At 42.0% G+C, this 502,495-nt stretch overlaps 15 protein-coding genes and 1 pseudogene across 25 annotated transcripts; 11 read left to right on the forward strand and 5 right to left on the reverse strand.

Moving 5' to 3' along the window:
- The first annotated feature begins 89,411 nt into the window (after positions 1-89,411).
- Positions 89,412-268,236, forward strand: nav3 (neuron navigator 3). Of its 3 annotated transcripts, none has more exons than XM_030719892.1 (40): positions 89,412-89,855; positions 141,590-141,707; positions 146,038-146,090; positions 162,047-162,119; positions 169,480-169,654; positions 176,347-176,415; positions 182,693-182,835; positions 187,417-188,527; positions 193,325-193,440; positions 201,134-201,242; positions 211,498-211,731; positions 213,736-213,855; positions 231,313-231,436; positions 233,629-233,938; positions 234,621-235,347; positions 236,526-236,951; positions 237,690-237,731; positions 240,247-240,404; positions 240,554-240,751; positions 240,838-240,890; positions 242,013-242,036; positions 243,220-243,243; positions 243,473-243,550; positions 249,352-249,435; positions 250,481-250,592; positions 250,881-251,005; positions 253,464-253,487; positions 253,948-254,114; positions 255,192-255,345; positions 257,197-257,383; positions 258,933-259,030; positions 259,126-259,221; positions 259,317-259,485; positions 259,617-259,852; positions 261,244-261,398; positions 261,816-261,887; positions 262,422-262,618; positions 262,852-262,970; positions 263,615-263,818; positions 264,978-268,236. In XM_030719892.1, the coding sequence occupies exons 1-40, from the start codon at positions 89,598-89,600 to the stop codon at positions 265,095-265,097; spliced, it is 7,062 nt and encodes a 2,353-aa protein (XP_030575752.1). In that variant the 5' UTR covers positions 89,412-89,597; the 3' UTR covers positions 265,098-268,236. The 3 variants fall into 3 exon arrangements, with proteins under 3 accessions (XP_030575752.1, XP_030575753.1, XP_030575754.1); XM_030719894.1 differs by lacking the exon at positions 89,412-89,855 and adding an exon at positions 140,019-140,152; XM_030719893.1 differs by lacking the exon at positions 253,464-253,487.
- A 591-nt stretch (positions 268,237-268,827) lies between these two features.
- LOC115773653 (zinc finger protein 260-like) lies at positions 268,828-276,877 on the forward strand. 2 transcript variants are annotated; one of them, XM_030720507.1, is made up of 8 exons: positions 268,828-269,030; positions 270,323-271,364; positions 272,257-272,459; positions 272,557-272,649; positions 273,334-273,429; positions 273,629-273,739; positions 274,924-275,047; positions 275,345-276,877. In XM_030720507.1, the coding sequence occupies exons 2-8, from the start codon at positions 271,337-271,339 to the stop codon at positions 276,817-276,819; spliced, it is 2,130 nt and encodes a 709-aa protein (XP_030576367.1). In that variant the 5' UTR covers positions 268,828-269,030; positions 270,323-271,336; the 3' UTR covers positions 276,820-276,877. The 2 variants fall into 2 exon arrangements, with proteins under 2 accessions (XP_030576367.1, XP_030576368.1); XM_030720508.1 differs by having other exon boundaries at positions 272,285-272,459.
- Positions 276,878-278,660: 1,783 nt separating this feature from the next.
- Positions 278,661-281,718, forward strand: LOC115773549 (uncharacterized). The gene is made up of 4 exons (XM_030720352.1): positions 278,661-278,814; positions 280,365-281,150; positions 281,255-281,287; positions 281,624-281,718. The coding sequence occupies exons 1-4, from the start codon at positions 278,799-278,801 to the stop codon at positions 281,671-281,673; spliced, it is 885 nt and encodes a 294-aa protein (XP_030576212.1). The 5' UTR covers positions 278,661-278,798; the 3' UTR covers positions 281,674-281,718.
- A 733-nt stretch (positions 281,719-282,451) lies between these two features.
- osgep (O-sialoglycoprotein endopeptidase) lies at positions 282,452-288,913 on the reverse strand. Its single transcript, XM_030720351.1, has 12 exons — positions 288,774-288,913; positions 287,813-287,940; positions 287,598-287,717; positions 286,151-286,326; positions 285,946-286,041; positions 285,808-285,857; positions 285,638-285,716; positions 285,478-285,543; positions 284,868-284,958; positions 284,379-284,454; positions 283,986-284,084; positions 282,452-283,380 (listed from the first exon to the last, which is right to left on the reverse strand). The coding sequence occupies exons 2-12, from the start codon at positions 287,925-287,927 to the stop codon at positions 283,341-283,343; spliced, it is 1,008 nt and encodes a 335-aa protein (XP_030576211.1). The 5' UTR covers positions 287,928-287,940; positions 288,774-288,913; the 3' UTR covers positions 282,452-283,340.
- A 187-nt stretch (positions 288,914-289,100) lies between these two features.
- apex1 (APEX nuclease (multifunctional DNA repair enzyme) 1) lies at positions 289,101-294,363 on the forward strand. Its single transcript, XM_030719927.1, has 5 exons — positions 289,101-289,234; positions 291,679-291,810; positions 291,921-292,084; positions 292,168-292,360; positions 293,368-294,363. Exons 2-5 carry the CDS (start codon positions 291,750-291,752, stop codon positions 293,880-293,882), a joined length of 933 nt encoding a protein of 310 aa, XP_030575787.1. The 5' UTR covers positions 289,101-289,234; positions 291,679-291,749; the 3' UTR covers positions 293,883-294,363.
- LOC115773295 (zinc finger protein 184-like) lies at positions 294,357-305,464 on the reverse strand. Of its 3 annotated transcripts, none has more exons than XM_030719925.1 (9): positions 305,333-305,464; positions 300,494-300,696; positions 300,258-300,356; positions 300,075-300,170; positions 299,643-299,753; positions 298,712-298,835; positions 297,498-298,617; positions 297,241-297,293; positions 294,357-295,769 (listed from the first exon to the last, which is right to left on the reverse strand). In XM_030719925.1, exons 2-9 carry the CDS (start codon positions 300,641-300,643, stop codon positions 294,502-294,504), a joined length of 3,021 nt encoding a protein of 1,006 aa, XP_030575785.1. In that variant the 5' UTR covers positions 300,644-300,696; positions 305,333-305,464; the 3' UTR covers positions 294,357-294,501. The 3 variants fall into 3 exon arrangements, with proteins under 3 accessions (XP_030575785.1, XP_030575783.1, XP_030575784.1); XM_030719923.1 differs by lacking the exon at positions 305,333-305,464 and adding an exon at positions 301,441-301,705; XM_030719924.1 differs by lacking the exon at positions 305,333-305,464 and adding an exon at positions 301,648-301,675.
- LOC115773296 (protein adenylyltransferase SelO-1, mitochondrial) lies at positions 305,274-310,646 on the forward strand. The gene is made up of 10 exons (XM_075074347.1): positions 305,274-305,723; positions 306,621-306,824; positions 306,929-307,106; positions 307,209-307,339; positions 307,437-307,714; positions 307,831-307,993; positions 308,588-308,773; positions 309,473-309,629; positions 309,901-310,095; positions 310,184-310,646. The coding sequence occupies exons 1-9, from the start codon at positions 305,290-305,292 to the stop codon at positions 310,066-310,068; spliced, it is 1,899 nt and encodes a 632-aa protein (XP_074930448.1). The 5' UTR covers positions 305,274-305,289; the 3' UTR covers positions 310,069-310,095; positions 310,184-310,646.
- A 12,325-nt stretch (positions 310,647-322,971) lies between these two features.
- Positions 322,972-332,399, forward strand: LOC115773629 (NACHT, LRR and PYD domains-containing protein 3-like). Its single transcript, XM_030720473.1, has 11 exons — positions 322,972-323,239; positions 323,345-323,368; positions 323,703-325,455; positions 325,636-325,809; positions 326,018-326,191; positions 326,274-326,447; positions 328,396-328,569; positions 328,727-328,897; positions 329,046-329,207; positions 329,613-329,659; positions 331,094-332,399. Exons 1-11 carry the CDS (start codon positions 322,972-322,974, stop codon positions 331,624-331,626), a joined length of 3,654 nt encoding a protein of 1,217 aa, XP_030576333.1. The 3' UTR covers positions 331,627-332,399.
- Positions 332,400-334,271: 1,872 nt separating this feature from the next.
- On the forward strand, positions 334,272-337,755 carry LOC115773646 (angiopoietin-related protein 5-like). Its single transcript, XM_030720496.1, has 7 exons — positions 334,272-334,419; positions 335,579-335,659; positions 335,759-335,786; positions 335,880-335,971; positions 336,428-336,545; positions 336,688-336,873; positions 337,229-337,755. The coding sequence occupies exons 1-7, from the start codon at positions 334,414-334,416 to the stop codon at positions 337,525-337,527; spliced, it is 810 nt and encodes a 269-aa protein (XP_030576356.1). The 5' UTR covers positions 334,272-334,413; the 3' UTR covers positions 337,528-337,755.
- Positions 337,756-341,784: 4,029 nt separating this feature from the next.
- Positions 341,785-353,584, reverse strand: LOC115773673 (NXPE family member 3-like). Its single transcript, XM_030720530.1, has 7 exons — positions 353,269-353,584; positions 350,946-351,119; positions 349,148-349,573; positions 345,771-346,063; positions 345,550-345,620; positions 343,903-344,109; positions 341,785-343,819 (listed from the first exon to the last, which is right to left on the reverse strand). The coding sequence occupies exons 2-7, from the start codon at positions 351,063-351,065 to the stop codon at positions 343,269-343,271; spliced, it is 1,668 nt and encodes a 555-aa protein (XP_030576390.1). The 5' UTR covers positions 351,066-351,119; positions 353,269-353,584; the 3' UTR covers positions 341,785-343,268.
- Positions 353,585-357,746: 4,162 nt separating this feature from the next.
- Positions 357,747-369,026, forward strand: LOC115773672 (plexin-C1). The gene is made up of 16 exons (XM_030720529.1): positions 357,747-358,788; positions 360,784-360,906; positions 361,527-361,661; positions 361,748-361,848; positions 363,754-363,859; positions 363,939-364,101; positions 364,334-364,436; positions 365,396-365,471; positions 365,607-365,648; positions 365,773-365,906; positions 366,173-366,352; positions 367,134-367,242; positions 367,471-367,650; positions 367,731-367,898; positions 368,194-368,293; positions 368,422-369,026. Exons 1-16 carry the CDS (start codon positions 357,784-357,786, stop codon positions 368,478-368,480), a joined length of 2,784 nt encoding a protein of 927 aa, XP_030576389.1. The 5' UTR covers positions 357,747-357,783; the 3' UTR covers positions 368,481-369,026.
- A 16,869-nt stretch (positions 369,027-385,895) lies between these two features.
- On the forward strand, positions 385,896-409,360 carry LOC115773813 (myosin-9-like). Of its 5 annotated transcripts, XR_004019123.1 has the most exons (5): positions 404,965-405,158; positions 406,174-406,353; positions 407,148-407,555; positions 408,030-408,123; positions 408,479-409,360. XR_004019123.1 is itself a non-coding variant. In XM_030720728.1 (4 exons), exon 1 carries the CDS (start codon positions 385,974-385,976, stop codon positions 387,237-387,239), a length of 1,266 nt encoding a protein of 421 aa, XP_030576588.1. In that variant the 5' UTR covers positions 385,896-385,973; the 3' UTR covers positions 387,240-387,507; positions 388,559-388,817; positions 406,174-406,353; positions 407,148-407,318. The 5 variants fall into 5 exon arrangements, 4 of the variants coding, with proteins under 4 accessions (XP_030576588.1, XP_030576589.1, XP_030576591.1 ...); XM_030720728.1 differs by lacking the exons at positions 404,965-405,158; positions 408,030-408,123; positions 408,479-409,360 and adding exons at positions 385,896-387,507; positions 388,559-388,817 and having other exon boundaries at positions 407,148-407,318; XM_030720729.1 differs by lacking the exons at positions 404,965-405,158; positions 408,030-408,123; positions 408,479-409,360 and adding an exon at positions 395,739-397,341 and having other exon boundaries at positions 407,148-407,318.
- A 1,482-nt stretch (positions 409,361-410,842) lies between these two features.
- LOC115773824 (NXPE family member 3-like) lies at positions 410,843-420,717 on the reverse strand (annotated as a pseudogene).
- A 3,619-nt stretch (positions 420,718-424,336) lies between these two features.
- Positions 424,337-472,895, forward strand: cdk17 (cyclin dependent kinase 17). The gene is made up of 17 exons (XM_030720027.1): positions 424,337-424,637; positions 452,890-453,034; positions 453,788-453,952; positions 458,440-458,573; positions 461,496-461,621; positions 465,292-465,348; positions 465,453-465,567; positions 465,935-466,029; positions 466,149-466,211; positions 466,520-466,643; positions 466,850-466,970; positions 468,256-468,353; positions 468,461-468,566; positions 468,901-468,943; positions 470,892-470,982; positions 471,084-471,161; positions 471,653-472,895. The coding sequence occupies exons 2-17, from the start codon at positions 452,908-452,910 to the stop codon at positions 471,691-471,693; spliced, it is 1,584 nt and encodes a 527-aa protein (XP_030575887.1). The 5' UTR covers positions 424,337-424,637; positions 452,890-452,907; the 3' UTR covers positions 471,694-472,895.
- A 2,023-nt stretch (positions 472,896-474,918) lies between these two features.
- On the reverse strand, positions 474,919-484,325 carry elk3 (ETS transcription factor ELK3). Its single transcript, XM_030720322.1, has 5 exons — positions 483,996-484,325; positions 480,570-480,824; positions 479,748-480,473; positions 478,494-478,616; positions 474,919-476,683 (listed from the first exon to the last, which is right to left on the reverse strand). The coding sequence occupies exons 2-5, from the start codon at positions 480,774-480,776 to the stop codon at positions 476,588-476,590; spliced, it is 1,152 nt and encodes a 383-aa protein (XP_030576182.1). The 5' UTR covers positions 480,777-480,824; positions 483,996-484,325; the 3' UTR covers positions 474,919-476,587.
- A 2,564-nt stretch (positions 484,326-486,889) lies between these two features.
- On the forward strand, positions 486,890-498,319 carry hcfc2 (host cell factor C2). 2 transcript variants are annotated; one of them, XM_030720768.1, is made up of 17 exons: positions 486,890-487,113; positions 490,387-490,535; positions 490,640-490,800; positions 490,988-491,190; positions 491,745-491,829; positions 492,739-492,842; positions 493,005-493,238; positions 493,341-493,550; positions 493,784-493,815; positions 494,868-494,988; positions 495,654-495,710; positions 495,795-495,850; positions 495,932-496,075; positions 496,182-496,367; positions 496,465-496,762; positions 496,841-496,913; positions 496,995-498,319. In XM_030720768.1, the coding sequence occupies exons 1-17, from the start codon at positions 486,948-486,950 to the stop codon at positions 497,002-497,004; spliced, it is 2,289 nt and encodes a 762-aa protein (XP_030576628.1). In that variant the 5' UTR covers positions 486,890-486,947; the 3' UTR covers positions 497,005-498,319. The 2 variants fall into 2 exon arrangements, with proteins under 2 accessions (XP_030576628.1, XP_030576629.1); XM_030720769.1 differs by having other exon boundaries at positions 494,886-494,988.
- Positions 498,320-502,495: the final 4,176 nt, after the last annotated feature.

The raw sequence follows: 502,495 nt of genomic DNA on the forward strand, positions 1-502,495 counted from the left end.
GTGTGCCATTTGCTGATGTAACTGGGCAGTGACCTTTTCAGTGTTATTTTCTGTCTGTTTGGACTTTATCTCCTGACACATGAAAGTTGGTCTTACACTCAAGCAACAATGAATTGTTTTGCTTTTTTAAAGAACTGTTTTTTTGTTAAAGCACCCATGAGATGTATGAACATTGGCAGTTAGGAAGAATGTGCAAAGATGTCAGAATTTTAATTTAAATTTAAATTTAACAAATTTTTAATTGAACTATGAGTAGAGATCCAAATATGGCCCACTCAAACTAACGCCAACAGAAAAGACCAAAATCCAAAATGGATATCAATTAGCTATCTGTTGATTAATAAGGGGCCACAGTCAGTTAGAGCAGCCATATATCCTAAGTTTGAAATGTTTTTACAAACACTTAATATAAATGGTGGACATGACCACAATATCATCCATTGGTTATTTAGATCCGTCAACCAAGCCACATGGGTGCCACAAGCCAGTGTACTCCTAGTGCTGGTCCCAAGCCCAGGTAAATGGGGAGGGGTGTATCAGGAAGGACATCCAGTGTAAAATATTAGCCAAACCAAACATGTGAATCATAAAGAATGAGACTTCCATACCAGGTCTGTGGGGCCCAGTTAATGCCTCCGGTGCTGTTGGCCAACCGGGTGCTAGTGGAAAACTGCTACTGTTGTCTGAAAACAAAGAAAAAGGAGAGACACTGAATGTGGAGTTGAGAGTAGGGACTCTAAATGTAGGAACTATGACTGGTTTGGGGTGGCTGTAGCTCAGTAGGTAGAGCAGGTCACCTACTGATCGGGAGGTCAGTGGTTCAATTCCTGGCTACTGCAGGCTGCATGCCAATGTGTCCTTGGGCAAGATACTTAACCCCAAGTTGCTCTCCGACTGTTCCGTCAGAGTGTGAATGTGAGTGAATGTTAAATAATTAAAGCACTTAGCTTAATTAATCATGGAAGTGCTTGTATGAATGGGTGTGCATGGGTAAATGTAAAACATGTTGTGTAAGCGCTTTGAGTGCTCATATCTGAGTAGAAAAGCGCTATATAAGAACTAGTCCATTTACTGTACCATTTAGATATGTTTTGTGTCCATGAGACCAGGTAGAAGGGAAGCAAGACCAGGAGTATTGGAGGTGGATTTAAGCTGTTCTACCGTGGTGCAGATAGGGAGAGTAATGGAGTTAGGGTTCATGAAATAAGAGCATGTGAATATTGTTGTGGAGGTGAAAAGGGTGTCAGACAGAATCATGAGTTTGAAGCTGGAAATCAAAGCAGTGGTGTTGAATGCTGTCGGTGTGTATGCCCCACAAGTTTGAGGTCAGTTAGAAGAGAAAAAGGAATTCTGGAATAAGTTGGATGAAGTGGTAAAGTGTGTCCCCAGGGGGGAGAGAGTGGTGACTGGAGCAGACTTTAATGGACATGTAGGTGAAGGAAGCAGAGGTGATGAGGAGCTGTTGGGTAGGTAAATTAAGGAGAGGAATGCAGAAGGGCAGTAGCAGGTAGTAGATTTTACAATAAAGATGGAAATGGCTGTGGTGAAAATGTACTTTAAGAAGAGGAAGGAACAGACTGCAAGGTGGTGTCAGGGGAGAATGTAGCTAGGCAGCATCAGATGGTAGTCTGTAGGGTGACTTTGGAAAGAAGAGAAAGCAAGTGAAGGCAGAGCCAAGGATTCAGTGGTAAAAGTTGAAGAAGGAAGAATGTTGCACAGAGTTCAGGGATAAGTTGAGACAGACTCTGGGTGGTAGAGAAGAGTTACCAGCTGACTGGAAAAGTACAGCTTGAGTGCTGAAGGAAACTACCAAGAAGGTGTTTGGTGTTTCCTTTAGACAGAGGAAAGAGGACAAGGAGACTTGGTGGTGGAATGAGGAAGTACAGGAAAGTATTCAAAGGAAGAGGCTAGCAAAGAAAAAGTGGCATAGACAGGGAGATGGAGAAAGTAGACAGGAGTACTGGGAGGCTAGGCATACAGCAAAGAGAGAGAGGTGGCAAAGGAAAAGGCTTATAGTGAGCTGTGTGTGAGGCTGGACACTAAGGAAAGAAAAAATGACTTGTATCGATCAGCTAGGCAGAGAGACTGAGCTGGAAAGGATTTGCCGCAGGTTAGAGTGGTTAAGGATAGAGATGGAAATGCGTTAACAAGTGAAGAGTGTGTTGAGAAGATGAAAGGAGTACTTTGAGGAGCTGATAAATATAGAAAGAGAGAGGAGGATGGATGGAGGCCAGTGAATCAGGAAGTGCAGAGGATTAGTAAGGACGAAGTGAGGGCAGCTATGAAGCCACACCGTACTATGGAGCAATGAGGAAGAGTTGTTAAAGCTAGGTTAAGAAGAGAGGTAACAGTCAGTGAGCAGCAGAATGGCTTCATGCTGAGAGAAAGCACTACAAATGCAACGTTTGCTTTGAGAGTGTAGACAGAAGTATAGAGAAGGTCAGGAGGAGTTTCACTGTCTTTGTGAGTCTAGAGCAGGGCTCTTCAACTCCAGGCCTCAAGAGCCCCTGTCCTGCAGGTTTTAGATGTGTCCCAACACACCCGAATCAAAATGGCTGAATTACCTCCTCAGTATGTAGTCAAGTTCTCCAGAGTCCTGCTAATGATTTCTCTATTTGCCTCAGGTGTGTTGACGCAGAGACACATCTAAAAAGAAGTGCATGGGGGTGATGCGGGACATGTGTGAGGACAGCGAGACAGTGGTGAGGTGTGCGGTAGTAGTTACAGATGGGTTCAAAGTGGGGGTGGGATCACATCAGGGATTGCTTCTGAGCACCTTCCTGTTTGCAGTGGTGATGAACAGGCTGACAGATGAGGTCAGGCAGGAGTCTCTGTGGACTATGATGTTCTCAGATGACATTGCGATCTGTAGTGAGAGTAGGGAGGCGATGGGACAGAGCCAGGAGAGGTGGAGGTATGCTGTGGAGACAAGAGGAATGAAAGTCATTAGATGTAAGACAGAATATGTGTGTGTGAATGAGAGGTAGACAGGTGGAAAGGTGAATCTGCAAGGAGTAGAGGTAGTAAAGGTAGATGAGTTTAACCATCAACCATCCAAAAACAATGGACAGTGCACAAGAGAGGTGAAGAAGAGGGTGCAGGCAGGGTGGAGTGGGTGGAGATGAGTGTCAGGACTGATGTGTGACAGGATAGCAGCAAGAGTGAAAGGGAAGGCTTACAAGACGATAGTGAGACCTACTATGATGCATGGTTTGGAGATGGTGGCACTAACAAAAAGACAGGTGGTGGAGCTGGAGGTGGCAGAGCTAAACATTTTCAGTGGGAGTAACCAGGATGGATGGGATTAAACATGAGCATATCAGAGGAACAGCTCAGCAGTTTGGAGACAAAGTTAGACAGGCAAGGTTGAGCTGTTTGTGCACGTGCAGAGGAGGGATAGTGGATTTTGAACAAGGATGTTGAAAATGGAGCTGCCTCAGAGGAGGTTCATGGATGAAGTAAAGGACAACATACATTCCTAGGAATAGGGATGTTGTGGAGACCGCTAAAGGAAGAAGCTGAAAGAAGAAGCTGAAAGAAGAAAAAGTTTATTTAGGTCCTGTCGTGAAACCTCACAACAGTATTGTTGCTGTTGCCATCTTTACAATTTGAAACTAGCTTTACAAGCGTGGGGTGGATCTAAGGAACACTGCCTGCTAGTCAGCCATGACAAGTGACTAGTTAATTATAATGTAGGCCCTGTTTTATCCTCCATTGTGACTCTAATGGGGACCATAATGTACAATATAAATGTCATGTTGTATTGAAGCATTATGTTGCTAACAGCGGAATGGGAAGCAGAAATGATCATAATTTTTGACAACTGAGAATTAAAAAAAAAAATTAATTAAGTGCTATTATTGATTCTGCTCATAGGTCAGAGCCAGACCTAAGTTTTTTTTTTTTTTTATTTTTTCGTCTGAAGAAAAAGGCCCACCTATCTTATCCTAACAATGTAGCAGCAATGAAACCAGTGATGTATTGACTTGCAGGCCTACAGTACAACTCCAGCAGATTAGGCAATCTTTAACCAGTTCTTCTTCCAGTTTACTACATATCTGTATGCAATTACTCAAAACAATGATGACCTTAAAGTTTTGATGGTGGATGTCTTTCACAGTATAAGAAAATAGCCTGAACGTAGAATGCAGTGGGGACAGAAGATTACTGAGTTGTATCTGGACTTGTTTTAGGCCTGGGTTTTAGTGGCTTGATCACTGTGAGAGCTGCATGAGTTAGGCACAGTGTGCACTCAGGTTTAAAGTCTTTTCCTTTCCTTTTTTTTTGCCTTGAAGCAAAAAGAGCCAGTCATCACATACCCCCATTCCACTGCTAACATCTTTCAGCTGCTTTGGGATAAAGGACAAAATTCTTTGTCCACACTACAATCCCTTACCTGTAGCTATACCCCATTGATGTTCTCCAAACATGAATCCATTCACAATGGATCACTCTGGATGGTTTCCATCTGCATTACACATTCTTTGAAGGAGAGATCAAGACCAGCATGAACCGAATTTCACATTTCAAAGAGTTTGAGCCGGTTTTTGTTACTCTGGGACTTCACTCGGGCTTCCAAGTGATGTGTGTTTAGATCACACATATTCTCTCCTGCTAATGCTCACATCCTGTGAAGCCAGTGTTGCCATGCCAATCCTTGAGATAAAGAGAGATGAGGAAGTACCACCCTCAGTAAATGTTGGACAAGGGAACTTATAAAGTTTAAAAGACATCTATGGTTTAAAAATGCATGATGATGCCTACTTATGCATTTTCAGGCAACTGCAACAAATGATTCATGTGCCATGCTACCAGTAGGTACAGAGTGAAAACGGTGATGTTTGCTCCCTGCTTGAGGATATAACAAGCCTCATTTGTATCTTATAAAATGCTTCAGTGATACGATAGCCAGTGATATATTGCAGCTATTTCTTTTCCTTTCTGCTGACATTAATACTTAAACTTTGCCACTTTATCAAGTCATTGAATTATATTTGCATGGTCTGTACAAATAATTGCAGTATGTTCATGCATCAACCTTGAAAAGGATAATCTTGTCATGATACAACCATTCGAGGAAAAACTTTCATTTAGACTGTAGATTATGGACTTTTATCTCTAAAGATTATCTTAGCAAGAAGCCAACGTGCTAGGAACATGTCTAACAACATGCCAGTGGCAGTGCAGGTCTCAGTCACTCCATTTTATACACATTCTTATTGTGAGCATGATAGTATGCTGGAATTTAGTTGGCACCACAGAGTCTCAGCATCATTGCTGTATGCTGTTGATTTATTTGGCAGTATTTTGGAAGCTTTATGTCTCTAATGTAATAAATTGCAAATCGGTTTGTTTGCTGTATACCCCGTCAAATACAAAAGTGTTAGATCTGCACTATTTTCAGTCTCACCTGCTTCAGTCGTAACATTTGTTCACATCGATAGAATGGGGGTAAACTACAGAAGAGAACGCGGCTCTCATGACTGCATTGACATGGTGATTGTTTTCATTTTTGCTGGTAACAAGTTTTGTGTATCTCACCACTTTATTCTGTTCATTAACATTGTTGATCTGAATATGACAGAAGCTGCTGTGGCCCTCACAGCCCGCTCTGAAAACTAGTGACTTGTGAATATTAGAAAGCTCAGTAGAAAAAAAAAAGACATCAAGTTAAAACAAAAAGTGCATGCCAATTATCAGAGACATATTAAATCTCTTTGGTTTTAAAATTATGCTGTTTTATTTATGCTTTTTTACCTCAAGGCTCTGAACACAGTGCAGATGCATCACACTGGGATTTCTGATTATCTTCTCCCTACATGTCATCTTTTCAGTCAGATGGCAGCCTGAAGAATAGGCGGGTAATGGACTTTCCCAAGGAGGAGATTTATAAATTGATGATTGGCTAACTGGTTGGGTCTTATACATTCTGCACGCACCAGATGGTCACTACTTGCTCAGTTTGCAGTAGATATTCAAATTTGGACCATAGTGAAACTCGAAAACCACCATCCATATAGGAATCTTAAATATGTATATGTAAAAAAAAAAAATAAATCAGCATTTGACATTTCAAGAAATCTGAAAAACCCAAATCAATTATTGTATCTGACTCCATACTACACTCTTGCATCAGTGCCACTGATTCAGACTCCTGTTCATTTATTACAAGCACTGGCAAATGCAGTTATTATTCGGATAAACTAGGATGGCATAGCAGTTCCCATAGAGTTCATTATCACCTGCAAAGCCTTCAGCTTTCACCTTTTAGTTATTTATCCACCCTGCTACAGCATAATTATTGTAATCTGCATTCAGTGGGGCCATCACCCACCAGTCAGTGTCCGTATCTTGTGGACTTTCTGCGTGACCTCTGCCACAGAGGAAGAGAAGTTTAGATACATTTTTATACAGAGGCAATAGATAGGCTCCACAGCTTTGATCCCTCTGGGTATTTGATTGGTTATACACTGAAGGGCATGACCTTGTCCTCCACTCTGAGGTACTCATTAAAAACTGAAGAAGTAGCTTATTTGATCACAGCTGGATTGCTGTCCTATATGTTGACTTTCACATGCACAGTTTTGCTTACAAGGCTTCGCTCTCATGTAATCCTGTCTCCATCTGATGAGTGTTGAGCATTATAAATGTAAACCTTTGTGCAACTGTAATATTGGAGTGGTGTCGCTCAGGATAAGGTCCTTTGAGCTTGCTCAGTTAATCCATGTGGCTGTGCCAGAGTAAACTGCGATGGCCTTTGGCATGCTACCTGTCATGCAGTCCATTTCACAGAGATATCAGGAGGGTAGCAGAAGTCATGCATGATATTTCATACATGTCAGGTTTAACGTTCTATTTTTTTACTGCAGCGTTTAATCTCCAGGTGTGTACAAAAAGACCTGCTTAGTTGTTCCTCCCCTCCTCTCAGCAGGGAACCACTGCCAACCCAAATTAACCACTTGCAGGATAGATCACAGGTCACACATGAGGGGACGTGACAGCTGGTTGCTGTATGAAAAAGTTAATGTCATGCTAGCAAGGTAATTAAAATTCACGATGAGGGATAAAATGGGTGAGCTGGCGTGTTGTTGAGGAATGGGATTTCTGTGAAATGTGGGGGTCAGAGCCATGTGTTTGGCCAATCTGCTAATACTCAAGTGCTTTGATTCTTTCCTTCCACTGCAGAACAACCAAAATCAAAACTGCAGCAGCAACAGGCAGATTCTGGTTGACTTGTGAAGTATGCTGAATGAAAGGTGAAGGGGTCACATGTAGCACAGAAGGGTGCTGGAGGGAGAGAGTTAGCCATGTGAGTAATCTGAAGACCTTTCATCTTGTGCAGAGGTGCTCACCTGGAAAATAGGCCTGCTTTGGCACTTAAAGGAAAATTACATTCCTATTGCTGTGCAGTCAGTGCTGTGGCAAGTTTAATGACTGTTTGAGTTCATGTGTATCAGCGGTTGACACAATAATAACAGAACAGCAGCCTGGCAATATAAAGTATATCAGATTTATGAAGGTTATTACATTCAATACTTGAGATTTCTTTCAGACAAGTGATAAAAGGTTGTTCCATTTATTTATTTCACTAGAAAAGGGAAATGTTAAAGCTGAGGGAACTGACAAACATGAACATAAATTGTACAAATTATTACAGGTTTGTTTCAGTGCTTTTATTTGTCTCTGGTATGTTTCTGAAATATATGAATTTCATTTCAGTTCTTGTGTTTCACTGATTTGCATTTAGTAAATGCACACTTAGAATGTGATAATAAATAGATGAATTCTGTTCCCACCACTGAAATTGAAAAAGAAGTAAGGCTAAACTGCTTAATTGAGCTTTTATTCAGTGTGGACAGTCCAATTAGCATTCCTAGAATTTTGTGCATTAATCTAGTTTTGTATGTAAGTGTAGTAGTAGTGGTAACCACTAAGATGCTTAGCCTAAAGCAGTATGCATAAACTCTGCATAGCTTCTCAGTTATCCAGGTCACGATAGTCTCAAGAGCTTGAAAAAACAAAACAAGGCAACTGGACTTCTTTAAATTTTTTTGGTGGCGAGTCCCAGGTATTTAAACCCCAGTGGGCGTTGTCCCCTTTGGAAGTGATTGTTCATCAGGTTTCTCAGAGAAACTCAGGAGAATTTTCTCAAGGCATGACATCCCAGTGTGCTTCAGACCCAGCCACACTCTTAAGACTACATTAGAGAAACCAAACAGCCACTCCACAAACACATGGCATGACACACAAGAGCCAGCGCAACAGGGCAAGACTCAGCTGTACTTCTGCACCTAAAGGATAACGAAGGCTCTTTCGAGGATGCCAGTGTTCACATTTTAGATCAGGAAGACAAATGGTTTGAAAGAGGAGTAAAAGAGGCCATCTGTGTCCACTGTGAACAACCACCATTGAACAACCGCAGCTATCAGCCACCTACAATGCAGTCTTGAGATCCCTTCCCAGGTGCCTCAAACCCCACTCACACCTTACTGCAGGTGACCTTAATAGGTCACTTGATAGGGTGGGGCAAGGTCTTACAATGGTTTCACCCAAAACCCCTGATGGTAATGACCCACGCCTTTTTCACACCTTGGCTCATGTGATGATGCACATGATTAATGTACATCATGAATGACCGCCTCCAAAAGGGACAACCCCCACTAGGGGTTTAAATACCGGGGACTCTCCATCCTTTGGGTCTTAAAGCAGAAGAAGCCTCTTGGATAAGAGGTGAAACGTCTATTAAAGAATTCAAAATTTAAATTTAAACAAGTCCTGTCACATTTTTTCAACCTCCTGAGGCCAGTATGCATAAAATTCTTTATAGCTGTTACTTGTACACAGCACAACCATTTATCTTTATTCTAAAGTTACAATAATGAAACCACTCTGCTATTTTGCAGTTCATATCTGTATAGTTTCAAGTCAATCGGGGGGCCTCACAGGGCCATGTAGTTATATCCTGCCTTCCCTTTATCAGATTTTCCCCAGGTGCCAAAAGCTAACCTGTAGCTGAACCTTGTACCAATCAATACACATAAATCCCTCTGCTGGCTTGACTATCTATCCCATCTTCACAAACCCTGAAATCATCTCATGCATGTTAAATCTCATTAATTTCCTGGGACAGTCCTTGGTACAACTTGCCCTCTTAAGAATTCCTCTCCTTTCTTTTTTTTTACTCTCAGTTCCAACTGTTTGAAAAACCCAGTGTCAGATTCTGCCAGATTAGATACCGGACTCTTGGTAAGTGTAATTTTTGGAGTGAGTTTAACACTGGCAGTAAGAAGTAATTAGTCTTATCCTCAGTGAATTTCATCAGGAGCAGAGCCTGTCAAGATTGAAGCTGTCCTGTCCTTACCTTAATCTATTGGAGTGGGTACTTCTTTGAGACATCGGATTAGTATCATAGAAGTCAGTCAACAAGTAATTGACTCCTGCATTTGTGCACATCTCTGCTTGTCAGTGCTTTTGTCATTCAAATGGATCAATAAGAAAAATTAAAGGAATATTATAAATCATGAAAATGTGGTTAGATGTTAAATGTTAGCCGAGTTTATGGAGCAAATCGAATCCCTCTAAGTAATTTGGCCTGTATTGTGAATCAGTTGTTGTAACTAGAGTAACACCAAACCAGTACAGTGCATGTGAATTGGTATTGGTGCCGTGATGTGACTGAATCATTTTTTTTTCAGTGTTTCTTAAACAGTTATTCATTTACACAGTGAACCGGTGGCTTTGTTTCTGGTCTCGTGCAATCTTCTATCATAATTGTTCTAATTGTATTTTATATTCTTATCTTCCAAGAATCAGTGCTATCATAAAGGCAGAATTGAACAGTCTGAATTGTCTGGGACAGTAGTGTGTGTGAGAGAAACTATTGATAACCTGCAATCAAATCACAAAACATTGTCCCTGTGGATCAACCCTTTTGATTCCTAATAGTCCTTACTCTATTACCACCTTAACAACTATTTTTTTTCCTTTCTAGCTTTGTAGCTTGTAAGGATTTAAACTCTGTGGAATTGTTGGCTCCATGTGTGCAATGGGAAGAAGTCCACATTGTAGCGTCCAGGCTCAAGACTTGGTTTCTTAGCAGATGGTTAGGTTTGCTCTCAAGGTAAAGTAAATATGTATTTGTAGCTATTTGGGTTGCAGCTTGTACTTACAGTGGCTCGATACATTAAGCAAAGAAAAGGCAATTTTAAACCCTAGTGTTACAAAGTCATCAAGAAAATTGCAAAGAAAGAGCTCTCTCAGCAGACCAGCTGCAACGTTTCATATTAGAATAAAAGTAAACGCTTGGCAGTGATGATGATTGCATGTCCCTGTGAGTAACATGTTTCCAGACAACATCCATACTGTACATAAACCTGCATGATTTGCCAATAATGCAGGCAACATGTCAGCTGACAGCCAGCACTTTCAGTCTTTGCTGCAATCATAGCAGAGTGCTGGCCTGACTGACACGAGTAGAAAAAGCTGCAGAGTGATTCGGCCTAGTGTATCGAATAGTGAGCCAGGGGACTGGCTGCCTCTGTCAGAAAGAGTTTATGATGGCTTTCTTCAACTGTCATTTTTACAAAATGCCTCGCGCCCATCACCTGTGAAGGTGAGCCGACTTGGCATTTATTTTTGTGAATGCCTGTAGTTGTGTGCATGCAAAGGATGTGTGTTGAAGTGGGAGAAAAGACACATGCAGACAGAAGACAGAAAAGTGAGCTGCAAAGATAGATGGATGGATGGGATTAGACACAGAGGCGAGCAGGTAGATTTAAAAGGAGCATTCTTATCTTCCTGTCTGCCAGCCAAGCCTAAAAACTTTTCAGTGCAATGAAGGTGCATAAAGCCACTTCATTCCTTACTCTATTGCTCAGCTCAGACAGTCCTGTAGAAAAGAGTCTTTTACAGGACTCTGTGCAGTCCTGTGATGTACACTCCATGATTCAGTAGCTTGTATAACCACATTTAGCAGCAGTAACTTACAGTAATCTGTGATATAGTTTTCTGTGTGACGTTATCATTGTGGAAGAATTAAGGTCTACTCTTTTTTTTTTTTACAATGTGGCTCCAATTCATTGAGGTTTGTGGGCATTTGGTTCATGTTGTTGTTTTTAGAGAGAAGAGGCTTTCTGTACTGTTCAGTCTTTTTCTAATTTTGCTGTCATGAGCTTTAACATTTAACATGCTAATTAGGGCCTGTAGGGTCTGAGATGTAGCCCCTGAGGTTTTTGCAGTTTCTCTGAGAGTTGCACAGTTTGACCTTGGGATGAATTTGCTCAGATGTCCACTCCTGGGATTGTGTTAACACACACCTGAATGCTTCAGACCACAAACTGCCAAAACTGACTACTTTTATAGAAAAGATCACACTCGCTGATAATAAATTGGTAAAGATATAGAGTGTATTTGAGTGGCAGCACCTGGCTGCTTCTTACCCTTCTAAGTCCTGTGGAAGCAGTAAGGGTGTACTTAGGTTTGAACATGTTTATTAGAACACATACCATTAAATGAGAGAGAGAAAATAGTTTCCACAGGACTCTGTCATCCTGTGGAAGATTTTCTTTTTCTCTCACTTGTATGGTTTCCCTGAGAGGAAAACACAGCAGAAGTGTTTTTGGGGAGACAATAAGGTGATGGACCAGCTGCAGAAGTGACAGAAACCAAACCACGATAAGGACTGTGTGGAGACGCTTAAATGAAGCGGAGGATTCTTCAGTGTTGTGAGGGAGGAAATGATGGAGGGTAATATGTCCGTGGAAGATGTTTTTTTTTCCATCTTCAGTTTTGATTTTTTTTTCAACTTTTGTTTTGTATTCTGTGCGTTTGCAGCGTTTTTCTATTTGCTGCTGTTTTCTTTAGCTGCAGTGCATTTGGCCTCTCAGGGCCACCGTACACTTGACTGTACATGTGATCTAATAAACATGTTCAGCCAGCATTTCCAAGATTAATTAAATAGTTGTGATTGTTAAACTGGCCTTAACTACTTTAGCTTTGCCATCGAGGCTCTGAAACAAAGACTGTCACAGCAGATTTCAGTTTCCCAAATACATTTTTTTCCCTCTTTCTTCACTCTTAGATCAGATGACAGTTAGTGATTCTGACAGGGTTATTGCTTCCTCTGGTTGCCCTCCTGTCAGCATTTCTTGATCTGCAGAGACAGGGCCAAAGTGAGACAAGCTTCCCACTTCATCCTCCAACCTAACTTGCTTCAACTCTTCCTACTTTCTTACTTTCTTTTTGTCTCTCCAGCCTTGACTGTCACATCGCACCTAATCTGCCTTGTACTGTATCTCACAGAATACATTTACATGATAGATTTATGAGTAGCTGTAGACTTCTGCGTGCATGTGATGATGTGTGCTTTTATTAATGCTTGTGGATCTAAGACACGGTGGTGGGAGCACTTTTTTATCTTGGTCTGTATATGCTTTAGTGCTGTTTTCAGTCAGAGTGTCACAGTCACAGTAGAAGGATACATTCATCTGCCCTGTTGATGTCAAGCTAATCATTTATATAAATCCTTAAATTTAATGGGAAATACTTTTTTATGGTTATGATTGGGTTATGTTAGAATGCATCAGTCTGATACTGAGATTTAACATACACATACATATAAAGCTTAGCCACCAGTTATGTGCATATGCATGCATGCAAATTTTCAGGCCTTTACAACTGCCCAGCATTGTCTCATTATCAAAATTTAGGCTCATCTTCCATTTCCTCTCCTCCCTCCATTCTTCCTTTTTATCTCCTCCTCTCTCGCTATTTAATGAGTATCAACAATCCCTACTGACTCGTTGTTCTTTGATCTGATATGAGCCCTCTAAAGCCTCTCTCATTGCTGCTGTGATTGCCAGATCTGCTAGTTGTGACACACAGTTATATTTTTTTTCCTTCCACCAACCTTTTAAAAGTTGGTTGGATTTTTTCTTTTCCTTTAGAAAACCCACTGAGTGGTGCTTTCTCTGCCAGGGTTAGAGGTTTGATTCACAGTGGGACCACACATTTTTCTAATATGCATTCTTATGGCATTTTACAGCAACTGTCAATGCAGGACTTTATTTTTGTATTTTGAAACATTCAGATATCATGTCAAACCAGATGACCACTATGTAATATCACATATATTTCTATGAGTTCAAATGTTATTCCTCTTGTCTCACAAGGCAAACTCTTTGTGGTCCTGAGTGAGACATGTAAGTCAGTGGGTCTGCCAAAGGTCTACATGGTATCTAAGGTGTAGTATCATGTTTAAAAACAATGTCACAATTTGTTTTTGTGAGGATTTGATCACTTTAGCAATAGATGCCATAAGAATATCTAAATAATCACCATCTGTCTGTCTTATTTTTTGATGCAGCTTTGTTACACAGGTTAGACTTTCCACAACCATCATCCAAACATCAAATGAGGGAGCATTTTTGAAAGATATTTTATGCTTTCCTTCCATTTAAAATACACTGCTTAAAAATTAACACTCATAAATATTCATTGAGATCTGATGTACTTTCAATTGATGTGGACTAGGTAATGTGTTGGGAATGAAAGGATGTCATATTGTTTGATGGAAATGAAAATTATCAACCTAGAGAGCTGAATTTAAAAACTCAAAAATCTAAGTGAAAAAATGAAAATTATTATTATTATTATTTTTTTATTGCCAAAATGCCATTGCAGCCACTCAAAATAGTACTCAGTAGTTTGTATGGCCCCCACATGCTTGTATGCATGCCTGACAATGTTGGGGCTCCTAATGAGATAACTGATGGTGTCCTGGGGGATCTCCACCCAGATCCCCCAGGGTATCACTGAGCTTCTGGACAGTCTGATGTGCAACCTGGTGGCGTTGGATGGACCAAAACATAATATCCCAGAGGTGTTCTATTTGATATTAGATTTAGATCAGGTGAGCGTGGGGGTCACTAAATGGTATCAATTCCTTCATCCTCCAAGAATTGCCTGCGTCCTCTCGCCACATGAGGCTGCACCAGGAGGAACCCAGGACTCACTGTGCCAGGTTAGGGTCTGACAGTGGGTCCAAGGATTTCATCCTGATACCTAATGGCAGTCAGGGTGCCATTGCCTAGCATCTAGAGCAGGGGTGGGCAATTCCAGGCCTCGAGGGCCGGTGTCCTGCAGGTTTTAGATGTGTCCTTGATCCAACACACCTGAATCAAATGGCTGAATTACCTCCTCAGTATGTAGTCAAGTTCTCTAGAGTCCTGCTAATGACTTCTATATTTGACTCAGGTGTGTTGAAGCAGAGAGACATCTAAAACCTGCAGGACACTGGCCCTCGAGGCCTGGAGTTGCCCACCCCTGATCTAGAGGTCTATGCGTCCCTCCATGGATATGCCTCCACAGACCATCACTGACCCACCACCAAACCGGTCATGCTGAACAATGCTACAAGCCGCATAACATTTTCCACAGCTTCTCCAGACCCTTTCTGTCACATGTGCTCAGGGTGAACCTGCTCTCATCTGTGAAAAGCACAGGGTGTCAGTGGTGGACCTGCTAATTCTGGTATTCTATGACAAATGCCAATCAGGCTCCACAGTTCTGGGCAGTGTGCACGGGGCCCTCAGGCCACCCACATGAAGTCTGTTTCTGATTGCTTGGTCAGAGACATTCAAACCAGTGACCTGCTGGAGGTCATTTTGTAGCTCTGGCAGTGCTCATCCTGTTCTTCCTTGCACAAAGGAGAAGATACTGGTCCTGCTGAGTTAAGGATCTTCTACGGCCCTGTCCAGCTCTCCTAGAGTAACTGCTGAAATCTCCTCCATGCTCTTGAGACTGTGATGGGAGACACAGCAAACCTTCTGGCAATGACACGTATAGATGTGCCATCCTGGAGGAGTTGGACTACCTGTGCAACCTCTGTCGGGTCCAGCTATCTCCTCATGCTACCAGTAGTGACACTGACCCTAGCCAAATGCTAAACTAGTGAAAAAACAGTCAGAAAAGTTGAGGAGGGAAAAGGTAAGTGTCGTCTACCTGTAAAAGCATTCCTGTTTTGGGGGTTGTCTCATTGTTGTTTTCTTTACTAATTCTATCCTGTCTAGAGGTTTCTCATTTCATGTGGAAAATCATATTTCTAAAACTAAATAAATGATTAAAAAACATTGTGTGTGCTTATGTGACTCTCCAGAGTCAGCATGAGACATAAGAAGTGTATGATTCAAGCCGACACACCTGATTGATGCTCAGACATGCAGGGAACCATTGGCACCCTGTATGGTTTGCAGTGGTTAGAACCATCTAAACAAAGCTGGTTTTGGCAGCATCAAACCACAGACGAGTTTAGTGGTTAATTTACACACATGCGCACATGAGGGCCACATGAGCACAAGCAACATCATAGTTAACTAGTGGAATAAGACGTGCATTGATACAAATGGGTGCAGTGAAAGTAAAATACACAGCGCACTAATGCAAGCAAGATAAATGCAATTCTTAGCTTTGCATTATCGTATAACACTCTCACAGTGTTGTGCAGTGTCCCTCTGTGCTGGAGGGAGGGAGGGCCACTCTGACAGCTCCATATTTCATCTAATAGAGCTTCAATGGACCTCTTCAGTCCAGTCAAGGGCTATGCAACCTGGTGCTGCACGGTATTCTATAGCTGTCTGGGGAGACACCAATAAATAAAGCCAGATAATATTTAATAAAACAATATGAAAATAGTGCCTTATCCCTAATAGCCTTGCAGCGAGGAGAGGAGTAGATAAATCAGGTGGTGGATATAACTGTGGTCAGGCCATTCCTACAGCTCACTCTTTTTAATCTCCCACCTCTTTTTGCCCCTTTTTCTCCCCCAGGAACACAGTGTAAAATGAACAGTTGCTCCCCATTGTCTGTCGTGCCATACATAACACAAAGTTAAAATACTTCAGTGGTGACCAGCTGATTACTGCACATTTTTTCTGCACGCACAGCATCGGAAAGGTCTTGGTTCCCACCATAATCACTGAATTAGTGCCTGTTTAGCTTAAGTGAGATGAACTTCAGTCTTCATCTAGGTAGTAACATTACATAGAAACCATAAAGAAGACGACATTAGAATAGATTAGAATTGGGTCTAAAAAGCCATTGTTAGGGTAATATTTAAAAGGCTAATTTTCACCTCCTCCTCCTCGTGTCCCACTTTTCTGGGGGGGATTTCAGGCTAAGTCTATGCCTGATTTATAGAGCTGACCTCTGTAGCTGTCAGAATGCATGCCCTATATCGCTCCTGTCATCTGTTTAGTTTTTGGCATCTGTTTTGTGGAAAAAGAGAAGCTTCATCCTGTTTTGGCTCCCAGCAGCTTTGTGTAATATGAACTCAGGCACCTTGTGCGTGAATTGTCTGTGTCCCAAAAATAACTGTTTTGGAGTGGAATAAACAACCTCCATCCTGTACGGGACGTAACACTGTTTGGAATTGATCCTCCCTACAGTGATGATAAACTGCAGCACAGTAGTTTCTTTAAATGTATCCGTGTCTAAGTGACACAGCATCCATTCTGCCTGAGTTTCACATCAGAAGCAGTTGTGATTCATAGCAGTCTCCACAGGCCATTATTTCTCACCTCTGGCTGATAAGAGCTGCAGTTTTCTGTACTGTATGAGTACGAGACATTTCTTATGAATGAATTGTAGTTTAATTCCCCTTATGTTGTAAAATTATCATGAGGTCAACATGAATCAATGAACTAAAGGAGTTTGCCAACTTGATGGCATCCCATCTGTGCCACACTGCGGGTGATTTCTTTCTCAAGGTGGGTCCGGTGACGGATCCCAGATTGGCAGTGCCAGCCACCAAATGTTGCTGTGCATCACGTGGGGCGGCAGTCTGTCGCTTTCCCCTAAGGCAGTCTTTATCCAAGAAAACGGAAGCAAGCAAGTTGGTAAACAGGGATAAAAACTGAAAACAAAGTGTTTGCTTCCTGTTGAATTTATACCAATCAGTTAAAGTAAACTTACTTCTGATATCAGACTGTCCTTTATGTTCTTGTAGCAATTAGCTCCTCTTTCCTATGAAATTATATTTAATGAAATAGACTATCACCATTTCTCTCCATAGATCTTTCCTTTGTGTCAGTTTGCTGTGTGGCAGGCAGGTCTCAGCCCCAAACTCAGGACACAGGAATGGAACAAAAAACGTACAAAATAACAGAGTTCAAAATGATTCAACAGGAAACTCTACCAGGAAACGCTCATCTAGGGAAACGGGAATCTCGGGAAACACGGAGCAGGGGAGCACACAGCTTAGAGGGATGAAGGGCAACGTGACAATGAGCAGCTGGAGACAGAGACAATATAAAACACTCACAGGATAACAAGAGGAGAGACGACGGGTGAGAGACACAGTTGGAAACTATAAACAATCAGGCAAGGGAAGAAAACACAACACAAGCCACAAAAACTAAGTTACCACAATAAAGGAAGACACAACTGAACGGGAAACGGGTCAACTTGACATTGAACAGAAGGACTAAACAGGAGAACATGGAAAGACAAAGGACAAATGCAGACGAAGGGAACTAACTAGAAACAACTCGCAGATCAACAGTAACTAAAACCAACAAGAAGTGAAACACAGAGGAATGCACCAAATCCACAGTCACAAACAATAGATAGGATTTCCAAACTTCAAAACACAGAATAAACTAAAGCAACACTCAAATAGTAAAACACAAAATGATGAACTACATAAATACCCGGCCACAAAGAGGTAACAATGAATAAGTAAAAGAGCAAAGTTATTAAAGAAGGTAAAGTCAAACACAGGACATTCACAGACTGCTAAAGAGGCATTAAGTCAAGTCAAGTCAAGTCTATTTATAAAGCACGTTTAAAAACAACAGCAGTTGACCAAAGTGCTGTACATTTAAGATAAATAAAATAACTTAAAAAAAAACGTAAAGGAGACAGTTAAAACAGGAAGCATAAAATAATAAAAACAAAAAGAAAAGAAAACAACATCAGTAATGTATCCAGGACTCATTTTGATTTAAAAGCCAAAGAACAAAAATGGGTTTTCAAATGAGTTTTAAAGATGTCAACTGTAGGGGAGGTCCTGATGTGAAGGGGCAGCTTGTTCCATAATTTCGGAGCAACGACTGCAAAAGCCCGATCACCTCTATGTTTTAATCTTGACCTCGGTACAGTTAAGAGCATTTGCTCAGCAGACCTCAGTGATCTGATAGGAGTGTGCAGGCTTATAAGATCAGAGAGGTAGGAAGGTGCTAACCCATGCAACGCCTTAAAAACAAATAATAAAACCTGAAAATCAATTCTAAAACTGACTGGTAACCAGTGTAAGGATGCAAGTATGGGGGATATATGGTCTCGTTTACGAGTGCCGGTTAGTAATCGTGCTTCTGCGTTTTGAATCAGTTGCAGACGACGAAGTAGCGGCATTAACATCACAAAGACTCCAAAAATCCCAGGACCACGACACTGTGCAGCCTTTTCACATTCTATTTGTAGTTCAGATTAATAGCCACGTCTTTATGGCAGTGATCTACAGTAAACAGAAATCAGTAAAATGTGAGCTGTGATTTTTGTTAAACATTGTTGATGAGCCTTTGATTTTCTCGGGGTACCATTTGGATGCATTTCATAACACCTGGTTTCTCTAGATGTGTCAGGTACAAAGGCAGAAACTGTCAGCGCAAATAACTGATTGCCATTTGTTGCAAAGCCATTTCTGTGCACATCAGCACTTTGCACACGCTCACTAGAAGATACACATACAGACTATATATTACACACACACACACACCCAGAAACGCAAACAAACAGAAGGTAAAACTAGTCCTAAAATGAGCAATGCAGGAAGTGAGGCAGCTCTACTGAATGTAACCCTAGATGTCAGTGGTCACAAGGACCAAAAGAGAGGATCCCCATACCTCAGGCGTGATGTGAGCCAAACCCAAAAAGGCCTCCCTGCACCTCCTCTATCCCAAATAATCACCAGTCCTCCAAAAACCAGAGAAAATAACTTAATTGGTATGCCATTTGAGTTTTTCCCCCAATGGCATGGAGCTACTATAAATTATACATACTGAGTTTCTCCTCTCTCTTACCAGGCAGCTCTCTGCAATCTTAATCAAACTACACTTTTCACAATTTTCAGGCTTTTTTTTTTCTTGATGGAAGCTGCGAAAGCCTCATAATCGTGACAAGTTAAGTATATGTTTTGTCGGTTCTCTGTTGTAATAGTACTACTGAAATAACAACCAAAAGAAAAGCTCCAAGCTCAACCAGAGACCAATGGGGGGAAAACTAGGCCTGTCAAATTAGAGGCAACACAAGGACCCGCTTTGAGAAGGGAGGGAGGTCATGAACTAGGGAACCAGCATAAATTCTAGCCATGTAACCCCCTCCTCCACACCACCACCACTGCATCTCCCACCACCACCTTCCTAAACACCAAGACGTCAAAGAAACCCAGATAAATATGCTTGGGTCTTTCTTCAGCCTGTCAGCAGCAATCCGTCTCTCTTATGGGTCCTTAATAGCATTTGACCACAGCAGCCAGAGGAGGAGCAGCAGTGGTGCAGCCGCAGGCTCACATCTGACCAGACTGGAAAACTCCATTTCTTCTAAGTCTATCTGTCCTTTTCTTTTTCTCTCCTGCTCTTTGAGACCTTCAAGTACGTAGAATACGAGGATATAGCAGTCAGTTTTGATACAGTTCCTTTGCTGTTATATGCTGTGACCTCTGACCCAGCCCGATGATGTGTACTTCCCCGCAGGAGGGGAGTGGAAGTGTGTCATCGCCATTTGTAAGACTGTGTATCTGATAGCAGTTTAAAGCTTAGTTTAAAGCATTTATTCATTATTTTTAGCATTTCCTTGACAGAGAAGTCAGTCGATCACAACCTTGTTGTTACAGACCTGCTAAAACTCCACACACACCCACAGCCACTCCACTACACCAGCTCACCTTTTAGGGCTAATTACATAAAAGCTTCACGTTTAACCCTTTTCCTCTCCTCTTCATCAGCAGTCTGTATGTATTTATTGTATTCCTGATGCCCTTTGGCTCTGTGTTTGTGTGTGTGTAGCTGCTGGAGTCTGAAATGAAACTTGCAGCAATGCTTTGAGTTTATTTAAGTAAGGGAGGAACCGTTTAGACAAGGTGACATCTTAAACTGTCTTAAAGTTGATATTTTGAATTCAATTATTTTCTAAAACACTGTTGGCAGCAGTTTTGATAAATTGTCCTGCATTGTTCTTTTAGTTTGTTTGCTGTTTTAACGTTTAAAGTTGAATTCTGAGCCACTGTTTGTCTTCACATTTGTTTGCAGCAGTGATGAAAGTGGACAGAAATCTTTATTTACTGAACTTTGTCCCACATGAACCTTTGTCAGTTTGAGTAACAACATTCACATGCAGATGGACCGGTTCCTGCTCGACTGGTGTTTTTATTGTGTTTTGATTGATGATGTTATTTGCTGACTAAATTATCTCATGTCCTTATTAACACGCAGTGGCAGCAGAGATGTGTCGTGTCTCCCTCTCAGGCTTTTTTTCACCTTTTATGACAGTTGATACTTGAAAGTCAGCAGAAAAGCTCTTTGAAAGCTTAGTGTAAGCTAGTTTTTTGTGCCAAGGTTGGAGTATGTGGTTTTGGCACTGGCTGGTTGAGCCACTGGGAGACCCTATCATAAATATTTTTCAGCATTATGTTATCTTACAGGAGGGGATTGGACTGTGGTTACTGCTGGAATAACTTGAATATTTACTATGGGCTTTCAGTATGTGGTGAGTGGATGCTGTTCTGAGTGGGAGGTAATGTTAGTTTGAGCTGCAGGAGCTGAGTTAGTGACTTGTGAAGGAGCAGGGAGCTGATGTCCGGGCAGTAATTATTTCAAATGAGCTTCTGTGCTGCAAAAGAACCGACGTGAAGAACATAAGCTGGTGCAGATTTGTTCTTAAAAAGTAATTTCATATTACCAAGTGAAACTTTGCTGTGGTAAACAGTAGTAATTCTCAATCTATGAAAAGTAATATTTTGTCACTATATATCGATATGCATTTTGCAGATTTACGTTATGACTTTTGGTGACTGTTAAAATGAAAGAAAAAAGTCCGATTTCATCCTCAGTTTGTTTTCTGACTCCTGCAGATGACCACTTAGTTTTTGGAGCTGAGAACAGTGCTGTTAGGAGAAAGCCCAGCTCCCTGCACACTTGTGAGCATCAAGTCTCTGCTGAGTTTCTACAATTCAAGCTGACTGCTTCTGCCTCACATAGAGATGCCATGTTCAGCATCTCAGGAAACAAAGAGAAAGGAGGATTTATCCAGGCCACTGTTTTTCTCATTTTATCAAAAGAAGTGCTGAAGAGGCAGCTGACCTTTTCCCTGTTTGCAGCATCCTCCTTCTCACTCCCTTTCTCTGTATCCTCCTCCTGTTCCCATTTCCTCCCTGTGTGTCCTCTTTTCCCCCTGACCTCTACCTCTTTATCCTCACACCTCTTTTCTCAAACCCCCTTTTCACCTTTTTCTGTTATTTATGCTTCTTCTCCCACTAGCAGCATGCAGAGATGTTTACCGGGTAATTTTTTTTATGTGTTTGAAAATATTAAATATGAAAAACTGACAACCCATTATGCAATCTGCAATCTACTCATCAGCCAGATGTTTACTATAGCCTTGATCTTTTCTGCTAGTTGGTTAACTTGCAGCTTAAAGCTTATCCTGCTACACTCGTCACAGAGGATGGAAGATGCTGCTAAATGCCTGTAATATAAACATAAAAGGATGTTAATCTTTAATTCTGAGGGGAGAAGGCTCAGCTCTGCCTGGTCTCTGTCTCCTGCCATCACTGGTGGCTCATTTACAGACTAAAAAAATCATCTCCCAAGGTTAGATCCATCATTACAGAAGCCTCTCCCTATGCTTTGGTCTGCTCTGCTCCTCCTGCCTCCTTCCCCTTACGATCACAGACAGAACACTGCCATCTGTTGATGGGTGGGGTGATTACACATAAGGGGCTCTTTGCAGGTAAGTTTAGTCTGATGTAGACCAATCTTCTTTTATTCTGGAAGAGCCATAAACTGTTCATGAAATGCCATTTTTCTCAAATTACAAATTGCATTACTACTAGGTGCTAATGTGAGCTGTGAATATTCAGCCACTCCTGCTATATGTTGTGTTTTTATTCCCTCTGAAATAGCTGCAAGAAGGGGGGGGGGGGGGGGGGGGGTCAAGGCTCTGATTGCAGTATCATAGATTCTGTTTCTTCCGTTTCAGCCTCTGTCGAATCTCTGAAAAACTCCATCCAACTTAACAGGATGGAAATATTCCATCAAATGTTCTGTATGCATTTTACATCCACAAATTTCAACCTCAGCATCACAAGATCTGCTGTGCAGTTTTTTTGCCTGTTGCATCTCCGGAGGCAGTCTGTCTTTAAGAAGATGCTCTCAGCAATAGTGTATTGCATATGTGTTTAGGAAGTGTGACTCATGACTATCACTCTTTACTAAGCATGTCAGCAAAATCTTTTTATGTAAATCACAGACTGTTGATATTAAGACTCCGGTAGGAGACAAGTGTACTAATTCCAGCCCGATAATGAGCTGTGATCAGCTTTGGCAGGACTGCTTCCTTTGTTTGAAAGTCCTCGGTGGTTTTTCCTGGGTGCTGCTCAGGCCACACCAGTGTTGGACGGGTGGTTGTATCAGTTTGGTCGGTGCCAAACTGATCAGTTTGACACCTCGTTAAAGTCCGGGCTTCTAAACCCACACATTGTCCCCCGCCGAGCTGCTGTTTCAGCTCATGATCCAGTTTCACTGGGCCTCCACCGCAGCAGAAGCACTCAGGCTATTTTTCATGCCACAGCTAGGGGAATAACGCTCCAGACTGCTTAACTCACAAGTTTTATTATTCTACTCAAGTTTTTGAAACTCCTAGGTCTACAGCAGTGCCAACAGTGGCATAGATTCCAGTATGTTTATTTAATATCCCTGACCTCCCTGCTTGTGGGTTTGTGTGTATATTTTAGCCCTCCGACTGACTGGAGTTCACTCAGTAAAGTGCTGTATTTCCAGGATTTGCTTTCCTGTATGGATGTGACCTACACTTGTTCTGCTCTGGTTCACTTCACTTTTGCTGGATGTGGCTGTGAATTCTCCCTCTTACTCCTGCTCTCTCTGTCTCCGTCTCCCTTGTCCTTCCATTCAGCACTCCCAGCATTTCTTTTCCTTCATGTGAGAAACAGACTCTGGTCTCTTGTGGTCTCCCCTGGGTTACTTCTCTTCCCATTCTGCCCTCTCGGCCCTAACTGTGGCCCCATGCTGCCCCTGGTATGTTCAGGGTTTGGTTTAGGTCTCTCAGTCAGTACCTCTGAAGGCCTTTGAAAGAGTCATTTTTTCATGGCCATCCTTAGATTTTCTCTCTGAGTAGTTTGGGAAGTTTTGGATTTTATTTTCTGTGACACATGAAAAGTCTCTGTGAATTTCTCTGACATAATATTGCCTCTAAGTTTCACACAGTAAAAACAGGCACCGTAATGCTTTTTCTTTCCATTTTGTGTCACACTGGCTTTTACTAGCAAGCTTTTATTTAATCGCACAGAGGTTTTTGTAATCTTTGGTCATCAGAGGACCGACACGAGTGTGATGTTTGAGCTCAGCTTTAGCCTTGATGTAATTACTGCTGATAATCTAATTTTCATAAATATTTTCACTGTGGTGATACCATCCTCCGCTATGTTGACAACTTCTAGAAGATGTGTCCTTCATTACAGATATATTGATGAAGTTGTCCAAAAGTAAAAACAAATATTTTCTATTTTTCTATTTTCTATATTATTCTATTATTCTTCTCTGAGCCAGAGAAACACACTGGTGTAAGAGCTTTTATGGCATGTCAGGTCATGTGATCACAGTTTGCAGTTAAGTCAGAAACTTTTGTAAACATACATGCAGCAAATGAAAAATACCTTCCGATTCCTGTTGCTTTGTGGTTAGCTTCTCGCTTGCTATGTTAGCTTTCCTGGGCTGAATAAATCGAATCTGTGGATTAGCGCATCATCACCATTCGCACATCTAGCTTTCTGAGTCAGGATCAGACCGATAGCTAATCCAAATAGCGGATTGGTGCATCTCTAATTGAAAGTGCTAATAGCTAACATTGGTGAGAATCAGGCCTTTTATTATTACCTGTCAAAGCTAGGCTTCATTTATTTTGAAATAAATGGGTGAAGTGATTAACCATGAGTTGCATGGGTATGGCACCATGCTGGAGGATTGACAATCTCAGATTTAACAGTGGTTATATCACAGATGTGCCTGAGCTCTCTCCACACTGGCAACATAATTTGAAAAATCTACCAGGACACATGAGCAAAAAGGAGAAAATGTCCCAAAGTGCCCAATTCTGGTTACCCATTCAAGGATTGGAATGTTGTAACCACTGGTAACCCCTCTACAAACAGCTGTAGATTGGCCCAAATTGTCTGGTTGGAGAGAGAGAAGTCCCGGAGGACCAGAACCTGTCGGAAACAGTCTGTCTGCTGCTTGCAACAAAATAAAAAACAGCTCTCCTTGAAACATATCCTGACAGGTAGTCCCCGAATGGGGAATATGTCCAAGAAAGCTGCATTCATAAAGTTGTAGCAGTTTTACAAGTCCCGTTTCAGGAATTTCTCTTGCTTATACTTCACTTTGTCATTTAATGGTTTACATTAGCATCAGATTATGAACCATAGTGTTTGTCTGTCATCTGTTGTGGTTTAAATCTGGCACTTAACCCTGCCAGGAAGAGAAACTTTCACACTTGTGTCAATCATGAAGCTGTACTGATAAGAGAGCTTAGGTCATCGTTACACATTACTTTGAGCCTGAAGCTTAATTTTGTCCATCTTTTGAGCTGTGATTCAGATAAGAAATAGAAACTCCCTAAAAATAAGAAAGAAACCGCAGAACAACTGTTCAGTCTCCCAGGACACGTGCATTGGATTTTGTGCATACAGAAAAGTGACACATCTATTTGCACAAAGGACACATTAGTTGCATCAACCATAATTGGCATCCAAGCTTGTGTTTGGAAGAACTGACCTTTCTTAGTGTCCATTAGTGGTGCCCATGGTGGGAGACTGCAATGATAAGGAGAACTGAAGAATTCATTTACACGAAAACAACCAAGAACATGACCTGACAGGGGGAAAAGGCAAACCATGACCCCCATAACATCAAGATATCACTATAACTCAGACAACAAGGTCATGACCTAATGCATTAGATAAGATCTGTGCAAATCCATTCAATTTTTTTCCACCTGTGTGCTGTGTGTCCACACAAGTTTACCCAGCATGCTGTTTTCAGTAGGCATTAACTAAACCCTGAAGGCAACCCCCCCACCACCACCACCACCTTCCTCTTTTTTTTTCCCTTCATTCACTTCTTCAGCCCCTATAAGACCCTCTTCCCCTCGCCCCAACCCCTTGCCCGTCAGTTCTCACCTATGTTCCTATCTATTCTCTATCTACAAATTTATGATCTCATCTCAACCCAACATACACATCCAGGTGTGTGAAAGACTCTTTGTTCCCACTCTGTGGAGTCATTGTACTCCATTAAACACACTCAATTCACTCTTCTCTCACTCAGCTCAGTCTTCAATCTGTATTCTGATCTCTGAGGAAGGAGGACCTGAGCTTCACCTCTCACAAATCTCCACAAATCTCCTGCTCATTTTACCAGCAGATGGTTTGGCTCTTACTCTGTACGACTTCTCTCTCTCCTCACACACTAGGAATCTTCACGCTTGCAGCTTGGAAGGAAATCCTGTCTTGACGTTTGTCTCACAGTAGGAGTTCACCCATCAATTACACTGTTGTAAATCCAATCACCACTGAACTATGCCAGACACAGACGCTATTAATCAAAGGGACTTGGAAGGAAGGTCTTTGCTGTTTTTTTTTTTGTTTTTTCTTGTATAATTACTACTTTTTTTGAATTGTGAATTAAGGTCAGTCTGTTGTATTGCTAAACACATGTATTAGTCGAGTGAAACATAGAATTAGGAGGCAGGTGCTACTGTCACGACACTTTCCTGCATTAACACGAATAAGAGACGGTCTTACTTTGACTTGTTTGTCTTTCTTTTTGGACAGTGACTCATTCTGTTCAAGGTGCCTGCCGTCAAACGCTGCTGCCTCAGGATGTGTATGCTTGTGGTTCATGAGTGCACGTTTTGGAATAAGTGTGTGTGGTTAGACTGGGGGGGAGAAGCGGCATGCCACCGCTGTGTTGATTTTTATCAGTGTCATGTTGAAATGAAACGCTGGTTGTGTTCATCCAGTTTGAGCTGATGAGATGACATGATCTCCACCGCAAACACATTCCTCTGAGTCGTCTTCCCCGCTGAGGTTTGTGAGCATTGAACTGCGATCTGATATGGTTGGAATGAAGAGTGGAAAAACAGTGCTCGTGTTTGTTTTTGATCAAAATCATATTAGTCTTTTAGTGCCATTCATCAGCATTCACTGCCTGAACTTTGGGGTAGCTAATTGAAGGAAGGAAGGAAGGAAGGAAGGAAGGAGACACGGAGGACAACAGAACACAAATCAAAGCTAGGTGGGAAATTAAACTTGAAATTTGGACTTTATTATCTCCAGTGGGATGGGATGAGCCTGGAATTGCAAGTTTATTCACTGAGGTGTGGCAGACTGAAGTCACTAGGAGATAAACCCTCAACAGCTATTTACTGTGTGTGTGTGTGTGTGTGTGTGTGTGTGTGTGTGTGTGTGTGTGTGTGTGTGTGTGTGTGTAAGCCTGTCATGGGTCACAGTGCTCGCCCTATGAGATTAACTCTCTCTCACCACATACATGTCAGTCAGTGAGTGGCGGTCCATGTCCCCAGTGGTGTCGGCATGCCCGGGACCCTGGAGAACGAAGGATTATCTCCCCCCAGCTTACACTGCAAGTGTGCTTAACAATTGTGGGTGAGAAGTTAAGGATCTGATTTGGATTTAAAATAGATTTTTAAAGGCCAATCCAGATCATCCTGGATTTAGCCTATTGAGAAAATGAGGAAAGTGGAGTTTAATTTTGAACAAAGCTTTGTGGTGCCGGCTTTTCATATTGACTTTAACATAATCCAATACTGAATCGTTTCCAGAAGTTTCTCTCCATGCTTTTTTATTTTCCACATATATTGTTTTTTCTTTAACATACAGTTAAAGAAAAACCAATATAGATTTCAGTTTAATTTCCAGCATTTTATGCTTAGAAATGTCTGTTGAAATCTGAGTCCGGGTGATCTGCAGCTCCCTGCGCCTTCTGAGTGCCTTTTTTCTTGCTCATGGAGCAGTGAAGCTGCCTACTCTCTGTAGGCATTGTGTAAGTATTAGATTTTATTCCAGCTGCCAAAATGACACACATTGGATGCCATGGTTGCCAGCATTGGTAGCCCTTGTATAACTTAATGCCAGTGAGCCTAACTTGTTTCCTGTTGACCCTTCAATTATGTGTTAGTCTCTCAGCTTGAGCCAGATGTGTTTTTGTTTTTTCCTGTACTCTGCTTTGGACCTCCTAATATCTCTCCTTTAAGCTTCAGGGTGCAATGTTAATTTTGTTTTGGCACTTAATCTTTACCAGGCTTGAGTTAATTTCTTTGACTAATCATCTCTGTCAGCTGGGGTGGAGCAGACAGCCACCTAGAAGTTACTTCATCAGGGGCAGAGCTCACTAAGGCCTGTAATTTATTTAGAATGGTGTAACCTACATATAGGGTTTATTTCCCCCTCTTTGCTTTTATCCTTTTGTTAATGATGAAATTGAATTTTTTTTCCATTCAAATGTTATAATATTCCAAATTCTTGAAAATTTTGGTAATTAAATCAAAAACAGAATTTCTGGAGGAAAATTGCTAACTAGCTTCAAAAACACTACAAAACAGTTGGAGTTGCAGCATGGCACAGTCACACTTACAGGGCAAGTCCCACCAGGGGATGCGAATCAGAGAGCTTTGGCTAATGCAGGAGGCCCCCCAGCACCCAAACAACAAAAGCTGGACTTCAGTACAAACCAGTAAGTGGGGGAGAGCTGAAGAAGTTGGTCGGACAGTATGTAGTAGAGGAAATGCTGCCCTTAAACACGCTGACTCGCCCTCATTTCATGGTTGTCATTTTTCTGTTGAGGCAGTGGGGGGGTGCTGCCAGTGTTGTGCCAAAAAGTGATCGTCTGTCATAAAGTGATTCCGATGTTTCTATGTGCTTTTATGTGTAATGGCTTTGCTTATATTGGTAAACACAGTGCAGTCGACATGATTTATGAAGGGCTTACATTTAAAATGAAGAAATAACCTGTTTTGCAAGAATCTTTAGGAGTCTGTTATTGTATCTACTTTATAATCAATCCAGAGCTTTTTGGCCACTTAAAATAGAACTGTGATGTTATATTTGTTGTGATTTCTGCAGCCTGCAGCAAAATGAATATATAAAAGTAACTTTGCCAAAAACTGATTGCAGCTTCTACCTTGTGATAGAAATGTTGTTTCTCTCTCTCAAAATGACCTGATATCATTCATGAGGGATATGTTTGACACATGTTTCACAGAGTATAGGTCAACAAGTCATTTACAGCCATTTAAATACAGGCAGTCATTTTTTGGCACAACACCGGCAGCTGATAAATGTAACTAATAAAGTAACTTGTAATCTAACTTAGTTACTTCTAAAATTAAGTAATCAGTAAAGTAACAAAGTTACTTTTTAAAGGAGTAATCAGTAATCAGATTACTTTTCAAGGTAACTATGCCATCACTGTGCATGTGTGTGTGTGTGTGTGTGTGAGACTCCAGTGAGGCTTAAACCTACAACCCTGACAGCTACAAGATGAGGTGAAATGGAGTAGCTCTTATATATCACCTTTCTACTCTAGCTGAGCACTCGAAGCGCTTTATATAGCACATTTGCATTCACCCATTCATACAAGCACTTCCTTCTACAGCTAAGTGCTTACTATCATTCAGAAACAGTTGCATCAGAGAGCAACTTGGGGTTCAGTATCTTGCCCAAGGATACTTTAGCATGCAGACTGGAGCAGCCAGGTTTCGAACCAGCAACCTTCTGATTAGTAGATTGCCTGCTCTACCTCCTGAGCCACAGCCTCCCTGTGAAACGAGTTCATGGTTCAGTTTAATAATTTAGTTTATTCTGTGGAAGAAAGGTTATCACTAACCAGCCCACACTGACAGTCTGACCTCAAATGTCATGTAACCACAAGAGGGAGATGTAGAGAGGGGCAGGGGTCAGTGTGGGAGGGAGACAGCTGTCTAAAGATCAGAAGGATCAGAATGTTGTTTGACATATGCTGTGATTTGATCTAAACTTGTTGCACAAAGATGTTAGCAATACCAAACTAGAACAACGTATATAAATATTCTTTGCCTTATATTTTTTCTTCTCTTAATGAATTTTAAAAGCCCTGCAACAGGCTGGCCACCTGTCCACAGCGTAACCTGCCTAAATGACTGTCGTGAACCACTGTGGCAGGCAAGGCAGAGGACCCCCAAAGCAGGACTCAAAAAGGCAAGAGTAAATTAAACTTGGTTTTATTCATGAGTGCAAAGCACAGGGAGCCAATGGTACAAACTACCAAAATAACTTGACTCAAACTAAAGCAAAAACATGAGCACACAGCAGGGACAGATGGCACCAACAAAGCCTGAGACAATGACGAGGACACAACAACAGGCAGTGAAAACACGGGACTTAAATACACAAGAGGAAAATGAGGGAAGTGGGAACAGGTGAGGAGCACAGCTGAACACAATTACACTGACGAGACAAGGAGAAGCAAAACTAAACACAAGCACACAGAACAAAGGACTGTCAAAATAAAACAGGAAGAAAGGCAAGGAAACAAAGACACAGACTAGACACTGAACACTGGGGAACACCAGGAACTAGAGATCACAACAAAAGAAACCCAGAACAAACAAAATAAAGCAAAAACAAAACACACTGGGTCAAAAGGACACCGGACCATAACAATGACAGCTGATTTTCCCAGCTGTCAGAGAGGAAATGGGTTAATGCTGAGGTTGAGGGTACTGTTAACCTTCCTGAGTATAAAATTCACTTGCATATTTGGACTTTTGACAATCAGTTTCATTGTCTACATAAATGATTGTTTGTACCTATTAAAAGTTCTATATCTGAGGCAGTCAGTGGAAAAAAAATATGCCAACAAATGAAAGCCTTGTTAAAATGTGGTTCAAGATATAAATTGTTGCAGGTTTCCTCCATTTAATTCACACAGATGTTTTTTTTTTTTGGTGAATGAGAAACTAGACTGCTGCAGTCAGAGTTAATTTGGTCACTTTGCTGCTGGTCATAAAGAACTAGTGGCCAGTGCAGTACAGGTTGAATCGAGTGTACGTTAGGTGCATGGCTGCAGTGTCATGGAGAGAAATTTTTTAATGCAATCAAAGAATACCAAAAAAAAAACTAAAAACAAAGGGTTGGACAAAAATAGCTTTATGGACAGGTGGGCTTCATTTCTTCAGAAGTTAAGCAGGGGAAAGGTCTGGAGGTGAATCCAAGAGTGACATTTAGAATCAGAATCAGAATCAGAAGGTTTTTATTGCCATATGGGTGAACAGGTTCACAGCATTAGGAAATTGCTGCGGTACTTCGTGCTTACAGAAAAAACAAATAAGTATAAAAACTATAAGACAATATACAAGTATACAAATTGCAAATATACAGAGATATTAGAGCTATAACTATAACAGAATATTACAAAATTACAAAATATACAGTGCAGAGACTAATTAAAAGATAAAAGAATGTAAACTATATTCCACTAATATGTACATCAGTGCAATCAGACAGGTGCATAGACATAGGGTCATCAGCGTTTGTGGAGGGTGGTGGTAACAGTCTTAGGGTTATTGTTCATGAGTCCAACAGCAGAGGGGAAGAAACTGTTCTTATGGCGGGAGGTTCTGGTCCGTATGGACCGTAGCCTCCTGCCTGAGGGGAGAGGGTCAAAAAGTCTGTGCCCAGGGTGAGAGTGGTCGGCTGTGATCCGACCTGCACGCCCCAGTGTCCTGGAGGTGTACAGGTCCTGGAGAGATGGGAGGTTACAGCCAATCACCTTCTCAGCAGAGTGCACAACGCGCTGTAGTCTCTGTTTGTCCCTAGTGGTGGCTCCAGCATACCACACAGTGATGGAGGAGGTAAGGATGGACTCGATGATGGCAGTATAGAACTGCACCATGGTCCTTGCTGGCAAGTTGAATTTCTTCAACTGCCGCAGGAAGTACATCCTCTGCTGGGCCTTTCTGACGACAGAGGTGATGGTGGGCTCCCACTTGAGGTCCTGGGTGATGGTAGTTCCCAGGAAGCGAAAAGAGTCCACTGTGGTGATGGGGGTGTCAGTCAGGATGATGGAGGGTAGAGGGGCTGTGTGCTTCCTAAAGTCCACTATAATCTCCACTGTCTTCTGGGCGTTCAGTACCAGGTTATTGTGGCTGCACCAGGACACCAGACGTTTGACCTCCATCCTGTAGGCCGACTCGTCCCCGTCTGAGATGAGTCCGATGAGAGTCATGTCGTCTGCAAACTTAATAAGCTTGACAGACTGGTGGTCAGAGGTGCAGCAGTTGGTGTACAGGGAGAAGAGCAGAGGAGAGAGGACACAGCCATGAGGAGTGCCAGTGCTGATGGTCCGGGAGTCCGAGACATTCTTCCCCAGCCTCACGTGCTGCTTCCTGTTCATCAGGAAGTCAGTGATCCACCTGCTGATGGGATCTGGCACGTTCATCTGGGACAGCTTTTCTTGGAGGAGATCAGGGATGATGGTGTTGAAGGCAGAGCTGAAGTCCACAAACAGGATCCTGGCGTAGGTTCCCTGGGAGTCCAGATGCTGTAGGATTCTGAACCTGTTGCTGTAAACCAAACAAAACAGTCTGATATACTCTGAGGAGCATAAACGTCCATAGAAGATAACAGTAGTGAATAAACATGGGATACTTTCCAACATAAAGAAAAATCCCATCACAACATCCAGACGAGTCAGGAACAGTCTCCAAGACAAAGGAATATCATTAAGTCCACCATAGAAAGATGACTTCAGGAATCACCAGAAGGTATAAACCATTCAGCAGCATCAAGAATAGCAAGGCCAAATTTCAGATCCCCACCACCATCTAACCAATTGCCACTCTTACCGTAGGTGAAGCAAACTGGACTGTTTCCCTGATTCTCTCTTTCTCAACCACACTTGAATCATTTCCCATGCTTACTGAGTTCACATACTGTGAATAGCCAAACCCTTTTACAGCCTTTTCTGTCAGCATTGTTAAAGAGCCATTGAGAAAATGTTAGTCTGACAATGGGACAAGCTCTCCTTTTGTGCAATAAACCTCAGGACACAGTGCCGCATACAGCATGTTATTCTCACAGTCATTTCTCTGTCAACACAATTTTAGGTTCTGCGAGGGTCTTTGCTATCAGTGCATGGACATGTGCACCTTCATGCCAGTTTATTACATAATGACAGATGCTCTTAGGCCAGCCCCAGGCTGTAAAGGGGGTCCCCCCTGCAACCACCCAGGCTGACAGCCATTGTTATACTGCATGCATGTGGCAGCCTGGCTCTGGCTCACTTACAGCAGGCTCAGTGCAAACAACTGGTTCAACCCTGGATGTTAAACAGTGAGGTGTATCCTGGTGTTTGTGAAAGAAAAACACAGGCAGGGATGAAAAGTGTTGCATGCCTTTATTTACCTGTCTTCTGTGGCAAGTTAATTTTACAAGTTTTGTATGTGTTTATCATCTGCCTGTTTGAATATGTCAGACGTGGAGGGTTTTGTGTGTGTCAGGTATCTGTTAATGTGCATTCACCTCTGTATCTCTGCCCAAGTGTTTGTGGCCTCTAAACAAACGCCTTGTTAGTCTGATTTGTTTTCCTTTAAGACAAAAGGGCAACAGCCTTTTGCCCCAAGTGGAGCTACACCAGTTTAATGTCTAGATATATAGACCAACAAAAAAAGCACTGATACCTTTGTATTTATTATTTCAATCTGTGGTCATCTACTTCCAGATCTTCTTCCAAACAATTTAAGTTCCAGCCGAGGCTGCCGCCTCTTGGTTCTCCTTCCTCTCCCTGACTCCATTACAGTTTTCTCCCTGAGCTTAGGATCCCAGGCTTGGACCATGTTGGACTGAGCACTCTTGCTGCCTTATAGTAACACCACAGGGAACATCAAATGTAATGACACCAATGCAGATCAGAGTGCAAACAGGCTAACCACAGTGTATGAGAGTTGCCTTTTCAAGTACATATAACGTTTGTAGTGGCACTCATCTACAAATCCGCTCCTTTCCTCTGTGCTGTCCTTCATGTGGTCGGAGACTTGCTGGACACCATCAGTAAACTGCCAACAGCGCATTCATATTAATGAACCCTATTTTTATTTACCATACCTGGTACCATAACATAGTGTATAGGTAAATGCTTAAAGTGACTGTTTGGCCAGTTTGTTTGACCTCATTTACATTTTTTTGCTTTGCCGGGTCCCTCTGTGCCCAGACTGGGCTCATTTAAATACACACAGGGTCCTGCAGGTCTCTCAGTACAAACTTGTTTAACCTTTTTATGCCTCTTTACCTGCATGTTTGCAAAAATAATTGTTTTTATTATTCCTTATCGTACCCTTTATGTTCAGTACATTCCAAAAAGGCCATAGTTGATAGGAAGGTATATAAAAATGAGCTTTTCCTTCCCCATTCACAGGGATTTAAACTACTTTGTAAGATATTCCACTGCCAGCTAAAATGATTACTTTGACTTGAACATATGCAATCAGTTTGACTGAGGAGAGAAAAAAAGAAAAGGCTGTTGATAAAATATAAGAATGAATATGTTCCATTTTTTTCTCACTAATATCTCTATCCACTCCTTTAAATCTCTTTTATTTTTTTCTAATCATGGTGCTTGTGCTGGCAAATAGGACTTTGGTAATTGGTTTAATTATAAGGTGTGGGCTCCTTTTTCTTGTTACTCCAGATACACTATTTAACGTTTAAGCATAATTACTCAGAAACATTGTTACATAACTGTGCGAAAATTGCAGCAGACATGCAGTGACATGTTTTAGAAAATGAGCAATTCGCACACTTTTTTTTTTCAAAGTGAAATAAATAGTTTTAAATTGTGAACTGTTGCTTACAGTAGTTCAATTTAGTGCATGTTTTTTTGTTTGTTTTCTGAATAAGTCAGTGCAGATACCAAGAAAGCAACGTTCTTGAATTCAGAGAAAATTGAAAAGGAAGGTTTTTTTTTTCTGCTTCATTACTTAGATGGCAACTGTTTTCTTCTGGCCAGCTTCTTCCTCCAACAGGAAGGACTCTGGTCAGTGTTTTGTTGATCTTTTCACAGCCCTTCATTAAGACTGTAGTCAGCTGGGTCCAAACAGCTGATTAGCAAAGCAGCCCACTGACCTGCAGCCACAAAATGAGCTAGTGACAAACCACAGATAACAACTGCAAGGCTTCTCCTCTGGGAAGCTCTGACGAAAGACGCAGCAGAAGCCAGAGGGGAAGCAGGCAGATGTAAATTGTTCTTCAGCGGACGGAGGCCTCTCGCCTTGTGTCAGACCGCCAGCAGCCAAAAGAGAACTGTAAACATTTAGGCTCCCAGATGGCTTTTCCATCTTTGTTTGTGTGTTGCTGAGGTACTGTTTGGGTGTGGAGGATAAGTATTTTTGAGGGAAGGCGCGTGTGTGTGTGTGTGTGTGTGTGTGTGTGTGTGTGTGTGTGTGTGTGTGTGTGTGTGTGTGTGTGTGTGTGTGTGTGTGTGTGTGTGAGTCTGTGTGAGACACAGAGAGAGATTTCTGGTATGAAGGAAGTCCACATGGCTTATTTTGAAGCTACCTTGGAGTCAGCATCCTCTATTCTTCTCTTCCAGTCTTAATAAGTAACTGTGTGGATGTTGAAACCTGTGGGCAGCTGGGTGGTACAAACTGCAGAAGGTAATACAAACCAAAAAGCAAACACCGGGCAATAGCAAATTCTAAAGGCCCGCTCAGATGGGTTAGTACTACAAAGGGTGGTGGGGAGATATTCACTGTAGACACATCTGAACACACAGACACAGATGCTCTCAGTTTTTAGATATTTTTTCTTTTTAATCTACCCATTTTTCCTTTGACAGGGGAACAGAAGAAGAAGAAGGAAGTGAAAAGAATAAAAAAAAAACATTTAAAACACAATAAACAAACAGGGGCACTTCTATAGTCTAAAATGTTTTTATATGTTTTAATGTTTTTTTTTGTTTGTTTTTTTATAGAAATTAAAGCTTTGGCCCATGTTTTGCCTTACAGGCAGATCATTTGGTCCATAGTTTTCCATGGATGCCTACTTTAGTCCTAAAGGAATGAGCCCATTTTTCCATGCAGTGTATTTCTTCTACTACATCCAGCCATAGATCTGTCCTGGGATGATCACAGTTTAGCCAGCTCCTCATTTGGCCTTTTTATATGCAACGTCAAAACTTTGAAGACCTTATATCCTTGCTATATATGATATTATATGGTCCTCCTTAGCTGTTTTAATTCCTTTCAGTTCTTTAGTTTATTTTATCTAATGGTTCTAATCTAATGGTTCGAGCCCAGGACTCCATGAAGTAGCTCTGGCGAGCACCTCTAAACAACCTGAATCTGTCCGCCAGGTGGCCATTGATCTTTATTCTAGCAGTTGGGTTGTGGTTTAAAGACTGAATGCATCTGACAAATTGGTTGTTGAATCCCAGGTCACAGGTCAAATGCCTTCTCTGCATCAAGGCGGTTCAGGGCCATGTGTAGGTGTTTTTTATTAGCCTGTTCTATATGTAGAGTATACCTAATGTCTTATTTGCCATCCTTTTGGAAACCCTGTCTGATCTTTATTTGTCATTTCAGGAAGAACATGTTCCATGTTTCTTTTTGATATTTTAGATGTAAATAATTTGTAATCAACATATAGAATAGATATAGATTGATATGATTCACAGTTTTAACTGCTTTCAGGAGAGCGGATATCTTGGCCTCTCTCCATGGCGGTGGTATAACAGCTTTGCACATAATCCAATTAAAGGATTCCAACATCTTGTTTAAAATTTTATACCACTAGCTAGGACAGCCATCACTCCCAGGATATTTGTTTGTCTTCAGATTGCCAATTACAGTCTCCAGTTCTTTTTTTGTAATGGGGACATTCAGTTCTTTGTTCTACATTTTTCCGATTGTTTAATAGCTAGCATCAACGTGACGTTTTTGCCTAGAGAACCGCTGCTCACTGGACATTTTGTCTTTTTCAGACAATTCACTTTGTAAATCCTCAATCTGCATATTCACAGATGTAAGCATACAGAGATTTAGAGTTACACTTCAGCCCTTTCAGGCAGACAGGAAGTACAGTATATCCACAGTATTCCTGACTTCGCGCCACTACCCATAATTCATAGCGGAAACCGGTTGTTTACTTCCGTTTGCGGGCTTACACACTTGCCGTTCAGTTTAACATTTTAACACTGCAGAGTCCAAAGCTAATACTGAAAATGTCTTTGGCTTAAATTGGGAACTTCTAAAGTTTGAAATTGGAAAATACTTAAGAAAATGTAGTAAAGACATATCAAGAAAAAAAAGAGTGGCAGAAGATACCATAATCTCCAACTTAACTACCCTTTCTATGAAATCTGTGGATCAAATGTCTGATGAAGAAAAACATCATTTGTCAGAGTTACAAAACAGTTTGGATGAAATGTATAGAGTTAGAGCAGAAGGGGCTTTCATTAGATCTAGAAAAAGATGGTTGGAGGAAGGTGAACAAAATTCTGCCTACTTCTTCAGATTAGAAAAGAGTCGCTCTAACTCTAATACCATACACAAACTAAAAATTAATGGAAATGTTAGCAACGACCCGCGTGAAATTGCCTCCTTCTGTGCTAACTTTTATGGTTCATTATACAGCTCCTCATATGATAATGATTATGCTGCACAATTTTTTGATGCTCTTCCAAACCTTAAAAAATTGGATGAAAGTGACAGGCTTTACTGTGATCAAGCGATCTCATTACCTGACATTTTAGATGCTATTAAACAGCTAAAGCTTAACAAATCTCCAGGGGTTGATGGCTTAAGCTCTGAGTTTTATAAATTATTTTCCAAACAGCTGGCTCCTTTTCTTCTACAAATGTATTTGGAAAGCTTTAACAAAGGAACACTCCCTGCTACTCTTACTCACGGTCTTACCACTAATTCCTAAGCCAAAAAAGATGCTCTTCTGTTAGATAACTGGCGCCCCATTTGCCTACTAAATGTTGACTATAAAATACTTGCACTGGTGTTGGCCAAACGTTTTAAAAATGTATTAGATAATATTATTGATGAAACTCAGTCAGGATTTATGAAAAGACGTCATATTACTAACAATATTAGGTTGGTTTTAGATATAATAGATTATTCTGACTTAATTGAAGATGATAGTTTTATCTTATTTCTTGATTTTAAAAAAGCTTTTGATTCTATCGAACACAACTTCTTATATTTAGCCTTAAAAAATTTTGGTTTTGGTCCCTTCTTCATTAAGGCCATTCAAACTCTTTATGCTAATGGAAACAGTGCTATCAAATTAAAATCAGGAGCTTCCCCTAGATTTCAGTTACATCGTGGCATCAGACAAGGGTGTCCTATTTCTCCATATCTCTTCCTATTAGCTGGCCAACTTCTTTTCACCCATCTTGGGGCGAGGCCTATACAAGGTATAAATATAGCAAACAGGAACATTCTAATAAGTCAACTAGCAGATGATACGACACTATTTTTACGTAACTCAGATCAAATCCCTCTAGCTCTTGATATCATCCAAACCTTTTCTAGAGCCTCCGGCTTATACCTAAATGTTAATAAATGTGAACTTTTTGCTATAAAGGACTGTGCTTTATCATCTATAAATAACATACCTATTAAACAAAACGTTGCATGCTTAGGAATCACAATCACTAAAAATGATAAAAGAAGATGCATCGAAAACCTTTCTCCCGCTATCGATAAAACCAGGAAAAAACTAAACCAGTGGCTGCACAGAGACTTAACTCTGAGGGGCAGAACACTCCTCTCTAAAGCAGAAGGCCTCTCTAGGTTCATCTATTTGGCCTCTCCTCTGTTCGTAGACAACTGCACCTGTAAAAGTATCGACCAGATGTTATTCAATTTTCTTTGGAAGAACAAAATTCATTATATTAGAAAGTCTGTGGTCACGAATCCAAACGATAATGGGGGGCTAAATTTTCTGGACTTTTCCACTATAAATAATACTATAAAAATCAAATGGATACAACACCACCTGTCCCGTCCTACTTCATTATAGCACTTCATTCCTAATTATGTCATGGCAGGCCGCCGTGCAGGCAGGAAGGAGGACCCCAAATAGCAGACTCGGGACAGGTGTAATTCATTCACTCGCTTTATTTACCCCAATCTGACAGACATTAACATGAGCTCTCCCTGGCATACACTTAACGGAGAGACGTGAAACTAACTAGACTTGACTTGAGCAAACAGACGTACATGCAGGACAGCAGAGAACAACCATCAATGACGCGACAAAGAACAAAGCAAACCCAGGGGCTTAAATACATACAGAAGGCAATGGTGGGTAACAAGAAACAGCTGGGGAACACAGGGCACAGGTGAACAGAATCTACCTAATCAACAAGGGAAGACAACTAGACAGGACACACAGGGAGTACTAAACTATCAAACTAAAACAGGAAGTAAACAAAGACATAATGCAGACTAAGCACAAACCCATAACCAACTGAAGACCCACATGAGAGAAACCAAACATACATAATCAGAGATAACCAAACATAACCAAAAGAACACAAAGCACTGGGCCACCGGCCCAGGATCATGACAGTACCCCCCCCTCAAGGGCCGGCTCCCGACGGCCGCAACGAAAAACAAAACCCCAACCAGGGTGGGAGGCGGGGGACCAGGACGGAGGGCTCGAGACAATAAGGCCAAAAGGGCAGCAAAGTCCAAAAAACGAACTAGTACAGAAACAAAAGCGGCAGCACAAGGCTGGAAAAAGAGTCCAAAAACAAAACATGAGTGACCAAACACCCCAAAGACACCATTCAGGGGGCCTGCCAAGGAAACCACAAAAGTGGCAACTCAGTCTTGGGGGCCGCCCGCGCCTCCAGCGGCGGCGGCGTGGACGTGGCGTGGCTTGAGGCCGACCGCGCTCCCAGCGGCGGCGGCAGCAACGAAGAGGAGTCACTGGAGGCCGACCGCGCTCCCAGCGGCGGCGGCAGCAACGAAGAGGAGTCACTGGAGGCCGACCGCGCTCCCAGCGGCGGCGGCGAAGAGACGAGACTGGAGGCCGACCGCGCTCCCAGCGGCGGCGGCGAAGAGACGAGACTGGAGGCCGACCGCGCTCCCAGCGGCGGCGGCGAAGAGACGAGACTGGAGGCCGACCGCGCTCCCAGCGGCGGCGGCGAAGAGACGAGACTGGAGGCCGACCGCGCTCCCAGCGGCGGCGGCGACGACGACGACGAAGAGACGAGACTGGAGGCCGACCGCGCGGCATGCGGCGCCGACGAGGAGGGGTCACTGGAGGCCGACCGCGCTCCCAGCGGCGGCGGCGACGAGGAGGGGTCACTGGAGGCCGACCGCGGGGCATGCGGCGGCGGCGACGGGGAGCAGACACTGGAGGCCGACCGCGGGGCATGCGGCGGCGGAGAAGGGCGACCCCGGGCTCTGGTGGGGAACCCTCGGGTGACGTGGAGCGCTCGGACTGAGCAGAGACCCCCACCGGCTCGGACTGAGCGGGACCCCCTGGCTCAGAGCGCTCGGACTGAGCGGAGACCCCCATCGGCTCGGACTGAGCGGGACCCTCGTGCGCGGAGCGCTCGGACTGAGCGGGACCCTCTGGCGCGGAGCGCTCGGACTGAGCGGAGACCCCCATCGGCTCGGACTGAGCGGGACCCTCTGGCGCGGAGCGCTCGGACTGAGCGGAGACCCCCATCGGCTCGGACTGAGCGGGACCCTCTGGCGCGGAGCGCTCGGACTGAGCGGGACCCCCTGGCTCGGACTGAGCGGAGACCCCCATCGGCTCGGACTGAGCGGGACCCTCTGGCGCGGAGCGCTCGGACTGAGCGGGACCCTCTGGCGCGGAGCGCTCGGACTGAGCGGGACCCCCTGGCTCGGACTGAGCGGAACTCCCTGGCTGCATTGCAGGGCGCGCAGCCGTCTCCTCCGACGACTGGGGCTGCTTTGCAGATAGATCGGGTGAGTCAGATGGTGAGGATGAGGGTGACAGGAGAGCTGACTGAGGGCGAGCTAGTGCTACAGGAGCGAACTGCGTGGAAGCAGACTGAGACTGGGAGGTGGCTGGAGCTACAGCAGACTGAGGCTGAGGGAGAGCGGCTGGCTGAGAGCTAGGGAAATCAGGCTGCGTGGAAACTGACCGAGAGCTAGGGAAATCAGGCTGCGTGGAAACTGACCGAGAGCTAGGGAAATCAGGCTGCGTGGAAACTGACCGAGAGCTAGGGAAATCAGGCTGCGTGGAAACTGACCGAGAGCTAGGGAAATCAGGCTGCGTGGAAACTGACCGAGAGCTAGGGAAATCAGGCTGCGTGGAAACTGACCGAGAGCTAGGGAAATCAGGCTGCGTGGAAACTGACCGAGAGCTAGGGAAATCAGGCTGCGTGGAAACTGACCGAGAGCTAGGGAAATCTGGCTGCGTGGAAACTGACCGAGAGCTAGGGAAATCTGGCTGCGTGGAAACTGACCGAGAGCTAGGGAAATCTGGCTGCGTGGAAACTGACCGAGAGTGAGGGAGAGCTGACTGAGATGGCTGGGAGTGAGCTGAGGCTGAGGCTGACTGAGACCCTGCTGCTGCAGTTAACGCTGAAAACCGATGCGAAGGCTTGGACCTGGCTGCCCCCACCCGCGGAACAGGAACGGGTGCAGAGGTCAGCCCGTCCGTGGCTGCCCCCACCCGCGGAACAGGAACGGGTGCAGAGGTCAGCCCGTCCGTGGCTGCCCCCACCCGCGGAACAGGAACGGGTGCAGAGGTCAGCCCGTCCGTGGCTGCCCCCACCCGCGGAACAGGAACGGGTGCAGAGGTCAGCCCGTCCGTGGCTGCCCCCACCCGCGGAACAGGAACGGGTGCAGAGGTCAGCCCGTCCGTGGCTGCCCCCACCCGCGGAACAGGAACGGGTGCAGAGGTCAGCCCGTCCGTGGCTGCCCCCACCCGCGGAACAGGAACGGGTGCAGAGGTCAGCCCGTCCGTGGCTGCCCCCACCCGCGGAACAGGAACGGGTGCAGAGGTCAGCCCGTCCGTGGCTGCCCCCACCCGCGGAACAGGAACGGGTGCAGAGGTCAGCCCGTCCGTGGCTGCCCCCACCCGCGGAACAGGAACGGGTGCAGAGGTCAGCCCGTCCGTGGCTGCCCCCACCCGCGGAACAGGAACGGGTGCAGAGGTCAGCCCGTCCGTGGCTGCCCCCACCCGCGGAACAGGAACGGGTGCAGAGGTCAGCCCGTCCGTGGCTGCCCCCACCCGCGGAACAGGAACGGGTGCAGAGGACAGCCCGTCCGTGGCTGCCTCCCCCCGCGAAACAGGTACGGGTGCAGAGGACAGCCCGTCCGTGGCTGCCTCCACCCGCGAAACAGGTACGGGTGCAGAGGACAGCCCGTCCGTGGCTGCCTCCACCCGCGGAACATCTCTTGCATGGAAATGGGTGTCTGCAGTCTTTTCTGTGGCCAAAGTATCAGAAGTAGTTTTATGGGTCTTTGAAGGAAAAGGGAGTTCAGTCCAACTCAGTATTCGCTCTACATAACTATGAGTTAATGGTGGTAATGAGTCCGTAAGCCAGGGGTGTTCTATTATTAGTCCATGAAGTCTGTGTGCTATGGCTTTCCCCTGCTTGTCACAGGGTTGCCGAAACCACTGAATGCACAATTCCAAAACATGTTTACAGGAGTCCTGCTTAAATCCCTCACTGGGCTGTTTACACAGTGGTTTACAACAATCTGGTTCCATTATTTTCTTTTTGGGGTGCAAAGAAACAGGCATAGACAAAGAGTCACTCACGGACATGATTAATGGTGTATGAAGCGGTGACGGCTGTGTGGAAACCTGAAGCTGTGGTGACTGACTCCGCGGCGATTCTCTCCGACGCTGCCGGGAGCTTGGCCTTCCTCCCTCAGCGGCAGGCAGCGGCGAAGCGGAAGCGCTGGGAGGCCAGGGACCCCTGTGTCCCAGGAACCGGAAAAACGACTCCTCCGGAGTCATTCCGGGCGGCGGCTCCGGCGAAAAGTCTCTTTGCTTCCTCCGGGTTCTCGTCCTCCGTGGCTGCGGCGTGGAAAACCGCGGCGTCATACCGCACGGCTCCGGGGACGAATCATGCAGCTGCTGCCAGGAATTCCCCTTCCGCCATGGCTGCGGCGCCCGCTGAGGAGGGGAGGGACCAGTGAGCGGAGTGACAGGTGAGCGAGCGGCAGGAGACAAAAAAATTCCGCCAGTGCGGATAACTCGTGGCTTAGGAGGAGGAGGTGAGTGGCGTCGCCGGGGACCGTTCCAAAAAGCAGGTCCCCCCAGCGCCAGGCGAGTGCCACTGTAGGGGTCGGAGTCTGCGGGGTCCATTCGTGGTCGCGTCATTCTGTCATGGCAGGCCGCCGTGCAGGCAGGAAGGAGGACCCCAAATAGCAGACTCGGGACAGGTGTAATTCATTCACTCGCTTTATTTACCCCAATCTGACAGACATTAACATGAGCTCTCCCTGGCATACACTTAACGGAGAGACGTGAAACTAACTAGACTTGACTTGAGCAAACAGACGTACATGCAGGACAGCAGAGAACAACCATCAATGACGCGACAAAGAACAAAGCAAACCCAGGGGCTTAAATACATACAGAAGGCAATGGTGGGTAACAAGAAACAGCTGGGGAACACAGGGCACAGGTGAACAGAATCTACCTAATCAACAAGGGAAGACAACTAGACAGGACACACAGGGAGTACTAAACTATCAAACTAAAACAGGAAGTAAACAAAGACATAATGCAGACTAAGCACAAACCCATAACCAACTGAAGACCCACATGAGAGAAACCAAACATACATAATCAGAGATAACCAAACATAACCAAAAGAACACAAAGCACTGGGCCACCGGCCCAGGATCATGACAAATTATGTATTTTCTCAGCTGGGTGGTCTGGATTTTCTATTACTCTGTAACTTTAATCCTGAAAAAATCCCAGTCAAACTGTCGGCTTTCCACAAACAATGTCTGCTATCCTGGCTTTTGATCTATAAGCACAACTATTCTCCTCACAAATATATAATTTGGCATAATAGAGATATATTGTATAAGAACAAGTCCCTCTACTTTGACAACTGGAAAAAAAAATTATATATTGTACGTGAAACAGCTATTTAACATTCAAGGGTTGTTGTTTAGTTACACTGAATTTCTGTCCCATTTTAAATTTCCAGTTACTGCTAAAGAATTTGCAATTTTTTTAAGCCATTCCCTCAGGCCTCATTATGATCATGAAAGGCCTCACTAGTCAAAAACCTGATCCCATCTCACGCAACTTAATGGATACATCTGTTGCTAGGATTTGTCTCTTGTCAACTTCCAAAAACAAGAATATCCGCTCTCTCTTTCAACAGCAAATAGTCTCTCAGCCCTGTGCCGTTGCTTATTGGAATAGGTATATATGCATAGAATTAACTGGAAGAAGGTTTGGTCTCTACCTCACAAATTCTTTGTCACAAACAAAGTTAAAGAGGTGACTTATAAACTTATTCACAGATGCTACCCTACCAAACAGTATATGTGTAGATTTAATAAAGATATTGATACAATGTGCTCTTTCTGTGCCACACAGGCTGAAGAAGTGACTCACTTGTTTTGGAGCTGTGACTATACCAAAAAACTCTGGAATGATATTTTGAACCTTATATCTGTCATTTCCCCACAAACTCCTCTCAGTTATGAAATGGCTATCCTTGGCTTTACGGCTTATGAAAAAAAGAACTGTGACTCCTTTGTTATCAACCTCATTATACTTCTTACTAAGTACTATATACATAAATGCAAGTTCAATAACAACATACCTTTATTTTCTATCTTTATGAAAGAACTGAAGTGGTACTATCATCTTATTGCCTCATCCATCAATGCAAAAGCTATAAAACCGTAAATTTGTTACACAGATTTAATATCCTGTAACTTATTTAATTTCTCATCACTGTATGCTTAAAATCCCCCCTGGCATGTTCTGTTTTTTGTTTGTTTTTATTATGTTATGTTAATGCTCTGAGAATGATTAATAAAGACTTAAAAAAAAAAAAAAAAACACTGCAGTTTCTTTTACCTGGCCTAAATGGTACCGCATCGGAGGTGGAGACATTGCAAGCCAGCGCATCGGCCAAGCTAAGCGCTTAGCATGGGTCATGCTAAGGGAAAGTGGAGCGGTGGAGACAGTCAGCTGTACTTGTATCGCGGATTAGGGAAATCATGTAGTGATGCTGCAGCTATTCTGTGGAAGGTATATCACTGATCTGGATATCAGAGTGTTCAGATCACTGAAACAAACACTGGACTGGCCGAAAGCTGTGATCGAGGAGACACGCAGCTGTCATCTTGCTAACTGCAACGTGTTTACATGAAGGCAGGCATTGTTTAAGCTTTGTGTAGGCTGTATACTGTAGTGTCACACTATAAATAAAATAAAGTAAAAAAATAAGAGGCTGTACATTAAAGGAAAACTTAAAACATAAGGAGAAAATACAGTAATAGGATGTGCAACTGGGTAGTTTAATTTGGGGGAAAAAGAACAAATTTACAGAATAAAATAATTTGAAAAAATGTACAGACTGATGTAGTGACAACCAACAACAGCACAAGTTGAATCCGAGCTCATGTCCCAACTAATAAAGCCGCCTGTTACAGCACAAAGTAACCGAATTTTGTCATTAACTCTGGCTGTAACTTTGGGTAACCGGAAGTATAAAACCGAACAGCGGAAGTAGCAGTCTGTCATGGCAGCCTACGTGTGCTCTAAAACAATTTATCATAAGTCAATTAGCTGACGATACCACTATTTTCATGAAGAATATAATTGAGACCCCTAAAATATTTCAAATAATTAACATTTTTTCAAAAGCTTCTGGTCTTATGTTGAACTTAAACAAATGTGAACTGCTGTCCATTCACCCCACTCATCTGACTGAATTTTTCAACATCCCAATAAAAACTTCTATCAAATATTTGGGTATATTTTTTTCTAAAAATTTGATCGAAAACGAACAGCAGAATATATGGAAGGTGATTGAGAAATGTCAATCTAGACTCAATTTATGGTTATTAAGGGACATTAGCTTGTTTGGTAGAATTTATTTGACCAAAATGGAATCCTTATCTAGATGTATTTATCCAGCATACTCCCTCTCAATCCCTAATAAAGCCATCAAAAAAATAAACCAGATTAACTATGACTACATTTGGAAGAAAAAGATACACTACATTAAGAAAACAGATATGACCAAATGCTATGAGGATGGAGGACTTCAAACTATCGACTTTGATTTCATGAATGGTACCCTTAAAATAAATTGGTTAAAATCCTGTCTTAATTCTAACAGCCTATGGTTTCATATTCCCAGGTCTGTATTTGATAAAATGGGTGGTATTGAATTTATCCTGAAGTGTGATTTTATGATTCAGCGTCTCCCTGTCAAACTCTCGCAGTTTCACCAGCAAGTTTTGTTGTACTGGAAAATTTTGTACAATCATAAATTTACACCACACAACTCACCCATATGGAACAACCGTTATATCACTGTAAAATACAAATCGTTGTTTAATAAGGACTGGATGGAAAAAGGTGTTTGGTCAGTACTACATTTAGTCGACAGAAATGGCCACCTTTTGTCTTATAATATTTTTGTCTTAAATATAATGTACAAACAAACCAAAAGACTTTTAAACTTATTACTAATGCCATTCCTAAAGCTGTGTTATGTCTGGTTGAGGGTGTTTTAGTTCAGTCAAATATTGTTCCTTGTTTACCACAATGTCGGATTGGAAATTGTTCCTTTAAGGATTCTAGCTTAACTAATAAAATCATTAGGCATACACTGGATTATATTTTGTATCCAAATACTCCATTTAGAAATTGCATTCGTCAGTTCTTCCAAGTCCAAGCAATTCATAAACTGCGCACCAAATACCTCAAATATCCAATTGCTCCTAAAGCTAAAGAGATTCATTTTAAAACCTTAAATGGAATTTATCCATTCAGTGACTTTATTCAAAAACGATTTGGTATTGAAACAAAAAATTGTGTTTTTTGTGATGCAACTGAAACAACTGAGCATCTCTTTTTCCAGTGCATTTATGTTGAGGCTTTCTGGGCTGATGTTTTTGACTGGTTGTTCCCTAAAATTCCCTCCCTCAACATGTTCTCTGACAGAGACATAATATACGGCCTTATATTGGACAATCTAAATAATGACTTTCTCATAAACACTGTTATCATCATTGGGAAATTTTTCATTCATAAGGCCAAATTCTATAAAACCCAGCCTAAGTTTCACGCTTTTCACAATGACTTTTTGTAATTTCTCAAAGCTCTTAGTACAATGCACAATAAAAATGCCCTTAAACTATTCTCTTTAACTGAAGAATTCGATTTAAAAGCTAAACCCTAGCCCTTTTATTTATTTATTTTATTTTATTTATTGTTTTTTAATTTTACATGTATTATCCTTTATTGTAGCATACAAATCGTATTGATTTATTTTATTGCATCCTTTCGCACTTGTACTCTGTTTTACTTGTATTATGCCTTGTTGTTTGTAAATGTACAAATTGTTTATTATTTTTCTTAATTTAAAAAAAAAAAAAGCCTACGTGTGCTCTTCCAGAAACCCGTGGATAAATAACCGTATAAAGTTATTCTATTTATTCTTTATTTTATTTATTTTTTATTTTACTTCTTCTACACTTTTCTTGTTTTAATTGTAAGTTGCTGTATAATACATGTAAGTTCGTGTTTATAACTGTATCGTTGCTATTGTTCAATAAAAAAGTTTATATACTGTATAATACATAAAACCGAAAAGCGGAAGTAGCAGTCTGTCATGGCAGCCTACGTGTGCTCTTCCAGAAACCCGTGGTTAATTTTAGATTGCAGGTGTGGCGAGAGAAAAGTTGTCAGAGGCCTCATTTTTTTCTTTTTTTTCTATTGTATCGTGAATACATGCAGAATATAAAGATGACACAGTACTCCCACAATACTGAAACACTGAGTTGGATATTAGAAAAGCTCTTGTCCTTCAAAAGTCCAGCTCAGGTGATTCCTGCAAATATCACAGCATCAGTAATTTACTTATTTCCTGCTGCACAACCCAGCAAGAATATTTGCTTCCTGGGATAGCAGCTATAACTACTGAATTATTAAACTTGTTTACTGTACTTATTAGAAAGAGTTTGAGAGGAGGATGGTTAGGTAAGCTCTCAGGTACAGTACAGGCAGAAGCTGCTTTCCAGAATGGGGTGTAGATATTTTTTTAGACTAAATATGAGAATCAAGGCATTTATGAATAGCAGGCGGTCTTTGTCCTCCAACCTTGTACGCACACCTAATCTTATTTAAGCCCACTTTTTTACCCTGCTTAAATTTGTCAGATTTTTATTGATCCTTTCGTGTCAATAATGGGACTTTTTCTAGCATTACAGAAGAGCACCTATCAGAAAATTCACAGGAACCCAAATAGTTGGCATAGGATTTTCAAATGATATCACTTTTGTTTGAACAGACCTTCAGAGCATTCATGTCTCCTTTAAACACATCTGGAGTCTAAGTTAGCAAAAGTGAAAGTGAACCACTACCCATGCTCTCCACTACGACTTTCCAGTCACATTAATACAATGTTTATCAGTGTTAAACATTTTATAAAACTGTTTTTTATTTTCCATCATTCCATTTATTCAATTCAGGGTCATGGAGCCTATCCTAGCTGTCATGGGGCGAGAGGCAGGGTACACCTTGGACAGGTTACCAGTCTGTTACAGAGCTAACATAGAGAGACAGACAGCCATTCACATTCACAGTCAGACCTATGGCCAATTTAATGAATTAACCTAATGCCATGCATGTCTTTGCATTGTGGGAGGAAGCCACAGTTACCTGAAGAGAACCCACCCATACATGGGAAGAACATGCTAACTCCACACAGGAAGGCGCCAGCCTCGATTCAAACCCAGGACCTTCTTGTAGTGAGACGATAGTGAGACACCCTATTTTTTTTTTTCAAGAAATTATGTCTTGACTGTTATTGTGGAATATTTTGAAAATTAATTGTTTAAAAACCTCCACAACCCTCACAGATTCTGAAGCTTTTGAAGAAGCATATAACCTGGTGGTAGTGACACCAATAACACAAACAGCTCAGATATGCAGCATTACTGTACCAAGGACTGGACTCTGCCATTTTAAGCAGGGAAGACGGGAGGCATGTCACTGCTTGGGGATAGGATTTGCTGCTGCAGGCCTGTTGTTCTCTTAATGCAGCATGAGGATGGAGGCAGCAGTGTGTCGCGATTCATTTCTGCTCTGCAGCTCTCTGTTTTGCCTCAGCCAAACCAAAGCCCTTCACCTCGCGCCCTGTATTAACAAGACGAGCTGTTTGGGTGGTGGTAGCTTTCCCAGTGAGGTTGTGTGTGTCTTTCAGCTGCCAAACATTGTTGTTTGGCAAATTCCTAAAACCTAATTTTAATATGATGCAACTTATTCTTCGGTCACACATAACTGTTTAAACTTATTGGCTGTGGCATCCACTAACAATTTTATGCACTAGTTATTCTGAACCCAACGTTCTGGTCACAGATCGGTTCCATCTGTGTTGATAATTCCCACATTGCACAATAATGATGCACAATTTTTATAGAACTCAAAAATCAAGTGAGTAATAGGCAAAATGGGCTTACGTACTTTTAGTAACCAGAGGAGTAGCCCCCTGCTGGCAGGGGGACTTTCCCATTCACTTGGGTTTCTTTCGACTCAGAGGCTGAATGCATATTTATGTACAGTGTATGATGCTCTGTGGCATGTCCTGATTTAACGAAGCAGGTAACAGCTTGTGTAACCCCATCTTAGAGCAGAATAAGGACAGTTGAAGGAGTCTGTTATATTGTGTGACAAATGCAGATTGGCCACGTGTTTCCTCTGAATGTCTTCATCGGGTTGTGATGGATGGAGCTTATCTGTTTCCCAGACGTGGCCGTGCAAATTGTGCTTTAATCATGTTCCAATCAGCAGCCCTAAACTACAGCGTTGAGCTGATGGCTCCAGCCCACAGTTGGGAGGCTTCCACACCAGTGCTCAGAAACCAGAAATCAGAGTTTGACCTCAGTGCTGCACTCTGCATCGAACATTCGACACAGTGTCACTCCAATAAAACACCAAGTAAAAACACCAAATAATGTTGCAAAAAAGATGCACACACATTTGGACCGGTTTTTGCAATGTTAGTGTTTTTGAGAGAAGTTGTGCATCCCTGTTGAACTTGTGGCTACACTTTGTCAGTCGTTTCACTCTGATCGCTTTAGTTTCTGAAGAAGTTTGTGCTCTAATTCAGTCTTTTTCTCCCTTCCTAACCTAACTGCTAAACATTTTTATACTGTAGCAACCTGTCTTTTGTAAGAGTAATAATCTTCCAGTTTCACTATTCCAGTACAGTTAGCCTTCCAGCTCTTCTTAAAGCCCAAACCCACATCTCCAACAAAATATCTCCAGTGTTTGTAATTCTTTGGACTGATCCATCTTTTGATATCTGTTTGAAATGTTGGAGCTTTTAAAGGCCAAAACTTTTGTCTAGTTTGCGTGTTTTCCTCCTTTCCAGAACTGTTGCTATAATGACAGTGTCCGGTTTCCTCAGCGGGAAGTTACGAGTTCTAGGTTACGTGAATTAGTCCTATTGATAGCTGTCCTCAAGCTGCCTCGGAGCACAGTCGACTTTCCATGGGAGCACGTTTCTGTACAGCCAGCAGATTTTGTTTACCCAGATTATTATTATGATTTTATTTCATCTTGTTTTTTATCCCAGCACTGAGTTCACTCTTTTTATGGTCACTATAAAAGGTTGGAGTTTGCTTTGAGGCCGACTTGGTGCTCTCCTGCCAAAGCCACAGCAGATGTGCTGCTTTTGTTCTTCATTACCGATTGGCAGCTACCCGGCACTCAAAGCTGCCTGAACGTTTCAGAGACACGATGCGTGAGTGTAGGCTCACCCCTCTAATTAAGTGGTGAGGATTTTGTTCCTCATGTCAGCAGTGGAAACAGAAATTATGTTTTGAATAAGAATAATATAACTCTGATGTTGTGGTGATATCAACAGTAGAAAAATTCAGTGACAGATCCAGGAACGATGACTTGATTAAATCTTTGTTTCACAAAGAAAAAAATATGTGCACATATATGCATGACAAAGTGCATTTGGTGACTCAGTAACTGTCCTGTTCTCTCTTAAAATTCCTGCCATGTGTGAAGCTTAAAGGGAGGGTTTATGTGCTGGCATTTGTCCGTGTCACTCTTTCTTTACCTTGAAGTAAACTTGCAACTAGGGCTGCATAAAACGATTATTTTAGTAATCGAGTATTCTATCGATTATTCCAGCGATTAATCGAGTAATCGGATAAGAAATACTTTTTTTTATTAACAGTTTATCTGCATATTTTGACTTCCGTAATGCAGTTTCTCGCCATGTGAACAAACAGCGGTGAATGGAGCAGCTACAAAGTTCTCTTTTCTTCACCTTAACACTTGCTGATCAGGTGCTTGATGAAGGACCTCCAGCTGTTTCACAGATTTAATGGTGGTTACTAAAAGAAAAAGCTGCTGTTTTGGACGCTGGAAAAACGTTTCATTTTCACTACTTGAGCTCACCGTCACAGCTTCGCCTCTTTGCGCTTGCGCAGTTCAAACCGCTGCCTGCTATGAGTGTTTTGAAAAACTAGTGGCTGCGGGAGCCATGGCGCATGTGTGAGTAATGGTGTAATGCTTTGTATTCACAAGCATTCTCGAAAATACGTTTCTACTGCAGGTCTATATTTAGTCACTAATAAGGGATTAAAGTATAAAAAATATTTTGAAGGAGCCCCTCGGTCCTGGGGGGCGGGCCTTCCGGTACCAAACCATCGCTAGTGCTAATGGCCCGCGCTCGCTAGCAAACCAGTTCTGGTAGCTACAGCTGAAGTAAAGACAAAAATAGCAGCTGAAATTCTCAGCGAGCACAACACACAGAGACACACAGAGAGCAGTGGAGGCGTGGAAATGCATGTCAGCGACAGTTGCCACCCGTCCCGTAAAGTACGGAACACGGCATGTTACGGAGCCGTATTCCACGGAGTCCCGTAACATACGGGGTTCTGTATTTTACGAGACAGGTGGCAACTCTAGTGATGATCCACTCTGTGTTAAATGAAATCCATCGCAGCGACGGAGAGCTTTTTAGAATGTGTGCTTGTGTATACGTGAGTGATTTACATTCCAGTCCAGTAGGTGGCGGTAATGCAGTTCTATGTTGGTTTGCCAGCCCCCAATAAACCCACAAAAAAACGTCAGCACTAATGCTGCTAATGCTAGTGAGGAGCGCCGCTTACACCGAGACAGCTGAGCGCTGCAGAGTTTAAACGAAGCATCGACACAGTAAATTTGTGTCGATAAATTTTTAGAATCGAGTTAATCGATGAATCGTTGCAGCCCTACTTGCAACACACAGAGAAAGTCAACTAAGGGGCACACGTGGTTGTGTACGAGGCTGCACTGGTGTCTCTCTGCATCCGTGCACCTGCAAAACCGGTTTGCTTACCAGCATGAGACTGTGTGCATTTGTGGTATGATGTTACTGAAGATAGCATAAGTGATAAGACATCACTGGGTCATGTCATCTCAAAATCATCACATTTGTAGAATATTTTCTGCTCAACTTTCTCCAGTTTCCAGTTTAGACATATATAATGATTGCTGTGAGATTTTAGCTTCATATATCATTTAATAAAAAAAAGGCCCATCCACAATTTTAGGCCTTATTTTTCACTCATTGAAATCTGAGATAATGTTCTAACATGAATATCTTGTAGGTCTCAAAATAGTATATAGAGTAGGTCTTGAAAATGAGAAGTTTGCATATATTTAACAGAATTATTTCTCAGTTGTAATTCGAGTAACATCTGGAAACGCCAGAATTTAGAGTTTGAATTAAAGTTTGAATGAAACCATCCGTGTTTTTCATGTTTGAACATTGCCTCAGAGTTTGGAAAACATGCTAGAAGTGGATCGACAGACCATTTTTCCAAAAATTATATCTTGAAAAGCATTTGATATACAAAGTTAAAATTTTACAGCAGTCATTATATACATCCAAACTTTGGACCGTAAAATTTATAAGCAAATCTGAGATGGTTGCGCAGAAGGCCCACGGTGATTTTAGATGAAATGACCCTACTGCTAAACCGGAACACTGACTGGAAGGAAAAAGTCAAAGTGAATATGTCCATATTCAGATTTTCAAATAAAAGCTTAGTAGTTTAGATGTTTGGGTACCGGAGCACCTTAAATGTTTCTGGGTTGCAAAGGAAAATTGTTTGGAAAGTGCCTTTAATCAAATCATTTAATTAGCAGACATTAAAGGTGGAGTTCTAGAGGTGGAAAGCACCAGAGATAAATCAACATCAATTACAAATCTGTTGATGTCTCCATGCACAGAAATTCACATTAACTACCGCCATGCAGAGTGCATCCAGGATACGACCAGTTAACCACCAGGAGTGGTGTCCTCTATTTCAAAGAGATGCATTGTGGATGATTTGCACTTTTCAGTGCAGACTGACTCGGCTTCATTGGGACATGTTGGGAATCCCTCTGCATTTAGAAATTACTCAGTGAGTATTTGCCAACTTTCACCAATCTGATGGTTGCAGCCAGTCCGAGTCGGACTGCGATTTTGTAACAGGTTGCCTTTCACCAGGTGACCTTGTGATTGAAAGTGGTCGAGGATTTTGCATAGTCAACCCCTGGATGAGCAGTCCGTCACTTAAAGGGAAAAAAAAATCAATGCAGTCTCCAGACAAGTACCAATTTTTACTAGTCACAAAGAGGTTGCCACCCTAGTTTTACTCTAATGTGACTGAGCCATTATATTGGTCGATTATAAATGTATTGAGAGGTGCTTCAAAATAGTTCATACCATCAAGATCAAGGTTAGCAAAATCACCTAGCTGAATTAGATAAGTGCATGCAGGTGATAGACTGTGAACTTTTAAACCTTAGGTTTCCCACTCTTATCACATTCCTGTCACAGAGGAAGCAGTTTCACGTTTGTACGTAGTATGAGATTCCACATGAATTTCCGCAATGCAGCAACAAGTCAGACTTGTTTGACAAGAAATTGCCTTCACAATCAGTCAGGATTTACTGTCAAAGCATTATGAGTGTTAGAAAGACACGTGGCTCTGCTCCATTTGGCAAGGAAACAATGTAGTAGTGTTGTACATCTTATGGTTTGGCACGTCATTGCTTTCTGTTGGTACTCACTGAGTTTCTGCATCTCCACTTGCGAGTTTATGTGGTTTTGTAGGTTGGCACACATAGCTGACAGTATCCTCTGCGTGCCTTTTGTACATGCAGATGATTCTGGCCTTTTCCTCTTTGAATAATTTGAAGCCTCTTCCAGTGTCGGGCCATTTCAGAAGCACACTTGAAATGCCTGCTGTCCACCAATGTACCTTGTGACCTCCTTCCTTGCCTCTTTGCTGCTCACTTTCGTGCCATAAACTAGACATTAGGCTGCCAAAATGCCAGGCAACATTTCTACCCTGTAATGGTCTCTTATTCTCTTTTTTTAAACACACACATATGAAAGAGCTCATGTTTACTAGAGATTTTATTTTTGGCAGAAACTTCCCAGCCTGATACTAAGGCAAGCAGAGATGAATTATTCAGGCAGCGTGGGGAGTCGTTACCCAAAATCTATTCTGGGCGTGCGTTGCGCTCGACAACCACTTAAGGAGATGAAAGAAATCAGTGTTTTTTTGTATTTTTACAACTTCTGTCTATTCAGGGAATGTTGACCAAGTGTATAAAAAACTCTTTATTTTTACAACAACAGTGAGCTCGTCTGTACAACCACACTGTTTTGCTGGTTTAACTGGCAACCTGCTGCCAACAGGCCTGTTTATCTAACGTTCAGGTCTGCACTGATCCCAAAGGTGTAACACTGAATGAAGATTATGAATAACAGCTGCGATTTACTTTGATATCCAGATTTATGGATATTTCAAGGCTATTTAAAATACGCACACACACAGAAGGTCACAGTTCTACTCAAAATGTTTCTCTTTCTCCCGTCCGCCCTTTTCAGTTTGTCTCATCAAATATTGAATGGCATCAGCAGACCTGTCCTTGGAGTCCTGTATTTTTCTGTAAATTCGAATTTTTCCATCCGTGATATTCTCACTGAAGTTCTCGGTTCTTTGACACAATCCCCCAGGTGAAGAGAAACCACTGATTCTGTCTGTTCTGCTCTGACTGAGCCACATCCTGTGGTCTTCAGCACTGGAGAGAGAATATGAAGTCAGTTTTTTTTCCGTCTCACTTAAAAGAAAAACAAAAAACAAAAACAGAGCCTTTGCCTGTGTGTCAAATAATACCAAAACTGGGGATGAAACTCAGCTAATCCCTCATCTGTTTCCTTCCCATCATGAGCGTTTTGCTCAGTAATTGTTTACATCTGCCTCATTCCAAAAAAGCTGTTGGTAGGGGGGGAAAAAACCCTCCGAAAACGTCTCAAGTCCCCTCTGGCCTCTGGATCCGCTGGCAGAGGATAAGAGAGGCCTTCCAAAACTCCAGCCAAGCTGTACTGCACTGCAGCTACGCCAGTCCTCTCACTATAAATGAAGTTGTCTCAGTAAGGTCATTTTTTTCTTTTTTAAAGTTAGAGCCTTAGATTTCACCATATCAATATTTATGTGCAGCAAAGCAGTGTCCTCCCCTGACCCTGCTGTAAGTCATCCTCGAATTAATCCCACCTGCGCTGCTTTACTGTCAGTCTGCCACGCTGCTTGGTAAGTTGAGGGTTGTTTATCACCACATTTTAGCTCTAAATATACACTAGGCGAGCTTGTTGAAACATGTGGAAGATGGGACCGTTTGCATTTTAATTGAGGTGGCATGCTTGATTTACTCGTCATAGATGTAACAGGGTGGGAGTCTGATTGTTGAGCTAAAAAGTCAGCTGCAAAGAGACATGATTCACAAGTGTCTAACTTTGCTTTGTTTCTGTTTATTTCTGCGCAGCCTCAATCGAGCCGGTTCAGTTTGCTTCAAAGTTTATTATGTCATAGCATAGTTTTAAGTTATGTTTCATACTAACACGGCCAGTGTGACCATACCGCAGTACATTAACAGCAAAAACAGCCACAACAAAGGAAACAACAGAGACCTCACAAGAAGAGAAACTGTGCATGGATGCAGAGTCACAGCTCTCGACGCTGTAGAGAGGACGCTGTGATGTACTGTAGACTCTACAGTACATCACAGCGTCCTCTGGGATTTAGTAACTTTGCTACACTGACAATCAAAAAGAAGAAAAAGTGTGCTGCGTTTAGATACGTGTGCTTTTTGATCCCTGTTGGAAGAAACATCCAGATCTCCGGTGTAAATGCAGCACAATCAGTGTCAGTGTTTTGGTAACTTTTGGTACTGCTTCAGATTCACTTCTGAGTATAAAAGTTTTGGATCAGACATGGGATTTTGAATCATCTGTTACCCCGTGCAGTGATCCTAAAGTGGAGGTTGGATGCTCTTGTCCACTTTGGAAAAGCCCTTTTCCATCTTCAGGGTTTTAATGCCATTCTCACGCTGAGACATTTACAGCCCTTTTGATTTTCTCCTGGGCCGCTTGGAGCTGGATGAAAGCAGTCATATCCACTGGGGCATTTCAGCAAGTACTGAGTGCTAAAAATGTGGGAGGGACGTAGGAGCAGGAAGGAATGTGGAAGACTTCCAACGCTTGCTGTTTAAATGTTTGTAACGCTACCTTTCATCCCTCCCACCTCTCTCTGCATTTTTCTCTCTCAAGTCAATTAAAATTTGCTTCATTGGCAAGACATTAAAGGCCACTATAACCAAAACAGTAAGAGTACAGTTATTTTTTTGTTGTTTGTGTATGGTCTTACCATAGTATCATTTCCTCTTCCATCGTCCTCCTCACCCCCTGTTGTGGCAGGGAGTGTGGTTTACACTGAAGTTTGATGTTTAGAAGTTTGGACCAAAGTTGTGGCTTTCTGTTGTATAGTCCAACTTTGTGGTGGTTGATAATGTGTTTTTGTACAGGATGAAATGTGGCTTTGGGTTTGTTATAGACAGAATTTAGCTGTAGGCTGTGCAATTTTTAAGAACCAAAGCTTCTTTGATTTGGGAAACATAGACTTATCTAAAGAGGTGATTGTATAAGTAGAACTTTGGTTTAACTTCTGAGTTGCAGCATGTCTCCTGATCTACTCTTATAATATCAACTGTGAGCAGGAGGAACATGCCTTCATTGCTTTTCCTGGATGGATGGATGTTTAACTTCATCCATTTAAAATGTGCTCAGTTTTAAATGTTATCTATCTTTTCGGTTAGTTGAGTAATCTAATTTCTTTCCTACTTTTCAGTGCTTTAAATTTATAAACGTGGTGTCATGGAACGGGCTGTGTGACAGGCAAAGTGTGAGCCCCAATGCAGACTCAGGAAGCTTGCGTAGACTTGGGTTGACTTCATTACTTGGTTCATGAGCAAAACAATACAAAAGGCCTCCAAGGGGAACGTAATCCATAAACAGAAGAAATTTCAGGCAGTCAGGAAAAAGTAAAACACACAACCATCTGACAACACTGCAACAAGGAACAGGAGGAAACAAGGACAATAAATACATAGGGGTTAACGAGGAGGGAGTGGAAGGAGTGGGAACGCAGGTGAACAGCATAAGACTAATGAGACAAAGGAAGCAAAAAAAAAAACATAATGCACAGGAAACAGGAGACTAGGAAAATAAAACAGGAAGTAAATAACAGAAACACAGACTTGACCCCCGAGGAGGCAGGCACACTGAGGGAATCAAACTAAATCAAACTTTTTTTTTTTTTTTTCTTTTTTTTCTCTCAGCTCTCAGCGGAGACGGTTGCACTTTTCTTCTCTCCCCAGCCCTTCCTTTTTCCCCTGCTTTGCTGCTTGCTGCTTTAGAGCCTCTCTTCACACAACTTCCGAACTGGAATTTATAATTATGGATCTGGTCAGCTGGTCTCTCCATGCCATTATTTTTGATCAATTTTTCACCATGAGGAGATTGGGGGAAGGAGAACCCTATTCCCTCTTATCAATTGACATTCCAGCTGGCTACGTTATGGATTCCTGTGTGGGGTGGAAGATGACGTGCCTGGCCGTATTGTTAATGGAATACACACACATTTGGCTTATTGACACTGGGGCTTCTCCGAATTGGACCGGGAGATACCTGGTTTGTCGTTGCAATTCAGGAAGTCTAGGCAGCTGTCTGGCCTTGGTAAGGCTGCTTATGACGGGAACGCGGGAAGGGTACAGACTCAAACTCAGACTGTATATCTGGAGCTGATTCTGAGGGGTAAGATCTTGGAGATGTATGTATCTGTTTCTGAACGAACCAAGAAGATTCGGATGAATTGGATTTTTCACCACAGAGAGGTGCCAGTAAGACTGAAGGCTGTCAAAAATTTAATCAGTACAGTCTGTACCAAAACAAGTCATAGAATCAGGAATTTGGCTCCCTGGCAGCCTTGGACTGCCGCCTATCAAATTGTCTCCGGGATGTTTGTAAACAGATGCTCTACGCCCCCACCGTCCTGTCTTCTTCTGACCTGTGTTGGACTGATCTCCCTGACCTAGCTGCTGATGAAATCTACATCTTATCAGAACTGTTAGCTGAGGAGGGAGTTTGAGTCAGCCCCACAGTAGCCCGACCCCGCCCCCCCCCACTCGCCTCCGCTGGCTCCCCTGTCCATCCCTCCCCACCCTAGTGCTCCCATGCTATATGTTTCTGCCCTGTCGCAGAGGTTTTTGTAACCTTATACTGTGTATGTGTGAATGTATACAAAGTATGAGATGATTTTTTTCCTCACTCATCCCTATATGTTTTCACTATTGTTTCTGTCTTTTTAATGGCAGCGCCTCCAGAAGGGGGGCAGCATGGCCACAGTTCACCTATCTCCCCATGTTTGTTCTGTTTGTCTTCTTGGATGGGTGTTCTGTTAACTGTAATTTCCCCATTGTGGGATCAAAAAAGTATCATCATCATCATCATCATCTAAACCAGGAACAAGACTCGGGTAACTAAACTAAGAAGTCCTGAAGACACAAATAAACAAAACTGAGAACATGACTCATGTCACATGACAACCCTAACAAATAAAGGATGTCAAAAGGAAAACGCAACGCAAACTTGCAGTTTCCAAAAAAGTCCAACCTAAAGCGCTGGGTCACACACCCAGGATCATGACACATGGATTGACTCCCTTCTGGAGTCAGCCTCAAGTGGCAGCCAGAGGAACTGCACTTTCTGCCAGTTCTACACTGGTTTCATTTTAAGCTCTGGAGGTTGGCCCTTAGTTCAAACATATAATCAAGAATGTATTGTTTGCTGTAATTACTGGAGTGCCATAATCTTATGAATGTGCAACATGTGTTATTTCTCTCTGGTCTCCTTTCATTATTATAATACTTCATTCACAAAACTGACACTGACACTATTTTATTCCCCATTCTGCCTCCCACCAAATCAGACACACCGCTTGTCATGTCACTCTGCCTCCAGCTGTGCTCATGTCAGAGCCGTTGTTGGATTTAGCTTTATTTGAGGTTTAATTATAACCTTTCCAGTATAATGTTGAACTCATTAGTGAGTGACAGGGAAGTTTCATTATGCATTAAAGCATGAAAGCAGAACGCGTCGCAGATGAGCCTGTGCTCTGGCTCAGTGACATGTTTTGCATGATTCAGTGTTTGTTACTGAAAATGTCTCATAGTCTGAGATTAGACAGAGCTCTCTCCCCAAAGGCAGTTCCTTGTTTGGAGATAGACACATAAACACACAAATGCACACACATACTTAGGCGCGCACACACAAAGATGCATGTACACACATATATAGTCATGACACGGCACCCTTCAGAAGCAGGCTATGCTTGTCACTTCAGATCTCTCCATTTGTTTCAATGTATTAATTCTCCTTCCTCTTTCACATTCCTCGCTTTTGTGCAAATGACAGTTTAGACAGAAGGTGCGGTCAGTTGTGGTGCTTCTGTCACACCCCAGCAACACTGTGCCATATGCAATGCCACGCTGAGACGGAGGATTAAGAGATGAATTAAGTCAAAGCTTTGGCCATATCCTCATCAGGATCACACAGACACCAGCAGAGACGGGTGCCTGGACTCCACATATGGCCATGTTTCTCCCAGCCAGGCCATGAGGCTGAGCAGGACACACACTAATACACATCTACAGTTGGTTACAAACAATCGCACACTTTCTCCTCAGTGTTTGTCTGCTGGAAGTTTTCGAACTAGCAATACTACTATCCTTTCTAAAGTCCTCTGAGGGATTATCTTCTTCTTAAATGTAGAATGTTGTGCCATTTGTTACAATTCACTTTCACTGCTCTTCTGATTCATAGGACTGTCACTTAAAAAAACAAAAAGTTTGACTCATGGGATCTTGTGGTTGTTTTGATATAAGCCCAGTCATATGGACTTAGATGAGTCCACAGTTAATTCAGAGCATGTTGGTTAAACATGTATTCCATTTGTACTGCCACCTCAACTAATACTTATGGAAACCAGAGAGCTGTTCTTCTTGTTTCTTTAGGTTTCCCTTCCTTGCCACAGGCTCTTACTGTATCCCTGTGAGTTTGCGTACACAATAAGATGTTGCTTGATTTTGTGAAGTGCTGTATTACAGCAGAGTGGCTCAGCAGAAGCGTGCTGGGCCCATAATCCAGAGGTCGATGGATTGAAACCATCCTCTGCTATGTTTATGAGGAGTGGTGGCCTAGAGGAGGAGAAGAAGAGGGTTTATCACTGAGAGGATTCTGGTTTGGGTTGCTTTTTCACTCATTTTCAGTCAAGTATCTATTTTCAGAGGAATATGTTTTTTTTTTTTTTTTTTAAGCCACTTAACACACTGACCTGTGAATCAAAAGGCGCCTAACTCAAAGAGCCACATCTTTAAATCTTTAGGCACTTTTTTACTAGCAGCCTGTCACAAAAACACATAAGTTGTTCCCATTTCTTGAGTTGAATCTCTGAAAAGATTCCAATGATAACACAGTTTGACAGGCATAAATTCATATTTTGGCACCAACAAGGTGATTTCCAAATTGCTATAGGTTAAAACTTGGCATATTTCTGCATGGTGTGCAGTAAACTGGACAGAAAAGGATGAAAGAAGTGGTAGGCCCACTAACTGAAAACATATAGGGAAACAACAATCCAGCAAAGACCTGACACAGGACCTGAGAGATACATTTGGTCCTTCAGTTGATCCATCTACTTTTCACCAAAGTCTCATCAGAAAAGGTCTCAGTGGAAGGGTGAGTGTCAACAAGCCATTTTTAAGGGAGGGAAACAGAAAAGGCTATGGTACTGTATGCCAAATGGTTCAAACTGTCATCAGTATGTACAGAGGGATGTCAATCAAGAGATACAGCAGTGAGTGTCTCCAGTACACCCTTCTGTAAAACACAGTGGGGGGTCTGCCATGGTTTGGAGCTGCAGTTCAGCCATTGGTGTTGGGTATCTTGTCAACATTGATGGAATTATAAACACAGAAAAGTACTGTCAGGTTTTGATCCACCATCTGACAAGCATCTGATTGGCAACAACTTCATTTTTGAGCATGATAATGATCCCAAACACGCTGCTAATAGAGTAAAATCTTACCTGAGTACAAAAACACAATGCAGCACAATCAGTTATAGACTGGTCTCCCCGGACGAAGACAACCAGGGGTCACATGCTACAATCCCTTTAGCCAGTCTTCCTAGTGATGTATCAATTACTGTATACACATATAAACCTGTATGTGCACAAGCAAACATTTAAATCCCTCCATCCAACCATAAATTGATCGGCAGTAAATTTTTGTCATGGAATGAGGGATGGGCAGATGGAGAGAATGATGGATGAATGCAGAAGTATGTTTCCCCCTGCCTCTAAAGCACTAATGAAGAACTAATCCCAGGCATTGGTATATCCATTTCTGGTGTGTATCTGATAGTCAGGGATCCCAGCGGGAGATGCTTGGATATGTGTACATGTGTGCATGTGTTTATGTGCTGTAGGGCAGTATGAAGCTAAGCTAAAGTAATGTGCCTGGAGGACAGGGGGAAATGGAGAAAGTGACAGATGGCAACAGAGTAATGGGGGAAGGATTGTGTGGCACTCCAGCATAGTGGGGGGTAGGGATGTGTGAGCATGTATCCATGTGTGTGTATACATGTTGGATTAGTGTGTGTGTGTGTGTGTGTGTGTGTGTTGTTGTATGTACTGTAAGAGTGTACTTGTCCTGTTGGATCTGTGTCAGTGTGTAATTGTGTGTGTGTGTGTGTGTGTGTGTGTTGTTGTATGTACTGTAAGAGTGTACTTGTCCTGTTGGATCTGTGTCAGTGTGTAATTGTGTGTGTGTGTGTGTGTGTGTGTGTGTGTGTGTGTGTGTGTGTGTGTGTGTGTGTGTGTGTGTGTGTGTGCGCATGTGCATGTGTGTGTGTTTAAGGGATCAGTAATACTGAATGGGTTGAGTGTGAGGCAGCGGTCACACCCCTCGTCAAAGTCTCTGATGCCCACTGGTGAAATTAAAGCACAGTGGTTGTGCATCTCTCTGCTCGGTACTCTCCGTGCACCTCCAGGCTTTCTTTGAACACCGTATTACCTGCTGGACCGTTTTCTAGTGCACATTTGAGCGAAACCTCCCTGCCTCACTATCATGAGGTGGCTGGCATCTGTGCATGCGATGTTGGTTGGGGGTAGCCGTAGTGCCCCCGTGACCCCTACTACCAGCCCTAGCTTGGCCTCCAAGGCAGACCTGCATGCCAAACAGGTAAGCTACAAAAAGGAATCAAGGCATGATGTTCATTCTGAAAAGCAGAATGTGGTGGTGTCTAAATTTGGAGTAGCTTTTACTTATCAGTCTGCTTGCTTGAGGTTTTCCCAGCCAGTTTTGTCAACTGAATGCTGTTCTGATGAGTCTCACAAGGCTTTTAACTCTGTTTCTCTTTGTGTTTAAGCAAGTTTTTTGTTATAATCCACCTAATTGCACTAGGAATTAGAGCTGTGCTGTAGTCGAGACAGTGCACTTTTGTATGTGTGTGTGTGTGCTGTCTGCAGAAAATCACTGTCCAGGAATGCATGCAAGATCACTACGAATGAGAATGAGTGTATTTTGCTTGGATCTTCTGATTGCCTTTGCTTACAGTGAGAATGATCCTTTGCTACACTTTGCTATTCTAGGGAAATGGCTTTGCACTCCTTCCTGTACCAAATTTCCCATTGTGATCTATGTCCAAAAATAATAATACAATTACATAAACTCCGTGTTCTCAAGGTCTGCCCATAAATGTGTGGATATATTGTTGGAGAGGAAGTGCACTGCTGTTTCAGAGAATAATGGGTCATATTTGTTTGTGTGTAAAACCACAGTCGTATTAATCCCTCATCTTGACTCCATGCTTCACTGATCCTACAACTATCCTCTACATCAATACAAACCCCTGCTCCTGATCCTTTTTCAAACTAAGTCCAAAACTGAGAGCTCTGGGTGAATGTTCTACACAGCCGTTTGGAAAAAGCTGTACAGTGACTGAGCAGAAGTGCAGCAAGAAATAAATATATGGGTGTGTTTAACCTTCTTTCTGCAGCATTCACATATACAGTGGGTGTAGAAGCGCTCACAATTTGTCATGAATATTGATGAGTGAGGAACACTCCATTCAGAAAGCAACAGGGAGCAGCAAACTCATTACAGAGCAACGAATGACCCCCCCCCCCCCAAAAGATGTCCCCTGTGTGTGTGTGTGTGTGTGTGTTGACTGCAGGATAGGTAATGTTGCAGAAGTCTAAAATTTTCTTCTAAGTTCTTCCTGCTGCTCACCCAACCAGGTACAAGTCTGCAGTTTATCTTTATAGCTATTTCTGCTGTTTCTTAACTCCTTGTGCCCCAGTTCAGATCATGTGATCTGAAAAATTTGACTAATCTGATCTTTGCTGAACGCTGTTTTGAGTTGCTTCAAAGGGTTTACCATATAACTGACCTCTACAGCATTTTCACCTCTAATTTGCTTCATAGTGCACAGTGTGCACAGTCTCACTAGAATGACACACTGAAAGAAGTGAAACACGTATCTCAGGCAATTCTGTGATACGTGTTTGGGTTCTTTTTAAAGATGCCTGTGACTTTTTGTGGGGGTGATGGAAAAACAGCAACAGAAATAGACTTCAGGCTGTTTACTGCTGTTTGCAGCTCACAGATCCAAACAAAATTAAGGGCAAGCCTCCGTCTAAATCAATGATCCTTCAAATGTAGATTTTTCATACGTATGTGTTACGTCTATAATAGTTCTGCACCAAGGATGGTGCAGTGGTGCAGGAACAGCTGAAAACAACTAGCGAACTTTAATGACTTTACCCACTATTTGTTTCTTTTTATTATGGTGCATGTTCAGCGGTTAGCTGCCCTCACTTGTAGTGAAAATGTTCAGACGATGTATTGGAGCGATTATTTCCTCATCTCAGACTAAGACAGGATTTGGAGGCCACAGAGTCAAGATCTCCATGTTCTCTCCTAGCCTAATAGCAGATAATGAGGGCATGGTAATATTGACTCACTTAATATTTACAGCTGGAATGTCTCAGACTGAGGCTTGGTGATTGATGAGCTGGTTGTACCCCAATCATCCAGTTTTAGGAAATCACTGAGAGCCAGCGAGTCCGGTTGTTTCCTTTCTCAAACAACCACAGACAGTGACAGAGCTAGCAACGAGCTAAAGAGCGAGCACCAAGTAGAAAGCTTAGCAACTTCAGACTAACATAAGATGAGTGCAGCGGGGCAGTGTCGCTGTTTTAAAGGTAAGGAAAAACACATGAATAATTGTGAAGAGGAAAGAGAAAACAAAAATCATTAGTGAAACCTGCAGAATTCAAAGTGCAAAACTCTAATTGGCTCGAAGACAGGAATGTGATTTCTGAGGGCTCTTTGTAATGTCAATAAAAACCACATCAGTTTGGTGGAAACAAATGAAAAACACCCACCAGGCAAAAGGGCAAAACTATCTTGCAGTTAAAAATTAAACCCAAGTGAAACGCTAATCTCACATAAAGACTGATGAGAGAAACAGGTTTTGGTTGACGTGAAGGAGGGAAAAGAGGAAACAACGGTCCGACCTTGAGTCGCCCCTTTGATTTCTTTATCAGGTCTCTGTCACATAAAGAAACATCTGTGTGCTGCTTTTATTTTTAGCAGTGGATAAAACTGTCATGAGTCACATGAGCATTTTCAGTCATAGTTCTACCTTAGCTCAATCCTCTCGTCAACCTCACAGATCAATAAGTAACACCTCACTGTGTGTTTGCTATGTGTCAGAAGCCAGCTCACAGGAAGTGACAGAAAGGGGAGACAAGATGGGCTGTGATGCCAATTATTAGTTTATTTACAAATATGAGTATTTTTGGTGCAAGATCTGGAATATATATATATGCATATGGTATGTATGAGGAGCAATAAGCTGAAGTGAAATGGAAATAGATCATTTAGGCTCTTACTTATATCTTCTAGTAGTAGTTAAAGCAAATCATATTTTTTATTTCTCTCTAATGTAACTCCTGCTCTCACCCGCTTATTGTCTTTCTTAAGCACTATAAAGCTAACAGCTCACTGCCTGCCGCTCTCTGTATCTCAGCTAGTTTTTCTCACTCTCCCTCAAGTGTTACACCGATGAAGCTCCACCGGCAGTCTCTCTCTCCCTCTGTGCTGGCACTATAAAGCCTCATTGACTTATTCACTAACCTTTTTCTTTCTCTCTCTATTTCTGTCATCACTTTCTTCTGGATTGTCTTTTTTTTTTTTTTTTTGGTCAGTGCATCCCTTTCATTGCAGCCATGTATTGATGATCGCTGTTTTAGCCTCCTCGCTCTGCATATCAGTCTGACTTCCTCTACGCTAATCAGTACTGTTGGTGTGACTATGCCACACGCACACACTTAAAATCCACATGAATTTACTAACTACAGCAAGCATGGCCGTCTGTTTGCTTGAATTAATACAGACACACAAACACATACACCTTCCAGTTTCATTTCACTTTATCCCTGGAAATAGTGTGAAATCATTTCTAAGTGCAAAATCATATTGGTGTAATACTTTAATCCTCTCCTCCTTTGTGCAACAGTGCAACCTAACCTTTACAGCTTCTCTTCCCAAACACAGTGTGTCTGATTTAATAGGTGACATCATGAAAGCCCAGCAGCTCAGATAAAGTGCCAGTTGATAAAGTCTATTCAGTGCTGGGTAATATTGAGTTTTTATAGACTCAAGTAGATATTCAGTGTTTTCTATTTCTATTTGTTCCAGTTTTTTAGGAATCACACCTACAGTGTCTGCTTCAGAGAGAACTGCATAAAGAGACAGGAAGAGGGGGATGTGGAGGAAAGGAGAGGAAGAGAGAAAAATCTGTTATTCTGAGGATTTCAGACCAAAATTGCCTCACTTACATGCTAATACATTGCTGGTAGCCTGTGAAGCAGCCGTACTGTATGTGTGCTGTGTATCCCAGTCTTTGACTGCTCCACCAACAATGATGTGTGGGTGTTTGTAAGAGAATGGCAGATCCCTCTTTCCCTGCTCCCCTCCCGTGCTTGCTTTAATTTGCTCCTTACCTTCAAAAACTTTCTACTGTTATGATTTTTTTTCCACAGCGGTTTTCAAAGGTTGAAGTGAATCTTTTTTTTTTTTTTTTACTCCTTTACATGCTGCTGTGAAACCTGCTAGCAATTGACTTTATATATTCAAAGTAGCTCTGATTCTTAAAGCTGAACCGAGTTCAGTGGCATCCCTGCCTGGAATAGTAATCCCAGGAAAATATGGCCTTAAATCTCTAGTTTATTAGCACATAATAAGTATTACAAGGCCCACTGAGGAACCTTTTAGCTGAGCACTGAAAATGTAAATGGAAAAGGGGATAAAAAGACACACATCAGTCATTCTGAGCCTGAACTGCTGGACTTTCTCATGCTGAGTTATTCAACCAGAGTGGACATTATTTGAGCTGGCACACAAGTTTGGCTGGGATAAACAGCAAAACACAGAGCTGTGTCCAAGCACCATAATCACAATCATATACAAGTTAGCCAGCCTGTCATTATAAGATACTTAGAGCTGTGCATCCTGAGTAAAGCCAAAGAACAAGAAAAAGTTTTCTTTTGTGCTAACAGATTGCTGAAGAGCAGACGTGTAATTTTGTTTGTGTGAAATATAAACCCTTATGATTTTTTTTAATAGGTGGTGGTAGCACTTTTGAGGATTGTGAGGATGATTTTGTTAAAAGAAAAAAGTCCACTTTGATCCATTAATTTATGCTCATTTAAGTGTGTCTGTGTGACTTTTTTGATTTGGAACCTATCTATCCAGACTCAGCATGTTTATATTTCCATGTAAATTCAGAATCTGCTCACTTTTTTTTTTTTTGCACAATGTATATTAGGATTTGGAAATTATTTCCATAATTTAACTGTGGTCACCAGGCTGCTTATTTCCCTGTCAAAAGACATATTCCAGTCTTTGAAGGAATCCAAACCACTACAGCTCACACTAACAGTACGCTCACACTCACACACACTCTGTCCTCATGCATGCAGTAATGAGTTTTATGGCTGAGTGATTTATTCATTTAAAATGTGGCCCTGCTGTCCTTTAACTGTCCACAATGACATAACAGAGAGCACATCAGCTGCCTGACAGAAGGACACAGTGAAATGCAGCCCTATTTTGTGCCACTAAAGGAAGGTCATTTATCTCGTCTCCTCCCGGCAGTTTGTAATTACGCTGCTTGGAAAACAAGAAGAAAAGACACTTTTAGTATGTGATAGAAATGTAAATGAAGGGATATGCAGAAAAGCATCAGAATTACTCCCTAATTTGTTTATGATTCGTGATCGTCGATCCGCCTCAGCACACGTTCTGCACCGCAACAACATTACAGATGAGTTTTGTAACCGGTGAACTACTATAATCTATAATCACTGTTAGACATGCTGCAGGATAAATGACAAATATGACATCATTGCCTTCATTAGTATCACTTCCACGATAATGAATTCTTCACTAATCTTGAAGTGTTATCAGGGCTGAGGAGGAAAAACCAAAGTACATATTCAACAAGTAATATACTGACCACTTCAGGTTCATTTGTTCAGTTTTTCATTAACACAAAGCACAAATATCTATTAGCCAATTAGAAAGGCTGCAACTCAGTGCATTTAGGCATGTAGACATGGTCATGGCAATCTGCTAGAGTTCAAACCGAGCATCCGAATGGGGGAGAAAGAAAATTTAAGTGACTGTGAGCATGTCATGGTTGTTGATGCCAGATGAGCTGGTTTTGAGTACTTCAGAAGCTGCTGCTGATTTTCCCACACAACCATCTCTAGGGTTTACACAGAATGGTCCGAAAAGCGAAACTAGCAGCAGCAGTTCTTTGGGTGAAAATGCCATGGTGATGCCAGAGGTCAAAGGAGAATGGCCAGACTGATTCAAGCTGATAGGAAGGCAACAGCAACTCAAATAACCACTCATTACAACCGAGGTACACAGAAGAGCATCTCTGAACACAGCATGTCAAACCTTCAAGCAGGGACTTCAAGGTTCCTCTGTTATGAAAGCAACTACTCAAGGAAATCTATCCTTTTTGTTAATTTGAATCATACTTAAAAATAATTGTTAATATGACAGAAAAATTCAGTGAGAAATGCTGAACTCTTTTCTGTTGTGGTAACATGGAGAACGGACGCTGAGAAAACTAATCATGGACATGCAGAGATTTACAGTATTTACTGTTTTGTTACTGATTCTTCTTCTTCTTTTTCTCCTTTTCTTTATCTCTGGGCCAAATGTAAAGTGAACTAAAATACGTGAGAAGAAGAGAGGCAGCAGTAGAGAGCAAAACCACAGAGCCCAGGGACCAGGACAGTGTACACACACGGTGACCTGGAAAAAGACAAAGAGGCTTACAGCAGCACTACTTTGATTTGCAGACTTCATTGTTGGACCCACCAGACAGCTCGTGGCTTTGAGCCCCCGGGCAACAGCTCTCATTTTTCTGGCAAGTCACAGAAAGAAACTAACATGGACCCAAGAGGCTTTTCATGCAGTCTTGTCATGCAGTCTGCACCTTTTGCCCAGAGTGTTGCAGCACTGATGTCAGCTGAGCCTAAGTTGTACCTTTTGGGTTTTGGAAGAATCCCACATGGAGCAGATTCTCAGCTTCTGCTGTAGCTCCAAGTTGTCACAGTCGTTGGTTTAAGGTGGTTTGTTTTTTAATGCCTACGCTACAACATTTTCTTTGCTTTGGTTTTGTTAAACATATTGTAAAGATGATTGATAGTTAGAACGAGCCTTCCTTGAACTTCAAATTTGCCTTTATTTTTTTCTTTTTTTTTACTTGATTTTTTCTCTGATGCATACTTTAGAACACATTCTTAGAGAACAACAGTTTTGACAGTTGATCTTTAAGTAACAGGAGCAGGTCTTCAAATGTAAAGTTTGCTATTTTTCTTGGCCTTACAATAAATTGGATTTTGAACTGCAGGTCAAAGAAAGCAGGACGTTTGAATTCATCTTAGAGACTAGAACATATTAACTGGCATTTTGCTGTTCACCACCTCAGTCAGTTAAGTACATGAGCGCCATTGTCGTTGTTACATGCACTATTTGGTTCCAGTTTCCCAAATGTGACTTCTTGCTTCTGTTCTCAACAGTCTGCTGTTATTACAGAATATTTGGGGGATTTAGACCATTTGGAGTTTCTCTGAGAACTGGCAATCAGCTGTGCTTTGGATTAAGCCATGTCAACATTTATTATTATCAGTTTCTTGGCATTACAAAGAAAGAGAGAAGACATGGACTTATTTTTCACCTAAGACATTTCGCCAGGTTCAGCCCACCGAGGTAAATGAAATTAGATATAATGTAATCCATGTGAACTCAGTGATTTATAAAATTGTTATATTGGACAAATGAAATCAGACGGATCAGAGGGAAACCAAAAGATTGCTTCAGAATAAATAGGTCATGTCAGGACACAGAGAATTCTTTGATACTGCTGATGTACTCCGTGACCTTCACCCATCCCGGCTCGGTTGCACCACAGCCATTTGTCCATACGTCAGCTTTTAAGAGCTGCCTATTACCATAATGAGTAGGTGTGCTCCAGAGCCATTTTTGCAAATATTCAACAGCCTATCGCATGATGCTTCGGGCCAATAGCATCCGTTGTTCTTATTCACATGCCCCCACCTCCACCCTCAATCAGGGCTATTAGGTCCATTTTATAGTGGCTGTGCACAGTGGCTCCACTGGGTATTAGCCATGAGGAAAGACATGATTCCCCCACTGTGAACGCTCAGCCAAACCTGGCCTCTTTCACCGCCTGACCTCATGCTCAAGTGGGCGTGCAAAGAATATGTCTTGGAGCAAGAAGAAAAACTAACAGCGTTAAAAAAGCCCAAAAGGGGAACTGCAAATCCTTATGTGCATTTACAGCTGGATTGTCAGGGTTTTTTTTTTTTTGTTTTTTTTTAGCCTGGCTGAATGATAAATTGCGTTATCTAGTTTGTGTTAGCTACAGTATTTTTGATTCTGACTCTTAACCCTTTTAGATATCCCCCCAGACCTTACTGCTCTGCCACCTGCATCAAGCTTGAGCTGTTTTAATTAATCTTTTTAGCTCCTTTGCCCCCCTAAGGGCAGTCAGTTTATTTGTTTTCTACCCCTGTACAGTAGCCACAGTATAAGCTAATGCCCCAATCTCTCCACTACAGTATCTGTGGGAAGTTTGTTTGTGAAATTAACATTCCTGGCTCTCTGCATTGAGGCAGTGATGATGTGTTTCATTTTTTTCCTCTCTTGTCGTGTTTGTGGTAATTTCACAGTCCAGTAGTGGTGGGAGCGTTTTCCAGCTGGGTGGGTGGGACATTTCAGACTTAGCGTACTTTCCATAATGGGATGTTACCCTATCCTCTGGAAGTTTTTGGGCCAATCACACAACTTGTCAAAAGACTAATTAAAGTGCTTCTATCTGATGAGAGAAAATGCAGATTTACCTCAGTTTCCTGTGTTGCCCTGCTCTCTCAGCACCTGTTCCTCTAAAATTATTTGCTGAGGTAAACCTCCAATATGCTCTTCATTCGTTAGACGTAACAAATTCTTGGCCAGGAATACTTACCCTGGGTCTCAAAATGGGAAATACGACAAATGTTTCTTTTATGAACTATGGTAGGATGTGACTCTCTCCTTCCACTGCTGCTTGGATTTAGCTCCAGTTTTCCTGTCCATGGCAGTATACAGTCATTACAAGGCTAATAAAGGTTGTGAACTGGTAAGGGCCCACACACAACACAAAATCATTATGCTTACAGAATACATGTTAATGAACAAAATCTCTCCTCAGAAGTCCTCACATTCACTCTCACACATTCTTTACAAGTCATTGAACAGCCTCGAGTAGGTTCAGTTTCATAAACCGCCATGAGAAGCACTTTATTTCACTCCAGAATGCTCAAAAATCTACATATCTTCCATTTGTTGTATATTCATGATCAAATTATCCTCTTACAGTGTGGCTGCCTCAATGGCTATTTTCCACCTGACTTCGATAGCACATATGTTAAGGTGTTGTCATTGGTCTGGCTCCTTCCTCTGTTCTCCACCTGCATTGGGAATATCAACACTGCTCAGGTACACGTAGTGGTACTGAATCCTCTCAACGGGGAGGGAAGGCAATTTGAAGCAAGGCACATGTTGAAACACATACTGCAAGGAAATGGGATTCAATATCTGTAATGGTGTGATTTTTGACATGTACAGTCTGCACATGACAGATAAATTCCTTGTCTGTAAAATGTGTGCAAAGACTGATGATTGAGGGACCAAACCGTTATTCTGTTAAAGAGTCCTGATTATTCTCTATTTTTTTTTTTGCCTTTCTGAAGAAACTGAACTATTTAACCAGTGTTTTTCCATTATTAAGCGAGCTGAGTAGAATTGTAAAGTGTCTGTACTTTAGGCCTCTCTGCTCTCTCTCAGCTTGGTGCTATTTGTTCTGACAGGTGCTGTGACGTTATTTGTTTGGGTGGAAAAATGGAACTCGGCACTGGAGCAGTGAAGCACTGAGCTCGACCACCAGTTAGTTCCACTGCTGCTCGTCGTAACAAAGTTACCTACAAACAGCCTAAACTTTCACAGGCCTCTTTTTAACATTACATTTAGAAGAAAATCTGGAATAAGAACCATTTCCAGTTTTCCTGAATACACAAAGATAAAATCACCAGGCTTTGATAAGATTCAGCTGGCAGTCTAATAATGACTTTGTGAGGCCATGTGGACTCCAGGCCTGTAGTTTGGCTTTGTGCATTATTGTTTTTAAGGGAAGACTTTCTAATACTAATATCTGTATATGCATCCACATGTGAATACTTGCAATCCCTGTTATTATATCAACTGTAGTAAACCCAGTTGTGACTTACCAGAAACTGCTGTCAGTTGTAGAAAGCAGTTTCTTGCAGTGCACTGCCTTTCCCTTGCTAGATACAAAAGTAAATCAACTTGTTCTTATATAGCGCTTTTCTACTCGAGCTGAACACTCAAAGTGCTTTGGCATTTATCCATTCATACTCTAGATGGTTGCATCAGAGAGCAACTTGGGGTTCAGTATCTTGCCCAAGGATACTTTGGAATGCAGACTGGAGCAGCCAGGGATCGAACCACCAACCTTCTGATTAGTAGATGACCTGCTCTACCTCCTGAGCCACAGCCGGATAATGGATAATGGAGTGTGATGTGTGTTTGTCAGGATTCTTTGAGTGGTCAAACCAAACCGGAAAAAAATAGCTTCTCGTAGTTCATTTTGTAGAAGTTTGCATCCACTCATCAGGTGCATGAACATCATGATAATTTGGGGCTTTTAATAATTTCTTTGAACTGTTATTTTTCAAGGGTGGAATGATTGTACAGCATACATCTTTAATGACTTTAACAAACACCCAAACAAGAATTGGGTGCACAAGTATGAATTCATTTTGGATTCTCTAACCCACACAGGGGCAAAATATACATACAGTACAGTACAGGCTCACTGAAGTGAGTGTCTGTATACAAGTGGTGCTGAAGGTTCTGTTTTTAAATTTGACAGGGCAAAGGATTGTTAACTTCTCATGATTAACTACAGCTGGTAGTTTAATGGGAAAGTCCAAAGTGAAGATCTAAGAAGGAGAATTGTAGATTTACACAAGTTGGGAAGGTCTCAGCTCTCAGTTCAAACAGTTGTATGCAAATGCAAGTCATTAGGATGTGTCACCAATTTGCCAAGGTCTGAAAAAAGGAGCCTGGTTTGAAAACTATTGGAACACCAGTGTTACTGTCCACACCGAAGTGAGTTTTACATTTCCACAGACTGAGAGGGTGCTGACCAAGAAAGAAGTCACTTCTCCAGAATCTGACTGAAATTTGCAGCTGTCCACGTGGACAAGCCGAATGCCTTCTGGAGAAAATTGTTATGGTCAGACGAGACAAAGATTGAGTTATTTGGCCACAATAATACGAGGTATGTTTGGAGGAGTAAAGGTGAGGCTTTCAAACCTAAGAACCGTTCCAGCTGTCAAGCATGGTAGCGTGGTGGTAGCATCATGCTCTGTGGCTGGTGGTGGCACTGGTACATTGCACGTGGATGGAATGATGAAGTACTACCTCCAAATTCTTCAACTTAACCTCAAATCAGCAGCTAGAAATTTGGACACAGTTGGGTGTTCCAACAGGACAGCAATCTCAAACACTCATCAAAACTGGTTTAAAAATAAATAAAATAGGCTAACATTAACTTCTGGAATGGCCTTCCCAAAAACCAACCTCAAGCCTATTGAAAAAGTTGTGGACTATGCTTAAAAGCAAGGTCTGTGCCAGGAAACCAACCAATTTAAATCAACTCTACCAATTCTGCCAAGAAGAGCAGTCAAATATCCATCCAACATTATGCCAGAAGCTTGCTGATGGGTATCAAAAGCATCTGGTCGAGGTGCAACTTTCTAAGGGACATTTGATCAAGTATTAGTGGGGGTGTATGTATATATGTGAGCCTGTATGTATACTTTTTGACCTGCTGTGGATTATAGAAAGTCCAAAATAAATTCACCTAATTGTTGTCTGTTAAAGTCGGTATGCTGTATAATCATTCCACCCTTGAAAAAGAGCAGTTCAAAGAAATCATTAGAAGCCTAAAATTACCATGACCACAGCTGTATGTGTGCTGGCAGGCAGGCTGATGTATATTCTCATTAAGACATTCAATCATCATCAAACAGCTTTTTAGACAGCATGGTTTTCTGTATGGTTGCAAAGTGATCTGCTAATTGTGCTTTTTGTCTGGGTCCTCAGTCACTGATGTTTGGATGGCATGCGACTCTGTTTGAAACAGATTCTGATGAAGGCATGGGAAAACTATGCATGAAAACATTTTTAACATTCATCATTGTCCACTATTAATTTTTAGATGGCTTGATCTAAGCTCAGAATTATGTAAGGACAGATTTTGTATTAGTAATGAAAAAGATGTCTGTCGACTGGTTATTTCTTTTCTTTTTTTCCTTTTTTTTTTCCTTCTTAACCTGCACTTTGATACTGGTGTGCTAAATATCTTCTTACGGGACCTCTGGTACTTTCCTTACTTGTAACTGAACTACATTTATACACCACTTTAAGTCTCACAAACCACCCAGATCTCTAGAAGCCACATTCACCCACAAATTCATACAACACCTTTAACTGTGACATACACATTTGCCATCTGGAGACACCGTTTGGTGTCATTTTGACATTTTGAAAAAGTGTCCAGTTGAGTTGACTTACCTGGGCTGTCTCGTGGTTCTTCCTGTAAAATTTCTTGGTGCGCCTAAAAGCTCAGCAGCAATCTCATCCCTGTTAAAATATGCAGCAATGCTTTTACCAGCCTGTTAGCCGTAACACAGCCATTTTCACTGCAGGGTGACATTTTATTTAAAGTGAAGTTGTGGGTCAGAGTTATGGGTCAATGGCAGGAGTCTGCTATATGTTACAACACCACTCACAATTCTGCAGCAAGTGCAAAGTCTGGCCACTTTTCTCCAGGGCACACAAACATATCCACTCTGTCAACACACTGGCAGTTGGTCCAAATGCAGTGGGGGAGGGCATAGATGGATTGGACTCCTCCAGGCCTTTTATAGCCTTGTGCCCACGCGCCAGTGCCCACCCACTGATGAAGTGTCAGAGCAGGCAGCATCACGCACCATGGCCTGTCAGAGAGTGAGATTAAGTCCCCTGACCAGACTGTTCGTGCTTTGGCAGTCAGTGGCAGTCTGCCTGGGCACAAAGCAGGGAGTTGAAGACCTTAATTGGACAATGTGTATGTGGTGGTGAGAGGGGTTGTGCTAACTGGCTGGCTATCCTGCAGTTGGCCTCCTTTAGCCCCCATTTGGTTTTCATCAGAGCACTTTAAGCAAGAGAAATGGGCTTCATTCTAGAGGTCCTCAGCACTTAGCCACATGTTTAGCTTTTAAACAAAGCCTGAATGAAACCGTCAAGACTCATCCTCAATTCAGTGAACAGGTACAGTGACCAGTCACAATCATTTGTGTGTGAGCTGGTGTGTGTATGCTTCTTCTACTAAAAACTTCTAAAAGCAAAGATTTAAAAAGTCTGTTCCCACATTCACCAGGGCCTGTTGTAGAGGTGAATTAAAGCTTCTTACAGAATAAGATTACATTGTTACAAAGAAATAACTGAATAAATGTCGTTATTGTTATAAAGCTAGTGATCTGGCAACCATATCCAAATTGCATTATGAAGCAAAAGTCTTATCAGTCGTAGCATAGCCATGAGCTCCTGTTAGTTTGATAATCTAGACTGTGGAGATTGGTACATATGGCTGTGGTCCAACCATTATCACATTATTATTCCCCTACTCTGTGACTGCAGCAAAAAAGTGGAGTTTTCAAAGTGTATTTTTTTGTGATTAAAAACTGACGAAAGTCTGTTTGTGTTCATTTAGATGCACTGGTAAGTTTTGCTAATAAGAATCTCACAATGGATTTGAGCCAGCTGACTGCACACACTGATATGTTCTCCCTGAAAAACTCTGCGTCCCCTGCCAGAGACAAACTGACAGATCTACGCACGGCAATTTCTGTTTCGACTGTTTGTCTGGAGGCAAAGAGCCAGTAAAGGGGTGTAGGAAGGAATTGCAGCACTGCAAATCACTATTTCCTCCTCAGTTTGATTTACTTCCACTGCTTCTAAAAAAAAAAATAAATAAAGCCTATGTTGCTCTGTATAGCATTTTAAAGTTAATTAAGTCTGATAGTCACATCTTGATACCACTAACTGGACTGCACAATACTTTTACACACAAGTGACTGCCGGATCTGTGTAAAGGAAATGTGTCATTAGGGATTTTTAACAATAGTTATCCACAGTAGTGTTTGGGATATTATAGCTGCTACTCTGCAGCTAAATCACAATTCCCCACTGCAAGATTACTTTGACTAAATTGCTTCTCCATCGCTTCTGTTCCAGTGCTACCCCAGTCGAGGGTTCAGGCAACAATTTCATGATGTCCAAAATTGTTTTCTTATGACTAATTACTGGCCTCCACAGGCCAGTTTAAGGGATTTATTGTCATTTTTGGGTACATAAGAAAGTAAATTGCTTCTGTGAGACTGGATGGACCAATGGACACAGATAAGGAAAATCAAATATTTTGCTTTATGTAAGCTTAAATACACTTCACCAGTAGTACCTGGGCCTCACTCAAATTAAAATGCATTCACATGTGGGAGCGTGTTAAAGATACTCTGCAGCAGCTCTGTTCCTGTGCTTGGTGAGGTTCCTTGTGGTGGTTCATATGGGAAATCAAAGCACTGCATTAATTTCCCTGTTTTATCCTAACTTTCTGCTGCTTTAACCTTGAAGAACCCAAATGCCTCATGGTTGGCTACAATACAAAGGCTTATGCCGTGTTGCTATCAGGTGATGATTGGTCCTTGCATGTGCCTGGTTTTGTAGTAGTAATTATGCACCCAGAAAGAACCTGACTAATCTTCAGAGATGGAGACTGATGAGTGAAAAGCATTTTCCGCCAGTTGCCGGTGCAACAGAAATCTGATAGCTGACAGTAAGTCTTAGACTGTCAACAGCTGCATATTAACAAATCAGTCAACACTCACAAAGAAAGATTAAGCATCCAGATGGTTGACTGAAACAATGGATGTAACAGTACGTTAATTTGGCACCACTTCACGACATACTGTACAATAAAAACATCCATCTATCCATTTTCTTCCAATTATCCAATTCAGGGTCGGGTACACCCCGGACAGGGCGGCAGTCTGTCGCAGGGCTAACACAGAGAGATAGACAGCCATTCACACCTGTGCCAATTGAGAATCGCTGATTAATCTACCCTCACTAACTGCATGGCTTTGGACTGTGGGAGGAAGATCCCACGCACACAGTGGGATAACTTGCAAACTCCACACAGAAATGCCCCAGCCAGATGGTGGATTTGAACCCAGGACCTTCTTGCTGTGCGACAGCAGTGCTAACTACTGCTGCCCCACATTAAAAATAATACTGAATTAAAGAAGTAACATAACAGGTGTAGGACATAAGACTCCAATCTGAATCGTTACAATCAAAAGTTTTAGCTGTTCTTTGCACAGGACTAGAACACAAGAACATTTAACCATGCTCCACTCCAAAGCTGCTCCAAATGGCCCGATTACAGAAGCTTCCAATCAAATCGACACCTCTTCCACCTTTCTGCACAACAGCAAAAGCTGTTGAGTATTTAGTCCACGCTGATCTCCAGTCACTGAATACTGCCAAATATAACAGCTCAGTGATCAAATATAATCTGAAAGTTTGGCTGAAAACGTTTGTACTATTTTACAGAAACGATCCTGTGAAAGTGAAAAAGTTGTTTCAGTTTCAAGGAGCTTATTTGTTTGTTCCAATTCTTTCTCATACACATCATTGTTATGTTGTGTTCACTGTATTCATTTGTCTATTGTTGTAGCTCCATCTATTTAGGCAACCTTATTCATTCCTCAATCTGCTTCGATTTCTCTGCTGTTTATACTTGTTAGACTGTGGCACAGTATTCTAAACTATTGATCGATTTTATTGTTTTTATTGTATCTGATCTCTGTAAGATGATCCTGAGAGTTTTGAGGGGTGTCTATAAATAAAATGTATTATTATTATTGCTGTCTCATATTGTCCTTTGTTGTTGTTTAGTTTAAGAGGTTTTGGCATCTTTTATGCAGTTTTACACTGCCGGCTCTTAGGGATGGGTATCAGAGAAGCCTGATGTTAGAGGCGGAAACACAAACCACCTGTCAGTCCATACCAGCCTAGCTTGTAGTTCATCTGTCATTGCTCTAAGTATGTCATGCTAGCAGCTAAAAATAGCAAATGATTAGCTAAATTATCGGTTACCTTATCTAAAATATGATGGTAGGTTAATGATTAAAAATAACTGTTTTGGGTGCGTGCATTCAGTCCGAGATGGTCAAAACGTCATCTGACCTGTCGCTCCAAATTCACAAATTCAGCTTGAGATCACTCAGTGATTTGGAGTCTGTAATCTCATCTGAACTCAATGTAAGGTAGACTTAAGTGGCACGAGGAAGACTGTTGATATTAATGGACTGGTTCTTATATATCCTTAAACAACACGTTTGCGTTCTCCATCTAAGTGCTTTCTATCTAACATTCGCACACACATTCACACTCCGATGAATGCATCGGGAGCAACTCGGGGTTCATATCTTGCCCAAGGATATTTTGTCATGCACATTGGAGCATCCAGGAATCGAACCAACCACCAACTTTCAGATTAGTATGTGACCCGCTCTACCTCTCGAGCCACAGCCACCCCAACACGGCCTATTAATAATAAGAGTTTTTAGTACTGGCCAGTCACATCATTTGTGAATCTTCAGAAACTGAGACGCAGTGTGTGCTGTTTCACTCTGAGAAAATCCTATAATCACCAGGAGAGCACGCTTAAGCTTTCAGCAGCAACATCAAACACAGTGGAAACACTGAGAAGAGCTGAAGTGTAAACACACTTGCTGGACCACCCCATGCTGCCATCACCCTCCACCCCCCCTCACTCTCTTTCATATACACACACAAAGACAAACCCACAAAATGCCTGTCACTCTGTCAGACAAGCACACATACACTGCACACTGTATTATCTCTAAGGCTGTTTTAGCATCTCACTGATTGATTGAGACAGCAGGGGAAGAACCATGATGCAGGAAAGAGGAACAGCAGAGATCCAGGGAATTTGTAGATGCAGTGATTGCAGGCATCAGTAATGATTCCTCTCTGTTACACATACACATATGAGACTGACACTGTTATGGTTATTTCACATCTACAGTAGAAAACTATTGAGGTTTTGAGTCACAAATGTTTCACCATTGGGCCAGATAGGAATTCTATAATCATCATCAATAAAATGTGGATTTCATTTAAATCTGTTGTCCCAGAGGTTTAATCTCTGAAACAGTATTTAATATTTAGAACAAACATGTTCTTGCTGAACTCAATGAAACCAGCAGGCATCCTTTTGCCTTTACAAATCCTGTGGAACAAGGCTACAGTATGGCAGGCATGGCGTGGAGGCTCACTGGCTGCTTTGACTTGCTGCGAGTCAACAGGATGTATAGCCGACACGTGTGTCAGAGGAGAGGAACTTCCATAACCAACACTGTCTTGTCACGCACATACAGAGTCATAGGTACACCCTTCCTGCTCATTCTGATTTCATGGTAGACTTAAATCTCTGTCAGTCAGTGTACCAATTAGATGACTGTCCTCACTTACTTCTCCCCCTCCTCAGCACATCATAAATCAAAACGGAGCAGACGCCTGCCAGCTGTTTTTCTCAGAAACTTATGTAAGGACTGTATGTAGTTTACAAGACAGTGAGCATGTATAGTGTCATGCTACGGGCTGTTTAAAGGTATCTTTAACAAGCTACTGCCGTTGAACAGACATCAAACATGCTGGCATATTGTACAGTGAATACATTTCTGGTGCTGTGTACTTTTTTGGTGTGCGCTTTTGTAACCTTTCACGACACATTTCTGTCCATTATACATAGGCACACTTGCACAATATCATGTTCACATCTGGGTCTGCTGGATGCCACGCTGGTTTCCAGGGGCACATCTGAAGCTTTTTACTCTCCCTTAATCAGACAGCGCTCTCAGTCATCATAAAAACAGCCGTTGCGAGCCTCAGTGCTAATGAGGCCGAGTCAAAGCAACCCCAGGCCAGCTACAGACGACACCAATATGTGTTTATCAGATGAGCAAACAACAAGCTTTTCCTATTTACAGCCCAGGGGGTGGAGGTCAAAAGCTTTGTGTGTGCTTTAGAAAAATGTTGAAAGTAATGAGGCTTCAGCTAGTTACTAAGGGATTCAGAACACTTGTCTGTTGTTTGGAAAGCACTTATCAGGTTCAAACAAGCTTCCTTTAGTGATAGTTTAAAGGTGTTGACTGAGATATGTTAATGAACATTTATACTAGGATCATGAAACCAGGCTTTTCAGAAGAAAGGTATTAGGTGTGCACAGGGAATTTATCTGCACTTTACCCAATTTAATGTAATACAAAGGGTTAAACAGGATACTAAAGAGCCTGAGAGCTGCTGAAGTGGGCTCCCTGCTGCTAATTCACACTGTTGTCTATCTCCTGGGGAGCAGAATACCCATAATTTCAGACTTGAGTTTGTCTTTATCTTTTCTCCTTAAAATGCCTCTGTTGTACAGAAACCTGGGGGCTGGCTTAAATGAAAGGTTTTCTATGCTGGTATGGAGAGCGTGATGGCTGGAAATCTGGCATAACCACAGACAATTTAAAAGGACATAAGCAATGTGATGTCACTGATGTGACGTCACCGATGTGACTGATGGTTTAGGCTCAGCATTGTGAAGCCTTAAAGTAAACATTTTGCCCACTGCCATGTTGAGTTTTTTGAGCCAAAGATGCACGAGCATGTACTTTATCAGCCAGCTGAATAAGATTAGAAGCTGTGAACGAGAGTGAGGAGTCAAGTTTTTCCACATTCCATTTAATTTGTGATCATAATAAGACATGAAGTATTCATACTGTTGTCAGTGTTCTGTAAATATGCTGAGAGATACATTGAGGTGAAGCATTATTACGCTGGATATCTCAGATTTATTGCTAACATGGTGATGATTCCTCTTAAAAAGTGACTGAGGACAAACACTCCCTCGTGGAACATGATCCTTTTGTCATGAACTGCGCTGTGTGCGGCAGGTTAAGGACCCCAATGCAGGACAGTCTTAACTTTAACCTCAGCTTTATTTGCTGGAAAAGACAAAATAACTGGAGCTGGATGGGGCCAGCAGACCAAACTAGAAGATTCGCTTAACAGGAATACAGACTGACGGAAGGACACACAGCAGGCAGGAAGCCAGTGACGAGGATGTGACAATGAACAGAGGAAAACTCAGGGCTTAAATACAAGCATGAGATAATGAGAGGATCGGGAACAGGTAGAGACACAACTGGAAGTAATTAACCAAGACAAGACAAGAAGAAGCAAAACTGGAAATGAAGCACACGAGATGAAGTGCTAGCAAAGTAAAACAGGAAACAGGTAAACACGAAGACAAGGATGCAGATGTGACACAGGAGGCAGGCATACAGAGGGAACCCCTTTATGCAAAATGGAAATGTAACCATCAGCTAAAAAGTGTTCCATTATCCTGCTCGTATCACTTTGGTGTTGTATTTGGCTCTGTGTTACACTAAAGCAATGGAGGACGGTGCCACATTGTCTCTGTGTGAGCTGACTTTCCTCTGGCCTTTTGATTGCACATGCACACAGCAGTCAGCAGCTTGATTAGTTGTTAACATCTGTTGCCATTTCTCGTTATATTTAGGGAAAAAAATTATTTTGTTAGTAGCCACCTATTCTAATTCTGGTTAATGCAGCTTTAATGTAACATGGCTGAAGATGGTTAGCATGTTAATAAAAAAAAAACTATTTGGTCACGTTGTTCATAAATCTGTGTGTTGGTGCCATCTGTCAGGCAGCACCTTTCTCCATCACTCCAGCATAATCCAGAGTTTAGAGCAAGTCTCCATCCCCGTAGCTGCCTTTTTGTCTTAGAGGGAAGAGCTCCATTCAGCACTTTATCATCTCCAGCTGTGAAATCCAAGATTCATAGAGGACACAAGTCTTTCACAAGAGGGGAAACATCAAAATGCGGGGTGGATGTGGGGAAGACCATAATGAATCTGAAGGGAAAGGAATGTGATAGTCATCAGTGGGATTGATTTACATCAACCTGGCCACAAGGTCTGAAATTTTTACTAAAGGGAAGTGAGGAGTGCTTTCTACAATAGGGACAACAAAGTGGATGAGTTTGATAAAAGGGGGTTGGAGGTGGAGGTCGAGGAGGGGGGGGGGGGGGGGGGGGGCGAGTTAGTGTTTGACAGGAGAAAGAGCACTTGTCATAATGTGAAAGTGCTGACAAAATGAAAAAAAAAATGACAAAAAATCTTTATTTATGGTAAATTTTCTCTTCATAGTATAAGCTTGTCTTTGAAAAGTTGTATAGCAGTTATGGGCCACTGTAAACATCCCACTACGTAGAAGAAACCACATTGAAGTGATGAATTATTATTGCCTCCTCCCTCAGTTTCTCTGTGTGTCATAGCATAAGAATGATGTTTTGCTTTCGCTCCTACAAGACAATGAGGAGGAAATCAAAACTCTATTGGCATTCCTGAACATTCTTGCCATAAATCTGAATCCAAACTCTGACCTCAGAGTGTGTGTGTGTGTGTTACAGGACCAGTGCAGTCCACTCAGTAACATTAGCAAGGGGACTTTGATATCACTGCATCAGAGGAAGATGAAGCAACAGAGGGAAGTACCCAACAGAGCGAGAGAGTGCCTGTGAATGAATCTGCTGAAAGTCAAGTTGAGTATTAAATGAGAAAGGAGGCAGATAGAGGAGAGATAAATGTGACTAAATATGATGGAATTTAAAAAGGAAATAAGTGAATAACCAAGTGAGACATGAACCAAAACAAAAAAAAAAGTAGAAGCCGTGCTGGACCTTGAACTGGAGGACTGGAGGAACAGGAAGAACCAGAATTGTGTCGACCGGAGCGCTGGGGAAGTCCGGCTGCTCCACATGCCTCCTTTCACTGTAGTATTCATTGTTGCAGAGCAGTTAGTTCACCACATGGCAACAGCATGACTGAGAGAGGAATTTGGGAAGCCTTAATTACTTTTAATTAATCAAACCTACACTTAATGTCTTGTTTATAACTGCAGTCCTGGAACAGGACATTTTTCAAATTCCACCATCCCTCAAACGTGCCTCAGTCCCTGCCCCAAAGCTAAAGGCTGAAAAGGCTTTACGTTTTACACATGAGCTGCTGAGGATGCACACAAAGAACTGAGCAATGCTGCGGAACAAGCAGCAACATTTGAAATATTTCTAATAATGTAATGTTTTTATTGTCCTTGTATTTTGTTCCTATACTTTTTATGCTTTATTTTTGTGCCTCCAATTGGTTAACACATTTGCTTGCCAAGCAAAAGGTCGCTGGTTTGAGTCCAGCTGGAGATGCACCTTTGGGGTTGCGGCGGGAAGGGCGTCATGTGTTGTTTGAGTGGAGCTGCTTTTGTATGTGGTGTAATGCTAGTGTTATATCTTCAAAGAGAATTTCATTAAAAAATAAACGGTCTGAGCAAAGTGAGCTTGTTCACTAAATCATTTGTGAGTTTAATTTGTGCTTTTCTCTGCTTGAAGAAACTATAGAGGGGATAAAATGCAAAGGTCTTTGCTATCCAGTGGCCAAAAGGGTGCTTTTCCAATCTAAAGTACAATAAGTACATTTTTAAGATACTTAATTACATTCCAAGAGCAAGAAAGTTGATAAATGTATCTTACAGCTGTAGCTGCAGATCACTCTTTTTCACTCAGTGAAATTAGAGGCATTATCAATCAAAGTGCTGCTAATAATAAGTGTTTTGAGTACTTAGATTCAGTGTGGATAACTCTAGTAAAATTTTTAAAAAATGCTTATGATAATGGAAGGTCATAAATTCAGATTCATGGTGTAGTTGACATTTGTTTGGCACACAGTCCCAAAGCCACTTTATGTTACTCTGTTTACATCTGGATTTCATATTAAAACCTGATTGAAACCATTTGATCCAGGCAGCAATTCACAACAGAATTTGAAAACTTGTGGGAAATGAGTTTTCCAATGACGCTCGATTGTTTGTAGTTGAATGCGTGCTGTTTGCTCGGATGGTTGACTGCGGAGAAGCCAAAGGTTGACTGAGGAGCCGGAATCTATCTGTGGATGTTGAAGCAGTGAGAGTGAGTGGGAGTGAAAGCGAATGTGTGTTTATCTCTGCCCGGCTCACACTTGATGTATGTTAATGGCACATGCTGTTCACTGGGCCACTGTGCATGCCACCATATGTTCAGCGACTACTTTGTTTTATGTGTGTGTGTGTGTGTGTGTGTGTGTGTGTGTGTGTGCGCCAGCATGTGTTTGTGTTTGTTTTATTTTCCATGTTGTCTTATGTGCGGTTGACTGATAGCATTGAGTGCTGACAGGGCCAGGTGCGTGACTATCTATCTAGCCTCCCTGGGGGGGATGTATTTAAACTGTGTGTGTGTGTGTGTGTGTGTGTGTGTGTGTGTGTGTGTGTGTGTGTGTGTGTGTGTGTGTGTGTGTGTGTGTGTGTGTGTGAGAGATGGGCTGGTTGGAAGGTGTTTGACCCCTCTTATCTCTAGCACCCCGGTGTGTTTGTTTTCACAGCTATAGTGCGACCTCAGTGCTGACGCCATGTGACTATGGGTGGTATCTTTCATATAAACCAACATACAACAACCAGTGCAGGTTAGTCATCCACCCATTGCCTGGAAGAGATAATAAACACATTAATTATTCCATAACCCAGAACTATGTGTTATTTTTACTGACAGAAATGCTGCCGTACTTGTTTTGTTTTCTAGCAGCAATGCACTGAAATATTGACATGAACATTGCCAAGAGTGGCATCAATCTCCAGGTGGAAGTTTTGACCTAACTAAGGATCCATGGTTTCATGTTGTTTACACCAAATTCTGATCCTGCTTCTTGACTTCTTGAAGAAGTCTTCTGACCTCTGGCATCAACAAGACATTTTCACCCACAGAACTGCTGCTCACTGGATATTTTTTCTTTTTCAGACCATTATCTGTAAACCATAGAGGAAACTGTGCTGGAAGAGAGCAGCAGTTTCTGAAATACTGTGAAATACTCGCATCAGCTCATCTGGCATCAACAACCATGCCACATTCAAAGTCACTTACACCTTTTATTCCCCATTCTGATGCTCAGTTTGAACTTCAGCAGGTCCAATGCTTAAATGCCTTGACTTGCTGCCATGTGATTGGCTGATTAGATATTTGCCTTAATGAGCAGCTAAACCGGTGTACCTATAAATGTTTATGTCACTATGTAGTTCTAGGTGTTAAGAAAGGCTAGTTTGAAGGATTAAGAAAGACCCTAGTGGAGACTGTTTGAGAATTGTGTTTAACTTACAACAAATGAGGGTGGGGTGGGGTACAGGAGGTACCCCGCCTCTCGCCCTATGGCAGTTGAGATAGGCTCCAGCCCCCCCGATCCTGAATTGGATACATGGATGAAAATGGATGGATGTAACTTTAGACAAATGCAGCCACAGGCAGGGATCCTCCTTAGGAGAACAAGACTGGTGTTAATTGCAGTGCTCAAGAAGTGATACTAGACTCTTTGTCATCAATCACAAGTTGCTTTTTGTTTTTACCTTAGTTATCATTTCAGAAACAAGGTCAAAGGTGAAGTTTAGGTACCTCTGGTGGGAAAGAAGATCTGACTGAACACCTAAAGCAGTTTAAACACGGTGTATTAAGTCTTCTCTGAAACCAAATGGAATATGTAATTGGCTGTAATTGCATCTTGCTTCCTCATAATGCTAACGCTAATGTTGCAGCCAGTAATCAGCCTGTGCACCCAGCTACCTTTTTCCTCTTTTAACCGCTCTGCCTATCCAAGTTTAAGCTTTTCAGAAGCTGTTTCTCTTTTTTACATTTCAGTAAAAATAACTGTTGTTCTACATTTTTACGATCTGTGTTGTTTACACACAGTTCACGAAGAGGTTGAGCACAGCACATTGATCACCAGTTAGTGTTTTGTGGGTGGTATTTATATAATATATACTCAATGTTAATACAAATGTCAACATAACGTGAATTATACTCTTCATTTTTATGAGACTTATCAGAGAAGTTGTGGAGACTATGTAAAAGTTTTTAAGTGGACAGTGTTTAATTATAAACATAGAAAGTTTCATTAAAGACAGATTTGACAGAACAACTGGGATCTGTTAAATCCAGAATCAGCAGGTCTGACTCTGAGGAAACTGGAATTAGAACCAGCCAAAGGAATTGTAATCTGTGCATCTAGCTGCCATAAATTTGTTCTTTGCCAGAAAAAAGAAAAAAAATCTCATTTATACTCCAGTCTTAAAAGTTACTCTTATGTTTTATATAGAAAGCCACACTCTGTATTTACTTAGAAATGCCAATTTTATGTTAATTTTTTATGTTTGACTAATTTTCTGGTAGTTATTACAAATTAAGGGGGTCTCCTCAGAAAAGTCAGTGGAGGTTAAATATTGAGGAACATATGTGGTCATAATCCTACATGTGGAAAAGCTGAATGCTGAGATATCAGTGCTGCTTGCCTAAATACGTAGTTGCAACTTTCTTTGACACCATTATTCTGACCTAATTTTGGAGAGATAATTATCTACTATGTTGTTACTTCCTATTTTATTTTGGTCCTAAATGGTTAATGTGATGTGGCTTCTCTGAGTTTGAACTTGGCATTCATTTTTATTAAAGTTCCTGTGGATGTGATCTTCAGATGGACTCTAACGGTAAAAAATTATAGTCATCTAATGTTTAGCAAATAAATTATACCATAATAAGTCTCAATAACATTAATTCCATTTCATTCATCTTCACCTTGCTCTCTTCCCCTTTCAACCTTGACACAGTTGGCCATTATACTATTTTTAGAGAGGTGGTTGACGCTGGTACCCAAGCATAAGGATGCTGATCTTCCTGGCTTGCTTTGTGTTAACCTGAGATCTGCTTTGCTGAAGTTGACTTTGGGACATTTCATTTTTGTTAAACAGGAACCTTCAGCAGTGCAGCAGCAGCTCTTTTACCTGTAGGAATCTGAATCGCTTGTCTCACTGGGAAATTATTTTGCAGTGTAAAGACACCAACAAAAACAGAGAGAAGTGAGAGGTTTTCTTAAGACCTGACCGAGGTTTCATTTGGTCTTGTTTCAGCACTCCTGTGAAGGTGCTTGGTCAGAGTCGGGTTCCCTGACAGTTCCAGGCTGTCCTGGGGAGTTGAATGCCCGCCAGCTGCGCTTCAGTTCGTGCAACCCGGCAGGCAACAGCAGTTGAAGTCTAGACTTGGACGTATGCCACTCATTCACGTGCTATCCTGTTGTTTCAGGCTTGTCATGACAGCTCCTGGTGCATGATTGAAAACATGTTGGAGTAGCTGGTGCTATTCTGAGCTGGGGAAAGCAGAGTCCCTATTTGGCAAAGCCAATGACTGTCAAAAGCACTGAAGCTATTCAAAGCCTGGTGAAAGAGGAAAAAGGGGTGTGTAAAAATAATCTGGCCATTCTTAGGAGTTTTTCTTTTTGCCCTAACATTTTGTATTGTTGGACAGGTTAATGTTCAGGGCCGCTACAAAGCAAAAGGAGTGTGTGGAGTCTGCAAGTCTGCTGGTGAGAGGTACTTTTTCACATGTTGCAATTATAGTGACAAGGTCAAATTTGTGGCCTGTGTTTGCATTTCCTCACTTTCCCTCCTTTTTTTATTGGACAGTGCCGTGTTAAAAAGTTCCGGTTGGCCGTGACACCACACTGCGCCCCTTTGCAGCACATCTCCTCGCCTCTCTAAACCGAACCAGACGCAACCTTTCCACATAAAACTTTCACTCCCTTTTATGCGTCTCTCAGAGCAGAGATCCTTTAGAAAAAAAGGGGAGATAAAAAAAAAAAAAAAACATGTCACATTGTGTCACGCAGTCCAAATGCAGCCTGGCTCACATATGTCTCACTGACCAAAATCACATACTGCAAAGCTGCATGCATTTGTAGCCTTTGAAGAATTTCTCTCACACAGATTTATATCTGTCCTGCATTAATCCTGCTCTTAGTCATTTCTGTAACGTTAGAGACTACATCAAGTTATAACTGTGACACTTAAGTCTTTTTGAAATCCCTTTGGCAATAGGACACTTTAACTATTGCAAGATTTCAATGGTCATAGAGAAACACACATTGAATACAGTGAAAACATTAGTTTTTCTAAATGGTGGAGTCATGTGTTCAAAGGAATAACACCACTGATGTACATTGGTTGCTGATGGAGCCTGTTTCTTGTTTCACGGAGCCTGAAACCAGCTGTGTGGCATCTGTAGCAGTGCTGTGCTGAACTTCACGACTCCAGTTTTATTTCCTTTCTTTACAAAATAAGAATTTCTATTATACCGTGCCTTCAAACTATTTTCTCCCCTCCTGATTTCTTCGTTTTTTTGCATATTTCTCACACTTGAATGTTTCAGATTATCAAATAAATTTGATACAAAATGCAGTTTTTGATTTCTCTTATGGGAAAAAACTACCCAAACCTACCTGGCCCTATGTGAAAAAGGAAATTTCCCCTAACCCTAATAACTGGTTGTGCCAGTTGCAGCTAGAACTGCAATCAAGCATTTGTGATAAGTGGCAATGAGTCTTTCACATCACTGTGGAGGAATTTTAGCCCACTCGTCTTTGCAGAATTCTTTTAATTCAGCCACATTGGAGTGTTTTCCAGCATGAACGGCCTGTTTAAGGTCGTGCCAAAACATCTCGACCAGATTTTATTCCTGACTTTTAAAGGTGGACTTGCTGGTGTTTGCTTCAGGGCACAGGACCGTAAAGCTCCCAGGCCTCTGGTAGAGGACCCGAGCTTGGAGGACAAAGACCACCAACAGGGCGAGTGGGGAATTTTATTTTTTATATATAACTTTAGGCCTGTTTCTGAAGAAATGTCATTAATTAATTTTTGTCAGTTTTGTTTCATGTAGTTGACTTGTACATGTTTTACATTCTGGCAAATAATATCTGATAATCAGTGACTGAAAGAAGAGGCAGAAGTAACCAAGTTCTTGAAGATGTTTGTAGCATCCAGACTGCTAGGTGCTCAAGAGGAGGAGAATTTGTGCTATTTTTTAAAGGCAAGGATTGACATACTATTAATTTGCACTATTTTTGAGGTTATATAAGCACCATCCCTCTATTTTAAGTGCCTGAAACATTTACCCAGTACTTAATACTGTTTAGTGCAGAGCTTGTGTCAGTGTCTGTTTCTACTTGTAACCAAAGGTTTCTTGCTACTGCTGACAAACTTCTGGCACCTCGTAAAATGAGTACACTCGGGAAGTCAGTGAATATGGCTGAGCAACTGTGCGAGAAACAGAGGACCCTTCTGAGGACGTTTATTTCTAGCCTTCAGAAAGTGAGACGGGGGGACAGAAAGAGGGCTGTCTCGACAGTTCTCTCCGGGAGCACACATGCACGCTCAGCCAGGTCTCTGTAATCACGGTTTTGCTGAGTGCTGGTTATATCTTCCAGAGGAGTTCACGCCCCCTTGAACAGTTTTGGCTGACTTTGTGGTACACTTCTGACAGAGAGAGCGAGAGAGAGAGTTAGAGTGAGAGAGGAGGGGAAGAGGAGGGAGTGTAGTTGCATGTGGGAGGAGAAGGAGGAGGGAGTGAACGAGAGGAAGGAGAAGCCTTCTCAGTTTCTGTGAGTCCTGCTGGCTGTAGGCTACAGAATGAGTGCAGTTGCTTTCCTCTCAGTCTGAGAGGAAACTGCTGTTTTTTTATTTTTCTTTTCTTTTTTTGTTTTGTTTTTCCTTCCCTTCGTGTGCCAGGCATCAGTAGGAGACACTGCAGATTTGCTTCCCTCTCATCATTTTTTTTAACCTCTCTTCTACTTCTCTTATTATTTTTGTTGCCATGCCGGTAGTTGGTGTAGCTTCCAAGCTCAGGCAACCCTCTGCAGTGGGCACGAAGCCAGTGCACACCGCTCTCCCCATCCCAAGTACGGTCAGAGCGGCCACCTCACAGGGCTACATGGCCCGACAGCAGGAACTCAGGACAAGTGAAGGTGTCCCAGGGCTGTCCTGTCAGCTGTCAGTCAAGTCTGAATACAAGCAGGAGAGGACCCCAGAAGGGAAGTCCAAAGCCGAGACGGAGGAGAGCAAGATCTGCAAGGTTAGTGGAGATGGACAGATTGTTTCTGTTAGCATTTGAGCACTGCAGTGACAGGGACACAGGTGTCAGAGATGAGAGAGCCACCACTGAGAGACTCTCTCTGTGTCTGTCTTGCTCTCTTTCCCCCTCTCGATTTGAGCAGGTGTCTTTCAAGCTCTGAAACAGAGCTCCAGCACACAGCCATGAGTCACGTGTGCTCCGGTGGGATGATACTGCCGGTTTTGGGTCATCAACTAAGAAGGGAAACTGGATGAGTAATATGTTGCTGGCAGTGTATTACCTCATTCTGCTGCCCATTTAGTTTCCATACACTTTACTAATCTGTGTGTGTGTGTGTGTGTGTGTGTGTGTGTGTGTGTGTGTGTGTGTGTGTGTGTGTGTGTGTGTGTGTGTGTGTGTTAGTAGCAGAACAGGTGGTGTTGTAGGTATTTGTATGTGTAGAGTATTTTCTCAAGAGTTTTTTTAATTCCTACCTGGGAAGTAAACCTGATCTGCTCCTCTATGGAAACATGAACTACTTTAATAGCCCAGAAGATTAGAGGAACATGTTTTGTGTGTACACTCTCATCCTGGATAGTATTTTAGATAGATTACAGGTGCCCCCCCCCCACTCTTAGAGCATGTTCCTAATGCCTCCAACTGCATCAAAGTGTTGTAGATGATTGAATAGATTCAGATATTATTGTTAAGTGCTTCACCATGCAAAGTCCAGGCTGTTCCAAGTTCTTTCCTTTTTGCAAAAATGTCTGGCTCAGGCTGTACCAGAGAAGGTGGGGCTGGTGTATCCTGAGAAGGAAGCAGTTTTCAAAACTCCCCGCCAAATAGATTCAGCAGTGCCTCGGCCCATCCCACATCCAGAGCTGTGTGAGCACTAAGTGAAACTTTCCTGTTTGACTGGTTGATTTCTCCCCCTCCTTACACCAGCCATTTTTTTTCTTTTTTTTTTAATCATTACAAGACTCTCTAACCCAATTCTTTTATTATTTATTTCTCTTATACTGAACAAAACTGCTTATGTTCCTCGTGAGCTGGAACAATTGTGGGTAAAAGGCATCAAAGCGAGGGTCAGTGTTTCCCTGCCTTTAAATCCTCTCAGTGTGTCTGTCATTGAGTTGAAGTCGCCTGCAGGGTGACTGTGAGAGGGGGGGGTCATCATTAACCTGCTGCTGAATTGGCAGCTTCAGCTTGACTTTCAGCTTGTTAACAACTAAATTCTGAAAAACTCCTGCTTGTTCTATTAAGTGATTTTTTTTTTTGACTGGATTTTGAAGAAAATGAAGTTGACAGCTGACTTGACTTGTGCCAACATCCATTTCTTTTTATACTATGAAATTTCCCCAGGCATCCCACATCTTCCTATTTTCCTATTTATATTTTCATGTGTCCTTTTGAGGCAAGTGGGGCCTTACGCCATAAACAAGAAGCTCTGTGACAGATGTGTTGCCAGTGCATTGCAGTTCTGACCCTCATCCTTCATAACACTGGAGGTTTGTGGGACTAATGTAGAGAGCATCAGCTAAATTGCCTGAAATGAAGCGCAATCAATGCACGATACTATAGTTCCTGTCTTGGGAAGCCTGTAGGCAGGCAGAAATCGCTTGCCTGCCCCAGCCTGTCAGTGTGTGTAAGGAATGGGTGGTATGGAGGGGGTAATTAGTCTGTCTAATTGTGTTGTGTAGTCACTAAAGAGCTTTACTTTCAAGGCTTTCAGAGGGGAAAAAATGGAGAGAAGGTGGAGTAAATGCTGTCATTAGTCCCTCACATTAACTAACACTTGTTTCATTTGGAGTCTTCTTATCAAGCAGGATCAAGTGTAGGTCTATGTGTACAGTGCATGGCAGCATGCTTGTTTGTGCACATGCAGCCCCCACCTCCGTATATACAATGGTGCCAGCATGTGTTAGCTTGTTTGCCTGGGATTAAGCACATCCTAACACGGGTGGCGTTTCCCAAAGACAAAAGTATGTTTTGATATTTTTTAAGATTTCAGCTGCTTGTGGTGGAAACTTCTACTTGTCTGCTTAATAAACAGGCTATAAAAAAATACATCACATTAATAATAACCTGCATGTCTTTGTGGCTGAGATGCAGAACAAAGTGAAAGCACGAAAGCATTAATGACATAAGAGTGAAGTTCTTTGCTCCCTTAAACGATAGGTGCAAGACTCAGCATCCCAGTGCATCCCCTCAGTGTTATTATTCCTGCAGACACAAAACAAATAAAAAATATATTTAAGTATTAAGCACACAGCAATGACTTTTTCTTTGCTTGCAGAGGACAACAGGTCCAATGCTGGTTTTGACAAAGCCAAAAAGGAAGTGACTCTTAAGACAAACTTCTCTAAAAACAAATCCAGTCTGAGTCCAGAGCTGAAGGTGCTTTATAGCCATGGTAGAAGAAAGCTGCTGTAGTCACGCTCCATCTGTGATAAGCAGTGCAGAGACTGTTGCAGGCTGCTACTGGGCTGTCTAATGGCGTATAAAGGGCACAATTAAACTCCCAGACAAGGTTAATTTTAGATCCCATCCAGTTTCAGTTGTGGCTTTTGTCAGCTGTATTAATTCAGTCTGCATTTATTGTGCGACGGATAATCCCTCATGGATCTACTGCACAAGAGACACCTAATTTTAATAGGAGTGTCCACAAGTCTGTGTCTCCAAGTCTGTTCAAAAGTGTTTGTTACTTTCCACTTTGTTTCAGAATATATGCTTTTGCCACTAAAATGAATCTAGTGGCATGTTATCTTTATTTAATTGGACTGAAGTTTAATATAACAACCAGTATAACAGATTGAACTAGTTGTACATATATTACAGATCCCAAATGGTTATGAATTGAAAGTTATTGTTACTGTAGATCAGAGGTCCCCAACCCCCGGGCCGTGGACCGGTACCGGGCCGTGGGACATTTGGTACCGGGCCGCACATAAAGAATAAATAACTTAAATTATTTCCGTTTTACTTATCTGCGCCTAAACTATATTTTATTTTGAAAAATGGGCGGATTCGCTCCGTTACTTCCCTCCATGACTTCCTCTTGACGTGTCAAGACGTTTCTGCTCACATGATACGTCACCGCTAAAATTAAACCCAGAAGCTTCAGGCCTGTCTAACGAAATCGGTTGGTTGACCTACATAACGCTTCTTTAAATTTTTGAGTGCTCAACAAGAGTAGAAAAGCGCTATGTAAGAACTAGTCCATTTACCATTTTTATTTATCAACACCGGGGATAGCAGTGAGGTAGACCCAGCCATCAAACTGACTCTCCAGCGCTTGACACCGCGGCTCTGCAGCCACGCTCCATGTGAAATCGGCCGAACCCAGTCAAACCAGAAGCCAGCAAAAATGAGTATCAGAGAAACAAGCTCAGGGGGCTTACACTGATTCAGTGTTATGGTGAGTTGTATTTTTCATGCGCTTTATACAGTAAAAATCACCTAAGTCGAAGTCGCACAAATCGGGTTTTCGCTCTAGTTGGATGGCATCTGCAGGTCCTGATTTTTCCTAACATTAATTCCAATAAAATCATCACATAAATCCGTCGGATATTCACCTACCTCGGATGAAAAATCTGGTCCCATTGTAATAAATTTCCAGTTAAATGTGATCGCATAAACTGGATGAGTTTAGCGCTAAAACCCTCCTCAGCTCCTGTCCGCCCACTTCCATGCATCGGCTCGTTCGTGCACAACTACACACACACTAACAACGCCTGGAAATTGTTTTAGTGTTTATATCAGTTCATTTCACCGGGGACAATCGTGGCAAGTGTAAGCTACAAACTTGCACTTACGAGTAAAATTTCAGATTATAAAATTTGCAGAAGCAAATTCATAGATGAAGCAGAAGCCATTGCAGCGAAATTCGATAATAGACCCCAAACTGGGCCATTTGAATCCGACTGAGGTGATTTCTACTGTATTTGTTTTTGCGGTGTATCTTATTTTGAAGGCATGTTTTACCATGGCTCTAACAGCTGACCAGGGAGCGCTGTGGGCAGAGAGCCTGTTATTCATGTTGAGGCGGGATGTTACGAGAACGCTGCTGATAGAGTTGCATACGAATACAAAGTGGATTCCCGTTTTTTATTATTATACGTAGAAAATATCACACTTGGTTATGGTCATATCATTTATTTTGACGTATTTATTCGCCACACTTTAAAAGCCGGTCCGTGGAAATATTTTCTAACACTAAACCGGTCCGCGGCTCAAAAAAGGTTGGGGACCACTGCTGTAGATGATCCTGCTGGTGGGCTTTTTACAGCTAACATGACAAAAGTGGGAACCTGAAAGACATTTGCTTTGAAAGTTCCTGCTACATAGCAGAAAGTACTGTCTCCTGAAAGAGATCCTAAATGCGTAAAGCAGCCAAAATGAATGAACTGGGCCGCTCATCACCTTGCTTTCTGAATTCTATGAATTCCCAAGCTGCCTTATAGAGCTAAAGTTAGTTTCAGATCTTACAAATGCTACAGGTGACAGTGCAATCCGTGTGTGCAACACCTGACCTCTTCCTGTATCTCCCATCTAAATCGCTGATTTTGAGCTGTCAAGGACTTCCATAGGACCCTCCACAATGAAGATTAGAACAAGGCAAGGCATTTGCTCTTCCTCTTGTACACTTTAACAATTCACATCAATCATTGCCTATGGCACTGCTGGATAGCAGGGTGAGATGAAGAGTTTATCTGAGTCGACTGAGCTTTAATGAAGTGTCAGCGTTGGCACTACTGATAGGAAATTATCTTGTGCATCTAGAGTTTTGGCCGCTGTCCAAATCACACAGCCCAGGGACGTATTTAGCTGGTATTTTGCAGTTCTTTTTTGAGGTAGTACTGTAAATTGCATCTCACCTTGTTATTGATTCTGTGGTTGACTGAAAGATAAATGATGTTGATGGGATTTATCTTTATTCATCCTTTGAAGGATTACGTGGGTGCTAAAGCTATGTCTGTTCACGCCTTTATACGTTGCAGGAAATGCTGTCTTACGCCTTCATTTCAATTTGTTTGTTAGCAGACGTCCTTAAGTACCAGCTCAGGAAATTACCTGTTAGAAACCCTTAACACTGATTTGAAACTTTTCGACTCTACCACGCCCTCTCTTAATGAACAGTCACAGTGAATAAGGTGAGTGTGTCTTTATCTCAGAAATGCAGCTCATTGTACACACGAGCAGTGACCGATGCAAGCTGCTATTTCTGCTGGCCTCTTGTGTTAGTTATGTTATCCTGGGAAGTGAGTGTTTGTCGGAAGTGCAAAAGAGTACCAGACACACTCACCCACTTAAAGAGCAGAAAAACATCCTGTTGATTGTCGGTGTGTGTGCTCTGTATAAGTAGCAGAATAATCAGGTTCTGTTGTATATTTTTCTGCTGTGGTGCATCTTCCCTGACCTGATAAACCTCTATGCAATAATATGGGTGGATTCCAAGTGAGAAAGTTAGATGGAATGCTTCAGGGAATGATGTCGGAGTCCGGTAAGTTTGAGTGAGTAGAATGTAAACAAGCCTTTCTTTCTCTGGGTGGCCCGGTTGCTGTCGCTTTCTCTTGCCTTCTTTGTCAGCTTTGTGCCATTCCCTCGCTCTGTTCTGCAGTTTTTTTTTTGCTCATGTCTGTGTGCAAGGATTCCAGTAGCATATATACAAAATGTAATTACTGCCCATAATCTGTAAAGCAATCAAGCCACTGATATGTTTTTTTAAGTTGATGTCTCATTCCACACTCAAACCAATTTGTGGTATGCAGCTTATATAGCACCTGTAGGACATCAGATCATTCGTCTTTACATCATTAGATTTAAAAAAAATTTTTTTTTATCATTTTAAAGATTTAGTAGCTGTGCACTGGCCTTCTTAACCCTGACAAACCCTGGCAGGTTCTGCATGTATGTCAGTGTTCGATGCATGCTCTTTTTGGCTTTCCGGCTTTCACTCAGCTCTCACTCAACCCTTCAAGTGGCTCTGACGCTGCTGAAACAACAGAGAAAACAGAGGGAGTGAGGGGGAGGCCAACTTGTTTCAGGGGAAGGAGGGAAGCTGGCTAAGATCGGTTCGATGGGGGTGTCTGAATGTGTTCTAGTATATGGGTGGTCTGACTCGTTGTGTGCCGAAATCCATATCTGGAAGAGAGGTTCTCAGAGGGGGGGGGGTGCGAATGCTAACAAACAGGATGAGCACTTCTTCCAGTAACAAAGACCAAAGGGGGCGATTCTTTAAAACTCTGTGACAAGTCTAAAATGGCTTTTTTAGGTTCATTTTCAAAAAAAACCCAGGAATGATTCCACTTCTGAGTAAACTGACACGAGAGATGGCATGAAGATTATCTTGGTGATGACTTACATGTGTAACAAAAGGCTGCAGCCGTTTTTGTCACAGCGTTTCAGCTGCAGCCCTGCAGTAGATTGTCCCTGCAGTTGTGGCAGCATTGCAGTTTAAGGTCAACGAGTCTGTGGTCTGTTCAGCCAATCTGAAATAATGTGTTAACAGGGGAGTCCACCCCAGCTCACAAGGTCCCAAGTTGGAAACATGGCAGTGATTTTTTTTTTGGTCAAACAAATGATTTTGAACCATAAGATTATCAAATTAAACCATGAAATGTGAAAAAAAAAAAAAAAATCAGATTACCCTAACATATGCTGACGCTGAATAACTACCACTGATATGATTCACTCAGTTTTTTACATTTGTCCACTTTTGTAACATTCCCCCACGCTGCTGAGATTTCTTATGACCCTTGGGTTGAAATTGGGAAAATATTTGAAACAATATTATGCTTTCCAGTGCTCTCCTTCCCTCCCTCTTTCTGTGCTTTTTTGTCTTGCACACTGTATTTCATTGCCTTCTGTGCTGCTGGGAGCCTGCTGTCGGCCGTGGTGTTTAAATCTTGGAGTGAGAACACACAGAGAGGCTGGTGTTTACAGTGCAGCTACACCGGTTAAAAATACCTTCCCCTGGAAGTACAGCCATGGCGCTCACTCCAAAACACCAAGAAAACCAAGAATCGCTGCACAACAAGTTCAAAAACATGAATGTAGCAGCGAAACGTTTTTAAAGGAAATTGATGGAGAATTGTGCGGCGGTTGAAGCTGCAGTCTTGTTTACTGAAGCCATGAATAAGCAAGTAATTCTGCTTTTTAATGTGAGTCTTTTGCAGTTTAGAAAAAAAATGTGTTAGAGCTGTTGGTTATTCAGAGAAACAGGCTTGACATTGTGCATTGCACCTGCCTGAGGCTCCATGATGATGTGCATTGCCTCATAATTCAATAAATAACTTAGATTATCAAACAAAGCCCCGTTGTTGTTTCCCCACATTTTGAGGTTTATCCGGGCACTAATTGTATGCACGCAAAAGTGCACGCATGTCCATGTGCACTGCAGCAGAGAGTAATACCCGGCTCTCGTGTGTGTGTGTGTGTGTGCGTGTGTGTGTGTGTGTGTGTGTGTGTGTGTGTACATTTATGTACATACACACATGCATGCACACACTTGCTCCAGGCCTTCTACTAGTTCAAAGGTAGGCTTAAATGTTCCAAGAGAGTGACAGACGAGTTCTTCATCTCTTCGTTGTTCGAAGAAAAACAAAAACAAAGCTGTGTCTCGCATAAGTGGCTTTCACTAAAAAGACTTACTGCATGCTTCTGTTCTGCTCTTACTGTAAAGGTTCTGCAGTCAGAGTAATGCAGGGTCACGCATTTCCACCACTTTAAAGGAACTCACATGTTCCTAGTGTTGTCCTTGTGTTGATCACTGGCTAGTTGTATTGTTATTCTAATCCTGGCTGATGACTGACAAATCTAAGGTTTATCCCAGAGTATTTATGCATATATGTATATATGCAACATACAAGGTTGAACCGGATAATGTGACATTGTCATGATCACTGAAATGATGGACCCTGAATGCAGACCAAGACTTTATTTACAATGAGAAACTAAGCACAGAAACAAGAAGAGGCCCAAAGTGCCAATCTGGCAACCAGGGAGAGTCTGTGGAAAGGGAACAGGGAGAATTGGTGAAGGTGGGAATACCGGTTGGCTATATGGAAATGAAAAGCTGAAATATCCTTACTCGCATACAGAAGTGCATTTCCAGTGGACTGTTTGCTGGAGGGCTTGCTGAGAGAGTTTACTGGTCAGAGCTTTGGAGAGTAGCAAGCAGGCAACTATCTGTGGAGAAAGGCTGGCAGAAAGAGATCGAAGAGGCTGGTTGAAGAACACAAGTGTGACAGCTTCTGTGAGGCGAGGTGAGGAAACTGTAAAATTCACAGGCGAGAGGCTAGTCAGTAGGATGCAGTCAAATTTTGACAAGAGCCAAAATTACCGACAGGCTACGAACTAAGGACGGGGAATTTCTAGAGAGCCATGTTACTATCATATGAGTTGGAACAATCTGTCAGTGAGCCACAGTCACAGTCGGTCATAAGTACATGGCCAGCAATCCAGCCAATAAGTCACAGGTGTGAAATGCAGCCCGCGGAGAGAAAATGCAGTCTGCCCATCAGTCCACCTACAAGATAAAACATAACCAACCCACCCAGCCCATACCATGACAGATATAGCAGATACTGTAATAACCCAAATAAAAGTTGGTTCAGGGGATTATAACAAAGTGGAAGTGATTGGGAACGACAGCAACTCAGCCACAGAGTGGTAGGCCACGTAAAATCACAGAGCGGGATCAGCGGATGCTGAGGCACATAGTGCACAGAGGTCACCAACTTTCTGCAAAGTCAGTCACTACAGACCTCCAAACTTCATGTGGCCTTCAGATGAGCTCAAGAACAGTGAGTAGAGAGCTTCATGGAATGAGTTTCCATGACTGAGCAGCTGCATCCAAGCCTTACATCACCAAGCACAATGCAAAGCTTCAGATGCAGTGGTGTAAAGCACGCCACCACTGGACTCTAGAGCAGTGGAGACGTGTTCTCTGAATAGACGAATCATGCTTCTTCTTCTGCCAATCCGAGTCTGGGTTTGGTGGTTACCAGGAGAACGGTACCTGTCTGTCTGACTGCATTGTGCCAAGTGTAAAGTTTGGTGGAGGGGGGGATTATGGTGTGGGGGTTTTTTCAGGAGTTGGGTTCGGCCCCTTAGTTCCAGTGAAAGGAACTCTTAATGCTTCAGCATAACAAGACATTTCGGACAATTTCATGCTCCCAACACCAGCGCACAAATCAGGTCCATAAAGACATGGATGAGGGAGTTTGGTGTGGAAGAACTTGACTGGCCTGCACAGAGTCCTGACCTCAACCTGACAGAACACCGTTGGGATGAATTAGAGTGGGGACTGTAAGCCAGGCCTTCTCATCCAACATCAGGGTCTGACTTCACAAATGTCCTTCTGGAAGAATGGTCAAAAATTCCCATAAACACTCCTAAACCTTGTGGAAAGCCTTCCCAGAAGAGCTATGGAACCCTGTGGATTAAGAATGGGATGTCCCAAAGTTCAAATGCATGTGAAGGCAGACAAGTGAATACTTCTGGCACTATAGTGTGTGTGATTGCAATGTTAAATTAGTGGGGTGCTCTTTTGATATTGTTTTTTTAATCTTTGGGTGCAGTCAAGCTTGCTGTTTCCTTGTTGTTTGCAACCTTTGAGCATGGATTAGCATAGCTAACCATAAGCTGCAGTGTCACAACTGCTGCACATAAATGTGAGTAGCATCAGTCATCTCAGCAAACCTTCTGAGATTGTTCTTTAAAGGCATACGTTATATTTGAGGGCTTCTTGAAAAATAATTCACAAATTCGGTTTCACCTGACAAGTGTGTCTGAAGCATCAGTAGTTCAAGGTTACTATGAGTCAGAGATTTTCACGCTCACAGAAACAGGAAGTTTTGATCATGTGGTGGAGGTAGATCATCTTTACCTCCACCTCAGATTTCCACCAGTTCTCTCTCTTCAGCTGTCTGTCAGCAGTCTCTCTGTCTGCTCTATTTTCTTTAGCATGATCTTTTCTCCTCCCTTTATTGTTCCTCAATCACTTCTTTTTACATCTTCCCAGCAATTCTGTTTTCCACTCCGTCTGCTTCCACCGTCTTTCTGCTCTTTCCCATTCCCAGCATTCCTCTCTTAGTCCTTTTTTCTGTCTCTCCTGGGTGGAGCCTTTCTGTAATCCCAACCTTGCAACTCACTTACTGGTATTTTCCTTTGACCTTTACACCCATCCCTTCTCTCTTTGTCATATCTCTTTATTTTTTTAATCCTTTCCCCAACTTTTCCTTCACCTTTCCCTCTTTCTTTCCCCTTTCTCTGTCCATCATTTCCTCCTTGATATTTTAAAGAGAAAAGCAGCAAGAGAAAGTTAAAATGCACCTGGACCAGTTGTCTGTCCAGCTGTCACAGATGGCATTTCTTCTGTTGAATAGGTCACCTTCTCTTTTCTCTTCTCTTCTCTTCTCTCTCTCTTCTCTTCTCTTCTTCTCTCTCTTCTCTTCTCTTCTCTTCTCTTCTCTTCTCTTCTCTTCTCTTCTCTTCTCTTCTCTTCTCTTCTCTATTTCTTGAGTAATTTTTTTTAATCTGTACTCTATCCCTGCAGCTTGTCAAACATTGACTCAGGCAGCTGCTAGGAAACACCTGGGAAAGCCACAACAACCGGCATCAGAAGCATCCAACCAAGTGTGGACAGGGAATAAACATGCTAACATCCCATAACACATGCTAATAAGGGCCAAAAAGGGTGCACATTTAGACGTCCGGGGAAAATGATTGGTGATGAGGTGTTGACTCATGGCTTACACAGTAGCAGCACTAGCTGTGAACAGAATTAAAAGGATTCTTGGCACCTAAAAGTGATGCAAGGGTGGTTGTACATATAAAGCCAAAGATACAGGCTAATGGCGTGTTTATGGGCTAAATAAATCAAATTTTTAGTCCTATTCTACCATTTTATCTAGATTTTCAATAGTTCTGAAAAAAAATTATATAGTTTTTTGGAAAGTTTTCATACGGAAACTAATAAAGCCTAAGTATTGCTGTAGGGCACAAGCACTCAGCCATAAATATTAAAACGTTCCAGTTCTAAAGTTTATATCAGACAGTTTCATTTTTGCACATGTTGCTTTAGACATTATATAGTTTGGAAACAATACTACATACTGTTTTACAGTGTGTGCTTTATTTTAATGTTAAATTTCACCGGGTCCTCCTGTGTGGAGACAGTTGGAAGGTAGCAGTGTTTTTATGGGTATGGCAGCACCAGATTAAAAGCTTAGCGCCATGCTGGAAAAACCAGACAAGCCCAATTTCATGGGTACATTTGGAAGACTAGATTTCCAGTTGCTCCATTGATATTTCAAACTCTGTTTGCAGTTAGCACCTCACAAGTGTGAATGTTGAACAATATGAAATGAAATGGAGTGCTGCAGAAAAAAAGGGCATCAATCATTCATCCTTGGGTTACATTTAAGGGCTTACTGTTCTCTGTTTTTGATAAACAGAAAACACAAACCAACCCTCAGATGCAGCCGGCTGGATGAGAAGCTTGTTCTGGTGGGATACTGGGTGGTGGTTTGGTGCAGTACCCTCCCTTGGCTCGAGCTTTTACGGGGCGTTTAACAGAGCGAGCACACATGTTTTCATGGAGCGGTTAGCCCTCACATTTAGATTCATCATTACCCACAATCAGCATCTGTGTTCTCATTATTTTTTTCCTTTTTTTCAGTCCAGACATGTCGGTTTTTCTTATTTTGTGTATTTGTGTCTGTAGAAGCCTTATGTAAAAGCCAGTAAAATGCCAAATGGAAATCATTACTGTTTCTCATATTTCTGTAGTGTCCTGTGAGGGAGCATTTCTTGCACCTTCATTCATATGGCCTTACAGTACCACGTGTGCCTGCGTGTTTAAGATGGGTGGCCTCACAGTTGAATGAAAAGCCTGATCACGTGCTTCATTTGTATCCTGAATGTCATGTTGTCATTATGTAATTTATACAGGGTGTAATTCTGAACACAAGACAAACAGTTGGTTGGGCTTCCTAGTTCATCCTGACATTGTTTGTTTGATCTGGACACACACAGCCTCAACTTCTAAAGATTTACAGTTGTGGAAGGATAATGCAGGTTAAGGCAGCCTCATGAATCATAATGCAGTGATGAGGTCACTGGCTGGCTCAGTGGTGCGTGACCCCTCTAACCTCTGGCCAGTTCGTAGAGCACTGTGGCAGCATTTGATGTGTCCATGGCCTTTTGGTAAAACTAAATGGTCTGTAAAACTGCATGCTGCAAAGCTGCAATGGAGCCTTGTGGGTGCGTGTCTCTGTCTGTGCGTCTCTGTCAATAAAAATGAAATGAAATTTCACGGTAATATAAATTATAAAGTAGTTTTTTGGTAGTGAGAGAGTTGGCATTTCAGTTTCTACCGTTGCTTTCTCAAAAACAGTTTGAATTTGATCTCTTTCTGTATGCGGTTTTGTACCGACACCATGTTCATCTGTGTGGTCTCTAATCTACACACATCCAAGTTACACAGTTGAAAGATAATAACAGATATGATTACACATCACTGTATACAATCTGCTGTTTGATGCACAGACCAGTCACAATGTGGAGAGCATATATGCATATGTTGTTTTTCATTGCAACCCACTTATATGTTTGGTTCATGTTTGGAGAGCCAAGCCTAAATGCACCACATCTATCCCGCAGTGGCCTACAATACTTCACTGTCTGATTGTTGTATTGCAAGTCTTTTGTCTGGGCTTACAGGTGGGCCTTTCCATTAAAACACCTCTCCAGTATAAAATAATTTCCACCTCAACATCACAACCTTGCTTCCTTTATCCGCTGTATTATATTTGCCCATAAAGTGTTAATACTGCCATTAATGAGTGTTAAACATGAACTACATGCCCTGACGGTGTCATGGGAAGCTGAAGTCTAATTCCTCCCCTTTCACTTTCTTTCCTCTCTGCTGGCCTCCCCACATGGTCAGCAGAGCTCTGCTGTTTGGATCAGAGTGCATTTTCTCACAGGATAAGTCTCCTGACACACACAGCAGTTTGGTTTTATTTACTGGCTGCTGTTGTTGTTACTCCCATGTGAAAGCTCATACTAGTTTTTAACAACCTTGGGGTTTTTTTTTTTTTGGTGATGCATCCTCTGATAGTTTTTTTAGAACTCTACTCATTTCCTCTCCCAACCCAGCAGCCTTGGGTGGTGTTGTCACTTAAATAAGCAATGGCTTTGTTAAGTTGCATCTGCCGAGGGGGACAGCAGCATTACTAAAACTTACAGCCCAGGGAAGTCTGCTTTATCCCCACCTCTAAAACAGAGAATCTTATTTTTTCTCACTGATTAATAGCACTCATTTTGTAAGTTTTTTTTTTTTTCTTTATGGGTATTTGCTGTCATCACATTACAGAGGTAAATTACAGTGAGTCTGTCTGTGTTGACACTGGAAGGTCATTACCTCAGTGATTCATCAGCTGGTATGGGGAAAAAAGCAAACATATTCTTTTAAAATCCTGTTATGATGAAGAGCCAGAGAGACTCGTTTTCTGCTGCATTCCTGCTTTTAAAACTGAAAAGACTCGTTACTGAAGTGGTAATGAAAGGACAGGAGGTTCCTTGTAGCAGCTATCAGAGGTAGCATGCTGACTGTTATTGCCAGTAGGTTGTCCAACCAAAGTCAGCTGCTCGTTTGGCGATGAGACAAGCGCCTTTTGCATTGCTACTTTCCTATACAGATGCCTATATGTTATGCCAGAATTTTGGTTTGAAACCTTTCTAGCCAAAGTGCAGTGAAGCCAGATGAATGAAAGAAAGAAAGGAAGAAAGAAAGGAGTATACAGCCAGGGAAAAGGATAGAAAAGATTATTTCAGTGCAGTTAGAGTGAGTGGAGAGGATATGATTCATGTGGAAAGGCTGATACAAGGTACTTCACAAAAAGATGAGTTGTTCAGAGTACTAGAGGGTGACTCTGCTATCTTTACCGGAGACTGAAAGTCATTCCACCCTTGAGGAACCAAGGAGCACAAAGGTTAAAATCACTTGGGCAGAGAGACAACCTCCTAGAAGATGCAGAGCAAAGCTGCTGATAGTGACAGTACTGTTTCTTTTAGTAAGTAGTACACATACGGTGGATGGCAGGAGTTGAGCTGCTGGATTGGAAGCAGATGCAGGAACCTCATTCAGGTTTAAAACCTTAATCTCTCCCCATCTGGCTCAGTCTTTGGCCTTGTGGAGGGAGCCGCTGAAGGTAAGGTAACTAGAGGGTGGAGGCTGAGGATCTGGGAGGAAAAAGTCATGAGGGTGGGAAGGAAATGTGAGCCTGAAGGGAGAGGGGAAATGTTAGTACTGTAGTTGTGTCAGGGACACTGCTTTGCACCAATATTACTCTGTAGGTTCAAGCCAAGTTTTGAAACACTATGAGAACACAAGAGAGGAAGTGAAATGAGGGCGGAGGTCTAAAACTATATGTCAGGCTGAACCTATGGGATTGGGAGGTGGGTACTATATCCACCAGGTGCTTCACTTTAAGGATACCCAAGATAGATGAAGTCTGAGCCAAAAAATCAAACCTAATTGAAGTTTTAAATATCATGTTAAAACATATTAAATCTTCCACTGGCTAAGGTGCCACTGACTTGGAGCATGTATTTTTTTTGAGTTACACCTCACCCTCACCCTCACCCTCTCCTTCCTCACCCCCAACTCAGTTGCAGCATTTAGAGAATAAAGAGCTACAGTATGTACAATACACTGTTCTATAGTAGCCCAGACCACAGAGAGGTGGAGGTGCTGTTGGACAGACGGTATTTGAAGTGTAGAAAAGATGGGATGTCTTTGTGAGCCAGTCCGCCCTGCAGACAGTCAGATGCTGTAAGATCATGACCTGCTTCAGTATTCATTCAGTGTGTTGTGATGGTTTTACACAAAATATTTTAGAATCACTATCAAATGCTTTAAGTAAAACAGTGTGAATATTTGGTGGAACTTGATATAGTATATTATACATTATATTATATTTGTGACTAGGAAGAAAAACTTTATGCATTCTACTGTTTGCTCCTTGCCATCACTGTGCTCCTCCTGAGATGTGTTGAATAGGCAGGAGAAGGAAGAGCTGATCTCAAGGGCCCTCTGGGTGTGTGCTGGTCAATGTGCAGCAAGAGTAAGAGTAAGATTATTTAGCTGAATTTATCTAGACTGTATGTCAAATACTTCCGCTTCTGATCATACGTCTATAAATTCCTACTTGCGCCACACACCCTCCCTCCCCTTTTCTGACCGTCAACCTCTCTCAAAGGTATCAGGGAGTCTGTCAGGACTGGGAACTGCTGCCGATTCTCCAAACCGTACCCTCTGGCCTAACTTTTTGCTTCATTGTCAATAAACATTTGCCATTTGTATTTGGGGTGGGGTCCTTGCTAGTAAAATGATGCTTGGATTAGATAATGTCTTCTCCCACAATCTGCAAACCTCCACTGGATGACTGATCTCTTGGTCAGCAGTTCCACTCCCTCCCAACAGTCAGCCCCTTCCTTTCAAAATAAAAGTTGCTGGAATACACCACACTCCTCAGCCTCCCCAGGAAAGCCTACACCAGGGCACTGGAGAAGAAAATTTGTCCATTATTTGAACCTCGTATTCAGGAGGAACAATACGGTTTTCGTCCTGGCTGTGGAACGCTGGATCAGCTCTTTATTCTCTCAAGTGTATTTGAGTATGTGTGGGAGTTTGCCCGTCCAGTCTACATTTGATTTGTGGACTTGGAGAAGGCATTTGACCGCGTCCCTGTGAGAGGTGCTCTAGAAGTATGGAGTATCTGGCCTGTTGTTTTGAGCCATTCGGTCCCCCCTCAACGAGAGCTTGGTCCGCATTGCCCACAATAAATCTGACTTGTTCCCAGTGGGTGGCCGCCCTCACCAATTCTATTCATAATTTTTACAGACAGAATTTCTAGGTGAAGCCAAGTGGTTGAAAGCTTCCACTAAGGTGGCTTCAAGATCTCCTCTCTGCTTTTTCTGTATGGTCCTGTTGGCTTCATCAGGTGGTGGCCTCCAGCTCACACTGGAGTGGTTCACAGCCGAGTATGAAGCAACGGGTATGAGAATTAGCACCTCCAAGTCCAAGGCTACGGTTCTCAGGAAGAAAAGGGTGGAGTGCCCACACCAGATCAGGGATGAGTGACTGCCCCAAGTGGAGGAGTTTAAGTATCTCAGGGTCTTGTTCACAAGTGAGGGGAGCAGGACAGCGTCTGCAGTGATGTGGACACTGTACTGGTCTGTTGTGGTGAAGAGAGAGCTGAGAGTAAAAGCAAAGCTGTTGATTTGCTGGTCACTCTATATTCCTACCCTCACCTATGGTCGCAAGGTCTGGGTAGTGACCGAAGGATTAAGATCATGGACACAACTGGTGGAATTGAGTTTTCTCCAAAGGGTGGCTGAGCTCAGTGTTAGAGATAGTGTGAGAAGTTCAATCATTTCGGAGGGACTCAGAGTAGAGCAATTACTCGAAAGGGGCCAGTTGAGGTGGTTCGAGCATCAGACTAGGAGCAAGGCTCCGGGGTAGAACCTGGACATTACTTCTCTCGGCTGGCCTGGGAATGTGTTACCCCGGATGAAGTGGAGGAAGTGGTTGGGGAGAGGGAGCTCTGGGCTTCTCTGCTGAGGTTGCTGCCCCTGCACCCCAGCTCTGGATAAGTGGTAGAAAATGAATGGATCGATGGAACTCACCATCCCCAGTGGATGCTCTGCAGGATCGACTTGCTCCAGGTTCTTCAGAAACTGCAGGCTTAACATAAGTTCATAGTTGTGTTCTACAGTCTGCAGTCTACTCTGAACTGATCCCAAAAACAAAAAAATGTTGAGGAGAAATAGAAAACAAACATGTTACGGCAAAGCTGTAACTTAACACTGCACCATAACATCAATCAAATCAAATCAAATAAAGTTTATTGTCCCGTAATGGGAAATTTGTCTTGGACAAACAGTGTTCATGCTTACTATCCCTTTAGACCGACCAGAACAAGTGTCCATTCAGCTCTTCCTTCTTGTCAAGCAAAAGGTTATTTAGAAGACTACATACAGCATCTTAATAGCATGCAGATGAATGCTAAAGGATAGTTGATGTTACAACAAAAGCAACATTAATCATAAAAGAATCCAGTGGCTTCTAATAACTAGATCTTGTCACAGATGAGTATGTGTTTGTTGAGCAAGAGTACAGAGACAAAGTCAAAATGACTGTTTTGTCCATCACTTCAGAAAGTTTTTTTTCATCTTGTAAAGCTGTAAAACTTCACAATTGTCTTATTACTTTTTCAGTGAGGCCTTATTATGCTTGAAGCAAATGTACTACATTTGTTTCAGAACAGACATGGATGTTTCTGCACATTATCTTCCTTGTTAGAAGGAACTTGGCATGCAGCTGTTCTCTTTATATACTCTATCATACCAGTTATCATGAATATATACAGTACATGTTTGCAAGTGTGTGAAATTTAAAAAAAGTCTCTTTTTCTCTTTTGTATTCATTAGAGTGAGTGCATGTGCCCAAACCTTTTGTAGATTGGGAATGTGTGTGTGCCTTTATGTGTGTGCGAGCCTTATTTTCCCAGATCTCAGTTCCAGAGAAGAACTTGGCACTGAAAACTTGGGCTGTAACACTTAACAGCAGAGTTGTTTACTCTTTATACTGGCCCACTTCACCCTCATTTTGGGAGGGTTTCTCTGCCTTTGGCATAGCAGCATGTAGATATTTTTACAGCTTACTATGCTCAACACCATCTTGCTAAGAGCTTTAATGGTCTAATGGTTCATGTGTGTTTTTTGTAATAACTCCAGGTTATGGATCAAACCTTGAGAAAGCCAGTAAAGGCAAATGCTTGATCTTATTACTTAGATTCTTCTGTGCTGCTGAAAATGTTTACAGTGTTGACTATAGATGGTGGCAAGTTATATAAGAAACACAAAAAATTCTAAATCTCAGTTAAAGGTGGGGGGAAAATGAAGCCTCCCCACTGAAATCATCTGTTGTCTCAGCAGTATCTTTAATAAGTGGTTATGCACCAACCCTCTAATGTCCAGTAAGCCAGTCATTATTACAAAATAAGCTGTGACTGAGCAAGTCAAAACCCCAATCATCATGATATAATGACCAGCTTGCTGCGTATTAGCCCACATATATACAGTAACTGCTGCAAACAACCCCACAAAATCTTAACTGGAACCACAGCCACCCTTCAAACGACTAAGTGCAAACATTCCAGGGTATTTTGAGATTATCCCCTTTAAGATCTGACATTTTTACAGATGTTGCAGTGAAAATGTCAAAGCAGCACCTTGCACCACTCTAGGAGCATAGTAGTAAGCATGGGTGGCCTCAGTATGGATGGGACCCCAAACCTTGGCTTCTGCATGGAATTTGGGAGTTATCTAGACAGCAACACAGGACGCGTTTCCTGGGAGGCCATTACTGGATACATTGTATCAGTATCAATCCTTTAAGGCCCAACCAGGCCTACAATTAGTCCGCACTAGTCTTTGGGGAAAAGTGTCATTACAATTTGATGAATAAAAGTGATTACTACTTGCCAAGAAGTTGACACATTCAAAATTTGGCCGAAGCAGCTGGCTACAGATCGCACGCACACTTTGTCTTTTCATCTTGTGAAGGGGTAACTGTTCCAAATGGAGCAGTGGGAGTATGACTCAAGCCTGTGATGGGAGGAAAAAAATTATGATTTTAATAATGTGTGTGTGGTGAAGCATGGTGTTTACAACTGCACTATTCTTGAAGTAAAACCATAGTCGTGCTCTTTGGTCCTTGTAAAGAAAAGTACATTACCGGGTAGCAATCATTACCTGGTTTGCACAGAAGCAAAATTTTATTATCCTTGCAGTTCTGATTGTATCCATTTTTAAATGAGGAATGTAAAATGAAAGATTTCGCTGAGTGTCTCCATCTGAATGAATCTGCACATCCATACTGAGTTTTTGCCCATTTGTCATTGCTTCAAAAAAGCTTCATTTTTTCTAATATCAATATTTCCTGGCTATAATAAGTGTAGAAGTAATGGTTAATCTTATTGAGCATTACAATTTGTGTTCACCATCAGGAGACAAGGTGGTAAGATTAAAGAGAGCCACTTTAGCCTAAATGAGTCATTGTGTCAGCAGACATTTGGTGTAAAAGGAGGTGTGGGGGAATGTTAGGAGGGAATTACGGGTACATTTTCCACCACTGTCCTCAAACCTGCCAAGCCTAAACACCAAGCTTAGACAGCAGCCAGCTTACTTAGTGGCTGCACTCTGTCTGTCCTCAGCATTAGACACTTCAGCTAATGCTTTGGGCTGGAGCATTAGCCGCACTGGGAAGAAGTATGTTTGCCTTGGAAGTGGTAGCCTGGCCAATGAGTGCTGCCATCCATGTCAAGTAGTACACAGTATTATACCATCTCAGGCAAACTTGGACGCCTAACGTGAGGAATTAATTTGCGGTTGTTTCAACACGAGCCTGAAGTGGTCGGCCCAGAGGCAGTATCGCATCCAGGGGTCAGTAGGGGTGTAATTATAGGGAAATCTGTTTAAATATTTTAACATATTTATTGATGCTGCATGACATGTGGAATTATGCCCCTCTTGCGTCAGGACTGCACAGGCTTCCCAGTGAGTGTTTTTTTTCCTTCTTCTTTTTTTTTTTTTAAGCGGCGACCCTCCATCTGTCCTCACTGGAAAAACTGCATGAAGGCCTCTCAGCAAAGCGGACTGTTTGCACATTTTCCTGTATCAATAATCTTTGCAGGCTTTGATAAGTCACGCTCACCCTAAGGCAGTAAGGAGTTTTTTTCTGTATTATTTTTTTTTACTGGTCTCCAATCAACACACTACCATTTTGCTTTAAACTTGCAAATTTTAGTGTGAAAAAGCAGATTCTTCCTTTCTTCACTCTTTGTGACTCTGCTTGTCCTCCCCTCCACCTTCAGTTTCCACCACAAAACTATCCTCACACATATGCACACACACTTTCCACAGCTAGTCCCTTCACTGAGTGACTGACACTTTGAGGAGAAGGCAGTCCAGGGGTCACACAGTTACTGTGGTTAATTCCGGGATAGAGAATTTGAATAAAAACGCTCTTCCTAAGTCTTCATAAAGTGCCCTTAAGCAAGGCACTGGGCCTCTAAGTCCTTCGCTGGAGCAGCTTGGCAGCCAACAGATGAAGACTTCCAGACGTGAAAGTGTGGAAAGTGTATGAGTATGAAGTAAAGCACCACTGCAAATGCATGCATGCTACAGTAAGTCAGTCTTCCCTGGATGAATAAAAAACTTTCTAAAAATCCAGATTTTGGTCCAATCTTCCTCACGACCCACTGCAAACACATTAAGGCCCAAGAGGCGCTTTTTATGGTGCAACATACGGCTGTTATAAATCACCAAAAATTCAAAAGGCCTGTCTTTTTCACCAATGTTTTTCGAATTTATCTCTCACGCCAGAGACACAAACACAAAACACTAAGCTTTTCCAAATGTCTAGAACTTGGGAAGCTCAGAGGATCGTTAAAAAAACTCTCTGAGGTGGTCGCCAGATCTGCACACTTGATGGAGTTGTTTGCATTGATCAGCTGCTGGTTGCCTCTGACCCCTGTGTGCAACCTTGTAAAAAGACTGCACATGTCATGAATGTTATCTCTCAGTGTGCGTTAGTTATTAGAGAAGCCTCTGTTTTGTGTCTTTCACATTGAGATAGAAGCTGGGAAAGGTGCATAATTGGGATCTCTGTATATCCTGTTGGACCAGCTGGGGACATGGAGACACCTCTAAGGATTTCTTTAATCAACACCACCACTAGGACCACTGGCCAGCTTCAGTAAAGTGTACAGTATGGTATACATTTGTTTTCACTATGTAGACATAGAATAAATAATAGTGCTGTTTTGCCTTGGTGTGAGAGGAAAGTTAGGCTCAAGAAAGTTTCCTTCTTCAGCAGATGCACTGAAATGCTAAAAGAATGAGTGAGAGATGATCAGAGGGAGATGCAGGGGTGGTCCGCCCAGGATTGGCTTCATGTCGTCCCATTGAACACATGCTGTAAACACTCAAGCTCAATACGTCGTTGAAATCCTTGCTTTCTTTTATTTAAGCACATGCTGTTTTTTTTTTCTAGTGGATGGCAAATATGTGGGCATGTCAGGAGGAAAGATCTGAAAATAATGGGGTTCAAAGAGTAATAGAAGTCGATCATATGCAAGAGTTTGGCAAAATGGCTGCTTTGGATGCAAAAGTCCGAACCTACAGTGGCTAAGAAGTAACTCAGCAAACACAGGGTGGAGAATATGTGCACACTGTGCAATAAAACCCAGAGATTCAAAGTAACTTCTAGTTGCTTGAAAATGTAAAAAATAAATAAATAAATGAATTCCCACTTTGTTTTTTTTTGTTTGTTTTTTTTGATGACTCGCTCTCACTGAAGTCACTTGTTAAAAGTGACAAAAGTGAACACCATACTTCACGATTGTGGACGGCTACAAAATGTGACCTGGCCCATTTAGAACAGAAGCCGTATGTCCCCATCCTGCAGATTTGAACATTAATCTCATTTATGCACTTTCTACCATTGGCAACATTTGCATTGACTTTAGTGGGTGGTATTTGCACCACTTTGTAGAGATGCAGTATTTCACACCAAGACCAACTGGATAGTTTTGATGTGCAAACGTAACTTTGTTTTATGCAAGCAAGCACTGTGCCTGCTTGCATGGCTGTATTGTATCAGTTGTCCATCCTGGGCAGTGATATGTGCTGTGTATAAATACATGGATCACAGTGAGGTCTTTTGCAGCTTCCATGGGCCTTATACTGTACTGCTGTTAGTTTCAAGGACACTCATGGAGGATGGACACTTCTTTTGAGGTTAGAAGGTTTTGCACCCTAAATGCACCTCAGACAACATCAGTGATAGCTAACTTTGGAGCCCCTATCATAAAGCTGATAAGCTTACACATATTTACACATCTACTGACTGAGCAAGAAGGCAGAGAGGGTTTTTCCACAGGCTGCCTGTAAAATAAGATGGAGACAAGGGCATTGATTTGTGAAGTTTTAATTGAAATATTTGGGGAAAGCATTTTGGCATCTGTGAAGAAACGTCACTAATGTGGAGAGATTGCATAAAGCAAAGTGACCTCAGTTTGATAGCCTTTTCTGGTTTTTCCTTGAGTAGCTGGAGCCGTTTGACTGTATCCAGGCATTTCATTAAGCAGTGAGGAAACACAGACCGCAGCTCTCCCTCACATTTCTTGATGGATTGTGTTTTTAGGGAGGGTGCAGTGGGGCCAATTTAGATGCGGTCATAATTGTTTCAGTGGTCAGTTTTTATAGTGGGAATGTAGAGAGGACTTTGATTTCCAGTTAGCAGTTATTTTGCATGGATAGAGATCAAGTTTTCACTTGGCTCTCTGATTAGAACTGATCCGCTTCACAGCTCAGTTCAGTTCTCAATAAGAGATGTTAGATTGCAGAGATTTAAAAAAAAATAAAAGCTTAAAGTGAAGATAACAAAACCAAACAGAGAACAAATAGCTATAATACAGTAAGATTACTCATTCATTATAACAACAGATTAATATTTGTACTGGACACAAGTACAAAAAAAGTTTAGTTTGCATTTCTGTAAAAGTGGAGTGGCCTTATCTGACATTAAATGAGATCTTTCTGCTGTAATAGAATATGGATTTTAAATAATTGCAGCCTTTATGCCGATTAATAGTTATATTGCACTCACAGGCCACAGCAAAAGATTGAGCAAGAAACTCAAGCAGTCAGACGATGACACTAGGAGCCATCTGCATCTGCAAAAATATGATCCAGGTTGTAAGAAATTGCCCAAATCCTTAAGGGAAAGAAGACATTCATCAGCCATGATGCTGAGCCTGATGGCGATGGAGGAAAAAAGGTGGAAAAATGAACAGTAGCACTTTTTCCCGTTACTGGAAAATAAGATTGTTAATGGGCCGATTAAAATGCAGGTCACTGATGATCGCTTTTAAGGCCTTCTCTCACTCCTCTGTTCATTTTCAGGTGATGTAATGAAACTAGAGGCATTGTGTGTAGATATTTTATTGCTTTCAGTTGATATCACTGAACAAATACTGAGCAGGCGTGTAAGATGCAGCAGCTAATACCCAGGCTTTACTCTGGCCTGCAACACTGCGGCAACAAAACACTCCCTAAAACTGTCTCAGTGAGGGATAAAATGTATAATTAAGCTCATTTTTCCCCCTTCTCAATATCTGTGCTGTTTGGTGGTTTGATATTTGCACATGCTTATGGGATTCACAAGCTCAGCATTTCATCATGATAATAGCAGCCTATTTTGTTCTAAGTTACTGCATGGCTGGGGGAGTCTGCTGTTTAATGTAGCGCTTTCATGTTTTTCTTTCTGTTGAAATTGCACTCTCGTCTCTTAGACCCTCTTCTGCTGGTTGCGCTAATGAAAAAAAAAAGCTATTTTTTGCTTCTCTCCCTCCTTTTCTTTTATTACCTCGTGTGCTTTTCTGTGTTACTTTACGGAGCAGTTAGATTTCGGTGATTACAGAGGGATGTGTCTTACTTTTAGTTGATTGTATAGCAACTTAGTATTTTAGGTTGACTCATTATAAGACAAACAAAATTCATGAGGTATTTGTCCCTGGCTTGTGGAGGAACTGCTAGCATAAGCCTCTTTTCTTTGTAATTTTCCCCACGATTTTCCCATATCTGGGCTAATCAGTACTTGTTGTAACACAACATGTCTTAAGGGCTTATTTCAAGTAAGAAAGAAAAAAAAAAAACTTGTTTTTTTTACAGATAAACAAAAAAGCTTTCCCAAAACCAACTTCTGTAAAACTTTTTTGGGTCGCTGCTGCTGATTGTGCTGCTCCATCACCCTGTAAAAAGAAGCACGACTCCTGCTATCTTCATCTGCTACCAGCACCGCTGAACAATAAAGATATGCTGGCAACTCGAAAGTGGTTGTGTGTGTCTCTCAGTATCAGTCTGTATCTAAATTTTATCACGTGTGTGTCTGGAAGCTGGTGGATTAGCTTCAGTGGCTTTCCCAAGGCGATGCAGGAGCTTTGCTCTGCTTTGATGTTGCGAGGTGGAGGCCCTTCCCAGCAGGAAACGACAGGAATAACTCCTCTGTCAGGAGGAGCACCTCGTCTGCGTAGCTGAGGTCTGTCTGGACTCACACATAACAGAGAGTGAGCAACGCTCACGTTAGATCTGGCTGAAAGATAACCTCCTAATCACTCTGTTATCAGCGAAGAAAGAAAGAAAGAGAGAAAAGTAAACTGTTGCTCTGCAGTCAACGCATTAATGCAGAAGGCAAATTCACTTTATGGTCTGTGTTTGGATTTAGAGTGTTTAGGAGATTTGGGAGACACACTTTGTGGTTGGGTCTATTTTAACTCTTTTTGCAACGTTCAGAAAATCTGAATATATTTGGGAAAGGTAAAGCTTAAAAACCTAAAAGGAAACTGGGGCAGCGTTCCCAGTAACTTCTTCATAGTTAGTGTGTATCAGGCTGTATGTACTGTAGGTGCATTTGCAGTATAGTGCTGCTGAATGGCTTTCCTCTGGAGTTTCAGTCTGAGCACTGCTTGTTCTAACAGACTTGTGTCGGTCTGAAGTGACTGTGATGCTAGCTGAGATTACAGGCTGCCCCCCCCCCCCCCCCCCCCCCCCCCCCCAACCCCAAAAACACTTCGTTTTTTTCTTCTTTTGGTTGCTTTGAGGTGGATCTCAAAGACAACCAAAGCTTCTGAACTACATGCGTGTGCTTGGGCATGTATGGTTGCAGATGAAACACTACCATACGCCTCTAAGACATTTCTTAGTGTGTGTGTGTGTGTGTGTCTGTATGTGCTAGCAGATGAAATAAGATATGCCATAAAGGCAAACATAACAGTTGAAGCCGTGTGTGTGTGCTAACAGGTGAAATAAGATATTCCATCAAGACAACCATGTCACTTGGCTTTATCGTGTGTGTGTGTGTGTGTGTGTGTGTGTGTGTGTGTGTGTGTGTGTGTGTGTGTGTGTGTGTGTGTGTGTTCGTTCTAGCAGACAAAATAACATGCACCACAAAGACAATCTCAGGCCTTAGAGTTATTGTTAGTGTTTGACTGTCACAGCAGCAGAAGAACTCTGTTAAACCTCAAAGGCAAGCGTAACATTTGTGTTTATTATGTGTGTGTGTGTGTGTGTGTGTGTGTGTGTGTGTGTGTGTGTGTGTGTGTGTGTGTGTGTGTGTGTTACTGGGAAGCTGTCGATGTTGACATTCTTCTTGCAGACTTCTCCTCTGAAGTCTCCTTCACTGGCTAGCTCGGGCTCCTCAGAATCACACCTGCACCATTGATACAGCCGCCATCCATACCTGTCAGTGTGCTTCAGACACCCAGAACTACCTGCGTGACCTCCCTCCTAGCTTTGAAGTGTCAGAAGTGTGTGTTATTCTGAGTGTGTGTGTTTCCTGACCAGATTATTGCTTCTGCCAATACACACGGTGGCAGATTGCCTTATTTTTTGGCGCACTGCATTCTCATCCTTCGTTTTAATTTCAGATTCAAATTGTGCATAAAAAAAACCCAAAGTAAATTCACCAGAAAATTAAATAACAAACCAAATATTGTGAAAAGTTTTTACTTACTTGGAGAAAAACTTGGCATGCATAAATGGAAAAGACACAGAAACCCTGAGGGGATGAAACTTAAGCTAAACGCTCGTAGCATCGGTATGTCAGTCCATCTGGCACTTCGGTCCAGCTTCATATTCAGGATGTATTTCAATGAAGTTCTGTATGGACATTAATGGTCCCCAGAGCATGTGTCCTCTGGATTTGGTTCCTTAACTCTTTCTAGATTTCCAACAGGAGGTTATATTTTGTGGTTTTGAGTAAAATCTTTAAGCATGTATTCACCCTGTGCCATCAGTGGGTGAAAATGCTAACCCAGCACTTTGGTAGCACGCTAAACTACGATGCTGAACATTGTAAGCATTTCATCTGCTGAACAGTAGCACTGAGACTGTCACTGTAAGCTGGTAACATTATAACTTTATATTCTGACTGAAGCACTACTGTTAAGTGGCTGTAGACATTTAGTGTTTTTCAGATGCTGTGCATTTTGGTGTACCAACATATGCAGCCGAGCTGCTCCGGTGCTTGTGTTCAAGTAAAAAACAACAGAAGTGTCAGGTGTGTGTGTGTGTGTGTGTGTGTGTGTGTGTGTGTATAGCTGCAGAAACCCACTATGACTCCAGATGGGAATTCTTGTTGCATGTCATTGCCCCCCCTCTTTCACAGTAACAGCTGATAAAGCATGTGTAGACCACATGAAATGAAGAAAATGAAGGGGGAAAAAAATCTGCCATACTGAAGAGCTATTTTCTTGCTCATCTACATGCACAAAAGAACACACAGTCATTTTGGCTAGACAACATTATCTCTCCAATTCTGGCCCATCTCTTCCCCCAAAGCAGGAAGCAGTAGATCAGGACCAGTTCCCAGGCGGATAAGATAATACAATAACCATAAAATCCTCCTTCCAGCGCCCACCACACTCACACGCACGCACACGCACATAAACACACACAATGTCTGCCTCGCCTACAGCCTCCTGTTAGGAAGACAGCCCAGCTGCACCTGTTTGGAAGTGCTCCAGCTCTGCCCGGCTCATTTCAAAATTTTAAATCACCTCCGCAGACTTTTCATCTGTTTTTCTTAAATCCAGTTCAGTGGTGAGAAAATTATTGCCTACTTGTTCTCGCACCTGGTTGCTCAACATGTCAGCTGATGCTAGATAGTATTTAAGGAGGAATCACTGAAGGCACTTAGTTGTTATGGCTGAGTATTAAATCCAACTTTAAAAAAAAAAAAAAATAAAAATTCAGTTCTTCTTGTACGTTTGAAGAGAGAAGAACAATTTTAAACATATAAATCTACAAATCTCCCTTATCTTGCACACCCCCCTCTAGAAGTCTAGATTCCAAAGATGCACTTTCACTTTCTCCTGCTCGCTAGCACTTAGATGAAATCCAGGAGGGATTTCCTCATCCAGCATGTGTTCCTGTGTTGCAACCCTCTCTGAGCATGCAAAATCCTATTTTTCACAAGACAAAGTAGGAACAGGAAGAAGCGGAAGATGCTCCAGGGAAAAGCAGCAGTTGACACTGTTAGAGTTCATGAGAAAGGAAATGCTGGGAAAAGAGAGACTGGCAGAGATCGGAGCATTACTGATCAATGCTGTTGCTTTTGTGATTTGTGGCTGTGTCAGGACTAAAGAATCAAATTGCAATGAATAGAAAACACAATCTATTCACAATATATATCAACACAAATTTCCCTTGAAATTGTTATATGTACATATTCATTGCTACATGCTTCACTGCACCATGTCTTTACTGTTCCTTATGCCAGCTAAATCTTCAGTTTCTGACGAGGAGCTGACGTGATGCCCTTCACATTTCCAGGGTGCGTTTGATCTCTCTGAAATAGAGACGGGTTGTTTTAGGGCAGTTGCTGAATGAATAAGAGCCACAAATAGAAACAGGAAGAAAAATCCTTCAATCACTAAATAAGAATAAGGACACGGATACAGCACTTCGCTTCATGGCACAGTTTGGTGACGGTCTCTTACTGACTATCCGTTGGTGTTGAGGTCAAGACCAACGCCCCAGACAAAACTCCTTTTTCTCCTGGGCCAGGAGTGTGGTCATGTTGCGTCTCACCACAGCATGCCAATTTGTCAATGTCCTGATCTCAGCAGGTCACATGACTTTGTGTCAGAGTTACCCTGCCCACATTTCAAGGCTGAGGAAGCTGAGCGTTCCAGAAATCAGTGCCGAGAGGCGGATGCTTTGCTTTCACATCATCTGATCCGTATTGGATAGTGAATAAATGGAAAGAAGAAACAAATAGGAAGGGGAGGCTGGTTTGCACTATCAGCGGAGAAACCAGAATAAAGGGGATATGAAAGCTGAAAGCTTCACAAAGAAATCGAGGAACCCGTGGATAGCCCCCTTCTTTTTTTCCAATTAAAAGTTTTTGCTTTAATCAGATATGCCAGCTGACAATGCCCTGGAAACAAGGAGGTCTCAAGTCAGCGAACAGTCGTGTTTTACATCTGCTCTCATTTCCTGCTCGACACAGATTGAGAGAGATGAACGATCGCAGCGCAGATTCGCTCGCTTCAGGAAGGACACGTTATCAGCCGGATATTGAGCGGGAATGCTCTGCAGTGTCATTTGCAAGCAACAAACGCCGACAAGCAACTTGAGGCCTTCTTCTTCTCATGGGTTACCGTGGTGACAGGCTCTACTAATCCACTGACACACTTACTAGATTTCTATCTAGCTCTGGATTCAATTAGCTGGGTCTGGTTAGGAAGAGATAAGTGTCCTTTGTTAAGACTTTGATATCCTAATGAGCGGGGATTGAAGGCATACAGTACATTTGATTTTACTCAGGAGTCAAGAGATAGAGGGAGCTTATCAGTGACATTGGAGGGAACGAGATTAGTCTCAGAGTATTAGTGTCAATGTGACATGATATAGTGGTTAATGATGTGTAACAAACATACTTATCCATCTCTCTGCTTTGTTCAATATGCATAGAAGGGAGAAAAACAGGATGAGTATTGTTGAAGCGTAATTTGTTCGACAGCGTTGCTTCTGCAAAGATGAAATTTCTCCAGCTTGTTCTCAGCACATAATTCCTTTTGACAATTACACAGACACGCCATTCGTCTTTCATGCCATGCTAATTGAGTTTACAGACAGTCACGGAGGCTTGTTTGCCGACAGACATGTTTGGCTTTCTCTGAGGAGGCGCCGTCCTCCTGTCGCTGTACTCCCAGAAGGCCAGCTGGTGGTTTGATCCTCTGGCAAAAAACTGAAAAAGAGCTACCTGCTGTGGGGAGTGTTTTTACAGCTGGAAAGCTTTTCATCAAATGACATTATCAGATACCAGTACAGGATTGAAAACCCCGAAAAGTTTGGGAGGACTCTAGTGCGTTACAAGTCTCCAGTGGTGCATTCTGTGCAGAGATCTGTTGCGGATGGATGATACAAATCAAAGGATTTATAGGTATGTGTTTGTGGAAAAAGAGACGCCTTGTTTTGGCAAAAAAGTGATCTTCTATTACATTTTTGTACCAATGCAAACAAGAAAAATTCACTTTGAAAGCTTTATTTGGTCATTAATACACAACACCCAGGAATGGGATCTGTCTAAATTAAAGTTGCTTACAGGCAGGGAGAGACTGCTGCACCTTCTGCATCATTTTTCTAAATCATTGAGCCAGTGGGTATCGATCAACAGTCTCTTGAGCTCCCTGCAGATATATTATGGTGGTTTTGTGCTCCTGGAAGTAAATTGCCCCTCAAATATGTCAAAAACACAACAAGAGAGCAAAACAAATGAACAGCAAGAACTTGAAGTCAACCAGTAAATACAGAAAATTCAGCACCTGCATCATGCATTATGTTCCTGTTCTTATGACTAATATTAGCACCAGGATACTGGTTGTTATGGCAGCCTCTTAAACACCACTGTGCCCCTGTTTCAGTCACCAGCTCTCTTTTCACCTTGCTCTTTAGGGTTTTCAGAAGTAATTGACCATATCAGCTTTTGATGCGCTCCACTGTTGCGCAACTGACTGTGCTCCGAAATCAGGTTGAAGCACCTTTCCGGTACTAGATTTGGATTACTACTTGTTTGACAAACAGTTTGGGGTGAAGGTCGACCTCTGAGGAGGGCCTACTACAGGGCCCACTGACAAAGCTCTGACTGACAGCTTGACTGCATTGGAATGATGAGCAGGAAGCTCAAATCATCAGATCTGCTCACATCGCAGTAACAGCAGGTTTCCTTGTAGAGATGTAAATGTTTTGCCACCAAAGATTTGACAGAGTAATTCACCAGGACAACACTGGACTAGAAATAATGGTTTGTGCCAATTTCTGGTAAAACGGATATCCCACATATATGCAATAAAGTGGCTTTATACAGTTGAATTTTTATTTTAGGTGGCTGAGTGGGTATATTTTTCAATCTATATATAAAATGCACTTTTTTATTTAGCTTTCTCTTCTCCATGCAATTTGTTTGGGAGCTGCATTTCTTTGCAGTGAGATGGGATCTCTTAAAGGATGGTTACTAACTGGCCTTGTGTTCACAGAATAACTGGCCGTGTTTGCTGAAGGTCAGTCAGTGTTTACCTGAGCAATCTGAGGTCATCAGGCTATGGGAACTACATTCACCTTTAGTTAGGTATTGTTGAAACCGGAGGTGACGCACATTCCCGACAGTGCGAACGTGTGGAGGCATGCTGGGATATGTGGCACAGTGTGAGTGGAGATACAGACTTATTCCAGAATATGTTAAGATGGGCTGAATGGGTTTTCGCACACCGGTGTAACATACCTGATGTCTCTGAGGCTGATGCTGACATAAATCGACAGTGACGCTCATGGCGCTGACTCTTTCATGTGAACTATTTGTGCAGAATTCCCGAGTAAATGTGATGTATGAGCTGCTTTGGCTGTTTCAAAATAACTGGGTAACTCTGGCATTTATTTATCCACTTAACACTCAATGATTTACAGATGTGATGCTTTCAGCCTGCACACAGTGTTCAGTACATTGTTCAAAGCTGCTTAGAATGGCAGCTGTATAATTAGCATTATCTTTCCCTGCCTGCTTTATTCTACTGTACTGTATATACTGCTATATACTTTATATGTACTTCCTCTGCACAGGGAGAGAGAGCGAAGAAAGTATTGCAGTCGTATTGGTAATTAGTTGTATTTGGACCATAGCAGCTCAGTAGAAAAAAGATGGGATTAAGGGTGTGGACAGTAGTGGTATCTGTACTAAGAGGGTGGCAGCTGAAGGAGAAGAAGCAGTGAAAATGTTAATATCATCTCTGGAAGTCGTGATTCCACAAGTATTGTTTCACAGTATGAATAGACTGGGAGCAAAGAGCATCTAAGGTTAAAATCAGTCCTACCAGATGTTGCCTTCAGTGTAGATCCAGTTCCACTTTAGGGCCACTGACCCTACTGGAAAAGAACAACTTGGATGTAGATCAGAATTAGAGCCCCACGCTCTAAAGTGCATGTCCACGTGCACCAGCTGTCTTTATAAACTGATCTGTGAGCTGGCTTTTGGGAAAAAAAAGAGACTTTCTTCATTCAATATAACTCAGTCATTGTCTTTTCTCCCCCATCACCCCCTTCTTGGAAAAATCCTCTGTATATTAGGGTAGTAAGATGAGGTTTGCGGTGATGGGGCAATTCCCCTGCGGCTGCAAAATATCACTTTCTCCCTGTTGGGCAGAGGAATTACTGACACGCACCACAAAAACCAAGTGGCCTGGGGTCTAGGGTTTCAGGGACCTGCACATTCAAAACCCTCCATTTGAAAGGATGGTATCGTTTACAAAGCCTGCCCTGGGATGGCAGTTTTTATTGGCGAAAATGACTCACTGTTTTTTGATGATTTGGTCTCATTGTGAGGAGAGTCATCCCATCATCACGTGGCCTCAAAGCCATGTGGAATTTTCTGGGTTTTAGTGATAATTAGGGGGTTGCCCATTTTCTTCAAAAAAAAAAACATTTTTTCCCTCATGTATATCTCCACTGAAGCCAATTGAATTTTTTGCCCTAATGATTACTTTTAACAATGCCAAGAATATTTTAGTTTAAAGGTCGCAGTGACCTCAGCGGATGATGGATGGCATGGAAAAGCTGCAGAGAGGAATTGAAGGGTGAGGACAGTAAAGTACCTTTAAAAAGGCTGCAGACTTGGTTCATAGTTTGCACTACTGCAGAATAAAGATTTGAAAAATACATATCTTCTACTATAAATGTGCCTAAATCACTGGTTTGATTTTCTAAAAAGCTTTGGCATGATTATTTATGAAAAAAAAAAGGCTTTGGTATCTGTTACTGTGCATGAAGCCACTGACTGCTAATTGCAAGTGACCAGCATGCACGCCTCGGCTGTCAAACCAAATGCTGTCGTTGGTTTCACGCACGCTCTCATTTCCACGCACATTTGTGAATCCACTGATATGTTGTGTTGCTGTCCACTGCCGCAGCAGGTAGTGAGGTGCCCGAGGAGACACAGGGACGCACTCGTCCAGCAGGAGTGAAACCTGTGACCTTATCACTTGCAGAATAACCACAAAGTGTCGAAACGCAGAACTAAGAGGGAGGTGCGGGAATGTGGAAAGAGCACGTTTCTTTGATGATCGAGCAACAAAAGCCCAGGTACACAAATTCTTTCAAGGAATTGTTGAACAGTTTATCACAGTTATATCTACATATAATGAATCAACTTCCAATTAAATTAGTTTAGCTTAGCCCAGAGAGAAATGAGGAAACAGCTGGTGTTACTCTGTCGAAGGGGAAGTCTTCCTGCACTAAAGATCATTCATTAAGATAGATCCTGCTAGTTTAGTAACAAGTAGTAATACAGTCACGTAGTTCTTTGGAGAAGCAAGCTAAGCAGCTCCAGAGCTGCTAGAATTGCAGTGAGCTGTAGTTAAAGTTGCCATTTCCTTTACAAAATCTGCCACACAAAGTTCATCAGCCTCAATCAGAAATCAATCACTGATCTTTGCTTTTGCCTTTCCAAATACGGACGTGCTGACCTCACCACACTGACCCCAGTCAGCACTTGTGTTTCTTAAAACAAACAGAGCAAGCCTAGGGGGTTGTGAGAGAGGTGGTTTTGATTTTGAGAAATCCAAACTGCTCGCTGTTTTAGAGGGTCAGGGGTTTGATTCCCACAGGATCCCCACCCACCCTTGACACAGAAAAGCACTTTAGATTATGGCCTTCGAGAAATGGCATAAGTTATACTATATATTGTTTTTTGCCAAATCTACAGCTGCATCAGGGGGAGCTCAGGGTCTCGGTTGACAATCCATCCGTGAATGCAATAAATTTCTATCTCTTCCTAGAAACGCTGCTTTGCTGGCCTCTGGGGCAGCCGCATTATATCAAGGAGGTAAATCAGAAACACACCCTGGGATCTCCACTAGTGCTCTTATTCTTTAAGCTGAAACCAAACGTGAAACCAAACCCAACTATGAGTTTGTTTTTTCATTCACATTAGCCATAACTTTTTTTAATGTTTTAATACCGCAGCTTTGCTTATTCATTAGGTCATCCAGACACCTGATTCTCTCATCATCTCTCTCTGTCTCATTGACAAGACTAGACTTCTCTTCCTCCCTCCTACTATGTCCCAGGGTGCACGCCTGGTTTTGTGATCCCTTGTCTATGGAAAGATGAGGAGGAGGAGTAAAAGGAGGTGATAAAAGAGAGGATGTAATAGTAAGGAAAGATGAATGGGTGAGAAAATATGACGATTAAGGTGAAAATGGTGGAGAAATGGGAGGATGGATAGAGGCAGAAGAATGAGTGGGAGAGGGGTGAGATAAGGGAGGAGAGGCTGAGAATATTAACAGGCAGCAGTGGATGTTGGGAGCTTAGAGGAGGGAAGATGGAGTTGCTCTTGTAATGGTGCAAGATCAAAGCTCGCTCTTGCAGCATTTTGCAGTAGCATGGATATAAAGCTTTGTTAGTGCCTTTTGTTAGTGTTTTTAATATGCTTAAGTGGATTTCTCTGCCTTTTTTGTTTTTCAGTGCACTTTGCCATGGTCTGCACCGCATATTTCATAAATCACTTGTCAGTCACACTACCTGACGATGGCTTAATCTTTCCTTTGGCGCTGCTCTGCAGCCACCACTTACAGTGTTATACTGTATTAAGATCAACTGCAGCTGGGTTAACCCACTACTGGACTCTGAGGGAAAGGTTCTCAGAGTGGGTAATTACTTTTTGGGTGAAGGGGTTTCACACACACACTTTGATAAAGATAAATATAAATATATTTTTTTTAGAGTTTTTAAGATTCATTTTCATCTTGGTTCTTTCTATAACCCAACCACCACCTTTGACAGCAGCTCTCTGCACCACGGCAAATTTGCACCCAGTATATTAACTACCAGTCTGCTGACACATGATGAACCTGGCCCTTTCAGTTTTCATAAAAGTATGTGAACTATTACATACAAAGTGACATTAAAATCCTGATCTGTAAAAGAAAAAAGTGATATAAAGCATTTCCATAAACCATCTCTGGCACAGACCTTTTGAGCTCCCAGTCATCCACAGCACATCCCAGTTTGAAAATGAACCTCTGAGAAGTGTTGAAAGGCTAAACCAGTCACCTGCTATCCATTTTGGTCTCTGCCCATCACCCAGGCCTGTGATCCAGGAAAAGTGCCACTTAAGAGTTTTTTAGCTGTCAGCAGAACATGGTGATTAGCTATTCTGTTGAGACTGCAGTGAAAAGGTCAGTTCTCAAATCAAAGCAGCCATCCAATCCATGCTGTTATCAGAAAGAGATTATGTTCCTACTTGGCAGGTTCACTTGATAAACTAATTCACTCTTGGATTTGTAGTCCTCCCTTTCATTTGGAGCCTTCTGCAATATTCAAGCAACTCTGAAGCAACTTTTCTTCAGACTAGACAAAATCATATCACATGCACCAGCTGGATATATCTAATATAATAACTATTAACTCATGTTTCTGAGTAGCACACTTTATGCACTAAACTGCAGGCTACTTAAAGAGACAGGTTATTATTTTAGACCAGATGCTTATTTGTTACCTTGGTGTTCTTTTTCCTCCTGTGGGCTGCAGATGTGGCTGGATCACCTGCTTGTTATTCCTAACAGGTAGCAGCACTTGTCTACATACTCAACACTCACTATCCCCACTTCTCCCCTCCACTGGCCAGAAGATAAGAGCTTTGATAAAAGATTAGCTGCTTCCTTGTGTCCTTCTGCCTATTGCTTTCTGCTGCCCTCCATTCTTATTCCATGTTCAATTTTTTTTCATATTACTTCACTTGTGTGGGCTGCTTTGAAATTTAGGTTCATAAATTTTTAATATTGGTAGTGAAAAAGAGCAAAACTACTTTCAAATCAAGTGTGTATATCCTGCCTTTTATTAACTGAGCTGTTAAGTCCAAGTCGAGTCTCAAGTCACCAGCAAGTTGAAATTTAAGTGAAGTCCTAATTTGTCTTAGGCAAGTGGGAAGTAATTTGGAAGTCCTTTATGTTTCTAAATGCTAACACATTAAATTAATTTGAGGCCACTCTAGCAAAAAACACTGTAATATTTCATGCTTCAAAAGTGGGCTCAGTCGAACTTTTATCGATCCAGACACACTGACATACGGTTCCCCATTAGCTTCCACAATGTGGCTGCTAGTGTCCTTGTTGTCCACCATCAAAAAGTGCCATAAAACAGAATAAAACAAAACTAGATCAATGGTTGAAAAAGAAATTAACATAAAACATACAAAGCATAACAATAAAAAAAACATCTTTCCCCAATATTTTCCAAATTCAGCTCCATTAACAATGTGTTTCTTTAACAGTCTAGTTTTAATCAGCCAAAAACAAATAAGAAATACTAACACAAATATACATTATATCAAATCAAATCATTCCATTTTTATATGTTGCAAACTACTGCAAAGGCAGTGTTTTTTTTTTGCCTCCTCCCAGAGCCATGCATGAATTCCCTCCCATAAACTTCTATTTACAATATGATATATAGGTCTACACATCAACCTGCTGTAGCTGCAATCTTGATTATTCTATACCGGGGGAGTGTTTCTTTCTAGGTCAGAAGACATTTTCTCTACAGTCTCCAGAGTGATCTGATTAAATGCAAAATAACACGTTTTACCTCTTATTATATTTACAATGAGAAGTTGACATACTACATTACTGTACACAGTTGATGTCTGTCACCCAGGCTAAAAATGATTTGCGCTGTTGCAGCATTTCAGATTATCAAGATACCAGTATGAATATTTCTCACAGCAGGCCACTGTGCGCGTTCATAAACTGACAGATCAAATCAATCAAGCGGCAAAAGTACAGCAGAGAAAGTTTATAAGCCTTTGCTTTCTACACCCTCCACCTCCACGCTGCCCACATTCTCACACACAATAATTTAATCTGTGTGGCTCTACATAATGTCTGATGAGCAAAAAAAGCTGCTTTTCAGTGGAAACGTGTTGGACAGAATACTCTAATAATGGTTTTGCTAACAGCACACTCATACATTCTGTTGGAAAAGCTGACCTTATCCGCACGCTTTTCAAGGTCTCATCTTTTCTGAGATGGATTTTGATTCTCCCCCCAAGGTCTTATGTTTGTTAATGCTTCAGAGTGCCAGCTGATGTTGAAAAACCTCTCCACAGTAGCTTTGGAGGAATTCCTGGGTTTGAGTGCGTACAAGTTGCGGTGGCAGCACATTGTCAATTTTGCACTCTTCTTAAAATGTTTTTCAATGTTAGTCTGCAGAGAAAAACCTTCTAAAAAAGCAATCAAAAGTAGTACACACATTCTGATATATTCATAAGCCTTTTTTTTTTAAATATATGTTTCTTTTTAAATAATTTGCTCCCTTTGTAAGGCAAGCAATTCAAGTACTTCATGGCCAAACCCCTTTCCTCTGCAGAACGTGTTTGCTGATGTGTGTAACAGTGTACCGTGGGAGCATTAAGCAAGCTTTCTTTGCAGGTATCTGGTTAGAGCTTTGCAGCTCTTGGGGATTTTTTTTCCCAGCTAAGTAAGGGCAAACAAATCAGTGTTGAATACAGGGACTGTGTCCAACTGTGCTGACTCTGAGCCAGAGAAATGGTGACCTGGCAGATGTGTGCTTGTAATTTTCCTCTTCATCACGTTGGTTGCCTTTGAGAACCTTGATGCCGTTTTAGGTTTAAACACTGAAAGCTCAAAATCAAGAGAGAGTGATTTCTGAACCATGAAACATAATCTCTCTTTGGACATGACCCAAGGTGGTTCTTTTTTATTATGTGGTGAATGCATATATTCCTCAATAGCCCCAGTGGGACTTGAACCCTGGAACCTCCCTCAGCTTCATGACCTCTGAGAGGAAGAGGAGTGAACGAGACGCACGTGGTCATGCTCTTCATCAGTGCAGAAAGCTACAGTTCAGTTCAGTTGTCTCTTTGATCACTGGACTGTGATTATCAAACTCCTGGCCAAAATACACAGACTATATTTCCTCTTAAACATGCACATTTCAGTCCATGCTCACATCAAACACTCTTCGGGTATACTTTGATCCTGAATTCCCAGAATTGTTTTAGTTATGATTCTGTTTATCCCTTGGAAAGGATTTCAGAAACTGCTGTTTAAGACTTCTAATTGCACTGTTTAATGGAAGCTAATGGAAGACTTGGTTGTTTACTTGTATATTGCTAGTTTTTCTTAATACCACCTCCAGTGCAGGAAAAGGTGCTTGTTGTCTCAGCTGAAGTCCCTTGTTTGCTACAGAACTCTTGCTCGCTATTCTGTTGTGAAAAGATACCCAAATGGTGTCCTAATAGGCCTATTCAGCTTTGTTTGGAGCATAATTGGTCTCTTCAGAGACGATTCTGCTAGAAAGTCTTTGCAAGATAGATTGAGGACGTGGGAGTTTTCTTGATGGCTATCACTGGAGTTCAGTGTCCTCAGCTAGTCTACAGTACTGCCTTTCATCAGTATTTTTAGACTCTGTCTAACCCAGTGTCTGTGCTGCAATATCCAGTCTTTTTATTGGGCCTGCCCCTTTGACTCTGGGTCTAGACGCAGGGCAAATAGACTGGAAAAACGCTCACTGTCTCGCCCCAGACACATCTCTCTCCATCACTCTCACTCCTCTGAGAGAAGAAGAGTTACCCCGCTCTGTTTCCTCTGAACCTTCTTTTCTTCTAGTTGAATTCTCAGAGTCCCTAATCTACCACCCACCCCTACCCCAAGAGAGGTCACTTACAAATCTGTCTGTCACTCTCATTGGCATTAGTGCTCTGTTGTCTCTGACTTTGACCCTTCCAGTGAACTGAAACTACTGTCACTCTAAATCCATTAGGAATGGGTCATAAATAATGTTGTCAGCCGCTGGGTCTGTGTAACTTGATCACACCATCTCTTGCTTCCTCAGTCCCATCTGCAGAACCCCCCCCAAACTAATAGGCGACCAGCTTAAACAGTGCAGCAGCAGAGGGGATGGTTGCTGTTAACACTCACTTTAAAAGGAGCTTTTAAAACATGCTGCGATGAAGGCCCCCGTGATTTTCAAGCATGATATGATCTTTAAAAAAAAGTTCCTCCAGCTCCCCCTTCAACACATTGCCCCTCATAAATGTCCTTCTTGACAAGAAAGGCTGATGGAGAGGGAGATCAAACAAGGCTTCGTCCCTTCACTGATCTTGACAAGTCTCTCTTCTGACAGCTAGTGTGCAACGCCAGGTCTCGCATACGAGCGCCTTTGAATGCACTTAAAGTTGCATGCTAACTAATTGGCTGGGCTTGCCTCGACCTCACTGCTACTGGTGAGCCCACATGTCCTGAGGCTTTTGTTTTTTTCGGGGGGTGGGGGGGGTGGCCCATGTTACTGCCAAACAATAGTACTCAGGACTGCAAGGAACAAGATCACAGGGAATTGGAAAGTAAGGGCCATTTGTCAACTTGAGTCAAAATAGCCATTCGTGTTTTCTTTCCCCAGCTGGAAGTCCTGCAGGTCCGCTCATAAAAAGCATACGTCCCTCTGTTTCCTTTTGTTTTCTTTCATTGGGTTTTTTTTTTTCCAGTCAGCAGGTGTTTGTCCCGAGTCCTGTTCCTACAGATGTTGCTTCCTCCACTCTTAAATATACTTGAAGGACCTTTTTTATAATTCACTGTATAACACACAATATAAGTTTGAGTTCAGGGCTAACTGAACTTCATTTAAACATTTTGTTGCCAGCTGTTACTGCATTTACCACACGTTCACTCACACAGGCATCACAATTTTCACAATATCCACTGTCTGCTCTCTTGTTACCTCTTGCCTCATTTTCTTTTTTTCTTGAGCACAGATTTACACACAAATCCGCGCACACCCTCTTTCCTTTGTCTGGACTTTATTATTGTAGCTGTGTGGGATGACAGAGTGTGGAAAGATGTGTGTGCGTGATGGTGACACAGGAGAGGCGCATGCAGAACGGGACCCCTCTTGTTGCTTCATGTCAGCAGCTATTAATAGATAAAAATTGTCAGGGAAGCCAGTGAGGAAACACTAAAAGTGACACTGGTGGAAGTGTGTTTTGTGGCTGTGTCCAGCAAAACGAGGAAATCAGATGGGCTGCACTTTAACCTCTAAAAAAAAGAAAGCAAAAAAGGACAAAGTTGATCTCTTTTTCATCAATTTCTCACATTTTATTGACCAAAAGATGCATTAATAAAAAAAAAAACTAAATACTGTGAGCAGTTGACAGTTGCAGCCCTGGTAGCAGTAGGGCTTGATTGATGGCCTCAGTTGTAAATCAAAACACCAAAAACAATCAGCACAAATGGAGACGCAATCAATCAACAACATGTGGCGAAAGAAACGATGGGGGGAAAAAAAAAATTCTGCGCACAAATGCCAACAGTGACACACGAACCAAGAATGAGCAACTCTGAGTGAAAGGAGAAGGCACTTCCAGCAGGGCCGAGTGAAAAAAAGCTCTGCGTGACTCAGCAGCAGTCACCTGTGATTCAGGGTCCAGTCATGGACCACCAGCCCCAGATGTTTAGTACATCGACACTACGCTTACAGTAAATGTCAGGGCTGGTGGGTGCAAAGAGCCAAGCTAACCACAGCCGTTATTTAAGCGGTGTTTTTACTCGGTGTCGGTGGAGCTCTTTGATGGCTGCAGGTTGCATAAGCTGACTGTTACTGGAACTCTCCTGTGGGTATTGAGGTTCTGTCTGGGTTGTATATTTGTCATGTTTTTTTTTTTTCAGGAGATGAGGACCACTCTAAAAAGTGTGGTTACATTTTTTGTTACACTAATGGACTGTTGCGTTTGGTGTCGTTTTTTTTTTTCTTCTGTTGAAACAAATGTTTATCAAATAAAATATATTAGATAAAGTTGATTGATTCCCATCACAGATGTTGGTGACTGCAACAATAAATCATAACTTATAGATAAGAATAGCCCAGATTGGACATAAATCATTCATCCCGCGCATACCTCTGTTGGAAGCTCATCAAACTCATTAACTGCTAATTCTGCTGCTTTAATGATCAGTGATTTATGAATGATGACAGTGTTGAACATAGATGGCTGAGGTTTGACTGAACTGGTGGAGCCATTGTAAAAACCATGGGGGACTAATGGCATGAGCCAGTTAATGATCAAGGCCATTTTCCTCTGGTCTGTAGGTCCCTCTACTGGTGCCAGCACAGAATTGGCACACTGATAACCACTTGGCCCTGGCAGGTGACTAAATATTTGCTGCTGAATGAAAGCGCTGGTTTGTGAAATGGGTTTGTGTTTGACGCGAGCATCAGCTCAGTGACTGTGAATATTAATCAGCATTAAATCTGCTGAATATTTGCAGACCTGTCATTGTCTCTTCATCCTGAGCTTTTTGAAGCATTGTGATGGGATCTGTTAATGCAAACAAAGAGACTCCTGTGCATGTCACATTAAAGGAAGGGAACTGAAGTCAGTGACCCTTTTTCAACCCTGTTGAAAGCACAGTTAGGTTCATTCAGGCCCTCATCCTTGAAGGGTATGACTGCACACATTCCTTTTGTTGGCACTAGCATGTTCAGCAGTGAAAGTATGTGGGTGTGAGGAAGCTGTGGAGGTCTGTGATGTGCAGACAGCCTCAGAAGAGAGGGGAGTCGACTTTAGGGGAGTCAGAGGTATAATGTGAAAGAACTTGGCAGACCTTGATATAAAGGCATATTCCTTCATTTACCCCATCTGTGATGGAAGAGAGCAAGTGGAAGAAACATAGTGGCTGCAAATGGTAAAAGTGAGCTATTTTTAAGGGCTTTGTGTACCAGGTGTAGCCATAAACTCTGTCAGCTTGCACTGATTTAGAGAACTTCCAATATGCCATATTATTTTTAAACAAGTTCCTAATGCAATTTACTTCCATGGATTACCAACATCATTAAGTATGCATAAAAACTGTTGCTTGAAATGAATGCCACATGTCTTTCCATGATGGAGCTAACATGACTAACTTCTTTTCTGCTCTGTGCTCTCATTGTCCATATGGCAGTTGAAATGCATTAAGTAGGGTAATAACCTAACAGAAATTAAGTTAAGCCATTCCAGCATCCTGAGAGGCTCGTTAATAAAAACACTAAAGTTGGGAGACACAGACTGAGACATAAAAAGAAAGATATGGTCAAAATAAATCCATTTGGGATGTCCTTAATTTCCCGCTATCACCTCTCATTTCACTGACAGACCCTCAGTGTATTCTAATTCATCTTCAATTTCATTTTCAGACTTGATAACATTTTAAATCTAAGCTACAGCACTGGTTAGCACTGTTGCCTCACAGCAAGAAGGTCCTGGGTTTGATTCCCCATCTGACCGACACCTTTCTGTGTGGAGTTTGTGTGTTCTCCCCATGTCTGTGTGGGTTCTCTCCGGGTACTTCAGCTTCCTCCCACAATCCAAAGACATGCAGTCAGCGGGGTTAGGTTAATTGGTGATTCTTGATTGCCCATAGGTGTGAATGGTTGTCTATCTCTCTGTGTTGGCCCTGTGACAGGCTGGCGACCTGTCACAGGGCTGGATGGAAATTTCAAACTTAAAGTGACAAAATTACACAGTTATGTGTAAAATTAATGGAGGTGCCCTTAAATTAGAATTTCTTTAATTCTGTTGTGCTGTATTGTATGTATTTTGAGTTAGAGCTATTGCATCTACTGAGAACATAGACTTAAGTGCTAAGTGGGAAGAATAAACCTCAGTCTGGAATAATAATCAAACTGCTACACTGTACATTGATACTGTAAGTTACACCTTCTGAAAGGACATTGTATCTTGTGGATCTATTCCTTTAAGGGCTGGGCAGGGGGAATCTGGTTTGTAGGTTATGGCTGCAGAGAACACAGGGAAATATGCCTCATTACTAACCAAAGAGCCAAAGCCACTCAGGCTTTGAAGTGGCCAGCCATTCTGGCTTTCACTCTCAAACAGTGATTCACAGGCGATCCATGAATGACTCATTAAGTTCATTCGTAAGACCCTCTGAGTGCTTTAAGGCAGCCAGCAGCTCCACAAAAGGCAAATCCTGGTGTTTCTGCTATGGAGCCCTCTACTGTTGGCTCTGTGAATGATAAAGATAGATTATTCAGAGTGGTGGAATATGAAGTGATGTTGAGTGAAACAAGCGTCTGTTATGTCAAGACTGGAAACAGCCCATCCTTTTTCATTAACATGATATTAACGCTATATTTAAATTTTTTTTTTTCTTTTCATGATTAAAAGAGCAGTCTGAAAATATTTTTTGCTGTAATCAGTGTTTGCATGCATTTGTTAATTTGCAAAGATCCTTTTCTTGCTGCTTCTTGATGGAGCAAAAAGAAAATGCCTACAATGAGAAACAAAGGAGACAGTGATTTATGTCACGTTGCCTTTAAGAAACAATTTCAGTTTGAAGTAAAACCAGCCACTTGAAACAAATGGCTCTCGCTCATATTCAGCCAGCATCTTGTTTATCATGGAAGACTTATATTGCAGTCTCAGAGTCAATAGTGTACAAAACAATCAGCAGTTTCGCAGTCTGACCCACTCACTAAGTGGCCGAGCGCAGTGCCGCCATCCCGTCCTCGTCCTCTGAGAGGCTTGTTAATAAAAACAGGCTCAGGCTCTCGGCAGTCTGGCTGCCACCCAATCAAAAACCCATTAATCTAGCGATCTACATTAATTTGTTTCTCAACAAGCAGCTGGCAGCCCCGACTGAAACCAAACAGACGTGTGTTGTATACAGCATGTAAATTGGCTTATAAATGGTCTTTGTACGCAAACTACAAAGGCGTGATACGTCCAATGGGGCTGTTACCTGATTGCAATTTTAGCAGTTGGTAACCATTTTTGCCATATGCTGGTAAAGGCCCGCAGAGGTCAGCAACCCATTTGCACAAGCCAGAGAACAAACCTTCTGTTCTCGTATCTGTGTTTCTTTCCTCATGTGCATTTCATAAAAAGTTTAATTGCAAATAAATCTGATTTCTTCACAAACAGTTTACGATGGCAAAAGCAACAGTTGCTGTCAGTGAAAGTAGATCTGACCCATGCCTAACTGGAGCCCATTTGATGCTGTCAACCAACCACAACTAGTCAACCTCAACAGCTGACTCATCTTGATTTGATGAACATTAAGGAAGTGTGACTAATCTGAGCAGGCCAGCGATGAGTCACACAGATCGTGTCCTCATGATTTGGTTTTTGTTGGAATTGGTTTGCGGAATAATTCGACCCCTCTGGGGGAATGATTTGATGGGATTGTGGCGGCTGTTATCATGATAAGAAGCTGTTTGTGCGCATGAGTAACCATGTATTTCTAGCAGAGCTTCATGCTGCAACAGGAATAGCTAATAACACGGTAGACTGTTTGTTTCTTCTGATTTATTTGTGTGTTTTTGAGTGGGCGGAGCTTGCAGAGGTCTGAACAAATGATTACAGAGCCCTGTGGCGTCCTGGAATAGTTGGGTGACAGCCGGAAGGCCCCAGGCCACTTGTTAAGGCCTCCTCACAGCCTCTAAACAGGAACGTCATTCCCGTCGTTTGACACAAGCCCCAAATTAGGGTTGTTACCACTATGGTGAGGTGTACAGCCATCTAGGCCTGTAGAAGGAGCTAGCATCTAATTAACACAGAGTTCTCCACATGCTGTTTACATATCACACAAATACCTGCTGACTGGAGGCGCTGGCTCAAGCTGCAAGCTGCAGTTGTCTGGAACCTGGATTTGAAATAAACATTTACTTTTTGGGGGGGTGGGGGTGGATTCTTTTGTGAAACATAGGATATGGACAAGAGCTCAGATACCTGTGAAATTGTGTGCAGCTGACAGCATGCGTGTCTTTTACAGTAGTAGCATGATGGTGGCAGTGTCTGGATCACAGGCCACAGAGCCAGCAGGCCAGACGTTGCCTCATTTGCTGCGGTTACCATGGCAAAAGTACCGTACTGTTTGCGCCCGTGTGCGTGTGTGTGCGTGCGTGTGTGCAACGGTCTCATAAACCTCCATGTGAGGATGCATTGTGTGCGCGTGACTACTCTAGCATCTGTTGCAGTCGACGTGTACTTTAGAAGAAGAGATGATTCTTTGAGCACACGGCTGTGATTTAGTGTGCTTGTAGGATTTGTAGTAATTTTCTTTTAATCTCAGTAATAAAACACAGTGTAGAGGGAAGGGCATTAAATAACAGGGATAAAATAAAATGATTCAAAAATCCTAAAATATATGACTGAAGTTTATGCATATAATAAAATACATGAAGTGCCTTTATTTAGAGAGAAAGAAAGGTTACATGTTTATTCGTGCTCGGATCTGAACTTTACATTGTAAATATCCCTTTAATTTAATATTTAATTTGGATGCTGTTACAATGTTTCTATTATAGTAACATAATGAGAACTTTTTTCTTGTTGCTCTTTTTTCTTTCTTTCTGCTCGAACTGTGTTTTCACCGCCTCACCTCTGCGCAGTTTAAACCTGAGGATGATGTAAATCTGCTCCTCTGGCTCCTCGCTCGGGGTCACGGCTTCTGGCTGAGAGACGTAGTGTGTTTGGAGGTCGGATAAAAATGACTTTCTCAAATGGTGGTCACGCAGTTCTGTCATATAAACATAATTCAGCCGCTGAGTTCATCCAGTGATAGTGTGTGTTTTCTGTAGAATCTCTCCTCTAGCAATCTATTCATTTCATAGTGAAGGTTAAAGTTGAGCAGAAAATGGATTCTTAAGTGCTGATGCTCATAGTCACGGCCCCGGGGTTATATTATACTTTGTGTTTTATAGTTCGCATAACATTTAGTTGTGTCATTTTTGTGCCAGGCTGGCTTTGTGAAACAGAATGATAAGAGATATTTGAGCATTTTTCCTGGCACGAAATGATGGAAAGCTAAATGTAATAGTTCCCCTATGTGCTACCTTAAAATTTTGCTGCTTTGGCAAATGATTGTCTGTAATTGGTGCTTATAACCACAGGCAGTTTATCAAATTGGCCAAAAAACTCATCTCTGTCTGAATCCTGTCTGCCTGCTGCTGTCTGTCTCTAAATTGTGTTTGTGCTCATTTGTCTTGAAGCTGTTTTGGAGCTGTCACTTCTTTTCCTATTTGTCTGACCGGCGGCACTCTCTCTCCGTCTTCCTCTCTCGGCTCTTTGGCCTTCAGTCCTGCTGAACTACAGGAGATCAGCACTGACTGACGCGTGCGAGCGCATCCAACATGGATTGTGTGTCCAAACTTCTCCCAAGCCATGCAATTATGCTCAGGGTTTCCTCTGAAATGACAAAGTGGTTTGGCAGATTGTGGCGTAAGAAAGCGATGACTGAATGGTTCAGTTTTTAGCAGCATGTGCTTCTTTTGTGTTATCTGCTGATTGTAGTGAAGTCATTTGGTCAATCCCGGCATGGAAGTTAGAAGTTACTGCTTTGAATCTTTTATAATAGCTTAGAAAATGTATAAAAATGTTGCTACTTTAGCGCTATCAGCGAGTATGTTTAGTGTTTGGCATGGAGCTGTTTAATAAATATTAGTGGGTGAATATGCAGCAAAACCTTGAAGCAGACAAACATGCCTAATCAGATTTCCTTGGAAAAAATAAAGCAAATGTTGGGAGCACCTTGGCTCACAAGTCCGAAGAGGAGAAAATTAGAGAGAATTGACTTTAAGAAGCCACTTTTTTGTTGTTGTTGCTGTTTTTTAGATTTGCATAAAACAGCTGTTCATGTTCATGCTTTATTTTTTTTGTCCCTGTGTGTAAAACTGGTCGTTGTAAATCGAACTGGACCGTTCTCTCGGCCCCAAATCCCCGAACCAAACATACCCAGGCTTGGCTGTGATTGACAGCTGGCATAGCAACAAAGCTGCTTCCCGCTCATCTCATTCATGGCCTCCAGATTTTAGGTCCAACCCTGTCTTTTTCTGGAGAATTATACGTAACGTAAATAAAGTTCTTATTTTTGATCCCTCATCTCTAGCGCCAGCCCGCAAGGAGACTTTTGAGTCTACGATTTGTATATTGTCCGTGTAAACTCCCCATTTGGGTGTTTGGAAGATTGGATTGCCGCCTGGTGCTATTACCCCTGGATTAGGTGGGCTTGCAGGAGGCTTCTCTCTCTCTGCAATGCCAGGACAAGATAATGAAGATTTCTGGGAATAGAGATGAGTGAGATTCATCCCAAAGAACACCAGGAAGGTTTTCATGATAGAAATGGCTTGCAGCTGCTTGGACAATGCAGCTGGACTTTGCCAGTTCCTCCTGTCCCAAAAACACCCTGAAATGTCCTGGTACTCTTTCATTTGGAAGTCTTCTTCAGCAGAAAGCAGATGCCGTCATCAGAATGTCAAGCATTACGCAAGTCATTGTTTTTTACCGCGCCTACAGAAACAGAGTCACACTTTTGCTTCCTCCAGAATTTGCTATTTAAAGAACAGCTGCTCAGATGCACTTTTAAAGTTCAACCTATTCAAACCTCAGCAGTCAGAAACGAGGACCTCTTTAGAACTCCTTTCCTTAGCTGGCTCTCTGTAGCACACGGCATTCACTGATTTACTGAACTTTCTTCAGCATTGCTTAAAATTTATGATACCTCACTCCACTCAAATATGCTTACTGTTACGTTACTGGAATATCTGACATTCACTGTGAAGAGAGACGTCTGTGCAGCTTTTGATACTTGAGGTTTGGAATGCCATTCATGTGCTGAAGGGGGAAACCTCTGTGTTCACCTTTGTAGGAAATTTGCAGCCAGGTATTACAGGTGCAGCTCCAACCTGTTAACTCTTCTACTGAAATTGTTCTTTCGCACATTCAGGAGAAATTAGCAGATTGTACTTCAGCTGTCAGCTGAACGCTGAAACCAGCACTGATTTCCTGTTCAGTTAGAGCTTCTGTGGATCTCTTTTTCTCCTTTCAACCACAGTGTTGCTGCAGTCTGATCCGAGCTGTTTTCGTCCCTCCTGAGTGGTTGTCAACCAGACATGGAGATGAAGCCGAGAAACGCGGAGGATGCTCCATCATATCGCAGTGCCATTGATTCCATTGGCTCACCGCTCGTTTACTTAATGCAGCTTCATGTTGTGCTTAATTACATTTAGGACCAATGTGGGAGCGGCGCTGGTGCCAAGTCGGTTTCTGAGCCAGTGCAGCCACAGAAGAGACGTCTCTCCTGGCTTGCCTGCTTCAAACAGCACTGCACAGCTAAATGTCCTGTGTGTCTCTGCTCAAACTCCTAGAATGCAATTAAGCTCTTAATTTATTAGACAGCATTGGAAAGATGCCCTGATTAAAGAGCCCATACATTAACAGGACATTAATGAATACAGTGAGTACTTCATAGTTTAACTTCCTCTCTTCCCCAGCATCTCATCTTTCTCCTTTTACCTGGCTCCCCCCGGAGGCTGAGCAGTGCCACTGCAGACTCTGCCAATAATACCTGCGTAGCTGTAGTCACTGCATTGTGATCAGGACTGTTGAAGGCAGTTTATCTGCTCCGGGGGTAAGAGCTGCTTGTTAGTAGTATTTGGGATGCCTGGCGCTTAGGGGACAGGATAGGTCTGCAGAGCAGGTGGAGAAAAAGGAGAGAGAGCTACTTCATGTGGTATCAATAAGGATAACATCACCAGAGACACTGGACTTCTCCTGATTGATGCTGGCTGCCGGAGGAGAGAAAGAGGAAGGAGGGTGGCCAAGAAGAGGGGGATTCAGTGTGTGTGTGTGTGTGTGTGTGTGTGTGTGTGTGTGTGTGTGTGTGTGTGTGTGTGTGTGTATGTGTGTGTGTTTATTTGTGTATGAGAAGCTGGGGCATTTGTAGATTGTATGTGTGTGTGTGCGTGCGTGCCTGTGTGTGTGTGTGTTGTCTCATCCAGCATTTGTGTCTGTATGATGTCAGTAGTCTCAGTCAGCACCACTGAAGGTGGCGTTATTGCTGATGTTTCGCCTCTGTCGTAGTGCCAGCTGCTGCTTCCCAAAGCAATCGGGACTCAGCGAGGAGAGGTTAACGAGTACAGGAGGCTGACAGACTCAACTCTGAGTGCCGCTTAGGAGTCCTGAAGTGAGTGGATCAGTGAGCTGGTGCTCACGCAGAGACAGGAGGCAAGCTTCCTGAGAAATGTTTCTTTGATGTATGTGCTTTGTCAGAAAGCTCAGAGAGCAGAGGAGAGGGGACCAGACAGTACAGTAAGAGGGGGTGACAGGTTAAATCTGAAAGTCAGGACTAGAATTAGATTTTCAAATATCAGCTTGTTTCTGTCTTATCTTTTTCTAACCGAGCTTGAAGTTGGAGTGAAGAAACGGAGAGTCTTCGTTTCTTTTTGTCTGAGCTCTACTGAAGTTTATTTTTTCCCTCTTTGAAGCCCGTCTGCTCGCTGCAGAGATCCCAAAATGCCCAGGCATAGATTTGGAACAGCATTTATTTTAACTCCTTCTGCTGTAGGCAGACTGACCGTTCCTGCAGCCGTGTCACAGGGCGTTCGCTTCCCCAACATATTTAAAAGTGAATTTTAAGGCAGACACTTTTCCAAAATGGTCTGATTAGGACAAAGTGAACATCCAAGGTGACTCAGCATTTTTCGAGCGAGCTGTCACAAACTGCTTACGTAGTACAACTCACTTTTTCTTCACAGGAAAAGGGAATGACTTAGTCCACCTACACAATAAAAGCAGACTGTTTGCCAGAGAGAGCCTGGAAGTAAAGTTTGTGATGCCTGTGATGCCTAGTCAAACTGTCACACAAGTCGATCCGCAAGCAAATGTTTCTGTGAAATTCAGTTTTAGTCAAATTTCCCTCCACCCCCACAAACTGTCGAAACTAACCTGTTTGTTTCATGTTTGTAAACCATTTCAGTGAAGTCACAAATGCTCATTTGAGTTACTGTAACAGCTTTGTCGTGGCTCCTGATTCGATGGTTCGTTTTCCTCATCTGATCCATATTCAATAAAATAATGCAGTTCCCAGCCTGTGTGAAGCTGAGTTGTCCCGTCACTGTGAATAAAGTTTAAAATTCAGAAACAAATAACGTTTGATTGGTAATGCACAGCTCTGAAAATGTTTAGATTGGAGTCGTACCCCTCGAGGAGCTGCAGCAGATGCAGAAGCAGCTGCTATTTTAGCCTTAATTTCACCCAAATGATTGAATCTGTTGAGGATCACGCCTTCGTCTGGGGACTGCTCCCTCCTTTGATCCACCTGTTTTTTATTTCAGTATGCCAAAAGAGAAGTTCTTTTTGGCTTTCCTGAGGTTTTGAAAGCAGACTAATTTGGACTCAAATCAAACTTTTAACCTGAGCACCCACTCAGGCTTCTGCTCCACTGAAGAGAGACTCTGACCTTCCTCAGGTTAATACATGAAACATACAGAAAGGTCATATTTTCATCATGTTTAATGTTTAAATGCCTCTCAGGCTGTGCCATGTCCTTCAGCACCAATTTAATGGCGTCTAACTGGAGAATTAGTGCCACCAACTGTTTAATATGACACACTAATTCTTAATCTCTCCAGTGGACAGCTTTTTTTTTTGTTGTTTCTGGAAATGCCTATCCAAGTTTGTGTTATGGAAACTTGACTGCTGCTGATAGTAGAGTGTCTCTCTTTGTGTTTCTCTGCAGAGGCATTAAACATCTGTTCCTGCTGCCTTTTAAGGATAAGCAGAGAGAGGACGGCGGCTGCTAAATATGACACAGATCCTTCATCTTCGGTCTCCAGTTTTGAGCTTGTAGAGACAAAATGTTGTGAACTTAGCAGATCAGCAGATTTTGTTAAAGTTTTATTGAAATTTCCTGCAGCCTGCTGTAATTGTCAGCAGGAGCAGCACACACACTCTGTTCCTTTTTGTCACACACTTTCTCCCTCTCCTGTTTGTTTACTTGCCCCCCGATGGGACGTGGTTTGCATTTACAGTGTGTTTTTCGGCGTGTCTGCGTAAGTCTGCTCATTTGTGAGCGTGCACCTCTTTTTGCAAGCAGGTCTGAACAGATGTCTGTTTGCCTGCATTTGTAGTGAAACGGGTGTTTCCCCCAATGACGGCTCTCATTTTTTTGGGGTTGCGCTTTACGACTTCTCATCATGGACAAAGTCGCTGAAGGAAACCGCAACAGATACAAACGTATGAGAGGCGGCAACTTTAAAGGAGCAAACTTCCCACTTCCAAGAAAAAGAAAAGAGCGGGAGAGAAATGCTTTTAATTGGGAGCGGCGTGTGAGGTAAATGAGGGCAACTAAGGATTATTTCGACATGGGAAATGGTTGGGTTTTTATGGAAATTTCTAAGGGAATGTCTCCTATTTGAGTTGCTGTGAAGCTTCATCTAGTAAGAAAAACCTGAACTTCATCCTGTTTTAAGTTGTAGATTTCTACTGTAATGAATGATCTTACATTTTTGAGGGGATTTTCACTTCACAAAGCCCTTCATGTTGTTTAGATCTGTATTGCTTTTTTTTCATCTGGGATTACAAGAACAGTTTCAACAAGGAGCAGTGTAGCAGTCAGTGTCTTTATATGCGCTGCTACTGAAACTCCATTCAAGCCTGTTAGGAAGAGAGGCTTCATCTATGGCTGTCTGTTGAAATCTGTATCAAATGCACCCACAGCGCGGTGGGAAGAGCTCTTGCTGCCTGACTCTTGGTCAGAAGAGTCTGGAAGGAAGTCTTGAAGATTGAAGGGCATGGGTAAAGTTTGGGAGCTGGAGGGCAGTCCTTGACCCTTCATAGCCTCTGATCCCTCTGTATGTTTCACGGGGTCGAGCACTTGGAGACCAAATGTGATTCACATCTTTCGTCTGTGGAGCTTGGTGAAACTGCAACAGCTGCTAAGATTTATCCTCCTCCTGACAGACAGAGCGTCACTTATCAGTCAGCTCATGGGCTTTAACGAAAGATGGAGTTGCTGTTAAGAGCTTTAGATGACAATACAAATGATTATTTGACATGTTGCCCTTCTGGGTTTGAAGTTATTCAGGAAGTGAATTCACCTCTTCCTGCAAACATCTTTAGTCATTTAATCAGTTATTTAAAATCTCTCAGTGTTGTTCTCACTTTTCTCAAATCAGTTTTGTAGTTTTTTGGGGTGTTCTTTAAGGGGATTTGTAAATGCTCTGCATAAAAAGAGAGTAGTTGTGCATCTAACATCTAATGTGAGCGTCAAATAGAGAAATATCATGAATCACGGAGTTGTGTGTATCCGTGTGTGTGTGTGTGTATGGGTGTTTTTGTGCGGGCCCGAATGTCAAAGCTTGATGAAATATTTGTGCCTGAGTAGCAAAGATGTGTGAGGAGCCCGAGTGTTTGAACATTGCTCCCTGGCAGGCATTTACCACTCTTCCTGCAGTGTGTGAGGAGCAGAGCAGGATGCTGTTAGGGTAGATGGCATGGAGCAGATCTCAGCACTGGTTTGGTGATTGAAGGTTATCGATGTCAATATGGCTCAAGTAGCAAAGATCCTTTATGCCATTCAGTGTACAGTCTGTGTTCTTAACTTTCCAGCATTCCACCTCTACTAGTGTTATGATCAGCTGTGTTTATAAAGGGATAAAGTTGGCATCTTTATGGGCTAACTAATGGTCTAACTAAAAGTTGTAAATCCTCAGTGCTTGTCACACACTCACACACTCACTCTGACAGAGTGTTTGCTCTAATCTTACAGATCTACACAGACTGGGCCAATCACTACCTGGCCAAGTCTGGCTGTCCGCGCCTCATCAAGGACCTGAGCCAGGATGTCACCGATGGAGTCCTGCTGGCACAGATCATCCAGATCATAGGTGGGCACCGGTATACACACACTCACATCTGTGCGCGTTGTTACAGAAATATAATGCTTTCTGATTCTTTTCCAGGGTTTTAACTTAATCCACTTTTATGCAGATTACAGTTAAAAAGTTTATTACAGTCATGACAAGACAGAAACACTTGTGTTATCCAAACAGTGTGCAGTCTTGCTTTAGGCCCGACTTTCAATATTTGAAAAAGAATATTAATGAAGTACAGATGGATAAAACCATGTATTATCAACAGAGTGCGTGTCTATAATTCATTCTGTTGCGTAGATGAATCGACCACCCACTCTCTCACACAAACACACAGACATAGTATTTGGTCTTTGTTGTGGTGAGTTGGAGCGAAGCTGTTTTTCAGTCTGAAATTTGGGCCAAATCACAGCAGCTCTCCCTTGTTTTGGGTGCTGGGCAAACTGCAGCAGCAGAGATCTGTAACCCGCCCAAGGGGGCCGAGGCATCTGTCTCCCACTGGAGCACAGAGAGTCTTTACTTCTCTCTCCCTTTTTGTCTCTATTCTTTATCCCTCATGTCGCTCTTCCTTTTTTGCACCCTGCTTCTCTCCATCTTTCTTTCCCTCACTCTTTCACAGCCAAACTTTTGTTTAGGTGTCTCTCACTTTGTTCCCCTCTCTCCATGTGTCATTTATGTCTCTTTTTGATCTTGCTTTCTCTCTTTTTTCTTTGCTCTTTCTGTTTCTTCACCTGCTCTTGCAGCATTTGGAAACACCTTAGTATGTAATAAGTGTGAGGAATTAGGATTGAAAAGCTGTCTTGGTGATAATTTTTGCTGTCTCACCAGAAATCACACAGAAAAGGACTGATTGAAGCCTGGCCACTGATGTTCGCTTGGTGCAGCAGTGGGAGTGGGAGGCACAAATGAACAGATCTAGTTATGAATTTTGGGATGCATACGGAAGGGCTGCGCATATTATAAGTTATAAGAGAGCATAAGGAAGTAGAGAGGGTAGATTGGGGTGGATGACTGGATGAACTGGGTGGATGGCACATCCATCCATCCATCCATCCATCCAGCTGATTTTTTTAAACCATCATCTTTAACAAGACTCAGAGAGAACATCATCCACCAACACCGATACCCTGTAGTACTGCTGATTTGAATAAAAGTGATCCCAATCTAATATTTAAGGGGTTCTTCCTTTGCCCATACTCTACCTTTGCACCAGATTTCCTTTTTTTTTTTTAATAATTCTGAATTTTTATTGAATTAAGTGCAACAACAGAGGCAAAACAAAGGAAAAGGTTGCTTAAAGACAAGGACATTGAGTGAAGTATGTGAGGCAGTTTGTACACTGGGTTACTGGGTAATATTCACTTGCCAAACATCTAGTACACACTATCAGACTCACATCAAGTTATGCATTTCCTTTGTCTTTAAATAAGAACTGTCCCATTGTTTCTTGACCATCTAATTTTTAAAATTAAGCCTTCCCAACATTGTCCATCATTTGTTCAGTCCACATTTTCAGTGTTGGAGTTTGAGATTCTTTCCAGAAGGATTAGTCTGGGACAACTAGACCCTCTATAAATACTCTTTGCAAACCTCTTCAGCTGTGGGAAGGCACCCCTGTCCCTGACACATTTTTGGTGACCTGGCCATTTCATATTTCATCCACTGGGCTATATAATCCAAACCATTGCTCCAAAAATGGAATACTTTGAAGCATGGAGTGCAGGCACATAAGTTCCTCTTTCTATCCAACATTTCCAGCATAGAGCATCTTTAATCAAACCCATTTTATGTAACCTGGTAGGAGTGTAGTAATACTGAGTAATTATTTTATCTTGAATAAATTTTCCCCTGGCATCCTTGGCAAATTTTCCGGTTTTGGAAATAATGTTTTCCCATGGTGCCTTGATGCAGCTGGATGTTTCTTCTGATACAATTTGCATAAGACAGTTTGTAGGTATTTCTACCCTACCAAATAAATGAAATAAAATCACCTCCTTTGAATAAATCATCCAGCGTTCTGACACCATTTCTCAAACACTGAGCCCATAAAAAGTCTGTTTACCCATTTTTATTTTGGTATTAAATCATATAGAGGAGTACTTCTGATTTTTATTGGATATATTATATTTTTGTGTACTCCGTATCAAACAGTCTTGGAATGTATTAAAACTGGGCTTTTTATTTGTCCTCTTTCTTCATAGCTTGTATCAGTACTTCTGTGGGTGTGAAGGGAGAAGTTCCAATGTTTAGCCAGCTTAGCCATTTTGAATGAGATACTGTATTCTATATTTGGCAGAGCTAGACCTCTGAATTTCTTGGATTAGATATAATAATCATAATATTATTATATCTAATTTCAATTCAATTTTTTTATTTATATAGCACCAAATCACAACAAACAGTCACCTCATGTCACTTTATATTGTAAGGTAAAGATCCTACAGTAATTGGAGAGAAAACCCAACAGTCAAAACGACCCCCTATGAGCAGCACTTGGAGACAGTGGGAAGGAAAAACTCCCTTTTAACAGGAAGAAACCTCCAGCTGAACTCAGGGAGGGGCAGTGACCTGCTGCGGGCTGAGGGGAGAGACAAAAAGACATGCTGTGGAAGAGAGCCAGAGATTAATAATAACTGATGATTAAATGCAGAGTGGGGTATAAACAGAGTGAAAAGAGGTGAATAAAAAAGAAATATGAAATCTGCTCTCTCTTTCTAGTTCCTGTCAGTACTCTAGCTGCAGCATTTAGGATCTGCTGAAGGCTTTTCAGGGAGCTTTTAGGACAGCCTGATAATAATGAATTACAATAGTCCAGCCTGGAAGTAATAAATATATGAAATAGCTTTTCAGCATCACTCTGAGACAGCATGTTTCTGATTTATAATAAAACAATAACTGCTGCTGAATACACTGTAATATATTTTATCCGTAGGGCTATGATCTTCTTTATTGTGTTTTACCTTCACCCACAGTGTAAGTTATAACCATCTCCGATTATCCAGATTAACCTTGATTTTATCCAGTAAAATTTCCAAAGTTAGTGGTAATGAATATTGGGATTTAATTCAATTCCCAAGTATTTCATTTGTTTAGACAGCCATTTGACATTAAATGAGGACAGTAAATTATTGAAGATACTGCCATAGCTTCTGACTCATGCCAGTCTTTGCTTAGTACTTAGTGTTGCACCAGGTTTCTTGACATTTGACTTTGTGCTGTTTGCATACTGTTGCTGACAGACAGACACAGAGTCCTAAAAACATACGACCGCCTCAGCTTTGACTTGGCGGAGAGAGAAGCAACCAAAGTAACTGAACTGTTTTCACCCACGTCAGGACTTTTTAAAGGCGTAATCTATCTGAAGACACAGACAAACAGCGTCATCCTGGCACTGTACAACACATGCATCATTTTGGAACGCAGTAACACATTTAGTTTGAACAGGCTGCTATAGGCCTGTGTTCAGCCTGTGCAGCAGGGCAGCACTCCTGGTGCCATGCTAGCTGCTGATAGTAAATTCCTCCAAACCGACAACTGGCTAAACTGCCTAAAACCACACAGTGATAATTCATTAAAATTTTCAAGCAACTTGCCCAGCAGTGACTCTTATATAATAAAGCGTGAGCATCTTTCAGACACGTTTCTCTCACACATTCTTTTTCTTCTTCTTGTATCTGTTGTTGCTCTCTCTCTCTCTCTCTCTCTCTCTCTCTCTCTCTCTCTCTCTCTCTCTCTCTCTCTCTCTCTCTCTCATTCTCCTCAATTTTGGAAAACTTTGTGGGACTCCCTCTCCTTTCCTTTCCTCTTTCAAACACGGACACACAAACTCAGACACATGCACACACATGCAAGCACATTTTCTTGTCTACATGCTTCCTTTCTTCCTTTCTGCAGTCCGTCTCACTAAATCTTCTCCTGTCTCATTTCCTTACTCTTACGTTCACTCCAGCTTCTCTCTCTCTCTCTCTCTCTCTCTCAGTCACACACACACACACACACAGAGACACACAAACACACACATACAGATTGAAACATTACCCTCCCTGCAGACAATGAGGCCAAGCTGGCCTGTCAGTAACTCTCTGGCGGCAGCTGACGAATTAGGTAGCTTTGCTTCCCAGACCTCTCCGGAGTTGATCTGCACCTTAACTCAGGCACACACACACAGAGACACACACACACACACAAACTCAGTTGTGCACCCACACATGTACTCTCCAGTGCTAATCTCAGAGGGTTCCTGCTGGATTTTTTACCCTGAACTCAGTCCCTGGATGTCAGGATGTTAAATTTCAGCATGAGTCCACTGTAAAAATCTCATATCTTCATTTCCTTTCTCATGCAGCGAATGAGAAGGTGGAGGATATCAATGGCAGCCCCAGGAGCCAGTCGCAAATGGTGAGTGCATTTTAGCCTAACTTTCATATTCTTTAAAGGCACTGTTGCGTGAGAGAGGCTTGTTAATGAAAAATATTTGTCTGAACTACTTACTTTTCAGTACTTGGCTTCTAAGCTTCAATGGAGTATTTTACTTTATTGCTGAATATTGCAGCATATAAAATAAATTAGCATTCCTCTATTATGGGATAAGAGGCAGCCAGTTTGGTAATACACAGATTTTGCAGCATTTAGAAGATGCTCTCACACAGCAGCAGAGCCTTCACTGTCAGCATTACAAATCTGTGATTATAAATATATTAGCAGAGACAGTATTTTCCTGAGGAGCTCTCACTTCTGTTTTGATTCAGTACAGTAATGGTGTCATGGATTATTTAGGTGAGAGAAAGAATCGAATAGCATGCATACATTTTAAAGTATTTGCTCTTTATTTGAGTTTGTCACCTCTGTCAGTGTTGTGCTGATTTTCATGGAAATCCTACAGCTGTTTCTCCACTGCATTAAATTAAAAGAGTGACTAGTTAGTAGTAATAGCACTAAAACCGATTTAACCAGTTGCTTTTATAAACTACTCCTTGGCATCGTTAGTCTTGGCACTTGGTAATTCTTTCACCACCTACAGTGTGTTTTAAGTGGTTTGCAGATCAAAGGCTTGATATCAGGAACTGCAGGGACAAAATCCAGAATTGGGAAAGACTTAAATTTTTTAGTCTCACATCTCCTGAGCCAAGATAGATTTCTAGCAGTTGAATAAGATTAATATCTGATCACAGCCCATTACTGTCTTTACTGCTCAGAAAGGGCGGGGTGATGACTGCTTTAACCACAGGTGACCAATTGTCCAAAAAAGTTCGAGCCTTACATCTTGGACTTACTTTGCCATTTTGAATCATTTGAATTTCTGGCTGCCCCGCAGCTGAGCGATGTTGGCAGTGTCGTGTTTTCCCCTCTGTTAATGAGATGACGGGCTGTATAACCGCTGATTGTCGTCACTGTGAGATAATTACCCCTCACTTTAACTAGAGTTGACTAAGTGTTTATGCAGTGTTGGTTTTGCCCTTGGCATCTGCCCTCCTGCCATTAAAAGTGACTAAAGCTGTTGTAGCTGCTCTGGGTTGCTTTCTTAGTGCGACTCTGGGGGGGTGACGAGTGTGTTTGTTCCCGATGGTGCGTGTCTTCTATGTGTCAGCCTTTGCCAGAGGTGTTGTACCACAGAGTCTCTCGTCACTGTGATATATCCAGTTTTAACAGATAACTTCCTCACAAGGCAAGAACATTAATGTGATGAAATCAGGGCAAAAGCAAGCAAATGTATTTTTACAGCTGTTTCACACAGCAGTTTTCAGCTGGTGAGTCCAGCTGTGGTGAAAGCCGAAAAACAACATTAAAGAACCAGGAAGAAGAAAATGTTAAGGTCATTGAGACCGTGCTAACCCCTAATGTGTGTGAGGGTTCAGTGTGTCAGACCCCCGCAAAACTAAAGTCCCCGGTCACATAAAGTGATTCTAGTCCTGCCTTGAAACAGCTGAATCCAGACTCTCGCATGGTCCACTAAGGGCAAACTCCTGCAACAATGCAAGTATGTGGCTTGATATGCCAGCGTTCTGTGTGTGTGTGTGTGTGTGGTGTGTGTGTGTGTGTGGTGTGTGTGTGTGTGTGTGTGTGTGTGTGTGTGTGTGTGTGTGTGTGTGTGTGTGTGTGTGTGTTTGTGCAGTTTGCTCTTTGTCTCAGTCACTTACTAAGCCCATTGATCCACCACCTGCTCTGACCGCAGAGGGTCCGGCCAGCTTGGGAAAATGAAGTTGAGGAAGCACAGTTGCTTACAGTGTTGGTGCAAAGGGAAGGAAATCTGTCACGCACATACAAACAATTCTCTGCAGCCAGCTAGCAGGACCAGTGTTTGGAGGTTTTTGCTGTGGCAGGTAAAAGGAGCAGCTTGCTATGTGAAATCGTGCTAGTTCTGATTTTACATCAGGGTATTTGAGACAAAAGTACTGATTGGCATAAAGCTGATGTGTCGTGAAACAATTTTCATAATTAGTTCTTTCTTCATTAAACCTTCATGAAAAGTTAAACAGAGGAGTCACAGTAAAATGCAGGATCACCTGAGCTGCCAGTCTGATCGGCCGGTGTGTGTCCATGCGTCAGTGATGATGCCAGAACTTCCCATTGGCTAACGGATACCCGATGCTTACAGCTTGTGTTTTGTATGAACACGACCCCAGTCTGCTAAAGTTTTCTTGCCTTGGCTGTACCAAATGAACTGTACTACCCTAAGAGATAAACGTGATGACACTTGAACATATGGTGGCTTTCTAAGTGCAAAACTATTTTGTTTGGCTTGTTTATCCCATGAGCTTGACCACTAGCATCAATCTGAAACTTTAGGGTATTTACTGACAACCTTCCCTGTCTCCAGAAAAAAGCATAGCTGTTTTTTTTAAGCACTTGGCTGTGTATTGATGACATGAGCTGTGAATTTTGGAAACCTGCCACTGGCCACCTAACACCTGGAGCTTAAATGCCTTGGCCAGAGACATGACAGTAGCAGCAGCTGTCAGTGGAGGGACAGATGAGTCTGATTTACTTCCTCTCCACAGTTTTTTTCCCTCATCTGGGACTTTAGACGATGATCCCGGAGTCACAAGCCTGTTTCTCTAACTGGTAGGTCTCTGGCACTCTGTCGAGTGGAGTGAGGCCAACTTAGCAGCTGCTGGAAGATGAGGAGCAGAAACCAGCACGGCATCAGCATCTGCAAGCTCCTCTGCTAATCTACATACATAATGCACTCTGTTTTTTTCCTCTAAATCCTTCTTCAGTGAGCCACAAGTCAGTTGAAACCCAGTCACTTCCTGCAGCACTGGTCCAAAAAACAAAACACTTTGACGTGCATTTGGTCTGTGAGTAATTGACAACTAAAGTGTGCGTTTCATAGTCAACTGCTGCATTTATCATATTACATTTTAAAGTATATTCCACTGATTACAAATAACAGCAGCTTAATCTTTGCATTTCCTGTTAACCTTTCACACTCAGCTAGCCAACGCTCCATGGAAGTCCCTTCGCTTTGCTCCTGAGTGCTTGGCCCTTATAATTACAGGACTAAAGGGTATTACCTTTGACCGCCCAGTGGGCCCATGGGATAGTATGCTGAAGAACAGTGGAAGTATGAATTATTAGAACCTCTTTTCAAATTCTCTTCACCTACTTGGTCTAATTTGCTCCCATTAAGAACAATATGTTAAAGAGTCTGACCTTTGATCTCCGTACTAATACAGTGCATAACAAAAGCCTGCATTTATATTGTGCACCTTTCTCGATTAATAATGAAAGGTCATATTTTCTCCACATCAGTGCTAATGTCAAATGGAGATGGAAATAGCACAGCTGAAACACAACATAGCTTAACTTCCAAAGCAATGAAGTTGAAGTTATAGTTACCTTCAGTCTGATGTCTTTTTGATCGTCTCTTAGAGAGGGAAGTTTGGGCCTAAAACATTTGAGTTTTTCCGCTGTCAGTTTGCCTGTTTAGTTTTTCAGTTTTCTTTCCCACTACAGTCCTTATTCCTGTACACTTGTAGTGAATTTCATGCTCTTTTCATTTTTGAGTTTTGGATAAATCTATCTGCTAAATGCCTGCGATGTGTAGGCATTTACTCACACAGAGTTTTTGTGTATCTGGTTCACCTTGCAGTGTGCTCTGCACTCCCTCTGCCATGTAAAACCTCATGCCCTCTGACAGTGCACTTTCTCATAATTGTACAGACATCTAAAGAAATTAGATGCACACCCAGGTTTTTGAATTGAGTGAAGGAGTCTTTTTTTTTTCTTCCATTTCTCAGAAGAATCATGCTCAAAACACAAGAACGGCAGACGGGGGGGCAGAAGAGGCTCATTCAGCAGAAAATATTAAAGCCTTGCAACACTAATCCACCTCATTATAGACAGACATCATTAGCAAACCACAGAGTGCTTCCCTGCAATACAGATGACTGTGCAGTTTGACTTTCTGAGTGAGTGTGTGTGTGTGTGTGTGTGTGTGTGTGTGTGTGTGTGTGTGTGTGTGTGCGTGCGTGCCCGCGTGTGTGTGTGTGTTTAGCTTCCAGCGACCTCAGCAAAGGATGTCGGGCGAAACAAACATTTGTCAGAATGAACACAAAGATGCTGAGCTGCAGCATCAGTCACAGGAAGGCTGTGCAGGACTTGGTAGGAGAGATTCCATCAAACAGCTCGCCACGTTTGTCAACGCTTTCTTATTGCTTTTCATTTAAGCTACTGAATTTTAAAGTGTGTCATTGATCATGTTTAGACTAGGGGTGGGACTCGATTAAAAAAATTAATCGAATTAATTACAAGCTTTGTAATTAATTAATCTAAATTAATCGCATTTTAATCGCATTCAATATTTGACATGAGAAATATTAATTTAAGTTTAGTTGATGAATGAATCAATATACATAAGCTTAAACTTCAAAATGTTGTTTATTTTCCCACCAGTCTACTACACAGACCAATGAAGGGTGGAAGTGCTCCTGTGATAAGCAAACTCCTGAAATTAAAGTTAAGCATCATAACTGGATAGTTTTATTCAACATTAATGTCTCACTTGTTATAGTTGGAAATTAATCATTCTCTCAGCTGTATTCCTTGATGTTGAAATGTGTTATGCTTGTTTTAACAGCTTATTTTGAATTAAAGACTTAAAATTAACCACCAAACGGAGAAAAAGTTCGTTCTCCGTTTAACAGCTGTTTTTACACAGCTGTGCTTCGCACTCACGGTTGCTAGGCGACATGAGCTACGCAGAGGTGACGGCAGCTGATATGAAGGCTAGCTGCTCACTTCCGGCCTTTGTGGTGTTCGTGGGCTGCGAAAGACGTGGGCCGGCCCCTAATTTGGACATTGTGCGTCGATATAATCTGTATGCCGGGAACTCGCGCACTGAGAAACGTTCCACGGTGCAAAGTGCGATTAAAATGCGTTAAAATTTTTAACGCGTTAATTTCCCCATAATTAATTAATCGAAATTAACGCGTTAAAGTCCCACCCCTAGTTTAGACTGGCTATTGGCAGCCTTGGACCTCACTCAATATTTTTCGTTTTTGACAAAGCAATTTTTGTCTCTGTTGATTAATTTGAGCACAGTTTGTCTGCCTATATTTCAAGGAGACGTTTTTTTCATTGCATTTCACTCTTCAGGAAACAGACTGTGGCGCTGCCATGATACCAGACATTTAGCACATGAAAAAAATTAATTGTGAAGGTTTTAGTAACGAGCCAGGGGAAAGAAATGTGAAATAAGTGCTATGATATGAATATAAGGAACGACTGTGTTTCACTGTTTCTTTGCTTGTCGTTTCTTATGGCACAACAATGTATTGATAGGGAGTCCAAGCTCCCCTCGCTGGTAACTAAAGTACCATTTCAGTTTAGCTGTATGCATCAGTCATATGCAGTTTGTTACTTGCGAGTTGAAACTGACTGGCAATGAAGCTGTAAGAGCAATCCTAACATATCTCAGTTGCGGCTAGGCGCTTTCTGCTGTTGTCCTTTAAATGGTGCTTATTTTGTACAGTGTAGTTAGTAGTGGTGGAGCAGGCGACCACATGCATACTGTATGCCGCGTTGTGGTGCGGGCGGTGCAGACAGCGCAGGTTCAAGTCCCGGCCTGTCGCTGATTTGCCCCTGTGTCTTCCCCTGCATCTTTCCCCCCATTTCCTGTCTATCTCCACTTTATAGAAAAGCCATTGTGGCCAAAAATGAGAAGAAAAGCTGTTGGTCGGCAGGCTAACATACTAATGCCAGGTTTACCATGTTTACCATATTAGTTTAGGAAAGTAACATACTTACCTTTGTTCATAAATACACAGTAGAGCCGAAGCTGGTGGGCTTGAAGGCTTAATATATGATCATAAACCAAAGTATTAGAAAAACAACATTTTTGCTAGATGGGGCAGTTACAGGATCACTGTTAGGATTAATCCTGATACTATTAATCCTGATATTAATCCATGATACTTTGTAACAAATTATCCACCAACCACTGATGTTATATTTTAGTGTGGACCAAAGTGGACTGACTGACAGAGCAGCATTTCAACCTCTAGAGTAAGACTGCTAGCTGGTTCACATCAATGTAGTCAGTGACAAAAACTCTTAAAAATGAAGCAGATATAAACTTATTTGATCAGCAAAGTTATTCGTTGTGCTATTTTAAAATTTATACTGTTCAGTCTTTTAGCCTTTGTATCATGATTAGACTGGGTGTGTTGCCTTTGAGGGCTAATTGCGTCTAGGGTTTCTTGGAGACTAAAGTCCACCAGTTTCATCTGGGCTCCATCTGTTGGCAGCTTGCACAGCAGCCAGACGCGAGGGACAAACGGCACGAGTTGCTCAGTAGTATCATCTTCACTGGCCTGACGCGTCGTCATCAGCACAGCTCGCTATTAATCTCTGCTTCTAATTGATTGTGTTCCTAATTTGAGTTCCTGGCCGGGGTTCCTGTTAGGCAAAACCAACTGGCATTTGTGTGACACTATTTCTCCGGTCTTTGATTTGATTACACCAGCCCTGGCTGTCAGATGACTAGCCTATTATGAGAGTCATTTGGTCTGGAAATACACTGACAAACGGATGATGGGAACTCAGGGCTTCTGAAACACCCCTTATGTCATTTTGCATGCCCAGTGACTGGCAGCGAGTAAAGAGGGAGGAGGCAGATGGCCTGTTTAGGCTGCTGAAGCTACAACTGTACAGGGGATATATTTCATTCTTATTGTTCAGCCTGTATGCCCTAATGGCAGACAGGGTAGTTTGTGTTATACTCACGTCTTTGCCCACTGGAAAAAACCTCTAAAAGACATCAAGCAATACCTTCTACGTCAAAGGCTGCAGTAATAAAAAAATAAAAAATAAAACAGGTGCAAGGGTGTGCCACTGAGTGCTTTGCACCCTACTACCAGCGACTCATTGTCTAAAAGCACCTCAGAGGTGTGGCTTCTGAACAGGGTGCACACTCTACCAGGCGTACTGTAAAAAACACGTATTGATCAGAGGAAAAAAAAATCACTGCTGTAATTTTGATTGGCAGCAGGGAATTAATCATCTGTCCAACAGCTGTGCCAGACTTTTACTGTAACGGCCCACCAAAGCTGAAAAACCAGAAACAAACATGAATTAGAGTTTATATAGAACACTCTGGGCATTTTAGGCACTTTTGATTTTAGAGGCAACTTGCGGGGTTTCTTAATCTTTCTAATTAATTAATAGATTAGAGAGCAGAATTCACTGTGTTTGTCTGTAGGTCTGAGGAATTGCTTTGCTTTCAGCAAAATATACATTCAAAGAACAAGAAATCTGGTGTTACTATATGACTTTATAAGAGGAATAGTTAAATAGTGAAAACAGTGTGTTATTATTCTGAGGTCCATTTCAGGATGCCTGAATCAAACCCAAAACTAAACCCAAGACATAAGTTTGATCTACTTTGTACTACTTTGAATCTGGTGCTTCAGAATCTTGGTCTTTACATCTAATGAAGCTTCTTTGCGGCCCATCTCTTCTTTCTTTGTTCTTCTGCAAATGCCTTTTTAATTATTTTTTTTATTACAAGAGGTGTGCGTTCTGGGTATAGATGGGGTGACTTGGGGCTCGTTACAGGCTCACTTGTCTCAATTGGAAGCTTTTAATCACTCATTATAGCTGAACGACATCGGCAGATGTTCTGTTCAGGGAGCAAAGAGCTTGTTAAATGAGCACAGTGAAGGACTGCTAACCTTTGATCTGCCTCAGTTTGTTTCACTGTGAAATACCAGCTGCAGCCTTTCTCAGCAGACCTGTTATTCCCTGTGATTGTTTCAGTTTGGGAATAATAAAATATAAATCAGTCAGTCTTTAACCTACTTTTTTGCTTGCATAGGTTTTGTCCTGTGTCACTCTTCCTTCTATGATACCAAAAGATTCACTGCCAAGTCGCTCACAGCTCGGCTTGTGCTGCCCTTAGTGAACCCAGCCACCCTCCTCAGCCATGGGCTGCATGACATTGGATGTGTCACGGCTCCAAATGATCCCTAAGCATCATTCTCATTTGCAGCTGCCTGAACAAAAAAAGGCTTGTAGTGTGTTCAGGCCTGCAAAGGAAAAAAGGAAAAGCAGTGTTTGATGTGTTTAAAAAGTCAGAGGTCATTATTGTAGAGGCATTTTATTCTTATTCTTGTAGCTCCTGTCTTAGGGCATTAAGCTTTTTATTCCACCAATTTTATACAATTTAAAATCGTGACAGTGGTTGGTAAAACATGTCCTGCTTCTAGCTGATTCTGGTTATAGGGCTCGTTTGCTGCTTGTATAAGGGAATGTTTAAATGTTTTGACAGTTCCTTGTGTCACTGATTATACCTGATGCCCAACGTTTGGTTCCTAAACAGCCAAATTGTGCTTGTCCTTATTAACTAATGGAAGGAAAGAACGCTCAGCTGTAACTGGTGTTATAGCTCAGAGGCACAGAATTTGGGAGGATGGAATATAAAAGTAAAGTAGGTGCTGCACCTGATTTATTACCACATTCTGACCACTGCAGCAGATTAAATCATCTCTGACATTCGACATCTGTGGAAGGCAGCTGTAAAATCTGCAGCTCTGTTTTATCTCCCGTGGTGGGTGAGAAGAGAGGAGATGCTCCACAGTGACTTCTGCAGCCTTGACGCTATAACCAGGATTTCTGGTTCAGAAGCAGAATAGCGCTGCCTTACAGTTTGTGTTCTATTTTTAGACTTTTGCTATATGTGTGAAAACAGTCCTGGTATCACAGCTTAGTAAGCTGGACTAATTTACATCTCTTTATGAATAATTTTTCCTGTATAAGCAGTTTTTTGTGTTCTTTAGTATTATGAGTCATAAAGTATCAGTAGCAGATAGCCTTCAATGATATCCAAAATTACTGTTTTTTAAATGAGGACAGAATTCAACGAGAGAAATAATAAGACAAAGTGACTTTTTATCTAACACGGTGCGCATGAGAGAGAGAGCGAGAACGACACACTGAATGTGACGAGCTGAAAAGAGCAGTTACAGCAAAACGATTGTCTTGCAGACGGAGCTCTGACGCATTTTCCTGAAGGACCGAACTCTCTGTCAGCTGATCGTGTGAATTCTGACTCTGCATCATTGCTGCTCAGCAGGTTATACAAACACATGTTTAATACGTCAGAAGCTTAACCTCACTGACCCTTGCAGGAGAACCACCCTCAGACATGACTGGCAGGCAAATCTGTCACCTGTCAGCAGTAATTCGGTCCATCGTGTTGGTGGTGTTTACCTTCTGAAAACAGCACTGCAACAGCTCTACGTCTTCTGTCGGCTGTTTGTGGAGTTATTCACAAAGCATCAGCTGAGAGGAATTCAAGTGAGACTGAGCATCTAGATGCCTGTTTTTAAAGGAGGTGCTCCATTAACCATTAATAAACTACATTTTTTAACTGTTATTTTAGCTTCATTTTTGGAGGTGACTTCTGAGGCTTGGATATTTGTATTCACAATAAAAGAGCTCTTTTGTTGTTTTCTGATGTTGCTGATGTAAGATTACAGTTCAGCTGTAGTTCAGACTAAATTGTGCCTAAAATATAATAAATAAAATAAAAGTGAGAACAGACAGATAAAGGGGGACAGATGAAATGACAGTAGGAGCAATCTTTGCGTGGTGCATTGCATCATGTTTTAATTTTTTTTTATTGCTCCATCATTGACTGAAGTGATAATGAGTTTTGACTCAAACAGTGATAACAGATTTAAAGAGATTAGGCCAGAGATTGATGAAGAGACTTTTTCATCTATAAAACATCTTTGCCTGCCTCGCTCGCTCTCTCTCTCTCTCTCGCTCTCTCCTCTCTCCTCTTCTCTCCTCTCCTCACCCTCCTCTCCTCTCTCTCTCTCTCTCTCCTCGCTCTCTCTCCTCTCTCCTCTCTCTCTCTCTCTCGCAATCTCACACAGTCCACACACATGCAGGCTAACACACACACAAACACACATGCAGGCGTACACTCTGTCTGTGCAGCAGATGCAAAAAGCCACATGGAAGGGCTCCAAGTTATTTGATGCTGCAAACACAGGAAAATGTGCCACCATATTTAATTGAGACATTTGCAGATATAGGTTTGTGTTGCCATGCACATCATGTTGATTATACATCATGTGTGTTTATGTGCTGACTGAGCCGGCGCTGCAGTTTCTTTAAAGGATTTCGGGCGTCACAGCTCCAAAGAAAATTACAGTTTTATTTACAGGAATATGAGGTACGACGTGATAAAAATCAGCTTGGAACTACTTGAACTAAATGATACAGTTTCATAACATTTAGGCTGCTGTGAATGCAAACATTCCTTCTGTAAGCCTGAGTGAGCCGGATAGATCTGGGTGTGTGAGATCCTTAGCTACCATTCATGAAGGATTTCAGACGGGGTAAGGGATTATGGGGACCGCCATTGTGATCAATATTGCATAAAATGGTTCTTCAGCCGGTGCCAGATGAGGGGAAAACAGCTTCTTTGCCGTGGACTTTGGGATGATGAGCAACAATTCCTGGATTATGAGACTGGATCCTTTAACCCACTAAGTTCCATTTCAATTTGTCTGTTTTCAGACAAATTGCAGCCATCTATCAGCAGCCGCCTGCTTTGGATGCACTGACAGGGACAAGACCAGTGGAGGAATCTGTGTCAGAGCCTCAGTTGGATGAGGGGAGTTGATGGAGAGGTCATGGACAATGCGAGAACTGGTTTGTTTGAAAGAAAGGCTGAGCGGCTGTAAATCCTGAGCGTGTGGTGAACCACTCTAACCCGCAGTGTCCTTCAGGTCTTGGCTATCCGTGGAGGAAAAACACAAATAATTCTTGTGTTCAGTGATCTAGACGTTTGGACTAGATATTTGGCTTCATATCCATGTAAACCTTTGGCTTTCAGAGCAGCAATGATTAATAAAGTATATTCTGGCTGTAAAAAACATCCCAGTTATGTGTTGTCTCCACACGAGTGCTGCCTCATTAGTTTTCATGTGCCAAGAAGAATTAATAGGTACAAAAACTGTTTTCATCTTTGCAAAATCCTGCCATGTGGGGTGATTGGAAGAACAAAGACAAACTTTGATAAAGGGATTTCTGAGGCAGAGCTGATTTTGTTTAGTTTTAGTTGGTATTGATTTTGATCTGCTAGGGAAAAGGCTTATAAAGATGACACAGCGGTTTGCATCTGCAGGATTTATTTGGATTCACCGCACTCATCTCGAAACTTTGATTACTGTCGTATACCAAAGAAGAGTCTACTGTACGTGCTAATAAGCTCTTTGTTGTTGTCGCCCATTGGTGTTTCAAGTCGGAATGCCCAGGGTTAAAGTTACGTTTCCATGTGGGTGTATAATAAATGAATATATTCATATAATGATCAGTGGGTTTGAAATAAAATGCATTGAAAAGAAAACATTGAAGTCTACTGAGTCACTGCGAGACTTGACAGAATAGCTCTGTTTGTGAAGCTTGAGTCATCCGTGTTTTTGAAACACTGACTGAAGGATTTATGGTGGCATTTATTTTCCAGTGGATATGTAGCATTTTAAGTAAAACCCTTCAATTATTCAGTAGTGCTCATGCGCTACAAACTGCTAACGCCTGGTTTTCCAGTCTTGTCTTGAAGAAGGTTGTTTTCTGTCCCGTAGGAAGTGGTAATTGAGGTGTTTGGCTCATTTGTATTTGACAGTTGCATATAAGGGATAACACTTTCCAGTTCCAACCATCATACATCAGTCACTTGATACCTTTAGAGAGGCCCAGTGTGCCCCAGTGCACTTTTCATAGATGAGATGGGACTTGAGGGGATTAAACTGAAAACATGTACAGTAGATGTAGCCAGTATCTAATTTTTGTCTTACTGTAGTGGAAAGAACGAGTGAATGTACGCGTTCTGTTGAAATTCTACAACTTTGCTGTTTAAAAATAATTAATTTTTTTAACCAGGAGCACTATTAACTGTAATCTTTTCTTGTGTTTAGAAAAATACAAAAGGTCACAGTTTGGTGTTTTAATGGAAGGAAGAAAACCGTAAGACATACGGCCTCTCAGCCTCTTGTGCAGTTTTCATTTACATAAAAACCATTAGCCAAAAAGTCCTCAAGGGAACAATTATTTAGTTTGTTTTCTGTATTTTTTTTAACAATACTATTAAAGATGAGGCGGTCATGTGATACAAGAGTGCAACAGCTTTTATTACCAACATGATGGCTCATTTCAGCCTGGTATATTTAACACTATTATGGCTAGTGCAGCAGAAAGTCTCATTCTAACTGCACTCTTTAGCTGTGTCATAGAGCTTTGTGGAAATAAGGAAGGAAAGGAGGAGAAAATAAGGTAACTGGAATTATTGATCTGCAAGTTTCCAATTGATTTTAATCTGCACTCACTGCAGACTGTCTTTAATGAGGGATTGAATAGTATGTTAGTAGTAGTTTTCTCTACTTTCACTGTGTCTGGCATATGTTATAATTTGTGAATTGGCCACTGTCAGTCTAACTACCACTTATACTGTATATGGTAGTTATATATTGGCAGGGGAGAGATATACAATACAATTATTTTGCATTTACCAAGTTGATTTTTTTATGGAGGTAAACCACTGAATTGGCCAAATCAAACCAATGAAAAAGAGGTGTCCCTTTTTTTTTCCCCCATTTTTGGCCACAGTGTCTTTTATCTGTAGGGGAGAGAGACGGGAAACAGGGGAAAGACACAGAGGCAAGCTGGCGACAGGCCGGGACTCGAACCTGTGCCGCCCACACTGCAATACAGTGTATGTATGCGGTCGCCGGCTTCACCACTAAGCCACCCGGTCCCTTTTTATGGAAGTAACCTTTGTGTCTGTCAGAGGCATTTAGTGGACATCTGCAAATTTTGGTAACAGAAAATAACCGTGGCTACAATGGACACTCTCTAGTTTAATAAAATGCGAGAAAATACGGTCACAATGTATCCATCTACTGTGTGAAGGTCATTCACACTTTCAGCACACACTACACTGAGCAGCACAGTGCTGCAGTGCAGTGCGCTGTTGCTTCACAGCAGTAAGATTCTGGGTTTAAATTCACCAATCTGTGTTTTGAAATCGGTTATAGGTGTGAGTCATTTTGGGAACTGTTTTTATATTTTTATTTAGTACTCCTTTTATGGTTTATCCTTTTAAATTATTATTATTTTGTGTTATGTGTTTATTTGTTGTGTTGTATTGTATTGCTGTCTGGGAAGTGCTTTGTTCAACTTTGTTGTCTTTTAAAGCGCTCTATAGATAAAGTTGGATTGGATTGGATTGGCTGCCAGTGTTACTATGAATCTGTTATTTTGATTTGCACTGTGGCTCTGCAAATGAAACTTAGCTTAATTGAAAGTTATTCATCACAGAAACTTAACAGCAGCCCTGATTCTTTCTTCTCCTCATGTGTGTGTCTGTGTGTGTTGTACATGTGCACTCCTGTCACTCCTCAATATGTGCTTTTTCCTGCTTAAAGTACTTCATGATTTGGTGAAGTGTGCCTCATCTTATGCACCCTTTCCAGATTGCTTTTAATGGCTTATTTGGATCTGTGTGTTGCCAGCTTGTGTAGGAAAAATAAATGATGTCGGCTTCTCAAGAGGCTGTTACAGGATGCCACAAAACCAGTCCACCCACCAAACTAGCAGTTAAACATCGCCAGAACCCTGTGGAACATTAATGCCCCAGCCGTCATCAACGCCTTCAATCTTTATTCCCCTTGTTTACGTCATTTTACAGTTAATGCCTACTAATCACAAACAGCAGTTATGTCTAAAAGTCTCAGAATTCATAGTTGGAGTATCATTTGAAGGCACAGGTTTTTCTGTGATGCTTGTCCTCCTTTAAAAGCTGACAGATCTGTCTCCAACTAAAGAGATTTACTGTGTGTTTATGGGTTTGGTCCTTTTTGACTTTATCAGCTATTAAATCAGACTTCAAACGCACACGCTGCCTGTGGAAACGATGCTGAGTGGTACAGCACTCCTTTGTGTTGTAAATATTTGCAACTGAATGAGCTGATTTGAATTGTTGATATAAAAAAAAAATAGCTGTTATCATGCAAATGTTTTTGATTGCTTATTTTTCGTACCTATAGACGGTTTGTTTTGGCAGGCGTTACACTGCACAACTCCAACACCCAACACATCTTCAAACCTAATTAAGACTGAAGTAATGAGACGAATGCTGCTCTGCACATGTCGCACAACATGCAAACTTCTGAGAGTGTGGGTGGGAGAATCAAACAAGCTCACGCCAGAGCACACGTCAGTCTGTGTGCGCAGCATGTGCGGAAAGAATATGGAAACCAAAACGTGAGTGCGGGTGGTTATGAATTGTGTCAGGCAGATGAGGAAGCTGTGTGTGTGAATTTGTGTCCCACTCGGCCTCCCTTTGGTGCCACCAGTAGAAACATCTCAGTGTGGAGAGGAAGTGACTGCTAAAGAGTTGCTGTTCTTCAGGTGCTTCAGAGTCTGAGGCGTGTAGTTGAGGATGCACTTGTATGTTACTTCTTCTTTTCCTCCTATCATGATGATTCCAGGACCCACTTGCTGCTGCTGCCATTGCTCATATTGTAAAAGCACCATCTTCACAGACGCATTCATTTGTAGGATCTGAATCAATCATTCCCTGTGGGAGAAATTAAGATTTCCACACTCCTGCATATACTGCGCCATATAGGGAGTAACACAGTTAAAAATTTTAAAAAGCTGCTAGCAGTAAATCTGTGGACACTACTGCTTCACATCAGAGCTCCTGTTCTCCCAGCACAGGCAAAGCTCTCAGCGAGGAGAGCAGCAAGCAGCACTCAGACGAGGGCTCTGCACCTGTGAGAGGAGAAAAATAGAAAAAAATAGAGCTGTTGCTTCCAACTATCTTGAGTTTTTTTTTTCTTTAGCTTCACCGCATACAACCCCCCGCCCCCAAAAATTAGAAGATCAAGTTCTTTGTCTTTTTGTATGTTTGAACCAAGGCTGATTCTTCACTAACAGATGCATAACATATTGAAGACAATGCAGTTCCACTCAGAGGAGTATCCAAACAGCCTGTGCACAGATATGACTCATTATCCTGGGTCTGCAAAGTCTCCCTCTCTCTAATAAAGAGAGAAAAGGACAGAGAGTAAGCATTAGAAAAGAGAGCTAGCAGGCTGAGGAGGGCCGAGAAGGAGTTACAGCTCATGAATCATCATTGCCCGCTGGACGTCTAGCTGAGTTGCCCAGCCTGCCCTTTGTATGGCCCTGACACACTGCACTGCGTAGAGCGCTTTGACCTTTGACCTAATCATAAAAGGCCTCCTGAGGGGGATTGGCAGTTGGCCACCATGTTAATGAAGCGACCCGTTAGCTGCTGTCAAGGATGGCAAAAATCCCCCTCATAACTGCAGGCTCAGTGCGCCTTTGTACAGCTGAAACATAGGTGGCAGTTGTTGCCTACGCTGTGAACGTGGGCCCCTCTGTCCTACAGTCCCTGTGTTTATGTGCAAATTATGAGAAACCTTTTGCCTCTGTTTGCCTCTGTCTGTGGGTTTGTGTGTGTCAAAGTACCACATATGTTTGGGTCTTTTGTGTATTTGTTACGACTCTGGGGATGCATTTCTAACACTTACCAGCATACTGTGTACATATGGACATGTGCCTCCCCTTGAATCCATGAACATGACATGCAGTGGATTGTGTAGGTGGCGTCACACTGCAGTCAGTATGTCGTGCAGCCTGATCCCAGGGTCATGCGGGGGTCGGGTAATAACCACACAATGATGTGCTTTATGGGTAATAATGCTGATAAGCTCCATCCTCTGAGCCCTCTGCCCCAAGACATTTAGGCTCATTGAATGTTAAGTGTCATTGCATCCTTTGTGCTTTGTGCTGACTGTCTGCCATCTTCTCAACAGATCGAGAATGTGGATGCCTGCCTCAGTTTCCTGGACGCCAGAGGAGTGAATGTACAAGGGCTCTCAGCAGAAGGTAAGAATAATACACAATCCAAGGCCTGATTAAACTCTTAATTAAGTCAATGGAGCAGCAGAAGAGTGATGTCTGCTGTATTTTTCTAATTTTTAGACCTGGAAAATTCATTTGGCTTCAATATCATCCATCCTCTGTGGGTAGCTTTCCGTTTCTTCACAGCACCAAACGTCTTCAAAAATTCTGGTTAAAGCCTGTTTCCCAGACACGCGAGTGTACTTCACAGTAATGGAATTTACCATGCTGGTATCATGACAGCTTTCACCATGGCAGTGTAGGCAATCATTAGGGCATCAAAGTGGATTGTGGGAGGATAAAAACTGCAGGGCAGGATTCACTTCTTGACCATCAGCGTACACAGTACACGCTTTATAAGACACACCAGTGCTCTGCAGTCACAAGCGTCTCACGAGGCTAGGGCTAGAAGTTCTAAACAATATGTTAAGATCACACTTTCCATTTGATTTTGACTCTACAGGTTTATCAGTAAATACAGCAACAGTCAATTACACATGCAACATATACAGTGCTGTGAAAAAGTATTTGCCCCCTTTCTGCTTTCTCCTTTTTTGGCATATTTGTAACACTTGTTGATGTTTCAGATCATCACACAAATTCTAATATTAGACAGTAAATACAAGATCCAGTTTTTAGCTTGGCTGTTTTGAGGAGAAAGTAGAGGTACTGTCATGGCCTTGGGGTCGGCATCGGCGGCGTCTGTTCCACAAAAACTTTGTGGACCACTGGCCAAATCCCGGGAACAATTTGACGTAGGATATTCAAATTCATACCACAGATGCATCTGCTAAAAATTTCAAACAAGTTTGAATCTCTGCAAACTTGACCTTAAGGTAGAGGTCAGAGGTCAAGTTTTCTGAAAGTCTTGTGAATGCAGTAACTCGTGAGCGATCTCATCTAGGATGTTCACACCTACTCTGTGGTGCTCTTGTTAATGATGCTGTCTTTTATTAAGGGACAAAGCTAGTAATTAATTACCCCCCCCCCCCCCCCCCCCCTTGAAAGCTGAGTTCAGTTTCACTAGTCACACCCAGGCCTGATTACTGCCAGACCGGCTGGATCAAGAAATCTCCTAAAAATAGAACCTCTGACAAAGTAAAGCAGACTAAAAGATCTCAAAGGGCGACACATAGTGCCACGATCTAAAGAAAGTCAAGAACAGGTGAGAAGCAAGATCCCAGAACAGCATCTGATGAACTGCAGACCTCACTTGCCTCAGTTAAGGTCAGAGTTCATGTTTCAGGCATCCATGGGAGAGCTCCGAGGAGAAAACCACTGCTGAGCAAAAAGAACTGAAAGGCTCGTCTCACATTTGCTAAAAAAAAAAAAAAAAAGCATCTTCCAAGATTTTTGGGAAATATTCTGTGGACTGATGAGAGAACATTTGATCTTTTTGGAAGGTTTGAGTCCCGATACATCTGGGATAAAATTAACACAGCATTTAATAATGCATTACACCAACAGTTAAATATGGTGGTGGTAGTGTAATGGTCTGGGGCTGCTTTGCCTCTTCAGGACCTGTGCAAATTGCTGTACTTGATGAATTTGTGTCCTGAAGCTCAAGCTGGGGTTATGCTGCAGGACAATGATCCAAAACACAGCAGCAAGTTCACCTCTGAATGGCTTTTTAAGAAATGAGGGTTTTGGAGTGGCCTAGTCAAAGTCTGGACTTGTGTGATTGAAGTACTTTGAAATACTTTATGCATATATTTACAAGCACTTCTCACTTGTTCTAGAAGAACGTGTTTCCAGCTGGCCTGTGCTCGCTCTGACCCACGCTGTTTCTTTAAACATTAAAGGGCCGAGTTTGCCCTTGACCTCTCCAGCAGCAGAAATAGTCTAACAGCCTGACACACTGACCGGCAGCTCTAAATTCTCTGCGCTCAGCTACAGCACTAAAAACAGCAAAGTGACTTGCTAGGCCTGGAATTTCAAAGTGGGTCTGTGAATATATGGGCTATTGGGTTACCCTGTTTGTTGCTGCTGCTGATGCATTTCATTTGCCGGCTTCTCTCGGTCTGTTTTGCTCCTATTGAGCATGTGTTGTGTGTGTCTGTGACTTGAGTGAGCCATGGGTGCCCTCTCATGTCTAATTGAATCTGCCCAGGGCTTTCCTAGCATATGCAGTCTTTATTATGGTTTTACAAGATGTGGGAATAAAATAAAGTGGGAGGCTTGATGTGCATACAGGAACCTAGAACCTACTCATGGCAATAACTGCTCCAGAAGTTTCCTTGCATCTCACTGGTGGGAGGCTGTAAACCAAAGTTCCGGAAAAACTCAACTAATTGAAGAGTGTTTTATTTCCACTACGAGAAGTTATAGGCCTTAATGAAATCAAGTCCATCTCTCTTTTTTTAAGAAAATAAAATTACAGTACAGACGAGCATGATGGTGGCATTTGTACCAAAGGTTTGGGACTAAGGAGGACTTCAGCTCAAAACTCAATATCTTAATATCTGCTGCATGCACTGACACAGTGCATGCATGCCAACTGATCCCAGATGTGAATTCTCATGATTAATTGAAGCTGACATTTTTGTCAGGATGAATTTGAATCATCTTTCTCATCCTTTAACTCAACTTTCGCCATCATCAGGTCACTTTCTAAGTGTCTAAAACTTTGGCATGTGACCAGATACTTCAGAGAATAACAACATTTCCAAAGCCTCTAATAATACTAATATTATGAATATGTTAAACATTATACCTTCCAAACATCAGCATGTTAGCGTTGTTACGGGGAGCATGTGCTGCTGCTGCAGACGCCACTCTGCTTGAGTGCTAACATGTTAAACATGTTATGAAGACAAACTGCACACACTGAAACACGTGGGCATGCTTGACCCCTTTGGACACAAAATATCTCTACGCACCGACATGAAGTTTTACCACTTGAAATGTGATAATTATCTACAGGAAGTTCAGTGTGCCGTTTCCACCCTTAAAAGCAGGTGTAAAGCCCCAAAACACACGTTTCCTGCACTTGATAATTGGTTACATTGAGGGGTCCTTACAACAGGTCATTAAACACTCTTTCCACTGCAGGGTCTCACCAACTGAGGCTATTAAAAACAGGATCTATTTGGTTCTAGTTCTAGCAGGTGACCTACTCACCACAATAAAGTCCCTTTCATTAGTGGCCTTAGACACTCATCTGTGTTAGATCAACCATGGGTGCACGTTTGTTCTCTGATCAGAAGGTAGGGCCTGAGGCTTTAAAGTAAAGGTAGGTAATCTCTGGAGCTTGAAAAAGGCGACTGGACTTCTTTTTGTTTCTTGAAGATGTTTCACCTCTCATCCGAAAGGCTTCTTCAGTTCTCAACCAAATGGTGGAGAGACCCAGGTATTTAAACCCCTGTGGGCGTAGTCCCCTGGAGGTGGTTATCGAGGAAGATGGAAGCCTCAACATTGAAGTTTACCGGAAGCCCACACACACAGACCAGTATCTCCTCTTTGACTCCCACCACCTCCCACCACCCTCTGGAACACAAACTTGGGGTGATCAGGACCCTACAACACCGTGCGGAAAGTGTTCCCTCTAAGGCAGAAGGGAAGCATAAGGAACACACACACATTAAGAAAGCCCTCAAAACATGCGGTTACCCCAACTGGGCCTTCATCAAATCAGCTAAGATGCACAGGAATGAAGGCCAAACACAAACTACAGAGAATAGGAAGGACAAGAGGAACAACATTGTCATCCCATATGTGTCAGGCTTGTCAGAGAAACTCAGAAGAATTTTCTCCAAGCATGACATCTCAGTATACTTCAAACCAAGTCACACCCTAAGACAAAAACTGGTTCATCCCAAGGACAAACCCGCCAAACACAAGATCAGCGATGTAGTGTATGCTGTTCAGTGCAGTGAAGAGTGCTCGGACCTCTACATTGGTGAAACCAAACAGCCTCTTCACAAACGAATGGCACAACATAGAAGAGCCACCTCGACAGGACAAGATTCAGCAGTACATCTGCATCTGAAGGAAAAAGGGCACTCTTTTGAGGATGCCAATGTTCACATTTTGGACAGGGAAAACAGATGGTTTGAAAGAGGAGTGAAAGAAGCCATCTATGTCCACTGTGAACAACCATCATTGAACAGAGGAGGTGGATTACGTCACCAACTTTCCCCCGCTTACAGTGCTGTCCTGAGCTCCCTTCCCAGACGTCTCAACCCCCATTCACACCTTTGTTCCAGTGACCTCAATAGGCCACAGGAAACAATGGAGCGGAGTCCTAAATTGGTTTCAACTGAAACCACTGATTAAATATGACCCACGCCCTCTTCACACCTGGGCACATGTGTTCACGCACATGATCAATAGAGGGTCATAACCACCTCCAGGGGACTACGCCCACAGGGGTTTAAATACCTGGGTCTCTCCACCATTTGGTTGAGAACTGAAGAAGCCTTTCGGATGAGAGGTGAAACGTCTTCAAGAAACAAAAAGAAGTCCAGTCGCCTTTTTCAAGCTCCAGAGACTACTATGACCTGGATAACTGAGAATCTACACAGACATAAAGGTAGGTAAGGTAGTAAGAAATAGCACTGCAGTGATGGATTATAAATTATAAAACAAAGTTATGTAGAATAAGTTGAAGGAAATAAATGTCAGCATCAGACGAGAAGACAGAAGCTGTGAGATGAGAAAAGATAAGCAGGTAAAGATGGAATATCCACGGGTTTCTGGAAGAGCACACGTAGGCTGCCATGACAGACTGCTACTTCCGCTGTTCGGTTTTATACTTCCGGTTACCCAAAGTTACAGCCAGAGTTAATGACAAAATTCGGTTACTTTGTGCTGTAACAGGCGGCTTTATTAGTTGGGACATGAGCTCGGATTCAACTTGTGCTGTTGTCGGTTGTCACTACATCAGTCTGTACATTTTTTCAAATGATTTTATTCTGTAAATTTGTTCTTTTTCCCCCCAAATTATACTACCCAGTTGCACATCCTATTACTGTATTTTCTCCTTATGTTTTAAGTTTTCCTTTAATGTACAGCCTCTTATTTTTTTACGTTATTTTATTTATAGTGTGACACTACAGTATACAGCCTACACAAAGCTTAAACAATGCCTGCCTTCATGTAAACACGTTGCAGTTAGCAAGATGACAGCTGCGTGTCTCCCCGATCACAGCTTTCGGCCAGTCCAGTGTTTGTTTCAGTGATCTGAACACTCTGATATCCACTCTGATATACCTTCCACAGAATAGCTGCAGCATCACTACATGATTTCCCTAATCCGCGATACAAGTACAGCTGACTGTCTCCACCGCTCCACTTCCCCTTAGCAGGACCCATGCTAAGCGCTTAGCTTGGCCGATGCGCTGGCTCGGCTCTACAGCTGCTTTAAGGAAAACAACGTTGCCCTGTTTGTTAAGCATTACTTTATTGATTTTATTGCGTTGAAGGTAATCTGGTACGTGATTTCCCCGCCATCAACACCTTCGAAAAAAAAAAAGGTAACTGATAATGTCGATGTAGCTGACTTTGGGCCATAATTTCATGTCATTTACACAAGTGATGGGTGAGGCACCGTTACCTCGCTGCTTTTTAAAACATCCTTGCAATGTCTCCACCTCCGTTGCGGTACCATTTAGGCCAGGTAAAAGAAACTGCAGTGTTAATAAATGATTTTTATTTTTTGAGTACAAAAGTTATAAAATTACACAAAGCAGTAAAGTTGCTGAATTGCCTGCTTGGTAATGTCACCAGGTTTCTCTGACTGCTGATGTGATCCACAAAAGCAGCTTTTCTGTTAAGGCTGATAAAGAATTATTCTCCTTCTCGTCCCCAACAGTATAATTTCAGTTCTTTTTACCAGTTGCCAAAAGTTTCAGTCCTAGAGCAGCAGGTTCTGCAATATTGTCTCTCTTCTGTTCTGATTTTCTCAAAGGCCTAGTGTAAATTGCCGCCTTTGGGTGTTAGAAAATGGGAAACATCCCCGTGAGATTAATCTTCTCTAACTTCCACGGCCTCTGCAGCATAGCCGTGGATGGCTGGGGGAATGTTTGTGCCTCACCGGATTGAAAAATGCAGTAAAAACCCCTGTGTCAGACGCTGCCACTCTGCCCATCCCTCTGTGTGCCAGCCCTCACTGAGGGTTTGATATGAAAAGCCCATTTCACAAATGGGTGCGTTAGCCAGTGATCAATTCCTTCTCCTCTGCGCCTGCTGAATCCTGCTTCAGCTGTGTGTGTTTGTGTGTGTGCGCGCGTACGTGCGTGTGTGTGCAGGAGTCTGCAAGGGAAGCATTTGTTTGAGTTTTGTCTGAGATTAACTCAGAAGTGTTAAGCGTAAGATTTACACTATAGACTTATTGATTAGAGGATTCTTTCTGTTGCCTGCTCAGCATTTCTAAGCAGTTACTTTGTCTGCAGGTCTGCACTTTGTTGGAGGTCTGATATCCAAAACAAGGACCCCATCCCGTTATTGTTATACATTACTCTCTCCTGCTTTTTGAATTCATTTTTCAGCATGAATACGTTTGTGGATTATTGCATTTTATCTTTCATACGTGGTTATCTGTGCTGCTGTTTCGTAGCTTATTTCATTTTAGTTATCGTTCAGATAGTGAAATCCATGCTGTATTCATTTCCGTTTTATCTCATCCATTTGAATGATTTCATCGTTATCAGGACACAGAAATGTGTCACTTCTAGTCTCAACCAACAGCACATGCAGTCAGTTCCTTATTTCATGGCGAGAGCAGAACTGTAAATGAAGCAGCTGATTTATATTTGTGGCTGTTTGGCCGGTAATGCATCAGTGCAGCAGTTCCCCGACTGAGCGTCACTCCTAAATTATCCAGCTGTGCGTGGGCTCATGTTATGAGATGCTTTATTTGGATCTATAACAACTCGACCTTCTTGGGAGCAGTGGCCTTAATTATTCCTGCTAAATACAGTTAAGTGACTGAACTACATAGTCTATAACTCTGTATGTCTTTGCTTTATGTTTGCCTCCCAACAGCTGCTCTTGAGCTCTATCTATCTCCAAAGTCCACATATGCTCACTTTATAGTCACAATATATGGTCTCTAAAATCTTTAACTCATAATTTTCACTTCCACAAAATATTTTAGTCCTCTAACATATGGATGCAGGAGGAACTCACATGTGTACTCTGTGTGTGCTTGCATTCATGTAGCAGTTTTCTAGTCTTTCTGACCACTCACAGCGCCTTAGATTGCAAGTCACATTTTCAACCATACATTCATACAATGCTTTATTCTGTACATTTAAAAGCACTTTATCTACCTCATGGCCATATGATGGAGGACTTGCCAAATACCAAATGCATCAAACACTTACGTTCCGTTTTTACCTTCCAGAGATCAGGAATGGCAACTTAAAGAGCATCCTGGGTCTCTTCTTCATCCTGTCACGCTACAAGCAGCAGCAACAGCAACAGCAGCAGTACTACCAGTCCCTGGTGGAGCTCAGCCAGCAGACCAGCAGCACCGCACCGCCTGCCAGCAGCCACAAATCACAAGAGATGCAGTCCAGGTATGTTGCACTAAGCATAGACTGTATCAAAGTGTAGAGGATGCAGATTGTGAAGCAGATGAGTGCTTGTTTTGGTTCCCTTTGGCTGTCTGCTGTTTGGGATGCATGCTTGATGCTGGAATGTATATTGATTTATCATTTTCAGATGCTCACTTCTGTAAACAGAAGAATGAAGGGTATGACCTCCTCTGTGTGGTGCTGGAAATGAATAACAGGATACAAAGAAGATTTTTGCTACATCAGCTTTATATGAAAGTTCTGAGAAGCTGCATTAGTCAGTTTTATTTATGTAGTACATTTGAAAACAACAGAAGCTGACCCAAAGTGCTTTACAGACACACTTACTGTAGATTAACAGTTTTAATTTAATCCCAGTCACTTATCCTACGATAATACACAAACCTCAACATCTGCCTGTGAACTCCTCATACAGTTGAGAAACCAAACATGGCCCACAGGTACATTTTAGGCCCCTATTTCTAACATTTATGGACACAGAGTACCATAAAATGCTTATATAAGCATTGTATTATTTTCATTTCATGGCCTTATGTAATTTATATCCATAAAACAAAATCCTTAGCTTAGTCTGTGTTTAACAAACAGATGTGTTATTGATCTTTTCATGAGCCTGACAGGAAATAAGTGTAAAATCATTTGCTTTGAAACCAACCAGGTGGTTGTGATTATCAAATAAACAATCGCAGTCAAGAAAAGACATTTTAGTACAAAAGCTGACAGCATTTACTGTAGTACTGTAATTACTGCCTAATGAATCGAATTATGAAACTGTGGTACAATAGAACAGTTTCATGAATGATGACTTTTCCTCAGGTAAGTACCCTGCAGGTGTTTTAATATGATGATGGCATGGCTTATACAGCAGAAGTGTTGGCCTTCAGAGGGCTGAGAAGTAAAAGGCCCTAAAAGCAAAGGCGGCCTGCACTTGTGTGATGTAAATAGACGCAGCAGGTTTCAGAGCAGCATTTAAAAGAAGGCCTGAGATGCCACACATGAGCAGCATTCCCCCTGACCGGATCAAGTTGCAGCACAGCCACACTGTTTGGCTGTGCTGTTTTCTGCTGGTGTGTGATTGCAGAGAGAGGATATATGCATTAAATAAGTGCAATAACATCATTTAGTCTCAGTATTTGAGGAGCGGGTATGTGAGTAAGATGATATTGTTCAGAGCTTTGTCTTGGCTCTGTTTGGCTGAGTTAGGAGGTGGTGGCAGTGTGGTCAGTGTATCGTGTGTTTAGGGGGGTCATTAGGGGCACAGCTGCCTCCCATTCCCACCCTCCGTACTCACCCCCACAACAGGTGGAGAATGCTCTCTCTCTCTCACACACACACACACACACACACTGAATTGTTCGAAGTACATGGCTGTATCAGCCTAGTTTCCAGACTTGACAAATCAGTGCATACACACTTAATGAGCTGTTACAGAAGCTCATTACAGAAGCACGTTTCACTAGTGTCCTTTTTTAGCTGTTGTAAAAAATGTGGATATGTGTGAGAGATGTTTAGAGATCAAGAAAGAAAGTTCTCTGTGATTTCCACGTAGGTCCTCTGCCCTCACTGCCTCTCGCCTGCGCTCATGAGTTATTAATGTCTTAATGTTGAAGGCTGCGGTGGAGGTGAGAGGATCGGTCCATGTCTCTGTGATAAAGTAAGCCATTAAAATGCGAGTCAGTCAACGTCCTTTGCTAAAGGAAGAAAGTGTGTAAAGGTCAGATGGTAGGACAGAAATGAGGGAACTGATGAAAATGTTATTGAGTTGAAAACAGTTTAGAGATGCAAAGTAATTTGGCCTGTCATGTGTTTTTGGTGGTTTGTAAGGTGGTGTTTTATAAAGGTCCCACAGTGTGTGTGTGTGTGTGTGTGTGTGTGTGTGTGTGTGTGTGTGTGTGTGTGTGTGTGTGTGTGTGTGTGTGTGTGTGTGTGTGTGTGTGTGTGATGGAGCCAGAATGAGCCAGATGATCGTGAATGCACGACTCAAACCTCACACACAGATGATTTGATACCACATGTTCCACCAGAGTATTGCATTCCATAATTTGATGGATGTCACTGGCAACGTGTGGGAATTTTTCTTAAATCGTAACAACATCATGTTTTGTTATGTTTTTATGTTGTGTTATTGTACGTTTTTCATATTTTGACTGCTGTAACACAGTAATTTTACAACTTTTGGGATACAGAAATTATTTCTTATGTTATCTTCACAGGAAAACCTTCAGAGTACAATGATTGCAGTATAACTGCTGTGGGTTACAAGTTGGACCGGGTTCCGTTTTTCTCTCTCAGATAGTTACTCGGCCTTCTCCTCCTACAACACTACACACTTATGTACCAACAAATCACCTAAAAGATTTCAGTCAGGGTGTCCAAAGGATTTGATCCTTTGAATCTGAACTTAGCATAATTCATTAATTGGGAGATGATGAGTCTCCACATTAACCATTTGGCTTGGTCTTTGCTTTTGTGTATATAGCCATTCCAGGCATACTGTACAACAGATGAGACTTTGGATACATGTATTTAAACTGTGATATTTAAACTCAACATATTATTGTAACATAAGTCTAATCTGTTGTAAGTTATAAAGGTAGATTTTATTTTATGCCAAGACACATAGTTGTTGCACGGATAGGAACACTGCACCATATAGCGATGCTTGTGTCTTTCTTGTTGAGTGATTGTTTCATGGAAAGACACACAGACTGCAGGAAGTTGAGTTAATTAGCATTTAACCAGCGCACAAGTGAATATTTACTTTTCATATTGTCTCCTTCAGATGACATTAAAGTTTCTTTTGTGTGAGGTTTCATGCCTGACTGGTGCAGGCTCCACTTCCTTTTCACTCTCAAAACACAGAAATGTAATTAAATCTATTCATGGAAATCTACTTTAATTCTAATTTTCCACACGCTTCTGTAAGCTCCAACCGACCCTGAAGATTTAGCCTGTCAGAATGAGTTTTAAAAAAGTTAGCAAATTATCTCTTCTGTAGATTTACACACACACACACACACACACACACACACACACACACACACACACACACACACACACACACACAGATTCATTTGGGTTACTGTGCAGTTGTGGTATGGGTTCTTTCTATAGACAGCACCTGCTGGCCTCGCTGGTGTCTCCAGGGCAGGAGATGAGATGAGTGTGAGTGTGTATGTACTGAGGGGAACTCCCCACTGGACACAGCACGACAGCCCGGAGCCGCAGGAGTCTTTCAGTGCTCTAGAAGGCAGGGGGGCCCAGGCCTTGCAGGGCACAGCAAACCCTCCCTCTTTAATTCACCATGTCCCGGGGTGACCAAGTTGACCCCCTGGTATGGCGCTCCTCACGCCTGCCCACCGCTGTGTCTCGCGACAGGAAGAGCCGCTTGCCATATGGGAGAGCTAACACCCAGGCCAAGAGTGACTCATCTCATAGGTACAGTTGTAGCTTGTACAGTGTGTGTGTGCGTGGTAGCTTCCAGGCAGTGGAGTTTGGATATTTGGAAATTACACGGAGACATGAGGAGGATGGATTAGACTCAGTGGCATCATGAATTGGTAAATGGTTCAGTTCTACTTGTTTGTTGGTTTAGCTTTTTGTATCACATGATCCATCTTTAACTTTTCATTACAGGCTGTTAATGTGGATATGATGTCTGTCAATGAGAAGCTGAAATGAAGTGTGTTGAAGTCGTTAGTCTGTCAGCAGCTTATTTAGTAAATGGGGTGCTACACCATAAAAGCTCAGTTTTGTACTGCATGCGTTCTAAACTAATTATGCTCCAACTCCAGGAGTAACATTGTGCTCCTGGTTGGAAATTTTGCTCTTGATTTTATAGCAATATTTAATTTTCTACTGTGTCCTGCAGAATTTTCCAATCCAAAACCAATAAAATAACCAGTTTTCATGGTTATTCTGAACATGGCACCACATGGCCATAACTGAGCAGCACAGTGCTGATATACAAGTGTGAAATATCGTTGTGCTTGCTGTTTGCATCTTGTCTCTTACTGAGAGTTGGTTGGTTTCCTTTACCCATAATGGCAACACTAGCGGTGTCAGGTCAGAAATCATTAGTACAACAAATTACCTATTTTTATGTTTCCCTGTCTGGGTTTAAACAGACGTGGCAGTGCCTCCAAACCTCCAGTTCAATTTTTTTTTTACTTTATTGGTTCTATAACATTCAAGTTCCTCAGCATGTGCGGCTTTGTGTGTGTTTGTGCCCAAGCTTTATATTGCTTTGAAATCTTTGTTGGATGAGCCGTCAACTGATGCCAAGGTCAGATGGCATCTTATTACCTGCTGTCATCACAGTAATTCAAGTGCACCAGCGGCTGCCATTTTGGCTCTAAAACCCTTCAGTTTGTGTCTGACCTCAGTGCTGCGGCTACGATTAAGCTGCAACTGAAACGATCCTGTTTAATAGCACAGCAGTGGGATCCAATATGGCTTGCATATGCACTGCAGTGTTGTGGACTATTAAGTAGAGGCCACGTTGATGCATGTTGTATACAATGAAAAGTGACAGACAGAAATCCCCCAGCCCCTCTCATCTTCACCACCACTATCCCATCCCCATTTCTTGATCCTGCCCTCGTGTGTTCTGGTGTTTCTTTTTTCCACCCTGGAATGATCTTAAATATTGTGGGTTGGATAAGCATTCCAGGCTGGAGACTATACCATTTAATATAGTTGGAAGTGAGGTAAGGATGGGTCTTGCAATGGAAAAACCACAACACTCTTTTTTTTACTGTTTATACTGTATACTGTAGCCTAATCCTGCATGATCTACTCTTTTATTTTTTAATCTTATACTCCTGCGGGTTCTGCTGCCTTTAGAGATAACCTCATCCATGCCTTTTACAACCTTTTACTGCTCCCACTCTGAATACGAGTAAACCGAGAGAAAGTACAGAAAGCAGATGGACAAAAGCTTTCCTTAAAGAGGAAAGTGATGCACAAATTTAGGCTTTTCCATCAAAATGCTGATAAAGCATAAAGTGTGTGACGGGCTCCACTGAGCTGTCACACCTCGGGTTTTTTTGTACGCTAAGACCTCTCGTAACAGTTCTAAGAATAACTACATACTTCTAGGAGATGACATTGCTGGTGTCTTGTTGCAGATATTCACCGATGTATCATTTATTATATAGTTCATTATTAACATGATGCAAAAGGGCTCGTCACTATAATTGCGTTCTGCTCTCTGCTCTGGAGCTTGTTAGAATAACAAGGTGTCATGAAAACCTGCAAGGGCAATTAGAGATGTACAGTGACTCTGCATTCATCACAGGTGCTGTAAAAGGAATTTAATTGTCTGGAGCAAGAGGTGTAAATGGAGAAAGACGAGAGAGAAGTGTGTGTGTGTGTGTGTGTGAGCGTAAAGTTTGACTTCTGAACACAATGATTCTGCTGCTGTTATTGAGTCTAAAAAATGATAAAGTGTCTTCAGTATATTTACTGAAATCGCCTCAGAAAGGCCTTAAGCTTCTACACCAGCCTATTATTGTTCTAGAACATTAAAGCTTTTGTAGGCATTTCTTCTTTAAACCTGTTTTTTAATTAACTTTTGGTCAGTGTCACCTGGGCCTGAAATATCATAATTACCTGTTGGCATTTGCTCATATTCAGTTTTCTGCAGAGTTGAGAGCTGCAGTCTTTAAGAAGAAAGAGCAGAAAATGGGAGCTGATTGCTGTGCCTCATTCACTCACCCAGTATAGGTAGTTTATTGTCTGTCTTGTCCACTTTCAGTCAACAGTGCCAAACCAGCAGCCCACAATCACACAACAGAGAACGAGTTGTTCTCCATGTAAACAGACTGCTGGTGTTTGCAGCTTCCTCTGTCCTTCAGCTGAAGCTCAGCCTGAGCAGCTCTGCAGACTCACAGCAGAGGACCGCTTGACGTTTTTCCAGTTGAATTTCTGCTTGTGCTGTTTCTCTGTGGCTCAGTCACAGGTGGAAACCTGAGCTTTCCACCTGTGTTCAGCCCGTGAGCGGTAATGTTAGCCAGAAGGGTTTCTTCTGTAAACTAACCTGGCTTTGTCTAATGCGCGGCATCATTTTGGTGAGTTTGCAGCTTTCATTTTGTTAGAAACCACATTTGCTGTGGTCATTTTAAGTTTTGTCATTGCTTTTTTGTTTTATTGTCATTAATAACATTTGAGATAGCAGCTGACTTAAAAAGCAGGAAGTAGAAATACTCCTTCTACAAGTTTCTTAACTTCTTTCTGTCCAACATGGATATTGCTGCCTTCCCATCTCTGCCGGTGACTAACTGTGACTGGTGCTGTGGGCATTTCCTTCAAACCATACCATCACAAACTTGTTTGTGAAAGTTTTTTGGGGCTTGTTTTATGTCAACAGCCCTATAAATGGATTAAGAGATGTTATTGGCTTGGTCATAAGTGTGTGGTAACAAACATGTGTGAGCCATCATGTGAAAAATCAAAGAAATGTGCACTGGCATACTACAGTCATCACCATGTGCTTCTTCTCTTCTCTCCTCGGTCCATCTCTCTCTATTTCTTCCTACGCTTATATCTGAATGGCTCCTCTCTCACACATTATTACATTAAGTCATGGATTAAGAAAATTCCAGCCAGTCGCTGGTCTTGTTCCTTATTTAACTGTGGTAACAGTGTGTCCATCTTCTCTGCTCTTTCCTCAGTCTCACAGCACGATATGCAAGTCCTCCGGGCCACAGTGGAATAGGTTCCCCACAGAAGAAAAACACCAGGTAATTATGGCAGATACTTTTAAATACCCTTATTTTATGGGTTAAGCTAATACTTACATGTTACTTAGTTTTTTCAGAGAGGGCTTTGATGACCTGCTCCACAGTCAGGTCAGAGGTCAGTAGGCAAGGTGAGATAGAGAACACCTGATGGGAACTTAGTGTTTTGATGAAGGATTGCACTAATGAATGACAGTGAAGAACAGTCTCCTAAATGTTCTCACATGAATTACAGCCTGCTTAAATGTTACGATTGTGTCATGGAAGGCCTGCACTCACTGTCAGTAGGGATGGTGTGTTTTGTGTCATCTGTGTTGAAAACTGGGTGCTTGATCCAAAATGCTGCCAGTCTCACAAAAATAAGAAAGTGTATTTGCACTGAAAGTATGTGGATTTCTTTTGTCCAGTGCAGTGCAGTTACTCCTCTTTATTGTTCTCAGTGGAGAAGTGGTCAGTTTCACACTGAAGAATTAACCCAGCATGTTTTGGATGGCACGAGGAACCATGTGGCACACACACAGATTCCACACACGCCTGAATTTAAGAAATTTAGACAGAGACTGGATTCTTATATAAAGATTTATAGACTGTTTTGTCTTCACTTTATTATGGTGATATTGCTTATAAGCATATTTCTCCATCCACCTTGAAGCCTGTTGTTTCTGTGTAACACAGTGCATTGCAGTTTATCACAGGTGATTCTTTTCTTACTCGCCATCCTACGTGATACAGTAGGATGGTCCTCCCTAGCAAATCAAAGAGAGCAGCATTGTATGATGTTTCTTCACAAGGCTCTGCTGCAACGATAGCCTGCCTACATCTGCTCCTTGAATGAAGTTAAACACAGTTCTTACAATGTCAGGTTACAGGACACTTTAACATGAGCTGTACCTCTTATTCAAAAACATAGGTGCTAGCCTCTGACCGCCTGTGCTGTCTAAGACATGCTTCTCAGTGTATTGTGTCCCTTAGCATTTTTAAACATCTTAGCAAAGAAGCTGAATAAGTAACTTATTCCCAGATATGGGCAGACCAGAACAGCACAGATAAAATAGATTGTTTACATACATGTAAGACATGCACTTAAAAATCCAGCCACACAGACTGCATGCACACAGCCCCGTCCAGCTGCCTGGTGCTTGCAGCATTTGTTCCAGCTCAGAGACAGTGGGGACCAGCATGTTGGCAATTAATTCCTCTCCAGCCACCACTGAGCAATGGCAAAAATGCTGCAGCCAGCAGCTTCAGCCCTATGGGTGATAATCTACCCTCTCACATCACTGCTGCTCTGCAGAAATAGCTCTTTAATTCTCCACAAACAGAAAGATACGCGCGCGCGCGCACACACGCTCACACGCACACAACATAAACAAATCACTTGTATTAGTGAGCGACGACAGTGCAAAGCACTCTTGCCATCTGATTTTCATTCAAGCCTGATTACCACAGTTAATTATTTTCTTGCCATCTGAGAAGCTATTTTTAATCACCACGAGTTGTCTGCTCTGTTATCCCCGCAGCAAGAAAGTTTTAGCAATTCTAAAATAGAAATAGATTGTTGCCTCTCTTTCATACTGCGCTGTGCTGAATGTGGTGAGGAATGTTTCCCTCGAGGTACTTGGAGGGTTAGTGTGTTTCTTACTGCCCGAGACATTCTGCTTGTTAGCCAGAGGTCAGGGAGGTATCCTGCTTACAAAGGCAGCACCTGCCCTTTTCACCTGCACAGGTTCTTTTCCCACTTTTAGCAGTGCTGGAAATGTGTTAAATATTTTTGTGTTTGCGGTATGGACAGTAGTGAGTCCTTTGCTATAACATGTTCAAACAGTGAACTAAACATAAGCACAGTTTTGATTGCTTTTGTTACGTTTTGGATTTCTGTGCATAATAAATGGTGTCAGCAGATTTTCATGCATTTCGCAGAATGCTCTTCATAACGGGTTGTGGATTCATAATCTAGTTCTTTGATGTGGACATCTGACCTGAACTGCAACAAAGGAGATTTACCTTCTGAATAAACTGATCCAGGCACCTCTGGCTCTAATACCTGACACTGCCGGGGTTTGGTGCTCTGATTTCTCCTTGGATCACCGCTCAGCACTTATGTTCCCTCTCCAGTCCCAAATGCACAGCTACCGTCTGTGTGCTGTCAGACGACACTTTATCTGTGTCAGGTTTTGTGTTCTTAACTCCAACTGTACTTTGTTTTACTTATTTAGATTCCACTGCATGTTTTTGAAGATGTATTTCACTTCAGACTACTGTTGCCTGCTTCTGCTCTTAGTTAGCAGACAGACAGTTCTCATCCTTCACCTCCCTCTTACAGTATGTGGTATTCCCCAGGGGGTCAGTTCTTGGGTTTTTTTTTTTATTCTCTGTCCATTTGTATTCTTCCATTCAGTCAGATGATCTGTAAATATACTGTTAATTTCCACCATTGTGTGGATGATACGCAGCTATAAGTTCCACTGATGGGTAGGAATATAACTTACTTTTCAGTAGAACCTGAGACAGTAAATGATGGATATCACAAGCTTCAGCTCAAACCTCTGAATTGGAGGTACTTTTATTCGACCTCCAAAACCTCACATGGAACTGGTTTTATGGGGGTTTGTTTTGTTTTTTCAGGTGGACTTTGAGATATAAAAAAATAGAAGGTCATCCATGCATTCGTCTTGCTCCGTTTGGACTATCATATGCCGTCTCTTCAACCTGTTCGCCTGTTCATAGTTGTTACACAATCTATGTTAGCGCACTCGTGACTCTTGAGTTACTTGAGTTATTCTGCTTTCATTGTTTTAAATAAGTTCAGAAATGATTGCAGATGTTGACGTATCAAAATACTGAACGTTATAAAACCATCAACATGTCAAATACATTAATGTTTTGTATTAAATGCTGGCGTGGTGTGGTATGGCCTTCATCTTAGCAGCGGGGAGTGATGTTTGGCAGTTTGTTGGCCACCCGCTTTCTTGTGGTATCTTTCTACCATTTTAATAAGCCTGATGTGGCTTTGAGTGGCAGTGTGGAGGCCAGATGTGTCGGACCAGATGCCGTACACTCTTGCAAATACAGGGTTATGAGAGATGTTATAAGAACATGCTGGTTTGCATACGCAGACTCAGGGGCAGAACATCGTGAAGGGCAGAGCACAGCAGTAACCTCCCTACCTCACCTCAGATCTGTCCACTCTGAAACAAATTCACTGTCGAAGAATTGCATCACATTTTCTCCTCTCCCATTCCATTTTGCCTGATGTATTTTCAAACGTGTATTTTGGAAGATGAAAGAATCTTATGATAAAAGGAGCTACTTCTGATTACCATCTGAATTGCCTCAATCTCCCTCTCATTTCTTACTGTTTATCTCTCATTTTCTCTTGTCCGGGTTTGCAACTGCAGCGCCTTCCTTTTCTGATTTGCACCCCTGTCTGTGTGCTGTATTTATTCCTCCCATTTCTTGTTTTTGTTCCTCTTAGATCTGTTTACTCTTTATTTTCTTTTTTCTATCAATCTGTTCTGTTCCTCTCCTTGGTGACTAAATGTATAAAAGCTTCCAGATATGTCCCATTAACACTATTATGCTTCTGTATGCATCTGTGGGCATTACTGAAATGTTTTTAGTTGCACTTTGTTTTATTTCATTTGACCACCAGCATTCCTAAACTCCTTGCAATTTCTCTGCACTCACCCCCCCACCCCCACGCCCTCCTCTCTCTGAGTCTGCATTATGTGCATGCTGCTATACAGCTCCATCTGTTTTAGCTCAGTGAATGGCAGACTCAGCTCTGACCCGAGAACCACCTCCTGCTGCAGCTCGCTGAGTTCTCTCAGGCAGAGCACCAGTGTTGTTCTCAGGCCTGGATCAGCATCTCTGAGCAGTGAGCTAGTCTGATGAACAGTAGGATGCAAAAGCAGGATGGTAGTTCAAAGAAGGACACTATGCATAAGGGACATGTTGATACTCTTGATGAAGTTTTTCTGCACTGGAGCATATTTTGTTTTTGTCTTTGTAAAATAATCTTTTCATTGCTCAGCACTTGGGCTGACAGTTTTTGCTCTGACTTCCTGCTGTGCCTTGTTCCACTTTTCTGAGGGAGACACCCAAGTTGCCTTGAATTTTTGCAGTTAGATACTATTAATTTGCTTCCTGCTGCTATAATAGAATTGCTAAATGTTAATAGAGTGCTTTTCTTGTTTCTTGTTGCATCAGAAACTGCAGCAGATACTTGGTTAGTTTGAAAAGCCCTGGGACTCAAAGTCTAGCTTCATTTGCTCAATCAGTAGGTGGAGCTGCTTTCCCAGGCAAATCAAAAACAGTCCGACTCCAGTGATATTAAATGATGATAGTGGGAGGAATAACATTCAAAAAAAAAAAAGAAAGTCCTTCATCCAGGATTTTGGGCTTCATGCTGCTTCTTGAGGTTAGGCAACCAAACTACTTGGCTAGGTTTAGAAATAAATGGCAAACCTCTCCCATCCACATCTTTTTTTTATTTATTTCCAGGGTCATATTTGAAGTTGAGATGCAGTTAAGTGATTATAATTAACAAAATATTCTGGAGGAGGAATCTTCCCGTTTCTGCAGATGACGGATCTTTGCAAGATCAATTTGAACATGTGTGCAGAAAAGTTTCTAACATATTTCAGTCAGAATTAAACAGATATTTTTGTTTGTCACAGGATAGGACAGATTTTTTCATTTTAGTAATTCAGACTGTCAGCTCTTGTCTGCTTGTTCTTAGTATAAAAGATGTTGCAGATCCATGTGTGTCCAGAGGGCAGTCAGCAGCTTTTAATTTGGCATAATTTGGCATTTTAATGTCTTAAAGTGATAAATTAGGGAAATAAAACACCAACAACGTGTTGTTCCCTGATCAAACACTGCTGATACTGATTTGGTCACTGAGTGTTTTTTGTTGGTGGTGGCGTGCTTTGCAGTTAACTGAAGCTTTTACATCCTCTCACATTCAGCGTTACAAATCAAAAACAATGCAGTTTCTCAACTAAAGCACAACGAGTGAGAGAAAACTGCACTTTGTGTTTTCTCGATGAAGTTAATCATGGCGGGCCCAAAGAAATGCAAGAGTAGGAAGATGTTTCTCAGTAGTCAAGAGGTTTGTTATCCAGATATCAATCTGTCCTTCCATTTGTTTATTTTCATAAAAGCCTCAAACACAAAATGGGATCTATGAAATATGTTTTCCCCTCGAGGGCTTTTTACCACTGTACAATTCTGAACCTAAAAAAACTTTTCCCTCCGACATCTCGGCTCCATCTGCGATACAGACAAGTGACATATTCAGCATAGCAAATCGATTCTCTGTAGGGGACGTCACGGCGGTGCTCAGGCAGAGACACCAAGCTTTTACAGTCCAGTATTTTCTCTTTCTTTCTGAATATTGCTGGGAGTGGAAACACGCGAGGTCTTATCGTGTACATTTTCTTGAATATTACATATTTTAGCAGAAGTTGGATTTTTTTTCTTACAGTCTGTAAGTTCCATAAACTTTTTGAGGTTTTGTGCTATCTTGTTGTTTTTGATTGTTTTGTTTTGTGTTTTTTAGTGTGGATGCAATCAAGTTTCAACATGAAAACAATGTGAAGTGTCTGTGTGGGAGAAAACAAGGCACAGAGTTTGAATAAAATATTTAATTACCGCTGACAGCAGAAATAAATCCAGGTTGTCGTGGATCCTGTTTGGATCTTTGAACCAGCTGCCAAATTGATTTTTGAAGAGACTTGCTACCAAACAGATGTATGAATACATCTGGCAGACTACATGAAGAATGCAGTCTAAAGTTACTGTACAAAGGGGTTCTGATGAGATTCTTCTTTTTAACGCTCTTCTGGGAGTTGTGAAAATCGTCCAGCTGCAGCATGGCAAATCACCGTTTGACACTGGCAGCTTTGACTGTAACGCACACTTCCTGTCACACAACACTCCTGATCTCTGTGCGTCTTACACACTGACACACACTGAATCCAGCGCTCTGTATTCATGAGACAATAAAACAAAACTTGACTTAAAGTGAACCAAATCCTCTGCAATGTGTAGACTTTTAAATCTCAAATTATATCTCAATGGTCTTTTTGATTCCATAGTGAAACAGTTTTTTCATACTCAAAATAATAGGAACTATAACTGAACTCCAAAATTAATCAATTGATTACTTATTTAATGCGTGTATTTATTTATTTATTACTGACAAAGTCCTTCCTATGACATTTATCTTGACTTGAGCGTTAATATGCAGTCCTCTGTTGTACTTCCTCTCCCGCAGGTTACCAGGGCCCTCCAGAGTACCTGCTGCTGGCAGCGGGGCCTCCAGGAGCCCAGGCTCATCCAACCTCAACCGTCGGAGCCAGAGCTTCAACAGCATCGACAAGAGCAAGCCTCTTCAGTATGCCAGTGGCAACGATAGAGGTAAAGAGTGTTTATTTACATCTACATGTACACCACACACACACACACACACACACACACACACACACACACACACACACACACACACACACACACACACAGAGAGAGAAAAGATGCTGACAGAAGCTTTTGTTTTAAAGTTAGTGGAGTTTGACTGCAGGTAGATGTGGTGATTTTTACATTCCTCATCCCAGCCACTTGATGGCGCCACTCACACAAGTCAGACAGGCATGCTGAGGGCTGCAGGGAAGGCCCAGTCCCTCGTGTCACTAGTCTTAACCAGTCTGCTGAATCATCCCCAGCTCTTCATTCTGAGTGAGTTACAATAGATGCCATTAAAGTGGAGGTGGTGAAATTTTTTTCACAGCATGGGTGGAGCTAGTGGAGAAATGACCAGAGGGGTGAATTCAGGCAGCTGCTCTGTCAAGTATGATCAAGATAATGAGAGTGATTATGTTTTTGAGAGAAGGGTCTTACAGAGGCTGAGAGGGAATACGTGGCATTTTATTTAACACAAAAGCGATTATTGAAAACCCCTCGTTGGTTTAACGGCCACATACTGTTGTGAGGAGTAAATACACCCATTTGCAATGTTTTAATTACACACAATTTTTCTATTGGCTAATTCAATCACTTTATAATAGCTTTAAGATTTTTGCATGGCTCATTCAGAAGAACTCTCCTGACCTGTTGGCTCACAATAGTGCTAGTAGATAAAACCTGTTCTCATGCCTCAGCATTATCATAATAATAAAACCACTCCTGAAGGTACATTAACAAAGCTTTCACTTCAGCACCAATGTGTTCTAACTAACTCGCAAAGCATTGCACAGTCGCTCCAGTTTAGTCTGTGAACAGGATCGGTATGTGGTGCTGGCAGTGGAGGAGAGACACAGTGAGTGGCATCCAACAGAGATAGCAGTGAAATGCCGCCAGCGAACACTTTCTGAATTTCTCTCTGTCTTCCTTTTCATCCTGAAAGTTCACGTGTGCACTCACCCTTCCAATTTCTGTCCGAAACTTCAAATTCTTCAGTGGGAGAAGGAGGGGGTGCGTGGTGAAAGATGACAAGCAGAAGGATGGAGAGAGAGTATGTGATGAAATATGAGTGAAAGTTGAGCAAGGGGGGAGAGAAGGGGTCATTGAGGAACTGACATTTCACATTAGTCTTAATTTAGTTTGGTCATAATTTGGTTTAAATGTCAGTCCTTTGTTTAGGTTTATTATGGTTATTAGTGACATCACTGTCTCAAAGGTTTCAGTCAATCACATTTTCTCTGCTTTTTTTTTTTCTTTTTTCCTGAAAATGATACGGGGGAGTATTAAAGGGCAAATGTGTCTTTTTCCAGCTGAGTCTTGCCAAGAGACAAAGCCTCAGTTTGGAGAGATAAGACAGCAGGACTGGTGCTTCACTGCGGGGGAGATGGAAGAAGTATTTTGGTCTGAAATAAAATAGACAAAAAAGAAAAAAAAAAATCGATTGTTGAGGAAATGTCAGCTGTGCAGTCAGAACCTTCTGGGCAAAAACAGGTAGCAGAGGGAAAAGGCAGACAAACAGATGCAGGAAATGTCTGCCACAAGCCATTTTCTACATCATCACATGTTTTGTTTTGGTTTTTTTCCTGCTTTGTGCTTTAAGTAATATTTTACTACATTGGTGAGTAGCTCGTTAGGTGTTTACAAAGCGGATGAGGAGGCGGGCTGATTTCTTTAAGCCAATAATTGATGTGCCTGATAGCGATGAGAAGTTTTTAACTGTCCAGTAAACAGAAGGATTCATGAGTTCATGCATCAGTCAGAGGCATTTGTGCTCCAGAGTTTGTGTGTGTAATTTGGCATGTAGTTGTCTGTGTGTGTGTGTTTGCATTTGTTAACAGAAGGTCCACCACCACCCAGAAGAAGTGGCATTTAATTCCTTGGTCGCTGAGGCAAAAAAGGAAAATAAGAGTCTGTTGCTACGGCAACGGCAAGTCACGGCACAGCGAAAAGTGCGGCGGTGCTGCGAAAGTGCCTCGGGTGGGGAAGGGGCGAGCGGGGAGGAGGGAAGGGGGGGAAATCTCTAAAGACGGGGTTAATTGACTGGACACACAAGCAGACACACACACAGCAGGCAGAATCACACAAACGCCTGTTTTCTCTTTCATTCGCAGTCACATTTATCAAACATCTTAAAGTCACTCACTCATCTCAAAAGATGAGGGGTAACATAGGACACACACACACACAATGGTATGCTCTCATCAACAGTTATGCCAGTGCCACATGACTGCCTGGACAATAAATGACCATTTTGAGACGGACGTACTGATATTCACATTTTTTCGACTTGGTTTTTATTTTCTTCCCATCCAATCACCTGGAAGATTCTACGACTGCACACTTGAGAGGCTATCATGCTGACAAGATATTCTCACAGACAGCCATATTTAATACCTAACATAGTCAAAGCCTTTGTGTTGTTGCTGCAGCAGTAGGTGACTCCAGGACCACACTTTGCATGATGCTACTGCAGCTGAAAGCATTACTTCTTTGCACCAGTGTTTCACTGATGAGACTCTAATCCATATTTAGGTCTTCTGGTCTCATCTGCTCATCTGAGATTTGAAACTTCTCTCGTGACTCATCTCGGCTTTTTAAACCTACTCATGCTAGAAAAAGAGGGTGGCAGCCAGTTCATTACCCTTTGAATTAATTAGAAACTAATTTTGTTGTTGTGCAGATATCCTTTCACACAGCCCACCAGGACATTCGGAGCAGCTCCGTATGGTTAAAAAAAACTGAATGCTTAAATGCATACGTATCATTCATGCCCCATCACATGTGGTGATGACCAATCCTGAGCCACGGCTTGGCTCTTTTGGATCTTAACTAATGTGAAAACAAAAGATTTCTGCCTTAGAAATATTCTGTAATATTCTGTCTGCTTTTGAAGCCTTCAGAGTGGGCAGAGGTTCTCAGCACCTGGCCATTATCAGGTATTTTACTTAGATTACACTTTAATAGCCTGACACATTGTGCCAAATGCACTGAGGTGTTTTCAGGCATGTTTAAAGGTTTTATAGGATGTTGTCAGAAGCGTAAGCTGGTTAAAGTGTTTTGGTCCCAGCCGCAGCTCAATCTGAGCCCCCCCCCACCTGTCTGAAGAGGCTTTAAACTGCAGAGTGGGGGTGACTCACAGCCAGCTGAACCCTGCTCACAGTGCTGACTGACAGCCACACAGACACTCAGTCTAATGGAGCATAACTTCATGCTGTCGCTCTCTCTCTACTTACCCGATCATAATTCTGCTGTTACTTCTTCCCCGCTATTTGTCTCTTTCTGTTAGAAAGTAGCTCAAATTTGTATTCACAGGGAGATGAAGTCATGTTTGTACGAATGATTAAAGCAAATGCTGTACTTGTGAGCTTCTGGATAATGTTTATACGTAACAGAGGGACAGGGGTACAGTAAAGGGGCGCTGATGATCTGTGGAATATGTGTAAAGGTCAGATGTAGTGGCCAGTGCTAGAACATGTTTTGTGGGTTTTTGTGTAGCTTTGTGTAATTTCTAATGTGTAGAGGTAACCACTTTTTTTAATTGCAGTTTTTATTCCAGTATTCAGGCCCGTGTGTGAGCTAGAAATTCTTTCTGCAGCACTCCTTAAGTACACGGACAATATACCTGCATGCAGTATCCCAGCCGTGTGGATGAAAGTAGGAGGAGGAAAAACGGAAGGTCAGAATATTTCAGAATAAAAAGGTTCAGGAAATGAAGCTGCAGAGTAAATAAAAAAATCATTGTTTTATTCATTGGGGTTGCACAGTAAATCTAAGCTGGGTCTTTTCCAGAAGAAGCCAAAACTGAATGGTTTCCATTCAGGAAATTCTCCTTTATTGTTACTGTGGCTGCTGTGAATTTGTTTGTCACTGCCACAACATGAGCCTGTCCTATATAAGTCTGTTCTATACCTGTAAAAATGCTGTGACGGGCTATAAAGAACTGTGAATGAGAACATGAAGGTGCAGCACTACTGAGTGCAAACTCCTTCGAGACACCAGTGTTGTAATAAATATGAAGTCTTTTCTTTAAAGCTGACTTGCTGTTGATATTCTGTCACCTGAGAATAAGCTCTGACTTTTTTCCTCAAATAACGTAAAAGTTGCCTATTTTTGCTTGACTTTTGAGCTGAATGTGTGTAAAACCACAAAGGAAGCCAGCAGGGAGTCAGATGAGGATTCTGAACTAGTTTTTCTTGTCAAATAAATCCAGGAAGCCTGGGGAAGTGTGGAATTTTAGCTACTAACTTGCTTGGAAAATCCATACCTGTCAATCACTACAGTGACTACTACTACAGTAAAAAAAAAAAAAAAAAAAAAAAACTGCCTATAATTAAAGATCAATTAATAGAATTGGATCAAACTGCAGTAAACACCTGAGAAAACCAGCTCCTTACAGACAACATGACTAATCCTCCTTTATCTGAATCTCATCACAAAGAGAATAGTATTAAATCATTCCAGTTGATGACTTGGTCATTTGAAACTGGAAATTTGATTTGTAATTTCACTGTTTCTTTGTTTCTCTCTTCTCTCTTTATTCAGAGGCAGTGAGGGGCATCCCAGTACCTAGTGGGATGAATGGAAGCGGGATTGGTGGCATGGTTCCCACCAGCCTCAGTGGGCAGCAGCTGGCCTCTGCCATCCCTTCACCCACAGCTGGCAAGTCCTGGCGCAGCAAGTCCATGAATCTCAAACACAGCGCAACTTCATCCATGCTGGCAAGCCCTACACACTCACCTTCCACCACCCCTTCACCGCAGGCCCTGGAAGGGGATGGGTCAAAAGTAGGGTCAAGTGTTGCACCACCTCAGAGGTCAATGCTGGAGAAATTTCGGCTAATTAACCCCCGATCAGCTTCAAGAGCATCGCCATCTGTGGCTGAGATGGCTTTGCAGGAGGAAGATGACCTGTCAGAGTATGGTGAAGATGGATTGACACCTACGGGGTCAGCGTGCAGCAGTGTTAGTAGCAGTGCTACAGCCAAACAAATGGCTACAAAGACCCCTGCGTCGCCCCTCACTGCACCTAGCAAAACGTCCTCATCTTCATCCCCTTCATATTCAAAGGCTTCTGCCAGTGGCAGCAGGTCTGCGGCCTCCTGCAAAGATAAGGAGGACAAAAGCAGGTCTGGTAAATCTTGTAAGGACAGTTCTCCACCGAAAGAGGAGCGTGATGTATTTGCCGACTCCACAAAGAAGACCTCAAAAATTGCCAGCCTCATCCCTAAAGGAGGGAAGTCATCATCAGGGAAGAAAGATGGTGGCACCCCCTCAGCTTCAAGTGGCATCCCAAAACCAGGACTTAAAGCTCCCTCAACAACATCAGCAAAGACGCAAAGTCAGTCCCAGACCCAAAGCCAGGCCACCTTAAACAGCAGCGGAAATATGCGGGGAGGAGAGGGAGAGAGAGCCAAGCTGACCAAAGGAGGTCAGAGCGGGAGTTTCTACATCCAGCGCCCCATGGGGGGCCCAGAGGGCAAGCGGACCAGCATGACCTTGTCCACCAGTACCTCAGCCCTGTCTGGGTCCACTGTGGGAGGAGGTGGTGGAGTTGGAGGCGGAGGAACACCAGGAGGAAATGGAGTAGTTCAGCTTCCCCAGCAGCAGCAGCACAACCATCCCAATACTGCCACCGTGGCCCCCTTCATGTACAGGTGAGATATTTGTACTGTCATTCACAGGACACCCAGAGAGACCAACCTGTTGACCTTTTGTTTTCCAAAATCTCACCTGCACACATTCAGACACACGCTTACAGCCACTCATACAACCCATTAAATCTTGGAGTTCTCCCAATGATCAGCTGGAGCCTCCCCACTGTGCATCTTGCTCTCGCCTCCACATCCCTTCACAGGCATCACTGAACAAATTAACATCCACTCCCTGCTGCTTGCCAAAGCCTCTTATTTAACTGTCTGGGTTTCATCTTTGATGTGAGAATCCAGACATTGGCAGTGTTCAAGAACCCATTCCCCTTCTCTTCATTCAGACAGTGTTGTTAGAGGCATGCATCTGGCACATGGTTTCATGATGTTACAGCAATCAGAGGTGTGGGAAGTGCGTAAATCCCAAAGAAAAAAAATAGAGGAGCCGCCAAAGTCTCTGGGATGCCTTTGTGTTAGGAGAGAAAGGGACTTAGGAATCCCATTAAACAAGACTAAATCCTTCACCCTTTCTCTCTCTCTCTCTGAACTACCTCCTCTGTGGTGCGCAGTCAGCACTGCCACTTTCGAGCATTAGCATTCCTTTAATCCCACATGTTTAGCGAGTTGCTGCGGCTATCAGTCCTGAGCAGATAATGAGTGATAGTCAGTTCTGAAGAAGGAAACTAAAACTTAAACTGTGAAAACACACAGGCAGCCTACTCAGTGAGCAAAAAGTAAACAGAAACACTGCGTGTAGTCAGAGTGGAAGGACCATCTGTGATGTTACCCACAGTTTTCTGAGGGAACATTTTAAAGCTTGGACTTCTTCTCACCGTTTGCTGCCATCTTGGTCAGTAATGGAAAGAGGAAGTTCAAATCTGGCTGCAGTCAGTCAAATTAAGCAAACAGCATCACAGCTGCTCCCAAACATATTTCTAACCATTTTCCCCGCAATTATTTCCAAAACATGCATTAGTTATTTAGTCACTTTTATTATTTATTTTATTCATTTATTAAATAATTTATTTATTTTATCAACTTTGCATCTGAAGAGGACGAGAAAGATAAGGTGGAGTGTTTAAAGAGCAGTTTAATTTGTTCATAATTAGAAACAAATGGCAGAGTTAATGAATTGTCAGAATATCTGATGTTAGGGCTGGGCCACCTCAAAAATGTTACAGTGACATTCATCTGTGCTTTCTTAGATAATAGTAGGTATAAAATGGTAGGTGAGGGAGTACATGCAGGGCTGGTTGAAGCTGTTATTGTTGACAAGTTAATGGCTAATACTCTGTTCGGCCAGAAACATGAAAGTCCTTCCTGACTGCTGTACAAGCTTCTGTCTCTTTCTTCTGTTCTGACCTTGTGGCGTTTTACTCTGATGATTGAACTTCATTTTACGAAGGCTGACTGAGGAATTTCTGTTATAATGAACTCAAAATTTAAGGTTTAAATGTTGGTGTGACTGGGCCTGTTGCTCTACACCATCCATCATTCCATCCATTTATCTAATTCCTCTTGTCATGGGGCAACAGGCGGTGTACACCCTGGACAGATCACCAGTCTATCACAGGGCTAACACAGAGAGACAGACAAGCATTCATGCTCAGTCACATCTATGACCAATTTAGAATCACCAGTTAACCTAGCATGCATATATTTGGACTGTGGAGGGAAGCCAGGGTGCCTGGAGGGGGCCCACATGGGCCCAGCTGGCTGGTGGATTTTAAACAGGATCTTCTTGTTGTGAGGCAGCAGTCCTTTTCAACATATTACATAATAACGCTTATACTGATCTGTGGTGAATAAAGTCTCGAGGAACAGTGATTCACACGCCGTCTCTACCTTTCTGCTCTGTTCCAAGATATTTCTTTGTGCTCACATTTCTACAGCTTCCATGTTCATCCCCCTCTTCCCATTCTAAAAATGCTCTTCCTCATCCAAAGCCGCCAAGATGCATACAGTAAGCGTAAAGGCCTCCTCCTGTGCTACCAGCATTTTTGGCCCAATTAAGCATCCTTGTCTTGTTTGGTTTCTTTCTCCCCGCCCACTTTAAGTTGTTGCATCTGCCAAGCTTAACAGATCACTGTGGTTTTAAGATTTTAGCTGAATTTAGTATGCAGAATTAATTTTCACCTATCTCTCTCTCACACACACACACACGCAGAGTTGCACACAGAGAAATGTAGTTTGCAGTGTCACTTCTTCTCCTCTGCTCCCATAACCTAGGCTGACCTGACCAGTTTTACAGGAGTGATTAAAAATATACTGCTCAAAAAAGAGGTTGCACAGGTAGTCCAACTCCTCCAGGATGGCACATCAATACGTGCCATTGCCAGAAGGTTTGTTGTGTCTCCCAGCACAGTCTCAGAGCATGAAGGAGATTCCAGGAGACAGGCAGTTACTCTAGGAGAGCTGGACAGGGCCGAAGAAGGTCCTTAACCCATCAGCAGGACCTCCTTTGTGCAAGGGGGAACAGGATGAGCACTGCCAGAGTTACAAAATGACCTCCAGCAGCCACTAGTGTGAATGTCTCTGACAAACAGAAACAGACTTCATGGTGGCCTGAGGGTCCAGCATCCTCTAGTGGACCCTGTGCCCACTCCCCAGTACTGTGGAGCCTGACTGGCATTTGCCATAGAATACCAGGATTAGCAGGTCCACCACTGGCAGCCTGTGCTTTTTACAGATGAGAGAAGGTTCACCCTGAGCACACGTGACAGACAATGACAGGGTCTGAAGAAGCTGTGGAGAACATTATGCTGCCTGTAACACTGTTCAGTATGAGCAGTCTGGTGATGGGTCAGTGATGGTTTGTGGAGGCATATCCATGGAGGGATGCACGGACCTCTACAGGCTAGGCAACTGCACCCTGACTGCCATCAGGTATCAGGAGGAAATCCTTGGACCCATTGTCAGACCCCACGCTGGTACAGTGGGTCCTGGGTTCCTCATGTAGCAAGAGTATGCAGGCAGTTCCTGGAGGATGAAGGAATTGATACCACTGACTGGCCCCTATTCTCACCTGACCTAAATCCAATAGAACACCTCTGAGACATTGTGTTTTGGTCCATTTGGCACCACCAGGTTGTATCTCAGACTGTCCACGAGCTCAGTGATGCCCCATTCCACATCTGGGAGGAGATCCCTCAGGACACCATCTGTCATCTCATTAGGAACCCCAACATTGTCAGGCATGGATACAAGCATGTGAAGGCCACACAAACTACTGAATACCATTTTGAATTGCTGCAATGACATTTCAGCAAAATAGACTAGCATCATTTTTTTTCCATTTTGATTTTCAGGTTATCTTTCAGCCTCTGTAGGTTGATCATTTTCATTTCCATCAAAGATGTGGCTTCCTTTCATTCCTAACACATTACCCAGTCTATATCTGTGTAGATATCCAGCATGATTTATTTCCTCATTGAGATCTGATGTGTTTTCAAAGTGTTCCTTTAATATCTTCGAGCAGTGCATTAAAATGGGTGGTGCTGCTAATAAAACAAATGGCAAATTTCCCCAAAATTGCATTTCATTACACCACCAGCAGCACACAATCCTTTTGAAAGGAACAGAGTCAAACATCTTATTACTGCAGCAGCCATTTCCCCCATATATCTCCTCTCTTATTTTTGGGTGATATTGTGCCATACAGGAGTGGCAGCGAATATCTCTGTCTCCGTCTTTGTGAATCCGCTGAGGTGAGGGAAGCTTGCAGGAAGAAAACAGCTTTTTCACATGAGCTGAAGTCACAGGCTGATGCTGTTGTCGCAATTGGAAGCCAATTTTTATCTGCAGCTCTGCAGGTGGTGGTGGTCCCTGGTGTGTGTGCGGTGTGTATATATTGGAAGAAATGCATGCTGTTCAGTAGCTCGTGCTTCGTACTCCCTGTGCCTCTTTCTCTCTCTGTGTGCCTGTTTTTGTTTTCGCAGTTTTTATATGCAAGTTTTACTATGTGTATTTCAGGATTTTGTGTGTGGTTTAAAGTGTTAGTTTGCATGTGTTCCCGTGTGCGAGTGCCTTTTATTGTGTTTATGTATCAGCTGTGTAACTGTGTTGTTCTGTGCCTTTCGTCTGTTTTTGCATGGTTTTGTGGTGCTTTCATTGCTCAAAGTTTGTATGTATGTGTAAGACTGTTGTTTTGCGAGAAGCATTGGATGCCATCCGTGTTTCTTCAGATCAGCAAACAAACAGGGGAGTGTGAGGTGGCTCAGGCTGGGGGAGAGGAGGCAGATGCACTCACGTATCTCATGCAATCTCCTGCACAGACACACTCAGAATACCTCTCATCTGAGAGTGTCCCCTCCTCCCTTTTGAGGTGTCCATCTGTTGAATATGTAACCGAGACTAAAATCTGAGAAATGCAAACTGTTTTCTTGCTTAACAACATAGAAATGCACACTGAACGCAAAGGGGAAAAAAACTCCAGCTGTTACTTAAAGTCAAACCATAAAATATTTCAGGTACTGTACTTCAACCTCAATATTTCTAGTATTATAAACACTCAACAGGCCATAAAATCTTTATAGGATCGTGTATTAGTTTTTTAATGCAATGTTAAACTACTACTAGATGCTACTCATTTAAGTTGATGAAGAGGATTTTTGTCTTTGGAGGGGAAACAAGACACAAGAAACACTAGAAAAGAGCATAAAATGTGAAATAAACTTTACAGCTTTCATCAAATTTAGTCAAATCTTTCCCTCCATGACTGCAGTGACTGTAATAGAGTTTGGGTTTATCAGATGTTTCAGTCTATCTTCTTAACTGCTGTGTGTTATTTGTTCTTTGTGCCTTTAGGACATTCTCAGAAAATGACTGCACAATGGTGGCCCCGGCCGACCCCTGCCTCAGCCCCACGAAGGGAGAGCTAGTCTACAGCAAGACAGCCAAACAGTGCCTGGAGGAGATATCAGGTATGCAGCAGGTCACCACACATATGTGGGCTCTGTGTAGATAATATTTCTTAGTGTGAGACTGAGGCTGTGCATATATATTTGTGCATTAAGATCATTATACCTGTAGATGAATAATCCTGCTGCAGTGCTGTGGTACATGCTAAAGGAACTGATTTGAAAATGACCTTTGCCTTCATTAAAGAACTGGGAAAATGTGTTAGCTTAGATGGAGACTGTTGTTACATTATGGATTAGCTGTCCTTTGTAACATTTGTAAAAGAGGAGGTTTTTGGGCCTGTTAATGGCATATAGTATGGCATATTTGGCATATAAGTACCTGCAACGTACTGGTGTTATGCAGTCGGTGTGTGTGTGTGTGTGTGTGTGTGTGTGTGTGTGTGTGTGCGCTAAAGTGAGTCTGTTTGTGCTTGCTGGGTGGGTGGGGGGTTGGGGATTTCCTGTTCTGTGCTGTTTCATGTGGGGAAAGGAAAAGGTCAGCACTGACAGCTGGACATGGGGAGCGTCTGTCTGTGTTTACATCCTGCGGGCTGCCATCAGCTGATACAATTGCGTTGCTGCATCACCACCAGTCACCGTGACACATTATCATCAGTACATGCACGGGGTTGTTGTCAGTCTCAGAGAAGGTATCACATGACATTAATAGATATATTTCAATCTTGTTTGTTTGTAAAGAGAGACAGCTGCAGGCATCTTCATCGTCTTCATTGTTTAATTGTAGTCGTGTGGAAATCTGTGCAGCTGTTCTTCTGTATCTCAGAGTTTAAGATCAAGGGACCACTTTAAAGGAGTTTCTAACCACAAGCTTAAATTCCTGACAAGTATGAGAGGTTAACCCAGGCAATGGACCATCAAAACACAAACCACTGCCACAGAGAAATCCTTTTGTCTCAACTGCGTTTTCCCGATTCTGAAAGAAGAGTTCACTGTGACAGCTCTTGAACCCTTTTGTGCATTATAGATCTTTGGTGTGCCTTAAACGGCGATAGTCCTTTTGTCACTCGATTTTGTTGCAGAGGATGTTTTAAAACTTTTCGCACATGATTTGGTTTTTGCATTTTAGGAGAGCAGATCACTTGATGTGTTGTTGATGTCTTCATTTGAATTCAGACCTCCTAACTCAGATGTCAAGTTCAAAGTTGAGCCAGAGGGCCAGCATGCACAAACAACAGCACGTAATTATAGGTCTGGGGATGTCAGGTCGGCAGCAACATTCCAGACATTTTGCTTCGGTCGCGGCTTTTCCAAAGCCCGTGATTTCAAGGGTAAAATTAGACTGCAGCGCTGACCGTTCTCTTTGTTTGGGATCCATTACAAACACTTGCTTTTTGATGTCACACGCTTCATGGTCATTGCAGTCGTCGTTCTTCCTGCTCTTTCTCTGTAGAGAGGCACAAATGAGTCTCTGAGAGGGAAATTCAAGTAGATGCATGCCACCAATACCACATGACAAGACTTCTCATTTTACATATAAACTCTGAACGAGTGTCAGTGAGAGCAACTATATAACGCTTTATTCATATGTTGAGACTCAGTGCCACAGTATATATTCACGATAACACCCAAATTCATGATGAATGGGGCATCTACACACTAACACAAGTGCCTCATATTGTATGATGATTAGGATCAACTTGATTGTGTTTCTGAGGCAACTGCTTCCAGTGTCCTCTAGCAGTCAGTAGCCACGATTAGAGAATGTTGTGGGAGACAGCTGTGACTAATAGAGAGAGTGCTAATAATGCCTCCACTGATTGATGGGAGTATGTTGGCTCTGTGGTCTCATTGTTGATCTGTGATAAGCTGCAGCCTTTGCTGCTTTAGCTCCTCAAGATAGCATTTAATTAAGTTTGGGTGGTCAGAGTGGTGCAGCAGGGGCTGCAAGCTTACAGGTGCACTGTCCAAGCAACTCATTGTCACACTGTGAGAGGAAGAGCGATGGAGAGACGCTGAGAACGAGGGGAAGAGAGGGAGACAGGATAAGGGCTGAACAGAAAGTGAGAGAATGAGCGAGATTAAGTGGAAGAGAGGGTGATGAACACAGAGGGGGAAGAGAAGGAGAGAGTGAGAGAGAGCGAGAGAGAGAGAGAGAGAGACGCAGCCACACCGAGAGCTATGTGAGCCCATTTGCCGGCTTCACCGCCGCTCACTCTCCGCTGTGAGGAGAGAGGAACCATCAGAGAGGGAGGCAGCAGGAGTGTGGCTGTCAGGTGGTAATTAAAGGAGAGGCAGAAGGTAGAGGGAGATAGATAAGAGTGAATGAAAGGACTGCCATTTAATAGGGGGAAAGATAAAGAGAGCGCAAGAGGAAAAGAGAATGTGTGAGGAGCGGGAGATGTAGCGACTCATTCATCCACGCCCCTGACTGTGGTGAAGCAGGAGAAAGGAGCCAAGAAGACAGAGAGACAGCATGCGGACAGAGGAAGGAGTGGAAGAAATGAATGTTTGTGTCTGGCTCAGTGTCTGACCATGAGTATGGGCTGGCTCAGCGATGGACCTGGATTTTACCTACATGCCTGAGAAGGTGGTTTTCTCTCCACTCTTCTCCCTCTGCTTGCTTTCCCTCCAGCCCACTGAAGCCTGGACATCAGTCAGGAGACGCAGGACGCGGGGATCCATCTCTTATGCTGCCACTGTCCTCTGTGCTCTTTTTCCTTCCATATGCTTTCTCAGTTTTTCTCAGCCAAGATGTGAAACAGAGTGCCACGCACAGGTAGATCCACTTGCATGCAGTTTCAGTCACTGAGCCACCAGTGGTAAAGGGGTAAGCTGAAAAGGGGAGGGGATGAAGAGAGGCGCGGAGTTCTCGGTTTATCAGGGAGGCAGCCCAGCTCGACGGCCTCCGCAGCCTCTCCCTGACAACCTCAACCTGCGGATCAAGCAGCGTTCGCTGACTAACCTGACCCTGCTCAGTGATGGCGAGCAGCAGGTTTACTCCTTTGAGCTCGACGAGCCACCATCTCGGCTCTCCCAACCTCAGAACACTTCATTGTACTCATCTTCCACACAACGGGCAGGAGGCAGTCTGCAGGGAAGCCCCAGGAAGGAAGCGGTCACAAGAGGCGGAGGTGTAAGGGGCACCAGAGCTCGATCCCTGTCGCTCTCCCTCACTAAAGTACTTTCTCAGTCAGAGCACTCCCTTATCCCCGTCCCTTGGCGTTGCACGGCAGCAGGAGGGCGGCCACAGCGGGCATCGTACAGCGGCCACCCGAGGATTGAGGCGCAGCGGAGGTCCAGAGAGGTGGCAGGAACAGATGAAGAGGTCAGCAGGGGACGGCCCGATGATGAGGCAGCAGCAGTAGACAAGGGAGGTGGGAAGCAGGGAGGCAGGGAAAAAGATGGCGGGTACTGGGCAGAGGAGGAGGTTTCTGGGGGAGGTCCGCGTGAAGGAACAGCTCAGCTTGATAAGGAGGTGATCCTCACCATGCTGGGTGACCTGGAGCAGGTGCTGCACACACAGCCACGCCCACGTAAGTTAACACCCGTTCTCGATGAAAGTCTAGAAATGACTTAAAGTATATAAAGTATTGTTTGTATTGAATGTCACACCCATGATCTGTGGCTTGTGTCCATTCAACATGAGAGGATTTCCATGACAACACTACACACTAGTAACTTTGTGCAGGATGTAGGCTAATTATTTTCACAATCTTCATGAGATTAGTCTGCACTTTTACACCCACTCACAGATATATTACATCCTCACCCAAAAAGACCTACACCAGCAGCATTAGTTTGAATTGCAAGGCACAAAGATGAACAGACCCACGTTACACATCCTACTTTCCATCTGCATTCACTCTGTCACAGTCTGCAAACGAGGCACTTTGGTGTGTGTGCAGCTTAACGTGCTATATTCTGTGATTTAAGCTGATGGAGTGTAAGCTGGTACAGTGCTATACCTTGGCAGCAGCTCTGTTAATAGGTGTCACATTCCCCAATGTACACACCATCCCCCTCCCTCCCATTTGGGGCTTTTGGAATGATCACCCGTGCACAAACCCGACTTTACCGTGAGAGAAACGTGGAGGCGATCAAAAGGATTTTTGATAATTATTGTTTCGAAACAAAGTAAAGCAGAGCAGAGTTAGCATGAGCAGATTTTGCTGATTTCCTTTAAGCATGTGAAGGCATGATGCAGCAATAAACACAAATACCTTGAGATATAGATAATGGAAAATCAACACCTCCTCCACAGCTGCTATTACTTGCACCGCCCTCACAGCCTGTGAATCACACAGCCAGTGATCAATAGCCCGTTATTGCACATTTTATCATGTCTTTGCATGCGCAGACTTGTATGTGTTCATACGGGTGTTTTTATTTCTTCTTGTTTGCATATATTGTTTTGAGTGTGTCAGAAGAAGCCATGCGTTACAGTGAAGAAGCCATTGTGGCACAGATATTTGTCGCTGATGTAATTAACAAGCTCTCAATGTGCTTCAGTGGCTGCTGGGAAACCCTTTCAGCAACAGGGCCAGAGGATTGCACATAGGTGTGTGTGTGTGTGTGTGTGTGTGTGTGTGTGTGTGTGTGTGTGTGTGTGTGTGTGTGTGTGTGTGTGTGTGTGTGTGTGTGTGTGTGTGTGTGAGAGAGAGAGAGAGAGAGAGAGGTGTCAGTGATGCCAGGCTTTATTCAGAGTGATTTGCAGCAAACTGCAGCAATAAGGGTGACGACAGTGCACAGTTATGTTTGGATGGGTGTTATTTTGTATACATTTGTATCTATATTATAATTAGATAAGTACACTATTAGTATTAAGTTTGATTGATGGGCATTCATACCAGTCAGCATGAATTAATCAAAGAGGGAAACTGGAGGAGCAAACTAGCATGTAAGCACTGCCTGGTACTGTACAGTGTGTGTGTGTGTGTGTGTGTGTGTGTAAATGTGTCAGTTAAATGTAAATGTGTCAGTGTCTGTTAAACAGCAGCTATTTGCATTTTGTTGTGTCAACTCTGTTTCAGTTAACATTTGTTCTACATCCATGGTTTGTGTGTGTCTAAGGATCTGTGCATATACCTTTCTTGATTCTGTTCCCTTTTAAACCCCACCCCCTCACACACACACACACACACACACACACTGGCCTGGTCTCAGTTTGGCTGCTTCCTCTCCTTTCCAGGCCAAGATCTGGATGCAAGCTTGAATCCAACTGAACACTTGGTGGCTTCTCACCTCTCTGTAGTGTTGCAAGTGAAAGAAGCAGCTAAAAATTTGTATGAGCAGCTACTACATTAGGTCATTAGGTGCAAAATGTTTAACTATGCATGTCTGCTATGCTTTCTGATCCACTCAAAGGGAATGAGCTGATAAATTACTTGTAGTTATGCTTTGGAATGCAGAAAGTGTAATGTTGTAGTGTTTTGGTTTAGCCATGGGATGCAGTCATGTCACTGCAGCATTGTTCAGGTGAGACCTGCTCTTATACTGGCTGGTAATTACTCTTATACACACGTACACAAAATCAGATAGTCGTGATGATTTGAGTTTGCGGTGGAAGAGATTTTTAGTCCTATTGCCACACCTGGATAAAATCAAGCACCTAGCCATGCAGTCATTCTAAAGATTTCACTGAATTAAAATGTGGTACTGTAATTGGCTGCCACTTCAGTCTGTGAAATTTCTTCCCTCCTACATATTCTACAATTAACTGCACATAGGATTATTGCAAAGTGAAAGCTTTTAGGAACCTCAGCTATGTGTGGCAGACCACGTGAAAGTTACAGAGCAGGGCTACCAATGCTGAGGTGCATAGTGTGTAAAAGTCACCAGCACTGCCGAGTCAATAACTGAGCTCCAAACCTCCTCTGGCATTAACATCAGCACAAAAACTGCAAGCTGGGAGCTGCATGCCATTGATTTCCATGGCCAAGTAGCTCCTGTAGGTGTAATGTGTAGGTGGCCCAAAATATTTGATCGTATCGGGTAAATCAGATTTTTTTTATATATATATATGTCAATAACTCAGTCATTGATAATTAGCAGCCCCAAAGTGCCCATCAGATATGGGGTCAACACTGACCTCAGATAACCTTCAGTATTTATACTCTACAAAGACAAAACATGACCTCAATTATACCAGAGTGCTCTTTCGCAGTCAGGTCATTGCACACTGCAGTATAATTGAGGTCAAGTCTTGACTTAATTTTTAAAAAAAAAAACTTTTTTTAAGCACAGACATTGCAATGGAGACTTTTCTGTTTAGACAGCATGTCTTAAACAGCATTAACCTCCAATGCTAAATGTAATTGGAGGCAGAGTAACACCCAGATTTCTGCAGTCGTTTCCCTGCTTTTATTTTTTTTAAAGCATTTGAAAGGACCGAGGATTTTAGTGACTGAAAATAAAGTTGAAAATAAAGTCTCTGTCAAGGCACTTTTCTGTAAATGTGCATCTAAGTGACTCTACCACTGTGCATTCTCACACAGCATCCTGCTAAACAGGAAGACAGCTGTCAGTTTTGTAGTAGTCAGGTCGTGTCTGATCGTGTTGTTCACTGTGGAATCGAAAAGAAGGATCTGTACAAAAACTGAACTCCATCCCATAAATGACACGCATAGAGCCAAGCTTTATCCAAATGCCTAAAGGTCAACTGTAAAAATCATTTTTATAGATTTATTTAACTGGAAAACCGACTTAGCATTTCAGCTCATTTTCAATGCATTCCTGCTTTATATTCCAGAAGATAAAGAACTCAAATACTGTGTTTTTCTGCCCATGGCAATGAGCTGCCCTACATGCCGGGGGCCTTTTCAAACATCCAACCTACTGGGATACCCATCTGCCCTGCAGTGCTCCATTCTGTAATCCCAGTTGCATCGTCTGAAATCAACACACAGAACCGCTTCTGGAGACAGTTTTCCTGTGAAAGCACCTTAAAACTAGAAAGCAGTGTGACTGATATCCATTTTGTGTCTCATGCCACTTGTTAATTACCCATTGTGTGGTACCTGCCTGCGGATATAGGCTAGCTTGACAAGCTAACAGAGAGGCTTAATTGGAGCTGACAAGTAGATACTTTGGTCTGTGCTCGCTGCTCACACTTCTAAAATGTTGCCCATCCAGTGCTTATTAGCAGCACTACTTCAGTAAGCTTAATGAAACAAATTCTTCATCTGTAAAGGAGGCACTGAGAAGAACATAAAATATATGAAGTGCTTTCTTAGCTGTCCCCCGCTCCAGGGCGCGGTAGAGAGATGGAAGCCTTTTTTTTCTACATGCCTGACGGAGAAGCACAGGAGCACTGACAGAGTTTGCTTCTACATGCTGGCATGACTGTGTCCCAAACTAAGTGACAGATTGCGTGGTGTCATGGCATGACATCGCTGCATCAGCCTGAAGGAAAACTGTCAATACTGCATAAAATGATACATACACTTTTTTAAAGCGAAAGAAGTGCATGTTGGTGCAGCCTGACAGGCTGATTTATTGTGTGAGCTCCAAATTCCCAGCAAGTGGGTTAGGGACGTTCACCGTAATGCTGTCTGTCATTGTGATCGGTCATCATTCCGTTCCCCTTACTGAGACGTTCCAGTGAAATCCAATGAAATACTATATGTCAGATGTCCTTATCACTTTTTATATTGTGGGTGTTGTGTGTAGCTTTTGTGTGTATGAGTGAGCGCTGCTTGTTGTTAAGCGTGTGTCCAAGCATCTCAGTAAATCATGTAAAAATGTCTGTGTGCAGGAGAAGACCCCGAGACGAGACGTATGAGGACAGTAAAGAACATCGCAGACTTACGGCAGAACCTGGAGGAAACCATGTCCAGTCTACGAGGGACACAGATCAGCCACAGGTGAGCATGCAGATGCTGCAGCTCATTGTTTTAAACACCTGATCAATGACTCTAGTCTGCTGTTTTGGAAACAAGAAATAAAATTATTTGTTTGGATGTTTATTGGTCATAGGATATATGAGATTAATTATAAAGCTTCAACAACATAACTTTCTGGATTTTAGTAAATTTATGTATTTTTATGAAGTGCCTTCCAAGATACAAATCACAAGGTTCTTAATATTAAATAAAACCACACAAAAGAAGAAACAATAAAATGGAATGAAATGCTGCCCAAATGCCAGTTTAAAAAGATGAACCTTCAGCTGTGTTCTGATTGAGTTCACTGAGATGACAGATGATAGACTGGAGGACAGAGAATTCCAAGGAGTGAGGGCCATGATTGCAAAAGCTCTGTCGCCTTTACGTTTTGGTCTAGATTTAGGGATGGATAACAAGCCCCGATCAGAAGACCTGAGAGTCCTGCTGGTGACACATGGCTGCAAAAGTGTAGGTGGGTGCTTCACCATGTGGAGCCCTAAAGGTGAACACCAGAACTTTGAAATTAATTCTAAATTTAATGGGGAGCCAGTGCAGCAGAGGTGTGACATGAGAATGTTTGGAAGAGCAGCATTCTGCACAAACTGTAGACGATTCAAAGAAGTTCTACTCAGATTTATTTCAGATTTAGTTGTACAGTAATAGGATGAAATTTACTAATATTTCTCAGCTGATGAAAACAAGAATGAACCAGACCCTTAACATGCAAATCCAACGACAGATCCCCATCAAATGTCACTCTGAGGTCTCTAATAGAGGGGTTCACATGACAGGAGAATGAACCCAGATTTCTGATGACCTTGGAGACCAGGCCGCAGGGGCATCCAGGATTTTATGTAATTCAAACAGTTATATACAATTAAAACTTCCAGTTTAAAAGTGATATAAAGCTGAATATCATCAGCATAGTGATAAAAAGTGTCTGCATGTGATCTCAAAAGCTGATATAAAGGAAGTAAATACAATGAAAATAAAATAGGGCCAAGAACAGAACCCTGTGGAACACCATGTGAGAGGGGGGGGCTGATGATGATTTGTAAGTACATGTGGCAACAGAGATACTTCTGTGAGTAAGCTGTGAAGTGAACCCTTAACGTGCTGTACCAGATATGCCCATCCAGTGCTTGACTTGGCTGCAGGTGTTTATTTTAAAACACACACACGCGCGCGCGCACCTGTGTTTGCATGCACAAGGGCCACTTTTATGATACTTATCAAACACTCACATCTAGAGTTTTCTGTGTCTGGAGGACATTAGAAATATTGGATCACTGCATTTAGATTGTTTGAACCACACTTCTCAATTAAAAGCAAATCAGGAAAATAAATTAAAGTCACCAGTCATGTATTTGCTGTTAGCTGAGTTAAGATGATTTTTACATAATTTATTTATTTTTTTTGGACTCTTTGGGTCCACATAATCCATCAATCCACCGTACAAATCCAAGTGCTTTATTTCCTCAAATAAAAACCAGGAGTCAGGTAAAAGCTTGGTCTATGATAATGACCATGGTTAACACAAACCCATGAAGGCAGGGCCTCGGTGCAAGCCTGGGAAAAAAGGCAATATTGTTTGGCTTTTTTTGCATATGGTATCCCTTCAAATATTTCATAGTAAAAGGCCTGTTACGAGATGAATGGTTTCTGTCAGTTGAAATGCCGCGATGTGCTGAATTTGTATTGTTGTGTCCTGAATGTAGCAGAGGCATTTTGCTGGAATATTATGTTGGGTCGCAAGCTGTTCTATCGTTTCTGTCATTTGTTCCATTAGGTTTGCGGTTAGTTTCTTCTTCATTTAACTTCATCAGATTACTGAAGCTGTGACACAGTGAATGCAGTGGGTTGATGATGCTCCCTGTTTGCATGCATAGATTTCTGCAGAGTGATGCTCGTCTTTAAAGTTTTTAAAGTACAAATGTCAGAATGATTAATTGCATAGTATAGTATCTTTACAAGGCAAACAGGAGTAAACCAGAATAAGGGTAATCACTCTAGTGTTTCACACCACCAGTATTTGGAATAATAATGTGACTTAACAAGTCCAAAGAGGGATTATTACACAGTTGCTGCCAGCCATTCCTGAAACAAATGAAGACAAAACGAAGGATATTATTAAAAAATTTAATGTGCTCTTGCTTTGTATATTCTCAAACTAGGTTGGTAAGACTTAATAGTGAGACTTTAATATAAGATTTCAAGTGTTGATCAAATCGGGAAGTTTATTTAATGCAGGGGCATGTGTATCATGGCACCACCGCTGAAAATAAACATTAAGAAAAGTGAATATTTAAAAGAAAAACAACTACAAAAGGTTTTAAAAAAATGCTTCTTTATGCTCTCAGCTTTATATCTCAGCACAGATTACCCAAATGTGTTTCCTTTTGCATCACTTGTCCTTGGCAAATAAATTGGTCTGATTTTGATATCTCTGGCTCATTTTGTACAGTTTATCACACTGATCCAACAGGGAGATATGTCCCCAACTATAATGACATTCCCTCTATTAGCATGCCATCTTCTCCTCCACATATCCTGGATTTAATTAAAAGCAGGCGCCACCTTCCTCACCAGCTGGCACACATGTAATGACATTCAGGAGTTGATGGACAACCAACAACTTAAAAGACTGTGGTACCTGTGAGCCGTGGGCAACACAGAGAAGCTAGTGAATAGATTGCGGCTCAGGCAAAGACAAAATGATCTATTGGTTTATGTCAGCTCCCTGGGCAAAATGTTCCCTCCTCGTCTCTCTCCTTCTCCCTCAGTCTATTATTTTGTGTGTTTTGCCCCATTTACAGAGGAAGATGGTGGCCGGGCTGCCGACAGCCATGACAGATGGCAGTCTGTGTGTGTGTATGCTTTTGTGTTTGTTTTCTACTTCTTTATTCCTTAGAGGAGTCTCAGCCAGGCACGATCAATACAGCGGCATTGTCTTACCACCGCATTTAATCCAATGGGACCCACAGGGTTGGGGTGTGAAGGCTTTGATTGGTCAAAGGAGGCAAGTCTCATTTTCATGCATCAGATGCGCACGGGCAGTCAGCATGGAGTATTTGGAAAATGCATCATCATACCTCCACATTAGCACTGTGTGTGGTGTCGGTGTGTATATGAGTTGGAGCAGTGGAACAACAAAGCGGTAGGTACTGGTAGAAGGTAGCGGCAGTATGGATCACTGCTCAGTTTTCAGCCATTAGATTTATTGTAAAATGGGAAGTCGGCTCCTGAATGTTTGAATGTAAAGAGCGCTTTTGAGTTTGAATACCAAATCTGTTCATGACAAAAGCCTGGCCAGGCCACCCTAATCTCTCTCCTGGATAAGCAATGGGGCTAATCACCAAGAAGCTTAGTACCTTAGTTAATTAGTCACTGTTACACTTGAGTAGACATGGCTGTCACATTCATTCCTCTGACCTTCTCTTTGCTTTCTTTCGGATTTCCCATTTATACCGTTTATATTCCAGCCTTACAGACTGCAAGATTAAAGAGCTAGTCTGAGGTATTGAAACTTAAAATTGTAGTTTTACTTAATTTACTTGTTCAAAAACAAGTGAAATTTTATAAACAGTTTGTCTATGCACCACTCAATGAATGAATGAGCAATTTTTCATGCTCTGTACAAAAGCAGATTTATTAAAGCATGACTTTCAAGATAAGGATCCTGTTTTCATTATCACTCTAAGCGGGATCAGATCTAACAACACATAGGAGTTGATGTTTTAGATAATTATGGTGTTTGATTTATTATATTCCAATTTTAAAAGATTTAATGGTATTTTTTCCCCCTTATGTTTAGATGCCATCACTAATCAGCTCCATTTTCAGGTCTCTTTTGAAACCCCTGGTAACTTTAGAGGCACAGAGTTTACAAATGTGATTATGTAGCTTACTCGACTTTTTCTCCAACAAGCTTAGCGTGTTTAGCCACTCTGCTGCATTTCTCTGCTCTTTAAAGAGTTTTTTACATGATATCACAACAGTCTGAAAATGTGCCCTTGTCTGGAAGCTGGTGGCGGCTAATGTTACAGAAATGATTGACCCGTTTGACAGAGATTCGTGTGGTTAAGCTACAGTTTCACAGGCTCTGAAACAATCTCCTCCTCTCATTGAGCTGACCTTGTTTTTTTTTTTGCCTTCACGGCAGCTTGAGTGGTACCCACAACATTGTTCAGATATCCAGATGCAGTGGGGCCTCCCCATGCAGTTAGTATCACTCAAAACACATTTACTTTATCGCCACTTTTTTCTGCACAGAAAATAATTTAAAAAGTATTTTTTGACAGTTGAAGGGAGAAAAAAAAAACTCCAAGAAAAGCTGTGATCTTCAAGGTCAAACGTAGCACAGCCAACAGTCGAGGGATATCTTCCCCCCTCTTTGTGTCTCCCAGTCTGCTGGAACCTGAAGGATCGCTGAAGGGATTTAGCGACTGGCATTTTGAACATAATAGCTTCGCTAGGACAGATTGTTTACATTTGGAAAACAGTGAGAACAGGACAGACTAAATTATTCATTGCTTTGGAATTGAGGAGATTCTGAACTGATGTATAGGATTTAAGAGGTGAGCATGAGTTTGTGTTTTCAGCGTGCATTAGTACACACACAATGCATGCTTCAACGCCTTAATGCAAAATTTCTACAAATTCACAAAATACTCACCAAACCAAGCAAAAATATCATGCCTGTATGTTCTGCCCTCAAACGTTGGATAGCAACAACTGTGTAACCCCAAAATGTGCTGCTGAGTTCTGAGCTCTGCTGGGATGAAATCTTTGTGCTTTTCCATCCATCAGTTGAAAGTATTGACATATTTGTCAATATTGACGTGTCTGCCATGTGAACACACTAAAATAATTCTCGTGTGGCTCCGAAGAACCAAACAAACTGGATTAGCTTAACCAGGATACTACATAACCCAGCTGCCTCTTTTAAGCAGTGAATGAAGAATGCACCCTGGGTGTTCAGACTTTTTCTTCTTCTTTTGGCTGCTCCCTTTAGGGGTCGCCACATCGGATCATCTGCCTCCATCTCACCCTCTCCCTAGCATCTTCTTCTGTCACACTAACCCTCTGCGTGTCTTCCTTCACTGCAGCCTGACTTCCTCGTGCAGTACCACAGTTCCTCTCTTGCCAGCCTATCATATACTTTCTTTAGATCCACAAAGACACAGTGCAACTCCTTCTGACTTTCTTTATTCTTCACCATCAACACTCCAAGAACAAAAATCAACATAGCATCACATCAAAGCATGTAATAGACCCACTGTGTGGGTGTCACACTTTGCTTGTACTAGGTGTGAAATGGATACGCATGCTCAAGTTGTAGCACCAGCAGGGGGCAGTAATTTATTTGAAGCCAACAAGCTAGATGACTGATATGCATTTACATTTGGCCTCCCCTACACCTATCGTTTCATCTTTTCTTTTTCTTAAATTGTTGCTGAAATGGCTGCTGATAAAGACAGAGGTGGTAGTGACTTGTTGGCTTTAAATAAATTATCACCTCCTGCTGGTACTGCAACTTAGGCATGCGTGTCCATTTCACACCTAGGACAGGCAAAGTGTGACACCCACATGGTGCACCAGTGGGTGATACTGGGTTGCAAACGTTGCATCAAATGCACTCTTTCTTGGCATGGTCGCCATACTGCTGCTCACTGATCACACTGCTCCTCTTAACCTAACTTCACAAATCTATTCCAACTCTATCATTCTGTAGTTGCTACAACTCTGCACATCACCCTTATTCTTGAAAACCTGTATCAGTAGACTTCTCCATTCCTCGGGTATCTTCTTTTTGTCCAAGATTGTGTTAAACAATCTGGTTATAAAGTCCACTGCTGTCACTCGTAGACATCTCTATACCTTCACACGTATCTCATCAGAGCCATCTGCCTTTCCACTCTTCATCCTCCTCATAGCTGCCCTTACTTCCTCCTTACTAATCCTCTGCACTTCCTGATTCATGAACTGTCCTCTATCCATCCTCCTTTCTGTCTTATTTTCTGCATCTTCTCAACACACTCTTCCTCAGCACTACAACTGTACTTTCCCAGTCAGCTGGTAACTCTTCTCTACCACCCAGAGCCCGTCTCAGTTTATCCCTGAACTCTGTGCAACATTCTTCCTTCTTCAGCTCCCACCATTTACTCCTTGGCTGTACAGTCACTTGCTTCCTCTTCTTGATTTCCAAAGTCATCCTACAGACCACCATCCAATGCTGCCTAGTTCTTCTCTTATACAACACCCATTTCCTTCCTCTTCTTAAAGTACATGTTCACCACAGCCGTTTCCATCCTTTTTGCAAAACCCACCACCATCTGCTCTTCTGCATTTTCTCCTTAACAGCATATCTACCCAACACCTCATCACCTTGGTTCCTTTCACATACATTCAACATCACCCCATTCAATTTCCAGCTTCAAATTCATGATCCTGTCTGACACTCTCTCACTTCCACAACACTATTCACACACTCTTCCATTTCTCTTCCTATCTACACCATGGTAGAACATTTTGAATCAATATCCAATGCTCCTGGCCTTGCTTCCCCTCCACCTGGTTTCCTCCGCACACAATATATCTGCCTTCCTTCTCTCCATCATATCAGTCAGCTCTCTCCCTTTACAAGTCATAAATTTAGATTTCCTACTCTCACATCAAACTCCTGCCTTTCCTTCTCTCTTGCTGCCTCCTAACACACCTTCCCCCTTTCTTCCCTTTTTTCTTCAGTCAACAGTACCATAGTTTCCACTTGCACCATTTTAGACAGCATTGTTTACACAAGCTTCAATCGATCCGGTATAGAAAGCTCATTCTTGATGATTGTTTGATCTGGCAAAGATTTTACGCCACATGCCCTTCCTGATGGAACCCTCCCCATTCATCTGGGGTGGTACTGGCACTAGTTGTACACTGGCCTGTGCTCCCCACCCCCTTTGGACCTTTAGCATGCAGAAATAAAATTATGCACAACCTTTTAATTCCCCTAAAGGAGCAGCTTTGAGGCTTCGGTGAGATGATTTTGTGTAGAGTAGGTGGGTGAAAGTGGGTGTCTCACACCAAAAATTTATTTTCATTTTTATTCTCACTCTCATTTTGTTGCTTTTTAGGTTTTTGACCAAAGCAAATGTATTTTAGTTAGTTGAGCAGCTCAGTACGCAGACAGGCACAAATTGTCATTTTGCATGTGAACATTCAGTAATGGAAAGGCATGCATTCAGACAGTGATGCATAAATGTTACATAACTTTTTCAGGAGGAGGTCCTGGGTATGTGTTCAGACATGAAGCTCACGTCAGATGCTGTCACGTTAACAGAAAGGAGTGCATGTCCAAAATGGGCAAAAATGTATAAATTAGATTTATAGGTTCTACAAGGCTAAAACACATAATACAAAATATTTTTAATTTCCTACATATTTTTAAAATCACATTTCTGTATCACTTCAGTTTTTGTTGTGAAGGCAGAAAACAGTCTGAATAACTGCAGTTTTCCAATAATGAAACATTAATTTTATCATGCCAAATATATCAGGTTCATACCATCTGTCTGCCTAGGAAGGATGATGGTAACTTGAACAGGAATAGCTTAGTGTTGTGATCTTGAAGAAAAAAAAAACATGGCTATAATATTGTACATGACATGCAGTGTCTATGAAGTGCTGCTAACGACATACATTTTCCCATGTTTTGGCATTAAGCTCCCATGAACTGGACATTAACATAGAGCTCATTAGCAGCTGGGAGAAAAAGGTCCAGAGTATTTATATTAAGCATTGCTCAGCGGTAAGCAGTACCCTGCTGTCAACATGCATTATTTCCATGCCAAGCCTTTGGATAAGCACAAAATAGTCTCACATCAGATTCTTTTTTTTTCTTTTTTCTTTTTGGCTGTATTCCTGTTCTATACCCAGTAGTACAGGTTTAAAAGGGATTGTGGGAAATGTGGTCTTAAGCTTGATAAATAGTACATGTAACATTCACAGTACTTGTGATAGTTGGATTTAGCATTTGTGTTTTTTGTGGGAGTTTTTTTTTTTTGGCTGAACATGGGTGTCCATATGCAGTAGGTTATATGTGTAAATTATCTCAGCATTTTTCCTGTACTTGCTGCTCAGGCACATTCTTGGTTTTCATGTTTATTTATCCAAACACCTACACGCAGAGTCTCTCTCAGTTTATCTGCCTTTCTCATTTTCTCCCTCTGCAGCCTGGAGATAAAGATAAGCTGATTTAGCAGGCCACATTGTGTATGACTGCTTAAATGATTTTGATTTCTATACTGTGGCAAATTGATTTTTGGATTTCCATATTTGGGTGTGATGGCTTGTCAGATAAGCGATATTTCTCATTTAGCTGGAAACTATAACATGGAATCACCTATGTCACTGATCGTGTGTGTGTGTGTGTGTGTGTGTGTGTGTGTGTGTGTGTGTGTGTGTGTGTGTGTGTGTGTGTGTGTGTGTGTGTGTGTGTCTCAGGAGGTGTTGATAAAGATGTGTGGTGAATATGGGTGGCATTGCTGTCCTCGTGTTGACACTTGGCATCTGAGGGGTGCAGTGTTTTATCCTCACTGTGCACACACACACACACAGGGCTGTTCTCACACCTCTAATACTGCTATGTGTGAAACATTGTTTTAAGGTGCTTTTGTCACCTAATGAGAGCAGTGTACAGAGGCAGGCATCCAAAAAGGCCTTCTACTCTCCTCCATTTCATTTGCACGATGTGCTACAGTCAGAAAGCCAGAAATTATATTATAATATAAATAAATATACTAATAATGCCATTGTTAGGTGTATGAGAATTATATCTTATCTCGAAAAACACAATTGATAGAGCCTTAATCTTGTTTACACTTTTGGTATGTGCATCAGTTCAATTTCCATATCTGTCTGTAACATGCCAGTATTTTGTCCACAGAAGGCTGGTTGTGATTGGAATGCACATTAGCAGCTTATCCTTAAAGACACAGATCGGCACAGATGCCTGGTTTTATATCAGGTCTGTCCTTTCTCTCATTATTTGACTGCAGTGCACTCTTTTTCCCAGCAGAGAGAGCTCGAGTGAGTTCCCACTCCTTACCTCTGTGAGTGCAGATATAGTGCGTGGAGTGTGCAGTCATTTTGACTCATTTGTTACGCTGTTACTTCACATAAGCAACTAATAATTCAGTTTGGAATTTGCTTTCTTTCCGTGCAATAAATCTTCTTTAAAATATGACAGCTCATCTGTGCAGATCCTTGTACAGAGCTGGAGAAAAAGCAGCAGAGTTAGTCGGTTAGTGGAGAATGGTCAGGAGAGTGACTCAGTGTTTTTTCATCCTCTTACATCCTTACGTGTGTTGGCTGCTTTTCACTTCACTTATTCTCACGATGCATCTTTTGTCTCTGGCTCCTATATGAGTAATCTGTCTCAAACTTTTTTTTTTAGCATTTCTTTGTTATTAGTGAGTAAAACCATAAAATCCAGTACAAATTTCATGAGGTGGGAATGCAATATTAGAGCAAACATTCAAAATGATTTAGTCTTCAAAATATCCAACCCTCCTCTGACACTGTGAGTGCTCATTGTTGTGACATTATCAGCTGTGTTTTTAAGAGATTTATTTATTTTCTTTAACCATGATGGTCCACCTAATTTATTTCCTGTGGGTTCAGATCAAATCCACTTGACAGTTGGGTGGAAGCAGAGCTGTCTTCCTCCCTCCATTTCCGTCTCTGTGTGAAGTACCTTGATGGTCTGACATATGTCCTCATGGGAGCCTTTCTTCTCTCCTCCCCCTTCAAGTTAAAACACTGGAAGAAACAGCACTTTAGGAAGGTCACACACTCTTAAATGTACATGCACACACACACACACACACACACACACACACACACAAATGCACACACACAAATGCACACAGACATAAAACAGTGTTAGAGGAAACAGCGTGTGATATGAATGGAGTGGCACTCAACTGTAGATACTGTCTACTGAAAATATGACTGATGTTTTCACCTGGCTGATTTGCCCTTTGCACAGCAATGCACTTGGTATTACTTCAGGGTCTTAGGCTAGTGGTTTTGGTCCAGGCACTTTTCCCGAGACCCTCTATACTCCTAGTAATCTTTAAAACACTTCCAAAACATCATGCTGATGGTAAAAAGTTTTTGATGTATTTTGTCAGTCATTATAAATTCTGTTATTCTCTGTTTGTACCTGCTTTCTCCACAGTACACTAGAAACAACCTTTGACACAACAGTAACCACTGAGGTCAATGGGCGGAGTATACCTGCCCTCGCTGCACGCTCCTCCCCCATGTCCTGGCGTCTGGGCCAATCACAAACCCCACGTCTCCAGGCGGGTGACGCCCCCTCAATGCCCAGCGGTTATGCTGCACCCAGGGCGAGCACAACGGGCACAGGCACCACTACAGGGCGCTATAGTGGGCACTCGGACCCCTCCAGGTTTGTGAACAGTTCCCCCTGAGGCACGTAGCTTCAGCAGAAGTGAATGGGGTGGGGTAGAGGGTAAAAAGGCAGGAGGGGGCTGGAAGGAGGGAAGCCGATGGAGCTGGTGTCTTATGCGGCAGTCACACTAGGGAAAACAGTGGCTGGAGACCGCAGCATGACTGAAATTATTCCAGTCATGTGCAGTTAACTCTCAGTCTCGTTGCTCTTGAAACGGTTGCTTCTGTGACCACTTTGGTGTGTCAAGACGGGCATAAAACGGCGATAAGTTGGATTCAGTCTGCTTTCACTCTGCTATGAGATTGCAATTGAATGGGTTTAAGCTGACAATTACATGCAATTTATTTGTGATAATATGGTTATTAACAATGATAAATCAGCAAAAATGGCAGATGTTTTGCAGGTCTGTTGTCATCTACATACACAGAAATTCACATTAAATAGAAATTTACATTTATGACTTAGATTCAGAATCCGGCCAAGAGCTCCTAGATCTGAAAGAGAAATTCTTCCAGGAAGTGATGTGATGGAGTTGCTGCAGGACCATGATCTAACAGGCGCTCATCAATCTTGCTTTTATAAAGGAATATGATCAGAATACAACCAGTTAGTAACCAATTGAGTTGAGTCTCCTATTACAAAGAGACATGTCGCAGACGAGTTGCACTCGCAGTCTGTCTGCATTTGGAAATTAGATGGTGATTATTTGCAAACCTTCACTGTGTCTGAGACTGATTTCTGTCTGTCCAACTCAGACCACAACTGTGTACCACAGTACAGCACAATTTATGTTTATAGCCAAAATTAGTTGAATTGATTATGAACTTGGAAATGAGGCCTGTTCTCTCTGTGCTACGCTGTGGTCTGCAACAGCATCCTGTTTAGTTCTGCCTCCTACATTCATTCCTCCCTCTGCAGATTGCAGCTCTTGGCCTTTTTATGCACTGAACACAGAGCGTGTAGATTTTAAATGTGACATTTTGTTATGCCATTATGTAATAGGTGTAATTTAAACACATAACTATGTATCATCTCTAAAATACAACATATTAGCCCCACAGCGTTTATGCTCAGTAAAAGTCTACTTTAAAGGACATTTGTTTGTTAACTTGACATATTTCCATTCAATTTCAGAGTCCAGAAATTCATGGTTAGTTGTGTATTCATACAGTCACCAAGGCCTCACCTGTCTTTGTCTGCACATTAATACAAATAGCTCACTGTTATACACCAAGGCTGTATATACGTTTTCATGTAAACCCGTACACAGGATGGTTCAGGTAATACATTTATGTGAACCTTGAGAGCACTCGGTACACTGACAGATTACCTGTGTGAGAATGGATAAGCCTGCGTCTTCTGCAAAACATCACAACAGTATCTATGCAGGCTTCTGACCTTCATTCACTCAGTAGCAATAAATGACTTGAGCAAGTGGGAGTTCTCTAGAAAAAGCTTTTCACATTCTACACACAACCATGTGAGCACACCCTCCCACTGGAATCCATGAACTTGGGATTTCCTGGAAAGGGAAAACTGTGAGGGGACGGTAGGGATATGATGTGATGTGGAAAGGTATCTGTAAGATTAAAGATGAAGAAGAGAGCAGAAAATGTAACAACATGTTGGGAGGGAAAGGTGATTAGCTGAATTATTAGCTTAATTAACTTGGTGCTAATGGCCTCGGTGTTCTGCCAGCTGTGTCTGATAGCTATCTGGCAGTTGCCTCAAGTCTTACCACTCGCTCACTGTCGCATACACAGAATCACTAACTCGCCTCTTTTCACTGACTTTGCAAAATACTCACACAGTCTGAATGCTCATTAGATTATCATCAGGCAGCCAAGTCAGAGTCTTCCTCTGGGTTTAGTTAAAATAATTTGCTTCTTTTTTCGTTTCAAAGACCTTAAAGTGTCACAACCACAAGTTAAAGAAAGACTAACTTTCTAGAGCAAACTGAAGTTGAACATTTACTTCCCGTAATTGTTTCTCCTCTCACAGATACCTTACAGATGGCAGCCTTCATCTGTATGCACGGAACACCGGCCGAGCCTCAGACGTACCTTCTTCTCGAGAAACATCCCAAAGAGGAAGCAAAGAGATGCAGGGTGACATTGACAGGTAAGGATGGAGACTGTCGCAGCTGCTTGTTTTGCCAGTGCCTGTTTGATTCACTTGTGAACCACACCTGGGAGTAGCTCCGGTTCCATGCTTTTGCAATTCATGCAACTCAAGGTCGCGCTGACAGACAAAAGCACGTTGTTAAATATTGGGATATTGAATATAGCTTTTACATTCCACTTTTGATTGTTGGTTCTTAGTTGATGTTCCTCTCCAGAGCATCTTGATGGGAATTTGATAGCAAAAGCTTCATTGTCATTCATTTTCAACCACGGCCAGGTGGGCGTTTGCTAAGACAAACTCACTAGACTGTGCTTTGGAGCCAGTGATGCGCGCGCGTGTGTGTGTGTGTGTGTGTGTGTGTGTGTGTGTGTGTGTGTGTGTGTGTGTGTGTGTGTGTGTGTGTGTGTGCGCGTATGTTTATAATACCTTGTGGGGACAATTTTCCTGACATATACTACGTTGTGGGGACCAATTGCTCCTTGTGGGGACTGGAACCTTGTCCCCACAAGGGGAAACCCTGTTTTTGGGTCAGGGGTCAGAGTTAGGGCTAAGGTATGAATTGAGTTTAGGTTAGGGTTAGGTATGTGATGGTTAGGGTTAGGAAAAGGGTAAAGGTAAGGTTTAGGCTGTAGAAATGAATGGAAGTCAATGGAAATTCCCCACAAAGATAGCAAAACACACGTGTGTGTGTGTGTGTGTGTGTGTGTGTGTGTGTGTGTGTGTGTGTGTGTGTGTGTGTGTGTGTGTAAGAAAAGAGCAACGTGCTGTGGTTAGAATGGCAGAAAGGTAGAAACTGCAGCTAAATCATCTCTAACCTGAGTGCATCTGTCCGTTAAAACATTCAACACAATAAGAAGCTAACAGCTTTTTATGAATATTTAACCAAAACAATCATAAAGAGACTAGGTGCCAGTGCACATGGGTCTGGTCTTTTATTTACATAAAATCAGCTAATGAAAAATTCCTGCTTTTTAAGATACAAGTATAATAGGATATAAAGGCAGAAGAAAGGGAACGTGACTAAAGAGGCAGTTAAGAGCTTTCAGCTAGTGACAGATGACGGAGCAAACGTATTCCTGCTCTGCACCAAACATTCCCGGCCTGCTCGTTGTAGATGTGCCTGAGATAAAAACAAAGGGCAAGCAGGGAGTGAGAAACAGGTCCTTCAGCGGCGATGCAGGTCTTCTGTAACACCATCACAGACTTGAAAAAAGGTGAAAAAGAGAGATGGCCATCGATTTGAAGCTGTCAGGCTGAGATTGTGATGACAAGCCATCAGAGGGGCTGCTGGGAATTCACTGATGCAGTGACATTTCCCAGTGTTACAACTTCAGCTTCTGCCAAGACTTTAATGAGTGGCAGTGTTTAGGGGAGTGGGAGGTGTGCGAAGCTACCAGATATGGCTGTCAAGAATTAGCTGGCTTTTGTTGTGTTTTGATTCTGTTCAGTGAAAGCAGTTGTGCTAAATGTGCATGGTTACACAAGGCAAATTTAAACAGGGTTGTGTATGACTTGCAGATATGCTCATGATATTTTGCTTTCTGATATGTGTACATTTTTGTGCTTATATTACCCATCCATATAATCCAATTGTTTTGCAGCCCGGAGAGTTTTTCTGTTTCTGGGTTATGTGCTCAGTCTTGCAAGCTTGTTCGTCATGATAGTCAGTCAAGCCAGTCAGCCTTGGGCGAGCCTGATCATATCTGTGGCTGGCCAAGCGGCAAAACATGCCAGACCTGACCGGAGGTTCAGAATAGGCGATTAACCTGCTTCCTGTCAGTCTCAAACTGATCTGCCTGTCAGACTTGACACTCGGGCAGGAAGATGGGGTAGGATAAGAATAAATATGAACCAAGTGAACAGTCACTTTAATTTCCCAAGGCTCAGCTTAACCCTGCATTTTATCTCTGTATTTAAATATTTTGTATCTCTCACCTTTCCTTGACATAAATCCAGAAAGTGTTCTGCTCTTTTCAGCTAAAGTCTGCAGCAGCACTTCAGGCCTCAGGGGCAATGAGGAGATATTGATGCCTACTTCCCCTTGAGATGCCTGCAGGCTACACACTCCCAGTAGGAAAAGAATTTGAACTCTGGAACCCTGTTTCCTTCATTCCTGCCTCCCTATTCTTTTAAGAAATCAAATGAATGTAGGCGCACATATATACACACACAAATGCACAAAATGCATCCCTCTGATGTGTTATTGTCAGTTACTGGACTGTCATTTCCCACTGACATATGACAAAACTCAGGGGGGAAATCCATTTCTGAACCAATTGCTCGCTCAGCGTCACACTTGAGCCCGGCTTTACCTCCGTGGGACAATATCTGCCTCCCGTGACTGGTTCACAGAAGCTTCTTTCCCACATAACTCCCTGGCTTGAAGTGAAATGAGTGGAGGGTTCAAACAATTTGTTCACTGACTTTGAACTTTCCAGCTCAAACGTGTATGCTGGCATTCTAGGAATGACAAATGCAAGAAAAGCATGTTTTTCATATCTGTTCTATAACTGCTTAGGAAATTAATATATCTTAACTGGCACCAGGATACATTTCTTTCTTAAATCTCAGCTCGATTGCTCTTTTATTCAGGAAAGAATATTTGGCTAAGTTTGTAATATGTAAATATGTAATTTAGTTGACTAAAGGCAGACTTGTTTATATTGTTTTTGGTGATAATTAGTGCATTCATTGACTATTAATATATCTTCTGTTGTTAATCAAGTGGATCAGTTTTATTATTTGATGTTACCTTTTTTATATTTTCAATGTAATATAGTGCCTAAATGACTGTTTGCATTTTACACACAGCATCCCAGTTTTAGGGGAGAGGGTTTTGACTTTCAGGATTTAAGCTGTCTTTGGGTGATAGATGGATAGTGTAAGTTAAGTTTGGAACTAATTATTTGTTCATGGAGCAAAACTGTGCAGTTATTGTGTTTTTTTTATATCAGTAAAGCAAAGAATTAGTGGTCATTAAATTTTCCCCTCTACCTTCGGCTTTTAGATTTCCTCTTTCATAAGTAATAATTGGAAAAGTACACACACACACACACACACACACACCACCTCAAGCATGAGCACAAGTACAAAAGTGCACATCGCTCTCTGCAGTTCTGCTGGCACACTGGCAGCAGCAGACAGAGTTCCTGGGAGGCAGAAAGTGGAAGTTGGTCTGTGTACATAAACTGAGTTCCCATGAGGCTCATTATGTTCCACGCTTTTTACAGTCCATAACGACTCCCCTGGCTGCCATCCATGGCAGCTTTATCCCAAACCAACATAGCCCCTCAGGAAATGTATCTAAATGACTCATCATATTGCGACTCATGGCCTGCAGGTGACTGAAACCATCTGGGACTCGAACCATGTGGACTTAATGTTTACTGCAGTGGTCATGACAGGAGACACTGTATGTGCTCAGTGTTAAATACTGCTCATCTCCATGTCTTTTTAAATCAGCTGTCCAAGTGTCTGCTGCACAAGAAGTGAAGCACTGTCTCGCTCAAGGTGGTTTGCATAGAAGATAGAGAAAAAAGCTTTATATTAGAGTGCCTTCATCCTCAGTATCAGGCCAGAGCCTCACTTTTAATCAAGTGTCACATCAGCTGCTTTTAATGGTACCTTTATGGCTTCCTGCAGGTGACGGTTGTGGCTGGAAACATTTCATGTTGTCTGTGTGCCTATTCCACTGCCGCAAAAGTAATAATCATTACCTTGATGGAATTTCTTCAGGATTGATACAAACATTCACTTGGACTGTTGGTGAATTGATTTATAGTCAAAGGATGTAAACTGCATCTTGATTGGCTGTTGGAGGCATGCAATCACCAGGCAGTTTTCCATTTATGCTAAGAACAGAATACCCTGGAGCCAACCCTCTGCTCCAAAACAGCTGAACAGCAAAAAGCTCAGATCCCTCTTCTGATCAGTCCATTTCAAAACAATGCTGAATATATCCTCGGCTACAAGCACCTGCCTAAAAATACCTTCTTGTCATGCAACATAGATGAGCACATGCTCGTGGCTCTACTGTCAAGAAAAGACGCCTGAAGAGAGTGTTTTGACACCAACAGGCTCCCTGCTCTCAGCAGAGACATGAATAAGTAACAGGGCTTCACTTTTAGCATCCTGGTGCCTCAAGTGTGCTGCCATCTCTGCCTCTCTTTGCTGGACTCTGTCAGCTGGCTCTGCGTTTTTCGGTTGTTTGAAGCTTTGGGGGATTGGAGACAAGTTTATGTGTTGAAAGTGTGCTGTGGTTGTGTTGTCCATGCGTCACAAAAGAAAGCTCGTTGGCATACTTGTCTTGAACTACATTTAAGTGTGTGTGTGTGTGTGTGTGTGTGTGTACAGGCTTCTCCATATGCCGTGTGTGGTGCTGAGCAGCAGGATCTGGGCTGTCACTCCATGTATCAGTGACAGCCGTGGTGAAGCCGCACTGCTTGTCATTGCTGTCGTAAGCAGTGAAGAGATTTGGAGGAGAAGGTTTTTACTATCAATGACAAATGCAGTCATTATATAAGTTTCTCTCATTCTCTCTTCCAGGGGCAACACTTAGGAGGAAAATATTCACATTGCACCTGAAACTGGAGCGCCTCGATGCTTCACTATCTAAGCTTTCTAAAGTCTTCAGGCACCTGTCAGCTTCTTAGACGTTTGTCTTTTTCAGTGTTTCCACCTCAATGAAGAGCACACACGAATCTTAGCAAATTGCGATGATAATTGGGAGATGTTTTATCACTGATTTGAGTACCCAGCTGAGTCTGTGGCTGCAAATGTGTCCTCACTTGTGCAGATGCTTGCATACAGATTTATTTCCTCTCAAAAATGGGCAAATTGTGGCCCACACAACCAGACACTAATTAGCCACCTCTTCATTCAAAGATGCTCGAGGGAAAGCTTCACTGTTTTTGGAAGCTCGGTTTTCCTCCTGTTGCGTATTCTTTGGCATTGATATGAGTGTGTGTGTGTCTGTGTGTGAGAGAGAGAGAGAAATGCTGTATTTTGGGATTTTGGGCGCTGCTGTCTCTGTCATTAATCTGAATATTTCTCAGCATTTCCTCCAAGGGGAAGCCTGGTATTCTCATTAATTACTCTGGTCATGGAATTAATGAAAAGTCAACAAGATGCAAACTGGGCAGTGATGAAATGAACCCAAATCCACTTTGTTTATGTGAGGTTGTAGTCCTGTCACACTTCTAAAGAAGACCACTCTCAATGAAGTTATCTTTTCCCCTTAAAAACTCATCATTATCACTCAGAGAGTTATTTCTCTAACTGTGAGTCGTCCCAGTTGAGTTGTCACGTTAGGTTGACTGAGTGTAGCTCAAGATGTCCAGTTTGTCTCTGCTTTCACTTTGTGTGCACATGATCTTTTGAGTTTAGACAGTGCATGCTGAGATAGTTCTAAAAACTTGATATACTTTATATGACATATCAGGATTTTTGGTATAATTTGTTGCACTTTACATGCATGCTTGGTAAAGTGCTATTTTGTGGGTTAACCTGATTTGCAGGGCACTGATTCCTTCTGTAAACATGACTCTGAGCACAGTGATCTTTATGCTATATGCTGAGTAACTGAGAAAGGAAAGACAGCTTAGACAGCAGAGTCTTAGTGTGAGATTTATTCAAAGCTATATTTTTCCAAAAGTGAAAATAAATTACACCACATTTCAGAAATGCAGAGCCTCCCGGAGTAAAAAGAACTACAGCTACTTTCATCTTCTTTATTTTTTTTAAAATTTAAAGCATATTTTACTGTGTGTGTCCTGGTCTAAAGGTTCTGTAGTTGAAACCAGAGTTATAAAGTGCAAGGTTTTTCCTTGCTGTGATCAGCTGACGTGCAGTGCTTCTGCTGCTCTGAGGTTTACTGTTCTTTGTAGATTTCACTGAATTCAACAAGATATAAGAAGACAGATCAGCTTAAATTTCCACTGATGTCTGCTACCCTTGATGTAAACTAACATTGACCATGCAGCCTGCTCTGCACCCTCCAACACTGTGCATCACCACAGCACTGCAAACGAGCCAGTGTAGCTTGCGCTAATCTGTGATGAAGTGCCTGGTATTTACATGCAACCTTTGAGTGATAAAAAATTTTTGTTTCTATTTGTTTTTCAAGTATTTCACTGCAAAAGCATATCTTCAGCAGCATATTATGTATAGGTCCAGTATCTGATTTAGAACCTCACCTATGCTTTAAATATCCAAGTGTGACTTCCTGAGCAGTCCTTACCTTTGGAAATAATTTACTGTGATTGCCAAAAAACCCTTTACTGGGGAACAACTGATGAAAGTCTTTAATCATACCACCTATTCAGCAAACTCCAACGTGAAGAAACGCTAACTGTAGCTGCTCCCATCCACTGCTGACAGTGTTTTACACAGCGCAAATCTACAGTAAAGCTATAGAAGTTAAAATAAAAGTGTATGTATGCAGAACTGTTAACTTAGGGCAGGGCTGTGAACTGTTAGCTTAGTCTGGCACAATGTTTAAATTAGGCAGGTTGCTGAAGGCTGACAGCAACCTTCCCACTTCCTATCACAGTCATACCTGCAGCAAGGGTGAGTCTAAAGGGGGGCCTGGGGGTGTATAGGACCATATTTATTTCAAGGCTTTAGTAACATTTTTCTGCAGATTTAGTTAATATAAAATATAACGTATGCACACGCAAAAATTTATCTTATGCAGGCAGCAATACAGTCAGATCTCTCTTTTTTTGCCTCCTACTAATGTAAGAAAGCATTCCAAGAAGAAAAGACTATTTTATTGTATGCCTTAGTTTAGGCCAGTGGTCCTCAAATCCAGGCCTTGTGGCCCAGTGTCCTGCAGGTTTTAGATGTGTCTCTGCTTCAACACACCTGAGTCAAATATAGAAGTCATTAGCAGGACTCTGGAGAACCTGACTGCATACTGAGGAGGTAATTCAGCCATTTGATTCAGGTGTGTCGGATCAGGGACACACCTAAAACCTGCAGGACACCGGACCTCGAGGCCTGGATTTGAGAACCACTGGTTTAGGCTGTATGTATACCTTACTTTATTTGACATTACTGTACTTTTATTTATTTATTTTTGCATTAAAAAAGCTTCCTTTTAAAAAATATTATTTTAATATGGTACATACAATGAAAGGGTTTTGATTTGTATGCAGTTAAACTATTAAAAATTTTGCAGTTTCTAAAATGGAAACCAATGAGTTGATTTTAAAAGACCCCTGTTATGAACGCGTCACAGTGATGAGACAGAAAAAAGAATGTAAACCAGGTGGTGGGATATCATTATTTTCTTCATACTGAGCAAGCATCTCCCACCATCACTGGAAGCCACTCCATGCTGCAGTACATAAAAAATGAACTCTCTTGACAATATTACATCTTAAACTATCAGATTTGATTATTCGTTAATTGAAGGTGCCAGGACACTGTTCTGGATCGTTCTGGTCCACTTTAACCCCTGGCTATAAGTACAATTAATGAACAGGCAGCCACAAGGTTTGCATAGCATAAAGAGAGGCCTGAGTCATACACCTTTAAAGCTAAATAATAATAATTTTAAAAAAGTATTTTATGGTTATGAGTGACGTGCTGGCAGGTGTATTTTGTTGTCTTTGGATAGAGCCAGGCTGTTTCTTCCTGTCTAGACATTAAGGTGATACTCTTTATCTGACTCTTTATCAGGATGGTAAATGAAGATGTTTCTGCTCTGGCCAAACGTTAAATCGAAGCTCTTGATCTTTTATAAATGTCAATATGTGTGTTAGATTTTAGCTGCGCTGATACCTCATAGAGGGGTTAGGGCTGTTAAGAAATTCATTTTCAGTAGAATTTATTACTAATTAATAAGATATTCAAATATAGAAGTGTTTCAATGTGATTGAAGACAATTAGGGTGCACACAGGTTCATCTTTTGGTTAGTTAAGAGGCAGCAGAGCCACTCTGGAGATGCCCCTGGCCCCGTACGGAGGTGAACTATCCACCTGGCCTCATCAGGGTGGGCCCATGGGTGACAAGGATGAAGGGGATATTGCTGTGTGAGGTCAGACTTGCCTGTCCATTTCTGTCCGTGATGACAGGTCCCATATGGTCAAGTTCTACTTCAGCTCACATGGGTCATCTGAGCCTCCATCCCTGCCATGGACTGAAAATGATTAAGACTGGGGAACGTGGCTGATCCAGTCATACTTTAACACCCTCCCTGTTGGTCCTATTTTTCATCAGACATAAAAGCAAGAGGAAAAGGGTAAAATGAATTATGAGCTAAGTGTACCCATTCTCAGTTATATATTTTCAGTTTTCCAGACTTTTGGAGGTCTGAGGCCTGACTGAATGTGAGATGAGGACTTTTTTTGGATTCCTTATGTGAATCCCATTTTCATAACCTATTCAATGGTGACACGTTGCAGTTCCTGTAACATTCAATATCTTTCAGGAATTGTTTCCAAAGTATAGAGACTATATGTAGGTGTCCTTAAAATGTGTGGCTCCGGCTGTTGTACCACAACCCACATATTTGAATCAAAGTAATGAAACACTGGAGGAAAATAGGCTGGAGAGCCATTGATCTTAACTGTACAATGATTTAGTGTTGTATTAGAAAAAAAGCAATTTTGTCCAGCAGCGTTCCCAATGTGTTTCAAGTCTTTATGCTCTGCTGATTTAAAACTTTTAATCGAATAAGTTTGTCTAGTTAAACTACCATGTTTACAAAGGAGAAGCAAGCAGCTTATTTGACTGTTGATGCAGCGCATGTGCCGCTGAGAGTTTACACGGGCTGGGAATTAATTTAAAAGACTGAACTGTCTGCATGCTTTTAAGTTTTTGCAACGCAGCTGGAAGGGACTCGTGATGAAATTTAAAAAAAAAATTGAAATAAGAACATCACATTTGGCTCTTTTCATTTTGCGGTGTCTTCTGTTCCACTCAGTATTGTTTAAGAGGATCGTTGAGCAATGTTCATTTTTGACTTTAGATCTTGTGAATATTTTCATGCAGCAGAGGTTCACAGGGATAGACTACACTAATGCGGCCACATCTGTGGTTCGGTTAATGAAGACTCATTCAGCAGAGGCTCTGCTGTATGTAGGTGGATTGCAAGGTAAGGTAGATTTTAGGATAAATAGGCCGCCGGGTGTTTGCCTCAGGGCCATCAATTCATTAGGTTAAATATTTCCAAGGATTTGACTCCATTCATCATCTGGGAGACCTAACGACTTTGTGAAGATAAGAATCAATAAAGCTCCTGTCATTGCTGATTCTCTTTACTGCCATGGAGCCTGACTCTGTTGTGGATTGTGAAATTGTAATCTTGTTAAATGACGCGTGTTGCAGTATAATTACAGCAAACCAACATTTACAAAGACTTTAAATCTGTTATTGTTTGTATCCCAGATTAGGTATCACCAGACTCCAGATTCCAAACATTTTTAACTTGATGGCAGATAAAATCACAAAAAACTCAACAAACACCTTCTGGTTGAATGTTTTATTAACCTGTCATGTTTAAAGTTAAGTCAGTTAATTGTGGCAACCTTGTCAAATCTGTCTCCACACGATGGCATGTCAGCGGTTCATCGTTTATTCTGGTCACACGCCAAGATCAGAACTGGTCAGATGCAAACCTCAGCTGAGGGGCTTTGGAGAGCTGGCACTGTGCTGCCACTGTCGATCAAGTTTTACTGCTATAATCTGAGGAATATAAAAGATTTCCTGTTCGGGAACTGCAGAGGATGCTAGGTTTGGTTTGCCAGATCGTCTGTCAGACAGAGGGGAGGCAGACGGTGGCTGTGTGACCCTCTGATGACTGCTACCCCACCGGTCTCCTCCAAACCGACCCTCATGCCAGCGTTGGTGACCATCTGGTTCATATTGTCCCAGGTTTGCACACTTGCCAAAGTGATGTGATGAAAAAAAAATGATCATTTATTTGTCATTTATTCTGACATTAGTGGCAATACTTCTTACGCTCATTTAAAACATAGCTTTATAACTTGCTTTTATTCCCTGGGTTTGAATCCTCAACATTGTAATGAGTAAATTTTTGGAGTATTTTTTTCTTGAAACCTAGCTGCATTGGAGCAGAGCGAGAGATCTTATCTATCAGATCTTTATTATTTCACATATTCTTCTTTGTCAAAACTTGATGCCTACATTTAGTCATTTGCAGTACATCCATTATAGCATGTGTTTAAGAGTGTTATTATTTTAAGACCTAACCCAAAGTCCTGAGCCCTAACTTATGGTATCTTAATAAAATGACACATTAATAAAGAACAGTGTGGTTAAATCTGAGGTTGCCTGTATTTTTCAGGGTTTTAAATTATTGAGTGGATAGGATCTTATGAAACCAATTTGTTCACATATAAGGGTACACCCCCCCCCCCCCCCCCCCCAAAAAAGAAGAAAACTCTTGTCCAAATATAATGTCAAAGGTTATATACGCTGAAAATCACGAGAATAACTTTAATCCACACTGTAATTTATAATTAAGATGCACTGGTTTCCTCCTTAGCCTGCTCCACTAACATGCTGCCGAGCTTCCTGCATACAGAATATTTCATTAATAGTGACGTTTTTATGGGATTTCTGGAATGAAATTAAGCTCATATTTTGGTATATATCCATCCATTTCATGTTTCCTCCTGCTAGCAACCTGACTGTTAGCCTACAGATGAAGGAGACCAGTTCCTGTTACTGACTCTCTGGGTGGTGAATAAGCTCCTGGAGCCTCTCTTTTTTGAAGTGGAGTGATGTTTACAGATGTGTTGAAGCTGACAAAATGATGTGTGCTGTGCAGTGCAGCAGCTGGGGGCAGAGAGGAAGTCATCTAAAAGACTAAATGTTCCCCCATTCTAGATGTAAAGATTAAGATCCCTCACCACCTCCTCTGTGTCTGGCAGTAAGTGGGATATTCTTTTTGCTTCACAGATGGAGCCCTCCATTTTAGCCAATCAAATCCTCACATGGCTAAATTTATCATCTTGGTACCTAAGCAAAGCAGCATCAGGTTATGCTAGTAGCTGCTAAGTCAGCCTCTAGTCTCATCCTACAAAAGACTGAGGATCAGACTGTGGAGGTCTGGTATATTTTTTATGTTTATTATCAGTGAATAATCAGTGGATTGATCTCTGTAAAATATATAGATCAATCCACTGAAGTGAAGTGAAAAACATATTTTCCCAGGACCTGAAGTCATGATTTTTAGTTGGCTTGTTTTGTGTAGCAGTAGCCCAAAAGCCCAAAGATTTAACATTAATTTCCTGCCAGTATGTTATGGCAGTTTATTTCCCAGATTTCTGAGGAAAATACAGAAATGCTGACTAATCCTCACATGATGTACTGTATTTGTTTGTGTAGAGGCTAAAATAATGTTTTATTGAATGTATCACCTTCAGGCCAGTGGAGGCGGAGGAGGAGGCTGGTGGTTGGACCAGCTGTGGCTTATGTGGGTTGTTTGTTTTCCTTTGCCAGCAGCTTGCCATAGACTTGAACAAACCCCTGCTGGGATGTATTAGCCTGCTGCAGACCCCACGGTGCTGAACAGCTAAAGACTTTGTTGTCGTCTTTGACTGCATTGCAGTAGGACGTCTGGACGCATTAGCCAGCCAGGCCGGGCACTGCTGCTGTCCTGCTGTCTCACTGCTTGGCAGCAGACATATTTCCAGCCCATCCCTCCAAGGTCACCCTGCTCCTTCCTTTAATTGAGTTGGGTCGAGCTGAATTGGATTCCACAATCAGTGAGAAGTCTGATCAGTTTAGTTTGTCTTTTTCTTCTTTTTTTTTTTTTTCTTGTAATTATACTTTTGTTTTTTAAATGTACACATTCAAATAATAATCCAGGATATTTCTTATCTCGAGTAAATGCTGCTTGGCTTCGCTTTATCGCTCTCCTTCACAACAAAGCAGTGAGGCGACCTGGATCCAATTTGCATGTACTCTTCCCTGATAAAGCACATTTCTACCATCATCTTAAATTGTAATAAAAGAAGAAATTGAATGGAAGGAAAATGTTTACCCAAGATGGCTCATTATGTTTGTGATGTCAGGGAAGTCATTAAAATGAAGCTCTCTCATTTTTTCTTGCTGAAGAATCAAAGAGAGAAGTCGTGAATGTATCTAAACAGGCCCCAACACAAGGCTGCGTGGATGGTCATTGCTGAGCATCTCACTCATTCTTCATGAGATCACTTCCAATCAGAGGCTTTCGCCAAAGACACAACATATTCTGCTCTCCAGCGAAGACCTTCCTCTTTGATTTGACTCAATTCTACATCATCATCCTCGTTTAATTAACCCTTAGTAACCCGCTGCTGACGACATGTCTTACTGGCACACCATGGGCTGACAAGCCCATCCTGGTTGGGAGGGGAGATGTAGAGATGGGAGGGGAGAGCTGGCAGTTGCAGTGGGTAAAAGTGGAAGACTGAGTGACTCCTTTCCTCCTGATTCTCTCTCTCTCGTTTCCATTTCCTCTCTTGACTCCCAGTCGAGCCACAGCTCCTAGCTGCTCTGCCAGGTGGGGATTTGCCTCTTGGTAGTGTAGGTGTGGTACTGAAATAAGCAAACCAAAGTGTTGCAAAACACTTCTCTGATAAAACGAGAGACAGCACCCAACCCATGGGAGGTAAGTTGATGGCAAAGCTGGAAATGACTCTATACCTAAGCTCTGTTTGAACTTTGTCGTGTGTGTTTTGAGCGCAGACTGTGCGGTTTGTTCTCTTTATGCACTCCATCCAAGGAGAAAATGAGCCTGTTGCCTGTGAGTCGTTTAAATCTTTGACTTGCATTTCTTCGTGTTTTCTAAAGTCTAATTGCAGGAGCTCAGTGGCATTCATTTGGATTATTGTTCAAACGACTATGAGTGCTTTCCTTTTACATTATTTAAATGGCTGCATTTATCCTCTAAGGCATTTACTGTGTTTCAAAGGCAATTCACTTTGTTTTAGACTAAATTAAAATGCTCTTGAACAGGTTTGATTATTGTCATTGATTTTTTTCCACACTGTTTGGTGTTGTTTGTTGCACCGTGGATGTGGTGAAGTGCTTCAGAGCAGTGTAAACATCACAGACCAGCAGCGGGAGTCTCAGTGGAGTTACAATAAATAGAGAGGTGCACAAATGACACTGCAAACAAGGTGAAAGTGTTTGGGTTCCTGGCAGTGTGATCAGCACCATTGTAAGTAAAGGAAGTTAGTTTGTATGAGGTCAGGCAGCTCTGAGAATCAGCTGTTTTTGTACACAGATGTCAATTAAAGTGAAAACTGTTCATCTGTCATGCGTTCATGTCACTTCATTTTCCGATTCATTTTAAAGAGTTTCTTAATATGTTTTTTCTTTTGCCAAATTTCTATGAATTATTCTATTAGCTGGAGCTAAAACATAAAAATGAAGTGTAAGGTTAAAGTTAAATGTTAAAAAGAAGGAGCTGTTAATGGATCCAAACTGGTGCCATTTCTCCTTCAGATGCCATTACTCTCTTTCTTCTTTCCTGTTTTGTTACATAAGAGGTCCTCTGAGGAAATGTTGTGTTCTCCCATCTGCGGTCATCACATTTTAATAATTTTCAACACTACCTCCTCCAAATGTTTATTAATCTAATCATCAAAATCTCATTTATCTCCAAGATAGAGTGTAATCGCGAGTGTTAGCCTTTCTTCATGCTGCTAATAGCATTTTCTCCTCTGGGCTGTTGAAGGAACAAGACCGACTGTATTGAATATTGCATGAGATCATGTTTGCATGGTTGAGTGGAGCCTCTTCAATGCATTCACAGCATGGAAGCGCTTTGCGAAAATCAAGGATTTGCAGTAGAATCTACAGTGAAATAAAAACATCAGTCCAGCAGGTAGCTGTCTTTGGCTCATGAGCACCTTTTACTGAAGCTTCTTTGGGTCAGCAGGTGCCTTGTTAAAGTCCTTCTTGTAGATATTCCATGCTGAGATTTCCCCAGCAGGTCCCAGGGATTTAAAAATGGGCCGGAGCTTTTTATAGTTACCTTACAGTTCAATACCCCTCCTCTCCTTCACCCACTTATAGCAAGTTACACTATGTGGGGCTTTACAGCTGAAGACATCACAGCATCATGAGGGAAGAAGTGTGTTTTCATATTGATATTGAGGTGGAAACTATAACTTGATTGACACGATCTTCCGTTTTACTGCCTTGCTTATGAAACATGGGAGAGAAGCCGGCATCTCCTCTCAAGCAGACTGTTCTGTACATTGTGGCTCATTGTTAATTTAAGAAGTTATGCCACAGAAGTCTGGCCCACCAGCTCCTGCTGTTGGGTTATGGAGTTCGTCTGTGCCTTTCTGAGGATGCCACCCCCTCCAAAAGGAGATGCAGTGACGTGCAGGTCTGAGAGGAGGCGCTTGGTTAGCCACAGTTCTGTTAGTTTCAGGGAGTCATCCTGATGAAACATTCAGCCCATTACAGTCAAGAGCAGGAGGACAGTTTATTTCTGTTTCCTTTTTGTGTTATCAGCACTTTATCCCAGGAATCACACACCCAAAACACAGTAATGCTGCTTCACTGCTCAGCTGACACTGAAGGTCCAGTAATAAGAGTCTTCCCTGAGCTCTGTGCAGGCTGATCAATACAGATGCTCAACTATTACCTGACTTTGTGCTGAGGTATCTGGAACTCATTTTCTGTTCTCTCTAGTTTGAAAATAGGCTCTCAAGGTGCCCTCTCTACTTAAACAGAACAAACTTATGCAGTCACATCCTCTGATTAAAGTTAATGTGGACTCTTTCAAACACCTCTTGTTTTGTTTGCTTTAAAAAAAATCTTCATTCATATGAATGAGATTTTTAATTCTTCTTAATTTATATTTTATAAATATAACCAAAAATATCATCGTTTTCTTCCCAAGTCTTCTAAAACATTTCACTGACATCACAGCCTGACGTAAAGGTGCTCCTGCTGCTCATTTTACTGATTAACATAAATGGGCTGCTAAAGATCAAGGGCATCTTTACTTTGTAGTTATGACTGCAGCAATAATTTAATGTGATTCATAGAGATGTTTACTCTAAAAATTACAAAGATATTGTTTCAGTCATCCCCCACAGCTCAGAGTAATTCTCTACAATGATGATTTTCAGCATTAGCGAGGCCACCAAAGTATGAAAGGGCAATCTGTTGCTACCAGGGGGACACTGTGCAAAATAATTCCCATTTTTAGATAAGAATTGGAAGTCAGTGAGCTTTTTCACAGCCATCTGTCTCCGCTTACTGTTTATGATGATAGACTTCATCACTTTCCCGCTGCTGTTTCACTGTTCCCACATTTGTATTTTGTAGCTGTTCAGCAGTTGATTTTTCAAGTCCAGTTGGTCTCAGTTTGGAGGAAACTGACAACGATAAGTAAAAAGTGAAGTTTTAAAAGAAACTTGAATGATTTTTGAGCCAAACCATCTGATCTCTGTTAAATCCTGTCTCTAATTCTTCCCCACAAGTTTAATTATACATAAGCTTTCTGTGTGTCTGCTAACAGAAACTTGTCTCTTGGCGGGGGTTTTTGGAGGATTTCCAAGTTCATTTGGACTGGTACATTTTGTTTGGGGGTTTCAGTTTGACTCCATCTGCCCCTGTTGTCTGTCACGCAGAGGAAGCCCGGCCTCACAGGAAGCAGCAGCAGCAGCACGACGCCCCTGTCACTTTTGTAGGTCCTGAGACGAGCAGAGCAGAGGGGGTAACTTTAAATCAGATCATGGAGGTGACTTGGCAGCCTGTCACGTCACAATTTAAATGCATCTTAGACCCAGCACAAACTGCACATTTAACCTGGATACTCAGCCAGCAGCATCAGCTTAAGTGCAGTTAAAAGGAGAAGATTAAAGCAAAGCAGTCGAGGCATGTTTGGCTGCCATTGATCGAGCTTTGTTTGTAAGAGCCGGGTTTGCGCAGAAACACACCGGCTCAAACACTTGGTTTTGATATTAGAGGCTCGCTCTCAGTGCTCAACAGCAGCCTCTTTTCTGTTGAATTTCTCCTCTAAAGCTGTAGATACATGAGTGCAAAGCTCAGACTGACAGCTGGGATACCATTTATTTTTTGTACAACGAGCTCCTGCTGTGCTTTATTCCTCCATCTCTTAGACGTTTTTCCAATAATGACTTTGACTTGACGGAAAATGAAATCTCAGAATGACGGATTAAGATGACAAAATGAGAAATCGGTTTTTGATGTTTGCTTTTGTGGTTCTCTATACAAACATTTCTTGTTCTTTTTTTTTTTTTTTCCAAAAAGGGCTATTTATTTTTCCAGCCTAAATTTCTAGAAATTTTAAACTTATTATAAATTGTTTCACCTGAAGTTTTATGCTGTTGTTCTGAGTCGCAGACCTGGTCAGATTCAGGCTGTGAAGATAAATGTTGCTCATTTGATATCTGTCAGAAGACCAAATCAATTTTGCATTGCACCAGTGGACAACTAGGTTGCTAGGTGTCTGCTCACTGCTACATTCATTACAGGTGTCAGGTGAATGCACGCCACCAATTAATGTTTTTGCACGTACACTCTAGTGCCGTATTTTTGTACACCTCAGTTTGCCCGACATGAGCATGTCTAAAAACATAATTACAAGGAAGCATTTTGTGAAATTTTGTGTTATATGAAAGTCCTTTAAGATGTGTGTGTGTGTGTGTGTGTGTGTGTGTGTGTGTGTGTGTGTGTGTGTGTGTGTGTGTGTGTGTGTGTGTTACCTGTCTGAATATTATAGGATGCGTTGGTGTGAGGACTCATTCTGGTAGTATTGATTGTGTCTGACTCCATTATTTATTTATTTTTTCATAAATGAAACTCTTGGAGTTGTTTGGTCCGATTTGTCATGCAAATTAAGGGCGTGTCTCCGAACACACAGACACGCACACAAAGGCAAACACACATACAGATGAGACATGACATGTTGGCATGGAAACCAATTAGTATGTGTGAGGACAGTGTCTGTACTGTACACATGTCTGTGAGCTGTCACATCTGCAGTGCTGGCTGACTCTCACTTTGTGTGTAGAAATCTTGGTGCAAGAGCACAACGAAAGCAAATATGAGCAAATACACTATTACTGAAGGTGATTAATTATGTCTGATGGCAACAAATATAGCTTGAACTTTCTGCACTGTAGTCAAATAATAAATAAATCATCAATATGCTTGTTTGATCCATGTGTCTTTGATTTAGGGGCTCTAAGGTGTCTGATAGATAATGACACTGATAGTAAATTTTCTTTCACAATTAATGTCCCAGTGCTGTTTTTCCCCTTCAAAAATACCATAAAGTCATTTCGGTCCAAAGAAGGGGCACAGCTGTTTGATAAGACAAATTAGACAAATCATCTGCTAACCTGTTATCCTGCTAACCTGTTATCCTGGATGGTGAGAAGGTTAAACTTCACTCCTCTTGGTCTCACCCACTCTCTTCTTCTTCATCCTTTGTCCCTCTCCTTTAGTTGGGACGACAGCAGCTCAGTGAGCAGCGGCCTGAGTGACACGTTGGACAACATCAGCACCGATGATCTGAACACACCTGCATACTCCTGTGTCAGCTCATCACGCAAAAGCAAGGGAGCACAGGTGAGCCCGCAAATACTGACCACTTAATAGCCAGTCTCACTATTGCATGACTAATGCATGTTAGCTGACTGTGGATCATCTATGAAGTCTTTAGGCTTCTATGACTCTTCTTCTATGGTTTAAGGCGACTTATCTACTATTGGATAAGGTACCATAAAATTTGGTGCAGAGGTCATAATGTTTCAGTTTAATTCATTTAAGTGTCAAAATGTTGAGCAGCAGGCCTTTGGGTTTAGTATTCATCATCGCATGCAGGATGAATTTGGTAAATTTCATACCTGCTAAACATCAGCGTCCAAGTTATTTTCAGTTTAGTTTTGATTGACTGTTTTTCACTTTTTATTACCTTCAACGTTGGTTTTAGTTTATTTGATGGGTGGCTTTTGTCTGAGACAAGATTTAAGGAGTTTCTGAACTGTTATTAAAATAAAAGCCCTGCACTCAAAGTCATCTGCACTCCCAAATCTCATTAAACACATGCACTAATACCTCTTCATGCCAGTTGTGTTTTAGTTAACTATAATAACCTTGATAAGCATCTTAGCATTGTGAGCATGCTGCTCTGGTAGCACTAGTGTTCAATTCAAGGCTGAGACTGTCGCATCAGGTCTCAGTCTTGATGCCTATAGAGCAATTAGCAGCTGTGAGTAATCAGTGTTAGTTGCACAGTAATCATTTCCCAAACTAATAAAAACATGTTTCCTGCAGTGTTCAGCTTGAAAATCATGACTTTGCATGTCTTGCAACATCTTCCTGTTTAAAGTTTCACATTTCTTTCCATGTTTCAGCTTTGTGTTATTATTCGATAAAGGTGCACACCTGCAAATTTACACACCTACTGGACCTGTTTTGCTTCATTGGGGTAATCTCTCATTATAAACTGGCAGTGGAGATTATAAAAGAAGCAGGCGTTCAGGTGTGAAGAGTTAAATAAAAAAATGCTGTTGCATGGCATCGAGGGCAATCTAAGATTCAGGATTTATTGTGCTTGACATGCACTAGGTGATAAAGTCATCTCAGCATCTGTTGCATTAGTTCTGACTATTCCCTACTTATAGAGGTGCAGTGACTATTTGCTGGATAACGCCTTCATTCTTTGACATCAAATTCAGTTTGATTTCATCTATATAGCTCAAAATCACAGCAATATGTGGAGTTTATATAGTGAGAGGAAGACCTTACAGTTTTATAGATTGACCGTCTGTCTTGACATGGGTCGTGTGAGGGCAGAGCAGAGAGAAAAGATGAGCATTGAGAAATAACAGAACACACAGTGAGCCTGTTGGGTGGGTCAGTAACCACAGATCAGAATCATGCAGCATAGCGTGAAGGGAAAGTGCAAAATCTGGTTACAGAATCTGGTTGTAAATGAGGATAAAACTAATCTAATTCAATCTGCACACACCAAGCAATATTAATTGTCAGATCTGATAAAACGCCTACAGATGCTGAGTTCCAAGCATATTGGTTTAGCATGAAATCAAGGCCAGTCTGTGTGTCAGCTCTGAATTCACAGCTGAGGGAATTAACTGTGGACAAAGGGCCAATGCTCAGTTCTCCTCTGAGACTTTGAATGTATTCTGCCAAGTATTCTTGGCCCCTCATGAAATACTCAACAGACTGGGCTCTTAAGAGACTCTACTGTTGCTAGGGAGACTGACCATCTGTTAAGGTAGGCTAGCTGTCACTGCTGCGTGTTTGAGTTTGTGTGGGTGCGTTCGTATGCGTCTCAATAGCTGGATGTGGGAGATTACAAAGATAGCTACCACTTCACACGCAGACACAAACCCCGCTGCTCAGCTTGTGCAGAGACTTACATTTCTTTTTGCTGACTGAAGTACCATGCTGGAGGTTTAGGGTGTCGATTTCTGATAGTTTAAATATTTCAGACATTTTTCAAGGAATTATGACTTAGTTAGTTTCCTCCTCATAAGGCAGGTTTGATGATGAGTGATAAAAATAAAAAACTTGCTTGCAGTCGTTACCTGCCACTGTATATAGATTTTTTTTAATGAGACTCTTCATAATTGTTGATATGGAACTGCAGTGATGATCAGGTAATGCCTTTAAGACTCACTGGTACAAAACTGCAGCCCCGAATCAGCATCACAGTTTTGTTATTGTACTCATCTCATTATCATCTATTTATCAGTTCATGTGCTTACTCTGTTGCCCCTTACACCGCCCCACAGTCCCAAAAAGGAAGCAGATCCAAGCATGCGGAGCAGGAGGTGAGCAGCAGTTGGGCTGGAGCTGAGGACCTGAAGAAGGTGGAGGAGGAACTGGATGCAAGCATGGATCCCAGCGGCGGCTCTTCTCGCTGGAAGCCCTCCTCATCCTCCCCTTCCTCCCAAACCCAGTGCCAGTACGAGGACGCCAGTCAGAAGGCGGCTGCGCTGGCCCAGATGTCCCAAACGGGTTCATGGAGGAGGGGCATGACAGCCCAGGTGGGCATTACACCCCCCAGATCCAAGGGGACCTCTGCTGCCCTGAAAACACCAGGTAAGAAATGAAGCATGCATCTTTATCTTGAACTGACATAAGAAGGACAGCAGGTGATTAGATTGGGCCAAAACTAATTTGACTATCTGAATAAAGTAGTAATCTGCGACATAAAAGACATAAAATACCAAAACAGAAAATGTGTTTTCACTTAATGCATCGACTGTTAAACAGTCTGATGAGCTAATCTGTTCCATTAAATGAAAGTATGTCAAAAAACTGATTAGTGAGCAAACAAAAGTTAAATATCAGAACATCTACATGTATAATTTAAGACAAAGATAACTTTATAATCTCTTTTAAGTCGCTTTCCACTTAGATCAAAAGAATTCTTCTCAGTGGGTTCATTTGTTTTTTTTTAAGCAAGTGTAAGAAGCGGTTTATTCAGCAGACTTTAACATACCTGCACAGTAACTTCAAAACTAACCTACATCTATTACATTTATATAATATTATAATATTAGAAATGATTGTCTGTTAAATATGCTCAGAGAATTGGAGACTGTTAAATGTTTAATCTACACAGAGAGTTGTGTTTCAGTTTTCACTGTAGCTGAGCAGCAATTACTCAGCTTCTGCCTGTAGGCAACAATTTATTGATTCTGTGGCACCAAAGGATAAAAAACAAGTACTTGGTAAAATTCTTGTATTTGTGTTAACAAGTGTTCATGTGATTTAACAGGCAAAACTGATGATGCTAAAGCCTCAGAGAAGGGTAAGGTGCCTTCCAAGAGCTCAGCGAGCATCCAGCGTTCACCCTCAGATGCTGGAAGGAGTAGTGGGGACGAAGGCAAGAAACCCCCTTCTGGCATTGCACGCCCGCCCACCACAGGCTCCTTTGGATACAAGAAGATCCAAGGTCCCACTGGCACCCTAATCACCTCCAGTGGTGCAACACTCGCCAGTGGCTCAGCCACTCTGGGCAAGGCACCCAAATCCTCAGCTGCCATCAGCAAAGGCGCAAGCATCAGCGGTGTGCGGAAGACCAGTCTAGATGGCTCACAGCCCCAGGATGATGGTATTCTGCTCAGCTGCAGTGGCTCCAAAGTGACCCTGCAGTACCGCTCCCTGCCCAGGCCAGCTAAATCCTCCAGCGGGGTGGCCGCAGGTCGCAGCGGGCATCGCTCCAGCTCCAGCAGCATCGACTCAAATGTCAGCGGCAAGTCAGCCGGTGGAGCAGCGACACAAACGTGCGGTAAACGCAGGGACGGAAAAGTGGGCTCAGAACGCTCTAGTCCCATTACCATCAACCAGACAGATAAGGAGAAAGTGGCGGTGTCAGATCAAGACCCAGCAGCAGGACTATCCACCTCCCCAAAGTCCAGCCCCACCTCCACTTCAGCAGGCCAGTCAGGCCTCAGGCAACCAGGCTCCAAGTACCCCGATATTGCTTCTCCTACCTTTCGCAGGTCAGACACACCATACACGCCTACTGCTCTCATTCTGTCTCTGTCCCTGACTTTGTGTGTTTCTGTGTGAATCCAGCATTTCACCACATTTCTGTTTCAGTTCCCTGATCGTTAGTTAAATGCAGTGTCTTTTATAGCGAGGACGTTAGGTCAGGTTTCTTTTAACGTGGTGTTTAGTAATGCTTTCCCAGTGCAGGCAGTTCCCCAGACCTCTGTAACAGACAGGTCATAATGTCAAAGCTTTACTTAAAAAAAAATCTGTCATCTCTATCAATTTTAGATATATTTGGATGTGCAAGATGAAGATTGGACACTGAATAAATCATATTAGATTGCCTTCATGGAAATATACTGGACTGCCTAGCTAAGGGGTGCCATAACATAGAGTGTTCCCTGGTGTAGGTGATAAGCTGCTGCAAACGAAACACATCTTTGCCCTGAAGACGAGGGTCTGATGGCTTTTCATTCACATGAAGCAGATCCAGCCCAGCAGTGTTTATCAGAACAGACAGCAGACAGGAGTTTCTCTGCACACCAGCCCCTGACTCATTAGAAGCATGCATTCGGCAGGCGTGTCCAAGCATCCGTCCCATTCAATCTGTCAAGCCAACACGTTTCATCTGCATGTCATGGCTTTTTTTTTTTTTCCCCCCGCAGAGTGTGTCACCTATATATTGTGTGATTGCAATGACAGAGTGGGACAGGCGCGAGCAGAGTAGCAGGCTGTCTGAGCATATGCAGAAGGCAAACAGGGTTGAGTGGCCTAACAGATTAGGTTATTTAAAGTCGCAGGGTTGAAACTGCAAAGCTGTGAGAAAAAATGTGTCAGTATAAATTACTGAGAGTTCATATGTAAAATGAGGTAGAGTTTGCTGCCAAGGATAAATGTATTGTAAAGTGTGCTTAGTTTTTTATTTATCTGCTGTATAAAGTTGGTGTTACAGTAAAGCGAGGGGATGATTTAGAAGCTGTTTTCCACTAAACTAAAATGGGGTTCTTGATCCTTGTGACCTGTATAGTAGTTTTCTTTGTAATGTATGTTAGGCCAGTGAGAAGACCTCACCTGTCGAACCCAGAGTATACCAGAGTCCTTCATTTTTCCAGTAAGGAGCTTGTAGATGCTCATCACTTGTCCTTTGAGCATTTCTAAATGATTGCACCCACCTCTCTGCCCTCAGATTGTTTGGCACCAAAGCTAGCAGCAAGGCCAGCTCTCCGGGCACGCCTGACTCTGGCAAGTGCCCCTCAATACTGGGCAGCCCCCACGGCACACTGGCGAGACAAGCCAGTCTGGACTCGCCTTCCTCTGGCACGGGGAGCCTGGGTAGCGCTGGCGGCCTGAGCGGCGGCAGCAGCCCACTGTATGGTAAAACCCCAGACCTGTGCACCGACTCCCCGGCCTCCAGCCCAGCCTCTGGCCTCTCCCTGCCCTCCAACGCTCGGCCCTGGCCTGCCTGTAGCTCATCAGCTGGCAGCAAGGACACACTGAGCTGCCAAAGCATGACCAGTCTGCACACCAGCTCTGAGTCCATTGATATGCCGCTGGGCCACCATGGGCCCAAGGTTACACGAACCGGCAGTGTCAAGTCCACCCTGTCTGAGGGGTGAGTAACAGGAATACGATTGGGAAGAATCGTATTCATTGTTTCATTTGAGAACAGAGACAAAAAGTTTATCTCCCTACCCTAATATGTAGACATACAATACAGATGAAGTCTAAATGCCAGATAAATGATTGATAACAGAAAGAAATCATTCATTCACTACACAGTTTGGTTGAATTTAAGTTTCTTTTCTGGCATGGTTTTGGTACTATAAAACAATAATACGACAGATCAGAATAATGCCTGCGCTATTCCAATATGTGGTATATCTGTGCTGTTAGTAGTTCTGTAAAGAGCCTTTTCACTGTCTGGACAACAATCAGACATTAGAAGTTTAACAGTCCAAACCCATGACAGAAAAACACACCACAATAAGTTCAGATCATTTCTGACGCTCATTCCCACAAGTAGCCTTTTTCAGGATTTTTCCATTTTTTTCTCTCCACACACTTTGCATGCATTACATCATAGACGCAGGGAACACATGTATCTCCCCTGACTAGTCCAGCTGTCTCAAAAATGAAACAATCAATCTAAATACTGCTTGTTGTATATCTGTAGTCTTTTGTACTGAGGTGCATTAGTAATTTCTTAATGGATTTTTCCATTGTGTGTGTCTTTGTGTATGTGTATGTCAAAAGTTTGTAAAATGTGAGCAGTTCTTTTTCTTGTGTATCTCAAAAACAGCAAATGTTTTCTGGTGTTCGTCTAATTTGCTCATCCTCTGTGTGTTAACAGCATGCCTCTCGACAGAAACACACTTCCCAAAAAGGGACTGAGGTACAACACATTTGCAGCCATATTCCATTTTCAGCTTTTCCTCTTTCACTCAGTCATGTAGATCATAAGTGTACATGCATTTGCATGAAGATTAATATTTCTGATGTCAAGCCTGTTTTCCATGTTGCTTTTCATGTGGCATTACGTGTGACTATCCATAGTAGTGATTCCCTAACAGGTATTCCCGTACCCTAAGAAACAATAATGCAACTGCTGAAGAGTTTGAAAAGAAAGCAGAGAAACAAAAATATAGAAGTGATAATTTTAAAAGTAAAATGGAAGTAAACACTTCAGTTTGTCAGGAGAAATTAATCAATAATCTGGTTTAAATAATTAATTCATCAAACTGGCTCCTCCTTCTCTTTTGTAGAAAATAAATGATAAGGGGTCAGATGATGCTCAGAATGGTGCATAAGTAGGCTGAGGTGATCATGAAGGTGTAGGTCTGATAGGGCTGCAGGTCAGTGATATTGCTGCTGCTGTGATTTTCCTGCTTTTTCACCAGGGTCAACCTGATAGAAAGGCAGATGTGAAATGTAAAAATGAGGTCAGAGGTCACATGTGACATGATGTTTGGATGCAAGCTATAATGTGATATTTAGAATTCCCACATTCCAGAATCATTTCCTAAATGTTGCCAATACAAACAAAGGCAGCAGAATTTTGAGCAACATTTTAAGGATAAAAGACATTTTATGAAAGTTTGGCCTTATTTGACCTTGAAGGTCAAAGGTCCAAAGAAATGTGATATTTAGAATCTGCATATAATCATTCCCTATATGCCTAAATGTTCTCAATACAAACAACAGCAATAAGAAACATAGCTGTAAATAGCTCTGTACAGCATTATCATCACTTTGACCCTCAGATCAATCTATTGGCCTCCCAGGAGAGGTCAGAGGTTAGTTGTGACATGATATTTTAAATCTTTATTCAGTACTTTCTGTAAATTGACAATACACACCACACTTATAAAAATTGGGACCAATAAATCATTAAGTTGACCTTGAAGACTTTGGATCAGAATTCATTCAAACTTTTTGAGCTATCATACACAAACAGAATGACACGCATGCATGAGCGCTCACACGCGTAAATGCTACCAAAAACACGTCCTTCTTTGGCGTAATTAAAAATGATCTCATGCAGCATTCACATTAAAAGGCCAGATTTGTGCACAAATCTAGCTTTGAATTATTTCTCTTTCATTTTATATAACAGACTCAAATTAGATTCAAATTAAATTCTGACTTCCTTTAATTGAGGCAACAACAACATAAAAAAAAAAACAGTATGACTGCTGTCTCTGGGATGATGAGGGAGCAGTGTGTTTTTCCATCTGTCTACATGTCTGCCTCTCTGTGCTCATCCTAATCCTATACTCATCTCATGCAAAGTTAGAAATGTGGCAAACGCGGCCACTGTGACACAGCAGTTCTCGCTCAGCTCCCGAAAATGGCTCAAACCTTCCTGTAACATGTGCTCTGTTAGCTCAGGTGGGTGTAGAATGAATGTTTTGAATTTAGCAGCAGCTAAATGGACAGAGACAGAAGCACCATGACCTATTCATCACAGTGGCACAACTGATACAGGGAACAGCCTCTGCAGCCAATTATACAGCACTGCTAGAGAAGTGCTGGAGGTTGCATGCTGGGGTCAAACCGTTCTTTCATTTTTAGAGCATTTAGTGCTCATGCTGTCTGCAGCCTAAAAGCGCCTATCTGATCTCGTACAACACTTTAGCCTGTTTGGATGGATGCTCAGTGCAGTCTTTGAAAAGTCTGTATTGACCACAAACATTTATGGTCATCTGTTTACATCTTAAACATGCCAAATAGCTCTTATATAAACTGTAGATTTTCTACATGGGGAGCTTAGATTAATAGATTTGCTTCCTTTAGTCATACATTGTAAATAAGCGGATTGGTTCTGATTATATTTGCACTAAGTATACTGATTCAAACACCAACCCTCAGATATTTCAGTCGTTCCGTTTCAGCTCCAGTGAGAGGCCCAAGCTGCAGTCTGACACCACTCAGAGCAATCTTAGACACCCAATTGCTGCTGGAGAGAATAGGAAGCACAGACACAGGACCAGAGCAGGGTCAGATGTGACAAGCGTAGTAATGGGGGCATTGGAAGGAAGAAGCCGCTGAAAAGAGATGTGTGCAAACTCAATTATCATCCTCAGAGGATTAAATATGGCCGATTGTCATGTGTGCGATAAGGGAGGCTTTAGCTGCTGAGTTTCTCTAGAGTTTGGGAGAGAGGAGATGAACAGCAGAGTCTGAGTGTTTGGCAGCTTTAAGCCTGAGAAGTGTGTCTGTGTATAAAGGCAGTGTGTGTATATATACATATGACTGTGTGTGTGTGTGTGTGTAGATGCATGTATATGAACATCTGTGTGGTATGGCCGAATTTTTTTTTACCATCTGCTCACATGCTTCTACTGTGCAGCTTCATTAAGGCAGAACTGTCTTTCTTTGAGTTTAAAGTGTGTTTTTGTGGGTTTCAGATACCCTACCTCCTCTAGGCAGACATCTCATGAGGAAGGGAAGGAGTGGTTAAGGTCCCATTCAACAGGAGGCCTTCAGGATACTGGCAGCCAGTCCCCACTGTCTCCTCCTGGAGCCTCTTGCACCACCACAGGAAAATACCACTACTCCAACCTCTGTGAGTCAAAAGGAATAAACTCTGTTTGTTGCTCCTAAAATGTGTAACTCTTATCAACAAAGATGATGGTAGACATATGACCACAAAAAAAGTGGGTAAATGTGAAATCTCAGCACTGATCCTGGTACGTTTTTTTTTCCTCTGTGCAGTGAGCCCCACCAACATCAGTCAGTATAACCTGCCACCAGGCAGCAGCAGCAGCATGAGCCGCTCCAACAGCATCCCCACCCAGGACTCCTTTGACCTGTATGGAGAGGGTCACCCACTCGGTGGCAGCGCAACCTCTCTGGAGGATCGACCACGTGCCATCAGCCGCTCTGGCTCATTTAGGGACAGCACTGATGAAGGTGAGATACTCTCATGAAGATTCAGTCTCAATGGACTGTGGTCCAAAACTTTTTAAAATCTAATCTAATCTGTCTCTGTCTTACAGTCCACGGCTCTTCACTGTCTTTGGTCTCCAGCACTTCGTCCCTGTACTCTGCGGTAAGTGACTACGAGGTATGAGAAGGAAGTCCTACCCAGAAGAACTTCTTAAACATATCACATCGTAACAAAATGTATTATTATTTCTGTAATAATGGCATTCCATCAAAACCTTTATATAAATTTCTGCACTGTAATATAACAAAAATATTTAAACTCACAGTTTTAGTTGGGAATGTTCAAAGTACACAGACTGTAACTGTTTCTTCCTCCAGTCACACACAGCAGTCTGAAGACGAAGTTTGTATATCTTCTCTGACTTCCTGTTTTAGCTTCTACACTTTAAGCAGACACTGATTAGATCAAGTCTAAAAAAGTGGAGGGAACTTAAAGTAAGGGTGGCATACTCAGATCACAGCTGAACCACTACTACTGTGCTTCAGCAGTACTAGAGGATACTAGTACTCTAAAAGTTAAGTGTATCTTTAGGAATTTTTAGCGCCCATCAACTTTGTTCTCAAGATGACTGATAATATTATAAAGCAGCTAATGTTCTGTCCATCTGATTTATTCATTTTGGTACATGGACTGGTTCTTTCTGTTGAGCTCCAAACTTCAAATGTATGCATACAAAATAAAACTGTTTGAAATCATCCTTTTTTTTAAAAAAAAGTTTGAAAAGAGCGAGGAACATCTGTTCCATCGTCTCCTCCCGGTGGTGTTCTGCAGCATTCAGTCTTTCCTTTTCCGCTCTGGTTTTAAAGAAGAGAAAAGTAATTTTCCATAACAGCATTTGTCCAAAGAGACTCCAGCAGGTAAGACTGGACAGTTTGGTTTGTGCAGTAATAGCACTCACAGCGCTCGACTCATCTGATTCAGTGAGGCGAGGGATTAGATTTAGGAGAGAAGAATCGATTACCTCACACTCCTGCCTGTCTCAAACTGCACTTGCAATTTGCAAAGTAAAGGCTCAGAGGACAATGATGATCATGATGAGATGGTTTTGTTTGCGAAGTTTCCCCTCAGGTTGAATTAATTTTGTACCATTTCCTGTTTTGTTTTCTTAACTTTCTGTCACTTTAAACCAATGAAAATGCTTTTGGTGCTGTATGTTACTGACTGAACACGTGTCACCAGAGGCAGCAATCATGTTTCTAGCCTGTATTTGCTTGTTTCTTACAGACGGAGGAAAAAGCACACTCAGAGGTAAGGGTGGCTAACATCTGTTTGCATGTATGCTTCCTTTTAGCCGCTTTTGGCTGTACGGTCATATAGTGAGAGCCACTCGCACCTTGAAGCTGCTCAGTACAGCAACTCTGCAGGGTGGGTGAAGGGTGAAGTGCCTTGTGTGTTGCTGTGGGTCCCTGAAGGTTGCTTTTTCACCATTATGTTGTGGGATTTAGTCCAGCATGTCACGCGCATGTCCCTGCTGGCTGATTTTCTGTGTCTGGATGTCTTTATTTATATTCAGAGACAATCTGTGAGTGTCAATCAAAGTATAAACAGTGATATTTATGTCTAATCAATTTGAACCGTGAACGATATAAACATAAGAATATTTTGTGTATAAATGGAAGCTTTAACTCTATGTTGCATTGCTTTTTCTATTCATGCATTGATTTCATCTGGATCATAATTATCTACACATCTTTACTATTCTGCAAAGCTTATTTATTTACTCATTACAAAATTTAAGACGTAACGCATGCCGTGATCTTTGGCTCTTGCTCAAAAATCTTGTTCAGTTTATCACTGATTCTTCTTTGATTTTCCAGTTTTGTGGTTTGCGTTTCTAATTTCCTCCCTTTTCTCTGTACGTGTGCTTTAAGCTCGGGTCTGGATCAAACAGTGAGAGCAAACGCACCGCAGTGTTTGTCTTAACCCCGCCAGACAAATGAGAGTGTGGTATTGGGCATGGATGATGAGAAACAAGCATCCAAAACAAATAATAAAAAGAACACGGCTGATATTTTTGAGTGACTGAATAAAAATCTTAATCTTATCGTTTCAAAGCTGCCATTGAAACATGTTGGAAAAGGGAGAGAAATATTCTTTTTCATTGTCAGTATGTATGCAAATGTTACAGCGTGGTAATTCAAACTGACAGAAATAAATATTAATCCAAAAAAAAAAAAAAAACTGTTCATACTTTCTTGCTCTGTGCTATCTACTAAACTGAGACATCTGCCATGTTGTGAATTATATGAGTATGAATTTTGACCCATCTCAGGTCTACTTGTTTGCATTTCCTTGCTTTGCTGCACAAACCATGAAAAGAACAGTGCTGTGGCTTGTTGATAATCTCTGTCTCACCTGCCACATCAGCACTTGCTGTTTGATGGAGGCATGCAACATAGTGTTAATTTTAACTCTTTTCTTTTCAATCAAGGGCCAAACAGTCCAAAATTCCACGGTAATCCCCCACACTTTATGTTCACACTTCACTCCAGTGTTTTTTTTTAAACTGTTTCCCATGTACCTGCACAGTTTTTTCTTCTTTTTTTTTTTTTTTTTTTACATCAGAATTATGACCATGGGAGTTGCAAGTTCAAAACCTGTTTACATCAGAGTCAGTTATTTTCTTCATGGTTTTTAGGAGCATTAACCAAATGTTTACCTTTGCCTTTTCCTTCCCAACACAGCAAATCAGAAAGCTGCGTCGGGAGCTGGACGCCTCTCAGGAGAAGGTTGCAACTCTGACATCTCAGCTGGCTGCCAACGTGAGTTTGTTTACTTCAAAATGTGCCGTCAAAACAGCCCGCGCATTTGCATGATAACCTGCTGTCAGAGTTTTTATGGGAGGCATCGCCTGTCGAAGGAGGAATACAAATCTTTAAGACGCTCTCTAAATCCTTTTCTCTGTGTTTGGAGCCCTCGTGTGTGTGTTTACTTTTGCCTGTTTGATTTGGTAGGTTTGTGTGTGTTTTCTTGTCCCTGGTTGGCGTGTTTCCTTGTGTGTGTGCTTGTGTGTATCATACAGCAAGGATTGTCTGTCTGCTTTTGTCTCAGCTGGTGGGTTTTCTCCCAGATTCAATCAAGCAGAGAGAATCAAATAGAGATAGATGGCTGGAGAAAGAGAACAGTGAGATGAGGATAAGTGAATCTAGACTCAAGTGCGTCATGCGTGGGTGAAACGGAGTGAGATGCAGCGACCTCCAAACCCCAGACAAAGTCTTTGTGGTGGGATTTAGTTAGACAGACTCCAGCATCTGACCCCACCTCCTCACCCTCAATGCCAAGTGTCTGATCATGCGTGGATGCAGACGGGGTGTTCGCTTCAGTCCCACACTTTGATCACAGAGTTGTGCAAAGCTGAAATTGAAGGCAGGCAAACGTAACGAGCGGATGAGAAAGACGTTTCTTTATAAAGAGTTACAGCAGAACAACTTTGCTGGAAGTGTACCACTGCATCCTTTATGTTCTCTGCTGACATCAGTGGAGTGAGAAATTTTTCAGCTGAGACAAAAGGATTCATAGATATTTAAAACATGATCAGGATGCACTATATGTCAGTCTTTCCTGTTTGATAGTTGAACGATCAGCCTGATGCAGAAGCATTTGCTGTTTACGAGACACAGAAGTGTTGGGAAGTCATGTCAGTCAGGTGTGACATAATGGATAGATGGAGTTTAACAGTTTGTGGTTTCACTGTCTTTGGCCTCTCTGTGTTCAGTCTAATTAAAAAAAATCTGAGGGCATCCACAGGGAATCATTAGAGGTGTAACACTTCTCCAGGTTCATGGTTTGGTTTCATTTGTAAATAGAATAAATCAAAAGGGAAAACACATTTTGAAAAATAATTTTTACCTCAGGCATCCTCACTTTATCATAATTGGATCACAGTCTAAAAAAACTTTGATATCTGATATTTTGATGATCCATTTCGTTATTGAAGGACTCATTAACCAGAATAACATGCTTTAACTTTCTAATTTGCATGAGCAAAATGCAGCATCAGTATGTTCTAATTAGCATATTATTTAAACAAAGCTTGTACGGTGACCCTGAGAGTTCAAACACACTGCAACTTTAAAAATCCAACTAATAGAAAAATGCTGCAAAAGCACACAAAACACAATGGAAATAGAGAAAAAAAGCACAAAAGTTCACCAAAAAAAACCCCCAAACAAACAAAAAAAAGCACCTCACAAAACACAACAGAAGTGTTTTTGGGGAGATAATAACACAACAGAACAGTTAGCTGGAGCTGTTGCAGTTCTGAGAAGAAGAAGAACAAAAAAGCTACAACTGTGAAAAAGGAAGACTCATTACATAACCTAACTTACAGTTGTTGTCATGAAGTCTTTTAGCTATTAAATCACCTGATCCCTAAATCATTAAATATTTCCAGTGACTGCTTGTATAACAATAACACCTTTTTAAAAAATTTGTTTCTATTTAATTATTTGTCTTGTTGAGGTGGATGGTGTGAATGATTAAAGGCAGCTGTGCTGAGTAACACAGCCAGTGTAATGTGGCTAATGTGCTGAGTGATTAATTAAGTGCTGCTGCTCGTTTTCAGTTATTATTGTTGGATGCATTTTTAAACTGTTTTTGCCAACACTGGTAAATACATACCTGCATGTTTTTAACAGAGAGATCAGCAGTGTAGCACATTCAGCTTTGGCTGTGCTTCACTCTGTGGTGCTTCGACATGCTTCATAATACACATCAGAATAGCAGCAATGAAGGCATTTTATATTTTTAAAGAATCCTTGAAGAGATGAGTCAGTGTTAGGAGTCTGTAGATGTCATGAAATCCTTTATGCGTTATCACTGCTTGTTTTGATGGACGTGTTTATTGAGGCTTTGGATGGCTACAAGACTGTGAGTCAACTGCTTTCAAAATTTTTGAGCATTTTTATTGTACAATAAAATACCTGTACGCTATAATACCTGTACCTGTTCCCACATTTTTGGGCACATGCTGTCCATACTACAATAATTAAAAAAAGACTGAAAATCACACAGAGACTAATACAAACTACACAAACTAAACATTTTCAAACAACAAACTAAACTGAAATGAGTAAACACTCTGGAAACTAACTGAGACTAAACTGACTTAAACACAAAAAGTCAAAATGAAATAAAAATAAAATCCTTTAACAGACCGAGGCACATTTTTAATGTCTTGCAGTGAAACATCACATTTATGAATATCTGAAGAGTTGGTTGTGGTTCACATGCATACAGTACAGCCCTCCCACACCACAGGCCGGGGTTTACGCTGTCTGTGGTCTTTATATAAAAGCAGGTTCAGATCTTCTGGCAACCTTAGCCAACTGCTGTGAGTCTCACCCATAAAAATTGTTTGTTTTGGCAGAACTAAAAATATGTTACTGATAGATTTGGTATTAATGTCAACATCTCATAATGTTAACAGAAAATGTAAGCTGATTACATTTTATGCAAAATCTGAATTTTAATAGATGAGGAGTTGCACTTTAGAACACTGTGTTGTGTCATCACATCTTGAAATTAGCTGGCAGTGTAAAATGTGACTAGTGTTATACCTTATCATGCTAACCCATAATGTAAGCACCGGGACAACAGAAACCCACATGTGCTCGTGGCATGTTCTGGAACTGCCTCACATTATATCTACATGACAGCGTGGTGGGTTGCTGGTGCAATAAGCTCATCTCATCCTCTCAGTGGGGAGCTGCGACTCTGTGGAAATATCAGCCTCAGGAGCCCTCAGATGCTCTCCACCCACAGTCCAAATCTCATTGTGGTGTGCAAGACCTGCCAGAGACATCACTTTATCATCTCTGTTACTTCCCACGCTCTCACGTGTAGAGGTCTGTGTATAGGTGCACAAATTAAAACGTACACAATGGCCACTGGTTGCAAATATAAAAACTCAGATTTGCAACAGAAGTATCATTAAATGCTTGAGAAAATACTTGCAAATGCAAGTATGTGCAAATAAAAGTGGAAGGGTGCTTTTAAAATGTCAGCGTCTCAGGAGGAAGTCAAGCTTTTAAAATCATTTGAAGCTGTGTAACATCTTGCTTCCTCATTTTGTAGCCATTTATTTCATAATGGTTATAAGTGTAAAATAAAATGTCATTTACATTTGTGTGTGACTTTCAGTTCAGCCCACATTATTTTGCGGGCGTGACGAGCAGCTCCAAGCATCAAACTGTCAGAGGATTTTTTTCCCAGCTGACAGAAGCATGCAGGCCTTTAACGAGAGTTTAACAATGAAAATCACGAGAAGGCAAACGATGCATTTTAAGGCTTCGGGGGTTAGGTGTCATGTTTCCGTGCCATGCTTCGGTGACTTGGTGCTTTTTCATTTCATTCACATAATTTACAAAAGAGAGCCAAAGAGGAAGTGTGCAGTGATTGAGGTCATCTTATTGTGATCTCATTACACCTGCTGTGCCACTGCTGCCATGATTATTATCATCTTTTCCTGGGTTTGTGCAGGAAATTGAGTTTTGATCCTATATGTTAGCACACAGTGTGCCACAGTCAGTGTTCTCATCCTGCTTTTAAAAACACCTATAGCCATCTTTTTGATAAACTATGTATTTTTGGTTGTATTGGAGCAAAATAGAGCAGAATTAGCAAAACCGACAGCCCATCCTGCCGAAGGGATTAAGGGGGCAAAAGTATTAGTCAGTATTTTCTTTCAACCATGAAGGGGATTGGTTTTCCTGCCTTGGCTGACATTAAATTGAGTTTAAGAATTCATACAGGCAACCCTCCTCCCCCTCAATTTCTTTCTTCTCACCCTGACCTTCTTCCCTCCCGTTTTTTTTACCTTTCCTGCTCAGCTTAAGAAAGAGTCCGCCCACCCAATATTTCCTCTTCTTATTCCTTTCCTTTTCCTCCTCCTAGATTTTGGTCCTCCTCCTTTCGTCACCTCCCCCTTGTTTTTGTACTGTACTGAAGTGTAGGATGTAACCCAGCAGTAGTTGCTGGCTTTGAACACCAAAGTCGTGACTGTGTTGTGTACCTCGTCTGAAGTGGCATCAAGTCGCACTGACATCAAGGACTTTCTCCTCATCTAGTTCTCTGGTTTGGCCTACCATCAACCTTTACCTGAGACCCCAGGATCAGGACAAGGGTCAGAAAACTCTGCCTGGCTCAGGTCTCAGGAATAGGACAGATGGTTCAGCCCTGGGATACAGTAGAGTTTGATTGGTGCCTCCTTCAGGGCTGACAGTTGGGCTGGGGGTGATGAGTTGGAGCTCACAGGTGGAGTTGGAAAGAGATGTGGAGTTAGAGGGATGTGTTGGAACAGTTGGCATTTCTAAAGGTCAAGACCTACGCTGATTCAGCCAGGGACACAGAGTGGAAGAGGCAGCACAGGGTGCTGCTCTGTGTGTGTGTGTCTATTTCTGGATGTGGATGGGAAACATGAGGACTTCTCTCATTTATTTCACAGCTGTTAGATGCTAGATCAGGAACAAATGCTGCTGAATTCAGTAAATGAAAGTATAAGTGTGTGTGTGTGAGTGTGTGTGTGTGTGTGTGTGTGTGTGTGTGTGTGTGTGTGTGTGTGTGTGTGTGTGTGTGTGTGTGTGTGTGTGTGTGTGTGGCAGAGATTGTCTGATCTGTCTGGGCATTCTTCCCACCTCCCTGTGACACACCAGGCTTGACAGGTGTCTCAGGGTCTCTTGCTTAGAATGGGAGAATGAGCTGGCAACACACACACACACACATACACACACACACAGTCTCAGATTTGAACATGCACACAAAGGTACAGGCAGCCTTGATGAACATAAGGCTTCAACAGACCTCTCTATAAACACATATCGATAAAACACATGCACAAACAAGTCCAGACCCACACAGGCACACACATGCACACGCACAAACCACGGTTTGAGCAGAGCAGATGGCATGATGCTGCTAAACATTCGCCATCTTTCAGGTGTCAGCCTTTATCTGATCTGTGTGCCATCTTTTTCTCTGTTCATTCTTCTTCATATTAGTGCAGAGATGCAGAGCGATGTCTCTGGTTTATGCTCAAATCCACGACGATTATTTCACAGCAATAAGATGCAGCAGTGAAGTCGTATAAAATGCTCCATCGTCTTGTTGTGAACTTGTCCTTGAAATCTGAGAGAGATTCAAAGCGAAGGAGCACTTTTTTTAAGCCAGATATCTCAGCAGCAGTTCTTTATCACCTACACGGAGCCTCCTCAGGACGGCACAGCAGGGGCCTTTAGACTGGTGGCCAAATAAAATTTCCACACCCAACCTCTTTCTGTCCTCAGTCATCAAGCGAAAACTCACTTCAAAGTTATCATCGCCTACCAGCAGACCAACTCAGCCATTCTCTGTTGGAGCTCTTTTTTCAACAGGGATTTTTTTATTACTATTGATTTATAAATGGGAAAGTAAGAACTGTTCATTGTACTGAGATTAGGTTTTGTAGTTTGCATGGAGAATGTGTGTGTGTGTGTTTTAAGAAGGACGTAAATAGTGAGTAAATGCATGTCACCCTGCACTGAGCCAGTAGCAAAGATTAAGTTTTTATATCTTCCTGTGTCTGCAGGCTCACCTGGTGGCAGCCTTTGAGAAGAGTCTGAGTAACATGACCTGCCGCCTGCAGAGCCTCACCATGACTGCTGAGCAGAAGGTACAGGAGCTTATTCCTGGATTTAAAATGCACTGCATGTGAACTCCAAAACGCATTACAGAGAGAAGTAATGATTAGAAATGTGCAGCTGTGTGTCACTGAAATACTAAAGTAGAAAGTATCAATCTGGAGGGTGGTGGCTGTGCATTAATAATAATATATTTAAGGTTTTCTGCTGAGGGTTTTTACTTGGTAAAGTTTCAGTCCTTGAACATTTCTCTAATAGTTCTCTGAACCTTAACCAAAGTTGTTTGACATGCTTATGCGACAACATTCTGTGCTTTACACGTAAGTTAAAGTATCCATGTAAGAGTTCAGCACAAACTATAAAATTTAGGACCAAAACTATGTTTAAAGTCTTTCCTTCATCATTTTTTGCTCTCAGCTGTTTTTTCCCCTCTTGAACTTCAGAAGAGCTTGAAAAGAACTGAAACTCTCATCACAGCAGCAGCAGCAGCGATATGTTCTCAGACATGCCCCCTACCACAAATTAAAATTGCTCCCCTCTGTTCACATGTACACACAAAAAGCTGACAAGCCCTGGCTGCTTTTTAATCCTCTATAAATTAAAGCAGACTGGGATCTGGTGAGATGCCTTTGCCAAACAAGGCCATCCTAAGTTTTAATTAAAGCAGCAACCCTATCTGCTGCTCTCAGTGAGTTTGGGGGAAAAACAGAATGAGAGTGTCCCTTTATGTGATCGAATGGAGCGCTCCTTATTCTAAGCAGGTGGTGCTGGCTTTGGGGCAAATCTGCTCCGAGACTCCTGGATCTTTAAAATACCCTCCCCCCAATTGTTTTGTTCTCCTATTCCCTTCCACAGAAATCTGTTCTCAGTCATCTAACTAACAGGATGTTCCAACAATTTTTAGTGCTTCATCCTTTTTTAAAAACATCCTGGCCTGGCCACTGATTTTTAAGCTTGTAATGTCTGTTTTATTTAGACTGCAGAGACTGCGTTTCCTCAGAAGTACCATTTTCTGTGTTCACTTCAGAAATGAAAAAAACAGCACCTCCTGTTCTCCCTCTTTTTTCCTGACTAAAGGAGTCTGAGTTGGCAGAGTTGAGGGAGACGATAGAGATGCTGAAGACCCAGAACACAGACGCCCAAACGGCTATCCAGGTGGCGCTCAACGGCCCGGACCACCTCCACAAAGGTGATGAAGCCAGCAGGAGACAAAATTTGATCACGTTTTGATAAGTGGATGCATTTTTATCCCGCTTGGCTCCACGGGGAACTGAACCCTTATTTGAAGATTTTGTGCTGTATCAGTGAGTTTTGAAAAGCTTTGACTTTTTGTCCCTGAATCTGGTTTTGTAAAGATTTTTGCATAATTAATTTTTCAAGTATCCTGACTCCTCATTATTCAAACTAATCTGAGACCAGCATAGCAGCACTTGGGTTTTCATTGCACTAAAGAAAGCTTTTTCCTGTCCTTTTCCAGATCTGCGGATCAGACGGCAGCACTCTTCAGAAAGTATGTCCAGCATTAACAGCGCAGCCAGTCATTCCAGTATGGGCAGCTTAGGCAAGGATGCCGAAGACAAAAAGAAGAAGAAGAAGAGCTGGGTAGGTGTAGAGACGAAGAATGAGAAAAGGCAGTGACACTAAAGCTTCAAAAGAAAACTGAGTCCAAATATAGAGCAAAACTCAAGACCAGAACTCAAGCCTGCCATATTTCCAGCGGCTAACAGTGGCTGGGCAGTGGGTCTCATCACATACTCATCATAACAGGAGGCCATAGTCACCATGCTGTCACCCTGTTTCTTTGTATATAAAAGTGGCTGTAATTCCTAAACAGTTCACGCAAGACTTTTGTTAAACTTCTTGAATCAAAGCTGAAAGTCTGAACTTCAAACACATCTTGATTGAAAACCCAGCGTGATGGTTTCATTGTCCAAATAATTCTGACCCTGAATGTGATTCTCACTTCATCGTGCCCTTAGTAAAACTGAGATTCACACCACTAAAAAGGATTTTATTCCCATGATTAACTTGGTGTTTCTCTGTCTAGTATTTGCTTTTTTAATGCAAAATGCCAGAATTTCTTTTTTTAAAAAGCATCCAACAGAAGAGCCGAAAAAATAAATAAAAACATCTCATTGAATATTTTTTTATTTAGAATATTTTCACTCTGCCATTTTTGGGTGCTTTGAGATTATTCTATGCAGGAGTCTTTTAATGTCTGGCTAGCATTCATTTGCTGCAGCCAAAGGATGCTTTATATTTTTACATGAAGATATCCTGACATTGTTGAAGCTGGATTGGGTGAAAACCCTTCTGCATTATTCAGCAGCATTAAAGCTATTTTAGATATGCTCAATATGCCCACATTAAAAGATTAAATGTCTTCTTTGCATTAAAAAAAGACGTTTTTGAGGCTTTATCAAATAAAGTGATTGTACCGTTGCTCTCACTGAAAGTCAGCTAGAATGCATTGAATGCTGCATTAAATATACATCCCTGAGCTCAGAAGGACTTGATTTAGTTGGTCTTTATTTGCTCATTACTGCAAATCAAAGCAGATGGCTCAGCTGTGTTTTTGCTACTCTGATTTTTTTTTAATGTCTGCTCATTCCTTTAGGCTTATGTGACTGAGCCACTCTGTGAATAACTGGTTGATTCACTTGTGATCAAGTCACCATGTGCCTTCAATATCTAGTATTTAGTCATATTTTGAGTTCAGATGCATCTGAGGGTTGAGTCCGTGCAGAGGGTCAAACATAATGACCCACATTGAAGTCATTGTTTAAGAAGCACTCAGTGACGACTGCATGCAGATGAGGTTGGAAGAGAAGCCACTAATGTCATGCACACAGAGGTTCAACCTGAGAAAAAGAGTCCAGTTTCTGCCCAGAGGTTAGAGAAGTGCTTTTTGAATCTCTAGTTCTGGGTAGAAGAGAAACACTTCTCAAAAAATATCCTGTCAAAGTGCTTTTGAGAAAAGCTCTTAATCCCTCAGTTACACAATTGGACTTGGTCAAGCTTGGAGGTGTAAAACAGCATGACATACAGCTTTATTCCTCCAGCTCTCCTGCAAAGCTTGTTTAAAAGCTGTCATTTTGGGGAAAAAACTGAAACAGAGTTTCTTTGTTGGCTCAGCTGTCCAAAATGCACCTTCACTGAGGTTGAATCCTAGTCTCAGATGTATGATTAAAAACAGTTTTCCTTCAACTGACAAATGTGTCTATTTAAAGTAAAGGAAAAAATGGCAAATTTATTCCAAAACATCCACAACCATAAGGCCTTTTCCCCTTCTGTGCTCTTCTGTCTAATTTCACTGTACAAGCAGCTCAGCATCCCCGGCTGAGAGCTGCGATTTGCTGCAGTCCCCTGAGTGAGACAGATGACATATTAGAAGTTCTGTCGCAGCCAAAGAGCACAGAACTAGAGCGAGTCTCCTGCTGCAATGCAAAACGCCTGCCCTTGAAAGGAAATGCATGCTAACAGCGCAAAAGTTCACCACCAGAACTGCCATGTCACCCCTCACCCCAGAAAAAAAGAAGAGAAAGAAAGGAAGGAAGGCCGGCCTCATGAATACCAATCAATTCCTTATTTAAGCAGCAATTAATTATTCATTTGCATAAACTCTTCCTCAGTGTATCATAGCTGGAGGACAGAGTTGAATTGACGGTAGTGAAGGTGGCAAGGGAAGCACATGAAGGCACATTGTTTGTGTTTTGCAGGTTGGATAAAGTTGTATATTGTTATCCAACTCATGATCTAAACTGTAAATGGCTGATTGTGGGTCTTCTGAGTGGCGGTCTTGTAAAATGTTGAATATTCTGTATTGTGTATCATCTTGCTGACTTGATGTTGCATCCCATCCCAACAGAGGGAATGTAACGGTAATACCATTCATCGTGATTGTCATCATTCTTGCTACAGCAGTAACTGTACTTCCTCAGTGAAGCAGCGATAGTTGCAGCAGTTAGCTTTGATCAGTGCTGAGTCTCCTGCAGAGGGGTGTCAGCTGAGCAGGAGTGTGTGCTTGTGGCTTAACGTTGGGTGTGTTTTGCATCTCCAGGTGGCCGATTCCCTCCCGGCTCAGGTCAGTGGTTCCCAGTGTGTCTCCTGTTTGCGTGCAGTGATTCCTCATCTTCACTTCCTTTGCTCCCACATTTGTCCTGCCTTCTCCCCTCTTAGAGCAACCTCTTCCTTTTTCTGAGAACGTCGGCATGGATGCAGTGACCTTCCCCTTTCCCCCTTGTTTGTCCTTTTTCCTCTTCCTCCCTTCTTCATTTTGACTGCCTGTTCATCTCTAATTTTTTAGGGACATTAAAAAGCCTGCCCCCCCCCCCCTTCCATTCTCATCTCTACTCATGGCCTTGCTTCTTTGCCTTTTTATCTAAACCAGACAGTGGCCATTGCTTGGAAACAGCACGGAGTAACTTCCTGACAAGATGTGATATCATCAGGAATGATATGAAGTGACATGATATGACTGAGGAGGTTAGCAGGGCCAGTGCTGACGTTTCTGCCCCTGTGTGTTTGTGTTATGTGTGTTGCAGTTACGGAGCTCCTTCAAGCAAGCGTTCAGCAAGAAGAAAACCAAATCGCAGTCGGCCCACGATGAGATGGAGGAGATGACCGACTCTCTGCCGTCGTCGCCCAAACTGCAGCACGACAACAGGCAGGGCAGTATTGCCACGCTGCGCTCTTCACCCTCCACCACAGAGTGAGTAAATGTGCATGCATCCACTCTCACACAGTAGTACACATATAAGACATTTTGCTCTGTGTATACAGTGCATAATAATTAAAATCCACAGTTGTCTTATTTGTTCCTTGTAATTGTTTTTGATGTTTTTGTTTCCCTTTAACAAATGTCTTTAAACCCTCACCTCACTTTTCTTTTCTCTTTCCTCCAATCACTCTGTGTTCATCATTTCTTTACTATTTCTCCACCCGCTGTAGCAAGTGCGTTTGCGATAGCAAGTCCTCCCCCGTTTGGATGCCAAAGAAAAAGCAAAATGGTTTTGTGGTCTACAAGCACAGATCTCGGTAACAGGCACTGAGTGGCATGCTCCCTGGGAGTGTGTTTGCAGTGGTTTGTGTTTGTGTGGCGTTCTTCTGCATATTAGTGCTGTGCTCCAGGACACAGGCTCAACCAGTTCTGAGATATGCAAAAGTAACAGGAAGATTAATAGATGGTGGAAAGCATAACTTATTTTGTGTTGTTAGAAGTGCCAGAAAAAAAATTGTAGACACGACAAACAATACAGACGTTTCACAAGCATGCTGGTTACTGTGCAGGTTAAGAGGCCTGAAAGGCTCAGCATGTGCAGATTTTTGAATTTTAAATGGCAAAGTAAATCATGTGTTTTTGAAATAGCAAAATAGGAGTTTGACAACTTTTATTGTTTGAACGGTTGATTATGAAAATAACTGAATCTCTGTCATTATGATGACACCTCAGCACATCAGCTGCACTAAAAAAAGGCTTTAGTTTACTCTAAAATCATCTCTGTCCATTGTTAGAACTGAAATTGACGTATTTCTCTTTCCTGTAAAATTGTTTGGCTAAAAACCTGGAGTATTATCAGTGGGAGCGATTTGCTGTACCAAATGCTCAACTTTCCCTGTTCACCCATGTGATACCAGCCTTATATGATCTTCACCACTGACTCAGGCTTCCCTCTGAACTTCAGCTTTCTTGTTCCCTTTAAGTGCATATTCTCCAGACTCTGTGTATGTGCTTGGTATAACCCTAAAGGTGAGCCCTCCTCCTCCCTGTGTGTAATCCCACTTTCAGGCTATGTGAATGCACCGAGGCTGAGGCAGAAATCATCCTCCAGCTGAAGAACGAGCTGAGGGAGAAAGAGCTCAAGTTGACAGATATCCGCCTGGAGGCACTTAGCTCTGCCCACCACCTGGACCAGATCCGAGAGGCCATGAACCGCATGCAGGTGAGGTTAAACTCAAATAAATCTTAACTAAAATGGCAATAAATCTTATAGCTTTGGAAAGCCTGTTTATTTCCCCGTCAATGGAGCCACATTTGTAAGGAAAATGCATTTTGGATTGAGCAGCAGAGTTGAGTATGTGGGCTCCGCCCATGAAAAACTTGCCAGATCTTCTCTGCCAATGCCAAACAGCTTATTCTGCTATTGACTCTAGTTCTAAGCTTCTGATTGGCACCCGATTAGCACTGTTCAGCGATGAGTCCGGATTCTGCTTACATCAGTTGGACCGTAGGATTGTGGTGTAGAGAAGATGCCCCATTTAAGGGGAAATAAACAGGCTTTAAGATTTATTGCTAAGAAGCATTATTAGAACAAAGAAATAATCAACCAAACACAAATTTATTTATATTTTAGGTAAGTTTAAAATAATAAAAAGAAAAAGGAAATAGTCCATCTGCAGTTTAATATCAAGCATAGCACTGAGCCAACATTTTTCCTTCCAGTGGAACTGGAATCCATAGCTGGAGGTCTCAGCCACATTTTTGTATACATCCATGTCAGCCACTGCTATTAAGGTTCAGCAAAATTAAGAAGGTAAGGTGGCAGGTTTTATTGTTTTTGTTGAAGCCACAGGGAGCCAGTGGAGATGGGGACATATTGCTGTTAAGTGAGAGGTGTGTTTCCTACTGTTAAAGCTTAATCTGTTATTTGGTCAGCAGATGAGTTTTAAATGTAGCAGGGAGGAACAGCGCAAACAGAAATGACCACAGTGAGCTGACAATAGACGCAGACAACAAGCTCGCACTCTAGTTTGACAGTAGCACACCTTCAAAACACCTGAGTCAAGGTAAATAAGTTTGCCTTCCTCACAGATACTTAGCCTCTCTTCTAATGTTGACAGCATAGCTCTGCGCGACTCGCCCTTCACTACCTGCAAAGGTAAACCCCTGCTATTCATACCTGATAGTGATATGAGTATTTTTCATCTCCTAAAACTCAAACTATTTCTTCAAGGCTTAATGGACATAAACTTTTGAAAATGTAAAAACTTTTTCAAGGCCTCCCAACAGGCACTTAATAACAGAGGAGTCATACTATTTTTAAGCAGTCTGCAAAGCCACCGTCTATTGTCTGATGACTAATAAGTGATATCCAGGCCAAGACTTCCTGTTTCACTGCTCATTGTTCACAGTCCAGCTATGAATAAACAGATAAGCTAAAAAAAGCTGATAAAAAGTTAAATAGGTATCAGATGATGGCTGAAACTGTCCGTGAGCCAGCAGCTGTAGTCTGTTCAAACCTTAAAGCTCATTCCTACTTTACTTCAAATGGACTACAAACAGAAACCACCAATCTGTCACCACCATTTCATATTTAAATGCAAATATCTGAAAACACCTCAAGAAGATGGAATTAAAATTGCTTTTTAAAAAGGGGAGTTCCTCCATGAAAATAAACTCATATTATTTATGCCATTACTATTGATGCAGTGTAATGAAATCATCATTATAAAGCATAGTGTTCAGAGATGCTGTGACATTGATCTTTTCAAAGAAGCACATATTAAAGAATATCCTGTATCAGTCTGGATGTCTCAGTTAAGTGAGTGCTTGTGGATGTGGGCTGCCTGCAGTCTCCCTCTTAGATGGGGATCATGTAAGACTCCTTATCTGAGACTTAACCTTCAGTACAAAGCGAGCCTTGAAGATCAAAAAGCTGCTTACAACCTACTGATTCAGAATAACAACAGTACCCAGCCTGAATGCAGGAAATGACCATCTGCTGTTGGAGCAGCCCATTATTCAGTGTTTTAATAGCAGTTCCTGATAGATTATCATTATTTTCAACACCCAGAATGAGATTGAGATGCTGAAAGCAGAAAATGATCGTCTGAAGTCCAGTGGCAATGCAACGCCGACAGCCACACCTGTCAAGACAGCCCGGCCGCCCTCTGAGACCTCCAGCACCTCCTCTTCCTCCTCACGTCAGTCTTTGGGGCTGTCCCTCAATAACCTCAACATCACAGACACCATCATGTCAGGTGAGTTTAGCATCAGCGCTGCTGTCGGCAGCCTGTCGATGTGAGGTGTCTGTGTATCACAGCATTACATCCAGCAGTCTGTTTCATGCAGGGGCTGATAATTTTTTGATTTTGAAAGGGTTTCTTTCTGAAAGGTTGTATTCATCATTTGAGAAGCAAGTCTAAGAGCTATGTGTCTGATGCCAAAGGACACGGTTTATAGTCTGCAGTGATTCGTGGGGCATCGAGTTGGATTAGCTCTCTTCATACTTGCCTCAATAAATGCCACAGAATTGTATTTGTAGAGAGAAATGATCCGGATGAGCCGCACGAAATTATGAAATAGCTGCCCCCCCCCCCCCAAACTGTGAGAGTCTGCAGCCAAGCAGGACCTATTACGTAAACACTCAGGAACATTGTGGGAATCTCTTCAGGCCTCTGCTCCTTTGGAGAAGTGGAAAAGTTTGTCCCTGTCACTTCCCTGTAATTAACATAGAAGGCGCAACCTGCTGCGATGACCCGGGCTCTCATTAACTGAAGGTGGGATGAGCCAAATGCAGTGACATATGGGAAGGCAAGTGGGCCAATGGGCTGTTATCACCCCAGCGCAGAGCCCTCAGCTAAGGGAAGCCAGCTGAATACAAAGTACCGCTTCCTCTCTCTAAAATGGAATCTGGGAAAAAGAGAATGAGTGAGACTTCGGAGGGGAGCTGATAATGGTGTGACAGGGACTCGTTAAATGTGATAGGAAACTTATAAGTTACATAGTTACATGAACATTTGTCATATTTATTTATTTCTTAATTGGCTACAGAGTTAGTGAGTTAGCTATTGTTTCACAGGGGCATGTTTAACAACTAAAGGCCCTTCTTCTTCTTCTTCTCCTCCTCCTCCTCCTTCTTCTCCTTCTTCTTCTTCTTCAGTGAAAGATGCCAAAAGATGCTCAGCAAATATAAGGTTAACACAATTTAAAGCCAAGCCTGAGAATATTATATTGCTCTAAAAAGATGATCGTTGTTACATTCATTATCTGATGACCAGATTACACAGTATTGTTATCAGCATGGATGCTCAGACTGCAGACGGTATCAGCTGTACAAAATGTGTTAGGAGGTCTGATTTCAGCTCTGTGGTTAAAATACAGGATTTCATACTGATTTTCTTGGCTGCTTATTGATTTGATCGCACACTGCCGTAACAAAGATTCCACATCCTTTGTTAATGACTGAACAATTCTTCAGCTAGAAATGCTCAAATGACGTATTTCCACTCAGTGATTTCTAATCTTTACTCTCCCAAAGTTCTTTGGCTCCTTTCATTTGATTTCCGCTCTCTTTCATTTCCGTTCATGCATTATCATTCTGTGCACTTCCTAAAAATCGCTCTGTATGAGAACACTGATTAAATGTAATTATCACATGAAAGAAAGCCATTAGCTACATTTTGCTTTGGAGTCTCTCTATTTCGAGCTATAACTTGCAGGCAGGCAGAGCGAGAGTTTGTTTCTAATGAAATGAGTTTCTGACAGGTTCGGGTTGGTTTTCTTTCTAACGTGAAGTTTTGTTTTCAGATATTCTGCTCGATGACGGCTACGAGGGCAATCTCCGCAAAGAAGGCCGGAGTGTGCGAATAGTGGTCACCATCAGCAGCGGGCCAAATACCACCAAGGTTTGTGAATGATTCCTCCAGTTATAGCACTGATTTAAACTCTCAGAGGTTCTGAGTCATATTGATATGTGGAATATATGTTTGTAACTGCTCAGGGTACACAAAGCCAGGAGTACCTGATTGGGTCTATAGGTGTGAGTGGGAAAACCAAGTGGGATGTTCTGGACGGGGTCATTCGACGGCTCTTTAAAGTAAGCAAACATATCTGTCATACAGGATGACCTTGTATCTTTAAGCATGGTTGATTGTGCAGGTGTTAAATTTCCACCGTTCCCACTCCCTGCAGGAGTATGTGTTCCGGGTGGATCCTCTGACCAGCCTGGGTCTCAGCTCAGACAGTATCGTCTGCTACAGGATGGGTGAGGTGATTCGCTCCCACACCTCCGAAGTGCCTGAGCTGCTGCCCTGTGGCTACCTGGTGGGTGACAACAACATCATCAAGGTCAACCTTAAAGGTAAGACAGCTGGGACTTTTTATTTCTAGAGTACAGATTATGTGGAAACCTGGTATGGTTACAGTCTGCTATAAAATACATTCACGTTAGTTTTCCTTTTCCTTTCCTCCTTCCTTCCTTGCTCATCACAGGTGTTAAGGAGAACAGCATAGACAGCCTCGTGTTTGACACTCTCATCCCTAAGCCCATCATCCAGCGGTATCTCAACCTGTTGATGGAGCACCGTCGGATCATCCTCTCAGGACCCAGTGGCACCGGTAAATCCTTTCTGGCTGCCAAACTGGCTGAGTACATCATTTCCCACATGGGGCAGGAAGTGACTGAGCACAATGTGGCCAGCTTCAATGTAGACCAGAATTCCAGCAAGGTAAGAATAACCAAGATTTTTTTTTTTTTCCTTTCAGTTCAGGCAGGCTCCAAAGTCAAGCTCAGCCACTATTAATCAGTGGAAGGCTCAGGCTCAGCCGCCTGTCCACCTGGCAAATCTGATATAGGTAGCTCTGTGTAAGCTGCTTTTGCCCGTCCACAGTTGCTGCACATTTGCAGGCTTCTCTTCACTCCGCCTCCTGCTTTCATGCCGACTCCATCAGCATCAGATCTGTTGTCATTAATGCTCCATTTTTGCTGCTGAACGCTCTTCTTTCCGAGTGTTCACACATTTCCTGAATGCTGATATAAAGTTGCATCTCTTAAGAAAATGCCTTTTACTCTTCGACACAGTTTGTTTGATCAAAAGAACACTAGTATTTAAATAATGAGCCCTTGAATATGATGTTCTTCTTCAATATCTGCTTTTGATCAATCATGAGTCATTATAATCTGTAGTTTTAAGAGTAAAAGTTTAAAAAAGTTAAAGTCTGAGGACTGCTCATTTACAGGAAGTTTCTGTCCTTGTATTTAAAAATAAATTGATTGTTTAAGATAAGATAAGATAAGATAGTGTTTATTTGTCACATGCACAGTTATACACAGTACAATGCACAGTGAAATGTATTTTGTACCTGCAACCTTATATACACACACATATAAATAAGAATAAAAAAAAAAAAAAAAGTAATTCACACTATACACTATACACTATACTCTATATACTATACACTATACACACTTTTTAAATTATGATATTTACACTGTGCAATAATGGTCCAGTTAGGGCTCAGAGTTGAGCAGACGGATGGCTTGTGGGTAAAAACTCTTCTTCAACCTTTCAGTCTTAGCCCTCAGGCAGCGGTAACGCCGGCCTGATGGGAGCAGGGAGAAGAGAGAGTGTCCGGGGTGGCTGGGCTGTTTTAGGATCTTCATGGCCCTCAGCCTGCACTGCTTGGTGTAAATGTCCTGCAGGTTGGGGAGGGTGGTTCTGATGGTCCGTTCAGCTGAACGAACCACCCTTTTTAGGGCCATGAAGTCCTGCTTGGTGCAGTTTCCCATCCAGGTGGTGATGCTCCCACGCATGATGCTCTCGATGGTGCAGGTGTAAAAGTTCCTGAGCACCTTGAGTGGGAGCTTGAAGTCTCTCAGCCGCCTGAGGAGGTAGAGACGCTGTCTGGCCTTCTTCACAGTGATGTTTATGTGATGAGTCCAGGACAGGTCCTGTGAGATGGTCACTCCCAGGTATTTGAAGGTGTCCACTCTTTCCACCTCAGCACCACTGATGACAAGTGGATGGTAGTCCCTCTGCTGCTTCCTGCTGAAGTCCACGATCAGTTCCTTTGTTTGAACTCATGTTAAGTGAATTAATGCTTTTCTTTATCTACCCAGGACCTGCGTCAGTACCTATCAAATCTGGCTGAGCAGTGTAACTCTGAGGAGACAGACACCGAGCTCCCCACTGTGGTCATCTTGGACAACCTCCACCACATTGGCTCCCTCAGTGACATATTCAACGGCTTCCTCAACTGCAAGTATCACAAATGGTGAGTCAGAGTTCTTCCTCTCCTGAAACACCTTGTAGGGACAAGTCCTACAGTCGGTCGCAGCTCCACTCAAATCAGCTTTATTTTCACCGCCTAATTCACATGTCGCAGGTTTGCCTGGTCTGTTCAGCTTTTGTTCACAAAAGCTGGATTCAAATATGGGACGAAAAAAAGCCTCTAACAGGCAAACAGAGATCAGCTACTCTCTACTAGTACAGTAGCAGGTTTGGAGCAGTGAGACGTATTGATTAATGTACTCATGCCTTCTTTTATTGCTTTACAAGTCTAACAGTTGTAAAATAAGTTTAATAACACATTTAAGTATCACATATTAAAACTCCACATTTTTCTCTCGGTTAAGTTTTTATTTCGTGCAGCATCCTGAGTGATCCTGTGTGTGTGTGTTTGTCTGTCCAGCCCTTACGTTATCGGGACCATGAATCAGGGCGTGTCCTCCTCTCCTAACCTTGAGCTCCATCACAACTTCAGGTATGACACATTTAAATGTGACTCTGTGATACTCTGTGGAACGTTGTTGTAGCGTTTTCCATTTGCATTTAAAAGATGCTCCTAAACTATTTGTACGTTGATTTGCCTCGCCTCCCGTCAGGTGTTGGATGTGTTTGGTTGCAGTTCTCTGTGTCTCACAGATCGTAAATGAAACGCGTTCTTCCACGGGGAGTGCTCTAATTGTGTCTCCCGGATAATTAGCCCTGTTAAATGAAAATTAATAGGCTGTGATGCCTGCTCTGAGTGAGGATCATTTCTGCTTGGCATGTTTGACTAGCTGAGGATTTGGCAAATACAATATGATTAGGGAGATATCATCATGAGCCAGAAATTAATTTAATATGACTCTATTATAGTTACACAAAATAGGACCCAAACTGTGACTATGATGGAAGAAATGCCATCCCATCATCTCTGAACGCAGTTGCTTTGATGAGAAATTGGATTTGATGTTGAGCTTATTGATTAGCTCCTGTGCTTTTGTTTGGCCATTGATCATCTGTCCTATTGCAGGTGGGTGCTGTGCACAAACCACACCGAGCCAGTCAAAGGTTTCCTGGGGCGCTTCCTGCGGCGGAAGCTGATTGAGACGGAGATTGATAAGAACATGCGCAGCAATGACCTGATTAAGATCATTGACTGGATACCCAAGACCTGGCAGCACCTCAACGGCTTCCTGGAGGCACACAGCTCCTCCGATGTCACCATAGGTCGGGTCACACGCACACACGCACTAATGTCTGCTCTGTATGACTAATACTGAAGTCTCTGATGTATATTATTTTAGCCAAGACACACTAATATTCAGGCTTAGAATATTCACATCATTGGATATTGCTTAAATTAAGTTTTGCTCCATCTCCTCTTTAAGTTTTATCTGTGCTCCATGCGATTGATCTTTGTGTCTTTAAGCGCTCATCATCCCCCGATTTTGTCCCTGCAGGCCCCCGTCTTTTCCTGTCTTGTCCCATGGATGTGGAGGGTTCTCGGATTTGGTTCACTGACCTGTGGAACTACTCCCTGGTGCCCTACCTGCTAGAGGCTGTCAGGGAGGGACTTCAGGTACGACCTGACAAACCGTGACTGTGCACCGTTACCAATAAATCTTTTTACAGCGTAATGCTAAAAATGAAAAATTGTCACATTTATGTGCAGCATAATATAAGACCTTAATATGTTTGTGGTGCCTCATTAACAGCACAGATTTAATGTGTGTTGTCTATGAATGAATGAATGAATACTGGCGGCCACTATGAGAGAAAACACGGAGAGCAGATTTTTTTCAACATTTTAAACCTTCATAACAGAATCTTCCCATTATTTTTATGTCCTGTTTCTTTTTTTTTCTACTTTTACAAAGGACACATTATTGCAGATGAAATCACTGCTGTTAAAGCACTTCTGCACTTCGACTTGGGACTGAAGTGGCTCTCATTTTGCTGGACCATTTTTGTCATGCACCATAGGGCTGCCACAGATGTTAAATGGGATGAGATGAGTGATAAAACTGAGAAGAAAATTATCATCACCACAGAGTCTGATTTTTAATGCCACCTCATACAAGGAATGAAAATTGTAGGCTCGATTGGGCACATTGTTTCAGTCAGTGCGATTGTACATTTTTAGCATTATAAGATTAGAACAAACCGTTTATTTAATACTCACTTTCACCTGCACCCTTTCTCCCTTTTTGGCCTTTCCTGCAGCTGTACGGCAAACGAGCCGCATGGGAAGATCCGTCCAAGTGGGTGAATGACACATATCCATGGAACGCCGCCTCACTGCAGCAGGACGGCCAGTCGCTACTCCAGCTGAGACCAGAGGATGTGGGATATGACGGATACAGCTCGTCCAAGGAGGGGGCCTCATCCAAGCAAGTGTCTCAGAGTGACACCGAGGGAGACCCACTGGTGAGGAAGACGTCAACTGTGGAAAGTTTACTTCATTTAGAGCAGGGCGTGACTGAGTGCAGTGTGCTACAGAATGCTGGGATGAGTGTTACTTTGGCTTTTCTGAAGTAATAAATTATCTAGAAAATAAGGAAAAGTTGTGCAGGCTCCTCAGGACCACATTGATCCACACACACACACACACACACACACACACACACACACTGGAGGCCTAACTATACATGCAGGGTTGAGAGAAATCCATTTCCCTGTGGTGGATTATTGCAGCCCAAAAGGATATAAAGAGTAGTCATCCAAAGACAACTGGCTTGATTTAACAAATATGTGTGTGTCCACGTGTGACCATTTGGAGCGCAGTTGTGCCACAGCTTGTTTCAGCGACACTTGAAGCAGTGTGCCAGATGCAGCAGCACTCCTGCATTATTTAGACCATTAGCTCCGTCGCAGGGATGAAAAGTTATGCAGTTTTATTGTGGGCGATTTACCAGAAGGTTTTATGTCTTTTTATTAAGAACGTGTAAAATACAAACAGTGAAGGTTTGTGAGTCATTGCATTGAGGTGTTGGGCACAAGCAGTTTTTCATTCCTTAAAAATTTAAGTTCTTTACAAAGAAAATGGAAAATACAGAAGAAAGTGTACACATTTTGCACATAACTTGGAACTGATCACATAAGCAATGATTCCAGTGAACACCCACCTCTGAAAATATCATGATGTATTAGGTAAAAGGTCAGACTGCCAGCGGCTCCTTGGTCTCACTACTTCCAGCATCTTTTACACAGTGGCCATTAGTCACACTACAGCCGTCGTTTGAGTTTGATCTCAATTACAAACCTGTAAGGTTTCGTAACCACATCTCGCACATTTACGATGCTGTGGTGTCCACTGTGGTAGTTACTATTACAGCAGGTGTCTCTAGGAGCACATTCTGCCATGAATACACACACAGACTGACTCACAACCTCAAAACTTACAGTATTTGAAAATTCTGGATTGGTTAGAAATCCACAGCATCAACCCAAACCAGTGACTCCCAGTAACCCCATTAAAGGAATAATTTCATATTTTGGGAAGTGTTTTGCTGAAGTTATTTAATGCTCAAGTTTTCATGCCTCGAGTGTCTCTAGTTTTTCTTACTAACCCTTCGTTTTGTTGCAGATGAACATGCTGCTACGGCTGCAGGAGGCAGCGAACTACTCCAGCACGCAGAGCTGCGACAGCGACAGCACCAGTCACCATGACGACCAGCTGGACTCCTCACTGGAGTCGGCGCTATGAGAGCGAGAGCTGCGCTGACGAGCTCCCTTAGACCACCTGGACCTCCCAGAACCTGGGAACCGCTCCCCATCACTACCAGACACCCCTATAGTTGTCAGACAGATGATATATGAAAGGTTTTATTATCCAAAATGATTTACCCAACATTTGAGAGAAAAAAAAAAGCCTATTTTTACATAATTATGGTGCAATATTAAATCAGATTATTTTATGTCTTATAAAGATTTGTCACCAACTTGGTCCCGAGTGATCAAAATGGTAAACGACAATACGTGTTAGATCGTGTCGATTTTCCTGACATCAGATAGTGTTAGCTGGTCATTTTTAATGGATGTGTAACATTTGAGGAATACAACTTTTCATATACGTGTAGGCGGGGTGTGTCTGAGCCCGTCACACTTTGGGCTCAGCTGTGACACTTTGAAAGAAAATGAAAGAAGCTCGACGTGATCAAACTGGATTTTTTTTTTGTTTTTAAACCTAGTTATATTTTCAGGTGTTTACATTTAGGGGCGGGTTTTGTTGTTTGTCTTTCGTTGTTTACAGAGGTGCTTCTCACAGACACACACACACAGACACACTCTCATATGAATGCACTTGCACACAGGCAGCAGGAGGAGACTCTCCTTTAATCAAAGGCTTTTCAGCCCATCATTTAATCAACAGTCCAGCCTGCCAGGGTGTCCTTGAGCAAAGCACCATATCTTCACCACTTCTGGTTACTCTGATCTCTTACACTTAAGGAGGCAAGAAAGAGGAGACTACTGTAGTGTTTTCAGGTGATGTAATGCCCTCTGGTGGCCACAGGCTGTTTTACATCCAGTACTTTTACACACAAATCATCATGTTTCAGTAATATTTCGTAATTTTATTGTGGGCAACTAAACCACTGGTACCATTTTTGGTGTCTTCACTTTTTCTGAACACGACGGCACCAGGTGTAGCTAATTTTGGACATTTGTGAGGCCTTCACAGCCAGCTCTGATCACAGTAATAACATTATTATAACACACTAACGCCCTCTCCTGCCCCTCAGCTCAGTCGACAGTTGAGCCTCGTGGTGCTGGTCTCCTGCCCTGAACGTTCTCAGTGTCAGGCACTGCCAAGCCGCTCCTCACTTCCCCCCCCTCATGCCAACAATAAGCACAACGAAAGCGCATTGTCTGTGTGTGTCATCCAGTCTCACTGCTACTGTGAAGAAAAAAATGGAAAAGTGCCAATGTTTCTCTTTGATTTGACTGCCAAATGTAGACACAATGCAGAGCCGACCATGGTTGTAGACTTAGATCAAGTTGTTCTTGGCCTTCCACACAACACAGCCTGTTGTCACTGTTTAGCTTAAATGCACCATGATAAGTGCTGGCAGCGCCCTCTGTGGATTGTAACAGGCATAACCAGGTATTTTGGGGCAATCTGCATAAAGAACCACAGGGTTTGCTGCAATGGGGAAATTCAGAAGGTAGACGGTCCTAAAGTTCAGTAATATCTAACAGAGTTATGTTATGTAGTATTCTCCGGCCCTCATTAGACCTTCTTGTTCGACATCAGCATCAGTCTCTATGCGTGAAGCACCCACAAAGAATCCAAATTGTTGCATCCGTATACAAGTTAACCGGATCAGTCAAAGAGCTGAACAGGGGAACAATGATATTGGTGCTTTCTCACTGCCTTAAATGTTCAAAGGTTTGTTTGTTTTTTTCAAGCATCTTCTGGTGAGAAGAAGAGATAGTCTAGATATGCTTCCTGCTATGTCAAAGATGCTGCTTGCAGTGGGAAAAACAGCCACTTCTGTTTGTTTTCCCTCCCTCTCCCTCTAAAGCACCCTTTCTTCTTTCTGACAGTTATATTATAAAAGAGTGGATGCTGTATTTGAATTTGACCAATATTGTATAAAAGTTAAAAAATATATATAAAGGGGTTGGGGTATTTTTTTAGTTGTTGTTTTGTGCCCAGTTGAGCTGGGCTCACTTGAACTGACAGGAGCACAACCAAACTGTTTCAGGTGTTGTTGCCTGATGAGCATGTCTTGAACCTTTTTAAAGGGGATGCATTATGAGGAGACCTTTACCTTTATGTATGCGTGTATCGGACGGAAGCCATTTAGAATTCTGATTGTCCTCTTTGTTTATCGAGTGGGTTGGTTTTGCACACTTTGAGGTTGGGTTGGGTTGTAAATACTTAAGTCTTGCACAGTGAATCAAAGATGCATTCTGCTCTGTTGATGTTCCAATATGCTTAACCCGCTGAGTAAATTATTGTACTTTGAAAACAGAGAGAAAAAAAAAAAAGAAATGCAAAATTCAACACGCTGTCAGAAACAGGTGTGTGTATTGTGGTGATTGGATGTTGTGCCTATGCAGGAGGCATACAGTGTACAGTAAGAAGCTGTTTTTTTAACTCACTGAACTCACAAACAGAGAAGATAATAAAAAAAATAAAAAAATTAGGCACGCACTTCAGTATTCCTCATCCTGCCATAATATTCTCTGGATCCTAGGAATGCCAGTTGCTCATTAGAAACACTTCCCCTCTGGACATTTTAACCGAAGCTTACCGCCACGTTAGGTTTGCTAGCTGTCCGAGGCACCGAAGCTGATCTGACACCGTACTGTAAACATTTACCAACAACCAACAGGTGCTACTGGTCAAAGCCCATCAGAGACCAAGAAGTCATGTTGTCACAACCTCAGGACAATCCTATCCTCTACAATCCTACCTGTGCTCAGCTTCACGCGTGTCTCTGCAGCCAAGCTGTTGATGGTTCACACATTCTTCTGGCCAGCCTTGTGTCTGCAAGGGGGTGTAGTTGCATGCTAAGGGGGTAGTTGCTCCTTACCTAGACTTACACCCATGTATGAAACCTATCTACACTCCTATTAAACAGTGTACACCATGGTGAAATTTTTCCCCACTTAACACTTTGCAGTTACATCTCAGTTGAAAACCATAGCATTTACTCTGGTTTGAGACAAAGTTTTCTTCTTTTTGGGTGAAACATTTGTCCTTAAATGTTTTATATTTTGTACATTTGTATGTAACATATCATGTAAATAGACAGAGACAGTGATTTAACTCATCTGGAGGATTTTGTAGTCTTTGTAAAGCCCTAATAAATGGTATTTGGTGTCACACAGGCAAACGGCGTGATGAGTTTTTGTCTTTTGTGTTCATTTTTTTCATTATATGTTTGTTAAAGTGAAAAGATTACACATAAGAGGTGGGCAGGCAAAAACGTGCAAGTAAAAGTAATTGCAAAACTAACAACTTGGACCTACATGTAGTATCAGTACCTACTTCTGTCTTTTACTAATTGCAACAAAGATGAGACTAGTCATGTCAGCGTTAGTGCCATCATTTGTGTGTATGTGATACCACCTGCTCTTTGGAGAGACACTTGTTTGCCATGTAACGTACTTTTTAATTAGCTATTGTCCATAGAAAACAATCAATTGAATGTCACAAATATTACCTGTAAGAGTGTAGTAAGAACAGGTGGAGCTATCATGTGACAGGCTTTAAATTATACAGTAAATGTCACGTGTCTAGTCACATGACGGGGCTGCGGCTCATTTGTGAAACACATTATTCAAAGAAAAATAATAGATTTACATATGCAGGAGTAGACAGAATGAGGTGTTAACATAAAGGATGTCAATGTGTAAAATAAACGGTGGCAATTTAAAAAGTGCGCTTTTATTTTTTAAGGACTTTATGACGTTTATGTTCTCTTCCGGGGAGCGCGCGACTGTAGCCATAGCGAAGATGGCACCCGGCACGATTCGTGTGGCGGAGTCAGAGGAAGCCCTTAAAACCTTTAAATCTAAAGGAGCTTCGGTGTCCTTACCGAAACACTCCTACTGGTTTGACTTTTGGGTTTTCCTGGTCTTTGATATCGCGTTATTCCTCTTCGTGTATTTCTTAGTCCCGTAGAAGGTGAGTATGATTTAATGTGGAAGTTTCCAGCTCAGGGTGGGCGGCTGCGGACTGTAGCTGACTTTTTCCCACCCCAGCGATAAGAAACGGGGAGTTTAAATAACGCTACTTTTAATTTGACGATTTTAAGGTTATTATTGAGAGAGCTCATATTCGTTGAGTAGGCAGCTGGACTGCCATAGCTGCCGTGTATTTATTACTGGCTGTCCAGGGTTTGCCTGAAAGTTGTTTATATGTAAAGAGTGATTATATTCGAACAGGGTTCCTGTGTAGGCTTGGCTCTATATATGGGATTGTTGTCTCTAGGAATGTCGTCTGATCTTCTTAGGTTATTTTGCTTCATTAGTTTTACATTGCACCTGGAGTAGAAACGCAGTAACTCTTTAATCTTTTCCTAATTTTATTCTGTTATCAGTTTCTTGTGTTGTTCAGCCAGCACCAACACATGAACAGCTAATCCTCCACTTTGAGATGCTGGAACTGATTGGTGTGTTTGAAAAATAACCCACATATTTGTCATGCACTGTTTTGCCAAAAGTATTCACTCATCCAAATCACTGAATTCAGGTGTTTCAGGGGATTACGGTGTGGGGCTGTTTTTCAGGAGTTGGGCTCAGCCCCTTAGTTCCAGTGAAAGGAATGCTTAATGCTTCAGCATACCAAGACATTTGGGATAATTTCATGCTTCCAACTTTGTGGGAACAGTTTGGGGATGGCCCCTTCCTGTTTCAACATGACTGCACACCAGTGCACAGAGCAGCTCCATGAAGACATGGATGAGCCAGTTTGGTGTGGAAGAACTTGACTGGCCTGCACAGAGTCCTGACCTCAACCCAACAGAACACCTTTGGGATGAATTTGATTGGAGACTGTGATCCAGGGCCTCTCAACCAATATCAATATATGACCTCACAAATGTACTTCTGGAAGAATGGTCAAAAATTACCATAAACACTCCTAAACCTGTGGAAAGCCTTTCCAGAAGAGCTGAAGCTGTTATAGCACCAAAGGGTGGGCAGACATCATATTAAACCCTATGGATTAAAAATGGGATGTCACTCAATTTCATATGCATGTAAAGGCAAATGAGCGAGTACTTTTGGCAATATAGTGTTGTCTCTTCATATCTGTGCAAGTGTATATGTAGTATATTAACTTTGTTCTGATTAATTTATTGTCCACTGTTTTTTGTTGTTTTACTCTAAACTCTGTGTACTTTTACTCTGCATTTCCTGTGCATTTGTGTTTCTTGTATTAGAGTTTTGTTTTCAAAGTACTTTTCTTTGTTAAAGGTTGGTTCCTGGACTTTGGAGCCTGAGGATGCAGAGTGCTCGCCCTGCTTTCAGAAATGCTACCCCAGCTTTGAATCTAACACCAGTTATTGGATGTCACACGTCGTTTGGCTCCCTGCCTGCATGACAAAGATCTGAACTGCAGAACACCTTCCCGCTGTGACTGGACCGTCTTCCCACATGTACGGAGTCAATTTTTCCGAAGGGGACAAGAAACATTTGAAGTGTTGTTGAAAGTGACAATGGCATCATCAGGACTGAGAAAATGCTTTGACTCTGAAGTTACTAAGACACTGTTGCGTTGTTCTGTTGTCACTGTCAGCTGTTAAGTAGTTTTTAACAAATGTTTAACTTTGTTGTTTTTACTTGGTTCTCGTTTTGTTTTCCAATTTTCCGTATCATCAACAAGTCCTGTAAAGAACATCTCAAAATTTATGTTTTGTCATAACAAGCTATGTGATGAATCGGTGCGGGACCAACGCAGACACCAGACCATTAAGGTCCAATTTCACGCCTGAAAGAACAATGCGGTGTTGGGAAAAATCCCAGCACATGGAAGTCACGGAAATTTGCACACAGAAAATGCTGCAAATAAAGTTTTTGCCTGCTTGGTAAATGTCAACAATCTCAGTTATCTATTGGATAGAATTCTAATTTATAAACATCATTTCTGTTGTCAGTATCCTCATGCAGTGTTATTTCTTTTACTAAATTTACAGCTGGCAGCCAATACACTGTTAACCAGATAGTTTTGAGTTGAGACATTTAAAGCACAACTGGTTCCCCAACAGACTGCTGTTAGCTGACTACTTAAATTTTAGAATAAAATCGCTTTCGTTTACTTTTGGTGGATTTATCCATTTTAATGAAACTCCATGTTACGGCTCAATACTTTTATTTTGAAAAATCCCATCTTTACCCACGTGTTTCCTGTTTGCATTACTGCTAACAGCAAATGCATTACTAATTGAAATCTGGTAGTGACTTTTTGAAGTAACTCGTCTTGTTTGCGTTATGGAGAGCTGTGGCGTGGAGAGCACAGGTCCGTGTCACAGTACAGTTCAGTAACATCCGCAGCAAACAGCGCAGAACACTTCTGCCGCTTCCGCGTTAGCTCATAGCCGCAGCTAACAGCAGTGATTCAAGTTAGCTAAGCTAATGTAAACATGAAAAAATGTAACCACTACTTTGGTGTTGTTTTTAAGTAAATTGAATTATAAAATATCCGTTTTGTCATTTCTGCGACCTCCCTGCTACAGGTTACAAAGGCAAATTCCCAACGTTTCGAAATCAGTTCATCTATTTTGGGCAAACTTAACGGGGCTAATTTAAAATTATGTTCAGATAGTGACTGAGTACATTTGTTACCCGTTACTCAGCTGGGAGGAGGTTTTGTAGTCAGTGTGCAGTGCCTTTGTACTGCCAGAGAAAGCACTGTACAGCTTTGCCAACCAGTTCAGCTTTTGCCTAGAAAAGCTTTCCCCGAAGTGTTATGAAACATCCAGGTGGCTGTTTTATTTATTTGCCATCCTGACGTGCTGTTTGCAGAGTTTCCTTTGTGGTGTTTATTGTGGTTATTTGTAGGCAGTAGCCTATTTCAGCTTCATGTATCTCTACAATGCCTCTTTAAGTTCCTGTGAAATATACAGTAGCAGTCAAAATTTGGACACAGTGTCCAAACCTTTGAATGTTACTGTAAAAGTAAGGTTGGCATGGTTTGCTACAACCACTCTCTTGAGAAAGAGTGGTTATAAATGGGGAGCAGCACCTATACAGCATGAACTTCCAGTCTCCATATGTAGAGGGTTTGCAAATGATTTTCTTGTAACTGTCTTTTTGCTACAGTATTAAGATGGTCTGTTGCCCTGTCACTAAAGGACTCGCCTTTCCAAAAAAGACATAACTCTGTCCACCCCGTTTGTGTGTTTAATCAGATATATTCCTGCCGTTGTCATCCCTAAGACTCCTGATCCCTCCTATGCGGCTGCTTTCTGCAGCCATGTGGCAGGTGGCTCAGCGGAGAGATGTTCTTGACTATGAAAAGCTTGATGAGTTTGTGACACTGGTCACGGCAACAGTTCCAGACCTGCTCAGTCCAAAGCAGCGAGGAAAACTCCTCCTCCGACTGAGAGCAAAAGTGAGTCAGTGGGTATCAGAATTACAAAAACGCACTACACTCCATGGGTGGGTAATCCAGTCACAGTTGCTGAACGAAGGCCTTCCTGTTTCTTGAGGTTGTACTGGAGCTGTGCAGAAATGAGGAAACGGCCAACATCGTGTGCGTGCAGCCTCACCTCGAGCGAATCCGCCCACCAGGATACTCAGGAGTAAGTGTGCACTGTCATTCACAACTTTCGAATTACAGTGGCATGCTAAACTTTGGGAATCCCTGGTTCAAAACTGTGTTACTGTGCAAAGTGCAGTGAGTGAAGACCTGCACAAATATGACCTTCATGGAAGAGTCATCAGAGGAATGTCTGCATCACTAAATCTGCCATCAGAAGTTTAAATAATGAAACCTGAAGCATTTTGGACACAAGTCCTGTGAAGTTAAAATAGAGCTTTTTGAGTGCAGTGAGCAAAGGTACATTTACAGATAAAGTGTTTTATAAATGATAACACTTCTGCAAATGAGCTGGATTGGTCAGTGCTTGTGTTACAGTCAGTGGTGTATAGAGTGTTTTACTGGTTGTGAGCGGTATGGATTTAATGAACCTGCATATTCTGTAAGCAAACATCACAGTGTCTGTACAGAAAGAGGATGTAGTAGAAGCTCTACAACAGGATAATCATTTTGAGCACAATGGATCATGATAAACGCCTGGATGATAACGTCATCCCATGTCTTAGCTTTCTGACATTATACCGTCCTTTATCAAATAAGAAATTCAGAGGGATGAAGATTAAATAACCGATTTCACAAAGCTTCACAAATGTTCAATATGCACACCGCCTGTGACACGACATACATCAAGTCTGAGGATGGTCTCAGCTGTACTGATTTCTTTCAGAGTGGGGATGCAGAGACGGATGCAGAAGAGGCCATCTTTGTGGAGCTAACCCAAAGACTACTGAAAGACCCAGCAGAGAGGGAGCATTTTTACCAGGCAAGTTCAGTGACATGTAGCCTTCATTTTCATTTTATTTACATAGCTTCAAATCAGAACAAGCAGCTGCTTCAACGTGCTTTATATTGTAAGGTAAAGGCCCTACAATCTCTGTAAAGAAGACTATAATCCATGTACTTTTTATTTATTTTTTTCTCTTCAGTTTTATGGACTCACTGTTAACTTTTGTCCTTCTCAGGAGGTTTTCCCAACAGAATATGGCCTCAGCTACGACACAGACATGCAGCTGCTTGTGTGGGAGTTTCTCTCCAAGCTGGAAAGACTCCTGCCGGTGCCAGACCTCGGTCAGGTAGGGAATGTTATTGTGGCTCACATGAAAATTAGTATAATAAATATATATATATATAAGATTAATTATTGTTAGACAAATGCTGTAAATAACATATAACGCTGTGTTAAATGTATCAAACGCTGTTGAATGGTCAGGCAGTAGTTATCGATAGCTCCAGTGCATGTAGTGTTAAAGATATGAGGGAATCTTCAGTATCTTTAGCTTTTTTATGACTCGACTCATTTTATTATTAAAAACCAAAAAACACACTGTTTATTGAGTTTGATCTCCCCTTCATCTTCTCATGACCCTGCAGACCGACTTTCAGATGGCTGCTACTTTTAGCTCGCTCTCTGTGAGCTCCACCTGACCATTTATACAATGCACTCTGCAGTTTTTTTAAACATCAACTTCTGCTCCAAACTGACCTGATTTCTTGTTGAGGGTCGTTAAGAGTAAGGAGAGCTGGGCCTCTGCCTACTTTTGGCATTCATGTCAGGTCAGCGGGTCATTATTTTTATCAACATTCACTTGGTTGTACACTGAGTTTGTCCCCATAGGGTGAAACTGTAAACGCACATTTTGCTTGCATTTAGTTGCAGTTGGCTGATTGTTAGTAAAGCTGTGCTGCAAATTCAGGAGTTCTTTGGTCACAGCAACATGATCTTCACTCACTCTCCCGAATGAAAACCAAGTTGAAAGATAACTGTTTTGAGATCCAGTCCATATTGCAAAGGCACAAGTGAACAGGGACAGATCAAGTTTTCCAAGAAGCAAGGTTATAAAAAAAAAAAACAGCCACAATGGGCACCAGCTTAGCTCACTGGGTGAGTAGGCGCCCATATGCTATATTGCCCAAATGCACAGGCCAAGTTTCAAGTCCGAACCACAGCCCTTTGCTGCGTGTCTTCCCCTCATCTCTCTCCCCCCTCTTCCTGTCTAATCTTCCACTATCCAATGAAGGTAAAAATGCCCCAAATATAATCTAAAAAAATAAAACAGTTGGCAGGTGCATGAGCCAATGATTCTGAAGGTGAGATTGGCCAAATTTAAATCTGGTAAGGTTATTTTATTTGAATGGTTCCCGGGACGTTTTGGTCACACCTCGAATTTAGTCACCATTCCGCCTCACTAGTGACTGAACAGCTGTTCGGAAATTTAAACTTCCCTAAATGGACTATTTTTTTTTTTTTCATCATCAGGCTGTTTCATGGCTTACCTCTGCCCCATCTGTGCTGAAGGATTGTTTGCAAGTGCTCTCCAACCCCAATGACCTCAAGTCTCTCCTGCAACACCACAAATGCCTTGAGCACCTTGGCACCCAAGGTAAATCAGACATTAGTCACTTTAACAGGTGAAAGCTGCACTGTCACAGCCATGGCTGAAAAGGTTTTACTTTTCATTTTTAATCGCTGTCATTTAATGTTTTAGACAAGGTGTCTGTTTTTTTTGTTTGTTTGTTTATTTACACATCAGAAAAAATTACGCAAGATGCAAAACCAGAAAGCACAGTATCAGCTGGGTGTACGTAGCATTATTGCTAGTGAAAGGGAGATGTCAGGAAAACACAAACCATTTGAGAGCAATGTCTAATAACTGTTGTATCTTCTGTGTTCACTGTAGGTACCACAGTGGAGATGTCCACCCAGGTCTTTGCCTGCTCAGAGTGTCCATTCTTCCACATGCAGGAGTCCTATCTGCTGCAGCACATTGAGCACAGCCACCCTGAGCAATACAGCAAACTCCAAAGGGCTGCGCAGACAGCTGAGGCCCCCAAGAAGAGGTTCCATCCTCCTGAGTTCCCGAAGCCCTTCCCCATCCACGACAGGCCCGACCCGCACACTTGCCAGCAGTGCGGCAAAACATTCACACGTGCCTCAGACGTGACTCGTCACCAGCGGACACACACAGGTGAGCGTCCGTACACCTGTGAGGAGTGTCACAAGGGCTTCAAGAACTCTTGGGATCTAACCAGGCATCAGCGCATTCACACTGGAGAGCGTCCCTTTCTCTGCTCCCAGTGTGGCAAACGGTTCACCCAGATGGGGCTGCTCAAACTGCACTTTGAGCGCACGGCTTGTGGCCAGACTTGCAACCCTCCGCTAGACTTAACAACAGAGGTGGTGGTGACCGAGGAGACGTCAGAGAAAGGAGGCGGTCAGTACAAATGCCAGAAATGTGGCGAGAGCTTTAGCAGCATCCTGGATCGACTGAGGCACAGGCAGAGGCATGTTGTAAGGCGTCAGTACAAGTGCCCCATGTGTGAGAAGATCTACAGCCGAGCCTCAGACCTCAAGAGACACCAGATGAAACACACAGGTGAGCGGCCATTTGCGTGCGAGTGCGGGAAAAGCTTCACACATGTGTGGCTTTTGAATAAGCACCAGCAAATCCACACCCGGGAGCGTCCGTACCCCTGTGCCGAGTGTGGAAAGAGCTTCACGCAGCTGCAGATCCTCAACAGGCACCTGCTGACTCACAATGGCCAGCGGCCATTCCAGTGCTCATACTGTGAGAAGAGCTTCACCCAGCTGGCCAGCCTCACGCGCCACGAGAGAATCCACACAGGTGAGAGGCCATACCTCTGCACTACCTGCAAGAAGTCCTTCCTCACTCATGGAGAGCTTGTGAGGCACCAGCGAAGCCACAGCAACTTTCGGCCCTTTAGCTGTCCTCAGTGCCCAAAGAGCTTTAAAACCAAGCGTGCTCAGAGCGAACACTTCAACAGTCACACAGGCGAGCATCCGTTTGAATGCAGCCGCTGTGGAAAGAGGTTCTCAAAGTCAACCTCGCTCGTCCGGCATAATCTGACTCACACAGGGGAGCGACCCCACTCGTGTTCCCAGTGCGGGAAGACCTTCCTCACCTCTGGGGAGCTGCTCCTCCACAAACGCATACACACAGGAGAGAGGCCTTATCCCTGCACCTACTGTGAGAGGAAGTTCAGGTGCTCGTCCGACCTCAACATACACATACGAACACACACCGGGGAGAAGCCATACAGCTGCATGTTGTGTAAGAAGGGCTTCTCTACGTCTACGAGGCTGAAGAGACACATGCGCACACACTCAGAGAAGGTGGATTTATTAAGTCTCTGAGCTGTTGGGAGGAAATCATGTCTTAACTCCACCATGACTGTTGTTGTCCTTTAAAATAAAAACAGCCTCAATTCACACAATTCACTGTGTATATTTTATTGTTCTGTTTGTTGGTGATGTGTATTATCTTTGTTCTGTCTTGTTTTGTGAAAATTAGAAAGACCTTGTTTGGTTTATGCTCAGGATATGGAAATAGACACTGAGGATATAAAATACCATCAGCCGTTGCTTTTGTTCAAAGCGGCTTTACAGCAAAATTAAGATATTTACAGTGGTAAAGACATTCAGAACTGGTCCTTATGAAAATGCCAACCAAAATATGTATTGTTTGTATCCCAGTCTTTTCCTTGGGACCCCTCAGACTACATTTTTGGTCTGCTGAGAGGTTTAAGCCCAAAGAGAGAGTCAGAGCCCATTCTCCTGTAAAGTTTTTCAAAATGAGATAATCCAGTCAAGGATTTTAAAAACAACCCGAGGGCTACAAGATGTTAAGAAGAAAACTGGTGAAGAAAGAAAAAAAAAAAAACAGGATCAGAAAGCAAGGTGTAAAATCTAAAGGACAGAAGAGAGAAGGATGGATAAAGAATTTTGAAAGAGGTCCAGAAAGGCAAGTCACAAAAGTTGAAAAACAAAATGCATAAGAGAGGTTCTCAAATTCAGGCCTCATGGACCAATGTCCTGCATGTTTTAGATGTGTCCCTGATCCAATACACCTGAATCAAATGGCTGAATTACCTCCTCAGTATGCAGTCAAGTTCTCCAGAGTCCTGCTAATGACTTCTATATTTGACACATCCCACAGATGCTCAGTTGGATTTAAACCATTCCTGAACCATTTTTCCTTTGTGGCAGGGTGCATTATCCTGCTGAAAGAGGCCACAGGCAATACTGTTTCTATGAAAGGGTGTACAAGGTAGGTGGTATGTGTCAAAATAACATCCATATGGATGGACCCAAGGTTTCCCAGCAGAACACTGCCCAAAGCATCACACTGCCTCCTCTTGCTTGCCTTCTTCCCACAGTGCTTCCTGGTGCCAGGTGTTCCCCAGGGAAGCAACACACATGCACCTGACCATCCTTATGATGTAAAAAAAACCATGGTTCATCAGACCAGGCCACCTTCTTCCATTGCTCCATGGTTCAGTTCTGATGCTTATATGTTGGCACTTTCAACAGGGGACAGGGGTCAGCATAGGCACCCTATGCAGCCCATACATCACAAACTGTGATGCACTGTCTATTCTGACACCTTTCTATCAGAACCAGCATAAACTTTTTCAACAACTTGAGCTACAGTAGCTTGTCTATTGGACTGGACCACACAGGCCAGCCTTTGCTCCCCATGTGCATCAGTGAACCTTGGCCATCCATGACCCTGTCGCTGGTTTGCCACTGCTCCTTCCTTGGACCACTTTTGAGACATACTGACCACTGCAGACTGGGACCACCCCAAAAGAGCTGCAGCTCTGACCCAGTCATCTACACTTGCCCATTTTTCCTGCTACTTCCTGCTTCATCAACAGGCCAAAATGTTCACTTGCTCCCTAATATATCCCACCCACTAACAGCTTCCCTGATGAAGAGATATTCAGTTATTCACTTCACTTGATCATAATGTTTGATCAGTGTTGTATTTTATATAGGACAATATTATATGCATATATTTAGAAAACGTACAATAAAATCTGCAAACAAACAACTGGTTTCTAAATTATGTACATTCACGTTGAGAAAACCGTCAATAAAGGAGAGTCCACGTGCTTGTCACATGGGCTATCATTTGAATATGGTCCCTTTTGTAAATTAGAATTCACCCCCAGATTCCCGCCGGACCACTTATCTGCTGGTACTTCCTGTCCCACCCACATTCTCGTGTCGCTTCCGGGTGGTGGCTACAAGCAGGGTGCCGTCGTTATCTCAACGCTGTAAACAAAAGTTACTCAACGCTTTAACTTCAGCGACACATCAAGTGAAAAGACATGCATATCAAAACAGGTGAGTCTGTCTCACATTTTGATCTATCTGAGTGAAATCTCTCCCTTTCAGAGGGGTTGTTTATGTATTCGGCCGTGGTGTTAGCGGCGGTGCTAACAGTTCTGATAAAAGCCCGTCGCCGCTTTGAATGGGGAGGGGGGGTGGGTTACGAAACTTTGCCTTCAACTAGCCTTCTAGGCGCTGTTATACTGAATACGATAAAAATAAGAAACTAATTTCTTCGACAGGCAGTAGGCAGTGTTGATACATTTTGAGCAGGTCGTAGCGGAACGTTTAGATAAATAAAAGCGTCGAGTTTAACTCCACATCGTGACGTTGCTAATTAAAGTTGGCTAACACCGGTGCTCGCTGTTAGCTTTTTTTCTTTTTTTTTCTTTCTAACCACCAGCGCCGCTTCCATGAACCCGAGGGTTTTATTTTCTGTGAAAGGAAACTAATAGACCAGTTCTGCCATCTTATTTTTGAAGCCGGACTCCAGGGAGTCTGTGGAGTTAGCCGGCTTCTCGAAATTTCGTAGCGGTGTAAGAGACGGGGTCGGCCGGCTAAGGTAGTACCTCGTCAGTTCTTTTGAAATGTGGCGCTTTGGAGCAGCACGCTGCTCAGGCCTGCTGTGTTCTTCCTCTTTATGTTTCCATTTAACGTGCATTTGAAAATGGCCAACAGCAATGTGTGAGGCAGTCTGCGTGATGCCAGACAGGCAGAAAATGGCTCTCCAGCAACCAAAACAGGCGAGCCTTCCCGCAAAGACTCGGCTACTCAGTCACTCCTTATTCATGATGAGCCAGCAAGTGGGACGGCAAGATCAGTGACAGTTACACGTATGGTGACAACAGCTCAGAGCTGTGAGGGGCAGTAACCAGTAAAACACCGAAGTAATTTAGACATTCAGTTAGTTCAGGCTTAACTAAGGACATTATTTTTGTATGTGTGTTTTTTTTTTTTTTTTTTTTAATATAAATAAACGATTTGACTTAAGTTATATCAGTTTATGTCTTACGTTAGATACTTGCGATAGATTACAGTAATGGTCACATGTTGCGGCTTGTGGTGACGTTTTTTTCTTTTTTTTTTCTCATCAAAATCAAGAAGTTGAACCCAAATGAGTTGATAACTCAGCAGAGAGCTGATTTTGATCCCAGTTTTTCCTGCCTATTGTAGGATTGGGGCACCTTGTTTTTCCTTTTTTTTTTTCTGTACAACTTTGCAAATAGCCAGCAATACAGGGAGCTGTTGTTCAGCCTAACCTCATCTGCCACACTGAAGTCACATGAAAATGTGTCATCTACCCCTGATGTTTGTTTACGTGGTAGAGCCAAGTGCAAAGAACCTTAATGGTGCTAAATGATAAGTATGCTTACTACTATAAGGGCAAGATGCTAGTAGGACAGTAATGTTGATTAGAGTTAAGGTGGTGATTTTTTTTTTTTTTTTTTTTTTTTTTTTTAAGTTGAAGAGGGTGCCTTTTTGTGTGACTTGCTTGAGAAATTGCTGGAACTATAATATATTAAATCAGCATCTATCTGATTAACATGTCAATGCTTTTCTTCCAGGTACATGGGAAGCCAGTAACACTGTGTGTGAGCCTGATGGTCTGTGTGACCAAGCAGTCCTTGTTTCAGCCGCCAATTCTGAGCCACACATTCGGAATCGCCGCCTATCTCCTGGCTCTGGAAACTGTGGAGGTGGTGGAGGTGGAGGCTGCATGTCTGGAGGTGACCAGCTGCCGCGTCAGCTTTCACCTGACAGGGACCTGATCGGCCCCAGCCATGCCTTTAGCTTCCGCAGGGAAAAAGAACGCAAAGGCCAACAGCACAAAGGCCGCAGTCTGCGTAGGGAAAGTCAGAAGGGGGTTGGCCGAGTAAGCGAAAGGCCACACAAGGTTAATCAAAAGGAAAGATGGGTGGAGGACAGTTTGTCTTTACTTAAGCCCCCACCTGCCTTCCCAGTGCAAGACAGCCCTGCCAAGCTACAGCCTGCTGTTAGCTATGCCTCCAAGGTGAAGGCGGGAGCTGCAAGTGGAGCATTGGAGGAGGACCGGCCTGCCATTGGCATGCTGCTACAGAACCAGTGGGGTCTAAGTTTCATTAGCGAGGCCAGGCCAGTCACAGAAGGCTCCAGCCCTCACTCCCCTTCCAGCACCCCACTGCCCACAGATGCTAAACATCCAGCAGACCTACAGCTTGACACAGTTCTCACAGTGAAGCCCCCTGAAGAAACACCTATTCCAGTGTCTACCTCCCTCATCCCAGTCACACGCGCTGAGGTCGATGAGAGCAACGGAAAGCTGCTGCTCAGTTGTCGCCATCTAGTGGAGGCTCTGAGTTATCATAGTAAAGGTAACTGCGATGAGGAGCATTGGAGATAAAATCTGGCTAAATGTAATTGCATTTTGAAATTTTGGTGAATAACAGCTACTTTCTTTCCCTCTCCCCCTCCATAGAATGGAATACTATCTACAACAGACAGAAAAAAGGTGAGTTTCTCTAATTTATGTACACTGGCTCAGTGGAGAGTCATTGTTATGTTCACTGACCCAGACACAAAATTTTAAAGACATTATTTCCTTCTGTTTTGTCATATACTCTTTTGTTGATGGTAGTATTTGCTAAAATCTTTTGCACAACAATCAAGAAAATGTGTTTATCTAAACTGAAGTGATGGATTTGGGCAGCAAATCTGAAGCCAGCCAAACTTGTTTGGTTGGTTCAGAATGTAAACTGTCAAAATTACAGAAATTTCAAAGCAGTCCAAGGCCCTGATGTTTAATTTAGTAGCAGGTTGTATAAAACGTGTCTCTTTGTCTTCTCAGATCCAAAAAGGGTTGTCTGGTATAAGGACACCAAGGAGCACCCAGCCTAGCAGTGTGACAAGCCCAAATTGTAAACACACACACCTACATGCATATAAAAATACATAAAGTTGGACAAGTTTATGTCCCGTTTTCACACACTGCACTCAGGATGATGTCTTCACGCAAAGCCACACTGAGACACTTTGGACTAACTCCTTTAAGATCTTACAGCAATGGACTTTTTTTAACGCCTTACGGAAAGTCTGCCTTAATTAATCAGACCTGTTTTCATTGTCTCTCATTACCATTTTAAGCTTGTATGTGTAGATTTTTTTTTTAACTCTCTTATGAGCTGTAATTTAATTTGTTCCCTTTTGAAAGCTGCAGTTTTATCAAACTTTGTCCTCTGCAAAGCGAGTGGTCAATCAAGCACTTTGTTCAAAGAATCTGTTTACCAATCCCTGTGTGCAAGAAGCCCTCACCAGAGTGACTTATCCCCTCCCCCCTCAATTTCAAATCAGAAGAATGTCTTGTTCCTGCTTGAGTTTTACCAATAATGTATGCAGAGGACTTTTGTACCCAAGTCTTCAGTTTACAGGAGGGTGTAGTCAAAGGCACAGAAGAGTTCACCCTTTATTACATCAATATCTTAATGCTGTGTTCCTTTTTTTTTTTTTTTGTTTCCCCTTTGGTCCCAATCAGGTGAATGTTTGTCATGAATCCATAAGGGATATCACCATGTTCAGTATGTTGATTTTTGAAAAGAATTTATTAAATAAAAATTACACTGGAGGAGGAATGTAAGAGAACAGTATTGCTTAATAAAAATGAATAAACTTGATTGGATCTGTCTTAATCAGCTTTATTTCAACACAAATTTTCATTTACTGCTGGTGGCCTCGCAGTGTAAAAATATAAAATCATTCCCATGAAAATTTTCATGTTTTAACAGGACAATAGGCAGTAAATGTGCAACAATGGATTATATATGGGGTGTGGGGAAGTAGTTTTACAGCTAAATGGTATCAAGCCTGGCAACAGATTTAGATACTGGGGCATCTTCAAAACCTAAAAGTTTTTACTTTCAGGGTCTTAAGTCTGAGCTAAAAAGCTCAGCCTTAAGAAAATGAAAACCTTTGGTAATAAAAAGTTTCTCGTTCACCCAATCCAGTACTGACCTCTTCACCCAGCTGTGTCAGCTGCTGAAATGTTACTGTCAGCCACTAAAAAGCTGAAATCAGCTTCTTTAATATTGGTGGTCTGTCCAGGGAACCCTTCATGCTGTGTCACTGGTTGGTGATGTTTTTAGAATATTTTAACTGTTGACACATTAAGACCTTAACCAGTGCATTTATCTTTGTCACAGTGGAGCTGCCCTTCTGAAGACTGGACACTAGTTTTAAACAAATAATTGTCAAGGATAAGTAAACATGCCAGGGAATAATTACAACTGTGATTAATACAGTCTGAGCATTTATGGCAGCAAGACAACATATGAGTAACTGAATGGAAAATAATCTGCAGGCTGTTTGAACCTGGAGGACTGTGTTACAACAGTGTGACTCTTGGATGTGTTTGAATAGTTTTCCATTGATGTGGCTCCATGGCACATCTGGATGAGCGATCGGGTTTTGGATGTACTGAAGGATCCAGTGTTCCTTAGAGGCCAGGTGTACTACACCCAGTGTTTCATGACACACCTGGTGCAACAATATATTCATAATTATGGTGTTGCTCAGTCTCTCCATGTCACCTCCACTTCATCTGTTCTATACCTGCAACAGGAGAGACACTGCTGGTCATTAAGGATAGGTAGAAGCACAGCAGGTATCAATATGAACACTTTGAAAGTAGCTAAAACACAATAAGAATGAATTTCCCCAACCTAGAGTCAAGATTACAACTTTTAAACCTTTAACTGATACAAATCTACCCATAATAAGTAGGGCTTGATAGGTTCAGATCATTTTATAAAACATGGAACAAAGCACGCAACTCTTAAATTACTTGCAAGGGGAGACCGTCTTCTAAGCTCTCTCGGAACGAAGAGGAAAAGATCTCAGAAGGACGGCCTCCTTCGCAGCTGTTTTATTTCACTCGCTCACATGGTTAAATCACGTATGTTTACACAAAGCTCAGGTAACAACATCACTCACTTCACATGATGTAATCATGTATGTGTATGTGTGTGTGTCCTCATCAAGATAAAAGGGACAACAATATAACATAGAAAACAAATGATCAACTTATAGAAACAGAAGCTATGATAATTCACAACAACCAGAATAAAGTTACATACAACAATTCCAACAGGCTAGAGGTGGATATGACGATAAGCTGGGTCGTTAGATCACAACTGAACAGGTCTATGAAGCCTTACCTTTGTGTGATCCATGAGTCTTCCAGCTCCGTCACCTGACCGGACCGAAACATCTCCCAGCCAGCCTGAGCGATCATCGCTCCGTTGTCGATGCAGAATCTGTGGCAACAAAGTGATCTGTATGTTATCTGGACCTGGATGTTCCTGTCCTACCAAATCTAAGACCCATTACATGTGTTCACACAACGGCTCGATACAGATGTTTTTGTATTAAAGCTTCTCATGCCAGATGTTTTTGTGGCTATGAATGGTATCTGTAAAAGTAATGGTATCTGATCAAGTTTCAGTCTGTGGACCAAACTGCTGCTCGTGCGTGTAAAAGCGAAACTACTTCTAGTGGAATTTCAATGTAAATGAAAGTGAAGGACCCGAGTGTTGGACAGACTGGTTTACCGTTCATCTGTGGCAAACAGCTTGGCTCCTCTCTCCTTACACATCACCCCCATCATCTCCTGCAGACGCAGGTTACCTGTGGTCCAAACATGAAATAATTCTCATGCATATGAACAGTAAATGGAGATAAGTTTCAATCATGGCATTAGACTTTAAGGCATCTGAGCATATTATGGTGACTGACAGTAAGGAAATTAAACAATAGAAACAACAAACAACATGACTTTGGAATACTGGCAATGGCTAAATTAGCTTTACTGCTAGCTGGAAGGTATTTTTTCTGTGATTTAGTGAAAATCAACCCTTATTCTCTGATTTCAAACATTTAACAACTGTAAAAACTGCACATAAAATGAGTACACAAAATCTCATAGGCTCCACTCTGTATCTATATGATTAATTAACTTAAAAAAGAACCACTTTAGGAGATTTCCTGTTAATGTTTTAGGTTGCAGAGACATGTCAGCTGATCATTTCACATGCACTTACAGCCAACGCCCCCGACAATAAGCACTTCCTGTGAGCTGCAGTGAGCCATGGCCCTCTCTGTAATCTCCACCAGCATGGAGAACAGCGTCTCCTGCAGAGACAGAAGCAAAAGCTGCTGAGAAATACCGACATCTCTGATCCTAATGTAGCAATCAGGCAGCAACAAATAGATGATTTATAGAAATTCAAGAAAGAAATATTTTCATAATTTTTGCTTTAAGTATATCTATCCTGTTCAGGGTCGGGAGGGGGGGGGGGGGGGGGGGGGGGGGGGGGGGGCTGGAGCCTTTGGACTGTGGGAGGAAACTGGAGTACCCGGAGAAAACCCACACAGACACGGGGAGAACATGCAAACTCCACAGAGAGAGAGAGGGTGAAATCGAACCCAGGCCTTCCAGATGGTATTCTAACTGTGAGGTAGCAGTGCTAACCACTGCACCACCATGTTGCTTTAAGCATATCTTAAGAAAAAAAAATCAAATGATTTTCTGCTTTCAGCTTGTTGGATCTTTGACTTTTGGATAATTCAACACCACAGGCAGCTGGATCAAATGCTTACTATGTAACCAACATGTGAACCTTCAGACTTTCATGGGTATAAATGCTGTACCTGAAGTGAGAAACACAGGTCCTCTGCTGTACACTGACCAGAGCTCAGCATCTTATGAGCAGCTTCCTATCGAAAAAAAAAAAGTAAGGATCATAAACTGAAAGAGTAACACAGTATTCCACATTAAACTGTGGCCTGTACAGAAGAACAAAGCGCTTACTTCAATATAGGACAAAATGCCAGAAAAGGACACATCCATTCCTTTTACTGTATACGGCAGCTCCACGTAGTGACTCCCTCTGGCAGTGTGGACAGAAACAAGGTTTAGAATCAACACAAAACAGCAAAAAGAACTCTGCACATTTCCAACTGTAATTTAGTCTCACTCACTTTTTGGCCATCTGCTCTATATTGTAGCCTGGACTTGGGTCATTGGAAATCTGAATGAAGAGACATGAATGTGAAATCATCTACTGTATACAGTGAAAGGCAACCAGATCATTTTATGAAGCTGAGCACGATACAAACCTTAATAACTCTGGCAAACCGGTCTAAACAGTTGCCGACTGCAATATCGATGGTCTCACCGAATATTCGGTACCGCCGCTCTGAGTACGCAATAACCTGCACAAAAGTCAAACTGTATTTGTACCTAACACACTGCTGTGTAACTGCTCAGTGCAGACGCTCTGTGCCAAAAAGCTCTGACTGAGGCTTACAGGCAGAAACCAACCTGCGTGTTGCCCCCGCTAACATAAAGCACGGTGGGGTTGTTGGCTTTGGTGATAAGTCGGCCCATCTCTATGTGTCCGATACAGTGGTTCACACCGAGGAGCGGCTTCCTCCAAAGCTGCGCAACTGTACGTGCCACTAGAGCCACTGTCACCAAGGGTGCTCCCATACCAGGACCTGAAGGAGAAGAACAACTTGAAAATGTGAAGGTTTGCCCTTCATCTATAGACATTAATTACAAATCAGAGCTCCGTAATTTCAACTCATGCCTAAAAAGACCTTCTAGGATAATAATATCCCTACAGAGCACTTTGCTCTCAGACTGCAGGCTTACTTGTGGTTTCTGTTGTTTCTAAAAGTAGAATGGGAGGCAGTGCCTTCAGGGGCAGGCTCCTCTCCTCTGGAACCAGCTCCCAGTTTGGATTTGGGAGAACAGAGACCTTCTCTACTTTTAAGATTAGACTTCACACTTTACTTTTTGATATAGCTCATAGTTATACACAACAGTCACCTCAAAGTACCTTAAGCTGAAGATCCTTTTAGTGTCAACAACTTTGCGTCAAAGCTTTTTCACTTACAGAGAAATTAACTTCAACACCAGAATTACAGGAGAAACAGGATTTAAAGTTCCTGCTCTGAAGTGGAGAACTGGTTTCCACTGCTGGAATGAGCTGCACCACAGCTCATAGTTCAAGACTCTCATTAGCCTGGGACACTTTAAATATTTATTAGCCCACGTTTCTTATTAAGCATCTGCCTGGTGTAATTAGTGTGGCATACAGGTGATGGATGTTTTGAATGAATATTTCTCATTGGTGGGTTTGTGTTTTTTACTCTCTAGTCTCTCTTGCAAAAGAAATCTTGTTACAATTTCCTGAATAAATGAAGCTTGAATAACAAATTTACTTTTAATTAATTTTTATTAATTTTTAATTCTTTAAACCAAGTAAGCAAGAAGTATTTATTTTTAATCTTTGGTGAAATGTGTAGGTTACATCTGGACTACCTTTAAATACAGTGTACAACATGCCCTTTAATGTATTGTGTTTTTTTTGGGCTGTGGATCAGACATGCGGTCATTGATTTTAATATTTTAGGCAACCTAACTGAAATTTATTTAGTAAAGCAGGTTTAGAGTATAATTAAAAACCCCTGAAGGTTCCTTGTAGACCTTTTTTCACCTCTAGTAGCACTACGGGTGAGGTTGTTGATCTCATAACATAAAATACAGCCCCAACAAAAGAGTACTGCATTTTTCAAATTGTTATGTTGCTGTAACATACTGATCTATGCAGCAATGTGCAACTAAGCCAGATTAGAAGAGGTAAAGATGAATGGAAACAGCTGTGGAGCCTAACAAGTGTTCTTTGGCTTGTTTACTAGAATGTATAAAGATGTCTGGCTCATTTTTTGACAGATATCTGAAGAGTTTAAATCTTTTACGTTACCTTTGGTGTATGCCACACAGTCAATGTCTGCAGGTTTCAGCCCCGCTTGCTCAAGAGCCTCCTTCAGGACAGTTAGTATAACAGCACGGTGGTGCCTGGCTGTGTCACTTGGCATGAACCCTAAAATGAAAAACAAAAATGTAGTCAATTAACAGACTGTCATATAAGTAGTATGTTGGAGGTTCCAATAATATCTAAGCAGAACTCCAACTTGCCTTGACCAGGAGGTGTAATGTAGGTCCGTCTGGGGTTGGAAAGCACTTCACCATCCCGGATGATGCCTATTCCGATCTTATTGGCACTGCCCTCAAAGCCGATCACTACAGTCATGGCTGCAGAAAAACTGTTTCAGGAAGAAGGAAAGCAGTGTGTTGTTAAAGTGTATTTTTCCTTTAAATCCGTCATCTCTCTTGGAAGTCAACTACAGGCAAGAAAAGGGCATGATTAAACTAAATCAGTATTTTGCCCTTTTTCTTATTTACTATCATGTATATGTACGTATACTGTTACAATGGTAGACGTTCATATTAGGCATGTTTAAAGTTTCAGATAAAGAGGATATGATAAGTAATCCAGAACCTTTAGACTTCTCTCAATGCTCCATTTCAAACACATTTTCCTACTCTTGCCACAGAGACAGTGAGCACAGATCAAAACTTTCTGTTTATGAGGGGCAGGGAGGAGGAGAGCTAAAATGACTTGCTGCAGACAGAGTGTGAAATGAGGGGATGCACCAAGTTCCTGTATAAGATAAATATTATTTAAAACTATGAATCATGCAAAACTATTTTAGTAAAGTGTAACAATAAAGCATGGAGCTGGACGAGCATATTAGGTCCCCTTTACAATTAGAAGTTTAAAGTTGCACTGGTCTGGCAAACAGCTGGACTGCGAGGTACAGCTGTGTCAGCACAACATAAATTAATAATTACAGATTATACCAGAACATTTAGATACGCACTTCTACAGAAAAACACAATCAACACCAACTTCAAGGTTTAAAGTTTTCAGCAGTAAGCAGTAACATTAAACACCTGCACTGACGATATGTGTAAGAGCCAAAATACAACTTGATAGCTGTCTAATTAGCTCCTATGCTAACAGTTAAGGCACAGACCCGCTCCCTTCTAAAGGCAAAATCACCCTGACGCTGTTTTAAGAGCAAAATATGTTTACCTAGCTTTTTTTCTTTCCTTCTGTAGGTCACATTAATCTTAATGTATGCCAGTTTAACTTTTACGCCTATATTTTTACTGTCTGGGCTAACTTCTGCAGCTCAGCTCCTCCATACCGCAGATCAGAGGACCCAAACATTGGTAGCTGCATATTTTGCCTTAACATAATGAATCGTTAAACACAGGTTTACTTAAGTACCATGCCACGGTGTGTACCTTTTATAGCAGTAAGGAGTAAGGACGTATTTTTTTCCAAGAGGAAATACAAATGGGGGAATTTTCTGGGTAATTTTCAGGCATGCGTTTAGACAGTCACTAGCTCAGCAAAGCACGTGGGCAGCAACCTTGGCTGTGAGTGTGTGTGTGTGTGTGAGAGAGAGAGAGAGTGTGTGTGGTGTGTTTGGGGGGAGTGCCTGGGAAGCAGCGCTTGTCTGGGCTTTGCATCCTGTTGTGAAAGTGCAAGTAAGATAATTTGCATGTCTTTTCCCTGAAACGTGTTTGAAATGAAAACGCTAATGATGCATTCGTTGGTAATGAGATAAGCTCGGAGGAAACCTGTTAGCTGGCCGCCTTTTCTCCATTCATTCTCGGCGCAGGCCTCCTGCTGCTGCTTCTTTCCTTTGTCACAGAGGACAAGCTAGCAGTAGCACAGTTTGCTGTTAGCTAGACCTGTTGCTTAACATGGCAAAAACATCCAAATAGCTCATTCCGTTGTTCCTATAACTTATACATGCATGCACTTTTCATAAACTAGTCTCTAATTCCCGTATTTTATGTATTGCATTGGGAGCACTCCACTACAGCGATTTACGCTAAATAAAAGCTCAGCGCGCTTCCGCTTTCTCAGAAAATGCGATTAAGGATGTCAACAGTCACGTTGAAGTCGGCCATTATAATTCTAGTCGGACATACACGGAGAGAACTACAAAAACTAGCATCAGACTGATGTATTGGCTGATATTTGCTTACTGCACGTACTAATTGCTCCTCTGTACTATGTGTATGTCGGCTGATAAGACATCACAGTGCACGTATTGAACGAACCGATGGATAGAATGCATCAATATTGATTTCAGCATCTGCTGTCCAGTATATGTTGCCTTTAGTAATGCTACATTTCAAATGTAATATTATCCATGCGTCAAGGTTTTGAATTTGTATATGAAGGTGTACAGAGGTAGAAAATAAACAATGGCCAATCTGGTTACATTTCTTCTAAATACACTGTATTGCCAAAAGTATTCACTCACCCATCCAAATCACTTCAGGTGTTTCAGTCATTTCCATGACCACAGATGTATAAACCAAGCACCTAGGCATGCAGACTGCTTCTGCAAATATTTGTGAAAGACTGGGTCGCTCTCAGGAGCTCAGTAAATTCTAGCGTGGTACTGTGATAGGATGCCACCTGTGCAACAAGTCCAGTCATGAAATTTCCTCACTACTAAATATTCCACAGTCAACTGTTAGTGGTAGTATAACAAAGTGGAAGCGATTGCGAATGACAACATCTCATCCACAAAGTGGTAGGCCATATAAAATTACAGAGTGGGGTCAGCAGATGCTGAGGTGCATAGTGCGCAGAGGTCACCAGCTTTCGGTAGTCAATCGCTAAAGAAGTACAAACCTCACGTGGCCTTCAGATCAGCTCAAGAACAGTGAGTAGAGAGCTTCATGGAATGGGTTTCCATGGCTGAGCCGCTGCATCCAAGCCTTACATACCACACCACCGCTGGACTCTAGAGCAGTGGAGACGTGTTCTCTGGAGTGATGAATCACACTTCTCCATCTGCCAATCTGATGGATGAGTCTGGGTTTGGTGGTTGCCAGGGGAACGGTACCTGTCTGACTGCATTGTGCCAAGTGTAAAGTTTGGTGGAGGGGGGGTTATGGTGTGGGGTTGTTTTTCAGGAACTGGGCCCCTTAGTTCCAGTGAAAGGAACTTTTAATGCTTCAGCATACCGAGACATTTTGGACAATTTCATGCTCCTAACTTTGTGGGAACAGTTCAGTTCAATTTTATTTATATAGCACCAAATCACAACAAACAGTCGCCTCAAGGCGCTTTACAGTTTGGGGATGGTCCCTTCCTGTTCCAGCATGACTGCACACCAGTGCACAAAGCAGCTCCATAAAGACATGGATGAAGGAGAACTTGACTGGCCTGCACAGAGTCCTGAACACCTTTGGAATGCATTAGAGAGGAGTTTGTGAGCCAGGCCTTCTCGTCCAACATCAGTGTCTGACCTCACAAATGTGCTTCTGGAAGAATGGTCAAAAATTCCCCATAAACACTCCTAAACCTTGTGGAAAGCCTTCCCCAAAGAGCTGAAGCTGTTATAGCTGCAAAGAGTGGGCCAGCATCATATTAAATCTTGTGGATTAAGAATGGGATGTCATTCAAGTTCACATGCATGTGAATGCTTTTGGCAGTATTCTGTATCTGTTAACATTTAGTGTTGAAACGGGTTTCAAATTTCCTGCTAGTGTTCTTGCTTTAATTTGTGTATCTGGTTTTGAACATGTTGGCCTTAATCATCTTTACACATCTGTGTTCAGCCAAACGCTGTAATATAAATGCTGTGCTAAATGAAATGGCCTTTAATTCATTGATAAGAATGGATTAAGCTCTAACTCTGACTTTATGAATTGCTCTGAATCACAATTTTTCCAGAACACAACATGATGGTTCCAGACTGCTTTGGGTTACATTTCAAAACCCTTGTGTGTACACAATGACGTAAAACTGGAAACACAACAAATCCTTGATGTTGATGTTTAATTTTCCATTGTGTATGTGATTCTTTCCTGTGTGTCCTGCATGTTGGTGTAGCATTTGACCTTTACACACTGAACAGTTGAACACATTAAATTGTTTTTGTGGCTGTCTTTTTTTCCCTTTCCAGCGGCGCGTGTGGTGTTGTGTGTGCGTGTTGTGTGTCTGCGTGCTGTGTTTGCTGTCAGAGCGAGTTCAAGTATGAAGAGAGGCAAGAAGGCAGAGGAGGTGGCTGCAGAAGGAGAAAATGATACAGCCTCTGGTACTGCAGCATGCACTAATCCACACAAACGGACTGTTCCTGTACTATTCAATAGATTTTCCAACATCTTCCACTACCTGACCCTGTGTTCATGTTCTCTCACCTCACAGCTCCTGCAAAGAAAACAAAGAAGGCCAAGGAACCCGAGGCCCCGATAATGTATGATGATCCTCCTGACAAAATGACCAGCAAAGACGGACGCGACGCTAACATGAAGATCACCTCCTGGAACGTGGATGGGCTGAGGGCCTGGGTTAAAAAGAAGGGCCTGGATGTGAGTTTGCAGGCTAGAGGAGCATTAATTAGCTGTTAGATTTGAGACTGAGTGAGCCTAACAACTACATTTGTCTTTCCCAGTGGGTGCGCGAGGAGAATCCAGACATTTTGTGCCTGCAGGAGACGAAGTGCGCGGAGAAAGACCTCCCTGCTGAAATCACCTCAATGCCCGAGTACCCTCACAAGTACTGGGCTGTGTCAGGTGCTAAGGAGGGTTACAGTGGGGTGGCCGTGCTCTGCAAGACTGAACCCCTCAAAGTGACCTATGGAATTGGTAATGAGTCTCTTTATATGCTGTTCTATCAATTCAGACTATTAAATGTCTTTAGAAATGGCAAAAACAAAACATGTAGAGCAGCATTTTATTTAAATATGTGTAATTCCTCTACATTTGCAGTAAACACCAAGTTTAAATTAAGAGTGGATAAAATCAAATAGGACTGTGCAGGAGTGCAACACGAGGCTCCATTGGTTGCTTAGCAGGTGCTCCCAACAACCAGCAGTAAAACTGTCATTAGGGATGCAGCGATTGAAAAAGGATGCAAAATACAAACTGTTGGTTATATTTTGCATAATGTGTACTGATGCTGGCCCAGAATTTTACAGTCTTTTACAGTTTTTGACTGTTCCCATCATGGTTTAGTTTGTCAGCCGTTTAATTCTTTAACGCCGTTATGAATCGTCGGTGACACGCTTGCACAAGTGCACTTTGCTTTGAGGTTTGTTCTCTTGGAAAAACTTAGAGGGTTTCTGAAAGCTGAGAAATTGCACTTCACTGCCAACAAGTAGTTATTACAGTAATTTCACTCTCACTAATGGAGGAAACCCACAGATTTGCTCCTTTGGTTCCAAAAAATAAACTTCTTGGAGGCTTCCCATGTACCACAGTTTGATAAGGTCTAGGGAAATCAAAGTTTTATAAAAATATAGACTTGATTTCAACTCACAATTTTTTAAAAACATTTAGCTACCACAAAAGTGACACAATAAAGCATGCAAATATCAGCCACTAACAAGTCCAACTTAGTTGCCAGTACCATTCAGTACCAGCTGATTTATCAGTGCATCCCTAATCGCACTGACCAGCAACTGGCTGGCACTTTATACTGTACAGAAGCAGAGTCCCACTCCAGAGCTAAAACTGTCATATTGTTGCCTTACCAGTGTAACATTTTAAATAAAGCCAACAGACATTCTTTACTACACTTTAACATATTAAACCTACACAAGAAATGGTTTAATTGATACTCATGAAGCATCTTATTTTCACTAATCCTCTAGGCAAAGAGGAGCATGACAAGGAGGGCCGTGTCATCACTGCTGAGTTTCCAAACTTCTACCTGGTGACGGCCTACGTGCCAAATGCTGGCAGAGGCCTTGTTCGCCTCGATTACCGCAAAACCTGGGATGTGGACTTCCGGGCGTACCTGAGTGAGCTGGACGTGCAGAAGCCCCTGGTGCTGTGTGGAGACCTCAATGTCGCTCACCAGGAGATCGACCTGAAGAACCCCAAGGGGAACAAGAAAAACGCCGGCTTCACCCCCGAGGAGCGCGAAGGCTTCAGCCAGCTCCTGTCGGCAGGTTTCACCGACAGCTTCCGTGAGCTGTACCCCGAGCAGACCAATGCCTACACCTTCTGGACCTACATGATGAACGCCCGCTCAAAGAATGTGGGCTGGAGGCTCGACTACTTTGTGCTGTCATCTTCTCTGCTGCCAGGCTTGTGTGACAGCAAGATCCGCAACAAGGTGCTGGGGAGCGACCACTGCCCCATCACTCTGCACATAGCTGTGTAAGGTCACTGAGGTCAGCAGGCTTTGCATAACCTTCAGTCTGTTCCCTTCATGTCTTTTTCAACTTGTATGCTCAGCCACTGAGGCATCATCTTCTCTACGGAGTGCTGCTCAAACTCACTCTTGTAGTAAATTCAACTGTAGCTTAGCAGTTTAGGACTTGTACTTTACTGTTTTTTTTTTGTTTTTCCACATAAGATGTTCAGAAAATGACCTCACAAAACACAATTTGTGTCTTCCTGTAACTGAATTTGTCTCTAAATGAAGTCATGTCCAAATTTCTTTTGACAATTTTGTAACAGATGCAACACTAAATGTTCAAAATGTGTAAGCTAATTTTCAGGACCTGCAGGATATTTGTTACTGTTTTAAAGTGAATCAACTGCTGTTAAAAGAAAATGTCTTAAGCTTCTTTTCCAAACCAGTGTTAAAGTTTCTGTTGTCAAACTTTCCCACACTTGCCAATAAAAGACTGAATTATGTAGGACCTTGTTCTTTTTATTGTTTGAGGAATTTAAGCCAAGATGAGACTACAGAGTCACAAACACAAACTTCTAGTCAGTGTACTTTACCGGCAACATGGTCTAGAATTCAAATGCAGTCAATATAATGGAAATCATTTCTATGTTAACTTCATGACGTGTGTCCGTTGATGCATTTTGAGATTATAAGACTGCCTGAAACCCTTCCCACATTCTCCACAGACATATGGTTTCTCCCCTGAATGTGTTCGCTGGTGTCTCTTCAGGCGGTTGGCGCTCAGGAAGCTCTTGTCACACTCGTTGCAGGAGTACGGCCGGACTCCGGTGTGGTAGCGCAGATGGATGGTAAGGTAGCAAGACTGAGTGAACTTCTTACCACAGTGGGGGCACTGGAAGGGCTTGTGGCCCGTGTGGAATCGCTCGTGCTTCAAAAGCTCGGCGTGGGAGAAGAAACCCTTCCCACAGTCGGAGCAGAGGTACGGCCTCTCACCCGAATGCGTCAGCTCGTGTCTGATTAGTGTCGCCTTGTACACGAAACTCTTGTCACACTGTGAGCAGCTGAAAACGTTTTCCCTGGTGTGGCAGCGCTCGTGTTTCTTCATGTTACGTTCTCTCTTGAAGCTCTTGCCGCAGAACGCACACATGAATGGCATTTCCTCTGAGTGGATCTTCATGTGGCTCAGCAGACCACCCTTGTAGAGGAAGCCCTTGCCACACTGTGTGCATATGTGTGGCCGCTCTTTCTGATGAATCCGCTGGTGTGCGGTAAGAGCTGCCCGGTAGGCAAAGCTCTTTCCACAGTTGCAGGCATGAACTCTTTCTTCTTGATGAGTCTGGAGGTGCCTGTTGAGGTAGCTGACACAGCTGAAACCCAAATCACAGCGAGGGCATTTGTAAGACTCCTCTGACTTGTCAGCATCCACGCTGTGGGTCTTTAGGTGCCTCACCAGTGCCGATTTCCAGGCGAACGCCCGCCCACACTCCGAGCACAGGTACTCGCCGTTTTCCATGTGGGTGCTCTTGTGCTCTTTTTGAGCAGCCAAGGACTTGAAGACCTCTCCACAGATCACACATTCGTACTGGCGTCCTGAGGCATGCGTCTGCTTGTGCCTCTCCAGCGACTGTTTAAAAGAGAAACACCGACCGCACTGAGAGCAAGCGAAGGGCTGCTCTCCTGTGTGGATGCGCTGGTGAGCTCTTAGTAAAGAATGGAACCTGAAGCTTTTCTCACAGTCTGCACAACTAAAATATCCCTCTTCATCTGTGAGGGCCTGAAGGGACGACCTGTCCTCAGTGGTCTTGACAGAGTGAACCTCATCAATGTGCTGCTGAACCTGTGCTTCTTCTGAGTGATGGAAGGAGCATGTGGGACAGGAGAAAGCATCTACTCCTCCATCTGCTGCAGAACCTTATGGAGAAAAAAAAAAATTACAAACTGGAGCAAGAAATTTACTTTGCTAAGAAAGAACTGTTAAATACACAAACAATGTTTTAAATAAACAAATTGAACTGAATTGAATGAAATGTCTCAAAAATGAGCCTGGTATCAAATGTTGGTAAAATCGAGCCTGTTACAGTGATATCTGTGGTGTAAAGGTAAAATCAAGCATGGCTTCATTAAAAATGTTTAAGTTATTATACAAAAAAAGTTGACTTTGACCCTCTATTCTGGTAAAAGACAAAACTCTCCTGCTTCCAGTTAGATCAGATTGCAGCATCCTGACTTCTTACTGGTTTTAACAGACACCACCACATTGCCCCAATCCCGGCTTCTCTCCACTGTCTTCCTGTATGCTTTAGAATTGATTTTAAGACTGATAACTCTTACAGCACTCCTGAATCTGGCCCCAAGCCACACAGCAGAAATATTGACCTGTACAGGGTGAGGTCCTTCTAGCTGTTCCAAAGTCGAGGATCAAATCTGAAGGTGACCTTGCTTTTGAAATGACTGCCCAAGAGGCTAAAACTTACAGAATCAGTGACGTCCTTGACTACTTCATATACACACTCTTGCAGATTTGCTGTTATGTGATGGCTTTTATCGCCCTTTGTTTTACTGTCATGAGTGCTTTTATTCCTTTAATTCGTGTTTATTGAATATGCAATTTGAGTTTTGCATTTTCTGTGATGTTTTGTTCCATCTCAACTTGAAATGAGTAAAGTTTTGTTTTTGACCCCAGTGTCCTGCTTTGATTTTTGTTTAGTACTCAAACGCACTGAAACTAAAGAAAAACACCAGCAAAGAGAAAATTGCTGTAAAAGCACACAAACCACAACGGAAGTGTTTTTGGGGACACAATAATGTGACGGAACAAATGTGGACGTGAAAGCTAACAGTAATTATATCTACAGTATTATATGAATCATGCAATTAAAAACACACATTACCTGTATCCCTTACAACACCAATGAATCCTCTGCTTCTTTTAAGTGTGTCTCAGTGCGATTCTTCACACGCTTTTTGGTTTCTGTCACTTCCGTAGCTGTTCCGTCACGTTATTGTCTCCCCAAAAACACTTCTGTTGTGTCTTGAGATTTTTTTTCCCCCTTCTTCCTTTTTGTTTTACTCCACTTTCCTTGTGTTTTGTATGCTTTTGCAACATTTTTCTATTTGCAGTTGTTTTCTTAAGTTGTGGTGCATTTGACATCTCAGGGCTACCGTAGCTTTTGCTCATATTTCAGAGTCCCTAAAACAATTGTTTTTAAAAAGGTGCTATAAAGTTATTATTACTAGACATTTGTAATCTTATTTTGAGTTACAAACAAGTTACTTACAAATTAGCTTCTACTCTTGATCTAACTTATGGATGATTCCTTTATCTCTGATTGTGTATTTGTGGTAAAAAGCTTCAAAAACTTCAAAAATCAAGAACACTCACTGTCATCAGCATCCTTTGATGAGACCATGGGTGACCCATACGAGTGTTCTGCACTGTAACAAAAAGGGGCAAATAATCAAAAATCATTTTAATTACCCTGTTTTCCCACCACTTTTATAATTATTCATACACCATGAAATTATATGCACAACTAAACCTGCATGCCTGCAAATCTTGCATCACAGCACCACAACAACCTAATCAGAAACTAAAAAAAAACATTTCTGAGACAAAACCCATCAAAAAGAAGTTTTTACCAGCTGAAAGGCAAAGGCTTCAGTGGAGGGGGGTTCGCCCTGGTGATCTCTTTCCTGTTTTTAGCCATCATTTGCTTCTGTAAATTTATCAGCTGGATCTTCATGGTTGGTCTGCGTTTGCGCCCACTTGTACGAACCTTGCCTGGGGTGGTGACATCATTGTCAGATTCAGAGATGAGACCCTTAGGCTGAGAAGTGGGATGCTCTCCGCTCTTATCTCGCTCACCCTCTGGGCCACAGTTATCATTGGCTTGCACCTGGCAGTCCGATTCAGAGAGTTCAACATTAGCCTCACTAAAGTTGGCCTCAGCTATCTCAAAGGCTTGCCCATCCTCGCGGGGATCATCTGTAGGCACATTTGCACTGTGCTCATCAGTGTGAGTTTTTAGATGCCTCGCGAGCGACAGCTCCCAGTTGAATTTTTTGTTGCATTGATGACACGTGTAAACGCAGTCTTTCATGTGTGTTTGCTTGTGCTCTGTGCGGGCCGACAGGGAGTGGAAGGTCTCCCCGCAGATGATGCAGTCGTACTTGCGTCCGGTTTTGTGTGTGTGCCTGTGTCTGTCGAGGGACTGCCTGAAGGAGAAGCAGCGGCCGCAGTCGCCGCAGCGGTGAGGGCGCTCCCCGGTGTGGATGACTCTGTGGGCAATTAGTGAAGAGGCAAACTTAAATTTCTTCTCACAGTCTGGGCAGTCATGCGGTCCTGCAGGTATTCCATGTTGAGAGGATGTCCAGTCGACCTCGTTTACTTCTGAATGAACGTTTGTCTTTTCTTGTGTATCTTCCTCCTCTGTTTCACCTGACCCCTCTTCCTTGGCTTTCTCTTCAGGAAGTGCTACCAGCAAATCTTCAGCCACTGTGTTAGCAACTCTTCCTTCAAAGCAGTTTTCTCCCATCACCACTTCAATATCACTGCTTGGACCCAATTCAACCTCTGCATAATCAGTCACTGTAATTATCTCAACTGCAACATCATCCACAAATGTCACCGTGTGTGCGTCTTCACTGATGCCCTGTGCTGGATCTGACTGGCTGGGCTGTTCTGTAGGTTTTGACCCTCTGCTGGGAAGGACTGCAGAGAGTGAGGAAAGAATGCTGTCGCCCATACTTGAAGGTGGAACTGCAGAAACAGGATGAGGAAGATGCATGAGTTACTCACACACACTTGCAGAAAAAGTAAAATACAATTGATGTGATTGTAGGAAGTGACTAACCATGTTGCTCTAAATGCCCAAGTTTTTTGTGGTGTTGAAGCAGATTTTTTAGGTCTGCAGGTTCAGAGACTGAATGCACACAATCCTCCAACACAGAGCATTCGGCTCTGAGCCAGGAAACAGTCTGTGGGAAATGTATGAAAATATGCTTCACAACAAACGCAATATACTTAAACACAGGTTTGAACTTCAAAAATGCCAATGAAGATTAAAGATAAAACTGCTTATCCAGTAAACTACAGTAAAGGCAAAATTAACCCATTATTAGTAATTATGATTAAATAAATGAAGCTGATGTTCACAAGTGCAGACAGTAACCAGCAACTAAACGGTGCTACCAATCCATGTAGCATTAGTGACAGTGACATAATAATAATAATATGCAGTAATCTCAAACTGTCTCTTTTTGCTATATGGCATAACAAGTGACACCGCAATATTAAACACAACTGGAAAACTTTTTAAATATTTAAAAAACCTGCAAACTGATAATCCAGACCCACGCAGACTTGTAAAATTATGACAGCTGTAAGATTTCTCACTAGTTTAGGACCAAGAATGCACAAGCATTGAGCTTTTACTATTCATTTAATCTATATCAGTAATTTTATGTGTCATTGGATTTGAGATTATACTGACTGCTCAGAGCAAAGTATGCTGACACAGAGGGCAGTGGACAGCTAAACAAATAAAAGCAGATCACTGTTATGCATTTACCTTTGAGAGCTAGAAAACAAAAACTGCTATGAACGGCATGTACTGAATAGGGGTGTTTTTCTGATATAATACTTCCTCTATATTACAGTATCAGTATTTTTTACAGTAATCCTACAACAGCAAAGTAAGTTACTGAATCATTTTTATTATTATTACTTAGTTTAAAAGTAAGCTGTGATGCTCTTGTATATTTATCAGCAACAACACCTCCCACCTCCTCAAGGTCAGGAACAGGTAACAGCTGAGTCAGTCGACAGTGGAACTCCCAAAAGAGTGTCTGCAGGTCACGGTCATACTGAGATCCAAACTCTGCAGGGAAGACCTCCTGTGATAAAAACAACTTTACTGGAACACAAGTGAAAGACAAGCATTTCTGTCTTCTGCAGGTGGGTTTAAAGTATCATTTTAATGTTTTACCACTTAAAAAAATAATGCATCTTTCATGTTTTATTTTTGTCATCATTATTTTCAGTCTTTAATTTGATTTAATGTATCTTTTGTGGCATTTTCATTCATTAATTTCGAGATATTGTGCATTAGCACTCTGAGTTACACTAAACAATACATAACATGATGTACAAACACTGTAACAATAACTTCAGTGGGTGTATTTGGCTTTAGACGGGTGTAAGTGATGCTGCCTCACCATGAAAAAGTTTTGTCTCTCTTCAGGGTCTTTGAGGAGAGTCTGAATCAACTCAAGAACGTTAACAGCTACATCCTCTGCTTCTGAAGCTTCTACCTGCAACACAGATGTATGTTAATCTGATTAAGGATCAAACACAAGCGTGCTGAATATGACAGCTCGAGCCATATTATAGACACTTACATCTAATGGGGTGGCATGTGGTGATTTAAACTTGTCCAGGTAAGGCAGGATCAACTCAGGTTTCACAAGCTGTTCACTTCGGCACAACTCAATAATATACTGTTGCGGAGGAGAAAAAAAAGTAGCAAAAAAGCCCTGTGTTCACAGCTCAGTTCACCAGTCAACTGTCTATCTGCATCATGAGGGTAAAATTCTAAAGCCTTACTTTTTAAAATATGACTCATGCTTGTACTCACTCTAGCTCTTAATCCTAGGTTCAGCTGAGTCCTGTGCTTATAAATTAGCAGCTCAGGAACTATATCCATCACCAATGAGACAAACTCTGCCACCTTCCAGTAGTTCATCACATCATGTTGCCTTAGCACCTGCCACATCGAGGCTGTCATGAGCTGCAAAGGAGGAACCAGAAGGCGCAGCGATGCCAGAGATAAAGAATCACCTGTAACGAAAAAGAAAGCACCGAAAGCTGCAGCTCCCAGGCCCATTTATCCTGAAACAAAAGCCCATGCTTTCATACAATCCAATTTCCAAAAAGAGGTGTGCAATATAATTAAAAACGTGAATTTAATTAACGAATGCAAATAATTTCCATATTACATTTAATTGAAAACATGACAAAAATGTATAAAGAGAACATTTCAAATGTTAGAAAATCACTTTAACTTGTCACGTCAATATTTACAACATTTGAACTGTATAATACAGCGATGTCAAACTTAGGTTGTCATTTACAATTGACAAAACTCATTCAGTGATATTTTTGTATTGTATAATTAAAACTGTATAATCAAACGATTATGTGTTAGATAATAGTCTGTAGTACATGTTTAGCAAGAGTGCTTTTGTTAATGCTCTACAGCAGCTGCTTGTTTTGAACGCAACCCTTCAGTGCATGTTCAATAACAACGATGTTCCTCAAACTCAATTAGCTTCAATTTTCCCATGTTTGCTACCCACAGTTTGAACATTCAACACTCAAATTCATAAAACACGCGTGTAAAAGGATTTATAATGCACAATAAAAACCGTCAAGATGACCTTGCTATCTGAGAATAAGCCAATAAGCTAGCTTACTGAGGTAATTTCACATACTGTATACTTAAGCCAATTTTGCTTGAATCGAATCGCTAAATGTCTGCATCGTTCAGAAAATGTGTTTTAATGTGTTCCTCTACAAACACACCTTTGGACGTGGCCGTTAAAACCTCTGAGTCCATTTTCTTCTCAGGTCGGTGCTGAAAAGTTTGAGTAGCTGTTAGCTGTTATTAGCCTGACAACCACAAACACAGACCCAGAGGAAGACGTGGTGTCTATCCAACTGGAACTGCAAAAAGTCTCCTCTAAATTAAGCGAAATACTAGAAAAAACCGTGTGAATATGCCAAACATACATTTAAACGATATCATTGTTTTGCTGCTTAAGGGTTCTTCTTCTTTATATAGGTTTTTACTTTACTTTACATTCTTCTTGTTATTACCGCCATCTGCTGGAGGTTCTTTGTATCACGCCCCATACTCCCCTAATCAAACTTCTGCTGCTGCACAATTTTTTCAAATACGCTGAATAGCAAATTATTGCATCTGTGGACCAAATGTGTGTGTGTGTGTGTATATATATATATATATATATATATATATATATATATATATATATATATATATATATATTAGGGGTGGGACTCGATTAAAAAATAGATCGAATTAATTAGAAGCTTTGTAATTAATTAATCGCATTTTAATCACATTTCAATATTTAACATGAGAAATATGAATTTAAGTTTGGTTGATGAATGAATCAATATACATAAGCTTAAACTTCACGAAGGGTGGAAGTGCTCCTGTGACAAGCAAATATCATAACTGGATAGTTTTATTCAACATTTATGTCTCAATATAGTTGGAAATTAATCATTTGCTCAGCTGTATTCCTTGATGTTGAAATGTGTTATGCTTGTTTTAAGAGATTATTTTGAATTAAAGAATTAAAATTAAACCACTAAAAGGAGAAAACGTTCGTTCTCTGTTTAACCAGCTGCTTTTACACAGCTGTGCTTCGCACTCACTTTGCTAGGCGACATGAGCTACGCAGAGGTGACGGCAGGCGACGCTGATATGAAGGCTAGCCTAAATTTCATATTCATTAAAGTAAAATAATGCACAGGAAACCACTTTTTGACCTCTTCGTAACAGATGTAAAATTGTATCTTGACTCAATCTCAAACTCAGTTAACAAAAAGGCTATAAAAACAATAAGTATTTGGAAAGACTATAACTTATTGTTGTAACTCGCATTTATTTGTGTAATTTGTTTTTATTTATTTTTTATTTTTTATTTATTTATTTTTTCCCCTTCTGTTCCATTTTGACAGTTTTCTATCTCTATATTTTGACTATATTCTTTTTTCATTTTATGTCCTTGTTTATTATTGTACACTGTTCTTTCATGACTACTGTTACTGTGACACTTTGACGATAAATAAAGCTTAAAAAAAAAAAAAAAAAATTAAGGCTAGCCGCTCACCTCCGGCCTTTACAGTCTTCGTGGGCTGCGAACAGCGTGGGCCGGGAAGCTATACGTGATACTTAACTTGTTGATTTGTTTGTTGATTTTATTTGACAAAAAAAAAAAAAAAAAAGCCTTGTAGCAGTTTCCATCCAGTCCACTGGGTGGCAGCCGCGATGCATCCTCTAAACAAAAATCCTCTAAATAACCGCATAAAGAAGACATGTATAACAGTTCCCATCCAGTCCGCTGGGTGGCAGCCGCGATATGTCCTCTAAAACAATAACCGTATAAAGTTATTCTATTTATTCTTTATTTTATTTATTTTTTATTTTACTTCTTCTACACTTTTCTTTCTTGTTTTAATTGTAAGTTGCTGTATAATACATGTAAGTTCGTGTTTATAACTGTATCGTTGTTATTGTTCAATAAAGTTGTTTAAAAAAAATAAATAAAATAACCGTATAAAGAAGACTTGTAGCAGTTCCCATCCACTCCGCTGGGTGGCACCCGCGATACGTCATTAAAAAAAAAAAAACATATAAAGAAGACTTGTAGTAATTTCCATCCAGTCCGCTGGGTGGCAGCCGCGACGCTTGATCTAAACAAAAACCCTCTAAAAAACCGTATGAAGAAGGTATGTAGCAGTTCCCATCCAGTCCGCTGGGTGGCAGCCGCGACGCTTCCTCTAAACAAAAACCCTCTAAAAAAAACCGTATAAAGAAGAAATGTAGCAGTTCCCATCCAGTCCGCTGGGTGGCAGCCGCGACGCTTCCTCTAAACAAAAACCCTCTAAAAAAAACCGTATAAAGAAGAAATGTAGCAGTTCCCATCCAGTCCGCTGGGTGGCAGCCGCGACGCTTGATCTAAACAAAAACCCTCTAAAAAAAACCGTATAAAGAAGACATGTAGCAGTTTCCATCCAGTCCGCTGGGTGGCAGCCGCGACGCTTCCTCTAAACAAAAACCCTCTAAACAACCGTTTATACGTTTTTTTTTTTTTTTATTATTAAAGACACAACTTGTTGACAAAAGGAAAAACAAGGATAGAATTAGGAACAGAACACAGAAAGAGAAATAAAAACCTTTTTTACGGTTATTTAGAGGGTTTTTGTAGCAGTTTCCGTCCAGTCCGCTGGGTGGCAGCCGCGATGCTTCCTTAAAAACGACCGGCTGTTCGGGAAACCTCCCGATGGCCACCACGCCCCTGGCTGAGAGTATTGGTAAGAAAAGGACAAGCCCAGTGTAGCTAACATTAACTGATGAGCTGCCATAAAAGTATCTGTTTTTCCCTATTTGACAAGGCGTGTTAGCATTTTGGTCACATGGCTACCAGTTGAGTTTCTGAGACAGGATGTACTTTAAAGTGAAAAAAAAGTCAATCCATTAGTCACTCAGCAGAAGGATCCTAACTGTTTTCTGAACTGATTCCAAGGGGAAAAGCACCAGGTATCAGCTCTGGTGACATCAATAATACCCAATTCATTGTCATAATGCACCTCAGTATTTTTCTGTCCATCGGAGGAATGGCCAAACATTTTGAGAGGGAGCAGCAAGTAAACCGTGACTTTTGGGTGGTGTAGAAGTCCAGTTTGAAGGGACATGCTGATCTTCTGCATTCATCTTTGTACAAACAAGCTTTTTATGTTCCACAACAGAAGACGTGGACCATAAAAAGGCTGTATGTGTGGAAAATGACCCAAAGAGCTGACATAATAAAGGTCGGAGGTCAACACACTTATTTTGAAAGGAAAAAAACAAAGTGCAGCAAGTGTTTTAACAGATCTTAGTGAAGCTGCTTCCTTGTGCTGTGGCTCAGTGAGCGTCCCTTCATCCTCAGATCTGTAAAGTGCTCTCAGTGAATCGGAGTTGATTTGATTTTAGCATGTAGATTCTGTTCTGATTGTAGTTTTGTGCACTAGTCGCCATCTGCATGCTGAAATCTAGTTAGTTCATACTGTTCCCTGTGCATGAGGGACTGACTGTTACTTCTTGCACAGTGCCTCACATTGTATTAGTGTCAGTGCACTGCAGCCTCCTTTTTGGCTAGCATGGGGGGTGAAAACAAGCTGAGAATAATCACTTATGTCCTTTAAAGTGATGATTTTCAACTTGAATATCCTCTGAAGAAAGATGTTAACATGTACTGTTGCTTCTCTCATTTTTTGTATAATTGTTTTACCTTTTATAGTGGACTTGTTCTGTTTATTGGGCGTTTTTTTGTATGAAAAATAATAAAGAAGGCCTGCTGGGAACAAAAAAAAAAAAACTGGAACCCGTGCTCTGAGAAACGTTCCGGTGCAAAGTGCAATTAAAATGCGTTAAATTTTTTAATTCGTTAATTTCCCCGTAATAAATTAATCGAAATTAACGCGTTAACCCCTAATATATATATATATATATATATATATATATATATATATATATATATATATATATATAAAATGCTCTTTGACATTATAAAGTACCACAAGCCATCACGCAGCCCTGATTATAAATGACTGGTTCACATTAAGCTGCATAAAGTCTTCATGGAGTCAGCTCAGTGTGTGCCATCGGCTCTGGAGCGCCTACCTTTCAATAACACGGCACTGAAAAAGCTACCAGTGGATGACTCGGACCAACCCGGGTCCCGGACGGTCCCTGCGGCTTGTTTCTCCCGAATTCGGGGGCTTCAGCCGCTGGTCCGACCTGTCTTCGTGGCCCTGTCCCAGTCAGCACTCTCTCTGCTCGGCCTGAGTGCGCAGGACGTGCTGGGCGATCCTCTGGGTCCGGAGTATTTGAGCGGCTCAAGGCTGCTACCGGGCTCCGAGCCCGCTGCGCACTGCTACAGCGGGCACCAGTTCGGGCTATTTGCGGGTCAACTCGGGGATGGGGCTGTGATGTATCTTGGGGAAGTGGAGTCTTGTACACACGAGCGATGGGAGATCCAGGTGAAAGGCGCAGGAGTCACACCTTACTCCAGGTATTGTTCCCGTCGCTTTTTTTTTTATTATTTATTTTTTTAATCTCAATCCTCAAACATTATACAGGCTACCTCATAGACAAAGCTGATATTTTATACGTGGGACAGTTTTTTTTTCATCTCAATAAATGAGAAATAAGGTGACACAATAGGTGACGCAGCAAAACATTTCATTAGTCTCCCTCGTGTGAAAGCATTCATCCCGGGGAGAGCTGCTTAAGAGATTAACTGTTTGGCACACATCAAACATACCCCCGCTGCTTAATAGCTGTGTGCTCAGTAGAAATACACACACCCAGTCTCTCCAGCTGATTGGGCCTGTTAAACACATAGTGTATATAGTTTATACTTGGTGTTTTCATACTAATGTCACTTAATTTTAGGATAACAGTCACAATCTCCTCTTAGCTCCTTGTCAGTACTGTGTTGGTCAGTACCAGTGACACACTGAGCTGCTTGTATTATTGAGCAACAAGTGGGATTGAACTGGCACTTGGCATGAGTGAAGTTTGCCATTAGTAAAAGGTGTGCTTTTGCTTTAACAGTAGAGGGGAATTAAAAAAAAAAAAAAGAGGCTTTTCCATGAATTGCCAGTGGATGAAGTTAGTTGAAAAGAATAAGCCACTGAAAAACTTAAACTGCTTTAAGTACCATTTTCTCCAAGCCATCAACATGTGTATTAAACACCATTCCTACAAGACTGCACAAAAAGTCCTGCCATTAATTAATGCTTCAGTCTTAAATGTCCTGTCTCCCTCCCCTCACCCTAACTGTGATGACTTCACTGTAACGGATCTTAAATTCCTGCTCTCTTCACTTGAGTTGCTAAAATAGCTTAGTCGCTTGAGGGTTTATTGAGAGTGCAATACTCTTACTGTTATATTTGGATTTTCTCAGAGATGGCGATGGCAGGAAGGTGCTTCGCTCCAGCATCAGAGAGTTCCTTTGCAGTGAGGCCATGGCTGCCTTAGGGATACCCAGCACCCGTGCAGCCTCCCTCGTGACCTCTGACCTGTACGTCAGCAGAGATCCACTCAACAATGGCCAGCGCATTCGTGAGCGATGCTCAGTTGTCCTTCGCCTCGCTCCTACTTTCATCAGGTTGCCATGCAGGCAGCAGTATGTACAAAAACTAATGGTAATAATGGTGTTTAAAAGTATGGACATTCTGTGATGTCTCTTTTACTCTTTTTTTTTTTTTTAAGGTTTGGCTCTTTTGAGATCTTTCTGGGCAGAGATGAATTCTCAGGTCTGCAGGGTCCCAGTGCCGGGCGGAATGATATCCGTGCTCAGCTGCTGGATTATATTGTTGAGACTTTCTATCCTCACATTCAGCAGGCTCACAGCATCCGGAAAGACAGGAATTTGGCTTTTTTGAGGGAGGTGAGAATTAACAAAAATGCCACACATTTCTTCCTTAGGTTGGTTCACTTCATGCTGGCGTTTTAGCATTTTGATCATCAGTGTTGACTTGTTTATCTTCAGGTGATGGTGCGAACTGCTAGGCTAGTGGCCCAGTGGCAGTGTGTTGGCTTTTGCCACGGTGTCCTTAACACAGACAACATGAGCATCCTGGGTCTTACTCTGGACTACGGCCCCTTTGGCTTCATGGACAGGTAGGCAGCTGGAAGTGGAAGCCTTTCCTCTGCATGTAGCGGGTAGATTACAGTCTGACAATGCAGATGCAATGATGACTGTCCATCTGTGTGTCAGATTTGATCCAGACTTCCTCAGCAATGCCTCAGACAAAAAGAGTCGCTATTCGTACCAAGCCCAGCCATCGGTGTGCCGCTGGAACTTGGCTCGCCTGGCTGAGGCGCTGGGCTCTGAGCTTGATGCAGCAGAGGCAGGAGCTATCCTGGATGAGTTCATGCCCACATATGAGGCTCTCTACCTGTCTATTATGAGGAAAAAGCTGGGCCTTGTGAGAAAAGAAGAGGCAGAGGACAGCGAGCTCATATCAGATCTGTTGCGCGTTATGTACAACACTGGTAAATAAAAACAAACAAAAAAAAATAGGATTGTTGGAAATGTAACCATTAAATCTCTTGTATGTCCTCTACTTGTCACACTGTCACCTTTGTTCTGTGGTATCATGCCTTTCCAGGTGCAGATTTCACCAACACCTTCCGCCTGCTGAGTCGTGTGCCCTGGCCTGAAGAGGGCGACAGTGAGCTAGCCACTGTGGGACCAGTGGTGGACCTCATCCTAGAGCAGTGTGCCTCTGTTGAGGAGCTAAAGGTGGCTAATAAGCCAACAATGAAAGACCGGTGAGGGGGGTGTATGGTGGTTGGGTAAAGGACTCTTCATACATTCAATTTGATAAATTGTATTTTTATAGCACCAAATCACAACAACAGTGACCTGAAAGAGCTTTACATTGTAAAGTAAAGACCCTGCAGTAATACAGAGAAAAAAAACCAAGAATCAGATGACCCTCTATGAGGAAGCACTTGGCGACAAAGGGGAAGGAAAAACTCCCTTTTAACAGGAAGAAACCTCCAGAAGAACCACGATCAGGGAGGGGCAGTCATCTGCTGCCTGGTTGGGGCTGAGGGGAGAAAAAACACACTGTGGAATAGAGCCACACACACAGAGAGCATGTATGTAAAGTCTGTAGCTGCTCCACCATATACTCCCAATGAATGTACATCTTCCTTTCTACTGTTCTTTCAACTTCTGTTTTTCTTTTTATATGCTAGCATTTTGGGAGGCAATCTTACCAAGATAATATGTAAGTTCAGTTTAAGTTTTGTGGCATTTTGGACAGATTTATGTGGAAAACAGTGATAGGCATATATGGAAAACTGAGGAGCACTAGAGCTGGACTTATGATCAGCTTTAAGCATGTTATCTGTTTTTAGTGAACTGGCAATGATTCTCTCCCTGGCACAAACCAATCCAGTCATGTTTGGGATGGTGGCAGACAGCCCAGGTGTGGCCCAGCAGCTGGAATTAATGGGCCGGCTAAAGGAGCTCCTTGAGACGGACCAAGATGAGCTTAAAAGGAAGCAGCGTGATGACTGGATTCACTGGATTAGTCGATACAGGTATGAAAAGAAAGACAGGCATTTCTAAAAAAGCGGCAGGTGCAGAATTGAAAAGCTGGTGATTAGATCCTGAGGTCCTCCAGTCTGGATGTTGAAGTGTTCCTGGGCTTGGAGCCCAAGAAAAACTCCCCACTTTGTTGCTCGGTTTGTACATGTGATTCAAATAGAGTTCTATGAATTTTTGAAGCTTTTTTCTCTAGCTTACAGTGCTTTGAGACTAGCAAACTGCTGCATAAATGCAGTCTGTTTATACATTTTATACAAGGTGGCTCACATTACAAATTTGTGATAAATAACAGGTCCAGCCAGTATCCAGTATAAAGCTACATTTATCAATATTTTTATATTGTCAATAGATAAAATAATCACATTAACATCAAAGGAAAGACAGCCATCCCCTTTATTGTGTTGCACATTAATTTGTCCCAATAGCCAGTCCTGCATGGTCAAAAGATGCAAACAACAGAATAATTGTTATACTCTACATGTTAGCCTTTCACCAAAGGTTTTGATGTGAAACTTTTAATTAATTGAATAAAATACCAGGTCGACAGTGCTAAACTTCACACCACTGTGCTGCCCGGCTAAATATCTGTTTATACTGATTTGAATATTGTGTCAGTTTGTATGAATCAACAGGAACCTCTCTGTCGTTCTCCTGTCATCATTCTGTTCCTTTTTTGTGTGTTAAAATGCCAGGAGGCGTTTAGCCCGGGAGTGTGATGGCACAAGTGACTTACTTGTTATCATAAAGGAGCGGCTCAGCGTGATGAATAGCAGCAACCCTCGTGTGGTCCTACGCAACTACATCGCCCAGAATGCAATTCAGGCTGCAGAAAAAGGAGACTTCTCTGAGGTTACGCAGCATTTTTCATGAAACTTTTAATGTGTTGAATTTCTCACTGATGTGCACATTGTTTACCTCAGTGTTATTGTCAGAATGAGTAACTGAAGTGAGTGCGAGTCACTTCATTTTGAGGCCTCCACAAGGTGGAAAAAACAGCCATTGCTGCCCCTGTATTGTTGCATGTCCAGCAGCTGTTTCACTTTGTTTCAATGGACTGGAAAGGATTTAATGTACCTCTATTTAGAAGTAATTTAAAGGTTCCTGTCGCCTTGTTCTGCAGATCATTAGGCTCCTCAAAGTTCTGGAGAAACCATATTCTGATCCTGAAGCTTTGTTTGGACCTGAAGCATGTGGTGAAAAGGAGCACAGTGGGAGGGAGCTTGCTGTTGCATATGACAGGAAGCCTCCAGCCTGGGCACAAACAATTTGTGTCACATGATCCTCATAAAGCCTCCCAAGCAGCTGAAGGAGGAAGGTTTGTTGGACAACAGTTTCAAGAGCAAATTAAATCCATGTTAGTGTTTTGTTACCAGCACTTCACTTACTTCCCATTTTCTCCTCAGACTTTATCTCCTGCTTCCTGAAGGGAGGATGCCATTCAGTCCACTGTGTTCTGGTGTTCATTGGTCCACAATTAGTTTGGTAGATGTGTTATCACATGCTTTTATTGCAGTGTGGATATTTATACAGTGTGAATCAAAGTTATAACAAAAACATCCCGAAGTATAATTAAATATTCTTTTCCGGATTTTGATGAAAAGCCTAAAAACCAACAGAAGTCACTGCTGATGAAGTATGACGGCTCAGATTACGAGTCACACAATGACCTGTCTGAGCTTGAAACACCAGGAACACACAAATATGTTTTTATAGGCAAATAAAATTCTTCTCCAAATTCAAACCAGAATGAACTTCAGGATACAACTACAATAAAAATAAAACTTACTGTTTTAACCTGCTGAACATGATATGATTGGTCAGTGTTAATTAAAAATAATATGCTGTTTGTTAAATAACATTGTTTTAGACCTGTTAATTCAAATGTCTCAATAAATCATTTGCAAATAACAGCCAGTGTGATCTACTGCATTATTTTTTAATTTCTTAAATGTATAATTTTTGTATTATTTGGTCTGTAATGGTGTACATGCCTTAGATTTACTCAGAAGTAGTAATAGCAGTAGAGTTGTGTCGTACAGATAGATGATCAGTGATAAGAAAAACCAACATGATTCAGATTTTGCCTTTGATTTTTCATCTGTCTCTACATGGCTGTGTACAGCTTATGAATGTATTATAGTGACTGCAAAGTGAAGCACAATATTAAGCTAATCATTATGGTACAGAAAAGGTGGTGCAGCAACAGAGCAGCTGCAATGCTTTGTTCGAATTATACTGTTCACTCCTGAATGCAGTTTCATTTTAATGGAAAGACATAATAAAATATTTGATTCTCAAGTAAAAAACATGACTTAGTACTTGGTGTAGAAAGCCATGTTAGCAAGCACAATGGTAAGATATTTTTTGTAGTTGGCCACCAAGTCATCTTAGGAGGGTTTTTGACCCACTCTTCTTCACAGAAACTCTCTAAACCCTTTATGTTAATTGGCAACTCAAACCTTCAGCTCCCTCCACAGATTTTTATAGACTTTGCTCACACCTAATAGTAAGCTGTGAGCTACAGTTTACACTCTGAAATCACTGGGTCTTACACCCCCTGTCAAGGGATAATGGAGCATGACATAAACTGACAAGAGGAGTTCCTGCCGCAGTCCTAAAGCCAGAGTCTAGCGAATTTTTTTCCCAATAATTTCAATTTATTTAATCATTGAAACAAGGGTGAACCAAGGCCAAAATAACAATCAAAACAGAGCTGTCTTCTTAAAAAGTAGAGCTACCTAACCCAAAGTTAAAAGTAACCAACCAAAAGAGATATGCTAATGTTAAATCCCTTGAATACATAAACAGAGAACGGGAGAAAACAGTGCAAAAGGCACTTCTTATGCTTGCATATGCAGTGCAGTGTACAATAAAATGAGTCAGTCCATTTACACAGAAAGAAAGCACTTTGTACTTGATAAAACCAAAACTCAAATGTTTTTACAAGACAACACAAGATGAATACAGAATACTTAATACTGGTATAAAAGGCACAGAACTGTGGCCGAGTCACAGTTTGCATGCAATGTGAACAATTTGGGAAATAATGGGCTCATAACTCCTGCTGTAGGCATGAGAGGTTCTGGGTCTGGATCACGGATGAGCCCTCACTTTATGTGAAACCAATGTCTAGAGGCAAAGGAGCACTGGGTAAAAGTAACACACACAATGATGCTCAAAACAAACTTATCAGTGTAGCATTCTTTATTTGTAACCCCCCCCCCCACACACACACACACACACACAAAATCAAGCTAAGCAGTAAATGACAAGCTTGTGCCTGAGACAAAATATTTGTACTAGTCAGTGGGGAAAAATGCAAACATTCCTAGAATGTCATGCTTATGCACTTTGCAGATAGAAAGATATGCTGCTGAGAAAGGCAGGTATGTACCAGGTTGATAAGAATAGCAACTATGAACCAAAAATATAAAACCAGACAAAAAAGCCAAAAGCTGCTACAGTGTTGCATGCAGCACAGGGGACCTGGATACTTCACAAGATATGCAGTTATTTGGGTCATTGTTTTTCTAAAAATATAGATTATTGCTACTTTAAATTAGTTAATTCCCATGAAACTGAGTACAGGATAGTTTAGATCCTATGGTTCCTCCATGTGTACATACAAGAAGGCTTATAATAGTCATGTAAAGGTCAGATTCAACTTGTCTAATGAAAATCAAGTGAAATCCTACCTGTTACTTATCAAAAAATTTACAATATATCACCTTTATATGAACAAGACATTTTGTAAAAAATATTGTAAGCAACCCCTATAGCCACATACCACCACCTTCAGTGGACTGGCTGAACTTGTTCTTCCATCTACAGCCTTCACTTCTATGAAAAACTGTCAAGAGGGGGAGAGATACAGCATTTACTGTAAAAACAGGGCTGTTGACTGTGTGCAGTGACAGCTATTTTCATATGATTATGTGACCCACACGAATATGTGGTCACATTTGTGAATTAAGTTTGATTATATGTATAAAATCTTGTATCTTTCACACGGTTTGTGTACAAATAACATGAGATTTAATAAGTCTCCCAAGCGCTGTGCTGCAAGCGACTGTGTGTCACTATGGACAGTAGAGGGCAGCAGAATGCCTGGAGTTGCCTTAGCTGGCGTAAGCTTGTCATTCTGGCAAGACTGACCAGGCGAACGGCAGCACGTTTTCTTCTGCTCATTATTTCTCCTGTTTTACAGGTCAGTAATGTTTTCAGAAGCACAAACAAACTGATAGATAAACACTACGACGTTGATCCTGTGGTGTTTCATGCTGTGTTGTAATGTAATGTTATAATGTGTAATGTATTTGACTCTGAAGTGCTTGAGCCACTCCAGGTCTGCCACACTGAGCTAACAGCTAAAGGCTAGGAACGTGGGCAATGGCAGACACTGTTATTCTTGATCACATGCTCCCGCTCTCTCATAAGGCTCCAATCCAGTCACGTTAACAGTTCCTGTCTACTTAGTTTTCTGTTTTAAGTCTTTATGTGTAGTACGTTTGTAAGATATGTTAAGCCGGTCTGAGGTCCTTAATAAGATTGCCATTTGAATACTGTCAGGAGCTAACTTACCTGAGAACATACAAAGCCAGAAAGCTAATGTGGGCATTGTCAACAAATGTTAAAAGTACATTATCTGAAAAGGGATTTAAGATACTTCCTTTATAATTGGTCATTTAACATGATGAAATGCATTCTTTTCTATTTTTGTTCATGTGAAAAGTATATTTTTCTTTCTTTCTTTTAATCTTTTTTGTATTGGTATGTGCCCTTAAATGTCAACATTGTTAATGGACTGAACAGTGAAGAAACAGAATTGTGGCTGAAGTAAGTGACAAAAGAAACAGATGTTTATTTTTTGTGAATAAATTCTGGCAAGACTGACCAGGCGAACGGCAGCACGTTTTCTTCTGCTCATTATTTCTCCTGTTTTACAGGAGTGTAATCTGTCTGCACGCCCGCTGTAACGGGGCCTGTTACAGATTTCTGGGGGCTCGTCCGGGATCAGCAGTGGTTGAAGAACGCCTCATGCTGATCCAGTGATCTTTGGACCCAAATGACCAAGTGCTGCTGCAGCAACAGGATTTTCCAGTAAAGGCTTCAAGAGGTGAACAGACCCGATTGAAGGGGAGCCAAGCCTAAAGTGGGTGAGACTGGTAACGCTGGCTGGCTGCAGCAGACGTTATGTCCGACAACGAGAGAAGGAGGCTCAGCTGGTCCGTAAAGAAAAGACTCTATCAGTTAACGGCTGGCGAAGCTTATGAGGTAGCCACTCACCTCGACCCAGCGTGTGGACTGAACTCAGCAGAGCTGAACAAAGATGATGAAGAAAGTTGTGTTGAGTATATTTCTGCTTACATGAACAGTTCAGCACTCTTACAACTAGAAGATGAGGGCTTGGCATTGTTGTTATGTTTACAAGATACGATTGACTTGGTCATTGCTAACCGTGACAAGGGCAGATTGGTCCCTAAAGATGTGTCTGATGAAAGACCACCTGTAATGTTACTGGTTACTGATGAGATTAACAAAAAACAGACACATGTCATTGCTAAATACATTACTGAATCTGCAACTGTAACTCCTGACACTGACACCCAAGTTCAGCTCAGTGATTCAGGAGAGACACAGACCACAGACATACCTGTTTCGGAGAAAGCACATCATAGAGCTGAGAGTGGTAGCCACACCAGTAGGCCTCATTTCACCAGTCCGCCTACAACTAACATCAGTCATCCAGCAGTTCCCCATTCATCTCAAGTGACTGAGGAGCTGGCTGTCCCAACTCATGAGAGCATGATTGCTCTCCGTGACCTTCCCTTGCTGCAGAGGAAGGAGTTTAAAATACATGGTGGGCAAATAACTGATACTACATCAGACATCAGCTTTAATAGCATATGCAAACAGATTCAAGACGGTTGCAGAGAACAACACACTGATGATGAAATTATTAGAGGGGTTTTACGTGTAATCAAAGGAGGAAACTTTAAAGACATGCTGGTGAACAAGGACGATCTTACGGTTACAGAGCTAAAAAGTTTCCTACAGTCCCATTTGGGAGAAAAGAGCAGCACAGAGCTTTTCCAAGAACTGATGTGTGCTAAGCAGCATGAGAATGAATCTTCACAGCAATTCCTGTACCGTATGATCGGCCTGAAACAAAGAATAATGTTCACCTCAAAACAAGCAAACTCAGTTATCAAGTATGATGTCTCTACACTCCAGGGTGTGTTCCTGAATGCAGTCTACCAAGGCATGGGGGAGAGACACGAGGATGTAAGACGGGAGCTTAAACCGCTCCTTGCAGACCCCACTGTTCCTGATGAAGCCTTGTTACGACAGGTCATCCAGACCACGATGGAGGAAAGCGAGAGGAAACGCAGGCTTGGGCGCAGCACCAATCGGAAGTTCACTCAAGCGCACAGCATGCTTGCAGAGCCAGGAGAGACAACTGGCATTGTGGGAGAGACCAAAGTTATAGGTAAAGATAACGCAATTCAGAGACTAAGCGCTCAGGTTGAGGCTTTAACAGAGGCAATGGAGACACTGAGAAAGCTCACTACATCAGCTCAGGTGCATGGGAGGACTAGTCAAACCACCCATCAGTGTGCCCCTGACAGAAACCGATCAGAGAGAAAGACACAAAGACAGTATGGATGTCAACGATGCATAGCCCAGGCCAAGCCAAACTGTAGCCATTGCTTTTCCTGTGGAGAAGAAGGCCATTGTGCTATTGGCTGCTTACAAAGACGTAACCAGTCGGGAAACGAGTGCCGGTCAGGGCTGAGGGGCGACCTCTGACCGATTCAAAGGACAAACCACAGTCCCACGATGCTACGGCATCAGAGTTAGGAAAAGGTGACAAACCCATCAACACAGAGACAAATAGCAAAACCCACTCCCCTGAGAAGGTTGCTCCACTAATTGGCCGAAAGTCTCTGTTGAAATGTAGCATGAATGGCTATGCTGTAACTGCCATTTTAGATACTGGAGCCAACGTAAGCATCATAGATCACGTCTGGAAGAACAGGTACCTTCCTGAACATGAGATCCGGCCCCTCAGTGAACTCATAAATGAGGAGCTTAGGGTAACTGCTGTCACAGGGGACGCAGTACCGTATGACGGGTGGATGGAAGTGGTTGTAAACCTGCAAGGCAACCATGATCCAGACCTTTCCATTAGAGTGCCCTTCCTTGTGAGCCGACTGGAGCTAGAGAGACCATTAGTTGGTTTTAATGTCATCCAGGAACTCATTAAGAGTAATGAGAGCAGACCTAAAGTTATGTCCATCCTTGTCAGCCTGCTCACTGGTGCCTTGGAGATTGACAGTGTCAAGGCAGAGGCCATTGTGAATTTCATACAGACAAAGCAAACAACGAGAGAACAAAATGCCACTGTAAAAGTGGGCAGGAAAGAAATCACTATTAGTCCTGGTACAGTAGCTTACATTAAATGTAGGGTACCAGCAGATGTTAGCGACTCCAATTCACTTGTGTTGTTTGAACCCAACCTTGAAACCACACCACTCACAGCATTGAGTATTGGAGAGGGGTTAATGGAAGTTCAGCAGACTGAGAGGCCCTTTATTAAGGTACCTGTGTCCAACCATTCTAAAAACATCGTGGTCCTGCCCAGTTCCACAGTCCTGGGTACTATTGAAGCCATTGATGGCGTAATAGACACAGCCAGTGAGCAAAAACCAAGCTCAGACCAATACGGTCAGCGCTTTCTCACCTCAGAGTCCGAATGGTGGCCCGTCCACACGTACACTGTGGCACCCACCAGTGGATGTTAGTCACCTAAGTGAGGCGCAACAGGGAGAGGTGAAGCAAATGCTATATGAGGAGTCAGGGGCTTTTGCTCGTGATGATGGGGACATAGGGTGTATCCCGAGTCTGCAAATGTCAATAAACCTAAAGGATAACATCCCAGTACAGCGTACATATGCTGCAGTGCCCAAGCCCCTTTACAGAGAAGTTAAAGAATATATACAAGACCTTCTTGCCAAAGGGTGGATAGTTAAGTCGAGGTCACCATATGTAGCTCCGGTAGTCTGTGTCAGGAAAAAGGATGGTACCTTGAGGTTGTGTATTGACTACAGACTTTTAAACCAAAAGACAGTGCCAGACCGCCACCCATTGCCTCGCATTCAGGACCTCATAGACACACTAGGGGGCCACAGCTGGTTCAGCATCCTGGACCAAGGCAAAGCCTATCACCAGGGCTACATGGCAGAAGGCTCCAGACACATGACAGCATTTATCACTCCTTGGGGTCTCTATGAATGGGTGAGGATCCCATTTGGGCTCTCTAACGCCCCAGCTGCTTTTCAGCGCAGCATGGAGGAGATGTTAGATTCTCTTCGAGACAACTGCTGTATCCCTTACCTTGATGACGTCCTCTGCTATTCAAAATCTTTCACTGAGCATGTTGAGGGAGTACGTCAAGTCCTGAGGGCTTTACAGTCCCATGGTGTCAAACTTCGACCGACAAAATGTGAGCTGTTCAGGCGGGAGGTCAGGTATGTGGGGAGGCTTGTCTCATCCGATGGTGCCAGGATTGACCCAAAAGATATTGATGCCATCAAGCTGCTGAAAGAGAAAAGGCCCAACACGGTCGGTGAAGTACGAAAGTTACTTGGGTTCCTGAGTTACTGGAGGACATACATTCAAAACTTTTCTAGCATTGCACAGCCCATTTATGAGCTGTTAAAAGGGAAAACAAGCCCTTCAGCAATGAATGCAAAGACTAAGAGGGGAAAGGGAGCTCAGTTACCATCAAGGACACCTGTCTTGTGGGCTGATGAGCCCCAGAGAAGCCTTGAGCAGCTGATCGACACCCTTTCACACCCACCTGTACTGGCGTATCCAGACTTTGAACTCCCATTTGTGCTCCACACTGACGCCTCTGAGCAAGGGCTCGGTGCAGTGTTGTATCAGCGACAGAATGGGAGAATGAGAGTCATCGCTTATGGCTCGAGAACTTTGTCTCCTGCTGAGAAAAATTACAATCTGCATTCAGGGAAACTTGAGTTTCTTGCCTTGAAGTGGGCAATATGTGAGAAATTCAGAGATTACTTGTTTTATGCACCCCACTTTACAGTCTATACAGACAATAACCCCCTCACGTATGTAATGAGTACCGCAAAGCTGAATGCAGTAGGCCACCGATGGGTAGGGGAGCTAGCAGACTTCAGGTTTGATGTCTGATACAGACCGGGGAAGGTGAATGTAGATGCTGACACACTCTCTCGGTTCCCACTTGACATTGATACCTATCTCACGAGGTGTACTGAAGAGCTCACAAAAGAGGCTATTCAGGCTACATGGGGGGGGCTGTGAGCTTGCGAAGAGAAAAGATGTTGCTTACGTTGCTGCCCTGAGCCTGACATGCCCAGAGCCACCTGTGAATGTGTCGCCATTTGCAGTCGGCCATAATGATCTGGTGAGATCCCAAAGAGAAGACCCTGTAATCAGCGAACTCATTAAGCTAAAAGAAACAAAGTCAGTAATATCCAACGAGGACAGAAGGAGAGCCAACGGCCCTGTGAGAAAGCTCATGCATGAGGGGGGATAACTTCACATGGAAAACCAGCTGTTACACCGCACTGCAGGTCAGCGAAAGCAGCTAGTGCTACCATCACAATATCATCCCCTGGTGCTTAAGCAGCTCCATGATAACATGGGCCATGTTGGGGCAGAGAGGGTCATTCACTTGGCACGAGACCGGTTCTACTGGCCTTTCATGAAGAGGGACATCGAGGCCTATGTGACCAGAAAATGCCCTTGCATTAAGCAAAAGAAACCAGTTAAGCACATCAGAGCCCCAATGGGATGTATCACTACTTCTGCTCCACTTGAACTTGTGTCGATTGACTATATGCATCTGGAGGTCAGCAAGAGAGGCTATGAGTACATTCTGGTGGTCATTGATCACTTCACCAGGTTTGCTCAGGCTTACCCCACAAAAAACAAGTCAGGCAGAACGGCTGCAGAAAAGATATTTAATGACTTTCATCCCTCGTTTTGGGTTTCCAGGCAGGCTACACCATGACCAAGGCCGGGAATTTGAAAATGATCTATTTGCGACCCTACAACGCCTGGCTGGAGTTGCCCACTCCAGGACAACACCGTACCACCCCCAAGGAAACCCGGCTGAGAGATTTAATAGGACATTGCTGCAAATGCTAAGGACACTGGGAGAGGAGGAAAAGAGTAACTGGAAAGCACACTTACCTAAGGTAATACACGCTTATAACTGCACCAGACACGAAGCGACAGGCTTTTCACCCCACTACCTCATGTTTGGTCACCACCCCCGTCTTCCAGTAGACTTAATATTTGGCCTGTTAACCAGAGATCAGACTGAAACACCGCAGGGCTATGCTAAAAAGTGGGCTTTGCGAATGAAAGAGGCTTACCGTATTGCGGCTGAAAACAGTCAGCAGTCCAGCGCAAGAGGTAAGAAGTATTATGATCGTCACACACAGAACACAGTTATTCTCCAACCTGGGGATAGGGTCCTAGTCCGCAACATGAGTGAGAGAGGGGGCCCTGGAAAACTGCGGTCTTACTGGGAACAACCTGTGTATGTCATCAAAGAGCAAGTGAGCGACAGTCCCATTTACAAAGTGTGTCCGGAGACAGGGAGTGCTAAAATCCGTATCCTCCACAGAAATCTCCTACACCTAGTAAATGACCTACCTGTCAACTTACCTGACCTGCAGAAGAACCTACTGCCACCTGGAGAGAAACGAAAGAAAAGGGGTCATCCAGTGGAAAGACAGGAATGGGGAGAAACAACTGAAGACAGTGACAGTGAAAACTCTGCTGATGAAGCACCCAGAGTACAGTACTGGCTGAGAGTATCACCACCAACTCAGCATCAAACACAGAAACCAACTCGTAGGCCCCAGAGGGACCCAGAGGGGGTCCAAAGGGCACCTGAGCAATGCAGACACATAATACCATCAGGAGATGGGGCACAAGAGCAACCCAGAGACACCTCATGTGAACGAGAAGTTGAACAAGAACAAATTGAAACACTAACTGAGGAGGACTACCTAGCTGCTGGTTCAGCGCTACCGGATGAAAGTGAAAATGTATGTGTTTTAAATGACAGTGCTAATAACCAACCTGTGATTCCTCCGGAGGCTCCGATCAGGAAATCCACCAGGGACATGAGGCCACCCCAGACCCTCACAAACGAGTCCCTTGGCCAGCCATCCTACCAGCCACACAGGTTATTCACCCCTGCAGGACTCTGTACAATACAAGCCCTACCAGTTTGGGGGATGCCACACATCCCTATACCACATTACATCCCATGCCAGGCACTCCCTCACACTACCATGCCATACACAAACCCATACTGATACACACACACATATAGAGACCAAACTACCTTAAGTCCTAAGTGCTAAGTTCGAAAAGTGTTCTTGTGGGAATGAGTTCAAGTGTTAAAAAGACAGGAAGGAGTTGAGTTTTTGGGTATATTTTTGTTAATGTCAGGAGCCATTTTTAATTGTCAGGGAGCGTGTGACCCACACGAATATGTGGTCACATTTGTGAATTAAGTTTGATTATATGTATAAAATCTTGTATCTTTCACACGGTTTGTGTACAAATAACATGAGATTTAATAAGTCTCCCAAGCGCTGTGCTGCAAGCGACTGTGTGTCACTATGGACAGTAGAGGGCAGCAGAATGCCTGCCGGAAAGGAGTTGCCTTAGCTGGCGTAAGCTTGTCATCCTGGCAAGACTGACCAGGCGAACGGCAGCACGTTTTCTTCTGCTCATTATTTCTCCTGTTTTACAGGTCAGTAATGTTTTCAGAAGCACAAACAAACTGATAGATAAACACTACGACGTTGATCCTGTGGTGTTTCATGCTGTGTTGTAAGGTAATGTTATAATGTGTAATGTATTTGACTCTGAAGTGCTTGAGCTACTCCAGGTCTGCCACACTGAGCTAACAGCTAAAGGCTAGGAACGTGGGCAATGGCAGACACTGTTATTCTTGATCACATGCTCCCGCTCTCTCATAAGGCTCCAATCCAGTCATGTTAACAGTTCCTGTCTACTTAGTTTTCTGTTTTAAGTCTTTATGTGTAGTACGTTTGTAAGATATGTTAAGCCGGTCTGAGGTCCTTAATAAGATTGCCATTTGAATACTGTCAGGAGCTAACTTACCTGAGAACATACTGTAACGTTGTAAACACACTTCCACAGTCGGCGATGTTCACAACAAAGGTCGTCTTTATTACCAGAAAAACGGCTGCTGTAGGCCACAGCCACGCCAACCACGACTACAACAACGGAACAGCAACACACACACACAGGCAAGCTCTCGGTCTTTTCTCTCTCTCCATGCTGCCTTCACGAACCTCCCGAACAGTCCGAAATCCCACAACATCAACACGCTCTCTAACTAAGAGAATCGCTACATTGCCCCCCCTCACTAAATCCCTCGCCCCGAGGGATCCCGTACAAAGTCTCTGAGGTGACCTGGGGGTCTTCTCTGCCTCTGCAGCCCCCTTGTAGACGACACTTGGGGCTGTGTCTGCTGTCCTGCAGCACCCTGCTTTTGATCTGGGATGGGGTGCAAAAGTGGAGGAAGCTGTGGGGCAGTAGAAGGGGGCACAGTCAGTGAGTCTGGGGCTGTGGCTGTTTCATTTCTCAGGGGGGTCGACTGGACCGGGCGCACATCACCCTTATATGGAGCCAGCCTGTCTCTATGAAGGGCCACTCGTCTCCCCCTAGTCGGCAGCTGAACCCTGTACACCACTTCCCCCAGCTTCTCTACCACTACACAAGGCCCCACCCAGTGGCAGTCCAGCTTAGGGCACCGGCCTTTCTTCCTCCTCGGGCTGTACACCCACACAAGGTCACCTCAGAGACTTTGTACGGGATCCCTCGGGGCGAGGGATTTAGTGAGGGGGGGCAATGTAGCGATTCTCTTAGTTAGAGAGCGTGTTGATGTTGTGGGATTTCGGACTGTTCGGGAGGTTCGTGAAGGCAGCATGGAGAGAGAGAAAAGACCGAGAGCTTGCCTGTGTGTGTGTGTTGCTGTTCCGTTGTTGTAGTCGTGGTTGGCGTGGCTGTGGCCTACAGCAGCCGTTTTTCTGGTAATAAAGACGACCTTTGTTGTGAACATCGCCGACTGTGGAAGTGTGTTTACAACGTTACATTGGTGTCAGAAGTGGGATCCTGCACAGCGGACCTATACGCCAACAAAACAAGGGGGAGATGCATGTCCCAATCACCGTTACACCCGCAGAGTGATGGGCTCGTCGAGCGCTTCAACAGGACCCTGGCGAAACAGCTGGCCATCCTCACTGCAGAGCACCAGCGTGATTGGGACATGCATCTCCCCCTTGTTTTGTTGGCGTATAGGTCCGCTGTGCAGGATCCCACTTCTGACACCAATGTAACGTTGTAAACACACTTCCACAGTCGGCGATGTTCACAACAAAGGTCGTCTTTATTACCAGAAAAACGGCTGCTGTAGGCCACAGCCACGCCAACCACGACTACAACAACGGAACAGCAACACACACACACAGGCAAGCTCTCGGTCTTTTCTCTCTCTCCATGCTGCCTTCACGAACCTCCCGAACAGTCCGAAATCCCACAACATCAACACGCTCTCTAACTAAGAGAATCGCTACAATACAAAGCCAGAAAGCTAATGTGGGCATTGTCAACAAATGTTAAAAGTACATTATCTGAAAAGGGATTTAAGATACTTCCTTTATAATTGGTCATTTAACATGATGAAATGCATTCTTTTCTATTTTTGTTCATGTGAAAAGTATATTTTTCTTTCTTTCTTTTAATCTTATTTGTATTGGTATGTGCCCTTAAATGTCAACATTGTTAATGGACTGAACAGTGAAGAAACAGAATTGTGGCTGAAGTAAGTGACAAAAGAAACAGATGTTTATTTTTTGTGAATAAATTCTGGCAAGACTGACCAGGCGAACGGCAGCACGTTTTCTTCTGCTCATTATTTCTCCTGTTTTACAGGAGTGTAATCTGTCTGCACGCCCGCTGTAACGGGGCCTGTTACAATTACATGACCTCAGCAGGATCTGAAAGTCCTGCTGCATTTGAATCTTGCATCAAGCAGAGGATAGACACACAAAATCAAGCTGTGTGGCTGATCATATGACCTGTAACTATGGCCTGTGTTCCGGAGCTGCTTCTTGGTATTTTGGAAGAACTGGTCGACAAAGAGCTCAGGAAATTCCAGTGGTTCCTTACTAATGTCTCTGAGGGATACACGCATATCCCAAAGTCTCGGGTTGATGGGGTGGACAGGACAGGCACTGTGGATCTGCTGGTGCAGACGTACAGCTACGATGGCGCTGTTACTGTCACTGAGGACATACTGTTAAAGATGAACCTCAAACTGTGGGCTGAAAAACTAAAGGAGGGGTACAGTAAAGGTTAAAGAAATTTTGCAAGTACAAACTTGACTGTTTAGATTCTAAAACGCGAAACAGCTTGGTCTCATAACAGCTCTCTCTTCTCTTTCCTGTTTTTTTTATCAGTTTCTTGCAATCATGCAGACAAAGGTAAGACTATAAAGCAGGGGTAGGGAACTCCAGGCCTCGAGAGCCAGTGTCCTGCAGGTTTTAGATGTGTCCCTGATCCAGCACACCTGACTCAAATGACTGAATTACCTCCTCAGTCTGCAGTCAAGTTCTCCAGATTCCTGCTAATGACTTCTATATGTGATTCAGGTGTGCTGGATCAGGGACACATCTAAAACCTGCAGGACACTGGCTCTCGAGGCCTGGAGTTCCCTACCCCTGCTATAAAGGATAGCCACATGATAATGTTAACTTATATATACCCATTTATAGAGGCAAGATTTCAATGTAAGCTTTTTATTTATTCTTTGAGCAGAAGTTGGCCACCAAACAATCCAAGAAAAACTGAAATCAACTCTGAAGGAAAAGTATCAAAACATTTATGAGGGGAATGCAGATGAGGGGGAAACGGTTTACCTAAAGAAAATCTACACAGAACTGCACATGATTGAAGGAGCCTGGGGAAGCTTTAGTGAAGAGCATGAGGTCAGACAGCAGAGGTCAGCACATGTGTCAGTAGATGAAAAATCCATCAAAGCTACTGATATTTTCACACCCACACTCAACCAAAACAAGCGAATCAGAACAGTGCTTACCTTGGGTATTCCTGGAATGGGTAAAACAGTCTGTGCACAGAGGTTTACACTAAGCTGGGCAGAAGGAGAGGAAAATACAGACATTGCCTTCCTCTTCCCACTGCCTTTCCGTGAACTAAATACCATCATAGGTGAGAAGGACTACAGCCTAATGCAACTCATCCATCAGTTCTTTCCAGCGATCAAACCTCTTGAGAAGCTGGGAACAGATTGCAAAGTCCTCTTCATCTTTGATGGCCTCGATGAGACTCTTCTGCCCTTGAATTTCAAAGAAAACAAAGTTTTGAGAGATGAAACTGAGCCGGCCTTGCTCGATGTGCTCATCACAAATCTCATCACTGGAGATTTGCTCGGCAATGCACTCATCTGGATTACCTCCAGACCTGCGGCAGCCAACCGGATCCCTCGAAAGTACATTGATCAGTGGACAGAGGTGAAGGGCTTTGGTAATGACCAGCGGGAGGAATACTTTAAGAGAAGTTTACACAATGACAGCCTTGCCCTCAAGGTCATCAACCATGTGAAATCATCAAGAAGTCTATACATCATGTGCCAAATACCAGTTTTCTGCTGGATCACTGTTACGGTGATGAAGAAACTGGTGCAGAACAATATGACAGGAGTCATACCCAACACTCTGACTGAGATGTATACATATCTGCTTATCTGCCAGACTGACAGAATGGTTGAAGGACACTATCAACTGAAAAGTGACAATGTTGTTTTGAAGCTAGGAGAACTGGCATTCCGCCAGCTGGAGAAAGGAAAATTGATCTTCTATGAGGCTGACCTGAAAGAATGTGGCATGGATGTCACTGAGGCAACCATCTACTCAGGCGTTTGCACAGAGATCTTCATGATGGAAGGAGAAAGGAGACGAAAAGTTTTTAGCTTCGTACATTTGACCATCCAGGAATTTCTAGCAGCTGTGCATGCCCATTACTCGTACATGCAAAGAAAGGAAAATGTTTTCCTTGGATACCTAAAAAGGATTTTCACAAGATGGCTCTCCAAGTCTGTATTCAATTTTCATAAAACTGCCATTGAAAAAGCCTTAGAGAGTCCAGATGGCCGCTGGGACCTCGTCCTCCGCTTCCTTCTGGGACTCTCACTGAAATCAAACCAGGAGCTTCTCTGTAAGATACTGGATTTGGATGCAGAAGGCGAAGAAGATGTGGTGAGAACAATCCAGTTCATCAAGGAAAAGATCAATGAAGAAGCAGAAGCCAAGCTCAACCTGTTCCACTGTCTGAGTGAGCTCAAAGAGGAAGCTTTAGTGCAGGAGGTTCAGAGTTTTGTGAGCTCTGGAAGGCTTAATGCCAAAAAGATGTCTCCAGCCCAGTGGTCAGCACTGACGTTTGATCTGATGATATCAGAGACAACCAAAGAAGAGTTTGATCTAAAGAAGTATATAAGATCAGAGGAGGGAATGGTGAAGCTGCTCACGGTCATCACTTCCTCCAAACGTGCTCTGTGAGTTTACCCACATGATATTGTTCTTCTTGCTTGTTGTTTTCAGTGACTCTCCAAACCTCAAACAAATTTCATTTCTCTGTAACAATACAGGTATTCTTGGATTTTTGCCTGATTGCTTTATTATTCAAAAATAAAATAAAATTTCACAAACAGAAATCTGTTACTTTTGTCTTCCAGGCTAAATTGCTGCAACCTCACTGAGAACTGCTGTAAATCTTTGGCTTCCGCACTAAGCTCGACCTCCTCTCATTTAACAGTTCTAGACCTGAGTGAGAACAAGCTGAGGGATTCGGGGGTGAAGCTGCTTTCGGCTGGATTAAATAGTCCACATTGCAAATTGAAGAGTTTAAGGTTTTGTTAACAGTGTTTTGGAAATTGTATAATGCACAACATGTCTCTGCAAATAGAAAAAAACTTCTTGTGGTCAAAAGACTTGTGGTCTGTGTTTACTATTATTTGCTCTCATAAGTGCTGTTGAATTGTACTGTCTACAGACCCCTTGCTATCTTGCTAATTCCTTTACTTGCTGTAGTACAATAACTCTGTTTGCGTTTCTTAGACTAAAAAAGTGTCAGCTCCAAGGAGACTGCTGTGAAGCACTGGCTGTTGCTGTCAGCACAGAGTTTACCCAACTCAAAGACCTTGACCTGAGTGCTAATGACTTCCAGAGCACACACCTGAAGGCTCTCTGTGTGGGGATGTGCAGCCATCATTGCAAACTGGAAACTCTGAGGTCTGACACACTTTAACTACTTTTTAAAATGTAATCACAATTAATGTTTTCAGGGGGGAAATTAATGAATACGATTTTGCAGGTTAAATCGGTGCAAGCTAAGAGAGGATTGCTGTGCAGATTTGGCTTCAGTTTTAAACTCAGGCTCATCACTGCTTAAAACTCTTGATCTGAGTAATAACAGCTTGAAGGATTCAGGTGTATCTCTGCTAGCTGCTGGACTGAGAAATCCACAGTGTAGACTAGAAACTCTCAGGTAAGTGTAACCTCAGCACTGGGCCCTGCACTACAAAATAAGTTCAACAAACACCCAGAATTTATTTCCTTTATCTGGCTTTACTCACCCTAACATCAGCAATCAGGCTAAGCTGCCACATGAAGGTGGTTGTTAACTGGACACGTTTGTCAATCTAGCTACAAGTGCAGTCACATGAAAGGGTTGGCATTGGAAGCATCCAACCAATCACACACATGCAAATAAGGTAGATGGTAGATAAAGCTACAGTATTAGAAAAATATGAAGACACAACACACAAGAAGCACTCCAAGAGTGCAAATCTCTCCCAAGGCAGCTCACTCTCTGTGCAGTATTTATTCATTTTGTTTTCTTTGTTCTTTTTAAATGTACTTTAAGATGTTTGTCAAATGTCAAGCAATGTTTGAAAACTTTACAGTGTACTTTCTGTGTTGACAGTACACACCACACTTGTAAGAATGATAGTTTCTACATTACAACACTTTTTATCAATTTTTGACACAAACGCTATCAAAAACATAAGCTCTGTGGCGGAGGCAATAATACAGACCGAAAGCAACACAGCAGCTACAGACAAGTCAGTGTCTATGACGGGTAAGGCACTGTACAGTAAGTTACAGTATTAAAAGTGTTGTATGGATGTGTGTGTGCTTTAAACACTTTGGGCAGTAAGACTGGAAAAGACTTACTGACCAAAAATACATTAATAAAGTTTATTCAGAGCCCGGAAAGTAATCCAGCAAAAATGCTGAGTATGTAAGTTAACAGAGTATCACAGCTCTATCATTAAGACACGAGAGAATCTAATGCATTATAACTGTTATTGCATCAAATTAATTCAAGTCAATTCAATTCAGTTTTATTGATATAGCACCAAATCACAACAAACAGTCACCTCTAGGTGCTTAATTAATATTTAGATGTGCATAAGAGGACTCCATAGTGTAGTGGTTTGCCTAACATGCAAAAGATGCCCCATTCATTTTCTTTGGGTTTGTGCCAGGAAGGGATGTAAAAAAAAAAAGAAGACAGAATTTGCCCAAATTCTACATTGTAGGACAGGCCTCTGGTTCTGTTATTATGCAGTTTCATGTTGTGGCAGTCTCATGTTGCAGAAGTCTGACACTTTTTTCTTCTTCTTCCATATCATATCATCCAGCTCTGATGTCCCCTCAGCATTGCATAGTTTATCGTAGAACTGCAACTACCAAGCACCAAATTACAGACAGTTAGGAACCCAATGGTGAAGATAAGACAGGATTTTGTAGCCCAGGAGGCAAACAGTTTGTGCAGAAGTTAGATACCAAAAGAATTCTGCAAAAATTCGATTCAGTTCAATTCAATTCAGTTCAATTTTAACAGTCACATCAAAGTGCTTTATATTGCAAAGTAAAGACCCTACAATAATACAATTATTGCAGACCATGTGCTTGATTACTTGAATTGAACTAATTATATAGAGACATCACTAAATTTATGCTAAAATGTATTTAATTCATTTTCATGCAAACCTTGAACAGAAATAGGCCTACAGTATTTTCCTGTCAACAAAAGTGGAGTTGAGACCTCGTGGAAAGCCTGCAAGCACAATTAAATACACAGCAAGACATGATAATTGTCAGTTAATTGTCTTGACCTGAAACACCCCAAACTCTGTTGACAGGAAGGATAGGCACATTAACACTGCAGCCTATGGAAAATGATTTGATTTTGGCATCAACCTCAAGTGGCCATTCAATAAACTTCAGTTTCTGGCACTTTTGTATTGGCTTCATCTTTCAGTCCAAGAGGATGCTACTGGCCTTAATGATCAAAATCATGCCAAAATTTAAATTAATATCTAAAAGAATTACAGCATGATTAAAACAGCAAATGTGCTTTCCATATGTTTGCCTGTTAAAATGACTTTATTATATGTCTAAATAACATCACTATGACCACTTGTCAGACTCAGTTGGTGCAGCCTGACACAGAAATGCTGTGATCCCATTGGCTGGGGTCTCACCTCCGACTCCAAGCACCTCACAGAACTGGACCTGAGCGGAAACAACCTGCACGGTCCAGATTTCCAGCTGCTTTGCTCTGGACTCCGAAGTCAGCACTGTAAACTCAAGACTTTAAGGTCAGGTCACTCAGGATCAATGGACATAACAAATATAGCGGCCTGCATGAGTGTAATAAAATAGCTGTCTATAGCTATGAAGAAATAGTTTAGTTCAGCCTATAGTTTTTAACTTTGTGGAGTACACCAGTTACACACAATATACTATTACCTGCAGATTAGACGAATGCAGTCTCCAGAAATGCTGTGGAGATGTTGCCTCAGTCCTCAGTTCTGACAGCTCTCACCTGAAGGAGCTTGATCTGAGTGGGAATGACCTGCAGGACTTAGAGGTGAAGCTGCTCTCTGATGGCCTTTCAAAACCAAGCTGTACACTGGAGACATTAAAGTAAGATGGCTTTCAATCAAAAATAACATAATTGTTGCTTCCTTTATTAATAATGGCTACCCTGAATATTAATAATATACAAAAAATACAAAAGCAATCTCTGAAAGCATCTAAAATTGAATTAAATGTGAATACTCTACCTTTATAGGCTGTCATTCTGTGGAGTCACAGAAGTGGGCTGTACTCATTTGGTTTCAGCACTTAGCTCCAACTCCTCCCACCTGAGGGAGTTGGACCTGAGCTACAACTACCTGCAGGACTCCGGGGTGAAGCTAATCTCTGTTCATGGGGGCAAACTTAAAAAACTTAGGTAAAACAATGGCTTAGTTACATTTAGTGGTTCATGGGATTCAGTATCTGCTGGTTCCACATTGGTTCTTTAGTATCAACAATACAATAAAGGTAAAAACACATTAAAACAAAAATACATTACAATATACATGATTACAATACAAGATGGCTCAATGACAGGGACATTTCTTAAAACATACTTCCTGGTTCAAAGTTTAATTTGATCAAGTTCCCTTTATTTGAATTTTTTAGTTCCATGCATTTGTCTGGCAGATAAACAGACAGAAGTGCCATGCAACATCATAGTCATGCTTTATAGCAGACTAATATATTTTAAATTCCATAAAATATGTAGAATTTGGAATTCTTAATTTCATTATGTCTATTATTGATTAATGTTTATCATATATCATTCTATCTGCAGTGTGGAACCTAATGCAGAATGTTTCTTGAAATCAACACTGAAAAACTGTAAGTTATATACCTTAAACTATTATGTTACATCTTCTTCTCATTATGGCTGCTCCCTTCAGGTGTAACCACAGTGGACCATTTGCCACCATCTCACCCTATCCCTGGCATCCACCTCTGTCACACCAACCCTCTGCATGTCCTCCTTCACTACATCGATGAATTTTCTCTGTGGTCTTCATCTTTTCCTCCTGCCTTGCAGCTCTAGATTCAACATCCTTACTATTCCTCCTCTGTACATGTCCAAACCATCTCTAACTTTGTCTCTAAACCGCTCAACCTGAGCTGTCCCTCTGATGTACTCATTTCTAATCTTCTAATCTTCTCAACTCTGGCCATCACCAGCTCCGCCTCCTGTCTTTTTGACAGTGCCAAACCATACATCATACATTGATCAAGCATAACATCATGACCACCTGCCTAATATTGTTTCGGTCCCCGTTTGCTGCTAAAACAGCCCTGACCTGTTGAGGCATGGACTCCACTGAGGGTGTGCTGTAGAATCTGCATCAAGATGTTAGTGAGAGATCCTTTAAGTCCTGTAAATTGTGATGTGGGGTCTCCATGGAAAGTACTTGTTTGCCCAGCACATCCCACAGATGTGGATTAAGATCTGGGTAACTTGGAGGCCATGTCACCTCAAACACTGTAACTGCTTGTAAAGCTTACTTTTCACACTTGCTCCTATCCTTCTGTCACAAATCACCCATGACACTCTCTTCTTCATGTCTCTTGTCCATTGCTTTGGACAGTTGACCACAGATATAAAACGTATCCACCTTCACTACCTGTCTCCCTCTCATTAACACATAAGTATTCTGTATTGGTTCTACTCACTTTCATTCCTCTTCTCTTCAGAGCATACCTCCACCTCTCCAGGCTCTTTTCCACCTGCTCCCTGCTCTCACTACAGATCACAGTGTCGCCTGCAAACATTGTAGTCCAACTGTTATTTTACAATATTCATATATTTTAATATAAATTCCTCTTTTGTATCATTTTATCAAGCTTGTTTGTGTAACAATGGTAAACAGCAAGCAGGTAAATTACAACCAAAACTTAGTGACAAGGAGGCTTAAAACATCTACATTAATATATGCCACAACTATGTGCCTGGTTGCTCTGTTATTTGTCCAGCAGGAGGCAGAATTTAAAAAAAAAAGTTGATTCTGTAGTTATGAATCTGGTTTTTAGTGCATTCTTTCCCCTTCTTTATATTTTCTTTGCCCCAAAGCACCACCTAGTGGCAATTTGTGAGCATTAAGTTACTGAAAATTGATCACATATTATAACTATAAACTGACAGTGATTTAAAGTCAACACTGAGGTCTTGAAGTTTATTACATACACAATCAGAAAATGAGCCGTGGTCATCACATGACTTGGTAATGATGATTAAAGATGCTGAAAATGCCATATTTGTGTTTCACTCAGATCCAACCATGCTGACGTTCGACAAAAATACAGCTTCCAAGTCTCTCTTTCTGCATGATGGTGGACAGCAGGTGACATGGGTCAGGGAGAGACAGGAGCACCCGGATCACCCTGAGAGGTTTGAGAGTGTCTCCCAGGTGCTTTGCCAACAAGGCCTCTCCCAGCGTCATTACTGGGAGGTGGAGTGGCGAGGACGCTGGGTGGAGATTGCTGTGGCAAAGAGGGGAATCAGTCGGAGGGCGGGCTATCACCTCTCTGGTTTTGGCTACACAGACCAGTCCTGGAGTCTGTATTGCTCTGAAGATCACTACACCGCTGAGCACGACAACCATAAACTGGAAATACCAGCACCTCCTTTTCATTCCAATAGGGTTGGAGTCTTTCTGGACTGGCCAGGAGGCACCCTGTCCTTCTATAGTGTGTTCTCTGGGACCCTCAGACACATTCACACATTCTACGGCAACTTCACTGAACCCCTCTACTCCGGGTTTGGGATGGAGGGAGACGACTGCTCTGTAATAATTGTACAGTGATGGGGAGGCAGGAGCTCAAGCGCAGCAAGTGATGGATGCTGAGTGTGGGTCAGTTTGGACAAATAAGCCCAAACAAGCATTTTGATGGAGGGAATTGTGTTTTAATATTGTGCTAATAGTGAAGTAGTATTTAGCCTAAAATACAAAAAGTGTAAAGCAGCAGCCTGTGTGGCTTTAGATTTTAATGGTTTTAGATTTTACTGAAATAAACATGGCAAAGACCATGTTTATTTCAGTAACAATACCCCAAACCAAGCCGACTAATTCTGAAGTGTTAATACTGTAACTGCTAGTTTTCAGCCTGCTAGCTGCAGTAACAAATCTACGCCCGATGTCCCACCTGTGACTCCAGCCAGCAGGACACACCAGGCTGCTCTACTAGCTAAGTTAATGAATGTTAAATGTCAAAGTAAACAAAAGAAATAATGTGATGCTGGTGGGACTTACAGTACAAACCAACAGCATTTCGTTATTTAGCATTACTAGCCAGGCCTGTGGCGCTTTTTCACATTCTTCAGCTTGTGACTTTTGCCACCTTCAAAATTTCATTGTGGATACAAATTTAGGTGACCATTAAGTTACGTAGAGGCGACGTACGCTGAACGTGTAACAAATGCAAATAGAGAATGTAACATCAGATTCACAGGGGGACGATGAATATGAAAATCAAAAGAATTGGGATTTATAATAAATTTTAAAAAAGGAAAGGTGTGACAATGTTCATGCAAAGTTTTGTTGAGATTGGCCCACCTGTTAAGGTGGCGATTACATAAAGACACATGCAATGATCATCATAGTAAGATATATTTAATCATTATTATCTGCTCCACTCACCACTGTCTCACTTTGGGTGTGTGTGGGTGTGTGGGTGTGTGTGTGTGTGTGTGTGTGTGTGTGTGTGTGTGTCTGTCTAGCTTGTTCATTATAAAAAACAGGTTGAAGCAACATTCCAAGGATGTTTGTAGAGGTTGGACCAGTTCCAGTTACACAGCGATAAAGTCACTGTTTGTGTAAGCCAGTTGCTCAGTTTATTCACTCAGGCAGCAAGTGATGTGAACTTTCTTGCCTGACATCATCAGCAACAACTGTATTTTTGCCTTAAATGCATATTTTTGCACAGATATTGTTGATCGCCAGAGACTCTTGTGTCATTATTTGCGAATGAATTTTATGTAAATATACAGTATATGAAACTGAAAGAATGAATTCTAACAGTTTTTAAGCAATCATCTAACATTTCATTTAGTGCAATCACCAGATTGAATGTTTTAGTCACTGAGTGGAATTTATTCATGTGCCTGATGGTTTGGCACCAAATCTTCCACACTTATTCATAGTTCACAATGGCTTTGGTGGCTGCCGGGTGTGACATCCAGTTTGAAGTAAAATGTCTTTGCAACCTTTAATTGTGTTGACATGAAATCTCCACAAATTGAGCTCAGGAACATGGTCAAAAACAATTAGCTTACTTTTGTTTATGAATTTCCACAACTTTACAGTAATAAATAATTTTGGCAGTGGATAAAGCACTTAGAAGGCACACCATATATCCCTTGTGTATCTGTGATAAATGTCAATATGTTGTCAAGCAGGATGATCTTTGTGGTTTCTATGCTACAGTCACACTGGGGAAAACTGGGTGGAGACAGCAGCACGACCAAAATTATTGCTGCAGTGTGCAATGAACTTGCAATTTTGTTGCCTTTGAAATGGCTGCTTCAAAGATGGGGACCAGCATGATGTACACTGTACATAGTACAGGGTAATGGTTGAAGGAGTTGCATGCTCAACCACTGGGCAAGCGGTTGGTTGCCACAACTGTCTATAATCAGTCAATCAGTCTTTGATAGCAAAAACATTTAAGGTAATCACAATTTTTTCCCTAGGGAGGTTCCCATCCTATTTTCACTCATGTGACTGAACCATCACACACACACACACACACACACACACACACACACACACACACAAAACCATTAAATGTTCTGGCCTAAACCTGTATGGCTCACACTGTAAATATGGCTCATAATCACCTCCCACAAAGAGACGGTGTGGGTATATTATACATTTCCTGAATCCTTAGAGTCCTATTGACTCTTGTGTCCCTGATGTCCCTGGATGCCACAGGGCTAAAATAAATATTTAGTTTAGGTAAAAATTATGGGAAAATTTGTATTATTTGTGGTTTAAAGAGCTCTACTGACCTCTGTGTTGGTCAGAGAGATCCAAAGCCTTGCTCAAATGAAAGCCACGAGGGTTCCCTTTAAAATGATACCAAACACTATATTCTAGACCTTTGATAAATGTCTGTATCATGAGCCTAAACCAGATATACACAGTGTCAAAAAACTAAATTTTTCTTAAGGGGTTGTTAACTTCATGAGCTGATAAGTGTGACTAAGCTACAACTTTAGAAGGGCTATCATACCAAAATATAATCTACAGACATGTAACTTTTCAAAAATTATGGTTAAGTTTTGCAACCCTGAGATGGACCAAAAAGTGAAATTTTGGCCTCTGGCCCCATGGACTACTGAGAGCTGCAGCCAGAAAAGTCTGAGAAATGACCCCTGTGAAAGTTGTGTAATATCAGTGAAACAGGCTGTTTCAGCAAAAAGTATAATTCTCGTTAGATGACTGCATCAGATTTCACTCGTCACACTCAGCCTGACCTGGCAGGACTTGACGCATTTGTTACACCAGTGGAGTGGGTGTGGTAGTTTAGCCGGTGGATAAAGGCACTGCTTCTGTTGTGGACCTTGAGCTGGAGTACAAGGTTCATCTAACATGCAGGTACGTGCTTGGAGAAAGAAATGGTTGACTATTAAAAAAACATTAAAAGGCAGGATTACTCTTAGCAGTCAGTCTTCTCCCGAGAGCGGAGTTAACTGCAGTTTTCACTTGAACATATACTGCCTGGTGCTTTCTGTTAAGACAATCTTGTCTAGGGCTGCAACTATCAGTTGTTTTAGTAATCGAGTAATCTATTGATTATTCCATTGATTAATTGAGTAATTGGATAAGAAATATTTTTATCTTGACACAGGAATCTGCTTGTTGATTTTTCATTTTAGAAACTGCAATTTTTATAAAAGTCTGACTGCATACAACATCTGTCAAAAACTAAACCCCTTCAGTGGATTTATGTACCATATTATATTAGAAAATCATATATTTTTTATTTTTGCCTTTTCTTAAATGCAAAAATAAATCAATAATGTCAATAATACATACAACCTAAACTAAGGCATGAAATAGCCTTACTCTGTGTTCTGGGAATGCTGTCTTACATCAGTAGAGTCCTGACAGTGTTGTATCTCCTGGGTGAGGTAGGTTTGGTGTGTGTTCATGTCCGTGTGTTTTTGTGTGTGTGTCTGTGTGTTTAAGTGTGGCAGTAAACAAGTCAGTGTGTGTCTGTGAGCCTCTAAAGGAGCATGTGGTGATTGCAAAACAAGAATTTCAGCAATCTCAGAGGCGAGGTTTGTCCTGTGCTTTGATGCAACACTTCCTGCTTCAGAAAAGAGACATTCTAATGGTGTAGTTATATTAATAACTAAGGTTAATAATAATAATAATAATAATAATAATAATAATAATAATAATAATAATAATAATAATAATTCAGTGTCCAACCCAACAGCCCCAGGTCAGGGGCTCAGAGTTTTAATGGCCTACAAAAAAGCTTTTATTTGTATATATATAAATGAAATATTTTATTTACATTTATATTAATCTAAATCTCTTCTTTGCTGTGAGTATTGACAAATCCATATTAATCTATGATGGCATCATTGTCACTGCTGCTGTTGTGTTATCGGTCCTCTTGTTAACAAACTGCAGGATTGCATGACGAATGAAACATGAAGAAAAAATTTGTGTCAAAGGTTTTTTTAAATTAATTGAGTTACTCGATGAATCGTTGCAGCTCTAATTTTGTCCCTTTTAAACTCAGGTCAAAATGAAGAGTGTGGTTGTGTATTGTGGACTCATCCTGGCATTTCTGTCGAGCTGCACGGAGCAGGCTGGCGTAAAAGTAAGAACTACAAAAACCTCAGTGGTGTCAAAGCATTTTAAATTGAATATTTACACAAGAGTAACCCTCACTTTAAAACTGTTTCTCTTGCATTGCTAGAGCCAGCAGAAAGCAGTTGCTCCTCAAGGTATGGATCGTGTTGTTTATTATTCAGATAAGTGTGTTATATTGAGTCTTAGTCATCCTCTTCTTGTTATTCTTTTGTGGTGTTACTCCTCAGGAACAGACTGCACACAGATTAAGACGCTCTCACCGCAAGCAGCCAGTGGTGTTTATGTGATCCAGCCAGCTGGAGTCAAGGCCAAGTTTAAGGTATCAGTAGAGCCACTGTCAATTACAAGCATGGTTTTGGTTTGCTAAAGCTGAGAAATAATAACAAAGTCCTGCTCATAAGATTGCAGTAGCTGAGTGTTTAATGGTGTACCAGACAGTGTGCAAATACTCACTGACGCATTGTTCAGCAACTACCTGCTCATGTCTGACAAAAGTTAAATAGTTTAATGTTTACTGCACCTAGTTTTAATTAATTTACTCACCAACCAACATTATAATAGAAATGTTACTGGATACAGCTATTATAGTCTCTGATGTATCACAGTATTGTGTGTAATACTGCTGATTAGAACACCAGAAAATTTCTTACCTAAACAAAAGCAGCACTATAAACTTTGAACACAATTTATCGATGAAATGATTTCTCCTTAGATAAAAAGCAGAAGCAGCAGCAGATGGATTTCTTAACGTGTGTTGCATCAACTTCCTGCTCAGGTTTACTGTGAGATGCGTGCGGATGGAGGCTGGACGGTGTTTCAGAAACGAAGTGGAGGAGCAGTTTCTTTCCACAGACAATGGGCAGCTTACACAAATGGCTTTGGGAACCAGACACGTAAATACATCAATTATTATGATTATGATGTGGTCTTATATAATCCTAGAAAGGTAAAAAATGGGAAATAGCTTGAAAAGTTGTGAAGAATGCATCTGACAGAAAAACATAAAAGCTTTTCTTTGTGCTTTGACTCTCTCAGAGGACCACTGGCTCGGTCTGAGGAAGATTTTTTATCTTACTAAGGACAAGTCCAAAAAGTGGACGATGAGGGTGGATCTGTGGGACCATGAAGGCGGCACTGCTTTCGCTGAGTACAAAAACTTTAGACTGGGAAATGAGAAAACTGCTTTCAAACTACATGTTGGGAAATACAGAGGAAATGCAGGTACTAAAGCCAGAAATATGAAGTCTCATCAATTTGAGTACTGACTCCAGCATCTGCTGTCAGTACTAATGTGAATATAAAGCAGTCCAGCCCCTCAAAGATCATCTTACTTGTGATTTGAGTGGCAGCTTTAGTCAAACTATGTAGATTTTGAAAGAAAAAAAATAACATGTGTCCTCTGCCTTTAAGGATTAGAATGAAAGTAGCTTGTAGTGGCTAATGTTTACAAACTGAAGCTAAATGTAACTGTATAATCACAATGCTGCGTAGTTTTTTTAATTCTTCTGTACTGTAAAGAAACTCTCTGAATTCTAAAATCCAGATTTCCTTGAACTGTTTTCCACTCTGTCCAAAGGCGATGCCATCCGTGGTACCTATAAAGGCACTGATCAGAATCACTATGGCTTCAGCACCACTGACCGTGATAATGATGGCTGCTCCCCCTGCATCTTTGGTGACCTTGCTGAAACACAATGTACCTTCAGAGAGGGTGGCGGGTGGTGGTACAGCAAGTGTGGGTCTGCCAATCTAAACGGTGACTGGCATCCCGCCGGTGAACAAATAGGTTGGGCTTCGGGCCTCCACTGGCGCACCTGGAAACCGCCTGCACCATACTCAGCCAAGGCCTCGAGAATGATGATCAAGTCAGTGTGAAAGAAACCTGCTCTGATCATGAAGTGTTATGCTGATGTTTATTCTAATGCTTTAAATATTTCAGAAAAGTAACTGATGTGTAAAAAACTGAGATATAAAATAAAATGATGTCTGTTGGAAACATGGAAACCAGTGTGATGCTAGTGCTCAGTCATTATTATCAGATTATCTGAGCTTTTGACATGGTGCACTATCCTGCTGGAAGCAGCCCTCAAAAGATGGGCACACTGTGGTCATAAAGGGATGGACATGATCAACAACAATATGAATAATAGGTAGGCTGTGGCAGTTAATTATTATTGTGAAATTGTTCCAAAATTTGTAGATGCCATTTTTTACATCTGCAGTTTTTTCCCTGCTTCTGTACTTCTTTTTATACCTAATTGTGTTTCCTGACATGTTAAAAATTAGCTTAATTATTGCAAAATGTTCCTCTGGCTCTTTTTTGTTAGTACCACTTATTTTTCTGGTATTTTGTTGCCCCCATACTGACTCTTTTGAGAGGCTGCCATCAAATTGAACTAACATTTTTTCATGAAATAGTATAATGTCCCATTTTAAACATTTGGGTAAACTATAAAGGGTCATATCACCGTGTGAGATAGGTGGCTGGTCAAAAGAGGTTATAGCATCTAGTTCCACCTGTTTGCCCAAGGAATTGAAACCATAATAATACTGGGAAGATGATCACTATATATGTATATACATCATGGACCAAGCTGTGGTTTACAAGTCTATATTCAACCCTTTGCTGTTGTCATAAGCAGTAATCATGATGTTATTAATACAAGCTTTTCACAGCTGATCACGACTTTATCTGTGCTATATATGAGTCCACATAGGAAATACAAATACACACATAGGAATGTCGTTCTTTGTCCTCCCAGGTGACACTGGTTCACCCCAGTGAGGCAGTCACAGTGCTGCGCAGGCTGACCAAAAAACACCCTGACAGGATTTACTTCAAGAGCCTCTTCCGCTCAGGCTCCATCAGTGAAATTACTACCTGTAACGTATGTTTGCGTCCGACCCAGCGGCCTGTGTGCAACTACACTGACCTCCGTACAGGTGAGCAGTGGTTCTAGTACAAGCCAGAGAATCTGAGTTGTGATGCCAGGATTGATCACTCCAAAGGAAAGCTTAAACGAAGCTTCATGACCATGGAGACACTTTTTCAAAGGTGTGTGTATGCCACATTACCTGTGTGAATGACCTGAGTGGGAAATTTCTGAAGTTATTATAGGCATTCCTTTTTTCTGTCTTCCCTTTTCATTCTCACCTATTCTCTCTTGTTTTTGATAATGATCTGGTTCATTTGTGTGTGCTTTTGTTTACAGATAATAGTTAAAAAAAACCAAGAGCAGTTCTCTGGGCACAAATGCCTTCTTGATGCCAGAGGTCAGAGTGTCACAGTAACTCAAATAGCCATTTGTTACAAACAAGGTATGAAGAAGAGCATCTCTGAGTGCGTAACATGTTCAGCCTTGAAGCAGATGGCTGACAGCAGCAGAAGACCACACTGGGTGCCACTCCTACATTGGAAAAACATTGCTTTGGCTGATGAACATTTGGATGGTAGGGTCCGAATTCAGCATAAATATGAAAGCATGGATCCATCCTGCCTTGTATCAACAGTTCAGGCTGTTGGTGGTGGTGTGCTGGTGTGGGGGTGGGGGATATTTATCATTATATCTCAATTATTATTATTATTATTATTATTATTTTAAGATTCTATTTACTGAGTGAGATTACCTAAATTCAGCTTAGGTGGGAAAAACTGACAACACTGCTTCAGGGGTCTTGAACCTGCAGCTCAGTAACCACATATGGCTATTTTGCCCATCATCAGTGTCTCCCAGTGGCAATGACAAAAAAAAAAACAAACTAGATCAATATGAACATTTATTTTGTTGAACCTACTGTTGTAGCTATCATGCATATGTAGGCCTGCACATGAACAGCTGGTCCTGAGTCCCCTTAGCTATGCATTCAAGATCCCCATTCTGCAGTCTTGTTACAGCAGGTTAAAAAAATGAATGAGTTAAAGAAAAACCACAGAGCACAGTCTGATGTAAACAAAGGCAATAAAGGGGCACCTTTGAAATGCAAAAGACAAAAAAACTTCGTTTTCCTTGTCCACATAAGAAAATCGCCCTGGAGGGTGACCTCAGGGTGACCTCAGGGTCATAAGAAAAACAAGGCTGCACTGAAAGGTACCATCTTCCAGTTTCTGAAACTCTGCTTGTTGAGGATGTGACTAAATTGTAAGCTGGATTTATTCCGAACAAGTTTGCTGGTGATCATCATCCACTGGGTCAAGAGATTAAAAAAAATTGCAAACAGTCATGGGTAGCAACTAAAGGAACGTTTCACTCCACTTGCATGCTCTGCCACTGCTGACTGAATAAATATGCAGTGAGATATCTTTATTGTCACGGCACAATACGATGATTTTTGTATAAAGCCAGTAAAGCAGACAATCTAAGAAGCCTTTCCAAAATAATCAATCAGCTGCTGATTGCACATGGAGTTCACTGTCCTAAACATGAATGTTCAGTTCAGTCACACAGCTAAAATCTTAACTATCCAACAATTTTTCACAGAATTCAGTTTTAAAGCAGTATCACTGAAAGCACAGAGGCCTGCACTGCCACCCTGTGGACATTAAAGAGCCATTCATTCACTCAGTGAATTAGTCCATTTATTTCTTTGGTTAGACTTGTTTCTAGTTGATAGTTGAGCAGAACTATGCTGGAAATTTGCTGAGGTTATTATTTTACTTAATCACAAGAACTAGATATTCACTTAGAATGCAACAAAGCTCCCACAGAAAGGCACAGAGATGCAGGTCAGTTACAGGATACAGTCCCATGTAGGCACTAGGTGGAGAAGTGGAGCATGAAAATGAGAAGACATTACAGTTTGGTGCTCATCTAGTTACGTCCTTAAAATTGTGACACGGGACACTGGTCTCATGCCTTTCTTGTCTGCTGCTGTTGTGTCATTAATAACTAGTTTGAAATCTGTCCAGAAACAAAGTTTTCAAATATTAGCTTTTGCTCACAAACGCTAACAAAGGATTACAATCTTTCTATTCGAGAACAGTAATGAATGACAGCATTTTAGTACCTCAAAATTGAGCTTTTGAAAAACTCCTTCCAGGGCGATTTTCTTATGTGGACAAGGAAAATGAAGTTTTTTTGTCTTTTGCATTTCAAAGGTGCCCCTTTATTGCCTTTGTTTACATCAGACTGTGCTCTGTGGTTTGTCTTTAACTTATTCATTTTTTTTACCTGCTGTAACAAAAGACTGTAAAATGGGGATCTTGAATGCATAGCTAAGGGGACTCAGGACCAGCTGTTCATGTGCAGGCCTACATATGCATGATAGCTACCACAATAGGTTCAGCAAAATAAATGTTCATATTGATCTAGTTTGTTTTTTTTTTTGTCATTGCCACTGGGAGACACTGATGATGGGCAAAATAGCCATATGTGGTTACTGAGCTGCAGGTTCAAGACCCCTGAAGCAGTGTTGTCAGTTTTTCCCACCTAAGCTGAATTTAGGTAATCTCACTCAGTAAATAGAATCTTAAAATAATAATAATAATAATAATAATAATTGAGATATAATGATAAATATCCCCCACACCAGCACACCACCACCAACAGCCTGAACTGTTGATACAAGGCAGGATGGATCCATGCTTTCATATTGTTTATGCTGAATTCGGACCCTACCATCCAAATGTTCATGAGACCAAGCAATGTTTTTCCAATGTAGGAGTGGCACCCAGTGTGGTCTTCTGCTGCTGTCAGCCATCTGCTTCAAGGCTGAACATGTTACGCACTCAGAGATGCTCTTCTTCATACCTTGTTTGTAACAAATGGCTATTTGAGTTACTGTGACACTCTGACCTCTGGCATCAAGAAGGCATTTGTGCCCAGAGAACTCCAACTCAATAGTTTATTTTTTTTTAACTATTATCTGTAAACCCCAAGAGATGGTTTTACAGAAATATTCCAGTGGTTCCGCAGTGCCATCTGGCATCAACAACTATGACAAGTTCAAAGTCACTTAAATCACCTTTCTTCCCCATTCTGCTCAGCATGAACTTCAGCAGGTCATCTCTGCCTAAATACACTGGGTTTCTGCAACCAACAGCATAAGCCAGTTTTCATTTTGAATAATATTATGCTTTAATCCACAACATGTTCATGTTTAAATTACATGTGATTTAGTATTGAGTCACCCAAAGTTGTTATATCAAATTATTTATATAACAGCTTTCAAGATAAATATCACAAAGTGCGTTCACAACCAAAATACTAGAACATAAAAACATAAGTTACCCAGAAGCAAGTTTAAAAAGATGTTTTTAGCTGAGCACATGAAATCAGGGACCTGCTGGGGATTATGGATGTAAACGTTCACTGATGTATGCTTGTGCCCATCCATGAAGAGCTCGAAAAGTCAAAACCAGAATCTTAATGTGGACTCCAAAGTTAATGGGGAGTGAGTGCAACTGAATTAGCAACGGTGTTACATGTGAGTATTTAGAAGAATTTGGAGCCTCGTAGTGGCGTTCTGAACAACCTGCAGATGTGACCAGGAAGCTTTGCGAAGACAAGTAAACAATGAATTACAGTAATCCAGATTTAATGCAATAAAGGGATGAAGAAAAATTTCCAATTCACAGTGTGACACAATAGAACTCAACTTGACAATATTTCTAAAGGGACAGAAGCAAGAGCAGATCAGAGATTTAACATGAGCATCCAAAGTGAAGCCAAAATTCCTGATAGATGTAGCAAATGTGTGAAGGGGCTCTAGAATTTCCATTACTTTAGACACAAATGTGTGGGGGCCACAAACAAGGACTTCTGTTTTCCTCTTTATTAAGTTGGAGAAAATTGTAAGCCATCCAAATTTTAATAGTCTATTGCCTATGCAAGAGCTTGTAGCTTAGAAACATCTTTTGTGAATCCACAAAATTCATTTGAAATTTTTAGTAAACATCTAACTGTAGAGGAAGTACCTGAGAAGTTGGTCTACATGAAGGTTTACGCTCCCACCACTGCTTTAGAAATAGATGTAAATTCACTGGCAGTGTTGTGTAAAATGTCGTATTTTACATGGCTTTCACATAATATTCATTATTATTTAATTTATAATCAGTGACTATTTTGAGATTTTTTTTGTCCTTTTAAAACTGCCATTAAATTAGGTACTTTACATTTTTATCCAGTCATTTGAATTATTTCTCACTTTGTTCAATGCCACCTGCATTTGAATGGTTATTTATGCACTATTGAGTTTTGAACATAAAGGTTAAAGTGTGTCCAAAACTGTGTCTCAAAAATACAACTGTTGCACTGAAAAGATAACTGTGGTGAAAGACATTTTCCTTGGAGCTGAGGCAGCAGAGTCCAGGTTACATCTTTGAGGTAATCAGCAAACTGCTCGATGAGTAACTTTACAACTTTACAATTACAACTTTTTGTTGTTAAAATATTCAGTGTCTAAATTGGTTTATTAGGACTGAGCCTATGCATGAGGCAAAATTACCTTATGTAAATCCTGCTTATGGATCAGTTCGTGAGTTCCAGTATTTCCTGGATTGTTGCTTGACAATCCAAAGGCTCAGTTAAATATCGTTCATCATTAGACCCAACCTCAGCCTGTTTTATAGTTCAAGAATGGAGGATATGCAAGGATGTCTGGAAAACAAATATATCTAGTCAACCCTTTTTAGGGCATATGTAGGACAAGAGAACATTAATCATGTTTTCAATAATTGGAGGTTGTGGGTGGAGACTGTGTGGAAGGTAGTGGGCCACGACCATCTCCCAAGCATCCACCAGATGGACATTCAATCCTTTAAACATTGTCTTAAGTACCTTGTCCTGCTGCAGTGAGTACCAATCACTGTTGGTGATTGTCTCATACAGTGTCAAATTTTTGGGATTTGCAGTTCGAATGACAACCCGTGTGTCTGGAGCCCTGGACAGCAGTCGCACCACTGCCCTGCGGATGCTCTGCAGACGCCGAATGTAGAGCTCAATGGGGAAAGTGCTGAAGTGTGCCCAGATGCCAAGAACTACAACAGTGTCATTGCCTCCAGTCACACTGTCTAGCTCATTGGCAATGTAACGCAGCTCGCTGACTGGGACTTTGGAAAACCGGATAGGTGGACCATGGCAGCGGTATGTCACCAAGATGTTGTGTGCATCGTCCAGAGCCATATAAGGTCCAATTTTTTTCTGGCCATGCAGGTTAAACTCCTTCAGATCTGAAAGTATTAAAGAGGGAATAAATTAAGCTGTACTGTGAAGAAAAGCAAATTGGTCCCAGAAAGGTTTGTGGGGCAGCTACCTGGTAGTGTTGCGTTAAAGTATTCAAACCACTGCCTGATGGTGGAGTCTCCATACATATGAACCACCTTTCCTTTCAGACACTGACTGATGGCTGAGGAAGTGTTGAACTGATGAACTGTGGTGCCATGTAATGCTCTCCACACACCACGGTAGTAGTAGCCAGAGGGTCTAGACTTCAATCCGTGGCTATTCACCATGAATCTATCTGAAAAGTAGTTAAACAAAAAAAAAAAGACAACAGTGTGTTTCTAACCTATTAACAAGGTTGATTAAAGTCTAATCTTTCTGTGACAACTGTGCCTAAGTCAAGCAAACTCTACAGAGAAAGGCCCCAGCCGGGGTTTGAACCTAGAATCGTGTTACTGTGAGGTGACGGTGCTAACTCTACCACTGTGCTATGGACTCTGGACCTCACACAACTCTATTGTTTTGGAGCAGTTGAACCCTATGGCAAAAGGCCATAAAATTCATGGCATAAATTCATAGCAGCTTTGCTGGGAATCATAATCTTTTTTTTACTCAAAACACACCAAATTCAGCAGATATATAAATGTAGAAAACTTATCTTAAATTGATGATTAAAGCAAGAGAGCAGACTTTTAACACTTGATTCATCATACTGCCTTTTATCTACTCAGTTCAGCTACTGGTGTGATGAAGAGATTTCGGAAACTAGCCAGAAAATCCCAAACTTTACCTGGTTCGGCTCATCTCTTATTCGTGGTTATCTTCTGTAGCACCTCTGGTGGAGCTATTTTTAGATCACTTCTGGATCACTGCTGTTATAATCACTTGCACTGTGCACTCTACCCTCTAACCCTTCTTTCTGTTTTCTGAACTGAGCAGTTTCTGTCATATTTCAGGCCTATAGAACAAAATGACTGGGAATCAGAAGTTATTGAGGGTGATCTCTGCCTATACAGCTTCCTAGGGCTAGCCTTGGAAAAACACGCACCCTATTCTAATGGTCATCAAACCATGTCTTTATTGATCAACATCTTATGGACTATCTCTCCACATGAATGGTTACTTTTACTTAGGCCCTTCACCCCTTGCAGAGCATATGCCATCGATGAGTTTCCTCCAGCACACCTGGTTTTGGGCCCTCCTACCAAGCTCAGTCCAGCTTAATCCCATACACTGGATGTCGCTCTCCAAGTACCTTCTGACATTCCAATTCTTTACTCGGATAGTCTTCTTGAGTGTCAGTAGTACGTTTAGCCTCACAGCTTCCATCTGCCTTTCACTGTCTCACATCATAAACATTTGTGTTGATGACCTTACCTCACACAGACTTGGCTTGGCTGGTTTAAGTTTCTCCTGATGACTCTGTAACATCTATTTTTTACAATGTAGGGTTGTTAGCCATAGACCAACCTCCCAAGGAAGGAAACGTGAGGGATCACTCTTTGTCTGGCCCCTACCTTTCGACCTGTTCAGCATGGGTGGCCCTACCAGGAGTTTAAGACTCCAGCTGACATAGCTCTAGAGGTCACTGGGGAAAGTAAACCAACGTCACAATGATAGGGGTGTGATCCAGAGCAAAGGGGATGAATGGTTACATTACATCCAGAAATTCAAGCTTACTCCATGCTACTACCCCTCCTTTAAAGCTTAGATGTTGGCAGTAAAAACTGGGCTTTACCTTTCTTTTTTGGCAAAACAGTGACATTGGCAGATCCCGAAGCTGGAATGAAGACTTTCATGTTGACACCTCTGCGGCAAAGCACACACAATAAAATCTCTTAAATGAACCAGATCATTATCAAAAACAAGAGAGAATAGGTGAGAATGAAAAGGGAAGACAGAAAAAAGGAATGCCAATAATAATTACAGAAATTTCCCACTAATGTGGCATACACACACCTTTGAAAAAGTATCTCCATGGTCATGAAGCTTTGTTTAATCTTTTCCTTGGAGTGATCGATCCTGGCATCACAACTCAGATTCTCTGGCTTGTAGCAGAACCACGGCTCACCTGTACGGAGGTCAGTGTAGTTGCACACAGGCCGCTGGGTTGGACGCAAACATACGTTACAGGTAGTAATTTCACTGATGGAGCCTGAGCGGAAGAGGCTCTTGAAGTAAATCCTGTCAGGGTGTTTTTTGGTCAGCCTGCGCAGCACTGTGACTGCCTCACTGGGGTGAACCAGTGTCACCTGGGAGGACAAAGAATGACATTCCTATGTGTGTATTTGTATTTCCTATGTGGACACACATATAGCACAGATAAAGTCGTGATCAGCTGTGAAAAGCTTGTATTCATAACATCATGATTACTGCTTATGACAACAGCAAAGGGTTGAATATAGACTTGTAAACCACACTTTGGTGCATGATGTATATACATATATATATATACATATGATCATCTTCCCAGTATTATTATGGTTTCAGTTCCTTGAGCAGACAGGTGGAACTAGATGCTAGAACCTCTTTTGACCAGCCACCTATCTCACAGGGTGATATGACCCTTTATAGTTTACCCAAATGTTTAAAATGGGACATTATACTATTTCATGAAAAAATGTTAGTTCAATTTGATGGCAGCCTCTCAAAAGAGTCAGTATGGGGGCAACAAAATACCAGAAAAATAAGTGGTACTAACAAAAAAGAGCCAGAGGAACATTTTGCAATAATTAAGCTAATTGTTAACATGTCAGGAAACACAATTATAGTGTATCACAAAAGTGAGTACACCCCTCACATGTGTGCATATATTTAAGTAGACCTTTTCATGGGACAACACTGACAAAATGACACTTTGACACAATGAAAAGTAGTCTGTGTGCAGCTTATATAACAGTCTTCATGTAGCACAACAATTTGTCTTTTAAGGTCCTCAGAGAGTTCTTTGCCATGAGGTGCCATGTTGGAACTTTCAGTGACCAGTATGAGAGAGTGTGAGAGCTGTACTACAAAATTGAACACACCTGCTCCCTATGCACACCTGAGACCTAGTAACACTAACGAGTCACATGACATTTTGGAGGGGAAATGACAAGCAGTGCTCAATTTGGACATTTACGGGTGTAGTCTCTTAGGGGTGTACCAGGGTTATTATAGTTAATGAAAACGAACGAAATAACGAAAACTGAAATTGAAAAAACATTGTCGTTAACTGAAATAAATAAAAACTATAATTAAAAGGAAAAAACGATAACTAATTAAAACTGAATTGTGAGTTTACAAAACTAACTAAAACTAACTGAAATTATCCATAAACTGACTTTCATTTACTTTTTTTTTTTTTTTAAAGCCTTGTGGATTGATATGAAATCATTTTTTCCGCTCTCCGAGTTTAAGCTGGGAGCACCATAGGGCAACTGTGTGAGTGCGTGCGCATGTGCGTGCTCACCGCACTGGTCCGCAAAGTAATGGCTGCGGTCTGCCGACAAAGTCCCGTATGGAGGTTCTTTGAGTACAAGAGTACAGATAGAATCGAAAGTCCTGTTGTGGATGATGAAAAATGTGCGGAACACTTCTCAGTCAGGAAAAACCAGCAACATCAAAGTCCACCTGAGAAGCGCACAGCGGCTACAGAAACTGCTCTGATCCTACCAGGTAACCTGGCCTGCGCCTCTGGAGAAATGTGACTAGTTGTCGGGTCCACGCAGCCCAGAACGTTGTGACTAAACTGTTGCGTCCTTGTGCGTTTCCGGCTACTTTATCAGTGAGAGAATAACAATCAGGAATAATAATCAACGCATCAATATAAGGACTCACAACTGTCAGCAAATTCCTGGTAGGAGACTGCTGAAACTATCAGGATGGACGTGAAGGAATGAAGAAAGTGAAAAAAAAAAACCAGGGACAAATATGTTTGCAGCCAAAAACTGAGCACAAAGAGTGAGGACCAAAAAAGAAGTCCCAACCTGCACCGCATATAAAACACCTGCACACGACCACAAGGTAATTAACACACACAATCCAGCTACACAAGCATAAATGTGGACATGAGGTCGGCAACTTCCGTAGGTTGTGTACAGAGGTTGCAAAGACCCTGCAAGTTTAATTAGCGAGCATCTAACCAAGCTAGCTCCAAAACAGAAGCAGCTTCAGGTGGTGAGAACATCAGGATGCAGCTGGATTTGAGCTTTGACTCCTTCAAAGAGTTTGTTTTTGTCAAACACCACATGTAGGTGTTGTTAATCTGCTGCACTGATGCTGAAGTTTATTGTGGAGTTTATTGAGTTTGGGAGTTCATGTTTTTCTTTGTTTCTCCCTGTTGATGTTCATGTGTGTCCTTAATATTACACACATTTAGCACGTCTTGTGAACAGTTGGTTGTTGAATATATTTCTTTAAACGGTATCTTTTGTCAAGTTTTCATTACACAATAGTCACTTTTGTGCCTTGAATCTTGCACCTGATTAGGTATGAAAATACTAAAACTAATACTGAAACTAACTGAAACTAACTAAAACTAAGCATGAAACCAAAAATAAAAACTAATAAAAATGAGAAAAAACCACTCTGAAAACTAATTAAAACTAACTGAAGAGAAAAAAAAGTAAAAACTAACTAAAACTAAACTATAATGTAAAATCCAAAACTATTATAACCCTGGGGTGTACTCACCTTTGTTGCTGCTGGTTTAGACATTAATGGCTGTATATTGAGTTATTTTGGGGGAAGAATAAATTTACACTGTTATATAAGCACAGACTACTTTTCATTGTGTCAAAGTGTCATTTTGTCAGTGTTGTCCCATGAAAAGATCTACTTAAATATCTGCAGAAATGTGAGGGGTGTACTCACTTTTGTGATACACCGTAGGTATAAAAAGAAGTAAAGAAGCAGGGAAAAAAACTGCAGATGCACAAAATGGCATCTACAAATTTTGGAGCAATTTCACAATAATGTTCCTTAATGTAAAATTGTGAAAGTTTTGAATATTTTATCATCAACAGTGCATAGCATCAGCAAAGGATTCTGGGAATCTGGAGAAAGGACAAGGCACAGAGTGGTAAACATGGCCCCGTCCCAATGTTTTCAACACATGTTGGTGCCATCAAATTCAAATGAGCCTTTTTCTTTCTTAAAATTGTACATTTTTTTTCTCAGTTTAAACATTGTATATGTTGCGTGTGTTCTATTATTTGCAAATGATTTAAGTATGACTTTGTTTACGTTCTACACAGTGTACCAACATTTTTTAAATTGGGGGAGTATGATATATGCAGTGATGCATATAGTTGGTTATAGTAAAAATCATGTTTTAGCATCAGTTTTAGCATTACCTCAACCTCCGCGTTTCCTTCCCAGGGTAAATAGAATACAGTGGAGTAGGAGCCATTGAAATGATCCACCACTTGTCCTGCCACACCTGCACCAAGAGTCGGGTTGTGCAGTCGGGCGAGTAAGACGTCTCCCCCAGACTTCTTTGGATGGCCATGGAAGTCGTACATTTTGACCAGAACCTCCAGATTATCACCTTTGTGCCATTGTCCCCCTCCCCTCCCTGAGAGAATGGTGAAGGTGCTGCGGGAGGGATCACTGATCTTGCTCAGGTAAAGAGGAAATGGTAAAGGTGGAGTTTTAGGCCAAGCAATGGACTTCAGTAAGAGGTGTTCTTCATAAGCCTCTTTAAGGGTCAGTGGTTGGAATTGGCAGAAATTGTAATGTCTGCCTGTATGTGAGATATAGATGTTGGACTTCACAGTATACTGAAAAGAAAGAGAGCAGCAGAGACAAAAACACATCAAACAAATGACTAGTTGGTAACATAGTACAATGAACCATTTTTTTTTTTTTTACAGACACCCAGCAGCCCGCCAAGCATGGAGCCCGGAGCCCGGAGCCCGGGAGCACCCCGCAGGGATCATCTTGGGCCCCCCATTAAAATGGGGGGCCCAAGATGATCCTCCCTTAGTTATACTGCAATAGGCCTAGGCTGCTGGGAGGTTCCCATGATGCACTGTTACTATTAGGAGGATGGGTTGTAATACGCTTTATTTACTGTGCTTACAAGTAACGATAGCTTCCAAAGACAGTTGGAAAGCTATCTGGTAAGGAAACTTCAGTATGTCCACTCATTCAGAAGGTGATGAACCTGAAAAGGTTTCCGGAGTCGTTTTGCTGTGGCCTAAGGGGCAAAATAATGGTTTCAATATTTTGAATGTTTAACATTTCTCATACTTGCACTAAATTAATAGAGTAAATAAAGTAAGTATTTAGTTATGGTTTCCCATTTTTTAATTTTAATTACACAGTATCATCAGAGGTATGGGGTGTGTTATAGAGAATGCTGACCACAGATTAATATGGAGTAGCTCATGTAAGACAAAATTACCAAAATGAAAAATAATTTCTGTTTGGCGATGAGAGCTGTACAATTGGTTGTAATAGGTTTGAAATACATTAGTAGTACTGTGTAGTACTGTGGATTTTAAACAATTTTACTTCAAGAGTGAGGTAATGAAGAAATTTGTTTTTATTTTTACGTTGTATTTGACTGTATTTTGACTCAAATATAATCCCATTTTGTTACTCTCTTCAGAGTGTTTATATTTGAGTTATTAGATTAGAAATTAGAAATGTGTCTTTTATGTATGAAGCTAGTATGCTGACATTTAAGGTGCCCGAGTTCATTTTGTACATATATCTGGTGCGTGTGAAGCTGTTGGAAAGTAAGTTTAAGTGTTGACTGTTTCGCTTGAACAAGTTTTTCCAGTCCTTGCTGTTGTTTAGTTTCTTGTTAATGCTTTCCTTGTTTCCTTACCTGCACCTCTCACCTACTGTCACCAGAAGAACTTGTCTTGGAAAAAATGTCCTGCCTGCCCACTCTCCATTGTCTCCTTCCTTGCCAACATAATCTGTTCCTCATCTGTGATTTGATGATCTGTGATCATCCATTCTTCATATCTTCTTCTGAAAACCTTTTAAGCAGGTTTCTGTTTCTAGCCCATGGATCCCCTTAATTATCAGGCTTCCATCCGGCCTCAGCCAGTGTTCCCTTCTGTTCCCATGACTTATCTCATTCCATCTCCTCCACTAAGTTTAAAAAAAAAGGTTAATAACTAAAAAACAAATCCTCACCTCCATGATGTCCTTGAAATCTATTGCGCAGCTTAGGACAAACACAACCAAGAATAGGAAGATGCAGCCATATTTTTGAATGCAAATGCGGGCTTTCCTTTTGCAGACTTGGAATTTCATGATTGATGAACAGTCCTCATCTTTGGCCGCAGTGTGGCACTGTGAGCACCTCACCTAGTAATAGATGAAAGGGAAAAAAGGGGGGTTGGTAACTAACAGAAGTAAACATAACCATTTAACCAAAGCTAAAACTAAAGGTGGAATGGAACAAGCCCAACTTATTTGCTTTTTAAACTCATAGTTTTCCTCTTTTTCCTTTTTTTTGCTGATCCACGTACAGTGTGCTGCATGATAATGAAAAGCAGCATGAAGTGAAACACATTTGATCTTTGCAATCACAGAAGATGCTCAACATTTGCCAGTTACGATGCATAAGTCTTCAACATGGCTGAACTAAACATGGAGCAATTTTTGATTAAAAAAAGAAAAACTGTAGGGAGCTGCAAAACACATCTGAACCTTATAATGAAGGTCCTGAAAATTAGCTTATCAAGATAACAGGTGTGAATAATTATTATTATTTTTCCCAACATGTGAATACTCTGTTTATGATTATTTGGTACTTTAACCTTTTATTACAATAGCACCATGCTTTGGTTGCATTACAGGATTATGAAACTAAAACAATGTGTCATGATCCTGGACCGGTGGCCCAGCGTTCTGAGTTTTCTTTTGTGTAGCTTTCTTTTGTTGTATTTTTCAGGTTGTGTTTCTTATATATTGTTTTGAGTATGCTGTTTAGTCTCCCTTGTTTTTGTGTATGTTCCCTTAAGTTTTCAGTGTTAGGTCTGCGTCTGTTATGTTTACTCAGTTCCTGTTTTATTTTGACGGTCTGTTTCCTGTGCTTTGTGTTTAGTTTTGCTTCCCCTTGTCATTAGGTTCATTTGGTTCACCTGTCGTCCCCTGCTGTTTCCACTTGCCCTAATCCCCTTCTGTATATTTAAGCCCTTAGTTTTCCCTCTGTTCCTTGTTCGGGTCCTCGTCAGTTTTTGCCTGTGTGTTTTGTCTTCGAGTTCCTAGTGTCTGCTTTCGAGTTTTCTGTTTTGTAATTGTTTGAGTTATCAAATAAACCTCCCTCCAAACCTGCTCTCGCCGTGTCCTGCACTGGGGTCCTCCCTGCCTTGCCCGCACACAGCCGTGACACAATGAAAACACTTTCTTTTTATTATTATTATTATTATTATTACCCACAAAATGGAACAGTTGCAAAATGAAAGGAAAAACAAAAGGCACCAGACACATTCACATTAGCTGAAGAAATTAAAAAAAAAAAAAAAATTTAATTTGGTGAATAAGCTTGACAGTTTTTACAGCTGGAGAATGTGAAGAATCACTTAGAGCAATAAAAAATAAAATTTAAATATAAAAAAACTACTACATACTTCCATACTTTTTTTGCTAAAGGCCTGGGGATTATGCAGTGCTTCCAGTGAAAAGAGTTTCAAGTCGTTCATCAGATGTAAGAAAACATTTATATATGCATTATGCACACACACACTCCTGTTGATCCTGTTGATCTTGTACAGTTCTAGTCATTCCAGGTCCCATGTGTGTGGCGTCATAGGCTTTCTTGTAGTAAGGCAGTGCTCAGGTCTGGTCTTACAGTCTCGACTGATGCCTCTATCTACCAGTAGCTGATGTTTTCTCCTCTGGTGTTTCTGCCAATTCTTTTCTGGCCCTGCTCATGTATCGAGCCATGTGCTTACTCATCTTAGCTGCTACAAAGCCTGACAGGAGCCCAAGTTGTACTGAGGCAGACTATTGACCGGTAGCTTATTGACCGGGCGTCTCATCCATTAGCAGCTGGTTCATTTGTTCTGCCAGGCGCTCATGGAGTGCAGTTAACTTCTTTAGCCAGTAGGTGTGACTCATGTCAGGGTGTGGGCCTGTCCAGTTCTTCATATTTGAGACTCTTGGATGTCTGCCACTCTGATAGTAACTGGATCCTGTTCAGGGCTGTGGTCTACTCTTAGATCCACTAGCTGCTGAACATTGTTGTTGTGTGTGCATATAGCTCGTGTCTTATCCTATCTATCTATCTATCTATCTGTTTTTGGTCTGTAAACGGACACGGTTTGATTCCAGTTAATTCAATTTCGATTAAACTCAATTTTATTTATATAGCGCCAAATCACAACAGTCGACTCAAGGCGCTTTATATTTTAAGGTAAAGACCCTACAATATGTTTATGCGTTAAAGTCTTAATGTAAAGGAACCTCAGCTACGGTGTGTGACCGTGACCGCGTATAAAGCGTGACTTACAGGATTGTCGTGCTGCAGGAGCGGATCTCTCTCGGTCTGGACCTTAAAGAATCTGCTGACTGGTCCTGCCGAGGCCAGCCTCAGACGTCTACCGTCTTAACTCCGTTATTGACGTCCTTACGTTGTATTTGTGTGTGTATGTTTTAAATCCGACAGCTCTTAACTCTTTCTCCTCACAGCATCGCTCGCTTGATTTCCTGTTTACATGTGACGTCACGCAGTATTACTCCTCCGATGCAGGGCGACAGAAATCTTGGTCCGCTGTGATTCAGCACAGATCTGTTATCTTACGTACCTGCTTGTGTCAATCAGTATGTTTCTTGCTACACCTCTTTGCTTTTACTGAGTATTTTATATTCCGTGGGCTGGCAGGTCGAGATTTGGTCACGTGATAAGACAAGTGCGGATGGTTTGGTTTTCGGAGTTCCTGTGATCCTCAGGAGCGCAGTACTGTGCTAATACTAAAAGTATTGCTTTCAGGTATGATTTAAAATTATTGCTATAAAATAATGTAATATAATGTAATCTTTGTATATTCTGATGGTCTTACTGACCACTCAAAGTGCTTTAGACTACAAGCCATATTTTTAACCATACAGGTGGTTTATTCTAGACACGTCAAACTCTTTATCTACTTCATACCCATGGCTGATTTAGACTCACTAATGAACCTAACATGCATGTCTTTGGACTGTGGGAGGAAGCTGGAGAAACCCACGCAAACTCCACCTTGACCAACTTATTACTGTGTAATATACAGTAACTGTTCCATTATTTATCTCCTAGATAAAGTATGGTGACAGGACAGTAAGGCTAGAGTCCTGGTCTTTATTACACCAGGTCCTTCAGATAGTGCGTCTCCTGCTGATACCCTGTGTTATTGTCGGTAAGTGATTTTGATCCAGTGCCTTTTGTATTTTAAAGCCTGGACCACAATTTTATTTATTTTTTTAATAATGTATATATGTGTGTGTGTGTGTGTGTGTGTGTGTGTGTGTGTGTGTGTGTGTGTGTGTGTGTGTGTGCTTCTAAGAATTCTAAGAATTGTTACAACAAAGGAAGAATTCTACCAACACATTGAGAATTCTAAGCTTCTAAGAATTCTAATATCAAAGCTAGTATTAAAGAAAGATCAAATTAAGAATTGTCACAACAAAGGAAGAATTCTACCAACACATTGAGTATATATATATATATATATATATATATATATATATATATATATATATATATATATATATATATATATATATATATATATAAATAATGTTTATTTATTTTTTATTTAACACTCTTATTGTTTGTCTCTCAGTGTTGGTGATTATCTATGTTTGGCAAAAGAGACTCACTGCTGAGATGAATAAGCTCTGACCACGACTGGCTGTGAATGCTGTGAAGCATTAGTGCTAACCACTGCATCACCTGCACCTCCATGCAGTGGAAAAGAACCTTTTCCTCCAAACTAAGAGCTGTATTATGATCAGCAGGAGAGCAATGGTGTGTATAGGGATTTTGGTGACAACATACTTAAGCTCTTCTTCTTCTTCGTTATGAACCTACAAGACAAAGAAAAAGATGGAAATAGACTGAAAGAAAACAGTGTTTCCAGTAAGAAGCCATTTTTGTGGTCTTGTCTACTTTTGTCCCTCCTGCATCATAGGTCAGTGCTCAAGAGTTCAGTTATGTATTGTATATCTTTGTTTCCACTTCTTCTTGGTGTAAAGATTGTTTTCTTTAAACAATTTTGGTGGTAAGTTTGGTTTGCCCTTCATCAATTTATATTTTCAGTATTTGTTTAGAATTAACAACCTATGGTTCTGGTGCATGATCAAGCAAAGCACCTTTTCCTCATCTCGTCTGTGTAGATTTCAGTCATCCAGGTCATGATAGTCTCAAGAGCTTGAAAAAAGGTGACTGCACTTCTTTAAATTTTTCAAAGATGTTTCACCTGCTATCCAAAAGGTTTCTTCAGTTCTAAAACCAAAAGGTGGAGAGTCGCAGCTATTTAAACCCCGGTGGGGCCACTATTGATCATGTGTATCATCACATGAAGCAGGTCATTTCCACCGGGGGTTTTGGGTGAGTAAAATCCTGTCTGCCTCACTCAGTCCTCTGTCACACCAGCCATGATCACTGTTAGTGTCAGTTCTGACATGACCTAACAATCCAGGTTTAGGTGAGCATTAGGTATGCAGAATGGAGTTTAAAAGAAAAAAAAAACCTAGACTAAGAAGTTATTTTTTAAAATTGTAATGTGATGCGTTTCCATCAGCTTTTTAAATATTAATGGAAGAAAAATGTTTTTAGCAGAAATCCACACAAAAATGGAACTAATATCAGTGCATTACATCATTCTCTGATCAAACAAGAGCTGATGTTGACTTCAAGGGACAGAAGAAAAAAATAAATAACAAAAAAAAGATACAATATGTTTCTTTGAACCACAATAGTTAATCTCATCTAAAAAAAAAAAGAAAAAAATCTAAATATCAAAGCATTTTTCTTCGGTGTCTCAGGAGGGTAGACATGGCATGCCTCCATATGTACTTTGTTTATTTGTGTATTTTGTATAGATTCATTTTGCTTTCTTTGTTCTTTTTAAACATCCTTTAAGACATTTGTAGTGCAGTAAAAGTTAATGCAAACTGTCCTCTGCGTTATTGAAACCCATTTTAACATATCTGACATAATTATGAAAAATTTTTTTTATTTATTTTTTATTCATGTGGATTTGTTCTCTTTCTTTTGACAATATATAACACATTTTGGGGTCAATTTGAAAGAAATATAACATTGAGGTCAGAGGTCAAATGAGCGATGATCTCAAGATGCAAACTACAGTATAACGTGATATTTAGGATCCTCATATATTGTTTCCTAAATGCGTATACATTGTCAATACACACAAATGTGACATATTTAAAATCTTTATACTTTCTATATGTTGACATACACACCACACTTGTAAGAATCATCGTTTCCAAGTTATGAGACTTTTTTTGTCAATTTTCGACCATTAAATCATTAAGCTGACCTTGAAGACCTTGAAGGATGTAAGCCACATTTTAATTGCCCCACACTACACCACGACAGTTTTATCAGAATCCGTTCAAACCCATAACCATCCTTGGCAGAGGTAATAATAGACTTAATCGTTCTTACACTCCATGTGAGTGCAGTTACTGAATATTTATTTAGTTTCTCTCTTGCTTTCTGTACATCATAGCTGCACACACATCTCACAATCTCAGAGGATGATTAATTTTGATTGAAATAATGTAGCACTTCATTGTCTCCATTGACAGATTTGGAAAGAAGTTTCACTGGTCTTCTAACTAATTTAGTACTTCTAACTTTACTTAGCCAATCCTACATGTATGGTAAATGCTAAAATAATCACTTGCGTCCATGCACAATGAAAATACAGTGGGCACTTTGTTCAGAGTACATCACATACTAACATCACATATCAGATTAAATGAAAAATCTTATCACTGAGATGTACTGGGTGTCACTGAGCTTGCTATAAGCTGCTGCACTCAGTCTGCTGGTCACGGTCAGAGTAGGAAAAATTTATATTTTCAGATTTTGCATTCATCTGTTTAGTCAGTGATAACTGAACGTATGGCAGAAACCTGAGAAAACACCTTCCCACAGCTGACACTAGATGTCGCCTTTATTGATCTCCAGTTCGAACCTGCAGGAAATTGTATGAGTTTTAAAAGTTGGACCTTCATGTTTCAGTGCGCATGCTCTCAGCGCAAGTCATGCAAAAAAAAAAAAAAAAAACTCATCAAATTACAGGAAAACACATCATATGAAAACATTCTGTCTTTATTTAAGTCGCATCGGCTTATCATAAGTGTGTACCCTTTGATATGAGAGGATCAGGATCGGTTTCTTATTTTATACGTTACCATTGTCTGAAGTGAAATCTTACTCTAACACTGAACACTTGTGTGCCCAGTTGGAGTCTAATCTGCGATTTGTTGGGTGAATAAGAAAGGCTTTGATGTTTACTGACAGATATTAATAAATACATTATTTTAAAGAAGATAACTGCGCGGACCACTGAGTTATTAAATGCTGCATGCGTATAGAAGCACATACATAATTATGAGCAGATAATATTTCAAATTTTCGATAGGACACTAACGGGGAATCCTTTTACTTGTGTTATAGTGGCAGCGGAAATGCACTCGGCCCTCTGCGGCTTTTGAGCCTTCTTCAATATCATCATGTGACTTATTGAAATTTATCAAACGCTTTCTCTGCAGCTGAGGGCTGTCACTGTTTTAATTTTGCTCTGCAGCGCACAATATCCGCAGGTTCTGTTTTCACACTAAAACTGTAAAGAAGGAGGAGAAATCAGCTGAAATAATAATGCTGATAAATTGTGAATTTGAAATCCGAGTTTTTGGTGTGGCTGAGAGCGCTCTTTCTCTCTGGCAGAGAGCCATGCAGACCTTCAGTGTATGACGGGGTCCCAGGCAGAATTATCGCTGCTGCTTCAAGATGATCCTGCTGCTCGGTCTGCTTTCTGTCCTCTGGGGAGACCCGGGTCTGTGTCTGGAGCAGGATGGAGGCTTCACCTGTGATGGAGACATCCGCCAGATCGCCGTGACCTCCAACTCGGTTTACATCGCCACAGAGGAGAGGCTGTACCAGCTGAGCCACGACCTGACTCTGATCAACAGTCTGACCCAGAGAGGAATCTTAAAGACCGGGAACCAACCGGAAGATGCGCAGTTTTACCGGGTTTCTGAGACGGCTGCGTGGAACTCAACTTTCAGCATCAACGTATTGTTGCCTTTTACAAAGAGCGACTCAATGATCAGCTGCGGTGTGACTGACGATGACTGCGGTTACTGTGAGGTTCTGGACCTGAAGAACATCTCCAACCTTCTGTACAGGGAACACATCCAGGTGGGACCTCTGAAGCGCAGCAGCGTGTCTGTCAGCTTTCTGGTGGATGTGAAGAAGAAAACTCAGACTGACACTTACATTCTGACCGCGATACAACAAAACAAAGAGCAGCCTGAAAACAGCAAGTGCGGCATTAATCACCAAACTATCAACCTTCATGACACAGATAACAAACAGGGCGGAGGGATATTTTCTCTAACTGATGGAGCTTCAGGCACTCCTGGGATCAAAAGTAAAGGCGATGTGGAGTTTGTTGATGGATTTCAGATCAGTTCAACCATCTATCTGTTCTCCAACGCGCTCTCAGATCAAACAAACAGAGTCCGTCTCATTTGGCTTCAAGGCGATAAAAGCAAAACGGATGCACTGAAGTCGCTGCGGGGCGCGTCTCTCAGCACCTCTGACGGTGAGAGCAGCAGACTCGTGGCCTCCTCGGTCATCCCGGGGGAGCAGCCGGTGCTTTGGAGCGGCGTGTTCAGTGTGGATGGAGGAGACACCAACACCGAGCTGATAGTGTTTGACATCAGCGCTGATTCCAGCAGAGGGACCGATAAAGATCCAGACTTCTACACCTCTGCGCCATCGAGAGTGACGGTGGGTCGCTGTGTAACTTATAAACGTGTTTTGAATGGTTCCACCTGTGGCTCCACTGTTGTATCTGACATTATTGCAGCTGCTGATACATACAGCCAAAAGTCTGCCTATACACGCATATGAACTTGAGTGACATCCCGTTCTTAATCCATAAGCTTTGATATTTCAATTCAATTCAATTTTGTTTATATAGGGATTTTATTTATAACAGTCGCCTCAAGGCGCTTTGTATTGTGGGTAAAGACCCTACAATAATACAGAGAAAACCCAACAGTTAAAACGACCCCCTACGAGCAGCACTTGGTGACAGTGGGAAGGAAAAACTCCCTTTTAACAGGAAGAAACCTCCAACAGAACCAGTTTTAACAGACAGGGTTCGTGAGCAGCAGCACGGTGGTGTGGTGGTTAACAGTTATGCGTCACAGCTAAAATGAAACCTTAAAGGTCTGGGTTTGATTCCACCTTGGCCCCAGCCTCTTGCTGTGTGGAGTTTGAAAGAGTAGATATTTGGTCTTTTTGTTTGTTTTTTGTTCACCCTCTGGTTCTCTACTTGTACAGTTTTTTATTGTTCCATGGACAAATGTTATTTGTAAATGTTAATGTACCAGTGTTCAGCAGGGCTGAGTTTTATCATGTTTGTTTAGTGACCAAATTTAAACAGACACAGTTCAACACTGTAAAAAATATTTTTGGTATAGGCAGCATGGTGGCATGATGGTTAGCACTGTTGCCTCACAGCTAGAATAACTATCTAATAATCTGGGTTCAATTCCGCCTGGGCCTCTTGCATTTTCTCCCTGTGTTTGCACGGGTTTCCTCCCACAGTCCAAGAACATGCAGTTACTGTCATTAGGTTAATTGGTCACTCTAAGTTGCCCAGGTGTGAATGGTTGTCTGCCCCTCTCAGGGTACAGGCTGGCAACCTGTATGGGGGTACCCTGCCTCTCACCTTCTGACAGCTGGTACAGGCTCCATTTAAGGCAATGAGTTACCTTGGTTTGTTTAAGTAGATTCAACAGTGTAGATATTGCAGCTTTAACAGCTTCAGCTCTTCTGGGAAGGCACTCCTAGTGTTTATGGGAATTTTTGACCATTCTTCCAGAAGCACATTTGTGAGGTCAGGCACTGATGTTCGTCCAGAAGGCCTGGCTCACAGTCTCTGCTATAACTCATCCCAAAGGTGTTCTATCAGGCTGAGGTCAGGACTCTGTGCAGGCCAGTCAAGTTCTTTCACACCAAACTCACTCATCCATGTCTTCATGGAGCTGCTTTGTGCACTGGTGTGCAGTCATGTTGATATTGCTGAAGCATTAAGAGTTCCTTTCACTGGAACTAAGGGACTGAGCCCAGCTCCTGAAGAACACCCCCACACCATAATCCCCCCTCCATCAAACTTTACACTTGGCACCGTGCAGTCAGACAAGTATCGTTCTCCTGGCAACTACCAATCCCAGACTCATCCATCAGATTGCTAAACGGAGAAGCGTGAGGGCTGCCATTCCCACTTTTCCCCACACTGCTCTGCTCCTGGTGAGAGGACAGTTTATTATTCACTTGTAGAGTTGGTGCAGTGGTGACAGTTATGGTCACTGAGCTCTCAAATGACTTGATAAAAATTCATTATCAGTAAAACAGTTATCAGCATACTTAATGAAATGCTGCCAGCTGTCAACAAGGCACGAATCAGCATAACTCACATGAACTAGCACATTTTTGAAGTGCAAACTGCAACATAGTAAATTCTGTTTGTTCAGCATTATTTGATATGTTTAATTTTATTACCTTGAATCATAATGTGTAAATAAAATGTGATGTTTGGTTTCATAACTTAGAAACAAGAAGAACTTACGTATGCTTGATGACCACCAACAGCAGTTAATTAGGTTTGGAGTGATGATAGGCTGTTTCTATATTAATTATCCTGAACACTTACAAGTCCTAATCTTGAGATATCTAAAAATAAAAGATCTGATAATCAGTTTATTTGTTTCTCAGCCAAAGAGCCTGAAACCAAAGGCGGTGCTCCTCAGGTCGAGCTCCATGACCTCTGTTCTGGCAGTGAGGCAGAGAGCCTGGATGGTTTTCTTCATTGGGACAGGAGACGGGCAGATCATCAAGGTGTGTATAAACAATGAAATGCATCGATTATTGTGGGGAAAGGTACTTAAAATGGGTGCACCCAAACCAGGTGAGGCACCAGGATTCTGATTTTGGAAGTGCTGGAGTAATTTGTGCTGGGCCATGTAAGCACAGATTCTCATATTTTTACTGCCATCAGTCGCAGCCATCTGCTGCAACCAACACTGGTCATCAGCTTCTTGCCTTCCTTTATTTAGTCTGCCTCTCCTTAGGTTGAAAAGGGAAAAAGTGAAACGTATGTTATGGAATTTTTAATGTAAAGATTCCTGAACATACTTTTAGAGGGACACAAAGCTGATGCTGCCATGACATTTACCACGAGCAGCACAAACACAGTTGCATCACATGCTCCAAATTGTTGACTGATGAAATGAGGGAACACAGTGCAAGTTACCAAAAACACCAGCAGTGTTTTCAACATACTTTTTTCTGTCCTAGTGTGAGTTTTTATGAGTGGACAAAATAGCATCTCCACAATGAAGAAAACCATCAAGACTTTACTCTGCAGCCTTAGTTTTGGCAACGAGTGGCCAGAGAAAAAGGAGAAAATGAAATGTGCATTAAAAAGAAAAAACTTAAATTCTTATCATTGTCGTCAGCTTGCTGTGGACAGGAACTATCACTCTGCCTGTCCCATGGTGCTCTACGGGACCAACAACGACCACAAAGTGTTTCCCAAACTGCATCTGGATCCAGTGGATCATAAACATGTGTATGTGCCATTTAGAAACCAGGTACTTGTGTTATTTACTGATTATCTTAATGTCATGTGTGCCTGTGCTGCATGTTAAAGTGTTTCTGAATGTTTTTGTTGTTCTAGATGAAGCGAGTTCCTGTGTCAAAGTGCAGCACATACACAAACGTGCAGGAATGTTGGTCTGCACAGGATCCATACTGTGGGTGGTGTGGCTCCAAAAAAAGGTCAGAGAAACGCCATCTGCAGCTGACGTATTCAAGCTATTCTAAACTTGGTGATCATTCAAATCAGTTTGGACTACAGATTAACTCTGTAGTCCAAACTAGTTTTTATTACTTGCGTCTACTGACTAAAGTCAAATCTTTTGTAGATCGCACTGATTTAGAGAGGGCAATTCACGCTCTTATTAGTTCCAGACTTGACTATTGCAACAGCCTTTATATTGGTGTTCGTCAGTCTTCCCTGAGATGACTTCAACTCGTCCAAAATGCTGCTGCTCATCTCTTAACTAACACCCCTAGACGTGATCATATTACGCCTACTTTGTTCAATCTCCATTGGCTTCCTGTTCATTATAGAATTCATTTTAAAATCTTATTGTTTGTTTTTAAAGTGTTGAATGGATTGGCCCCACCGTACTTATCAGATCTTTTAAGTTTTGCTGTATACGAGAGATCTCTGAGGTCTTCTAATCGTCTTTTATTAGATGTCCCAAGAACCAGGTTAAAGTATTGGGGTGATCGGGCCTTTTCAGTGGCCGCACCCCGACTGTGGAACAGCCTTCCTTTAGATTTCCGACTTATTTCGGATCTGAAAATTTTTAAATCTAAACTTAAGACTTATTTGTTTAAACAGGCTTTTAATACCATGTAATGGAACGATCTTACTTTTGTCTTCTGTGATGTAATATTATTTATATTTAATGTAATTGATTTATTTTATTGTATATTTGTAAAGTGCTTTGGTCACCTTGTCAGTTGTGTTAAGCGCTATATAAATGAATAAATGAAATGAATGAATGAATGAAATTAATTCAATTTCAATTTCTCCTTAAGGTGCATTATGGTGTAAGTAAATTATTACAGTTACAATTATTACAGAGAAAACCCAACAGTCAAAACGACCCCATATGAGCAAGCACTTGGTGATATCTTGGAGACAGCAGCACAAACTTAAACTCGAAACAAAACGTGACGTGGCTTAACTTGACTGGACTTGACTTGACATAAGGCACGCGCGCGCGCACACACGAGTAAGCATTGACAATGACCTGACAAAGAACTAACAAGGACACAGACAATATATACACAGAGGGATAGTGAGGGAATGGCCAACAGATGGGAACACAGCTGAACACAACCATGACGAGACAAGGGGATGCAAAACTAAATACACTGCACAAGAAATCAGACACTACCAAAATAAGACAGGAAGTGAAACAAGGGAACAAAGAGACAGACTTGACACAGAACACAACTAGAAAAATCAAAACATAACCAAACCCCACAACAAAAGAAACCCAGAACAGACAAACAAAGCAAAGACAAAACACCCAGGGACCCTGGACCATGACATGACGTTAACTTCCAAAAATCAATTGGAGAGAGAGTCTAAACAAATATCAGCAGTGTTGAAAGCAGCTGATCATGAAGATAAATCTTTGAGATGGTTTTGAATAATTTTTTCTCTAATGGTCGAAATTTGGTTTGTAAAGAAATCCATGAAGTCACTGCTAGTTAAAGTGAAAGGAATACTCGGCTCTACAGAGCTCTGACTCTTTGTCAGCCTGGCTACAGTGCTGAAAACAAACCTGGGGTTGTTCTTATTTTCTTCAGTTAATGATGAGTAGTAAGATGTCCTAACTTTATGGAGGGCTTTTTTTTATAAGGCAACAAATTCTTTTTCCAGGCTAAATGAGCATATACTAAATTAGTGAGATGCAATTTCCTCTCCAGCTTACAGGTTATCTGCTTTAAGTTGCTCATTTGTGAATTATACCACGGAGTCAGGCACTTCTGATTTGAGGCTTTCCTTTTCAGAGGAGCCACAGTATCCAGTGAAACTACTGACGAGATGATCTGTCTCTGTGGGATTAGAGTTTAGGTAGTGATTTATTTTTCTTTTCCTAGCTGCACGTTTGAAGGCGACTGCATGGATTCAGACTGGCTGTCCATTCCTGATGATTCCCAAAACAAAATGATTTCCCACAGAGTGGAAAAGGACACAAACGGACAGGTGCAGCTTACAAACACACTTACAGATGTCATCAGTTGTAACTTTCAGTTATTTGTCACTTACATGCTGTCTTTTTCAGATCTCACTAATAATCCACACACACCTGACTGTGGGCCAGGAGGCAGCGTCTAACTTCACCTGTCACTTCTCTGCAACTTCCAGTCAGATCTGTAGTCAGAATAACCCTCCTCCACAGTTCCCACAATGCACCTGCATCCTTAATGGCACAGTTCCTCCTGATGGTCAGTGACTTTTCATAAATAATCCAAGGATAAAAATACTGGAATTGCAACATTTACTAAAACAAAAAATACATGCAGAAATATTAATGACAGAGTCGACTCTGACAGATTAAATATTCCTTCCCAGCTGACAAATCTGAGCTGTTTATTATATATTTTTACAACTGATTAAGCATATATAACTAACATAACTAAAGATTCTGACATTGGTCATATTATTTTTATTTAACAGGCCTGAATGTCTCAGTAAAATTTAGACTTGGGACGACAGAACTGTCAGAACGACTGAGGTTAACCAGCTGCTCTGACATCAGCGGACCACCAACTTCTGTTTTGTAAGTTCAGTCAGATTATAAAGAAGTCTCACTGTGGGCAGACTACTTGAAAATAATATAACTAACAGATGGATCTGAAAAACATGAAATGTACAATCAGCCATCTGTGTAGATCCCAGGTCTCAAGAGCTTTACTGGACATTTTGTCATGTTTGGTTTGGACCCAGAAAGCAGTCTCAGACATCAGAATAGATGCTTCAAGTCTTTATTTACAAGGAAGTGTAGGTGAATAGGTAAAGGGTGGTGGGGTCGGTGCACAGGAGTTCTGTGGAAGAGGACAAAGGGAACTACAAATATTTGAGGAATTGGCTGTGGAGAAGAAAATCTTACTTAAGTGAAGAACTGTTGGGCTCAGAGAGGTGGCGTGGAGTGGCAGGTAGAGCAGCACAGAGGGTGGAGAGTGAGCAGGCAGGTGTGTGGATGCTTTCTTTCTGTTGAGTTCCAGGTATGGGTAAGATTGATTGAAATTCCCTTCCAAATCCGGAGGTCCAAAAACACAGAGATATAGTTATGGCATGTATCTGATTACTGGAAAACACAGAGAGCAGAGGGGTTAACAGACAGGCGAGAGCAGCACAAACAAGGAACAAGGACCCAATTTTCACCATGGTGGCGTGGAACGATCTGGCAAAGAGCTGAGGCAACCTCCAGGCCTCAAATACCCATCACTAGGGTACAGTAAATGCAGGTACACTTTGCACTGACCCACTATTGATCATGTGCATTATCACATGAGCCAAAGTGTGAGAACAGGCGTGGGTCATTACCATCATGCTCTTGAGACTGCATAACAATCAGTTCAGTCACTGTTGAAACAAAACTGTTCATCATCGTCAGGAAGGATATATTACTACTGAGCGGTCTCTTTGTTGTATGTTGTATTCTTGAACATCATGATCCATATTGGCAGTTGTTGCAGGTGCTGCTCTCAACACTAATATGTGTTTGTTTCTCTTCAGGTGTCAGCAGTGCATCGAGGCTGGTTGTGGATGGAATAAAACCAAATGTTCTTGGGCCAATCCAGGAGAGAGTAATGTAATAACTGAAAAATAAATAGATAAATGTTATTTCGTGTTTCAGCTAAGTTAATATTAGTCACAGCAGGCCCTGGATCAGATCTAACAGTGTCTTTAAGCCGGCCATATTTATTCCCTCTACTTCCTCCTGCAGGACAGCGTTTGCCAAAAGTTGGAGTCTGGGATGAACTTCTCTGTGAGTCTGAACTTCAGTCCTCAAACACTTTGTTCCTCTGAGATCTGATTCAATTGTAGTAGAGGTTCTAGCAACAGTAGATGGTCATGTATTAAAGCTGATTATTTTTGTGTTTTACTGTCAGATCCCAGAGATCTCCTCCATCACTCCCAGTGTGGTGTCTTCTTACGGGAGGAACCACGCAGTGCTGTCAGGCAGCAACCTCAGTGATGTGACTGCAGTGAGGATCTGGGCGCTCACCGACTGTACTCCAAAAGAGTGAGTCACTTTACTGAGACTGTACTTTGGCAAATGGCAAATAAAAGAAAAGTATTCAGGCACCCTTATTATAGACAGATTTTACAGTTTAACTTTGACAGTTAAAGGCACAGTTTTAAAGGCACATGATTGCCAGCTTCACCACTAAGCCACTCGGGCGCCCAAGCTGTGTTACTTTTAAGGATTTGAGAATCACATATATTGTTAGTTTAAACAGATATTTAGTTATTGATGAATTTTAGTTTCTCTCTGTGTTCACTGCTCAGATCTCCTGTTTGGAAAAACACTGGTGCCAGTCTGACGTTCCACATTCCCAGTTCGGATATCAAACACGTGGCCAGTGTATGTGTTCTCCTCCCAGATGGGAGTTGCCACAGCGAAGCTAAAATCACCTATCGCTCGTCACCATCCTGCTCCAACATTATTCCAAGCAGCAGCTGGATCAGGTATGTTTAGTTTGGCTGAAGCCTCCAAACAAATACAGTTATTCAGATACAGAATTTCTACCAGCCAATGTTGCACAAAGTGTCAAAGAGTTTGAAGCCCTGGGAATGGCACGAAACCTGGGAACCTTCACTTCACTTCAGCATTACGTGCTGCTACATGCTGCTATAAGATATTTACCAAAAGAGGAGGTAAGTTTTACGGTGACTTCAGTTTAATGGAAATTTTTAATTATTTTTGAGACAGAGGTCAGCGCTAACAGGTTCAACACAAGAAGCATCTCCTATAGATCATTTCAGAGGGGAGACTTCTTGAGACAAGAAGAGTTGATAAGGCTTTGTCCCTGACTTCAGCAGGTTTCAGTCTGATTCATGGTGCAGAAACACATTGTGACCACAGTTTGTCACTTTAAGACTGCTTCCTGTTAAAGTGCTAAATCAGGAGCCTTTTTTATGCCTCTGCTCTTTGCAGGGTCTCAGCATGGGGAAGTTTGTTAGTCTGTCAGTCCATCACACACTTTAAGTCACCGCGCATTATCTCAACATATCTCAACAAGTGCTAAAAGTAGAGTAGAAAAAAACCAGTCCATTTACATCTAAGTGACTACTCAGTCTCTCAGACTCTCAGACACAGACTACACTGATATGTAGAGAACTCTTATGTGTTCCAGTGAAATACTGCTTTACTATCATATTACAGTGTCATTGCAAGAAAGTTCTCCCTCTGAGATCACTTTCTTCTTGTACTTGCTGCTCTGACTAAATGCTGCTCTGTGACCTGAAGTGGGAAGAGGAAGATCACACTCATAGGACGCCACCTGGAGTTTGTTGAAGGGGTCTTACACAGCCATGCCATGCAGGATGTCAGACTTCCCAGAGACATCAATGCTCAGGTGGGTCTGTAGACACAAACTACATCCCATTGAATTGATATGTTAAGATGTTTTTATGAATGAACACGGGACAGTTTTTGGGGAATCATGTCTGGCATTTTCCTTGAGTTTCTCTTTCTTACATGAAGCACAAAACAGGAAATAGTCCACATCAGAATCACATCATTGTCTTATGGTCTGTCTTAGTCATGTCATGCTGTGTTTTCTGTTTGTTTAAATTCACTGCAGACTCTCACCTATGACACACCTGCAGCTGAAAACACTCCAAAGATTTCTAGCAGCAGTGTGTTTTTGAAAGTAGCCAATCAAACCTTGGTCTGCTCCACAAAACTCTCCCTCTATCCAGACCCTGAGTTTACCAGCTTCACAGCCACGAGGACAGGGGAAGACGTCCACATCACCATACAGGTAATGTTTTCCTGAATCGCACGTGCTCAAACATGTGACACTGATTCATGAAAGGTCAGCCTTTGTTTCTGCTGTTTCAGAAAAAGGCAGACAAGCTGCAGATGATGATAGAAGAGTTATCAGTGTGGGGCATTCAAGGCAATAAGACACACCAGTGCATCATGGAAGCTAAAGAAACCAGTAACAATGAGGACTCTTTCACCTGTGAGATTCAAAGCCTGCCCAACCCTGAATTTCAGAAGCTATTGGTAAATCTTTCTTTTGTGCTACTCCAAGCTAAACAAGTAAGAGAAAAAAAATAATTATCACAATATACAGTGAGGAGGTTTTTAGAAAACTTCATTTGTGGAAACAAAAACATCAAAGTTCTCATTTTAAGGTTTTCTAGAGGAGAAGCAAAAGCCATGCACCATAAACACAAACAGACCTTTTTAATCTGTATCAGTGGCTAACACCATTCATTCATTCATACATGCAGTAAATACTCTGACTCATTGCTCTAGTGGGACCTCCCTCTGTGAAGCTCCTTTATTTCTCTCCTAGATAAAGTTTGGTGAGAGGTCAATAAGCCTTGATCCTCAGTCTTTATTACACTCAGTCCTTCAGATGGTGCGTTTCATGCTGATACCCTGTGTTATTGCTGGTAAGTGACTCAAATGTTTTCTTTTTCACATATGTTTTATTACATAATCTTGTGTTAAATGATTCTTTTCTACCACTTTATGGATTATGTTCTTGTTTTCAGCTCAGTTTTTACTGTTTGTCTTTCAGCCTTGGTCATCATCTATTTTTGGCAGAAGGGACTCACTGCTGAGATGAATGACCTCTGACCTCTGACCTCTGACGAGCCTGAGTGTTACTGGGAAGAAGTTCACGCTTTGTCTGAAGATCTGTATTAGAAAGCTTCAGAAAGCAGTGTTTGTTTTATTTTTCTTTCTCTTTTAAAAATGTAGGTTTTACTGTGTTTTTATTGTTTAAATCAGAGGAAATTATTTTATGTTGGAAGCAGCTTAAAGAGTTTTGACTGTGGACTAGTTTAGAAAGAGAGGTTCTGTTCTTTGTGCTTTGTTTTCTCATTTTTTGTACTGTTACAGCTTAATATATGTTTATATTTATACAGAATCATTGGGATTTATGATTTATGAAGTAACTGTTTTACTTGTTGTGTTATCAGGACACAAATAGAAGATTTGTTTTAGCTGTTGTATATTTTGTCTTTTACATATTTTAACAGATTTTATATCACATGTTCTTCTCACGTGTAAAATAGATTTATAGTGAAGTCCATCAGTATTTGGACAATGACACAACTTGTGTAGTTTTGTTTTGCCTCTGTGCACCACCACAAACCATCAACATGTGATTGAAGTTCAGACTTTCAGCTTTAATTAAAGAAGTTTAATAATTACTCTATTTTTATCCATCTCTCCTTTTTCAGTTTCTTTGGTTCTTCATAATCGGGCAAAAAAAAAAAAAAAAGACCTCTTCTTCCACAGTAATGACTGTACTGAGGTCAAGCAGTGCCCCCTGGTGGTTGGAATGAATTTGGAGGTTTTACACCTCACAGGAGTTGTGTTAACAAATTAATCATCATGATTTAAAAATCACAAAATCAAAGTTTCATCACGATCAGCAGGAGAGCCCTGAAGTGTGACGTGATTTTGGTGACAGTGTGCTGAATGAGAATGGTAGCTGAGTGCTATATAAAGTCATTATGGCCAATCAGTGAGTTCAGATTGTGATGGTACTACAACCCATGATGGTGTCTTTAAATGATTTTCATATTTAATAAACAATCACTAAAATCATTCAAAGAGGTATATTGTGACCAACAGGAGGTCACTGATGTTACACTTCCTGTAGTCCATCAAAAATCTGACATAATCAGAAGACCACTGATGCACCATGGGACATGCACCAGGTAAAAAGTTGATCTGACAAATAAAATCAGTGTTACTTCATCTTCAGCAAGCAAAGGTTACTGCTGCCTGCCTTCCACTGGAAAAATAAAAGACCACAGGCCCTCTGAGTGTTGCTCCTTTATCTGCCTCGTAGTCCTTTTGTGATTCTTCCAAAACTACTCCATTACCAATGGAACTAAACAGAGAGAGAGACAGCCAACCATTCACACCTGTGGGCAACGTAGAGTGACCAATTAACCTAACCCCAGTAACTGCATGTCTTTAGGAGGAAACCCACACAAACATGGGGAGAACATGCAAACTCCACACAGCGAGAGGATGGGGCCAAGGTGGAATTGAACCCAGAACTTTCAGGTGTCATTCAAGCTGTGAGGCAAAACTGTTAATCACCACACCACTGTGCTGCTGCACACTAATCCTGTCTGAACTCAAACACATAATTACAATAAGCTAGACCATCTAAAAAGTACAGTCTACTCAGCATTAATAAGTAATGTTGCGAAATGATGGATATTTAAGTGATATAAACTCAGTTTATTTCAGTAGAAGTTGTTGATTGGACTTAAAAACACAATTACAATAGAAAAGGACATGAAACAGTTCAGCTTACTCAGCATTAACAAGTAATGTTCACATACTAGGCAATTTTAAGTAATATGAACTCAATATTTTTAAGTCAAATCAAAATCTGAGTTTACAGTGCACATCCAGTTTGACTGGCATCAGAGAAATGTCTGAGGTGTGCTTCAGCAGGAACTTAGTAGTTAGTTTAACACAGCACTCACCTTTGAAGTCAGACTCATATTGAAGGTCATCCAGCCACACACATCACTCCTTAGAGAAAGAATGGGGAATCTCTTCATCCCATCCAGATTTATCTTACGATGCTTTTGCAGTTGCAACTTGGCAAACAAGGACCCAAAAATGCCAAAGAGACACAGAGTGAACTGACAGAACACGTCTGAGAGCATTCTTGGGATAACGTTCTGAACTTGAATTTCTAAGTGTAAATGTAGCACTGCAGTCCCACTGCTCTCTTTTCTCTGGAAGCTGGTCTGCATCCATGTCTGGGTCTGTTTGCTCTGCTGTCTTCACAGACTGACATTAGAGCTGATCCATTAGGAAAGCTTGAATCCTCTCTTAGTGCAGAGAACAGTCAAATCTTTCATCACTTACCCTCCATCCTCCTACAGAGAGATTTTACACAGTCATCTATACAAACGTTGTTTTTGACCACTTCAAGAGAAAACTGTTGGATTATGATGTGCAGTTCTTTGCTGAGCATCATTTGTAGAACTCAGTGATGATGGTGCTCCAAACAAATGCACTTTCATGATGTGAAGGAATTTAAATAACAAGAGTGTGTGCTACTTAAGCCTTTAGGTTTCTGCGTGTTTGTTTATCAAACAGGAATGACACAAACACACAGAATAAGGAGTCCAATTATTAAATTTAATAAAGCCATTTCAAACAGTTTTACAGATTATTCTGGTTCAGAATTGTTGGAGCTGCCTAATGTAGCCAGTCGGTGCAGCTTCACACAAGACTGACACCGCTCTCTATCTTAGTTCAACTTTTATACACAGACTTAGACAGTTACACAGTTACTGAAATATGCAAGATGTTGCCTCGCACATGTATCAGTTCCTTCTTCTGTGCCCTTCACTCTCGCCTGTTAACAGCCTCATCTGGATCCTGTAGACACAAAACATCAGACCAAAACACTCATTCTTTTCCAGTAACTCATCGGCATGTGATTTTGTTGTTACTTTATTATACAGTCTTATTTCTGTCTCCTGTGCAGTGTTATTTCAACACCTTCACCTTGTTTTGTAGATTAATGCTGCGATATGCTACTTGATGCTATATTTCTATTTAAATTGTTATATTTCTGGTATGTCTAGTATGCAGCTTATTTACACTCCTTCCTTCAGATGCCACCTTAGGAAACATAGAAGAATGATATGTTTCTGTGAGACATGAACTCAATAAAGCAGCACTGTCAGCCATTACTGCAATGGCTTCCCTGTTGTGTATGCTGTTTCTCTATTGTATGTATTTATTTACTGTGTCTGTCTGTGTTTTTAAATGCTGCCTGTTTTATGCTGAGAAGCACAGCACAGAATTTTGTTGTGATTGTAAGTTCAAATGAGTTCAAAGATGTTTCCTTATTTGTTGCTCCAAAATCAGATACAGTTACAGTTAATACAGATTGCCTTTCCTGAGATGATAAAACCCTGTGATAAGGAAAAGGGGACATTTCACAAATTTCCTTTACTCTCTTTCAGTTGGTCTGGAGGCACCGTTTCAGCATATCTTTGATCACTCATGTCATTTAGAAATAAGGTCTATTCCTTCTTAAAATCCATGGTTTAAACAAATGCATGTGGGGATTTTCTTCTCTGGACTTTTCAGTCTGCTCCTCTGAGTATTTTTCATTAAAATCGTGATTATGTTGTTCAATAGTAATAACTACCCAAACAGCTATAATTTCTCAGGAAACTTGAGAAAAGACCTTCTCAGAGCTGACACTAGATGTCGCTTTTGTTGTTCTCTAATTCGAACGTGGAGGAAATTGGACGAGATTTAAAAGTTGGACCCTTCATGTTTGCAGAGGTCAGTGCACATACCCTCAGTGCAAGTAATGTAAAGATCAGGAAATTACACCAAAGCACGTCGAATGACAACATTCTCATCCATCCATCCATCCATTCTCCTCCGCTTTTCCTGTTCAAGGTCGCGGGAGGGCTGGAGCCTATCGCAGCTGTTATAGGGCGAAAGGCAGGGTACACCCTGAACAGGAAACCAGCTTGTCGCAGGGCCAACACAGAGAGACAAACAACCTTTCACACTCACATTCACACCTATGGGCAATTTAGAGTGGCCAATTAACCTAACCCCAATAAGTGCATGTATTTGGACTTTGGGAGGAAACCGGAGTTCTATATTTATTAAATTCCTATCGGCACATCATACATCTTGTACCCTTTTATATGAGAGGACCAGAATTTATTTTAGTTCATACGTGCCCATTGCCTTAAAGGCAGACTTAGATACTGATCAATAAAGAATGCATGCAAACGAATAATATTAATATTCAAAATTTTCGATAGGGCACTAATGGGGACTCAATTCACTTGTTACAGTGGAAGCGGAAATGCACTCGGCCCGCTGCGGCTTTTGAGTCTTCTTGAGATGAATATCATCATGTGACTTATTGAAAGTTTATCAAACGCTTTCTCTGCAGCTGAGGGCTGTCACTGTTTATGTTTTGCTCAGCAGCGCACAATACCCGCAGGTTCTGATGTCACACTAAAACTGTACAGACTTTGAGAACATGGAAGAAGTTGGAGAAAGCAGCTGAGGGAAAATAATAATGCTGCTAAATCGTGAATTTGAAATCTGAGTTTTTAGTTTCGCTGAGCGCGCTCCCTCCCTCCAACTTTCAGCACTTCTCTTTTCAGCTGAGGAGCGCTGCGCTTTTACGCACAAGTCTAGAGACACTGTCAGAGAGCAGAAAGCCATGCAGACCTTCAGTGTATGACGGGGTCCCAGGCAGAATTATCGCTGCTGCTTCAAGATGATCCTGCTGCTCGGTCTGCTTTCTGTCCTCTGGGGAGACCCGGGTCTGTGTCTGGAGCAGGGTGGAGGCTACAGCTTTGATGGAGACATCCGCCAGTTCGCCGTGGCCTCCAACTCGGTTTACATCGCCACAGAGGAGAGGCTGTACCAGCTGAGCCACGACCTGACTCTGATCAACAGTCTGACCCAGAGAGGAATCTTAAAGACCGGGAACCAACCGGATGATGCGCAGTTTTACCGGGTTTCTGAGACGGCTGCGTGGAACTCAACTTTCAGCATCAACGTATTGTTGCCTTTTACAAAGAGCGACTCAATGATCAGCTGCGGTGTGACTGACGATGACTGCGGTTACTGTGAGGTTCTGGACCTGAAGAACATCTCCAACCTTCTGTACAGGGAACACATCCAGGTGGGACCTCTGAAGCACAGCAGCGCGTCTGTCAGCTTTCTGGTGGATGTGAAGAAGAAAACTCAGACTGACACTTACATTCTGACCGCGATACAACAAAACAAAGAGCAGCCTGAAAACAGCAAGTGCGGCATTAATCACCAAACTATCAACCTTCATGACACAGATAACAAACAGGGCGGAGGGATATTTTCTCTAACTGATGGAGCTTCAGGCACTCCTGGGATCAAAAGTAAAGGCGATGTGGAGTTTGTTGATGGATTTCAGATCAGTTCAACCATCTATCTGTTCTCCAACGCGCTCTCAGATCAAACAAACAGAGTCCGTCTCATTTGGCTTCAAGGCGATAAAAGCAAAACGGATGCACTGAAGTCGCTGCGGGGCGCGACTCTCAGCACCTCTGATGGTGAGAGCAGCAGACTCGTGGCCTCCTCGGTCATCCCGGGGGAGCAGCCGGTGCTTTGGAGCGGCGTGTTCAGTGTGGATGGAGGAGACACCAACACCGAGCTGATAGTGTTTGACATCAGCGCTGATTCCAGCAGAGGGACCGATAAAGATCCAGACTTCTACACCTCTGCGCCATCGAGAGTGACGGTGGGTCGCTGTGTAACTTATAAACGTGTTTTGAATGGTTCCACCTGTGGCTCCACTGTTGTATCTGTACATTATTGCACGCAACAAGCTTAAAGGGAGGCAGGTTAATCCATTAGTGTTCTCAAAAACTAGAAACAAATCAAATGGAATCAACTGATTCAGTGCACTGACAGAGAATTTAACACAAGAATTGGCTGTGAAGCACCAAACACGTATTCAGTAAAATAGAAATGCAAGGCAATAAAATGCCATTATTAAAGAATTGTTAATGGGACAAAATACACACTTTATCTCAAGTAAGTTTCTATACAGTATTGTATTATTTCCAATGTTTGATTAAAGATACAACAGTCAGAATTGTTTAAAGTGCTGATATACACTACTCACAAAAAGTTAGGGATATTTGGCTTTTGGGTGAAATTTCAGGATGAGCCTAAAATGCATTCAAACCTTTACAGGTGAACTTAATGTGACCTTCTCTAAGCTTTTGAATGCACATGTCCAACTGTTAAATGTTTCAGAACTTTTTGCACAAGTTGCTGTTCTCTAACGAGGAGCTTAACGGCAAAATTCACAACAGGCCAATAACTGTCCGGGTTCAGTTAGAGCTAATGTTTAAACAGTCGTCCTCATAATGACATATGCAAAAGTTTGAGCACCCCTGATAACTTTCATGATTTTCCTGGTTGGTTCAGCAGTTTCAGTCAAATATATCATATAGCAGACGAACACAGTGATATTTGATAAGTGAAATGAAGTTTATAGGATTTACAGAAAGTGTGTAATAATTATTTAAACAAAATTAGGCAGGTGAGTAAGTTTGGACACCCTTGTGGTTTTACTGATTTGAATACCTTTAGCACTAATTATTGGAACACAAATTTGTTTTGTAAGCTCATTGACCCTTGACCTACATAAACAGGTGAATCCAATTATAAGAAAGCGTTAAGGTGGCCAATTGCAAGTGTTTCTCTTCTTTGCATCTTCTCTGAAGAGTGGCAACATGGGAGCCTCAAACAACTCTCAAATGAGCTGAAAACAAAGATTGTTTAACATCCTGGTTTAGGGGAAGGATCCAAAAAGCTCTCTCAGAGATTTCAGCTGTCAGTTTCCACTGTGAGGAACATAGTGAGGAAATGGAAGCCCACAGGCACAGTTCTAGTTAAGGCCCGAAGTGGCAGGCCAAGAAAAATCTCAGATAGGCAGAGGCGAAGGATGGTGAGAACAGTCATAGTCAACCCACAGAGCAGCTCCAAAGACCTACAACATCATCTTGCTGCAGATGGTGTCACTGTGCATCGTTCAACTATTCAGCACACTTTGCACAAGGAGAGGCTGTATGGGAGAGTAATGCAGAAGAAGCCTTTTCTGCACACACACCACAAACAGAGTCACTTGAGGTCTGCTAAAGCACATTTGGACAAGCCGGCTTCATTTTGGAATAAGGTGCTGTGGACTAATGAAACTAAAATTTAGTTATTTGGACATAACAAGGGGTGGTATGCATGGCAGAAAAAGAACACAGCATTCCAAGACAAACACTTGGTGCCCACAGTAAAATTTGGTGGTGGTTCCATCATGCTGTGGGGCTGTGTGGCCAGTGCATGTACTGGGAATCTTGTTAAAGCTGAGGGTCTCATGAATTCCAGTCAGTATCAGCAGATTCTTGAGAACAATGTTCAAGTATCAGCGACAAAGTTGAAGTTGCGCCGGGGCTGGATACTTCAATGAGACAACGACCCTCAAAATCTACTGAGGCGTTCATGTAGAGGAACAAGTCTAACGTTCTGGAACGGCCATCTCAGTCCCCAGACCTGAATATTATTGAAGATCTGTGGTGTGATTTAAAGCGGGCTGTCCATGCTCAGAAACCATCAAACCTGACTGAACTGGAGATGTTTTGTAAAGAAGAATGGTCCAAAATACCTTCAACCAGAATCCAGACTCTCATTGGAAGCTATAGGAAGCATTTAGAGGCTATTATTTAATTGGGGATGTACACTGACAGTGATGCCAAGTAGACTGGTGCTTTGGCATTGCTATTAAGTTGCAAATGTGGTACTCTGCAGACTCAGGTCTGATGCCAGGGCAACTGTTCTTGATCAGTCAGACTGCCATTTTCACAAGTGAAGGGAGAGAACATCTCAGCCTCCACATAGGTTTATGTACACACACTCACAAACACAGCTGCATGGGCACTGACACAGACACACACGTGGAGATACACACACACACACACACACACACACACACACGCACATATAGCTGCAAAGGCACTCACACATACACAAATATTATCTAAACACACATATACAGTCAGCATACTTACATGCTATGTACACACAGGCACACATCCATAAAACGAGGGAAGTCATCTCAGCTCACACGTAGGCATACATACAAACACACACACACACATACTCCGTGCATATGCCCTCACAGTCATGCACACTCATAAGCATGCACACATACATGTGCAGGCACATACACATAAATGCATACATGTATACATACAATACACACACGCACATAGACCTCACTCTTCCTTCTCCCATGTCAGTCAAACTGGTCAAGAGAGAGAACAGTTGCCCTGGCATCATACCTGAGTCTGCAGGGTACCACACTCGCAACTTAAAGGTGCACAATGAATTCCTGTTTCAGTGCGATTCCACGAATGTCTCAACTCGTAGGCATCTCCACTTAGTCCGCTGGCTGCCTGCCACCTGAATACACTGAAAAACTCCGGTTACAGGACATAACACGGGGGCTGTAAACATCAAACAAACACTAACGTGGGTTTGTATTGTGGTACACAGCCTGTGCCTAGTGTTTGTTTGACATTTACAGCCCCCGTGTTGACTCCCAAAACCGGACTTTTTCACAGTGTTTTTAGGAGGCGGGAAGCTAGCGGATCAAGGGGAGATGTTCATGATTTGAGACAATTGTGAAATCACGTTGAAACTATGCAGGAACTTACTGTGCACCTAGCAATACCAATGCCAAAGCACCAGTCTACTTGGCATCACTGTCAGTGTACATCCCCAACCACTATGGGAAGCACCCTGTCACAGTCTCCTTACCTTTAGGAGGCCTGCCCATGCACTTGGTGCACATGGGTGTCTCTCTCATATCCCTCTACTACCATACCTCTCCTCTCCTGTGGAGATCCACATGCTAGGGCTTCACCCATCTCTGGCAATACTCACATAGGTGGTCATCCAAACCTGGTGAAACCTGACATGCCTCTGAAGACCTCACGGTTAGCCATCCTACCCCTGACACCTGTAGGAAGAAGAGAGAGCTGTCATGACACTTGACTTTGAACCCCCCAGACCTCTAATTTGACCACAACACTGAAAACTAGACTCATTCGCAGGCAGTCACCAGAATAACATGAACAAGAACCAGGGTGGCTGTGCACCATCACACAACAATTCCCTATACCCGTAGTGACTAGTAAACAAACAAATTACAGTAACACACAAACATGCCGTTTTTAAGTATAACTTGATTCAGTTCAGGTTCAGGTTAACAACTAATTTCTTTTTGAATTTTTGGCAAACAATTTCCTACACCTGATACACCTGATACTGATACAGATGAACAATTAACATACACACACTCACTATTAAAATTATGTAATTCTTTCTTGTTATAGGGGTGTGTATTTGATTTGACTACATGGATATGTGTTGTCCTGACTTGTTAATTTATTAAATAGGTAGAGATACTTTATTTAGAAGGAAATTAAATGTTCTATTTATTGACATGTAATTGTTGTGATATAAGTATTAGATATTATTTAATTAAAAATTAAATTTACTATTGTTATAACATTTCCATGACAGAATGACTGCTATTTGTATAACACCTAGTCTATTATTGATGTTACAACTATTACTTTTCAGTGTAATACTTGTTTTTGTAATGTATTATTTTATTTTTTACTTTAAAATAATAAATTCTACAGCCAATGTACAGTCCGCCGAAAGATTCTACATTATAAATAAAAGTCATTGTAATAGTGTTCTGCAACATCATTACAATAATCATTAAATATTTATATATGAATATTTATATCACTTTTGCCTTTTGTTTTTGTGGGTTTAGGGTGAGTGCTGGAGGGATACTTTTTTTCAGTTTTACATTTACAAATATTTTTTATGCAAGAAAGTACAGTAAAATAATGTACAGTGTGTGTCATTTCGTTTAGTAATGCCACATAATTAGGTTTTTATCAAGTTTTTAGCAAAGGATTTCTGCAAGGATATATACATGGTTTCCTGATGCAATATATGCTATCAAGTAAGAAATGGGTAAGAACTATGTAAAACGTCAAGCATAAAAATGTATGTAGGATATAGGTTTATAGATAAATGGATTTTTCAAGCTTTCTGTTGGATCGTAGCAAACATCATCATTCCATAGTAGGTTGAATACAAAAACTATGGTAGCATTTACTGTGTTGGACAAAAGCATGGATACGGTAGTGCATCTTTTGTTAAAACCATAGTAGTCCCATAGTTACGATGAAGTCCTATATGTAAACCATGGTAATACCACAGTTACCATGAAGTACTATGACTAAACCATAGTAGTACTATGGGTAGGACCATAGTACTTGTAATCACCATGAGGTACCACGGTAAAACCATGGTTACTACATAAAAACCATAGTAAACCATAGTGAATTTTCGTAAGGGAAATCAGGGGCTCTTTGCACTTTTCAAGGGAAACAACATTCAGGCCGGCCACATTGTGTGGCCACTGTGTGTGCTATGTGGCATAATGAACGCTGGTGTGATAAACTCATGGATCATTCAAAAGGAGAATGCCTTGAAGAGAGGTGACACATCAATGAAGAGGAGGCAGTATATGCAGGCTTTGGCAATGGCACTCATCAAGCCATGGGCAGAGCAGAGGCTCCCCTCTTCAAGTCTGTTCCATCAGCTCAGAATCCTCATCTGCAGTGTGTGCAACATCCCTAAACCTGGCACTACTGCTAGCGAGGTTGGACCAGTGGCAGCAAAAAACAGAGGTCCCTTAGTGAGGTGTGCTGACTGCCCCACAGGCTCGGACAGGAACAGTGTGCCCTCGCCATTACTACCCTGCTTGTACTGACTGCATGTAAGACAAAAGGTAAGTTAGAGTTGTCCCAGAATTTGCATATAATCTTTAATTAATATAATGGCAATGAATAAATATCACTTAATGGTAATTTCCAAGAAAATTCATATAATCAAAAGAATTTGGTAATTTTTTCCCCTTCTCAAAAAATGCCATTTTTTGTCTCTCTTTCCCACAGTTATCAGTGATGCAGGAAGACTGTGCCTTTACCAGACAGGGCTCACATGTCCCAGGAATGGGTGGACCAAAGACCAAGTTTCCAGCAGCATTATTTTTTTGTTAGGACATTATCTGTTAAGGATTACCTGATTTTCCAATAATTTTTCTGCTTTTTTATAGGGTCATCCATGGTACCTTTTATTTTATGTGATTTTGTATGTTGAAAAATTAAAGAAGGGTTCCAAAACTTGTCATATAGTGTTGTACTTTTAAAATAAATTGATGAAAACTATATTTTATCTGGAATTTTATACCGGGTAAAATATACCCAACGTTAGTGATGGTGTTACTAATTATAACATTAGTGTTCTAGGGTTAAAAGAATTTATTGTTGTATCAGTTTGTAAAACTCTCTTTGCCAGGTGTGTGAGCACCATGGTCCCTCCCCTGTGCCTAAGGACTCATGGAGTCTGTACCTTCTGGGATCCCAGAGGAGTCAGAAAGCTGGAGATGAGCTTTCCCTTCAGACCATTATACTGGCATTGAATTTCACTCCACCTTCATCCACATGCTCCAGGACACCATGAGTCCCGATGGCATAGCTAGGAGCAGAAAATCCCATCATCTGTTTGTTGACACAGTACAGAGCCTGCTCTGTGCCACAAGACCCCTGATGTTTTCCTAACCTGAGTGAAATCAGATTAAAAATGCACTCCTAAATGCAGTGATATGTAATACCTGAATTTGAAATGTACACTTGGATACATGTAACACATCTTCTGTTGTAGAGCTGGCTACTTTATTTGTGCAAAGATCCACGCATCTTCTTTGGGACATACAAAAGTGTATGAAGTTGTGACAACCACAGCAAAAAATTGAAGATGGAAAATAAAAAAAATTTAAAAAAAACTTTGGTGTTGAAAGCAGAATTATAAGTTAACAAACTGATATTCACATTTTCCCACTCAAAACTATCAAACTCATAAATATAGATTTCATAAATACTTAAAAGTTTTATTACCAGTGTAAAGTTATAAAATGTCTTCAGCAACCAATGAGGTAAAATTCCATTAAAAATGCTGTCTTTCTCCTGTATCCTCAAGTACATGACAGGTGTGTTGGCGCTATCAAGCTAATATTGTTGGGACATGATTGATCCACTTTGTGGCAGCCTGATTTGACAGGTTTTGTTGGGTCCAGGTAGAGAGTCCCCAGCAGCACTGACAGCATCGTGATGTGTTACAGTTGAGCGGCTCACCATAATGGACGCTGGTTGCCACCACCTGTAACTGTATCTTCTGATAAACAGACACATGCATACACACACGCACAAAGGCATACTAATTTAGCAAATACAATGTGATGCATAAACTCCTCCACAAGGCTAACTATTCCCGAGCCCTGGCCTGTGCTGTTAATGCAAGTCTTATAGGACTCTTCAGGCACAGTAAACCTCCCAACAGCTTCTGCTCTGGATTGGTACTTTTTTCTTCTCCATAACATCCCAGTGCAATGACAATCTCTGTGGAGGGCTGATGAGCATTAGCACCATCCACTCTCAGGACTTCAGTTAGACAAGGGGTTGTCCGTTGTACCGGAGCCCTGTGTAGGGCCACAGCAGCTGCTGGATGGTCATCCAGGAGTCCCCAGTCCCTACAGGAGCTGCATCTACCGCTGGCTGCATTACCAGGCTAGCCAGTAGTGCCAGGAGGTCTGTGCAGAAAAACCATGACAGTAATAATCCTTTGTTTAATTACAAAAACACTTCTGCATGTGACCAAATCCTGCTGCTCAACCCACAGATGCATTTTCCTCACTAATGTGGCATCATTTAAAGACAAACACGCTTTCTAAAGGTATAAGTTTTATTGCCATGAAGCATTGTTACAAAGAAACAATCAACCAAGCACAAATGTCCTTACTTTTTGTGCAAAATTTATGTAAACTGCCAGGACTACCAATATCTAGATACCTTTTGGGGAATTATTTTTATAACTTACAAATTATTTATATAATGTGTAGTAGAACAGCTGTTTACAGATGTGCATGACAGATGTGCATGATGTGCATGACAGCACATTCCAATGACAGCACATTCCAATGACAGCACATTCCAATGACTGGTAGGACGAGTCTGCATTATAGTGCAGACTCGTCCTACCAGTCTGCACTATAATGCACTATAATGCAGACTGGTAGGACTGCTAATGACTTCAAATATAGAAGTCATTAGCAGGACTCTGGAGAACTTGACTGCATACTGAGAAGGTCATTAAGCCATTTGATTCAGGTGTGTTGGATCAGGGACACACCTAAAACCTGCAGGACACTGGGCCACGAGGCCTGGATTTGAGAACCACTGGATTAATTTAAATGTTCAACACACTGCTCACTTCCTTACAGTGTCATTTCAGCTGCCACTGTTTGGTGCCAAGTAAATCATCTCTGAAGACCCTCTGTGATGTCCTGCTGAAGATGATGTCTGCTGTCAGGAAGGCCTCAGGCAGGGAGATTCTCCTGCACATGAGCAAGGCAGGGAAGAGAGGAAATGTGTGCAGGAGGAGACAAGACGGAGGAAAGAAATGGTAAATGGACTAGTTCTTACATAGCGCTTTTCTACTCAGAGTCAGAGCACTCAAAGCGCTTATACAACATGTTTTACATTCACCCATGCACTCCCATTCATACAAGCACTTCCATGTTTACTAAGCTAAGTGCTTTTAATTAGCTAACATTCACACACATTCACACTCCGACAGGACGGTCGGAGAGCAACTTGGGGTTAAGTATCTTGCCCAAGGATACATTGGCATGTAGCCTGGAGTAGCCAGGAAGTGAACCGCTGACCTTCCGATCAGTAGGTGACCTGCTCTACCTACTGAGATACAGCCACCCCAGAGTGGCCGTCAGTAACAACAAGGATCAGCTTTTTACTGAGTGACTGAATGCTGAACAACAATCACTGCATGAAAAGTGGGGTTTTCAACAGTTTCTGGCATGTTATATTGCTTGAGCTTTAGGGCTCTCAGCAGGAGGCTTTGGTCAGAACAGTAAACTGTAGGCAAACTGCCGTGGACTCTGTGTCAGTGCTCCCTCAGCTCCCCCCTCTCCTCAGGTCTAGGGCAGGCTCTCATATGTAAAGGAGGTTTCTGTGAGTCATACAAATGCAAATCAAGTACTCACCAGTGGTCACCAGTACTCACCAGTGATCTACCCCTCCCAACAGTTGTAACCAACATATTTTTATTTTGAGATATATATAATCAAATTTAAATGATCATCTTTTAAGCCTTTTTCCATTACAATGTGACTACACATAAATTATTATACAGCGAAACATTCAAACAAGACTAAACTCACAAGAAATCATTCCAATTTATAAATTTGAATTATCTAGTTGGAAATATACTGGATGTTTTCAGCTTTTGTCCCTTTTTCCAGTAAGGCTGTGAGCTTCTGTCTTGTGAGCCTTTGTCATGGAGTTTTTTGTGAACCTTGAACTTTAGTGGACTGAGGGAGATAAACAAAGGCTATAACTTGATTTTGGTAACACCACAAGCATTATTTTCATTGAAAAGCATACTCAGTTTTCAGTCTAATTCGCTGTAACAAAAAGTCTGTCACACCATCATCCTCTTCTGTGCAGTGGCTTCCCAGCTAGCATTGAACATTCAGACAACATCCCATGAACGCTGCCATAAACGTTCAGTGAATGTTCACATGCATTAATGACATTAAAGACTACCAAGAATAAGAACTTCTGCTCTCGACATTAGTTGTTGAAATGTAATTTTGTTTACTCCAGGTGCTGCAACCATCTTTTGATGTCCATCCATTTCTTTCCTTTTGCACTATTTTATTTCTTGATTTTTTATGTATATATGTATATTGTATATTAAGCACAATCTTAATTTCATTGTAATCTGTGGATGACAATGACAATAAAGCTTATCTTATCTTATCTTATCTTGTCTTATCTTATCTTATCAAGGCAGATGTAATAAGAAAACATATAAAACATAAACTTTTATTTTGCTATACATGGATGTACATAAGAGACATCAGCAAAACCTTCATGATAAAAATGTAAAAAAAAAAAAGAAAAGTAAAATGTAAAAAAAAAAAAAAATGTAAAAATTTTAATGCAACAGTGCTGTGAACAGATCATCAACAATAATTCAAATCATAACTGTAAGGATTTATACCATCACCACCTTTCATGATCACATCAATTCACACTAAGCTTAGCCGAGCATTTCTCAGTTACAGTTGCTCAAATGCTTTAACTGTCCAACTATTCATCCACTGCTCTTGATCAAATTCACTACATTGTTGAGGAGCGCTGTGACCGGACTGTTGTGTGGGTGCCAGCATTTGAAAGACTAGAAGTAAGGAAGAAAGTCTGCACAGCAGAGCGCTCCTGGGACGAAAATTGAATCCCAAAGGACCTTCCAACAGTAACGTTTCAGGCCACAGTGCCCTTCTTCAGACTTGGATTACACATTTGTCCCAGGAGCGCTCTGGTGTGCGGACTTTCGTCCTTTCTTCTATTGTAACTGGTTTTGTTCCTGCACCCTTTTATTATTGGATGTATGTGTTTGGCCTACAGAGATCAACATTTGAAATACTGTCACCTGGTTTAACATCATCTTCATTTTGGTTGAAAATGTTTGACAACTGTTGACTTATTTCATTCATTTCCACAAAGCATGTGACGGCTTTCTGTTAAACCCTTTTGTTGTGAACAGGGTTATTATAGTTAACGAAAACGAACGAAATAACGAAAACTGAAATTGAAAAAACATTGTTGTTAACTGAAATAAATAAAAACTACAATTAAAAGGAAAAAACTAAAACTGTATTGTGAGTTTAAAAAACTAACTAAAACTAACTGAAATTATTGTGGATTGATCATTTTTCCGAGTTTAAGCTGGGAGCGCCGTCGGGCAGCTGTGTGCGTGCGTGTGCACGAGAAAGCGGCAGAGTCGCTCTGAACCGATCGGGTTCAGAGCGGGTCCACAACGCTGTGATTAAACTGTTTAGTCCTTGTGCGTTTCCGTCTACTTTATCAGTGAGAGAATAACAATTGGGAATAATAATCAAAGCACTTCTGTAGGTTGTGTACAGAGGCTGCAAAGACCCTGCGGGTCTAATCAGCGAGCATCTAACCAAGCTAGCTCCAAAACAGAAGAAGCTTCGGGTGGTGGAGAACATCAGGATGCAGCTGGATTTGAGCTTTGACTCCTTCAAAGAGTTTGTTTTTGTCAAACACCACATGTAGGTGTTGTTAATCTACTTCACTGACTCTGGAGTTTATTGTGGAGTTTATTGTAGAATTTATTGAGTTTGGGAGTTCATATTTTTCTCCCTGTTGATGTTCATGTGTGTCCTAATTATTACACATTTAGCATGTTAGTGCTTCTGTCTTGTGACTGTTGGTTGTTGAATATATTTCATTATGGTATCTTGAGTTTTTATTACACAATAGTCACTTTTGCGCATTGAATCTCGCACCTAACAAAGTATGAAAATACTAAAACTAATACTGAAACTAAACTAAAACTAAGCAATAAACCTAAAATAAAAACTAATAAAAACGAGCAAAACCACCCTGAAAACTAATTAAAACTAACTGAATTAGAGAAAAAAAGTAAAAACTAACTAAAACTAAACAATAATGTAAAATCCAAAACTATTATAACCCTAGTTGTGAATCATGACACTCAGTTTCCTCGATCTATTCATGAATATCCTTTTGAAACATGTCTGCATGTTTTATTACTTGAGAACCATTCATTTTGTTTTAAAACTTCATCTTGTGGAAGTAGTGGCAGCAGCTCCTTGTGTGCAGTGGTTGCTTTTACACATAATTTGCTTAAATTGTGGATGTGGATGAGGTGCGTCGTGGCCGCACTTAGTGGGCGTCGTCCTGATTCCTTTGGTTGTGGATTATGGTAGCGATGGCTTCCTTAGAGAGCTTTTTTGTTGACCAATAATGTAGCGACTCCAAACCATAAGTCGCCTGACAGGAAATAGTAGGCCCCTGTCTATATGACGCGCTACCTTCACCCCTGACAAAGTACGCTGAGCCCACACGCGTTTGTGTGATGTTCATTGATACGCTGCCAAGCACGAATCTGGGTGACAATCAGCAGCGTAACGGGAAAAACAAACCAAACGAGCGAGCGCTCGTACACGCCAGCGTGTACGAGCGCTCGTACACGCAGCGTGCGGTCAACAGAAATTACGGCCACCCAGCTAACAACCTCTCTCCTCCATCAGGAGAGCAGGTGAGCGTGACACACTTTTAACTCTGCCAGCTGTTACCACCTGCACGCGATCCGAACGCTATACACGTCCCCATGACAACCAACGCGCCACAAGTTCTGTCTGACGTCAGCAGCATCCTAGACACGTGCTTTGAAGAATAAAGCAGCGCTTCCGCATTTGAATGTTAAAAACCTATAAGTACGCCGCAGGATTTTCATACTTCTACCCGAGAAAATATCTCGAAACCAGAGAGCACAGAAATGGCGTCCAAACCCAAAACCAAAGCTGAAAAAACAACTGAAGAGCTGGAAACAGAGTTATTTCGCATAAAAGAGCAGCTTAAAAATGAAAAAGATAATCGTGAGAAACGGCAAGCAGAATATGAAAAGCAATTAGCTGCAATCTGGAGTGCGGCAGCTCAGGAAAAGGCCGAATTAAAACAATCTCACCAACAGGAACTCGAAAGAGTAAGATCTGAGACTCGTGAAGTCACACGCGATTGTGATGAGATCATCAACAACCTCAAGAAAAAACATGGGTTTTTGGAAGAATTACATCAAAATCAGGTCCAAGAAATGAAGGAAAAATGCAAGGATGTAGATGAAATAATCAGCGATAAAAACTATATGATTGAAAGTCTTGAAAACAAACTACAAGACAAGGAAGACATCATTAAAAAACAAAAAGCTGCTCAGGTCTCCGAGTTTGAAGAAAGTTGGGATAGAAACCAAAAGATGAAGGCTTTGCTTGACAGCGAAGTCCAGAAAAACAAGGAGAGGAAAGCAACAATTAAAAAGCTTGAGACTGAACTGAAAGCCGAGAAGGCAAAAAATGACACGGTATCCGAAGAGTACTGTAAAGTTTTTTATCAATGGCTTGATTTAAATGATAAGCATACTTCATTGAATGAGACAATGAATGACCAAAAGAGGAACAACAGGATGCTGGAAGAAAGACTCCGTCTGACCGAACTGAATCCAGACCGTTTCAAACAGGATCTGGCTCTCTGCACGGAAGACTTTGAAAAGGCTTTCCCTCACGCATCTCACAACATAGACCCGGCCTTCCAACAGTTCCGGAGGAAGTTCCTGGCCATGAAAAAGAAATATTTACAAGGTTTACCCCTGAGCCAATGTGAAAAGGAGGCATTTGAATTTGAAGCAGAATGTTTAGCAGCAAAACTAAAACAACGTGACCAAAGAATTGAAAGATTATTAAAGGATCTTGAAAAGCAGAAAAGGGACACCGCTGCAGATGGCAGATCTCTGACCACAGCACAAACTTCTGAATGGCTACAATCTTTGCTTGAAGAAGAAGGTGAACAAAAGCAAGAGATCGGTCGTCTGAAAGATCAAGTAAAGGAGCTTCAGTTGGAACTGAAAAGGGAGAGGCGACGTCAAGGTGAGACACCGACAACATCTGCGCCTCAACCTGAAACTGCAGTGCCGGAAACTGGTCCAGGCACTGTCAAACGCTATCAGCCTTTACGTGTTTTACCACCTATAAGAAGACCACCTTCTTCGTAGCGTGGCTGTAAAAAGTAGAAAGGCAGCTGCCTTTCTACAAAATGTGATTGTTAGAAAGACTAAGGGCTGCAGCCGACAGTTCGCGCATGCGCCCAGATCACACACGACGTACTCAGTACGTTCCCCTTTTCCTTTCAAGTGCAGACAGACACAGACGCCATTAGGAGCACTCATCACCGACTCGCCAGACAATCCAGCCTCGCAGTGCCTGTGACTGCAGAGCTGCTCACCTTGTAGCAGATGCGAGATTGTGTGTCACTGAGGATCCGTGAGTGTTTCCATTGTTAATGTTGATTGTTGTATGCCGATGTAGCGCGGTTAGCGCTGGCGGCTATCGTTAGCGATTAGCCTGTTTGTACTTAGCTGTTTGCAGTATTAGAGGCTAAGCTAGCGATTTGTTTGCTGTGCCTGCTATATAGTAATCCATTTGTGATTGTTTGCATTACTGTCAACTGACTATATTAATGAGAGCGTTTATTGAGCACAATGTTATGCAGTGGAGCACTAATTCCTTTTCAGAATCAGAATCTTTATTGTCATTGTACACAGAAGTTGCACAACGAAATTTAAAATGCATTCCTTTCTAGGTGCCTCAGACAATAAATAATAAAATAATAAAAATATGAGTGATAAAAATGATTACTAAAATACAGTGCACAATAGTAAATTAACAGACGAATCTAGCCCCAATACACACCAACGCACGCACACAGTCAGCACTACCACCCCACATCACTGTCCAAACCACACAGAGTTCAGTTCAATGATAGCCCTGGCATAAAAGCTGTTCCTCAGTCTGTTTGTTCTGGCCTTCATTGTCCTGAAACGTCTGCCTGATGGCAGTAGCTGAAACAAGGAGTGTCCAGGGTGTGAGGGGTCCTGGAGGATGTTCTGTGCCCTCCTCTGGCAGCGGGCATTGAACAGTTCCTGGAGGGAGGGCAGGGGACAGCCTATGATCTTTTGAGCTGTGTTGATGATTCGCTGGAGGCATCCCGCCCCACCAGCGCCAGCCCTATCAGCCAGTATGCCGAGTCTACAGCAGAGGAGTGGAGCCCCGTGGGGGGGGGACGATCCGCCGCGACACCTACACTTGAGGAGAACGCATGGTACCCTTCCCGGTCCAGTGCACAGCTGATCGGTCCCACTGGGAGCAACCAGACGTCTCTTTCTGCCTTCTATAGACCGTGGGAGGGCCCTGGTCAGCAGGAGGCACAGTCAGTGCCTCATGATGGACATGTTGGGTTATATAGACAGTCTGTGTCTCATAGTGATAAGTTGCAGTTGAGTGCTTATGATGATGAGAATGTTATTTCGTTCAGTCAGCCCCCCGGTGGTGCCTCCCATGACCCGCAGCCCAAGTCTGCTTGGAAATCGCATGCAGAACCGGTGCTACAACCACAGCCTCTGAGGTTTGGACCGCCTGCGCCTCAGGCTAGTCATTATCCTCAGGGCCCTGGTGAGCACCCCACCTCCGCACGAGAACAAGACCTGATGGACGCCATCAACCGCATGATGCGGGAGCTACAACTCATCAAGGATCAAGCAGAGGGCCGCGTGCTGAGGAATCCACAGGCAGAGGTGGCAAAAGTACTGACATTCTGTACTTAAGTAGAAGTACAAGTACTTATGTTAAAAAATACTTTAGTAAAAGTCGAAGTACTGGTTCAACTTCTCTACTTAAGTAAAAGTAAAAAAGTACAGGCTCTGAAATGTACTCAAAGTAAGAAAGTAAAAGTAGTTCTTTGGAGGACATTTCTACCTGCTATTTTTGTGTAAAACTAACTGAACCTCGTTATATATTATTGTAATAATATAAAATAAAATTACATGAGAATGCAAACATTATTCCAATCTAAATTTTAATCCTAATGAATGCACTCAGCTTGAATCTGTTATGTAGGACACAAACTGTTAAAGGGAATTTAAACACAGCTCTATTCTCCATGTCCTCCATAGTAGAGGGTGACTGTGTCTCCACCTAAACACCAACATGAGGATACTCAGGGGTTACAGTGGGATTCAGAAGGTGGAGGAACCCTAAGATCAGCTGTAGTGGCTCTGCATGGGGAGAAGAATCACAACTTTCTATTGTGAGCTCCAGTAAATGATGTTGGTGTGCAGGCTGTGATCAGCTGACCTGCTGCTGCTGCTGCTCTGAGGTTTACTGCTCTGTGTGGATGAACTGAATTCACAAAGATGTAACCCAGTATTTCACAGCTCTCTGAGCTGATCTCCATCTCCTACACTGACAGCATACAGGCTGTAGAAATTTTGGATTCAGTGAATGAATCTCAGCATCAGCAGCTTTGATTCAGACTCATCTCTGCTGCACTGATGTAACCTGTAACTCTGACCATGAACACAAACACTGTGCTCCAGTCCAACACAGAGCTTTACTGTAAATACAGTACAACAAGCTAACCTATTTATTACACACTAAACTGCAGTATTTTCATAGAATCTTTGAATTACACAAAGTCAGCATACTTCAGTTTGTTTTCCAGTCCTTACCTTTAATTCTAACCTCTTCTTCCTCTCCTGTCCTCTTTCTCCATCTCTCAGTGAACTCTCTCTTTGCTCTCCCTGAAATACAGCAGCTCTTCTTTTAGCTAGCAGACACACTGTGTGACAAACTGCACACACTTTGTGTGTTTGCTGATATTTGTTGAGCATTTAGAAACGTTGCATTTACCTGCCACACGTTACTCCCTTCATGCTCGCTCCTCTTCAGTAGCGCTAGCTAAGCTGTTTATGTGCTGCAGCATAACTTACGGACTCGGTCCGGCCCGATTATAGCGCTATAAATGATACATTAATTATATGGGTTTGCGTATTTAATCCCTTTGTACGAGATCAGCCCCGATGATGGAGGATACGCCAGTACGATTGTCTCTTATGTGTTATTATTCCTCCGTTTAGGCTCAGATCGTTTGATGTTTGACTGCGCACTGACCGGAAATGCAAACTTCTCTCTGACGTGTTAAAAAGTAACGAGTCTGTTTGAAAATGTAAGAAGTAGAAAGTACCGATACTTGTGTAAAAATGTAGGGAGTAAAAGTAAAAGGTAGTCAGAAAAATAAATACTTAAGTAAAGTACAGATAGCTGAAAAATCTACTTAAGTACAGTAACGAAGTATTTGTACTTCGTTACTTCCCACCTCTGTCCACAGGTGGGTCAACAATATCCAGGTGAGCAGCTACACCATGCGCTACCTCCACCCCAGTATCAGCCGAGTGATTATTTTCCTCAGCCATCTTCATTCAGTCAGGCCTACATTCAGGGTTACCCGCACCAACCGGTTCCCGGCTGGAGTCCAACCAGACTTGCCGAACCACCGAGCTTAGCTACCCGCAAGCCGTCGAACGCACCCACAGGCCCTCAGGTGAGGTATGAGCCACACCCTATGGTGCACGTTGCACCAGTACACCAACCCCCCGCCTTCCTTAGAGAGAGAACGTACCAGGGACCCGTTCCAACCATTCCCAACTTCGCCAAAGGAGACCCTAGTGAATTCACCCGTCTCAAGATCGCTTTGGAGAACCTTCTACCTCCTGACGCCACCGAGCTGTTCTGTTACCAAATTCTCCTGGACCACCTCAAACGAGAGGAGGCTCGCCTTGTAGCTGATGCCTATTTGAATTCATCTACACCTTATTCGGACACGATGGCTGCCTTGACCGACAGATTTGGTCAACCGCATAAGTTGGCCTTGAAGAAGATCGCCACGGTGATGATCGCTCCAGACATCCGACGAGGAGATTCCCAAGCCTTTCAGAAGTTTGCTTTACAAGTGAGAGCCTTGGTGGGAATGCTCCAGACCCTTGGACGTGAAGGCATAGCAGAGCTCCAGTGCGGGTCCCACGTCGAGCGGCTCTTGAGTAAACTTCCCTCTGACCTGCGATCAGAATTTCGGAGATGTACGTTCCGTCGATCAGGAGTTGGGTACAATCTCACCGACTTCTCCGATTGGCTGCAATATGAGGCGTGGTGCCAGGATAGTGAGAGCCATGCTAGCTTCCAGGACCCTCGGCCCGAAGGGAAACGGCGCTCGGATCAGCGGCATGACACCAAGAATCCTCGTCCAGCCACGATCTTGCATGGGGTCGAGGTTACTCCTGACCAGCAGCCAGTAGAACCACCCCAGTCGAAACCTGATCCACCAGGTAAGAAAAGGAACAAGCACGCGTACTGCCCATATTGTGAGTGTGAGGATCATTTCCTGAGCCAGTGCAACACCTTTAAGTCCTTTGATAAGGCCCAAGTTATCCAGTGGATAAAGTCTAACCGACGCTGCTGGCAGTGCGGCAGAGCACATCAGGCGGCCCAATGTGACCTGAAGAAACTCTGCAGCAAGTGTCAGGGCAAACACCTCCAGATACTACATGAGGTCAACGTTAGGCAGGCAAGGGAGAGGTCCTGTCTGGTCAGCTCGGCTACAGAGACGCTATACCTTGATCGGCCAGCAGAATGCAGCCGGGTCCTCTTGAAGGTTATCCGGGTTCTTCTTCATTACGAGAACCAGACACTTGATACCTACACGGTCCTAGATGATGGCTCAGAACGCACAATGATCCTGACTGCAGCAGCACATAAGCTAGGCCTCCAAGGCCACCCAGAATCTTTAGCCCTGCGGACCATCAGACAGGATGTACAAACCCTGGATGGCGCCTCCGTCACCTTCAGAGTTTCATCTACCGTCCAACCCAACCGAACCTTCCAGGTCAAGGATGCCTTCAGTGCCGAACATCTAAGCCTAGCTGATCACACCTATCCTGTGGCTGCACTCAAGAGAAGGTTCAAACACCTCCATGACCTCCCACTCCAAGCCTTCGACAAGGTACGGCCTATGTTGCTCATCGGGGCCGACAACCCTCACTTGATTACACCGGTCAAACCGGTGCGTCTAGGTCCCCCCGGTGGTCCTGCGGCCATAAAGACCAGGCTTGGTTGGACTCTCCAGGGGCCGGCTCGGATGGCAGAGCTCCAGCTATCACCTCAGCAGTGTTTATTCACGTCGCTCAGTCCTCGAGAAGCAGAACTGCTGAGGAATGTAGAGAAGCTCTGGCAGCTCGACCTCTTACCATCGAGGAGCGAAAAGCAGGTGACAAGATCACGAGAAGACCAACAAGCCATTGATCTCCTGGAGTCCAAAACACAGCGCGTTGAGGTTCATGGTACCTCCCGGTATGCAACCCCTCTACTTCGGAGGAAAACCTTTCCGTCCTTCCAGGCCCCCATGGAGGCAGTAATGCCAAGGCTTAGGAGCTTGGAGAAACGCCTATTACAAGATCCCACGAGTGCAGCTGCTTATGAAGCCGAGATTGCGAAGCTGGAGGCCGCCGGTACAGTTGCTAAAGTAGTCAGGCCAGATATCTCATCCAGTGGAGAAAGCTGGTACATCCCACACCACCTGGTGCAACACAATGGGAAAAATCGAGTCGTATTCGACTGTTCCTTTCGATACAAGGGCCTCAGTCTAAATGAGTACCTGCTACCTGGCCCTGCCTTGAGCCCTTCCTTACTAGGCGTCCTTCTGCGGTTCAGAGAACACTGTGTGGCACAGTTTGGTGTCATACTCCTGGATGAGTAATTTGGCGGTCGGGTGACTAGGGTCAAGTACAATGGGGTGTACTTGACCCTGGATCTAATCCTTCCCCTCTACGGAGTCGTCCACCCACTCTAACGACTGCATGCGTTGTGTCGAACTCCGGAGCAAGGCAAAGGAGACGACTATTGGATGCTACGGGCTTCCCTGCCTTGAGGAGGTCATAGTCATCTGCAAAGCTCTCTTGCTGCGCCCTCCGGAAAACAAAGAATTCGGCATCCTGGTATGTACTAGCTGTAGGTGGCCCTGACAGCCCAGCCGCCCCGTGAAGCTCCTGCGCTAGTGTTTCCATCAACTCCTTCCAAGTCTTGAATAGGGACCAGTGCATACTCGGCGGATCAGTGGTGCTACTCAGACCACAGAAAGCCGAACGTCTGAGTTCAGTAGTGTCTCCCGACTCGGAGGAGTGCTGCAAAGGAAGGGTTGGCCACTCTTCCGGGGGCTAACTGCAGAAATTTGGGTCCCTGACTCCACCGGCTTGGTTCCCCTAGGTGTTGCAGGGACTTCCCCTTTGTGAGGTCATCTGCCGGATTCCGTGGGGAATCAATGTATCGCCAGGACTGGAGGTCCGTAAGCTCCTGTATCTCTGCTACCCGGGTGCCTACGAACACTTTGAAACGACACGATTCTGAATGTAGCCATGTAAGGACAGTGGTGGAGTCACTCCAAAGCACACAGTGGCGAATCTCAAGGGTGAGCTCATTCCTTAGTAGCTTGGCCAACTGTGCTCCTGTGACTGCTGCACATAGTTCGAGTCGGGGCATGGAAAGTTGCTTCCGAGGGGCAACTCTTGAGCGTGCAAGAAGGAACGCAATGCAGATCCTCCCTTTGGGATCTTCAGACCGCAGGTAAGCGACCGCTCCATACGCTTTCTCAGAGGCATCACAGAATATGTGGATGTCTCTCCTGGTTGCAGTGTGGTCCATCTCTGCCGGGGTGTATCATCGAGGCGATTGTATGTGAGGTAGGTGTTCGAGTTCACGTTCCCAGGTGCGCCAGGCGGTCAGAAGCTCGGCTGGGAGACTGGGGTCATCCCAGTCCCTCCGCCGGTCCCATAGCTGCTGGACCAGGACCTTTGCCCTTGTGGTGTAGGGTAGCAAGAATCCGAGTGGGTCGTACTGACTGGCGAGCACTCGGTAGATGTTCCGCATGGTCACCGTGTCATAGGTGATAGGCCTGTGCTTGTAACTGAAGGTGTCCGCGTCACACTGCCAGCACAGTCCTAAGGTGGACTCGCGCGCTTCCAACTTATCACATGTTAGCCATAGCTCTAGCTTCTCTGACCTGGCCTCAGCCGGGAGGTGGCTGATGCCGCCCGGCACGTTGCTCGCCCACTGCCGGATCTCAAACCCTCCACTTTGGAGAAGGTCTCTAAGGTTGTTGATCAGTTGTATGGTGTTAGTGGTGACATCAAGGGCATGTTTCACCAAGTGCGGTTACTACCAGAAGACAGGCCCCTTCTGCGCTTCCTTTGGCGCAACATGCGAAGAGAGAACCCGCCGGAAATCTACGAGTGGCGGGTGCTGCCCTTCGGTACCACGTGCAGCCCCTGCTGTGCCACCTATGCCCTGCAGAGGCATGTCTTTGACTACAGCAAGCCTGGAAGCACAGAGCGCTTCTCAATAGAGAAATGCTTCTACGTGGACAATTGCCTCCAGAGCGTGCCATCCACACAAGAGGCCATACAACTGATCAACAACCTTAGAGACCTTCTCCAAAGTGGAGGGTTTGAGATCCGGCAGTGGGCGAGCAACGTGCCGGGCGGCATCAGCCACCTCCCGGCCGAGGCCAGGTCAGAGAAGCTAGAGCTATGGCTAACATGTGATAAGTTGGAAGCGCGCGAGTCCACCTTAGGACTGTGCTGGCAGTGTGACGCGGACACCTTCAGTTACAAGCACAGGCCTATCACCTATGACACGGTGACCATGCGGAACATCTACCGAGTGCTCGCCAGTCAGTACGACCCACTCGGATTCTTGCTACCCTACACCACAAGGGCAAAGGTCCTGGTCCAGCAGCTATGGGACCGGCGGAGGGACTGGGATGACCCCAGTCTCCCAGCAGAGCTTCTGACCGCCTGGCGCACCTGGGAACGTGAACTCGAACACCTACCTCACATACAATTGCCTCGATGTTACACCCCGGCAGAGATGGACCACACTGCAACCAGGAGAGACATCCACATATTCTGTGATGCCTCTGAGAAAGCGTATGGAGCGGTCGCTTACCTGCGGTCTGAAGATCCCAAAGGGAGGATCTGCATTGCGTTCCTTCTTGCACGCTCAAGAGTTGCCCCTCGGAAGCAACTTTCCATGCCCCGACTCGAACTATGTGCAGCAGTCACAGGAGCACAGTTGGCCAAGCTACTAAGGAATGAGCTCACCCTTGAGATTCGCCACTGTGTGCTTTGGAGTGACTCCACCACTGTCCTTACATGGCTACATTCAGAATCGTGTCGTTTCAAAGTGTTCGTAGGCACCCGGGTAGCAGAGATACAGGAGCTTACGGACCTCCAGTCCTGGCGATACATTGATTCCCCACGGAATCCGGCAGATGACCTCACAAAGGGGAAGTCCCTGCAACACCTAGGGGAACCAAGCCGGTGGAGTCAGGGACCCAAATTTCTGCAGTTAGCCCCCGGAAGAGTGGCCAACCCTTCCTTTGCAGCACTCCTCCGAGTCGGGAGACACTACTGAACTCAGACGTTCGGCTTTCTGTGGTCTGAGTAGCACCACTGATCCGCCGAGTATGCACTGGTCCCTATTCAAGACTTGGAAGGAGTTGATGGAAACACTAGCGCAGGAGCTTCACGGGGCGGCTGGGCTGTCAGGGCCACCTACAGCTAGTACATACCAGGATGCCGAATTCTTTGTTTTCCGGAGGGCGCAGCAAGAGAGCTTTGCAGATGACTATGACCTCCTCAAGGCAGGGAAGCCCGTAGCATCCAATAGTCGTCTCCTTTGCCTTGCTCCGGAGTTCGACACAACGCATGCAGTCGTTAGAGTGGGTGGACGACTCCGTAGAGGGGAAGGATTAGATCCAGCTGCAGTACACCCCATTGTACTTGACCCTAGTCACCCGACCACCAAATTACTCATCCAGGAGTATGACACCAAACTGTGCCACCCTGGGCCCGAACGAGTCTTCGCGGAGTTAAGACGCAGGGTGTGGATCCTAAGGGGACGTGAGGCCGTAAAGCGTTGCCAGCAGGTGTGTGTCGAGTGCCGTCGATGGAGATCCCAACCTGCTGTACAACGGATGGGCGACCTACCACCGCCAAGGCTTAGATTGTTTAAGCCAGCGTTCTACTCCTGTGGTATTGACTGCTTCGGACCGCTCCTGGTGAAGGTTGGCCGAAGAACGGAGAAACGATGGGGTATACTTTTTAAGTGCCTCACCACCAGAGCGGTACACCTAGAGGTGTTACCTTCATTGACTGTGACTCCTTCTTGATGGCTCTCCGGAGGTTTGTAGCTCGGCGAGCCAAGACAGCAGTGTTGTACTCAGACCAAGGAACCAATTTCCGAGGAGGTGAGCGGGAGCTGAGGGACACCTTTTCCAGCCTATGTCCTGACCTCCAGCAGCAGTTAGCCACACAGCAGATTGCGTTCCACTTCAATCCTCCAGCGGCACCTCACTTCGGCGGCGCATGGGAGCGCGAGATCCGGTCAGTAAAGTCTGCCCTGTACACCACTCTGGGTGCTCAGACTGTGAGCAACGAAGTTCTCAGAACCATTTTAATAGAGATTGAATCCATACTCAACTCTAAGCCGCTAGGTTACGTTTCGGCCGATTTAGCAGGCGTTGACCCTGTCACGCCCAATTACCTGCTGATGGGGCGGCCAGACAGCTCCCTGCCCCAGGTAGTCTATCCGCAATCCGAGCTCCTTGGACGTCGGAGGTGGAGGCACTCTCAGGTGCTGGCAGACAGGTTCTGGACGGCATTCGTAAAGAACTACTTACCTGGTCTGCAGCTACGGAACAAGTGGAGGACCACTACCCCAGACATGATGGTTGGAGCCGTAGTCATGGTAGTAGACCCACAGGTGCCTCGATCGGTATGGAGAATCGGAAAGGTGGTGAAAGTGTTCCCAGGCCCAGATGGTCATGTCAAGACGGCCGAGATACAGATCGAGGACAAGATATACACCAGGCCAATCACTCGTCTCATCATGCTGCCTAAGATGCCGGAGGAGGAGGTCAATGGGCCGTGAGCAGGGAGGCTCACTTCAGTCTTTCTAGGGAGCACATTTGGCATCAAATGTGGGGGCGGCAGTGTTAGAAAGACTAAGGGCTGCAGCCGACAGTTCGCGCATGCGCCCAGATCACACACGACGTACTCCGTACGTTCCCCTTTTCCTTTCAAGTGCAGACAGACACAGACGCCATTAGGAGCACTCATCACCGACTCGCCAGACAATCCAGCCTCGCAGTGCCTGTGACTGCAGAGCTGCTCACCTTGTAGCAGATGCGAGATTGTGTGTCACTGAGGATCCGTGAGTGTTTCCATTGTTAATGTTGATTGTTGTATGCTGATGTAGCGCGGTTAGCGCTGGCGGCTAACGTTAGCGATTAGCCTGTTTGTACTTAGCTGTTTGCAGTATTAGAGGCTAAGCTAGCGATTTGTTTGCTGTGCCTGCTATATATTAATCCATTTGTGATTGTTTGCATTACTGTCAACTAACTATATTAATGAGAGCGTTTATTGAGCACAATGTTATGCAGTGGAGCACTAATTCCTTTTCAACCCACTCATAGTTAAATGGATATGTCTGACCACAAACAGGATATCAATGTCAGTTTACTCTACCTGCATTATTGGTGTGTTATACAGTGTTTGATAATATATGTAGTGAATGTATGCATTAGCATTACAAACCAGTGTTCATCTTATTTCTCTCTTAGACCACAAGTTGCATCTGTGATCCCTACATGCTGAGCTCTGTGTATAGCCGTGCTGCATGATCCTTATTAAAGTTTCGCCAACATCCAGACTCTCGAGGTGTTCTTACCGACACACCGGGGCGGTCCCATGATACTCCGGCCCAGCCCTTACAGTCCATAAACAGTCAGTCGTCTAAACAGTGATATTTATTCATACAAATGTATGTAATGTATGTATCTATGTAAACTGAACTGTTGGCTGACATGTAGCTCCTGTGATGCCACCGGCCGTCCCTGGAAAGGGGGATCTCTCTTTGAATTGCCATTCCCGAGGTTTCTTCCTCGTCGGTCTGGCCTCTGGGGGAGTTTTTCCTCGTCTTCATAGAGAGCCTTGGGCTGGATCGGGAGTTCCATGACAGCAAAAACAACAGATAATAATATAAATAAATAAATAAAAATAAATATTTGGTTTCTTTTAGATTTTTTCCCCCATGTGTAAATTGCCAGCCTTAAACCTTGGTTAAACACATTCCCATTATTCATATGTGCTCTGACAGGAAAACTTCAAAGTTAACATTCCATTTTTATTCATTTATTTATGTTGTGGCACAAATCATTAAATAAATTGAAAAGGATCAAACATGGTCAAAAACGGCATAGAAGCAATCGGCTGAATTTCAACAGCTTCTAGTGGGATCACGGCTTTGCAAAATTCTCACCAATTATGCAATCAAGAGTTTATTAATAATGCTGGTGTCAAGACAACCTGTTCTACTGTTTTCCCCCTTTATTGCAAGCTTATTATAGTTAAGGAAAACTGACACTGAAAAACACATTTTTGGTAACTGAAATAAATATAAACGATAATTAAAAGGAAAAAAAATTCTAAAACTGAATTGTGGATTTATAAAACTAACTAAAACAAACTGAAATGAGAAATAAGATATCCTTCATTTTCTTTTCAGTTTATTTAAAAGACTTGTGGATTGACATGAAATCATGTTTCCGCTCTAGCAGTTTCGGCTGGGAGCATTATCCATAAGAGGAAGGAAAGACTGTGCAGAGGGACGTGACCAGTTTCTGGATTTGTCAGTATTCATCTTCAGTGTCTGAGTTGAACAGTTGGGCGAATTCAGCATCAAGCATGCCGGGTTTCCTCTCGTCATTATCCGAGTCAGTCTCGTTGTTGTTACTGTTTTGTTTTGGTTGCGGCAAACAGCAACCATTTAATTGTTAATAAAAGGGCAACTTTTGAGACAGCCAACAGCGAGTTCACAAAAGTTGGCATGCTAGATTCTAGCATGCCAGTAATCTAGCGATCAGCCAGTCGCTGATCGCTAGATTACGCACAAATATCCGGGGCAGCATAGATGAAAATGGGCCAGGAACATGTAGAATTTATTGCGTACGGTTTCTATTTTTGGAACAATGTTTCCACTTCTTTTTGAATTTATCTCCTGTCGCTTCGGCTGCTTTTCACACCTGCTGCGTCGCACTCACAGCTTGTTCCTGTTTAATATCGTCAGTAGAGTCATTTTGTGAATCGATGATGGACTATTTTAGAGAATTCAATGAGGCCTTTGAACTGATCTGCCAGACATATAGTGGAACACAGTGGCCAGTCATAGATTGGGCTCCACAGAGCCTGGACTCTGAAATTATAAAATTAAGAATGACTATTAAATCTTGACATAGATCAAAAGGCTGCCAAGAGCCAAAGAGCTTTGTATGTCCCTCAAGATGAATTATAGAGAGCTGCCTGAGAGAGTCCAGGCCTTGGAGGATAAAGGTGGACAAACAAAGTCTGGATTTTGGAGCATGTCTGAATTGTACAAACTCAGGTTTTTGCCTTATATCCTTTAATCCTAAGTATTTGTGCATGTTTCTTTTGGACCCATTTCCCTGCAACATATGAAAAGAAATGAGTGGTCACTAGAGTCTTTTGCATAGTACTGTATATGATGAAACTGCTGGATTTCTTACTCCTTCATCCTGCTGGGCATGTTCAATCTGCTCTGTCTCTTCTTGCCTGTGCAGAATATCTGGTTCATATTCATTTTTCTCCTCACTGGATACCATTTGCACTCCATGTGATCCTTCCCCAACTAGGTTATCTGGTTTGTTCCCCCTGTTTTCAACAGATATCTCCTTTGGATCCTCTCTTTTATGCCTTCATATTGACCTTCCTCCTTCTCATCATCTGTTGCAGAGGTTCTCATGTCTCCACTTGCTGGCTGATATGTGGAAAATGCAATTAGGTGCTACCAGTTTGCAGTGCATGTTAACCCTCATATCTCCTGGACACATTTGTGGCAAAAATGTACAGCACCTAAAAACTGCTATAAAATCATACATCAATATTTTTTGCTTTTTTGTGATAAATCACTCATTCAACTTCAGACCTACTCAAAAAATACCAAACACTGAATTATTTTCAGGGTTTAAACCCTTTACATGCCAGTTTAATCACATGTTATATTAATTATTAATTAAATAGAAAACACCACAAAATTGAATCAGTTTCCACATAATAAATGTGAGGGGATGGGGCATCATTGGTGATGAGAGCCTAGGATATGTCAAAGATTAGCAACAAAAATGATTGTATTAATATATTTTTATGTAGTGCCAGATACTCGCTCAGGACACCTTTGTGGCCAAAACTGCTGACTTACATTGAGATTACAGTTTTGGATCTTACAGTTGCCATATAAAAACATGCATTCTGTGATGTTAGCATTTCATTTTGAAGAAAAGTTATGATATTTGACATTGTGACTGCATTCCATTAGATTCAGTCATTTTCCCATTTTAAGCAGATGAATAAAATTGATGTTTTGCCAGTTATATTATGGAGCCATTGACTACCAGGGGACCCCTTGGTATTTTTGAGTAGGTCTGAAGATAAGTGATTTATGAAAACAAACAAAGAAGATTCCCTGCAAGACATCATGCCAAAAATCCAGCCAAAATGATCACCAAATTATAAAACAGTTGAAAAAAAATACAAAAATGGCCCAGGAGGGCATGAGGGTTAACAGCATGTTACTGCAATTACACGTCACAAACCAACAATAACAGTGCACATGTAGACAGATGAATCTCATACCTTTATCTTTGTGATGTAAGCCCTTTTCAAACGATATCTGTTGGGCGGAGTGTTTGGCACATCCAAGAATGTACAGAGTTCTGCCCAAAAACTGTGATCTTCTCCAAGACGTTCTTTAGTTACACTCTCAGATGATTCTTTCAGTTTCTGGATATACACTGAAATATCCTCATAGGATATGAATCTCTTTCTGGACTGTTGAGATGAGATTACGTTGTGGTTTTCATGACAAGATAACAGCCATGTTTCACATCCAAGTGTGACATGGTGGCATTGTTTAAGAATACCAATGATATGAAATAAAGTAATGCATCCAATGTCTCACTGCCAAGTTATGGGAATGTCTTACCTTTCCAAATGTCCTGAAGACAATTCTACGTAGGAAAGAGTACAGAGTCAAATAACAGACATTACATAATTGTTGGAGTTTTCATATATGCACTGTGAGCAGCTAGAAGGAATAGGTTTGAGCTTGGGGGTCAAAGCATAATTATGTAATCTGGACATTAGTATGTAGACATAGTCATTTTATATACCATGACACATGGAGAATCTCAGTCTCATGAAATAACAACACGGGCCTGAACAAAAATCAAGGGTGAGATCAAAACATGTTAGTGTACATAAAGTATACAAAAAGAACTCACCGATTTTGACCTTTTATCTTGGTCATTCTTGAGTTTTGAATGTGTCAGCAGCTATAGCTACAGTTGTCACAATGTTGGGTGATTTAGCGAGCAACATTCAAATCTGCTGTGTTTGACTGAATTTAAAGGGCAGCTGTGACCTTTGTCTAGGGACCTGTGATTGGCTATTGCCCTCATCAGACACTCCTGTTGGATCACCCTATATTTATGGATTCTCATGTGTTGATAGATACATACCTAGTTTGCTGTATGCCCAGATGGAAAGACAAATATGTTTCCAAACAAGCTATGAGCCCAAGTCTAAGTATAGAACAATGACCTTTTTAATGCTGAGGTTGATAGGTAGACTGTATGTGTATCATACAGGTCCTTCAAATTGAAAGACCAAATGAATAAATGACAGGAAACACCATGATCTGTGGAGTAATCTTGTGGTTCTGCATGGAAGCCTTGACTAGAATATCAGTGGCTACTTACTGTAGCCTTAAGGAATTCACAGTGCTTGTGTACTGTGCTCAGGATCTGCCGCTGTCCATGGTGCTGTCCTTGGTACTGAAGTTCCTTGGTATCACTCAAATAATTATGAGACTCAAAAGTGATCATATGTGGTGCCAACATTTGTTTTTATTGCATCTTTGCTTTTGTAAGACCAAATCAAGAGTAAATGAAGAGACTTACACACCAAATAGTTTGTAGTTTTCTTTTTATTACTATCTGTAGTGCACAACTTCATTATTGCAACAGAGACCACACAGCAGGAGGAAAGGAAATGCAGGAGTCATTATGATGACAAACAACATAATGCTAAAAACAGCCCTGAAAATAACAGTCCAATGGTCAACACAAATGACAATATCCATGAGGAGGGGAAACATGAAAACACTGCCCTTACAAATGGGACACATGACTGGAACTCAAAATTATACAGTAATTACACTAATTTTTGAACAGGTACCTAGTGAAATAGGGAATAGAACTGTGATGGAATTTGCAGAGATTTGATTTCCATTTTCTATTAATTTTTGTGTGGTGTTCATTGTGAAGAAGTGACTGTGGCCAAATTTTGATTTCAAGATGTCATAATTTCACATTCCTACAGCTATATGACTTGAGAATGGTCTCAGGTGTAGTGGAGGACATGTTTAATGAGGATATGGTGGTGTTTGCAGAAAACAATTTGATTTGAATGTTTTATGTATTTTTGAATATCTGCTGATGCAGCAGTGATTGTGTCCATATTTCTGTTTCTACGCTGTAAAATTTTTAAATGTCTACAGCCATTTCACTTGAGATTGACTAAGGATGTACTTGAGGATTGGGTGAACAGGAATTTGAGGTTAATTGTGGATAACAGTTTGATTAGATCTTTTTCACGCAGTTACAACCATGTACCTATGTTATTGAATCTAGGTATATGCTTGTAACAACCTGGTTATGATATTCTTGGAGATATGCAAATATGCCTGTATAGTGTTGTTTATGTTGTGTGTCACTTTAGTTTGTATAGAATATGCAAACTATTACAAAAATGCACTAAATTTTATTATTCAAGTCTGTTAAAGTATAGATAGCTCAATTTACGAGGTGCACCTAAAGGCACCACGGGTTGAACCGCATATACTGGTGTAAATGCGCAAATTTTTTTCAAGCGCAGATGGCGTGACTCCGGTTTTTAATAGTACTCTTTTTAGCAGCTGCGCTTTTATGCACGGGTCTGCGGACACTGGGTCACTGGGTCACACCTGTCAGAACAGCTGAGGTTAATCAGCTGCTCTAACATCAGTGGACCACCAGGTTCTGTCTTGTAAGTCCACTCAGATTATAAAGAAATCAAAGATTCGTATACTATTCATATTACAGTGTATCTAATATGAATAACAAATCAAGCTGAAAAGACTGAAAATTCTTAATAAGGCAGATCACTGATGAAACCATCAGATCCCAGTTATAGAAAAAGAAAATTAAACCTGAAATGTTTGATCATATAGTAACTGGTTAAAACTGTGTTAATGGACAGTTTTGATGTATTTTAATACATTATGATCCATATTGGTAGTTGAATGAGCCATGTTCAGAGTCCCATGATGCCATGTGACTGTTTTTTGTTCAGGTGTCAGCAGTGCATCAAGGCTGGTTGTGGATGGAGCAGAAACAGCTGTTCCTGGGCTAACCAAGGAGACACTGATGTAATAAAGACATTATAATTTTTTTTAATGGATTTATCTAACAAACGTTTTCACATTTCACACATGTTCTACATTTCCAAATGTTAGATTAATCCAATAATATTGCTTTAATTTGTAGAAAGACTTCAGAGGATTTTAGCCTCAGGTTTTTATCTGCCACAGACAACGAGACGTGTCATTCACAGCCGATGATGAGATCAGTTAGCAAACTCCAAACACTTTGATTGACACAGTTTATAACTGTCTGTGCAGCAGGCAGGAGATGGATCCAACATGCAGGACTTAGGAGAGAGACATAAACTTAAAGCAGCTTTAATGCTGAGTTCTTTCACTAAACGCAGAACAGGAACAAATTATCCAAAAACCAAGTGCAAAAGGATTCACTTCAGTTTCTAAGTGAAAATACTGAAATTAGCCACTTTTTGAACTGAGCTAATATTAGCCACAGCAGGTCTCAGATCAGCTCTACTATCCGCACAGTGCTGTAATCTAAGTACTGGATTCATTCCCTCCTGCAGAACCGAGTTTGCCAAAAGTTGGAGTCTGGGAAGAACTTCTCTGTGAGTCTGACCCTCATTGGTCCTCTGACACCTTGTTATGATGTCAGCAGAGAGAAATCATTGTAATCTGATTATTTTTGTGTTTTACTGTCAGATCCCAGAGATCTCCTCCATCACTCCCAGTGTGGTGTCTCTGTACGGCAGAAACCATGCAGAGCTCCATCCATCCATCCATTTTCTTCCGCTTATCCGGGGCCGGGTCGCGGGGGCAGAAGCCTAAGCAGAGAAGCCCAAGCTTCCCTCTTCCCAGCCACCTCCTCCAGCCCATCCGGAGGGACCCCAAGGTGTTCCCAGGCCAGCCGAGATACACAATCTCTCCAGCGTGTCCTGGGTCTACCACGGGGCCTCCTCCCGGTGGGACATGCACGGAACACCTCACCCAGGAGGCGGCCAGGAGGCATCCTAATCAGATGCCCGAGCCACCTCAACTGGCTCCTTTCGATGTGGAGGAGCAGCGGCTCTACTCCGAGCCCCTCCCGGATGGCCGCACTCCTCACCTTATCTCTAAGGGAGAGGCCAGCCACCCTTCGAAGGAAACTCATTTCTGCCGCTTGTATTCGCGATCTTATTCTTTCGGTCACTACCCAAAGCTCGTGACCATAGGTGAGGGTAGGAACGTAGATCGACCGGTAAATCGAGAGCTTCGCTTTTACGCTAAGCTCCCTCTTCACCACGACGGACCGGTGCAGCGTCCGCATCACTGCAGAAGCAGCCCCGATCCGCCTGTCGATCTCCCGTTCCCTTCTCCCATCACTCGTGAACAAGACCCCGAGATACTTAAACTCCTCCACTTGAGGCAAGAACTCGTTCCTGAGCCGGAGATGGCACTCCACCCTTTTCCACCCTTTTTGCAGAGCTATCAGGTCATAACCTCGGTGATGTGACGGGGGTGAAGATCCAGGCGCTCGCTGACTGTTCTCCAAAAGAGTGAGTCACTGCACAGATAACACAACTAATCAAAGTCTAGAAAATATTCCACACACTCATATTTTAAACATAATATTCTACAATTTAACTTCAACAGTTGAAAAAAATCTAGAACTAGAAAATCACTCAGTAGAGCGTATCCCTCCCCCACCCCAAAATTTTTATGTCCCGTTACTGCGCTGCAACACATACCACACAATGTTGTCATAGTCCATCATAAATTAGTAGATCACAAAGACTGGAAATTTATTTTATTGGCTTTTAAGAACTATAATGTGCTCCACATGAACAGATGATGGCAGATGTTGTCTGGATATATTTTGTCAGTTTGTGTACCTTGACAGCATTTGCTGAGACATGAATTGTATCTGTGTGTGATTTTTGTGTAGGGTTTGTGTAGGGTTTAAGCTCACTTTGTATTATTGTGAGTATTTTTATTTAAAATAGAAAAAGTCAATGTGTCATCAAGAGTCATTGTTACCGGAGTACCAAGTTTCATCGCGATTGATGAAAAATTCACAGATATGAATTTTTGAATTTCGTGTATAATGAGATTGGGACTTTTGACCCGATCACCACCAAAACTTAATCAATTGTTCCTTGTACCACCCCCAACAACTCCAGAAATTTGAATTGAAATCTGTTTATAATTTTCTGAGTTATCAGACCGATAACAGGCAGGCATGGCCTCTCTGTCCTGAAGCGCTCTGTTTGTCTCTCAGTGTCGGTGCTCAGACAGACTCTGAGTGTAAAACTGAAACTTAGCTGCAGCCTCCTCTGCTTTAGGCTTTGAAGAAGTTCATTGTTTTCAGTTGTTATGTTAAAAGTTTCCTTCATTTGATTTGATTCATACTCATATTTAAAGCAAACGTGTTTAATTATTTGCTGCTTGCTTCCTGTCCTCAAGTTTTCTGCATAGTATGATGATGTGAGCAACTGCTTCTGTGTGTGTGTGTGTGTGTGTGTGTGTGTGTGTGTGTGTGTGTGTGTGTGTGTGTGTGTGTGTTCTGATCAGATCTCCTGTTTGGGAAAACACGGGCGTCAGTGTGAAGTTCCACATTCCCAGCAGAGATCTCAAAGGTGCGGTCAACATATGTGCTCTTCTCCCAGATGGTAGTTGCCATGGGGACGCTAACATCACCTACCTCTCTTCGCCGTCCTGTACTGATGTTGCACCGAGAAGCAGCTGGATCAGGTACACGCAGTGATGACACACACGTGATGAATGAGTGTTAAACTTATGTAGGACCTCCAGCAGCAAATGTTGCAGAAAGTGTTTTTAAAACTTTGCTCAGTTTGAATTTCTTTGTGTGATTAGGAGAAACCTGTTTTTGAGGAAGAAACAAAGGAAGGAAACAACCAAGTTTAGTTTAGTTATTAGTACCATGCTGTAAACCAGAGGAACTGAAAACCTCACAGAACCCGCAGCATATTTAAAGTGACACATGCGGTGCCCCGCCTGTGAGAAAAGATCTTTCAAAGTTAACCTAGTTTACCACAAATACACCATGCAGTATATTTTATCTGCTCAAAGCTAAGCCTTGTGCAGGATGTCTTCTTTCCTCTTGCATTTTCCTCTTCCACTAAGAAATAATGCAGCACGGTGGTTTGGTGCTTATTTTCACATGCAAACTCTGGAAGAATCCCACTGTGACCCATGCGTGCTTCGTCCTTTCCGAGCCAAGTTTGTTGTGTCACTCCATCAGACACTTTGGGCTGCAGCTACGTACTGTCTAAAAATAGAATGAAATAAAACAATAAACATATTTTAATTTTTTTCTTGTATTATACCGGATTATGTTAAATACAAACCTATTACAAAAAAGCTGTAATTAGAAGATTTAAATGCTGTACTTGATTCAAAGTAGCACAAAGACAACATGTCAAATGTTTAAAATAAAAAGGTGACTGATGATGTCACCATCATGACCATGTCATGCCTGCCATACAGAGATTCTATGTTTTATATGATTATTAAATTCATTGCAGACTCTCACCTATGACACACCTGCAGCTCAGAGGATTTCCAGCAGCGCCGTGTTTCTGAAAGTAGCCAATCAAGCCTTGGCCTGCCCCACAAACATCTCCTAATATCCAGACCCTGAGTTCACCGGCTTCACTGCCACAGTGGCAGGAGAGAACGTCCGCATCACCGTGCAGGTAATGTCATTTTTAAATCACACTCAAACAAGCGCGTGACATCAGTTCATCTTTGTGTTGGCCTCTCAGAAAAAGGCAGACAAACTGGAGATGACAACAGGAGAGTTAACAGTGTGGGGCGTTCAGGACAAAAAGGAATACAGCTGCATGATGGAAGCCAAAGAAAGCGGTAACAGCACCGACTCCTTCACCTGTGAGATTAAAGACCCGCCCAGCCCAGAATTTCACCAGTTATTGGTAAATCTTTCTTTCATGCAACACCAAGGCAGACGTTATTTATGAAAATACAAAAATACAAATTTATTGTGATAACAGAACATTACAATCTACGAAGTCCTCAGTGCAGTACTGTGATGATGATTTAGGCACAAAATGATATTTTTGTGTATGATTTTAAAGGATTGCTTCCAAAGACTTGAAATATTTTTTAATCAGTGAGCTTCATGCACGGTGCAATTTAAGATCTTTTCAAATCAGTATGTGGTGCCTTTAAACCAATGCCAAGAGATGCAGAATACAGTCTAAAATTAATTGTCATTGTTTGTTGAACAATATTGGGTCAAGTGCAGCATATCACTGAGTGCAAACAAGTGTCCTTATATTATATTATATGCAACCCTTTCAAATTGTGATGTTCACTGAATGAATATTTGGAAAATATCAGACCCATAGTGAGACGCTCCCTCTGAGGAATTCCTTTATGCTTTCTAGATAAAGTACGGTGACAGGACAGTAAGACTCAGTGAGCATCAGTCTTCATCACGCCTAATGCTGCTTTTCCTGCTGATACCCTGTGTTATTGCTGGTAAGTCAATTTGATACATCAGCTTTTTATTTTAAGACTAATGAAAAACCTTTGTCATTAGATTCAGTGTTCCTGTTTACAAGCACAGTGCTAGAAACACCGTGCAGAGTCACCTCTAACTCTAAAATACAGCTGGTTTGGACTTAGAGTCCTGTCAGAGAATCAGGCTCCTGAGAGAGAACCCTCTTTAAATTATTTCTTTTCTTACATGCACAGGTGTTTAAGTGTTGCCAGTACGTGGTTAACTGTCCTTAATTGTCCCTCACTGCTGCAGATGAACACAGCATACTGAAAACTTGTCCTACTCCAGTTTAGTTTTCTGCTTGATTTAAATCCGCTACTGTTTGTCTTTCAGTGTTGGTCTTTATCTGTCTATGGAGGAAGAGGCGCACCGCGTGGGTTCCATTTAAAGTTTCTTTCCTGTTGCTGTTGGTTGATTGACAACCTCCAGGCAGCTGCTGCAGCCGTCCATTGTGATGCAAGTTGGCTTTTCCAGTTGTTGTATATACTTCTTGTATTTTCCTATATATTTGATGAGTGATACAGAATTTTTATTTTATTTTATTCGGGGGGCTTTTTGTAAAATGTTGAAGCAGCATCATTAAAGCTTTTGCTGGTCTCTAATTGTGCTAAATATATATTTAAAAAATATATTCATTAACAGCCTGCAGGTGTTCAGAGCTTCCTGGACTGGACCAAAGTTTGAAGCAACCACAGAGAAATGAAAGAGGCTGTTAGTGAGTACATGTCTGTGACCACTGTCATAAAGTCCTTCAGTGGATCAGATCAGTCTGCAAGCAGCTCACTTCCTTTTTCAGCCACTCGTCTTGGTACGGCCATCAGAGAAGCAGCTTAGCTCCTGGTTTGAGGTCTCAGTGTGTGGAGTGTAATTTTATAAATGATGCTGTGGTCACTGTAAGAAACCAGTTCATGAAGAACAGAATCAAGAATTAATCAGCTTTGAATATTGATTTCTAACATTTTGAATTGATTGATTACCGAGTGAGGGTGGACTATCAGGGAACAGACAAAACACAGTGAGTTCAGAGGTCATGAATTACAGTCAGTGGGGGCACCTTTAAAGCTCTGGAAGGTGAACAGGTTGACAGCACTGCTTCTCATGAGCATGCGTGTAGATTGTGAGTCTCAGAGATCAACCTCGTGTGTTTTATAGCTTTTTTTTTCAGTCTGGGTTTCTCTGGACTCTGATCACTGCTGTATTCATAAACTAATTTTAAATAAAAAACAAACAAACAATCAAATCCTCTGAGGTCTCATTTTAATGGTGCTGGTTGACATCATGTTTAAACAGTTCCTGCTGGAGTTTGAGCATGTAACTACACATGATTTAAAGGTGTCAGAAAAAATGACTTTCTCATGTTAATAACATCACCATCATGTTTTCAGTAACATGGTGCAAGTTACCCATTATTTATGCTTTCAGTCTCTATATTTGAGCCAAGAATATTCTGAGAATGAGTGACATACGGCACAGAGAACAAAATGTTTGCATGATGTGTTACAGCGCAGCTCACATACATGTAAATGCTTTATAGAAGCAGTGGTGTAGCAGGACTAATCCAGATGACTGAAAAATTATGTTCACATGGAAGCCCATAATAAATTTCTCTTTTGACTCTTTTCTGTTGGCACTTTCTAATAAACTCCTGTCCTGCTGCGCCCTCAGGTGGTGCAGGACTGCTACAACATCCTGAATCAGCCATGTGGACCATAACTGTGGAGAACTTCCTGTTGTCTGTGAGCCTGTAATGTGAATTAAAAAGAAACCGTGTCCTCTGCACTGTGTTAACACACACCTGAATGCTCCAGACCAGAAAACTGCAAAACTCATCAGTTAATCAAGTGCATTTGATTAGCAGCAGCTGGCTGCTACATTGTTTAATTCCTATGGAGCAGCACAGGTGTACTTACTTTATTTAGTAAAAATATTTGAGATTCATCAATTGTAGGATCTGCTAAGTGCCAGATTATTTTTTTTTTTTAGAAATGAAAGAGGGAGTATTTTCTTTTTCGTGTGGCTGCATCATCTAAAGCACACAGACAGTGACAGAGATGCTCGTGCATGTTGTGCCAGTGTGCTCCAGTTCTGACAAGCAGCAAGCCACGCTGATGCTGCGTGAACTACCTTTGCGATGCCAGCTGTTCACAGATACCATCACACATCTTTGCACATCCTGATCATTTACAGCACATGATATTGGATTAGCTGCTTTATTTAGAAGTAACAAAAAGTCCTTATTCTGGTTACTTTCTTTAGGTCCTTCAGCTGGCTCTGTGCACACACTGCCCGTTGGTGGACACACAATGCCCAGTTGGAAATTTTGGATCTATTAGCCAATAATATGAACAAAAGAATTATTTGTAAAGTATTTGATAACCTGGGGAGAACACTTCTTTGTCCAAACTGATTGAGACTTTCCCAATTTTATATTATCTCTACAATATAGGATCAAATTGGAATATCAGAGCTCAGAAATGCACCCAATCAGACTCATAAAATTAGTGAAACAGACTGAAAATTACAGGCTCGTATGAACACAGCAAGTCATTTCACATTTACCTGCCTTCATGCCCCTGTGTTTATGCTGACCATGTTTAAAGCACAGGGCTGAGGGGTCAGCTTTGATGTGTTAAGTGACGAAGTGGAAAACTTCATTTAATAAATTAAAGGGCGACTGTGATTAAACACAGTCTGCTGAAACAAACACATCTAGTTACCTTTTTCAGGGCATATGTATGACAAGAAAACATTAATCATGTTCTTAAGAATGGGAGGTTGTGGGTGGAGTTCTTGGGGCAGGTGGTGGGCCAAAACCATCTCCCAGGCATCCACCAGATGGACATTCAGCCCTTTGAACATGGCCTTGAGCACCTTGACCTGCTGCAGCGAGTACCAGTCACTGTTAGTAGATGAGTGAATGAAGCTTGTTAAAGATTTGGGGTTTCCAGTCCGAATAACAACTAGTGTGGTTGGAGCCCTGTCCAGCAGCCGCACCACCGCCCTGCGGATGGTCAACAGCCGCCGGATGTAGAACTCAATGGGGCAAGTGCCAAAGTGTGCCCAGACGGCAAGAACTACAACGGTGTTGCCACCTCCAGCAATTTTGTCTAACTCGTTGGTGACATAATGCAGCTCGATGGCTGGGACTACAGTGGACCGGAAAGGAGGACCGTGGCAGCAGTACATCATCATGATGTTGTTTGCGTAGTCCAGGGCCATGAAAGGTCCTGCTTGTTTCTTACTGTGCAAGTCAAACTCCTTTAAATCTGAAATTACAGGGGAAATAATGTGTGTAATAAAGTATATAAAGCAAATCAAACTGATGGCAGAAAGATCAGTGGAACAGCTACCTGGCATTGTTGCATTAAGGTACTCAAACCACTGCCTCATGGTGGAGTCTCCATACATATGAACCATCTTGCCTTTCAGACACTGCTTGATGGCTGAGGAAGTGTTGAACTGATGAACTGTGGCGCCACCTAGTGCTTGCCACACACCCCGTTAATAATAGCCAGAGGGTCCAGAGTCCACACTGCTGCTATTTGCATCTGACTGACCTGAGAAGAGGTCAAACAAACATCAGTAGAGTTTTTAACATGGAAAGATCAAAACAGTCTCTTCTTAAGCTTTATGTGTCAATCAAACCAAAGTCAAATCCCCACTCTTACAAATGCACTGCTCTATTTCTCAATATTACTTCTGATTTTAATTCCATAAAACAGTTGTTCAGTGTAGTTTTGCAACCTTACTCAAACGGAAGTATAGTCGGGACTCTTTTGAGTGCCCAGCAGATGAGTACAAATGTACTGGTGATTGTGTATGAAGTGCTGGTAACAAGCCTACAACAGCCCTAAACCTCACCTGATCTAAATTTGGTCCATCATCTGCTGAAGATCATCTTATCATACATTTACACACCACCATCAGTGCTGCTGCATTTTTCAGTCGCTTCCTGGGAGTTCCTTCACTTGCACTGTGCCCTCTGCAATTTTCTCTGTGCACACAAATGTGTGCACAGAGAAAACATGTTCTATTTCAAAATAACCTGAGTTTAGAGTGGAAGATCATAGCTGGTGATGAGAGCTGGGTCTCCAGCCATAACATGTTTTCTCTGTGCACACATTTGTGTGCAGAGAAAACATTTTCTATTTCAAAATAACCTGAGTTTAGTGTGGAAGATCATAGCTGGTGATGAGAGCTGGGTCTCCAGCCATGACCCAGCATTTTTCAATTGAAGGCTCAATATGCCTAAAGGTTGCAGATAAGGTGGGAGTGCAACCAGTTGACACAGTGGCGTAGACCCCCCAGGACTTCCAGGGAGTGATCTATATACAGTACCAGTCAACCGTTTGGACACACTCACTTTTGATTGATACTGTATAACTGTAAAGCTGATAACCAGGCTTAAGGTGCACGAAAAGACAACATTCAAAGGGAAATCAGCCAAATCTCATCGAGTTCTCACAACTTTCTGATCATACCTCGTATTGTTATAACAGACTTCTTTGTTTTGGGGGATAAGTTCTGCTAGAAGTTCATTTTATCCACATGTTATAAACTGTCAGCACACAATAATAGTTATACTGTTAGCCATTAAGGCATCAACTCTCTAGAACAATAAATATTCTACAATTTCAATTTTTCAGTTTGTGAAATGCTCACATCCATTTTCACTGTTCATTATATAGATGTAGATGTTGGTAGTTGAAATTGGGCTTTACCTTCCTGTTTTGGAAAAATGGTGACACTGGCAGGTCCTGAAGCTGGAATGGAGACTTTCAGGTTGACACCGCTGAGGTGAAGTACACACAATAAAATCTCTTAACACAAATGTGAGAAAATGTAAGTGATTTTGAAACTAGACATTTAACAGACAGCAGGCAGCAATCATTAAGCCACCGACAGAGAAGGTGGTGAACACACAGTCAGAGGATTCCCTCTTTATACTGCGGGGAGCACAATACAAGTGAAAAAGAGTTTGCTCATGTCTGTGGCAACACTTGAAGTTTTCTTTAAGATACCTTTCCAAGTGAGTGAAACCCATCTAGTGTGATTGAACTGATTAGTTTCATTTGTATCAGACATCATTCTTTAAGAACTCCCAGCAGGGACGTACAGGCAAGCTCACCTCTGAAAAAGCTTCTTCGCGGTTGTGATGATTGGTTGATTTCCTCTGTTGAAGTAGTTCATTCTGGCATCACAACTCAGATTTTCTGGCTTGTAGCAGAACCAGGGCTCACCTGTACGGAGGTCAGTGTAGTTGCACACAGGCTGCTGGGTCGGACGCAAACATGACTGGAACACACTCTTGAACAAAATCCTGTCGGGATCTTCTCTGTTCAACCTGCGCAGCTCCGTGACTGCCTCACCGGGATGAACCAGTGTCACCTGTGGGACAAAGAACCAAAGTTTTCCAACCTGGCTTCACAGAAATACATATATAAACTGAAATGTTTAACACAGCATTACAGTGGAAATAAAAATTGAAATTTTGTCAAGGTCAACATGCTATTGCTTTGGTTCATGTAGACTGACAAAGACCACTTAAGGATTAGGAGGGTGAAATGGTCAAACTGAGAAGGGGAGGATTCATGATCCATGTTCATAGTTCAATTTTGGTTTTTTTGTTTGTTTTTTACACCATATTTATACCATATTTCATATTGCTATTAAAGCACATTTTGTCATCCAGCCCAGACCCAAGCTGGTGGAGACTCTGGATGAAACAGTCTGTTAACCACCATTTTAAAGCCCCACGTTTTGGCCACTGAGGTGATTTCCATACTGTGTTAGCAGAGTTTGCAAGGTGCACCATACTGTCATTACATGGCACAACTTTACAGCTTTAGTGCTAATAGATTTTTTTTTCCTACTGAAGAAACTAAACAGTGAATTCAAGTATGAACTGAAAGCTGAAGACTAAAAAATAGTACCACATTCATAAGCAATAAAAAAACAAAAAACATCACAGTCTACGAGGACTTTTGGAGCCAGTCTCAGGCGGCCTTTTGGAGAATCCCCTTTTTCCTCAGCCCCACCAGTCGCGGCAGATGACTGCCCCTCCCTGAGTCTGGTTCTGCTGCAGGTTTCTTCCTGTTAAAAGGGAGTTTTTCCTTCCCGCTGTCACCAAGTGCTTGCTTATAGGGGGTCGTTTTGACTGTTGGGTTTTCTCTGTAATTAGGGTCTTTACCTTATAGTATAAAACACCCTGAGGCGACTGTTGTGATTTGGTGATATATAAATAAAATTGCATTGAACTGAAAAAAGAGAAGGGAAGTTGACTTACCTGCAATACCTACAATCACATTTAAAACAATAAGTTTTATCATCACCTTGACCTCTGTGCTTCCTTCCCACGGTAAAAAGAATACAGCAGAGTAGGAGCCATCGAGATGATCCACCACTTTCCCTGCTACTCCTGCATCAAGAGTCGGGCTGTGAAGCCGGGCAAATAAAACGTCTCCCCGGACTTCTTTGCATGGCCTCGAAAGTCGTTCATTTTAATCAAAACCTTCAGTTTATTCCCTACATGCCACTGGCCCCCTCCCCTCTGTGGGAGAATGGTGAAGGTGCTGTGGGCTGGATCACTGGTCATGTTCAGGGAAAGAGGAGATGGTACAGGTGGAGTTTCAGGCCAAGCGATGAACTTTAGCAGGAGAGCTTCTTCATGAGCCTCCTTGGGGGGCAGTGGTTTTAACCTGCAGAAGTCGTGATGCGTGTCAGTCAATGGAGTGACGGGCCTCGAGAATACGTTGATGGTCTTCACTTTATTCTGAAACTGGGAAATGAATTGCTGAATGAAAATGTGCAATACAAGTCAGTACACCCAAGTATCAGCTTGTTCCATTATCCAGTTTAATGAAATATGAACAGTTGGAGACAGAAACCTTTCATACAGAGCAAAAGTTGTGTGTTTTGAAGCTTCTTAGTTGCCAGAGTAAATCTGAAGAAGAGCTAAATACTGAACACAGTTCATGATGGATAACAAAGCTATTCTTTATTTAAAAAATAAATAAATTTAAATCCCTAAAATGTATTTACCTCCTCTTTCTTAACTAGGCCAAATAAAATACAGATACATACAGTATAAACTGACTGAAGTAAAATTGTCAAATGTGTATTTCCAAAGTGACATTTAATGTCTTTATTCACATTTTAATAATATACTCACAATACATGTGAATGTATTGTGTATGTAAATGTACATATGCTGTTCACCTTAATGTTTGAGCACCTTAGAGTTTAAAAAGGGAAAAGACTGAAAGCGTTAAATGGACGTTTTTAACATCCTGTGTGTTTCCTTGCTGTCCTCTCTATCTTGCACATTTGGCTCAAACTAATGGCAGCAGATTCTAGGTTGACTAGTAACCTGCAGGTTACTGGTTCAAGCTCCCGTTCAAATGCTGACATCACTTAGATAACGTTTTGCACCTGATCCCCTGACAAAACTAAGCACAATGAACAACTTGACTAAACTATTGTTATAAACACTAATTAGTTTCAATCAATTACTGCAGGAATCTGCACAGTTAACACGCAGCAGTTTAACTAACTGGAAGGCTGCCAATCATGGCATGTAATTACAGACAAAAGCATAGAATTTATATTAGCATTTTTAGATACTTTGTTACTAGCAGCCTGTCGCAGAAACAAATTTTTACACAAGCGCTATTAGCCAAAAACTTGACATATCTCAGCATTGTTTTTAAAACGTTTGAGGAAAAGTGGAGGACAAAAGAAGAAGTGGCCTGAAAACTATCCACAGCAGATGAACAGTAGCTAAAAGTCACATATTTAAGAAAACACTCAACACTTGACAGAGGACCTGAGAGACACACATACATTCATTTAATCTTTTTTCAACAAACAAACAAATTAATTAATTCAAAATTTCTTTACAAATAAAATTTTAGACATTAGAGAAAAAATTATTCATAACCATCTCAAAGATTATTCTTCATGTTCGGCTGCTTTCAGCACTGCTGGTATTTGTTTAGACTCTTTTGCTCCAGTTGATCTTTCTGAGTTAACTTCAATAGTTACTTCCTCCAAACCAGCAACATGTTTATTAGATCCCATTCCTACTAGACCAGTGGTTCTCAAATCCAGGCCTCGTGGCCCAGTGTCCTGCAGGTTTTAGATGTGTCTCTGCTTCAACACACCTGAGTCAAATATAGAAGTCATTAGCAGGACTCTGGAGAACCTGACTGCATACTGGGGAGGTAATTCAGCCATTTGATTCAGGTGTGTTGAATCAGGGACACATCTAAAACCCGCAGGACACTGGGCCACGAGGCCTGGATTTGAGAACCACTGTACTAGACTGTTCAAAGAAGTCTTTCCAATTATTGATGCTTCAATCTTAAAAATGATCAATCAGGCTTTATTAGTTGGCTATGTACCACAGACCTTCAAGGTGGCTGTAATTAAACCTCTACTTAAAAAGCCATCACTTGACCCAGCTGTCTTAGCTAATTATAGGCCAATCTCCAACCTTCCTTTTCTCTCAAAGATTCTTGAAAGAGTATTTGTAAAACAGCTAACTGATCATCTGCAGAGGAACGGTTTATTTGAAGAGTTTCAGTCAGGTTTCAGAATTCATCACAGTACAGAAACAGCATTAGTGAAGGTTACAAATGATCTTCTTACAGCCTCTGACAGTGGACTCATCTCTGTACTTGTTCTGTTGGACCTCAGTGCAGCTTTTGATACTGTTGATCATAACATTTTATTACAGAGATTAGAGCATACTATAGATATTAAAGGTACTGCACTGCAGTGGTTTGAATCATATTTATCTCATAGACTCCAATTTGTTCATGTAAATGGGGAGTCTTCTTCACACACTAAGGTTAATTATGGAGTTCCACAGGGTTCTGTGCTAGGACCAATTTTATTTACATTATACATGCTTCCCTTAGGCAGTATTATTAGAAAGCACTGCATCAATTTTCATTGTTATGCAGATGATACTCAGCTTTACCTATTAATTAAGCCAGATGACACACATCAATTAGTTAAACTGCAGGAATGTCTTAAAGATATTAAGGCCTGGATGACCTCTAATTTCCTGCTTCTAAATTCAGATAAAACTGAAATTCTTGTTCTCAGCCCCACAAATCTTAGAAACATGGTGTCTAACCAGATACTTACTCTGGATGGCATTACTTTGGCCTCCAGTAACACTGTGAGAAATCTTGGAGTCATTTTTGACCAGGATATGTCCTTCAATGCACATATTAAACAAATATGTAGGACCGCTTTTTTGCATTTGCGCAATATTTCTAATAGGATACTTTAGAGTAGAATGGGAGGCAGAGCCTTCAGCTTTCAGGCGCCTCTTCTGTGGAACCAGCTTCCAGCTTGGATTCGGGAGACAGACACCCTCTCTATTTTTAAGATTAGGCTTAAAACTTTCCTTTATGATAAAGCTTATAGTTAGGGCTGGATCAGGTGACCCTGAACCCTCCCTTAGTTATGCTGCTATAGGCCTAGTCTGCTGGGGGGTTCCCATAATGCACTGTTTCTTCTCATTCACCTTATTTACTTTGTTTATACTCCACTCTGCATTTAATCATTAATTGATATTAATCTCTGGCTCTCTTCCACAGCATGTCTTTCTCTCCCCTCAGCCCAACCGGTCGCGGCAGATGACTGCCCCTCCCTGAGCCTGGTTCTGCTGGAGGTTTCTTCCTGTTAAAAGGGAGTTTTTCCTTTCCACTGTCGCCAAGTGCTGCTCATAGGGGTCGTTTTGACTGTTGGGTTTTCTCTGTATTATTGTAGGGTCTTTACCCACAATACAAAGTGCCTTTAGGCGACAGTTTGTTGTGATTTGGCGCTATATAAATAAAATTGAATTGAATTGAATTGAATAAATGCTTCCTAATAAATGCCCTTTGTTAGGTCATATGTCATAGATATAGATATCTACAGCTCAGAGAGTGAAGCAGAAGTAAAAACTACAACAATCTTCTGCAGGAAACATTTAGGACTGTGCAAAATTGTGCAAAATTCATTAAAAAGTCCATAAGTACTTTAAATATGTACTTAATGCTAAATTAATCACAATCTGACCCACATTTTACCTCGATGGACATTCTTTTGTTGTGGATCAGTTATAAAGCTGATTGTGCTCGTTTGCATTTAAGTTTGTTGTCTTCGGTTGGGTTCGCTCGGCTTACAGGTCATTATTGCTAAACAGTTGTGACACAATGCAGCAGGAATCAAATACATAGCAAAAAGTTAATTATTATCTGAGAGTAACTGTCCTCTGTGCTTTGGGGCAGTAGCTGTTGTGGCTTCTTGTGCTTTAATTGTTCTGAAAACAAAAAACAAAATGTAATATAAATGTCCAAAGTTCGTGTTGAGGCTTTATTGACCCGTGCTGCAGCCCTTCTAGGACAGCAGAAGTTTACCAAACACAAATCATGTTTTGAAGCAAACTTATGTATTATTATAGGAGCAAAGCTTCCCTCCGCTCACTGGTAGGTTTCTCCTTGACTCTGAGGTTGAAAGATTAAAAAAATCTGAATGAAAATCAGATTGGTGCCAGAAAGGTTTGTGGGGCAGGACCTGGTACTGTTAGCAGACTCAGCCACTGGTCAGGACCCCCAAGAGGACCTGAAAGTCACATACAGGCTGTTTAAGGCATATTTGCTGCACCTGTGATGTTTCAGTGGTGATCATCTTAACTCTCCTGGTTTAATCATTTCAGCTGCCTGTCTGAGCTGGAGTCAGATTCACACGCATTATAATTGTTTGCAAGAAGATTGCAACAAGTATGCTTCAAAAAAAGGATTCATCCCACTTGGGGGGGCAGAAAAGAAAAACAAGGGGAGTAAAAAATCAGCAGGATAAAGGTATGCTTTCCATGAGTAATTCCAATATTTTATCATAAATATGCACTGATGTTAGTTAAACAGAAGCATCACATAAGCCTGCATTTCAGTCAGTGTGTGCTGAGCTTCGTTTGTGTTGTATGGAAATCATAGGCATGATGGTTGCTAACCTACCATTAGCTCACTAGTCAGTTAGCAGCCTAGGAAAGGTATGTGGTCCTAAACAGCCTTTATCAATTACATACAATGTAAAATATCGCATTAGCTACTGAAGCTGTAAAGAACTGTTACCGATGAGGCTGCTTTTTCTGAACTAAGGGATCACACAGGTCACATACTGATGGGATATCATCAGATCCTCAGCTGATCCTAGTGCCAGGCTGAGATTTATCCCGTGTGATTAGCACTGTGTCAGTATGAAACAGCATTTCTGCAGCACACACTCTGATATCAGTGTTACATCATGTAGATCATCATGTTGATATTTGCAGTTACAGTCCAACGTGGTCACATCTCAGTTAGCTCGTTGTTGTGTTCAGTCAGACCTGTTTCCCAGGATCACTGCTGAAATATTTTAGAACAGCATTTACTTCAGGGCTTCTTCAGCTGATTACAGGTCAGTTTCCCCCAGATCAGTATCGACTGGCCTGTGAGATATATTTTTTATCATTGACTAATACAATAGCATTTAATATTACACTATAGTTTTTACCTTTCTCTGCAGGTGAAGAGTACCTGTGCAGTGGTTAGCACTGCTGCCTCACAGTTAGAATAACATCTGGAAGGCCTGGGTTCGATTCCACCCTGGCCCAGGCCTCTCCTTCTCTCTGTGTGGAGTTTGCATGTTCTCCCCATGTCTGTGTGGGTTTCCTCCGGGTACTCTGGTTTCCTCCCACAGTCCAAAGACATGCAGTTAGTGGGGTTAGGTTAATTGGTCACTGTAAATTGTGTTAAAACCTCTGCCTGATGGAGTCTCCACACATATGAAGCACCTTCCAGGCACTGACTGATGGCTGAAATAGTGTTGAACTGATGAACTGTGTTGCCACCTAGTGCTCACCACACACCCTACTGGTAAAAGGTCCAGATGCCACACTGCTGCTATTCTCTGACTGACCTGAGCAGAGGATGTTTTTAACTTATAAAGAAGTGCTATCTGCATGCAGATTCTTAGAAAGGATCCACAGCTGGAAATTGGCTTTGTTGGTGACCATTGGTGCAGTATGGAAAAAAATCAAAGTTCAAGAGCAGCTCATCCTCGTGTGTCCGAGAACATCGGTGCAGGATGCGATCCAACTCAAGGGATAACACACTATGAAGTCAGTCCATAAGCATCTCACTGCAAGAATGACTGCACATTTGTGAGTTCTGTGGTGCAAAGAGCCAGGCACTTTGTCTGCAGACATGTGCTAAGAAAAACAATATATTCATCCTACAAAGAAAGGAGAGAGGTCTGAGCCCTTCACTGTCACAGTCAGAGGAGTTGGTAGCTCTAATTTGTTGTGGAGCATATTTTGCTGAAATTAATTGTAGAGTGTATTGTAAACATCAAAACAAGACAATATTAAAATATCGAACACCTGAATATTTAAGCTGCTTTTAAAAAAAATGCAGCTGTGAAATTTGAATGCTCCTTGGAAAGCTCTGTACTCTCCCTGGATCTGCCAGCTCAGGGATCTCTGAGCACACTGGCGGAGGCCGTGCAGGACCCCCTGGCTCAAGGCCCGGAATCATTCATGGGATCCACCAGCTCCAGTTCTTTGGGATACATGGGTTCAGGATCTTGCTGTACTTGTTCATGCACTTCCCACCATCTCCCACCTTTGTGCCATCGCAATTAATTGCATCACAAAGTATTTGTCCTCCAAATGTGGAGACAGAGCAAGATGTTAAAAAACAGATGGGATGTTTCATTGCACATATGTTTCCAATCTAATTCAAACTAAAACCACATGATAAATGCATCATTTGTATTGTTTGTTTGTACTGTTTATCATTGGGTTGCACAGAATACAGGTATAATTAATTCAGTTCAATTTTATTTAAATAGCACCAAATCACAACAAACAGGCCGTCTGTCTCCTGAATCCAAGCTGGGAGCTGGTTCCACAGAAGAGGGGCCTGAAAGCTGAAGGCTCTGCCTCCCATTCTACTCTTAAGTATCCGAGGAACCACAAGTAAGCCAGCAGTCTGAGAGCGAAGTGCTCTATTGGGGTGATACGGTACTATGAGGTCTGTATTATTCAAGACGTATGTGAGGAGAAGAATTTTAAATGTATAAACACCTTTTGTTGCAGTGGCTGTATAAGTATTTCTCTCTCTCTCTCACACACACACACACACACACACACTCAAAAAGACACTTAATTCATTGCTGTTAGACATGCTGACAAGGTTACATATAAAACTTGAGATGATTTAAGGCTAAACACACCAAAGATGACATGCTGCTTTATTACACAGCAGCAGACTGGACCTTGCTCAGCTGAGTCCGGGCCACACTCTGCTTGTGAATGTGGAACAGCATAAAGGATCTCTGCAGTGGTTAAGTTATTATCCGACAGATCTGGGCTGTTTCCCTTGAGTCGAAGGGACTTCCTCCAGTGAAGTGTTTTCTCCCTCAAAGCCTCACAGAGAACTCATCAGCGTACGCTGGAATCCACGATTTGTTTATTTTGTTTATTTTCCGTTACAATTACACACTTTTGGACTGATTTTAGGTTTTACTTTAATTTAGTTTGGCTCAGATTTGGCACTTTCCAACTTAGGCAGTAAGAAATCAGAAGCTTTCCGATAAACATTTTCATTGCTTGGGAAATGCTGTTTGTATTTTGCACACTGATGCTCGCCTCTCCCCGCAGGTAATTTAAAGAGACAATAACCGTAAACAAGTAAATACAACACCAACTCCAAGAGTTGCGGTGCTGTGTAACATGTAAATAATGCAATAATTTTGTTCAAAACAGAACACAGATAACATATCAAATGTTTAAACTGAGAAAATGCAAAGCTTTAAGAAAAAAATTAGGTCATATTGAATTTAATAGCAGCAAAAAAGTTGGGACAGGCCATGATTACCACTGTGCATCCCCTCTTCTTTTAACAATGATTCCATAAACATCTGGGAACTGGGGAGGGCAGCTGCTGGACGTCTGGGAGAGGAACGTTGTTCCATTCTTGTCTGATAGAGGATCACAGCTAATCAACAGTCCTGGGCCTTTTTTCTCAGATTTTTTGTTTCATGATGCTCTAAATGTTTTCCACTGGTGAAAGGCCTGGATCAGCACCCAGCCTTTTCCACTATGAAGCCGTGCTCTTTCAATAGCTTGCTGAATTATACAAGAAAAAGACGCCATCTGGACGGGAGCGTATGTATATACCTTTCAGCAACGATGGTGCCTTTCCAAATGTGCAAGCTGCCACTTCCACTAATATACTTCCACACCATCAGAGATGCAGGCTATTGAACTCCCTCTCCTCTTTAGTGCAGAGGAAGTATTTCAAAAAGAATGTCAGCATTTTTATTGTAGCGCCGCCTGAGGGCTCAAAGATCACAGCATCCAACATTGATTTCTGTTTTTGTCCCTTTGCGTGCAGAGATTTTGGGTTTTTTTTGCAGATTGGTGAAACTCTACCTCTCTAATGATACCCGACCATGTTACCGACCTGCTGCCAGTTAACCTAATTAGCTGCTAAATGTTCCTCCAGCTGTTTCTTTTTAGCATCACTTACTTTTCCAGCCTTTTTTCCTGCATCCCAGCTGTTTAGGGATGTGTTGCTGTCATCAAATTGAGCTAATATTTTTTCACGAATTAGTAAGTTTAAACATTTGTTTTCTGTGTTCTATTGTGAATAAAATATGGGTTTATGATACCACTGCATACAGTCTTTTGTGGATGTGGGGCTCTAGTAGTTTACTGATGTTGTGTGAGGTGGTCAGATGAGGCTCTGCCACAGACTCTGCTCCCCAACAAAGAGAGTTTCAACTTGATGTGTCAACATATAGAAAGTACCATCTAAAAATTTAAAGTATGCCACATTTGACCTCTGACCTCACTTTTACATTTTACATCTGCCTTTCTTTCAAATTGACCCCAAAATGTGTTCTGTTGTTAAAGAAAGTCTTGTCAAGAAAACGAGAATGAATGCACATAAATAAAAATGATGTTAAGTGTATTAAAGTGGGTTTCAGCAAGGCAAATAATAAAAACTTGCACTTTGTGTTCACTGCACTAAAAACTTAGTTTGTGCGTTATAAAGAACAAATAAAGCCAAACGAATAAATACAAAATAAGAACTGACTGTTTATGAATCCCTCCCGCTGAAACAAGATGACCATCGTTATTTCCTTCACCTGTCGGTATTTGAATTGTTATTGTAGACTGCTGTATATATAGTAAATTAATGAACCAGAATTAGTCCCGTGCTCTGGGCTCAGATCTCAAATTAGCACGGGATGTTTGTATTGATTAAGACGATTGTGTCAATACTGATTATTTTAGATATCGACAGTAAGAAAATAAATATTGGCAGAATTCTCAACATTAGGAAATTAAGAAAAAATAATGTCATTCCTTTTTTTTGGGGGGGGGGGGGGGGGGGGGGGGGGGGGGGGGGGGGGGGGGGGGGGGGGGGGGGGCTTTTCCGTTTATCCATGCTTGTCCTTTTCACGGTCACGGGGAGGCTGGAGCCTATCCCAGCTGCGAGAGGCAGGGTACACCTGGACAGCTCGCCAGTCTGTTGCAGGGTTAACACAAAGAGACAGACAACTATTCAGTTTCATTATATATATTAGTAAAAGCTTAAGAGTTATTAAACCGTTTCATAATTTATGCACCTATAACAAATATGGGCTATTCCTGTAATATCCTATACAATGTCTTTGTTTAAAAAAAAAAAAAAAAGATTAATCAACTTAATTAAAGATTGACAGGGACAAAGGGCAGACTGTCGCATTTTCAAGTTAATAGGAAACAACAATGTTGCAATAATGCGGCTAATGAGTTACAAGTGAAAAGGAAAGGTCCCGCATTTTTTTTAGAGCATTTCCCAGCTTTGTCAAAGTATATTATGGAATTTAACTTGTGGTTATACCTACCGTTTTGAAACAAGGAAGCAAACAAACAAAAAAGCGCTCAGAAAGTACATATGCATGCACAGGCTATCGTATATGTGCACGTGTCTATCTGGATCTCTTTTATATTTATGGTCTATGGAAGTTGTAGGATTTTATATGGCACGCTTTCCAGTAGCTGACAACCACCACAATGATTTTTATTTTGAAAAAATTTAATCGAAAACAACTAACAACAGGCTTTTGTTTTGAAACGTCACCGGAAGTGCCATAATTGTAATCTCGCTTACATGCTTGCACCCCTCCCGTCTCCGCACTCGACATCTTCCTCCAGCCTCTTTAAACTGCGTCCGCCGCCGAACAGACGACGTTTTCGGTGTTCAGTCTCCGTGTGTTCCCCCACATCTCTCTGCGCGTTTCTGAGGATATTTCTTTCTCTGGCGGAGCGTCTGGAGCCCAAAGCGTCCGCAGACGGAGCTGTGTTTCAGGCTACTTCAGTGGGCGGGTAAAGCGGAGGAGGGCATCCGGGCCTGGCAGCTCCGGAGGGTCGGCTTGAAACGAAGGAATTCACCATTTTCAGGTAAATTCGCTCAAATGTCACTTTCAGGTAACACTTGATGAACAACGGGGGATGATAGGCTTCGTCCGGCAGCGAAAGACTAACTCTGAATAGTGGCGAGTGGAAATGGCAAAGCAGAGGAAACGGCAGCTGGAGAATAGTACAGCCAGACTCTTGCTGTAATTCATATTTTACAGTTACCCTGCGCTTCAACCAGTACACTTAAACGTGTTGTTTTCGCGCCTCAAACGTTGTTCATGCGTAAAATCTCTTATTTGTACACAACGTAGCATCGACAGCCAGACTTTTACCACCGACAGGAAACCTAATGCAGATTTAAAACTGAAATAATGCAGGAATGTCATTGAAAAGTCTCCAGAATGACCGTAACACCCACAGTGAAAACAGTATTTTTGCAGGCATGGTTTCACACATCCTCATAACACATTAATTTTTACCTCAAAGCTGCTCACAACAGACTGGAGCTACACAACGATGCTTTCCTTTACATTGTGCTGCTCCCGAGCCATCATAAGGCGCTACATTTCTGCTAATTTGAAAGCATTGTGGAGCAAGTTGGAATGCAGCAACAGTGTGAAACTTGAGTTAAATCCCTACTTTGAAGAAAACTGTGATTATTCCTGTCAGTAATTTGAATACTGTTGAGACATGTAGCTGGAAGTAGGAGATAACAAGCACGTCCTTGAAAGTAAGCATTAGGGACTGATTATGTTTAAGCAGCCACAAGCTCAAGTGTATCTGAATCTAATGCACTGGGAATGCTGCTGTTACCCTGAGAAGAGGGAGATGTTAGATGCACTGTTGGCCCAGTATTAGGTCACAAAATCAGAGTTTGGCTACAAGATTACAGGTTAAAAAAAAAAAAAAGTGATAATATATCAGGATATCTATGTTTTTTCTGTCCAAATTAGTCTCTAATTTTATAAAAGCATGCAAAACAGACAGTTGCACAATTAAATTTCCAGTGTACTTCATCTGTACTTCATTCACATGATATCAGTATATTACAGTTATCACCATTTAACAGTATTAGAGATACAACTACATAAAATCTTGCCATTTGATTATAAATTTTTTTTTAAAGTGTTCAACTGATCTAGATCTATAATATTGAACCCATCTTTGCAGTGAAGTGTCTGCGATGCTTTTAGGCCTGTCCTGTTTGACCCGGATTTGATTCCACTGTCCTTCATCTGGAACAACTGGCCGCTCAATTATGTGTTTGTGCGTGTCTGCTTGTGTGCATATTGACCCACATTCAGATCTGGGCTGCTGGCTGTGGGAGTGATACACCCCCAAGAGGACAACATAATTACCCCGACATCTCTCTCCCTCTGTATAGCAGCGCTCGTATTGATCCGTGTCTGCATTATGTCGTGATCGGGGGGGATGTGAGATGTGTGCGTGCACACTCGGTGTTTCTCACTTTTGCTCCTGGGACCGACACATTACAGTATACGTTCTAATGACTTGTCTTCGAGAAGAACGTGGGAGGTGTCAGTGGTTTCAGTTTGAGAAATGAAAGTGTCTTGTGATGGAATCACAGCAGGTGTCAGCAACTAGTTTGGAACTTCCTGTCAGGGCAAGTGAGTGAGCAGGGATCAGAGTACTGTTTTTTGGTGGGGAACCAGGTATGAGAGTCTCTGAAAAAAATATTTTTTACTTCTCAAGGGCGACAGTGGCCCATTATTTTAATTCTTAATTGATTATAATATGGAAAAAAGACATAATGTGACTTTGGAGGGGTTTTCCTCAAGTCTAAGAAAGAAATCCTGATTAAGTAATCAGGGGATATCCAGTCTTAGACTTAGAGGAAAAACTGAGAGGACAGAAAAAGGCATGCAATAGTGAGTTCATCACATTGTATTGCTGCTGGAATATATATGAGCAATAGAAAACCTTATGTAGTGGGCTCAGAGTGTACCATAATCTGTCATGAAAAGGAGCATCGACCCAAGTGTTGTATACCATCATACATTTCTTTTAGGAGAAATCTAAGAAGCATGAAAGCAACACATCTCAGCATTAATATGCAGCGCCATATTTTTATTCTTGGACTCTGCTGGGGTAACTTTGCATGATGCAAAGTTCAAAGCAATCATTTTTTGTCTGTGCAAAGAAAATAATGCTTTTTACCCGTGTCAAAGTACAAATGCGTAAAGTAAAAATAAATGGCATACTTTGAGTAGGTTGCCATTAACAGGAACCTATTATGCTCATTTGCAACTCCATCCATCCATTTGCTTCCACTGATCCAATTCAGGGTCACGGGGACTGGAGCCTATGCTGTCATTGGGCAGGAGGCAGGGTACACCGTGGACAGGTTACAGTCTGTTGCAGGCAGTCAACCACTCACATTTACACCTACGGGCAATCTAGAATCACCAGTTAACATAACCCCACTAACTGCATGTCTTTGGACTGTGGGAGAACATGCAAACTCCACACACAGAAAGGCCCCGGCCAGATGGCGGATTTAAACCCAGGACCTTCTTGCTGTGAGGCAACAGCGCTAACCACTGCCCCACCATACTGCCCAACTCTATATTTGTAACTCTGTTTTATTCTTAGATTCTATTTTAGTAGTTTTCAGTGATTCACAGTTCAAAACAATCCTTATGTGTTCGATTCTGGGCCTTTGTGCAGCCCCTCAGTCCATCCTGTGTGAAACAACAAGCTTTTATTTTCAGTTCTGTCCTCCATCTTTCTTCTGAGCCTGTGTGCCTGAGGTGATACAGGGATGAGTTCAAAAATATGAAAGTCTGAAACACAGCAGTTGGAGCAGTCTGAAGCCTGAGTTTGTTGCTTACAGGGATTAATTATAGATACACTGAACTTTAATATTTTAAACTAATGTAATCTCTAATCTGAGCAGCAACTGCTGGAAGAGTAGATACATAACAGAACAGTAGAGCTACTTTAACTTCCACAAAGTATTTGGTCAAATACGTTATATTCTATCATGTTTTAACTGCTACTGCACTGATGTAGTTGACAAATGACACGAGTATCATCTGAAAAGTGTTTTTTATTTCATTTTACTTTTTAGCTCTTCCACACAGAACTCTTAAGTATTTAGTAGGGAGAAGTGAATTAGTGAATGGTCTGATAATGATGGTGGCAACATCCCATCATGCTTTGCAGCAGAACAGACTGCACTTCCAAAACACTGTTGCTATTGACAACCAGTCGAGGAGCTTTCTCTCGCCCTCCTTCTACCTCTTGTTTATATAACTCCAACTTGTGCCATATTTTCCAATCAGATAGGTGTTTCTGTGTTTCCAAACCTCTTTGTGCACTCTTTTGAGAATGTTTCCTCCTTCGTGTTGGAGCATTTGAATAAGTTTGAATGAATGTAGTATTTTAAAATATGATTTTTATGTTTGTGTGCGTCGGTTTGTGTTTGTTTTTCCTTGTGTATTTCCATCCATGTTCTGTGCATGTGGTGTATTTATTAGCCCAATAAGCTCTTTCTCTCCTTCACCTCCAGCACTTTATCAGGCTCGTTGTGCAGAATGTAGCAAAAACTAAGAGAAGTAGCTCACAGCCACAGGGGATGAAAGGGAAACTGCTGCTGTGCTGCTACAGGGTGGACATTGTGTAGGTGAAGTAGTAATTTCTGGGTTCTTTGGGGGTCTGACTAAATTGTAGGGCTTTCAAGTGAATACAGTTAGTGTGGGCTGGGTGCAGCACAACCACATACACCTACACTCAGTTTGTAGCTACATGAACGCACACATACGCACACAGACAGATGAGAAAGTTATGTGAGCCATGCAAGGAATGTGAATTGGGAGTTGATTATCTCTCTCTCTGCTACACACACACACACACAGACAGCTTCTTTCAAGCTTCAAAAAGTGAAAAATTTAGGTCATATCATCGAGTGCTCCTGTCAGCTTACTGCTGTGCGTGTGTGTGCTGTCATCTTGTATGAATGTGTTTGGGTGTTAGAGTGGATGTTTGGTCTTGTGGGATGGCTGTGTGTTGGCATTAAAGAGAATGAGCAGGTGTGTTATCTCCTATTGTGCTGAAATAACAATTTTCACACATTGTCTCTTCATATGAACAAATTAATTCTTCTATTATTTCTGTATTCTCTAACATAATGACGGCCTGTTCAGTTTTCCTCTGTGGAAGTCTTTTAATTACACTTTTCTATGTGCGACTGCTTGTGTACGTAGAGTTGAGTTTGGCGAGTTGGCTCATAATCTGGAGATTAAGCATTGTTAGAGCTGGAGCGTGCAGGGATTACCCACACACTCGTGCAGAGGTCACACATTTAAAATAAACAGGCGTGCAGCTCGTTCATTATGTCACTTTCCTTCAAGAGGAGAGCACTCATTGTAAACTCAAGTGGTGTCGTTTGACAGCAAAAATGCTGAAATATTCATCATACACAGACAGGTGAGGGCCTGAACGCAGCGAGCAACTCCAGGATGCTGCTTTCTTAGTTTCTTTTTCCTGACAGAATGGATGGATTTTCTGTTTCTAAAATGACAGCATGAAGGAAACATGTTTTTAAGTAATTGTGCTATTAAGCTTTGCCTTAAACCTTGACTTGTTTTTAAAAAAAAAACACCTGAATTGGCTGAATGAAGGAGTGCAGAATAGATTTTAATGGCCTAGTGTTGCCTTATTATTCTAATCCAAAGTCCACAGCTGAGATGGCACTTTATTTACTGAAAAGATGCACATAAACGGTAGCAGGCAGGCAGTCACTAAGGAATAAAGTAAACTTGGAAGCTAAAAAATTTCTTCAGTTTTAATAAAAGTCTCTTAGATCGTTCATCATTCATTTCTTTGAACATTCAACTGGTATAACATTTATGTAACAGATAAATGTTGAACGCTGCCATCGTTAAATGTCATTTTATTCGCTGAAAGGCCGACAGCAGCCAGCAAGGCCGAGAGCGTCAGTGCCGATGTTCGGTTTGTTGCAGCCCTACAGAAATAGTATCCATTCAAAAACAGGATCAGTTATATCTTCAAAGGTTTTACTCTATTATGGATATTTTGTAGTGTTACGCTCAGCACTTCTGCACCTTAGCATGTTCAGGTAGCATTAACTTTACAGATTGCTGTGCAGGGCTGGACAATTAACCATATTTGAATTTTAATAACAATTTTGACTTTCAAAGATTATAAAAGGATGAAGCGATCTTTTGCATTTGTCTTTTTTCACTGAAACTAACTCGTTTAGTTCAGCTCAAGCCAAGATGACGAAGAGAAGACATCAGTCAGCAAGATGGTAAATGGACTTGTTCTTATATAGCGTTTTTCTGCTCTTACTGAGCGCGCAAAGCGCTTATACAACACGTTTGCATTCGCCCATTCATACAAGGACTTTAAGAACTATGTGGAGATTTTCTAGAGATGAAACTGTAGAAAGATTAGTATCTCTCTACAGAGTTATCATTGTTTTCCAATTGCTCAAGATCTCTTTCCCAGTCAGCGTTTAGTGGTGCATGAAAAAATTAAAAATTCAATCCAAGGAACTCCATCTATTTTTCTAAGTGCTTGTCTAGTACAGGGTCAGGATCCCACCTGTCATAGGATCCTGTTACACCCTTAGATATGTTGACCAAAATAAACAAGGTTAGGATTTCTGCTGTAATCGAGCTGCCTCATTGCCATGTCACAGCCACAAATCCCAGAGCACTGAATTCAGGTGATGATCCATCCATCCATCCATCCATCCATTCGCTTCCGCTTATCCTGGTCAGGGTCGCGGGGGGGCTGGAGCCTATCCCAGCTGTCATAGGGCGAGAGGCAGGGTACACCCTGAACAGGTCGCCAGCCTGTCACAGGGCCAACACAGAGAGACGAACAACCTTTCACACTCACATTCACACCTATGGGCAATCTAGAATAGCCAATTAACCTAACCCCAGTAAGTGCATGTCTTTGGAATGTGGGAGGAAACCGGAGTACCCGGAGGAAACCCACGCAAGCACGGGGAGAACATGCAAACTCCACACAGAGAGAGGGAGAGGCCTGGGCCAAGGTGGAATCGAACCCAGGCCTTCCAGATGGTATTCTATCTGTGAGGCAACAGCGCTAACCACTGCACCACCGTGCTGCCCCAGGTGATGATCCAAAATGGCTAAAAGATGAAGGAATGGGATTCAAACCACTTCTCACCATCTCCCAGCTGCTCTCTGTTGATATGAAGCAGCTTATAGCTCAGTAGCCCTTGGCGAGTGATTAATAAAGCAGATTGATTTTTTGGCTCTAATTTGAAACCTAAGACAATTAGTTGTTGAGCTCTGTCGAGTTGAAATTGGATTTTAAAATACAGCGTTGTGTTAGTAGATGTTATGTGCCCAGAGATAAGTGGCACAGTGTTGATGCCAGTTAGTCAGCTGGAGTTGATATTCTGTTGTTTAGTACATCGTGTCCTACACAACTCTCAGTCTGCCTGCTTCTCTCAATTTTTCCAACATGTCACATAATCCCAACAGTTGACATTATTTACTGTCAGTGACTATTTTCCTTCTTGAGTATCAAACCTGTGAGCTCTAGAAATTCAGGACTGTATAACTTTGTTCCCTTTGCCCACTTTTGAACCTTCTGCCGTCTTTAACTTTAAATTCCACTCTCTGTATAAAAGTGAGTTTCCTTTTTAATCTTCAGCAGGAATCTCTAATTATCCCACTTTCTTCCCGTTGGGTTAATCATTGCCTCTCAGACAGGCGTTATCTGCAATCAATGCCAGCAAAGTGCACTGAAAGTTCACAGGAAGCAGACATAAAATTGGACTGTAGTTGCTCATGAAGAGTAGAGCAAAAATGATCAGGCCTTGATGCTTTTTAATTTAGCCACTTTTATCGATTTCTCTGTGAATTGTTGCTGAAAGGACCGGAGTTTTTCCGTATTCCTCTTTCTCTTTCTGGAGCCGTTCTCTGCATTAGCATGAGCAAGTGCCTCCTTCATCTTTATTTGAGAGGTCAGAGCTCAGTGGTTAGGGATGTGTGCGCACACGCTGATAATCTTGTGTAATCATAGTAAAGAAACACTCCACGATAAATAGTGATCGGTGCTGTGGCTGGACAGACTTAGTGAAACACTGACAACAGATGGACATACGACATGGCCTGACTTTCTTTGTTTTAACTGGCCTGATGAAACCTACAATCCCAATCTGAGATAACAGATACCACTCTCCGTGATCAGGCTGCGTGTGGGCTCAGTGAAAGGGGGTGTTTTAATGCGTCATTAGAAGCTTCTCTGTACAAAATGGGCCATCTGTAAAATAACTACTGAAATGTGGCACTTAAGGGCAATTCTAATCTGACACCCTGACACTGAAAACTGGTTTTAGGCTCAACATACCCATTGATCTTGCTTCGTAGTGCACCCCTTAGGTCTCAGGGAAGTGCACCACAGCTGGGAGCACATGGCATTAAGGGCACAAGATAAAATCAGCAGTCATCCACTGTGAATGCTGCAGAGTTGCAGTGAGGCAAGAAATAGAAAATTTGTTCCGTGTTTCTTGATTGCTGGGAGCAGGGAAAGAAAACGAGAAGTAGCAGGTCTTTGGTCTTCAATGTAATGTGTTAGAGTTGAAGCCATGCAGCGTCATTGTCTGAACACAGAGGCAGTTATACAGAGGGATGGCAGAATAAAAGAAAAGCCTACAGTGAGTGGATCTCACAAATCAGTGCGTGTCCAGATCTAATCGGTGGTATCTTTAGAATCTTTAGTCTTCGGGAATTACTGTACATATATTTATTTCCTTACATCTGTAGGTACAGTAAATACAAAGCTCCCTCCTGCAGCCATTTAGGCGAGTTTATATATCGTTGGTAACAGACAGAAGCAGCTATATAGAGGTTTGCAGCAAGGCACAATAACATCCTTTGACTTTATAACAGTCTTAGTGTGAAACCACAGTGCTGTTTTTCCAGTTTTTATGTGTTAACTTTTGGCAGTGTTTAACACTGTATTTGCCATACAGACTAGCGAAAGACTTCACTCTGCTCATGTTTCTCAACATTTTGTGCTGTGGGTATTAAAAAGCACACACACACACAAATGATTTATTTTATTTTGTAGTTTTGAACTCTAGTAACCTCTGCCAAGCTTGGGGCATCGCAGCAACAGAATTTGATGAAATATTTTAGCCTGCAGATGTTCGGTAACAGTCAAAAGTTTGGACACACTGGTACTGTATGTTGTAATAAATTAATGGAAAATTTAGCATCTCTGGCTCAGCCTGGGACATCCCACCTGCCTTGACAGGAAAGAGCCTGAGGTGATGGTAATTTCTCTAAGCAACACGCACACAAAACAGGGCACCTCAGGCAGTGAACACCTGTTCCTAACGGCCTTGGGTGATGAAGGTGGATCCAGAAACTGTGTGTAGGGGAGAGGTGGGGCATGAGGGGCAAAAAAAGATGCATGATGGAAAGCCATAAACCAGAGGAGGAGGAGGAGAAGAGGAGATGATAGAGGGAAGAAGGGTAAGACAACCTCAAAGCAGTCCGCAGTAAAGCAGTGCTTTTGTTTTCTGTTGTTAGGCGTGGGCAACTAGCTGCTGTTGCATTTATGCAACTATGAAATTAATTTTAAAGCTGCAGTCTTGTCATTTTAATGCGGCTTTTCAGATTAAAAGCTTTGAAATGAAATGTGCCCACATTTGGCTTAATAAGCTGCATGCAGAAGTCTTATTTTAATTCTGTGGGACATGCTGAAAATGTCTAACATTTCTTTGCACTATATACAAACCATTGGATTGACATTATTTATAGCAAAATTTTAGCACGTAGAATTATTTTTTGTTGCACAATATATAATAAAGTTTTTATATGATGAAACATTTTAAGGCAAAGGTTGAAACACTGCTCTTTCTTTAAGCTTTTCTATTTTAGTGCTCTCTCACTCATTGGGAATTGTGTGTGTCTGTGTGTGTAAGAGTGTGATCTTATCCTCGCATAGTTCCCTGTCTCCTCTCTGCTGGAATGTGCCATCTTCAGTCGTGTGTTTGGATTCACCAACCAAACATCCAGACAGGAAAATACACATTCTTGCATGTTGACTTCATCCAGCTCTGTGCGTGTGTGCGTGCATGCTGTTTAGACCGGAAACTTCTTGTTAACCCCGGTTAATCTGGTGAACGCTGAGACAGATGAGCATTATGTAACAGTAGGGCAGAGAAGAAGGAAGTGTTGATTTCACAAACTCACTGTTCTGTTGTGTAGTGTAAGGTGTCAGCAGCAGCTCATAGTGGCTGGAGGAGCAAAATTTTAAAAAGGGGTTAACAGGCAGTTAGGGGGGGAAAAGAAAAAACCCACTATCTTAAAATCTAGATTAATACACATAATAACAGTCGCAACATGAAGAATAGTGTAGTTCTCCCTGATGATTTTTGTTGTCTTAAAAAGATCAGAGCAGATTGCCCATCTCAACGTTACATCAATGCATATGCTTCAGTGAGCTTAAATTGACTGTTTATGTTATGCTCTCTAGCAAACCATAGAAAATCCATCTAGTTTGACACATGAGTGAATTTTAAAGCGGTAGTGGGCTTTGGTTTGGAGCACAGTGTGTAGTTCTGCAACACAGTCAGTGTTGGCCAGTCACTTATTTATACAGATAGATGCAACAATGAGGTAAACGGGGGTCACATAAACATCATTCATAGGAAATAAAACTACCAGTCACAGTGCTACATAAGAACATCATTCACTACACAAACAAAACAGAGCTTGAATATGAATGGAAGAGGACACAGAAAGCAGCAGAACTTAGTGAAATGGCACCAGCTGCCTGTTTGGGTTATTATCAACACAGGAGCAACCTGGAAAACCAGTTAACAGCTAAATCAGCTCCTGCTGCATTAAAGATTGGTAGAAGTTGTGTAATATCAGTGTAAAAAATGTGGCTTTCTAGTCACTAAAGTTGGAAGTCCTTAAATGTTTGTAGATTTATTTAGTTATTTGGATCCACAGGAGGATTTTCCATGAAAATACAGATTGCATTTGCGGTGGTAGTGGGACCACAGGGCAGTTTGCATCAGACCTCATTTTTGTTTATTACCTAAAGCAGTGCCTCCCAGACTTTCTGAAGCCTGCAGTAATCTTTGGAAGGTGCCAGCAGCAGCAATGGTAGTGACACAGCATAAGTCAAATGTAAGGACAGAAGTAACCTAGGCAGTGTTTACTCTTGAAATTTTAAGTAAAAGTATAAAATAACTGCTTAATACTTTAATGATAACTAAAGTATCTTACCTTGTAACACGTCAGGAGCTTCACAATATTGTCACATTAAAAAACTGAAAACCTGGATGATACCTGGCTGTTGTGTCTTGCATCAAGCTTTTCAGTCAGCTGCTTAAAGCCCCGCTTTTCCACTATGTAACCGCATCAGTAATTTCGATCCACCGTTTGCACTTTCTGCTAGCAACTCCTCGACCATGGCCTGTTTGTACTCGACGGGATGTTTTTTGCCTCACGTGGAGTTTCAAGTTTGTTTCCACCTTTTTTAGTGGGAACAGTTTTGTTGAATATTTTGCAAAGTACTGTGCTTTGTTGGATGTTGTTGAAATAAGTACTAAATAGTCATCAGAGGCCATCAGGTGGCATGGAAGTGTTTGGAACACCTGAATTCAGTGATTGGGATGAGTGAGTGAATGTTGTATTAAAGTGGACTAAAACCAACTGGAAATTGACTGCAGTGCTCTTCTCTCAGACCGGGAAAAACTCTTTAGTACAGGAACGCTGAGCTGAGTGATAAATCTGTGCGTTCATTACTATAATGAACCCCTTTTATAGTATATCTGGTACTTTCATTCCTTTTATATGAAAATTAATTAGTAAAAATTGATTAATCCAGTTTAAAAAATAAAAAATAAAATTGCTACTCTGGAAAATGTGGTCCATTTGAAGCCATTCTGTGCTCTGCCTACGTCAGTGTGTGTGTGTTGTACTGTATACAGTTACTGCACCAGAGCAGTCTACGTGCTGCTCATGGCTCTGCTTCCTACCAAGAGTGTGAGTGGACTGATTACAGTACCGGTGTGAGCAACTGATAAGAGGATCATCTATCCTGCACGCGATCTTCGCTTTGTAATGGGAAAACGGATAAAGTGTATTGCCTTTGGCGTGACCTCAAGCTCACCCGCCTCCCTACGCAGGCATACGGACACATGCGATGTGTTTTTCTTTTGACGCTCACCCTCCTCTTTTTTTTTTTTTTTTTTTTTTTTTTTTTTTTTTTTAGCCTGTCATGTCTGGTAGATCTTGCAAGCAGAACTGTGATCTGAATGCGTTGTTGTGCCAAACATATTTGCTATTTCAAGATGAGCTCTATAGGTTCTCAATAGGCTCTTCTTGTTGTTGTTTTAACCCTTTATTTTATTTATCTGAGTTATTTTTCCACATACTATGTAACAGCCAGAGCTGACAGGCTGAAGAAGAGGAAAATAAAGAGAAGAAAAAGGGAGAGAGAAAGGGAGCAAAAAAAAAAAGGGGAAAGAGCACAAGTCTATTAATCAGATACTTCATCACTTTAACATATAAAAAAAAATACTATCAATACTTGCAAAAATAAATTTGTGTGTGAAAAACAAAACTAACAAAGCATGTTACGCACACCAACAATTTTGTTGAGTTGTGATTGAGTGGGCGTTTGTGTCTGTGTCATGTTTGTGTCTGTGTCATGGAACGTACTTACCAATGAGGGCAAAACGCTGCAGCTCCACCCATCAGAAGCCAGAGGCAGGTACGGAAAGCCCCCAGAACCCCAGGCCACCAGCAGCCCACCAAGGGCCAGGAAGACCCCCGGCCACTCAGTCCAAAGACAACCGCACACCTACCCCAGCAGACGGGAGAGGGTGGTCTCAGACGGAGCCCCCCCAGTCGAGGAGCGAGGGCTCCAGGGAACCCAAGGCGATGAGAAGCCAGCCCCCCCCCAGCGGCCAGCCCCCTGCACTGGCCGGCGGCAGGGCTCCCGGGCCCACGGCACCCAAGGACCGCCCGACCCTCCACAGAGCCCCCCCCCACGCCGAAGAAGCCAACGCAGCCCCGCACCGCACCCCCAAGGGGGGCAGGCCAGTACCCACGCCAGAACACCCAGCCCCACCCAGGAACCCCGAGGCACCCCCATCCCAGGGGGGTAGGGGGGAGGAGGCAACCAGCAAGGAGCGGCCAGGAGGCAAGGCACAAGGCCCAGACCCAGGTCCAGCCATACATACAAACACACCCAGACACCCGTGTACACATTTATACACAGATACTCATACATGCCCATACATACTTACCCACACACAGATATGCCATACATACACATTCACTCACCCACCCATACTCACGGAGACGGTGACAAATACACAAAGACACACATTCATCCATAGCTACCCACCCTCTGAAGGCGGGGCAAGTGGAAACCACCCCAGGGCCAACAGCGACCCCAGGACGCCACCAGCCCGGTCCCCAAGGAACCACCCGACCCCTACCCCGGGCGAGACGCAAGAAATCGGGGTGTAAGATGACCCATCCACCCCTCCTCCTCCCCAACGTGTAGGTCTATGTGTTAATGTTTGTGAGTGAATGAGGTGTATAGGGTGCAGTTAAAATTGAGGGGACAGTTATGCCACAAGCGCCAACTGTTGGTCGTCAGCGCTTGCCCACACTGCCCCCCCAAAACCCTCCATGTCTAAAGTGCAAATAAAATTTGGAGACAGACAGTGACGAGGATCCGAGTGGGGCCACCTCAGCGGCCCATCTCATCAACCTCTGAGTAACATGCCTGCCCCAAAGGTCCTATGTGTATCAGGGTGTAAGTGTGTATGTGTTGTGAGTTATAATGACTAAAGTGCAATTAAAACGGAGAGGCAAGTGGTGGTGCAGCTCTCCACGTGGCCTCTCCATCCTACATCTGTGAGTGATGTGTATTCTGTGTGTGTGTGTGTGTGTGTTTGTGTATGGGGAGGGGGAGGGGGGGGGGGCATATGACCAGGAAAAATCCTGGAAGAAGAGAGCCAGCTGGCCGCTGGCTCAATAGGCACCCCGACCTCCCACACCCCAGCACAGGGCAGGGGGAGGTGAGCCCGGGGCCGCGGTGACAGCATCCCGGAGCACTGCAGCACCCGAGGTTGGCGCCCTCGCCCCCACCGCAGAGGGCGGCCCGCTCCTCCTAGATGCCCATTCACTCAACAATAGACACAAACAGGCGACAGGACATACTGGCCTGGGCATGGAAATGCAGTGCCCAGTCCCCCCCAACCACCCCACCGCGGCCCCATCCCCCACCCCACCCCCCTGCAATGCAGGCACCCCAGGGCCCCAAACGCGTAGACCGGACATCCCGACGTCAGGCCACCCCACCCCCCCCGGCGGCGCGGCGGGGACAGCAGAGGCCCCCCCCGCGCCAGGGGGGGCCCACCGGGAGCCGGCGCGGCCCCAGTGCCGGGGCCCCAGACCCCAGCCCCCAAGCCATACAGGGAAGACCAGCCAACCGACCGAGGGCCGGCACCACCCCCCCAAGCACCCCGCCCACACCCCAGGACCGAAGGCAGCACCATCCAAGCCCCCACCACCATCAACCAGGACAGGCACACAGACATCACCAGAAGGTCGCCCCAGGACCCCAGCCCCAGGAGGCTACCAGCTACCCAGGCCCCCGGAGTCCCCCCCCACCCCCCCACAAAGCACATCAGGAGCAGAGCCCGCAGCCCACCACCCCCACTAAGTAATGGAGCTGAGCAGTGGGAACCAAAGAGAGTCAAATTCCTCCAATTTGTTTTTAGAAGAAGCAGACATTCTCTCTAAACTAACATGATCTACTAATAAATTTCTGTACTGAGTAATACATAGTTTATTTTTTGTCTTCCAGTTCATGAGGATCATCTTCTTAGCGATGCACAAGGCAGTAAGAACTATGTGTGATATATTTAACTCCATAATTAATTCACTGACATCACCTAAGATGCATAGTCTGGGGGAAGTTGGGATATGACAGCTAAACCATGTGGATAGATCTTCACAAATCCTCTGCCAAAATCTCTCACCCTCCTCTTGTTGCAAACAGATGACACTGGAGTGTCTGGGCGTGCAGTCAAACCGTGAGCGTGCATGTGTGTGTGTGTGTCTGCCTGTCAGCTGAGTTCCCTGTATGTTTTGTGGCCTGTGGGCTTTGTGTTTGTGTTTGTCATGTGGCAAAAAGAGCTACAGGGTAATGGCGCACTATGTGCTGTGTTAACATATGTTTGTTTGTGTGTGTGTATTCAGCTGAGAGATCTGCAGCTCTTTTTTTTTTTTTTTTACCTAAAAATAACGTCCTGCCTCCAAGCGCGCCCTTCCTCTCCATCTTTATCTTCATTCCTCCCATCTCGCCCATTATGCCTCAAGATCTGTTCTTCTTTGTCCACTCCTTGTTTTTTCACTCTGCTTTCACGATCATGTATTTGTTTAGGTCATTGTTTAGATCATTTTATTTGAGCTGTTTTACTGTTCTTGTGTAAAAAAGGAAAGTATTTTTTGTTTCTGACATTCATTCTTTATGTAAATCTGACACACGTAAGGTAGTAACTATTGTCCAGGTCTTCCTCAAGGATGTCCTATTCCAGATATATATATAATTTAAAGACATAAATAAAATCCCTCCTGGTTTGGGTCCGCCCCAGTTGGAATCCTGAAGTCATCCTAATGTCAAACCTTCTGAAACATTTGGGGTTTTTTTTCTTTTTTTCTTTTTTCTTCTGTGTGAAAAAGCAGCAGCAGAGTTTCAACTCCTCACGCTGTCTGGAGGGTTAGCACTGAGGCATGAGGTTCTAATCTACAGTCAGTGTGCTACCTACAGTTCAAAGCAGTAGGTAAGACCCCAAGGAGACAGGAGAATAGCAAGCAGCAAAACAGATTAGAGCCACCTAAAAGAATCAATATTGGTTTTAGTGTATGCTATATTGAGAACATTTTCATCTCTTTACCTGCAGTCAGACAGCTCTTTCCAACAAAGAAGTAAAGCTCTAAAGCTCCAGACCCAAAACACAGTACTGCTGCCTCTGTTGGTTAGTTTGTGCTATTACGTGGCTTTGTTTGTGTTTTTTTTTTTTAATGAGTTACCATATTTTCCGGAGTATAAGTCGCACTTTTTTTCCATAGTTTGGCTGGGGGTGCGACCTATACTCCGGAGCGACGTATATGTGACATTTATAACACATGAACCAAAATACTCCAGCCACTTGACATCTCCGTGAACTGCAGCTTTAAGGCAGTCTTGCGTAACCTGTGGGCGCAGTGGATGATGGATGGAGAGCACAGCTTAACGGCAACTGGGAGAATGCGCCACCCAACTTTCCTGGAAGTCATTGGATGGATCAAGAAAACATGGGCTTCAGTGACAAACCATCCTGTTGGGATTCAGAAAGGCTGGAATAATTGGAACTGCAGCTGACGACGAGTCTGACTAACGCGACACAGAAGAGGAAGCGGCGCTTCATCTACGGAGTGTACGGAATTGTTTAGAAGTGACACAGAGGATGAAGAATTCAATGGATTGATGGTTTGGTTAACTTGTTAGTATGTTCTTTATGCTATGGTTATCTGAATAACTTAATGTTACGTTAACATACCGAACACGTGTTCGTTGTGCGTCATGTAGCTGAATGTGTTACGTTAGCATAACGTAGGCGTAACCGTGTTTGTCCTGTTCTTTAATCCATTATTATTTTAAATTGCCATTCAAGATGGAATTTCTGCTCTGGGTCTCGGATTCTATCACCCCCCCCCCCCCCCCCCCCCAAAAAAAAAAGTGCGACTTATAGTCCAGTGCGACCTATATATGTTTTTTCTTCTTTATTATGCATTTTTTGGCTGGTGCGACCTATACTCCGGAGCGACGTATAGTCCGAAAAATACGGTAGTCTGGATCCAAACTACAGTAATTAATTTAGCTGACAACTTCAAACTTCAAAGTTATTCTTCATTGTTGCACCAGAGCTGCGTCTCCCACATTACTGCAGAAAAACAAAGATGAGGTTCAGGGAAAGTGGGATCCTGTCTGTGCAGGTCGAGAGGGCAGTGAAACTAGAGAAAACTTTATTTATTGCACCATCTAACTGTGTTGATATGAATAATAATTTCTAATTCTGCATCGAGAGACTGTATTTGTATATTTTTTTAAAAAAGAGTCCTAATTAAAGCAGATTACTGCCTTTGGCACTTTTTGTTCACTCTGTTGGTAAGTTGGTCTCGCACTTCAACTGAAATATCTCAGTAATGATTGGCTGGATTGGGCTTGTCATGAAATTTGATACATTTTTTCTCTTTCTCCCCAACATCATGTTATTGTTTTTGCCATTACTTTGTGACATTCCCATCACCTTTAGATGCACTTCTAAGTTGTTACTAGCACATGTTCACATTACTGTGCTAAATTGTACACAGCATCTTCTATTAACATATTAATTTTGCTACTGAGAACCTGTAAAAATGCTGACATTTAACTTGGAGCACTTCACACTGTGTGCAGTCTTTCAGAGGTGGAAGCGAAGCATACCTGTAGACTTAGTCCTATGTCACATTTGATGTAAATGAAAGCACTTTCAGACACAATGCACAGTACACAGTGTACAGTGTGACTCATTTAATCACATGGCAGAGGCGATTTTCTGTTTTTTATGCTAGTTTCTTTCAGTTACTCAGCAGTGTTGTGATGGCGCATCAAAGTTAGCGATGCAAATGACCATGTGGGTGATTCTGGTGTCAACTAGAAAAACTTCATAACCTCAGTCTCACTTCTCTTTCTCACTCGTTCCTGTTTTCCTCCTACATCACTTTATCACCCAAAGGCGTGCTTTCACTCATGGTCGTTGGCTATTTCCCATTCATATTAAAGTTGCAGGCTTTTGTGCACTTGCAGACACACATACAGGGTTATTTCAGCTCAGCCCTCTGGGTCAGTCATGCTGAAGCTCCTTTTTCAGTTTTCTGACAAACAAAACAAAGGGTCTTTCAGTGAAAAGCGCCCACTGTGCTGGTCAGCAGCACTGATGCTCTGTTTGTGAGCCTATAAGAACACACACAAACACATACTTGTGACTGTACTCAGTAGGCTTTAGCTGAAATGGGTGCTTGAAGGCGGATGACATTGCTAATAGTTTTGCAGTGACACTGTGCTTGCAGGTCAGAATTCTTTAGCTTGAACTTATTTTTTTCTTTTGGTACTTAAAAGCCTCCAAAACAAAGAGCTGCAGATTTCATGGTGGTTTTAGTGAGATGTAGGGATTCATCCACCCTGTAGGCTTTAGGGATGGGACACCCTTTCATGGGTGTTTGAAGTCTTTTTACTGGTGTACGTCATGTAAGACAGACAGCGGTACTTTGATTGTAATGTATCCACGGGTTTCTTTTTTTTTTTTTTTTTTTTTTTTTTTACAACTTTATTGAACAATAGCAACGATACAGTTATAAACACGAACTTACATATATTATACAGCAACTTACAATTAAAACAAGAAAGAAAAGTAAAATAAAACATAGAAGAAGTAAAATAAAACATAAATAAAATAAAGAATAAATAGAATAAGTGGACACAAGAGGGTTTTCAGATAAAAACATTAAGTGTATTACAGATAGATATTGTCTTGAGAGCCTTTTTGTTTTGTATTTGGGATAAGGACGTAATATATTTTTCAAACTCAGATTCAAAAATGAAGAATTTAGGTTTTTGATTTGAAAACTTGCATTTATGTATGTAAAATTTAGCAGCAAATAAAATGAGATTTATGAGAAAGAAGGCATCAGTGTTTTTACTACTGAAATATCCAAAAATAATATTGTGATAAAATAAACAAATATTTTGATAAATATTCTTATTAGCAAATGTGTTAACATCTTTCCAAAATTTATAAGTGAATTCACAAGACCAAAATAAGTGGGAGACGGTTTCAGGGTGTAACTCACAAAATGAACAATTTACATCTATGTCTTGATTAAACTTGTTTAAAAACACTTTCACTGGGTAAAACCTGTGGAGCAGTTTAAAGGAAACTTCTTTGGTTTTGTTTGTTAAAAGAAACTTTTGTGGTAGAGACCAAACTTTTTCCCAGTCAACATCAGGGAAAAATTTATTCCAATAGAAGGTCGCAGAGGGGGAGGAGACCAGAGTTGCCTGAAACAGTGATCTGATTTTAGAGTTGGAGCCTTTATAAGAGGAAAAACAGATTTTGCCCAAGGGGAGCTGGGTTGGGTCTAGATTTGACAGTATGAGGGGTGGAGAGAGAGTGTTGGATTTAAATAGCATACGAAGACCAGAAGGTATTGCATCAAATACTATAGCATATTCTTTTGGACTGATGGGAATCTTGTACCTTCCAAGGAATTCGGAGTAACTGTATAATGAACCATTCTTGTTAAAGAGCTGACTGAGAAGTAGAATATCATTGTTAAACCATGTACTGTAAAATAATGACTTGTTTTTATAAAAAATATTGGAATTGTTCCAAATGTAACATCTTTGCTGAGAAAAATTGTTTATAGAGCAGAGCCCACGCCAATAAAGCCTGTTGATGGAAGTCAGACAGTTTGATTGGGATCTTTTGGATGTTTTAATTGCATAGAACAAATTTCAGACCACCCAGCTGTGAGAAGATGTGATGAGAAATGAAGTTCCAGATGGAAGTGGGATTTTTGAGGTATTGTTTTATCCAATTTATCTTGAAGGTGTTGTTGAGAGAGCTGAAATATATGAAATTTAATCCACCTTTTCCGTATGAATTTAACACTACAGATTTCCGAACATAATGAGTTTTATTTCTCCATAAAAAACTATAGAGCATTTTGTCAACAGATTTGCAGATGGAGCTATTAACGTGTAAAGATTGAGCGGCATAGGTGAGTCGAGACATGCCTTCCGCTTTGGTGATTAGAACTCGACCTTTTAATGACAAATCTCGTTGTAACCACTGATTAAAGACCTTCTGAGCTTTTTCAATGAGAGGAGGAAAGTTTAGGTTGGATCTGGATTTTCCGTTTTTGGTAATATGGATACCGAGGTATGTCACAGAGGTTCTTACAGGGATATTTAAAATAGAGGCTGAAGGGCAATTATTGATTGGCAGCAGTTCACATTTGTTAAGATTAAGGAAGAGACCTGAAGCTTTGGAGAAGGATTGAATAGTGGTGATTGCAACAGGTATTTGAGCAGATTCTTTTAGAAATAAGGCGGTGTCATCTGCCAGTTGACTGATGAAAATATTTTTACTTGCAACATTAATACCTTTAATGTGACTATTTTTAATGTGTAAATTGAGGAGTTGAGCTGCCAGTAAAAAGAGGTGACCAGAGAGAGGACACCCTTGGCGGACCCCTCGATTTAATGCAAACCTGGGGGAGGTACCGCTGCTTAATTTAATGGAGCTGTTTCCATTGGTGTATAGGGATTGAACCGCTTTGCAAAAGAATTGGCCGAAACCAAACATATTGAGTGTTGACATTATGAAATTATGTTCTAAGGAATCAAAGGCTTTATAAAAGTCTAAGAAAAGAATAAAACTATCATCATGAACAAGCTCAGAGTAGTCTAGTAAATCTAGGACCAGCCTTACATTATTAGAGATATGTCTGTTTCTCATAAAGTCAGATTGACTCTCATCAATGACAGAGTCCAGTACAGATTTCAGTCTATTAGCTAATATTAAAGCAAAGATTTTATAATCATTGTTCAAAAGTGTGATTGGGCGCCAATTGTCTAAGAAGAGTGTGTCTTTTTTGGGTTTAGGAATAAGTGTAATTAAGCCTTGACTTAAGGTTGGGGGTAAGGAGCCTCGGTTAATGCTTTCAACAATCATTTCTTTTACAAATGGGGCAAGTTTATCAGAAAACTGCTTACAGAATTCAGCAGTAAAACCATCAGTTCCAGGTGACTTATTGATTTTAAGTTGGTTAATAGCATTAATGACTTCAGTTATTGAAATAGGGGCGTCGCAAGAAGTATTGTGAGCTTCGGAGATTTGATTTACAGTGGGAAGAGATTCGAAAAAGGTGCAGGCATCCTTAAGGGAGTAAAGATCACTGTAGAAACTAGCACAAAAATCAGCAATTTTTTTTGGGTCTTCAGTGACTGAACCATCGATACTTAATCGTATAGAATTGTGTTTTGATTGCTGTTTCTCTAATCTGAAGAAATATGCAGTGTTCTGCTCACCTTCCTCAAGCCATTTACGACGAGATCTAATAAATGCACCTTCCGCTTTCTGTTTGTATATTTCATCCAATCCACGGGTTTCTGGAAGAGCACACGTAGGCTGCCATGACAGACTGCTACTTCCGCTGTTCGGTTTTATACTTCCGGTTACCCAAAGTTACAGCCAGAGTTAATGACAAAATTCCGTTACTTTGTGCTGTAACAGGCGGCTTTATTAGTTGGAACATGAGCTCGGATTCAACTTGTGCTGTTGTTGGTTGTCACTACATCAGTCTGTACATTTTTTCAAATGATTTTATTCTGTAAATTTGTTCTTTTTCCCCCAAATTAAACTACCCAGTTGCACATCCTATTACTGTATTTTCTCCTTATGTTTTAAGTTTTCCTTTAATGTACAGCCTCTTATTTTTTTACGTTATTTTATTTATAGCGTGACACTACAGTATACAGCCTACACAAAGCTTAAACAATGCCTGCCTTCATGTAAACACGTAGCAGTTAGCAAGATGACAGCTGCGTGTCTCCCCGATCACAGCTTTCGGCCAGTCCAGTGTTTGTTTCAGTGATCTGAACACTCTGATATCCAGATCAGTGATATACCTTCCACAGAATAGCTGCAGCATCACTACATGATTTCCCGCGATACAAGTACAGCTGACTGTCTCCACCGCTCCACTTTCCCTTAGCATGACCCATGCTAAGCGCTTAGCTTGGCCCATGCGCTGGCTCGGCTCTACAGAAAAGAACGTTGCCCTGTTTGTTAAGCATTACTTTATTGATTTTATTGCTTTGAAGGTAATCTGGTGCTCTTATAATTACGCGATTTCCCCGCCATCAACACCTTCGGGAAAAAAAAGGTAACTGATAATGTCGATGTAGCTGACTTTGGGCCATAATTTCATGTCATTTACACAAGTGATGGGTGAGGCACTGTTACCTCGCTGCTTTTTAAAACATCCTTGCAATGTCTCCACCTCCGATGTGGTACCATTTAGGCCAGGTAAAAGAAACTATGAATTATGGGTAGTGGCGCGAAGTCAGGAATACTGTGGATAGCAACATGAGGGGAAACTCCCCGGTGTCTTTGTGTGCCCTGCTGTGATCTGCAGATATGAGTGATGTAAGCAGGCCCGGGGCAGACCAGACCAGACACTCAGCTCGTATCCTGAAATTCTAAACGAAGAAAACTGAAAAGTCAGCACCTGTGTGAGGTTGGGTTTCGCCTGTAAGCTTTGTTTTAGCTTGATGGTAATTTTTCATCTAAACTGGTCTGAGTATTGTGTTTGTCACCATCTCCTGCAAAAAGCTGTGACTTCCATGCTGTGTAGGCAGCGAGCAGCCTGCAAATGTGGGAGAAATGGAGCAGCGAGCCAGATAGATGTCACCCGTCAATTGAATTATTACACAATTTGCAAATAAAGGAAATCTTGTGAAACAGACGCAGTATTAGATAATATTGAAGGTGCGGTGAATGTGTGATCAGTCAGACAGTCTCAGATGTTGACAGCGTGAGGATGATTCTAGATTTTTTTTTTTTTCCCACTTTCATCAGCATCTCTGGCTTTTTAAACCGAAGATACAAGACACTGTTTTGCATTTATAAGACTAAAGAAATGTTCTAAAATGCTTCTGTACTGTATTTTCTAGCAAATGTCACCCACTGTCAGCACAGCAGCTTTGTGGTGCCTTGGCTCTGCCTGCTTTTTGGCAAAGGCTTCAATCCTTTTTTCTGTGGAAATGCAAGAAACGGTTCTAAATTATGCACCAGCATTGACACTGCAGTAGTGGAGGTAAAAGAGGAGTATTTGTATTTGTTGAGGAGCATTTTAAGATGCATATTGACCTTAGTTTTTGGGTCACAGTTTAATATGCTTTTGGTAAAAGGGAAGAAAAAAAACTATTTTTAAAAACTGGAAATATTCAGAAGCTTTTAATTGGCTATAATTATTATTGTAAATGCTAAAGTCCATATAGAAGAAAATTAAACAGAATAATTTATAATTAACCACCCAGCCAAAGTTTAATGATTAATATGGTCTCCAAACAAAAAAAAACAAAAAAAAAACAGCCATAGCCTCTGTTCTCAAAAGCCCCAAATGGATGGTTCTGAGCAGTGGATTAAATATGAATAACTTGTTTACTGGCTGGTTTCTCTGATGCTGAATAGCAAGTGCGGGAATGTTTAATCATTTACTTTAGTCACCGTACGCATTCCTAATTTTGAACACAAGCATTTGTTTGGGGAAAGAAAAAAGATGGATGATACATCTGAATGTTTGGTGTTCTAAGGGGAGATTTTGCTGTTTTGCTTACGTCAAATCAATGCAAATTTCTTTTTTTTTTTTATTATCACTTCTGTGTCCAGGTAAAAGTCTCACTGAGACTTTCTGTTTTGTAAGAATGCCCTGGTCAAGAGCCAGTTTGTCACAGAAACCCAAAAGCACACAGTGACTCAATAATTCTTGAGGGATGAACCACAAATAAAACTTAATCATTGATAAGCAGATCTGTTTGATACGTGAGATCACTTTCCCTTCGGGCCCTGTTCTGTCCTGGCTCCTTCGTGTCCGCTCTCCAAAAAAGTAACTGATGATTTTATCTATTTCAAAGCAGTTGTGATTCTCATATGAGAAGCTCTATTTTGAGCAAGGGGTTTAACAATGTTAACTGTTGTTTTTCCTTTTGAGAAGACAGCAGAGTCAGTGACTATTTAACCTTCTCTTCAACTCTCCCTCTGTTCATTGTTCCTGCTCTGATTCTGTCACGTCTGTAAACATTTATAGAACTGAGAGAAGTATTAAGGGATCGCTTGTTTTTGACACAAGCTGATAAGAATAGCATTTGATGGTGTTTGTACATCAGCTCATGTGCACAGACTTAAAAACTGGACACTTTCCCCTTATACGTGAGTATGTTTGTTTTCCCTTTTTAATTAGGATTTTAATTCAGCTGAAACAAAGGACTCTTAAAACGATAGCTTTGAGAACACTGCTTCACTTTGGGGAAATGCAGTCAGTGTCTTCATGAATTGGGGAACAAACATTAATAACAGGAACAGCGACATCACTAAATGAACCCTCATTAAATCCTGAGTTTGGTTGTGCTGTAAATGTGCTGCAAAAAAAGTTGCAATTCTGTTGGTGTTTGCTGCCCCTGGTGGCTGATCCACGCATTGCTACCAAGTGGCACTGAAAACAAATGAACTGAAATCTTGAAAATGTTATGTTTGCAGATAGCGAGATGACAGTGGTCGAGGGTGTTAAAGGAGGGTTCAGGTATCAGTGCTCTCTCTTCTCATTCACTTTGAATGGGGTGACATCACATGGTGCCGAATTTCAGATATATTGCTTTGTTTTGCTCACGCTGCTTGAACTGAAAGCTGAGAGAAATTCAACGTTTGCTACCAGGTGACTTCATGCTGGAATTGGCTTCTATATTAGTCAGCTGATTTATTTTTTTAAATCTGGAAAATGTCAATGTCAGGTTTTTTTTTTTTTTTTTTTTTATATATATATTAAAGAGCACATTGTCACATGATGAACAATCAGTGTACGCAGGATGTGTACATTTGGGATTGTGCTGCAATGCCTGTTGATAGACAAAGAGTGACCAATTGGGATAGTTTTAGAAGGGGTCTATTATGCTTTTCCTTATTTTGTCTCATATGTAGATTTATTCAGTGCCTCATATGGCCAAAGTTTTAAATAATTCATGTCTGTATGTAGGAGGAATTCCCTGTGTGCCAAAAGCCCAGGCTTCAGGCAAATGCTAAATGCTCCATTTCAAACAGTGTTTTCTACTCTTAGCTCTCTGTGATGTCAGACTGGATACTCCTAATATGGTCATCTCAGGTTGCACCCCCCTACTGTTCAAATCTTTTTTTATTTGTGTGTGGCAGCCAATCAGCAGGAAACTGGAACTAAAACAGCTCGAAGGCCCTTTATAATATAGATGAAGAATATTTTAGACTGTGAAACATGCAAAGCTGTTCTAGCAGAGCTCAAAAATAAGCACATGCCCCCTTTAACACAGCAGGATGCCCTAGTATATGTAACACACAGTTAAAAGCTTAGGAAAAGCACACACTCGTTGTGTAAGCTTAATTAGGTAGGATCTGGGGAGAACGTCCTTTTAGCGAATAAATATTGTGTAATTACAAAGAACATGGACTTTATGACCAGCAGGATTTGGGGAACACTCAATTGATTCCCAAACCTGTCATACACAGAAAATGTAACGACTGAAACAAAACCTAATCTCAGACTGGACGACCACCCCCCCTCCAGTGAATCTCTCAACAGTACTGTACATGCTTGCAGTCACTTGGGTGATTTCATGGCTCTTAACCAAACACAAAGGCTCCATTATGGCTCCGCTCACTGAAATAAACTCACTTTCTCTCCCCATTCCTTCTCTCCCTGTTTGTCCTCTTCCATCTCCTCCCACTCTTCTTCCTCGTCCTCTTCACATTCACACTTTCACCCACATCTCTCTGAAATCAAATGTAAAGCCACATTTTCCATTTTGTTACCTCATTCTCATGATGAAGTGGGGAAAAAGGAGAGGGAAAACAAAGAGAAGGGAACAAGAAGGCAAGGTAGACCAGGAATGGAGAGAAGTGAGAGTGTAATAATTAGCCCAGTAATTAGGTCTTGTCCCCAGCTCCCCCTCCCACCTTCCTGTCATTTGAAGTCCCCTCCTCCAGACTACCTTGGATGCACTTGGGAAGCATCCAAGAGGAATGGGGGATGTCGGGAATGTGGGTCAAAATGTGTGTGTGTGTGTGTGTGTGTGTGTGTGTGAGAGAGAGAGAGAATTTCTGGCGATGCTGATGATGAAAAAGAGAGAAAACGAGTTGTGGGGCTCAGTTCTCCCTCAGTGTCTTTCTATTGCTGGCAGATTGCTTGTGCAGCTTTTCATGTTGAACACCACACACACACACACACACACACACACACAGATTCAGACACACACGTCACATGAGCCTCTTTGTTTTGGTTTGCTGCAGAGATAAAACCCAGCTCTGTTGCACTTCTCTGCAAGGGAGACAAAGAGCGCTTATCTCATAACACTGTGAGTGTGTTTATGAGGGAGAGAATGCATTTGTGTGAGTGTTTCCCAACGCAGTCATTTTATTTATGCATTGTAATTTTATTTTTTTTAACTAGCTGGATTTTCAGCCTAGTTAAGTGGACATTTTACTTTTACTGGACAGTCTGATTCCTTTTTGTGGGCCTGTGTCTGCAGTCATGCATCTGATTGGGCCACCAGGGCCAGCGTGACACTCCTTCCTCTTGAAAAGGAGGCTAATCGCACATGATTAAAGACTGTACAGCTCACACACATCATGGAATGATGGCAGAAAAGAAATAAAAGAAATAAAAATAAGTTGTCAGAACAAAAATGTCTTTGAACTTGTTGTAGTCTAGTTAATTCAGTGGTCATTTGTCCAGTTAGTAATGTTTTTTAGCAAATAGTAATTGCTGGTGGTATTTTTTTCATTTTTTGTTTTTCTTTCTGTTTGTTGTCATTACTTTTGTGTGTGTTTCATCTTTATGTTATGTAAGGAAATTAAGTAAGGGCTGTTATGTGTGTGACATAAAATGGTGTAAGAAGACAGAAATGTATCGAGTTTTTTTGCTGTTTCAGTTAAGCAGCTATTTTTAATATCTCTTGTCATGTTCGGCCACTGTGAGCTAATGTAACGCTGATCCTGGACCAGTGAGAAGGATGTTAGGAATCATCCTTCACAGAATTTTATATGATTTGTGGCAGTATGACAAGGGGTGCTTACACACATGCATGGGCAAACTTTCCTAAAGAATAAATACTGCTATATATACTGTGTAACAATAACTAACAGAACAGTATTCAGTTACCTCTCCAGTAAGCTCCTCACCTCACTGAGTGATGCCAAATGTACCAACTTGTACTGCTAATGAAAGTAGTCCCAGTTCTCCAGTTTTCCACCTGCTGCAGTTGTTGTTAGAGCTCCCTAGCTCACCTCTAGTTCTCCAGAGCAGAACAAGGCTGCCAGGTGCAATCCAGAATGATGGAGCTGGAGTCGGTCCGGCAGCTGAATGACATTGATAATGCCAAAAATGCAGCCCTGCAGTGAAGCAGTAGATGGAAACTTCCAGAGCTAGCTGGCTGCCAGAAATTGAACTGTCCAATACTAAGACCAAATACCAGAAAGTATACATGGGCGGCCCTCCCAAGCAAAGCGGGTTTTTTTTGTTGTTTTTTTTATAAATTAATAATACATAAATTTGGTATTTATTAGTAAAGTAATTTATTTAAAAAAGAGGTATGGAAAATTTTTGCACTTGTTTAATTTCAGCACAGTGTGAGAGTCCTAACTGCTTTCTCCTTTCAGTTTCTGTGTGTGCACCTCGATACCCAAACAAAGCAGAGCAAACAAGAGTCCAAACATAACGAGACTGACAGAGGAAGCATCCTCGATGAAGCTCAAAGACTGCTGCAGAATAAAATAGAAAACTGTGTCCACTGAAGTGTTTTTGTTGGATGAAGGCATCTGTTGTAACTGGGAACACTTGAGAGAGCTTTGGAGGTGCAGTGGTTTTGGCTGCTGCTTACCTGGTAGACCCACAGTAAAATCATTTTCCTAAAAGTATTATTTTGCATGTTGTCAGTAATATAATTTGCCCCAGATATTGATACTTGAGTCAGATCTGACATTCACCAGCCTTAACCTGCCATTTCCTTAGCAGAAAGGCTGTGTGATGTGCAGATGGCACAGCTAATTGTTGGTTAGCATTTACTGATAGCAAGTGGGTGCCACATGTCTTCCCCTCTGCAGTCTTTATCCCGGCAACCCCCTCACCCGATGTATCTTTAGTAATGCAAAAGCAACTAAGACTGACTTTTTCCTGTTGTGGGCCGTGTGAGAAAACAGCTTTGGAGATCAGAAGTACTAACTTCTGCTCCATTGTAGAAGTAGGATGTGGTGGTTGGTGTAAAGGCTGTCCTGCCCCTAACTTCACTGTGCTGGGAAAGTGATCAGTGTTACACCCAAGATCAAAATGTTTTTAACTCTCAGCAACCACAAAAAAAAAAAAAAAACACCCATATGTACATCTGTCAGAGCATTTCAATATTCATTGATCACAAGTCATATCATTGTGGTGTCAAATACACATTATACATTCTTTTTTTTATGCCTAGTTTCCACACAAAGCTGCAAACCTACAGATGTTTGTAGTGTGCAGAATCTAATAAACAGGGTATGGTTGTGTGTTGGTGTGAGTTTTCAACATGCAGTATCATGAATGACAAATTGGTGAAAAGGTGTGCATCTGTGTGAGAGCAGGCAGGCAGATGGTGTCTCATGAGCATGAAGGGAGCCAACGACCTTGAGAGAAACCAAAAGAGCGGCATGGTGACGGCAGGGGTCAGCTTGTTTTGTGGCGAGGGTCAGGCGGCTTGGGCGGGGCATTTCTGCTGCTGCTTCCTCACTGCATTTCCTCCGCTCAGCCAGCCTCACACACACACACACACACACACACACACACACACACACACACACACACACACACACACACACACACACACACGAGGCGATAACACAGTGACACAATGAACACGGGCTGGCTTCAGGCAGATTGAGCAAGGTGTTTCCTGTGACCTGAACGACTGCTGCGTCAACACAGATCTATTCGTCTGGAACAACACTGGCATGCGCTTGCAGACGTGCGTGGTTTTTGTGTGGGCAAACTGATTTGACTCTGTCAGTGAGAGCTCATTAATTTCTTCTCGTTTGAATGTGTGAGTGTTTGTGTGTAAGTGAAAACAGCTGTGTTCAAGTGTGCGATGGCCATCCTTTATTCATGCTTCTTTCATGGTTTATTCATGTACTGTTCAAGCATTTGCAGAGTGAATGAATATTGGATTAAAAGCAGTGTTGAGTTATTCATAAGCTAAGATATTTTGGACTGTATGAGCACTCACAAAACCTTCCACACTGCACAAGAATGCACAAAATAACAAGAGCAGCAGTGAAAGCATTCTTCTGAATGTTGTACATGTGTGTTTTGCCCATTCCCACTGAATTAAAGCTGACCGTGTGATTCTTTGTGTCCTACAGGCCGTACATTGCCCTATTATGGAAAAGATGAAGAGGATTAAGAAGCGTCTGTCATTAACACTCCGCCCCAGTAAGACCATCGACGAGTCTTTGTCCGAACTGGCCGAGCAAATGACCATCGAAGATGGGGGCACCAAGGACAACGGTCAGTCTAATATTATTGTAGTCACCTTTTCTTTTTCCAAATCCTGGGAATGTTATAGCTAGATTTCAAGCTGGAAAAAGTGTTTGTATGAATCAGTGCCAGATGTGCACCAGCGTAGAAAACTCCACCAGGCTGATTTTTCACAGTATTTTCTTGTGCGTGCCCTTTAGCTGACGTGTAAAAACTAGAAGCACACAGAGCTTTTTGTATCTTGATGGATCTCAGGGGGATTTAAATTATGAATCTCTGAAGCTGATGAAGAGCAAGTTCAGCATGTGTGTCAGTAACAGCTGTAAAGGCCTTCCTCTATCAAGTTACATAAGAGGAGTGAGACCAGTACACTTGAACACGCATAGATGGGTCAGAAAGTAGTCTATGGGGAATAAGCATTCTCTCTGCTTAGCATAGGTCTGTTCCTCTGTTACTGCAGCTTTACATAACTCTGGAGAATATTTGATGTCGTCTTATGTTTATTTCTACCCATCTCTCCATAATCGAGGCTGATGGTTGGTATTTCTTGAAATGCCTGCATCTTGACTTAAATGTTAAATAAAGTTCTGTTGGTTTAAACAAACCCCCGCTGCGTAGTATGCATCTCAAATAAAGAACACATTTGAAAGGTTGAAGAAAATAAGAGATGATTTTTTTTTTTTTGGGAGCTCCACGTTTGTAGCAGAAGACTTGTGATCCCTCTGCAGAGCGTCTGCGTGTCATAAAATCTGACGTCTTGACAGTAGCTTTGTTGCGTTTCAGAGCCCTTCATGAGGAATGGCCGTCCGCCCACCTCCCACAGCATGCACTCCTTTCTGCACCAGTACACCGGTTCCTTCAAGAAGCCGCCCCTGCGCCGGCCACACAGTGTCATCGGCGGCACCCTGGGGTCCTTCATGGTGATGCCGCGCCACGGCAGCCGCCTGGGTGAGAATGCAACACAAACACACACACACACAAACACAAACACACAAACAAACGGAAGGAAGTGAGTGGTAGAAAAGCAGATGGCATCCAGGAGCAAACAGGAAACGTGTCACAATCCTGAGATTTCAACACTTGTTCCTCACATTTGCAGACGCGTTCTGGGCGTTAATCCCATGAGCCAGCTTCTCTCACCACCCTTAGCAGGTCTGCGTTTTACCCGAGTGACAGCTGGATAGGGGAACTCAGTCAAATGTGACACAGTTTCCTGTGTGAACTCACTCAGTGCGGTCAAGCTGTAGTGGCGTGTCTCATCCTGACGGGTGGAAGTGAGATGATGACGGGATGATTCAGAGCAGTAGCAGATTTGAAGGTCGGGTTTGGGACAACCCACGGGGTGACGAGATGATTCACGGGACGGAGAAACCAGGCGTCCCAGTTTCTCACCCAAGGCCATTCTGAATATTCAGTGAAGAAAAGGACCTAAATACATGAGGACTGAAGCACATAGTGAAGCTTGTAAGATGCAGCAACTGACATTTAGATAAGCAGTTATGTTTTCAACACACCCTTGTGTTACAGCCAGTTTGTTCAGATCATTTTCTTTGTATTATGTAAAGCGAATATTGTTGTTTTGAGTGGACGTTTGGATAGCAAAAATGTATTTACAGAGATCCTTTGGAATTTACTGTTTAGCATTTTTTTTCAGCTGAGTTTGAAGATTTTTCCTTTATTGATTAATAAAGAAAAACATCCAGTTGATCAAATAATTTCTAGTTAAGTGTTTTTCACAGATTGACCTCAGTATCATCCAGATGGTTCTCCAGAGAAGATCCCGTCTGTTTGACTGAGTCTGCCTCCACTTTGTCTTTATTCTCCCCTGAAGATCTCCTGAGTCGTTGGCTGCAGTCCAAGTTTATTGTTTATTTTTGTTATAAAGTACTTGTAAATACAATTTATTATGTAACCATTCATTTAAGAAAAGGTGCACTTCATTTCATGACAGACATCCACACAGATGATGAATAAAATCTAATTTTTTTTCATATGTAACAAATATTTTCACATATAATGTGAGTTATCTCTGTGAGAATAAAAAAATAGCAGCGCTGTTCTGCATATTTAAAGCTTGAACAGAGAGTCATGAGGCAGCTGAAGAGTGAAGCCAGGAGCAATTTTTTATAATTGCTATGTGATAGCACCTTTAGAGTGGGCCAACTCTGTGACTGACTCTTATATAGGCCATCTCGAGTTGTATTGGTGCTTGTAGGATGTCAGCTTTATATTCTATAGCTGGGGTGATCCTTAAAGTTTTAAACCCTTTTCTAAAATGGAACGGGAGCCAGCGAAGGATTTTAAAACCTGTGAGATGTGTTCTCTCCTTTTGGACCTGGTTGTGAGTCTGTCTGTGGCATGTTGGATGAGCTGATGATTGATGAGGTTTGAAGATGACTAAGGTGATGAGCACTTAAAAAAATTTACCTGCTAAGCTTTTGGACGTTAGAACTGCATTGTTAGCATCTTGGCGTGCTGACACAAGCATTTAGCTCAAAGCCTGTCGGGGTGGTCACTGACTCTTAAATTTATTAATAATCACTTTCAAATTTTTTTCTAAGGATACATTTTTCTTTACCTGTAAGATCGCCTTCAAGTACCAGACAGATATTAAGCAAACATTATTTAACTGATTTTATCTCAATAACCAGATCTGTGCCAACAGTGTGTTCCATGCAATGTTAGGCCTTTTACATTTCAGGCCTTCTCTTAGTTTTTGTGGGCAGTGAATCACTAGAGGACCTGTAGAGCCTCACAGTGGACCCTGGCCTAGATAGAAGGACTTGGATCTAAAAGCAGGCCAGTTAAGTAGGACATTGATGCACTGCATAATGCTGCTATACTCTGTTTGCCTTTTGGCAAAGCTGCTAATGACCATGGAGAGAAGGAAGACGAGAAGTGAGAGAAATGTGGTGATGTGTCAAAAACTATTTAGAGGCAGGGAAATAAAGGAAGGATGTGTGGAAAATTCACAGGAAAGAAAGATTAAAAATGGTTGGAGAATGACATCATTCAAGGTTTTTAAGAAAGGAAGAGGTGAAGCAAGAGACCCTAAAGGAAAACCGTGTAGGAGGAAGATAAGAAATCAGCTTTTGGGGATTTGGAAGAAAAAAAAATTGGGTTTGGTTGAGTGAAAGTGAAAATATTGAGAGAGAGGAAAAAAAGTGAGTTCTTGGAGAGGATGAGGGAAGACATAAAATAGCAGGAGATGATGCAAAGGTATGTGAAAGTGAAAGGAGGTTAACAGGGAAAGAAAGTAGGACAGATTAGATCATTTGGAAGCTCTGGAGAAGAGGCACCAACTGCAGGTGGGGGGGTTCAGTTGAAGCAATAGAGGGAATCAGATGAGCTGACACCTTTTTAAAAACCTTTTCCATGACAAAAACAAGAGCAAGAGAAACCTAAAATAAAGATGAATGAAAGGCAGACGTGGGATATGAAAGAAACTGTTGATGTTTCTGAGGAAGAAATAAGGATGCAAGTCACAGTATTTCAAAATGGAAAAGAGGAATATTTGGAAGTTTTCTAAGAGGAGATGTGTTGTTTGTAAGGTGTTTGTGGAAATACAGGAAGTAGGTTAGGTTGATAAAAGTAGGGCCATTACAGGAAAGAAAGATGGAGGCAAAACTTTCTGGAATAAAGAAATTATACAGTTTTTATGTGCAGCGGCTCATTTTATCAAAACATGGACACATTCTGAATGCTTCCATAGGAACCACCCATACAAACAAGCTTAAGGCAAATAGTCAACCAGATACTACAGTGTTAGGAACTTAAACGAGAAGCTGCTCCTTTTAAGTAAAAGTAGCTTCCAGTGACAGTTGATGACATTAAAACCCTTATACTTTGAGTCACTGTTGGCCTCACAACACTTACTGTTGGAAACAGCAGGTGTAGTTTAATACTTCATATGCAATAATTCTGGGAGCACCTACTTAAAATGCGGAGTGACTTGTGCACTCTTTCCAGTGCAGCCAAACAAGTCATAAAAAGCGTTAGTCTGTTAGTTTGTGGAGGAGTTGGCAGTTTGCAGCCTTCATCTAACTGCTTGCTGCACCTGTTCCTGATGAATATTTGATCCACAAATCCAGAACTGGGCAGCAGGGTGGTGCAGTGGTTAGCACTGTTCCCTCACAGCAAGAAAGTCCTGGGTTCGAATCCACCATCAGTTAGTGGGGTTAGGTTAATTGGTGATTCTAAATTGCCAATAGGAGTTAATGTGTGTGTGAATGGTTGTCTGTTTCTGTGTTAGCCCTTACCTGCTGACATACCCGTAGACCTCCTGGAGTCAATGATGAACACGTGCATGTTTTATGACACATTACAGTGTGATTGGTAAACTGGGCAGCTGGTCATTGAAGCACAGGAGAGAAATGATCAGCAATCGTCATGTTTGAAATATGTGCAAAGTTGATCTCTTTCAAGAGAAACCTTGCAGTGATTTCTTTTTCCTCCCTTTTCTCCGCTCTGTGTCTTCACATTTGATGACAGACTGCATGGTTGGAGGCGCTAACACATTGATGACAGAGAACTACTGAATCGTGTCTACTCATTAACTGTGTGAGCGTTTTTGTGTATGCGGAGGAGAGGGTGGGCATGTGGTTCATACTTGAGTATGTTTGCTGCTGCTGTTAGTGGTAGTTTTATTGCAGAGAGGGAAGCATGTTGTGTATAATTTTAAGTCTCTGGGGTTATAGGGGTCTGAAAGGAGATGAGAAGATGGGCTCATTTTTACATTTTAAAATTTTGTTTAGAAGACAGATTTTTCTGGACTAGTGATGATCCCCAGAATACCATTTAATATCATCACCCTGTGGCCACTGATGGGCATTTTTTCTGTCAAATCAAACTTAATCGAACTGAATGCTTCATATACTCCAGAAATATCTTTTAGTCCGGATAATTATAGTCCTCTCTGTTCTAGGACTTTTCCACCTTTCCAATGAATTTGTCCTTACTAAGTCAGACAGAGCATGCATTTTGACTTGGATCTATTGCTTGTCATCTGCTCCATAACTTAATGCAGTGTAATGTAGCAACTATAAATCACAGCAGCTCCATTATGTTCAACAGATGTGCATGGTCACAGTTTGAAAATCTGAGTGCCCCATCACCCGCCAGCTTTGAGTATTTGCCGTTGGTTACATCTGAATGAAGCTCCAAACCCGTAAAAAACCAAATGACTAAAATATGGTAATAAGTGCTTGTAAACTTAATATCTTTTATATGGACAAAAAGCAATTGGAAGATTCCACCTCAGGCTTTAAGATAGAGTTAGAACGCCTATGCTGTTATTTATGCATTATTCTTATGAATACCCAATCACACTATACTAGATTAAGACAGACTGGATCACACCTGAATTGTAATAATCCGACAGTTTGAGTGTGATTCATCTAAAGCCTCTGTGCTCACTTGTCCTTTATTCTTTTCAGATATTGTCCATGAGAATCTGAAGATGGGATCTGACGGGGAAAGCGATCAGGCATCAGGAACCTCTTCAGACGAGGTTCAGTCTCCAACGGGCGTCTGTCTGAGGAACAGAGTCCACCGGCGAATCTCCATGGAGGTGAGATGAGCGCAAACTCCAGCACGCGTGCACACGCTGTAAATTATCGTAAAATGGCTTACACTGCAAGCCCACATACCACGCTTCACTTCCTCTCATCTCCTTCGGCTCTTCTTCTCCTCTGCCGCGAGTGATTTGGGAGGGGGGGTTGGGACAGATTGTTTGTCTGCTAATGGGTTCTAAGAGTCTGGGCGTCATGATACTGATAGCAGCCCTGCTCCCTGAGGACAAAAGAAGAGGCTGGTGAAGAGACGTGATAATCTGTGCTGGTTACCACAGTGATTTTCTTCATGTCAGCTGTCTCCACTCGAGAGCACGCTCCCCTTTGTTCCTCTTGCAAAGATGAATACAATGAAGTTCTGCTATTTTGAGTCATGTTAAGGTTTAAACAACTGTGTGACATATAAGTGAGTACTACACTTCAGATCAAAGAGTGACTCATACTTGCTGAATAAAATGTATTGAAAACAAGCATTAGGCCAGTTTTGTTGCATAATCATTTTAAATGGCTCCTGTTAGTAGTCTCATTTTATCATTGTATTTTCAGCCTTTGCCATACTTAACTTTTTTCTGGGTAATAAGAAAATAAAAATATTTCTAAAAACTTGGCCTTGGTAGATTAGACTCGACCCCTAAACACAATCTCAGACCAAAAGAAAAAACACTGAGATGAATTAAAACATTCCTCATGATTATCTGGGTTTTTTGAGGGGTTTTGTTTCCCTTCTAGTTTTTAATTTTTCAGTGTTTTTGTAGTCTTTGTAGTCTCTCACTTCAAGAAACTGTGGCACCAGTTACCCACTAGTAAGTTAGAGATGAGTAAACACAGAGCACCTCTGCTCTCCAAATAAAATGACAGCAAATGCTAACTTTATGTGACTTCTTATTTCCTGCATTATAAATCATTTTAATATTTTTAAATCTAGGGGAAGTTTTATTTTGAACGGAATGACTGAGTCTGCCTGGAGGCCCCCTGCCCCCTGCTGGTCAATGACAAATTATGGCAAAACCCACCTGATCATCTTCCCTGATTGATGCTATCTCTCACAGATGCACACATGCACGCTGACCTATTTTTCACCCCTTTTGAGTGTTAATTTCATCTGTGGGTGTGAAATAAGCAGAGCTCAAGGATGTGGTCAAAATCAGCATATACATACTGGTTGTTACATAAGGGTAAGCACACTCCTACTCTTGTGGTTCTTTGTGATGCTGGAGGTTTTCATAAAGCTGTCTCAGTAAAGAGGTCAAGAGCACAGCGAACGCTCGTTCACTGGTTTCTCACTTGTGAACCAACTCTATGTTCGGATACATTTTCAATAGTTTAACAACATTCAGGTAGGTATTAACACAATGCCACAACCTTCCCAGGTATGGACATCCCAGCAAATTCAGCCAATGCTCAGAGAAAATGCAGAAGACCCAAGAGCTACATCTCAGATGCTACAGGCCTCAGTTAGCATGTTAAATGATAGAACAAGAAGTTGTATGGACTGTTTGGAAGGGTTGCCAAGAGAAAGCCTCTTCTCTCTAAAAACATGACATCATGACTTAGGTGTACAAGGTGAAAGCTGCAAACCCCGTAAGACCTCTGGAACAATCTCCTTTACGGAGACCAAAGTGGAGATGTTTGGTCATGATGCAACACTGGGAGAAAACCAAACACTGCAGATCAGCACAAACACCTCATACCAACTGTCAGCACGGTGATGATTTGGGCTTGTTGTGCAGCCACAGGACCTGTGCACCTTGCAGGTCCCATGAGTGGACCATGAACCCCCCTGTATACCAAAGTATTGTGGTGAGGCCATCTTTCCGAATGCTAAAGCTTGTCTGAACTGGGTCACACAACAGGGCAATGAGCCCAAGCACAGCAGCAAATCTGCAACAGAATGGCTGAAAAAAGGTGCTGCAGTTCAGTTCAAAGTCCAGACCTCAATCTGATTGAAATGCTGTGGCGGGATCTTCAGACAAAACTCAGTGAACTGAAGCAACGTAAATAAGAGCGGGACTGATAAAGTCATACGAAAAATTATTACTTTCAAGTTATTGCTGCTAGAGGTGGTTCGACAAGCCTCTGTATCATAAGGTGTACATCGTTTTTACAGGACTGCACAGAGTCATGTGAACTTTCTTTTAGATCACTCAGTTTCATACATCTTCATCTTGATGGGGGACAAATTTCCGCATATATGTTAAACTTAATCAAACTTTTGTTGGAGCCCGTAATGCTAGAATATTCTCTGAGCAGCACCATCATAGAGGACAAAGAGCTGCTGTCATAAGAAAGATTTATTTGTGGCGTGACCAAACTAACTATAACCAAAGAGACCTCACATCTTTTCTCACTGTATTTTTAATCCAGTCAGCGACATCAGTTTGCACGCTCATTGGTGTCAGATCTGGTGTTATTGATTTTGATCACAGAATAGACCAGATCTGACATCTAAGACACTTTAGATACGAGCCGTGCGGTGACAGCAGTGCAGACTTGAAGTATGAACTTAACGCAGGTATGATTATTATAATTGCAGTCTGTTTGTGCCGATGGTATTGCTGTTCAGCAGCAGTCATGCTTCGGCAGACCGCCTCTTATTTTTACCTTCCATGAGATGGCGACCGACCTGATCTTTGTCGCCTCTGGGAGTAGGAGGAGAAGAGAACGAGTTATTTTAGAAACGGCATAGACGTGGGTGGACTCAGCAGGCTACATTGTCTTGTGCTGCTTACCGCTGAAACATGCCTGCACGACATATAGGCGAGGCATATGTAGCAGTATGTTTTCTCACAGTGTGATTAAGTAATAGTTTATATCAAGTGTGATCTTGTTATGTAGCCTAAGAAACTTTAGAGCCCCTTCAGAAATTGGATACAATTCTAGTGACTTCTTTGTGTGTGTGTGTGTGTGTGTGTGTGTTTTAGGACCTCAACAAGCGGCTGTCACTACCTGCTGACATCCGAATTCCTGACGGCTACCTGGAGAAGTTGCAGCTTACCAGCCCACCCTTCGACCAGCCGCTCAGCCGACGCTCCCGCCGAGCCTCGCTGGTCAGTTTGTGTGTGTGTGTGTGTGTGTGTGTGTGTGTGTGTGTGTGTGTGTGTGTGTGTGTGTGTCTCTGTTCTTTTATTGCTTTGTGGTGCTAGCAGTCCTGTTACCAGACACCCTCTGTGCTGGGTTTCCATGGTAACTTTCCTGGTACAAGCCCAGGATGGATTAATCTGGAGTCACATGCGCTCACCTCACACTTTTAGCCCATAAAATTAGATCATAATGCTCTGCTGTGGAGTGGTTATGCAGCCTTGTTGCAGGTTGGCACTGATAGGCCGATTTGTGTGCATCATTTGCCTCCGGAGATGCCACTTAGTCGTAAAGTCTTTCTAAAGGATCAGATGAAAATAAATATGTATAAAGATGATAGACACTCATAATTGATCTCGCCATTCCTTCTTTCGGCCAATCGCAGAAGACTTGCTGTCAGCTCCAGATGTTTCCAGCTGCAATCATAGAGGCTGATAGAAAATGTTTCATTTGTGCTGCACCCCTTCATACAATATTCATAAGTGTGATTATTCATTCTTAGCTCCTTGGGGGATAATCATGCTCTTGTGCCTTGGAACTACAATTGGTGGGGAGACGTGGAGTATGATTTTGCTGTTGGCTTTGTGAGGTGTCTGTGAGCTGCTTAAGTATTTTGCATATATTTGTTTACATTTTAGTGGAATAATTAAAGAGGGGTTTGTTTGCTTTGATTTATTTTTTCAGAAGGTCACAAATTTCTTTGTGTGTGTGTGTGTCACAAATTGCACCGAGCAAGTTTAAAGGTTTTTAAGAAATTTGATAGTAGATCTTAAAAGGGACCAACTGTGCTTTTGCTTATTTTTTATATTTATATTATCATGATGGCTGTTCATATTAAACATGGCCTACTGATAGCAGGGAAAAAAAGCAATAACAAGGAAATGGCTTAGTGGGAGCCCACCAACACTGAAAGAATGGTCTGCCACTGTAAAAGAAATGTGATATGGAGATGCTCACCTACTCCCTGAGACTTCAAAGCAACAAGGCCGAAAAATACTGGTCAAAATGGTTAATATATGCAAATGTAAAAATACTGTGAAATAATTATTTACTTATTTTTCAATTCTTTTCTTTTACTCCTTTTCTCTCACCCCTCTCTCTCTCTCTCTCTCTATTTTCCCTCTGTTATACTTTATGTGATAAATGTGACTTGATATCAGATAATAAGACATTACATTTTCTCTGTATTATTGTAGGGTCTTTACCCGCAATACAAAGCGCCTTGAGGCGACAGTTTGTTGTGATTTGGCGCTATATAAATAAAATTGAATTCAATTGAAATTTTCACACAGGGGTCTTCATGTTCTTAGCAGGTGCGTCCAACCTACAACTCCATTCATTCCCCTTGGGACCTCAGTAACTTTTACTGTAGCCCGGTGCTATTTGGAACATTAATTGCCTATTTTTTAAAATTTTTTTTTTGTGTGACACACCACTGTCTCTCTCCCTCGGTGACCCATTTGTTCAATGTTCTATATGTTATTCAATTCCTATGTTGTGTTCACCTTTGTAAGACTATAAAACTGTTTAAAAATAAAGTTAAAAAAAAAAAAAAAAAAACATGGCCAAAATTCATGAGTGATCAGTGTGAGCCAAAACCTCAGGCTTTAGCCTGTTCAGACAGAAAAAAATACCTGAAACTGACTGTTTTCTGCTCTGTATGACGTTGGTAGTAGTTATATACCTAATATGGACATCTCAGGCACACAGCCCCTGCTCAAACCTCTTGTTGCGTTAGAGGGAGGGGAGCCGAAACAGCCCATTGATTAACTGAGGAGCTGCACCAAGACCCAGAATAAGATAAATAATGGGTTTAAGTACAGATAATTTTGAACTGTGAGTCATGCAGTGGTATTCTAAAAGAGCCTCGGATATCCACGGGTTTCTGAAAGAGCACACGTAGGCTGCTATGACAGACTGCTACTTCCGCTGTTCGGTTTTATACTTCCGGTTACCCAAAGTTACAGCCAGAGTTAATGACAAAATTCGGTTACTTTGTGCTGTAACAGGCGGCTTTATTAGTTGGAAAAAATGAGCTCGGATTCAACTTGTGCTGTTGTCGGTTGTCACTACATCAGTCTGTACATTTTTTCAAATGATTTTATTCTGTATATTTGTTCTTTTTCCCCCCAAATTATACTACCCAGTTGCACATCCTATTACTGTATTTTCTCCTTATGTTTTAAGTTTTCCTTTAATGTACAGCCTCTTATTTTTTTACGTTATTTTATTTATAGTGTGACACTACAGTATACAGCCTACACAAAGCTTAAACAATGCCTGACTTCATGTAAACACGTAGCAGTTAGCACGATGACAGCTGCGTGTCTCCTCGATCACAGCTTTCGGCCAGTCCAGTGTTTCTGTTTCAGTGATCTGAACACTCTGATATCCAGATCAGTTATATACCTTCCACAGAATAGCTGCAGCATCACTACATGATTTCCCGCGATACAAGTACAGCTGACTGTCTCCACCGCTCCACTTTCCCTTAGCATGACCCATGCTAAGCGCTTAGCTTGGCCGATGCGCTGGCTCGGCTCTACAGCTGCTTTAAGGAAAAGAACGTTGCCCTGTTTGTTAAGCATTATTTTATTGATTTTATTGCGTTGAAGGTAATCTGGTGCTCTTATAATTATGCGATTTCCCCGCCATCAACACCTTCGGGAAAAAAAAAAGGTAACTGATAATGTAAATGTAGCTGACTTTGGGCCATAATTTCATGTCATTTACACAAGTGATGGGTGAGGCACCGTTACCTCGCTGCTTTTTAAAACATCCTTGCAATGTCTCCACCTCCGATGTGGTACCATTTAGGCCAGGTAAAAGAAACTGCAGTGTTAAAATGTTAAACTGAACGGCAAGTTTTGTTTTTTTTTTTTTTTTTAATGTGCTCATTTCGGGTTTTTTTTGTTTGTTTTTTTAATTCAGAAAAATAATAAACAATTTGTACATTTACAAACAACAAGGCATAATACAAGTAAAATAGAGTAAACTGAACGGCAAGTGTGTAAGCATGTAACCGTGAACAACAGCGGAAACGGAAGTAAACAACCGGTTTCCGCTATGAATTATGGGTAGTGGCGCGAAGTCAGGAATACTGTGGATAACTGGAGCTGGAAATGAGCTTAAAAAGTTCCTCTTAGTTTCCTCACAGTTTGAAAACATTTGATGTAAAACATAACCTGCATGTGTCAACATTGAGTAAGGATTTTTTTTGGGGGGGGGGGGGGGGGGGGGGGGGGGGGGGGCAACATTATTCAACAAACTCTGCTAACCATAGCAAAGGTTCGAGTACTTGTGAAGGATTGTGTAAAGATTTGGGACACCTTCAGCTTTCAGAATGAGGGGAAAAACTGTAAAATGGTGCTGCAGGTGCAATTTGACAACTGACTATGTAGATTTTTGCAAGTGCAATATATTGTTTTTTCCTTATTGTGAAATTGCATGCAATCAAAGCCTGTTCAAATGTGACTGATCTCAGACTACAAACAGCTACCAGAAAGCTTTCTGTCCCCAAAAACTTGCCTCTTGATTACAGATTCATTCAGATCCAAGTATTTGCTTGCAGAAATCAGTGGACCTATGATATAATAAATCTGTGCTTAATTTTGCCTTCTTTCGCCCTCTCTCCCTTAGTCAGAGATTGGCTTTGGGAAGTTGGAGACGTACATTAAACTGGACAAGCTGGGAGAGGTGAGGAAGGCTTAAATTCCAACGTGACTCACCAATAATAAAAAAAATTAAAACTTCACACTTTTTTATATTACATTTAAAATACTGCTGCGTGTTGCTTTCAGGGAACTTATGCCACAGTGTTTAAAGGACGCAGTAAACTGACAGACAACCTGGTGGCGCTGAAGGAGATCCGGCTGGAGCATGAGGAAGGAGCCCCCTGCACGGCCATCAGAGAAGGTTAGCACATTTTATGTCTTTATTTTTTATCAAAGTTCATATGTTTTATCTGACGTGATCTTTTGGTGTAGAAATACCACATTAAGTATCTTTATGAAGTATCAGTGTAGCTCAGCCATAGTTGACAGCACTCAGGTTGTCAAGCCTAGTAAATTATTCACTAAGTATTAAACTGAATCAGTTTAATGTGCAGCTCAAATGTGGGAACAATAAAAATTTTTTAAACTTCTCTCTAAAAATTATGATTTAATATCCTTTATTTTATTAACTGCTTTATTGTTTTTGTTTTTTCCTGTCAGATTTTATTGTAAATGTTATTATTATTGTAAACATGTTTCTTTATTCAAACATCTTCCCGTCTCTGTAGTGTCGTTACTCAAAGACCTGAAACACGCCAACATTGTGACGCTACACGACATCGTTCACACCGACAAGAGCCTCACACTCGTCTTTGAGTACCTGGTAAGACTCAGAGTGGATTTGAATCTGTGTGAAAAGCAAAAGAAGTGTCTCTAAAATTGTCAGTTTGTAGACTTTTTGGTCATGCACATCCTGCCTAATGGTGCCGCCTCTCCTTGCAGGACAAAGATCTGAAGCAGTACATGGATGACTGTGGAAACATAATGAGCATGCATAATGTGAAGGTGAGGACAATCTTTACTACTCATTTATTACTCGTGACCTGTTTGCTCTGCTCATTTTTCCCCGTGCTATGTAAAATCAAGTCTCCTTTCATCCCTCCAAACTTTATTAAATTTTCTGTGTGTGTCTAATAGAGATGAAACAGGATAAAATTTTCCATACAAATCATTCCAAGAATGTAACTCAGAGTCTAAAAGCATCTTCTTCTATTTGTATTTCAATCACATTAGGCAAATTAGGCCAGTAAAGCATTAACATAACATGAACTGACATATTAATAACATCAAGCCATTTAAAAATATCTTCCCAGATCTTCCTGTTCCAGATATTGCGAGGGCTGTCATATTGTCATAAGAGGAAAGTTCTCCATAGGGACCTGAAACCACAGAACCTTCTCATCAATGAGAGAGGAGAACTCAAACTGGCAGATTTTGGTAAGAGGAAGCCCAGCAGGAGGTGAAGCTAGTGAACAGAGGAGGAGCAGCAGGAGAATTATTACATCTTGTTTTCAATGGAGTAAACTGTTTTACTGTTTAGCTCTTCATGGGTGTAATGCTGTTTTCCTGTTTAAATATCCGTGTGTGTGTGTGTGTGTGTGTGTGTGTGTCTGTGTGTGTCTGTGTGTGTGGCGGCTTGGCAGGTCTGGCGAGGGCCAAGTCTGTTCCGACTAAAACCTATTCCAATGAGGTGGTGACTCTTTGGTACCGACCTCCTGATGTTCTGCTGGGATCCTCAGAGTACTCAACACAGATTGATATGTGGTATGTAGCTTGCAATAACCACTAGTAATGGTTTTTAAAGCCGCAGTTATCATTGCAGTAAGTGCTGGCTCAAAGGTCTGCTTGGAAGGTGACACCTGTCCCTTGTAGTTACAAACCTACAGAGAATTATGACCCGACTAAACAGCCCCTCTCTACTGTGCAGCACCTCTTACTTTATTCTTCTTAATGCAGCTGCTAATGATAACAGCTTACCATTTGCTTCGGCTTGTTTAAAGTTGACACTTTGCAATTTCTGTCTACTTGCAAAAAAAAAAAAAAAAAAATGGCTGAAAGCTTAATATGCAGTGGGATGCAAACTAATGAAAGCAAAACTAAGTTATGAATTTTTGACCTGAAAAACTCAAATGTAAGGGAGAAGCAAGTTTATGCAGGCAAAGATGTGAAAGAATGTGAACACTAGGATCCTGACACACAGGGTGCCCACCTTTACAGCAAACATTGTGTGACTAAGTTGAATGTGCAGCTATTAGTTTTAAGTTACTATTTTTCAGTAATTTAAGATAAAACATTTTTACAGTGTGCAACTTATAATAAAAAAGTAGATCATTCATGAAGCTATGAGGTAAATTACAGTATGTTTTAATTGACTCTCAGTCACATAGGCCAAGAGGCTGGTTGGTGACTGTCTCTCAACCTCTGGTTACTAGGGAAAAATATTCTGAGGGGTTGCTGCAGGTTGCTGGCAGTTACTATGAAATTGATTGCTAATGGTGAGTGGTTCCTGAGATTGCCAGCAATGGCTAGGTGAAATTTGTTGCAAAGAGGTATGATAATGCAACAGAAACCTCCTTGCAGTTGCTTTGGTTGCCTGTACTTTGTATGGAAGACAAAGTGACTTGTCTGCAAACACTTGCCAACTGCTCGCTAAGCGGTAATAATACTGAGAAAAGTGTGACACACAGACTGGAAACGGAGGCCTTTTCTTTTCAGAGTAAAGGTTTTGAAAGGATAAGGCACGAGTTTTACTTTGAAGGCAAACGCTCTTTGTGATTTGTGTTGCCATCTTCACAGTTTAACTACCGCTTAGCAGCCCTCAGTAAACCTTCAGTCTGCCATGACTATCACATACCCCTGTTTGTCTGTTTAAATGACTGCATTGAAGTGCAACACTTAACATTTTTGTGTCGTCATCAAATCCTCTGTTAGTGACATCATGAGACCTCATCAGCTATTGTATTGCAGATTTTCTCTGCTTGAAAACTGTTGCCCCCTCACCCCACCTCCCACTCACCTGTGTATTTGTTGAACCTGTGTGTGTCTCCAGGGGTGTTGGATGTATATTCTACGAGATGGCTGCAGGTCGGCCTCTGTTTCCCGGCTCTACTGTGGAAGATGAGCTCCACCTCATCTTCAGGCTACTGGGTGAGCATTTCCTGCCAGATGAGATCACTTTAACAACTCAAATGTTTCACCGCATGTTATTACCTGCTTAATCAAACATGGCAACCTATGTGTGATTGTGACTTCAGGAACACCTACAGAGGAGAACTGGCCAGGAATCTCCTCTATCGAAGAGTTTAAATCCTACAACTTCCCCAGATACAAACCCCAACCAATCATCAACCATGCCCCCAGGTACAGCTCTGTCTGTCTGTCTGTCTGTCTGTCTGTCTGTCTGTCTGTCTGTCTGTCTGTGTGTGTGTGTGTGTGTGTGTGTGTGTGTGTGTGTGTGTGTGTGTGTGTGTGTGTTGAATACATGAGATCTGTTTTCTTTTATCTGCCCCTTTGCATGTATATTGAGTGTGTGTGTGTGCACAACAGAGAGAGCAAGCGAGCATGTGTTGCAGGCAGGAAATCCTGTAGAACATTTTACAGAGGTCTGTCCACTTCCTTCCTCCCATGAGCCCCTACATTCCCATCAGCCCCGAGTGCAGGCGGATACCAAACTGTTCTCTTTTTGTCTCTTTAGGTTGGATGGTGAAGGCATCGAGCTGCTGCTAACATTCCTCAGAGTGAGTCCTTACTTCTGTCACAATAATCACAGTGCTGTTCATTCTAAAATGTTTTTTTAATTAAATGTTAAATGCAAGAACAATTTTTGTATTTATTCTATAATAAGTTATTATATATATTCATTAATATTGCACTGATGTTCCTAGTTTTATTTGTCTAATGTAAACATTTAAGCATAAGGACATCTGAAAAGGAGCACATTCACATTAATCTCACAGCCTTCATTCAGGGGGGTGGGCCTGACTCCTAATATGAACTTCTGGTTAAATGATTACAGCTGGTCAAGATTGATGAGATGATGTTAAATGACAACAAATCCCTGTTAAACCATTCACACCCAGCCTTATAAAAAAATCGTGCAGGAGTTGTCTCCGTGGCTTTTCCAAAGTCACAAATGAGGTTTAAAAAGCTTCTTTTGTACAAGTTTTACATCTGCTACACATGTGAAATTAAACATCACAGATTCACTAAACTAAACTGCAGGATACCGACACTGGCTTCTTCATCCAGAGCAATGAACAGATTCCATGTTAATGTTATTCAAACAGATATACTCACCTGCAACATACATATGCCTACTGCCACACAGTTGAAACTGTTATGAACCTCCTCTACACACTTCCATGTGTGCATCAAGATGACTGCCTCATATGTTTGGGTGGGACAACTGACATCATTGCAGGATAAATTATATTCAGGATTATTTAAGTACCGTGTGATTGCCTTATATGGTTTCTGATTCAGTTCCTCAAGCAGATGGTAAAATGTACCTGAATTTTGTCAGTTACTAGTCAGGGTAGTAGTGGTTGCTGGCAGCCGCAAGGCAATGTTGCAAAGAGATATACAATGCTGCACCGAATACCTCTTCACAATTGCTAGCAGATTACCACAGTTTCCCGTTGCCACCTACTGGCTGGTGAAGTACAAGTTTTACTTGGAAGGCAAATGGTCTCGTTTCCAGTTTGTGTTGCACTTTTTAAAATTTTGCTACCACTCAGTTAGCAATTCCATGGAGTCATAAACTGTCTGAATGACGCTTTAGTTTCCTTCCATCACTTTATCTGCCCACAGCATGTGGACATACAAACAAAATGGTTTTAAACTGTTGTTTTTACTGGTTTTAGGCACCAACTGTGAACAACACTGTGATCCTCAGTACATATCTGACTGGTGTCATTTGTTGACTATCATTTCCCTTCTCATCTCATCTCTTTTTTTTTTTTTTTTGCCTTAAATGTTAATGTTTCTGTATTAGCAAAGCTAAATTGTTTTCTGTTTTACAGCAAGAGGAAAAATACCAACAAGTTAACCCTTTAGTGCAGGTGATCACCGCTGAAGCTCTGGTTACCTGCCCTTACTAGCTGTGAACAGCTGGTTAAGACGTAGTGTATCGCCGCCAAGTTGGCTGATCAAATGAACTTTGATCAAAGGAACTTTGATCAGCTGGCTTTTACAGTAACATCATGATTGTTTGTCCTATCGGAAAAATTCAAAGCCCTGTAGGGGTATTACGGTACCGTAATTGTTGCCGAAAGTCCACGAACGGCGGCACTTTGGAAGTACGTTGTGTCACAGCCGACACCTTCGCCGTTATAGGTTACAGAAAATGAAACTAAGATCGTTGTTGTCTATAAAATATCTACAAAGCAATAACATCAAAGTGCTGTTGAATGGAAACTTTCCCTGTGTGAAAATGAGATGAATAAAGGCTGACATGTTTCAGCCTGTGGGTTTCTTGAGTGATAAAGCTGTAGCCTTCCATCACTAATGCTCAGATTTTATTTTACTAATGAATTCCAGCAGGAGGCACAGTACTCGTCCCTTGCACAATAATTTGATACACTTCTTCCTGTATGGTGAAGCCCTGATTGCAGACACAACAACCTGCTGATGTGGTTTCTGATAAAGTCACAGGATGGTTAATGTTTCCTGATTCTGTCTCAACAGTATGAATCCAAGAAGAGGATTTCAGCTGATGAGGCAATGAAACATTCCTACTTCAGGCAGCTTGGGATGAGAGTCCACACACTGCCTGAGGGTGAGCGCACACATCTTAATAATAAAGCTGCTGTCTGTCTTTCTGAATCTTTTATCTTTTCTGCTACTTATTGTTGAGCGAACCTCTCCCCTGTGTTTCAGGCGTATCAATATTCACATTAAAAGAAGTGCAGCTGCAGAGAGACCCAGGCTACAGGAACTCCTCGTACCCAGAGTCAGGTGGGTGGAATATGCATCCAAATTCTTACACACCTCAGCTTTTTAGACCTTTAAATAATAATAAACAAAAACAAACTTTAAGTTTATAATGACTTTATGGTCTCAATTACTAGTTTCAAGGCATCTTTAATACAGCACGATGCTCATTTTATAAATGACGGTTCCATTAAAGGAAAACGAATGTTAAAGAACTCATCCTCCATTCAGCATTCAGTTGTGCTAATAGTTGGCCATTTAGTTTTTCCAGTAATTACATTTTCTGCTAAGCTTGTTTTTGCTAGCCTAATTAAGAATAAATTTATCTAGCTAACCTAGCACCTAGAGCTAAGCTGATCAGCTCCACCCTTTCATCCAAATATGGTCAAATCTGGTTTCTGCATATTCAAAGGCTGTGATACGGGTATTTTAACCAGTAGGGTTTATAATGCACTTCTGGTGTAAATCAAAGGCATTATGCGTGTTGTAGTTCATAGTTTTTTCTCTGCTTTCAGGTAACAGCAAGATCAACAGGAGGCAAAGCATGCTGTTCTAGTGTTTCATGAAGAAGGTGCCCCACTTCATCTTCACTTCCCAGCAGCCTCTTGCATGAGCCCACCTCCCCTCGGAGTGACACCCACACCACCCATTTAACTACACATACACACACAAGCACTCACACATACATACATACATACACACCCCATCTGAGCAAGTGACTGAGTTGAATCTATTTGGAGACTGTTTATTTATTTGGGGGGGAGAGGGTGAGGATGAATTTTTTTTTTTTGCTGCTAAACTACTACTGTCTGTATTTAACACACAGTGTGTGTCTGCGCGCGTGTGTGTATGTGTGTGTGCACAGTGTGAACTCGGGATGCCATGCACAGTTGAGCAGTCAGTAAGGTTACTCTTGTTCTCCTGACAACGATCCTCCGGCTTCTCGTGAGTCAACTGATGTTGATGTCGATGCTGTGATCCAAGTTGTTGTTCTTGCTGTGCTTGGAGATCGGAAGCTTCAGTTTTTTAAAAAAATATGTATATCTATACATACATATATATATATATATTTGGAGATTATGTTTTGTTTTTCCTCGAGCTTCCGTGACTGAACTCTACAACATTTCCAGAAACACTAGACAGTGTTGGTTGACATTTTTCCAAAACATTTCAGATCAACTTTCCTTTCAGAAGACCTGCTGCCCTCTGGGGTTAAACTGAAAATCAGAAAGCATGACTCTGAGTGGACTGACAGCTGAGGGAGTTAAAGAAGCACATGCAGAGCCTGATCTAGCTGAGAACATCCAGCCTTTGCTTCTTGTGTTCTTTTTGACCATTGTGGCTCACCAACGGGACCAAAACCGAGGAGTGACGGGGAGGCAAAGCAGATGAAACGAGAAATATTGGCGCTGAAAAGGAAGTCACGTGACATCCCACAGGAAGCCAGCAAGCCTTCCCGAAAACCTCTCACAAAGCTGCCAGGACTTCAGTGCTTTTTTTTTTTTTTTTTTTTTATGTTATAAAAGAAAAATGCAAACTACACTTTCTTGCTTTGTGTGCGTTTGGAGATCTCTCTGCAGTAATTCTTTGTGGTTAACTTGCACTTCAGTGTGTTTGCGTGTATTTTGTTTTTCTTTTTGTTTTCTTTTGGAATCAGGGACACGGGCCTCGACAGGGCCGAGTTTACCCGACAGTATTAAGATGTGTTCTCCGTGTCTGTGACCTCTCCTTGTGAAACAGCAGTGTCGTTGTGGCATGTTCTCGGAGATGGGGCGGGAGGGTGGGATAGTGGGGATCGGGGAGGGCTGTTCAAAGGCAAACTGGTTATTTTCCACTTGGCGTCAGACCACTGCTCTTTAGTATTTGTACAAAAATAAAAAAAGACATTTCAAATTGAAATTTTTACATATGCCCGCTATGTTGTTTGCAACCGACAGTGATGCTACAGATGATAAAGCCTGTTGAGAAGTCTTGCTTTTGATTATGTGTTTACTGAAACAAAGGGAAGACCTCCGCACATCACAATGTTGCAAATGTGCTTTGCATTTCTGGCTGATTTTAGTCGTATATGCACTTTTCTTATTGCCACAGACCAATGTAGGTATAGCCACATGTGGTCCAGATGTTTCTGCTGATCTTCAAAGGAATAATATGGCCACTTGGGAAATAGTTATGAGAAGACTGATACCATTCTCATGTCTGAATGCTAAATGTGAAGCTATATTGAACATTCGAGATCCTAGCAGGCACATTTTATCTACCTGGTAGGCTGGCTGTTTCACAGTGTCCAGCCTTTAGTTCAGCTTAAGTTTAGCTAAGCTGAACAGCATCACAGGACCTGTATCAGTTGCATCAGTTTTGTCATCCAAATTAAAAACAATTAAGCGTATTTCTCAAAATGTCAAGCTATTTCTTTAAATGATTAACAGTAACATCACATTTTTGTGGCAGTATCAAAGAGCTAAAAAATAAAAAGTCAGATGAAATCATGGAGATGTTGGAGAGTAACTGCACTCACAGTAGCAAAACATAGGAGTGAGTGCAGTGCATTATAATGTGCGACTAAATGCCGGAGTGCTTCGACCATCGCATGTAAGATGATCTGATGGAGGTTTTCCTGTTACTGCAGTTCTTTTGCTCGACATCTTAATGAAAATTTCATATTTATTGTCTTTAGATTTTTTTTCATTTTTTTTTTAAATGTCTGAGCTACAGTAGAGTTTCTGTTTAAGATACTGATTTGGTAGAAAAATGCTAGAAGCACTACTAATGCTTGATAAATTAATATATAAAAGCATTAATGTGTAAACCAAACAGTTTGCAGCTAACGGTGTAATAATCCTGTAAATATCTCTTCAGTAGGGGACTTTAATTTTCTAGAGCTGAAAAAAGGAGCTCATGTAATTAAATTCAGCTCAACGTGAACTGTGACAACACAAATACTGTAAAGGAAATATACTGTAACCAGTTTACATTTAAAATTGTGCATAAATTATCATGTTCCTAGGAAAAATGTCATTATATTAATGGTAGATTTCCTGTATTATATTGATCCATTACCCCACAGTTTGTCCCTTTAGTATAAAGTAGCTTTCTTTCTTCTCTTGAATTTCACATACTGCATGTTTACATGCTTTACTAGAATAAAAAGTATTTTTTTTCCAGACGTTATTCATTTCCTATACATTCTCCTTCAATCGGACTTAAAGATGCCGGATTATTTCACTGCAAACTGCAAACTGTTTCTGCTAAGAGGATTTTGTGTACATGAACAGCAGTAACATGCACAAAAGGAGATTTCTATAACAGCTAAATATTTATCATTGTAAAACTGTACTTTTTCAAATGTGCGACTGATCTAATTTTATGTTAATAGATCTGAGCGCGTGTGCGTGTGTGTGTGTGTGTGCGCGCGCGTGTGTGTGTATGTGCGCCTGATGCATGGAAGGCCTGCTGTGTTGTGAACTCGACCTCTCTGAAACACTGAGCTGCCGGTGAACAGTTGGTGTGTGACTCTTTTTACTGGAACTATTTATTTCTCATAACCATGGAAAGTAAATTTAAACTGTTTCCTAAAGGGACTGTGTGGCAGTCATTCTTTAAATGAATGTGTATTCCATCTGAAATGAATGATGAGCGCACTAGTCAATGCAAGGCCACAGTGCCGCCCATGTGTTAGTTGTATTGAAGAAAAAAAAAATAATTCTACTCCCAAAAAAAAAAAAAAAACGTATTTATTCAAAGAATGCAGAAAACAAGCAAATCACTGAGAATACACATCTATTAATTTCTCTAAAAAAATAACCAGGAGCCATTTAAAAAAACAAAAAAAACTTTGTGCAATTTTTGACATGGAATGTCAAATGTAAGCTAAGATATTTACATAATATCGAGAAAGGCACAGCTGGTAGAAGGTTTAAAAATACAGTGCATTTTTAAAAAAAATACAAGAAATTATACAGAAATAAAGACTTCCACAACGCTCTGGTAGCGCTCTGACTAGCAGGAGCTCTGCTAGGAGTCGGTGAAGGTCCTGCGTCATGTGGTCACATGTCCAGCTCAAAGAGCTAAACAAATTTTCATTATCTTAAAAAAAAAAAAAAAAAAAATCCTGAGACCTGCAAAATCCAAAATTGTGAACGTGGAGATTTTTTGGTATATTAAAAGGAAAGTTTAGCACAGGGAAAAAAGCTGACTCATCATTCAGGACTTGGTGGCTGTTGCAGTGATGACTCTTTACTGGCCTACGCAGCCTGTAGCGTCTAATTCTCCAGTTATGGTCCCTTTATGAACATTAAACTGTAACAGTCAGTTTAGCGTAGCAAAAAGCTAAACTGACTGTTTCATAGGTTACAAAATTCACATAACTGCACCTCTAAAGCTTACTGGTGATTGCATTACTAATTAAGTGTTTAACCCACATTAAAAAATGTGTGTAAAAATTGTAAGTTGTGGTTTTAGGGGTTATGTGCCAAACTTTTACTTGGCCATGACTCCCCACTTGGCATTAATACGATTTTTCCAGAAAATCCATCCACAAGAATTGGTGCTCGTCCTGGAGTATTGGTCAATGATCACCTAATGAGGCTTCACCCAAATTCTGCTCGATCACATTTGTCATTTTATGGGCACTTTTCCCATTTCTACAAGAATCACTGCTATTGGTCAAGTTTTAGTCAAATGCGATTAATTTGTCGAGGGCATGGCCGTTTGCAAACCTCCTCGACTTTTCAGTGGACTTTGATTCTCGTGTGTTTGTGCGATACAGCCAACCGATAACAACAAAAAAATAGTTTTCTTTCTGTACTTCACACATTACAATCACCGGTGACTTGTGACGGATTATTGATCATTGATTATACTAAATCAATGAGGTCTTGGGTTACAGTTCAGTTTATTTACAGATAATTCTTTCCTGGGTGAGCTTCTCGCTGCAGGTACTTGGATTTTGTTACCTTGTGACGCTGAGCCAGCTCTCACCTGACTGCAGCTTCATTTTATGCACACACGTGGGAGTGCCGACAGTCCTCTCATGTAACACCATCCCTACACAAGGAAGTACATTTCTGTGCTTCCTTTAATTTGCTGGTAGAAAAAAAAATGCACTAAATTTCAGATGGTCTGCATCACTTAAGCTGAGACTAATTAAACAATGATACGAGAAGTGTGATGAGGTCTGGCCTCCACTCCCCGTTTCTTTGCTTGAAAAGAAATTGAGAGATTTTTTTTGTCCTGAAGAAATGGCTAGGAAAGGCTAGCAAACACACAAAGGACTGCTGCAGATGCTCCTCTCAGAGAGCAAAGCAACAGGTCTGGGATCAATGTGTAGCAGGACTCGGAGCGAATCCAAATCCTCCGTGGTTCATCTTTGTTTAATGGTCGCTGGTTTGGTGCTAATGTGGTCCAGCTCGGCCTGCTTTGGCCCACTTCCTCGTTAGCTCGGGCTGGCATCAAGACTTGTGGGAGCTGGAGGAGAGCAGCAGGGGAGAGGAGGTGTCCACACCGGGTAGAGGTACGGGGATGGGTCCATTCAGCAGTGTGGGGAACTGCAGGAGGGGAAGAAAACACAACTTTGTTTAGTTTTTTATGAAGTGTAAATTTCTGACACTCTTACTTTGTAGTGTTTGTGTGAATGACTAAATGGTCCCCTGACCTGAAGAAGTCATCTGATGCTTTCTGGGGATATTGATAGAAAATTAAAACACCAACTCTATTAGCGGTTGCTTAAAGGGAATAAGAAATATATATATTTAAACCTGGTAGTTTCAGTCTAATGGAGAAAGTGCTTCAGCTTTCATTAGATTGTGAGGACTGCAATCGGGCTGCAAAACAACACGGGGACCAGATCCTGTTCCGAGGACTAAAACTCTGCGTGCTAGATGCTGAGCTTAAAAGTTTATTTGTGGTAGTGTGTGTGTTTGTCCAAGAGAGCTGATTTGGGTGGGAGAGGCTCCTGGCCAACCAACACACTCTCTTCTCCCCCTAGACAACAGGAAGTTGCCCCCTTTTCTTGTCCACACCAGAACGGAAACATCTGCAGCTTATTTTGAAACCCTTGGCACGCAGTGAATCGTGCACACACCTCTCACACATCGTTGTGAGAAAACTACTGCAGAGGTAAACCTGCCATATGAAAAGACTATAAAGAGCAGTCTGTATAAACTGAGGTAGTTTATAGGCACACACCAAGTGTGTATGCCTTTTTTATACAAATGAAATCATGTCAGGTTTTTTTAGAACACACTTTACATAATTATGTCGTAGTGATTTTCAGTAATTTCAGGGACAGAATTAGTATTATTTGTTTGTGTATAAGTTTTCTTGCACTTTAAAAAAACTGTAGAAAAATAAATTGAATTGAATTGAAGGTGAAGACATTAAGCTTTACCTGTCTTCCTTTAGTAGAAACTGCCAAAAATGTCTTATGTAGGTTTTAGGTGAACACATAGGCTGGGTTCGAGTCCCAGCCTGCTGCCAATTTGCCTGCGTGTCTTCCCCTGTATCTTTCCCCATTTCCTGTCTCCCTGCACTGCTGATAAAAGCCGCTGTGGCCAAAGATGAGTTCAGTCATTGCTTAGTGAAGTCCCATCTTGAATCCTCCAGCGGAGCATTTTAAGGGTTGCCATCTTTGTGTTTTAAAAACAGACATTATGAGTGAGGGAACATGAGGGACCATGGATGACACTGCATGGTCATACAGTTTCATCAGATCATACCCTACTTTGTGGTCTGTTTGATTCCAATTAAAATTAACTTTCTGTAATAATAATGATTTAAAAAAAAAACTGAAACTAGCAATTGAGACAACATAGTGTTAACTGAGCTCATAGGTTTGTTTTTCCAGCCAATGCAATCCCCTTGGGAAGTCCATCCATCTTTTATTTACAGTCTATGTAGAAAGAGTCTAATTTTTGCTGAATAATATTCGTAGCCACAAATACCAACCATAGCTCTCTGTAGCAACAAAAACCGATGTCTGCATTAACTTAGGGTAAGAATGCAGCAGACAGCTCTCCCTCCCTGGTTCTGCTGGCAGCCACTTCCTTTTAGAGGGGAGTTCTTCTTCCCCATTGTTGCCAAATACTGCTCATAGAAGCTTGTTGGATCACTGGGGTTCTCTCTCTAATATTGAGATCTTTACCTTACACTACGCTGTACCTTTGTTGTGACCTGATGCTAATTAAAACAGAAGCAAACTCAAATGAACTCACCTTTTAAAAATTTACCATCGCCCTTTAGTCCCTTCCGCTGTATGCTTATTTGGCACATTTAGGTCTAACAAGTGCTTAGCAAATATCTGCAGCTGCTGAAGGCAGCCCGTGCACATGCGTGGAAACAAAAATAAATGACCGTTACCTGGAAGAGGGGCGCGTGGCTCTGCAGCTGGGCGGGGCTCAGGGGTCCCACTGGACTGAGGCTGGACCAGAAATGGATATTGGAGAGCAGAGGGCTGGGAGTGAGCAGCAGACCAGACGGAGTCTACATAGACAAAACCCCAAATGAAATGTCAGAGAATAAATACACCAAGAAAGAGATGATGGTGTTTATTCTGGCAGCTCATCCAGAGAGCTGTTCACAGTCAGTGGTGAAGCTGTCGTGTCGCTCAGTCTCACCCAGCGTTCAAAGCCAAGTCTGCCCTCTAGTGATCTCACATCTACCAGACAGACAAACTGACTTGGCAGACCAGGAAGCTCCACTCATGCAGAATTCATGACATCTATTCTGTGTCTTGGTTTTCTAAGATGTTGGAGAGTTTTTCTTTTCTTCAGCAGCCAGTAAAAGGTGAAGGAATGCTTTTGTGTTTCCACTGTCAGTACAGTTCATTTTTAGCAATGCTAGATTGAAGACAACTGTATACTTATGGTTTTTAGCTGGTGACCTTTATTTTATTGCCTGCTATTGATCTGTTTGGTGATTTCAGTACCTCAAAAGGCTTTTGTTTTACCACTCAAAGCTGGCTTCTGAGTGTTGTTTTAGACCATTTACTGATGTTCAGTCCCCTAAGCTACATTTATGGTGTATTATTTAATGGCTTTTGCTTCTTTACCAACCATAACCCACCAAATTTGACCATCAAAAATCAGCAAACACCATAAACTTGTTTCACATGGTTCTATTCTGGGTATGAGCCAAAGACTTTTCATTAAAGTTCTCATATGTTCCTGTGGGTGAAAGGGTATTATACATACTAATAATAAGTGTGCACATGGACACACTTTAAAATTTTTAAATAATGAGTGAAGAGTTCAGCCTATACTTTCATTTTCCATCAGTGATGTATGCACAGCAGTGTATGATTAGTCAGTCTGGATAAGAGTGTTAGCTGAATGCCTGAATGTAGTCAGACTGTCCTGGTTTGGTCAGTGTGTTGTTGCCAGTGAATCGGAAGCTGCATGAACATATGGCTTCACTTATGAACCTCCTCCCTCCCTCCCTTCCTCCTTTTCTTTCCGCTCACCTCTTTCCATCTCCTCCCTGTCTGACTTTCCTCATCCAAAATCTCTTCTTTCGCTCGTCTGACCCTCCACTTCTCATTCCTCACCTATTACCCACTGCATTTCTGGAGGCATTAATGTGTGTATATAACATGTGTAATGTGTCATGATGTACCTGTGCTGTGAAGAAGGCAGGGGTCAAGGACCCAGATGGCAGAGCTGGGCTGTTGAGAGCAATTGAAACAAGGTCACTTCCTGTCAGGAGACGTGAAGGGGCGGAGATTTCCAAGCCTTTTGGTTTTCTTCCTTTCAGAGGCGTGCCATTGGCCAGTCCCCTCCTTTCTGGTGTTGTTGTGCTCTGTGACCTCTCCCTTTCTCTCTGACCAGATGACAGGTTTAGAGGTTGCGCGTTGGGCTCTAATTCATTGGTATCTGTGCTCTGGCGCCCCCCTCTCACTAGCATATGGGTGGGGCTTTGTGGAGGGGAGGAGGAGCTGGAGGAAGAGCGGGCCATCTGCGGAGACAGCCTGGAGGAATGGGCGTTCTCGGTCGAGGATGGGGGTGGGGTGGAGGGGATTGAAGAGTGGCCACGGTTGGTCATGAATCGAATGACGGAGGAGCTGTCGTCTGGGCGATCAGATCTGGGCTCCGTCTTGATTGGCCGATGCTGTTCTAAAGAGTGCTGCAGGGAGCTGATGGTGAAGGAGGAGTACAGGCCGGAGTGGAGGTATTGGCTCCTCTCACCCCCATCCTCATCTTCAGCCTCAGGTTCTGATGCGACGCCCCCACTTTCCTCACTGCTGCGACCTGACTCCACCACCGCAGGGTCCATCTTCAGAATCTCAGGGAAAGACACAAACTTGTAGACAAACTTTTGACCGATCACCTTCTTGATGATGTTCTGTAGGAGAAACAAGACGTGATGTCCAGTTAATCACAGCTGAACATCGTCAAACCACTCACACTGTTGTATGGTTTAAATATATACGCTCTGTACCTTGTCATAGTAGTAGCGCAGCGCTCTGCTCAGCTTGTCATAGTTCATGTTGGTCTTGTTCTTGCGCAGGCCCCACAGCTTGGCCACTTCCTCTGACTTGAGCAGCTTGAATTCGCCATCATTGGATGTCCAGCAGATGAGGTGTTTGTGGCTTTGGTCGAGCAGCAGCTGCAGCAGGAACTGCCAGAGTGTGATGGAGCTCTCCATGATAGGGGTGGAGGGGTGGGGGGAGGGGACACCAGAAACACAGGCGATCTGCAGTGAAGAACCAGGACTCAGTAAAAGCACTGAAAGAGTAAAAGAGTGTCAATCTATAATGGCCTATATTCTTTTGCATGGATTGCATTACAGCACAAACCATGAAAAAAAAGCACCTCTTCTATCCTTGAAGCAGTGCCAAAACATTCACATATCAACTGCTGGAGGAGTGAAAAGATGTGAAGCTCTGGAAGCAGCAATGCTGATGGAGGATTGCAAGTCTACATCTTAAAGCAGCATCAGTTATAACAGCTGCAGCATTAGCATACACTCAGTGAGTGTGAGCCAGCTGCTTCTTGCTATTAGTGCTGCCACTCTGACCCAAAACAAGCTAAAAGACACTAAAAGGTCTTAAACTGCATAGACGGGTGATAGAACTGTTTTTGTCAATATGTGTGTGAGACACTCTCTGCATTACAAATACTGTACTGCTCACTTTTAGAAGAAATACATTTTGTCCCAGACAGAAACCATCAGCTCAGAAAAACCACTTAATTGAAGAATGGGATGCTGTGTAAAATGTAAATAAAAATTTGCAAGTCAATTGACAGACATGAAAGAAATGTTACTGTGCTTTAAAAATACATCCTGTCTTTGAATGTGATACCATCAACAAAACAGTTTGCATTTGCATTTTAGGCAGTGGCTTCACTTCTGTGCAAGTCATCTGGTGTCCTTAAAAGATTAGAAATTTCTTTCTCTGGGAGAAAGTGTGAAAGAGGACATAACAAGAGGGGAGGAAAAAGGTAGTAGGTGGGTGGAGAAGAGGAAGACTGTCAGTGTCAGCACAAAAAAATATACCCTGATCCTTCTATGGTTCAAACTTTACTGAAAGAACAAGCCTTGCCTGCTCGTTCATTCTTCACTGCCTTTTAAAATGTTCTTTGAATAACAGAATAATAAAAGGCCTATTAACCTTTAAACCGGACATGGAACGGTCATCCATGAATGTGGACAATTATCAAATTTCAAGGATACCCCACACCCCCACCCCAAATGTTTAGAGCAACATGTATTGATCCCCCTCAGAAAGCATGAGGAAAGCTGTCATATGCTGAATTATCATCACCTTTTTTTTGTTTTTGTTACATAAATAAAATGTTTCTGTCTTACACTGATGCGCAAAAGCTGGGACCCACCCATGAATTTCCATTTGAAATGAAAAACAGCCTCTTATTTGTTTTTTTACTTTTGTTTTTGTTTTGTTCTGTTTTTTTGCTATAATGACATGCCCAGAACATTTATACACAATGCATGAAAATGAATAAAAGTGAATAAAAATAATGTTATCGCTAAAATCTTTACTGTTGGTCCTAAATGATCAGAAAGCTTGTATTAAGATGAATTTCACAATATAGTCGACTTTTTACTTGGATTACGTTGACTTACAGTTGATGTGTGTGAAATATAAACCATGTTTGTGGCCACTGGTTTGTGTTTTTGCTACTTCCTCCCGCAACTTCTGAAGAGACATAGGAAGTGTACACTACAGGACGTATTGGGGAACATCACTGGTGTTACAGTTTCTGAAAAAGAGCTCTTTGACCCTTTTTCTGTTTTCTTTTAAGATGCGAAACAATTTCCAAAAAAAGAAAGGCTTTCTGGGATTTCCCCAAACTCTAACATAGATCTCCGTACTTCTTGTTATTTCGCATATGTGCACAATTTCTGAGATCACGTGTGTGACACAGAGAGAAAGAGAAAGAGGTTCATACATTTGGTTGGTTGGTTTTCGGATGTTCCCATGGTGATAAAACAGGATGTGGTCAGTGACCTTCTGCCAAGGCAAGCCTGGGTTTAACTGACATGTTTACCTGTGGGTGTCTGCTTGTCTCTTTCTGCCTCCTTTGTCAAATAAATTAAATTACAAGGTGCCTAAAGGTGCACGCTGCAAAAACAAATAAGGAGCAATAATTCGCAACTACTGAGTCAATCTAAAAATACAACATGCATCTCTCGGTGTCTTTCTAAAAGGAAACCATCCAGCAAAGAGGGGGGGTGAAAGTGCATGTGGATGCAAACAATGACCCCATCATCATGAAAACACACACACACACACACACACACATTCTCGCTTCCTATTTCCTGCATGTGTGTGTGAAGTGATGGAAGAACTGTACTGATGTCCGTCTGTCTAAACGAGGACTTCCTGTCATTCTGTTTCAGGGGCGTCATTCCCGGTGAGAGGCCTTCCCTCTCCAGGACTTCCTGTCACAGGGAACCACCAGGAAAACACACACACACACACTCAGGGGTCTATACTTCTATAGAGATCTGTTATATGGGGTATGCATGCATGTCCTGATGTCAGACTCTTTCTGATCTACATTCTGCAAGTCTGGAGAGGAGAGAAGCAAAGCTGCAGGAACTGCTGATTTATGGAATTTCAGAATAAAAGCAGTCTGGCACACTGGTCCCCTGTGTCAAAACTTAACATTTGGTTGTCTATAAACTCCTTCTTGTGTAAGCTCACATGTCATGGAAGATCTGTAAATCAAGATTCTCCTTTTGCAAATGTTACTATGGGATATTCCCCCACTGTCTTCTGGGAGCTGTTCTGTCCAGCAGAAACAAACCAAAAGCCACATATGAGTCTATCCATTTTCTTTAGGCTGAGTATTTCTTATTTTTGGAAGTATGTCTGTGTGTGAGTGTGTATGTCTGTGGAAAGGGAGCATGGGGTTCTGCTGGAACTCAAACGGTTCTTTGTTTTTGCACCAGTGACTCATTTTCAAGATGTTGTCTGCTGCCAGCTTCTATCCGGAAGCGCATGGCAATTAGTCTGCGAGGTCCAGACAAACCAGAAATTCTACTACTAGATTTTTAAAGGAGCCACGACTGATTTTTTTCCACAGTAGCCGCCACTCTTGCCTTATTTAATCCTTCTTTCCCCCCAAATGTAGCTTCTATGAGTGGAATGATTTTTGTTTCAAAAGCAGAGAGTGCTAAAACTGCAGCTTTAACACATTTTACGCACAGCTTTAACTCGTTTTACGCACAAGTTTACGCACGACTTCAGTCGCATATCAAGTTGACACTGAGTGTCTGCCCGTTGCAGGATTTCAGTAGATACACTAACAGCTAATACGAGCTCGTTTCTGTCGCTCTATTAATCCGTGATGGGCTCACACACACTAACTTCAGAAAGTTGTACATAGTAGCATTTACCTAGCTGCGGCTGCTCCTCGGTCCGTCTGCCCGTGCGTGATGAGTGGGGTTTGTGTCTTTAAAGCGGTGTGTGTGCGTTGTGTTGGGGCTCCATGCTGCTGCCGCTGCCGTTACTACCCCGCTGTCTGAAAGCGGATCCGCAGCTTTTCTCTCTCCTGCCTCAGAGCAGGAAGTCGGGACGCGCAGACGGAGAACGGGCGCACTTCCTCTGGCGCAGTATTCCCGTCTGTGTAAACACATGCACACAGGCGCGTGCACACACTCACACAAAATTTCTACTTCCCATAAACACACCCCCTCCTTTAGACTACTCTCTCGCGTATGTTACAGACACTCAGGCCGAGCCACGCGCAGAACGGACGCACACACACGCGCACTCCCACTTTCCCTACATACACACACCTTAAATAAACAGCCTAGAGGTCGAGCACCCCCCCCCCCCCCCTCTCTCTCTCACACACACACACACACATACACACACAAATATTGTAATCCTGACTAAACTCAGCGCTAAGCCAAGTGACAACTGACGTCACCTTCTTCCTGCTCACCGGGAGGGGTTCCTGTTCTTATACACACACACACACACACACACACACACACACACACACACACACACACACACACAGAGAGAGAGAGAGAGAGAAAGAGAGAGTAGGTCAAGTTCGGGCCTTTGGGTAATTTAAACATCCCAAACTCGAGTTTTACGATTCAAAATTAATCACTTTCTGAAGGTGGATACAATGCATACTGTTATGAATGCAAAAAAAGTTTATTAACTTTAAATTCACATGTAATATTTAAAATGGTTTATGTAATACCTATAATATAATGCTTGCCTTGTGCTCCTTTTAAATATTTAGTCTTATTTCATGTGTGTGTCTTTTCTTGCTCTTGCCTTTCATGAGTTCGCTTTGTGTTTTCGTACTTTACCTGCAGCCAGTTCTCACACAAAATTAAGCACTTGTAGCAGGCTGCGGTCTTTAATTGATGACGCACCAGCTGAAACCTTAGGTGCCTTTTAATCACTGGAGAGGTCAACCGCAGACTGCTGGAAGAGAAAGGGAAAGATCGTTTATGACTGCGAAGATGAACCACGCCACAGCATAAGTGCAGCCAACTCTCTGCTCCCCCTGAAATTTCCATCTCAAATCCCACGGTTGAGGGTAAACATCAACCGACCTCACATACTCAAGACAAGAATTTTGTCTAGTCACAGGCTAATCTCTAAACAAAATTAAGCATAAAATATCAATCAAATGAGAAACCTACACTATTCTTCCAGAGTTTGTTGTGTACTGTGTTTGTGTGTATGACCTAAGTCAGACAGAACTGTAGCAACTCTGCATTTAAGACTTTCTTCATTATTTTGTGTCTGTCACTGTGGCCTCCAAAGCCACATCAGCAGCTGATGTCTCATTCATATCATGAAGCTCTCATGAAATATTAATCTCCAGTCATTTATTATTGCAATCCCACGGCGCTAGGGGGTGCATGTGAGGCGATTCTCAAGCAGTCAGAGGCTGATAAATCCCAACAGGAAAAACACAATCAAATGGGCAGAAGCTGACAGGTAATGTTTACCCTTCAGCTGGTGGAGCTGGTTTGCCTGGCACCCCCGGAGGCATCGTTAGTCCGCAGAGTTAGTCAAGTTATTTTCCATTATGCAACATAGCATCACTTTGACATTGTTATGTAAATGTTCCCAAATCAAGGTTTGAATGTTGGCTTTCTTATGTAAATCCATTTGTGAAAAAACCATGCCCAGATGCCCCCTGTCTGTGTGAGCGGAACATATGAAAAACATTTGTCAGTCTTTTGGACTTTGAATTATTCCTCAGCTCTGGAAAAAAAAAAAAAAAAAAACCCAACAAACTGTATACAGTTTTTCTCACTTGACAAAACATCAGCCCGCGTCAGTGCAACTTTACATGTGTCATCTTGTTGCACTTCCTCTCATTTGACTCTGTGGTTTTGCATGTCCTCGTGCCATTTGACTTTTCTACTTGTGATGTGCAGCACGATCAAACAGCGCACTTAAAAGTGTCTTTTTGTGAATTTATGTCTTTCAGAATTAACTGATAACCTTCCAAAATTAACTAAAGCTACCAAAAGAATGTGAAGAAACATCTGCCTTGAATGTTTTGGCCAAGATGTTGAAAAGATATCAACTGAAACTGAACTTTGGCCTTGGTGTAACAAAGGAAGTCATTCTTGGTGGCCTGCAAAAGGAAGGGTGTCTTGGGGGGGGGATGCCTAAAAAGCCACATCAAAAATGAAAGAGCAGCTGTACAAAAACATCTCAAGACACTCACTTGTCAAACACTGCCCACTGCTGGTGAAAGTTTTAGTTAATTTTTGCAGAGGGGAATTACAAAAAATACCTTTAAATGCTGACATTCATAATCTGTCCAGAGTTTAAAGTTTGAGTCACAAACAAGTGTTTTATCATGTATGCAGTCAACATAGATCGTGCACATATGTTTTGGCTAAAATGGTATTCACACTGTGCGGTTTGTTTGTTTTTTTGTATTTTCCGCATCAAAGAAGAGTCTCAGAAATCTTTCATCAGATGCTTGAAAGCGAAATCCAGAGCCACAAAGGACACTGCACATCCACAGCAATGCATGTGTTAAATCAGTGGCTCATCCCTTTTTCTGTTTGTCACAACCACCAAGTACATCCACCGAGTAGTTCTCTGTCTTTCTACATTATGGATGGCATACATTATTCTCTGAAATTTGATGGCGATATCTTAAATTGTTTAGGAGTCTCAGGAAGCCTCAGAAAGCTTGGTCTGAATATGGTTAAAATCTGATTAACAATGAAAAAAAGCAGCAGAGTGAGACTTCTCATTACCCATCTTTGGTGGAAGTTCCGGATGCCCCCTTCGCCCCGCCCCCAACTTTGGAAACGCCAACAGCGCCAAACTTTGGGTTCCCCAAAGGGAAAATGATGAGCGGCGAAAAGGAGCCGCAGTGGATGAAAGTTCATTCCGTTACAGGGGTGATACCACGGTCCAGGCATGGACACCGTGCAGTCGCAATCCGGGAGCTCATCATTGTTTTCGGTGGTGGAAACGAAGGGATAGCGGAGGACCTCCATGTTTACAACACTGGTGAGCTAACGTTAGCATCAGGCTAACTAGCAGGTTAGCGCCTAATGTTTTTAGCATGCTCGAGAGGAAAACAAGCCCTCAGCTGTGGGCTTTTGTTTGATATTTTTAAAACTCAAAATTTGAAAATTGTGTGCTCGCGATGGTTTTGGGGCTTTCTTTTTCTCGTGTGTGTGAACTATCTAGTTGAGGAGGAGAGTTTCCGAAATCTAGTGAACTAAAAGTTGCAAATGAGTAAGAGCAAAAAGTAAAAAGGTCATAGTCTTTTTAGCCTTTGGTGACTCAGCGTTAGCAGGTAGCTGTAAAACATAAAATTTCATGAAAAAGCTTGGCAGCGTGACTCCATGTGTCGTGTGTTTGAACGTAAGGAATGCACCTTTTTGTTTGGAAGTGACTGCGGTCCAAGATCGCGCACTGAGCAACGATAGTATTTTAAACATATTAACCCTCTGAACCTGTTCGTTTTTACTACCCTTTCAGCTTGTTCGTGGACAAAAATGGCCACTAACAAACAGAGAGCATAATTTTTTACATTTTTCTTGTTTTTTGATTTTTTTTTTTTTGCATAACGTTCTTAACTAACATCAGTTCTTCACGTAAATGTAAAATGTTCATTCCTTTTTTATTTATTAACCCTTCAAATGCCAGCTTGTTTGAACAATGCACTTGTTGGCAAATTACCTCAAAACTGAATACTTTATATATTCTCAGTACTATGGGATTCTCTTGTATTATCAAAAGTACAGCCTGAGATATGTAACTGATTAATAAGAACACTGATTATTATGCATTAATATTTTTTTGCAGGGAAGGCAAAATTGAAAAAACTCCCTTTCAGCTTGTTCGTGGCCAAAAATGGCCACCTCATGTTTATATTCAAAAAATGTTCTAAAATTAACATTTTTTAACCAATTTTCACACTTTCACAACTTGATTTTTTAAATTAGCATCAGTCCTTGTCATTAGAACCAAAATTTGATTCAAACTCTAAATTTTAACCTTTTAAATCCCAGTTATATCATGTAGTCCTAATAATTTATAAAATGAGAAAATTATAACTTTAAATTTTTTTACCAAATAACACATGCAACCTGATTTATTTTTTTAACCTTCATTGCAGCTAAATGCATGTCAATTATCAGCAGTATCATTGATTTTTATGAATCATTACTTTTTGTGCAGTGATGAAAAAAACCTAAAAACTCCCTCTCAGCTTGTTCGTGGCCAAAAATGGCCACCTCCTTTTTGTGCTCTAAAATGCTCTAAAATAAATATTTTTTAACTGATTTTCTCACTTTCAAAACTTGAATTTTAAAATTTGCATCAGTCCTTGTCATTAAAACTAAAATTTCATTCAAACGCAGAATTTTAACCCTTTAAATCCCAGTTATATCATATAACTGCTATAGGCTTCCTCTATTCCCTGTCGCTGACCGCTGGTTGCCTGGGGTTTGTGCACAAAAGAAGCACATTCTTCCCTCGCTTGGGCGTGTAGGATACTGCCATGTTAGTTTTGTGAAAGGAAAGACAGATGACAGAATCTTGTGCTGTCACAGTTGGAGGAGGTGGGGAGGTAGCTCTGGTTTGTTTCTCCTTGATTGTACCAACCAGAGCCAGTTGTCTTCTGAGGAGTTCCAAGAAAAATGAAGTAAAGATGTTTTCACATGTGACAGTGTGTCCTTGTAGCTCCTGTCAGTTGGAATGTGACCCTCATTCCATGGTTAACTTCCCAAATCAGAATTCCAATGTAGGCTCTCATCTCCACTTCATCCACATCCTTCCAAACCTCACACCTTCTCCTCCCATGCAGGTTTGTGTGGGTGCACAGAAGATGAATAATCTCTTCTGTGACAAACAGGTCAAAGGCAGACTTCAAGTTGCTGATGTGGGCAATTGCATACAGGGTGGGCCCTGGGGTGAGACCAGCAGGTACTGGATTGTAATGCAGGGTCTCTTCAGCAGTGGAAAACCACATAAGTTTCCAATCATGAGACATCCACTGATCCAACTGCTGTGTCTGTATTGTCCTCACGCCCTAAAGAAGTAGAATCAGGCACTGGCTGGTACTCTTCATCATCAGTGCTGATGCTGTCAACCTCTGAGGAAGGTGTGCCCTCATCTTCAGGAGTTGATGTGTCTTCAAGTACAGAGGATTTCTCCCCATCTTCGCTCTGAGCACATTACATAGTCAAGTGCTTGAAGCAGTGAATATGACCTTCTTGCTGGAGAAAATACGATCTTGAAGCTGCTAAGTTTACTTCTGGCAGCAGTCTTTGCTGCACCTGCACAAACTCCAGGACAGATTTACAAACAGTGCCAGAGGTTGTTGTTGTTTACCCTGCAGCTGCAACTTTGAACTCTGCAAGATGGCCAGTGAATTTTTTTTTAAATTTTTTTAGAGGTTAGATATTTGGGTGTGGTATTTTTTTTAATGAAAAGAACAAAGCTACAAGTGCTTTGAACATGTGCATCAAAGCCAAGTTTACCTGGGAAACTCAAAGCTGAATAGCTGGTAACTTGGAGGTCATAATTTATTTCAGTCTGTCTTTCAAATACATATTTCTGCTAGAATGTCACATAAAGGAATAATTATTTTCATGCACACACACAAAAAATTATGTGACATCACTCCTATGTCAAAATTGTGTGATTTATTTGCTCCAATGGAGTGTAGTAAGCCATCATACGCCCCATTGGAAACTAAGAATATTACATAAAATTGCCTGCTCAGCAAAAAATTAATAAATTATCTAATCTGGTAGAAACTGTTAAAAATTACAAATTCCATGTCTTGAGTTTAGAATGAAAGCAGTTGTGCCCAAAATGCATGCTTTTATGTTGCATATAACAAGAGATTTAAAAATGTAGTTTTAATGGGTTTTAATGGGCCAAAAGTGGCCACGATAGAGCCAAGAGGAACAATTTGATGTACACACTACATTATTGACATATTTCAGTAGCTGAAGTTGAAAATTAAAAAATCAGAATGAAATCTAGACCCTTGTGAAATTTTATTCCATATGCATTAACACAGTTAAAATGGTTAAAAAAAAGAGAGTGAAGTGGCCACAAATGGCCAGCATAGAGCTCAGAGGGTTAAGTTTTTTGGGTTTTTTTTAGTGTTAAGAGTTATTTTTTAGGAGGCCTTTATTTGTACATGTAAAAATATATTTGCAGTGAATGCATGAATTGTCTTACGGCCATTTTTACCCAGTGCATTAGACAATATTAGACATTATGGCTAATGCATTGGCAAACAGCTACCCTTTCTTCCAGTCTCAAAGCAGTGGTTCCTGCCTGCGGTTAGGGGTGATATACCGCCCGGCTGTGCTGCCCATGGCTTTGTCTGCGAAGGTACCCGAATACTGGTCTTTGGTGGAATGGTTGAGTTTGGGAAATACACCAACAGCCTCTATGAACTTCAGGTAACACTGTCTCTCTCATTTTTTTTTTTTTTTTTGCAGTTGAGTTTCTTCTACTTCTGCTGATGTTATGTGCAAGATTTTAACATGTGGTTTTTGTTTCTCAGGCTAGTCGGTGGCTGTGGAAGAAGCTGAAGCCAAGGGCACCCAGAAATGGCTCCCCGCCGTGCCCTCGTATTGGACACAGCCTCACTCTTGTGGGTAATAAATGTTACCTGTTTGGAGGGCTGGCCAATGATAGTGAAGACCCCAACGGCAATGTACCAAGGTACTGTGCAAATACTTCCTTCTTCTTAAGAAACAGAAGTGAGTTCTTGTGTGAATGGTGTTTTGTACCCTTTCTGTCTTCCTCACTTTTTTGCATGCCTCTTTAAAGAACATGAAACATTGGTGTAGCTGAATATTGAACCTTAAGTGATGTGTGGCTTATTGGGTTTTTCCCAATAAAAATAAAGGTACTTGGGAGACTTCTATGAGTTGGAACTGCAGTCAGTGTCAGGGGCCAGAGGCTGGAACATACCGGAGACAAAGGGCCGTGCTCCCTCTGCACGGGAGTCCCATACATCAGTTGCTTACACTGGCCTTGGTTCCCCGAAGCTCTACATCTTTGGAGGGATGCAAGGAAGTCGGCTAGATGACCTCTGGCAGCTTGATCTTGGTAGGAGCATCTTTGTTTTACAGATCATATTGACTAGCTGCAAGTTTCATTAATAATAATAAAAAAAGCATCCTTTGAATATTCACTTGGATTGAAAGCTAAAGTAAAATATTTTTTCTTTTTAACTTTATTTTTTCACCTTTCTGCTTCTATTCAGCGTTAGTATTGACAGTAGTGATTATTGTGTCATAGATGCTTGGACCACATGGACCACACACATAAGAGGGAAGAAAAGAGGGCAGGCAGTGTGGAGACGAATGTCAGGGGTGGTGTGTGAAAGGATAGCAGAGAGAGTGAAAGGGAAGGTTTGCAAAATGGACCTGCTGTGATGTCTCGATTAAATACAGTGGCACTAACACAAAGATAAGAGGCAGAGCAGGCGGTGGAAGACTTAAAGATGCTAAGACTTTGTTCAGAGTCAGAATGGAAGAAATGAAGTGTCACACACTCTAATTTTTCTCTTTGAGAGTTTAAGCTCTGTGATTTGCATGTCTGTTTATCTAAATGGTAATGAGACTATTTAAACCTCACTATCTGTTTTCTGTCTCCATCAGATACAATGGTTTGGTCAGTGCCGGAAACAAAAGGTTCCACACCACTTCCCAGAAGTCTTCATTCAGCCAATGTCATCGGAAACATGTAAGATTCATAAGTGTTAACACCAGTATTCAATCTGACATTTTCCCTCTGTGGGGGAAAAAGCGACTTTTGCTCTGTGGTTTGATTTATAATAATAAAGATTAATTTGTTATTTCTTCACTAATGATCCAGATCTTGTAAAATTATATTCAGGTTCATATTTTTGTTGGGTTTATCAGGGTTCGTACAGGTCCTGGAAATCCTTTGAAAATACTTGGATTTTAATATTGTCCTTTCAAGGATTTTAATGTTGTCCTTTCAAGGTTTGAAAAGTGTTTGAATTTTGGGTATAGTGCTTGAAAGTGCTTGAAAATGTAACCGCTTTTTTTTTCTAATTAAAAAAAAAAAGAAACAACTATTTGAATAGTTTGCTTATGAAACTTAGAATGAAACTGATTCAGAAAGTCTAAAATGAAAATTTGTCCGCCTGAGACTGGCCTGCATGTCTGCATGTGATTTCCACAGTTTTTTGCTGATTGGTGAACTCCTACCACTCTTTACTTCTGACCAACTCTGCCTCTCTAAGAGGCTCTTTTTACACCCAGTCATGTTACTGATTTAAACTAATTAGTTGCAAAATGTTCCTTCAGCTTTTTTTTTTTTAAATCACCTTTCCAGCCTTTTATTGCCCTGTGTTGTTGCCATAAAAGTCAAAATAGTGTTATATTTTTCATAATAATAAATGTCACAGTTTTAACATTTGACACTTTCTATGTTGTATTAGCATGTGCTCTTCCCAGTGTGGAAAACTGCCTCACAAAGCCCAGTATGGGCTAACCAGAGAATTACTCTGGGCCATCGGGTCACTGTTTAAGTGGAACCTTGGCCTCTGTGTTTTATGGAGCTTGTTTATATGTGAAACCAGACCAGAATGGCCTTCGACAAACTCGTGTGTCCATCTGTCTGTAGGATGTATGTTTTTGGAGGTTGGATTCCTGCTCCGGAGTCAGAGACACACATTGCTTTAGGAACCGAATGGATCTGTACTAACTCCTTGAGTGTTCTCAGCTTAGGTGAGTGCTTCTCATTAAAAGCCCTTGACATTTCTTAAGAGTGGTTTTTTATTAAATCATAAAACCTGGAGCTATGAAGCCTTTTTCTAAACTTGATCCATGGATTCGGACATCATTCACGCGGGTCTGGAAGCTCACTGTTGCCTGGTTTTCCTGTCTCAGACACTATGAGCTGGCAGAACCTTGGCCCAGAGCAGCAGGATGATGATCTAGAGTCCCAGCTGCAGAGCCAGGGACCACAGATCGATGATCCATATGCCTGCAGGCCCAGACCCAGGGCCGGCCACTGCGCCACTAGTGTCGGCTCCAGGCTTTACATTTGGAGCGGCCGTGATGGATTCCGCAAAAGCTGGAACTACCAAGTGTGCTGCAAAGACTTCTGGTACCTGGAGACAGGTGAGAAAAAGAGGGAGGAGTTGGGGCAGTGGGGTCAGTGTCAAAAAAACAACAAAAAAAAGAAAAGCAAATCTGTTTAACCACATTTTACTCTGAGCTCAGATCGACCAGCAACCCCAGAGCCAGTGTTACTCATCAAATCCACTGTCAGCATGCTCCACGTGGCATGGCGCCCCCTGGCTGCAGCAGACTGCTACATCCTCCAGATCCAGCCTGTGACCCCCCCCAGCACTGCAGTCAGTGGTTCACTCCCCAAACCAGCTGATCCAACAGGAGAAGATGGTCAGAATGGAAAGGAAAAACAATCTGCCGGTGAGGAACTCACAAGCGTTTCATTTACTTCATCACTTTTTAAAATGTTTGATTTAGATGGAAAGTTTTCTGTGCAGAGGTAATGTAACTGTAGAACACAAGAAGCAACAAAAAAGCAACAATTTCAGTCCTGTTACACACACAAAATACACTGTTTAGAAGTGTGTTGTATTTATCAGTTTTCCTTCGCTCTCTTTTCACAATGGTTTGATCCGTTCAATGTCAAAATGAAGAAGCCACAAACCGAGACGAGAAAGCAGCTCAGGTAGGTGTGCCTTCCTCGTATCTATAAATATGGCTGGACTGTATGGAGAAAATCATGTCTGTGTGTGTGTGTGTGTTGAACTAAAATATCAACAATTTTAAGTTTGAAGGGGACAAAGCAGATTCTTTACAGTTTCAAATAAATACAAAATAAAATGTCAAACTACTTCTATGCTGTGTACTTTGCTTTGCAAAGAATCAAACCGTTTTAAGTGGTTCTGAAACATTCGTTCATCCACTTCCGCTTATCCTGTTCAGGGTCGCGAGGGGGCTGGAGTCTATCCCAGCTGTCATAGGGCGAAAGGCAGGGTACACCCCTACAGGTCGCCAGCCTGTTGCAGGACTAAGGTTCTGAAACAAACCCACAAAAACTAAAGACATTCTGTATGTGTCCTCAGCACAAATTCAAGACACTTTCAAATTTAAACAGAGGAGAACATAAACAAAAGTGAAATATTAATTGTGGTCAGCCAAAAAAAAAAAAAGCCCCTAACTCACATTAGTGCATCACTGTCTCTCAGTGCTGTCAGTGTTTTGGACCAGATATTACTACTACTACTACTACTACTACTACTACTACTACTGTAGTTTATGGGCAAAGAAGAAGACGAGTCCATCCACTGCCTCAGATTTTATATCTGCCCTGTGGCAAGTCACAATATTACACCCCCACCCCGTGCTAAAAACCCTCTCAGAGAGGGTGCTGGTTGCAGTGATGCACAAGTAGCACTTTGCCAGGCGGCTCTCACATTGTATGAGTTTATTTGCTAAGTGTCTGAGTCTGACAGTGTTTTACAGCCTCCTCCAAACTAAATAGTTGTGGATGCTTCACACCCGGCATTATGAGGTAAACAGTGATCTGACAGATAAATGCCAGCCAGCGCATTTGAGGTGAATCGAGGGTTAAAAACGTAAAATATTGCAAATTATTTTTTTCACATCCATTTTTTTATTCCTGCTTTTATACACAAACGGTAGTAGAAACACGCTGGCCGGCCACAGCCGCTCTGGGGTACACAGGGTTAAGTGCCTAAATTTTCTCCCTGTTTTCAGGGTGCTTTGGTGCAACAGGACACTAAAGTAAAACCTTCAAATGGCTCAGCAGACACCCAAGCACAGGGTGGGAGGACTGATGGGAGAAACCTGGGAGCGGACTCTGACCTAAAGCGCTGCAGTAAGTCTCAGATGTGTTTACAGAAACATGGCTGCACAAATAAACAGACCGTATGAAGTTTTAAGTACTAATTTATGACTACTAATCTCAGACTAAATGCCAACTTAAAAAAATACAGCTGCAGTGCATTTTAATAAAGTTATTTTGAGAGCAATCTTACTTCGGTACTTTGTGCTCTGCACCATAATACTTTCAATTGGACCAATTCTGCTCATTTCCAGCTCAGTTTTATTATAGGACTTGGCTGGAGTAGGTTTGGATGAGTCCCAGTTCAAAGTTTCCTCCTTGTTGGCCGCCCTCACAAACCTGAATTGTTTGAACGGTAACGATGTGAAGCGTCTGTGCTCACATACAGAACCAACTGCCTGGAAATTAACTTTATTGAAGCAGTGTGGGATCATCTTGATAACTGTATGTTCATTATGATTGCAGATGTTTTGATAAGTCTATGCTCCTGTTACCCATTTTGCCAGCATAATGATATGTGGTGTAGCTCAAGACTTTTCCACAGTACTGAATATGACATAAAATATGGAAATTTTTAATAGGTCCACTTTAAAATATGCAGTGTTACTGAACTGGTTGTGGCTGAGATTTTTTTTTTTCCTCTCCAAAGTAGCATTTTGGTTTGATGACATTTTGCTGTGTGTGTGTGTTTGTTGTAGCTGCTGGACAGGAGACATCAGCAGCAGAGCTCAGCAGCTCAGCTCAGCTCCAGCCAGGTAATGGTGACTTTAAGTTTTCACATCAGTGATACTGGACTGATGAGGATTTGAAACGATGTGGATTATCTTGGCTTTTTACAGACAAACAGCCTGTTTCAGCAGCCAAGACAACCGATTTATATGCCCACACAGATCAGGTCAGGTTTTCTTCTGCAAACTAATGATTACCTCGGTCACTTGGCTTGGTTCATACTGACACTATAAACTGTCACCTTCAGGTTCAGCAGAATCCAGACAGCGCTGTGTGGTTTGATGTTGGTGTGTTCAAAACTCTCTTCTCTGAGGTCTGCCACTACTATCTACCTGCTGATGGTGACCAGGTGACATCAGCCATCAACAGCTGGGAAACAAACACTAAAGAGGTAAAAACCATAATTAAAGGCTGTTAATGTAGACACTACATATGAAATGCAGCTGACCCTCACACGCTCTGTGTGGCTGTCCTTTCCTTTTCCATCTTACCCTCAGCGGAAGCTGCCAGGGACTCAGGACTATCAGGGGAGGGAGAAGCAGGTGCTGGCTACAGGTCAGACATACAGGTTCAGAGTTGCAGGCATCAACTGCTTCGGACAGGGAGATTTCAGCCCAGTCAGCGAGTTCAAAACCTGCCAGCCTGGCTTCCCTGGAGCCCCCTCTGCTGTCAGGATTGCCAAGGTGATGCACAGTATCAAGAAATGTAGGCACAAAAAGCAGGAAAACTGGAAAATAGATTTGACCTGCTTCCCTTTTTTCTGTTGTTGTTTTCATGCAGGCCACTGATTCAGTCCACATCACATGGGAGGCTCCCTCATCTCCATCAGGCCGGATCCTGGAGTATTCCATGTACATGGCAGTGAGGAAGAGCCGCTCATCCACTGCGGATCGGCCGGGTCAGATGGCGTTCATCCGGATATACCGCGGCACCAAGACGTCCTGCTCGGTCAGTTCCACCCACCTGGACAACGCACACATCGACAGCTCTGCCTCCAACCGACCGGCTGTCGTCTTCCGCATTGCGGCAAAGAACGAGCAAGGCTATGGCCCAGCCACGCAGATCCGCTGGATTCAAGGTGGAGGAGCTTCAGTGCTTTTAGCTTCCTGCTCACATTCATAGTGGATGTATTAACTTCCCCTTTCTGTCTTTTTAGATCCGAGTAAACTGCGAGCATCAGGATCCAGAGCAGACAACAGTGCTGAGGCTGACCATGATGCTGCTGACAGGTGATCACGTTTTTAAGTTTTCAGCTTATTTCACTTTTTAAAGAGGACATTTTTTTATCACTTTTTTCTTTCCTCTTGCAGCTCCAGCTGAAAATGTTTTGGGGAAAGGGGCTGTTCACTCAGGAAGCTGACAAATCTTGGACATTTCCTGGTAGTTTTGTTAATTTATTTTTAATGTATTTAATTTTTACCATGTAAATAGTCACATTTTCACAGGCTGTTCAGCCACTGGGCTAATTTAGTTAAGTGTTTTGGTAAGCAATGATAAATAATATGATGTACAACACACTGCAAGTATTTTATTTTTTTTAAAAATGTCTTCAGTACACACGAAGACACTTTAGTGTGTACTGAACAGCCACTGATGATTTAAGAGAAGGAAACACAAGTGGTCCTTTCAGAGTCCTCCTGATACAAGGTTATGAAGTACTAATAAAGTCATTCATGTATGTTTGTATCGTACTCAGCCATGTGGTACTGCAAACGTTGGCATTACATGTCTGCATCACCTTTGTTTTCTTTTTTTGTTCTCATGATTGTCATTACATCATCTATCTCACTGTAATGTATCTGATTAGCAGGTTCAAAACTAATGTACTCCTAAACTATTTCTGACAAATGAGCTGAGCACAGCTTCACTTTTTGATGTGAAAGATTGATTTCAGTATACTTTCATAGCCACAGATAACTCGTGTTGGGCGAATCATATTAGTTCCCTTTAGCAGGTGCATTAAACCTGCCACACTTCTTACTTTCGTGTTACAGAAGAACCATATAGATTTTCATCAATCAGCCCTCAGAGTTTACTTTGAGTAAATTGTGTTGCCTAAATTTCAGATTTCAGTCAGTCTGGACACAAGTTTGCTTCCTTATAAGTCAGCAGCAAACAACATGAGCCTTTAATGGTTCTAAAGAGTACATTCACGCCACTACACAGACCTCATTTCTCTACAAGCCACAGACAGTTATTTTAGATGCTGGCTGAAATTCTAATTGGGGACAAATATAATGGTAAACAGGAAACATTTTGCACTTTTAAAGGTGTAACCAGAGAGTGCACTGAGTATCTAATGACAATCATTAGCAGCAGTGTAGTGTATAGGGTGTAAAGGAAGACACTCAGGACACGATGACCTGCTGTACGCTGCTGTAAATACTGTGTGTGGGCCAGTGGAGATGTGTCTCAGCGTGTCCAACTGTGGACTAGGACGATGAACTTTTACTGCTTATTCTGGGACCTAATTGCAGTCATGTGCAGGCTGGTCTGTAAGGCTTTGCCTGGTTTGCACATACACAGGTGGTGAAGTAAGTAATGTGTTGTATGTGTGTATAACTCAGCAGTGTTTACACATCTGCAATAAGAAATATGTTGTCAAATATGTGGTTGGGATTTGCATTAAAATATGAACTGCTAAAACACATTTTGTTGAATGTGGTAAATGTATATGAAACTGGGTTGATGTGTTGGTTAGTAGGCTGTTATGAACTGCATGGGAAATACCACAGATTTCATATGATATTTTAATACAATATACAGGTGCTGGTCTTAAAATTAGAATATCATGAAAAAGTTTTTTTATTTCAGTAATTCCATTCAAACAGTGAAAATTATATTCATTACACACAGACTGATATAGTTCAAATGTTTGTTTCTTTTAATTTTGATGATTATAACTGACAACTAATGAAAACCCCAAATTCAGTATCTCAGAAAATTAGAATATTACTTAAGACCAATACAAAAAAAAGGATTTTTAGAAATGTTGGACAAATGGAAAGTATGAGCATGTACAGCACTCAGTACTTAGTTGGGGCTCCATTTGCCTGGATTACTGCAGCAGTGTGGCGTGGCATGGAGTCGATCAGTCTGCGGCACTGCTCAGGTGTTCTGAGAGCCCAGGTTGCTCTGATAGTGGCCTTCAGCTCCTCTGAATTGTTGGATCTGGTGTATTGCATCTTCCTCTTCACAATAGCCCATAGATTTTCTATGGGGTTAAGGTCAGGTGAGTTTGCTGGCCAGTTAAGAACAGGGATACCATGGTCCTTAAAGCAGATACTGGTAGCTTTGGCACTGTGTGCAGGTGCCAAGTCCTGTTGGAAAATAAAATCTGCATCTCCATAAAGTTGGTGAGCAGCAGGAAGCATGAAGTGCTCTAAAACTTCCTGGTAGACGGCTGCGTTGACCTTAGACCTCAGAAAAAACAGTGGACCAACACCAGCAGATGACATGGCACCCCAAACCATCACTGACTGTGGAAACTTTACATTGGACCTCAGCCAACGTGGATTGAATTTCCTCTCCTCTTCCTCTCTCTCTTCTCTCCTCTTTTTAGACTCATCAGTGTTGATCTTTGACTCTTGTGCTGAGACAAATCAGCTCTTTGAGTTCAGCTCCAATGCTGAATACTGTATTGAGTTATTAAGAATTAACAGGAGGGTTCAAATCACTCTTGATGTTACACAATCCTGTGTGTATTAATGACTGTGCTACAGTAAAAACCAACTGTGATGGAGAAAATCCCAACACCAGTTAACACTGCACAATGTCACTGAAACTTATAAAAAAAAAATCTGTGGCATTAATTTTACTCTTTACTGTCACTGCTGTCAAATTATCACTTAACTTTTCTTTCATTCACACTTTTTCATGTAAACTACTAAATGAGTAAAAAGCACAAAATATTTACCAACTTTCTGTTACAGTGTGTGAGGCCCAGAATATAACATTTCATACAGAATACACAGACTTTAAACAGACCTGGTTACAACCTTTGCATCAACAGGAGATGATTGTGGATTTCAGGAGGCACATCATCTGCTGCCCTGCCCCACTGTGCATCGGAGGAGCAGCAGTCGAGGTTGTCTCCAGCTTTAAATATCTGGGGACTTACATCACTAACACCCTCACCTGGAACACTAACTCTGGCTAGCTTATCAAGAAAGCCCACCAAAGACTACTTCCTGTTGAAGTTGAAGAAGGCTGGCCTGGGGACCAAAATCCTCACCTCCTTCTGCAGGTGTGTGGTTGAGAGCATCATAACATGCATCACCGTGTGGTGTGGGAACTGTTCTGCTCACTCAGATCACTGAAAACATTCTTGTGTAATAGAAACTCTGCTTCTTTAAGGCCACTGATAATATTCACGTGAAATAAACCACTGGAGGGACCTCAGAATCTGATTTTTCTTCTTGTCATGAGAAGAATGATAAGCTCAAGAGCCCCAGTTGTCTTACTATAAGAACTGTCTGCAGTGTTTAGTTGTCAGACTTCTGCTGCTGTTCAGCAGTAAGAACTCTGTTCCTGTTTGGCCAAACGGGAACAAAGTGAAGACTCCTACTGTGACTTCTGATTTTTGTAATAAAGCTGTTTAAATCCTGAATAGTTTTTGCTATATTTTTATTTGGCTGTAATCACTGCTGTTCAGCCATCCAGGCATTGTATCTTTCAAGCTCTGCTGCAGAAACAGACTTCAAGATCTTCTGCAGTGCTTGGGTGAAGTCCTCCACGGTCACAGGCATCTCCAGATCTTCTTCGGACAGAGCTCGTGTCTCCTCAGGGCTCAGGCCTCGGAGATGTATATTTTTGCATAACTGTGCAAATGCACCTAATTACAGACTAGTAAATAAGCCATTTGTAATTATATAAATAATAATTATTCAGCATACAGAACTGCTGAGTATCAATAAAGTAATATCAAACACAAGTGGTCAGCAATTGGGCCCAGTGCTACAGGAAGTGCTGTAAATATGTTATTACTCTGTTATACCACAAAATGGCATGGTGGCACCCCAAGAGCACAAATGAGGCATAAAAGTGAACTCCAATAGTCTATCCATGCAACCTGACCACAGTGTGAAAACAACAAAACGCTGTCACCACGGGAACAGTTAATAAACCAGTCGGATTAAACCACCGCAGCTCACAAATGAACAGTTATGACTGTGCATTTGTGAGCTTGCACATCTTGACTTTATTCATGCATGCATGCATGCATGCACGAACCTGAATGGGCTTCAGGTACCCATTCATAGCATGAATGGGTACCTGAAGGACACCAGCAAAAAAGCAAAACTACAGAAAAATCAGCCAGCAGGGTTGTTGCACTGATTAAGAATCTGACTCAAGGGCCCAACGTAGCAGTGTGTAGTGAGGTGGCGGTCAGCTGGCCTGCAAGCACGAATCCTTCCGGCCGTATGACTGAGGCCGCAGATTTATGCCGCATGCAGAGAGCTGCGGGAAAGTGCGGAAACAGGCATCATGGTGTCGGAAATAAACACTCTGAAATATGAGTTTCTCTTTAAACAATATTGTTTAGCAGGGATGACGAAGGGCATATGTGGCTAATTGTTCGGGCTGGATTCGGGCCTGTTTACATGAGATGAGTAAAACGGTCCTTTACGATGAAGCAGAATGCGCAGGCTTAGAAGGACATGATTGATTTTAGAATTCGTGATTACTAATTCAAAACTCAACATTCACACACAAATGTAGATACAAAGGAAATGAAACACGAAATTTTTAGTTAAAGTTGTTTGGGTGGGGAAGGTAGTGGAGAAAGGTGGTCTCGAACTCGTGACGGTGAGTCTGTAGTCCTTCGACCTAAGTGCTATGCCACTACCACCCCGGACAGCTCCCACGATAATGCGTTACTTGAAGGACAGCCTGCAAGGAGACGTCGGAAGTTGTGGAAACAGGAGTCATGATGGGACGACGGCACATTGTCTCCGCGTTGGACGTAAGCAGCAGGGACGACTTTTATTTATGATTTTTATATACAAGAGCTGCATGAGGGTGAGTATATAACTGCCCTGTTTGGACTTTATTGCAGGGTTGGAGTTATCACAGATAAAGACTTAAACTAAAGTGACGTGTCATATAATATCAGCAACTATTACAGGTCACTTTAAAACATTGCTACCCTACTGTACTGCAAATGAGATACTGAAGTACCACCATTGCAGCCTATGAACATCGGCACCATAAACACTATTCCAGATCATTCTGGGCCACTTTAACCCCTGAGTATAGTGCCATAAATGGTGCATAAATAATATATATATTTTTACATGTTTCATCTCTTTGTATGCGATAAGCCCCAATGATGGATACAACAGTAGGGTTGTCTTTTGTGCGTTATTGTTTCCTCCATTTAGGCTCAGTTTGGTTTGATGTTTGAAGGCCCGCAGTAATGGAAAATAAAAACTTCCCTCAGCTGTGTTAAACCTAAATTAAAGAGCCTGTTTGGAAAATGTTAGGAGTAGAAGGTACAGATATTTGTGTAAAAATGTAGGGAGTAAAACTCTCTCTTGGAAAATACATTTTTAATGTCAATAAGACTTTTCCCCTGGATAAATAAAGGATATAAAAGTGACTTTGCCCAAAACTGATTGCAGTAAGTTCTACTTTGTGACAGGAACGTTTTTTCTGACACAGAAAGACTTGATAACATTCATTAAAGATATATTTGAGAGATTATAGGCCAACAAGTTATTTTCAAGAGTGTAAATGCAGGCAATCTTTGTTTTTGTTTTTTGCAAATATCGGTATCAGTAAAGCGTCCTTTCGAAAAGGTGGCGTGCTA

The sequence above is a fragment of the Archocentrus centrarchus genome, chromosome 23 (assembly GCF_007364275.1).
Source record: "Archocentrus centrarchus isolate MPI-CPG fArcCen1 chromosome 23, fArcCen1, whole genome shotgun sequence".
Taxonomy (NCBI): Eukaryota; Metazoa; Chordata; class Actinopteri; order Cichliformes; family Cichlidae; genus Archocentrus; species Archocentrus centrarchus.

What these genes read in the sequence shown, in the direction of transcription:
- nav3 (XM_030719892.1), top strand. Translation starts at nt 89,598, where the DNA reads ATGCCGGTAGTTGGTGTAGCTTCCAAGCTCAGGCAACCCTCTGCAGTG. An exon ending in TGCTGCCCTGAAAACACCAG is followed by an intron (nt 233,939 to 234,620) that starts GTAAGAAATGAA and finishes GTGATTTAACAG; the next exon opens with GCAAAACTGATGATGCTAAA. An exon ending in AACTGCAAGTATCACAAATG is followed by an intron (nt 261,399 to 261,815) that starts GTGAGTCAGAGT and finishes TTGTCTGTCCAG; the next exon opens with CCCTTACGTTATCGGGACCA.
- LOC115773653 (XM_030720507.1), top strand. Translation starts at nt 271,337, where the DNA reads ATGGAGAGCTGTGGCGTGGAGAGCACAG. An exon ending in GCCCACCAGGATACTCAGGA is followed by an intron (nt 272,650 to 273,333) that starts GTAAGTGTGCAC and finishes GATTTCTTTCAG; the next exon opens with AGTGGGGATGCAGAGACGGA. An exon ending in CGGTGCCAGACCTCGGTCAG is followed by an intron (nt 273,740 to 274,923) that starts GTAGGGAATGTT and finishes TTTCATCATCAG; the next exon opens with GCTGTTTCATGGCTTACCTC.
- LOC115773549 (XM_030720352.1), top strand. An exon ending in TCTGAGTTATCATAGTAAAG is followed by an intron (nt 281,151 to 281,254) that starts GTAACTGCGATG and finishes CCCCCTCCATAG; the next exon opens with AATGGAATACTATCTACAAC. An exon ending in CTACAACAGACAGAAAAAAG is followed by an intron (nt 281,288 to 281,623) that starts GTGAGTTTCTCT and finishes TTGTCTTCTCAG; the next exon opens with ATCCAAAAAGGGTTGTCTGG.
- osgep (XM_030720351.1), bottom strand. Translation starts at nt 287,927, where the DNA reads ATGACTGTAGTGATCGGCTTTGAGGGCAGTGCCAATAAGATCGGAATA. An exon ending in ATAGAGCAGATGGCCAAAAA is followed by an intron (nt 285,717 to 285,807) that starts GTGAGTGAGACT and finishes CCACACTGCCAG; the next exon opens with AGGGAGTCACTACGTGGAGC. An exon ending in CTGTTTGCCACAGATGAACG is followed by an intron (nt 284,085 to 284,378) that starts GTAAACCAGTCT and finishes TTGTTGCCACAG; the next exon opens with ATTCTGCATCGACAACGGAG.
- apex1 (XM_030719927.1), top strand. Translation starts at nt 291,750, where the DNA reads ATGAAGAGAGGCAAGAAGGCAGAGGAGGTGGCTGCAGAAGGAGAAAAT. An exon ending in AGAAAATGATACAGCCTCTG is followed by an intron (nt 291,811 to 291,920) that starts GTACTGCAGCAT and finishes CTCACCTCACAG; the next exon opens with CTCCTGCAAAGAAAACAAAG. An exon ending in CAAAGTGACCTATGGAATTG is followed by an intron (nt 292,361 to 293,367) that starts GTAATGAGTCTC and finishes CTAATCCTCTAG; the next exon opens with GCAAAGAGGAGCATGACAAG.
- LOC115773295 (XM_030719923.1), bottom strand. Translation starts at nt 301,474, where the DNA reads ATGGACTCAGAGGTTTTAACGGCCACGTCCAAAG. An exon ending in AGAGACAAAACTTTTTCATG is followed by an intron (nt 299,754 to 300,074) that starts GTGAGGCAGCAT and finishes TTTTTATCACAG; the next exon opens with GAGGTCTTCCCTGCAGAGTT. An exon ending in AAGCCTTTGCCTTTCAGCTG is followed by an intron (nt 297,294 to 297,497) that starts GTAAAAACTTCT and finishes TTTTTGTTACAG; the next exon opens with TGCAGAACACTCGTATGGGT.
- LOC115773629 (XM_030720473.1), top strand. Translation starts at nt 322,972, where the DNA reads ATGGCCTGTGTTCCGGAGCTGCTTCTTGGTATTTTGGAAGAACTGGTC. An exon ending in AAAGGAGGGGTACAGTAAAG is followed by an intron (nt 323,240 to 323,344) that starts GTTAAAGAAATT and finishes TTTTTTTATCAG; the next exon opens with TTTCTTGCAATCATGCAGAC. An exon ending in TGCAAATTGAAGAGTTTAAG is followed by an intron (nt 325,810 to 326,017) that starts GTTTTGTTAACA and finishes TGCGTTTCTTAG; the next exon opens with ACTAAAAAAGTGTCAGCTCC.
- LOC115773646 (XM_030720496.1), top strand. An exon ending in GAGTCAAGGCCAAGTTTAAG is followed by an intron (nt 335,972 to 336,427) that starts GTATCAGTAGAG and finishes CTTCCTGCTCAG; the next exon opens with GTTTACTGTGAGATGCGTGC. An exon ending in TGGCTTTGGGAACCAGACAC is followed by an intron (nt 336,546 to 336,687) that starts GTAAATACATCA and finishes TGACTCTCTCAG; the next exon opens with AGGACCACTGGCTCGGTCTG.
- LOC115773673 (XM_030720530.1), bottom strand. Translation starts at nt 351,065, where the DNA reads ATGAAATTCCAAGTCTGCAAAAGGAAAGCCCGCATTTGCATTCAAAAA. An exon ending in AAGGAAACGCGGAGGTTGAG is followed by an intron (nt 346,064 to 349,147) that starts GTAATGCTAAAA and finishes TTGTCCTCCCAG; the next exon opens with GTGACACTGGTTCACCCCAG. An exon ending in CTTTAACGCAACACTACCAG is followed by an intron (nt 343,820 to 343,902) that starts GTAGCTGCCCCA and finishes TAATACTTTCAG; the next exon opens with ATCTGAAGGAGTTTAACCTG.
- LOC115773672 (XM_030720529.1), top strand. Translation starts at nt 357,784, where the DNA reads ATGATCCTGCTGCTCGGTCTGCTTTCTGTCCTCTGGGGAGACCCGGGT. An exon ending in CTGCGCCATCGAGAGTGACG is followed by an intron (nt 358,789 to 360,783) that starts GTGGGTCGCTGT and finishes TTTGTTTCTCAG; the next exon opens with CCAAAGAGCCTGAAACCAAA. An exon ending in TGGTGTGGCTCCAAAAAAAG is followed by an intron (nt 361,849 to 363,753) that starts GTCAGAGAAACG and finishes TTCTTTTCCTAG; the next exon opens with CTGCACGTTTGAAGGCGACT.
- LOC115773813 (XM_030720728.1), top strand. Translation starts at nt 385,974, where the DNA reads ATGGCGTCCAAACCCAAAACCAAAGCTGAAAAAACAACTGAAGAGCTG.
- cdk17 (XM_030720027.1), top strand. Translation starts at nt 452,908, where the DNA reads ATGGAAAAGATGAAGAGGATTAAGAAGCGTCTGTCATTAACACTCCGC. An exon ending in GCGCCACGGCAGCCGCCTGG is followed by an intron (nt 453,953 to 458,439) that starts GTGAGAATGCAA and finishes TATTCTTTTCAG; the next exon opens with ATATTGTCCATGAGAATCTG. An exon ending in CTCCTCGTACCCAGAGTCAG is followed by an intron (nt 471,162 to 471,652) that starts GTGGGTGGAATA and finishes CTCTGCTTTCAG; the next exon opens with GTAACAGCAAGATCAACAGG.
- elk3 (XM_030720322.1), bottom strand. Translation starts at nt 480,776, where the DNA reads ATGGAGAGCTCCATCACACTCTGGCAGTTCCTGCTGCAGCTGCTGCTC. An exon ending in TGCGCTACTACTATGACAAG is followed by an intron (nt 480,474 to 480,569) that starts GTACAGAGCGTA and finishes TTTCTCCTACAG; the next exon opens with AACATCATCAAGAAGGTGAT. An exon ending in CTGCCTTCTTCACAGCACAG is followed by an intron (nt 478,617 to 479,747) that starts GTACATCATGAC and finishes TTGTCTATGTAG; the next exon opens with ACTCCGTCTGGTCTGCTGCT.
- hcfc2 (XM_030720768.1), top strand. Translation starts at nt 486,948, where the DNA reads ATGATGAGCGGCGAAAAGGAGCCGCAGTGGATGAAAGTTCATTCCGTT. An exon ending in CTTCTGGTACCTGGAGACAG is followed by an intron (nt 493,239 to 493,340) that starts GTGAGAAAAAGA and finishes CTCTGAGCTCAG; the next exon opens with ATCGACCAGCAACCCCAGAG. An exon ending in CTCAGCTCAGCTCCAGCCAG is followed by an intron (nt 495,711 to 495,794) that starts GTAATGGTGACT and finishes GGCTTTTTACAG; the next exon opens with ACAAACAGCCTGTTTCAGCA.